General features: G+C 29.0%; 3 protein-coding genes across 5 annotated transcripts; 2 read left to right on the top strand and 1 right to left on the bottom strand.

The window, feature by feature from the left end:
• Positions 1-5,865: 5,865 nt before the first annotated feature.
• Positions 5,866-9,434, bottom strand: LOC121128318 (uncharacterized). Its single transcript, XM_040723903.1, has 4 exons — positions 9,015-9,434; positions 8,499-8,548; positions 6,306-6,401; positions 5,866-6,237 (listed from the first exon to the last, which is right to left on the bottom strand). Exons 1-4 carry the CDS (start codon positions 9,249-9,251, stop codon positions 6,072-6,074), a joined length of 549 nt encoding a protein of 182 aa, XP_040579837.1. The 5' UTR covers positions 9,252-9,434; the 3' UTR covers positions 5,866-6,071.
• A 2,306-nt stretch (positions 9,435-11,740) lies between these two features.
• LOC121128559 (uncharacterized) lies at positions 11,741-19,246 on the top strand. 3 transcript variants are annotated; one of them, XM_071892906.1, is made up of 5 exons: positions 11,741-11,865; positions 12,556-12,850; positions 12,910-12,959; positions 14,867-14,968; positions 19,028-19,246. In XM_071892906.1, the coding sequence occupies exons 1-3, from the start codon at positions 11,799-11,801 to the stop codon at positions 12,917-12,919; spliced, it is 372 nt and encodes a 123-aa protein (XP_071749007.1). In that variant the 5' UTR covers positions 11,741-11,798; the 3' UTR covers positions 12,920-12,959; positions 14,867-14,968; positions 19,028-19,246. The 3 variants fall into 3 exon arrangements, 2 of the variants coding, with proteins under 2 accessions (XP_071749007.1, XP_071749008.1); XR_011783269.1 differs by lacking the exon at positions 11,741-11,865 and adding an exon at positions 12,034-12,048; XM_071892907.1 differs by lacking the exon at positions 11,741-11,865 and adding an exon at positions 12,297-12,381.
• A 94,255-nt stretch (positions 19,247-113,501) lies between these two features.
• On the top strand, positions 113,502-404,245 carry LOC121127656 (putative receptor-type tyrosine-protein phosphatase mosPTP-1). Its single transcript, XM_071892815.1, has 12 exons — positions 113,502-114,210; positions 263,857-264,381; positions 290,622-290,927; positions 324,292-324,603; positions 324,780-324,971; positions 325,031-325,314; positions 350,877-351,163; positions 363,552-363,979; positions 393,895-394,127; positions 396,466-396,758; positions 397,697-398,261; positions 403,566-404,245. Exons 1-12 carry the CDS (start codon positions 114,051-114,053, stop codon positions 404,070-404,072), a joined length of 4,092 nt encoding a protein of 1,363 aa, XP_071748916.1. The 5' UTR covers positions 113,502-114,050; the 3' UTR covers positions 404,073-404,245.
• The last annotated feature ends 12,881 nt before the right edge of the window (positions 404,246-417,126 follow it).

The raw sequence follows: 417,126 nt of genomic DNA, 5'->3' as shown, positions 1-417,126 counted from the left end.
TCACAAGCTATAATCTTGTCTTGTTTATTACATTTTTCACTGCTTACATATGTACTAAATCTATTTGACCTCAGAAGTCTAATTTGTTGAATAATTTAATTTTTTGTTAATTTTTTGTAACTGAACGTAGAAACAGATATGACATATCAATATTTATCCATATGTATTTGCCTAAGCCTTTTTTGTCCTCTAGGGGAGTCAATTATACTTGAGTAATAACCTATAACTAACTATGCAACCCATATGAATTCAGCCTTTCAACTGAATTAACAAAATGAGTTCTACGTCATGTAGTAAAATGACATAAAGTAATATAGTGACATCATCAGTGGTAACATAAAAAACCACATTTTGCACATGGAAAAATATTTCAAATATAGTATTATTAACTTCCCCCTCTGTTCTAGTACCTATAATTATGACTCATTTGTAACTTGGATACATTATTATGGAACTACTTCTGAAAGGTTTTTTTGTATTTAAGGCTATATAGCTACAAATTACTCGGAAGTATTAAAACACCCGAGTCCAAAATTCAATTACCTGTGTCTACTCAATTGCTATAAAATACTAAATTCCCATACAAAATCACTTGATAAGCTCTACTTTTCATTATGTATGTACTCAGAGTGGAGACCCACAACTTGTCTACGCATGACTTAATTACGAAAAGCGAGATTTTTATTCAATCAGAAAAGGACAATTCAAAATTAATTTGTGATTTGTTTAAATATTATATTTAGTTATACTTTTTTTATTCAATATGTCCTCCTTCACATGTAATAAGATCCCTCGCCACGCCGGCCAACACATTGCCAGTTCATGACGATGAAGGCAGTGTTCATGGCGTATCACGTTGTCATGGTGGAAAATAGGAGTGAATAGCAATTTGGATGGGAGTTGCGACACACATTATTTTCCAGGACGCCTTAAAGTACAAAGTCTAGGAGGGCCATATGAAGGCAAGCCAGAAATCATCCATAATTTTTGGTTCTTCTTAGGTGTATTGGGTTGTAATTGACTTTTTTATGTTGGAAACAGTCTGGATAGAGATACCAACGGTCTCTGCAGCCTTCCCAGCAATGACAGGGGCGTGGAGAAGATGGCACACGTTAGCTTTTATGTTTGTTCTCCGACAGTTGTACACTTAGAGACATGGGATGAACACAAAATTGATTTATTTTTATTTCCGCTGACGTTTGGTTGTGTCTCCACTTTGTTTGATGATGCTTATTGTCTGGATATAAAAGTTAAAATTAAATCCCTTCCTTCAATTTAAAAACATTTGAAATGGAACATGTATTATTCTCATCTTTAGTCTATTTTTAGAGGACGTATAGGAACATGTCTCAATATTGAGAGAGAATGCCGTAAAGTGTATTAATTATTTAAATGACAGGCATATTTATAAATACGTAGGTGGGTATTGTACATATATACCTTTTAGTTATTTTTTTTTTTCAAACTGAGCATAATAAAGAGAAATTTTTCTTATTTAGTTTTCAAAAATTTTGTAGATATAATTGGAGGTGTATTAGAAAAATAAATTTATGTAGGGATTACTATGGGTAGACATCTCTGTGAGCGCAAGGAGAAGACGAGAAATAGACATAGGACACTTTTGAATTAAAACCGTTGTTAAAATCAACTGTCTATTATATGATTTTGATACAAGGAAATCAATTACTCCTATGAAGAAGAGAATCTTTTACAATTAAATTAGCAATATTTGAGAGAAAGTATTATAAAATTATATTTAAACATAAAAATCCTTTATAAATGAAGTATTTATAGTACTTGGAATGAGGATAATTCAATAATTGAATGTACCATGGATAATCGATATTTTTTTTTGACTATTTTAAAACAAATAACTTAAAAATCAGCATTCTGTGGCACATTATAACGCCTCAATGTCTATAACTATATTTCCTATAAATACATAATAACCATGTCATTATTAAAAGATCAAGATGAAATGATAGCATCAATGAATAGTTGATAATTAGAACGACCAATGTTCAATATAAAATTTGTATTTTAAGACACAAAATTGCAACATGCACAATTTGCTTTTTAAACGTTGCTACTTCTACACAATATATAAATATTTATGTTTTTTTTTAGGTTTTTTAAATATAACCAAAGGTATATGTTAATACCACGACAACCTATTAAGGAATTAACAAATAAACACCCTTACACAAATCGTTTCCCTTTTCTAATCTTAAAACTGTTCCTTTCTTCTACGGTTTGCCCATCTATTAACATGAGCTTTTAGTGTTATTTGGTATACCGTTACTACAGTCTCACCGGTTTACTGACACGTTTAAAACGGTAATATACTAAATTTCATAATAATCTGGATTGGGCACTCGGTGGAGCGGAAACCCTCAGCATTAAATCAAAATAATTAATGTATCTCAATTAGTTCCAAAGTTATTTTATCTTTGACCTTGACCTCCAAAAATTTAATGACCTATTACTGTGACCATATATTATCTTCGTACAAAGTTGAAATAAAATCGATTTTTAACTTTTGGTATATTAAAAAAAAACCAAGGTAAATAATTAATACACGATGAAACGAGGTATAAAGATAATTTCTTGTCAGAGACAACAAATTGTCCTTCCAATGACGTAACCCCCCGCATTTCTACAATAGAAAACAAAAAGCCTCCAGACACCTATAAAATATGCGTGTGAATTGCCCTTAGTCACATTTTTATTTATATTTTTAATGGAATAATTGTCAAAATGCCGATACATACTTCGGGAAGGGAACCGGTCCAAAAATATCGTGACAAAAACCTATACTGTATATTATATATACAGAAAGTGGAACAAAAAAAATAGATTTCCAAGCAGAGAAAAGAAAAAAACAACGTCAATGATCTTCCTAGAGCAACATTGTTTGATTAACCTACTTATTGAGTAGCATGTTAAAAAAAGTGTGCAAAATATAAAAAAGAAAAACAGTTTGAAGTCTATATTAATTTTTTTTTCTTTTTTCCTACCTGGTCCTTTCAGACCATGTTTATGCATGTGTCCTATAAATGTACGTTCCATCTAGTACAAGCTAATATCCATGGTTGAACTGAACACAAATACTATATTTAAATGACTTTTTATTCCTTACACTAATGAAGTATTATTATATTATATATAATCAACTACATAATACGAAAATATATGATCAGTACAATGTTTTGTACATGGTATAACGTTAATAAAAACCGAATAAAATTAACCAATGTGATGCTCTTAAAACATTAGCTAAAAAATAATATAAATAACGCTAGCTAGGCCATTTGAAGTTCAAATATACCTGAAGTAGTACCCAGAATGCCCTAAAGTTATTAGGTGTTATAGAACAGACACACATTGCCCTTGAAACATAGAAGATAACTTTCCAAGAAATCCTCAGTTTTACTCATTTTCTTTCATGAGCACACTCATAACTAGTTACTCATTACATAGGCCGATTATGTATGTTCTTTCCTCAAGAACAAAAAAAAAATTAATGCTAGCTTGTGAAAAAACAATGATATAACGTCAAGACTGATGACAGGTTGAATGCACCATTCAAAACTCCTACAATATTTTATTAATATGATTACGTTGTTATTTCTTGGATCAAAAATATGTATATGATATATATCAGGGTGCACTATATATACTGCGCCGTGTATACACGCTTGATGCTACATGTAAAACGCCTGCAACTTTTTATTGATAATAATATATTCTTATTTCTTATATAAAAATGACTGGTTTTCATTCCAACACACATCCTTAAACTCATACATAGGCATATTCGAAAAATTTGGCTTTATTAACATAGAGATTCTGTTATTTTAATCACATCATAATTTCAACAGGGTTGTTGTGAATATGAAGAAGAATATGATTTCTTCTAATACCTTGGATATTACGTGTATTTTAACCCAAAGTACCTAATTTATATTTCACTTTTAGTTATTTACTTTTCTATCAACGATCCAAGTTCTGTTCCCAACAACATCTACCCCTCAAAATCAAATTTAGACATTTTCAAGCAAAGTCTTTATTGTAGATCGAAAAGTCATTGGAATTTTATACCTCTATTGTTTGCAGGGAAATGAGGGAGAACTCATACAATTTTTAGTTAATTCTATATTTGTGCGACATATTTTTCTATTTTTTATTTACATTTGGGGATTATATTATTTTGTTATTTTTTTTTTTCCACTATTAGTGTACAGTTATAGTTTTTAGATTAATTAAAAAAATATATCCGATCTGTCTTTTATTATAAAAATATATGTAGCTGTTGAAAAGCTACATTTTATTAACTACTCATTTAAAACAAATAAATTTGACTCTTTTTATCAATCAAATAGATGGGCATAAAAAATAATTATGTTTCAACAAGTTTTTGACTATATTCGACGATGTTTTTCAAATGGGCTCATTAAATAAATAAAGACGATCGGGAGAAAAGATTAACTGAATCGTGATTTTTTTCAAAATGTCGGGATTGGCTAATTTTTTAGTTGTAAAATATATATTTTTCTATAGTAGAAAATTGATCAAAATTCAATGTTTTAAAGTATTATAATTTTTAGTCACTAAACAAATTTAATATATTTTATTATGTACAAAACAAATCTCGAAAAAATTGCAAAGTTGCAATTCCTTGTAACGATTTTATAAAGTACTTCTTGGTTATTAGATATATCCAAACTTTTATGTGTCCCAAGAATGAGGATAGATAAAGTATTCATTGTTGTTGACAGATTAGGCATCGTTAATATATCGTATATTGTATTATAAAAAGTCGACAAAAGAGGTCGTATTTCTTTATCAGAAAGCGAAGTTAAAGTTTCATCGATAGATGGAATAGGAGACTCTAAAGTATTGGATCTTAAGCGGGAGGAGATTTGAGGGTTCCTATAAAACACTTTAAAGAAAAGACTATATAAGATAGAAGATATTATTATATTTCTTAAAAAAGGTCATCCAAATTCCTTTTCTAAAGAGGAATGGGTATAGGTTTTGTGAATCATATATATTACTCAAGTTGCGTTATTATAAACTTTTACATGATCTATCAAAGACCATGTGAAAGTTTATATCATAATTCACAGACCAGGGAGTGCTCTGCATTGACTCTATTTTAAAGCGGGTTAAAACATCTTCATTTATTATGCATGTAAATCTTATAACTTATAAGTGTATATATTTATACCTATATATACGCTTATACGTGTACACACACTACAGATGTGGTAAACCGTCTTAAGTATTTAGGAAAGGAACACTGCATGATTTCATATTTATGTGTATAATTCCATAATGAATAGCCCTATAGGTCTATTGAAGACCTAAGGTGTGTATATAAAATGGGGCTATGTTGAATCTTTAAAGCTTTTTAAGCAAACTTGTTCATAGTTAGTTCACTATGAACTGATGACAGGATCTGTGTTTCAGAATTGATTAACCTACATTTTCTTATTATTTGGAACTGCAGGTCTCACTGTACCTATAAAGTATTTATATAACAAAATAACTATTACGCGCACATATACAATGTTAAGTTGCCCATTGGGGTGAAGTGCAATATACGATATTTTAAATCACTGTACTCCTGATATACGTCCAATATTTATAGTTCTGAAATTTTTGAACTTTATTGATATAAAAATAGAAAATACCAAACAAGAAAATATATACCTAAACTAATAAGTAAAAATGACCCTAGAGATTAAATACAGCCAGCATAAATAGGATTTTTATTAAATTTACCTATAAATTTTTATAAACGTCTACTTATACGAGTAAATATATGTAATGTTATTTAAAAGAAAATAAATCATATATCAATAAAATTAAAGAATGATTATATTTGTCTATTATAACAGTTATAGATAAAATTTGACTCAATTTGTGAATTTAATCCCCACTTACATGACATTACTTCTGTTGTCTAAATAAATGATGTACAAAATTGTATAATTGCAATTTTATAGACAACTTAAAACTTATTTGCTATCCACGTTACAGTAATGATTGAGTAAATTTAAATTCCTTTATTGAATGGGTCCATCGCACTTACTGCCTAAACATAAGGCCCAGTTGTTTAATAGAGTAGAATATCCACAGTCAAAGTCATTACTACATTTTCCAAACCTTTGAAAAATTTTACTAGGAATGCACACTTTTGCCTTTCCATTCTTGAACTCGCGATTTACACAACTGAAATAAACACATAATGAAGCTTAGTCTTTACCTATTATATTATGTACTGGTTATATTGTCTTTACTTAAAATTTGGTGGACATATGTTTTTGATGGGCTGTTTCATCGTATAATCTGTGACACAATAGTTTAAGTATGCGTTCTGACATTTAAAGGATCCTCTGAAAGTATAAATAAATGTAAAAATATTAATTTTGAGATATAATTTGATGTGATATAAGATATTGTGAGAAATTACGTATTGTTTCCGTATGAAATTAAATCCAAATTAAAATGCAGACTTTTCTATTTGAAAAAAAATCTATTGGATTCTAATTAAAATAGTACTTGGTATTTTAGTCTTGGGCAAGTCCAGTTCAATAATGCATATCAGTCCTAAAAGCCTATTAAGTTAGGTCCTTGATGACGTCACATAACTGTATTTTATCTGTGTCTAATCAGTTCTAGGACTGACAATCCCAAGACTGATATGACTAGTCCTAAGAATAAACTGAATGAACAAGGTTTAATACTTGAAGCTTTATAATACTTAAAATTTAAAAAAAAGTATAGTTTTAAGTTAATATTAGTGGTAAAAAAACGATCAATTATTTGAAAAAAATTTAAGTAACATATTATTTTAGTAGTTTCGACATTTGAATAACCCCTGGAAGATGTATTTTGCCTAGATAATATTTTTCTTATTAGACAAGGAAATTTATAATTTCAATATCTTGATTCCTATCCCCTTCATAGAAAAATATATCCTAAAGGTTTTGTGATTTCTATATAATTAAACTTGCGTTAATTATAGACTTCAACATTGTCTGTATTACAACACGGAATTCCAAACATTATCTAATATCTAGAATTCCATAGGATTTATTCAGGGAAAGAACACGGAAATGATTATTTATGGTTATGTAATGTTTTTTTCATTTCATTTTTGAGTGATCTTATTTTGACGAGGTAACAAAATAGATTTCTCATAATTATAAAGTAAATGTTGTAAACTGAAAATTTAATAGCTCATAACTTATCTATTTTTAATGATAATTTATTAGTTTTAAAGAAAGTTGGACTCCTAAAAATTATAATTTTAATAAACTAGTATTCTAAACAACTTTTATTTTATGTTTACTGTGTGTATCAGTCTCTGTTTGTGAAATAAATACCCTGGTTAAGCGGTTTTAATAGTGGACATCCATCTATTATATTATAGTAGATTATCATAATAATATGTAACTTAACACGATACATATACTGTCAATCCACAAAAAGGAATATCTGCTAAAGCCCCAATTTTTTATTATGACTTGTATACAATAGATATATTTTTCTAAATATGTTAGGGGCCCTCACCTGAAAACTCTGTCTATTGTATGCAAGTATCTTAAGAGTAAGAAAAATGGGGTAAATATTCCCATATTTTAGCTAAGAGTTACGAGTATGTTGTTACGTAATTTTACTTTTGGCCGATGGACAGTCATGCTTAGAACATACACCATAGGATGGTCAAGTAGATTCTGATTCTTAAAATATCTGGTTAAATGTAAATGTACAATCATAAATGAGATTAACTATCACATTTAACTGGTGAACAAAAAAATATATCTTTCTTGATAAGCGTTTCTTGGAGTATAAGAAGACCTACTGAGAATAAACACTTTATATATCAGGGGCATTCGTAGGCTGTGCCCACCCCAAATCAAGTCATTTTAGTCTTTATCATGAAAAAAATATGGACTTGTAAAATAAAATTTTAATGTGAAAACAGGCGCAAAAAAAGGCCGAGTGAAGGTCTTCAACTTTTGATTTAAAAAAAAATTAAAAAATATATTATCATTTATTATACAGCTACTTTTAATTGAAGCTATTCCCATCAGGATTTAATATGAGACAAGTTCTTTTATTAATTTGTCAATTTGAAACAATCAATTATAGCTTTAAATATATTGTAATTTAAAGAATATTAACATAATTATATTTGTCCCTTTGAAATGTTTTTCAAAAAGAAATTGTAACTATTTCATGATATCTCACTGGAATTACCAGTGTTTAAAATCCAAGTATATTTAAATGATGCCAAAATTTATACTTGGCCTAAAAAAAAAGTTGGAATGATTTGCGATGAAATATCCCTGCTGAAAATATGTACGCCAAAAAAAGCGTACCTAAATGATTGAACATGCATATATTTATACATACACTTTAAGACAATTAAATATTGTCAGGAGCTTAATCAAAAATATAAGTAATTTGAGTAAGTCATTTTTTACTTGGTCTTGTAACAACGATTAACAGCGAGTCCTGGGCCCTTTAAGTTATCCTGAAATTAAAGCATGAAAGTTTATAATTTAAATTATAACCAGTAGGGGAGTAGCAGAATGCCCATCTCTTCACCCTGTAACAAAGGGCTCCCAAATAGTAGAACTACACCAGATTTTCATACAGATAAGTGAATAAAAAATAATGAAAATATATTATGTTATATACAAAAACATCGACATTTCTTATAAAAAATATATTCTTAGAGGGGCACCCCAAGAGATGGTGAAATATAATCTGAAGGTGGGCTTAATCGAAATAAGATCTGAAATTTATGTTCTTAATAAAAAAACGAGAGCTGAAATTCCCTGCAAAAATGAGTGTTTTGTAAAAATAATTATTTGTAGGTTTGTATTATAGGAGTGTTAAAATGTACACATGGTTTCCACCGTGGAAGACGTGCCACTTCCCCACTTATCATGACAAAATAGATCATAAAACAATTGATGAAGTATCTGTATACTTACGTCTTTCACTTGATCTTGTATGCAAATTTCATGATCAGGAACTGTTTGTCCATTGCGATTCTTACCGCAAAACACATTTCTTTGTCTAGGTGGAATACATTTAGATGAAGAAAATAGGGAAAAAGAACATGAGTATGTCTTTAGACAGTCTTTTTCGCCCCTACATGTAGCCTTAACAAGAGGCATGCATTGAAAGTAACTTGACAAGAACAACGTGCAGAAAAAAAATATTTTCATTTTGATAACAATTTCTCAAGTAATGACTTTTATGTACTTGATCCTTTAACGTTGGATAAACTAAGACGATGTAGATTTATAGAATTCAAGGTCTCTTCATGTATGTATGCTTTTATACGCACTATGAATCATACATTAACTGCACTCATAAGTTAGTTTCATTTAATATTCAAGAATTAAACGTTAGTAAATGTATGTACATATATTTAAAATTTCATTTTTCATGAAATTAATGTAAAATCATAAATTGTCTGCTTATAGTCAAGCAAAGGAAAAAACTGTATGATGAATACAAAGCATTCCCTTACTACAACTACACTCTACATGCACTCTACTTACTACAAATACACTCGTATAACTAAGAAACATCTTATATGGATTGTCTTATATACTTGGATTTTTACATTCTTGGGTAACAGGCATTCAATACAATCCTGGGAAATTTTGGGATTAGATATTAAATGATTATCAAATTTAACCCGTGGCTGAGATTTAACTACAGACACTTGTTGCTAACCCTCATCTAAAGTCAAGTTCATTATTTTAAATGAGTAATAATGAACTTCACTTTTCTCTTCTTTCTTAATATGACGTGCAAGTTCGATTGCATTGTTATTTCGTAGATCAAGTGTTTTAATCATTTGTTTATATCCATGGTAATGGAAAAAGTGATTACATGTCAGTCGGATTCGACGATTTCCAACTAGTAGGCTTTAAACATTGACATTAAAATTACTAAAAAAGAATCAACTAAAACAAAATTACGTATGACTTGCTGTTACAGTATCAGAGGCATGCACGTGATTCACATTTTCATCCTTCTGGCTTGTGTTTTCACCTTCATCAAATACGAAGTATTTGATCTTTTCTTGTGTACCTCCTTGACGCACGCTCAAAAATACTTAGTCCAGCAATTATAAAAATGTAAAAAGAGGTTTTTTTTTTGTAAGAAATCCTTTTTTTCTAACGCCATCCAGTGGAAACCGATCGCACATAAACAATGCAAAATATACATTACTAAAGCCATGTATTGGAAAATAATTAATCTCATATAAATGTTTCATATTATTAATAGTATATTTTTGATTATCCTGACGTAAGAAATAAATGAATAAATGTAGAACTAACTACATGAACCTCCAATTATTCAATGTTATCAATTCATTGGATGATAGAAAAATAAATAATAATTTTTTAAACATACTTGATAACTCTTATATGAAACAGAGATGAGGACTCAATTGGGACTTGAGTTCATATTTTGAATTGGTGTCCAAGATGTATTATATAAAATATCTTTTTTTAGAGGGAAAACTCGATTCGAGACAGACTTCCCTTTGCTGGAGATTAACTTTGAGGACTCGAACTGGATTCGACAAAAATGTTTAAGAACTTGGACCGTGAGAAAAGAATTAAATCAACTTGGACTTTGCAGTATAAGGACTTATTCCAACCTCAGCAAAATTGAAATAATAACATTATCAATTAAATAAAATAATTAAATTAAGAATAAACTTTTTTTTGTTTTCGTAAAAAATGATTTTATTATAGACTAGTTGTTGTACTTGGTATTGCCCATAGTTATTAGGGATTGACGAATAGACACACGTTGCTTTACTAATTTAGAAAATCATTCTATATTTTATTATTATCAATGTTACTCTCCGTTTTTAATGAACTTTTTACTTATGTAATATTTAAATTTAATCTCTTCAAGATTTATAGAAACAGCTTGATCTTTTTTTTTATTAATATGATGTTATAAGTCAGGGAGTACTTCAGTTTCTAGAGCGCTACCTGGGTGAGGCTTACCTACGAAAAATCGTTTCTAAGCCTGATCTAAAGTCAAATTCATTTTTTTATATAATGTACTTCCCTTTTGTTTTCTTTTTAAAATGAGCCATAGCTACACACTCAATTTTTTATCTACGAGTTATCAACTTTTTACTTTTTGAAAGAGCTGTATAAAATATGAGTTTTTCTAGACCAAGGGACACCAACCTATTTTAAGCAGAGGGCTTCTTAAAGATTCCCAAAAGGGTAAAGGGCTACCAGCTCAAAAAATATGTTTAAACTAGTCAAGAAATCAAAGACAAACAATTTTCTCTGGAAATAAGTCCAGTGGTCGATTAAAAAGAAGCCTCTTGGCGACTGGATGCCTGTGGGAATAGGGTTAATGACCCCCTCTTGAATACGCTTTTGAACATTAATTTATTTCTACATACCGTTCCTATACAACTATATATTCCTTTTTAATTTATCTTTAATATATTGCAGACGCTTGATTGCATTTTTATTTCTTAGATAAGGGATGGATGCAGTCCTAAGATAAACTAAAAAATGACGGTACGTCGTTCGTTAATATATATTAGAATATGTAAAACTTCTGAACATTTGACACTAGATGTCTTTATTCAGCTAACTTCGCGATTAATATATTACATCAAAAAAAATCTTAAAGTATGCATAAGTTTTAGCGAACACTTAAAAAAAGTTCATTACAGTTTTGTGTTTGGTGAAGCAAGTTCTGTGTTACAACGTTCCAAAATGGAAGTAAAAAAGAGAAAATTCGATTCATTCCTCAGTATCACTACGAACAAGGTGAAAAGGCAAAGTAGGTGGCATATTTTTTTGTGTTGTTTATGGACCCAATACGGTATTGCATTTAATAGCAAAGCAGTGGCTCCAACGATGCCGTTCTGGTAATATGGACGTCGAAGATTTCGATAAAATCACTTATTACATTGTCTAATAATGTAGGATTGGGTAGACAATGGATTGGTACCATCGAAAATGAGTAATTCTAACATTGTTAATTTCATTGTTAAAATTAAACAAAGAAACGCTCAGAACTTTTTAATGCACATAGACTTTTCTTTATTAATAAAAATATGCAAATTTCCCTAATGTAATTTTCATAGGCCGCCTGTTAAAAGATTAAGTAAGTACTTAATTATTCAATTAAACTAATCATTAAATATATATATATATATAAAGGGTTATTAAGGAGAAGGGCGGAAGGAATTAAAACAATAGATTTTAAAATATTTACATATTTTAATGGCTAATTCCTATGAAAAACGCTTGTTCAATGATACAGTTCGAAATATGATAAGATATTTAAGACAAAGTACGTTTTTCTTTAATTTATGAGTTGTTAAAGCATATTTCGACTATCATTTTAGAAATTCAAAAAATACATAAAATCCAACTTTAAAAAAATATGATTTAAATAACGAGAAAGTGTTGAATTCCCTGTCTACAAAGAACAAGGATCAAATTAAGTTTTAATTCTTAAAATTAGGAAGAAAGATGCTTCCTCTCTTGATCTTCGCTTCTCTCCTTGTCATGGTAAATAGTGAATATGAGTGTGGGGATGTATTCTTGGATATGTACAACAACAATACACAAGCACTGAAAAGATTACCTCCTTGCTCTGTGGATGAAGACTGTCCCAAATATCATATTTGCATCTTCTCTGAATTCGGGAAATCAGAATGTAAAATAGCGGGATTGACGGACTTTGACTGCGGAGTAAAAGGATACGAGGGAAATTTTTCCCAAATCACACTGTTTGTATCGAACAAGACAGTAAAACAGTAAGTTATGTTTAAAAAAATAACTCGTATATATAATAATTATTATTCTTTTATTTAAGAATCATTTAACCCATCCAGATATCTCAGTATTCCATTGTGTGGAGACCGGGTAAAGTATATCACTCTTAATTGAAATTAATATCAATTATCTAGCTATTTTTGGGCTAAGTTAAAGTAGGTGACTTGTTTTGAAAGTAAATAATTTTTACAGTCACTTTGATTTAAAAATATTGGGAGGGAAACTATTTTTATATTTAAATAAAAGTTTCAGCCTTAAAATTATTGAAATAATAATTCCAAGAAACCATTTATTGACCGTGCTTTAATATATAGTGATTTCTAAATAAAATATTTTTGAAATAATGTTTTTGAATACTCAGTTAATGTAGTGTCCCTTTAAAAAAAAAGATTATAATATTTTAAGTTTTAAAAAACTTAACATAGTGTTTCTCAATATGTAGTTTGCTGATGCCAGTTGTAAAAAAAATATATAATATTTTCAACTTCACTTCAATCATGAAGAAATTGAAAAACAAGAAAGAATGGAAGAAATTTAGTAACTATTATCATGCTAAATGAATTTAGAAAACAAATAAAATTTACTTTGTCGTAAAAGTTATAGCTAAGGAATAATGATTAATAGTGAATGTGTGGTAATTTCTGTTCTATTAAACATACTTTTATAACACAATTAGTGAACTCGTCCTAAAAATCACAAAATAAAACTTATTTTATTAAATTATAAAAAGTTTTTACAACATTATAATAAATTTTTGCAAAATTATAAAAAGTTTTTCACAAAACGATTTTACAAAATACCTCATGGACAATTAGGATTATTATTTTTACAATTACATCCATTTTACATTAGTAAATATGAACTAAAAATACTTGCTTTGGTATAAGTTATCGATATAAAATAAATCAATATTTAAAATTTTTCTAAACTACACGAGTTTGGAGTTCAAAGAAGATAAAAGTTTTTATTCTGATTGTAAATTCTTATTTATTTATTTTATCAGTGTGAGTTGTATTATATATATCATAATATGCTGAAATATTATAACTTTGTTACTATTGTTGTACACCTAAGTCACAGATAAACATATATTATTTGAGGCCCTAGATTACGTCAATAATCATGTGCTCCCGCTGTATGATATACTTATACTTAAATGTTTGTATATGCTCTGAGAATTTAAAAAAAAGAATACTTTTTTAATGATTATTTACCATAAATTCCCTAACATCAGATGAGGTCATCTTGAATCGATAAGAACCTCCGTGATAATAACTCTGTTGCTCTATATATTATCTATGAACTCTGCCCTCACGTTGAAATAAAAGAACAATCAAAGAAATCAAAAGAACGAAGTTTAAGCAAAACATTGAATTTTGTTTTCTAAATCTCAATTAAAAATTTCTACAAATACAAATATGTCATACACAATACATTATCAGGATAAATAAATAATTGCATATTATCCGATTTATTGTTGTAGGACCATACTAAAAGTATTCGCAATAAAATGTAGATTGTAAACATAAAAAGCATTTTTCTCAGTATTGGGCTCCATAATATCACACTTCACTAACAAAGAGTTAATGCAAGAACGGATGAAGAACCATTCATCTGAAAGGTTAATTTACTTTATGCATACAGTAAAATTTTATAACTATATGATTTTGACTTTCCCCATTTCGAATAAAGTATAATATAGCAAGATACCCTGTATTTTAAACTAATAAAAGATACTTCAAATAAAATTTTATATAAAAAAGTCATACACTGAGTTAATATCTCAAAAGATTTTACTTTAATACAGTATTTCTCAAAGTGTAATTCATATATAGATGTATGATATAAAGATGCAATTTTCTGCCAAGTAATTAATTAAAAGTGGTTTCCCCCTTCTTTAAATAAATGGGCACTTTAAAAACTTTTTGTTTTGCACATAAAAAAGACCTCTTACTTTCATTATTAATAAGTACTCTAATAAATATATATATTTATAGTAAGGGCTACCGTTGTGCGAATGCTTTTGGAAACACATGTTCGGATATGTATGATGCTCATGGCCGGATATTAATGAGAAAGACATGTCCAAGTAATTTCAGGTAGTACATATGAATTATGTGTAGGTTATATAATTTAATAATTATCACTAAAATTTGCCAAAAACGTTTTATTTATGTTTTTTTATGTTAACGCACTTATAAGATGAAGTTTATTTTTCTCAATAACTCCATGAAAGTCTCCATTATTCCCGTTAAATACTTATATTATAGGTTATGTAGTAAATTAGATATTTAGAAAAATTCAATTTCAAAAGAAAGCCTTATTAGCATTATAGCTGAAATATACAAATTGAACAAAACCTTTAACACTAGAACGACGGATAGTAACGACCCCCCTTAAACGACGGTGGATATCAAAAATGATACCTATTTATTTTTTAATATTTGTAACTGTTAGTGGTTGATAAAATTAAAAGTAATGTGTTAATTTTTATTTTCTCCGACGATTTATTATTTAGTTAAAAAAATAAACATAACTTTTATAATAACACATATCAAGAAATTAGCATACAATTGACTGTACGCCAGCTTCTATTTTTAATTGAACAGTTTGATAGGGATTGAAATAATTGATTATTTTCTTCTATATCATCCTTTGATTCATCATATTCACCAATAAGTTCGGTAATCAAATTATTCAAAAACTGGCGACGAGTTATTTTTTACCAGTCACTTCTCTGTACAAGATAACAGCATTTATACCAGCAAAATCCAAAATATTATAAAAACTTGTAAAGACCATCGGCTAGAGGACATTATGCTGTAATAAAGTCTTGTCATTTGATCTAGAATATCAATTCTATACTTAGTTTCATTATAATACTGGATTGATTCTGGTAACCTTTTTCGTACATCTTAAACTTTAACACTTTTGTGAACAGAGATCATAAGAAAAAAACATTTTTGTTTTTTTCCTTTGATAAGAAGTCGGTATTTCTTTGCGAGCACGATTCATAGTTCCAAAAATAGTCGTCCTATTTTTCTGAAGTTCATTTGCAAGAGACAATGACGTAAAGAAATGATCTGTTGTAACATTCCTCCCTTTACCCAAATATGGTTCCATCAGCTTCATTACGACATATTCTGATAAAGATCTATTTGCTGGTCTTTGAGAATCTTTTCCCAAGTAAGGAAATCCATTTACCAAGTATTTGGACGATGCATCAGCTGCTAACCAAAATTTTATACCAAATTTATCAGGCTTTTTAGCCATATATTGGGTAAATGGATATCTAGCTTTTGTTGGGAATAGTTGCTCATCAATGGTAATATTTTCACCTGGCCTCTATGATGACTTACGATTTTCGACAAGTCGATCCCATACCATTGAAATCAAGGCCAACTTGTCGTTTTGAAGTCTTTGTGATATTGTGGAACGAATATCAAAGTGGATATATCTTAATAATTCCTTATATCTGTCACGAGGGATAGTATTCCTAAAGAGATTGATCCCTAATTTTCTTGACAAAATGACTTCTGTCGGCTGCCCTTTGGATAAGATTCCTCTTGCATACATTATTGCAATCAGTTGGAGTATTTCTCGTTTGCTGGTTGTTCATACATCATTCTTAAGTTTTGAACGAGCCTCAACTATTGTACATTATACAATGTGATCAATAATATAATTATCGATCAAGAGTTCAAAAGCTGATAATGTTTTATCTGTAATGATGTTACATTTTGCAAATGATGATGGACCTAAGACTTCCTTCAAAATGTTTTCTTGGCTAAAACGGGCTGAAATTTCTCCACTTACTATTTGTTTGTGCCAGATTGTATTATCTTTGACAACATACATTGACTCTTCTAATAAGTCGGTTGATTTATGTTTCTTAGAAGACGGGAATTGAGTCACTTGATTGCATCCTGGCATTTCTTGTTAAATATACCAATTAGTTGTTAATAAATACATCTAGTATCTAGCAAAACTAATAATGGTATTCAAGAAAATTACTTAGCGACAGGCTTGTCAAAAACATCAAAATAGTCATCAAAATCAGAAGAACTTGATTGAGGGGGTTGGACATATTCTTCATCTTTTTCCCATTCGAAATCCTCACCTTCTGAATCGGAGTACGATGTGCACTCAAGACAATGTCTCTTTTCTTCAATGGATAATTTTTTCTTAGACATCCTTGCACAATAAAAGGTGGAAGCAGAATGGATAGTTCAGAAAAATCTACGTTTATATTTATACTAGAAATGTACACGATTCCTATCTAGAGAAGTTTATTCATGTTTGAAATTGCATCAGCCTGTTCAAACAGGCTTGAGCATGTTCATACACAATTGTAGAACAAACATATTATTTGAAATGATTGGGTATCAAATATGATACCCACGTCTGTCTAGGTAGTGTTCACTGTACCAACGAAACGAATACTAATTTTAATTTATAATTTAGTTTTTTGTGATTAATAAAATGAATTAGGAGAATTCATGAACTTATAAACAAATACAATCAAGAATTTTCTCACAATATTTGATTGAATCCCCAATGGGTATCAAAAATGATACCCTTTGTCGTTCTAGTGTTAACAGACAGCATGTCGAAACACAAAGCATGCGATGAGGTTCTGTAATTGACTACTGGAATACAAAAACGTTTATTTGGTGAATTCCAGCTGTTGAAGCTCTATAAGTAATTAAACGTATACATTCTTTATAAGTCAAATGAATTCGAGATCATTATCCTTTTAGACAACATTGAAGTGGAAAAATAATATTTTTTTCAATCATGTAACATCATTCTAAATGTTTTATAATATTTTTTTTTTTCAGATTAGATCTATTAGTTAAAATTGAAGGATCAGGTAAAATTTTTACAAGCTCTGCTCGTAATAACGTAGGCGATACACTTAGTAAATGATAAGTTAAGCTTTTCGTGACTAAATCTTGATTGTTTTATCTAATAAAAACGTCTTTATTTAAAGTGGCAGTATGGCTTGATTTCAATATACTCTTATATCAAAACCATTGCCGTAAACCTTTCTCACAGCGAGTTATCCTGGCATATGGGGTTCATGCCCTCCCTCTTACGATTAATGTTTTATAGGATGTCAAATTTTAGAAAAAGTGCCAAATTATAATAGAAAATGATTCAATTTTTTTATATTTATTTATAATATAATTAAAGAATCATTTAAATAACTTAAAATCAATCGTCTAGTGGAGTAAAAAAATTTCTGAATGAGGTAACATTAATCTTGGGGTTCTAATCGAAAGAAAATCTAAACTTTTTATGTATTATTTGAATAGAAGATTTTTCTAAAACAGAGCTTTTTTAAAAAATATATTTTTGTAATTCTTTCAAGGAGGGCAGATGAAATGGCTTCCTATGTGAACTGACTATACGGTATAACTATTAGTTATCACTCAAACTTACAGAGTTGTACAAAAATTGGAGCACCTATATAAATTTTCTATTTAGTTGTTTTGTACTGTTATTTTTCTTATAAACACTCCTGAATGTATGAGTTTTTGTACCTACGATTATATACTTCTTATAATTTTTTACCATATGGAAAGCAATCATAAACAATCCATATTTTTGTTGAAATCAAAAAAACTCTTAATTTAGTTTATTTTATAACGAATTGTAGAAATATATCAACATCAAAATGAACATTATTTTGTTTTTTTTTAAATGTAAAGAACTGATTTCTAAATCTATCAAGCTATTGATTTTGAACGATCCGTATTTAATCAAGTTATTCAAAAAGCTTTTCTGGAAGGAGTTTGTTTTTATGTTTTTATTTTACTCAATATTAATGGAAACAAATGGAAAGCCTTTGACTTCAAGTGATTACATAAAGTAGATAAAAATAAACTCATTGAAATATACAATTTCCTTTTATTAAATAAAGAATTGACAAACTCTTAAATAATTTTAGGGCTTTTTTTTCTTTCTCTTGTCACAAGAAATAGAATCTACATCACATTGTTCCTTTAAATAGACATACTCAATTAAGTTTAATAGGTTTATCATCTTGATTTGTATTTCTGCATAACTAATTGATCAATTCGAATAATCTTTATGTATATGTAAGAGCAATATTTAAATAAAATAAATTATTTTTTCCATTCTTTTTTATATAGATGTTCCCTAAAAAGGTTCAAGGATGGCTATGAAAATGTGTGTCTTCCTCAGTATGTAGAACATGATGGGAATTGCAACAAAGACAGTGATTGTGCATTTTCAACCTTAACATTTAGATGGATAGAGTGTATTGATCATCAATGTAGCTGCTAATATCCTCTACTAATCTTAAGAAGTTGTCAAATAAACTTATTTTCAAATAAATGTTTATAAAAAAACAGGGTGAACATTTTTTTTTTTTTTGAGAACAACATGTATATATTACTTAATTTGAACAAAAGAATTGAGAGGGGAAGGAAAAGTTTAATTATTCCTTGATTTGAGAAACTATCACGTAGTTCACTGATTCCTAATAAAGTTACAAAAAACTTAACCAATCGAGAGGAATTCATTTCTTATGACCCCAATACTAATTATTTCTTATTTAAGAACAAAATTTTAATTTTCTGCTTCATAAACTCAGAAACTAAAAGAACATAATTTGAAATACTTTTTCGTTTATATATAAAAAAAAATCAAGTTACAGAATTTAATTATAATAAGTTAACTCTTTAACTCTTTTGGTTTTCAAGGAAATGTTAGTTATTTCATAAATAAATACCATTGCTAATCAGTATAATATATAATTAATTATGTTATTGCAAACATAATACGTTTTGCTTTGTTTAAGACTCAACATTATTCAAGTAGTAACCAACTAATATTTAATTAAATATATATTATAAATACAGGGTATTGCAGATAAATTGGTACTGAATTAAGCTGCTTCTAGATCAACAAAGGTTGCAAGTAGAAAATAAGTGTCATTATTCAATTTATTCTTTATATTGTTGGCAATAATGTTATTCAATGAAATTTCCTTTTATTAAAACCATTCTCCCGATTCTTGACCTGAAGGCCTAGCACGTCTTGACAACTTTCGCTGCATCAATAGCTGTCAGTGCTTGTTAATAGATACCTTTAGGGCCTTGATGCTATTGCGGCATGTAGCACAAATCTGTCTTTTTAACTACTCTTAGAAGTTAAAGTTCAATGGATTCATATCAAAGGAGTTTGAGGGTCAGGTTTTGTAGCTACAAAAATAGATTGATTGCTGTTAAGGTTCTCTTTCTATTACTTCTAGGACAGTGGGCTTTCCTATGGACCTTACCCTCCTCCTTCTAGCCCTTGTAAAGCCAGGAAACAGTAAATTTAGTATAGCCAGTCGCCTTAATTATAGCAAGAGGGTTGTTCCCCGCGTCAACGTGTTCGACGATTGTTGACCTCCTTCGCTGCTACATCGTTACTTATTGTCAGATCATATTCAAAATCGGCTCAATCAGAAGATAATAAAATAAACTCTCAAATCATACATTAAAATCATATATACATGCTCTCCTTATTGATGTGTATGCATTTAAACTCAGTCCCAATTTATCTGCAAGACCCTGTATATTGGAAAAACTTTGGACAAAAAAAAGTACTTCTTGTTCCAATAAGTAGAGCAATTAACACTTTGGTAAGCAATATAAATTCTAATGGATATAAAATAGCTTGTTGGGTGAGTGCTATAAATATTAAATAATTGATCAATAATTTTCTGTTTTATCCATTTTATCGTTTGTTTTGAAGTGCCTCAAACCCGGAATTTATCTTTGACTTAAGATGCATTTTTCTCAGAATAGGATAAAAATTAATCTATAACTAGTTGAATACATTTGTCCCATACTTTTTATTTACAAAATTAATACATCGTCCCTATGAAAGTCTCCTTAATTTTCCTACACTTATCTAATACTTAAATTCTTCTCTGATATTTGTTTGTGACTGTATTTTTTTTAAATTCTTACAAGTACCATTGTACTTATAAATTGGATATTAAGATCTATCTAGCTCACTAAGCATTTTAAACGTATTGAATTGATCCTTTTAAACCTTCATTCGTGGGTGAGTGTCACGTTCTGAATTGAGACTCTTCTATTGAAGAGGGTTGTTCGATTATCATCCCGGTAACAAATGTCATGTGACCTATTTGGGGCTCAATCATATAGAAAAAGATAATAAATTGCCAAAAAGTCATTAACAATTCTAATGAATCAATAAGTTTAATTTATTTATGTGACCTCCTATGAGACCGCTAAAGTTCTTAAGTTTTGGAAATTTGGTCCAACTTTATTTTTAAATAAGTAGTCCTAGCAGATAGTTTATTCACACTCGACCTTTTTTTTTTTAATTTAGTTACACTATACATTCAAATTTTATTGAATATTATTTAGTTAAAAATGAGAACTGATTTTAATGTAATAACTAGTTTATTCATGAGTATTTTAATTTGTAAATGTATTTTTGTTACACATTATTTGAAAGTTATAAGGTTTTAAGGATCCGTAGAGTTAAAAACGGTTAAGCAACAAATAAACATACACATATACATTATTTATACTTACAATTTATGCAAAATTATATAAAACATGTCTAGCATTTTGTTTTTACCTGCGTTTTGCATAGTTACTTAATGATGTCTCATAAATTCAAAATAAAGTAAAAATTTAATTTCATTAAAATTTCTTACGTATTTAGATATACTAATAGGGTATGCAGTGCTTATTTAAATAATACTACCATAATATCAGTTGCATAAAGTTATGAATGCAATTTAATTATATTAAACACATGGACATGAATAATTAAAGTCCTACTTGAAGATTTTAGATTGAAAATAATTATTGAATGAGTAAATTTAACCAATGTAAACAATTTTTTACTTTGATTTAAAGCTTCTTTACTTTACACATTTAAGCACACACGAAGTGTGTTCAAAAAGTACAGTGCACTAGCACTGTACTTTTTGTGATGAGTGTACTAGCATAAAAAAATAAAAAGATCGAGCCTACCAAATGTACGTTGCCCGTAAAATTTGAAAATTTACCTTACTGTTTTAATACAACTTTTAACACGAAAACGAATTAAAAACTATTCATTTAAAAATAAAACTTTTTATAATATTCAAAATATAGTTTAGTCGTATTTTTTAAATACTGCCTCAATTTCTTTTAAAAGAAGGTTTAAGGTTAATTAATGAAAAAAGGGTATGTATTTTCTAAAAAAAAAAAAATATTATCTGTAGATAAATTGGGACTGGAACCCCGTGGAAACCTCTTTATAGGTCTTTGCAATGCTGGTTCTGTTTTTAATTTTATTAAAGTATCTAAGTATTTATACTTTTCAACATATTAAGGCTTGCAGAAGTTTTGAAAGTAAAATGAAAGAATTAAACAATGTTGAATAATTGTATCTACAAATAATATTCAAAACAATTAGTAATAACGATGCTCAAAATAATTTAGTTTGAATATGAAAGCCGTAGGTAGCAATAACGGCTCACCAGCTTAGTTACATAAGTATCCAGAAATGATGGTTTTTTAGATATAGTCATTTTTCATCCTAAAAGTAACAGATTACTTTATCCGGATTTGACTTTACCGTCTCTCACGAAATAATTGCAAAACTTCTTTAAGCGATTACTCAGTTAAATTTTGTGCTTTTAAAATAAAAACTGAGACATTAGTTGAAAGTTGACAAATTAAACATTTAGAACAAGCGAAACACATCTTTTGACATTAAAATGCACAGTGAGAGAGACAACCGTGTAAAACTAATCGTTTTAACTGACACAGGATTAAAACCCTCTGAAATTGACAGGCAGCTTTTGATCGCAAGGTTGACGGTCTACAGTATCAAAAAGTCTATGGGTTCCGGTAAAAAAAAGCTTTGAAAGAAAATCTGGAGTCTACAGCCCCGATTTCAATTCCTTAGACTCCACACTCTAGCTGCACGTTGAGTCAAAAGCCGTTCGCGTTATCAACTCAAACATCGCCTCCTTGAATGCCTCTGTCGAGGAGCAAAGTGCCGCAATGACTAAAAAGATTATCATTAACAGCTTTCAAGTCTTCGGGAAATACTAGGAGGCCTTCATCGAGGTCTACGGAAGCAATATAGATGATAAAGATGAATAAAAATACATAAACATTTTCAAAAAATATCATCAGTAAATTACACGAATGAATCCATTAAAATCTATACACTGATTTTTTCAACAGTACCAGGACGTAAATTACGTAATTTAGTTAACAATATAATTTCTACAAAATTAATACTATAAATAGATGTGTGTCTGTGCTCTCTGAATCATTAATGTAGCCAATCTTGGTATATATGATAGCTTATATGTGGTGGCGAAAGGGCTGGCCCTCGCTGCAGATGTATTGATTGCTGACAATGGCTTTGAGGTCCTTGGTGTTTGGATGATGGACACTACAGGCCTTCCCTTTGACATGCTTTCAAAAGGTGTGGTCGATGGGGGTTAGCATCTTGACTTTAGGGCTGGGGGAAGTGTCAAAAAAGAGTTCAAAAGAACTTAAAAGAGTCTTGTACAAAGAAAATTGGTTTCTTTCATTGCTGATGTCAAAGATGGTCTCTCCACCCCCTTTTTTGATAGCTTTCTGAACAGTCTGGAGTGATAGCACGAGATCTCTTGTATGGTCCCTCATGAACTTGGGGGATTGGCCTGGCCTGTTTTGTTTAAATATCCCGATCCATTTTGGCCTTTTTAACAGAGCTCTTCTTCTCGTCCAACATTTCAGACAAGCTGACGGCGCTGACTGCGGTCCTGGAGTCGCCCAACTGCTTGGAGTGCACGATTGGAGATTCTTCGATCACACTCAAGTGTCATTTCCACAACTTGTACGTAAGCTAAAGAGCTCAGATTTATTTAGTTTTGTAACTATTTGTTTATGCTTAAATATATCAAATTTTGAATTAATTTCAATCCCTCAACCTCTATTCGTTATTGAATCCGTAAGGGTTCAGATTTCAATTGCCACCCAATAAATCAAATAAGGCAAACTGTTCCATTTTTTTGTTATACCCAGTTTATTGATAATTTAAAAGAGATACTACACTATAATTTCCTTGAGATTACAGAAAATTTACATGTACTGACCTATTCGTACAATACTGTTCTTATTGCTTCTACAGGCTATATCTTGTACACCTAACTTATTTTGAAATATATATACTTGAAATTCCTTAGGTTCTATAAATATACTATGTACATACATACATAGTTATCTATCAATATGTCAATATATAAAGTAATTTTCTTAGAAAGATACGTGTAGAGAATGTGGCAGGAGACTGGACAAATAAAAATTTGTCTGCCTTAAAAATCCTTTAGATATATATAAATAATTGTAATAGGAACCTATTTTGTAACTATACAAGATTGATAAAAACTACATATCTATACAAAGTTAGATCCTATAGCATAAAAAAAAAAATTAATAATATGTTATTTATTTCCAAACAAAAACATAACAATAAGCTATTTTTTCCATCTTAAATTTGCATATTCTCATAATTGGATGATCCTATACAATATATTAACCCATATATGAAACTATCCTACAAGTTTGTATATTAGAAGAATGTGGAAGCTTATTACCTTTTAATTTTACAGTTTTGGTTCAAATTATTTGTAGTGTGCGTCAATTTGGCCCTTATCTGCTCTTTGACTTCCAAATTAATACAATTATAGTGAATTTGTGGTTAAATTGAGAGAGGTAAATATACTTGAGTCTTATAAGATAACTATTGAGTAAGGAAAAAATTACCCCCAGGTTGTTAATTCAAGAAATAAGTCAAATTTAAAAATGAGTGTAGTCACTGTTGTGACGAGACGAGACAGAGTAACACAACCATAAATGGAAAACAAATCAAATCTAGAGAAAGAGTGCAGAAAATGTGTGGAGGAGGCTTTTGTATATGTATAGCTTTTTATTTGTGTAGAAATACTTCCCAATAGTGGCTACCATGTCAGAATGTTTATAGGTGACAATATTCTATATAATATATACGATGTGTATTCAAACAGTAAGGTGACTTTTCAAATTTCGCGGGCAACATATTTTTGGTAGTCTTGATTTATTAATTTTTTATAGACAAGTACATACAAATAAAAACTTATATTCATAGTTATTCAATATATTTATTTTGTTTGTGAAAGGCATAATGTTTTGATGTATTTTGTGTGTTCGGCAATTTTGTATTTGCAATTTGTAAAAACATTAATTAAAGAATTTGCTTACTCCAAAACATTTGAAATGTTGACAGTTGCTTATGGTGAAACTATTATGCGTCAAAAAAATTAAAATGTTTATTAGTGGTACAAACTCTTCCAAGATGGCCGGGAAGATGCCGATGACGAGCATCGTTCTGGACGCCCAAGTACGTTGAAAAAGTTGACATAGTGAAGAAAATTGTCTTTGAAAATGGTCGAATGACCACGGAAGTTGCTGAGGATATTAAACTATCGGTTGGCTCGTGGTATGAATTTTTTTTGATTGTTTTGGGCATTAGATGAGTGCCAGAGGAGGTTGTTCTGAAACTCCTTAATTTTGACAAGGAGAATCGTCGCATGAGCATCACTAATGAGCTGTTGACAGACGTTCATGATGATCCTGATTTGCTTAAAACGGTCAAATCTGGTGACGAACCATGATTATATGCTTATGATATCGAAACCAAAGCCCAATTGTCCAAATGGAAGAGAAAAAGGAGTTATTGCTCAAAATAACTCAACACACAAAATATTTGTAACCATAATGCATTTCACAAACAAACTATATACATATATTAAATAGCTTTTAACATCAAATATTTGTTCTTTTTCAAATGTACGAACATAAAAAAAAATCAAAAAGATCCAGCATACCAAATATACGTTGCCAGCGAAATTTGAAATGTCATCTTACTTTTTGAACACGCCTAGTAAATAAAAATGGCTAAAAATAATATGGGAATTAAGAGGGAGCAACATGGCTTACCGTAATACACAACAGTTATCACTATCCAATAGCCGTACCTAATGCAGCTCTAATACCGGGCCGTGCAAAATTATTTACCGATGATGTAAATATACTTTTTATGAGATTTTGTGGCAACCAATCTAATTGTTTCGTATTTTTACTGTTAAAATAAACAAAAATCCTTCCTTTGAGAGCGTAACAACTTCCCCACGTGAGACCATGTCCCATCAGGAAACAAAGAGGATCGAAATTGCAGCCCTCCTCCAAGCGGGAGTGTCTCATGACAACATTAAGGAACAGGTTGGGACCTCGTTGAAGACAATTTACAACGTTTCCAAGCGCTTGGAGGCTAGGGGTGATCTCATGCATTCTCTTGGGGCTGGCAGGAAGCCAACTGTCTCAACAAGGCAAGTAAAGGCAGTGTTCAAGAGGACTCCCAAGAGGTCCATTGCCGACATGGCCAGAAAGATGGGAACGTCGAGATCAACTAATTCAAGGGCATTGAAAAGGGATGGAGGAAAGTCCCTGAGGCGTACTGAATGCCCTCTGCTAACTGAACCTCAGCGAGAAGTCAGAATTGAGCATGCCAAGAAAATCTGGAATGATATCAAGAGCTCATCTGGACGCATCATCATTTTTTCAGATGAGAAAACTTTTAATGACCGTGTTGTGAGCTTTGGAGATGTGCATGATAAGCACCGCTATGTGGCAACAACAAAGCACCCTGCTTCGGTGATGATGTTGGGTCTCATGGCCTTCCAACGGGAAGGCCATGAAGCCGGTATGGTTCGCCACTGGCTACAGATTAACAGCGGAGGATTATGTGAAGATTCTGGCGTCCAAGGTCCTTCCGTGGATCAAATCCATTGTCGGCACCTCTCCTTGGATTTTTCAACAAGATGGAGAACCCGCCCACGCTTCCAAGAAAGCTCAGGTGTGGCTCAAGGACAACATGAACTTTTGGCCCAAGGACTACTGCCCCCTCAGAGCCCAGATCTGAACCCACTAGACTTCTCTATCTAGGTGCACGTGAAGACCAAGGCCTGCAAAAAAGAAACAAGAACATAAATGCCTTAAAGGCTTCTGTCAACAAGGCCTGGGCCTCCATGGACGCCGATTACATTCAGCAAGTCTGTGGCAGCTTCAGACGTCGCCTGACTAGTATCATTGAGTCAAATGGTGGCTACATTGATTAAATTTGATCACAAACAATTTTATTATTCTAAAAATGTATGAATAAATTGTTTCTCAAGTCATTGGAAATGTCATTATTGTCCGCAATATGTTCTCAACAAAAATCGGTAAATAATTCTGCACGGCCCGGTATGTGGTTATTAATTGATGACCACCAACCAGTCCTGCTCATCCCTTACCCTTGCATCATAAACTTTTATAGAGTTAAATAAATTAATAAACATTACTTTACATTCTCGTATTTAAAATACCATTGTTCGATTGTATCTGGGTAGTGTAAATATACATATTTGCATGTTTATAGATAAAATTGAGCTCATGTCATACCCTAAGACATATTTGGATTAAATCATTATCTTTTGGGACGTTACCCTTTGGAAATTTGGCAGGAAAACGTGAAATATCCAAGCTTTGTATTATTTTTCTCTAATAATCATCATGAAAAATTAAAATGAGTTGATTCTCATTAAAACCCAAGGCTAAAGAGACTCATTTGGCATCAAAATATAAGAATAATTATGGAGACCATAACATTTGATTTAAATTAATTATAGTTGAATGTTTTTATTTGTGGAAAAATATGTTAAAAACGTCATCCTTGAGGAGGCATGCCTCATATTATATTTAAATTGATTAAGGTGATACATAAAACCCTTCTTGTATCTCACTTCTTCATATTATTGAACGTACATAAGTATTGTTAACAAATCTCAAGAGACATATCTAAGTGTTTTATATTTGTATAAAACACTATTAACATTTATAACATTATATGCTACCAAATAAACAAATGTGAAACACATTTTAACCTTCACTCATCCGTATGTCAATATCTGCTAAAAAAATAAAAGAATTTGTAAGGTCCGTTTATTACTTTTCATATTTTCAATTTTGCCACATCTCTTTCTTTATCATTTTCCTTTAAGAATAGCAACAAAGAAAACAAATTGTGGACAAATGAAACACATAATAAATTGAATTTAACACTTTGAATGTCACATTTTTTTGAAGTTAATTATGATAACTTAAAAAATCTTAAATTGAAAATAGAGACTTGCTTTTAAGAACTAATTTACGAGGGGGGCTTAAACACTTTTCTTCATATATTTAGGTATAATATTCAATTATTTCTGTAAATGCACTTAACTATGTATTTATAGTTCACAAATCAAATACGTATCTATGAAAAATCTATTATTGACAGGGCCATCAAATTTTGAAATCAGGTTGGGGTTATATTTTTAATTTTAATTTGGAATGTCATCCGTAGTATGACATCATTTAATCGTACTTTCAAGTGTTAATATCAGTTTTGAGACTTTGATGACGGAGATGGTGAGTGGTTTCAGTTTGAAATATTAGGGGTTTAATTAAGTTATTTTAAATGATGTATTTTGATGGATGATGTGTGGGAAATACAATGTACAGTGTAAATTAATCAGATCAATTAGAAATTTGATTGTCTCACACCGATTGAGTGAGACTCGTTGGCTCTGTATTAGAAAAATATCAACATACATATACTGTTCAATCATGAAATATAACTGGATGCCGATGAATCATGATCAATTTTATATGTAGGACAGATCAGGGCCAGTTGACACACAGTATTGATTCGTTGATGTTCTTTAAATTCTAAAAGGTTCCATGAGATGTAATTGAACTACCTATAAGTACTGCATAGGGTGAAGGTGGCGACGGGTATCCTGTATAAGTTACCCCGCACGTCATACTTTCTTTTTCGATCTTGAAATTGGAGAATGCGACAAGGGATAGTAGAAGTTCAATTCTTGCAACCTTTTAATAATAGGTTAAGTAACTTTGGTACGTCAACCGAAATAGCGCAAAGTGAGGAATATTTGACGGATGAAAAGAAGGATCTCGACTTTTAGGAGTTATTGGGATAATTAGCACTTTGAAGGGTCAGGAAATTAGATGGAAGGTCTCATTGTGTGGAAGAAGTTGTGAACTTGGCTCTTATGTAGTATTGGAAGGAGGGATGGGGATGAGGTCTCTTGGAGTCCATCCGTTGATTGAGGGACGAGACTGGAGGAGATTATATATAATTATGTAAGACATTACGACTTTTTCTTAGGTCTGCCGTGACCTATAACAATAATATTATTTTCAGGAATACTTTGCACTTGACGTACAGAAGTTATTTACTAATTATTAAAAGGTTGCGATAATTAAATTTCAACTATCCTCTGTCGCTCTCTCCAATTTCGAGATAGATTCATAAAGTATGATGTGCGGGCAAACTCATACAGGATACTCTTGGCAACTACTTCTCATTTTGAGTTTTCTTTTATTTTCTGAATGTATATTTAGAATAATTTTTTTCACATTCTGATTAACTTTCTTTTAGAACTCAAGTACTATTGTAAACTTTTAAACCCTTTTTACTCTACGAAAATATACTTTTTTGTGAATAATTTACAGGTTAAGTATTCAGTAAAATATTAACGTTGAAGTTAAATTGTAGATGGGGAAACAAATCCCCAAAAGAATTCGGGCATCCAAAGAAAAAAATGTTATATATTTACATTTTCCTTATTTACTTTCATATTTATTAAATAATTTGAGAAGTATGTTTCTGGTTAAATTTAATTGAGTTATAACTACATCAATAAATACCTACTGTTATTTATCAATAATTATTAAAAATAAAAGTGCTTATATTGACTACTACTTTAACATGCTAAAAAATTCCCAAAATTAAAATAACAGCTATACTACAATTATTGTAATGAAATTGTTGCTAAAAGATTCATATTTTTTTGAATTTGTTAAAAAAACAAAACAAATCAGATTTCCATATCACTTTTACAAGTAATCTGCATATGGGCCTAATTTAAATTGACCTATTTTCAAAGTATTTTGAGGCCACGTTACACAAACTCGATTAAAAAAGAAAGAAATTATGACACTATTTCATTTTACATCGATTTAAATTTTTGGATTGGATTTTTGGTAATAAGTTAAAAACGGATCTTATTCCAAGAATTTACATACATTTTGCTCTAGTATGAAGTCAGTCAATTATAGTTGTAAAATTCGAACCTTCAAAATTGTTGCTATTCAAGCACTGCTATTCTAAGAATTGTATTGTTTGGCCTTTATCACGTTATTTTGAGACCCAATTTTACTAAATCGACCGAAATCTAAGCTAAAAATTTATGTGACTATATTTGAGATGTTTTAAATTTAAGTCAAGTGGCTCATAGCTTAGTAACTTTAAAAATTATATTTGTATCGGTAAACGCTTCTTATTTATTCTCAATTCAATTTCATATATACATAATTAAAATAATATATTGAATATAAATTTGAAACCTGAGAAATAAATGTACTCGTAAATGGATTAAGTAAGAATGTATTTATATTGAAAATAAGATGATTTATAATTTAAAATAGTCACTTACATATGACTTTAATTCAATCTATTTATTTTGTACTTTTTTGAGCATATGCATCGAATAGAAGAAAAAGAGACTTGATTACTTTCAAAGACATTGATGTATACTCTATTTTTTAGTATTTATAATATATTATGTGGTTATTGTGTACTGATTTTATCGTCACATCACAAAGAGGAGGTCCTAATTCATTTTCATATTATAAAAGAACAGTTTGTCACTCTTCCAAAAAAAAAAAAAAAAAAAAATGTTGAAAAAAAAGAAAATATTTTACGGTCAATAACGCCTGTTAAATGCAATCCCAAGAGAGATCATACATAAAAGAGTTAAACTATGCATTCTATCTCATTCCAATCCACGCCCATTTGCTAAGTTTCATATTTCGATGTTGCTGTTAAATGCTTCACAAATTGTTTGTCTAAAATAAATATAAATACATTGATTCTCATTCTATTTACATTTTGAGAAATTTGAAATTCTTTTCAGACAAATTAGGATAAATAAATGGATTTAGATTTATACAGGGTGTTGCATATAATTCAACATATACTTTAAAGCATTCTAGATGTTTAAACAGTGCATGCCAAGATTTTAAGTCCACAGAGGTTGTATAGAACGAATTGAAATTAATCCTTCAAAAGTAAATAAAGACAAAAAAAGCTACAAAATGAGCTTTGTTACGCAGCCACAGGCCAGAAGACATTAAAAGCTTCTAAAATATCCTAAAAGAGCTATTGATGATATCCTGTAGGTCTTATGAAAATTCACAACAGCGGAACATAAAGAAAATCCCACGTTTCTGGCTGGCCTAAAAAAAAGCAATCACTTACAAGTAGGATTATACCCATCAGAACTTTATCTATGGAAAGGGATAGAGAATATGGGTGGTGTCAGTCCTTATGGTAATATTAGGTACTTGAATTCTGCAACTTTCAAGGAAATGGTCAAGTTGAATGATTTAGAGTTCGTCAGGGCTTTCTAATCTTTCAGACGCAGCGGTGAAGTTGTGTAGAAGCAGAATGAGAATATTTTGAATAAATTTGTTAATTTTGTTGTATGCTTGTTAATATAATTGCAAAGTTATAATTATAGTGTTTGTTTTTTAAATCCAGAAACCTTTAAAATTGGACCAGATTTATTTGCTACGCCATAGATTTATAGCTTGAAGTGTTCAAAACTAAAGGACTCGAGGGAAAGAGCGATCAAGGGAAAATAAACTATTCAATCCTAAAATAAGCAAGAATATGTTCCTAATACCAACCAATAATATCGTGTTATTGTTCTGACGTAATCCCCCTTATTATTCTCTTTTCACTAGGGGAAGGGAGGGGGGGAGATAGCCTATTCAAACTGTCTGAGTGAGTGTAGGAATATGTAGCAGCTTCTAGTTTTAAGCCAAACAGAATTAAGAACTATTAAATTAAATCCTACCTTCCTTGCCTTGAGTGTCCACTCCTTGCCTACAGTCCTTTAGTCAAAACAAATGATGAAATATAACAAAAACTTTTGTTCATATTTCAATGTCTTCTACTCTGAAAAAAAATTAAAGTAATTTCAACTAATACTTAGTTATCTTATATTCTGCCCAATAATAATTTATCAACATAAAATTAGAATTAAAAACTCTTTTCCTAATAATTTCATAGTTTAATATTGGTGTCAGAGAAGATAAAATAAACTATCCATTTGATTACCATTACAAATTATTATTAATATCATAAAATAGTTTTAAAGTATATGAAACTTATAATAATTTTTTTTTTTTCATATATACTATGTGAATAAAACAAAATAATAAGTTTTATAAATGCATTTTTGAATAAAAGTTGACGTGAAGCTATATAATGTATGTAATTACTCAAGACTATAATCTCCTTACAATTTGTTTTTCTTTAAAATAGCTTTTAAAGAAAGCTTATAAAAATAACGAAATAAATAAATGATTAAATACATAAAACAATGAAATTTGAAAAAACGAACTGAACTAATTGGAGGACATGATAATTATTTAGATGGGCAATCAATGTTTAAAATATTTTATACTATAACTTTGTAGAAAACGCATTTCTTTTTTGCACTATCTTTTTCCCCACAAATAAAAGTACTCCCTCCTTACCAGAAGTTTTATTAAAATATATTTAAGTTGTATATACAATATGCGTAAAAAAATTTTACTGCTCCAATCATAGTTTCATAAAACCATTGTTACTTGCAATCGATGTTTGGTTATTTATACAAAGTTGTTTCAAAATTTATCAGCTTCAATTCACAATATTATTAATTGGAATACGTCAAGAAAAAACGACAATTTAGACCAAAAGTCAACTGATTGCAAATTTTCTCCATTCCCCTCACTCCGTAATGGAGGTAGCAGGCATTGCTAACTGCTCTATTGAGATTGTACATAAGGCAGAAGGGTTTATTAACAAAGATGTGAGCCTCAACAGAAAGACAGGAATTGGGAGTGCCAGTAAGATTTCAGAGGCATATGCTGGAGGACTTACTGTATTGAAAGAGATTGTGAAGCCCTGGTTGGATGACAAATATCCTGAAGAAGATATATGTTGGCAACAAGACTCAGTATATGTTTCATAATATCATAACCACTCAAGCTTGGTCCAAAGAAAAACTGATGGATTTCTAAGCCTCCAAATTTGTTCCCCCTTCATCACTGAACTGCTCTCCACTGGGCTATGGAATATGAGGCTTTGTGGAGAGCAAGGCCAGCAAAGTATTCAACCACACTGTTGATTTCTTTAAGGAATCTTTTCAGAAGGAGTGGGCTGACATAACTAACTATAGCGTCATTAATATGTGCAATGCCTTCAGACACAGACTGGATGCCATGATGGCCGCATAAAGATGAAATTATCAAAAATAGCTGTAGATGTTATAAGGTATGATTATAATTAAGAAGACTATGTACAATGTACATGGTGTTCTAAATAGAGTTGATTTCAATCGAATTATCTAAAACGGTACAATTGAATTCGTTTATTAATCAATCATAAGTTCCACCTATCCAATCCTTTTCTGTATATTTTTTTAATGTTCCGTTAAATGGTCAAATGGATTTGCACTGATTAAGTATGTGTAAAAATTACAGAAATACAATGACTCCACCTAACCTAGGAATTCTCTTTGAAGTACATATACAAAATTTATATTTCTTCTTTTAAACCGAAGAATTAACATACTAACATTGTGTTTACGAGAATAATTTCATCTGAGCGCGTTTGCCATTTTTTTAGTATTCCTGAAATACTATTAGTTCAGGTTTGTCTACAAAAGACATTTAATTTTCTGTTCTGCCATAAAATATTGACCTATTCATTATTATCATCAAATTACTTAGTGGTTATACCTACAATATACAAAAATATGTGCCCCAAACCGGCCGAATCTACATTATTTAATTATTTAAGCCATAGAACATGAAAATGACCATTCAAACCTTCAACTGACATATATATAGCCAAAAATCACTTTTTTCAAGTTCAATTACGATTGAAATAAATATTTTGTCGTCAAAGAAACATAAATATGAAAATAAAAGTTAGTAAAAATATTGTATTATTTGGCATATTAATAATTGATGGTGTTATCTTGATAACAATTTGTAAAAAAATTTGTAATCGTAAAAAAGCAAAAAAAAAGAAAGAGTCATATTTGGAAGAAATTATATTTTTTAATTTTTTTATACTACACTTAAAATTTTTCTTTTCCCAACTGCTTTATGTTATAGCTACAACCAAACATTTTATAACAGGTTACAACCAAAATTTATGTTTATTTTAATAGATTTTTTAGTAAATAAGTAATGTAAAGTTGCGAGAAAAATGTTCAGAAATTAAGTATCATTAAGACGATTATTTGAATAATTGTAAACAGTAATTAATATTTTAAACGACTAAAAATTTATTAAAATTCATATATGTTTCATTTTTAATGTATTTGATTAGTATTTCTCACAGATTTAGTCATGTAACCAACTTATTTATATTTAATTTGGAACTTTTTTCACGCAGAAATCAGAATTTCCACTATATTTATTTATCCGATGTCATGCCTTTGACAGCATTATATAAAGTCTAATGGGGGGTTGCAGAGATCTGTCATTACATACCATTTATGGAATGGGTGGTTTTGGAGATATTTTAAAGAAATTTGTTATTTTCAAGGCAATTGCAAATTGTTGTCAAATGAAATTACTTGCACATAAAAAAAATATGTATCTCTTTTAAGTTATCTTGAATCCACCTGCTAGAAAATGTGTTTAATTCATTAATATGAAGAGTCATATATGGAAATAAATATTTTTTTTAAATTATTTTATATTTTTAGCATAACTAAAGAATAAACATTATAGTACAATTTTAAAAGATTTGCTGTCAAAAAAGTTCGATTTTGATGTCTTTTTTTAGTTTAACTTTAACTTTTTTAAAGAATATTTAATAAATAAGCAATATAAAGTTTCGTGAAAATGTTTCAAAGTTTTCATTTTGATTTTTGTGAAAATTTTAATTAATTCGGGTAAGAAATAAAGTTACAGTATTGGATATATATATATATTTTTTTTTTTTTGGCTTGCATACGTTTAAATAAACCTTATGTACAAAATTATTTTTCAGGCTGATTAGTATTTCTTTGGGTAAAAGTGTTCTTAAATTTTAAATTTGCCACATTATAATTGAATAGTTTTATTTGAAACCATAAGGATTTCTTTCTCTCCAATTTGTTTGAAACTAAAATACAATGGAAAAAAGATGGCTTCTTGAGACAAGTCATACGGATGAGAAATTTAACATTCAAACAGGAACACACAAAATATAGCCTTCTTGTACAATGGGAACATATCAAATTTTGTACTCCAAATACAACAGATTACTTAATAACTTTACTAATGAGCCGCTATTAAAAGATGTGGAAGTACCGAGGAAAAAAGCAACTATTACAGAACATTAACTAATCCAGCCATATATTAATTAACTAGCTTACTTTCTTCATTTACAAATCGGAGTTGTGAAGGCTCAGCAAAAAAATAGTTAAAACTTAATTAGAAACTATAACAAAAAGTCTACAGTAGCTCATTTTCCGTTCAGAGGAAATAAATCCAAAGTGTTTGATTGTCTCTTAACGACTGTTGGTTCAATATGACTATATCAATAAAACATATCCTCCCTTCCCTATAACTTATAAAAACCACTCCTAAAATTGCATAATTATGATTAATAAATAAATATGGTTACGAGTGAGTTGCAATAACTACGCTTACTAACAATTTTTATCTATGATCAAACGTTATATGAATTATAAGTCGATAAGTAAATTTGAAAGTTGTTTAAATCTTCGTAAATGTAAATCAAAAATAATAATTTTAATTGGAAAACTTCTGCAGACAGAGTATTATAAAAACTATCCTATTACTACCTTGCTAATACGTTTCATTTTTAAAATTCTGAGAATTAAAGACTTATACAAATGAGCGTAAACTCGATAAATTTTATTGTTCTTCCCAATAATGAGTTCCCTCCTTTTCATTAATTAAAACAATGAAGGCCCTCCCACACAATACTTTTAAGCGTCACTTGGAGCGGGGCTCAAGTGAGCGCCGCTCAATAATGCTTAGGTAATATTGCTTCTGAGACAATCAAACTTCGCATTTTTCTAACACATTGGACCTTTGCAACGTCTTAACTGATAGATAGACACGATAAAGCAAATAACTTAGTCGCAGCTAATTTAATGAAACGTCATGACAGCTAATCTGTTCTCCTTCAAAACATTTTTGAAATTGTCAGGGCGACTACGTCAATTTTTGGTTTCTTTTTTTAACATACCAGGTGACTGTATTATTTCCATCTATGTTCATTCCGTCTGACACATGCTGCTGCTTCTTCAAAGTACTAAAACCTAAAGATACTTATGTTTACATTGCTATCTAATAACCTTTTGAGCTCATTTTCAAAGAGAAATGTAATTTTCAATATATATTTCTAAGTAAAAAATAAAAACTTTTTACCGTATTTTGAGTATAAAATTGTGAAATCTTTTGATCCATTTATTTGATTTCTATAATAGTTCAGAAAACATAAAATATTGGATGAAAGTAGAACTACAGGTATTTATTTTTTTGGAACTATTATTTGCGAGAACAAACATTTGGGAACTAAGAGGAAGGAAATTTAAAGGAATTAAAAAGTGTATCCAATATTATTTTAACAATAAAGCATTTTACCCTTTCCATATAATTAATTCTTTCAAATACAATTTATTTATTTTAATATAGCATAATTTGTCTGGATACATGTGTGTCTGGATGTTGGTAAGTCATTTTTGACTATCTAGCAAGAACTGGGTGTACCTAGGGACATATTAAAAGCAGTAATTACTACTAATATTTTTCCCCTATTGTTGTGGGTAGGAAAAAATTGCTATCGTCTAGCGCATAGCTATTAGTAGAAAAAAAGAATTAGCTCTGAAACATATACATATCGATTGACAATATTTGGCCTTGGATGATTGAATGATATAATGGATGATAACAAGACTAGATAATTAACACAAAATAAGCCTTTCCCATTCATTGTCCTAATAGGCTCAAGTTAAATCAGACAGTCCTCTTCGTTATTTGTTGCAGTTCACTATGGGAGGGTGAAGTAACTAAAAGTTACCTTCATATGCTTCACTACGACGTGGAAGATCATGAATGAGTTTGGATGTCTTCAATAAAATGAAAACCTTGCTAAATTGTAGAATCAAGAATGTAGACTATTGAGACAGACCCGGTGGAGAGGGCCCCAGTAATCCAACTCGTAGATCTATATCTATATTTTTAATGGAGATATCATCTACGCCTAATACATCCTAGCAATGCAGGGCCCTCCTGCTGGTATTGCGATAAATCGCATCAAACCACTTCCGTGTTTAAGTATGTCTAAATTGGTTGTAGGGCTTTTACGATCTAGACGACTAAACCCCACCATTTTAGTACTGAGCTAGTTCCTCCGTCCTTTTATTCCATGAACCATCCTACCCCCCTTGAAATTAACTCCTTATATTATAAATAACAACCGTATAACCAAACCTTCAATCTTTCAATGCCTCCAAACAAATTCCTGCTAGCAACAATACATATATATTAAATTGAGCAATATTTTTTAATGTTTTAATCTTTTAGAGTACAAAAAAGCTCATCTCTAGGGAGGCAACTATACTATTGTGTACTGGCTATTCTGAGATTTACCCAAAATTGTATGTTCAGATCACATATTATCTCATTTTTTATTTTCAATAAGCGGTAAAGAGGCAGTGAAAATCTGATTTGTACCCTAAGCCTATATCAGTGATAAATTCATTAATTAGAAATGCCCATTATTTATAATGGCAAATACTTTTATAGAAAAATGATCAGACAAGACTCAGAAACACAAGTATATTTGTATACTTTGTCGTAGCTTCTTTAATGTCAGGGGTCTCTTAGACCCAGAAACGAAGGATTTCTCATTTAGATGAAAATATTTATAAATTATTTCTACGTTTCGTTATTACAATATACTGACTGATTTGAAATTCAAAGTAGTATTGCCAAACAATCATGGCTAACAACCATAACACACAATCATGACCTTGGCCCTCTATTGCTTATTTGCTGTTTTTCTCAATAATAATGATAAGAATGATCTTGACCCTTTCAAAATCATTAATTACCTTTTATTAGTTCACAATATGATCATATTTATTGTATGTTGAATAGCTGTATTCACCAAAAATATTTTGAAAAAGAATGCTTACTACACAATATGTGTAATAGATACGAAGGTTGTCTATAGCATATCATTTTATTTTTGAATTTATCTCTCTCGAGACATTTTTATTTGTTAATAAACACGTTAAACACAAAAGGTAAACCATAAATTATGTTTTTTTAATAATACATACAGCTAATTAGCGAGCCAACAACTCTTTTCATATTACATATAGTCTACCTTTTGTCCATAAATTATAATCCCTCAATTGCATTATTTTTAAATTAATTTTTAATTCCATAAAGTATATCACAGAAGGTGTATGAAAATATATTCCTCTCCAGAGATATATTGAAAGCAAAAATAGAGGATGGGGATTTGAACATACTCATAAATAATTATTCTAAAGCTATACCTCTTTTTCACGGGAAGGTTAGTGCAAATGGGATGATAAATATGCAATGCAGGTAATAAAAAGTACTCTACATAAAAAAAAATTAAATTAAATAGTGGTTAGTATAAGACAATATATAAATTAGACTTGAGATATAAAACTTGTAGAGCTTGTATTTAATCTATTACATTTATTTTTAAAATTAAAAAAAACTTACATATCATAAAATATTTACAAATAATTTTTATCTAAGGTTTTTCCTCAATATGAGGTGTTTCTGATATTGTAATTGTTAAGCATCAGGCTGTACTTGGGCTACATGTGTTTTCCAAAGAATCAATACTATCTTGTAGGAAGTTTTGTGTCTTTTTAGAAGCGTGGACATGTGTTGCATTCTTATAAAGCACTATGTTGTCATTTATGAAGTCTATTCCTTCAGTAAAAGAAAATAAGTACTCAAAAAATTTATACAGTTAAAGGAATTCAGTCAAAAGCCAATAGGTAACCAGGTCAGAAGGTCTTCAGATAAATCAAATCATCAGCCTTTCTACCCCTTCTACGATTCCTTTTGACATCATCATTCAAAACAGTCGACATGGGAACTCTCAATGACCTAAAAATGAGTGTTTCTATCTTGCCTTCTTCCATAAACGCGCAGATTTGAATTTGTTTATCAAATTAGGATTTCACTTTTTTCTTAAAATATTGAAAATGTTCGAATATTTTTTGGGGATGTTACCCCGTGTGTCGTGTTTAAGGGTTAAACTTAAATAAGTTCTCACGACTCGAGTTTTCATAGAAATTTATGCAAAAATTATATTCTATTATATTTTAATTATAATTTTCATTTTGTTTTTAAACATAACAACATATTTACTATCATAGGTTACAATAAAAACATAATCACCAACATTTAAAAGGATACTTAGCATTTACTTAAGTTAAAGATTCGATTGAATTAAACAAATCCTCTTTTTTTTTTATAATCATCTAAATTAAGTGATCATTTTGAGCCAGACTAACAGGTTTAAAATTAACACTAACTGGATTCGAAGGTCCAAGAGTAGTATCTACATCAATTTCAATATCAAAATTGTGTACATCTAAAAGATCCGTTTTCTCTTTTATTGACACATGCTTTCTCTTTTTATAAGGTGTAGGAATGATTGTCATATATTGAACTCTCCTTTCTTTCACATTGTCATTTTCCTTGGCATTATCTGACAGGGGAAGTACATCATCAAATGAACCATCTTTGTGCTTAGTAACCATTCTTGGATTGCACTCATGGCGCCGAAACGGATTTGGTGCTTCTCCACCATGACGTTTATCCAATTTAATTATTAATGGCTTCCTCAGCTTTGCGAACATTATCTTTTCGATTTCAATCATTAATAAGGGAAGCTGTGGATGTTGAAGAAGTTCTTTTTTTAATATAATTTCTTAGTTCATTCTTCTAAATCTGCCCATCTCTTTTCTATTGCAGAAGCATCTTCTTTTCGTCTTTCAGCTAAAGCAATTTCTTTATCCTTCATTAATCGAGCTTTTTCATGGCGTAAATTACTGGATGATGATGGAATCTTGTTTTCTGGGCAACAATTTCTTCAACATCATCATTTATAAATTCATACATTCATAGATGATATTAAATCTTTTTGTCATACAATATTCTTAATTAATAAATATTTTTATAGATGTATGAACAATATGAAAAAGTTAAAAAAATATGTCATTGTGAATATGTAGCTCATCAATTTAGTATAAATAATGCCTGTAGGTAATTTCTACTGAAGATTAAATAATTTATTTGCAAGTATTATACATATAGTACACATTATTAATTTATATAGTTGAATACAAAATAGTATTCATATAAATATTAAAATTGAAAATAAAACCTTGAATTTTAGATAGAGATTGGATAAACTATTCGGAGATGCAAGGGTTTTTTTCCCATGTCAAAACTTCTCAAGATAGAAAAACAGTCGATGGACAATAAAAAATGGTTCATTCCACTTATATATTTCGTCATTATTTTGATATAATAGATGTCCTTTTTTGACGCTACTGAGTTTGCTATGCATCTTTTAAGATATTCATTATTTTGTCGGGATTCTTAAATGATAATTATCACATATCTCTTTATAAGATTAAATAATAAATGTTGTTATTTGAACCCTTTAGCGTCTTCAACAAAAAAAAGCAATTGATGTTTTTTTTTTAAAAGACTCCACGGGTTTTTTATAGGCCTCTGACAAACTGTTCTGATGTCGATTCATGGTAGAAGTATATTCTAAGGAACGTCAATGCTTTTAGTATGCATTGAATGTATTCTACCATACTATGGAGGAGGGGATATTAAAGGGTTAAGGAACAGCAAACATAAAAAATAAAACTACATCAATCTCCATGCCAACATTTATGGTATTCCTATATAACTAGGAACGATAGTGGTTAATTGAGATCGTTCAACCTTACTATGAATACTTAAGACAGGTCGATTATACAGCTTAATTTACGACAACAATTTATCATATCGATGGAAAAAAAATAAGTTACTTTTGTACTTCCAATCCTTTTTGCAGTATCCGGGGATTTAATTAATCACGAAGAATTAGTCCTTCTAAAATGTAAGAATAAAGGATGTTCAAATGTCTATTATGAATGGCTTTCGTTTAAATTATATTAGCTCAACCAAAATAAGGCTTCATTATTATTTTAAAAAGGCCACAAGTACCACAATCATTTTCCAATCTTTGATTTTGAAATAAAAGGTCTCAATTCTCAAGTAGGTCAATACCGTAATATTTATATTTGGTATGTTGCAAATAAACACATGGCAAATTCGTATTATTTTAACAATTAACTCATTTGTTCATCTGCAATGTAGTCCTACAACAAGTCACAACTTGCCATTTAGAAGCAAATGAAGGGGTTCAATGACATTTTATTCTAATAACAGCATTAATTCTTAAAATAACAGACAATTTACTACACGTATAATACTGCAAGAGTCTATTTGACATATATATACTCTTTATCACTACACATCTTATGCCGTCATCGTAAAAAGGATTTTATTACAAGGTGTATTCCCTTAGCAAAACATAATAAAAATATAAAAAAGTCGCTTACATATATATGGATTAACCGATTCATGAACGAAAAAACAAAGAAATTACAATATAATATAGTATTTTTTTTTTGTAAGTTCCTAATTACATATTGGAAAACCAACATTTAAATTAAGCTTTGTCGCGTATTATTCAAAAAATTTGATTAAAAAATCGTTATTGTTTAAATATGGACATTTCTATTACTCTACTTATTTTATAATGGAATAATTTTTTTTTTTTTTAGAAAGAAAAAAAAAATGAATGAAACTAATATTTTAATAACTTAAATTTTTTGTATATTTATTCACGTTCAGAAGCTTCCCACTGAAGATATGCCAGAATTTGTAAAAATGTACTTTTCATAATTTAATTTCTATGTGTATTTTATGATTTTTATGGACTCATTTACTTATTTATGAATAATAATTCTGTTAGCAGCCTGTTTTGATTAAGAATTCAAACTGTGAAAAATAAAAAAAGCTATTAAAGGGTTTCCTTGGTTGTGAGAGCCGTAAAGAAAATTCGGTTGGTTCCTTTGCATTTGTAATGTTCGATGAAAATGTGAGTCTAATGTCATTCTTTTGCGACTGTATAATATATTCCGTCGAAAAAGTACCGGGAATTGTGAAATAAAACTTATATTTATACTCCTCTCTTTTATAAAAGGTAATAAGGTCATTGAGACTTACTGCCACCGTTCTTATAAATGTATCTCCCACCCCGTTCGCCTTTAAACTTTTTATTATCCATTCGTGTGATATACTGTCGAATGCCTTAATAAAATCAATCGCCAACACTGCTACTTTAGAATGTTGCTTGGTTGCTTCTACAATCAAAGTTTTAATTCCTCTGACCAAATATTCCATGACTCTACCTGGAACAAATCCTTTTTGCTCCAATTTTAAAATATAAGGAAAAACTTTCTTAATGTTATTGCTAAGATTCTATTAAAGATTTTATACGACACGTTACACATAGTGAAAGGCCGAAGGTTCTCTATAGATCTTGGATCCTAATCCTTTTTATGTAAATTAGTTTTCCTATTCAATTGTGTCTCAAAAAATCCGTCAGAAATACCTTCCTTGAAAACTTCTTAAAACACTGGGGAATGAAGCGTAGTATATTTCTTATAATATTTCATTGGAAAACCATCAGGTCCATGGGATTTATTGTTTTTATTGGATTAACTACTAAATTCTTTAATTTAATATACTCTCTTCTAGAGCAGTCTAAAATTAATTTTAATGCATGTGACAGAGATTTTATTCTATTTGTACTTAATTTGTAAAGAATATCTGACATAAATAGCATAATGACGCTATGATCGGACATCCCAGTGACTATCATTTCATAATCTGATATAATCGGAAATAAATCTTCAGATACAAAGAAATAGTCAAGCCTCGAACTTTTTCTTACATACTCCCCACTTCTAATAAAAAATGAATGGTCAGAAGTGTTATTAAATTTTATGGCTGCATCCACCAGATTTCTTTTGATTCATTTATTTTTTTAATTCCTTGTTTGCATTTTTATTATTAGTATTCTTATAAATTAATGTATCCGTTTCCTGATCTAAATCCATATTAAGATCTTCTATTCATATAACAATTTCATTATTTTGAATACTTTTTGACAAAAACATAAAATCAATGAGCTGATAAAATGACCAATCATCCTTATTAGGCCAGTAAATTGATACAATTTTAATATCTCTACGCATCCGATTTATTGATTGCACAGAGTAGTTATCGCCCACGTCCCAGGCTAACCAATTAGGCTTTAATTCCCTTTTAATCAATAGAAAAATTCCCTGGAAGGATGGTTAGTCACTTTTTTTAAAAGCAAAGATCATCAAAACATCATAGACATCGGGAAAACAATCACTTGAATTTATTTCCAACATTCTAGTGTCGCATAAAGCTTCCGATAACGTATATCTTATAATCTTCTGGAGGTTATATCACGATTCTGAAGAACTGAGTGCCCTATAAAATCAAATTGTTCCAACTTCTTCCTTTAGTTAGTTCAGCCAACAGTATCTTTAAATTGAACTATAATTTGATCGGACTTTTTGTTGTTAGAATAATATACCCGAGCCCTCTTTTACATTCATTTAATATCTTTATTTATAAGAACTAAGTTTAATATTCTCAAATATTTTCTTGTTATCTTTAGTGCTTGGAATAAACCCTTTTACTTTATTTCCTTGACTATCCCTAAAATCTAAACAAAACTATTCCCAGAAAGGGTAATCACTAATCACTTTTATGTTTTTTTCTTTTTTTTTTAATCTATCTTCCTCCTTTCATGGTTTTGAACTGTTCTTCAGTACTTCTAGTAAGTTCAGAGTATGACATATCGATAATTAATATATTGCACACTATTTTCTCCTTCTTATTGATACAGCCAGTTTCATCTTATTCTTTTTCCTCTTTTGATGAAACAACATTTTTGATACTATCATTCCTTACATATGAATCTCCTTGATTAGTGGATTCCAAGTGGCCTTCCCTCGGTTGATAAACACTTTTGTCTCAAGTTAACATATAAAATACTCTAAAAAATAATTTTAAATACAGACCACTTAATAACACGCCTATCCCTTTCAAAAAGATATAAAAATAGTTTCTACGAAGAAAATAATTTAGTGAAATTATTGTCTATAATAAAAAGTTCGGATTTCTGTAATAGTGAATGTTTGCAGATAATCAAAAAATAATAAAGTAGCACATAACTAAATTTATATTTTTCAACATTTTTTGCAATGGACAAAATATTAAAGTTTTAGGCAATATCTTTTCTAATAAATTAAGGTTCATTTTCTACTTCTTATTTTTTGAAAAAACCTCTTCAACTATAGAAATAAAACTTGCTTCGAAATAATCGGACAATGCAAATTGCATAACTTTATGCAATAACTGCAAAAATATAATTTTTTATATACTTCTTGCATTATTGTCAGCATCAAAATTTCTACTTTACAATACAATTAATTTAAATTAATGTTATCTCTCTGTTTATTTATTTTTTAACTCATTCGAATGATGCACAAACAAGTAATTACAATACCATCAATTATAATATTTGCATACATTAAAATATGAACAATATATACATATATAGAAGACTGAGAAGTTGTAAATAAAATTAACAATTCAAGTTCGTTAAATTTATACAATAATGCATTTTTTAAAACATAAATATCCTTCTCAAAATGGAAATAAAAACACTTATATTTATATACAATCTGCGGTCGCTGATGAACAACAAACTTTGAGTGCAGCTAGTCAGAGTTATTGGACGCCATTTAAAAAAATGGCATCGATCAAACATTGTACTTATTCAACAATCGTTGAAAAGGGAGAGTGCACTTGACGCGATCTGCACCGGGCTAGACCATGTTGAAACTTCTTATACCTGTGCATTAGAGTGTTTGCTATTTCTTAAAGTTGACAAACTCAAAGTTATCATGGATCATGAGATATGTTTAAGTGTTGGTAATGTTATAGTGTACGTTTTACATGTACAGTTTGAAATTTGAGAGCTGTATGAGATTTTAGCCCTTGTTTTCGTTTCATAGTATTCAAATATTTTTTTAAAGTCAGTGCATTCATGCAAAGTAAACAAATAAACAACATCAACAACAAAGGAATCTCAGAAAATATATGATCAAGAGAAAAGAGAGAAAAATTAAATTTTTACAAATCAGTCAAAATCAAAATAGGATTTTATTAATTAATCTACTGATTATTCAAAGATTTAAAAACTAAAATTATTTAATTATATAAATACTTAAATAAATAAAAAATCCATAATTATTTTTTACTTTTGTATGCCCTCAATAGTTACTTCATGAGTTGTTATTTACAAAACCGACTACATAATAAAATTAAAAAAAATTACTAATAAGTTTTTCATGTCTTATTCCTTAACTAAATTTTTCATTTTTTTCATATTTTTTTTTCCTTTTTTTAACTTGACCTCATTTTGAAGTAGTTCCGGAACGCTGGAACTTTGACCAGATGGGGAGAAACGGTTTTTGATGGGACAGAAAAAAAAAATATATATAATAGGTCATTACAAACAACTAAACACATTTCATGATTCATGATAATTTTGAATTTGGTCGTAAAAATATAACAAAGTGCTTAAAAACGGGAAATATATAATTAGTCATTTTTATAGTTTAAACGTTAAAGATAATTGTATATAAAAACTTTTATAAAGTATTGATTACTTTTAATGATTTTGGAATCTTTGGGACACAAAGATAGTAAATTAACAGCATGGAGTACATTGTATCAAACCATGGGTCAATTCTCACTTAAGGAAAGAGTTTTAGACATTTCAACACGATGGTACTTCCTCACATAACTCCAATGTGACACAAAAGTTTTTGGAGCCATGACTTTTAGTCACAAGATAGATTTGTGAATCTGGTTCATTTTAAAGGATAAATTCTCCAAAAAGCTCCATCTATTTGAATGCACTGAAAACGTCCCTTATTAAGGAATAAGTGTTTCCATGGAGAGATTTTCGGGATGTTTTTCCTACCAGGTTAAAGACTTTGCTTTCTCCAAAAGGATACATTTTGGAATAGTTATTTTTGTCAACTATTGTTATGTTATCAAAGGTATTCATGTTCAATTTTTTGTTCCTAATTTAATATGACTATTCATTTTACAATTTTAGGGTCCTCCTTGTATACAAATATTTCTAAAAAAAGATATTATTACAATAAAATAAGTTTGTTTTTATTCTGATTCAATTTTTTAGAGGCATACTCATTAATTACTGGCAATTAAATGTAATTTATACATAATAAGAAACAGTTCTATAAAGTTTGGAAGTATCTGTACACTGAATAAAGACCAAATCAATCTTTTCTAGATAAGCCACTTCATTTGTAAATATATGAGTTAGAAAAAAGTCATACTAAGCATCATTAAACAAATTTATTTTAAAAAGATATCCATCCATCATACTAGGAATGATGCTATATAATGCAATATATACCTAAATTATTAAAGGCCTCATTTTATCATAGTTACAATTGTGATGAAGCACCTTTTTATATTGATAATCTTATAAAGTCTTAGTTACATACATTTAGAACCTTAAGCATATTATAAAAAGTGACCCATGATTATAATAATAATAATTTTAACCTTTCACATAATATTACATTACTTTAGATTACATTATTTTGCGTTAGAGGCTTGGTATATTATGAAAAAGTAAGGTCCATGTAAAATATACATTCACAACGATTTGCTGGAGATTATAATTGACGCGGATAAAAAACCTTTTTGCATATGTTAGTAGCTAAGTAATATCCTTTCTTATATAATTGCTTTTGTAGGTAATTTGTTACCCTTTTTTTTAAAATACATGTAATACAAATCAAATCAAAAATTTATTTAAAAAATAACTAAATTCAATGTCATTTATCAACTTGTCCATTAATAATCTATGTTCATCTTCTATCTAACATAATTGGAATGGCTAATTGTAGAAAAAAAAAATCAGATATATTTTTTTCAAGTGCTCTACAAAAAACTCATTTCTAGCTCATTTTAATTTATTCTAAGTTGTGTGAATAGGTAAACTTAATTTAAGTTCATATTTTTCGATTAATTACACAGGGGAACAATTAAAAGGGTGAGAAATTTTGTGCAAATTAATTGAAGACAATAATCAAATTTATCTATCAGCGCAGAATCCGAAACGGATCTCAGTATTTCTCTCAGTCATCTGAGTACTAAAATATCTGGGATTAAAGTAATGTAGGACTATCCATCATTCAGGGCCATTTTTTATCCTTAAAATAATCCCCAAATTAAAAATAGGATTAATAAAAGTTATGTAAAAGTGTTTTTATTGATTTCGTTTTTTATTCTGAGCTCAATATATGTCCATTTCAGGCTGAAAAATGATGGAAAAGGACACTTTTTTAAGACCCTTATAACTTATTCATTATACATGCTCATGAAAAATATGATAGCTTTTATTTTAGAAAAATAATCAAGTATAATTTAAAAATGTAGTTACCACAATAATAAAAATATTCTTTGTTGAATAAATTTTATACTTCTTAGTTTTTGAGGGAAAAAAATGTATTCTGTGTTTTTGAGGAAAAAAATGTATTCTGTGTTTTTGAAAATAAGTAATTTGTTAAAATGTAATATCATTTTAAAAAAGATAAAAGTTTTTGTCTCATACAAATAAATAATTAAAATCTTTTTTTTAATGTTCCTTTTATTGGATAGAGGGAGTAGCACTTATTATGTATAAGTATACATCAAATCAATTTGACCTAGGAATTGTCTTTAAAGTTTATATACATAAAATATATTTCCTTCTCGAGGAACGACACGGCCCAAACTAACGTACGTTGAGTCAAAGAAGAAAAGTCTTTTGTAAATATTTTTATTTGAAAATTACAACATTGCATTTTGTGTATATTTTTCATCAACTTAGACAATTTAATCAAAAAGTAATATGAAGAACAAAGGAATATTACATAGCAATATAACAAGAAAAACTGTTAATTTTAATCAGATTAATCACTCTGATAAATTATTTTAATCGACAATGATATTTATGGGCTCTACAAAATCCACTATGTGCATATAGATCATACACAATCGTTTATCAGACCCAGGGTTTAGTTTTAATGTGTACTTATTACTCAACTTGATTGCTATAACAAAAAGAAAAAGATAATAGTGCGTACATAGCTATTTCTCCAAAGCCTATAAATTCAACCTTGCACCCATTCAAAATTTCACACAAGGCTGTGTATCATCCATACAAACACTAGCAAAGAGTCTATTATTGGATTTATGAGTTGAGCCTTCTCAAGTTGAATTTATACATATTGAACGTGTCAATAAAGGAATTAGTATTGACTAATTAGAATATTTTTTTAACTGAAAACAGAGCTTGTCAACTGGTGTGTATGACATATGAACCAATATATTATCTGTGAGAATATTAATATATAAATATAAACAATGCAAGATCTCTGTTTATATTTTATGAAAGTATTCATAAATTTGTAAAACGTTTCTATGCCTGCCTTGTATAAAACAGTTTGTTTAACTCTGTAAAAATGTCTAAAACGATTCAGCATCTCAAAATAAAAAGGTTTTGTGATGACAAACGTTTCTTATTTGTTGGATGGAGAATACCATTTAAATTTAAATCGCAGGAATTATAAATTTTAGCACCTTCTTCTTTCCTTCAAGCATAAAATGCTGGAGTTCACTAAGCTTCTCCATTTTAATTGGGAGATTAATTTAGGTGTAAAGATCATAATTTGCAAAGTGTTCAAGAAAATTATTCAAACTTGGAAAAATATATTAGGTTATTACTTTTAAAAAAAGTCAATTATTCTACTTTCTGCTACACCTTTATCAGTATTCTGAACGTCAATTGGTCTAAGTTAAAATAGCCCTGATGAAGCTGAAAAACATTGTCAACAATTATAATTGAATAATTGTTTCAAAGTTTGGAATATGGGACTAACTACAAACTAATTTTGTTTCTTTTTTCCTTACTCTCTTTTCAATAAAGATTTTGAGATACATAATAAAGTGTATGACGTCAACAACGTTAGAAATTCAATCGTTATTTAATTAAATACCTATGATGCTCAGTTTTCCTCCAGTATATATATTTAATTACCTGTATATATATATATATATTTATTTACTAGTCATATTTTCGTTTCCAAACCTTACTTTCTTTAGGAACAGCAAAAAATAAAAAAAAGTGTATACATTTGGTCTCTCTTATTAGTTTTTTATAGCCTTAAGCCGTTATCATCTATGTACAATGTACATATGCATGCAACTTGAAAAATAGGTAAGGAGTGAATCCCCCCTTTTGAATAAATGCGTATACACATTTGAATTCAAACGATAGTAAAGTAAATATATAAATATTTTTTATACATAATAAACGTTCCCCTTGACATTTTCCTTAAGGACTTTTGTATGTAGGGGTATGGAAATATATTTTCTTGTCATCTTATTATATACAGTGAAGCCTCAAAATATGAGAGATCAAGCATACACAACTATTGACCAACTAATCATAAATATGAAGTTATTTATCCTTAAATCATCAGGAAGGTGCAAAAAAAAACAAAAAAAAACTTGATTAGGCACTCGGTAAAACGTAAACCTTTGGTTATATTTTCAAAATGAACTATCCAGTTTTTACTTTGACCTTTGAATCTGTATTAAACCTACATAAAAACACAAATTTGTGCTCTGTACCTCAGTATGTCCCAAGTGCATGGTCAATTATGCATTTTTTTCTTTCTTTTTTAGATGCTCCATTATTTTGTCAGATACCGTATCACTGATTTAGGTATAAATAATCATTTTAGCATTACATATACTCCGTCCAGAAGAAAGAAAGAGGAATTAAAGAATTGTTTTTACATCGAATAGTTTGTCCTAAGAGTAAACAACGAGGTTGCGTTGTTTTGGTGCCCTAAAAGTTATATGTTAGTAAGGCAAGTTATTATAACAAGTCATAAATCGTCTTACGTTAAATAATTTCGTACATATCAAGTTTGAGACTTCTGAGTGCCCCACAATATTTGAATACAGCGAGGCTGCTTCAATTTTGTATGTTAAATAAAATCATTCATAGCTTAAAATCAAATTTTGGCTTAAAAAAGGCTGTTATGACCAAAATAGGTTCATAACATTCATGACCTTTTATGCTAATAATCGTCATGTATCAAATATAACTATATTAATAATAAACTCAAACCAATAGAACAATGCTACACCAATCCTTCAATAACTAATCAATACGAAGGAAATTCATCTTATATAAAAGCAATACGTATTATACATTTGAATGTTATCGATGATTTACAAAGCTTGAAATATCCTCTGGTTATCATTTAAATTACCACAGAAGTTTTTTGATTGGCTATATTTGTCTTTGAGTATCTTTTTAAGTTGCAGGGACAAGTATTTCTTCAATATAAGAAGTAGGATGCAGTTATAATGGGGTTCAGTGGCTATGGCAGTGCTTCAACAATGCTGAGAAGAGATAGAAGCAAAAAGTAGCCAATAGGCAATTTCCAGTAACCCTTCAAGGCATGATGAAGGCGAGAGCTTCCTTTGCAGCTGTTTCAATTTCTTCGAAATCTTGAGAGCCGTAGTCAACTCTGCCGAAAGTTTTCTTCAAATTGATGTCGAATTCCACAAGTTCCTTCACTTCAAAAACCAGGGTGAAACGAGCATGAGCTTAACCAAGCTCTGAGAGATGATGGTGATGGTAGTGCAAATGTTTTACACAAGAATTCATAAGTTCAAAGATAATGAAAATGCAAAGTGTAGACGAATTCCTTTACTTCCTCCCAATAGCTTGCAGTTTTTGATATTTTTTTGAGTAGTTGCTTCACGAGATCAAATTCTTCTCCATCAAACTTCTTTAGGTCTACGACAGTTTCCATGTTGATAAAACTTGTTTTTTCAACTCATCAATAATGTATATCAGCTTATTGTTCTTCTAAGGTGCTCTATCTGCCCCTTTTCTGAACATTTCATAGCTTCTTTGCAACATTTCCATTCTCCACTTCAGCTATTCATTTTTTTTCCTGCATATTCTTGTAATTTGGGTATCCAACCACATGGTCTCACACAATACGAAACTCGTCATTCTTCTTTTTCCGATGATTTGTGATATTTTCAACACTTGCAGCCTCTTCAATCCTGCTTGGTCCTGCAAAAAAAAGTGAGCATATCTATCATAATCCATCACAATGTGAACTTGTAAAATACAAATTGGATCTTTCATTTCATATTGGAAATCTGCATATAATAACAATACTCTGTTTGATTTTAAGAATCACAAATGCAACTCTCTATTTACTTCTCAGACATCATATTTCCTCCTTTTGTCCCTCTCTCTTCTCTTTGACTCCATCTAACCTAGTAATCTTTTGTGAAACCCCTATTTTATTAAGTATATTTCTTTCTCCAGGAATCACCTGGGTGCAAACCTACGCACATTGAACTCACAAGAAAAATATCTCTCGAGGGTGTTGTCAATGAGCTATAGCGATTCCATTCATTGTATTTTTAATATTTTGTGCTACCTTGGTCTTGACCTTTCCCATTTTAATTGCCTCTTACTGTGACTATTTATAATCTGTGTACTAAATTAGTTCAAAATGGATTTTTATAACTTTTACCGTTATTCTGTGGACTAATAGACAAACAAACAAACATAAGAATAAACAAAACACCCGATTAACTTCATTATTTTATTTGTTCTATTCATTATTCCAAGTCACTTCAAGCTCTTAAATATCTGTGAACTACATATGAGTAAATATATACTTTTTAGTTGTAATGTCTATAATCTTATTTAAAAATTAGTAACCAGTAGTCCTTATTTAGGGATAAAAACTGCAATCGTGTCCAGTTCAGTCTTGGTTCGGTCCAGTTGAGTCCTCCATATTAGTCCTAAGACTGATTAATTTCGGTCCTTGATGAAGTCACTCAACTTTATTTCTTCCTTTTTTAATCAGTTCGAATCCTGAAAGTCCGAACGACCGACAATCTTAAGGATTTATCCTAAGAATGGACTAGACCGAATAAGAAAGGACTCCCAAAATACTCCTTACAAACCCGACACTCGCTTAACAAAAGCCAATGTGAGTAAGTGGCGGGTAGCACAGGCCTTCTTTTTAATTTGCCAACACACACTGTAGTCAAGGGGATTCAAATCAGGTGATTGAGGTGGGCAAAAATTTGTTCCGAAATGGCATGTTGGCAGCGAGTTACCAATATCTATATCTCATGAACGACTAATAATTATGATTCAAAATTTGGTACATTTGATCTACTCATGAATTTAAGCTTGTGCGCCAAAAATAATTCCAATCTGGGGAATATGTGAAATCACCGGCCCTAGAATGCATTTTAAGTAGGGGCACCAAATTATATAATGGTGACGTCTTCAGGGCCTCTGCAGTGGTGCAGGGTATGTAATGTTTGGCTATCATTTAGGGGGATATTTTTTTAGATTGAAAGTTAATTTATGATATTAAATTTTGCATTTACTCTTATTTTTTTATTATTATTTTATGTTGCTATGTCAGTTTCGTATATTCTTTTTTTTTTTTTTGAATAGTCAAAGCAATTAAAATAACCATAATTCAAAGAAATTACAAATTAAAAAAAAAAATTCTTCAAATTTTCACATCTTAATATTTTTAGACAGGAAAATTTCTTTGTATCACATTAGAAAAACAGCAAAATTAGGCAAATAATAGCCCCGTTTTATTCCGTTGCCACTGGTAAGAGTTCAAAGTCATTTTTATTCTAAATATGATGACTCTCTATTTCTGACTTTTTTTTACTCATCAAATCCTTTGAAATATCATTTCACATAATAAATTTTATTATAAAATCAATGAAGGTATTTAATTGAATTCTAAAAGTTAATAATGCAAAACAATTTTGAATATACAATTAATTGAAGATAACAAACTTTAGACCCCTTAAAAATTTTAAAACACCAAAAGGCCTACTCACATAAGTCGTCTAAACGTTTTGTTTAGTGTAAACTACGCATGCGTGATTGTACATCAGGCAATACACAGCCATGTTGATATATGAAAGAATTTAGTTACATGCTTCATCAAATAACAAATTAATCTCGTATTTCAAGGTAACACTGTATATATATATATTTGTGAGATATACAAACATCAATATATATTTTATAATTTAAAAAACCCCTTATTTATTTCATTTTGCCTTATTTAAAAAGAAGAGAAAAAAACAGAACGTCAAAATTTCCTTTGATATGGTAATTACATTTATTAAAAATCTAATTTTTTAGGCAAATATTTTTGTATGTACATATTAATAAGTATATACATATGAATGTACTAATTCTAGAATATTTTGTCAAAAACCTTATTCCCGAAAGCCACAATGGCGAATTACCAAACTGCAGAACGGACACCATGCAAAATGACCACATTATCGAATTATTACTTTACAGAACTGATACATTGCGAATGACACTTTTCCGAACAAACAAATTATCTAAACAAATAATAAATATATTTAATGTTTGTTCATGCTTCAATACAATTATTCAAATTCATATTACGCCAAGTTTTAAAGATGAATACACAAAAAAATAATAATGCGTTTATTTTGTAAGGTGTGTCCGACAATAGATGTGAATCATTCATAAAGAGATATACAATGCATATAGTATTTGATTGTATAATTACAGTCCTTTATATTATAATACAAATTGTGGCATTTGTACTAATTACAAACTTTGGCCAAAATGGAGAAAGATACAGACTAAAAGTGTCTAGATTTCTGAGTGACACCATTTAGATTATATCAAATTCTATTCAGATCATATTCTAAGGCTGTGGAAAACATTTTTTTTCGCAAATAAATATATTTTTTTTGTCAGGCAAATCCATTCCTGGTGTCTCCTAGTTTTTTTTATATGGAGTGTGGTTTGTGAACTAACTAATTATAACAGAAAAGGGGAAAACTTGTATGAAATTAGTTAGTTGAGATGAAAAATAGGGGAATTTACCAAATGACTAAATGACAAAAATAAAAACAGATGATGAAGATATTAACATACAAATAGTAATATTGAGTATTACTCAAAAGTAAACTACAACAGTAAACACTATTCTTGCTCATGCTTTGTTATTTTTACGTATATTGGAAAAAAAAAAGTTATTTAACATCCAATAATTAATGATAGAGTACTTATTATTTGATAATTTTGTTCATGCTCACAAAAATTAACTTTGATTTTTCATAAAATTCAGTTTTTCGATTTTTTTTTGTGTTTATTATATAAAAGACAATCACAATGATTTTAAAAATTTAACAAAATTTTTTGTCTTAACCGATTATTTGAAGTCTTTCAACAGGGTTTACTCTCAAAAGAAACTAAGCTATGATTGTTTTTTGCTTTTATCTTTAAATTATTACAACTAAATTTTTTTTTTAAAAGTATATTTTTTTTTAATGGGTGTGTTTATTTAAAAAAAAAACTGTATTTAAAGTATATGGTAATTAATTATGTATTTTTGTAATTATAGATCAAAGAATCCGTTTAATGATATATATTAAAATAATAAATGTAAAAAATATTTTTCTGATGGGAGGAAGAAATTAAACTAATTACTACAACAACAATATAGAAGATATTGTGAAGGAAAGAGACAATGCATTTTATTTTATAACATTGGTTTACCTTAAGCTTGGTGAAACCAGCTATAAAGACTTTGCTAGCTGGACCCTGATTGCAGAGCTCAGCCAGTATTTAAAAAATAATAATAATCATTATATAATATATTTGATATAAGTTTTTTTACAATATGTCGTTGTAAAGAAAGTACTCATCAAGTTCGTTAATCAATACAATTAAGTGCAATGCAGATTTATTATAATAAGTATTATATAAGTTAAAAACATGTATTTATTTGATTTTAAATGCAAATGTTTATCCTAATTTGAGAAATGTAAAGTCTACGTGCAAGATAGAAAACTGGATTAGAGTTGCATTGTTGCAAATTTATTTTATTCAGACAAGAAAATTAAGATTAAATTGACTTATTAAAAAAATGCAGTTTAATTATTTGGGCATTAACATATCTTAAATTAATAAAATAAAATAAAGCTGCCATTAATATACAAAAGAAATAAGTAATAATCTACAATTTATAGGGGTTTTCATATGTTTTAATTTTTTTTTATATTAGTATTAGAACTCCAACTGAATTTCCTACTCTTTGATTATGCCCTTGCACGACTAATCCATTCTTTATGTTTTTTTTGTTATATTAATATACATACAATTATATTTCTCCATTCCTATGACGTAAGAAAAACAAAAGATATAACAGAAAAGAAAAGGATGGAGAGTTGATAAAAGCGAGTGTTCATCTCTCCCTTTTTAATAAAAAATTCCGGTTGATCGTAGAGAGACACTATGTAAACATAAAAATAAAAATTCTAAAACCAACAATTAGTGTAGAGGAGAAAAAACATACGTACTTTTAAAATGTATGGTTTTTCCTATTATCCATTCATCTTTTCTTATACGAATCCGTTTGGTCGTTCTCTCAATCGAATCCGACTTCCCCTATATGTGAAGTATCCAAGAATACGGTGGATCGATTGCTCTATATATTTCTCGAAACCGCTACGATTCCCTACCATCTGCACCTGATCGCGTTGAGAATTGAGATGACGATAATAACCCAACTTTCATGTTTTCTGCAGTTTGCATGCCGGCTCAACGCCGTTATTGGCCAGTCTATGATGTCTAGTTTCACTTAAATCCGTAAAAATATTTTTTTCTGTGGCCTTCCTCATACCTTGAATCTTTGAGCACTTGTAGAACATGTCTCTGCTTGTTTCGATTTCTAATCGACAGAAGGAGCAACTCCTCTTCAGGGATATTCGATGCTTGAACCATTTTTTTCTACAGTCAATGAATGGATTCATCATATTCATTTTGCGTGCGTATTCCCAAATTTCCCCCGAAGATCCGGCAAGTTTTTGACCGTAATTATAGATATTGTAACTATCTAACTGATGAAACGTGTATTATAATTTATCGGTTTGTTTGAACCCAGAAGAAGGAGAACTAAAGATATGATAAAGGACCAAAATCTACCCAGGTTCGAAAATTTGTTCTCAATTTTCTTGATAACTTTCATAATTTCGGTTGGGACAATGAAGGCTCTTTTATTAAATATGATAGCCTTTTGTTGTATGAGTTTAATTTTTATTCGAGAGGCCCAAAATCTCTTCACATACGTAGACGTCTGAACCAGGAAAAATTGAGTGATTTACAGAATGCCTCAGCTAAGATAACTCCCATGCCACAGTCACTAGGGGTGTTCATTTTGTTTTGATATATATGAGGTTTTATTTTTCCCCAGATGAAATCTCGTTTTATTTTGTCTATTTTTCCACGGGCGTTTGTCGAGTACGGCATGTATCACAGTGCATCCGTTATGGTTTGTTTTTGTGAAATGTTATATATAGTGAGTTACAATTTCACGAAATGGAAAAACATCAACCCATAATCGATCTCTGGTGCGAATAAAAAATGCCTAGGTGGATTTGTTTACGCTTTATAGGTCTTTAAAGTAACCAAATACAATCCAAACTAAACCATCCTGTGGTTCAAAAAGTATGGAGGGTTCAACGAAAGCTGTATGAGACAATTTCTTGAATTCTATATAATTGGTGGCATAGGACTTTATCGGCGAATAAAGTATTTGTAAATCACGAAAAAGAAAAGATTTGAGACTGTCAAAGTCGCTGGGAGTGGGCATTATGAAAGAGTTCATGATTTGTCACTTAATCGACAAGTGAGATTTTTATTTTCCAGAGATATTTATTATATCTATGAGGTTGTCTAAATTATGCTAAAATATAGATCATAGATTAATTGAATTCAAGAAGGAAATTTGCAACCCGGTCTAATATAAAAAGTAGATGAAAACACTTTTTTTTTTTTTTTTTTCAGATCTCATTTACCCGTTAAATATGTAATCCCTGTAATTTCATGAGAGACATAATTGGGTTTCGATTTTTAAATTAGCCTTTTTTATGGCTTTGAGATTTAAATTGTTATACATAAAAACTATCACAATTCTAGACAGATGAGTGTTTTGACCATTGCCTTCCGACAAAAGATTGAATGGGGTTCGATATCAACAAGGGTTATCAAATAGATAATGTATATATCTGTTCTTAATAATTAAAATCTTAGAGGCTTTGCTCATTGACAATATAGAGTTCACATTGAAGTTAAATATTACTGAATTGAAAATGAGATATTTAACGTTTTTCAAAAATAATTTTATTATTAAGGTGATTTTTGCCTTCTTCTTTTTGAGATATTTTCTACCATAAAAACAACAGTCATTGACATAAACAAAAGGTAGGCTGAAAGGATAAGTTCTTAGTGATCCAGAACATTATTCGTGTTTGTGAGCTTGTAAGATTTTATTTCGTTGTTTAAGGATGATCTATTTCGGATTTTTGTCATTAAATTCTTTCAAATTGAAAGATTGCTTCCTCTTACTTGAAAAATCCAATTCGAGGATCAGGTCTCTAATTGAGATTGCGGAAAATGCAACCCAACAAGAACCAAGGGAAATGCTTCATCTATTAAGAGAAAGGTGCTAATTACGACTCTTTTAGTTGGACTCCGAGCTCACGAAACCCGAGAAATTCAATTCATTTACTTGCTTTGTGAGTAGATTCAATATATTCAAAATTTCAGAGTTCGAAACATGATTGTCTTGTGCAGTAGAAGTTAATAGTTTTCGTAGAACTTTTATGTCAATTACCAATAACTCTTTAGCCATATTTTTATATGGCTAAAAATAAGTTTTAAACCTCTTCCTACAGCCATTTCTGAGCTGACTAGAGATAAATCTTATCCTGAAATCCATAATTAATTTATACTTATCTCAAATAAAACATATTCTAGAAAAATACCACTTGATGGTACAGACTTTCTTAGCTTTTAATTAATAATTCGAAAAGTTCCCAAGAAGTTCCTTTTTTATTATTATTTGACTTACATTTTTTTTCTCCTTTTGGAGGTTCGAAACCCAAAAACCAGTCCAAGGAACTTTCTCTGACATCTTTCTGGTATATTCTGCCACTATCATTTATTTCTTGTATTTCTCACACAATAATACAATCTAGTCATTTGTGCCACCAATACTTCTTTTAGACGGATTGGCATCCCTCTCTTTCAAAAATCTTTCCCGACATGGTATTTGTGATAATAGAATAAATAAAATACATATTAATATGTATTAACACTAAACAATCACAATTCCTTTCAACTTAATGTAATTTAAATAATACAATTTTCAACAAAAAAGTATTCGATTTTTGATCTAGATAACTGTAATATTTGAAAAGTTTTAAATCATTTATTATAATAATTTCTAAAGAATAAATACATTATCTTTCAACTATCTTTAAAAGTGATCCATGAAAAGCTCTAGTTGATAAATATGCATTGTAAAATTAATGATTGAACAATCATCAATTAATCAAACACATATGAATAAATTTTTTGCAAATTTATTGATGAATGAATTTACAGTAACTTCTTGCAACGCATGCTAGATTATTAATGTCTCAAATAAATAAAAGTTGATATATATACGAATGAAAACCTGGAAGAGAAAATAACTTGTGGTTCCGAATACAATTATTGGATACATCATTACTCCATATATATTCCTTTGATAATTTAGTTTCACTTAAAAAAAAAAACCATAGGATAAATTAATATTGAAGGAACCACCAATTTAAAGATTAGCTAGTCTTTTTTACAAAAAAAATCAATATTTTTCCTTCAGATATTTCATTTTAGTTTTCATGAATATAATTTAAGCTTGCTGAAGGACAATGTTTACAATTATACTCTTTTGAAAATAATAATATTATAGAGTTAACCGTTTTATTGAACAAAGACAATAATGTCAGAGGTATATATAAAATCAAGAATGGTTTAAATAGAGGGTATAATATCGAAATTTGGCGCTTTTGATCTATTTAATTTAATTTACAAAACATGGTCATTATTAAAGATTTATGCAAAACAGAAAAACGAAGCAGCAAATACAACTATTCGGAATATATCTCACTCAATGAAGTCTCCATTGTTTTCAATAATGGCCTCTATTCGTGTCATGAACTGCACACTGTCCCTATAAACTAAAGCCCTATCGAAATGCTTGCATTGCAGGACGATGGAGTCGATCAGGGACTTCTTGGCAGTGTGAGGACCTCTGTTCATCTTTGGACTATGAAATCTCTGGTGTTTTATCCGTTGTGAAACTTCACCTTCGTGTTTTAGAACAAATATCCCTATCATAAACAAACTCTATAATTCAGTGTTTTCTTTTCAAATTTTGCATTTATATGTGCGTGCTCTGTTAATTTGTGTTTTTATTCTATGTCTGTGATATAATTTTAGTGTATTTTTGTTTTATTAGACGTGTGTATGTTTATGGATATGTATTATTGATTTCAATAATTTTCGTTTTTGATAGTCCTACTATTAAGCTGAGTTATAGATAAGCCTTGTTGGCCAAGAGAAAAAAAAATCTTTTGCTCAAGGTAGTTATATGCAAATAAAACTATTGGATTTAGATCGAAGGTACTCGGAGCTCAAATATCCTTACCCCCTAGTTCTACCACTGCTCCTAAAGGTAATCTTGAGTCGTTCTGGAGGTGTGACAACATTGCAGCCCTTCTCTAGTCGATCTCTGTCATCTTTGAGACCTCAACAATACTAATATTTAGATCGTTGTTTACCAAAATCATCACAACAACGTACAAAGTTAGAGATTTCATCTTTTTGAAACTGGGTGATTTTATAGGATTATAAGAGATAATTATTATCAAATTTGTCAGGAAGGATATTACTAGGTCAGTTTGACAATTTGACTAATTTATGTATGTAGTTTTTTACGATGAATTAAGATTTTATGTATGTTTAACCTTTCTTTATAATAGGACATCCTCTGTACATTATTTTTGAAACTGGGGAAGGACAATGGTCAATTACACTTTCATTTGAAAATGAGATATCAAATAATAATTTAAGCTTGTTCACAAAAAGGATGTTGAATTGTGTAATAGATACCCTTGTTTAAACATACTCATCAAGCCACAGTTTTCGAAATGTATAAATGGTGTGCATTCGATTATCATGGATAAAATATATTAATTATTTTGAAATATTTCTTCTTTGAGATAAATATAATATTGAAATATCAATGTTTTAAAGCCTTGCTTTGAGGCAAATTACAAAATAATCATATTTTAAGATGTTAAAATTAAAATTCATTTGCTTATAATTTAAAGAAATTAACTTTTCATGGAACCTCCTTTAAATACTACAATAGGTCTTTAATTGCTTACATAGATTTTTAGAGTAAATAAAGTATGATTACTTGTACAAAAACTGATAATATATATTATTATACTTTTTTTCTAGATAAATTTCCTTAAGATATAATGATTTTGTGCATCATTCTAGACAGTTTCTTATTTGCTGCAAAAGTGCACTTTTATCGTTTTTTTCCATATAATAAATTATGATAATAGTGAATAAAATAATAACAAAGATACAAGAAAATAAATGCAAAGGAACCGAGTAGCTAAAAAGTATAAAGATTATTATCATCATCCTATTTATGTATCTTCTAAAAAATAAAAGTAAATTACAAACTCTATTCAATCGAAAAGTTTTTAATTGACTTAAAGACTTAAATATAATTGTATCGCGTTTCATACGATTTATTTTCAATTAAAAATCCTAAATAGGTAAGAGATAGGTTTTGTGACTCAATATTTCTTATGTAAAGTTTCGACTCAATAAAAAAAACCCGATAATTATCAAAATGGAGCAACAAAGGGGTGAATTTTTAAGCTTCTTTCACGCAGCATGTCCTCCATGGCCATATCCAAGGAGCTCAGGTGCTGCCGTACCACTGTTTATCGTATAAGGGACTCATTGACCTCCACCATGAGCACAGGCGAAGTCTGACTTCCCATTATTTGGGGGAAGGAGAGGCTCAATCCCGACGCTTATAAGTTTTGGAAAAGAAAGTGCTACCTTGGACCAGAAAAAAGAATCTCACAGGAGTATCAAGTCTCTGGTGGCTTCCATCAAGAAATAGTGAACCGACACTTTTCTTTTATCTACATATTACAATAATAATTAATACAATTAATGTAAAATCTATTTGTTGGACTTCACTTGTGCGGTCTAGGACGATGGATATTTATTATGATGAAAATAATTAGATGTACACACTGATGTATGTATATTGTTATAAAACTGAAAATAAAGTTGGAATCTAAATAAGTACAAAACAATAAAATAAAAAAATAAGTGGAACGAGCTTGAGTCTGACTACATAGTCAAGAGCTGTACAAGATTTAGGTCACATATTGAATAAAAGCATTGCTGAGCGTTATTTTCTGCAAATTTTGTGAATTAAATGTCCTTAAAAAATCTCTAGTTTAAATTTTACTCTTGTAAAATTGAAAATAATAAAATGTGTACCACTAAATAAAATCAACCCTGTAGTCCAAAATAAGCATTCCAGAATTTTGTTTTTATTGAAAGCTCCCCGAACATATGGAGGGATTGCGAAGTATTGGAATAATGTTTTCCTTTACAATTTATTTATATTTTTCATGTTTACAGGGTAATAAAACTTGAAAAAATAAATTGATATTAAAGATAAAAACAAATAAAAATAAAACTACTTTGAAAGACTCTTTACAAACTAAATTAAATATACGTTCGTATATATAAAAAACAACTTTTATTGGTGATAGTTTAGTGACATAAAAACTTTTTACCATAACTTCAAAGTACAATATCAAAACTACATAAATCCAGGTGTGTTTAATTATCTTTTGTGCAAGTTATTTTAGCGTAGATATTTCAAATGATTCCTAATCACACGTATTTCAATAAATTATACAAATGAGAGAAAGTTTTCATGATGAAAAATAAATGAGTAAAACTCGTGGCAAATATTTATTGCATTGTTATTTCAAATTTATATAAATTGTCTGTAACGAAATATGCAGAAGGAGTTCAAAAATTTCATATAGGCTCTAGAACATGCATAAACTCAATATGAAGGAGTTCAATCAAAATGCATTAACTCTCCCTTATTCAAAAAACTTTTTTACGTAGACAAATTTGAAAAATCCAAAGGTGTTCATTATTTTCCTGATTATAGAATAAACGCTCAATTCTCTGATTCCTGTTTATGATTAATCATCCCATCACTAATATAGAATAATGGTTTATAGTACATTGGTAGCAACACTTAATAAAATAAGAAAATAGGAAAAAAGTAACATAGAAACATACTCACTATTCACTTTAACAAAAATTTTATCAAAATTTGCAAAGTTTGAAAATAAGTCGATGAAAATCTTAGTATTAAAACTCGGTCCAGCACTGTTTTTTTTTTTTTTGTTTAGGTCTTAAATGATGATTTTTTAAACTGTGTACCTATATTCTTTGCCCTCACTTTATCGAACAATTGTTTTTCACTTTCACTTTCTGGACTTATTTTGTAAGTGGCACTCACTGAATCGTTTTTTTTTCGTTCTCACATATTATGTGAGAACGAATTCATATTTTTTGATATCCACGATCAATGATGCTTTCATTATATTACATAAAGATCTTACATAGATTATAAATATCTGATATCTATGAAAAACTAAAAAGTATAGAACAGGCCTACGAAAAAATACTGTGTAAGATTCAGTATCTATTCATCCATATATTACAATAAAAAATTATAAGCATAAAACGAAAAATAAAACAATATGAAATTTAAATTTAACATTTATTAAGCCCTATGAGAGATACTCGATTTCAGAGTTCCATATTCTTGTAGGGACGATGTAGAACATTTTTGGAGCTTTCTACATATATTTCAACTTTGTTTAATTTATACGTAAAATCGTTGACGATTGAATTTTAACTTGGCACCGATGTGAACTGAACTTTATTAATTAAACGATCTCGACTGAACTTGTTGTAGGACCGAATTAGTTTTTCTCCAACAAAAATCATTAAAATATCATACCAGATTTGGATTTCCAGACCAAATCCCAACAATTATTTGTACCACAATTAAAATTTGTTCTGAAAGATGTCTTAGGAAAATGTTATAAAGGCAGTAAAATATATTTGAAACAGATTAAAATTCATTTGATAACATTTGGGGTAGAATAAATCCCCATTCCCTATGGAAGGTTTCAGATTATAATAAAATAAATTAGGAAATGTAGCATAGAAAAAAAAACTTTTACGAAACATTTACCATCTAACTTAAGTTAAGGATATTAAGAAAAAAAGATAATATCTAACAAACTAAAAAAGATCATCCTTCTCAATACATCTTTTTTATTTAATTAGGTCTCAAACAAAGGAATTTCATGCGTAGTACGTTTCAAACTCTCCTTTGTAATCTTCATTTTAAAAACATCTTAGTGTTATTATCTATTCTGTGGTTCACCGACCTTTTTTACACATATTTTTATTTATACACTGCATGCTTTAAATAATGGTGCGTTATTTTCTTATTTTGCAGTTGTTTTTTTTTTTACATCATTATAAAAAGAAAAACCATTGAAAAAAGATGGAAATATAAATCAAAATGCCGGATATAAACTAAAAGTATGTGTAAGTGAGAAAAACATTTCCCTTTCATTTGAGTTATGTTTTTTTCCCCTTCTTTTTTTAATAATATAATTGTGGACTTCTACAAAGTATTTGTATATGGCTAGGAAAAGTTTTAATGTAGCTATATATATAGGCATACATATATGTATAAAAAAAATTTTCATTTTTCAATCGTCGTTTGTAAATTGTATATTAAATTATTCTAAGAGGTAATTATTCAAATTATGAAGAAAGGGATTGTGATTGGGATTTCTCTTTTATAAAATTATTTAAAATATCGCCAAAGTTGCTTTAATTGAAAGAATTTTATTTCAACTGACATAAAGTTAATTAGATATTTAACAATTATACTATACATTTATCTAAGAATGTTACTACAATAAGAGGAATTATAAATTAAGAAACATTTTTTTCGATTTTTTAATAAGTTATATAATATATGTATATATTTTTTAATTAGAAAGCCTTTTAAAAACTTTTAACTTCTTCAATACTTTTAAAATTGTGTTTGTAAAAATTTATTATTTTATTTATAATGTTTAATTTTAGTTTAAATTTGATTGAAAAGGCGGTGAATTGATTCTTCTTTAGTTTTTATGTCTTTTAAATAAAGGACTTGATGAAAATTAAAATGACACTTTTAATTATTAACACTTTACCCCCTGAATTATGTTATAAACGGAATAAAAACATATTAATAAGTAAACATGAATGTTAGGATGTGGATAATTAATATTTCTATTTACAATCAAATTGAAATTTTTTGTGAATAATTTTGAATTTTGGAAATTTAAAAAAATAGTTTTATATATGAAAGTATTTAAAAAAAAATATTAATTTTCTGTGAATTAGTATTGATTTTCAATTGTATTCCCTAATGATTATGATTTGACGAATTAGTCACATACTGTTTTAAAGGGTTAAAAGTTTAGTAGAGATATAAGTAGGCATGGTTGTCAGTCCTAATTTTTTGATTAAATTAAATTTGATTCCGTTGGGAGGTTGGTACAGTGTTTTTTGATCGTACGCAGACACATTCCCAAATGCAGTTTTGCCAAAAAGGATACTTTGAAAAAATGGACCCTTTACCAAAAAAAATATGAAATATGCTTGAAGATGAGTAATGTGACAATACTAGGTATGCACTTACAATTCTTATTTGTATTACACCAATTTTTAAAGATTAAACAAAGAAAAAAAGTAATTTGTCCTACTATAGATGGAAAAATAGATTATATAACTAAATATATATGTAATATTTAATTAATTTATAATAATAACTAATCATATTTAAACAACAATAAAATATTTTTATAGAAAGTACTGGCACCTGTGGTAATTATTATACTAAATTATATATTACTTGTATAACATATTTTATTTCAAATTATTTAATTAATACTTTAAATAACCGATAATTTAGTAATACTTGTCGATAGATAACATTTGAAGTTCTTACATCCCTTTGGCCATAATAATTAAAAATGTGTTCCTCCTTCACCCTTAATGAAGGTACCTACTACGACAAACTCGCTAATTTGTATCCTGATTCCCTTCTTTAATTCGTATTTTATAAATGTTCTCCCTTTTCTGGTTGTACAATAGTTCATTTTTTGGATTTTTAATTTTTTTTTGTTACAATTAAAAATCAACAATCCATACCCTTAAAAAATCTTGAGACATGGAAAATTGGTCATTTTTAATTTAAAAAATCAAGCTTTTAGCAGAATAAACAAACTTTCCTTTTATAGCCCAATAATTTGGTCTGATCAGAATAAAACATTGCCTTTGGTAAGCAATTCAGAATTTCTGAGATAATAAAAAAATCGTATTAACCCTAACATACACAGTAATCTAACATTTGAAATAAATCCTCCAAATCAAATTTGATTTGTATTACATTAAAAAAACACAGAAATGACCACAGGATAGAGGTTTGTCAATCAAGACTTATCCATGTATATTAAAGCTTCAACACAGTTTATCTAAATGATTTATGCAATCCCATTGAATTTTAATCGACCATCATTTTTTGATCGATTCTATAGCCATTGTTTGTTTAACATTTAATTTATTTAGTGGGCGGTTGAAATTTTGAGGAACTTTGAGTGGTTTACAGATTTTGACTAAAAAATGACACAAAAATAAATTTGTACATTTTAGCTAGAGTAGATTTCTTTTTGTATGAATATAGTTTTTTTCTACTCAAAATATTGTTATTTTGAGATAACAAATATTACGTAACTGTAGCTTTCACTCTGTTGTTCAATCATACAACTTTTTCTTCTCTTCCTTGAATGAATCTTGTTAAACAAGTGAACTCATGAAGGTTGCATCGTTAACTATATGTAGAGTAATAGGGTATAAATTTTCCCCGGTGTCATGCTTTCTCTTTCTATCTTGAAATTGGAGAAAGAGGAAGGTTATTGTAGAATTTTTGAGATATTCGGACATTGGAGGATCATGAAAGTAATGGGTGGTCTCGTTATAAGGAGGAGGTTATGAGTTTGTCTCTAATGAAGTAGTCCAGGGGGAGGAGTCGATCGTTGGAATAAGTGATGATGCCGAAGGAGATCACATCTCATTAAGTAAAGCACTAAAACTTTTTCTTAAATTTACCAAAAACCATTACAGTATAATTAGAGGATGAGCATCATTGGTAAGGAACTTCTATATCATGATATCAATTAGTTCCTGAAACAGACACTTTATATCACTATAAATATACAGTTAAAACTTTAATAATTATTTAATCATATGTAGAAACTTATTTGAGTAAATGTCTCTCCGTCTACTCTAATAATATATTTTTCGTTTTTTGAAGCATCGCTTTGTTACACATGGTGAAGTGATCTTTCTATTATTAAATAGTTGCAATAATTGATTTTAAACTATGTCCTGTTACTATTTCCATTTTTGAGTTAGATAGAGGAAGTTATTTTATAGTTAACAATACGGAAAAATATTGAGCACTTAATCTTTATTTTGGCACTTGGCTTATAGCTTGGATTCGATCGATTCAATGAAAAAATTTAAATCCTATTAATTTTAATACTAATGGAGTGAATAATAAAATATAAAAACAAGAAAAATTTCTTACAACTACGTCTGTAAAAATAAAATGGAAATTATTTATGTGTATGCAGTACTATGCACTAATTTAAACTCATACTATGAAGATGTAATTTAAATATTTATTTTTCATTTGCACAACTACGTATGTAAACAGGCAGTCATTATCTATGTACGAATATTTTGTCGACAAATTTCTGCACTATATGCATCAAAACTATTCTGCGAAAACTGATTACATTTCTAATATTGCTTTTTAAAGTATCAAAACAACGTTATTCATTATATCTTGCAACCTTTCTTAAGAGAAATTGAATTTATAATACATATGTATTTGGCCATTTCCTTCAATCAAACTGAAGAAAGATTTTTTCATTATTATTCAATTCAAAATGCACCAAATTTCTCAAGATTTTACATATTTGATTGTATGTTTATCCTCATTAATAAAGCAAAGTTCGTGTGTCTGAATGTATAAAAAGCAGGCACAGGTGACTGTATATAAGGATCTATAACGTATATACTTTGATCTAAGAAATAATAATGTACTTGTATACATAAGACAATGCAAACTTATAACGTAGCATCGAACACATACTGCAGGATACATTGTAAGTAGCGCTCCCTGATGTATATTATATACATATTTTTGATATAATAAATAATAATGTAGTCGTATTTAGGAAATATTGTAGTTGTAGTGAGCTCTCTAAAGACAAAAGTACCCATGAGTCATCTCAATATATTTTTTTGTTAAACTCTTACTACTTTTCTTTCTTTCCTGAGGGCAAATATGATTTGATAGTAGAATGGAATAGTCACTTATGTGAGTCCTCATGAAAAACTAGATACCAAATGTTAATTGATGAAGTGAAAAAAATAATGGCAATCATTAGGAAGACCTCCATAGTATATTGGCTTTTTAAACATTATGACGTAATGATAGTCGGGAATAAGACCAAATTAATGTATCCTTTGAAATATTCGAGTAAATTTCCATTTGTAATATGTATCAATCAATTTCTCCGAATTTAAGAAGATTTTCCATTTTTTTTTTCTGAAAATAATATCCATTTTTACCGTTTATTATTTCAAATGCCTCATTCATAATGAAGTTTTCTAATCACATCTTGTCAACATTTAATACTTTGCCAAAACAGTTACTGGTCATTATATATAATACCTAGGTCTTACTTAGAATTCCTAGGTAAAGTATTACAAAATGATTTCTTGTATAATTTCCCCCTTACTCCATCAGGTATTAAATACATTACCTAGGTATTTTATGTAATGCTTCATTATACAAATTACGTATATGTTAACAAATAACTCGATGTAACATTGATATCAACCCAATCACCAATCTTTTATGTTAATCAAAACATGAGGATACAATATAGGATTCATCGTCTGATAGAAAATTTTATCGATATTCGATTTCAGAATCTTTAATAGTTAGGTATATATTCTTCTTCAATATTTTTAATGTTTATTTAGTAAAAAAATAAGTATGAATGTTTTTTTAATAAACCCCTTTTCTCATCAACACTTACACTTTAACTGTGGCTCCATAGAATTTAAGTACCTACTTATCGCACGATATACACTCTAACTTAAACAGTTTTTTGATTATCAATAATACAAAACAATTTATGGCTAAATTACGTTTATTTTCATTCAAGACAAACTAAATATTCTAAGAATGATAAAGTAACAAGTTTATTTTCTTTAAATTTAGTATAAAACATTTTATTAATGGAAAAAATCATGATTATTTGTAATTGTCTTTCCATCAAAGACTTCATAGAGTGATATGGTATATAATATATTAAAAATAAATAAAGTCATTGAAGAGACAAAGAACATAATTCTCATTACTCCAGAGCATTACAAATTCCCACTCATACGTCTACAATTTTGTTGTGCTCTCCTGAGATTCGATTTTTGAGTACCTTTCCAAATCCTCTCAGTTGTTTACCTAACCATAGACAACTGCCTCTTCTTTTGTTATATTCTGTATCATAACAAAGTGTAAATCACTACTCTTCCCAGATATTATGCTTGTTCGTCAATCAAGGAGTCTTTTCCAATATGAATAATCTATCATATCAAAGGATAATTGATCAAGGAATAGCTCTTTTTAGAATTGAATCGCTGTCGTGTTTATTTATTATTTTATTTATGTAAAGTAATACAACAGTTAAGTATTTGAACTAATCAAATTTTACTTTTTTTATGCTTTTAAGTTGATCATTAATGAATATCATTCATAAAAAAAATCTTTTTTTTTTGCAAAAGATTACAAAATGATTTACTTATCTGACATAATTGTTGTAGTAAAAGGCTGTCCATTATTTTTCCATTAGATATTTATAGTAACGTGTATCTTTCAATGTATATGTGTGATTGATATGCGTCATAGTGTGTTTGAAATATCCAATTTCGAACAAACAAAATAACATAAAAAGTATTGTGATTGTTTGTCTCTGCATTGTATGATGGTATGTCGAAGACCAGTAATTTGAAATACACCATTTTTTACAGTTATTCTTTGAACAAGAATAAGATGCAAGTAAGATGGCTAAAATGTCAATGGTGTTTTGATTTGATACTCTAATACGGCATTAATCTTCAATATCAACAAGTCTGTTTCTATATGTCAATTATACATACCTAGTATTATTGGTATAGAGCACCATCATATGATATAAAAAATAAGCTCTTGAAAGATTAATTTCATTATATGCATTTTTTTATTTATCTTGATAATGCCTTGTTTAGAATTTATTAATTTATTTAGCCATTTTTAATCGAAGTTTTGTGATTTTTATTCACTGTTATACTTATAAGTCGTTCCTATGTTTTTCTTTTTGATTTCTTAAATTATTTTTCTTTTGATGTGAGGACTGAGTTGTACAACAGTAGCTAAAAAAATATATAATAACGTAGATATTATTCTATATAATATATGGAACCTTATCCAAACTAAAATTTTTAATATAAGAATAGCAAATTAAATTTTCTTAAACCTCTAACTAATGTTGTTAAAATTATTTTATCCAATTTCCGTCACTAAATCAATTTACCACTACATTTAAAAATGCATTTTTAAATCCAAATGGGACATTTTTTTTTTAAGTTTGGCTTTTGTGTCATCTTGAGTACTTTAATAAATATTATGAGATTTAAAAGAAAAAGAATTAATTATTTAACGGGGTGTTGCACTACTCAAGAGTCTAACTCGAATCGAGAATGCTGTTTTAATGAAAAATATGGCTTTATATTGAATTTCAATTAGAATTGTCTTTTGTGAGCCTTGATGTTGCTCGGACTTTATTGTTAATCATTTTAATTTATTTTTTAACGTTTTATTTCGTTTTTAAATTAGGTGGTTTGAAAATTAAGCTCTCACCAGTAGGGTAAATATAATAATTTACATGAATAAATTGTTTTAATAGAGAATATATTAATCGGATGAAAATTTTATAGACAGTTTTATGAACATACCATCGTTTAAGGCAAGAAAGTAGAAAAGGGTTGAAAATATATATGAACTTGATGTTTCCTGATAGCATTTCTAGATAAAAAAAAGGTATATAAAAGGAAAAAGAAGAGTCAATCTCATGGATGCAATAACAGCTTTCTATGAAAAAATAATTGAATGAAGGAAAAGGTCACTTATTTTTAATTATTTCCATGAAAATGACTATTTGTTTCAAAAACACAAATATTACCTTTGATAATGAATTTTTTTAATACAGTTTAATTGAAAAAAAAGTGTTGAATAGGTGATTAGTACTGTTTGATGACTTTTGAAACCATTTTAGTTGCATAAAACTTCACATAATTTTGGGCCAAAACTTCTCCAAATTGTCTTGCGTCACTTTTGAGATGTGGGAATGGACAACGTCATGCATAACGGTATATCAATGCACCCAATGCTCGCTGTTCAGACAAGGGAGATTTGTTTCTTGCATCATCTCCATATAGGCCCTTAAATTGACATTTATCCTATTCCGGATAACCACCAAAGGTGTATTTGCCATAATCGGAAACCCAACCAAACACTATGACTTGGTCAGAGTGCTTCAGTTTAAAGGCTCTCTTGGTGTGGATAGGGACGACCTTAAGGCTCATAGCCAAAACCCAGTCATTATGCTCACTCGGACTCTCCAATCCGAATATTTTCTCGTTCGTCCATATAACTGAAGATCGGTGTAGGGACCACAACTCTTCAAAAGAAAAGAAAGAAAGAAAAAACGCAGCTAGTTTCTGCCTGTTCTGCCTTTCGGTCTCAGGGAGCCCTTTCTTTTTTTTAAACTTGTAGGCATACATGTTGTAATCAAGTTTGACCGATCTCCACGTGGCTTCCAGTGAACCTCATGGTGTTTTGCAATCTGACGAATGTCTTTGAAGGAAGCCAAAATACATTTCATTGTAAGAGACGGTCCCCATAGTTATACAGAAAATAACTTTAAAGGTTGTTATATATTTTACAAGAGTGTATCTGGAAGTCTCATACTTTTATAAATTCTTACAATTCTATGTTCAATTTTATTAGTACCTGATGAGATTATGATAAATATTTAATTATCTTTGTTGTATCCAATCTATTTTTTGATATTGGCACTTTTTATTATTTTTATGAATTCTGGCCAACTTTTAAATACAAGAAAGTAATATTAATCCGAATAAAAATTCACCTATTCTTTTCAAAATATTATTTCAATTTTTCAATATGGGTTTATCTTTCAAGCAGGATCTTTTAATTTTGAGAAAATACGATTCAATGGTCAAATAACTCTCTCCCTTTTTTTTTTTTTTTTTTTTTTGAATTTTTCATATATATTCTATGTCAAAAAAGTTGATATAAAATAATAAAGAGGTAATAATTCGTTTACAAACTAAACCCTCAAAATCAGCAGTATTTTTAACCTATACATTGAACTTTATCAGGACTTTGATCACAGATTTGTATTAATCCAAAATGGTTGCTCGAACATATAGAATGGATAAACATACCAAAGCGTAGAGAATAGAAATTTCTCAAACCCAAATTGGGTAAGAAAAAACTAATTAAAAATTTGTAATCAACGCTTCAGGTAAAACTGTAATTAACTATATACATACACAAAATATGTAACTTTTTTGTTGTCCTTGGGTAACTTTTAAACAATCTTCTATATATTCAAATAAAACAAATATACTTAGAAAACTGTTAAATTCTTTTTTAAACATAAATACACAAAATATTCCATCAATATGGAAATCATTTTGCATAAGTGTCGAAGAAATGATGCTGAAGCCTTCAAGTGATAGACAGAAAAACTCATTTGTTTTAATGCTGCAATTGATATATTTGTATGGATTTTTAATTTTTTAATATCTCAGACCTTTTATATCTTCGATCGAATGTAAAAATATCATAATTTTATGTAGTAGTATGAGGATAATCATTCTGATGATTTTTTTCTCTATGAAAATATTTACAGTAAAAAAGTTTTGCCCATTTAAAGTACATATAAAAAGACTCTAAAATATTTTAACTGGAAAAGCCATTTTATCTAGAAGTGTTTTTTTATTGACATTACTTTGAAAGCATTTTTAAATATATTGTTTGTAGCTAACAATAAAATTAATTATCATAGATATATTGTTTGACGACTTTTGATGTTATATAGGATACTGTATATAATTTGGCTTCTACGTACACTGTACTTTGGTTTCAAAAATTACTCAATAAAATTCAATTATAGTTATTCCTTGAGTAATAAAAATAGAAGATAAATAAATGATTTAATACGACATTTTTTTTAGATTCTTTAAATTCATTTTGATTATTAAAACGATTTTTTTAAATTCTTCAAATTTGTTTTGATTATTAAAACGATTTCCCTAGTTATAGTTCAGGGTTTCAGCTATAAAAGGATATAATTTTACACTTTTTACATATATTTGTCTAGACTACATGACTTTCTTAATAAAAATCAACCTATTTTTTAATTTGAAGATATATAACTTGAGTTATTACCATGATACATACAATTTAAAAATGCTTTAGATTTTTTAACATTAGGTTTTGAAATATATTTTAATAATTTATCCGTAACTTCAACACCAAAGGCTTAAAAAAAACTTTGTATCCAACAATTAGCATAAAATAACAAAAAATGATGGCCTTTTCGGAAGGCCATGAGAACCAATAAGGCCATATTCAGAATTTGTGGATAACATTACACGAAGTTAATAACATATATGCTGTTCTATTGCTTAAAAAAATGTAATTTTGTTAGATAGTCTAAATATATATGCAAAATATTTTTATCGAGCAATAAATCTGAAATACTTTAAAAGAATTAATTTAGTATAAAATGCTAATTTTTTTGATATTGTATTCGGAATTTATTGGACTTTCAATTAAAAAATCAAGTTTTGTTGTCATTTTTAATGTTCCTTTAACCCATTACTGCCAAGAGATTTAAATTTTGAAAATGCTATATAAATTTTTTATTAATTTTTACTCACGGATTATGGAAATATCAATAGAATCACCGTAGCTCATGGACAACGTACTCGGAAGAAGTTATTCTCTTGAATTCAATGTGCGTTCGCGCAAGGCGATTTCTAGAGAAATAAATATACTTTCTGTATATGGATTTCACCAAAGGATTCCTAGGTCAGATGGATTAAATGTAACACTATAATGTTTACTTATACTTAATCAGTGCAACTCCATCTAACCAATTAAAAATATCGAGGTTATGTTAAATCACACTATCGGCTCTACAGACATGCAAATAAGTTAAAATATTTCAAGAAGAAGAATAGATAAATTAATTTACAAATAGGTATTTTCATACCAGATAAATCAAATAAATATAAAATGCTATGTCACATTATAGTATTTAAAGCAATTTGCATGCCATCCAGCATAACACTTTTTACATTTATAGCTAGTCTTAGTCATTTTTTTTGCTTCTCAAGTTTTGCGACGAAATAATTCATTCCATTGAATAGAGTTATATCTGTAAGTGATGACGTAAAGGATCCTGATTCACATTGTCTTGGATCTCCATACCGTTTTAAGTAGAACATCATAACATTTTCTATAAATTGGTAGAAAGTAATTTTGTGACCATTATTTATCATAAGGTCACATATGGATTGTTGTCAGCAACAATGAACATGTGCAAAAAATATCCTTTTCTTCTTTATCTCCCCATAGTTCCAATATTTCGGCAATAGTAAGTATGAAAATTCAAATTTTTAATTAATAATCGTAATGAGAAACAATTAATACATAAGGGAGCGGGGATCAAATTATCGCCAAAATATTTTTCTACAAAAAATAACACAAAATTTACATTTTTTAACTTTTTTATTAAAAATCAAAACAATGACGACCATATAGGTATAGAGTAGCCATTCATTCGATATAATCACCGTTGGCATCAATAACGGCCTCAATACGGCCTCTGAACCGGCCACAGGCTCTTCTGACCATCTCATTGTCCATGTTGCCGAATACCTCCTTGATGGAGTCCATCAGGCTGGCCTTGGTGCTATGAGGATGGCTGTTGGTATGTTTCTCGACATAGCCCCCAGACAAAATAGTCCAAAGGATTAAGGTTGGGAGAGTTAGGAGGCCAAAAATCCTTGTTTACGACGTCATAACAGTTCTTGGTTAACCACTGCATGGAGATTTTGAACACATGGCAGGGTGCTGAGTCCTGTTGCCACACCCAAGGCCTGTTCCCGGCCTTCATGGACCTGGTAGGGTCATTCTCAACCATCTTCTTCACCTTGTCCACAAAGTCGGTGTGCCTGACCTTCTTGTCGGCACCCTCCACCTTGGGTGCCCTCTTTATGGTGGAATCAACATCCCAGGTGTCCTCTAGCTTCTTACGGATACGCTGAACAGTCCTTAAATTCACTCCTAAGGTTGAAGCAATCGTTGAATTGGGGATTTCACCTCCATTATTCTCTTCATATGATGACGGCATGATGCTATCTGAACTACGTATCGTCAGCTGACGAGAATAGCTTTCCTATTTGGTAACCGGTTTTTTATTTGATAATGTTCTCTTCAAGCTATCAAGGTTTAAAGTAGGCAACAATTTGATCCCAGCTCCCTGTAGGTTCATAGAACATATCAAATAAAGAAGGGTATGATTATTAAAAGGAAGAAAAATAAGTCCATGAAGCCGATAGGATGTTATAACACACCATCATCAAATTACGGCATAAGAATAAAATTATATTTGTAATTTGAATTCAAATACATGTACTTAACTAACTTTTAGCATAATGTAAATTTGAATATAACAATCAAAATAGGATAAAAATCCTTACTTATTCTTGGACATTGACAATGCGGTAGACATGGTGAAATAAATATTGAAAAAAAACACCAAACAACTACGAATATACACAGTTTATTTTTAAATAGTTAATATTTAGATACTTTTTGAAACAAATTTAAAATAAAAAACAAAAAAAACTTAGAAGTAATGAGCAATAGTATTAAGGGGTGTTTAAACATGCCATCGGCACTAATGAGTTAATTGATAAGATAGAGTGAAATCGATTAAGTATAAGTAAACATTACAGTATTAAATTTACTCCATCTGGCAAAGGAATCTGATTCTTTAAAGACCATATTCATAAAGTATATTTCCTTTTCTAAGATCTACTGGGTGGGGGAGAACCTACCCACATTGAGTTTAAGATAATAATTTGTCCCAAGCGTGTTGTCTATTGAGCTACGTCATTCGTAACATCTTTTGTAGATACAAGATTAAGAATAAGAAAAAGATATAAAAAAACGTTTAAATATGGAAACGTGTACCTACGAACTATAATTAATGTTTTTTTTTCCTAAATTTATATATTTTACGATTGAAAATAACACTAAATAATATTTTAATTTAGTAAGAAATAAAAATTTATAAACCCGGATATTGTGGGTTATAATGGTCATTTACATGTTTTTCGAAATTAAATCATTCAGGCCTTAAACCATCTTTGTCCTACAGGAGGAAAAGTTGAAATTTTATTTAAAAAATGTTACAATAGTTTGAATTTATTGATCTAGATTGCAAACTCAAAAAGTCAAAATAGACTATATTTATTGTTGTTTGGTCTTTATCTAGTACTGCAGATCAGTCCACCTTATCAGCCTTTAAAAAAAGGTAGCATCAATCCCTTGTGAATTTATTGAAGATCTTTTTACATTATACACTTAATTTTAATATACTTTGTACTAATATTTAAGTAAATAGTTAATTATATAATTTTGTATAAAATGTGTCCATATAATAATGCAAGATGCAAGATATTACCATTTTAAATAAAAATATACACTTTATTTTGCTTTCAGATATAAGCTTTTCTGTTCTTTTCCCCTCTTCAGGGTTGATGAACGTTGATTGGTTGAATTCAAATTACCTCTTGTTACGTCTTGAGCAACCTCGAACAAATAATGGCGAATAATAATTTAATATATGGGAGGTACTAAAAAATAATTTTGGCCCTTCTCATGGGTTTCTTTTTGGCCAAAAGGTTGCAAGATACAATAAAGATAATATCAAATATTTTCAAATAAATCATATTTTTTGCATGATATGTGCAAACTTTTTGAAACATAAAAAATGATGTTTTTTTTTGTAAAAAACGCTAGATGTATATAGTGACACTTTTAGTTCTTCACTTCAACCTGAGGGATTTCTTTATGTGGGGAACAGTTGATCAGCATGCCAACATATCTTCCTGCTACACAAAATTCAATCTGAAGGCCAAAACTCGCTAGAAAATCTGGAAACTACAAAGGTGAATATAATCAAGATCTACTCCTGGTTCGAAGATGAAGTTGATACTGTTATTGACTAGAATTGGTATTATATTTTGATTAATAACAATAAAAAAAGATTCAACTTTCATTTGGCATATTTAAATTGGATGGTTAGAATAGCAAAAATCCAGTTAAAAAAATGGTTGTTAAATAGTGATCGTACCTTAATAATTTTTATACGTAAGATCTCCTTCTAAAATATATGTAGATCTTTCATCTTAAAGTTCAAGCTCAAAGTTAACAAATACATATAACTGCACAAAATACACATCTACAAAGATGTACGTTTACCCATGTATATGAAAGCAGTGCTCCATAATGCGTTGTTTATTTCTTCTCCATTCTTTTGAGATTCGAATGTGAATACAAAAAGAAATCAAAATATCATTTTTTTACCATTTAAAAAAAAAAAAAAAAAGGAATTTGAGCATCTGATGTGTTTTGTTATTTTTCATTTTTTTTATATTTTGTAGGGAATAACAAAAGTAAAGAAACTGAATAAATAAGCATTCAATGAATAATAAATATGTGAAAGTACTTTATCCATTAAAAATTAATGCATAATTTCTAAATATACAATCAAAACGATGGGATTATATAATATTCTGTCAAAACTATGTGGATTATTATTCATTTTTTTTGTTTTTCTATTATCATCACTTTACAAATTGAATATAAACTTCTATACCTTATTCATTTGTTAGTAAATAGCATATTTATTACGTAAATACTATAAAAATAATAAGTATACATATTGTCTACAGATTGTATTTGTTTGAGTTGGGAAAATTGAGGGGTTATGAACACACTAAATGGATGGGATGTCTGGTTCTTCGATTTTTTTTAATGTAATAGTTGTAAAATTAGTGATTCCCAAAAGTATCCATATACTTGTCTATTTTGTAAATATCAATATGTTATTATATTCTTGTTACGGCTGTTGCACGAAATACGTTTTTTTCTGGAGAAATAGCATAAATGAAGCCCCTTATTTCGACGAATGATATGAAACAAAGGATTTTGGTTTATTTATTAGTTTAGTTTATTTTTCAGAATATTATAGTAGGCGTCATTTATTAACGAACGAACAAAAGGAACAGGAAATAAACTATAAATAAAAAGAAAAAATCTAAAAGTAAGGGGTCAAATGAAGTTACTGGCTGACCAGCAGCAACCCTCCCGGCTTTGAGAAATCAATTTCTCAAATAGTTATAATCAATAATAATCACAATGCATAAAAAGTATATGAAGAAAGATTGAAATACAAAAATGAATAAACATCCATATAATTAAATTGAAATAAATAATAATTAATACAAAAATTTTCAAATAAATGGTCAAGAAACTGTTTTTCCATTAGCAGTTCTTAATTTCAAGGTACGGACATTTCCATAACGACCTATCATTTTCTCAGTGACTCGAGCCATGGGCCAGTCCTTATCAAGTATGCTGTCTTCTGAAATGAGCACAACGTCATTAACATCAACTTCATCCATGCGATATTTCCATTTTCCACGAATATGTAGTCTTTGCAAATATTCATGGACCATCTTTTCCAAGTGATCGCGAAGACGATTCAAATATTTGTAGCGAACCTTTAAATCTACGCCCTTTTTTTGAAATTAGGAGGTACTCCAAGCGGTCTATTGATACACAGATGAGAAGGCGTTATGGGTTCCAAATCTTGAGGATCTGAGCTTAAAAAGGTCAGCGCACGTTGATTTATGGATAATTCTATATCGGGTAACACATTATACATTTCATCGAATGTTAAGAGAGCTTTTCCCAATATAATTTTGAGAGGTTTCTTTACAGACGAAACAAGTCTCTCAAAAACCTCTTACAAAAGGACTTCAAGAGGTAATAAAATCCCACTTAATATAAAAGCTTGAAGAAAAATTACGAACTTCCATGGAAGATAAAATTTTTAATACTTTAAGAAACTAGGTTTAATTATCAGAAATGAAAGTTTTTGGAGCACCTCTACGATTTAAAAAAGCAGCTGAGTTTTGTTATGCCGATAGAAGATACACAAATTATTCACTTCTTCCTCCTATTAACCAAAATCTTCTTCTAAGATTTGTGAAAGTAGATTCAATGCCCCAATTAGAAGCACTTTGATGATAAAACAAAATTAATTTTTTCACCAACGACAATTTTCCAGGTAAAATAATTAGGTACTTAGATTCCTCAGGTATGGAAGTATGGTGAAAACGACCACCAACAACGAGTAGTTGTAATGAAGAATCCCAATTAGGATCTGATGATGATAGATTGTTGGATTTTGAAATTAAACGATTATTAGATATATTTTCATATTCTATTGGAAAGCCTTCACACTGAATTATATGCAAAATCTTCATCTCAGCATCGTTTAATTCTTCGGAAGACAGAACGTTAGAATGATGAGATTTACGAGTTACCCATCTACGACACAAAGCAATAAAGCGAATCAACTTCGAATAATTTTCAAAACGATTGGGGATGTCATTCTCAGTTTTGGAAATAGCGACAACGGATTTCTTGTTTAACTCCACATAGATTAGAGATACATCGGGTATACTGCTTACTTCCGTCAATGCTCCAAAGAACGTAAAAGCCACGAAGGTCAAAGGTTTCAATTAAATATATTCAACTCACATGAATGCAATGTACATCCACAACTAAGGACATCTGTAGAATGCTGTTCACTAGGCACATAATTCCAATATAAGCTCCCGACCAAATCTTGAATTTCTTGGACACGATTCCCAATGAATATTTTCCGAGTAGAGCTTGGTTTTCGAATCCAAGAAATGGTGACTTGAGAATCAGTCCATAAATAAAATGAGCTTATATGTAAATGTGACTCTTGAAATAGTTAAGAACATAACGAACAAGTCTTGCTCCACGTAATCCTATCAATAATTACAAACCAGCAAAAGGTTTCCTTACCTTTGGCGCAACACAAGCCTTACTGATGATGAATTTTCTTTCGACAAAACTTTTATTTGATAAGCAAACATAAACTATGCTCCCGTAGGCAAGCTTACTTGCATCACAAAAGCATGTTGTTCTACACTTTTAAATACAAATTTCGGTAAAGAACAACGCCTAATCTTCAATTTCGAAATATATTCCAGCTCTTTTTCCCAAATTCTGAACTTGAGGCGCTCGACTAATTGAGCTCTTCATCCCACAATTTTTTGAAGTTCCAAAAAGATTATACAATAATTTTTGCTTGAATAATAAAGTGGGAATAAAATCCAAAAATATAAAAAACTTGCAACACTTTACTGTAAATGGCCCTCTTGGTATATTAACGAAGTGCGTCGAAAAAATTGCTCTTTTATTGATAGAAGAAACAATCATTAACTACATATTAACCAATACCCAGCCCCATAGTAGTTCCATCCAACGAAGTATATCTTAGTTCAACAAAGCTTTTAATTAAATGGTCCTCAGTAGACAAGAAATCCAACAATTCAGAAGAATTAGAAGCAAACTTTGTCAAATTCCAGCCTTCACTTGAGAAGAAATTTTTAAATTCATTTACCAAGCTCCGAGCATATTCCGAGTCACGAGATTCCTCACAAACATCATCAACATATAAATTACTAGTAATAGACTTACATGCGACAGGATATTTACGACCTATTTCAGTTTGAGAATGAGGCTTAATACTAAACATTGCGAGAAATGGCTAAGACTTCACTCCAAGCATGATGGACAGTATTATGAAGACTAGTGACTGGCTGCCCATGAGGATTTTTGTCCTTCCAAAGATATTGTTGAAAACGATAATCATTGGGGTTCATCTTTGTTTAAAAAAAACATTTTCTTTATGTCGGCCATATTCCCAATTTTATTGGATGGAAAGCGAAGTAAAATTTGTCCAATATCGGAATGAAGTCTCGGCCCATTTAAAAGACAATCATTCAACGATATTCTACGGCTATCTGGAAAGCCAACATTGAAAACAGGACGAACTTTCAAAGTTGTTTTGTCCCCGCGGATCACAGGATGATGAGGTAATTAAATACTTAGGACCATTAACAAATTCTTAAAGTTTTTCGTGAGTGGCCTGACGGGCAAATCCCAACTCTTCGTAAGATTTCATGACCTTACCATATTCCTCCTTGAATTGAGGTGTCCTTGCAAGTCTACGTTGAAGAGAAATCAATTTTGATCTAATACGCTCATAATCTTATTTTAATGTCGGAACATTATTTTTAAAAGGCAGTGCAACCTCATATCTACTCTTTTTATATGTTATTGTATTATTGATTTTTTCAAGAGCAATATGATCTTCCTTCATAAGGGATTGTTCATAATCTAAAATGCCAATCGATTCAATAGACCAAAATGTATCTACTTAATTATATAATTCATATTTAACCCTATTCTTCTTTGAAATACTTGTTAATAAAACTTTAGATTTAAATTTCGAAGGGATTTGATATGAATTAGGCCCCAAATAGAATATAACCAAAAAATTTCTCTCAAGCTGAACCCAAAACAATACTATCTAGATGTTTTATAATTTCCGAGTAACAAAACAAAGATAATGATCTATACCAATTAAAATGTCAGCCCCCAAATGAGAATTGCCTTTCATGAATGGATAAATCCAATTTTTAAATGCGAGCATTTGCTCCAATCAAGGAACAAAGCTTCGAGGTCCGAACAAATTATATCATCACTAACAAGGGCGTTTGCAGAATAAACTTTAGGCGAACACGGACTAGACAAGCCAAATGAAGCAATTGATGTTTTAAAAGTTGACTTTCGATTTCCTAAGCCACCAATAGTAATTTCAAAAGTTTTGCGACCATGGAGTTGCATTTTATTAATCACACCCATTGATGTTCATGATTCCTGAGACATTGTTTCGAAATCAGGTATAGTAATGCAGAAGGCATAACCTGAATGTGACATTCTGTGACATTTCCGTAGAAGAGGGGCCGTGTAATCGATGACGTTAGAGTTGAATCCTTAAGGATTCCCTTCATTGATGACATTTTATCATGGACATTGGAAAAGAGTGTAAACAATCGATCCTCAGAAATAGTATGATCTTCAAAATGATACTCTTTAGAAAAGGCTTGGCTTATACTTTCTTGTAATTCCTTTTTTTACCAGTTTTAGAGAGACTTGATGGTTTTTGCAAGTCTCACGAAGTTCCAAAAATTTATAATTTTTCATGTTTTGCCGGAATGACATGGTGCAAATTAAAAATTAAAATAACAAGCAATATAAATAACTAACGATGACGACACAATTAAACAATGGCGAAGGATGACGTCAGACTAACGATAAACGAGTTATCGAAATAATTCACGAAACATTTTATAAAGAACAATATTCTGAATGTTACGGCTGTTTCACAAAAACCCGTTTTTTTCTCGAGAAATAGCAAAAACTAAACCCCATATTTCAACGAAGACGAATGATATGAAACAAAGGATTTTGGTTTATTTATTAGTTTATTTTATTTTTCGGAACATTATAGCGGACGTCAATTATTAACCAACGAACAAAAACTGAACAAAAGGAACGGGAAATAAAGTATAGATAAAAAGAAGGAATTTCAGAAAAAGGGGGTCAGATGAAGTTACTGGCTGACCAGCAGCAACAATGCTTGAGGACAAATTTAATCATGGATCTTTTTTCTTCTTCAAATTTACTCTCAAACTAGTAATAATTATTACGCAAAATTCCCTAATATGTTCAATCCGACTACCGTATGGAAGACAAGAGATCAAAGCACCACTTTTTATTTTGGTTAATTTGTCCAGAACTGTTTTGAGTGAGACACGCCCAAATTTAAATCAACATATTAATATATTTTGAATACTAATTGAATCTTTTATACGACAAAGTGGGTACCCAAAACTTGTAGGAATATTTAATGACAATTTTATTAATTTTAGTTATAATAAACAGGATTCAATACACAGCTTAACAACATCTGAAACAAAAATAAATATACATTTATTAAATCCAATGTCTCTTTTGTCAAAATTATAGAACAACAACAAAAAAAAAAAAAAAAGACGAGGCAGGTTTGATCTCCTCTACATGGGCCTCAGTTCCAAGAAAGCTGCAGAGACCCTCGGTATCTCCATCCGGACTATTGACAACATCAAAAAGTAAATTGTATCCCCATACAGTCAAGAATAACCAAACCTTGTGAAGCAAGGCTGACTTTTAACCTACCTCCACGATCCACGTGTGCCTTTTTCAGCCCTTCCCTCAAACACTGGACTTTGTTGTTGGTGATGTCTTGCAGTAGTTTGTCAGCCAACCTTCTCATCCAAATTTGCATTCCTTCCGAGATGCAATCATGACAATGTGGTACGCCATGGATACGGCCTTTATCCTCAAGAACTACCAATCTATTTGCTCTATTGTCGAGGCTGTTAAAAACTTGTGAAGGAGGACATATTGAATAAAAAATTTAGATAAGTATAGCATTGAAACATTTCACAAATTGGTTTTGAGTTGTCTTTTCTGGATCCCCTAATAATTGCGTTTTTTGTAATTAGTTCATGTTACTGGAAGTTTTGGATTCTGCCTGTGTCATCAATAGTTTTTTGCACAAATTACAATGGAAAATTACCTTTTCAAATTTCGGAGCTATCTATATACCTTGTTATTTGTGTTTGCAACAGTTAAAAAATCAGTTTCTGCTTTAGAAATTACCAAAATTATCCAGATATAATTAAATTTACTATCTGTTTAGTGCTATTATAATATATATTTAAGTATTTAGAGACTACCCAAAAATTGATGAATTCAGCATGATTTATTTTATTTTATTCTTGAAAGACAATAGATAAATATTTCATAATTTTAAATTGTTTCTAAATTATTTTTAAATTTAGATGTTACATTTAACAAAAAAATGAAACTTTTCCAAAAATCTTACAAAATTAGTTATTAGTTATTCATTAGAGTTTCACAGCAAATAGGTAAGATGCCAGTTTGATTTTCTCTTACTAGAAAAGCCTGAAACCTTCTTATAAATTTCAGTAAAATTTAATTGTAACCTCAGTGCCGGCAACACCTAAAAGCTCAGCATTCCGAACGTCGATAAAAAAAAATCATAATTTTGTATGAGGAAGAAAAACGTAAGAAATTGATTTTTTTTTTTATATTTATTAAGGTTGACAAAATAATATGAAAAAATAAATTAGTTATTTAATTTTATTTGTATTTATTTATTACCTTATTAAATAAAATATAAATTATCAAAGAGTAATGAAAATCATCACACTGAACTTAAAAATTTCTGCTTCAAAATAATTAAATCTTTAGTATTAATCTTGAGCTAGAACACTTACTTAAAAGTAGTTTTGAGCCTTTAAGAAGTGAATGAAACTTGCGTTATTTACACATTCTATGAGATCTCAAACAAAAAGTTGAGAGCTTCAAAAAATGATAAACATCCTTTCCTAAACAAGTAAATATGTTTTTTTTTAGTTTTTAATTTATATATTATACAATTAAAAAAATAACTGTTGAAAGAAAGAAAGTATTTGTAGTTTGTAAAACTTTTAATATTTATAAACTCAGTAAGTGAAAAGACCAGATACCGAATAAAAAGATTGGAATATATTGTGAGTAAAGAAAAATAATAATATTGATCTGCAGAAATATATGAACAAATAAAATGTCTGCAGAAAAGTATTTTGTCACAAATTTATCTGCATATCATTTTATTTCAGTAATTGTACAGTTAGCTTTCAAAAATACAGAGCATATCTTCTAACAAAAAAAAGACTACATTATAAAAAAAGTATTGAAGTTGCTTTACCTAGAATAAAGTTCTCCAAAAAGATAGAATATCTATTTATGCACCTTAAGAAATGTACATAAAGTTTTGGGGCATAAAAAGTGGCCTCTAGAGGTTACTGTAAAAATACGTCAATATTTTTTTATATTCAATATTAACAAAAACAAAAAAAAAAAAAAAAAAAAAAAAAAAACTTGAACAACCCATGTAAACAAAGTCTTTGCAAACATGGTCACTCAATATTGCCTGCCACCTTCAGTATCAATCAAAAACTTTACACAGGCTGGATGGAAGGTCTTGCACGAGTTAATGACAAACACCTAAGACAAGTTGTCCCAAACAGCTGTCATGATATCCTCAGGGAGTCAACATTTCGTTGTGGAGTTTTGTTGGTTTCCTTCTTCAAATTGCCTCAGTGTGTTGCAATTTGTTAAGAATAGGGGACACATATCGTTATTTCTCGAGCGTCTTGGCCTTCATGACCTATGGCAGAAAGAGGTATGGAATTTTGTGCATGAGGACAATCCCAAGTGATCCTCCACAGACCTCTTGATAGTCCTAGCAGCCACAGAGCAGTTGTTAGTGAGGTAATTCGTCAATTTCGTGGGGCCTCCTTGATCTTCTCCGCCAAGGTGGAAATGAACTCCAAATCCCTCTATAAATTCAGCCCTCCACTTCCTGCTTTCTTGAATAAGTCTTTTCATCATTTTTCATCTGTGTTTTTTTTTTAAACCAAGCTTCTGGAGCACTTTTCAAGGTCCATAATCCTCGCCACCTTAACTTCAGCATCTAGGAAATCTGATATGTGCTGCCTTTTGGCTTTTTGCTCACTTATGATAACGAGATGACGAAATTTTAATTGTAGTAAATTTATGTTTTAAGGATGGCTGAACCAGAATGGCAATAATAATCATTGAATCTTCCCATATGAATAATAAAATTAACAACAATTAACAGTCCACATTTTACTGCCAAACCCTGTATATTTGAAAAACTTTGTTAAATTACTTTGGTATATTTATGTATATTTTTATATATGTACACAACAAAATGGATAATATTTCTGAGGACTTTTTTTTGTTTTTACTCCACACAAAGCTTCTGTAAATATTGACAAAATCTTAAGTATAAGTAAGAAAAAGTACTTTTGTCAGGAAAAGGGGGTTAAAACCCATTTACTTATTACTTTTAAAGTTGATTTAGAAGATATATGTATATATTCTATATTCCAAAGCACATACCAAATTAATTATATAATAAAGGAATTTATTGATAGTACAATCAATTTGTATAGCAATTATTTAAAAATCAATGATGCCAAAATGTTTGCCGATGACTTAAAAATACGTATAGGTGATGTATACCGTGAGCGGACTATTGATGATAAAATTTTCCCGAAGGACAATTTGCCAAAAGGTAATTTGCTAAACATACTTTTAATTGAAGGAAATTTCCATTTAGGACATTTACCTGTAAAATGATATTTAATATAGTTATATATTTGATTACATATTTTAATTCCATTTAAAATGACTGTATGATAAATAGCATGCGAGGAAAACTCCACTAGAAAAAAAATTGTCAGTGGAAGATTACCCTGGAGGAAAATTGCCAGTTACAAAAGTTACCCGCATTTTGTTTGAATAATAACACATTATAAATTTGCTTATGAGCCCAGGAAAAACGAAGGGCCAGAGGGATTCTATATTTCACCAAATAAGTATTTTACATCTTGGCATCCGCATCTAATTAAAGAATTTAAAAAAACAAGAATTTATGTCCAGATCAAACCATATTAAAAACGATAGACGATAGTTTTCAAATAAATATTTGTATTCTCAATATTGTTAGAAAATAAGACAACTATGTTAATAAAATTTTATACCTGAAATACTTATCATTTAATTAGTATCTACTTTAGGTCTTTTAAAATTAATGTGAGAATTTCATTGCATTATTTTATTTACAATTTACTCACAGGATTAGATACAATATTTCCAACAAAAATTAATCAGATACCTTTCCAAAACGAAAAAAAAAATTAAAATTGCGTGTTTTTGGTATAAAAAGGGTTCCTTGGATGTATTAGCGGTGGTTTTTAAGAATCTAGGGGTACCTTCAAGCACCTTTCGCAACCTGAGGGCTTGGCTCATTTAAAAAAAAAATATTTAAAATTCATGATATGAGATTTCGATTGTCATTAAAAAATGAGACATAATATTAAATATAAATATATTTTTATAAATTATTTTTGAATAACCTTTTCTAGGTATTTTCTCTTTGATGCTTCATCTATGCAAAACTGAACTAGAAATGTTTTATCAGATTTGTAGAAATGCATCATTGACTCTTCTATTGTAAATAAAGTATAAATATCCCCTGCTATTTTATCGATGCCATTTATGATTGCATTTTCTAGCTCTTTAATGTAAAGCACCTGATATTCTTATAATTTATTGAGACGCTTTAACGACCTTCTTCTAGACTTAATACATATATATATAATTAAGAATTAATATGAAATACATACAGAGTTGACTGGTACACATAGTATTACTTTCAATCCGGATGGACATTGGTGTAAATCACAGAGATAGAACAGCAAGACATCTTATAACTGAACAGAGCAAGCTGATATGGTTGAAAAGAGCAAGGGAATTCTAAATTTAGACAAATCTAACAAAAAATTAGGGAAAGTTTTGCTCTTTTCTGATGAAAAAAATTTCACTGTTGATCCCACTGTCTCCGGAAAAACACCCAACCCATGTTCTTGAGCGTTGTGGAGTCTGCCCTCCTATAATTGTGAAGAAGAAGGAGCAAATCAGTGAAGATGCTTAAATCAAATTTCTGGATAAGAAAGTTTTACCCTTGGCTTGAAATTAATGTTCGGGAACAACTTTGTTGTTACTCAAAATGGAGCTTCGTGTCTATGAAACAGGTATTCCCGAAAGACAACTTTTCGAACTTTACGACCTTAACATTTGGCCGCCGCCCTCATCTCCAGATACGAATCCCTTAGACTACTCTATCTATGCGCGTCTAGAGGGGAGGGTGTGTGCTACTCCACACAAGATTTTCAAGACTCTAGAGGCTTTAATCTAAAACGGGAGGATCCAACTTGAGTTTGAGTACATAGTCAAGGTCTGCAAGGGATTTAGGTCTCGTATTAAGGGCTCAAATATTGAATATTAGTTGGGCAAATCATTATTTTTATATGATTTTGTAATAACTGTCCTCATAAAATCATTTGTTTTAATTTTAATCTTCTAAAATTGAAAAAAAATGTGTACCACTAGATTAGATCAATCCTGTACCAAAGTATTTATTTGCTGCAATACTTTCGAGCAAAAGAGGAAAGTTTAACTATTTATATGGTATGCGGTGCATCAACACAAAAACAAACTTGAACAAAATTCAATATCAATATTAAACCTTATATTGCCTTTCCATGAGGGCCACCCTATAATATCCTTTTCTCATTGTTTGACAGGGCAAGAAGCTTTCCCTTGCGGTGTGCAAAGCTCTTCAATGCTGACACACTGGACAGTGGATAGGAACGCTTCGTTGATACTGTCAGCCTTTGCATACATCGACTCACCGGGATTTTCCAGAATTATTTTGTTTATTTTCCTCAACAAAGCAGGATTTCAGTCGATTTTTGTCACAATGGTTCAGGTAAATGATTGTTAGTGGGTGGCTACTATCATTTTTGATATATTTTCTAGAAAATTGGACGAATCAATTAATGCGTTTTTCTGTTTTACACAAAAAGTCGTCTATTTTATACCATTTAAATTGCACAAAAGTCACATTATTACGCACAACTTTTTTTTTCCTGATTAAACGAAGACAGGGTTATGTTTTCGTAAGAAAGCGGAATGAGCAAACTTACTCTCCATTAATATGTGTTTTTATGAAAACCAATATGTAAGGAGATTGGTGGAGGCCCGATCAAATTGCAGTAGTTTTAATGAACAACCTTTCTGAAAAAATTACAACTTTGTTTGACATATGAAATGATCAACAATTTTAAATTTTTGACAATTGTAATTCGAAATTTCTTATCTTAAAATAAACAATTAAACGGAAATATCTAGAGATATCAGGCTGTATTTAGCAAAAGGTTTAGGAAACCTTGATAGTTATATTTCAATACTACTCAGTATAGATTTTTCTAGGCACAGGATTAACAACAAAGAATAAAACGGAAAAGATACAAAAAAAAGTTTATAAATATGGGAGAATATATAATCATAATATAAGCTTTTTTATGAAATATTTTAAAACTAAATGTATTGGATACCATCAAATTTTGTGATTCATGTTATTACAAATTAAAAGACTAAAGTTTTAATTTTAAAGATTTAAAAAAAGATGACATTTTTTAAGTTTTATTTGTATTTTGAATAGATTTGCCTTAAAACTATGATGATACTTAACTTAAAATAAAATGGAAAGCAACTGAGGAGTTGTAGGTACTATATCATTCATATGAATACAATGTTATCTCAATAAAAATTATCTTAGTTACTAATCATTAATGATTTAATTGACCACAAAGCCAATTTGAATTTTTGAACTTATGAAGTAGTTGTTTTTTATTCATAAGTTCAAAAATTCATAGGTATATATGTATAGGTACGCTTTATTACTTTTATTCAAATCAGTTGGTAAGCTATATTAAATATATTATTTTAAAAAATAGAATGAATCTTCAAAAAATAAATAATAAATTTATTTATGCACAATCATATTTAAAAACTTTAATTTTCGAATCTTTATAAACGGTGACCATTTCATACCCATATAACTTTATGTATAACTCAAACTTTTTAACGTTCTACCTTAAACCAATGGCTCTCAAACATTTTACCTAGTGTGCCTCCGAAGAAAATATCAAGATTTCCAAATTGAATATTGAATAGTAGATAACCTATTTATGGTGTTTGCCAACGCACTTATTAAAAAGAGCTCACATATTACTAGTGTTAAGCGTACCACTGCTTAAGAAATACAATTTTTACCAAATATATCATTGTTATTCTTATGGTTCGATAATAATATTATACATTTAAAAAATAAAATAATAAGCATGGAAGCAAATTAGCTTGGTGATTTACCAGGAAAAACCGGTGCACCTTTTCAAAAATACATTTGTGACATCCATCTAATTCAAATTTGTCTTACTATGGACTTCTTCCTAACAGAAAACCAGTGGCAAATTTAGACAAAGTAAACTTTTCTTGGTTTCTAAATAGAACAATCATATTCTATGGTGTCTTTTTTCATATAAAAACTAATATTGTTGGGTCTATTGGGACTATATCAAAAATGGGATTGAGATCGGTATTGCAGCAACGTAATTTATAAAAATAGAGCATTCATTTTTCTGAATGAACAATTTTCCACAACCCAAACTCATAATCCTGTGAACACTCCAATAAGTGCTTGCGAATTGCTATTTTATATTGGATATTTATACTCAAAAAGTATTGAAAAATTAATTTAATTAAATAGTTTAATTTAAGAGAAACTTTTTCTTTAACTAAAAGACAATAATCTTCTGCATAAATCTCCTTGATCATTATAATAAATTTATGATCATTTCTATAAAAATAAATTTTTTGGGGAATAACAGTTATCATTTTTATAACAGCAAAAACATATGAAATACAAATTTACTCCTATAAAAATCCTTCATTTATTAAATATAAAGAAAACATATGGCTGAAACTATTTAATGTCCAATCAAAATTTATTATTTTAGTAAATTATTTTCTGAATAGAACTCCTTAATTTATACATCATTTAACACAAAGAATTGGTAAATTTCTTTGTTGTATGTATGTATTCAACTGAATCAAAACATTGTGGAAACAAAAGTAATTAAGTTACATCTTCTTTATTATTATAACCTATTATTTTTATTACATATTCACTGGGTCTTTCTTTTGAAGGATTCTATAATAAATAATTTTTGGTATTGTTTAAATAGAAGTAAAATCTATTTAAAAAGTAAGTGAGATAAAAATTAACAGTCTCTCAGGAACGACCGGTGTAAATCTACGCACATTGAGTTCAAGATAATAATTTTTCCCAATTTATTTGTCCTTTGAGCTACGTTGTTCCATCTATTATGGTTTTGTATGCAACTTGCAAGTTCCCTTTCAACAATTCATTTTCTGAAACAACAGGAAAATGAATGTCAATGTCATATTATCCACAATTCCTTAATTATACATCTCTTTTTTTCCTCTTAAAATGATACATAAGAATGGAGAGGAATGACGACACGTTGGATTTATGGGAGTCTTTTTGGCTAGGTTACTTCTTTTCTCCATAATAAAGGTAGTTGTTCAATTTGCGGAAATTGAGGCTCCAATGTCACTGAAAGAATCAATAACGATGATTTAAAATAAAATTGATTAAAATTAGCTAAATAATTCTTTCCTCTGGTATTAATAAAATATAAATATTTCATTATTTTTTCAAAAATTTAGACTATTTCATAGAGTGAAATTATAAGTGGGTCATTCATTAAAATAAACTGTTTTACAAACTTGCAAAAAAAAATTTATTTATGAAAAAATTATTACCTTTGAAAATTATTATTTTTCACCAATATTTGTATATATTTTATTTTTTAAATAAAATAGTTAAATGTAGAAGATACGACATGGGCATACTGATGATTTTTCTAAGCAGCTTTATTTAAGACAGCAGCTCGCTAAGATAAAAATTGTATCAATAGGAAAAATGTAATGTGAATCATCACTACCACTGATTAAAAATGTTTTAAAGAGGATAATTATATAGTAAACTATAAGACAAGCCTGTAATAGTTTTCAGAACCTATTACTGACTATTTTTGAGAAATGGTTCTCTTACCGTTTGAATACTGGAACCCTGGAAGTATCAGCTTTTTTAAGCAACGACAAACTTTGCCACTTTTGTAGGGAAGAGCAAAACACAAAATCTCACATTCTAGATGAGTGTAAAACATTACGGCCAATATATGAGACCTTGGCAGAAGAACTAGATGTGGTTTTTGGAAGGCCAGTAAAGTGTACTGTGCGTATGCAATCAAAGCAAAAAAATGGAAATTGGTGCAAGTATTTTAAACATTGCAAGAAATTATTTAAAAATTGTAATGAACTAGGGGTGTTACTCGTTTTGTTTCTTTGTTTGTGTCGTTTTATTATTCTTGGAAAATTTATATGGTCAGTATATATTTTATGTACTTAGATACTTTAACTGTTCTTTTATTGTTATTAATTGAGCACCAAAATAAATTGATACTGGTTAAAACAAAAATAGTTAAACATAATTTTACGTGTGTTCTATTTTTTTACAAGTTCAAAAATAATATTTATACTAAATAAAATAGTTAATTTCTTTTTTAATTGACAAATAAAAAAAAAAAAAAAAAAAAAAAAAAAAAATATGCATTATCTATAAGTTGCATTCCTGGAACATTTAATATAACTAAAAGTATTGACATTTTCTTTGCTTGCAATAATTATTGTCTAGTTTATGAAATTTTGATGAATATCAAAAATGTTTGATAGTATTTTTTTCCTAAGCATTTATTAATTATATTTAATTCCTATCTAATATCCTTTTTTAAATAAATGGTTACTTATTTATTTTAACCATAATATTAAAATGCTAAAATATTAACATGAATATAAGAAGAAAAAAAATCTTTATCCTTAAGAAAATGAGTTTCGGGTTTTAACAAAACATTATTTGTTATTCTGATAGTAAATCATCATTTTTTTTTTTTTTTTGATATAACTTTTTTTAATAAATAATTGAGGCAAATTTTTGAATATAACTACTACAAATTTGTTTGGATGAAATTGTGTGGGTTATAAAATAATAGCTATAGCATTATGCATTTATGACTACTGGTTTACACTTCATTCCTAATATTGAAAACAAACTTTTAACGAAAACATTTATTAAAATTAAGTACACGACGATTCAAAATACCTAAATCTACAAATAAATCCTTAACAAGGCATTATTTATGTTAATACATAATTTCACAGAACATAATCTGATTGAATGTTTCAGTAGTATACGGAAATTTAGTAGCGATGAAATGTAGATTTAAAAGAGTAAAAAACATTTTTAAATATTTTGTAATGTTAAAAATTATAATTCACTAACGCAGGATTTATGTACAATAAGGTTAAAAACAAATATTTACGTTATGAACGCCCATGTAAAGTTATGAAGTCATTCTAATAAAATGACGTATCAAAGAGTAAATATAAAGAATTTTATTTATCACGAACCATACGTGCAATTTGTCAAATACGTAAATTAAAGTTGCTTATTAGAATATATATATAAATATATACTTTAGTGAGTATGGTGTTGTTTGTCAGACTTTAACTTTTTAAGGTGAATTTCAAGTTCAAAACGTATTTTATTCATCAGAGCTATTGGAAGTAATTAAGGATTATTTATTTTTAAGGATTTTTAGGCCTACACTTATATCCGGTGTTCCATTGAAATCTGAACACTTACAAAGTCAATAATTAATTAAGGTTGAGTGATTGAAATTAATTCATATTTCGATATATTAGAGGATAAAATATTTGTTACAAAACAAACCTGAGCTTACGTAGAAGTCAAGAAAATGATACTTAAACGTGATCGACAAATTTTAATTCGCGCACTCCAAGAAGTTGAGCGTCTCCGGGACCACAGTCTACGCCATCAGCAGGTCTGAAATGTGGTAGAAGAATAAATGATCTTTCAATAAGGTCAAACATCACCCGGAGGAGGTAAAGAAAACATCCCAGGCCATTCCTGTCTAGTCCATGAGACAGGATACATGAGATCTCGGGCTTTCACACAAGACTGTCCAGAGAGTTATCAAAATAGTGGGTTGAAAGATCCTTGTGAGGGTAGATAGGACACTTTCGACACCAACAATGAAAGAAACTCATCTCCTCCATTGCAGACTCTGTTGATTATTTTAAGCACTTTTGGCCCCATACAACCCTGATGCCAACCCTCTCAACTATACCTTTTGGGTGTATGTCGAGGAGAAGGTGTGCAGCGTCAGTCATCCAAACACCGAGGCCTTCAAAGCCACTGTTAGCAAGCAGTGGGACTCCATAACAAAGGACTACATCCGCAATGGGTGTCAGGCCTTCTGCAACTTGTGTCAATTTGACATTATTGACGTTAACGGCGGCTACATTAATTATTAAGAGAGCTCCGAAACATTATTTTCTATTACTAAATTTGTTAAAATTCTATTGTTAGTTCATTAATTATATCTTGTGCCAATTTAAAACTTTGTGTTTCGATTTGAGTTATCTACTCGATAACTTTCCAAAAGATAGTCACTACAATACTGGGAGTCTGTGCTTACTCTCTGTCGTAATTGAACACCAGTATTTTATACTGCGATGTTTCCTCCTCAAGAATTAAAAAATAATTATAAAAGTTTAAAAAAATGAAAAAAACACTGTTCAGGTTGCTACTTTAAAAGTATATCACTCATTGTAAGTAATATTTCTTTCAACTCTAATTATATGTTAATCATATTTATAAATGAAAAATTTACTTGCTAATAACTAAACAGTACTATGTTGTTTCATATAATATAGTAATTATTTGGTCTTGTGATCTAAAATTATATTTTGTAGTATTGAATTCAAAAAGATTTGTTTTTATAAAAAAATAATTACATATATTTTACACCTAAATAGTTTTTGAATTCTTAACAATAATTACACACTTCTCTCAAATATTTGTCTTTATATATATATAAGCAAAGTTTTTTTTTTCTCAGCCAACAGGTATTGCTTTATTCTATTAGTCTTAATAGTGATCAAAAATTATAAGAAAATTGAAATGGTAATACAATTAGAGAAAAAACTGGGCTCAACAATATTTAGACTAAAATGGACGCAGTTATCGGAAATAAAAAAGGAATACTTATACATACACAAAACCAAAAACAAAATAACAACAACCGAAGATAAAATCAAAACAAGACACAAATTAACTTATTTTTTTAAAACTTTAATAAATAATTTGATGGCTGGGATGATGGCATTGATATCTGATTTTCCTTTTGATCTTTCTGCGTAAATCATCTTCTGAGTTTTGGTAATTATGGCATAACCTTATTTTCTCCCTTTCCATTGTAGTAAGCAAGCATCTCATCTCTACCAATCGTAGCTTCAAAATTCCAAAGTTATTCGTTATATAAAATACAAACAATGTTTATACTAAAGTATGATATAATGAAGAAATATAAGTTGCAAATTCTTTTAAAAAAAAAAGAATAAAATTAGGAATCCACTCTAATATATATCAATTTTTATATTTTAAACATTCAATAAAATACTCACAATGAGTGAAAATTTCTACATATTTTTGACTCAAGAGCTTTACAACATTATGCCTTGTTTTTTTAAGAGAAAGCTCAAATAAAAAAAAAAATATTTTAAACTTTCACATTAAGATAAGTAAGAGAGAAATAGAAGTTCTATGGAAATTGATGATGGTAAGTTGAAAGTACTCATTAACATTCATCAATCCTAGTATCCACTTAAATGTTTTTTCCAATTACATCTTGGTTTTTCATTTTTTTTAGTTGTGAAAATGTATATAAATATATTTTGGTACATTGTACATAGCAAGAAGTATGCCTTTTTAAAAAGTATGATATAAAATAACATTGAATTAATAATTTTAATAATGACTGTGTATGGAATGACACAAATTCTAAGCCTAGGCTCTCGATTGATAATAAAAATATAAAAAATCAAACCCTATCTAATACCTTTTTTGAATTGGTATTATGCAGCGTCAGCTGTTTCAAATAATGCAAGAACTTACTAATGAAAATAAATAAAACAGCTGAAAGCAAAATGTACCACATCTTTGTTTATTTGAAAAAGTGAGCCATGAAGGTTTGTAACTGCAACTTCTTGGTTAATTTTCATATATTGATAGTAGGAAATTTTTTATTACTCACTCCAATTTCATATGTTCATTCACTGTTGGGTCCGTCATGATGACGAAGTCCATCTCGTAAATCATCACTCCAAAAGCTGAACACTAAACCTTCTGGCACCTTACAAAGGGGGAATAGAAAAACACTTTTGCTTTTGGATAGGGCACGGACTTATATTGCATGAGGCTATTAGTGGACTACAGAACATTAACTTGACTAAGGTAACCTCTAGTTATCTCTGTAATGGCACGAATCATTGAAAAAAAATAATAATTAACTTGATTTCTTCTGGTTGCAGCGTTTTTTTGACATCTGTATATTAAGATGTTATGATAATTTATTTTATTCCATAAAGTTTCCATAAATATCTTATTGATATATAAATCCTGGTACTTGATGAGGAAAAATTAGTTACCCGGGTTGTCTATGACGGAAAAATTATAATTTCATCTCTATACCATTTGTCGTACTCTAAGTGAAGTCCTGTCCAAAAAAAGTTACATAGATGTAGGATGAATGATTTAGTCATTACTCCTCAAGACCTTAGATACTTCAAGTTAGACTCTTCAAAGTTCAGAAAAGACCTGGGTAATATAATTTTTCTATAAAATATTTTTACAAAAAATACGAAGTTTACCAATAAAGATAAAATAAAATTTATTAAACATACATTAAAAAAGTTATCCTAATCCTTTGGGGTTAAAAAAGAAGCCCATGTTCTATATGGAATGTTCTATGGTGTTCACATGAAAAAAATCAGCCAAGCCCACCTATAAATTGTGAGTCCTTATGTACCAGATATAAAAGTTAAAAAGTCTTCAAATACCTACGTTTATAAAAGTCAATTTTTGAGTTATTGCTCTAAAACTACACTTTTTTCTACACGTTTGTTATAAATTTCCAACAAATAAATTTATTACTCCAATAACACTTCAAAAAAATGTTTATATCAATTTTTCATTAACACATTTCTTTATTTGTTTTGTAATAATGGTTGAAGAAAACACCATATTTATGAGGGTTTAATAAAAAAGGCTTATACAACTAAAAAAATACAATGTGTGTACTAGCTGCAAGTCAGTTACGAGTCTTCTACACCAGGTTTTTTTAGAACTAAAGTAAGTTTCTAAAATAAGATGTTGGTCTATGATAATACAAAATTAAACTTGCTTAAAGAATGAAGACATATTCTATTACAAGTCTATTAAAGTCTTAATCTTTGAGTAAATGGATACTGGTTGATAGTGATGATGTCATTGAAATGAGTTTGTTCCATAGGACGACTTTTGTATCTAATTCGGAAGAGTCTTAACAAAAAGTCTGGATTTCAAAACTTAAAGGACCAATTCTCTTGGAACAACTTATTTTAAACTTTTACGCACATTGATTTTAAGATAAGAATATCTAACAAGTATGTTGTCTATTGTCATAAGTTGTTCCATAATGAATTATTTGTTTTGGTTTTTAAATAGAAATATATGTTTTTTTGTTTAATATTTTAAAAATAATATTTTACAACTTAAATAACTTTTTGAAGTAAATCATTTTATAGATCCATGAACCAATTAACCAAAGCTGATTATTTAAATAAATTTTTACAGTATTTTATTAATAAATTTATGTTACTTTAAACTCTCATGTATTAATCTATCTTGTAAAATTTAAATTTGTCTTAATGTTTTGGACGTATTAACAATATTTTTTTGCTCGTTATTATCTAGAAAATTATTTCTTCAATGTTTTTAGTTTATATATCGTCAGAAGAAAGGAAAAATAGTAAAAAATGGATTTGAATCTAGCGATGTAGTTAAAATAATTATTAATTTTTTTTCAGATTAAGCTTGATTGAACAAATCAAAAATATTTTTAATTTCTATTACATTAAACATAAGCCGTTTGAGCTTCCTCCATTTATTTATTCATCTATAAATTTATTTAAGAAATATGTACGAACGCTCATTTTTTAGTTTATCTCCGTTTATTTGATTAATTTAATTTTAAAAAATCGCCGATCAAGAGATCAATAAGTGTCCCAATTAGTTAGTTACATAAAAAACTTATTTTTGAGATATCAAAACTGACGTAATTTAATCTTTTCAAATAATTCATCGGGAAAGAATTCCTGGAAGTTGTGTAGTTACTTAAAGAGTAAATAATCAATATTCCTCTCCACAGACAAACGAATACACTCAACAGGTACCCCTCGACTCTTTCGATCTATTTTCTTTTGGAAAAAAGAATAAGCTTCATCATAGACATCAGAATGAATAAATTGCAATGTAAATAGATGAAAGTGGACGTGACTCTGAGAGTTCCGGTGATGATGAAGTCTCTTTTCAGACATTGTAATAACAATTGGCCTCTTCATTAACGACAACATTCAAAGAAAAAAAGGGTCACTATACCTCTTGCTACTGATAAGGGTCCTCCAATGACCACAAAAATGCATCACGCTATGGCCAAGGATCCTACCGAATCTCCCTCAACTGAACCAGATAGAGTAAACTATAAAGATATAATTTGACTTCTTCCTGAGGAGATGCGTTTCCTAGTCGTTTTAAGTTTAGTTTAAGAGGATGAATGATGAAAATTGAAGGATTAGAAGGGTCTACTTTAAGAATAAAAAAGTAAATGAATCACTCAAAGGTCAAACAATGGAAAAAGAAAGGAAAATATAAATTGAAGGTCAAATCCTTGCAAATACAACCAACTCTTAATGACTACAAAGGACCTGCTCATGATGAGCCTGTTCCTTTCTTTCTTAACAAATTTATGAATTACATTAAAAAAGAGGGACTTGACGTTAAGGGGATATATCAAGTTCTTGGAAATCAAGATCAGGTTGAAATTTTAATTCAAAAATTAGATGAAGATCAAAATGTGGATATTATCACATTAGATGTAATACTCAATGCCGTGTATCAACTTCTGTGTCCTTAAGTTTACATTTCAACATTTTGTGAGAGTAACTGATGTACATTGTACATATATTTAAATAGAAATGTCGTACTTTGAACACAATCAAAAAAATGAAGAGAGGAAATGATTTGTCGTCTGCATTGCTGTTACTCATACACACACAAAAAAAATGTTAATAATGATATCCTTGACGTCACTAGTGGATAAAAAAATATTTGTGTCCAACGAAAAAAAAAAAAGATAAATCATGTGATTGTAGGTTTGGTCTAAGGTAAACCATGTTGCTATAGAAAAAAAAAAAAAAAGAAGAAGAACTGTGACATGAAAAAAAATCTTGACGGTTCTCTTTTTCCCCTCAATATCTAAGCCTGCATATAATGGATTTCAAGAAACTGTGACTCATTTGAAAAGTTATGTGGAAAAGATATTGCTTTTTCTTAAACTAATCAATAGAATCTTTTTATGTCTCTATTGGAATTTTTAAATTAACTTTCTTTTGATGATCAAATGGTCTGATACTCATTGCAGAACATTTAATAATATGAATGGTGTATGAACTTAAAACTAAGATTACAATAAGAATTAAGAGAACAAAGTCCAATATAGCTTGAATTAAATTATAAAGTAGGTGATTATAACCACTCCATATTCACACCACGGATCAGTTATATATCATATTTTCATCTTTCAACGTGATCCTTCACATCTATTAATCGTGTACACAAACTGAATTTTAAGAACTGTACAATGGACAATTTTTTTTAAGAGCTCAACATATTATGATCTTTAAACTTCTGATCTCTCCTATTTGAAAGAAAGAGGTTCTGTTATTAATAAAGCGTGTATCTTGTGGAAGAGAAAATGTCAGAAAAACAAACTTATGAAGCACAAGAGTTAAGAAAATGTTTAATACAAGACCTAGGGAAATGACGTGCTTCCAAAAATCACTATATTGTGACATATGTTTAACTACGTATAAAGACGGAACATTTATAATCAAAAAGTCTCCTCAATTGGAAAATGATAATTGTTGAAGGTAATTGTCTTAATTAAATGTTGAATTACCAAGCAGGCCTTGTCGACTATAGTGTACAAATTGTGTAAAATAAAATACTTATCATGAAACACCACCACATTTTTGTATTTTTTAGTTGGGTTGACGATTTTATATTTTTTTCAAAATCAGTGTTGATCATTTCTTTGAATTCAAATTAAATCATGTTAATCTGGGGAAATCCCCATTAATTAATCAAGAATAGTCCAAAAGTTGCAAAGAATGACAAAACTATCTAATTTAAATGTAATTTTTTTATGTTAAAGGAAAGGTTTTATAAATTCAATTAAAATGTATTTTTTTAATTATACTCAAGTATAGAAAAATAATTATTATTCCGTATATCAGTATTCTAGAAGGAGTAGATAAATTTAACTTGTCTTGGGGCCCAGCATCTCACTTACACCACCTGTTTGCCAGGGCATATTATATCATATAAGAAGTGCTCTTTGGTGCTTAGATACGTTGTAGCGAAGGAGTTTAGACTACCTTGGGGCCCAGTATTTCACCTGTAGAACCTGACAGCCGGGATGTTGGGATACCTTAAAAGGCTTCCTTAATACTCAGGAAAGTAGTTGCCGATAAATTTAACTTGCCTCGGGGCCAAGGAGTTCACCTACAAAACTTGGAGCCAAGGTGAATTATAGCATATTAGAAAGGTTTTAAAATGGCATGTGTCTTCATTATTCAATACTTTTTCTTCCGAATATAGTATAAATTGCAATAAAATTACACACGATAACATTTTGTTGCAGTAAAATTACTCACAAGCATATTGCTTACTATGCTATTCCTTCACGATGATGTTATCCACAACGTTGTTTTTTTCTCATAATAACAGTGCACACAACAATATAACCATGCAACGATATTACCCTAACGTTTTTGTCCACAACTTTTGTTCCATAATCATTTTCCGCACACCATTTTTAAATTATTTATATTTTAGTTCATGAGATCTTTTACTTAAAAATATTATTCTATGTATACTAAAACGAATTAAAATTAATTTCAAATAGTAACTTTTACCAATATATTCAAGCAAGAATTGTAAAATGTTTCAATTATTTTATAAGAATGTATTTGTATCAAAACTATGATAGATTTTCTTGTTTTTGTTAACTCTAATTAGTTTTGTATGTTAAATTGTACTTATGTGAACAAAACACTTTCTTCACAGATCTTTATCACCACACAAAAAATTTACATACGACATAAACAAGCTATGTTATTTAGTTAGTAAGCTACGTACATTAACTACTATCTTTTAAGATATTTTAATTTCTTATCTAACTTAAGATCTTCTTTTTCAATTTACATGTATATGCATCGTCATATGTTCTTGTTCAGACAAAACACACTTACCTCCATTGTCATAGATGATGAAAATATTGATATTTTGCCCTATTCAATTAAATGTAGGATCTAACAATGAATGACAAGTGACAAAATAATTAATTAGGTGTAACTTTATTATCATTATCTCATTTTAATCAATAGTACGCCTAATTGTGTGTGTCAATGTGAATTTTTATGACGTCATACACAGTTGACAAATATAAAGGCCTGTCTACTCGATTTTGCCGTCATTTCAAACCGAAATATCGAAACAAAATGTCAAACAACGAAGTGTAATTGGCTTTTTAGGCCTGCAAACTTCTACATGTGAAATTTGTTGAACGGTGATATCTTTAAGACTCTTATTTACCCATAACAGAAACGATTACACAAAAAGGATAACGAAGATTTGATCATCTAGCATAAGTATGTCTGATAATTTAGACAAAAATATTACCAAAATCGTCCATTTTGGTATAGTGAGATCGATGAGATGCATAGAATGAAAACTTGGTATTTCGGATATGACCATCTGTCCCCATAAGGGGAAATTGGGATTCTTATCGTTTATCAAGGGTCAAAAGCCTTTTTTCTCTCAACTTATGAGAGATAATGTAACAATGCATGGCAATGGACAACAACACAAATGTGTCCGGAGTTGATCTTATCTAGTGTAACAACACCTTTTATTATTTTCTATTTTTCATGAGTAAAATTTAAACAAAAGGTTAAGTGAGGACATTTATTTAACGATAATTTTGACTGCAAAATATAAATACAAAAAATAAATTTCGTATTTACAAAAGCATCTGATATTAGTACTTTGCACAATTTTTATTCTTTATGTGAGCCCTCAGTTCTAATAACTGCCTTAATATGAGGCCTAAATCCCTTGCAAGGGCTGGACTATGTAGTCAGACTCCAAGTTGGTCCACTCTTTCTTGATGGAAGTCTCTATAGACTAGACACTCCTATGAGGAGTAGCAAACACCCTCTCCTCAAGATGCATCTAGGTAGAGTAGTCCAAGGGATTTGTGCCTGGAGAGGAGGGACATGTTGAGGTCCAATATGTCCGAAATGTTGTCTTCAAAAAAGGTCTGGGTCTTGAAAACGAGCTCCATCTTGAGTGAAAGTAAAGTTGTCACCTAACACGGTAGCGGCGAATAAGTCCCTGGGACGACAAATATTGGTAGGTTTTCACTCGACCTCCTTACATATGGCCATGGTGGACATGCTACGTCAGAGAAGCATCCCTATTTCCCTCCTTTGTTGCTCGATTTTACTCGTTTTCGTTTATTTTGTTTTTAATTCTGACGAAACTTTACATAAGGAATCCTAAGTTACAAAACCTACCTTTCGCCGAGTTTGATGACAAGCATCGAATAAATTTCCAATTTATTACAACTTAAATCAAGTGTGCCACTAGATAAAATCCACCCTATATGTAACCCACTATTTGCTGTTAGTCACCAATTAAAACTCACTATTCACAAACCATAGTTAGTGTCATTTGACAGGATATTTAAGAAAAAATAGCAGCCAAATACACATCTATAGAAATAAATACATTTATGAATGAATGTATTTAAGCTTTTCCGTCTGATGAAGAGTAAATACATTTAATACGAATAAACATCTATTAAATACTCAAAGTTAATGAATAAGATCTGATGAGATGCAAAGCTAAACTGGTACATTCCATATGATTGTAGAAGATCAATATTTATGTACATATCTCATACGTGCATAAAAAAATAACTCGATTATATGAACATATATGGTTAATAAATGCAAATACATCTTGATTAAATCATTTTCTCAATAAATAAAGTGTTTTTTTTTAATGAAAAAAGGAAATCAGTAATAATAAGTCAATGTTTATCTACAAGTTCAAAAAGAGCATTTGTTGATTTATACCTTACTATTTTAAGTTAGTGCAGTATTAATTATTTTTTATAAGTCAAAAGTTATGGAGGGCAAAAAAAATCTCAATTGTTAATTAACAAACCAGTCATATTGTATTGCGTCATATTTAAGTTTATATATAAAAAATGTTCAAAGATCTTTGAAGGAGTTTTCCCAAAAATTAAGGTCACATACTAATAACCATTTTCAATTATTTTTATTGGTAAATATTGGCTGTATCTTAAAAGACGACAAAATGAATGCCAAAAGAAATCTTATTATCAAAATGCTTACGGAACAGAGGACCTCTGGATGAGGTTGACAGCTGTATATGTTATTGATTAGTGATATGAAAATTAAGGAAATGTCGCCAGAATGTCAGATCGATGTCAGAAACTAACAGTAAGACAATGGCCCTGATTATATGTGTCAAAAACCGCCTTGCAAGAAATCCAGAAATGACAATTCGCAGTATGACCAATAAAATTAATGTGAGCAAGATTACCTTCGAAGGATCATTCAAGATTACTTGGGAGCAAAATCAAGAGGAGGTTGAAACATCTCAAGCAAGCGCCACAAAGGAAAAACGGTTCTATAGAGACAACTTTATTTAAATGTGTCTAAGAACATGTGACTACGTGAACTGCCCGAAACGACCTTCACTGTTCTGTGATTTCTTTGAAGTCCTACATCAAGGCTGAATTATCAGAAGACTACATCTTTAACGTTTGTGCAACCGTAAGGAAGATGATGTATGCTGTCTTTGAGGCTGAGGGAGGCCATATTGAAAAATATGTAAATTTTAGTTATTAATCACTGTATGTCAATTTAATTATGTTATTACTGTCATCATGAATTAGTTTTCAATAAACCTTGAAAAACAATTTTCAATGGTTACTTAAAGATGACGTATTGGGTATATTTACTATTTATTCTTATATTTTCTGAGGATGTATAGGATCCAAAATGTTAACACCAACTGTTTTTGTTTAAAATTATTAGGACCGTCCAATTTGGCTGCAAAATACATCCAGATCCTTAAAAATTTTATATCAGCGAGTAATGTCATCGTCAATCTTCTTCTGCTTTACTGGAGTTATTCATATTATATTAAGTATACTTTAATAAATATATTCTACATGTATATATTGAGCGAGCAAACAGATTATAAATTATATTTTTTTAAACAAAACCTCAATATTAAAAGAGAATTATATATTAACTACATAAATACCAAAAGATTATTGCAAGTTTATCAATTATTTTATGCAAAATTAGTTATCTCCATGGAAATAGGATCTTTCACTTTATATTCATTATTATATATATCTTCATCAAAAATAAGTTTTCTTATGTCCTGAAAATATTATTGTATATCTGTTTATTTATAATTAGTTTGACACTGACCCCATGTATGCCTCTTGGCAACCTTAATTCCCAATGAAAAAATTATATTTTATTTTTTGATTTTTTTTGATAACAATTAACAAATTCTCAAAAGTAATCTTTCAAAATGTTCAAAACAAATTTTAATCGAGTTTATGATAATAGAACTAACTATAAATATTAAAGGAGTAATGGTATATTATAGAATGGCTTATTTTAATAAAAAGTAAACCTAAATTGTTCTCGTTTGACTTAAGATAATTCAGTAAATTTGATAATAGTTGAAATATGACGCACATATTGACAATTAAAGTATAATTATATTTTTGAATACAGTAATTATAATTGGTATTAATATGACAATTTGGTATACTTAAAAAAAAAAAAATTACGAGGTCACCCAGAAAATTTGATAAATGTTTGAGAGAAAAGCAGCTTAACTTTCATGACATTTCAAAAGGTCAGTTGCAAGAAACTATGATACCTGTTGGTAAATTGAAATTCGGATACTTATTAATTCACTAATTAATTAAGGTCGAGTAATTGAAATTAATTTATATTTTGTTATATTATTGCATAATAAATTAGCAACAAATAAAACAAATGTAAGTTCTCTAACTTATGCCAAAGTCAAGAAAAGGTCACTTGAACGTAATCAAAGAATGGCCACTCACACACTACCAGCAATTCAGCTTCTCCAATACTTATTTTACTTATAAACACTTTCTTGTTATCATTTTTCATAACTGTTATAAAGTTATAAAGACAATTGTACATCAGTGAACCTTATTTCTTATAAAGCAATCATACTCCGTCAAATACATTAAAAAACTGGGATAATGAATACAAGCGAGGCACGAGTTTTCTCCACGACGAATTTCGTGAATGCCGTCCAAAAACGGTTGCTGAGCATGATCCAATAAATTTTACCGCCATGTGACTTACCGGGAGATTGATGGATTTTTAGGAATTAGTATGACCATCATCTTCAGGGTATTGAACGAAAAATTGGCTTTTAAGAATATTTGTTCCCGTTGGATCTGTCGAAGCTAGTTTACTCGGTTTAAAAGATAACGTAACTTCAATGGAATTAGAGCAACGTTACTTAATTACTTAATTCTGGATTGTAAACGACTATTTGTCTCCTGGAAGTCTTCCAAGAAATCTGAATAAAACAGAAAAAGAGGTGATTAATTTTTCGTTATGACATTGCAATTACTCACACTTTGGCTAAGAAAGAAGATCTTTTTGGCTAGACAAAACAAAGAAATTTTGGAAATACCCGACTCAGAATAGAGAAAAAAATGAGTAGACAAATGGTTTAAACGTATGCAGAATTGCATTGATCTTTATGGATAATAATTAGAAAATACTATATAAATATGCAATAAGAGTAAATTTTCTTTAATCGTCTTTTATACAAATTAATTATTTTCTTATTTTTCATAACCAGAACTTATTTTTAATCTAATTCAAATGTGGGTACATCAAACGATCGAAAATTTCTTGTAATGGAAACTTTTAAGATCTAATTATTTTCTCACATAATATTTATTCTAAAAAGGCGATAATCTTCATTACAATTAACCGTTTTACAAGTTGTATAGAGTCCATGTATGTACACCTCAGACATTTCAACATTCGTGGGGATCAACTTTTTTCAATATATAATAAATATATAGATCCATAATATGACATATATACATATATGTCGGTATTAAGGCTCAGTACATTCCGATCCTTTCAATATTTTTTACCCTTGGTACCGTAAGGATATATTTTTATTGGTCATATATTTAAAATCAATAGATTTGAAAAAAGATTTTGATCCATAAGAATCCCTTTTTATAAGAAATAATTTAAATATTTTATTTTATAAAAAAGAAATGAAGAATTATAAAAAATAAAATACTTCACGATATTTCGTAATATTTTCGTATCACGATGCATCATAAAGCCAAAAGTTATGATTCTTGGTTGCTCACTTGTAATTTGGTTCAAGCGTAAAAATCATGTCAATACATTCATATTTTGGGGTTGCACAATTCCCAAAAATTCAGAGAGACTTCCAGAATTATTTTTGCCTCAAGGTCAAATAAGTAGGTCGTCATCTTCATCATGTTTGAACAGGTTACAACATTAACATATATCATTTGTAAGCGTAAGGTGTGAACATAGGAAAGTTGCTATACGCATTTAATCATTCATCCCACTTCATTTGATCTTACAACATTAACTCTAGTCAGAATTATTAGAACTATGGGTTATTTAATTAAATTAACATTATTTATTAAAAATGGCTCTTTTATGTCTTTACAGTTAGGACAGAAAAGATGGCATTGAAAAAAATGAAGTCAATGGATTAAATTTGTTTGTTCGGCAAACCAGTTCCCAGATTCCCTGGAACTAAATTTTCAAGCTGCTGTGAACCCCCGGAAGTTATTTTTTATTTGAACCAATCAGAACCCAACATTAAACAATGCTTAAAAACGACTGCAACCACAATTTCTGACATCTGGGATCAATAAAAAATATTTGAGTAACTCACTAAGCTCCATCAAGAATACTACAATTTGCAAAAAATAAAAAATCGAATTAGTGGGAAGGCGATTGAAAATCGGAATATGTTTGTCATAAGTTTAGAAAACATATTTGACATATGCATTATACCTTATAAAAATTCAAAAAGACAAATATTTTCTTATTTTGGAATACAAACCATGACAACCGGGTAAAATGGTGAATGGTAAATTGGTTGGAGAAGTGAGAAAAAGGGCTGCTCTGTAAACTAACAAAAGTAAAATGTTGGAACAACACCACCAGTGCAGCGATTGATGGCTGGAAAAACAACGTCAGTCAACATCAGTAGCCTTTTCCTCAGGTGCATTCTTCTTCGTCGGAAGAAAATGAAAAATCCTTTCTTTTTTCTTATCAAGGAGTTAAAAGAAGTGCGACTCATCCAGAGGTTGGCATTTGTCAAAGCGTAGTTTCAGCTTTAGACAGAATTCCGATCAGTGACCAAAAGCAGGGCATATTTAACTTCCTTTTGCAGCTCATCTTCGTCATAATATCGAGGATCTTGCCATTGGCCAAAGTTCCATTAGAAGGAAACGAATAACTAACCGTACTCATCTCGAAGCTCAATTGAGAGAATTTTTCCTCCAAATGCTCCTTTAACATTACATTGGAATGGTAAACTGATGCCTGATACGCTTAGCCGACCAAAGATAGAATATTTAGCAATTTTAGTATTAGGTGTAGAGAAGATTATTTCATTTTGCCAACATTGATATGGGGGATGCAATCTCAATTGATTTGGACATTGTATCAGTTATAATAGATTTGAATATAAAAGACTGAATTAAATCGCTTTCCTCTGACTCCACAACTACAAACGCCGGGTCTAAATTTTTTATTTTATTTTTTTTCCTACCATTTATTTAGGTACATCTTTAACTTGATATAAAACAATTATAATAAATTAATAATTATAAAAATAAGAATCAGAACAATTATAGTTATATTAAAAATTAACAAAAAAACATAAGTAAGAAACAACAAGAAGCTTAGCGCGTGAGAGTAAAATAAATATAATAAACTTGTTAAGTAGATATAACAAACAATGTGCATCAAAAAAGGGTCATCATGTTATTATAATTTGCCAGTGTGTTTATTAAAAGTGAATTGGGACAGCTGCTTCTCTGTTGATGTTAATAAATTAATTAATAGTAGTAGGAAGTCTGTCATGATACACTCAAACGTCATATTTTGTTCTAAGGGCAGGTTCATCATTATGAGCCAGTCGCTCACCGAAAGCATCATTCCAAAAGTGCTGAACACTAAACCTTCTGCTGTCTTACGTAAGGGGACCACCCTAGGGCAACTATAGAATAGATAGCGAGAGGCCTCTATTTTGATTTTACAGAATGTACAGCATTTCTCCAGTGGGTTCGATGGCTTATTACTTGTAAATATGAACTAGTAACAAATTTATAGCGAAACCACTTTTGTTTTGAGTTTGTGAAGAGATTTTGAAGAATGCATCCTGGATTATTTGGGATAGTGTAGTCGGGGGAAATACCTAAACGCCCCATACGTCTTTTTAATAAATATCTTCGGTTATTCTCCAGGACTCTACCAGAAAAAGCTCTCCTGACTCTGCTGATGCTCAATGTCGACAGATTAATAATGCCCGGCGTGTAGGGGCCCAATTTCAGGTAGTCCTGATGTGTGTCACGTTGTTGCTTAATTGCACGACCTCTCAGGAAGAAGTTGTGGGAAGTAAAGGAGGGCTTCCTACCTTTTAATTGTCCGAAGGAAGTGAGTTAATCTGATATTTATAGTTCTGCATTACTATGTATCCTTATATTATAATTTAGGGGCTCGTGTGGACATATTAAGGAAGGACCGACGGGAAAACGGAATGCCAAGTGTGCATCATTTCGGCCCAGAAGGAGTTTGATGTCTTTATTGTTTTTATGAGATCTTATGAACCAATATGAGTTCTTTGGTTCAGCTGATATCCTGTCAGCATAAAGAAATTATTTTTTATCCTTAGAACCCAAAGGTCCTTACTTTTCAACAGCCTTGAAAACTAAGAGTAGTTTAAGGATTTACATAGGGATTCATTGTTAAAACATCCTAACCCCCAATCGTGAATGAAGGCCTCAATTCTGCATTTTGATATGTACGGTCTTATTTAACTCCAGAGGAAGTCATAACGAATACGATTTATTTTTGGACAGCCTTGACTTTGTTTATGAGAATCAGCTGGAGGGATGAGTAAAAATTCTTCAGATTTTATAATTTTGAAATTATTTGTATGTCGTTTCTTTCTATAGCATCATCTCCCCCTGAGACGTCAATCTTTAATCCCAAAAGAGAGGAGAATTGCAAGATCTTCAGATTTGGAAAACTATTTCTGAATACATCCTTATCAGACCTCTTTTTGCCAAGATTCACTCTTAGCCCTAAGTCATCTTTAAATTTATCTAGTGTTTGGAAAGTTGTTATTAGATACCGGGTTAAGCATTCTGAATTACCCTCAAGGATCAGTGTGAGGTAGTCTGTGTACCAAAATGATTTGGAAGTTTTGTTTAGATATTTGAGACCTTTAATCTGGTCATTATTAATTAATTCCTTGTATAGGCTATTGACCACTAGTAAGAGTAAGAAAGAGGACAATCAATCTCCTTGGCCACAGCCTTTTGTATTATGCAACCAGGATGAGTAACATCCTATCTCTATTTTACAGGGAGCTCGACAAAGGACAGTGGAAATCATATGGACGAACGGGGGGGGGGAGGAAATGCATCTTTGATTAATTGCCAATGTATATAACTATAAGAAACCAAAGTCAAAAACTTTCTCAAAATCTATCCAAGATACTGCAAATCCTTTTTTCTCATATCATTTTTGAATTCTCTGAAGGAATCCGGTATAATGGGAGGAATTTCTTTTGCCAGTCTCGCTTTAATGAATCTTTTCTGTTCGCTCTTCGGAGCACTTTTGCCAATCTCATATTTAGAATGCCCGTCATTATTTTATATGATGAGTTTAGTAACGCAACTCCTCTATAATTACTTATATCTAATACATCTTTTCCATTTTAGGGAACACCACCAAAGTTCCTGAACTAATAAAATCCAGAATTCCACCTTCATCAAAAACCTCCTCGTAGGCTCAAGGACCGGAGCTATGGAGAAGAAAATGTCTAATAAAATTTGAGGGGGAGTTCTGATAATCCCAGGGACTTATTGTTTTTTTATAAGTAGATAAGTATTCTAAAATTTCGCTGCACTTAATTAGATCCTCTATTCCCATCTAAGTCTGGCTCCCTGAATTAGATCATTTATTCTTCCACAAAACTTGCCACCAATAGCTTGATTTACTTTGTCGCCAACTTTCGCAGAAATTGCACTTGTTATCTACGTTGTAGTCCTTGCATTTATATAAGTTCGAAAAAAGTTGGGTAGGCAGTTTTGAGGCAATCTTTGTATCGTTAGATACTGAGCCGACGAATAAGCTTTACGTTTGTAATGTTCTAATTTGAGAGTATTTTTTTAAAATTGCCATAACCAGAGATGTTGCTCTTAACCAGCTCAGCTTCTGCTCTTATCATATCATCCTTGTTTTGTATTCCATTATTGTCTTCAATTTGTTTTTTTTCTTCATATACCCTGAACGCTTCGATTTCCACTATGACCGAATTTTCTTTTCTTTGCTTCCTCCTTCAATTCTAATTTCTTAATAAGTCTTAATGAGTTTAATATTTTTTCAAGAGCTTAAAGAGATGCGTATTTCTCCATATCATGCCTTTCTCTCTAATAATTTATGCTAATATTCACTTTTTTCTCAATTTTTTCCAACTTGAAAAGAGAGACATTAAGTTTCCAAAATGATTTTTTTTTTCTCGAGCAGCCTGATGCTCGGATCGATCCTAAGGGATTACTTTGAAATCTATCATATTTTTATAAATGATTGGAGAAGCCAGCATATAATCAAGTCGGCCTCTTATTGGATTTATTGAAGACGACAGTGAGAAGAATGTCATACCAGGGGGTTGAGGTCTTAGTTTCAGGACAAGGTTGTCCAGAAAATTACTTGATAAAACTTTTTCTAGATCTTGTGCATTTTTTATATTTCTAGAGCCACTGTAATTGAACGCATCCTTTTTTTGGATTCCTTGTGATCTTAAGATCCCCCAAAAGTATTATCTCGAGATCACCTGGCATCACCTGTTTATTATTTCGCTGCCGAAGGATCCAGAGTCCTGATTTGGGGCATAGATGGCAAAAACACTACATAGTTGGAGCTCTTATGAAATCTATGTCGATAATTACAAAATTACCCCTTGGGTCTGCGTATAGTAAAATTGGATTTAGCCATTCCTTGTCTAACAACCAGACTCATCTGGAAGGATGCGAGGTTTTATATTGAGCTTTTGATAGAAATTATTTGTGAGTTTTTGGCAATACATTAGGCGATTTTATCCAAGCGAGTATCAACTAGATCTAATACATCAGGGAGATGTAATGTATTCAAGTATTGGAATATCTTCATAGCACGGGACTGGTTGGCTATGGAGTTAACGTTATAAGACGTTATGTATGCCATTTTTTTAAATATATAGATATACTTATTTATGAATATATTAAGGTCTTATGTATTTATGGAGATTTTTTATTTTTTAAGTCTCTTGGCCTTTCCTTTCGTAGAATTCGGGCTTGAGATTTTTGAAGAGGACATCAGTATGTCTAGAGAGTTCGGAGCTTTAGCCCCCAAAGGATCTGGAGGAGTTTGTACATTATGATTGATTTCATCAAGAGTCGGCAAAGGGCATTCCACTTTGTCTAAAGCATTCTATTTGTATCGCAGTTCTCTAATTCGAAGAGATCTATTATCCACTTTAACTTTAAGGATATACTATATTTTGTTGAGTCTGTTGATATTTCTTCACTAATTCTCTTCTCTGGATTACAAGGATTATCACTGCTAACTTGTGGATATATCTCAGTTTCTTCTAATGGTGGGGGTAAATGACTTGGATCTTTTACAAACGCAGGATTTAAATATGTCATTTATCTGATGCTTAAAATGTTAATTGTACGTTAGCTCCTGCACCTTGCCTGTCGACCTAAAATTTTCGAAACTTTTCTTAGCTCTGCATTCTCTAATCTCGTGATATAGGCATCAAAAAGTGGAAGTATTATTTTGTTTCTACACTTTGGAGATTGCTGACCTAAAATTAACAAAACAAAAAATAGAATAGTGTTAGAAGAACTGTCACTTCGAATACAGTCTTAGAAGAATGACATTATTCAATTTTCTCAAAATCACCTTCAGTCTCAGCAACCACGGGATGATTAATATAAGAGCTCTTGGAAAAATTATCTGTTATTTTTCTAGAATCTCTTCCACATGGTCGTTCTTTAGTCTATGTTTGTACTCTTGGTGCTGTAAATCGTACATGATGGATGGCTAGAGCAATATTTTCCCTAAAAATCTGGATGTTCCAAGAGTAGTTTGATAGACTGCAACCACAGCAGGATTTATCTTGTGTTTCATTTGACGCACACTTTTAGAGAAAACATGGCGATTTGTGTGTTTTTATAACCAACATTACTTGTTCTCATGGTTTACAGCTAAAGATTCTTCCGTGGCAGCTCGAAGGATCTTAGACTACTCCAAAAACTTGAATCGTATGATAAAATTATTACTAAGGAAGTTGGTTACACCGCGATTAATCGGCATTTATGGTATTTATCTGAGGTTGCAGTTGGCTCGCGCCCTTTGATGATAGTGTAACGTATAGCTACAAACTCAAGAGGGTCACAAATATGAGCACTGTAAAAGGTTCTCCTAGGCCAACTCCACACAAGAAATGCTATATCTAAAGAATTTCAGAATTTTTTAATAGGCCAATAAAGAAAATTTTCTTCTATCTAGATATTAGTAGCGCATTTATATCACTACCAACGCAAGAGTGAACCATCCCGAAAGAATAAAAACATGGAAATGAGAAAGTAAAGTATATTTTTGTGTCAAATGACGCAGCTGAAAGGGGGCAGACAATAGAAAACTTAAATAGAATTAATTTTTCTTACAGGTAGTTATGTTTTTGCTATTTATATAATTAATTTATAAAACCCTTTTTTGACATAATTTAATAAATTACCATTAAAAATATTTTAAAGGGAGAACAAGAAAAAAAACTAAAGCTTACGAGGAATGCGATATCCCTAAATATTTCACGATTGGTATGAAACTTTTTGTCTGTTGTTTTCTAATTCAGTGGCACAGTTAAGCAACTGAGCGAAAAAGTTGGTACATTGAATTTTTTTATCCCTTCTCCACTGACGCATCCTATTTTATTTGTTTTGAAGAGTAGTTAAGTATATGAACAATAATTTATTTCTGAAGAAAATAAAATAAATTAGAAGTGAAAAAATATGGGAAAAATATGAATAACTACATTAGTTCTATTCAAAGAAACATTTCAGTATTTTATTGTACCATAACGTGTACCGTGAAAGGTGTACCACCGTTCCTACGTAACTTTGAGTTTATTGTACTGCCCTAGTTAGAATGGGTTTAATATAAACCTAAATAACACCAACACTACCAATGCACACTCGTCAAATTTATTTTCATTTAACATATAGCAAAGAAAGAGAATGGGGACGATAGAAAAAAGAGAGCGAAGGACGAAAAAAAAAATTAGAAAGTGAGGGAACATTTTCGTGTATGATTCTCTTTCGTTTTCCCCGTCAGTGTTACTTTGAATTAAAGTGAGATAATATTAAACATTTATTTTATAACTTAGTGTACCGTGATATATTTGAAAAAAAGTGTTTTATACAAAATAAAAAGTATATTCGTCTCAAAGGACTATACTTTATAGTCAACGATTTTTACAATTGTCTTTTTGAAGAGGATAATAAAAAAAGATACATTAGTAAAGCATTATAGACTTCCTTTTCAATAAATTCCTATCTTACCAGCATATTAAAATAGCAAAATCATATACAATTTCATGAAATATGAGCAAATCTAAAAGAGGAATATTGTGGATCAAGTTGCAGACATTTTAATCATAGAAGACAGGATTAAAGGCTTCTTTATTTAGTGGGATTTTTTTAAAATCCAACCACCTCCCGTTCTATTTTATCTCCCTATTAGTACCTTTAATAAAATAGAGTAAAATGGTGGCTGGATTAACAGCTGATGTCTTTGTTCAATTGACAGCAACGCTGGCACAGCTTTCTTTGACGCTGAATAAAACCAAGGATGGGCCTTTTGGCTCTAGTGGACCACTAAATGGGAAATGGCCCGTTGTTATTTCCCCTGGAGACATTTCAACAGGTAAGAGAGATTGATATCCAGTTTGTATTGATAAATACTGACTTGCAGTTATTATCACAAATTGAGCTCATTCATATCTGTTATTTTAAGCTGGATCTTAAATACTGTAAAATGAGAAATTGTATTTAATTCTTTGACCTAAGTAATTAACTACCTTAAATTTCGTAAAAAGTTAATTCAAAATGATTCAGTTTTGAAGGAATTACGGCAGTAAGTCTGTTAGTTAAGTAATCACAGTATGTCCCAACTATTTCCAAGGGAATGTATCCCCAATCCCTAATAATGAAGGCTTTCACATTATGAAAAAATTATATAAGGGTTCTTACAGACCCTGTATTTCGAAATGGACCAGATTTCAAAATCCATCGGATTCAAATCCAGACTGGATGGAGGCTAAAACTTGTTGCTTTAAAAGATGAGTGTCCCACAATTTTTCCTCAAATCGTATGTGTTAGAAGTAAAACCATGGAAAAGATTGGTATAACTATTTTCTCTCAACTGGGAATAGACCCAGTGCCAGAGACCTATCTCCAGAAAGTGCTCACGAACTTAATGCTTTAAATTTGAATCAAAAAGGGATGAAAACAATGTGGATCTATCTGTAGCGGGAAATAGACCCCTATATTATCACTGACTCTGACTATTCTGACTTCTCCTAGATCTTGGAGGAAAATTTAGATATTTTGGATAAAAAAAAATCTTTTTTTGTGAGTTGAATATAACACCCATAGGAGGAAAAACACATTCAGTAGCAAACAATATTGGGAATCTTGCTAAAATTTAACAAACTTACTGATTTACTGATTCTGTTGATTTTTTTTTTTTCGTAAAAGAAGGATGACTAAAAAATTTTTGGAGCAAATATTATTGATATTATATCAATTATATATTTTTTGAGGGGGGGGGATATTAGTTTTTGGAGATTTTGTTGAAAAAAAAATTTAAATATTCTATTATTAAAAAAAAAAAAAATTATTCAAAAATCTACAGTTATACACAAAAATTTCAGACTTCGATAATTTTTTCAAAAAATCAGTTTATTGCAAAAGAATTAAATATCAAACTACAAAAATTAAATTTTGTAGAGAAAAATTAAAAAGTATATAATTATTTGCAGAAAATTAAATTAAATTTCAAATATATCATTTCAGAAAAAAAAATTCAAATGTTAACTTTCTATTAAAAATATCAATAATTTGGGGGCGATGCTACACCCCCTCCAGCCCACACCCTGCGGACGCCCTTCAAGTATGGTTCACTTGTAAAAATATTCTTTCAAAATCTCAAGTACCCCCTGGAGTGTGTGTCTCAATTTGAGAACCATAAATCTATCCTATTTCAACTATATGTATAAATTTAAGAATATAATAAAAAAAAATTTTTTCTTCTTTAGATTTAAAAAATAAAGAAATATTATTTTATAGGAAAACCATTTACAATTATGACTTCAAAAAAAATAAAAAAAGATTTTTATATAAACTTAACTGTAATATAATCTGTTCTTTTCCCAAAAGAAACACTAAATATTCATTTTGGTTGGGATCCCATATACTTTGTAATTGATACACATTTTGTATATATATAAATTTTCCCCTCTCATCAGGCAAAGATTACCTACTTCAAAATTTACTCCAAATTGAAGAATCAAATAATAACTTACACGTATGGTAACAGTTTATTAAACAAAAATAAAGTGTAAATACCTTTTTTGTTTTTCATTCTTTAACCTACTAAATAAAAAAATAAAACTTAAAACATTGATTATTTGATTCAATTTGACATTAAAATGTTTTACATCAAACATTAATCAATATAGTTATAGAGTTACAAATTTTAAATTTCAAAAACATAATCTTTCGAATACAAAATTAAAAATTGTCGCCAGACAGTACTATAAAAGAAATTCTAGTATAAACATATAAAATACTTGATATGAACCAGAGAAATAAATTGATACAATATAAAAATCAGTCAGAAATACATATGTAGTGTTGGTTTGTGTCGGCCATTATTTAGGATTTAAGACTGTAGTTCACGACCAGTTCACTCTCAGTCCAGTCCAGTTAAGTCCTGCATATCAGTTCTAAAACTTAATAAGTTTGGTCCTCGATGACTGACTTAACACGTAACTTACACACTCCTATTTTATTAATTTGAGAGATTCTATGTGAGGAAATTTTAACTGTCAGTAACTATATAGGTAGCCGTGTAACTCAAGCACCTCCTGCTTTTTGCATTTTTTAAACGTAAAAGGAAGGTCATTGCAGAGAGATTCAATGCTTAGGGCATCAACCCTTCTTTCTACGGGTCATATTTCAACAGAGGTGGCCAGACTGAGTGGAAATGGCTCGTAAGACCATGTACAATATTAAGAAGATACTAAACCTCAATGAGACCAAAGAGAAACAGGAGTGTTCCGGAAAAAGTCTGTAAAACCCTTCAAATGTAATGTAGCGCCCCTGCTCTAGTTCTGGAGGGGTTCAGGCTCATTGCAGCCATGTACATCGACGTTTTCAAGTCGTACTTGGTCTTCTGAGTACAGATAAATTTGATTGACGGCAACGTCGTCTTTTTGAAAAATAGGCCCTCTGCTCATACGTTTAAAATTACACAGACTTTCTTAGCTAACAATATTGTATTCTGGGACTTTCATGTGGCGACCATACAGTCTGTATGTCAATCCCCTCGACTTTTCTTTATGGCCGCACATCGAAAGTAGGGCATGTATCATTTCTCACCCGCACGCTGCAGCCATGAAGGCCTCTGAAGTCCAGGAGTGGGCTACCAAGGACCCGAACTTCATTCAAAGGAATTGCAACTCTTTATTCACGAGGCTTGTCACCCTCTCTGAGATCTATGGTTGCCCAATGAAACAAATTAATTTAAGATTGTGTATGTATCAAAACAAAAATTATTAAAGACTTTTAAAAAATATATAATTGACGAATAGTACACTATTTTCTTATTTCTTTCCTGGTGGTTAAGTTTCAAGTTTCCCCCTGGTATGACTGGAGTAGATAGAATAAGTAAAGATTGACAAAATACTAATATATGTAATTGAAAACCATTACTCTACATAGGTCTAAGAAGGTTTACAATGTTTTTTTACCCTGAGTTTTCTCAGCCCTATTTTTTTAAGTAATACTTATTTGGTCATTGAAATCTGCCTGAAAGTGGACATAATAACATTTCTAATTCTTATTATCTTAAATTGAAATCAATTTGCCCATTAAAAGTATATTGTCAAAAAAAAAAAAAAAAACTTAAAAATTGAATCCAAAATTAAAGGAATCGATGTCTAAACTATTTTCAATTGAAACAATGGTAACTATAAAATAAACTATTTTGGAATTTTTAACAAACAATTTTTTTATTATTAAGGAACTGTGGAAGATTTTTTATATTTACAACAATCTTGGTGAAACTAAATTATTTATTTTACAATTTAGAAATTTATATTTGTTGAGTGGGTAAAAAAAGGCTTAATATTGTAACATAAACTTATGATAAAATATAATAAAATAATATGATACAATCTAATGAAATAATATGGTGAAATTAAATGATATAATATGAATAGAATAAGAGGGAATCCTGTTTAAAAAAAGATTATTAAAATTATTGGATGATAAAAAATAATTATTTAATGATAAATGCAAAAATGAAAAGCAAAAAAAAAAATTACAATTGAGATTTTTAGTGTGGAATCATAGTAGATGTCGATTATTTTTTGAAAGTCTCTTAAAACCGTAAATTGAAGACGTTTTTCTCACATTTTTGAAGCGAGAGTTCTAAATCCCTAAATTATAAATTCATAAAAAAAGCTATATTGGAGGTTATTAGCATTTGACGATGGCTGAACAAATTTCAAATCGGAAGGCGATTTAGTGTTTTACATCTCACTACTTATTTGGTGTTTGATGTTACGATTAGTCTGTCCATTAATAACTTTAAACATCATAAACACAGCCTAAAGTTTTCTCCTCTTTTCAAGCAACTGTAGCCCGACTAGATGCAAACCAACTTCATAGGATACATCGCTGCAAACCATTTTAATAAAGCATTTAGGTACGTTTTCAAGAGCTTTGATTTTCTTGTTATACATTTTTATTTAAAGAATCTGTATCAATCAGACAAATCAGTTCAAGGGTAAAATTCCTTATACTCATCAATAGAATTATAATGGAAATTATTCTTAGTTATTTAAGTAATCAGTTTAATATCCATTTTTACTAGTAGTGAAGATAGTTACATCAATTTTTTAGAAATATCAAATAATTCCCGCCTATACTTATGTAATTAACCATTTATGTATTTGCATTCGCATTGACTAAACAATCACCAACTATATATTTTGGTAAAGCCAGTAATTGGAATCTTTTTTTTGTCTATTTTAGCCCACTGACTAAAACCCACACATATTATTGTTATTTCAGCCATATAAAACGAAAAAGACCATTAAAAGTTTCAATTAAAGTATGTTTGGCCTTTGACCAACTTTTTTTTATAACGTTTTTGTGTATAATTTTAATTCAGAGTCATATTTTGAGATAAAACAAACTTTTAGGTAATAAAAACTGATAAAAACATTTCATAATTTAACGACTAAATACAAATCCTACAAAACGTGTCTAAATATACAAAAATCTAGTAAAATGAAGGATTATTTATGGAAAATATTATATTTTGCTTTTATATACCAAATGAAGAGTGAAAATAAATTAATAATAATTTACTCTACTAAGGAAAAAGCAAATAATATATTCTCCTATTGGAAAAATAAATGTTTTCTTGTATACAAATAAACATCCAGATGAATGGAATTTGATTTTTCTGATACCCTGGGGAACAATTTTATTTTTTTCTCCTCAATGTACACGTGCTTTATAAAATAACCTGTTTTTATAAAGCTTTATCCAATCGAAATAATCTTCTTGTTGTGAGTATAAAAATTTAGTTCCTATAAATTTAACACAATATATTAAATTAAATACTTTTGGTATGTTTTGATAAGAGATAATCTTTTTTGATGGAACAAAAAAAACCTCTTTAGGTCAAAATTTGTTCATTTTAATCTGTTTGTTACTATTAATTAATATTAAAGAAAGTCAAAACTTGTTTAACAATATGTAAATGTCACTAGTACTTATCTAATAAATTATATTAATATTTTTTTTACTGTAATGTGTCAATAACAGATTTTCAATGAATGGAATTTATTTTTAAAGTATTTTTTTTTATTAAATAATTTTATTTCATTTGAAGGAATCATCAATTATTTTGATATTTTGAATACTTTTCTTTATGACGATATAAACTTTAGAATTGTTTATTTTATGTTTAGCATTAATTTTAAATAAATAATTAATTTATAAAAATGAAAACGAAGAATGACAATTGAAATATTTATTGATAAATATGTTTTGTACGTATTTTGACAAATACATTATTTTATCATTAAAATAAAAGTATCAAGCAATGATATAAAGGACTAAAGCATTTTCATTGACGTCGTAAACTGTATCAAATTTGTTATTTTTAACAAAAAATAGGTATTGCAAATAAACTAATACCAAGATATAGAAAACATATTATCAATTAAACTTAATATAGTTAACGTGATATCACTAGATCGATAAAAAATAGTGTACTTATTTACAAAATATAATAATGTACTCTGGAGGTCTTCATTTTATTTCTTGATTATTGGATGTTGAAAATCTTAGGTACGACGTATTGTCTGTTTTATGAATTTTCTTGGAATATATCGAGCTCCCATTCAACAACTTCTTCTATGGGTATTATAATTGAAAACTGATGGCATCTGGGAGAGAAAATTATTTCTATTTTCTCTTAGAGTCGCATCCACAACGAAAACTTAGTGAGAATTGAAACTGCTTCCTATGACTCAGTCAACTTCTGTTACCCTTGCTGTCCTCTATTTTTAAATAAAAGAGTTATGATAAAGTTGTTTTTAAAACAGCGATAGAGTTAGTCTGCCAGTGGTTCAATACTGTTTTGAAAGAAGGAACAAGTTTTGCTTCTTCCTTCAGTGGACGACATGTTAGTAAATAGGGTTGATGTAGCAATTCCATAACACAGCCACTTCTGGTTTTTTTTTGTAGCAAATTGATTTCAAAGAATAATGTTGCATAATAATTGGCAATGACATAATCTGGAGAGCTCATAATTGATATGTGTACCATATAAAATAGAAAAATTAAAAACAAAGTGATGATCAAACTGTATAAAATAGCTTAAAGATTACAAAAATACGTAACACCTGTATTGATAATTACTTGATGCAAATGATACACAGTGATATTTGAATTAGTTATATGTCATTGTAGAAAGAATAATTTGTGTTTTTTTCTATTTTATTAGTTGAATAATACAAAGACGAATGTATCAGGAAGTATTAATATATTTTAATATATATTAATGTATGATATATAACAAAACTAGATAATAGATAGTATTGTTTAATTCTTTCTATTTGTTGGGTCCATTTTAACATCGAAATACGCAGCAATATTTTTCTTAAAATTGGAAAAAAATGATTTATATTTTTATGAAACTTGGTTATTAAGGTCCTAAAAATGATCGATGGATATGTCATATCAACCCAAAAAAATGTAACTCGACTTTCTCCAATTTGGATATTTCTTACCTTACAATTTCAAATTTATGAATAAATAAAGTTCTTCTAAATTTCAGCACTTACTTCTTAGTCGTTCAAGAGACTTAAATACTTTTCATAGTCTTTTTAATGTCTTATTACCGAACGATACTTAATTTTTTCTTTGTATATTTTGTATTGAAATGAGTTTACCTCTTAAAATTTTAATTTGACTATTTTGAAGTTTGAGGATTACAAAAATGAAGTAAGAAATAAATTATTCAAATGTCCTACCCTCTCAATTTTGATTAAAAAAAAATTCTGAAATTCACTGAATACTACTTAATATAGTATATAAAAAAATTTCCCTGCTCTTATGAAAATAAAACTATGGTAACATTTTTTAAATATGTAGGGATATCATTGTATCATAAATGAGGCTATCTTTTTATCATAGATCTCAGGCTGAGATTTCAATGTTCGGTTACTTTTTTGGGGAAATTTGATTAATTTTGCGTACATATTTTATGATTTAAATAGACTTATGTAATAAAACTAAAATACAGTTAATCACAATATTAATTAGAAGATGAAAAAATGAAACATCACTTGTTAATATAGCTGGAAATTATTTTACAATAATTTATTAATTCTTTTTTGAGACTTGGAACTATTGTCCTAATGGTTTTTTATCAACTTGATGTCTTTAGCTCTTTTTTAGAAGGTTTCAAGCCCCCCCAAATGTTTATAGATCTCATTCCCTCCCACTATCATATTATCATGTCTAAGAGGCCGATAGTAAGAAGAAGATGGAAAATAAAAATGTTGTCATCAACAATGCTGACGTAAAAGCATACAACTCTATTGATGAATGCTAAAAAAATGATTAATCTATATATCTTTCAACATCACCTAAGCTTGCATTTTCTTTTTCTTTTTTTTCTCTTCATGTCCTACACTTTATAGGTTTTGCAATGGTCACAAAAACAACCAACAAAAATTTATTATTTCTCGATAATTATTGTTTGTACGAACACGAGAATCAAATAAATGTTTTGACGCAAAATAACTTGCATTTTGTATCTTTCTGAAATAATAATGTTTATTTGTTAGTCCTCTGTTACTTCCCTGGAGTGTTTATTCACCCTAGAAACAGAAATATCCTTGTTATATCTTGCTTGTATTATATTTTTATTTTATCTTCTATGCAAATTCTTAGTTTATCATACTACTATATGTATACTTTTTTTTGGGGTGATGATGATTCATTAGTTTCTGAGGTTATGAAGTAGTTCTGGAATTAGTTATGGAGGTTGTTGTATATACATTCTGTTTGTTAATCTATCCGAAGGATAACATGGAAAAGAGAGAAGGAAATGGGGCTGTTATTCTCCATCAAACATGTCTTAATTGATAGTAATATATACATTGGGAGATAAGTTATATTCTGCAGCAGTGGTTCCCAACCCCCCGGTCCGTACAAGAATGTAGTAAATCCTCTTCTGTTATATTCTCAGCCAAGTTGAGCGGTCCTTTATTTTGTAACGTTTTTATTTAGAAATTCCCGTATTATTCCCACTTGCGCATCAGCTTAGTTAGACAAATGAGTCAGAATTAGGACAGTAGATGGTACCATCTACTGGCAAAAAAAAAGCTCTTATTGTTTTAGCATTACAAACAGTTTTTGATGATATAATATCATTATGTTACTGGTGCAATCTGCATCTTAAAGTTATTATTTCCTAATGTCATAAGAGCATTGTAATGGTTTAGCAATATGCTAATAAAGCTTTTATGATTACATAATGGATTCATTTTTGTAATTTTTGTTCATTCAAGCCCCCCTTGTCTGCAGTGAAATTGTCAAGTATTAACCGTTCCGCAGTAAAAGAAAAAAGGAAGGAACCACAGAGCTACAGTATACAAAGGTTAATATTCTTTACTTCATAAACTATTCAATTTTTTCTTCTATTAGATATCATATGAAACAAACACTAAGCGAAAAAATGTCTTATATTTCTTAAATATCCATTTTAGTGTTGGAAATCCTAGTTAAGTACTCGTGTTGGGGGTTGGAAAGTTCTGTAGAATTCTGGATAGCAGTTTCAAAAACTACTTTATTTTTATTTTCTGTTTCCGTTGTAAAATTGTACACCATTTTTGTCAATGTATTTATTAAATTATCAATAACTGTGCTTTTATATTTTTTTAAATGTCATGTGCATCTTTTATGCCAATATATAAAAATACTTTTTAAAGGTAATACGGTGCATTTATTTCTTCCTTTATCAAAATAAATATTGTTAATAAATGAAGACAAATTATAATTTTTGGTTTGATTGTTATCTACATTTGATATATTTATAATAAATTTCATTTATTTTTTAATAAAGAATTATACATATTTTTTGTTTAAATTGTCATGTTTAATTAAGCTTGATTGATGGTATATTAATTATAAATAAACCATATATAAGCTCATATCTCTATATTTTTTGGAACATTTAAAACAATTTTTTTATCATTTAAAAAAAATGGTCCCTGGCTTTAATTAAATACTCCATAAATGTTCTCATTTTTGATCATATCAAATCAACACTAATGTTACAATAGTTAAAATGCATATTAAGAAGTTACTTATTAGAGTATTTGTCCTTCTTGAGACTGATTTTAAGTATAGCAGTTTAATTTAACTAGTGTAATAATGGTTTGGAATATTTTCAAAAAATATTCCTTTAGTCTCACAAAACATCAAGAAAACTTAAATTTTTTTATACTAGCTTTAGATTTATCTACTTTAACCTTTTATTAGTTGCTAAATCTTAATTTGAGTAACTCAGTATTTCAATCGAGCTATGAATGTATCTACTATTAAATAAAGAATAGTTGAACAGTTGTAATGGCTGACGTTAACTAACTTGCAACTATATAATTACAATCAATTATTTTATGTCTTTTTGGAGGAAATCAAGATTGCTAAGTGATTTGAAAACAAATAAAGTTGTTACCAAAACGTTTCAAGCAAATACTAAGGATTTTATCTCCTTAATTTTTCATTACGAGGTTTGATTACGTAACCAAAGAACGGGTAGAACTTTTTTGTTCTTCTCTCACGTCTCTAAGTGTAAAATGGCCAGTTCTTGGTGCAGAATGTCTTCTGCACTTCTTATTTAAAGTTAGATTTGCATCATGCTGTCATCATGAGAGCGCCTTCATCGTCAGGAACTGTCAATCTGTTCGCCGGTCTCCGAATGTTGTTACTAAAGGAGGGCATATTGATTAAAAAATATAACTTAATATAGTATATAAATATATTTAAAATTGATTTTCTTGATTTCATAAAAAAAATTCTAATTAAGTCATTCTTTTCCAAGTTTTGGCTCCTCACTCTATGTATAAAATATATTTGTCTCAGTAGAACCTTTTTATTATTAATTTAACATTATATTCGACTAATAAATCTTCAAACATTTCAAACACTTTGACGTACTTAGTATTAAAATAATAATCATTTATTTTCCCCTAGGAATCAAAATACACACAAATTATCTAGTGGTATTGTGGTTAGAGTTGATTTTTCTGTGTTTATAAGTATATTATTGAATTTAAATGTCATCGAAAACGAATGGCTTGAGGAATAAGTTATCTATTTAAATATAATCTACGACATTTATAACAGTACGTCCTTTAAAAAGTTTAATAAAAATATTAATTTAGTATATTTACATTAACGATGTTATTTGGTGGTTTGTGTGACTTTATTAAGATGGAAATCCCACTGAAATTAAAAATTGTAAACAAATATTTTCGAAAAAGCTTTTTTTCAAAAAATCAATCGAAGCATGTCTTTAAACCAATATTTATATGTAGCTATAAATTATTATTAATATTTTTGGTCTCTGATAGAAAAATGTCTGTTTTTCCAGAGATTATTTATTTTATAATTCCACCATAAATCAGCATCTTTGTAATGGCAAAGCCATGTCTGGTTTCGCAAAAAAAAAAAATATTTGCAAATAATAATTTATAGTTATTGTCTTTGTGAGTTAAAATAATTGACGTTGATTTATTCTAGTTATTTTAAATGATAGCTGAGCTTTTCTTTTAATGAATCATGTTTTGACTCATTTGAAATGAGGTACATTTTATGATTCATTTGCTACCCATCTTTCAGGTACAAAAAAAGCTTCAATTATAATAAATTGATAAAAACTTTCATTTTTAAATACTTTGTAGATAAAAAAATAATCTTGGTTTTAAAAAGTTTCTTTTTATTTACAAAAAGTGTTTGTGCATCATTTAGTAACTTTAATTTAGCACTTTATTTTGCTTGTAGAGTGTTTAATTTTATTTTTCTTAAAACAAGAAAAAAATTGAAAGTATGAATGCTTCTGGCTTTTTTTCTCATTTATTTATCTTTTGTTTAAGTATAAAAAAACTTTAATCAAGAGAAAAATACACATGAAATTTTTGTTTGTTTAAGTTGAGACAAACAAAAAAGTATAAAAAACATAAATATATTATTTTTTTTAAATTATTATATTTATAAAATATGTTTCATTTCGGGATAGTTAAAAAAATAAAGAAAATGGGGTCTGTAACTAAATTACATAGTTACAGATGAAGAAGTAAAATGTAGTCAAAACAAAGGATTACCAAATTTGGGAAGAAGTAAATGTAATTTGTGAAGAAGTGTAACTAGACTCCTGTTTTGTCCATATAAATTGTGAAAAAATAATAAGTTGAATTAGATTCTGAAGCAAGTTTTTTGCTTAAAATGAGCAAAAAAAGAACCCTAAAATTTAAAAAAATGATCATTGAAAATAAATAAAGTTAAGCAATTTGTATTTGAAGAAAAGGACAATTTTATCAGGGTATTTAAACTTAATTTGTGGTGTTTTATATTTTTCTATTATTTATTGATAAGCATTACTATATTAAATTAACAGATCAAATTTTTAGAAAATATATTATGTATATGATAGCCTTGATATATAACTCCAATCAGATTCAAATTAAATTTTGCAATATTCAATCAGAGTTTAAAAAAAGTTGGGGCAAAATTATTTCTCCTTTCTTGTAAGATTCCAGAGGGATTATTCAATAGTAATTTTGCGGCAAATTTCCCCGTCCGCTCATGGGATATTGTCAGAATTTGGCTTCCTTGAATGAATATAACACATCATAAAAAATCAAGTAATCTTATCAACATGAATTTTATTCTTACAGTACATTTAAAAAAAATAAAAATAGCAATGATATATTTTTGGATTTTAATCAGTAATAGTCAAACTTGATGAGGTGTTATGTGTAACATAAAATAATAACTAAAAATATCAAATTTTGTGGCTACCGTTGTACGCTTAAGCACTCACAATGAAAAAAGGAACTACTGTAAGAAAATCACTTAATTTATTTGACTAAATCTTGTTTCTTCAAGAGCATACCGATAAGTATTTGTAACAAATTATAGTTCAAAGAAATAATTCAAATATTGGGCGTATAATATCCTAGTTCACCAATAAAGAGTAAATATCCTGTGACATATAAATATGCTAAACTCAATGTTTTGTTTATTACTTATGTAATATCTTGCATATCTCTTAACATTGCATTGAAGATAATAAGAGCTCTGATGAATGCCAGTATTGGTAAACTGATACAAATTTTGTAATAATATACAACATTAATACTTGGTCATTGTAGTAATATTATAGTAGCCTCACGTGCTATTCTAATCAACCCTTTCTTTTTCGTTATTGATTTCATATTAAATAATAGCTACAAAATTAGCCCCGTAAATATTTTGACTCAAAATTAAAAGGAAAAGTACATGCGAAACCTTTTGAGTTAATATATATTTTTAGACAAGTTACATATGTTTCTTTTTGGCAAAGGTATGGACAATTTGTATAAAGTACATTTTTGAAATATTGAACCTTAAACTGTAGAGTAAATTTCTACTCTAGTTTAATGTAGTTCAAAAGCTCTCTCTCTATACATGTTTTATACATCAACATTTAAATACCTTAATTTGTCGATTTAGTTAAAGAGTTGGTATGAAGAAGTTGTTCCAAAATCTTGACAACCCTTCTAGCCCTGTTCTTAATCTTAAAGATTAACCGAATCAGATGCAAAATCCGTCTGGTAGAATAATCTTTGCTGATGGAATTGGCGTATCTTGTGGACAATGCGCCCAGGAGAAGTTATTTTCTTGAAATTAGTGTGTGTAAATTTGCGCCCAGGTGATTCATAGATTAAGATATATACTTATATAAATGTATTTCGCCAAAAGATTTCTAAGTTAGATGAAGTTAATGTAATACTATTATATTTAGATATACTTAATTAGTAAAACTCCATCTAACTAATAAAAGGAATATATATATATATATTTTTTTAATCACATCCCCACCAATTTTTAAACCATTTTAATTATACTTAAATTAAGAATAATGGCAAAATATTGCCGTGAGTGAAGTATAATTAAAGGTAAACTAAACTATTTCAATTGGGTTATAGTGAGATACTTAATTATAATATTAGGCAAAATAATGTCTAGCATAAAGTTTTTTAAAATTTGTGTCGTTTTTAAAGGACCAATGAACATTCCTTTATATCAATCTTAAATATTTACTACTTGAGATAGGAACAAAAGAACCCTTTTGAATCAAATTAAAGGAAGGAAAAATGGAATAGAGTTAAATGGGTTCGTTTGAATATGTAGGGAAATGTCTGGAGAACCCTATATTTGATCATTAGCAATTTTGAATGAAATGTAAAATAGTTTATAACCCCTTGTCTCTGGTTAGGTGGTATGGAAAGGCTTGGAGAACAAATTTACTTTTTTGTTTTGGGATCAAGGGAAAAGGCTAGGGGTTCTTTATTTAAATGTTAGCATTTATGGAATGATAAATAAAAATATTTTTTATGGAATGTGATTTGATTTTTTTTGTATGTTTTAGATTTTAGGGACAAATTTAACTCCGCAAACAACCTTACTTTACACGGATTGTCTGTTGTAAGTGTGTCAATCTGGTAAAGTTTAATAATTAATTATTGTTGTAAACTATATTTCCATTGATCCTTAGGAAGAACAATTTAGCAATGGATGCGTATTATAATGCTTGTTCAATGCATTTAGGATAAATTGTTCATCTGCTTTAATAAATGTATGCACTTATCTTAAATTATATTTTACATACTCAATTTCTATTATTTATTACTATCAATATTCCTTGAGATGAACGCTGCTTTTTTCTTCTTCTTGTCGTTAGTGATTGCAATCAATATGATGGATTTCTTTTTGTATACATGTGTATTACCTACAGTTATAAAAAAACTTTATTCAATTTTATTCGATGAGATTATTTATTAGTAAATAACATTTCAATTCCAAGATGTGCACACCATAGATATCAATATATAAACAAATAATATCAAAGAAATCGTAAAATAAATAAATAATAACTCTTAGCCAATCCATGTATGTATGTAAATTTTGCATATATTTGAATGACCAATAATGAATTATCATTTCAAAATTCAATCCCTTGAATTCTTTCTATAGAATTTTTTTTTATTTCAAAAATAGTATACATTCAATGAATTTCTTGCTCAATAATAAATTATATAATCAGGCACTCACATAAGTACAAACCTCTATATGAATCCGTGCAATATTTACTCCCCTTTATTGTGAAATATTATATCTAAATCCTTTTTTTCTGCATCCAATTATACTTTCCGTTTCGTTAATAAATTCTTTGTATTTGTATAAATTTTGAGGGTTTTTATTGGTGTTGTATGTCTCCTTACAATTAGTTAGAATATAAAATGGGGTTTTAAGCAATTAACACATTGTCTGAAAAGTCCAGGGCTTAAAAAAAAAAAAACTATTTTTCTAACTATTATTTTTTTTATTTCGTTATACGAAGCAAATCCGTATAACACTTTTGAAGTATAAAATTTTAAAAAATCCTATTTTTTAATCAAGGTTATGCAAATATTAAAAGTAGCTTCACAATTAGAACAATAGCGCATAAACTAAAGAACCTATTATTATAAAATTTTGACGCCTGGCTTTGAAGGCTGGTAATAACTATACGTTGTTACACACTAAATATATATATTTATAAATATCAAATTACATATTTAATTATTTTAAATCTAATTTATGCATGATAGGATAAAGATACAATTAAGAAAAAATTCATTTTATATCATTTTCAGTCACAATGAAAAATTGACACTGAGCTAATTCATTTTGTATAGAAATTATGTTAAACAATAATAACTTTGATTATTTTAGAGTAATTTATATAAATAATTATTTTGATGCAAATTCAAGAATAATAATTAAAAATAAATTTACATAGTAGAAAAAAATATACCAGAAATAATTTTGATTGATGTAAAAATTTTCCCAATCTCCTTAAAAAATTAAATGTGTCATATTCCTTTGTATAAAGATTTTTTTTTAATAACTCAACTTCTTGATTGTCGATTTAAAATATTTTTATCATTATTTATCTTAAAACTAAAACTAAATTATATATCTGTCCATCATTCCGTTATTTAAAAATGTCTTTGAACGTCTAAAAATCAGGAAGTGGGCATATAATTTAAATTATATTATATTTGTATATTTTGAAAGTGAAGAGTTTCAAATTATTTTTTTCACAACTTTTGGACAAAAAAAAAAAATCTTTGAGAAGAGCTATAATATATGAAAATATAATGAAATGTCTGTTGAAGCGATTACCAATTAATTATATTTTTGCTTTGATATTTGTATCATTATGAATTAAAAAATTGTCATAAAAGATGTTTTTACGTTCTTTCATTCATAGTTTGATTTATTGAAAAAGAATTTATCTCAACGTTTTTATTTACCTCAATTGAATAAAAAATTGGGTACATTCGGGTTTTCAATGAATTAGTCGTTTTAAACTTATTTTTGTAAAAAATATCTTTATTTCTATCCGAACAGAAAAAATTAAGAATGTAATTTTTAGTCTAAAATAGTTTTAATTTTTTTAACATATAAAATACAAAATTCTTCAATATTATCGTAAAATCCTTACGCAATGATGTTCTGGTGCATCTAAATTTTTATAATATAACTTGTACTTTTGCAGTTACATAATTTATTTCCACTTGATATGGTAACAAAAATGTTTATGTGCAAGACTCAATTTAAAATGGAAAAAAAAATATATAATAACTAAATCACTTGATTCATTATACTAATTTTATGAATACCCTCGAATAAAAAATGTTGGGATGTCTCCAGTGATTGTTTACAGAAGAAACATGTTATTTTTTCCAATATTCTACCATATAAACTATCCAAAGTTAGTAAGTTGGTTACCACTCTTTACTTCATCCAAAATAATGAATAGTCTGTCATTCTATTTAGGCCTCTGATTATCACTCCGAATAGGTACGTAATAACTGAGTCAGTGGTACCCAACTCTCGGTCTGTGTATCAATCAGTACGGAACTGCACTAGAATTAATTAGTTATTCTATTTTCTTTTATTATTAACAATAATAAAAAGGACTTGTTACAAATAACAAAAGATAATTAATTGTGCTAGGTAGTTGGTAATTTTTTTTTGGCTTGACAATTTTTTAATTGAATCATCTGATATCACAGGCAACAATTTGCATTCCTTACTATATGTTATTGGGGTTCTTTTGTTATTTGTTTTCATTTTTAATATTTTTTTCTTCTTCACCAACTTTACGTTGAGTATTAAGTACCCTACGTTTATAGTCCCAGTTAAATTCCAGCGGTCTTTGATTTAGAAACGTTTTTTCTACTGAAATGTCCATATTATCTTCACATGCACGCCAACTGAGTTAGCAAAATGAGAAAAAAAGCAGCTTCTAGACTGTACCATCTATTTGCAAGGAAAAAAAAGCTCAAGGGTCCCCTTGATTTAGTGTTATATACATTTTTTGATATTATAAAAGTGTTATATTGCTTGAGCAATGTGCTAATAGATTAATTATTTAATAATAAAATAATAGTATTGTAATGTTTAGGAATGAGATAATATAGTTCACTATGAGTAGACAGTGGAATTATGTTTATTATATTTGTTATTTAACCCCTCTTACCTCCCGATCCGGAGTAAAATTTTCAAGTGTTGACCGTTTCTTGAGTTAAAAAAAGGTCAGGGGGTCAGGGACCACTGAACTAAGAAATACAAAAATATTTTGAATAACAAAGTTGAATTTATCACCAGTCAATATAATTTGATCGACTCCACTAAAATGTGTTCTTGGTGTTCAACTAAATCGATACAATAAACCCATATTTCATATATTCATAAAAATCTATTTCCATATTATTTCTACAATGGGTTATTTTGAATCTACCTCATCAAAAATATAAAAAGTTTTTATAAAATAATAAAATACCCTCTTTTACTTCCTTACAAATCCTATATACATCCACACATTGAAATGAAAATATATAACTTTATTACAAATATAATCTATTAAATTTTAAATGAACCCCTATTGTCAAAATATCATTATCATAAAAAACTTTTGACAAAATAATCTTTGATGAACATTACTTTGCTGAAAATATAAAAATCTATATATTTATTCTTTATGCAACAAATAATTGCATATTTTATACTCTTTCTTTAACAATTTTTATCCTCTAAAAATTGACTCAAAAATCAATGGAAAAATATTTAATACTTAAATGAAAAATATTCAATAATTGCAGTGAAATTTTCAAAAAAAAAAAAAATGTATGTCTAATTTTTATTATACCAGACATGATCAGGCTTGTGACGGTAGAAAGAGAATGGGATAGGGAGGGGGGATAAAATTGACTTTCAGCAAAATTTATTTTTCAAATTCTTCATCATTTTTATAAAACAATAATTGTAGTTTAAGATTAAATTTTTATCTTTTAACAACAGATATAAAACCATAGTTTGTCCAAAGGTAAAAATAAATTTGTCAAATCCTTGTTATCGATATTTTTATTAACAAGCAAATTAGAACTAAAAAAAAAGTTAAAATATGTACATTTATATAAAATAAAGTCATTTCATATTTTTTCCATTACACCATTTTGAAGATTGTCAAATATTACTCTTCAAAGAAAATGCTTTGGTATGAGTTAATCCTATATATGTTAAAAAGAACTAAAGTTACATTATGTATTTTTAACAGAATTGGACTATTAGATTGCATAAAATTACATAATTGTTCAGGGGGGGGGGAGCAAAGCTTGCAAAAGTATTAAATAACGATTTTATCCTCCTAATTTTTCATCATAAAAGGCAATGTTTTTTGCAATCTACTCTGTGCCGTTGGCAGTGCCAAAAAGGCGGCCGAGATCTTTGACGAAAAAAAATATACAAATTAGCAAATCACAATTTGGTTTTAAGTTGTCTTTTTTTCAGTCTATCAAATTAAAATTTTACGTAAATTAGTCATACTAATGCAAGTTTTGTATCCTTATTCCACTTAATTTCATTTATTTATAAAGAGAATAACCATCAGTTTTTGGTATTTTATCTACATCAATTACAGTTTTTTATTGATATATAATGTATATTTACTTCTCTCAAATTATAGTTACTCATCTTTCAACCTAAGCACCACAGAGATACAAAACTATTTTAGAGCACTCAATGTAGGAAATCAATAATATGAAATGCATTTTATATAACAAAAAAATGTTTTTGTATTTCCTAAGTTCTTCATAACATCTGTAATCAATTATATCTGTGATACACATTCAAATATACCACTAATAAAGAAAAATAATGTGCATTAAATATGCCAAAGTAAAAACATGTAAATTCGGCCAGAGAAAATGAAAAGGAAAAATGAAGCTTTTTTCCCCACTAATTGTAATTCTTCAATAAAACTTAATTACAACTTAATGTTTATTGTATATGACTGCTTCTCAAATACATGATTAAATCAAAATTTTAATATTAATTGTACACCCTTTTTTGGTTCATTATGCTTATAATATCAAATATTAATTTTATGACTTGTAATTTCAAATGTATTTTCATAGAAAAATGCTTTAACTAAGCAATTTATAAATTTTCTAAGACTAAATAAACAAGCATTCATAAATCATTTATTTGTAAACAGATTATCAATTCAAAATCGAGTTAAACTGAAATTGTAACTCGATAGTTGTTATTTTAACGAATTGTTTAATCAAGCAAGTATCTATACATATTCAATGCGTATAGATGAAAAAATTTCCATTAAATATTTTTTTCTGTTTGTTATTGAATATGAAGAAGTTGTTTTTTTAGATAATCCTCCTCTGTATTTATTTAATATCAAATGCTTTGGTGAAGCTCTCTTTTTTTAAATACAATAAAGTGGAAAGTTATACAATTTTTTCTATTATTTTAATTATAATGAACCTGAAAAAAATAGTGTTAAAAATATATAAAGATTGAATAAAAAAAGAACTCAATATTTTCATTAATTTAAAGTTATTGAAATATTTTTTTCTCTAAACTATACCTTCTCATATTTAAAAATATCACTTTAAAATCCAAAAAAATGAGATTGTGAAAGGCAAATATGTAATAAATGTTTAAGTTTTGACACATAATGTTTTTTTTTTATTTTTTATTTTCTTGTATATGACTAATATTCTTACATTTTTAACACGTAGCAAAAAAATATTGGAGGTAACATCAAATATTTTAAAATAATATCACAATAAATAATTACGTATATATGAATAACAATTTTTTTTGAGGCTTAAAAATGTATGTTATTCATAAATCATTTAAACCATGCAGCTAAAAATCCTTTCATCGTAAGGAAAATTGAATTAAAGGCTTACAGTTTAAATACATGAAAATTGAGAAAAAAATCACAAAATAAGAAATTAAAATTTTTATTTGGAAGTGAATATATTTATCACTTCTTGATTTTACTTTCTTTTAAAGTTATTTTTGATACAAATTTGTGTTAATCATACAACTAATATTTAGTCAAATCGTTACAAAGATTTTTTTTTAAATAATAAGCTTAACAATAAATAAGTTTTATAGCAACTTTCCAATTCGCAATGCATTTAATCATCAAACCATAAATAATCCTTTTTCTTTAAACACAATGAAAAAGGTTGCAAAAAATTGATTTAAAAAAGGATAGACTCGAAACATAAATAAAGTTCACAAAGTTATAAACAGTTTGAAAAAGTTTTGATCAAAGGATGAAGACGTAAAAAGTATTCAGCTTCAAAAAATGTCATCATTTTTTCTAAATTAATAAAATTATCAACAATTACCTCTCATTTTATCTTATTTCTCAATTTTGTAAATTTTTCACATTAATTTATTTTATAAAAGTTATCTAATATGGAGATTTCTCTTTTTCAATATGTTAATATATCAAATTCCAGCTTATGTGAGCTGGAGCCTTATTAATTTGTTTAAAAAATGTATTACCCACTCAAAAGTAATTATAAGTTTACTATATGCCCCTAATTGTATTTCAATTAAGAACTGAAAAATTCATTAATTTATAAAATTCAGTCATTTAGAAAAGTTAAAGACAGCTAAGAGATTTTCTTGTTTTTTAGCAGAAAAAAGATATCTTATATAAATTTCTTTGATGCCAAATTATTTGCTCAAAATGCTGGCATTTACTTTGCACTATTTTCAAATAAATTAGACTAAAACTTTTTGCAAATCTAGATAGAGATCTTTAAATGGTAAACTTCATCAAAAAATTATTGATGGTAAAATGAACACTTGTCTTGCTAAATCAAATCTTGGCGGCAATTTTGCACTCAAAATATCATGTTTTGTCTAACATCAAGTTGTTAGACCTTTGAACCTCAGAAAAAATATATTTTTTGTCAATTTATGAAGAATCTCTATCACAGCTAATATACGAACACAATCTTCTCCTGCAAGGCAACTGGTTGATAAGCAAACTTGATCGATCCATTAGAGTATGACACGTAGCATATTTGTATACTACAAGTCCATGCACGTAAAGAAAACGATTATTATGGTTTTTGGTGAACTCTCAGAGGAGGTCTTAAACTTTTTCCAAATGACTGTATTTTGTACGTCCATAAATTTAAAAAGTTAGTAAATATAATATATTGATATGGTTAGCACACACCTTACTTCAGCTGAACTGCCTCAAGTCATAGGGAAAAAAGGTTTTGGACATTGTACTGAATCAATAAAGAAATAATAACTATAGTATGGCCCCAATGAAGACCCCTTCCACACACTCCAGCAGCAAATCGTGCAGTAATTGATTCTTGTGTACAATTTTGCCCGGATTTTCGAAAATGAAAGAGGCAGAGAATGCATTTAGCTATTTCATTTAGCAAAATGTCCATCTTGGCCCCCAGCATGGCTTCGATCCTGGGGTAGAAGGCCAAGCACGTCTTTTTCACAAACTCCTCGCTCATTTCCTCACACTCCTTGTCCACTGCAGCCTTCATGTACTCCACCCCCATAGACTAGGGGTTCAAGTCTGGGCTTGAAGGCGGTCAAAAGTCCTTAGACCGGAATCCCTTCAGGGGCGTCTTCAGGATTATAATTTGCAAGGAGATTTTTTAATTTTTGTAAAAAAATTTCATTCCTTTCGAAAAAAATTACAAAAATTGGGCCTCTTTCACATCTCTTCATTGGGCTTCTGTCTATCTTCTCCTTCACCGAGTCCAAAAAGACTGAATATCGAATTTTGTTAAGACCATTGCTGCCAGGATTCCGTGAGAAGGTCAGACCATCTTTTTTCAGATTCTTCACCTTTAAGACAAGCATCTCCGAGCAGCCGACAACCTTGAAAATTTTACCACCTTGACTTGTTCGTCGAGCACATTGGAAAATATTTTTCTTTAAACCTCCATCGTCATTCTCGATTGTAATACGAATTTTGTTTTTAAATGTTCTAATTAGATTATAAAATAAGCTTATGTAACTTAAAATAGTTTAATATAAGGGATGCAAGCTCTAAACAAGTATAAATCCTACTGCATGGTTCATTGCTGCACACTGTATTGTGCTCTGAGGATCGAAAAAAATGTGATTTTTTCCTTTTTTTTTTGTTGAACAAATATGGACACCAGATTCAAAAATAAAACTTCGTACTTTGTAAATTATAACTAGTACCTATTCGAGGTCATTTTCATACATAAAAAAACTTTAGGCATGGGTTATATCTACCATGTCGAACTAATAATAAATCATGATAATATCCTTGTTCGCAAAGATGATTTTGATCACACCAGGATTCATTTAGCTTGTGATGAAAAAAAAATAATGATAAAATAAACATATTTAAAAAAAATTAATATTACTTATCAGCTCAACAAATCCAACGTAATCCTTATGTGATTTAAAAAAAGATGGGAGCGTTACTGCTGAGAGGTTAAGTACATTATCTTAATTGATATGAAAGGCCCAACTTATTTTGCAAGACAAATGTTATTTGAAATTATTGTTAAAGTTATAATTGAGACTTATGCTAAATATATGAAACAAAAGACTTACAGTTAACAGATAATTTAAAATGAATCAAAGCCGGCCATGTTTTATTTGACAATGGTTTGCATAAGTCCGTTAATAAATATTATACTAATTGTCTTTACATCTTTTATTTTACGAAGGGATTAGAAAAATTAATGTAACTTATTTAAGTATAAAATTTATGTATCGTAGAATCATTCCATTTAAAAAAATACTGATATTTAAATTTCTCATGAAAATCTGCATAATTAAGAAATCCTCCATAAAACGAGAAAAAGTATTTTTCAAATACCTGAATAGTAAGAAAAATTTGCATTTTTTTCAATAGCTTTAGTGCAGATATTTTTATAATAATTAATGTAACCCATAACATTTTGGTTGTGTTTAATTGAATGAACAAACTGATGGATTACCTAATCAAGTAAACGAATTCAAAAATATAATTCATGTTTCCATCTACTCATACATAAATGAAACAACTGACATTAGTGTAAATTTATATATGTTGAAGTAAGGACTTTATTAGCTTTTGTTATTATAATTAATGAAAATATGTTTGATCAAAGCAGGATTCAGTTTGCTTTGGTTAAAAAAATTGATTTCTAAAATATAAGATGATATAATTAACATTTACTTCTAACTGAAAATTACTTTTCAGTTATTACATAGAAAATATTTAATATAAGCTTTAATCAGTCCTCAATGAGAAAAAAAAACCCGATTTTTAGAATGTAAAGAAGCTCTTTATGATGTCCAGAATAATTTAGCATAATTAAATTACCACCAGAGAGACGTCCTTTGACGTCCTGATACTTTTGGATTTTTCATCATTTGTTCAGAAGCTGCGTACCTATTTGGCCTCATAGATACATAGTGATTCTCACTAATAAAAAAATCGGAAATATGAGCAACAGTAAAGCAATAGTTTATATGAGATGCATTTAAAAAAAAGACGGCATTTTAACGTCATGATTCTTCTTTTGATTAACGATGATCTGACTACAAGGATTAGGATGATTTAATTTTGCCATTCTACATTGGTAAAGTAAAGTTTGGGTATTTGTCTCGTGAAAAATCATTTTTAACAACAAGTGCATGTAGCTACATCTCATCGCTTTATATTAAGAAAGAAAAAAAAGGGCTTTGCACTGTATTATAAATAAGAAAAATTATATTTTATAAAAGCAAAGTTTGAATGTTTTTTTTTTGTCTGAATAGGACCAAAAAAATAAATTAAAATATGCAAAGAATCAAAAAAGTTTTTAATTGTAATACATAGCATGAATATTTTTATGAAGAAATGGAGAGTATTTTATATTCATTAAGGCTCATAGACATTTATATTATAATATAAAATATGTAATAGATAATAAAACATTTAAAAAAAAAACATATAAAAACCAAGTCAAGAGTCTAAAATTCACATTGAAAACAATTACTTCCCAATATTTTCATAAGACCTAATCATTCTTTTCAAAGTGTTCAAATATATTGCTGATATTTTTCAGATAGTATCGTACCAAATCTGCTCCATATTAACATTCATTACCCTACATATGTACTGGAATCCTAAATAAGAAGGCTGAGTATCACGCTGCGGCAGATATAAAAATTGTTGGTAATTCTTTGGCTTCCAGAGCTCAATAGGTGCATAATTTGTTTGCAATTAGGGCTTTAGCATTAGACAAATCTATATCCAATACCTGAATACTATCAGAGGAAGTTCTATTATTTCATAGTCCAAACAATATCATCACTTTTGTCAAATTATATTCTATGTTTTTTTTGGTCGTTGACATACAATGATATATCTCCTTTTTAAATGTGAATATAAAGATAATCAACAAAAGCATACTTTTTTTGTCTGTTGTCGACACTTTATAATTCCTAATTGTTAGTAATAAAAAGGACAATACGAAAATGATACAAAAAAATTTGCTGAAAAAAAACCCATTTGTGAATCTTTATTAATATTTTTTATTTTGCAACTTCCCTTAACACACATCAAATGTTTAGTCTTTGCATCAAATAAAAAATAAATGTAATCAAAATATTGTTGTTTGAGCATCAGTTATTAAAAAATGCATTGTAAGAAAGTATTTCTATACCAATCCAAAAATATTCTGACTAGTTACTGTTCTATTTAACTTTGTACTAAAACAAAACAAAACTGGAAATTAGGTAAATTTTTGAATACTGCATTTTTTTTTCTTTTTGAAAAATGCACTACTTGATATTATACAAAATATAGCTTGTTGTTGCATTAATAAAATTACAAAAAATGCAGTTCATTCACCTATTATTTTTTTTGCATGGTTGATTTCCATAAAAGTTTTTTAGAGTATTTTTATCCCACATATGAAATTTTTTTATTTCCTTTCTAACTAAATACATGGTTATAAGTTGATAAATGGGTATTTTTAAAAATCAATATATAAATGGAACCACAAGTTTGTTTTCCTCCAAATAATCGACAAATCTCGTATTTAAATAAATAAAAATTCCTAATTGCGTCCAAATACCTTAGTTACATTCTGGCATCTTTTGAAAAACCCAAGATTTTTAAAAAACCATGTATCTTAATTATCTTATTCATATTCTTTCTTTGCTCCTTCATCAATTAAATTTCATTATTTATTTTTAGTTATTCTTGACTTTTTATGCCCAATCTTTCAGGGGTTCTTAACATAGTTCAATGTCTTAGCTCCTTTCTATCGAGGTTTTGTGTAGGTAGTAATGTAAGTATTGCATTACAATTGGGTGGAAGAAAAAATAAGATTAATATTAAAAAAAAAGATAATGACCACAAAATCTCCTACAAAAAATTTCGAATCAATTTCTTTTTAACGACTTATTGATGGATTCAACCAATTTTGTTTTTATTATAACTTATAGAAATTTAAGTTTATCTCTTTCAGTACAAAAAATTAGATTAGAAAAAATAGTAAAAACATGAGTCACCTCTAGCATAAAAAACGCTATTATATTGCTTCAAAAATATTGTGAGAATATGTTAGAGTATAGCCGTTATTGCAATGCTCTCTAATGGCATATATGTAGCTTGCTTTATCCCAACAAATGTTTGCTAAGAATTAATGATTTATATAAGCTTCCTTTATGTAATTTATAAAATAAAAAGTTGCATACATATTGAAGATTAATTCAAGATACAGAATTTAACAACTGTTGCGTTGCAAATAATGAACAATCTACAAAAAATTAATAATTATAATTGTTTATAGACACAGACTGATTTGTAATCTTTCAAAAAATGTATGTGGAAATTCCAAAATATTGATTGTTTAATATATCCTCCCATATTTATCCGGGATCCTATAATTTATATATTTCCTGAATTTTATTTTAGGACAATATCCTTGGAAATGATCAAACTATAGTATCCACGTATATACAGTATATGGATTTAATTTTATTTTTGAGAAATGCTAAATATTTAAAACAACTTTGAAGGTTCGCATCAACATCTCACTCTGCATTTAAAATAAATTATACAAAGTTTATACATTAATTTTTGTAAAAAAATATAAAAGTCACAAAAGAATAAACAATTAAAGATATTTTATTCGATGTGCAAGAAATGATTTACCACTGATGGATGAATTTGATGTAGGAAGGGGTAACTCTACGAAAATAAGTGATGTAAATGATTTATACACCAGTAGAAAGACGAAATGTGAAGACAATACAGATAAATCTATGAGGCAATATGACGTGAATCCCATATTTATTGATGGAAATCAGAAAACAGTAACATTAGAAGGTTCTCAGATAAGCTCATGTAAGGGTAAAAATTTGCTTCAGAATTATTTCCCTCTAGCAAAAACAAAAAAAAAATATTCTGAAATTTGGCGAAAACCTACAACTGCAATAAATTTAGTTTTTAAAACGTATCCCTTTCAAGTTAAACTTTTTGAGTATGAATACAATTTAAAGTCACATTTCCAAGTGAAATAACTACACAAAGCAAACTTATATACATTATGAACTGATAAAAACATTTAAAAATTAGAAAAACGAATTATTTATTCAGATATCTGGTATACTGTTCTTACAATATGCTTTTTATCATTTTCAAGACAAGTAAAATGATGGATCTTATGAGGAAGGCAATATTTTTTATGTACTTTTTTCAATTATTCTATATATTTTAGCTTAAACTTAAAAATAAATATGATAATATAACTTAGAAAGATTAAAAAGTTTGATTTTAATTAATTTTTTGATATATTTTGAATATTAGTACAGTATATTTAATAAATAAGCAATGAAAGGTTGTGTGAAAAAAATGTTTTAAACTTAAATATAATTATGCCAATTAATTAACTAGTTGTAATAAGTAATTAATGTTTTAGAGGTAAGTAGATTATCCCCTAATTAAATAGGTCCATACCCATTGTTATTTATTGCATATTAAATCCTTTAATGGACGTAGAACTACCCAATATCGATAAAAATACAGGGTTACAACATCATGTAATCAGGCTTTCTAGATTTTTTAATTTGATGTACAGTACCGACTGCTGAGTAAGACAATTAGATTTTGACGTCATAGATCATAACAACAGTATATTAAAACCATATAATACTAGAAATTATATGATTAATAGTAATAGTATGTACACTGTGACGTCACTATTTAAACATCCGTTTGAAAAGGGTTATGGTATAACTTTGTATTTCTATTAACTTGGATCCACCCATTTTATTTTCAAGAATCATAAAATTATCATTGTTATCCTCAGATTTCTTCACAATCAAAGTTCTCAGCCACATTTTAATGTTTAATCTCAAGTCTGAAAAATCTAGTAATGATTGAGCAATTGAACTTTACATTTCATTCTGGTCCGTTAGTGTATCTACATTATGACATTGGTCTGAAAAACTCTAAGGCTAGGTGGATGAAACCAAGGTGTAACACCAGTAAAAGTGAAAAGAGGGGGGGGGGATTAGTATATAAAGTGAACGTAGGATATTTCAAGGTTTCTAATAACGAGTTAGTAAAATATATATTTAGTTATATAAAAAAACTTTTTCCCCAATATTTGAGGATAAAGGGTAAATAAATTGATATACTCTTGTATTACGGGCAAGCATAGTTCTCGAAGCCGTATGTATTATCACTTAACACTAGGACGACGGAGAGTTACGACCCCCCTTAAGCTACAGTGGATATAAAAAATTATAACCATTTATTTTTTAATAGTTGTATCTGTAAAGATGTTAAGTTTTGCAAATGATGATGGACCTTGAACTACCTTCAAAATGTGTCTTGTCTAAAACGGGAAAAATTCTCTCTAATTCCTATTTATCCTAGATTGTGGTATCTTTGCCGACATCCATTGACTCTCCCAATAAGTAGGTTGATTTATTCTTATTAGAAGGCAGGAATTGAGTCACTTGATTGCATCCTAAAATTTCATTAAATGTTAAATATTCCAATTAGTTGTTAATATATAATGACGAATATAAAACGAATAATTGTATGCAACAAAATTTCTCAAGTTTAATTATATGAATTAGGAGAATTCTAGAAATTTTGAATAAATATAATTAAGAAGTTTCTCACAATATTTAATTGAAACCACAATGTGTATCAAAAATGATACCCTTGTCGTTTTCATGTTAAACTATTTCATTTTTTTTTTTCAAAACGTTTTTTCTAAAAAAAAATAAATACTTGTCAATAACAAAAAAATATATTTCTAATAAATGAGTCTCTAGACTCATTTTATGCTTGTACTATTTAATTGTTTCTAAGAAATGCTATAAATTTTTAATGATAAACTCACCAACGTTCAAAAAGTTCTTTCTTTTTTTTTTGCTCATATGAATTTATGGATACCAAAAACTTCTTCCTTTTTGCATCAAAGTAGATCAACTTTGATCTTTTGTTTTAGGATCTTACTTGTATGTATGTACAAATATGCTTTAAAAACTGACCAAATGTTGAAAAAAAAGTCTAAAGTTTTTTTCGCTACTTTTTTATACATTTATGTATGTGTGTACCTACATAATGTTCTATACTTTTATAGACCATAAAAAATGTTTATTATTCCTTGATTGAGATTTTCTTTTACAAAAAAACATATGTGTTTTATTTTATAAAAGTATTCCTATAAAATAAAAAAACATTGTCAATTTCACGAAAAACAATATATTATTATTTGTTCTTACACATCAAAATTACAAAACAAAAATCATAGAGTATTTTAATAGAAAGCAAGTGTGGCCTAGAGTCATAAGATCTTTAAGGTGAATATTAGGAATAGTGCCTTAAAAATCCATCAAATTTGGATGATGTGCATTAAAATAAATTATACCTTATGGTTAAAAAATTAATAAATGCTATTCCACTAACAAAAGGGTAATAATCAATGACTTTCTTATTTTGGGTAGCTAACGTATATCCATAAGCACTAAGCGCCCTCATTTATAAAATATGTAATTATTAAAAAGAAAATTTCTTTATTTTTTTTGTTATAGTTTAAAATGTCCATAAAAGACTTGTTTTGTCCAAAACCTTCCAATTTTAATACTAGTGTAAAGATTGAAGGTTTAATCAATATCATAATAACTCTTCCCCACGTCCCTTGCCACAGCTGCTTGTAGCTGAAGGGATTCTTTGTAATATGTAAAGACAGTATTTTTCCTCAATTGGAAAAGATGAACCTTTTGGAAATGGAAAAGTTAAAAATATAGACATCATGCTTCTCAATTACCACATTTTCAGACGGTGTGAAATGACAGTACTCAAATATTAGCTTCAAATAGAATGAGGGATCGCTTTTTATTGTCATCTTAAGGTATGAACTAGTTACAAAAGTGACTTTACTGACAAGAGAGTTTATATACTTAGTTTCAATAAATAAGTATCTAGAGAAAAAAAGAAACCAAATATTTTATAATATATATAAAGTACAACTTACATTCAGTTTCATTTTTTTAGCAAATCAGAAAGGGAAAGGTGTATCATATCAAAGACAACTTAGTGGCAAAATGCACCTGTTAGCATGAGTAGATATTTAATCTTTTAGTATCGTTTAGATTACGTTTCTTTATCGTATTCCTTCATAACTATGTTATGTTTTCTTCGCTTTGCATAATTATCTTTGTTAGTTTAATAAAAAGAGTTAATTTATAAAAGTAATATATCTCGAGAAGCGGATGACATAGTATCAATGCAATTAATCTAAATTCAGTGAGATCAATTGTTGGGGAAATAGATAATTGGCTTAGATAATGCTTTTTTGTACGCTTGGATGCTTTATAAAAAATTACACACCGCCCATTAAATCACACTTTCTATTGAATTAACAAAGTCAATAAGACAAGGATAATAATTTTTTATAATAACGTCATATGTGCTCTCAAAACTGATTTTGTGGAAGGATTTTTTTTGTTGTGGCTACGATAATAACATCAATCAAACAGTCTTTCTATTTTATGGCTTTGGTGTGTCCAATAAATAGAATTTGTAAACAAAATATGATACAAGTCATTCAAAAAATAGCACAATAAAAAAGGTTTTATTTTTGTATGAAAACCTATTGCAGCAAATTCCCAATTGTATGAGTTCTTATTTTCTCTATTACATCTTTAAGATGACTATAAACATATTAGCCCGTTTATTAGTTTCTTTGATAGTCTATAATATATACAAGTTTAAAAAAGCTACTATAACTCTTTACAGAAATTAAAAATAAGCAAAAACGAGCATATTATACTGGAGAAATAATTTCATTTTCACATAGAAATGCAAGTCACCACAATGAAAAATGATTAATTCTTTCTTAAAACACTCAAATGTATTCACATCATGTACCCATCCATCCAGTGAAATAAACTTTGATAGTAACATTTTTTATATAATATGATCTCCCTCAGCCTCAATGATGGCCTCCATTCTTTTATGGAAGGCTGCACATATTTTCTGATATAGTCTTTTGACATGTCCGTGCAATCAGCCTTGATATCATACTCCAAAGATATCACATATCCGTGAGGCTTGTTGCAGGCAGCTCCTTAGACCTTTACCAAGATGGAATTACCCAATGGATTAAGATCCGGGGAGCTGGGAAGTTACATGTTCTTTCCTTTTAGACAATCATCTCTCCTTGGCCACCGTGATGTGTTTATTTCTTCCTCCTTTCCCTTAATTTGCTCCCAAGTAATAAATTGATGACTATTCAGAGAATAGTTTTGCTCACATTCATCTTCTTACTGATACCGCAACTCGTTCTCACTGAATTTTTAGCAAGACGATTTTTGGCACACATAAGCATTGCCTTTGTTCTGTCTATTCAGTTCCGACCTTGCCCAGACTTTCAAGCGACTGTACCTTGGTTTTTAAATTGCTTTTTAATACCATACTTGGTCGTCCAGCTGATCCTGTCGTTATTCGTATTATCAGTTGAGGTCTTCTGGCGAGTGAGCAATTCATGCACAGGAATTCTTTTATCTTCAATTATGATGTCATTAAAGAAGCAGTCAACATTTATGAATAAAAACGATTGCAAATAATAATTATTAGGATATACTACTTATATTATAAGGTTAACCATACGTTGATAAAAAAAATTCATATCAATACTACAACTGTGAGCATTTCCTTAAGTGTACACTTAAATATGACGCATGAGATAGATACAACTTATAGTTATTTAAATGTTATAATTTTTTGGGAATAAATTTCCAACGCACTATCTACATACATATAGAGGGTATAGTTATGCAATGAACCTAGATGTATAAATATTTACAACTTTAGGTTACATGTAGGTAAACTTAATTTCCCTAAGTGGAGAGAGAGGTAATGATAATTCCATATTTCTAGTAATGAAATATTCCCATGTATGTAGAACATTCTACATGTAATGTTGAAGTACACTTCTTCATAGGTTCTAGTACATAGTGTTCATACTTTAATACTATGAAAGGCCCATTAAGAATACATTACAAGCTTACTACATATGTATACTCTTGTATGCGCACTACCATTTCTTTGCAAAAAAAAGCAAGAGTTGGAGAACATATATTTAATTTATGATCATTACGTCAATATGTTGCAACTGTTTAAGTAGACATTATAATATTTATATACATAAATGTAATAAACATAATCATTTTCATCTGCGCAGTATTTGTTTGCCTTGAATGTGCCTTTCAAATTTGTTTATTAAAAAATGAGAAGATTTTGATGTTATGTGGATTTGATTGCGGAGCTTATGCCCATCATAGTATGAAGTAACTGAGAAATATATTTGTATTTTTTGAAGAACTCTCATAATACTTACTTTCAGTTCACATCCCTCTCCTCATAAAAAGGAAGGGAATTCAATAATTAATAAATATTAGTAATAAAATTTTATTTACCAATGTTCTTAGAATTCATATTTTTAAAGAAATATTATATATTTTGTTTCTAAGGGTTTTTATGATATCTTTTCTTTTATTACATATCGACTATTTATTTATGAAGTACACGTATAATTCGTCTATAAACTATAACTATTCAATGAGCATTACTTTTTTCCCCATCTCAATTATCTACTAAACTTCGACTTAAGAAGGAAACTATGGTCAATTATATAATTTTTATAAATGATATTAAAGGAAATTATAAATTCTCAAAAAAAAAAAAAGCGTCAGGGGTCCGCTTCTTCCTGGCCTATTACAATAGATTCATCCGAAAAGGTATCTACTGATTCAAGCTTAAACTTAATTGATGAATAGACCAGTTTGATAATGAATTCTACAAAAATGATTGCTGATGGTAGGGAATTCACTCCCCATCTTCAAGTGCCTAGAAACTGCATTACCATCAATAAAAAGATTGTGGTAAGATGTTCCGTTCAGTTGTCTATGCTTTTACTGAATTTCTATTATGTTTCTATGAAATAACTTTGGTTCATAGAATTAAGATGACAAATGAACCGCTCACCGAACTACATCTTGGCAATAATTCTTTGTGGTCTGCTTAACAGTAAGGAATATTTCTCAGTAAAGTCAAAAACAATCAGGTTTGGTATTCAGAACTCTAAATCATACATTACAAAAAGGATAAATGAACCATTAGATATGTACTATGGAATTAAGAGACAGACTTATTGCATCTGCTTCAAGATATATGGTGTCTCATTTAAAAATTCTAAAGGATGATTTATCGGATTTTCATTTCATATATAATCTTGTAAATTGAATGAAATTATACATATTATTACAGTCTTTACTATGGATATAAATATACAAATCCCAGTTGTACTACTTCTTTTTCTCTGGCTTTGTTGTTGCTCTTTAGAGTATATTAATTTTATAGAAATAAAACTTTTGATCAAATAAAGAACCATGGAAAAACCATGATAATTAACTTTAGTTATTTCCCAATTAAGCTACTCATATAGCATTTATTTTCATGACATCATTCTTTTTATAAAACAAACTCCTGAATAAACTGAAACCCTTTGATACTTTCCTGGGTTGAATGGCCGTCACAAATCTTATGATCGTAACGACTCGTGAATATTAAATTTTGCTTCATATTCAATGCCAATTATTGGTTTAAGTAAGTATATTTTATGTGGCCATTTTTTAGGGATAGGACTTTATCAGATTTTTGAGTTATTAAACAATACATTAATTAATTATGCTTCAAATTAAGAATATTCTTATCAATTCTGTACCTGAACGATGAATAGAAAAAAGTGAGGTAAAAGGGGAGTGGGAGATGTTCTATTATCCATGAAAACGTTTTGTTTGATAATAATTAATTAATTAAGAAGAAGTATATATTCTCTCCAGCTAAAAAATAGAATATTCTTTTTATGACTATAATTTTAGGTTATGAACTAAAGGGGATCAAATATAATTGGAAAAAAGTATTCAATTTGTTAAACGAGGCTTATAATATGTGACCTCAACACAAAACAATCTATTATATTTTTTTTTCATAATTGAGGGTGGATTACATTTGTACAAATCAATCGACGTATTAACTATCGTAAAATAATATAAACAAATTGATTTCATTAATCGTATGGAAGCACTACAGAATGTATTTAACCTTCCAAAAATTAATCATCAGAATGAAATATTTGAAAAGCCACATTGTGTTAAAGTAAGTTACATAAATCCCATAAAGTTTTTAAACTACAAGGATCAGTAGTATAACATACTGTTTTTCAATGGCAATCAATTAATTTTTATAAATCAAAAAAGTATATTCTCTTTTCATAAAAGTAGAAAACATTTTTTTTAATTTTTGTTTTTACACAGTATTGAAAATCATATTCTATAGTTGACGTTTCCTATTGTCCATAAACTTAATAATGGAACTTCTGTGCTTGAATACTCTTTGATTTTTTTGTTCCTCTTTTAATAAAAATTAATTATAAGTTGTATGAGAAATAGGTATTTTTTCCAAAAAAATGCAAAATTTAATTGGTTTATATGTTTATAGCTGTAAATGATTAATTGGTTGGGTAATAAGTTATTGGCAATACCGAAAAGGCCTTAAAAATGTTGATTTTTTAGAATAAACACAATTTATCTTACCAAATTAAGACAAAACATACCAATTTAGATTTTTTTTCGTAACACCATATCCGATGGTACTATTCATAACTCTTTATCACCAATATCAGTGAAGTTATTTGCGTTCAAAGAGTTTTTTAAATCTTAAATAATGGGAATGAAATCTTTTATACAATATAAATTTTAAAAAATCACTCACTTTCATAAGTCGTACCAATGTAAACTCTAAAACTAAATTACAAATAATTATTTTTTATATAATTTTATGTCAACCCATCTTTGGGAAATATTTATTTTAGACGGCTAATGCATGTATGATCCTAAATACAACGCATGATAGAGACTGACTTTATACCAAACAAACTATAGAATCTTGATTATAGAATGGAATCACTTTTACTCCGCCACTAATTCTAGAGCCTGATTGACACACATTCTAGAAAAGGAAAATATATTTCCGGACATTGTAGAAATAATAATCTTCATCATCCAAAGTCATCCCAGATATTTGAATACATGGCCTATAATTTATAGAAATATGTTTATGAGAGTCTTAGCTGTATGTATTTACATTTATATGATGAAAACAATAGGTATATAACTTTTCCTTTACCTGATTTTTGTTAAATAATAATTTTTTATTTTGGAAATATCATTTTTAATGTTGGGTAGTTAATGCTCCAAAGAAATATTTAAAGGAAAACAATGCAAAATTAACTGGTTCATTTTATAACGTTATCAAAAAACAAAATCAATTTATAATCATTTTTGAATTTTAAAAAAAACAAAAAACACTGGTGGACTAAGGAATAAACAAGAAAATTTAAATTAAATAATATTTCATGTTTATTTTTCATATGTAAGCACCCTCTAAATACCATAAAATTTCCCTTAATCAAATAAATTTGTAAAATTAACAAAATATTTATACTTCATAAGAAATATGAATAAGAATTATATGTGCTTAGTTGTACTTTGTGAATTATGAACAAATATATTTACTATTTGTCGGCAATGCATCCTTTTGGAAAATTGCTAGAGAGTTATTGATTGATGTTTAAAATATTTATAACTAGACACCACTAGAGACAACTGCAACCCACACCAGTTGAAACTGTCTCTTTTTTCAAACATCAAAGAGGCTAGAACCATAAAATTTAATAAAATTATAACTATATCTAGGTACTGGAAAAAGTGGCACCGATGCCTAGTACTGTTTTTTATAGGTAGTCATGTTTTTTTAATTTATTGACTAAATCTTAAGTTTTTTTATAAAATGTATATTTTATGCTTGATTGATCTATAATGAAGCAAATCAAAGTCTTTCTTTTGTTATTTAGACTTTAAGAAGGATTTAGTAATCGAAAATGTTACATGATTCTATTTTATCCAAAATAATATAATTATTTTAGGTAATTGAAAATCTTATAATTTTGTAGGAATAATTAATTTTTCTTCTCACGACGTCCAGGAGATTTTTTATCTATTAATTTTACTGGCTAACAGTATTAATCTTATGTCATCCACTAGAATCCCTAAAAGTTCATAAATTACTATATAAATAACTATGCGTCCTCAATAAAGTTTTTATTTAGCAATCACATAAATTGATATGGTAAATTCTGCAAACCCATTTATTGGGCGAATATTTTCTTTCTGGTTCCCCTATGATATTTCAGTAAAACTTATAATTAAACTAAAGCTCAAGTCTAGATATTTTATCGAACTATTTTTCTCATCATCAAAGCGAATCAAAATCTCTGCTTTTGAGATATTAAATCCTGATCCTTTTTTTGGTTATATTATTCTGAAACTGTCGATGTGCTCCCACATATAATTTTATTGAAGTTTTTGGGGTTTTTTTTGACAATAAATCATTGTTAATTTTTTAGAAATCCGGAAAGTTATGACGTATATAAGGGATGCCACGGATGTAAACTCAGGTAATGTCCACCTATGTACATATGTAACCGATAGTTTTTGGTCAAAAAGTCAATAACATTAATATAAGTCTCAAAAAAGCTACATGTACCACATTTTGTCATTTCCTTGGAAAATAATTTTGATATCTTGGATCTTATTTGTTAGAGAAAATGAAATTTTTGTAATAAAAGTCAACTTTGGTAGATTAATAATATTTCTAACAACAACCAAAAACAATCCCATTTATTTGGCTTGTCAATATATATAGACCAGGCCTAGAATAACTCCATATATGTTTAATTACATCAAATGCTTTTAAAAAAACAATTATAATAATATAATTATGTTTAAATTAATATGTAAAATACTTTTTATAATTATAAATAAAACCAATAAAATTCAAATTTTAATTTCTTTAACAAAAACATGAAATATATGTGCTTGGGGAATTCAATAAATATTTTAAAAATTTGCAAATATTTGTTAATTAGTACAAAATTGTTAGTATTTTGTGTTTATATTCATTTTCATTTGATTATAGTTTAATTTGTTGGCTATATAACAATCAATCACTGATTTGCATAAATGTCATTACATTTTAAAATATACTTTGTCATTTATTTCGTAATTTAAAGGTCAAATTTTCTTTTATGAAATATAAAATTTGTTAGAAAAAAGGTTTGAAATCTCATATTACTTTTCTAGTAAAATTTATAAGCCTATTTATCCAGACTAAGACATTTTTCATACCAAAACAGCATATTTTCAACCAAATTTATAACCTTTGGGACGTTAGAAACACCATGTGATTAATATTTATTCAAATATAACCGATTACACAACAATTTTTTTGACTAAAAGGATTGGTGAGTGCAGCATAAATATTACCCTACATACAAGGTCCATAAACCAATCTGTTTTAAAGAAACAATTGAGTAAATTATGCAAAAGGACGAGCAAATTAATAAGAAAGATAAAGCAACATCATCTGCAGTTTTTTATAAGCGACATCTTATGTTGAGAAAGTTTTTTTCGTAATCAAGAAAGTATCTACAAGCGTTTTGTTACTTATTTATAGTATTACTTCAACTCAGCTTAAAGGCATTGTCAATTATAGTTAGAGATATTTAAGAAGTATAGAAATCCCCGCAAGGCTAAAATTTAAAAAAAATAGAAGTAGGAGGCTGATTACCTGCAATATATGTTAAAGTGTTTTTATTAATGATTACTTTCTATTTTGAATATTTCCACACTAGCCCGAAGCACTATGTGGTTTATTTTAATCGCTATCAGCAAATACATATGTCGTCTCTCAAAAACTTTTCTCAATCACTTTTTTCGCTTCTTTTCACGCCTATTTTTATGATCATTGTGCCCAAGATAAAAATGAATTAACAATTATATTTATTTACTTTCTTTAATCTCTTACAAGTTGAAAAAAACCATTACACAAAAATAACAATTGTAGTAGAAATAAATCGATTATTTTCCAAATAGAAGGCTTTAGTTATGCGTTTCTCAAGCTGTTTAAGTGCTATCGGTTTATACTAGATGGCGTTAGAAAGAAAAGATTTTGTACTAAAAATAAATGTAATTACTTTTTATGATTGTTTGAACGTGTGTCAAATGCGTATAGCAACAAAGAAATAATATGCCATATTTTACGGGTTTTCTTTGATTCATACGAAAAATGCTAGGCATGTGACAAAAAAATGTGAATAATGTTTATGGTTCTGATACTGTAGTAGCAAAATTTTGGTTTCGTCGATTCTGTTCCAGTCATTTTTTACGTAAAAGATGCACAGCACTTTGGAAGACCAATAGTCGAAAATGTTGATAAAATAATGGATATAGTCGAGTCTGAATATCATGTGAACACTGTTTAGATAGATATGGATATAAACATGGATGGAAAAAATAATAATAATGGATTTCATCCATTAAACATATTACCCTAGAGCGTGTTAGAAACATCTAGTAAAAACCAACAATTACATACCTATCACAATTTATGCATATATATTTTGGAAAGTATATTTTCTCTAGACAATAGTATTTATATTTGGATAAAATGATCATTTCAGTCGATTATCTCCGACATAAACCCATTATGAAAATAAATAGTTAGGTACATACAACTACGTAGGTATTTGAATAACCAATACAATTAACCAACAGCAAAAATATAAAAGGCAAATTTTATCATCCCTATGTCCTTTACCCTAAATCATAAATCTTATCTTGTAACATATATTTTTGTATGTATAACAATATAGTCATTAAATCATCAATGACTGATTGGATAAATTATACCTTTGCCAAGAATAGATTATACATTGTATATACGTTATAGTTTATTTCCTTTGTATAAGAATCCATCATAATTACAAAATGTGCACAGGTATTGGAAAAATATTTGATGCTTTGAAGAGAAATACTTTATTGTTGATGCTTTTAAAGAATGCTATTAACTTTCATTTATCTTTTATACCTATTGTTTATAAGTTATAAAAATAACAAAGGCTCCTCATACTGAAATGTACTTTATTTTTGAAACACATATACAATAATTTTACTAGTTTAAAAAATGTACTAATTCTACATAACATAACAATAAGTTATTTTTCGATCAATCAACCAATAATGAAGTCAAACATATTTATATTTTTTTTTTCTACTTTCAGTAGCACTATATATTTTTATTTGAAAATTTTATTTTTTATTATGATATAAACAACTACATATTTACAAGACATGTCGACATAAAATCAAGGTAAAATGATATATATCCAAATGTGATATTAACTCTATTTACCTACTTATTTTAGTTTGTAAGCAAAGTAAAAGAAAGTGGCGGTATCTTGCAGCAAAATCATACAACTACTTGGATAATTTAATGAATAATATATGTGTGTCTTACTCAAATAGAGGGCGCTGTACAAGTTCTCTAGTGCATGTCCTAGATTTTATAAAAAACATGGTATAGACTGTCACACCACCTTGCAAATAATATATATGTTTATTTTTAGTTTGATTATGCTCCATTGAGTTGCAACTTAATTAACCTTAAGTTCATCGTCAGAATGAAAGACTTATAAATTGATAAACTCTATGAAAATGGACCTATTGGTACCAAATTATGTGACATAGATCAAATGAAAGATATGATGTATAATTAACATTCTTGAGTGTTTCAATTCATCCCACCAATTTCAATACAAAGCCTATCAGTGACCAAAATATGTCGATGAAATAAACAAAATACTTTTCTCTAAGTATCTTCAAATAATAAGGTGCTTCTATCTGATAAATTCTAACCATTATTTAGCATGGGAATTTTGTTGTTGTTGGAAATATTACATTTTTTGTTCTAAATTATGAAGATGTTAGATTTTCAATTATTTTATTCGCAAGAAGAGAAGCTAGATGCGGAGCGTATTTTTTTTTTTTTTTTTTTTTGCACTTCTTCTCATAATTCCTTGCAGGTAATTTAATGAAAAGACAGAAAAAATAAACTCTTCTCTACTCAAACATTCTTCAAATTGTCAGGAGTATCATATTATATTCAGCTTTTTTACTTACCAAAAAATTCTTAGAATTTACATCCTATTTATGATGTAGGACAATTCTCCCATTCTTGATTTTTAAAGATTAATGTTAACTCCTTACATATGTGCAATGTACATACTTTTTAAGACATCTCAAAATTTACAAACTAATGTACATTTAAGTGTTACAGAATTGGTATTATATACTGAAGATGATATATATTGCGTATAACCAACTAATTAATATGATTATGTTATTTTTAGGTATGTATGATATTTTATATCTATTCGCCATAAGTAAACAACTTGACTGGATTTCAACTTGTAAGTGTTTTATTTAAAAAAATGAGTGTAATATTTCGAACACAAATTTATATCTTTATCTTTTGATTCTTATTTTGATTTATATTTGGATTTTTACTGCTGTTTACTCAACATTAAGTAGTATCCATAATTTGATTTGGAATCATTTTCTGTCTAACATTTCGACCAAGTTTTTTTATTCCTTTCCAAACATGGATCATTTCACATTAAATCATCAAAACAATGTAATTTTTCACTCAACCTCCTAGGAATAAAATATATGAAATTTGATATGGATGTATATTTTTATCTACATACTCTGATTTTTTTACCTTTTTTTCCCAATTGGCTAATTTGTATCTGGTATATTTTGAAAATTTATAAAAACACAATATTGTTAGGCAAATTTCAAATGGTCATATCTTGTGAGTACGTAACTCAATTTTTATTCAAAATCATTTCAGGTTTACTAATAAAGTTTTTTTTATTTTTGATGTTGCTCGTGATCATTTCTTAACTATTTCTATTCTTTTTTTTTATGTGTTTTTTTTTTCATTTGCAAATTAGTTTTGTAAAAAAAATAACGTCTCTCAAATAGCAAAAACATAATAATTTATAAGAATATATTGTTTTCACGTAAATATCTTACAGCTAACAAAATTTTAAAGATAGTTATAAAAAATTTCCTTTTCTAAGTCCAGAAACTATAAAAGATTTGAAAAAAGTAAATTAACCTGACATTTACTGATAGCATTTCTAAATAGAATAAGAGTATATGAATATTCGATCTCTTGGTTGCAACAACAGCAATATATGGAGGTAAAGTTAGATGAAAGAAGAAGTGGTAGTCTATATTTAACACATCAGTAGTCCTTTTATTATTTAAGCCTATCGACTTATAGAAGCTAAAACAAATGCATACCTGTCTTGCTTGTAATTTATCCCTCATACAGATCCAGTTTCTATTTATTTTTTGGGAAGCAGGCGAAAAAAGCTTGAAAAGCGAGACTGGCCTTCATTTTATTAGGTGTTCCTCTTAGTTAGAAGGTTGCAAAGATTCAATGTCTAAGGAAAATACGAAATTTGTGTAATACAGATGCAATATTAGTCAACATCTATAGTGTATATAAAATTATCATAAAAATAAAAATGATAATTGTATTTATGATAATTTTTTTGAAACTTTGTTAATTTAAATACAAAATGAATATAATGAATGTGTCTATTTAATTTTTGTAAGATTGAATTCAATAATTTAATATCAACTATGGATCCAAATCTAGTATTTATTCTTACCTTTAAATGCTACCGATACCGAATATAGGTTAATTAATTAACCGGCCCCAATGAAGGTCTTAAAGATCATTTTAGATTTATTTATAAATATAACTTTTATATTTGAGTCATATATTTAGAAAATTTATCGTAGAATTGTATCTAACTGTCCTACATAATAATCACCTGGAATGGTTTTATTCAACTTCTTATCCAACAAGGAACGGTATTGGATTCTCTTGCTAGTCAGAATTTAAATCTAATGGATCCGTTTGATGGGACAATGTCTTTTAGAATTTGTATCCAAGTTTGCATAACTTTTTTTCTGTGTATTATTAACTAGATATATATTAAAATTAATTTCTTCGGTACTTCTGGATAATTATCAGTGATGCCGAATAGATGTGCTGTCGGTATATAATTGTAAAAAAGCCCAAAAATTAACGTGTTATTTCTGATAATTTGAAAAATAGTTGGAAGGAGAGCAGCTTAGCTGCCATAGCGTTTTTAGGGTAACAGCATGAAGCCGTGAGAAGAAAAAATTATGCACAAATCCTACATTGTTCATAACAAAGACAAACATGCTTTAATTACTCTGAAAAATTTCTTTAAAATTTTACGTTTATAGAAGTCTAAGAAAATATATATAATAATTTTAAAAGTATATCGTCTGATTTGCAAATTGGTATAAGAAAAATTAATTTAAAAGAAGGCATTGAGGTAAGTTTATGATCTTTCGAAATTATTACACTTTAATTTTTCCCTGAAAATAACATTGATAGAGGGGGTTATACATTTTTGGTACTGCCATCGCACCTATCTTTTTCACTTTATTGTATTACTTAAATTCTTATATAACAAATTATATAAAAAGTATTAATTAAAAAAAATCATACTATAGTTTAATGTCTTTTTTTTAGTATTTATTTGTATGTTTTTTCTATTCTTTTTCTCTAAAAACTACCCAAAATTATGGAAAAGGGTATTTTAGAAAATCTTTTTAAGGGGATGATTTTGGATATAGGTTATATGTTGCTCTCAAAAAAAAATCAAGATTCTTACATCTTAAAGCATGATATTTAAAAAAAACCCTTCTGGTTTTACAATATATGTCATACACTTCTTTACCTGCAGCAGGTCCACAATGTATTTTATTCTACCTTGATGGAGATATAAGTACAACTCTGTTTTATTTATTATTTATAGAATGAAATTTTGTAAAGGAAAAAGAAAGTGCTCAACTCAGAGAGTGTTCATTCGATAAATGAAGGCTATTTTATCAGTTATAAAAATGGAATGAGTTGTAAATTCTGGTAATAATTACTGAGTAATAGTGATACTCTATTTTATTTTTTTCAAAACTGTATTAATTATCAATTTTTGTTTGTTTTGAGTAATTGTAAATTAAAAATAATTGCTTGTACTAATAAAGACAAAGAGTAACATTAATTACTTACGCAAGAGTTATACACGTCTATAAGTCCTTTCGGATTTTAAAGCAGATATGATGATTAACAGCGGAGTAACTCGTACTTAAGTCGTTGCTAGACATAATGTTGATTTTTGTTTATTTACTTTTTCACTCTCATAAACCTGCTTGCAGCTAATCTAATAAGACGTCATGACCGCTGGTCTTCTCCCAAACATTATTATGATAATATATACAAATTCTAAGGTTTACAATTTTTATAAAACTTTAACTTGTTACATGTAAATAAATTTATGATGGCAACATACAACTGAAGTTTTTATAATTATTCGAAAAACAATTGATTTACTTACGTTCGAATATATTCAGTGCATATAAGTGCAATATGATATGTATAATAATTTGTCTTTTTAGTGATGCATATTTCATTTTTAAATTTACGTTTTAGTAGTTTCTTGGAGAGGAAACTGTCTCATTCTATATACAATACAGATATATTTTAAAACGTCTTAGTTTAAAATATAAAGAAGTGCAAAGGCTATAATTATACTTGTATTCAAAAGTCAAGTTGGTCTGACTTTGTTTGGAAAAATCAGTGGTCCTAGTAAAAAAAACCGAAAAAAAACAAACAATTTTGTACACTTGAGTATTGATCAACATAATAAAATATAACAAAACTTGTATATTCAAATCCTTCGCAATTTTTCTTCAATTTGGGATTAAAATGAACCTTCTTGAAGATAGTTATCTTGAATCAAGATTATATTATTATAAATTAATGAAATTTGAGTGTTCCATGTTTATTGAATTAATAGTAATAGCTTGTATCTACTCCTGATTTTAAGTAATAAAAAAAAAATTGAAAATCCCTTAATCACTGAAAATTTTAATAACATCGTTATTTACTTCTTTGACAGGGATATGACATAGTTTGACCTCAATCGGATACTCATATAACCAAACTTTGTTTAAACATTCAATATAAGTTAGCAAAATACATGGAGTAGCATCGATGAGGATAACCTCCGTTCTTTTTATGATTTAGAATACTTTTTCAAAAAGAAAACGTCGCTTGAAGCATCTAATTTAGCTTTTGAGTAGTTGTGTATAACTCATCTGACTGACATGTTATTCAATGATGTAACGAACTACTAATAGATAGAAGAGAAATATTTTAAAAGTTATATATAAAATTGATTTTTAATTTAACTAAACATCATATTTAGACAAACAAGAAGTACAAATTAATTTTTAAGCATACTGGCAGGGAGTTTAAATCCATACCAAGTTTCAACCTCAATATCAGACAAAGCTTTAGAAGAAAAAATACATTGTTTGTGAGATGGCTTCAAAACATGAACACTGTGCGACCATTTTTAAGTGCATCCGTGCTGAGTGGACGCCCATGGACATAAATGAGCTCATATATAATTATGCTAAAGAGCTTAAGCCAATATTGACATATCTGGTGTCCAATTATAGTTTTAATTTGGTGCAGTTTGTACAAATCTGGTAATTAGACAAGGATTTATGCTGGAGAAACCAACATTTTTCAGACCTTTAGGTTTTTGGCAAAGGAAATGTGGCCTCCTAAGTCACTGGATCTGAACCTCTTAGACTATTATGTATAAGGCGTCCTGGAGAGGCAGCTCAATAAACGTGCAAATAATACTGTTTACTCCATATAGGCTTCCATTTGCAAGGCAGATGCTAATATGTACAAAAAGTTTATCTTCAAAGTGTGTGCCAAGTTCAGGGTCGGGTTGGAGGCTGTGGTTGAAGATAGAGGTGGTTCATTCGAGCAATTGACTTTACTATCGACCCCCAACGTATAAAAGCAAACGATTTGTGAATTGCTGAATATATATTTTGAAAATAGTTTGTAATATACATTATCCTTACATTTTCCAGATTTGAAATCCCCACCTGTATATGGTAACACACAGATAACTCTATCTATGTACTCCGAAAAGTCAATTAATCCAAGTATAAAAATAATTGTTTCGAATATCTCCCGTAATATGTAATTTAATATTACAACACAAATGGAAAGGTTTTAATTAAGAAAAATAATGAAAAGATGTATACAAAACATGCATTGTTTTGACTTCCCAACAAAAAGATTGTTCTTAGCTTAAATACAACTTTTTCTTTTTGTTTTATCTCTCTTTGTTAAATACTAAAGTTTTTTTAGCATACAGACAGTGTGTATCATTATTCATTTTAAGTTCTTAAGTTCACTTGGGTATTATTTTATACTTGAAAAGTTAGCTTCTTCTTTTGTGTCTTCAGAAAATTTATTTTTCTCTATAACAACCCCTAAACTATCACATCTTTTTTTATTTATGTATATAGTTAGGTACACAGAGAAAGAGTAATATCTGTAATAAAAATTACTCTACCACTATTGAATAAGTCATTTTTAATACCTTTAGTGTCTTAATAGTTATATAAGGTCTAGTAAAATAAGTCCATTATTTTTTTCTTTAATTCACTGTTTTATTTAGCATAGTAAGAATTATTAAATGTATGTAAAATATTCATTCCCTTGTTTTATAACTTGTTGCCATTTTGAAGGTAATTTGAGTATTATTCTTTCAAAGAAGTATTCGTCCCTATTGGTAAAAAATTGGTATAGTGGGTATTCACATACTTCCTTTGTGGCTAATTTTTGACTAACAAAATCATTCTCCTTAGAGGAAGCGAAGGTAATAACTTGGTGTCAGGTCCTGACAATAAGGTGGATACATATGAACATTCCGACCAAGCTTCTGGAGCTTGCACCGAGTCAATATCGATATGTGTGGCCTTGGGTTGTCCTGATGGGAAACAATTCCTCTGCTTTTGACCAAAAATGGACACTTTTTGGCGATGTATTCCTTCAGACGGTCCAATTATTGATAGTACAACTCTTAATTATGAGTTTGGCCGTATAGGGAGCAACTATTGGGAGATGATTATCTTCCAATCCCACCAAAGAGATAAAAACATCTTCCTGGCCGTTAATCTTTGTTTGGACACCGTTTGTGCCAGCTCACCACCTTTGGACCAAGACCATTTTTGCTTGATATTGCCATAAACGATCCAATTTTCATCAATTCTAAAAATTCCCTTTAGAAATGAATCGATTTTGTTGTAATGAAACAGATATAAATTTGGTGCATGAACTGTTTTTGTGTAAACTCGTGTGGCACCCGTACATTGAGCTTATTTTCGAATCCAGCTTTATAAAAGTGGTTAAAAATGGGGTTTTGAACAAAGTTTATCCCTTGGGCAATTGAAACAGTGCATTCATGACGGTTGGCTTCCATTATTTCTATAATTTTATCGCTGTTTTTTTATAGTTGATGTTCAAGTGTGTGGTCCATCTTTAACCTCAAAATTACCAAAATCTTATATCTCTAACGCCATCTAGCTTAAATCAATCCGACTTATACAACACGAAATCCTGATAACTAAAGCTTTCTATTGGAAAAATAATGTATTTCTTATTATTAGACCCATTATTTTCCTTAAAATCATAGGAACATTCATGGTTAACTAAATAATGTCTGAAATACTTTTTTATACGGTTACGAAACTATAAAGTATTGAATGGTCATGTATTAAACGATTCCTATTTTATGTATTTTTGTACCATGATGCATTGTTTAATAAATGCAAGCAAAAATATATCAACATATGATATAAACGCCCATATTTTGATATTCTCTTTTATCATTTTCTAATAAATAATATCCTTGGACATCCAAGTATATTACTCTTATTAAACATACATATTAAATGTTTGAGTTTATAAAAATTTATTATACCTCTAAGGCTTAAAAGGGTTTTTAGATTTGTGTTGTTATATATTTGTTATTCTAATTCATTTCTATCTAAAATTACTTACTTTTGTTTCGTAAAATTAAAAATAAAGGAATGCTTTTATTTTGATGGAAAATTTAAGAAATATTTTTATAATCTGTGTTACATTAACAGTGGTTTTGTATCTTAAGGTTTGCAACCCAAAAAAAAGAAGTAAAATGCTGCTGTAATTTTATTTAGTAACCATTTTTGCTAAAATTTTGGCAATCAAAAACATTATTGTTAAATTGATAGTCAGTTTATGAAATTACCTTTAGCTCAAATCACACGTTTACAATGTTCCCAAAAATGTCCCGCTGCCTTTTTGGCCTTCCCACTGGGTTAAGTCCCGAATACCCTCCTTATCCCTACTATCAGGGATCTTAAAGTGATGTGACGACCTTTATTGGAAACCTGTTCACCATTGCCCCAGACGAAATAGTCTAAAGAGGTCAATACTGGGGAGTTAGGAGCCTAAGAACTTGGTGGCACGTATATCGTATTGTCAGAGTAAACAAAATCTAGTGTATTTTTGGTAGTGTGAAAGGGTAACCATCTTGTTACCAAGTTTGGATCAAGAAATAGGCTTTGGTGTGCAAAACACTGATATATACTTTGGCGTTGAGCTTAAGGCCCTGCTTGATTATAAAGGATAGCATTTCGTGACCTTCAGTACTAACAACACCAATAATTGTAACTTCTGGTGGGTAATGACCTTCATGATCCAAGGGGTGCCATAAGGTCATTTTACCATTTATATATTGTTCATCGAGTTATTTTTCTAGTCTTAACATACATTTTTTGCATCTGAGAAGAACCAGACAAGATCTTTCACGAGAGGCTTTAGTTTTAACGTGATAATAACTATAACACTTATTTTTACTCTTTCCTGAATATAATTTTGTTTGATTAACTATCACGCCAATTATTAGTTTTAAAACTTATAAATAACCTTAAAGTTAAAAATTAATGCCTTAACGGCATGAAACAATGACCCACTTTAAAACATGTTCCAAATAGCAAACGTAAATAAACCCATTTCACTTTCATCCAGTTATAAAAACAAAAGAGCCAAATATATAAAATAGATATTCCCTTTCAATGTTGAACTTTGTTCTATTAACTTCAGTGATATGATTGCGTATTAGGAAGATTAGATAAATCAGCAACTACAATAAAGTTATAGAAAATATTGATGTTGTAAGGAAATGAAACTTTTATTTTTCTTATTTTAGTATGCACTGAATATTAATAATTAAGTGACCTATTTATTAAAAAAACATATAAAGGAATACTAAAAAGTAATCCTTCCCAACTCTGATATCAACAGTTGAATAATTCATCGATCTTTTGTGCATGAATTTTTGTATTTCTAAGATAAAAATAAAATTTCCATTTGCATTTGAGAGCAAACAAACCATACCTAATTCATAATTATTAATTTTATATTAGAAATCCTAAAACTCTTTTTTTCAATATCTCACTATATGTGTACATACATATCATTTAGAAAATATAGAAATTTATCCTCAGTTCATTTTCATTATATTGGTACTTTTCCCTTGGAAGGGAGACTTGGTGAGATGACTGCTGCCAATCTGGTTTATTTTATTATAACATATCCAGACACCGCTAATGTTAAACAGACAAAAATCCTTCATATTTTTTTGTTTTATATTCGTAAATACCGGCAGGAGTATGATTTAAATATCTAGTATAGATATCACTGGCCAACACAATTTTTCTTGCATGGGGTTCTTAAAGTGAATCTAACTCCATTTTTGCTGTTAATTCCAAATATATCATTAGTTTTTGATTATCACATCAAGTTTTTGAATAACGGGGTGATGAAAAAATACTACAACACTTAACAAAAATCCTTTATTTACGAGAGAAAAATAATACATTATTTTTGTTGTTGTGATTTTATTTGCATATTGGCATCTGATTTCAATATGTTCAATGTGCCTTCAAGGAAGCGGGGAGTGCGGATTCGGTCACTTCTCATGTTTAAGGCCTTGCGGCAGACCTTCCCTTCAACCTCCCAGGCATTGAAGACCCGGTACACTGTGGTCTTGGGCTAGTTAAGAAGCTTGTAGATAGCAGAGGGCTTGTGTCCCGCGCGAGCCAATTCGTGGATGGCGTCTCTCCTTGCTAATTCCATGATGACTATTGTTTGTTGTCAAAACAACTGTGGTGGAAGTTATAGTGTTTTGTTCACGCAACCTTTTATATTAGTATGATTTAACCCCGAATATCCACATTATGGATCTGGATGAAGTTTAAAGTAGTTCCAATTTATCGTGGACACCTGTATTTGACAAAATTCAATATTATTACAAACATAGAATGTTATATCAAACTAGTAGATGCAGGAACAGTGTAGTTTTGTTTGTAGACAAACTTATTAGTTCATTTTTGCGGTAAACTTCCTTTTTGATGACGCTCTCTTATTTAGAGCATCTGAATGATCCCTCATCAAACTCCAGCAGTAATGATCCATTATATGCGAGCGTGTAGGTAGTGCAGTTTGATACTCATTCTGCATCCGAGCTCTCGTAGACTAAGGAAAAATTAATCACCAATCTCTTGGTAATTGCCGTTTTTTTGTTTCCAAGAAAACCCTGCACCACATTAGTCAATGTAGTCTATGCTCGAGATTCGACAGCGGTCATCCTCTCAATGAAATGTATGCCCATGAGTAATGTTCTGATCTGGGGTACATCGAAAATCCCTACCTTTTTGTTCGCATCACTAAGACTCGGAAAGGTTGAACATATGAATTGAAAACAATCACCATTGTGATCAAGAGCTTTTACAAACTGCTTCATAATACCGAATTTGATGAGCAAGGGTGAAAGGCTGATGTTTTTTCGATCAACTAGTGGTTCATTAATGACATTCTTCTCTCCAGGTACCAACGTATGCCTTGATGGCCATTCCATTCTAACCCAGGGACCCTTGTCAGCTCTACTCTCCCAGTTGCAAAGGAAACAAGGGTATTTTGTGTAACCTCCGTGTCGACCCAAAAGGAAGTTTACCATTTTTAAATCCACACCGATTAACCCCTGGCAATCGAGATATTTCAATCGTTCAACTATTATTTTGATGTTTCCATACTCCTCCTTCATGGAGACTGTGTGTCCAATAGGGGTACATCCCTATATGTTACCTTTGTGAAGTTAAACACTCTTCTCCGCGAGGATGTAGACATGGCTAGCTTATACACTTATACAGATGTGTTCGGATTTCGTGAACAGCTAAGATTGTGATTTAAAAAATATTTAATATATAATCTCGAACGTTTACTAAATCCAAATGAGAGCAACTCAAGAAATAATATCTAATAAGATTTTTACTGGTGTAGATTGGATTAAATAAAGGATATATTGATTGCTAAAGGAAGAGCTTGCACACCATTGACATATATATTAAAACACGTTAAGTTATCGAGTCAAAGAAAGAGAAAGATACATACATAACAAGAACACGTGGTATCATTATTGGCTTTTTTATGTAAACATCTACAAATATTAAATATCAGATATCACAAAAACTTAATGTGATGTGGCATATCTAAGCATACATTCGGAATCAACAGCCCAAACTCTATATGAATCCGTTGTCAAAGTATATTCCAGAATATAAAATTAAATTTTGTTGACCAGTACATTGTCCCCTAATATGTCAAGAAGTTTTAAATTATGAATCATTTTAACATGAGTTAGCATTGTAGATTTGGATCACTTTTTGTTTAGTGCCGAAATATCCATTTAAGCTTAGTAGCCATAGAAACTAAGGTTTTATACAAATAAAGAATCCTACTCCATTAATTCATATATTTTTATCATCAAATATATCTTCTTATAAGAATAAAATCTATAATAATAAAAATCCAATATCGAAGGTTTTGATCGATAAAACTAATAATATATATTTAATAATGATATTTCTGAGATTTGAGGATCTGCTTTTCCAATGAACCATATTTCCGTAAATAGTTACAATAAATATTATTTTTAATAAAAATGTGTACTTTTTTGTCCACAAAGAGCGTTAAACTTTACTTTGAAAGAACAGGTCTTTTTGGAAAGAATGAAAATAATAATATGAATTTTTTAGAAAAAAAAAAATGTATTTTTTAATCTTTTTTTTAATAAATTTGTATTCTGTTTTATTTGAAAAGAAACACTTTTTTTTCATTTTGCCGCTATTAAAATATAAATCATATTTACCATGTGTTGTTGACGTCGTCTTTAGACGTACCTTACTTGTACCCAATTTCTTAAAAGCTCTTTTTCGAACAATGTTAAAAGCCTTGAAAATAATAAGAAAGGGAAATTTTTGACATTATTTTTGAAAATTCCAAAGTTCCTTCTCTTGATGGTCATTTAATATAAAAAAAGTATATATCATTCGGTAGATCTCAAATTAGTATTTGGAAGAAATATAAAAATTTAATTTCACTAGTCAATAAATAACGATACCTAATAATTACACTTCTTTTAAAGAAGTAATTACTTTTATATATATGTTTTTACTATGCCCTTCATTTTACAAAAATACAGTATGTCCAAATATTCATAGTGGTTTTTTTTTTTTAATCCTTGGGTTGTCTTCATTTTCTGTACATACCTTTTGCCATTTGGGTCAAAATGCCCCGTCTATGCTTCGCTATAAAGTTATTGGACTTTTTTTTAATATTTTAACGACTACAATTCAGTTAGCCAGAAGAACCACTTTTCAATTCACAAAAAAATATCATTGAATGACTGCTTTTACCCTGCCCAAATCAACTTTATAGCTAAAATAATAATAAAAAAATATGGGAAAGCAATTTTTTTCAATATTTGTTTTCAATTTTCCCCTAAATAATTATAAATACTTACAAAACAATGACAAAATAATAGAAATAGTAAAATAACTTCATCTATTGAGCACATGATGAACAGTATGATAAGGAACAGCCTTTTTATATGTATTTATTGCATTTAAAACATGTATTATTCGTCTTATTGTCCTTCTCTTTAGGGAAAAAACTGGCATCTTTTTCTCTTGCTTGCTTTGAAAGTAAAAGTTGAGGCTTGATCATCAGGTCGATCCAGAAGTCCAGCACTCTGAAAAGTTTTCACAATCTGATCTGAGGTCTCTATTCGGGGGACGTTCTTCATTCTTTCAATGAGTGGAGCTACAAGTGCCTTTCCTAGCTGTTCCAGGAACACTCTACTCTTATGGCTCTTGTGAGACATCCAGGTCGGATTGATCTCTCTCCAAATTACAAAGGCATTGTAAGAGGAAACGTCAATCATATTGTGAAAGATGGCCAGGGGCCAGTGGGCAGTCATCCTTCTACAGCTGTATGCTCCAATTACCATGTCCAGATTGTCCACACTTCTTTTGTTTCGATTGTAGTCCATAATTATGATTGGCTTTCTATCATCACGATCACTAATGCTCCCGTCTCTGTGCAGTTTGCTTAGAAGAACTACATTTTTGTTTTTCTTATGTAAATAAGAAACTAAAGTGGTAGTGGGTGTGAAGGCAAATTTTGATGAGAAGACTTCTCTCTCTTTTGATGCAAGCAGTGCGGGTTAGAGCTCAGGCTTGTTTTTACGAACTGTACCAACCATGGTAATCTTCCTCTTCAGGAGCTGTTGTCCGAGTTGATAAGAGGTAAAAAAATTATCACAAGTCACACTGTGACCCCTCAGTCCCTCGGTCAGATCAAGTACAACGCCCATTCCTTGGGGTTTCTCTGGGTGTCCATCGGCCAGCTTTCCTGTATATACCTGGATTTTCCTAGCATAACTTGAATTGACAAGTTATGCCACCCTCCTCCCGTCGTCCTCTCCTTCCAGTTCGGAATCATAGTTTTCCTCAAGAATGATATCGAAAGCTACTTCAGAAATATCACGCACACTAATTATGAAAAAATGTAAATGCAGTGAATTCTAACAAAAACCAACCACCCTTGAAATGCACAGACAAAGAACAAATATTGTATTGTCATTATGCTATTACGCATAAGAAATTGCGTATCAGAGGGACTAATCAAACAAAAAATATTTTTTATTATGCCACTACGTTTATAAGTTTCAATTCTGTTTTAATTTTATCATGGGTCATTTTGACCCGGAAGACAATATTTGTGCATTTTTTTGTACTGCTTACACAGAAATGTTTCTACAAATTTTTTTTTAATTTTTCAAATATTCGGGACAAGTTAGGAAAAGTCAAAAAAAATCAGCCCGAAAAAACGTTATTTTATTGGTTTTTGTGGTTAGTTAAACAATGTGATGGGTTATTTTGACCCGAAGACAACAGGAGGGTTAAATCCTGAAATAACCTAAACAAGGGATTTTTTTTTTGGCGAAAAACTTTATTTATTTCCCAATATGACGACCTTTAAGTTTAATACATTTTTTTATGCGTTATCGCATCCGTTCATACAGATTATTCAAAGTATCTGTAGAAATGTTTTCCCAAGCTTTTGTCTTTCTTTTTTTAATTTCTCCTCTGAAGTTGCCAAGGACCAAGGCTCAAAAATTTAAATGGGAGACAAATCAGGACTGTTGGCAGGCCATGTGCCTTTGCCCCAGAAAAGGTCCAAGTTGTCTGAACACCACTTTTGTGTCTTTTTGGAGTATTGAGCAGGGGCACCATCCTGCTGGAAAATAGCTCTTGAATTCTCCGACAACATTTTCCTCTTCAAAGGAGGTCCAGTTTCTTCAGTACGAGACAAAGCTGACATCAGAAACTTGCTAAGTATCTCTGTTACGTAATACTGGGCCGTCACAGTTTGGTTTCGTGGAATCAGGTGAAGATCTAACTCTGCCTTGTGGCCAACCCTGAATTTTCAGAGGAAATTTCAAAGTTGGAGTGGGTTCCAAATCTCCCTTATCTCTTGTCTAAGCCCGATCTGTTTGGAGATTTGGGGCATAGCATAGCTCAAATGGATTTTCATGACTGAAGGGATACATTTCCAGTCATCTGCAGTCCAGTGTTTCCGCTCACGACAGAATTGAAGCTGGGCTTTCCTCGGACTTTCTGAAAGTTTGGGGTGCAGACGAGGTTTGTATGACAAAACATTCAAGTTTGCCTCAGATAGTTGTGGACAGATGACTTGGATATTGAATAGCCCTTTGAAGTCAGTCTTGCTGCAAGTTTCCTTGTGGATTGCCTCTTTTTGGTCAATGATTTTGAAATGACCAGTTTGGGAACTTTGCAATCATCGAAAATAATTGCATCAGAAAAATTCAAAATTAGCCAAATATCATTTTATTCCGGCCAAAAATATTTTTAATACTACCATCATTTTTTGGACATACTGTTAATATCAAACATCATGAAAATTTAATTTTAGAGGGAATGCAAAAAAAAAAAAACATATCATAAATAAACGTTCTAGTCTAAACTTCTCCCCCACAATTATAGCTCACAATCCCAATTACATTCCTTTTAAAAATCCGAGGCGAAGTTTTAATCGGAGGAACTTTTCATAGGAGAAAATGCAAGGAAACAGCTGTATGTCTTGCTGTAGATGCAATAATTACCTTTTTATTTTCCCCAACTTTCAGTTCATTAGCAAAAGTAAGCCGAAATATTTTTTTTGGGTTTAACAGCATAGAAAAAAACAACACTTATAATTATACGAGAATTATTATGATTTTATTATTTATGTTAGCCTACAAAATGCATTAAATGATTCACAATATAAATTTCCTAATTTTTATAATTGCTTTGCTGTTAATATTGTTATTAAATAGGTTTTTTTTTTTTTTTTTTTTGGGGGGTATTTTTTCTTAATTTATAAAAAGAATCTTTATTAATGTTGGTTTAAAATAAGCAGGTCTAATACTGTCTTTTTTGTTTTCCAAAGTGTGATTTAGTGCGAAATGACCTTCGTTAATTTACGTCTTTGTATGTTAGCTATTTTTTGCATCTGCAGAATATAGTAACAAAACAAAATCACCAATAGATATATATTTTCAGAGATATTACCCATTGATTTTTTCATCCATTTCTTTATATACCCATATATAGAATATATATGAGCCCATATTATTATAAGTTTCCCTTTTGTTAAGAGTCATAAAAAGGGTCCCACTTTGAAAGTATCTACAAGCATACATATATATTTATACAGAGATGGATGTTAGACTCTATTGATGTTTTTACAGTATAAAACATCTTCAATCCCAAAAAGTATAAAATAAACAAAAGTCCTACATAAGATAAAGATTTATTGTCCAAATCAATCCATTTACCTGCGTTATTATTAGTATAGTACCTATATTTGTGATGGTTTGAGTATAGTACTACACAATCATCTAAATTATGAGACAGCAATAGATGTCTTTTTATTACAAGAGCCATTCTTTTTCGTACAAATATTGATCATATTAGCTATAAAACTAATTCCATCTAATAAAAATTAGTACATTAAATAAATTTTTAACAATAAAAAAACTATCTTTCAAATCCCGTTAATTTATTTATCTATAACACGACTTGAATTTATGAGAAAAACTAACAATAAATGCACTAAAATAATTTAATTGCATTTTTCTATGACAAGGAGAAAGGATGGAATCTTCTTTGGATAATGCAATTTTTAATTGATTTTCGAAGATATATCTTCAAGTTGACCAAAATAAATACTAAGATTCCCTTCAATACTTACAAAAAACAGTATTTGCCAAAAAAAAAAGAAGGTTAATTTGTACCGTTTGTTGTTATTTAATTTGAGGTTTTTTTTTGTTTTTTTTTCAGGGTAATTTTGTCAAATCTAGTGTAAATGAAGTAGCATTGTGTATCTAAATAAATAAATACCAAACAGCATTTCATTTCAAGCAGTTCACTTCAAAAATAATTAAATAATTAGGATTTATAGTAATTGACCCTTTGTTTTTAAAAAAATTATTTTCTGAATTAAATATTTTACTATGTTATATAATTTTAAGCAAATCATATATCATGATACACAGTCGACATATAATAAAAATTTAATTATTAAAATTTAAAATATTTTTTATTACTATTTTATACATGTAAGTTATTAAAAATATCTAATTTTTGGATTTTTATAATTAAAACATTAAAATTTCATTTTTTATAAAAAATTATTCGGAATATTAATTACCATGATTTGAAATTAGTTATCATACGGCTCTTATCAAGATATAACGATATTTACAAAGTATCCTATGACCCAAATTTTATCTTTATGATATTTTATCAATGAATTTGAGTAAACAGGCTTTAACTTTTACAAGTTAAGTGAAGAAGTTCATTTTTACTCGTCTAGTGTACTTATTTTCTCTATATAATAATTAAGTTATCCCACAATACCACAAATAAATAAACAAGTGTTAATTCACGCATTTTTATCGTATAAGGATACGATTATGAAAGTTAAAACTGGGATATAATAACTTGTATAAGCAAATTAGACAATTTTATCCTTGCACTCTAAAAAATGCGTGCATTTTAATATTCCTTTATCGTATAACTTTATTATTAGAGAAGTAAAAATGAGTGCATTCGGCATATAAATTCCTTTTACAAACAATTGTATCCTCACGTGTTAATAAATGCATTTGTCTCTTTTCTCTCTGAATCCTTGTTATAACCAGTTTAATCTGTATCAATATTATGCATTACTATTGATACCAATATTCCGTCGCAATACTTTTTGATTTCGATCTTTTTTGACAGCCCTAACAAACCTTATATAATATATCCTTAAAGGGCCACTGCATTTAAATGAAATTAAGGGTTTGTTGACAATACAATATTTTTTTGTACCGATTTCACAACCAAAATAGGTATCTGTATGTCAGCCCTTTCTGACAAAGAGTATAAAATAAAAGTTTTGATAAGAGTCATTCACATTACAAATGTGCTCTGAATTGAATTCTACGATTAAGAATTTCCTCTCTTTAGTAGGTTAAAACGAACACTGAATTACGATCTGGGCCTGAACAGTAGGAAAAAATTCCTTAGAAATACAGGAATCACCTGTATAGGTCAATATGTATCAAACAGGAGCCCGTGTTGAATAACTTCTTACTATGTTTTAGAAAACAGCAGAAGTTCTCAGAATGATATTTCCGAAAAAAAATATGTGAGTCATACAATTCTGTTTTTCCTTGCTTTTGAGGTCATTCCAAACAAGTTGACTAAGAAAGTATTATTATTGGTTTTTTTACAAACAATTCCCATGCAGATCTTAAAGAGAAAAATTGTTATTTTTATCTTCCTAAAGATGGGAAACCTCGTATAATGTATTCTTCCAAATTTATAAAAATATGCTTACCCTTAAAATAGTAGAAGAAGAGATATAGATCAACCTGTCGCTGGGATTGTTCAATGTAATATCCTTACTGTAGAGGAATAGATGGAAAATTGAGTGTCTTATCTTCAAAGTAAAAAGTATACTATACCCACTGAAACACAAGAAACAAGGGATTCCTTTCGTGGCTCCCTGAATGCATTTCTCAAGCAATTCTATTACCTAAACTCCCTCTCCATCAATGGGATAGGCTAGTACAAAGTATAAATGTTTATCTACTATTAATTTGTCAGATCTGGCTTGTGATTATCTCTTAATGCTCCGATTTACTTATTACTTCTCTTGATCTGCCAGTTTATCTTTTTTTTGGTTCTCCTCGTGGGGTTGATATCCTTATCTTTATTTTAATTTTTTTTTTTTTTAAATCAAAATATGTATTCGACTTGCTATAAAAAAAGCAATTCACATTTATTTAAAATTGAGTTTGAAGACTTTTTAGGGGTGGGAACTAGCTCTGAAATTTAATGACCTTTTTTTTATAAAGACCACCTTTTGGTCTTCCTTTTTTATATGAGGGGAAGGATCAGATATTTAAGGGATAACTTTATTGATGGGTCATTAAATAAAATACCAGCGTTGTTAGTACCAGTTTGTGTATAGATCTGGTATACTAAACAACCGCAGTTTCTTGTATGTACAAGCTTTTTTTATTTATCATTTTTCTTTATATAAAGACACACTTCAATGATGAATGGTATATACAAAGAAAAATATGAACAAACTTTCCATCATTATATATTTATGCAGTCAAAACTTTTTTATTGACATTATGAAAATAAAAAAACAAAACAAAATATCATTAAAGATGTTTTAGTAGAGAAAAATAACAAAGGAAATTGCAATGTATAAATAAAAACTAATTTAAGTAATTAAAAATTGGAAGTAAGTTTTATATTATTTTTGTTACTAATAGATCTTACAAATAGGATTACTATGAAAATGCATTTCTGTTTGGCTCTAAATCAATGTTATCTGTATGTGTGTGTCTTTTTAAGAAGTGAGACGGCTGAGCAAAAAAAAAATCTAAGAAAGAAAGTGTCCCCGTACATTTATCCTTTCCTTAGGCCTAGTTCATACTACAACCGACCATATTCAATGTACCTTTATTGAATGTTGAGCCAGGCTGCCATTCTTTTCCATCATTTAATAATTATGCAATGCTCATAAAATCCCCCCCATCCCTTGTTTGTATTTCTTATAAAGCTAAATATATTCAAAACAATAAAATATATTTCTAAAAACTATCTACATATGTATGTATGTGTATTTAGAACTCATCCAGAAGAGGATCATTTGGCAGAGGGGATCAGAAATGTTCACCATTTCCTAATAAATAGAACCATTTGCATAAATTAATACAAACTGTAAAAAGTAATTGTTTTGGCAAATAAGTCAAGTATATGGGAGAAAATAAATCTTGAGTGGAGGAGGAGAAGGGAAGGATCAGAGAATGTTCTATGAGATGTGTAATAATAATAGCTAACTGGAAAATGATGAAAATCTTCCTTTGAGAAAAGAAAATAGGGTATATTTCTTTACTTTCTTTTACACGTATTAAATAAAAATAAATATCATCAAAATGCACATTTCATTAGTGAACATCATTTTTATAACTTATATAGTATAGTAATTTGAATAAAAAAAGCAACCCCAAACAAAAAACTTATTTAGCAAAATGATAATAACTTGAATGATTCTAATAGTTACGTCATTCAAATTTTGTATCATTTTAGTAACTTTGCCTTACATTTTGCACTCTTAAATATCAAATAGAGTTCAAAAAAGTACGTGTATAATTATAAGATAACTGAAAATAAATGGCCTTATGTTAAAATAATCTTAACAACATGAGTTTGTGGTTTTAACAAAATATAATATAAACATTATTTTTTTATTATTGATAAATTTTTTAATGATAATTTTTTGGAATCAAATTAGTTGCTATCAGTTTTTGATGAGGTTGCATCTATTATATAAAAATTATACCCCCAATATCATTATTTTGGAATAATCATTGTATGCCTCAGTCCTATATTTTAAAATATTAAAAAAACAAAAAACGACTTTCTAAGCAATATAGTTAATTAAATTCACTGTACCTCAACTAAAAATTTCAAAATATATGAATTAATCCTAAATAGGACATAATCAAGATAAATAAATCATCGCATATAATCTGATGATATGTTGAAAAAAAGTGGTGATATATGTTTTTTATATCTTGAAGGGTTAAAGTAATTTGAAATATTCCACAAAAAAGTCCTGTAGTAGTAGATATGTAATGTATAGATTACAAAATTATAAAGTATTTTTGTGACTACTAAACAAAATATGTAATTGTTCTTGGTGAGTAGTTTCCAACCACGTGAATTCGCACAATGTTAAGGGTTACTTTGATAATATTTTTTAGATAAATAATTAATTAATAATTTTTATATTTATAAGTATTCGCATAAATGGAAGACTTTTCAGATGTTATAAAATATTTATTCATTGTTTGCATTTTTATTAATATATTTATAGAAATATTTGAATGACGTGTCCCAGTTAAAACACAGACTTCATTAGAAAATCCTTTTCTATTACCGTTTTATTTTTGTGCATATATAAATATACCATTAGGTATATTTATACAGTAAAATATCATTGCGTGGTTCTTGTTCTGACATATTGATAAAGGGAGAGCTCTTTTCTTGTCTATTGTTATTTCCTCAAACAAAAGTTTGTTTTGATCATTTTGGTTGGTCAATTGACATAATATTTATAATAGTCAAACATTTTAAGAAAAAAAAGAGAGTAGATATTAAGAAATAAGTATGGCATTAAAAAAGAGGAGTATATATGTATATGTATAATAATTTACAAAAAAAGTTTGAACCTTTTTTTTTTTTTACACAATATCTTTTTATTACACATTTTAACAGTGTTACTAAGATTAATATCAATACAAGGTTATACCATAACGTCTGTACGACTAATGTTTCACATCCATCACGCTTTTAACAATGACGTCAAATAGATGAATGGTTGCGTGTTTTGTCAAAATTTATCTATCTTGCCTAGTAGTCACTGCAATACATCAGATTGAAAATTCTAGCAATCCCGATTACATGACGGTATAACCTTGTTTTTCTATTCACTTTGAGTGTTACTAACGACCAATATTATGCCTTTAATTCTATTTACATAGACACAAAAAAAGTTTAAGTGTTTATTTTTCTGTAATTTATAACATAAAGTTCATTCCATTAGATATTCCCTCTTTCTATATTGTGTGTATATATATATATACGATATAGCAAACTTAATTTAAGTTTATGTTTTAACGAATAAAATAAATTAAAATGTAGTGATTAGTAATGAAAGACGAGTGCTTTTATTTTGCTGTGTTTTGTCCTTCTCTCCCACCCTTCTCTTCATGTCTCCTTGAAACTGATCTAATGAAACATTTTAACAGCTAAGCCTCTCTCCTTCGAAACATTCTTTAAATCGTTAGGAGTGCCAATTTGATGTATCTTTTAACATCCCCAAAATCCTTCCCATAAGGATCACTTATAGCCATGTTAATGAAGTTTTGCAGGCGTTTTGTATGTAGTATCGAGCGTGTATAAAATGCTTCCTGTTGTATATCATAATTCATAATTTGGATTTAAGAAATAACAATGTTATCATATTGATGAAATTTTGTATGCATTTTGCCTGTAGCGTTCAGTGTGTGTAGCTAGGGCTCAGCAAAGTAGGGGTATAGAGACTAAAGTACTCATTGGCTCATTACGTCATTTTTTTTTCTCAAGTCTTCATTGTTCTTCTACATTCTATCTATCTATCCATTGAGTAACTACGTGTGAATGTGCTCATGAAAAACAATGAGTAACACTGAGGAATTCTTGGGTAGTTACTTTGTATATGTTTTAGAAAATTTTGTGTGTTTGACAAAGCCTGAAAGCTCTCTAAAATGTTTAAAACTACCGCTAGTATGCTATAAGTTAGAACAAAGTAAAAAGGTTGTTCTCACCTATTTTTGCATTGTTATTTTTGGTTCTATTCCATAGATTAATTTTAGCTTGAATATACCGTTTGTTTGAACAATACTAAATAAACTAGTTACATAAGTATGCTGTTATTAAGATATACATATATATTGGATCATTTTGTTTTTTGACTCTTTGCTTTTGTACATAGTTTATTAAGAGTAATTTATTATTTTTCTTGTAATATATGTAAATTTATGGGTGTTTTTATAAAGCATTATTTTTTGTTAATTATACTCATTAATGCTCTTTATATACCTATAATGCAGTAGCATTTAGATTAAATCATGATGGTACTTAAATAAATTTTGGATAAGTTACCACTCTTTCTTGTCTTAGTTAGTCCTTAAAATGAACTATAATAGACTTTTATCTGGACCAGATAAATTACATATATATGACATAAAAAAATATATACCTATATAAATTTGTTAGGCTAAATAAGTAAAATCAATATTACTAACTTTTTATACAGACGTTAGAATCCAGCATTTCCAAGAGTAATTTTGCGTCGACTTGGAAAATTTTCCTTTTAAATTATGGAAGATAACTCATCTCCGTTTTTTATGGGTGCACTCATACTTAACTACTCAATACGTATATAATTTCCTATGTGTTCTCTCCTTCAGAATAAGAGTAAGGGTTTGAGGGAAAAAAAATGATGGGACAACAGATAAGTACTCTAGTCACTAGAAGTCTCACTAAAAACACAATAAACTAGTGATCCCTGTATGCTACATACGAAACGCCAGTCAGGCATTTTACGTACCAGCGTTTATATTTTATTAAAATCACAATATACACCGTAAATGTGTAAGAATTAAAAAAACATCAGAGAGCAATAGTAAAAATGAAGAGAAACAGTGCTCTTGCTACACATGTGCACACCTACAATATTTCATTAATACGATTTCTTTGCTATTTCTAAGATCAAAATATATTTATAAAATATATCAGGGAGCACTCTATAAGTTTTTGATAGATTCACACATGTAAACTTTGCTCCATCTTTAATATGATTATATATAAATTTCTTTAATATATTTACATATTATATAATTCTTTTCGTCTAAATGTTCATTCTGCGAATTTTCATAGAACCATAATTTTATGTACCCGCTGTAATTTGATCTAAAAAATCTCATATTCCACCCTTTCTTAATACTAAAAGATCTAGACTTTTTAACATACTAGAACAACCATACGCGGTCATTTTAATTCAAAACATTTAAGCTTGGTAATTGATTAAAATATAAATCAACATGTTCAAAGTTGAGTGGATCCAATAACTCCCAAACTGTATCTAAATTTGTATCATTTCGGATGAACTGAAACAACTTCTTAAGTTATTACTCTACTTAGTCATTCAGACATATTTTATCTATGATTATCTAACAATCAGTCTATCTGATAGCTCCCTTTATCGAATAATTTTATATTGATGATCATATCCGTCCTTTAGAGTAAATTTGAATGAGAATAAATACGTTTACCATTCGACTTATACCTATATTATCCTTATAAAAAGATAATTTATGATTGCTAAAAAGAATTTTTTCCCAGTCTTGGTAGATAGTTTTACTGAAAAGCGTTTAAAAAAGTAATACACATATAACAATCGTTAATGATAATTTTAAAAAGATTTTTATATTTAACTAAATTATAATATCTTCAGATTTCAAAATAGTAAAAAAAAAGATCTTGTAAGTAAAAATTGCTAACTGTTTTTTTTTTTTTTTTTCTAACCACATTAGGTAATAGCTTTCCTACAAAACAATTATCTTTACTATTTTAAAGCATCTTTATAATATAAAATAAGAAACTTGGTATTAATGAGTATCAAAATATGCAAAAAAGTTTATTAAACTTCATATGTTCCAAAATTTATGCCTTGACGTTTAAAATGTATGAAATACAAAAAGTTTTACTATAAATTATATTTACAAATACATTGGAAATTAATATTATACATAGCCCAAACAATTAAAAGTACATAGAAGTATATATTAATTTGATAGTCTTATAAGCTTAATTAAGTAAAATTTAGTATTTATGCTACATAAGTCCACTTCAAGTTTAAAAATATTTTTGTGAATGCATAAAACCCTGTCTTAGAAAAAAAATAGCTGTAACTATAATTGTAAATTAATAGTAAATCCAGCGTGTCTGAGATCAAAACATTGTGTCACAAGTACACTCCAATTATTTATCCGTATACGTAAAATTAAACAATAAGTGTCTGATTCAACAGATTTACAAAAAAAAAAAATATATAATGAGATCAATTTTTGTTTTACTTAAAGAAATAAAATAATCCATTTCCTAATTGGTTGAAAGTTGAAATTTTCAGTGCAAGAATTGTCAATCCAATCAATCAACGAAAAATTATTTTCTCTTTCAATATTTTACAAAAAAGACCCGATTGTATTTCAAAAAAATGTATTTCATTAAATAAATATTCTTATCAACATCTATATTTTTTGTTATTATGCCAATTAACTTCAAGATAAACTTTTACCATAAGTAATTGAAGATTATGTTTATTCTTTTTATCTCATTGTAACATATATTAATATCTTTTATTTAACATTTTCCTTATTTACACATTATGTTAGAGGAATTACAATACTAATAATTTTAAGATAACTATGATTTAAAAAAAATATTATATTGAATGTAAATAACTCTTGGCTATTAAATAATCAACCAAAGTAAAATAGGCAAATTTAAATTGTCAATATGCATATTTTAAACTTACAAAAATCTGAATTTTTATTTAAAACAAATAACCCAAGTTTTTATAATTTAGTTTTTGCTAAAAAAGATGCAAATTACATTTTAAAACTATTTAAAAATCGAGTTTAATTTGAATAATAATAGTTTCCTGTATATAAATAATCATTATTTATGCCTTGTTTTAAAATATATGTGTGCTGATGAATTAAAACTATGACATAAATCATTCTATATGAAGCAAAAATAAAGTTATGTAATGAAAATTTCTAGATTTAGTAACCCTTAAGCCTCTTTTACTGAAAAAAGATCCCGTGAATATTTTCTTGGGGTTTTTAAAATAATATTATGATAATTTTTAAGAGAATATCAACTTTCAAGATATACCAAATCAATTTATATTAATTGTTAAGTCTCCTCTGCAGCTTTGCATCTTATGTAATTCTCGATATAGAGGTTGGTTTATAGATTTTAAAACTGAATAATTATGATTATTATATTCATAGTAGCATAAGATTTAATATTTGGGTTTTTATTCCAATAAATTAAATATATATTTTGTCAGCTAAAGTCTTGAACTTTCATTCTTACACAGATAAAAAAAAAGAAATATTATAAATCTTTAAATAATTTTTTGAAGCAATAAATAAATTTATAACTTATTTAAAGGTTTTGTGGTAATTTCCTCATTTATGTATAGAATGAAATCAAAAAAGAGGCTTCTTTCCGGTTTGCCTCTTTTTTGATTTCATTCTATTTTTCAAGGCCAATTCTTATGTATTCATATATTTATTCTCTCGCAATATCTCAATCAGAAAGAGCCAAAAAATGAGTAATTTATATGATTTTCGAGAAATAGCCAAGAAAACTATATATCTATATATTTATATGGAATAATTAAGATGAATCTGTAGTTTCCGTTGAAGGACGTGGAAAAAAGCTAGTGAATAAAAAAATACCATTTGAAATGTATATGTTTTTTAGGTGGTGTGTGTGTGGGGGGGGCTTAAGAGACCCAAAAAAGTAATGGATGGTTACTTCAGTAGTTTTTAACCTTTATACCTTCATTAAACGAATTCCATATCATAATCTACCTCCTTAAATCTAATAAAGACATCCTTGAATATAGTTTTTATAATAAAAGTCTTGTTTCCAGAATTTCAATCTATTCATTTTTTTGTCAATTAGGGTGACCTCAAACAGATTGTTTCTTTTAATTACCTTACCTAATATGTATTATTTTTACGAATAATAATATTTTTGTATTTTGCTTTTATAATATTAGTTTGGGGGAAAAGTAATTTCGTATTTCCGGCCTGTTTTTTTTTTTTTAATAAGTATATCTTGTTCATCATTGGTTACATCGGATCATACGATAAGGGGTAGTAAAGGTGTGAGTGTAAACTACAAATACTTTTTTACTGTATGGCTCTTTGCCATTTCAATCCTGAACTTTTGCACGTTGAGAATGAAGGTCTCTTAGTACGAAATTTGCCAAATTTTACATTTTTACTACTTCAAAGGTGAAAATGCGTCGAAACTGACCAATTTTTTACAACGATTTTTCCCCGCTTAATTTTACCCTTTAATGCGAATAATTTGACTGTTTGTAGCTGGTAATGGAGCAGAAGCGTCCAGTATTAGTAAATAAGAGACAATAAGACATAATCAAGGAAACCCCAGGCTCCACACATGTTTAATGACGAGTGAGAAGGCTCTGGAAAGTTCTGATGCAACCAACCTTCTGCGCGGACCTGACACAAAGCGACCTGTTCTTGTTTATAGATAACGCGCTTGGTGTCTAAAAATTTTGCCTCAATAGAGACCTGTGAAAATTAGTTGTCCAAGTTTTTTGTCAATAGGGACAAGGCCTTCCACAAAAAGGGCTGAATTAGTTAGCATCAAGTTATTGAACAGAACAGAGCATATTTGGGGTAAATGGAATGATATTTACGCTTCTTATAAATCTTTGAAATAAAGTGTTAAATACGAAAAAAAAATCCCAATCTATTATTTTAAAAATGGACGGTTTAAAGGTTTAACTTAGCTCAATATATTATGTGAAATAGATGTTTTTAAATCAAAATTAAATTATATCCCAAAACATACTAAAATGTACTTCTTGAATAAATTCCCTCTTCCATCCTCGACTTAATGTATGGAACTGAGTAAATATACCACAAAATGCATTTTCATTACATTGTATTTTGTATTCTTTTCATTTCATTTCTATTCTTCATTTGCAATAAAAATTGAATGAGATACTTCATAGTATGCTAAATAAAAAGTAAATATTTTTCAGGTACAATGGTAGTGAAATAAATCCAAATGAAAACCTCAAAATATTCTCAACAAGTACTTAAATCTAACATAAATAATACGAAATATATTATACCAATACGTAAAAAAATCAATTTCATCTTTTTCTCATGAATACCATTACTTTTGAATATACATTAATAACAATGACAAATCCAAACTTTCAATATTAACATATTTAAATTTCTGTATTTCTTCAACACATGCCAAATATTCAAAAGTTTTAATGAATACATCGACCATTTCAATGATGCTGAGACAAGGTAAACAAAAGAGTCATTTTTTATATTTTGTTAGCATGTAAAACACCATACTCATAATTCAACAATACATTTATCCTTTTCATAAGGGTTTAATTTAAAATATATGTGAGTAGGGTTTTGTACATACAAACTTACATATAATACTTTTTAATTCGGTAAGGATAGTAAGAATAAAATTAATTAATTCATTTCTTGGGGGCAGTATGGATAGAAGAAAAACTCGTCAATCTAAACAAATATTTTAAGTTTTACTTATATAATTCGATAAAATAATCTCATATTTCGCTTATTTTACAGTACTCATATAAAATATGTTTTGTGGTGAGCAGTTTGCATCCGTAGAAAAAAATTGTTACTCTCTTTGCAAGTAATGATGTGTATACTTCATTCAGGGAAAAGAGCTGACCTAATAAAATATCATCCCCGCTAAGCTATCTCATCCATAACATTCCTCAAACCATTTAGATTGTTGCTCATTTTTAATTTGCCAAAATGCTCCTGAATAGCATCACAGCTTCAAAGATAAAGAGTGTTTGTAATGACACTCTCCTTGAACCATTATCAAGTTAAATACATCAAACCACTCCCAAGACTCATAAATAATTGTTGTAGCTGTGATCTGTATGTTCTCTCTTACAATTGTGTGACTATGGTATCATCCTGATATGGTGTCATTTATATAATGATGCTGCATCCCTTAACTCATTTTTGCATCCATTCGAGTACCCCTGGAAAAGTTATCAATTATTCATTCATAAAAACTCGTTTCTTAGAATAGTAGTTTTATTATTTGTGTACTGAGGTGCATCCATAATTTTCAATGACTCTACGGTTTCTGATCTTCAACTTACACCATTTTTATTTGATTGTTAATGTACGTTATTTTTCAAATTATAAAATGTTAATATATGGGATTTCTTTCTTTTCGTCCGATATTTACGTCTCCTGTATATTTCTCGATATTTATAATTGTTTGTAGTCAATAAATACCAATAATATGGATAATTTTCTAGAAAATAATTTCTTTCAATTCCGGAGCTATCATCTTATTATATTAAATTAGTAAAGAGCTTTCAAATTGAATTTATCGTATCTCTACAATGAATTTATAGCTTATGGATTATATTAGATAGGACGTAGAAATAAGGGTTATAAAGGCAATGTATGTACAGCGTACTCGAAAATATACATATATATAAATGACTTTGATTCTAGTTTAAGACATCAGTCAAGACTTCTTTTTTTTTCCAATTTTATATAAAAATAAAGTATCCTAAGTTTTCTGTTTTATTGCCAAGTTTTCTTCATATAACATGAAAATTGAATTTAAAAGAACAAAAACAGAAAATCCTTACCACTCTCTTTCAAGTTCAAAAGGACCCAATGAAGATTGCAGCCATTGTAGGCATAGACAGCTAATTTACTCTAAAGATGATTATTGGTGACGGCAGAATGGACATCCCTTCAACACAGTGGGGAAGAACCATGCCTTTCTCTTGTCCAAGCTTGCACATTTCTAGACCTTCGAAATCTGGCACTCATTATCTCCTGACATCAACCATTGGGACTTTTATTGTTGGTGCCCCCATGGAGAGCAATTCCAACAACGCCCATCATAACATCCCTGCCCCCCTCAAGTCTGCCATCAGGGAAGCATGATAGATCACGTCTCAGCTTACTTCTCATTATGACAACACGTCGAGGCTTTCATTGAAAATAATGGAAAATATTCAAAATACCTCAAATATTAGTTAATTAAATTTCCCTTGTCAACTTTCAATTTGAAAGTCTAATAAATAATAAAGTTATATCAGCCACATTTTGTACATTATGAACATATATTTGTATTTGGTCTCAAAACATTGGTATTCTATTTTATTAAATCCATGTTGAATAACAATAGTAATTTGGTGTCGTTGTTAGTCTTATTTTATACATATGGCATACCTATAACGCTAATATCGGACTCATTGTTGAATATGATGTATTTGAGTATCATTCTATACGTAAACCCTTCAGAGTTTCTATATCAATAACTACCAAGAAAATAAAATTATGAAAGAAGATGAATTGACATGAATTAATGAGCATATCCTGAATTATATTATTAAAAAGGATAAAGATAATTCTAACATCTTATCTTCGTTAACTAGTATTTTTTTACTATATTTGAGTAATATTGTACTGATATATTTTTGTATATGTTAATTGGAATTAATAAAAAACATAATGGAGTATACAAAATAACTCGATTATAGCGGAATTTATAAATGTATGTATCTATATATACAAGGTGTGTTCAAAAAGTAAGGTGATTTTGTATTTGTAGGTATATATATATATATTTATTAATCAGTATTTATCTAGTCCATTTCAAATTGTTCGCCGCAGAAACAATACATTTGTGTAAACGCTTTTTCCAATCCTCAAAGCAGTTCTCAGAAGCACGTTTCGTTATAGCCTTGAGCTCTTCCAGCTATGCAGTCTTTATCTCCTTAATTGTTCCAAATCTCTGTTTTTAATTTGGTTTTTTCAGTTTTGGGAACAAGAAAACACTTTCATGGGGTCAAATCCGGTCCATATGGTGGCTTAAGTATGATATTTTTCTGCAAACATTCTCTCACAAGCGAAGGCAAAATTATGAATTACATGTTCGTTAATATTTATAGTGTTGATTAGAGACAGCAATGGGTACTTTTAATGACTGGAATGTATATTTATAAAATATATGAATATTTAAATTAATATTTTTAGAACTATTTGTTGATAATTATCAAATATTGGATGTCTTTTATATTGTTAAACTATTTCGAAAAATACGTTGATATTATTTGAATGGATCCTGTTCAGTTCTGATAGTCACAAATCTTGATGTAATTAGTTAACATTAATTAAAATTGATTTTTTTTGTCATCTAAACATTATCTTAAGATTCTGAAGTTTGAAAAACAAAACCCAATTTTTATTAAGCTAAGATTGCACTTCCTTATTAAGTATGATGGAAATTATTTACAAACAAATTAAATGTTTAACAAATTTTTTAAATAACATCAAGTATAACAAAAAAGAAACCAGTACTTTTTTATTCATTTCATACTAAAGAAATAGGTATAGAATGGAGTAAAGGGTTAGGTTAATGAACCTATTTTTCTTCCAAAAATATTTTCGAAAAAGTAAAAATTGACAATAAAACTTTTTTATTAGTATATTGTACAAGAGGGTATGTCAATTTTGGAATTCTGACCATTAGTTGCATTTATATTATTGTAACAAAATGGGTCTGCTTTTTCTTCTTCTAAATAAAATATTTTTTAGAGAAACAAAGTTTATTTTCGATCGGAAATTCAATTCCAAACTTTAAGAGGTCAAGCTACCTCACTTTGTTATATATATATAAAAATATATATTATTTTTTTATTGAAAAAAGCATATAGTTATGTCTTAACACTGTAAAAATAGTACCAAGTACATTTTTTGTTGTATAGATCAAACCTAAAGGAATGTGTTTTTTTTTTGCATGAACAGAGCTAATATTTAATTGTATTTCTATAAAATTATAGTATTTATGAATTTTAAAAAGGACTTTCAAATATTGTTCTAGTATGAGATATATTCATATTATGTCAAAAATAATGTACATGGGTACAAGCAGTATTCAATTTCATTCAAACGAGAGAGAAAGAGGGGGGGGGATAACTCAATATATATAAAGCCATGTCCCATATGTTTCTATAAAATATTAAGTAAAAAAAGTAATTTAATTTTGAAAATACCCTATGATAAATTTTAAGTATAATACATATTGATGATATATAAATATACTTACTTATATTTAGGGTTGTATATTTTAAGGATTTACAAACCTGAGAGTTTGTTTGTTGACGGCAAGCTGAAGACTGTTTATTTTATTTTCTATAGCTGTTATCCTTATTATTTCATTCTTGGAAGAGAGCATCTGGTAAAAAGAGTTAGCATGAGTCAGTATGCTGATGAATAACAAAGAGATAACGGGTGATATAAGACTCTGTTGAACCTAAATATGGAATTTTAGAATCACATAAGTCAATCGATGTTTTTTTGTTCCCCACCCCCCTAAATTTATACATCCTTTTTACATTTTATTTCAACTTTATCAATAATCAACCATATAAAAATCGGCTTATATTCAGTGTTTATTAAATATAACATAATCATTTTTAATTAAAAATGTTTTTAGTTATTTTTAATATAACGTGGTAGTTGGAAGAAAAAAAGATTAACATAATAAGATAAATCCCAAATGTAGGTAATATATATCGCAAAAAATGAATTAAATTGAGGTCAACCTCACTTCCCTGGCAAAAGCATAAAGGTATATAATTTCAAAAACTAGTCTATCAACAGGGATGTCGAAGTAGACACGGGACCTTTTTTTTAATGGGATATAACTCCTGAAATTTTAATTTTACAGATTTAAAAAAAAAAGAGTTGTTCATCCATCGATGAAGAAAATAATTATTTAATTTGTTCGCCTTTGGTGGCAATGACTTATTAGAGGTGGATCCGGAAGGAGACGACGTGTACGGGATTTAACTTAGTCCAGTTCTTCACAATCGATTTCTTGAGGTCGGTCAAACTGTTGTGGGGCCTCGAGCAGACTTGTCTTTCAAACTCTTTATAAAAGAAGTAGTCCATATGGTTCAAATCAGGAAAGTTAGAAGGCCAAGTCTGCCGGCAAAAGAAGTCGATGTTTACCTACTTGAGCAAGTTGAGCGTCGTTTTGTCCTTGTTAGCTAAGGATGATTCCTACTGCAAGGTGAACCTGTTGCCCCCATTGTTGGATTTCATCCACGTGATGACTATGTCATTCAGCACATGGAAGTACTTGTTAGCGCCTACCCACTCCTTTTGGTTGAAGAAGATCGGTTTCATCAACGTCCCGTTGGACCCAATGATCCCCAACGTCATGACTGAGGCGGGAAACTTAGTTGTGTAGACCATTGGACCTTCTCCTTCTGGTCAGCTTAGAAACAGACGTTTTGGTTGTTGTATACCATGTTTACGGTCTACTTCTTCTCGTCACTGAAGAACGTTATGCAACAGTTATCCATGAAGAGTTTCAATCATTTGTGTCTCCTGTTCAACTGGACTTCCTTCATCTCCGATGTAAAAATGTGCCTCATCGAGTTCTTGTAGGAGGTCAATTCCAGGTTGATATTTAACGTCCTTGGGACTGTTGGGAGGCTCACTCCTCTGTTTTTTATAGTTTTGCCACAATCGATCGTTTGAAGCCAGCCAGAAACGTGGGATTCCTCTTTTTGCAGCTTTTTGCCTTGTGAACTTCCGTTTTGAGCAGCGGACCTTTTCTCCCAATTAATTTGCACATCCTTCTACTATAAAAAAAGTATGTTTAAAAATATCTATATTTGCTTATGGGAGGTGTATCGAGTTGTGAGAAGAGATTATCGTTACAAGGATAAGGTAGCCTTTATTTACCAAGTATTCAGTGTTGGGGAGATAGATTTATCTTTTTGTTTAAAATTTGGCGGAGTGTAATACCATTCTTGGTAGCTTGTCTATGAAACAATGTGATGAAGACAGGTCAATTCATTTTGTATCGATAGTTGTTATCTCAAAAATTTCATATGACCCCCATAGGCAATTCATAATTCCTAATAAAATAAACTATGAATCGAATCATTTCATGAACATGATTGATTGGTGTAAGATAGTAATTTCAGTTCCACCAATCTTACAATATTGGTCAGATAAAGAACTTATGAAAGCAAAGAATGAGCCTTTGAAATTAGAGAAATATCCATGTCATTCCCAATTTGTAGAAAGTGCAGTGACCATAGTTTCAGAGGCTTCCTGTAAAGTTTACGGATAAATTCAAAGACATGGATACATTTTGTCAACTTGAAAATCAAGAGATAAACTAAGGAAATCTGAAACTAAGTGTCAGTACCAAGTTTGATATATTTACATATAATAAAATAAAAAAGGTATTTAGCAAAGATTAAGGATAATTATCCACATTATTATATACTAAGCTTATATAGAAAAAAAAAATATATTGGCAGAATTTTTTACTTTTCATGAGTAATTTTTATCTTTTTTGTCTATTATCGCACTAAATCCGGGGCACCCAACGTTTATCTCAATGTAAAAGTAAAGGATTTAACTTTAGCAAACAATTACATATCGTGCAATTTCATTTTTTAAAGCACATATAAAGCTTTTTTATAAATCAGAAAAAAAAGTTTATTTCATTTTTTTACATAATACAGAAACCTTTCCGGACAAAAAAGGGGGGGCAAATTGTTTTTCCGTGATTTTTTTAGTAAAACTAATTTTGTTTAACATTTGCGACTTTTGAGTGGTCAGAATGCGTGATAACTCAATATTGGGCTCCAGTGATACCCCTTAATATCCATGACAAGAATAATTAAAAAAAGTTTATGAAATAAAGAATACATGGTCTTGAATTTAGAAGAACGAACATTTTTATGTATACATATTTAAATTTGTAATAGTAAAGCATGTTGTATTTAGTCTAAGACATTCAAAAAGAGACTAGAAAAGAATATATATGTATATATGAATACATTATGTATACAGATTCAAATAAAAGCAAAAATCTTTATAGACTAAATAAAAATTCATTTTGTGAAAAAAAAAATGCTGAAGATACTTTTTCTTTGGATATTACTGTTTTTTCTTCACTTAACTCCTTGTTTTGCAAGGCTTCTTTTTAACCAAATAGAAAAAAATTAACAGTTTAGAAAAATAAAAATAAAAGTTATGTATATTTATTTTATAAAATTAGAATATTTCTTCCCTTTGATTATATTTATATTTTGCATGTTATTTAATAAACATATTTTGAATAAAAATCTTTAGATAAAAACTTAAATACTTGTTTTTTAATCTTAACCCTTTAATGTCCAAATTTTGTATAACCAAGTTTTGGACTTCAATTATAACATAGATAGGTAAAGTATGCAAAAATGGCTTGTTTTTTTTTTAACAAATCATGTTTATACTAGAGATAAAGTACCTACTATATTTAGGTTAATGTGTAGATACGACGTTTATATATATTTAAAAATAGGATTTAATTTTAATTACTCTAAAGTTGTTTATCCTATAAACATATTACATTATTAAATAAACTGTTGGTGTGGAAATTAGACAAAATTATTGGAAAGGAAAATAAAAAATCACACTAAAAGGTGTGTACACTACTTCTCCCTAAGATACTGTATTTAGTAATTAAAAATAATTTAGGTATAAAATTGAGAATAATGTTTCGAATAATGAATCATTTTTTAGGATAACTAAATATGATCAAATTAATATTATTTATAGTTTAACATTATAATTATTCCCAATAATGGCAATTCTGCATACTTTTTCTTAGACGCCATTATAAAAATTCCAAACACGTCAAATAAATGTCGAAAAATGATATAATTAACACCTAACACCATTTTTTTAAAGTCCAATTGGTTTAATACAGTGTCGAGATGAATCTGTAGACAAAAGAAAAAAAGGATATTTTGAATATATATTTATTCACAATGTCAAAAATAAATACGATTATTTATTTGTTATTCTTGTTATTCTACAAAACAACGACCCAAAATATGCATCCAAACTTTTCAAAGACTTTTAGAAAATAATGAAGCCTCTCACATATTTTCTACTATTTAATGGCTATCTCAATCTCTGAATTTGAATCCAATAGAGCTATTGTGGGAACACCAAGACAAAAAATATTAGATAAGTGCCCCATAAGTAAAAATGAGTTGTGGAACATTTTGAAGAATGTTTGGAATGATATCACACCTGCCTATCTTGAGAAACCAAAAAGTCTGTAAAGTAGTGATAGCGGCAAAGGAAGGTTTTTTTGATGAAGCTAAAATTTTAACAAAAATACTTAATTTTTTTACAAACAAATGTTTATACACATACTGAACCTTAATTTTTCTTCATTGTAATAGTCTTATTGCTGTGTTGCCTGATGATAAAGTCAAAGGAAGTTATAAAAATAATCGAAACTCTATTTTTTTCCAAAGTATTGAGTATTGAAAGTGATTTAAGCAAAAATATAACGCATAAATATTTTTTTAAAATAATTTTTTATATCTCATGAATAATTTTGTATATACCAATGATATTGCAATGATTTAAAGTAAAACTTAAGAATCACATTCTTCAAAAAAAAATCCAAATACCTTAGACTCATTAACCATCCAAATTTGTTGTAATACAGTCATTGGATATAATGAATCTCACCGATAACCTATCTTCTTGAAAACTGGATCCATAAAAAGTGGGGAATGAAAACTATATTAATATTTTGATAAAATATCTAAACCTTATCCGAAATCCCCTTTTGAATAGCAAACTACCTATTGAGTAACGTTTTTCCTAAGCTAAGTAATAAATATTTTGATATTTATAATCAAATGAACGATATCTATTACATATGTGTACGAATAAAAAGCGAACAAGGAACAGGGTAGTATTTTATTTACATATTCCTCCAGACTACTTTCAAAATAATTAATGCGTGATATTTTTATCATTGTTCAATTACAATCATTGTTTTTCTTCATTTTCATGTACAAGAGGAAAAAATAAGATGCGTACATTAATGATATGAAAGACATCCCCAGTTAAATACATGGTCTAATTTTTGTATAGTTGTTCCATTAATGTATGTTTAAATAATTAGAGATTGATATACATAATTTAAGAAATTAATGAATTTAATATGTGTTTTTCAAATAAAAGGTATAGATATGTCATATTTTTAAGCTTGATAAAGGTCTAAAGTTTACAAATATTATAGAAACCTTGTTTGTATTCAAGGTTTCTTTTGCAATAAATGGAAAATGTGTATTAGAAACATTTGAATCGTTATGTATCATATCTGTACAATATTTATTATGTATACATTTACAAATTATACAAATATGTATTTTCATATTGAATCAATCTGTTTACTTAAATTTATCGATAAGCTATTATTGAGCATAATTGGACTATTATATATACCTACTCGGAAAATAAAATGGAATGAACATATACACATGTTCGAATTGTAAAATACTCGAGAAGCTTTACATATGCAAGTTCTATATATTATATGTAAATATGTACATCGATGAAAAAACTACATCTACATTGAATTTCTCTAAGGTACTAAATTATTACCTAAACTTTGATACAGAAATGCTAACGCACATGTTTTTTCTCCTTTTTTGTAATTATTTTTGGAATTCACTTGATATAATTAAATTTGGAACTACATTAGGATAACCAAAAAATAATAGATATGCTTCCTAAATGTATGCGTAAGGAAATCATAATAGATCCAAATATGTTACAAAAAAAGAAACAGAAAACTTGAGTGGTCTGATAATTTAAAGAATATTAATTAAATTAGTTGTGAGCAATTATGAAATGAGACGAATAAACACATTACCACTCCTTTTCAAGCAAATGATATAGGCAGGAATTACTCGGATGTAGATCTTTCATAATACTCCAAGTCCAACATGGACTCTCGCTTATACAGTGTTATTTTCCGACGTTTATAAGAAAACACATTTGTAGGTACACTTTATAGTTTATATGTAAATCAGTGTTCTCTCTGCAAGAATGAAAACAGTTTTAAAAAAAACACAACATGTATTTAAAAATTAAAAAAAGCTCCAATTTATTACTATTTTCATATATGCAAATTAAGTCGACCAAAAGTCAACTTAATTTTACAATTCTATTAAAATGACATACTCCGGATTTATTTTAACGAAATAAACATTACACCAACTATTGTACCCTGAAATTTCTACTTTTGATTTTTTTTTTCATATATTCTTTTTACATTTACATAATTTCAATAAGTTTTAGACAACTTTTGATTTATAAAAAAATTGTATTCCTCGAAAAAATTATTTTTTTGTTTGCAAAATTTTATTTTGATTGAAAACATGTTTTATTATTTTGTATGCAATTTTTTCTTTTAGAGAAAATGCAATTTAAAATATTAAAAACTGATATGGAATAGAGGAAAATTTGCATGTAGTAATTATTAGATATCATGAAACAATTTTAAATTAGTTTTCTTTTTTTAAATCCTTAAATTAGTCATAAATAGACAAAAATGATCAACATCCAATCATTTTATGGATTATCTAAATCTTAAGATCAAAATTCAAGCAAATGATTACATAATTTTTAATAATGACAAATATATTATACAACATAATTTTAAGCAGAAATTTTTGGAAACATTGAAACAACTCGATTGATTCTTCTCTTTTAAATCAAATTTCCCTTTTAAATTCTACCGAAGCTTGAGTTGATTATTATAATTGAGAATGATCTTTAGTTAAAAAAAATCAAAACGTTAATCATTGTTTTTAATAAAAGATAAATTTATTAGTTGTTATTAAATTAATTATTCATCTGGGTTTCCTTCAATTAGAAAAACTATTAGAAATATGTTGCTTGCTACTGGCGTGCGTCTCATATTTTGAAGAGTACCACAATAGGCTATAAAAGTATATCTACATACGATTAAAGGTACATGGTTGGAAATAACCAGTTGAATATAATATGATCCTTCCAGTTTTATACTCAGATCAGCTCAAATATATTCATGTTATAGAATACAGAGTCAAAATATGAAAAAAAAGTACTAAAATATAGTATTTATTTCGATATTCAACAAAGGACAAATGCAATTATCAGATTGAATACAGAGTTTAACATGGTCTGAGAATGACAAATACTTTAGCTCTTACATATTTTGAAAAAAAAACTCTATTTCCTTTTCATCTACAAAAAATTAGAAATATAGTGTTTAGTCACAGTTCATATAATTAGTTTTTTATTTATTGAAAATACCATGCCACGTTCTGTTGACAATTAGTTACAAACAAGAATCCAAATTTATAATAGCCTTCACGTAGAAGACCTTTTTCCTATTGGCAAAAAAGTGGGTCAACTAATTTTCATATGCCTCTATGGAGGTCAAATTTGTACATTCAAACACGTTGTCCATAGACAGGAAACGGTGTAGCCACTTGATGCCAGGTTTTGACTTTAGGGTGGATATATAAAAACTTCCTTTCCGATCTTTCAGAGCTTCTAGGGCGTCATCAAATATATGTTAGGGCAGGCGCTGTCTTGGTTTGATGAATCAAGATTTTTCTCCTATTGGAGTTTATTTTTAATTCAGTCTCCTGCATTTGGTTCATAACGGTTTCATGATCAATATTCAATTCTTGAGCGATGCTACAACTGCTGATATGACGGCTTGTCTCGATATTGTCCATGATTTTATCGACAAAGTGTTTCTTTATACACTCAACCCTTTACAACGTCTTATCGTATGATCTGGTGCTACCAGTAATGAACAAAAAATATTTAATTTAAAAAATAAGACGTGATTTACGAAAGTACTTCTTGGTAAACATATTACTATGTTGCTTTTCCGACTATTTGAATAGAAAATCTGATAAATTTTTGGAGTATGCATACATGAATTAATATTTTTTCTTTTTATGAATCAACATCACTTCTTTTTACAAAAAACTTTTTTATTATTCTATTGAATTTTCAATAAAGAAACAAATATATGGATTATAACATTTTCCCCTCTAAAATAATCATTTTTCCTATTTCATTCATATAATGTAATAATAATTTTTCTGCACTAAATAAATGGCTATAATTTTAACTATTCTATATAAGTATGTTTTATATTACATTTATTTTATTTATATTTTATGTCTAGTTTTATTTTTTAGATGATTAAATGCTATGACAAATTAATTTATGGAATATATGATTCACTACTAAGAAAGTTTTGATGTGGAATAAAATTTTTGATTGGAAAACGGGATTAGAAGCTCATACATAATTTGATAATCTTCAAATAATGTAATTTTTAGTAGTAGAATATCCCAATACAGTATTTGAAAATTTGAATAAAACTTGTGAGAGATTCGAAATTAAAAGGGCATTTGGATTTTTTGTTAGTGGTATAGTAAATTCACCTCTCACCAGTTAATATGAAATAGGTTTTGACATTGGATGATGCATCAGATGAAATGAGGTATAATGAGTTGTAAAACGTAAATGGCAATTCCTTATTTCCTTTTCAACAAAGAATTTTATCGTGTTTTTGGATAACAAATAAGAAGGTTGTCAAGTGCTATCATATAAAGACTGCAACTAACCTCTGTAGTCTTTTAAAAATCGAGAAATTGTGTGTGTTAGGTCCAAAGTAACTGATTTTAATCGACTTGAGTGATCAGAACTCTGAAGAAATGATTTCCATTGATTTACCTAACTTAATTACAATCCCAGCTTTTAATTTTTGAAAGATGCAACTCATCAAATAACAATTTTCTTCGAATTAGGACAAATACTTGTACCTTGGACGTGTAAAAATACTTGGGTGAGAAATTTGAAAGTATTTACTTTACTTTGTTTCTTGACTAATGATTAAAATTAAAAACGTGCTAAATTTTTTAATTCAAACTAGTCTGAAAAATGACCCAAGAAACATATAACTTTGCAAACATCCTTTATTCAATAATACGCAGCAAGAAAAAGTAAAATAAATCAGATATAACACCTAAAAACAGACAATACCTATATCGATCATACTTTCAAAAACCAATTAAAAACTACTAACATAGAGAAAGGGGTTTGATCCAAAAATTTTATGCAGCAAAGTAATACTTTTAATTGTGAGAAACTTGGTTTGAACAACGAGAGAAGTCATGGAACGATAACTAGTTTAACCTTACATTTAATTACCCCAGAAGTCACCAATATATTCAGATTGTGACTAGATACAAAAGAAGTAAATTTGGTTTAGTCATATTTAGTAGTTAAACACATGATCTAGAATATTTCTGTGCTCTAGTGACGAAGAACCTAGCCCTACGGTAAATATGTGTTGAGCTCGCACAATAAAGCCTAACACACCAATTGCAACCATTTCATAAATTATCCCTAAAGAGCTGAAGGCTTCATCCTTACATGTCTCATGTGTAATAATTTGAGAGATTAGGCCGAATCCTGGAAGAATTAGGATGTACACCTCGGGATGCCCAAAGAATCAGAATAAGAGTTGGTATAAATTGGGATCCACCCTCCCCTTGGATCAAAAAAGGTTGTGTTTAGTTTTCATCGGTTAAGAGTATAGTAACAGTAATTCATAATAAAATTAATTCTTTATTAATCTTTTCAAAAGGAAGGGAAACTAATAATGGAATAATTTGTGGAGAAAGTTACCTTAACTGAATAATGAACATCTCTGTAATCTATAATTATCAAATATAATCAATGAACTTTAAATATTTTCTATTTGCTCGAAAAAATTCCCCCTTAGTAGGGAAAGAGTAAGGTATATAAATATTATAGTCTTATACAGATACACTCGAACACATGAGCTACTTTCTTTTTAGTATAAAAACTGCTGATGATGCAGCTTTGAAAAACTTGATCCAAGTACTCAAATATATATCTATATTCTCAATAATAATGTAATATATTCTATTACATTTATATAGATTTTACTACTCTGATATTACTTCATATTCTAACCCATATAAAATAACTATGTATTTCCAAAAACAGTGATTTCAATCAAGTATTAAATCCATATGTTAATATTGCAAGTGACATCCCTTAATCTCACATTCTGTTCATGATATATTAGTATCCATCAATTACAAAGTCTTTAATTTGGACTCGCGTCCAACTCAAATTGTTTCTTGGATGATTTGAAATTTGACATCAATGACGTAGGAAATCTTTTGAGCATGATCCCCTTTGAGAATATTTACAATATATATCACCAATATAAAAGGACCATCATTTGTTGGGAGGTTGTGTGTTCATTGCCACATTTATGTATATTACTCTTTTGTACTTTTTTTCTTCTATTTTACTTCATTCAATCAGTCAATGTCAATTATAAGATAATACCAAACTTTTTTTTTTGCAAAAACTCTGTCAGATAGTTTTAAAATAATCAATAATTGATATTAAATACTAAAATATTGTAAATAAAGCAAGGAAAAATTAAATTTATAATATTGAGGATAAATAAGAAGTCTTTGTTGGTAAAGAATACATATTTACTATGTTGTTATTTTTTAAATTAGGTTTTCATATTTATCGTGACGTTAACACGTCTCGATATGTTTGGAATTGATAATGAATTCGAACTGTGTTTTGGTTAAAAAAGCTAAAATACCATAAATAAGTACAAGAGGCTAAAAGATGACCAATTTTGACAAACAATTACAATGGCCTATATCAATGTAAAAATGAATGGCCTCAAATTACTCAAACATTGCTCAAGTCAATTTTTTTTACCTAAACAGAACAACCCTGTTTACACGGGGGATATTACCTGGAAAACGGAAAAGTTTGAGGTGCACGTCCAATAGAAGTAGAAAATTACATTTTTACATATTTTTACTCCCATATCTAAAGAATACTTTATTGAAATAACACTTATAAACTTTTATAAAAACTGAATAGTTTGTCAATTTATTTTTGAATTTATATTGTACATTAATGTTAATATTTTAACAGTAGCTTTTTTTCAACATCTATATCTAGTATATTTATTTAGCAAATACCATGACTTTACTATTTCTGATGCATTTAAAATTTGTTATCTTATCAGTCTGATTACATGTAAAAATTATTATTATTGTTTGTCATCTATTTCAATGATATTTATTTAATGTTATTGTCATGACTTGTTTAAAAAAATAAAATTTCACATACATCAAAACGCATGTTGAATAGTTATCTCAAAATGTATTTTGTAATGATGTATTTATTCAAAATTACAATACACTATACGCAATATTCCTATATACGAGGTCTCATAAAAAACTTACGAAATTAAATTGAATTGCTAGTTTGTCTCAACAGGTAAGAAGATTAAACTTATGTTGTTGTACTCCAAAACTTTCAACCATTGAAAAAATTTAAAGAATAAAAAACAATTTATGGATAAATTTCGCAAGTTTGTTTATTGTTTTAAAATTTCTATTTTTTACAAATGCTAAATTTGAATGAATATTTTTGTTTCAAAGTCTTACAATCATTTTCCATTAATTAAATGCTATAGGTTTCTTAAAAAGATAAATATTTTATTTTCAAATATTGTTTTATTTTTAATTTCATAAAAGCATCAAGATTCCAAAGTAATTTATATTTTTTGTTTTTTTCAAACATACAGGAAGAAGTAAAATTTGAAATATATTGAATAAAAATCAATATAACAAGTCCAATTCCAAAAGTACAAGAATTTGAAAAATATATACTTCTACTTGAAAGTAATTTTAAAAATAGTGATGCTTTAAATTTCAGAATTACTTCTCATCCAACTTATAATTTCATGAACTTTTTTAAATTTATTTTCATAAAATATTATAAACAAAATTATAAAAATAAGTTTAATTGGTGTAATTTGGGCAGATGGGTTATATGAAATATCATAATATACACTTTATTAATCATTTTAAAGTTTATTACATGTTTCAGTAAATGATCTAGCCTTTGTTTTATATTAAATTTAAATTCATTGTCGCATTCACATGATAAAATTATGATTTTATTATTTTTTCCATTTTGTTCACAGTTTTTTTAACTTTATTCCGTTTTTGGATTAAATGTTTTGTGCAAATGAGGAAAAAACAGTAAACATAGTATAAATTTTGTGGAGAATTATGTTGTGATAAGTATTAGTGTCTAAGATGATACATTTAATAGTAAAGTTTTAGTATTGTGGCGGTAATATAAGACACACTAATTGTTGACACGCCACTGGCTTTCAGGATTATTCTGATATTGAAATGAGGCTTTCTTTTCCACATATTTTATAAGGTATATCCAGAGCTGTAAAAACTTTGAATTTTGTCATATATTTGTCAAACATTGTAAAATAGGATATGTGGCCTATATGAAGCCTAACAAATACTTATTAACTACATAATATGAGCTGTTGTAAGTCATTTTATCAATCATATAATAGCGTTTAAGCTAAAAAAGTAGCTAAAACACAATTCATCAATTTAATTTCATTTATACTCATACTACATTACTTAATCGATTAAGAAATACATTTAACTTTGTAAAAAAAATCGTCTCATATTACCTTAATTATCAATACTCTATTGTACAGGGAGCGGGGATCAGATTGGTTAATAATGGAGGTGAAATCTCCAATTCAACGATTGCTTCAATCTTAAAAGTGAATTTACAGACCATTCAGCGTATCCGTAAGAACCTCGAGGACACCTGGGATGTTGATGCCACCATAAAGAGGGCACCCAAGGAGGAGGACGCCGTCAGGAAGGTCAGAGACACCGACTTTGTCGACAAGGTGAAGAAGATGGTTGAGGATGACCCTACCAGGTCCATGAAGGCCATGGCGAGGGATCTGGGCTGCCATGAGAAAACAATAAGGGACTGTGTATCTGAGGATTTAAGGTGCAGGAGCTACAAGATCCAGGTGGGCCAGATCTTGACCCAGAAGGCAAAGGACAACATGCTGATGAAGTCAGCAAAATTGATCAATAAGCTCAAGCACCCAAAGCAGCCCGGGATGCTGTGGTTTTTCTCTGATGAAAATAATTTCTGTCAAGATCAGAAGGTCAACAAGCAGAACAATAGGTGGATAGCCACCTGCACTAGCCATGTGAGGAAGGTAATGAAGACCAAGTTCCCTGCAATGGCCTTGGTGTTCGGGGTGGTCAGCAGTGAAGGCCATGTTATGCCTCCCCACATGTTTGAAACGGGTCTAAAGGTCAATACAGAGGTCTACCTGGATGTTATAGAGAAGGTGGTTCTGCCCTGGATCCAATGCGTGGCCGGAGACAGGCCCTGGGTGTGGCAACAGGACTCAGCACCCTGCCATGTGTCCAAAATCTCCATGCACTGGTTAACCGAGAACTGGTATGACGTCGTAACCAAGGGTTTGTGGCCTCCTAACTCTCCCGACCTTAATCTTTCGGACTATTTTGTCTGGGGTTATGTCGAGAGACATACCAACAGACACCCCCATAGCACCAAGGCCAGCCTGATGGACTCCATCAAGGAGGTATTCGGCAACATAGACAGTGAGATGGTTAGAAGAGCCTGCAGCCGGTTCAGAGGCTGTATTGAGGTCGTTATTGATACCAACGGGGATTATATCGAATGAATGGCTACTCTATACCTATATGCTCGTCATAGTTTTGATTTTCAATAAAAAAGTTAAAAAATGTATATTTTGTGTTGTTTTCTGTAGAAAAATATTTTGGCGACAATTTGATCCCCGCTCCCTGTACACTGGATGTAAATTTGCCATTATGAAAAGGATAACAAATCGATCAATTACTGTATGGCTGTATCCCATATCAGATGAAAATTGAAATCAATTTGAAAAGAAGCTAAATAATATATATATATAAAAAATTAAACCTTTAGCAAAACCATGATAAATAAACTAATGCGGATAAAAGATCATTTAAGTTTGAATATTTTTTTTTTAAAATATGAATGAAGCAGCTATTGAATGAAAGTTCATACGTTAAAATATTTTTATATATTGAAATATTGTTTACCCTTCTTTTTTGGAAAAATAAAAATCACTGCAATTTGAAAAGTCTGCATAATTTTAATATGAGTAACAAAAAAACATACTCCCTTATATAATTAAATATTTAAAAATATGTTTATCTCTGCATCAGATAACAAAGAGTTTGTTTGCTTATTTATAATCATACAATTATTAGCTTATAAACCTTAAATTACTAAACATCCTTTTTAACGTAGTTAGTGAACTAGGGTCAAATTTTATCCTAAATAATTAATTAATTTTAATTTATGATACTTTGTCAACATTTTTTTAATAATATTTTCACCTCTTTTACTCGTATATATATATATAAACTTTTGATTGCGCAATTTCATTTCAAATTTATAAAAATAAATCTTAAAGTTATTTAAATTTGAAATAATAGAAAAACGAATGTGAATACAAAATAACATATATTTTTTGATAATATAACTAAAGAACGGACTCTTTTTTCACAAAATTAGGAAGTAATTGCTATTTGTGGGTCAGACTCCGAACTCACAATCTCGCAGCCGCTTCCATGCGCATAAAAAAAAACTACTCATATCCCAAAATACACTCCATATCTCAAGTTGTAGAGATAAATTAATAGGACAAAATACAGTTTAAATTCATTTGATACTGTGTTTCTAGGCACCAAAGAACCCTTCTATATGTTATAATACATCTCAGGCCAAGGGTTGTGCTGGTGAACTGATGTGCTCGAGTCAAATTAAATTTATCTGCTGTCATATCCCAGTGCATCTAGAAACCCTCCAAATATCCTAACATACACACCATACACTCGGTTGGACAGGTGAAGTACAGGACCTCAAGGCAGTTTAAACTGTAAGAACCCTTTCCAATATGCTAGAATAAACACCCACCCACGGCCAAATTACTGTAGTCTATTGAAATTAAATTTTTCCTGTGTTGTTTCACTAGGCATCAAGAAACCCTCCTAATATCCCAAATACATCCCAGCCCTCACGTTGTACAGGTAAAGTACTTGGCCAAAGTAAATTTAAATTCCACTGCCAACGTGTTTCCTAGGTACCACAAAACCCTTCTAACATTCTAAAAAAAAAACAAAGTCCACGGGTCCTGCAGGTGAACTGCAGGATCTGAGGCAAGTTAAATTAATCATCTGCCCCTTCTTGAGCAATAAGGTACCTTCTTAATATCCCAGAATTCACCATGGCCGTCAAGCTCTACAGGTGAATTGCTGGACTTCAAGTCAGTTTAAACTGCACAGCAACTCCATGTCTAAGCACCAACAACACCTTCCAAAATGATATAATACACCGAATCCCGCGGGCTGTGCAGGCAAACTACTGTGCCCAAGTCAATTTTAATTTCTCCGCTGCCCCTTTTCGGAGTATCAAGAAATCCTCCCAATATACAAATTACACCCCAGCCCTCACTTTGTATAGTTGAAATGCTGAACGAGATTACAGTTTAAACTCTACCACTGACGTTTTTTAAACATCAAGAACCCCTTCAAATATACTAGAATACACCTCCACCTTTGGGATGTAGGCTACTGGTCCCTGAGGTAGATTAAATTATTTGAACCCCGCTTCTTTAAGCATCAATAAACTCTTTGAATATTCAAAATACACCCTGGCCCTCAAGTTAATCAGTTAATGTGCTAAAAAAGCTATTTAAAGACTCCCATGGCCCTAAGGACAGAAAATTTTTACTAAACCCAATTCTGGAGCCAAAAAAATATAAATGGAAAGTTTCAGTAAAATTCATCTATTGGTTATATCGTGATTTAATGACAATATAAGTTATACAATTATATATATAGATTAATCAACTCAAGCATTAAAAAAAGCTCTAAATATGCTGAAATACATATAAAATGTTTCAAAATACAATACCATATAAGCTAATCTACTTTGTAAAGAGTTGACATTCTAAAATAAGTAAATGAGTTCGAGATATTGTCAGAACATACAATATTTTTAAGAATTAATATTAACGATATTAATATTGGATTTCAACAAGATATCGATTTTTTTATTTTACATTGTTAAAATATTAATAAATAATTATTTATGTACTAATTTTTTAATATTATATATTAATTATTTCTAAGTAATTTTTAAACTACCAAATAAGTATTCATCAATTAGAAACGCGTCTCATATGTCTCATATTGAAAAAAATGAAAAGAAATAAATCGGCAAATAAATTTAATTTAGCAAATTTTGATACAAAACGGTAAAATATACTAAAAATTTATTGAAAATTCATAATTTACGATTAAAAGTTGCATTTATTCTGACTAGATATTTAGAAGCATACAAAAATGGAATTAAAACATAATTTGAAGAAATTATTTCCTCAGAAATCATAAATATTAATATAATAATTGTATGTTATTTTTAATCAGCGTACATACATTTAAAAACAAATCATTTAGTTTATTTATTGTTTATTTTACAAATCATTCAAATATTATTTTTAATAAGTAATTAATTAAATAATTTCCTTCATTTGCACTATAATTGTTAATCATTTAATAAATATTTGAAATATGTAGTTTGATTAGTTTCCTTAAATTTATTATTTTCATCTTTCTAACAATCTATTTTTGATGAATTATTTCTGCATTGTCATATATTTAATCAATAAGATGTTAGCATGTTTCTAAAAAAAATATTGTAAACTTTTTGTCTGATGTTCAGTAAAATTAAATGATTTTTTTCAACTGATACATCTACAAAATAGGACTTGAGCAATACATTGATGATCAAATTATATCATCCTAATTTAGACCGTTTAATATTAATATTTATTTACTATTAAGGCTTACTTTCAAATGATATATTAATTTTCTTGCAATGCAAGATCTAATTTTCTTAAATAAATAGTAAAAGTAATAATATATTTTTTTAAATGAGATTAAAAATATTTCATAATTGAAAGTCCAATCGTCACATATTTTTTTCCATTTGTCATTTATTGAAAAACAATTTGCATAAGAGAGATAAATAAATTAAAACTAATTCAAAAATTTATAACTGCACAGAAGAAAAAATCTATGATGTATTATATCTAAGTCTTTGTAGATATTTGTTTTACTAGGGTGACGTTTTTGCTTGAGTATTTTTTTGGAGGATATCACTGGTTAATTTAGGTTATTTTATTATAATTTTTTGTGGTTAATTTAGATTGTTTTATTATCATTTTTTATTAGCTTAATATTCAAAAAATTATTTTGTGGTTGAGCTTGAAAAGTCAGTTAGATATTTTTTTGGCTATTTATGATCAAAGGTATTCGACATGGAACATTCCCAACTCCTTGTTCAATATATTCTTATATCATAATTCTATTTTTTTAAAGTTTTATATCCGTAAATAGTATCCGAAAACAAAAAAGTATATTTTAAATTTTTGTACCAAATATTGGTGTAACTAAGTATTCACACTTATATTAAGTTAACTATACTCTATGCGTACTTTTAGGCCTTCAAAACTTAAATTCAGTGCAAAATGTAATATAAAATTAAAAATTATTATTTAGAAACATTTAAATTTAACCTTATATTGTACAAATTAGGATCTACAATGAAAAAAAAAAAATAGAAACTTAAATTTTTTTACCAAGTATAACCCTTTTAAAAAAAATATTTATTTGAAAATATATTTTGTTGTTCCAATCAAGGATTTTCATTGGTGTCCTGTTAAAAGTACAATTCCATTATCAAGAACTTTTGTTGTATTTTAATAAAATCCATGCCTATTAAAAAATATTGTAAAAGTAGCATTATTAAACTTTCTATTCATTCTAAATATATATATTGCCTCTTCAATATAAATTTGGTGACTTTCATCTTGTTGATTGGAAGGAATACTAAGCGTAGCACAATCTCTTCTGTATAGGAGCCAGTAGATTATAGTAGTTACGTCCAGCAAATGAACAACTATTTTTAGATATGCCTTCTTTCTTCGGATATGGATTCTGTATAGACCTTCATAGAGTCCATCAAATGGACTCTCCCATAAACGAATTGTAAGTCTTAATAATGGAGGGAGATGGCAAAGTTGCAAACTCTTTGCTTTTTCAGATGTACTGGTTGACTTCGCTAATTGGTTGAGTTTAAATTTTTTGCCCAGTTCCGAACAAGGTAAAATATTTCAATCCCATTGATGTGGCTTATTTGGAATGTATTGCTTTATGACATCTCTTCCTTTGAATGGAACCATATGTTCATCCACACAAAGCATTTGATCCTTCTCAATATTTCCAAACTTTTTTTTGGAGATAAGAAACAAATAGTCCAAGCTTGAAAATCTTGTCGTAATCTGGGTGATTTTTTAATGGTATTTCTTTATTATGCACTAGATGGAGACATCTCTTAATTTTCCCCATCTATTTCCAAAACAAGTTTCTCATATCTCATTTCCATCTGAAAAATCTGAGCTCCAATAGTTTCTTATTCTACATAGCTTTTAAAGACTCATGATGAGGAGTGTTACAATGAATTGCTCAAGTTCTGCTTGTGTCAGCTGCAATGGTTTATTGATGTTGATTTGACTGGAATAAAGATAAGTTTGCTCCACCATATGTAAGAAAATTACTATAAAAAATCCTAAAAGTATTTGATCGGAGAGCGAACATCGACCACATCCCCAAGTTGCCCTTTCCATTGTGGAATTTTTCTTACAGAGTAATCTTTGATGAGTTTCCACGGAATAGTAGTTCTATCTTTCTTTTTAGTGGATATTGAAAAAGAAGGTGCAAATGAGTTTGACTCTTCTTCATCAATGGTGTGATCTTTGCATAGTACATACAATTTCATATCAGCGATATGTGGTTCTACAAATTCCTTGTTACTTTCTATAAAATTATATCTTAGATTTTTATATTTTGTTTTTATACAAATATAATCACTAGCGTACGCAGACCTTTTTGATAGACAGGGGTGAGCAGAAAAAGGCAGGGGCAACAAGTACATAAGAAGCCGGGATGAATGTCAAAAAAAGACTCTTATAGCATTGATTTTCAACATTTGAGAAGGGGAAGGGGGACAATGGTAATGAGATAAATTGCATGAACATAATCTCAATACAAGGGCGAAAAATGAATGGTTTGTTTTTTTTTTTTTTTTTTTTTGGGGGGTACCTCTTCCCCTTGTCCCCTCTCTCCTTTTATCTTCTTACATCATTTTTTCGACTTTGGCTGCTATTCAAGACTTTGGAACATCGCTATAAAAAAAATTAGGTTCATTTTGGTGATCAAGAGGGAAATTCTTTATACTTCAATAAGCCATTCAATAGGACACGTACATAAACAATTCAATTATGTTAATTATGATAAGATTTTGAATTAATTTTTCAATTCTAGAGTATTTAGCTACCACTGATAATTTTTTAGGTTATACACTTAGTTGGAAGTATGGACTTACGACCATCCATTTCTTGACATCCTTCTCTTCCGAGCTCAACGCAAATCGAAAAAAAAATAACGTCATTTCTGAAGGTAATTACAACTATCAAGCAAAGTACTCTCTATTAAAGAAGTAACATTGGGTCCGAAGTACAAGATGGATTAATCTTGGGAAAAATGATGTTTTTTTCGCTACGTATAATAGATATTTCTATTGCGTAATTTTTATAGGATAATTTTCCATATAGGCTTAAATCATTTCCATTTTTAGTATCAATAAATCAAAAAAAATTACTTTCTATTGACTTAATTTTTGTACGCATGAATAAAATTCAAAGTATACGTGAATTATATTTTTCAAGTTTTTATTTATTCATATTTAAGCTATTTAGGACTGTTCTCTCAAGTTTAGATTTGTATAATTTTAATTTCAAAATGTATTTTTCTAAAGCTTTAAAAATTATATAATGATTAATACTATGAATATGAGCTTGAATATTTTCCCAATTATTTAAATTGTTTAACATATCCTTCCAGCTCATATAAGCAATTTGCTTACATCATTTTTTCTTCAAATAATAGTTATAATCATTAGCTCACCTACTGGTAAATCATGAATAAATTATTATAGGTCATTCATAAATAAATTAAACAAAGGATTTTGTAATTATTTATCTTTGTCTTTCATTTGTAAGCAAATTTGATAATGATTCAGATAAATATGGTGTACGCAAAATAAACCTCATTTTGTTTCGACGGTTGCCAGAACCTTAGAGCCTGACTTTTATTTCTATTGTAAAATAATTTATTGACTATTAGTTGATATCGTCTTCATCGGTTTGAAACATTATAATAAATAACCTGACGACGATGTTATTGATTGTTTATAAGTGTTATACTTACACATATATGAATGATAGTATTCATTACTGTCCTCCACAAATGACGAAAATATATGCAGACATAAAACGATGAAGTGGTCATATTTTAGGAGAATGATACGTTCATTTATTAAAACTAAATGAAACTTCGAAATATAATGATTAAAACACTTTCACACTATTTTAGAACTGTTCAAAATCTCCTTATTTATACTTAGTCGTATAATTTACTTGCAGTAGCACCCAGCATTGCTTAAGGTCGGGGTTAGCAAATTACAAATTTTCCTAAAATAAAATAGAAGATATCTTCCAAAAAATCTTCAGTGTTACTTTTTGTTTTTCATGAGCACTTTCACATATAACTACACAATACTTAGAAGAATTAATATTATTTGATGAAAGAGGGTGTACTTCAGTCACAAGATTGCTGACTAAAACAAACAGTGCTCCTTGTATACATACTCGATGTTATATACAAAAGGCTTGGGATATATCATTAGTACGACTATATTATAAATATATTTGTATCAAAATATAAATGTAATACACATCAGGGAGCCCTATACACTATACAGTGTCTTCTTGTGTATATACAATAACAACATAATATCCGTAATTTTGTAATATTTTCGTTTCAAAAAAGAAAAATTCCAAGAAATTATGCACCAGGTATTATACTTGTCTTTTACATCAAAACTTTATTATATATAATTGCCCTCAGCCTCATTCACAGCCTTGATACAGCCTCTGAAGCAGGAACATGCCTTGATGAAAAATGCTCCGTGATGGCAGCAAACAGACTAGTCAAAGTTGTATATGGACTATTATTAGTGTGTACGTCAAGGAAGCAGACGAAATAATTGATCGGATTAAGATAGGGCTTTTGGGAAATCTCCAGTCTTTTGTCATGAGGTTGTTTGCAAGAGATTTGTTGTACATATGTCAAGGATGAAGAGTACTGCTTCAATACCTAGGGGCTGCCCCTGGCTATATGTGTCATCCAGAGGATCACAGTCTATTCCATCACTTGCAAATAAATGTTGGTAAATACATAACTATGATACATATCTGTCCCTCTCTGTGAACTGAATTTACGGCAGCTCCGAGTATAGCTCTTCTATTTGGACAAAATTAAAGTGATTGATTTTTTTTAACAATGATATGACGACAATATTTGGTTCCAGAATCACCCAATGAGGGCGTGAATTTCATTTCCGATCCCAAAAACATATTTTACTACAGGATATGCACGCTAAAAAGGAGCGTTTGTATTTCTCAAAAAGTACCTGCTAATTATTTTCTTATTAGTACTTAAAATATAATAATATGATTTATATATATATATTACTTAATACTAAATGTATACCTATTTTTAACTAATTATCGTCATGATCTATTCACTGTTCATGAACCACAATTTTGTTCGGATTTATTGAATATTAATTTAATCATAATAAATTTGTTATTTAATATTTTTTAAATATGCTAATATTATTTACTTAAAATCAAACAAACAATATTATGTTTACAATCTTTCTAATAATGCTTCTTATGGAGAAGTTTTCTTTGACAAATAATGGTTAATAAATAGAAAAGAAAAGTTCCAAGTAATTAGGCACCAAGTATTATTACTTGTTATTTACATCAATTAAAACTTATAAAATAAATTAGTTTAAATATGATTATTACTTAATTATATTTATTGTATCTATCAAGAGTTACACAGAATTAATCTATTAGTGACATATTATAATAGCATTTGTTAGTTATTTTATTCAAAGACTAATATCTTTACCTAAGGCAACTATATATTTTTATTTTTGGAGTTCAAATATCCGTTTTAATGGTAAAGTCTTCGTTTATTTTGTGATTATTTTTTATTGTTATACTGTCATTTGGCCATCTTTTAATCTCTGATAATGTAGTATTGCATTTAAAAATATTCTTAAGAATTGTTACAAATAGAGAATGAAGTGCTGCTCAATATTTACGACAACAACACTGTCCATTATATAAGTCACAAAATGCCAAGAATATTATGAACAATTAGCATTTTTGTATTAATCCAATGTGTGCGCAAGTTGATAGAGCTGAAACATTTAAAATACATTTGATAAAATATAAATATTAGAGGTTGATTAGCTTCACCTTCTAATATAAGTTATTGATCTTGTGCCTACACTCTACAACTTTGTATTAAAATTATGAACAATAATGGAACAAAAAAAAAAAATTCTTTCAGCCAGTCAAATGACTTATCTTCAAACATATATATACATATTTATATATAAGTCGAATAAACAGAGTTCCCATTCAAATTAACAATTGTATATGATGATGATCATTCTTTTGTAGAATTCTACCAACATATATCAAATAAAAATTCAATGGTACCAGTATATCGTAAACCAAGCTATTCACAAATAGTTTTTACAACCACAAGTAGAATCTCAATTGTTTAAATCTTATAAAAATCTGAACCTTGTCGATCAGATGACGAATTCTAGATGAGTAAAACGTCTTTCATATTGAGTCCAAGTCAAATCTGAAATTTATTTTTTCCAGTCCAAATTGAGTCGTCCTGGAGTTCAAAGTCCCAAATTGATAAGAGTTAATTAAAACTTATATTTGAGTCTCCAATTCTGATTAGTGAGATATAATTATAATTAATAGATGAACAAGTTCAGTGAATAGTATTTTCTTTACTTCACTTCGATGTATTGGATGTAACTAAAGAAAACAGAACTCACTTTCAATAGGTCTTTACTTCGAGCCTTGCATACAGAGCATTTTGTATTGACACACGATGGTATATTGTTATGTTTCGGGTTTGTATTCATTTAGTTTAAAGTTCATACATACATACAGATAAACATTGATTTATTCATTAGATATTGTTGCTATACATCATGAATACATACATAAAATATGTATGTACATGGATCCATTCGTTCACCTAACTTACATTAGTTCACTAATATGTATCCTTTACATACAAAAGTTGTGAACAGTCTAATTTCCAACTCGTAAGAAAATGCATATACATGTGTATGCTTGTTTTTAATTTTCCCCATAATATTCTTAATGGCCCATTTGTGTGTGTGTGTTTGTTTGTTGTCTATAAAAGAACAAATAATTTTTATTTAGTAACAAATGTTTGTTTTGTATATGCCTTTGTTCTTGTAGAAGTATATAATAATAAGATTCAATTAAATAAATTTCGAATATATTCAAGTTATAGATATTTTTTTTATTATCATGGCTCCCACAGGGGCTCTCTGTGTGTGTTTGAAATGTGCCTGAGAATTTTGTGTTTTAAATATTATGTGGGAATAAACAAATATATAATAATATATATATTTAGTATTTTCGTATATACTTGAATAGATAAAAGAGAGAAAGATTAAATTTTAATCATCCATTAGTGTATTGTGAAAACAGGGGGGAGTAAAAATGTGTTATCAAACGTGTACAAGGTTTTGAATACATTCATAGGTAATGTTAAGTTCAGAAATTAATTTATATATTTTTTTATATTTCAGGTGAGTTCTTTGATATGCATTAATAGATATGTTTAGTTCGTCAACATTAGAGTAAGCTAAAATGTATTTTTTAACACGTTGAGTATGGATTACATTTCTATTCGTTCAAAAACTAGTGTAAAACTATTTTTACTCATTGTTTTAATTATCAAATTGGAATCAATTTTTTTTAACTGCATCCCCTTAATCAGTGTATTTAAATAATTTGTATGGGATACAGCATATTCTAAATATTGAATAAATTACATGACCCAAGACGTTTTTATTTTTTTTGCATTAGTGACAAAAGTTAATTTGACATTTTTGGAGACCTATTAAATAGTCTTCCTCAATACAAAAGTGTACCTTCAAGTATGAGTTAAAGTAGTTGTACTTAATAACATGATTAGTTAATAATTTGGAAAAACATAGGTAACTAAATTATTATAATCCACGGCTCAGATTATAAGTGTTGTTACATATAAAGTCCAACTGAGATTTTTATAACAAATGAAGTTATCCGCTGTATATTGATTTTCTAAAAAGTTATACAAACCTTTAGAAAAATACTTTAAAAATAAAATTTACGGTTAAAATAATTTCTTAAATAATGTCATTTGCAACATAGGTATCATTTTTATGTCAAATGTGATATGAATAACATTTCAATAGAACTCAAACCAAAGAATAAGGCAGATTTTCTTAAATACTAAAGGTGTAGAATATACTGAATAAATATGGACGTAATTTGTAATAAAAATCCAAGTCAATAATCTTCAAAAGACTTTGTTTATCTATATCTTTTTTTTTTCTTAATTTTTGGTAGAGCTAAGAAAAAAACAGCAAAGAAAATTATGTGACTTGATTAAGTATATTTTTGACAGCTCCATCAATAACAATTCAAAGTTGTATTATTACAATTGACCTGATTTTAAACTGTAGATTCCCTTATTTTTTGCAACATTAAGTGGTAAAACGGATGACATCAATATATTCTTGATTAGTGTAATATTGTAACTGTTTTTAATGGGAGTAAGCATTGGTGGTATAATGTGCAGCATTGGTAAATAAAAACCTCTTTTTTTAGTAATATCTGAAAGGATACTCTCAAATTGAGTTATTGACCTTATAACGTTAAAATATCACTTTTTTCTAGAAAACAATTTCTAATATATGTGTATATTTTATCATTTAATGATATCTGTGAAAAGGATGCAGATTTCGTTATTTTTTTTATTATTCTGTATGGCTGCAAAAAGAAAAAAGAGAGAAACTGAAGATAAATTATCCGGTTTGTCCTCTTTAAGGAGTCAAAAATAAATGACTTACTTTTTTTTTTTTGGAAGTTTTACCTTAAAATGATATGAGAAATAGCACAGATTATTATATGTGTATAGTTTTGTAAAATGTTGTCCGGGCCGATTTTAGAGGAGGCATAGGGACCAAGAGTTCCGCTCTTGACTTAAAACCCTACGCTGGATAATTAAAAAATTTTACACTAGAAAAAAAAAAAATATATATATGTATACCTTAAAGAAAATTAAAAAAAAGTTCTACAAAATTGTCATTTAATCAAATATGCACACACTTTTTCAAAAAACGCTTAACGATAGGATTTACTTTTTTTAATAAAGGGTTATTTCCAAAACAAAAAATCAACTACTATGCTAAAAAAAGAAACTGAAAATTAACTAGGTTAATCTGACAATTTGAAGACTGTTTGGGAGAAGTGTAGCTCAGTTTGTATGACGCTTCATTTACTTAGCTGCGAGAAGCTATAAATGATAGAAATAACGAAAAAAAAAAAAACACTTCATATATAGCATTAATATATAGGCTAGAATGACTCCGATATCGACCCTCAATTCTACTCTTTGTATTACAAGGCCTTACAAATAGTGTCTCCAACAAATAATAAGTGCTACTTGTCATACGTCACACGCTAGAGATTACATCATATTAATACATTCTTTCTTCAAAAATAAAATCATAATGATAACAGATTTAAAAATTCAAAAAAAAACAAATATTTAGGTTATTATTACAAAAAGCCAGACTTTTTTAAACAATCAAATATTTTCATCCCTGGTAATGAGTAATACTCACTCAAAGGATGAACGTTTCCTCAGCTATTTAATTGATTTAAGTATTTTCATTTTGTAAAATATATATTTTCTAAAAATAAAACTTTATTCAATATAAAAACCATTCATGATAACAAAAATGTATGTTACATAGTTTTGAGTTAATTCAAAATCCAATCAAATTCAAATATACTTTAAAGACTTACAAAGATATGAATTGCTTCAATGAAACGTTTATTTATGAAGATAATAGGGAAAAAACAGTCTTTGTTCATTGTATTATGTTAATCACCCATTATATTGTTGCAAAATAAAATTTGAGACTACAAAATACATTCTAGAACATAAAACATTAAAAAAATTTTTGTTACGTATAATTAAGAAAGAAGATCATTATACTGGTTCATAAAGTGTGTATTATCAGAAATGTGGGGGACATAGTATAAAAATGTTTTAAATATAAAATATTAGTACAAAACTCATACTTTAAAAAAATTAATAACCTTTCAAAAAAGAAAAATATGCACTTATTTACTATGAATAACTATTTCCAATTAATTTTTTAAATCTAATGTGATACACTTAGAATAAACAAAGTACATATTCTACAAGGTAAAGTTAAATTTTTTTATATTTTTTGATATGACATAATCATTTTAGGATAAAACTTTTTAATTAATTATATTTTTAAACTGCTTTACTATTATTTATGTTGACTATATAGGTAAAAGTGATTTCTAATTCCATTCGTTGTGTGTAATCTATAAACATGGATAAGTATAACTTTTTTCTATATTTCTTAATTTTACACAAAAAACAAAAAACTTTTTGGAGTTTGTCTGTGCATTAATTTGGGGAAAAAACTTTTTACCTTCCGTTGGTAAACTGATATAGGTATAATAAATCCCAAAATTAAAAAAATGCTTTTGATTCCTTAAAATGTACCCTTTTTCTCCAATATTTTTCAGTATGTTCATGCAATAATAAATTTGATTATATGCAATTATTTTTATTTCCTGATAATCCACTGTTTAGGATTAATTTGTATATTTAGGAATATTTAATAGAGGTTTACTAAAGTTAATTAACTGTTTTGCCGTTCATTTTTATATCTTTGATGCTTAATCTTTTTGCAATACAATGTCTACAATTTAATTTCTAAAATTACAAAAAATGAATTAATATTTTTGCTATAAAATTGATAACATATATTTTGTTGAAACTCCAAAGTCAAGTTGTTAAGATAATTTTAAAATTAGGATTTATCGATGTTTTATATTCAAAGAAGTATTTGCAGTATTTTAATTGATATTTTCAAGTGTAATATGGCTGGAATTGTTAAAAAATGATACAAAAATTAAATTGTGTAATTATTTAATTCATTCAACTGTGAATCATATAATTAAATAATTTTTTATTTGGAGTTTAGTTATTAATCAGTTCATTAACAATGCTATACAAAGGATTCTCATTAATGGAGGGCGTTAAAGGAGTCTATTGTGAAAATGTGGTACATGTTTAAACGTTTAGTATAGCTATGTAGTGCATATTGTAGTCAAGCTAATGCTGAGCTACTGGAACAGGGTTAAAAACTTTTCCAGCAAAAACTGTAAATGATAGATTTAAAAAATAATACATATACAATTATAATATTATACACAAACAATGCTATGATTTACTTACTACTAACTTTTCAAACACAGATATATTTTATTTCTACATTTTGTTACTTTTACTTTTAATGATATTGCAAATGTATCAGTATACTTTTTGTATATTAGTGAAATGAGTGTAATTGAGAAGGAGGGAGATAATTGTCTGCAAAAACCATTCATGATAACAAAAATGTATGTTCTGTTTTAACTGATCAAATTTACTTTGGATACTTTTATACTCTTTTTGTTTTGTATCTATTTACATTGTCATCTTCAAATCAATCTGGGAAAAATACAATTTCAGTTATTAGCAAAGTTCAGTCAAATACAAATCCTTTCCTCGTTAAATTGTATCCCATATAATCAAGCTTTTCTCAAATACAAATCTTTTAATCTATAAACTGTGTCATTTAAAATCAATAATATGGTAAAATATCCATATAAGTACAATTTTTAGAACTGAAAAAAAAACAGAAAAATATAATTGTTTTAAAACTTTCCGGGGGCTTTGTTTTGTATTTTTTTATTTGTCTATTCTATCGTAATGTAAGAAGAAAATTTGTTCTACATAATGAGCTTGACAATTGTTCCTTTTACTTAAACTGACAGATTCTATCAGGTTCCGATTCCAATACATATAATATATAGAAAAAAAGAGAGCTTGATATATTGAGAAACTTTGTAAAAAAAATGGACCACATTTATTTAAGAATAATTTTTAATTCCAGTTTGTGATATCACATTATTATTTTGCAATGTTTTAATAAGTTTTATTAATAATTTATTCAATACATCATGGTATTTGTTCATTTAAAATACGTTTGTTTAATTTAAAAAATGCAAAATTATACAGTAAGATAGATACATTACGCAGAGCAAGATGATTTGTATACGCCAAGAAAATTTCACACATATAAAAGACATGTTTTACTATTTTTTTTTATAGTTTTGATAAAAGAATGAATAATAGGCAAATCAATAGCTGACAAATGGATATAGAGAAATTGTTGATACATTTTGGATATTATTTTTCTATATTAAACAATGATACAATATATTTGAATTTTGAATTGTTTTATATTGAATTTAGTCCCAAAAATGTTCCCAAATTTCATATAAATATACAAAATCGGTAAGCTATCTTTGCTGTGAATTGTATTTTTTTTAAACTTAACTTTCTCTGTAACCTGTAAACAGATTAAACACAAATAAAACAAAATCCTGAATGCTGCATCGATTCTGATTTAATTTATTCCATTTAATCGCCTCCAGTCTCAATTTAAGTCTCTATACGATGCAGAAAGTGCAAACAGGACTTTGCATATTGGTCCTTGGGCAAATACTATTATAATTTCATCATCAAACTGATAATTTCGTTTTTGATGTTGCAAGGTGTTCTGTTGTTTTCTTGTTTGATCACACAAAGAAATCCATTGGAATTAGATCCAGCTAGTTTGGAGTCCATAAGTACGGCAAAATGAAGTCGTCAAAAATATCTTAGAGGTGTTTGTGACATTTTACGAGGTGTGGGAGGGAGCCAAGTCCTTCTGCTACATTCAATTCCCATAATAACCTTACGAACAAACATATCACTGAGTTCAAGAGTTCGATCAATTGTTATGTTGTTGCTCAATGTGCAGATTCCAAGAAAGGTTTCGTTCCTTTTTCAATTGTTGGATGTTTGAACAAGCTATCTAACAAACAAAAAACAAATGCCTTTTTGTCTGTGTTTACCCTAGAGAGCACGTCAAAGTGTTGGCATTGATAGCTTACGCCTCATGATTTTTTTTTTACAAAGTTCATTCAGACAAATGAATATAATATCCTAAATTATGGTAATTAAAAAAAAATACCCTTGCCCCACTTAAATGCATGTCCCTCATATTATTTAATATATGTATGAAGACATAGTAATATGTTATAAAGTAATATCTAATATATAATTATTATAATAATACGTAAATGAAGTCAAATAGAAAAAATTAAATATTCAAATAAAAAGTTGTCTCCATGTGCACTTAATTTTGTACAGTTTTTAAATCAAGCGCAAAGTTTTGTTATTTATGACTGCTCTCATTCGAGTTCGTTTGCATGAGTTAATTAACAGAATCGTGACTTCATTAAGACTTTTCTTCCTAATATGACTATAATTATTATAATATAGGAATAATGGACAATATATATATCTATGACAACCATTTCGTGGAGTTTTATATAGATATAGATATATTTCCATTCTCCTTAGAGAAAAAAATAAAATGGAGCAATAAAATAGATAAAAACTTTATTAACTATAAATTGGCAGGTTTTTTTTTTTTTTTTGTTGTTGTTGAAAAAAGTATTAATAAATGAGATTTTATCATTGCAATTGAAATAAATTATTATCCAAATAAGGATTTGGATATTCATTAGTAAGATTGATTGGAAATATCATCTATAAAAAAGATGATTCTAATGAAAATCAAATTTGTATCACAATGTTCTATTTGTGAGTCTATATATATATTTTCTTTACGAAATGACACTTCAGTTGTGGACAATAAAAAAAATGTATTTTTGATAGTTTGAGGCTTGTCAAGCCATTTTTGGAGTGTTATAAGCCATTTTAATTTCTTTAAATGTAAAATGAGTCAAGATTAAGTCTTTTGTGCAGTAACAAAACATGATTTTATGACATTTTTTTAAAATGATGTATTACTCAAAATGGGATTGTCTAACGTGGATCAATCATATGACATAACTAATATTGAATTTTAAATACATATATGTATTTACATTAAATGGGTTGGAGAAAAAGTACTTTGGTATTTCCCAGCCCTTTTTTAAAAGGAAAGATATTTTATTTATTATTCGTCACATCGGATCATACGGACAAGCGTTTTCAAAGTGTTAGTTTATAAAACAAACGCTTTTCGGTAGTATTGAGCTTGGCCGGTTCTGTCGTGAATTATCGTGTATCAAGTACGAAGGTCTCAAATGATTTTTTTTTCCTCTATATTTTACATTTTTACTACCTGAAAGAGAAAAACGCATCGAAAGCAACCTTCAAAATTGTGCATCCATTCTACAGTTTGGACCTGTTGCCAAGAGACTATCATATGTTCCTGCTGATGATTAATGTACTTAAGGGTACAAATTTTTCCCTCAACAGATGCCTGTTAAAATTGTTTGTCTGAGTTTTTTTTTTTTAAATCAGGACAAGGGATTCTACGAGAAGGGCATTATGAAATTGGATTTTGGTAAACAAAAAGTTATTGAACAGAACAGAGGACTTCTTATTAAGCATTGAAATTAAGCAAAAATACGGAAATACTTTTTCCACAACCAATTATTTCATTAAGATACACATAAATATATATTACGTATACAAAATATAGTCTCAAGTTTCATTCTTTTTTGAATTCATCATTTTGCCAAACTAAAAATATTAGCAGCATACTATATAGATGTTTCCTTCTTTTCCCTCAAAAAAATCAACTTGTTTTCTTTAACATTTCAAATCCATCAATTTGAACATTAAATTTATATATATTGCCTATAAAATCACTTTTTTCTTACAAATGGGATATTTGATGGATATTTCAGATACTGTTTTAACAGGTTATTTTTAAAATTATAAGACAAAAAAAATGATATACTATAATATTTAATTATCTTTTCTTTTATTTTTAAATAGACAATTTGACAACATATTTATAATGCAAAAAAAAAAATAATAATCAATAACATATTTTAAATGGTAATAATTCGAAGAAAAATAGTTTTTGTTATTTGGTTATATTATGTTATTAAACGTAGAAATAATATGTGTTGCATTATTTTTTTTTTTGTATATATTAATTTTTAAGGGAAATAATTTTTCAAATTATGAATTTTGTTACTTTTGTCTTTACAAAGATAAAGAAAATGATTTTCTTTGGAACTAACTCAATCAGGCTTTTTATGAACGTTTTAATTGTATTATCACTCGAATAACTTGTAAGAAATAGCCACTTTTGTAACTTGTATGGAAAATGAAAGAAGTTGTAAGGAGTAATTGTAAGGGGAATGTAATCAAGGAAACTACAACCACAACTGTATCATAGTTTCTTATTTTTTTTATTAAATTAAAATATTTTATTGTCAGATTACATATTTTTGTATACTAAACAAATTGTGTTTCTTTCTTATAAGTCCAACTATGAGAAATGTTAATTATCTTACCTTACAATTAATCTTCAGCTATAAAAATTAATTTAAAAAAATAATGTATTTTTTTTATTAAACTTACGCAACCTTTACTCCAAGTACAAAATATTTTTTTAAATCAGTTGACGGCTGTGTAATTTTGTTAAATTAATAAGTAGAAAATTGTTCACAGCTAAAAAAACAGGTGATTTGTGTTCAAGCCATTGATTGAGTTTAGGAACACCAATAAAAAATAAATAAAAGAAAATCACAGCTGACAAAAAAATATTCTGTACATTATTATGATTGTTGAAAAATTTTTTTTTTTTTGTAAAACTAATGCAACAGAAAAAAATTTCATCGGTTTTGACCCAAAAAAAATGCAGAAAAAATTTTAATACTAATAAATTTTTCTTTATAGTTGAAACAAATTGAGATACGGCAAGTTTGAAATATATGTAAATATGTATTACTCGTATGAAGAAAGAGCCAAGGCTCCTAATTCCGAGAAAAAATACATGTTAAGTAATTTAGATGTTCTTGAAATATACAACAGTAAGGAAAAAAATAATATAAAAAAACGAAAGATAAATGAAAATATTTTCCTTCCTGAATGTTGCAAATAGAGTACAAATATTTGTAACGAATAATTTAACGTAAATAGGTTCCTTTAATTTTAACTTATATTTGTAGATATTTCTTTGACAAGAATTTTATGAGGAGAGATTTTAAATCTGCATCATTTCACTACACATAAAAAACATTTATACTTATTATTCTCTTTAGTAATCAGTAAACTTTATTTAAGAAATTTTAAACGAATGTTATGATACATAATATATATGTTAAGGAGAACTCTCTCACAATATAAAACAAAATGAAGTTTGTAGAATAAACCCCTAGAAAAAGGAATCTTAAATTCTAGAAAGGTAAAAAAGGAGAATTAAGTGAATGAATTCCCAAGTGAGTTTATCTACTTACGAGTATATTAAATACTTGAATACATAGTGAAAAGAACTTATTTATATTTATGCATTTACAGAGACAGAAACATCAGTGAGTCTATCTTTTTTCAATAACAGTTCTTTATTAAAGCTTTCGTTTAAAGATAACTCATGAAAGATAAAATATTCAATGTATTACGCACTTGAGAATGAATTCAATTTTCTTATTTTTATTCATAGAAATTCCACATACATATATTCGTTCTCCTTAGTTACTCATGTACTAAATCGTATTATTATCTAAGCACATAGGGGTTAAATCCTTGAGTAAAATAAGCACAATTTTAAATGCATCAACTTTCTTTTTAAATTGGACTTAATATATCATTAAATAACAATTTTATTGTACTTATCAATACATAGTACGAACCCACGTGATTTCTCAGAATTTGTGTCATTGGAAATACGATAAAACAGTAATACAGGGTAATGACTCGTCTAAAATGATACTATAGAATATTCAACCTCTACTTAACAGCTAACAATACTTTTTTAAGTCGATTTTTTCCTAAACTGATCCTCCGATTTTAATAATAAGCATGGCAAACGAAAGCTGATTAATTTTTGTTTAATATTATTTCATATATATGTCCTTAGTGTCAATAACGATCTCAAATCAACTTTGGAAACCGGAGCAAGTCTTGGTGACAGTCTCAGAACTTTTTACCGAGTCGTGGACATCACCTAGAATGTTGACCAACAGGAGGATCTGTTTTTGTATGGCTCATTTGCACTGCACACAAATATATCAATTTGCATGAAGTGCGATGGGTCCAACAAAGTAAAAAAAAGTTCTTACAGCTTTTGGCCTTTGGCAATGAATAGAGTCATAATCACCCGGGGACTCTTCCATTTCAGGCATTTTTTTAACTGCAATTGTGCTTACAGTTTGTTATTGAACATGGTCTCACTCTGTGCTATATTTGCATAGAAATTAATACTTGCAGCACCATTAAATCATGTGGTATAAAATCAAAAGTGTGGCAGCTCCTAAGAGTTACTCCATACAGGAAGAAAATTGCCAAAAAGTTGATTCAAATACAAAATACATACCTTCAGATGAAAAAGAGATGTAAATTTATATTACGCTGGCTTCAGAGCCCACTGAAGAATGGTGGATGTGCATGATAAATATTTTTTAAATGTGGAAAATAGTGTTTTTCTTCTGGGTGAGGAAAATGTGGATGAGCAAGGAGCCCTGGTGCTTCATTTTTAACATTTTTTTTTTTAAATAAAAAGGATTATACTTTATAAACAAACCACAGGCAAGCTATAATATAGCCTTCGATAATCTTTCCAATACTCCGAATGTATGAAACGGCTGAGTGAAGGTGGTATAGAAGTTGTTTCAAACCTTGAAATCTCCCTGATCTCTTGGAATTGCAGATACACGAACGCTTAATTTCCCTAAAGTACGTACTGTTTCCCCCAATATCGCTATTGATGTTTGACTAACACCACGCTTTTAATTGTGACGTTATTGAGCATGATTGGTTGGGTGTTTTGTCAAAATCTGTCTGTCTTGCACATTGGCAGTGCGATAAATCAAATTGAAAATTATAGGAATAGTTACGTCATAGAATATGATTGTTTGCGTGTTTTGTCAAAATCTGTCTATTTTGCGCAGCGGTTGTTACGATAGATCAAATTGAAAATTCCAGCAAGCCTAATTTACATAATGGGCTTAATTTGTATAAACCTTTGGCAACACTAGATAAATTAGATATATTTAGATTAAGAGAGATAGATAGTAAATATTTAAGTCCTTTTACTTGTAAGTCCCGTTTTGACGTTCAAATACTCAGCAATATTATTGGTATTTATCTAAATGTTGTTGAAAAGTGTTTGTATTTTTAAATCATTTTGTTTTCTATTTCTTCAATGTGATCAATTTCTACAATATTAACGTCACGTAAAGATGTTCTATTCAATAATAATCTTTAGAGTAATTGACATAAACAACTAAAAAATTGTTTAAAACTAGTATTCAAAGTCTGGTTTAATGGAATAAACGCAAGTTTATATATGCCTTTACAACATATTTTGAAATAAAATGGAGCTAATTATATCTCGACATATCAAATACTCTTAGTCTGCAAAATAAAATCATATATTAAAAAAATATATAGTTTTATTTTAGATTATGCTTTAATTTTACAAAGCTTACATAATAAAAAGCCGAGTAAAATATATACATATTTGTGTCATTAATCAACTTAATATATCATAGGTATACTTTAGAAAAAGTATACATATCATGTGTATAAGTAAACATATGTATTTACACATATGTAATACACTGTCAGCACGTTTTTTCAAACGTATACATTATAAGTCAATGCATTGTTTTAAAAAAATACTATGTACATTTATCATGTGTTGACGCATTGCCATATAAACATTGTCGATAGGGACTAAATGTGTTAGACCAGCGAGAGATCAAAAAATTACAGTGGAGTCAAATGAGTTGCCTTTATTTTCTTTTGGCCAATTGGCATAGCTATATTTGCATTATAAATTTACACTTTTTACAACATATATAAGAGACAATACTTAATAGATTGTACGAAGTAAAATCGTGACATGACTTTAAATCCATCTGGATTAATTTATGATGAATGTTTTAAAATATTAAGGTATATATTAAAAATGAAGGACTATTCTTGTTAATAAACGATAAAAATAAAAACTTTCAAAAATCATCAATTCTCAGCATGGAGACAAAAATGCAAAAGGTTTCTGATTTGCTAATCGTTCAAGTTAGAGTAAAGAAGATCATGAAGGCTGTTAGTTGTTTCCGGAGGCATATTTACAAGATTAAAAACATAGTGGCTTTAGGCCGAACCAATCAGAGGTCACTTAGCAGTGGTAGAGGTTTGAACATTGGGATTTTAAAAATGTGAGGACTGCAATCACCAGAAGTCTAGCAAACTCGATGACAAGACTTCCAATATCAGTGATTGGACTTAGAGGAGGCATGAAAAGGATTTTGTTTTCCTTATGTAGGATGACATCATCAACTCTTTCAAAAGAAACAAAGACCAGCCTGGTAGGGAGAGGCCATAGATTTTTGAGTTGATAAAAACATAACGGCTCGGTTTGTGTATTGTGGTGATGGAAGTAAAGGGGCAGAGAACATTCATTGATTTGTTGGATCAAGCAAGAACACTTTTGTGTTTTGAATGTGGCTAGAAGGAAATACTTGTTCCACTTTATACCAAAGAATGCAAACAAGGAAGAATCACACACTACACAAATTACAACTTTTATATATAAGTAATTAAAGGAGATTGGTTTTGATAAAACATATATAGCCATTGTAGGGGACTCAGCAAATGTGAGCATTTGTGTAAATATTAGAGTTATAAAATAAAGTTTGAGAGAAAACGTGTCTTGTTTGTAGTCCGCATACTAATGAAATTCAATTACACTGTCTAATTCATAAGCTTGATGGCCCATATCTTTCAGATAATATATCATCTGGACTAATACAAAAGCTGCAAAACTCAGTTACAGGCTTGGATATCAATTTAAACTTTCGCTAAATCTCTATTGGTTCACTGCTAGTCAAACTTTGTGCTGAGGTTATTTAGTATTTTTCTACATACAGATTAACACTATAGTTATATGATAGTATGTGCTATCAGGGAAAGAGTTTCTCCTAGAAGGATGGCTTTCTTGGAGATCGGACCTGTTTACGTCAGCCACTGGCTAACAGACTTTTAAGACTCTGGGTATAATACAATTGTCTGAAAGAGACAATTGTATATTTATATTTAGAAGGAAATAAAAAAACTAATTAAATATAGCATCTACAGATATACATCATAAGTTTTATAAATAAATGTATATATTTCTAAATATTCTCCAAACAAAACAGTATTAAAATAATCCCTTATTTAGGTAATTGAAAGTGCACAAATAACTAGGTTAGAACTACTAAATGATTAAAGTTTCTTCATATTTAAACTCTTCACATCAAGGACAATACCTTTAATTTGAATATCTATAAACTATATAAAAAAAGCCATCACTGGAAAAATATAAAAAATCCGCCTTTTTCTCTAATTTTTAAAGTTAAATTGATGTAGTTGATTGTTATTCTATCTTTTGGAAAATTACATTTTTAAAATCAAAGTGAAAAAATACAGTTATAAAACACAACCAATTTTTGATTTTTAAAAGATCAAAATGTAGAACCCACCTTAGTGGCTATGTCCGAGGCCTTCCTCAAGAAGTGCTGCGGCCCCTTACGTCCCTATTTGGAGGCCACAATAAAAGCCAAGGGAATTTATTTTTAAAAAGTAGAAAATATAACAATCTCCATAAGTTGGACTATCCATAATAGTTTAAATAAATCATTAATTAATTGTTAATCACATAAAGATTGAAGTGGTATTTGTAACTGTAACTTCATATTCGAAAATGTGAGGACTTTCCTATTCAGTTACTTCAATTTATTAAGGAGGATCTTCCATCGTTTCAGCCTCTTTTGTCTGTGAAAAGCCGTCAAACCCTGAATTTCTTTGACATCCCTAGGCTTGAGGCCCAAATTTTTCTTAACAATGTACTGGACTGTAAGCCCTGATGTCCCTGGCCATATGGTCGATGTTGTCACAAAGGTTCGTGTCTTTCTTTGCCTTCACACTCCTTATTAAGCTTTCTGTGAGGACCGATTTTGGTCTTTCGACCTGTGACGATCGACAAAGGATTCGATTTCATTGTAGAGCTTCTTGGCCTTGTATACAGTGGTCCTACTGATCCCAAAGTTACGTGCAATCACGCAAAGATTATTACTGGCTTTAATACGCCCAACGATTTTTTGACGGAGTTTTTCCATTTCTGTATTTTCGATTCCTAAAAGACCTACAGCTGATTTTATGTATCAATAAACACATAACAATAAACCAGTTTTTTTTGCTATTTCTCATTTTTTATGAAATTTTTGTCAAATTTAAACGTTATTATCTTAATAAAAAATGTACAAGGACCTATACCACATACGATAAGTATATATACCAATGTGGACTAACTGGACCTTGAGTTTAATATGTATATCTAACTTAAAGATAAGTTAAAACATAAAAATAATATAACTAGGCATAGTAGAATGCTCTTTTGATATGGAATTAGTTTTTGTATCAAAGAGATTTGTGGAAAAAATATATTTAGATACATATCCAACAAATATTGTAATACAAAATTTTGACTTTAGTAGATTAAAAGTAGTATTAATATATCAAGAGGGGTTTGATGACATATAAAAAAAGTAAATAGCTTTTTAAAAATGTGGATAAAAATATATTTTTCTTTTTCTTTCATTCAACTAGAAATAAGAAGTCTACTTCAAGAAAACGTTCAATATTTCTTAATAAAACTATAAAAAAACTGGAAAAAAGTAAAATAGTAAATTTATATTGACGTATGATATTACATATGTAGTTATATATAATAATATCATTTATATAATGTATATCTACAAATAAATATTACAGTAAATAGTTTTATATACCTAAATACGAGCTAAAACTTGAGGTTATTCAGATATAAAGACCTCAATTTCCTTGATTACGTTTTGATAATAATTGTTATTAGATACTTTGATACAATATTTTCTGTGCCAGTTAAAAATAACGTTAGAATAAGTTGGTTTGTTAATACATTTTTATATCAAACAAAGACATGTTGGTATTTCTATGTGTTGTGTTGTCTTAAATAAATTGCCAATTAAAATGGTTTTAAAAATTATATTATTTTATTTGTCAAATATATATTTTTTGATGAGAATAGAAGAAATATTTTAACTCTTTTCATGATTCAATGCCACATTATCCCTACATATATTGCTTGTGATAAAATGGAGCCATTCATATTAAATTCAAACAAATATATTATTTGAGTCTCTTTTGTAGTAAACCCATAAATATATAGTAAATAAATAAAAGATTAAACAGGAACACATTAAACAAATTAAAAGGAAAATAACTAAAGTAATATCAATAAATGGTATTTAAGATAATGGGAATTCTAAATTTTTCTTTCGTCATTTTTTTCTTTTATCATTATTTTTGGTTGTCCCATTTAGATTGTGTCAATTTGCCCCAAACTACAATTTAACTTCAAACACAAATATATCAAAAAAATAACTTTCTGCAATTAACTAGAAAATTAATTTTTACAAGATAAAAAGAGTTCAAAAAGTAAACCTAATGCATAAGTATCACAATAAAATTAATGAACATTAAAATGATTACTCCGAGGTAATAAAATGAATCACTAATCAGGATTGGGTGAACAAAAAACCATTCACGAGCTGTATTAAGTGCCTTACCAATGGCTGTTATTTCACGCTACCACTGGTGCAGACACTTTCTAGAAATTAAAATAGCCCCTACTTAATTTGTGCTTCAACAAACTTCCGGGTTTTCCATCTATTTTCATAAAGGTATCATTACTTATTCTGTATTTTAAAAATATAACCATCATTGAATAATATTTACGAGTACGTAGATAAAGAGTATAATTATTAATATTTAGAATCATACTCAATAATATTCTTCACAAATGATCACACTCACATTTTCCTGTTACATAAATATACAAAAGTCAAATTCTCCAAGAGAAAACAATACTAAAAAAGACAACTCATTTGACATTCAAATAAAATCAAATATTTAGTATCCATGCCCTGAATACTTCTTTAAAAAAAAACACAAATATATGTGACAAAATGTAATTTTATAAATTGTGTAGGGATTTTTGTAACTTTTGTATAAAAGTCACTTATTTGTGTTAATTATCTGATGCATTTGTACATGATATATATTATTAATATTGACATTAGTTATCAAAATATATAATAAAATTTTTATTATAAAATGTGATTAGTATAAGAATAGATCCTAAATTAAAATAAAAAAGCACATATTAAATACATAGTCGTAGAAATTTAATTTTACAAAAATAAATACAATGTACATTTTAAAATATTTTAGAAATTTTTTTATGATATTGCTTACTCATTTTATAAGAAATATAATTATATATAAATATTATGTCTCACATTAGAGCTTTTTTTAAACGTCCCTTAATTGGTCAAATAGAGTCGCACTTATTAAGTATTGCTAAAAATTATACCTAGTATTACAATTACTACATCTGACCAAGAAATAGTCCACAAACATTGACTATATTTCTTTCTTTATGAACGACCGAATACCGAACCAACACACATTGAGTTCAAGAGAACAGTTTCTTCCACAAATACGTTGTCCAATGTTTAAGGCTACCTTATATGAAGGTTGTTGGGGGGTCAGTTAATGTACAAGGATTTTTGACTTATTCAAAAAGGGCGTATACCTAATTGTTATTACTTAGAACGGATAATTGCTCTTCCAATGTGTCACATAAAAAAATGGATTTTGATGACTTAATCAACCAAACTTATATGCCGAAAAAACATAAAGTATTTTTTTTTAATCAAGAAAGAACATGAAAATATATTCACAAAATGGAAGAACAAAAAGTAGACAATATTTGGTTATTTTTGCTGCTGAACATAATAAGAGCGAATATTATTACACTGAAATTTATTTCTAGAATTTTGTCGACTATTATCAATTGAAATGAAACAAAAAGCTCTGTATGGAAGTTTTATTGACTAGGAATGGTCTATTTAAAATGATAAACTAGTTTAAGATATGTAAAAACTTTCTTTTGGTATTTAAAACTTATTTTATTTCAATCATATTTATATAGGTTATTGTAAGTGTTTGATTGAGAAGGTAATTATATTGCAGTTACTTTTATGTGTTTACTTTGAGGATAATAAATCGCCAAACTCTAGGGCAAGAAGATAACAATTTATTTATGAAGAAGTGAATCCTCCCTAAATCCCCCCCCAACTAAAAATATTACGGCTTCTGTAAGTGTATGGGCATATACTTAAATACATTTTTATTATATACTTTTACTCGTAAAGTATTCAAATATTGACACCAATTTTAGTGCCGGAACTGGTACGGAAATATTGGTATTGCATGCATAAATGACTTATACTCAGAAAAAACAGGTTCATAGTATTAAGAGGCTAATAAATGTTCTTTTACGAAGGTAAGAGGTGTAAAGACTGCTTTCATATTACGTAAAAAGAAGGCACACCTTCTTCCAGATTAAAACTTGTATTATTAAACCAATAATGTCATTTTTCCAATATTATTCAATTGTTGGAATATTTACAACTTAACAAAACATAATTTTATATTGAATTAATCATCATTCAAAGCAAAAACTATGGTTGTACAAATTAACAGGTTACAAAAACCCAACAAAGGTAATGATGATTTGGAGATACCACTTTAAAATGGAGTATTTTCAGTATTATGCCAATAAATAGGAAAAATTAAGGACAATTAAAACAACTTTTCGTTTTTCGGAACTGTTAAGGCTCACACATGCAATATTTTGGAACAGCTTACTGACTTATATCCCTATTATTGTTGATAAGTATATATTAAAGATGTTACAAATTGGTAGATTTTCCCCATCTGAATGCAAAACATAAAATAGGATTTGACTGTATAGATTCCGTCAAAAAAGTACATAGAATTGTCAAATAATTGTATATAAAGTATCAAAGAATAATAAACTATACGTTGACAATTATATAAAACACTTGGTGTAACTAACTCGTTGGAACTAAGCAGTGTAATATCTTAAATATCTCATTAATGAGTAAGTTTTCATTTCAATAAAATTACATACATCCTCTTAATAATTACTTTTACCTTTTAAAATCAGTTTTTATACTAAATCTGAAATAATAGTTAAAATACTTCTTTTTCTTTTCAATATCATCTGTATTATACTATACAATTGTAATTAAATTATTGCTTTTGTAATTTGGAAGAAAAAAAGCACTTTGCAACTATGCCTGGTTAATGTCATATGTAAGAATGAAAATACAAAGAACTACATTTGGAATACTTAAAAGAAGAAATAACATTTCAAAGTATATCTGACGATGGAAAACTGATAATTTTAATTATCTGTAACCACCAATAATATAAAGAAATTATTATTAAAGTCCAAATGGTATCTTCCTGCACCTTTTAAAAGTATGAAAAATATATTTGAAACAAATCATTTTTCGGAAAATGAGGATTAAATCATTTGATCATGAAAAATTATTGTTTGATGTTCAACCATCATTACTTAAAAAATTGAAAAAAAAAATCAAATACGTGGTCGGAATAATGTTACAACCATAATGATGATACCCTACCATCAAACTAGTCAATTTATTATTTCTAGACGACTGCTATAAATTTAATATGATGATCTATTGAGTTTACTTTTAATATATATATAAAATAATAAGAAAGAAAGAGAGATTCATTTTTATGGACGAAAAAAAAGAAGACGAAAAATGAAAAATGATGTATTTTGGTGAATTTATATTACATTTATTGATATTGGTCAAAATCAACTGAAACATAAATATGTTTTATAAAATAGTCAAAAGATGTGTAGCATACTAATAACTACTACATCGGTAAAAAAATATTGTTCGTACTAGTTTATTTTCGTACTTATAATTATTATAAGAATACATTAAGATAAACTCAAGGACTATGAATAAATTAAAACTATAATTCAATACTCGTTATTATACAAAGAGCAAATTTATATTTATACTTTTTTTTGTTAATGGACGAAGGTAAACGATTATGCCTCTCAATTTTTTATTACTTTATCAATATTAGTATAATTTATTTGAGTTATTTTTTTCTTAGGTCCGATCAAAAAAAAATATTTTTCTGTGTTACACTAAGACTTTTTTTTTCTCTTACGTTTCTATTTTTTATGAATTCATAATAAAGAATGGAAGTGCTTGGTTTGAGTAAATATAATTTCTACATCGATTCTCTACAAAATGATACTTTTTCTGCATTTTCTATCAAAGCGAATGATTAAATCTTTTACATATGTACATATTACATTTGTTTAATTATTTCCTATCAAAGTCTTATCAATAAATATATTTGTTTCATTTTTAAAGAATTAGAAGATATTAAAATTCAAAAAAGGAAAAAATCAATTTTTTTAATTAAAAAAAATCCGTGTTTGTGTTTATTTAATTTTATAAATCGCTCAATACGTGGGAAAAATTGAAACTCCAATCATAAATATATACATTAAATTATTTAAAAGATTGCTTTAGTTAACAACAGCATTCATACATACTCGTAGCTACATATGTATACACGAAAAAACAAGTTGTTTATTATAATTTAAATTATGCATAATCAAATTGCAAACGAGGTGCAATAGTCTTATTCGGAATTAGTTAATGCATTGATTTTAACTTTGTATGTATATTCGTTCATATATTTATTTTATTCAAAGTACTATTCAAGAAATCGCAATATTCTACATATGTAGATGTAATAAAATAATATGTAATTAAAATTTGTTAGATACAATGAATTTGTTTTGTACAAAATTGGATTATTTTTAAGAAATATCTACCTTAAAATGTTTTTAGCACCCTCGAGCGCCCTAGGTATCTTCAACTCGAACGCTCTTTATCTTGCCATCGTCGAAATTAAAATAGCACGAATATCCTCCGCAACCATGGATTCTCCTACAGTTAAATTTTTAGCTAAATAACTCTTTATATTTAACAAAGCATTCCCTATCGACTTAGCTTTAGGAGTAATTTCCATCTTTTTTGATGACATGCCGAATAGAATTATCGCCGTTATTATAGTGACTTAATTGTCCTCAATACCCTTCAGGTTTAAACTAATAAATAATCTCAGAATATGTTATTGTGGACATTCCCAAAAAGGGTGTCTAATGCCATTGAATAGTTTACCACAATCTATACATGGCGTGTTGAAAAACAAAATTCCTGTGTTTATCTGAAATTGAGCTCCATCAGCAATGAATGGACTCATATGCATCTAATTACCAGATAGATTTAGTTCCTTAATCCATCCATCACACCTTGACGGCGCAAATGCCTCTTCTTAATTTAAAAAAATCATTTTCAAAGGCCAAAGAACCGGCACATTGTGTAGCTTGGCAAGTCTAATGAGAGGAAATTTAAACTTCCCGGTAAAAAAACGGAGTGAACACCAATATCATGTATTGTTACCTGATTTTGTGTAAGTGCTTCCCATTCCAAAGCCACAGGGTCACGTGGTTTTTGATTGATTGTCTTAATTTCTTTATGGGGAGTGTCAATACATAAAGTATTTTATTTGATAAGAAGAATTATCAATTCATCTCCAATGTTGTTCTTTTTTCTCTCATTTTTAAAAGTCTTTATTTCTATTTTGAACATTACTTGTAAAATAATATATCGTCAAAAAAAATACCATAACTTTTAGAAATTACTCAAAAATCATATATCAGAATTCTACTTCCTGGTAGGGGAGAAAAAAATTTACACTGTATTTTTCTACATAAATCAAGGTTTTTGTGAATGCGGTAAAGTTGTTCGAGTCAAATACTAAAAAACCAAAATGAAATAATCAATAATAACTAAATCTTCCTAAGTTTCTTAGAAGCCGAGAAAATCCCACCTGAACGTGATCTACGAATTTTGGTCCGTACACTTTTGGCCGCTAGTAAGAAACTAACGGAGCTTGAAAAGTAGTTGGGGATCTCCAACATGAACCCGTTCATGAATGTGGCGTTCCAGAAGGATGGTGCGCCTGGACACTCGTCCACAAAGGCCCAGAAGTGGATGGAGGACAACTTGCATTTCTAACCAAAGAAAATCTGACCCCTACTCACCAGATGCAACCCATTGGAATTCACTTTTTAGATACATGTTGAGTCCAAGGCCTGGACCGTCTGTCACCCTAATATCAAAAAAACCCCAAGGATACTGTCAACCAGCAATGGGATATTATGTCTGAGGACAATATATGCAACGGGTAGAAAGCATATTATGGTCATCTGCAAGCCATCATTACTTCCTAGGGGGCCACATCGATGATTAGGGTAGCCGAGGCATCATATGAGTGAATTTAATTTTATTGATATACCCTTTTACAACTGGTTGCTAAAGTATATCTTGATAAAGTTCCAGATTGAAAGTATAAAGATTTTTTTGCCACATCCAGTACTAAAAAGATACATAATATATATTTAATACTAGGGTATGAAAGTTTTTTGAGATACAAAATAATTCTTTAAAACTACTTATTTAAAATTTTATATATTTTCTTTGATTTGACGAAATAAAAGACACAAAATCCTTTGATATATTTTGACTCTTATAAAAAGAACCATATAAAACCCATTTTGTAAAAATCCATGAGCGGCTTTACACATTTAATACATACATTCATAAAAAAGAACTGAACTAATAAAGTTCACATGTGCCCTGCTTAAGAAATAAAGTTATTAGAATAAAATCATTTATTATACATTTTATATACCAAAGAAAATCATAAAATTCTTCACAGAAAGAACCAAAATAAAATGGAAAGTTTATTAAGAAAAAAGTCATGTAAAACATACATGCATGCACTTGCCTTTCATTTTCTTTTATGACCGAAACATATTTTTTTTTTCATTTAAACTTTATCTTGCACAAAAGTTTTTTTGTGGTTTTTTTTATGATCTAATTTCTTCTTAAAACACCTATTTTTTGACCATGGTATATAAAATAATAATAAGGGCCATTTTATGTGTTTTAAATGTAAAAAAAAAAAAAAAAAAACTCAATAGATAAAAATTATTTTGTATATAATTATACTTTACAAATTAATTTAATGTTTATGTAATCAAGGAGTACATTATATATTTGACGCAAGCGTTATTTTCCCCCTCTTGCATGTTTAAGGTCAAAATCGTTTGTAGAACATTTTTAATATTAATCTATATATATTAATATCTATCAAAAAAATTATCAATCTCAGTGGGGAATATGAATTGTGAGAAATACACACACACTACCAAAAACCTATATAAAATTTTACCAATTCTCTTCTTGGAAACGTAATTAAGTAGTTTTTCTACCATTCCTTTGATCTGGTTGTTGTCTTGATAAATAAAAAGTACAGTTTTGGAACCACAAAGTTATGGCGGCATCTTTTAATGTTCTATTCGTCGATTTAGAGCCTATTCACTTTTTCATTCGGAAACTATCAGAATCTATTGATTCTGTCAAGAAATCTTGATTGCAAAAATGTGAGGAACAAATTTTATTTGCATTAAAATGATTGAGAAAATATGTATAATCTCTTGGAATGACCCATTTTCACACTTGGAGTGCATCTGGATCTTTCGTATATTGATGGAACGTTATTTTGCCTTCAATTTCGTCCAGGACTTTGGACTCTCCTTCTCGCCAGCTTATAATTTCATACAGGTAATCCCGTGTGAAACCATGAGATCTATTGCATGGGCCGTCATGGACTTAAGAGGATTGGCTGGCCTGTTTTCTTTAAAAAATCAAGGCCCATTCTAAGCTTTTTACAGATCCCTTCTTCCTTTCCAACGTTTTGAACTTTCTGAGTGCGAAAATGGTGATCTTGGAGATGCCAAACTGCTTCGAATGCGCGAATGGAAATTTGTCAATCACTTTCAAGTTACATTTTCTTTACTTTTATGTAGGCTACAAAGCTCAGGATTGTTTTGTTTTTGTAACAAAATTGTTTTACTTTAATCTATTGCAATATAAATTAATTTCAATGACTCAACCTTCATTAATTATTAAATTAGTAAGTTTTCAAATTTCAATAGACCACTCTATATTTCAATTATGCGTTTCAAATGTCGCCAGTTCCTTTACAAACCAAAAAATTAAGATGGTATTATACATCCATGAATTAGGTTGATGACTTAATTAATATTATAACCTTGTGATATCAATAACTCCACTATAATTGCAGGATGTAATATGTTTTTTACGACATTCCTTTATGATGTTGTTTTTCTTTGTGTGATGAAACATACGTTTCATTTTCGTAGCCTAATCACTGCTATGGAGTCAATAACATATTATTTCAAGCCTAATACATTTTCAGCGGCAGAACTTCGGTGATAATTTAGGTGAACAAAGATTTGGATATTGGCAATGCTAACATCTCAATGATGACAGAGATGTATTATTTTGTCTGGTGTATCTTGAGTCAAATGTCAACAGCAGGAAATTCCTGATCGACTCCATCGTCCTTGAATGCATTTTATTTTTGATTGAGATCTAGTTTTCAGGACCTGCTTGCAGATCAGGATCCCAATGCAGGCTGTTATTGAGGCCTGCAAAGGCTTCTTTGAAATAAAAATATTCTTAATGATCGTATCTACTGCTGGGTTTTTTTTATAAATAAATCTTTAAAAATGACGATTTTATGTTAATATAAAGTAGATAGATCAAAAGTACCAAATTTCATTATTATCCCCTCTACATACATTAAATGTAATACGATAGCGATACCTCTACTTCCTTTTCAGGAGTAAACCCTAATGAGCAAAGGCTTAATATAATACAAAATAACAATATGCCAATTAACAGGTATTATGTTACTTAGTAAAAATTACTACCTTGCTAATAAATGATAATAGTATAATATGAAACCTATTTATAAAGAGTGAATTCGATAATTATTTTTATTTGTGCTGTAAATGTGTATAAGAAACTAAAATTGAAAAAAAAATCCTTGCAATAAAGAGTAAAATAGATATATTTTTCGACGTTTATGTGTGTACATACCACTGATATTATGTATAGATGTGCAATTCCCAATATTCAATACTCAATAATTACATTCCCATTTTTTTTAAATTTATTTAATGATAAAGATTGGATTTCAAGTTTTTTTTAATCTATTTACTGTTACACATACATAAATGTCTATACATTTGCTGAAAAACTAATACGTTGCCATACAACGATGCATAAGAACATCGATACATAGTCAGTTAAAAGGCAATAACTATTATAATGTTTATGCAAATCCATTCAACTCACCACATTTGTAAATTTAAAGGGAATTTTTCGTCAGTTTGTGTATTTGTCTACTGACTGAGAGATTATTTAAGGGATACAAGTGTTCATTAATTACAATTTTAAGAGGCTTATTTCAAGTCTTAATAAGCTCTGGAATATTTCTTAGAATTCTTTATGCATGGAAATTTATCGATATCTTTAATGTTTGGTATTAAAAAACATCAGCAATAGTTTCTTATTCTTAAATAAACACGGTTTATAGGACTTAATTTGTATTTGGATCCATTTTTTGTTTGTGATACTTTAAAAATAGGGATTTAAACAGTAAGTAATGAGTTTTTTTTTAGTAAATTTCAAAAGTTTTGTATTAATAATTCTTCAAATTAATATTTCTAACTCAAAAAAATGTAAGAAATACCAATTTTTCTGGAAATTTATAAATTTAAGATTAACTTCTTATATGTTATATTTTTTATACAATTCAAGTATTTTAATTTTACATTTTATTTATTTTCTACCTTTAAATGTTGATTTAATTCAAATAAAAATTTAAGAACAAAACCAAGGATGGTAAAGAAATACAGATTTGATTTATTAAAAATAAGAAACCACGTTTGATATTATCTGAAAATTCTTGAATTCGAATCTAAAATTTTTATAATGTAATATTAAAATGCAAACAAGGTTATTTGATGCATATTAATATTCCTGTTCTGATGCCTGTCACAAGTGAGGAAAACACAGAAAAATATGTGTTTTTTTTTCTATTTGCAACAATACTTTATGTCTGAATAAGTTAAATTTACATGTTAATGAGAAATAAAATTGCACAAAATATATGATTAAAATGTGCAGAAAAAATCGTCAAAATGTGTATTTTAAGTCATTTATGTTTACAATACACATGTAAATAGTATTTTTATAAGATAAATTTGAATAATGAATAAATCAAAATATAAGGAATCATCTATGTATATAAAGCCGTTACTTAAAATGGTTTATGATAATATAATAAAATAAGATATTGTGATCAAGTTTCAACTTCTAAACTACAAATACACACGTTGCAACATTTTGGTATCTAATCATTAGACAGAAATCTATATAAAAGGGAAAAACAAAAAAAGCTTGATGTTGATTTAATTAGTCAATAAAATGTATATTGTGGATAAAAAATTAACCAAAAACGTCATTATCAACGTTTTATTAAGAAATTCAATCAGTTTTGTGGAAACAATGTTGTAATATTATAAAATAAGTGTATTTTGATTACTTTTTGATCTCAACTTATTCATGAAAAAAAAGACAGCGTCGAATGATGTAGTTTTTTTGTTGTTGTTTTTTTAAGAACAGCAAAACAACTTATTCTTACAGCCAAGTATATAATTTCATAAAACAAAAAATACAGGTAAATTTAACATATTTTCGTTGTAAAACATATATATAGATAAAACGTCAAAAATAGACAAATAATCAAAAGAAAAACCATCAAATTTGAAGTGTTTTAAAAAAAATCCATGTAAGCCATAATAGTTATTTCAATTATACACATATAAGGCTTGAAAAGAGATAGGAAATATATATATATATATATATAAAGATGAAAGCAGTAAATTGCAGCTTATATAACTCAGCAAATTTCCATCTTTAGATTGTTCAAGAAAATGAGAAAAAATTAATCTTAATTGTAACAATTTGAAATGACAAGTAAAAAAAAAGAAGAAAAGAAACGAAAAGAAAAGGAAATGTTGAGGAAAAATAAGGAGTTGAAAGAGGAAATTAATGAGATCTATCTGGAAAAGAATGAAACACAGAAATGAAAACTTGTTATCCTTGTTAGAATGGAAAAGAACCTGAGACCAGAGAAGGCCTTAATTATAAAAGTGTTTATTAGACGTTTAATGAATAAAAAAAAAGAATGTATCTAAATAAAGAAAAAACATAACAAAAGTAGGTTTGTACCATTAATTTTAGGCTATAATCCTTTTTCAAGACTAAGTATATAAATCCCTATAAAATTACAAAAATATTATTACGATTTTTTGCTCTAAAACATCTAGATATATTAATTAAGTTAAAAAGACAAATTGACAGTGTGGGACACAAAACTTGTAAAAGCATTCAATTAACATTTTATCCCTCTTACTTTTAATAACAATTTTTCATTGTGCAGCCAAACTGCAGCTGTTTGGCTATCCCATCTCTTTAAGTGTTTAAATGTCGAAGCAACCACACATAATACAATGCGTGTACGATCTTCTCTGCACCAGTATGAGTGCCAAAAAGGCTACAGAGATCTCCATCTTCCTACAATATCAATACGTCAATTACAGCCCCCTATAGCCAAGAAGAACCCACACTTATATGGAAATAATATGGCTGACTTCTGGCCTCCTTCCATTTGAGCTCAACCCCCTGGACTTTGCACTTTGAAGGGTTTTAAAGAAAAATTCCTGCAGCACCTCTCATCCCAATTTAGATTCGCTCCAAGTTGTCATAGAATATATCGTCAAGAGCAGTCAATCTGCTCACCAGAGTTCTTGAGGCTGTTATTACTGGTGAAACAGGGTATATTGAATAAATAATATAGCTAAATATAGTATTTAACAGATTAAAAATTGATTTTGGGTTATCTTTTTTTATTTCTATAAAAATGAAGTGTTTCGCAATTTAGTTTTATACTACCACTCTGTATATAGCAATCTCTCTTTTTTTAGTAAGTTTCTACAACCTGTAGTAAAAAAAAACAGACACATTTTATTCATAATTCGAAAATAATTCTTTATTTTGGATTATTTTCTGAAATACACCATTACACAACAAAACGTCTCAATTTATTTTCATTAATATTTTTGTTCATAAAACAAACGTGGAAACGTTTGACTTATGGAGAATTTGAAGGTTCAGAATGTGATTCCCCCCTTATCTTACAGATGGTGTTGAGTAGTTCATATTTTATATTATATTGCTTTAGTTTTTAAATAAAATTTACTAAATTGATAAAGTCACATTATTACTGAAACATGTATTATGCAGACAGATCATATTTTATTTGGAAATATGGGAAAATCTAGATAAAGGGGCTTATACTTTATAATAAAAATAATATTACTACTTTTAGTAAAGTTATAATGTAATCTATTTTTTATAAATATTCATGTTTGCTTGCAAAAAATGATGGTTATTACATGTATTCGTTAGTTAAAAATTTCGGACTAAAAACCCATTTTTAATATGAGTCATCATATTTATTAAATAGATTCAATTTAGGTTTAGATCTACAAAACTATATCTCTTCAACTATTAAAAAAAATTGAATGAAATGATTATCTTATTTTTAGTAAAATAATATAATGGAAGTTTTATCTTTGCATTAGAAAAAACTCTAAGTAGCTAATTATTAATTCAAAAACCAAGAAATCCAATAATCGGGTTTCTCTTTAAGTTACCGCAATGAAACGTTTTTTACCTAATAAAAGTATTATTAGGTTATGCATTTTGAAATCCATTTACACCATAAGTAAAGGTTCATTCTTCTTTTAGAGAAAATGCTAACACCTATGCCATTTAACAAATAATTAACCAAAATGAAGAAAGAGCACACGTTTTTCTTATTCTAATCGGCATACATAGCTTTTCATAACACAGATCCCTTATTTATTAATAATTTGTGTACAAATTAGAGGATGGTGCTACCATATTGAATTTACCATTGTTTATTATTAGTGTGTATGCTTATTTGTTTACTACGACAGCTAAGTAGACCTGCACCATCTTGCAGATGTTTTTTTTTTATTTTTAACTCATGTCATATTGGGTAATACTTTTGTGCATTTGTTTGTCCAAAAAAAGCATGTGTGCCGTCCGTGGAAAAAGAAATGAGACCTTCTAAAAATACAGATTTGAATAGGTGTTGTTGATTAAATCTTAAATTTACAATTATTTTTAAATAGCTTAGATTCTATGCTTTTGATTGATGTATATGTTGCAAGCAAAAATTCTAAATATGTCGCGATAGTGGTAAGAAAAACCATTATTGGCAATTTTATCCACACCTGAAGGATTACTTTGGACATTACGGAGGCTTTAAACGTCAGCAAGACCACAGTCTGTCGGATCATAAATTTTTTGACTGATGGGGACAACGTTTATTAAAAACTAAAGGATTTTTTTTTACTTTTATATATGTTTTGTGCAAATAAAAAAGTTATCACAATATATTAATATTTTGACAGGTTGTTCATACATTTTTTTTTTGTTAAATATATAACAAAAAACATAAAATAAATTCAAAATATGTCATTGATTTTGTTACTCATTTTTGTCAGTATATCTTTTTTTAAAGATTTTTGATGCCTCCATATAAAACTGATTTTGAACGGAATTAAAAAATATTTATTTATTTATTTTAAGGACTCAATATTTATTTTAGCATATTTTGGTTCATTATGGGTTTTATATTCCAAGTTATATTATAATAGGATTTATCAATTGATATAAAAATTATAAAGGAATTTTTATTTAGTAATTACGGAACCTCGATAAATTCATCTTATTAATTGCAAAAGAAAGAAGAAATTGTATTTGTTTATAATAAAGTAAAATACCAAAAAAAAAAGTCATATGTCTAAAAGTGGAAAAATAGGCAACGTGTATGTGATATTCTTCCCGCCGGTGTCATTATCAAGAAGGCTACATTTACCGTTACCATCTCTCTTTGGTCTGCCTGTGATATCAATAAGTATATTACAGGCCCATGCAAGCAAAACACCAACACTTATGTAGCACCAAGTTGGCTGAATTTATTTTGACCTGCCTCTATGTGGCACTCAAGCAGTCCTGACCTCATCCGCCAGGACCTTGACGCTTGGAGCATGTTGGAGAAAGATTATGTCACATTTCTCATCCAAATTTTTCTCCAAAATGTTATTATGACAGATCGGTACACTATGGACAACGCATTCATAATCAAAATGCCAATCTGCTTGCCGTCGTGTCGATGCATGTAAATTGAGACTGAAAAATAAGAAGGCTTCAATCTTTACTCTCTATCAAAAACATATTTATTTAACAACTTTTAGTTTTAATATATATACAGAAACTAATAACCTTGACTGTTACATTAATATAAATACTTATTTAGATAGGGCAAACTATAAATTAACAACATTTACAGGTTTAGTATATTTTTCTCTGATTATCCAACTTTTATCTTCTCTAATCCATCCGAAACAAAATTAACTATTTATAAATAGTCATTATATTCAGGTTTTTAGTACCTGTTAAATTGAATTTGTTTAAATGTCACTGTGCTCCTTTTTCAGGATGTGTAAATATTCTATGAAATTCTTTAGTCTTTTATTTTTAATTGGCGTTTTTTTAACTTAATATATCATGTGTAGTAACTACTTATTAAACAAGAAACTTTACTGCCTAGAAATTTCATTTGAAGCGTCTCTGAATTATTTGTCGTCTAAATAATTTAATATGGGAATCGGTTATACGATACATGTCATTACAAAGAAAATATTTCGTACTATAAAAACTTATCAGAAAGTTTTGTGATTGTTGGACTGAGTATTGTTATACCACAAGTCAACGATGATGCACAGTAGCAGAGAGAAAAGACGTCATATATTATAGTTTTTCTTCGAATATTGCAAAAATACAAGCCAGACGTCTTAAAATGTGAATAGTAGTGTTGTGATAGTCCTGATTTAGGACTGACACCAGAGTAATGGATAGTATTTCTTTGTTTCATAAATTATGTTCCTTTTATTTTGATGTCTAAGATGCACGAGGCTCTGAAAGACCTATTGTCGAAAATGAGTATGCAATAATTGAAATTTTGGAGTCCAAACATCATGAATGTATCGTTTTGATTGCCAAAGAAATAAACATTAATTGGAAGTAAAATTTAAAGGATGAGAAAAAAAATTAAAAAGAAAGTAATGGATGAATTTTTTACAGCACCTCATTTTTAGTTAAGGAACAGAAATGTAACTTAATATTATTTTTGAAAAAAAAATCATTCTTGCTTACTTTTGGCTTGACTAGCTACATGTGCTATTAAATAAAATAATTTGCAATATCATACTAAGGCTTAAAAATTTAAACATCCGTACAATAATTCATGAGTGGACCATATACGTACGTACAATTGGTCCATGTTATTATCAACTATCCACATGACTTAATAAATAATTATAATTCCATTTAATCAGATGTGTGTACATATATATATATACATATTGTAGAACATAAGTTCCTCCCCCTCGAATTCTGCTTCACTTCCTTTTTCTCATGTTTCAAGGGATTTATATATCATAAGAGGAAGGAAGAATAAGAATTCATATGGCATCATTGCCCGTCATATACGAATGTATATACGACATAATCACATTTATAAAAAGCTCAGTGGTCAGAGGGTTATGGAAAAATATATATAATTCTGTTTGAACCCCTCTCTTTAATGAACATTAAAGAGTATTTTAGAAAGGATTTTTATATGGTACATATGTATAAGGCTGACAGCATTTTTTGACAAGATTAAGTTAGAAAAATTATTCAAATGGAAAGTTGGCTTTTATTTCTACTTATACATGTAGCATGGATGTAACTTCACAATATGTCTCAAAATAAATATATAAAAACCACATATAATGTTTGTACATTATAATTAATTAGTATTCAATACATACTTTGATGGATATTATATGAGGTTGAATGCTTTGAATTTACGGGATGGCTAATTAAATAGATATGGCCCAAGATTTAAAATTTATTTATAAGGTAATGTTTGTTAATTAAATACTAATTAATACCAAAAGTCTTTCACAAGTTTCAGTCTATTTTTTTGTTGAATCCTTTCGATTTATATTCAATTTCGGTGGCCCATTCAAATCTGAAAACTTAATAATTGAGTGATTGAAATTAATTCATATTTCAATATATTAATGCATTTGCTATTAGTTATGGAAGAAAAAAACCCTCAGCTCTCTAGCTTACGTACAAGTGGAGAAAATGACACATGAACCTGATGGACGAATTTCATTGGCGCACTCCAAGCAGTTGGTCGTCTCTAAGACCACTGTTTACTCCGTCGAGAAATCCGAAACGTCCAAACTGGACATGGAGGAGTTAAAGAAAACAGCCCAGGCCTATTCCCCCAAGTCCATAATGTCCTATGACAGAGAACTCGGGTTTCACACAAGACTGTCCAAGGAGCTATTAAAAAAGTGGCTGGAAATAGCCTTGTGAGGGTTGAAATGCAACTTTTGACACCATCAATGAAAAAAATATAACATTTCCTCTGTGGCATGACTCTTTTACATAAGTCTTAACTCTTTTGAAAACTTTTTTTTCTACTTTTGGCCTCCTACAGCCCTGATACCACGCACTCTCGACTTTACCTTTTGGGACTTGAAGTGACTTGAAGTGTTTCCTATCTAAACAGCGATGCCCTCAAGACCACTGTAGGCCAGCACTGAGACTTCATAACAGAGGAATACTTCTGCAGTGGGTGACAGGCCTTCTGCCCCATTATTTCCACTAAGGGCGCTATATTAATGTTTTATAGAGCTCTGACACACATTTAGTTAGTATATTCATTTTGTTGAAATTCTATTGTTAATTTATAAATTATTTTTTTTTTTTAAATTTAAAATATGATAAAACTATTGCTTGAATTACAAAATATATTTAATGATAGCAATATTCGCGAGTTTCTTTCTTATTACTTAAAAAATAGACTATAAAAATGTGCATTCAGATATGCAGTCATTAGAAAAGTTTAGCTAAAACTGAATTTGTTCATTTTCATAATATACACCCCTTCCCCTAATATTAGAAACTAATTAGACCAATATAATTTCTGCAAAAAAACATATGTAGTCTTATTGATCGTGTAACCATATTATATTAATGCACATTTCTTAAAAATTTTCAGTACATTCATTTTTTTTTTCCATATGTACAAAATTATTAAATATTACACCATCGATCAAAATATCCACTACACAAGTATATTTTTTAACCACATTCAATCTATAATTCTTTTCTTTTTTTCATCTGGAAACTATTCCTATATTTCTTCGCTTTTAATGTCTATTATTGTTACATTTGATGCAAAACAACATTTAAAAGGCATTGTATTTTAAAGCAGTTTTCCAACTCATTGATCAAATATCTGCAAATACTCACTTATCCTTTTTTTTATCGATACGAAAAAATAGGTAAATGGTTTGTTGTGTGAGTAAGTGTCTAAAAATGAATTTGATGCATTTTGTGGCTATGGTTTAAAATAAGTAATTTGGTTTATAGACACATTTAATGATAAATATACAAGCCAATACTTTTTTATCTTTAATTTCATTAGAGAAAATCTTTTTCAATCTTGTCAATATAACTGTTATATATTATATTGCTCCTCCTGGTTCTCATGTTAACAAATTTATTACTCAAATATTATGTCTAAATTCCTAGTCTTGAAAATATTGTCATTCCTTTTTTTTTCTTTTTCTTTTTTTGAGGTAGGTAATAAATAAAAATATTAGTTTACAAAAAACTATTAGGAACAATATTTATTCATTATTAATCTAAATTCGATATTTAAGTAGATATTATTATCCTCTAATGGGAAAATATTTATTACTTTAAAGGCATTCTATTTTCAAGTATCTAAAAATGATCTAATTATGAAAATATTGTTCTTTGCAATTCCCTAATCATAATATCTGTTTTCAATTAAAAGATAATTTAATAATATTTATCCTTATAAATTTTGTAAATCAATTCAAAAATCTTTTAAGTTCTACAAATACTCTTTTTTAAACAAACAAAAAACACATAGAATTACTCACTCTTCAAACGAATCCTTTTGCTTATATCAGGTGGCTAGAAAAAACATTGCTCCTTTTAAGAAGCTTTTTACGTCTGAAGTAGTTTATACTTAAATCATATCCTTGGAATGATTAGATTTCCAATTTTCAAAAAAGATGAGACAAAAAGCATATGCTCTAAAGATTTCAAAGGAACAATGCCAAAAGAAACGAATTGTTGATTTACTCTACATCAATGTGGGCTTATTTAACTCTCCAATAAATGATATAATACTTTGAATCCGTCTTACAACATGAGGAACCCCAGGGGGATCTTTGAGTCAGTTGAAGAAGTGGATGAAGTCACCCAAAACCATAGTTTCCATCTCCAATTAGAGCTTTAGATTCAACTCTTTCCAACCCACTATTTTTCTAGTCAATGAGCCAAGAATTTACTCCAATGTATACATCCAGGTTATCCAGTACATTTTGAAGCCCTGAAAAAAAGCTCAAAAGTTCTGCTCTGAACAATAAAAAAATACTTTGGGAATTACATTTTAATTTTTGGGGCGTCTGCCATTCAAGTGCCAGTTGAATCAAAGACTTCATAAAAAGAAATTTTAGTCCTTGCCTATTAAAAAATTGTTAGTCGAGGACTCAAATTTTGAGCTTTTATTAAATAATGTATTTATTCCAATCTTTCTAATTAAGTTTAACTAATTTGATTAACATACTTTTTTTTAAATTCAGAAATAGATTTTTTTCTAGCCACTCTCTATATAGAGTAAAAAACAGAGCTGTTTATCTTTTCATACAAAGCTACTAAGAAATTTGTTTTATTAACCTTCAAATTTCAATATGATATTTTAATACATATAATATAGTAACTTTGAATTTTAAACAATATGAAACTTTACGGGTAAAGATTTATTTTCACGTGGACTACTAATTTTTCCTTCAAAAAGTAGCTCCTAACTAAAAAACAAAAAAAAAGAATGTTGAAAAAGCTGTTTTATCTTATACATACATTGACGCTATAAAAATATGTTGATGAGTGGGAATTTAAAGTCAGCCTGGAAGACAATTTTGAATTATTAACAATAGGCAATCAAAATCGAGTAATTGATACAAAATTAATATATTTTTTAATATAAAATGATTCATAGACTCAATTTGGGATCTTATAGCCAGAAAGGATTTTTGTTTTTTACATTATCATATATATTTTGCCATTTTTTTCATTTTAACGTTTTTATATATTTGTTTTAACTTTAGTTTTACTTTGGCGCAGGCTTGAATCCCTGGGGATAACTTTTTAGCGCCTTCATTTGTGTTTTTAAAATAAAAAGAGTTCAGAAAAATGTATATTGTTGTTAAAAAGAAATACAATAAAACACTGCGTTTAATTATTATCTAAATGCAGTGTACATAGGTAACTGTTAGAGATGTGAAAATGGTATAAGTCCTTGTGAAGTTTTATCTAAGACATAATTACATATTGGGAACTTTAATTGCGACATAACTGATCAGGAAGATTACCATTTATGAAAATAATACTAAAATAGAAGAGGGTTTTTTTGTTTTTGTAGTTGCTACATGCATGTATGTTTTTTTTTTTTCTAAAGCTGTCCTTATTATTTTTTCATGCTCAAGAAGGGAGCATTGATGACCGAATAAACTATAATGTGTAAATAAAAACGTGTTTGGTCATGAATGAGAGAGAAAGAGACTAACTCTCAGGAATTTTAAGTCCTTTGTGGATTTGAATTATTATTGAAAATCGACATCGGTGTAATTTTTGTAAATATCAATACTAGATACGGAGTGGGGTTTGTCTTTATTTCCTTCATCTCATAGTTGCTTGCAGCTTATTTTGTATTATTTGCTAAAACGCCTTAATAGGTCTCCAAGCGCTATTTTTTTTAATATTATTATTAGTCAATCAACATGTTAACATACAAAACAAATAAAATAGAAAATTTAGATATTTTAATCCCATATACTTGGAAATCTAATATCGAAGAACTTTTTTACCTGCCACTATTTAGACTTTGAAGATACAATCAATATTTGAAAATAAAAACAACTGCAATTGTAAACTTTAATATGAGAAATGGTATATGTACAAGCGCTGATTAAATTAGCATCCCATATTGATGAATAATTAAATAATTAAATTCTTCTCTCCTTTTTTTCTTTTCCTTTTCCCCCTTCTGCTCTCAAATCAAACAACTTTGCACTGAAGTAATTGTTTTTCTTATTTTTCTCTCCCTCCCCTCATTTTTTTTCTTCTCCTTTGACGTCACAGGGCGGGAATCTTGTTCACTTATTCTGATGATAATTAATAACAGAGGAACTAGCCATCCCGAGTCCCTCTGGTATAGAGGATTCCCAGGTCCGTCGGTAAGCGTTTGTACGAGGCATACATTGAAGATGCTCATTCTTCTTTAAAAACCTTTACTTCGTTGAGGACTTCCATACTGCCCCCCCCCTAACTTGGCAATTCCTAATGGAAGGGAGTCTCCATTCATCTGGTGGTGTAGAAGACTCTTGGATGTTTGCTATAATGTACTCTTGTTTGAGGAAATTCTTAAAGTTCATTGCAGTTAATTAAATAAAACATCATGACAGCTAATCAGCTCTCCTTCAAAAAATCTTCAAATGAACACGTTAATTTTAAGTTTCTGTTTTTAAACATATCGGTGGATGCTATTATTTTCATCTATGAACATCACAATAAAATCTATACATCCTCTTTTCAGTTAATAGATGAATTTTCGAAAAAGGAAACAATAAATAAATAAGAACAGTAATATCTTGTAGGTTAGAAAGGAAAATTTCGATACTTCTCCTCGTCCGACTAACATGGCTTTAATGATAACACGCACACGTTATTACATCATGTTTATACTCAGATATTTTCTCTTCGTGGACTAAAAAAAAAGACACACTTCAAAATACAGACGAGAAAAAAATATAACATGCATTTTTGGTCATATTCTTTACAACTTTAAATATTTGTGATAATCATCTTATTTGAACGCTTAGTCTTTAATTAAATTTTGTTTGACACGTGTAAGTACATTAAAGTTAATCAATTATTCAAATAAATAGGTTTTATAAACTATTAATGAATGGATTTCTAAGTACCACAAAACGCTATAAATGATTCTAGCATTAACAAAAAAAAAATACTTACCTGAATTATATTAATCAAAACTCTTTTAATCAAACTAAATATGTGTTATAAAATGATATGAATAGGGTTTTTTCAATACTTATATTATGTCGAATTACCCTATAATTATCAATGGTATTGATAATTACAAGATTTTATTAATTGATAATATGTAACTCTTGACTGTTACAGACCTTCTACAGCCGTACACATTCTTACACTTTCATTCATAGGATCATATATATATAACACCTGCACCTTATCGGTATTAAAAAAAATCTTCTAAATCTCGATAGTTGCTCCCGTATTATTGCACAAAGTATTCACATTTATTGAATAAATCCACTATTTAAGACATATGTGTACTCATATTGCCAACTAAAAAAATTGTTGTACCCCTTTCATGTCCATTTTTATACAAATTGGTATGTATAAATTTTAAATTATACAAATATATGAATATTTGCAAGACATATCTAGTCAAATAATATTTAATTGATACAAAAATACGAATGCATTGATTATAATTTCAAAAAAATGGATGAATTTTTAATTTATGTAATATGAAGAAGTTTTGCATCGATAGAGGTAACATCTTATTCATTGGATAAAAGAGTTGTGCCAATAATGAAGAAAATAATATTATAACTATGTTATTTATGTATGTTGTTGGAGTATTACATATTTATAAAACTTGCAATTTTTATTCCAAAACGCTGTGTATTACTTTAATTAAGAAATATGGACTTAGTGGAGTTTAATATACTTGATTGAATTTAAATAAGGTGTTTTGAATTTGATATCATAGGACAATTCAGATATACAGGGCTCGAAAGCAACACGTAGACTATTAACAAATGATAGTTATATAATTAAAATAGAGAGGTTTTGTTATTTTTTCCTGTATATTCTGAATCTCCTATCCTTTCTGCATAAGTAAACCATAATAAACATTTCTCAAATCTTACATCATGTGTGAGCAAGAAGCAAAAAAACTTGGATCTCAGACCTTCTGGATGCCAAAATTGAGGTGGCGGAGATTATGGACATTGTGAAGTGCTCCATAATTAAAAAAGTTAGAAAAGAGCTCTCAAGGAAAGAAGGAAGTGGGGGACACAACTTGAAAAGGGATTCTGAGTTTATTGGGGACCTGAAGAAGAAAATCAAGGAGGATCCAACAAAGCCCATGAATTGATTCTCTAACGAGTTGAACGTGTACGAGGCGACAATCAGGAGGGCTGCGAAGGAGATCTTGCGGTTGTCCTCTTAAACGAATGACCCCACGGCACCTGTTGACGGACATTCTGAAGGAAAGGAGACTACAGAGTTGTAAGAAAATTCGTGCGTGGATCAAGGCATATGGATCCACAGTAAAAAAAAATCTATGACGAGAAGATTCTTACTATGGACCAGGTCTACAGCCGTCAGAACGACCGTTGGCTTGGAGGATCACCAGAGGAGATCAAGAGGTGTTGCATACAAAATATATTCCCTAAAGAATGGTCCTGGGGATCGTGGCGTCCCAAGGACAATAAGATGTTTCCCTTCTTTTTTAAGACAGGGGAGAAAATACGCCAGGAGGCCTACTACAAGGTGCTGAGGTTCACCATTATGCCATTTCTCAAAGCCACCTACCCAGAGGACAACTATGTGTGGACCTAAGATGGGGCACCCTTACACATATTAGGCAAATGCCAAAAGTTCTGCGCTGACAACATGGCTGAATTTGGGTACAAAGACATGTGGCCATCATCTTCGCCGTATTTGAACCTCTTGAACTTTAACGTGTAGGGTACTTCGGAGAGGGAGACTAACTGGACATTTCGAACGTGGACTTCCTGAAGGCCGCCAGTGTGAAGGAGTGGAGCAACTTGTCCGAGAAGTTTATTATCAACTCCTTCAAGGTTTTCCGCCACTGTGTGGAGGCTGTGATTGCTTCTAAGGTCGACAATATTGAGTGAACATGTTCACAGAGGGCATGTCTCAAAGTTTCGAAAAAAAAATTCAAAATTATTCATCATAAAATAAAATTATTGACATTTTTTTCTAAAATCCCTCATTCAGTCCATGTTTTGCTTCCGAACCATGTATTGATGTAAATTACAGGCACAATAGTCAATTTTTATACCAATTTTAGTTCATTAATTATTCACTATCGAACAGCCCGGACATCAAAAAGTTAATGAATATTTGAATATCATACAAAAATAATATTTTAAATCGTAAATACCCTTACAGAAATAATATTTTCTAAAAATTGACCCAACTAATCAGCCAACTTATAAATTTTGTATAATGACAATATATGTTAGTGCTGAAACTTGTAATATTTGTACAAATAAAAAATGTTCATAATTTCCTCAATTGCAATTTAAAATTTTTTGTAATAAATCTAAAAGAAAAATTCATGTAACTAAAAGTTCGCAGTAAAAATATGTTTCCAAAATTGAACAGTAATTAAAAGTGATAAAGCAATATTATTTTTGATCAAATACAAGTGACTCACTGATAAATGGTCCTTAACTCACTTGTTGAGAAACATTGCCGTAAAAGAATGTTTCTTAAAAAGTGTATTTCGTAGTATAGGAAATATAACTATCTGTTTCTTCTACTCCTAGCTATAAAAAAGATCAACAACGTCAAGCTTTTGATTATCCCATACATGCACCTTGAGATAAAAAGTTTGAAAAGTGTTGCCATAAAGCAGTGTTTTTAGCTGCTATGTAGCGGACCAAAAGTGGGCCACGTTACCTCTGCAATTGCTATATCTAATACTAATGAACGACTATCGCAACCAAAATTTAATAAAAATAAAAATCGTAAGGATTCACTTTTGAAAATTAAATATTGATAATTAAATTATTGGTTGATGAATACTGAATACAAGGTCAAACATATGCTGAAAACAATAATAACAAAGCACAATTTCATGATGATGAGAATATGGGGCTCTCAGAGATATATCATTTCAAAGACACTGATTTAAAGTCTAGATACACATGTAAATGTTTATAGTTTATACATCATAAAAACAAGATGATATGTACTTCATAAAATATACTTGTATGTTTGTAATCCAATCCAGAACTAATTGTCTAATAATTGTAATAAGACTCTCGATCTTATTTTCAATCATTACAAAATCTTTAAGGTAAACTACTCAAAAACAACAAATAAAAAAAAGGAAATCACGGAGAAGATACTTTAAGTGTCATCCACACAAAAATGTTTGTCTAATGTTAATGATAGTTTTCTTTTTATCTCCTTGGACGTTTCTTATACAGAAAAATACCCAAATATGAAGACTGTTTTCTCTATTTTTTTTTCTTCCCAGATATAAAAAATAATTTGTTTAAAGTTATTTGTCTTATACTTCCCGCTTCATTTTTCTCCTTGTTTTCTCATATAAAAACTTTATGCGAGTATTTTTTAAAATTATATTAATAAAATAAATGTTTTATTACATTTTTCTTCCAAGAGTTTATATTATATGGATGTACAAAATTTAGAAACAAGGGCTTTTTCAAGACGAATTAGTAACGATTCTTCTTCATGAAGAGAAATGTGGGATGAGTAGAAAGTAGTTTCGACTTTTTGTCTTTATTTCAATACTTTATAAGAAGTGTTACTAAGATCCAATTTAAGACGAGTAGGCCTGTTCTGTTTGATAACTTTTTGCCAACAAGAATCCAACTATATAATGCTTTTCTCGTGGAATCCCTTGTCCCTATTGGCAAAAAAACTAAGATGACTAATTTTCACTGGCCTCTCTTGATGCCAAAATTTGTACTATTAAGTACGTTGGTCATATATAGGAACAGGTGGTAGTCACGTGGTGCCAAGTTAATTTATACTTTAGGATGTATATGTTGAAACTTCCTATTCAAGCTCCAGGAGCTTCTTGTATGTCATTAAATATGTGTTTGACCTGGCATTGTCTAGATAAAGCACGATCAACCTCATATTCTAGTTTCATTTTGTATCCAACATTCTGAAAATGGTTCAAAACGGTTATGTAATGGATATATAATTGCTAACATGAAGGTCAATATGGATAATTTCCATGATTTTATCAACATTTTCAACCACAAGCATGCCGGTGCGTGGCACATAATTCCCCTCCACTACACCTGGAACCACTGTTGTTCAATATGAACCAAAAGGGTGTCTGTCCTATACATTTTCTGTATCACTTTTGACAAATTTTTACCCTTCCCGGTAGTAAAAATGTAAAACAGGGTGAATTTCTTCATTTGAGACCTCCAAGCACAACGCAACATACACATCTCAGAGATATGTTTTTCTTTTAAGTAAATTTAAAGATGGCATTTGAATTAATATACAAAAGCTTTAATGAATGAGCTTATCACCATATATCTATCTACCTTTAAAAAAATGAAAAATAATTTTGTGGTTAGTCAGAGTGGATGATGTGATAATTGTTAGAAAGGCTCATCCTCTGCTGTTGAATTTGAATAATTAAATCCAACAATAGTCATTCAATTCAATAAAAAACCAAAGAAGTTTTATTGAATTAAAAAAAGTGTTTTTGTGTTCAGTTTTACTAAAATAAATTATTTGGGGTATCTGAGAGTTTTCAAAATAATCGAATAACAACATAATTTTTCTGGAAAACTTATTTTGTAGAAGCATATTTCTACTTCTTTTTATATTATTTGAGACTTGATGAACATTAAACTGTCTATTGAAGAAATATTTCTATAAATAATTGAAATGGTCATTTGCCAAAAGCTTTGAAGCTTTTAATAAATAAATATATGTCTTCTTTTTTTTACACCAGAATGTAACGTAAAACATATTGGACAATCTACTTGAGATCAATATACAGGGTATAGCCTCTACTTAACGACCAACAACGATTTTCTTTAAATTGTATTTTTTCCTTAACTAATCATACGATTAAATGAAAATACAAAATGAAAGTTGAATAAGCTAAAATTGTTATTATTCAATGCAATCGCCATTTTCATTTATAAAGACCTCGACTCGGTCTCTGAAACGGGAAGAGATTTTGATGACAGTCTAATTAACCAAATTCTGAAAACCCTCTAATATCCTGGATATTAGCTCTGATTTTGTGCTATAGGAAAATATCTTAGTGTGTCGCTCTACACAAAGAAGTCAATGGGTCCAACAAACTAAAAAAATGCGTTCTTTTCTCTTATCTGACAAAAGTTGAACTCTTTGCATGTAGTGCTATTCTTATTGGAAATATTTCTTCACACACCTCCTTAATCAGTTTTCAGAATATTTGAAATCCCTGGCAACGGTCCTCATCGATTTAGATGGCTCATCGGTAAAGATTTTTTTTTTTTTCAAATTTGCAATGACATCCTGATCCCTCTAGCAGTTTGACGTCATTTTGTGATCAGTGCCAGCTGCAGTTATCACCTCCAGTCTCTTCCAGTTCATCTCTGACTCACTAGATCTCGCAATCTCAGCAATGTCTTGTTTAGTGTTGATCCCAACAAGGATACTGCTTTTTCCACTGATTATTGAATTAATACTTCATTGGCCCATCCCATTTTTAACGGAAGCCAGACACTTCTGGCTAGCCAAACAGAAAGACGCGTCATACTTGCGCATGCACAGCTTTTTCATTATACCAATAAAATAGGTTTTGCAATGTTATTTCTAATGTTACTATTTTTCTAAATTCATACTTAGTTTATGTCCGAACAATTAAAATTTAAGATTATGTTTAGAAGTTGTTGGAATCATCACAATTGAAATATTTCATAGAATAAACTCAAAGCCATGTATATTGGTGTTCTTGAATGCAATGTGCAATATAAAAATACGAGTATAGTTGTATAAAAAGTACACTTTGGGTTGAGCTGTGTATCTTCAACCCATAATCCCAAAAGATCATTCATGACTAAGGGGGAATTTTTGTCACTTTTAAATGGCATATTTCTTGATAAGCAACTGCCCTCAATTTTGTAGTCTCAAGTCTCGCATATAAGGGTAGAAATTAAAGAAAATCCATCCCTCTTTCGGCTTCCATCCCACAAATTGAATTTTGCAAACTTTTTGAATATTATGAGAGGAACATAACCATGGATGGTGGTAAGTTATGTGACAAGTTGTCATATTAGTTATAGAGATTTTATATTTTATGAAAAAAAATTGTTATACGTCACACTAAAAAAAAATTATAAAGCTATTTCATAATAAGTGAAAAGGCTAATGGGGAAGGAATAATTAAATATGATCCGTTTTTGTCTATGGTTTTATTTTAGTCGAATATAATAAAATGTTGCTTATTGGGTTCAATAAGTCAAAAAATGTTGGATATGCGAAGTTCGAAAAATCTAGCCAATATATCAACAATAAATATCTATTTAAAAAAAATAAACATAATTATAAGATTGAATAAAAATACAAATACATGATTTGGTGTTGGAAAGGTGAGTAGATCTTTTTTTTTAAAGACAAAATCATGTTTGAAATCTTACGTAGTAATGTAAATTTAAGATTTTATTTAAATCCTAAAAATTACCTAGATTTTCTGATATTTACATATCAAATGTTGCTTTTTGCCAATTAGTGTGTACATCAATTTTATTTCTATATAGGTTAGATCTCTATTTCGAAAAAATTCCCATTAAGTTTTTCATTCAATTTTTAAACTTTTTTTCTGTGAAAAAAAAAGAAGAAAATAATTGAATGAAGTTTCAATTTAAAAAAAAGATCAATCCAATGGGCTTTATACAGAAGTGCAAATGTTGTATGTATATATTAAAAAGAACATACTCAATATAAAAAAGAATTTTTATAAATATTAATTAAAAAAACTATTTCTTAATTTTCTTCATTCAATGTTTTTACGCCCCTTACTTTATGCAAAATTGATTGAACAAGATTGGCATTGTAATTTTGTATTTATTTTATTTATTAAATGTTAAAGAAATGGTTTTAATATTCCTTCCTGAGTTTAACGGATAAATAATTTCATTTAAAGACAATTTGCAATGAAATAAAAACTTATTTTTATGTGGAAAATACATTCAATCACATCTGTATGGAAAAATTAATTATTTCTTGATAGATTTTTTATGAACAGCGTTTAATAACTAACGATTAATTTTAATATTCTTTATTTAGTTAAGCTCTTTTTCCAATAAAAGACAGATTTAATAAAAATAATACCGTCAAATATGAATTTCGAAATCACCAAATAGTTGTAATTGATGAAAAAGATCCATTAATTAATTTCATTTTATGATGCATAACTTAACAAATCAAATACATGTTAATATCTTTATACAAAATATGACTTTCTATCGTACATACAAAATTACACTTGATTTGCAGTTTCAATATGACATGAACTTAATTATTTGGTCGTTTAACTGTTCGTTACGCCCTAATCTTTATTATGTTTATGAATCGGCATTGTATCATCAATACTTTTTGGTATGCTTCTGAAACATTAAATTAATTATATGCCATTATTTATTTAAATTAATAATGCCATGAATGTATATGATTTATTCGTATATTTAGTTTTTTTTAATGGAGGCTTAATTAATTAAAGTAATTGTTTCACTAAAAAATTTCCTTTGTTGTTCCTTTTGATTTTCTGGATTCTCCTTTTTTTCTATGTTGGGGACTGAAGCATACAACAATATAACAAAAAAGTAACATTTCTGCTATTATTTTATGTACAACAAGCAACCTCATCAACACTGATGAATACGAATTTGGTTTCCAAAAACATTCTTAAAACGATGAACAGATCTTAGAAATGTTTATCAATTATAATTTTTTTACGTTTTTACTACAAGAGTAACAAATGATATCATGTTGTAACTCCAAATTCATTTTAATACCGTTAATTTAAAATAAAGATTTATTTTAAACATTGTTATTGAAATGGATGATTGGAAAGAGATCATGGATTTGTTAAAAACATGATGAACAATCTTAATTATCTAAATATTACAATTGTTTAACTGTTTATCATGTAATGTGATACGTACCATTTTTGGATTTCATTTTTACCCAGTTCCCTAACCACGTTAGAAGAAAAAGAATGTTTTTTAACAGAGAGCTAAATATACATATATATAATAATATCTGAAATTTAACACTCTTCGGTGTCCTGCGACAAACTTAAATTAAAGTAAATTTAGTTTAACCCCTTTACTCGAAATAGATTTTTAGTTTATATCTATCAGACTCGAATTCTTTATTTTTTGTTTAATAGACAAGTTTACAGGCTTTTACAGGCTCTTGGCGTCGTTGAAAACAGAGATGATGGGCATGTTAATAGTTAGAAGTAATTGATTTTAATAGTGAAAGCTGTGTGTTTATGGCATACCACGCTGTCATCATGACAACTTGGATCCAATCCAAATTTGGAAGAGATATTTTTCTCTAAGACACTGAAAACTGCAAAGGTACAGCCTGGAGGAAGACCACATGTAGGCAGGCCTGATATTTTGGGTTTTTTTGAATGTATGGGGCTATGATGTACTACTTTATGTTGCAGGTAGTCATAATGGAGATACCAAAGGTCTCTACAGCCTTCTCGGCAACTAAAAGAGATTGCACACAAGTTTTCAAACTTGCGTTGCTCCAACATTTTCCCCCTATAGACATGGAATTAAAAGGCAACTATTGTAGTTTGGTGTCTGCTGTCGCTTGGTTGATTAATGAAACCTTGTTATTAAAAAATAAAGAGAAAATAATTGCACTAAATGTTATTCCAAGTTGTACCTTCCCACTCTGCAAACATATTTTAATTGATTTAAGAACATTTTTTGACAAATATGATGGAGTTCATCAATTTTTGAAAGTTTTTATGAATACTTTTTTAGTTAGTGACACCAAAAAAAAAATTTTTTTTTTTCATAATAGTAAAAAAAGTTGTAAATTGTTTCGTAAAAGTTATTGTGGTAATAAAAAATTACTTCAATCTACTTTTAACACTGTTTTATGCCTATATACATATATTATATGTAAATTCTGAATGTATGTATTTATACCTCTTTGAAGTATGGAAAAATCGCTTAACCAATAAAAGTTATATGTATGTACAATAAGGTGTATTTATGTGAATAGTTCTACTTTATGAAGAAAACAGTTTGGTGAAATGTAAAAATCATGATAAATAAGTCTAATATACATATGTATATATATATTTTTTTTTTTGTTCATTTGAATAAACCTTGTTGCTACATAGTTCAGAATTGTTCTGAAGAAAGAAAATACATGTTTGCATACTTCTACTTGTAAAACAATACATTGCTGAAATTGTTTGTCAAAAACCATGCAAGAGCAAGAACTAAGCAACAGCTTACCCACATTTAGTAACTGCAAAATTGTGTGCCACGTAAAAGAAATTGAAATTAATAACCAGTAACGTAGTTTTTTTTTTGTACCTTCATCATAGCTACTTTTACATATACCGGGCCGTGCAGAATTATTTACCTATTTTTGTTCAGAACATATCGTGGACAATAATGACATTTCGAATGACTTGAGAAACAATTTATTCATACATTTTTAGAATAATAAAATAATTTGCGATCCAATTTAATCAATGTAGCCACCATTTGACTCAATGACACTGGTCAGGCGACGTCTGAGGCAGCTACAGACTTGCTGGATGTAATCGGCGTCCAAGGCCTTGTTGACAGCAGCCTTTAAGGCCTTTATGTTCTTGTGTCGTTTTTTGCAGGCCTTGGTCTCCACGTGCGCCTAGATAGAGAAGTCTAGTGGGTTCAGATCTGGGCTCTGAGGGGGCCCGTAGTCTTTGAGCCAAAAGTTCATGTTTTCCTTGAGCCACTCCTGAGCTTTCTTGGAAGCGTGGGCGGGTGCTCCATCTTGGTGAAAACCCAAGGAGAGTTGCCGACTATGGATTTGATCCACGGAAGGACCTTGGACGCCAGAATCTTCACATAATCCTCCGCTGTTAATCTGTAGCCAGTGGGACACCATACCGGCTTCATGGCCTTCCCGTTGATCTTGCACATCTCCAAAGCTCACATATTATTCATCGTTATTGTACCGTTTGAAAGACTCTCACGATTTGCAAAAAAAAAGCCATGCATTACCATATCATGAATTTTATCAATGATTTCTGGAGTAGTAACCTCAACAGGGTGTCCAAAATGTGTCACTTGTACCCATATGGCTAGTCTAATAATTTTGGAAATACTTATAAACTGTTCTAATCAAAGGTTCAGAGTCCCTTATATTGTTAATGAAGCTTTTTTTTTAGTCTTCTGAGGCGCTTTGCCTTTCATTAAGTAATACAGTTGACAATAACTCTACTTCCTCGATTCAAAGTAATGACAAACAGAAATATATAGACTGATCTGGCTGAAAGTTGGTGTATGGTCTTTCAATAGATACTACTAATTAAACATAACCTCACTACGCGCCAGACGTTCCATCTATTTGACTTTTCACGTACTTTTCAAACAATCCCCGTATTAGTTAGAGATTTTAGGGTCCAAAAAACCGTTCAAATTTGCTTCAATTATATAGAAAATAGTTATTCAAGTAATTAAGTTTTTAATGAGCACACTCACATGTAGCTACTCCATACTTAGATCTTCGATTGATAAAATAGTATTATTTTATAACAGAAACGAAATCTGCATTTAGTATTTACATCTTTAACATTTTGTACTCCTTCTTTTTTTTCTAATATGCCGCTCTAAGCTTTAGCTACTTAGAATGAACTGAGTAAAATTAAGTCTATGAGGGAATAGTAAAGATAAATAATTAATCCGTGGAAAGCTGACAATTTCATAGATTATTTCAGTAGCTCTAACAAACAGTTTTATATAACTTCACGCTATTGAAAACCCTTTAACTTTGCAGAGCAGTGATTCACTTTCACCAACTATTATGGGTTAATAAGAAGTGCACATTTGTTTCAAATGGTTGATTGTAGAGAACATAAATTTAGCTGAGGACTTCTTTTTATGAGAAACAGTACATGTATCAAAAAATCATACAATTTTATTTTTATGGAGTACAAAGGAATAAACATTATTTAAGTAACTTAAAATTTGTCAAAATGAACCAAAAATACTCCCTAAAAAAATGTATTAATATGTCAAAAGTGTAAAAACTTTTTTTAATTTGTATTAAATGTCCATCATTAACTAAATATCGTCATTTAGCAACACTTTTCTGTTCACATGGAATTTCAACTCTTGGTAAATCCCTTTTAATCATTTTATCTTTACATAATTATGTACTTACTTAAAGGACAATCTCCTACTTTTTTTACATTATAGTACATATAATATCTAAGATCCGTATATTTTTCTAGATTATAATATAAGTAGACATCCATGGGGAAAGTACAAGGACTTTTCTGATAATTTAAAAAAGGTGCTTCTGCATAAAATAATAATAATAATTATTATTATTGAGGACTTTATGAAAACTAAAAGTTGAAGTAGGTATGTCATGTTTGAGAAGTGCTGAAAGGAAGGAATAAAAGGCTATAGAAATTTAAACTTATCTCTTATATAAAATGTAGCAATATATACATTAGATTGTACCAAAATGATGGAATATTTATAAGGATTTGCACAAAGCCACGGTCTTTTATCATGGTAGTCATTCCTCAAAATCAGCCAATTAGTTTGATCGAGAAAAAAAAAATTATTTAATATTAATAATGAATTAAAAATATCAAATCAAAGTTAAATAAACCTTAGAAACCAACGAATATTAAATAAAAACTTGTATTTTGAAAAGTTTAATTGACAGTTTGCGTGGTCAAAAATTATTTATAAAAGAACAAGGTATCTTATTGGGCATAAATTAACAACGCAAGTATATTTGATACTTACTATAAAAAAACGAGATTTGAGTAGTAAAAATGAAAAAACATGTATAAATAAATCTGCATTGTATGCGGGGACAAAATATTATATTTATTTATTTGCAGCATACTCTGAACTAAAATATTCATCCTTTGAAGCAAATTAGAGAAATACTGATTTATTATTGTTGCAAAATATATGCTTCATCGATATTAATTAATAAAATAAAAATCCTGTCAATGTATTTGAATTGATAATTATTTAAAACAAAATATTTTTTTTTTTTTTTCGACAATTTACAGATTTGTAAATTAAAACTCGTCCAAGAAAGGACTATTTATTTTTTACGTTTTAAGATTATTTATTTTTTAAGATGAATAGAATTCGAAATAAAAAATATCCAGCCATACTAAATTCCCAATTTTTGTTTTTTCGGTAAAATCAAATGTACATCTTAAAGGCTGATGAAAGCATTTTATTTAAAAACAATATTAGTCTTTGTCCATAACACAAATATTTCAAGAGATTTTAAGTTGGGCAAATTCTCCATTTACCTATAAATATGAAAAACACAACGCAAAAAAAGTCTTAAAATAAAAAATCTTGAAGTAAAATGGTGTCACACGGTTTAAAATTAAATTAATACTATTCACCGGTATGTTGAAAGTAAGAAACCGAAAAGTAACTTGGTCACTTTGACAATTTAAAGAATGCTTTGATGAAGAACAGCTTAGTCGTCAAGACATTTCATTAAACTAGCTGCAATTTCCTATGGGATGAAGGAAATAAACACAAGCCTAACTCTGTATCTAGAAATGATATCACAAGGAATTACACCAATGTCGATATTCCATTTTACCCTGAGTCGAACAAGGACATACACATGTAATTAATCAGAGTTAATCCCGTCAATTCACATGCAAACACATTTTTGGATTACACTTTTTCTTCACGAATAAAATATGAATAGCTGTAGAAAGTAAAAAATAAACACATATACCATTAGTACACACGGTTTAATCTGACTTCCTACATAAAAATATACATTATGTTTTGTATTAGGTCGTCGATGATTCTGTTTCTTTTCCCCTTATCAGTGTTCCAAACTTTGATTGGTTAAATTATTATTAATTCTCAACAATTATTGAATAATAATTCCATAGTTGTTATGAATTTGCTAACTGACAAACGATTATGGTTATTTTTAGTTTGTTTTCAGAGGAAAGGTTCCATAATAAAATACTGATAACAGACAATATTTTGAAATTTGTATTAATATTTACACACTATTTATTGTATTGACCTGAAACATGATGAGATATTAATGTATATATAAAGAAATCAAATCAAATTTAGAACTCTGAGTAAAACGAAAAAATAAAAACAGGATTGATCTTATCTAGTGGTACCCATTTGATTATTTCCGATCTTTCTGGAGTAAAGTTTAAACAAGTAGGTTAAGTGAGGAAATCTAATTAACAAAATCATCTGAAAATAGTGTGTAGCACAGAGTTTTATTTAATATGAGCCCTCAGCTCTAATAATTGTCTCAATACGAAGCCTAAAATTCTCGCAGACTTTGACTATGTAGTTAGACTTGAGCTTTGTCCACTCCGGCTTGATGGAAGTCTCTAGAGAATGGACACTCCTGTGAAGAGTAACACACACTCTTTTTTCTAGACACGCCTAGATAGAGTATTATAACTTAATATATAGGTTTTTACCGCACTTTTTACTGGCTCTACGTAAAAGTTTCTTATCCAAAAGTTCGATGTAAGCATCTGCATTAAGCTCTTCCGTCCTTTGAAGCTGATGCATTTTCTGGATGTGCAGTTACGGTGTATTGGTATATAAGGTGCCATCAACGGTGAAAACTTATTTTTTGAAAAGAGAAGAAGCTTTAACAGATTTTTGGTTAGAATTGAGAAATATAGAATCTTATTTGCTCTTTCCTACCATCTCAGTTACCTCTGTTCAAAGATAAGAAGCCCTCTTGTTCTCCTCCGTAGTTTTGCACCAATGTCATTCTGGATTCAAAATAATAAAATGTTTATCACATATAGTCAGAAATCTATTGTTACTGAAATTCAAGCTATGTATACAGACACAATTTAGTACACAAATAGAATCATTTGAAACATATCTCACTAGTTGCTTCTCAATTAAATATATGTATGTTTAAATAAAATTATATTTGTATTTAAATAAAATACAACAAAATTATTCTTGAGCAAAAAATGAAAATTAACTATGAAAGTTGCATTTTTTTTTTTAATATTTTCAAATTAAAAACTTTTATATTCTAGGAAATTTATTTTCTAATTAAAAATATAAATTAGGATCTGCATCAAGTTAATATTAAAATATAAATAAATATATTTGCTACACACCTTATTTGAAGAGGGAAATTTATTACTATCTCAATCATTTTTTATTTGAAATAGTTGATTTGACTTCTATGAATATATCATGCATGATCTATTTCTATAAAGAGTAATATTTGAACATACATACATACATATTTATAAAAGAGCACAATATATGTTTGTATTCATCTAATAGTTGTTTTCTTCCAAAAATAAAAGCAGTTTTGTCTATTGTCAGTCAAATAACACAAAACATTCTACAGAAGGGAGGATATGTAGGAGAGATAAATGAAAATTAAAGTTGACAAAAGAACTAAAGATATAAAAAGACACCCTTTTCACAAATAATGATCTATTTTTTTCTTTCATAAGGAAGCTACAAACATACTAAGAGGAATAATAAGGAAATGACTGAGGCTATATATCCACTCTCTATTGATTTCGGGGGCCTTTCTTTTCAACAAAACCCTTGAACTTTAAAGTTTTATTCTTAGAAGCAACAATATATGTTTGATAATAGTTTGGTAATGTTAGACATATATATGTGAGTTACAAAATTCAGTTGGTATAAAAAAGGGTAGAGATTTCCTAGGTATGAATAACAACTATGGATTATTCATTATTATTATTTAGTATTATATCAACTAAACTAATTAAACTGAAAAAATGATTAACTTTATTGATTTCCAATCAAAGAAAAAAATCCATAAGTGGAAGAATAAATGGTTAATACTGTGAATGTCTTTTCTTTTCCAACTCTTTTCTTTTTCCGTCTCATTTCTATTACAAACAAATTATTTAACAGCTGAAATTTAGATCAAGCTAAATGCAAAATATTTGTACACAATAGGTTAGGTGCAAAAAACACTGCTTGTTGATTTAAATGTGTTAAAATACATCAAAATCGAATAATCAGACAATAATATATCTATATCGTATGTCAAAACTAATTTAGTTTAGATGAATTGGGACCACTTGTCTGTTTAGGCAGAATATATACTGTAATAATCTGTCCTGCAGAACAATTTGGTTGTCTTGAGTGGTCGGCAATGTGTAATGTAAATCCCTGCCTCCTATTAAAGTTATAGAATGTGCTTTTCTTTATCAGTGAGCACACATACTAAATTGACAAAGGACCAAATACTTATTCTCTCGTCTGTATTCATCCATAAAGAAAATGAATTGAAATTAAAAACCAACAAAGAGAAAAAGAAATTAACTTTTTATTTATTTAACAAAGTATTGATATTATAAAATTCTAGTCTATAAATATATACATACAAAAAACAAACTATTAAGGCGATATTAGACAATTTTGTTAAAATTTTCCTATGAGCAATATTCCTCGTATCGTTAATCTTACAGTTTTTATTCAAGACTGAACACATCTTCATCTTTTTTCATAATTGGCAATTTAATGGCTATAAAAATATTTATAACATTTGTCTAAGAAAATAAAGTTTTTTTTTTTTTTTTGAATATATCAATATCTTAATTTTTATGAAGGAAATGATGATAACTTTCTCTTCAAGCATCCATTTTGAAAGCTTATGAAAAGTTTATTGATTGTAACATCTTATAATTATGACTAAACTTTACTTTACAACCTGAAGTTCCTAAATTTCGTTTGTCAATTGAAATAAATGTAATATAATGCACTCAATGATCAACTCTTCTAGCTAAGTACATATTTGATTCAGATTAGAAATCTGCATATATACTTGCAACTATAATTAGAGAATGGGGGCTAAGGCCTATCCATTAGGTCTTGAGGTGGAAAATCTTACCCTTGCTGAAAGCTAACTTTCAAGGTAACAAATATGTGTTAACCCAAGACGGTGTCCCCAGCCATAAAGTTTGAAGACATATAACTTATGCAACGAGCACTTACCTGAATTCAAGGACAAAAACTTCTTGCACTTTTCCAGTCCTTATCTCAATCCCCTTGACTTCAGTGTGTGGATCGTCTTAGACAGCAAGTTGGGAAGACATCATACTGAAATGTGCAGAAGTTAAAGGCCAGCATTAAGAAGCAATGGGATAACATGTATGTCAATTATATTTCTGGCAACCTGAGTCATGTTCCTACCTCGTATGGAGGATGTGATAGAGGATGGGGGAGGTCATATTAAATTATTCTTCACCAGATTGATTGCTAAAAGTTTTTGCAAAAACATTTTTCATTATATATTTCTTATAAAAAGTTATTATACTTTTGGTTTTTATTTTTCCCTCTCACACTTGCAAAACTTATAAAATATAAATATATATAAACAACTATCTTTAACATTCCAGGTGTAATACAGTGTTTGGATACATAACTTTCTTTTTTGTAACCTGTGGCAATCCAGAAGTAGAAGTAGTAGTCGGGTGAACGTGGTTTCATTCAAATGACAAGACTCCGAAGTTATTTTGCTTTTTAAACACAGTTAATTGCAGTCATATCTGAAATTAGCTAGGGCCCTGCGTTCCCCGTCGAAAATAAATATTACAAAAAAATTGCTTTACATAACATTTTACAAAAATAAACTAATTACAATTTAGTTTTAGATTTTATTTTCGGTATTATTGGAAATCATTCAATTGGGTTAGTTTCATAACATACTAAAAATAATTTCCTATTTATTTTCAAATTTCTTTGTACACAAATAATTCTATAGATAATTATGATTGAGAGATAAAATTGAGACCATAAGATTTGATGTTTTCCAAAAATTCTAATTTTTTGTAGTTTGTCAAAATTAGATAATTAAAATCGGATTTATTTTGAAATCCTAACCTTTTGAAGACGTTTGTGAATAGCAAATAATTAATTAATTATGGTCTTAATTAAATTCTGTATATCTTTTTCAACTGTCTTCTTAAAATATCAAAATGATAATATATTCAAGGTGAAACTAAAAAATAAAAGGAATTATTGTGTAGTAAAATACCAAAATTTGATGTATCAACAATGGGGAACGTCAACTTTCTGCTTTGATTTTGAAAACTGTTTCAAACAAAACTTAAAATGTGAACTGTCATTATGAAACAAAAATTAAAAATGGGTATAATGCTTTATAAAAAAGAGGTTTTGTTGTTGGGCCTCGTATATTTCTTTATAATACCGAGTAGTCCATTAAAATCCGAACAATATGAACTTCAAACTTCGACAAGATATAAGTTACAAACCAAAAAAATAATTACAAAAAATTTAATGTTATAAATAGAAATATGTCTGGACTGTCTTAATCTGGCTTCGACGCGGCAGTGAAAGACACAGCACGCACTGCAGATGAAGTCCTCTTTACCGGTAACTCATTGCTAGCTGACAGAGACTTTGAGGTCTTTGATGTTTGGATGGCAGACACTGCAGGCCTTCCCCTCAAATTACACCCATAAGCGTAATCAAAGGCGTTGGTTTCAGAACTGTAAGGGGGGGGGGGACAAAAAAAAGTATTTCAACGGAGTTTCTTTCATTGGTTGTGTCAAAAGTGGCCTTTCCACCCTCACAATGCTCTTTACACCCACTTTTTTGATATTTCTCTGGAATGCTTGATGAGAAACCCCAAGGTCCCTTGCATGGACCCTCATTCACTCGAGTATATTGGTAGTCTGGGATATTCTATTGAACTCATTCGGTTCCAGTTTGGCATTTGTGACAGAGCTCTTCTTCATTTCTAACGTTTAGGACACTTACTGACAGCGTAGACGTTAGTCTTGAGGACACCCAACTGCTTCGAGTGCGCGAATGGCAATTCGTCGATCAAACACAAGTATAATTTTCTCAAGTTGTACGTAAGCTAAAAAGCTCAAATTTGTTTTGTGTTGTAACTAATTGTTTATGTTATAACATATCGAAATATGAATTAATTTCAATCACTCAATCTGAATGAATTAGTAAGTGTTCAGATTTCAATGGAGCAGTTGGTATCCTTAAGTACCAAAAAAATGAATTTTTGAAAGGTTTAAAACTTAAATCATCCTCTATTAGAATTGCTATGTAGTAATTAAATATTTATGGACCTGTCAAAACAGACAAGTGATTATTCAACCTTTTAAAATTAAATTAAAAAAACACTTATGTTTCATTATTTTTAAATGTTATTTTAATTGCTTTTGTCACAAGGTTTTTAACAAAATGTGTTCTGTCAAAGCAATAACCTTTAAATATGAAAGAAAATACATAAACAAGTAAAGCACAGTAAAAACCAAACTAATATTGTATTCAGGCTTAATATATGTAAGTATATACAAATATGATGAACATTGTTGGCATGACACATTTCCTAAGAAATGGTCATTACTTATTTCATGTTATTATTTGTTACTTAGATGTTGACGTAAGGCTCTGCTACTCCTTGTAAGTATATTTGTCATATGTTAATCAAATTTATTTGAGTGTTTTTATATTGATACTATAGATTACCAAAAGTACAAATATAAGTTATATATTATGTGTATAGCGAAGAAATAAAGCTATAAAAGAACAAAAACAAGCTAAAAGGTGAACTCAATAGAGCTCAAAACCTCCAATTAAAATTAAATTTATTGATGTATCTTAATTTATTTTAAAGTTCAGATAGATTATACTTTTAATTTTCAATGTTCTTTTAATTACTTAAATAGAGTTGCACAGATTAAGTATAAGTAATAATTAAGATTATACAATTACTCTTTCTGATTTAGGAATTAACTTTAAAGTTCATATACACATTAAAATGGATTGTTTTTCAAAGTTTTTCAAATTTCAATTACGGCTAGTTTAATTTTCTGATGATGTAATCTTTAGGTAGCACATCTATATGATTTTTTTAAAAGAAACAAAAATCATTCATTAAAAATAAAATTTCACCATTATTAATTATGAAAGCCAATAGTATAACCTACAAAAAACATTAAAAGACTATGCCGATAAATATACTCCTTGGTGCAGAAATAGAGAATTACAAATACACATTTTGATTTTTTCTATCTGAAATTGTTAAAAAAAAAATATGGTCCATACGGAGGTCATCAAATTTTCTTTGGATAGGATATTATTTTTGAAAAAAAAACTTTTCTTAACATATTTTATATGTTAAAAAAATGTATATCAAGATTAATTAATGCATATTTATTAAAAACATATTTCTTAGTATCTTTATTTACAGCTAAGTAAAGTTTTTTTTGCCTTTTTTCATAATTTGTTCGATATTTTCGACCTAAATATAACGTTGTAAGTCAATTCAATTTTGCATAGGTGCATACCATCTGACAACATTTTGGAACTAGCAGTAATCAAAATTTGCAAAAAGTTGGAAATCCAACCGCTCTAATCTTTATTAAATATATTTTCTTTTTTCTAAGAGCTATCCAGATTCAAACCTATTGACATTGATTTCAAGATAATAATTTCCCCCGAGTTCGTTGTCTATGGAACTTCAAACTTCCATCTGTATTTCTTTCGTTTTGTCTTTTGACCTTTACGACACAAAATTTAAGTGGCTCTCACTGTGACCATATATAACATTATGTATTAAGTTTGATCAAAATATATCTGTGAATTTTTGTAATCAAGATGACTAACAAAAAAACTAACAGAGGCAAAATTATATCATCAGTTCAACTTCATTAAATTCATGTAAATGATTAAAATACTTGTATACAGCTTTACAATGTTTATAATAGTTCTTTTGTTTTTTTTGTCCTTTAAGGGTATAAAAGATATTGTTAGGTAGCATTCAATAATTTGTCGTTTCTTACTTTTATAAAAGGTAACAAAATCATCTTAGTAAAGCATGATTCCAAAATAGTTTTAAAAATAAAGTAATATCTAGATTTATAAAATTTAAGTATAAACACTCCCATAAAATGATGCATAGGATTCCTTTTATAGCACAAAAACATTATCCCTTTTTTTTTCTTTTAAATTTGATCCCAACCTCCAGATTGTCATTTATTTTTGAGAGGGTAAACCCTTTTTTTAGTAAAAGTAAAAAATTTACACATCTTTGTGAAATCCGAAATTTAAACTTGATATTGATTATCTTTTTAAAAGATTGCTAATCCGTCAATCATATGTTCTAAATATATTCAATCAAGAAAAAAGTAGAAGGATTAAAAATGTGTTGTCGCTTAAAATATAATAAAGTAAATAAAAAACTGGTAAAATAATCTTAATTTTTAATCCATTTATTCATGACATTATTTGGAATTGTGTTACATTAAATTAAATGGATCCCTAAATTTAATCTAAAAAAAAATGTAAAAAAAAAAATGCCAAAAAACTGTCAAAAACTTTTCTGTTTCTTTTTAATTAAGAAAAATGAGTTTAATTTATCATCAGTTTTAGAACGTGATGTAAATGCATTTGTAAGTACCCATAACATAGATATAACAATATATTAGGGTTATTTACAAAGAGTATTTTTATTTTCTTACGTTAAATATAAAATATCTTCTTCTTTTCTTTTTTTTTAGATGAGGGAAGCCTTCCCCCTATACCCATAAAGGAGATTTATTCGCTTGTGGAATCAAACGCATCCATACCCTGTCCTGATGCTCTAGGAGAAAATAAAAACTCCATACGTTCATTGGACTGGATATGTGCTGGTTGCACTCATCACCTAGACTCTGAGTATCAGGATCCCGATGATGGGCCTTCACGGCACTCTTACCATCTCAGACATCGATCCCGAGAAGATGATGAATTCGACAACCCGAATAGCGAACTCGTTTCTATTACTCCACAAGTTCCAACACGCTACGAGTTGACTCGGATTGCATCATTTGGACGAGAGAGGATTCTTCGTTACTTTGAACCAACACGAATGAGAGTTCCGCTACCACCTATGAGTAGTCGCCATCGGAATGAGAGATTGAGGAAAACAGAAAGATTCTATGGGCTGTATTTTTTGCCTCTGAGCGTCATGGATGAAGGAGATTACACGTGTATTGTGAATGGGAATTTGCGACCCTCCATGATTCTTCGACTCAAAGTACAAGGTATGTAAATACATACAATAGGTGTTATTTGTCATTTTTAAACATGGGGAAATTGTGTCAATCAGATAGACAAAAAATATCACAAAATAAGTTATGGTCATCCTTAATCGCTAAAATTTTTGAATTTTCAAAATAGGAGAAAATTTCATTAATAAAAATACTTATATCTTGCAGTTTAACTACATGTATTTGTTTTTCATGTATGCTCATTTGGTCAATTTTCCCATCCATAGTCAAAATATCCAAAAGAACCAATCATCTTCATTAAAGACAACTGCATGTATTAACAAATTTCATGATAAGAGCCTCCCTTTTTTAAACACAAATTATCGAATAAGATATTCTTAAGCTGATTGATGAATATAATTAGTCTTATCGTCTATTTTAAATGGTTCTTCTAATTAGCTATTTCCACGAATTATTTTTAAATTAACTATATACTTCATGAAACAAAATACAAATAAGAAATGCTATCCCTCAATCCATGCTTTTACATCATTGTCAAAACTTCAAATGCATAACTAAATATGCACAAATGTACGTACATATTATTGCAATGGCAAGTTTCTTTATTTATGATTAGTTTCTTAAAAGAAAATATTGAGATCCTTTTCGAATAAATTAATAATTAATTCTTTGTGCATATGTAATGTTTTATAAATTATTTATACATATGTATGTACATACAAAGGGCATTGAATCGTTATTTGCTATTCATGTATATATATATACATACAAATGAAAGGAATAACCAAAATAATAATATAAAGTTGATTCTAAATGGTACTTTTCATAATATTAATAATATATGTATATTTTGATGTCAAAAAAAGGGTTTTGAATAGAGCCTACAATATAAAAAAAAAGAGATTATTAAGTTCATATAAATTGGTTATTTCTTGTATTCAATGTTGTTTTTTTTTTTTCAATTTATGATAAATTATACTTTTTTGTACAGTATATTCATAGGAATACTGTGCGTCCAGACCTAAACTTTTTTAAAGTGTAGTTACTCGTAACTCATAAAAACAATCAGATTAATAATTTATTTTTGAGCTTGCGTTTTCCTTCAAATAAATATTCCGAAATGTTTGTTTATATCGATTTTCTTATAAATAAGGAAATCAACTTTGAATGGGCTTCGTCAAAAAAACATTTTGTGCAATTTGGATGTATACAAGACAATGAATGTCTCCCTAGGGTTGAGGGTCTCCTGAACCACCGTCTACATTACCATGGATATCTACAACGAGACAGAACAGAGTCCTTTGTAGCTTTCATCTTAGATTGAAGGTTGCTCCAGAGCCTCCTCGATTTGCGGTTAGAAAGAAAAGTTGAGGGATTGACATCGAGACTGTATGTTGTCCACATTCTCTTGTCCCAGAAAATAATGTTTTCTGCTAAGAAGATCTGAGTATTTTTTTGGCAGTGTGAGCAGGCATATAGATTTATTCAGAATATAATTCTAAATACATAATTATTCTATTATACTAATAAATATAGAATGCATGTTTCCTTGTTGTCAAGAAAGATCCTGATAATTCTAATTAGGTATAATTATCTTGCTATGGTTATAACGATGGAGCGTGAAATTGACTATATTATATACTAATCACTCTATATAAATCCGTTGAATTAAGGTAATCCACAAAGTCTCATCATTACACCCCCTCGAAAAAAAACCTATTAGGAACAAGCAGAATAATTAACTTCAGATCAGGGACAAGTTGTGATTACCAATTTTTACTTCACTATGATCCAGGATGTTTCGGAAGAAGATAATGTTATCTGTGGTGAAGCAAACCACTAAGAATATTTGCGGAGACACTCAAATGTCGGGAGTAGGGGAGACATAAGCGAGGAAAACTATAGAGCTCAGTACAGTTAGAGCAATCTGGAATCTGAATGGAAAGATGAGAACGACGGTTCTTTGCTTCTTTGTAACCTTCTTTCTTATACAAAACAGGCTGCAATACGTAGTCACTTATGGGACTCGAATCCTTGAGTTGTGTATCCAGCACTGTGAATGACTACCTCCATTGGATCTCAAGCCAAGTTATGAGAACCATACCAAATGACTTTTAAGTTATAGGTCTTTCAATATATTTTTGTGTGTTTTTTTTTTTTTGTTTTTTTTAATATGATTCACTTACATTTGAATATGTACTTTATTTCTAATAATTCTCCTTTGTGAGTTTTAAATTCACGTTCATTAATTTATTGAATAAATGCACATATATACGTACATATTTTATTATTATAGAAACCAGACATTGTTGGGTTTATATAACTCACCTATAACAATGATATACCGAAAGAATTTGTTTCTTACATTGAAACGAATTACGTTTGAAGAGAACAAGGTTGTAGAGAAAACCGACAGAGAGTACAACCGTAATTTTTCTATTGAAATTTAGAATATGTACACAAGGACTTAAGCTATAACGATTTGAACGAATAATACACTTTGGAAAAAGTTTAGATACATAACTAAATTTAAGTTAAAGTTCCACTCTACATGAATAGAATAATTTTAACATACCTATGCTTGATAATTACATACAATTTTACAACACAAGTACTTTAATTTTGGTTTATGAGCACTGTTATGATAGAGCCCATGCTTTAAAACTCAATATTTATTAATATCTTCCATCACTATGTATATTGACTAATATAATCAAAAAATGCTGTAGGGATGTAACTTTCAGAAGATAATTTAGCATATTTACAAGGTATATACGTTACTATGTTCCATTGCATGCTAAAAGACTTTAAATGTATTCCATGTGATAGGCCTATATACCTACTTACATTCATTACACAGTATTGTTAAGTTTATCAGTATATTGCATAACTATGTATAAAAAAGTTATACTTCTTAAAGTAAAAATACCAACAATTTTTATTAAAATGATATTTACGTAATTTAAATAGTAAATTAGGCAAGCATAATTAAATTTATGTATATGCTTATAAAATATATATTTTACAATTAGCAAAAGAGAAAAACTTAAAATGTAAAGAATAATTAGATAAGAGCAAACAATTTATGCATCTTAAAAAATATCAAATATTAAAATTTGGAGTAATAAAAATTAAAGAATATATATTTTTTGGAGTACTTAACAGATCCTTGCTCTACTTCAAGGCTTGCTTTATTTACTATATACTGCGTTAGTTAACTGGGATATCATAAACCCTGATATTTATATTAGTAGTTGGAGTCTATCGAAACATACCATGTTGTAAATTAGTTACTTTACGTCCATATTTACAAATATAATTTATTCTGGATGGGTAATAAAATGGATGATCATAGTTGTCAAGTGTGTATAAACGAAGAAGAGAGAGAGGAACGGACTAGAGTGTGACTAATGGCAGTCATGCATAGTGATGTATAATGATGAAAACCTTGTGTAGAATGGACATTTAAAAAAAATAGAAAATCAACATAGAAACCCTGACTATTTGAAGAATGTTTTGGAGGAGAGAAAGAATAATGATCCTGACGTTTCTTTATATCAGACACAATCAGCTGTACAAGGGAGGAGGGTAGAAGGAAATAAACAAGGACATTGGCAAAAGTTACTCCAATGTCAATCGTTAATTGTACTCTGAGTTCAAAATAGAAATTACTTTTATAACTCCGCAAATAATCCTTAGGGTAACGCGTTGTCCTTTATGGGCACACACAAATGTTTAATCAAGTTTTGAAAGTAATGGAATCTATTTCGGAGAGGATGTTCATTAGTCAAGAATTAATAATAATGATAGCTGCTAAGGAAAAAAAAATGCATTCTTCAGACTACTAATTGAAAAAAGAAAACAAAAAATATACAGGCTAGCTAAAAAATACACAGGATTTTCATCACTGGTGATGCATATTGTATCATCACAGTTATCATTTTTTTAAATTCCTGAGTAGTAAACTTAATTTTATAAATAGTTTTATTTGTATTTACAACATGATTTAACCTTCGTGTCTACTTACAAATAAAAGACTGAAAGTAGCCCCAATAATTTGTACTTGAGTTATAATTGTATGTCCTTTATGGACTCAAAGTAGAGTTGGAGATTAACTTTTGAGTAATTCTTACCAATGTTCTTGTTCATTTCTTTCTCCGCCTCCTCCTTCTTCAACGCTAATTGTAGCTTACCCCCTCCAAAACATTCTTCAAATTAGCAGGGTTACCATGTTGATTTTTTTTAAGATGCCCATTAAATAAACAATTTTCATCACTAATAATGCACTACACATCAAATGGAATATATATATATATTATTTAAACTATTTAGTCTTTCCTAAAAACAAAACTTGTTTTCAAAATAATATCATAAACTGTTGATAATCATCTGAAATTTGAAAAAATAAATAGTGTATGAATAGAGAATAAATAATTTTATCTCAGAAAGATTGAAAGCTTTTAAAAAAAAATCCTTTTTTTTTTTTAAACTGAATTTTTAGTTTATTCATTCTATGTTGGTATTCGACGTTAAGAAAAAGGACATATAAATAAAAAATAAAAAAATGCATACTTCTTCTATTTATCATTTTGATTGTGTAATTATATCATTAACGTACATTGTTAGTTTGGATTTTATTGCTGACTACTATAGTAGAGTGTGTGGGACCGACTTGTGCAGTAATTGATTCCCGAGAAAAATTTCGCCCATATTTTCGAAAATAAAAGAGGCAGTGAATTGAAATTTTTACTGGTTTATTGGGATGTCATTAGCTATATCATGTTTCAAAATAGCCTCCTTTGGCTGCCAGCATGGCCTCGACCCCGGTGTGGAAGGACAATCATGTACTCCTAAAAAAATATCCCCTCATATCCTCCCACTCCTTGTCCATCGTAGCCTTCAGGGACTCCAAATTGGGTCGAGGGGTCACAGAAGCCTTCTTCTTAATGTCAACTCACACCCCATAGTCAAGAAGTCTCAGATCCAGGCTTGGCAGCGGGCAAACGTCCTTAGACCAGAATCCCTTTACAGGAGTCCACAGGATTATAACTTGCAGGTGGCTTAGTCTTTGTAATTTTTTTAAATATTACATTTTTTGAAAATAAATTCAAAAATGATATATCAAATATTCAATTTTTGGAAAAAAATTATGTAAATTCATAGCTATTTACATACATAAATTATTTTATTTTGAAATAAAATTTCTAATATTATTATTTCTTTTTCTAAATTTCAAAAATTAGACATCTTTGTTATGATCTTCATCAAGCTCCTGTCTATTTTCTCCTTCGCCGAGTCCAAAAAGGCCGCAGACAGAATTTTGTTCACACCACTGCTGCCCGAACTCCATGCAAGGTTCAGACCATTATTTTTCAGCTTCTTAACCTTGAACACGAGCCTTTCCGAGCAGCCGACGATCTTGACAATTTCTGCCACCTTGATATGGGCGTCGAGCAAGTCGGATATCCTTTTTCTTTGAATCTCCATCGTCGCTCTCGATCGTAATACGAAAGTTATTTTTAAGAAAAAAAAAATTCAAATTGGCTTATAGAATAAGCTTATGTACCTTAAAATATTTTAAAATAAAGGGTACGAACTCTAAACTAGGTTAAATCCAACTGCATGATTTGTTGCCGCACATTGTATATATACATGATAAAATAGTACAGATATGCATATATTACAAAACACATTCATACATTTTGGTGAAATAATATTCATAACTTTTTTTTTTACAAAGGGTATACTCGTAATTCATCATAAAATTTGTTTCTTTTCCTTTTTGAATAATGAGTGTAATTATTTATTACATAAAAGGTACAAATCCTTTATTGAAAACCAAAAAATTCCTTCAGTAATTCTTTACTTTTTTGATATAGTAAAATTCTCTTGAGAACCCCAATTGGAATGATGAAAAAAAAAATTCCACAATATACAAAAGTTATGAAAGAATTTTTAAGAAATTCTGATTTATAATGTATTTTCTATTAAATCAATAAAGAAAGTTTTTTTGGTATTCAAAAAAGTTGCTCATGTTGAAAACATTTTACATAATAGATTAATACATACATATATATATTGACGTAGAAAAACTTATTTTTTCCTTTATTCAAGAATGTTGTAATTATGTTTGAATTAATAATGTCCAATCTCACATAAATATGTATCCAACTTTTTAAATAAACATACCATTCAATTAGTTCTTTACATATCATTTTAACAATCTGTTAGTAAAATAGAATGTTAAATATACATCTTGAAATTTATAAAAATGTGTCTTATTCCTCAAAATGTTATCGAAAATACTTTTCAGTATGCTCCTGAAACTCTAAATTAGACTATATCTATACTTATCTTGATAATATTTTGTTTATGACTTATTAGTGGATTGTCAAAAAAATCGAGGTAAAGTGAATTAAATTAACTGTTTAGCTTCAATGCCGTTTTTTTTTTTTTTTTTTTTTAATGGCAGGACTGAGCCAAACAATAATAGCTATAAAATGCAATATTTTAGCCATTATTTAATATAGGACATGCAACTTTATTCAAAATTAATTGGAAGTCAAATTACATTCCCAAAATTGGAATAAAGTAATGAACATTTAATGGAAGTGTTAATAAAATAATTTAAATTTGATCTTTTCTCTCGAAAAATATCAAATTAAAATTTAGTTGAAATCCCAAACATATGTTGTTAATATTATTTTAAAATAAGTATTTTTATTTTTCAATGTATTTTATTAATAATAGGATTTTTTCTTTGTTCATTATTCCTTTTATATTTACAAAGCAATTATGTAAATACATTTACATAAATAAACATTATAGTTTAAAGATATTGCTTCATAAAAGAACTTTTTAAATTTCTATCAAAGGGACCTGTCGACAAATAAAACACAAAATAGCATATTTTAAGTAACAGTTTAGGTTTTTAGCATTTTAATTGATAAAACAATAGTAAAACAGTGATACAATTTAAATTACGTATTTATTGTAAGGATTTGAATATATGTCCTGTAATTAAATACAATATATTTTTTGGGGGTATTTAATAGCGTTATAAAAAGAAAATTCACTAACTGAGGTTTAATAATTTCACTTATTCAAATGTTCACATTTTTATGGTTAGATAACAAAATTTGTTTTTGGGGTATTAGTTGTTGTGTTTTAAATAATGTTCAGTTTATCAAACTATAGGTTTGGTATAATTGTGCCATTGTTTTGAATTAAATTAAGGATCTCTTTTTTTCTTCAATGTTTGCAGTTGTAATATAAAATATTTCTATAGAACTGACTGCAAAAGTCTTTAAACTTTATTATGCAATTTTTGAAATACTTTTAACTATCAAAATATATTTTCTTCCATACAGTCAAGTAGATTTAATATTTAATATATTATCATACTTTAAATATATGCTGACATGTATACAAGTCTTGCTATAATTTTTGATAAGTTTTTGTTTTAAAAATTAACTGTTATATATATATATATATATACATAATGTAGTTGCTTGTTTTATGTATTTGAAAGAGTTTTTTAGTTGACACATTTTCATTTTTTGCAAGTTTCTTTGAGTGGTGATTCGACACTTTTGTAAAATAAACTACCAAAAGGTTGCATTAGCTACAACTTTTTGAGTGCAGAATAAAAAAAGAGCTTAATCATGCAAAATGTTCAAGAATTTTTTATTTCTTTTTTTGAATTATTTGATTGTTTGAATTGAAATTATTAATGAAGATATCTACTGTTAAATGAAGAACAGTCCAACATTTGAAGATAAGGTTGTACTTTTAAATCTTTTTATGTCTTTTTCTTTGTCTTTTAAGTTTCTACAATGTAAATGACTATGTGCCCTCAACTCATGATAAAAGTTACAATAACAGATGCATGTTCCATTTATTATGATCAACATCATAAAAAAACTCAAAAAAACTGCCATCGTTTTTGTTTTTAATAAGTAATTTATTCTTTTTTTGTGTGTAGCACGTGTAACATATTGATAAAAGTAAGTACAGCTAATTTATGAGAAGCCTGCTTAATCATACAAAATTTAAATTGCCAAAACATATACTTTATAAACTGTACATACGTATTAGAGTAAAATATCTATTCAGCTTATTGAAATATATTACAAACATTGAAAGGTAGTCTGTCTTTCAGTAAAATACTCCTATTTATATCAATTTTCCTCAAGTAGAGTAAATAATTTTAAAAATATATTATTAATTTGAAATGACAATGTCCATTTTTTTTTAAATTTAGTCTGAGTATCTTAATAAAATAAAAAATATTATTACAAGTTAATCAATATTTATTGTTATAAATTTGAAAAGATATTTTACTGTGATGACAGTTCTACATTAAGGGCAAACTATAAGCTGTTTTTTTTTTAAATAAACTCAAAAAGATCAAAGAATAAGTTGGCCTTGAGGGATGTAACTTGTGCTCCTGAGTGTGAGTTCCAAAAATTGATCTAACGAAATTTGAACTTGGTACATTGTGATGCCTTTTTTTCTGCTTAGTTAGTTTCTTGACAGTGACGTCATATGCTCATTTTTAAGCCAAATGGTGTTTGTTCATCACAAGTTATAATTGACAACATGCATTATATGTGAGAAATATGTGATGTAGTCCATCACTGGTATGGAAATAATGAAAGTTGAAACATGACGTCACAGAGCAGCAAACTTTATTATAGGAAGGTCTTATTTCATAAGCGATGACTTAATTTTAACAATTTATTTATTAGGGCTAATTATGGGTTTAAGGCTAACTTGTTAGAACATGCATTAGTCCCTAGTTAATACCTGATGTATTAATCTATCCCAGAGAGTGAAATAAGCCTGCAATATCTTTTTTGAAGCATATTTTTGCTCCAACTGCAATGTAAATTATTATCTACAGTGTGGTTGAGCAAATTGTAGACAAACGGATATACAACAAACATGTTCAACTTAGTTTAAAGCCTTATAGTTTAGAGAGCTTACATTTACATTTCAAATTGATTACACATGACTGCACTCATAGCCTCCACTCTTGACTGGAATCTGGAACATATACTGGACACAAACTCCTTGGTCATGCAGGCCATTTCCTCATAAATGAGGCCTTCTATGCTTTAGAATTTGGATGGGAGAGTGTAGACTGCCTTTCTCTCCAGATTGTGTTTTCTAAAGACAATTTATGTGGGATCGTGCACAATTAGTTACAAAGTTATTATTTGTTTTTGGAAAAAACAAAAACATCTAGAATTTTTATTATCAAGGTGTTGAAGAATGCTTGTAATAGGCTCTTATTATTCAACGATTAATAGAAAAAGGAAAATGGAAGGGATGTGAAGATGTCTTCTTTGAAACAAGACAAGCATGACTTCCATAATAAATAAGAAATTTTAAACAAAATTTAATATTTATTTCTACAACTTACTAATATCGATCATTAGAACCCAAATATAAAAAATAAAGAAAAAAACCTATTTTGTTCCCACTGACGTTGATAGTATGTATCATATGTAAAAACAACTTACTATGATCAAACCCAGCTTTATACTCCTAAAATATGCATTTTACTATTTGGGTGGAAAAAGAGTCCAGGTATGTATTTGAATTAAGATTTGAAGAGATGTAACAAAGCATAAAATTTAATGATGTAATAAAATTATAACTTTAAATTTTTAATTCAGAAGTAGCCTACCCTACCCTGGCTTTCATCATTTAGGGAGAAAGGAGGCTAAGCCCCAAAAAATTATCGATATTATATATATTTATACAAGCAAAGGTTGCCCTCATTACAGGTCTGGGTAATGAAAACAAAGAATTAAGGTTGAAAAAATGAGACATAGAAAGAAATGTAGAAAGATGCAATGAATGAAGAGAACATGGAAGAAACAGAGAGAAGGAATAAGATATAGAAAGAGAGAAAGAAAATGAAGTATTATTTTGGTCAAAAATAGGCTCTTAATGACCTCCGCGAGCTCACAAAAATATCGTAGGAACAATTTTGGTTACTTTATACGTCTATTTCCTTAATTTCAGACTGATCTGACGGGGTCCCCAGTGCACACAGACAAAACCGTTCAAAACTTTATCGCCAAGAATCTCCCCAAGAACGTTGCTTACTGGGCTGAGGACTTACAGGCACCCCTAACCACCTTGACTACAGCATATAGATCATATTGAGGTCAAGCCCTGTAAATTTCACCACCCAACGTGAAATCCCTCATTGCCGCGGTGGACAAGGCCTGGGCCTCAATTTCCTCTAGCTTCTTACGAATACGCTGAACAGTCTGTAAATTCACTCCTAAGGTTGAACCAATCGTTGAATTGGAGATTTGACCTCCATTATTAACCAATGCCATGACTACGGCAAACCTTGGAAGCTCCTCGTTCCACTTATAGCTCTTTATCTCCCCATATGATGACGGCATGATGCTTACTGAACTACGTATCGGCAGCTGACGAGAATAGCTTTCCTATTTGGTAACCGATTTTTTATTTGATAATGTCGTCTTCAAGTTATCAAGGTTTAAAGTAGGGGATAATTTGATCCCCGCTTCCTGTACATTGATACGCCAAATGGGGAATTTTTATTTCGACATCCCGGTGTGTGATAATACTTAAAAGATATGCTGAATAAAATGGGGCCTTCAAAAACTTCAAGGAGGGATCCAGCCACCTTCCTCCAAATAATATAGTTTTGCTAATTTTTTTAAACAAAAAAAAATTACTTCTTGATTATTACACAAAAAGTATTAGTCTAATATAAGCAGATGAATTTTTATTTGTTAGTTATATTATAATGAAATGGGATTGCGTACGTTTAATTACTTAATGGTTCATCATAACTGCCTACATAAAGCAACTCCTAAATAGGATTATCGTCCTTACAGTGTTAAAAATAACTAACACATATGTACATAAATTCGTTGTAAGTAGAAGGAGCAATATATCATAAAGTTTTCTTATAGATACGGTAAATGTTTATTGCTTTACAAAATGAAATAAGTTTATATGTGGTTGCAACCTAATATGTTTTTAATGGCTATAATGCCTAGTCAAGTATATCTCTTCTTTTTTTTTTTTTTTTTTTTGCATATTTTTGTGAGAAGCCTCCTTTAAATTATGGGGTATTATTATTATTGTTTGTGTATTTCTGCTTTTCAATGCCATGTTGGTTTCTTTATTAAATCCGAAAATAAGAATCAAGTAAATGACTATTCCATTATGTAAAATTTATTTTTATTCAAATTTGAATTGTGCCTTTTTCAAACATTTTGATTGACACTCAATTTATACTTTCAGCGATATAATAAATGTAAAAAAAAGTTAATGTTTGACACTTATTCATTTTTTAACTTTGTAAATAATCACTGTTTATAGATATAAGACGGTTAAAATCGTTTTTAACATGTTACCATTGTACAGTGCTTTAAAAAGTAAATAATTTGTACTTTTTATCTTCGACAAAACTCACACCGAGTGTTTCCTAGAGTAATGCGGTTGCTTCCAAAATTAGAATTCCTTTTCAGAATCAGCTGAATCTAATTTTGGTATTGCCGCAAGGTAAGTAGAGCACAAATTCAAAATCTTCAAACATCAACAAGTATTCTTATTAAAATGTGAACACAAATTATTATCGTGTGTAAGAGAGAATATGACACCAAAAAATAATTTCCGGGAAGTCTACTTTTTTTGTGACATTTTCCCCTTTCAAAAAAAAAATATTATATTTCTCTTCGTTTTGATTAGGAAAAGGGTATAAATTTATAAATAAATTCCCTAAATTCAAACACATATTGACGTCTTTACAATTATCCCATCTGCGAACTCACATTTACAAATTAGATACAGTAAAAAGTTCTGAGCGTTTTTGGCTAGATGTCTTTTGTGAGATCCATCTCACGGTTAATATATTGCATTAAAATCAAGTTCAAATTATTGTTAAAGGTTAAGCCTACACATAAAAAAAATGTTAATTTACAGTTTTCTGTTTGGTGAAGCCTGTTGTTTGTTGTAGCTTTCCAAAATGGAGGTAAAAAAGAGAACATTCGATACAATATTCAGTATCCCTACGAACAAGCTAAAAAGGTGGAGCAAATGGCCAAAAAAACTCCTGTTGTTTATGGACTTAATGTAGTATCGAATGCAACAGCAAAGCGGTGTAACCAAAGATTCTGTTCTGGTAATATGGCCGTCGAAAATGTAGATTGAATAATGGAAATCTTCGAATTGAATTTACATATGATCAATTATGTAAATTGCCCAGGAACTGAAGATTATCCAGAAAACTTTGTAAAGCTATCTAAATCTGATAATCCTAACTATCCTTTATAATCGAAATAAAGCGAAAAAACACGCAGGACTCTTACTTTAATTATTAAGTACATTGTGTGCTTGACATTCAGTATTAATTTGTGTTAAAATATAAATCCTTTAAAATGATGCGACAGATTATTTTCAAACTGTTTAAATTATTTTCAGGAGTCAATTTGTATCGACTTAGTTTTAAATTTTAGTCTTACGTGTATACCAGATATACTTATGTCCAGTACAATTAATAGAGAGTAAAAAATGTATAAAGTGGTTTTTTTCGACCAAATACGATAATCAAAGCATATAACGGTCGACTTATAGTTAGTAAAAGTACTTCCATTAGAATATGAATGCTATAATTTTAAAAATAGCGTAAAAGTGTAGAATAAAATAACCCAAAAATATTCCTTGAAAATATATATATTTGGTTTTCGGAAGTGAATTGTGTTGTGATCAGACCCTTTATTACGTATCCAGGCTGAGGGAGTTAGGTATATCTTTTTCTTTAAAAATATGTTAAGTGTAAAACATCCTTATCAATACGTCTATGATACAAAGTGACGAAACCTAGTTGTTGGATTTTCCATAAATAGTTGTCATTATCTCGCTATGAAGAAAAAAAAGACACAAACAAAGCTTCAACTTTTTTCGGTACTTAGTCAGATAGTTTCTCGAAGAGTTCAAGATCCTCAGATCCATATATTAGGATCGGGAGGAAATTCAAGAAAAGTTTAATAATTTACCAGAGACTATGTGTATTTTGAAACTACTTTAAATCACTTGTAAGTTCCATTTCCATATGTAAGGCTAATTTTTGTCTACTTAATTATTTAAAATCCTCTCACACATACAAAAGTAATATATAACTCATATAATTTTACAGATATTTTCTCTAACTGGACAATTTATGTTTATCAAAAGTAAAGATTTCAAAAGTTTTTTTTTAATATTATAGTAATGATTTAAGATAGTGAAATAACATATTTTGACAATTTAATATAATTTATTATTTTATAAATATAAATGCAGATGCTTTTTTTTTTTTGCATCAAGATGTTATGATTTTCTCTGCTCTCAATGCTCATTAAATGTAATTCATAGTTATAAATCTTTCCCTTGTCAAGTAAATGCTCAGAAGATGAACAAAGATTATGAAACTAAGGTTTTATAAATGATATATTGATATATAGCCGTACATACACATTTTATTCATTCTTACAATTATATTTCCGAAATGACAGATAAGATATATAATTTCTTTTTTGTCTAGACAGTAAACTAATTAATAAGTAAATGCTTTTCTTAACTTTTTGATATATAATTAATAAAAAGTTTGTAAAGAGGAGAAGACATGAAATTGAAACCTCAATATCATTTTCAATATTTGACTTAGTGTATCATCAATTTCAACATTTGCTTATAAGTCATATTTAAAATAAAAATTGAAAACTTGATTGTTTTCTTTCTTTGTCCTTGTTTTGTTTAATGTGGAATAGGCTTGGAATAGAAAAAGAAGAAAATACTATCTAATATTTTATTAATCAAAAAAGTGTGAAATTATTTTTTACTAATTGCTAAAATATGTTCAATTTATTGAGTAAACTCCTCATGTTCATGTTATAAAGAACAATTCATATATTTCCTCACTGATGGAACTTCCCACATAAAATATATTTTTAGAATTAATTATCACCATATCATGTTTTAATGTATTATCTGCACATTGTGTATAAAGAAATAGTGTAGTAAATAAATCTATTTTTCAAATAAAGGGGTTATTAATGTGTATCTCTTGTTGTATAAATATGATTAGTTTACGTTACATGCTATTAGAAGGATTAAGATTTTACTCCAATTTTTTTTAAAGACAGTTTTTTATGGTTTCACTCATTGTTAACACCAACAAAAAAAACTGGGCCTTATTTTGAAGCTTTTCTTCGATAAAGGTGAACGCACCAGCCAGGTGGCTGAAAATGTGATTATTATTATTGTTCTGATAGTTTAACTGCCAATCAAGTGCAATTTATTTTATTGTCGATTTCGTTCTAGTAATTTTGATTTCAATGATCCAGCCTGCCTTGGAAAGTCAATTTTTATCAAGTTAAAGGCTTCGATATTATGAGATGCACATGGTGTAATATCCATGAAAATACCACCAACAACTAATAAAATAAAGTGTTTGGTGGACAAAATAATGGGACCATTTGAAAAATAAGAAAGAGCTGTTTCACCTGGATAACACACCGTTTCACAGGTCAATCAAACTAATGGCATACTTACATAAATTTATTGTTGAATTGGTTCAACATCCACCTTTATCTCCAGATTTGGTTCTCGGCCACTACTGAATATTTGGAGACCTACAAAAATGCTCACCAATAAAATCTTATGGCTGAAACTAAGGACTATTTTAAGGCAAAAAATAAATCAGTTGTAGAAGTAGCTATCAAATGTTAACACTGACCCGGAATGATTATGGTGCTCTTGATGTAGATTATATTGACGAATAAAGACAATTTTGAAAAGAAAAAATGCATTTGCTTTGTTAAACAAGGGTCTTTTAAATCATTTTGATACAAAGTCCGTATCGTAATCATCCTTGCTGCCAAGTTGTGTAAAGGTAGCATGGATGGTTTGAAGATATATTTCACCTGGACTCTAAGAAATTATTGTAATAAAGTTATGGGCTCTTCTTTTTTAAGACTGTCTATATTAACCTTTATGGAACATTTGGCTTTCCTTGAATAAACATTTATCTTTACCATTTAATTCATCTTTGATGTGTAACTTTTTTTAGCCTTTGGCCACGAAGCAAATAATATGTTATGCTGAAAAGTATTCTATTTATAGCTATATTGAAAATCACATAGAAAGTTTCATGATATATTTTGAGACAAATACAATTTATGACCGTCAAAATTCAACACATTCTTATGATAATTTTAGAACATAATCCTGAGTTATTTTTGCTTAAAAGTTATGAGCATCAAACCAATCTTTGATGTACGTCATTATAAATATAAACAATTTCAAAACAAATCAAAGATAGTCTTAATTTGTTTATTATATTTATACATACATATCTACAATAGAGTGTGGTCTAAGAAACCCACTTCAATCAAACCAAAATCATAACTTATCACAACATGAATTTAGGCATTTTTAACAATATTCTCCAATATTGTTTTTTGTGTGGAATTCGAAGGGCTCCTTCCGGATAAAGATACCGTCCAATGATAAAATTACCCCAAAAATGATCACATACGGACGAAAAAAAAATAGCTAAAAGTACTTATGAAAAAAAAAAACTTATTTCATCAAAACTTCGATTGTTTATTTAAAACCTGTTAAATTAATTCATTTTCTGTTGCTAGTTAAGTAATACTATGCATATTTTTTGCAAATTCTTATTTTTGATGAAAAAAAAATGAATTGGAAACCTATGATGTATATATTTTATATATATAAATATATTGCATAACTTCAAAGGAGAAAAAAAATCATTTTTGTTTTTAAAATGTTCAAGATCGAATAGGAATTTCTTTGCAATTACAAAAATGATTCATATATTTTCTATTCATGATAATGTAACCAAATATTAAAATTATAAAATTTAATCCCTGCATTAAAGTCGATATTGTGATTCCAACCAGATTATAAAAAACTCAAAATTACTTGACCTGTAACATTTCTTAATTGCTGCGTAATTAAAAAATGCCCTTTGTTTGATGAAACTTTTAGATTATTATAAATAAAAATATCGACACATCATTGAGCACAAATTAGTAACTATCATCATGGCTTCCGGAACAAAGACAAATCAGGGATCCTTTTTTGTTTGGAATTCCATACCATATACCCTGGAATATTATCCCAAGTATGCTAGATTTACTGAAATACTACTTCCATGTTAAAAATCAACAGCCGAATGGGGTAAACATATAAGGAAAATAACATTTTCAAATCATTGAAATCTTTCCTTCTAATTTCAAAATTATTTTGAAGAGGGCATGCATTCCTTCTAACGACATAAAATACTTGACGCAAAAAGTTTGTAGAAGAGCCTAAAGACTGCAGTAAGAAAATAAATTTCCAAAGCGATCGAGTGATGAATATGTTGGTGAGTTGTTGGAGAAATTGTCAAAAATTTTGTCATTATTTAATGGTATTTCTATAAAAATAAGTAAATAAGTTATTTTGAAATTAACAACTATACTTTTAAGGGATACAAAAAAAAAAGATACCAATGAATGAATTTATTTTGTAAATGGATCCAAACTTTTCAAAGAAAATTAGGATTGAGTTCTCCATTGAAAAGAAAAAACAGCTAATCCTATAAAGAAAAATCTTAAGAATTTGTTCGAAATCACAAAAGGGAGGTCCAAGAGACTTAAAAAAAATGATGTAGAAAAGAAAACAATGCCGAACTTGGAGAAGAAAGAACAAGTCAAATCATGTTTAATGACCATTTTAATCAATATAAAATCAATTCGGATTATGACAGTCTTTTAAGTAATTAAGTAAGTGAAACAGAGAGATAATGCTGAGTCCCAAGAATCAAGCCAAATTCTAGTCATATATGGAATATAAATCGTTTGGCTTTCAATTTATTTGAAGCTTGTAACTCCACAAAATTTGCTTTCAGTACGAAGGTATGCAAGTAAGGTCAAAAAAGTAAAATCAAAATTTACTAAATGTAAAGGGAGCCAAAAGAATTCATAAGTATCCAGTTTTATGGCCTCAGAAATCTTTCAAATGTCTACCTGGATCTGAAAACCTGAAACTATAGAGGATCATATAACAGCAATTTTAAAAGCTTGAGCTAAAAACTACCATCTTTTTTCACCTATATCGGGAAAAACAGAGCATATTAAAAATGTACTATTTTCATTAGTAGGGTAACCTGGGAATCTTGATTCGATCAGAGTGATTGGTACTGATAAAACTGCAGTTTCTACAATGCACAAAAGTGGTTATTAATAGACTTTTGGAACTGAAATTAAATGCTACATTACAATGGGTTATTTGTATTCTTCATTTCTATAAATTGCATTTCAAAAAGGATTTTTGAATTTTATGATGGGAAGTTAAATGTATCAAGAACTTTAAAAGAAGTATAAGGAACCCTTGTATTAAACTTTTTTTATCATAAAGATCCAAATAACATTTGAATAAGTATCACAGAACAAATTTAGCAGTGATCAGAAGTGCATCAAGAATCATATGCTTAGTTGTTCAAAATGGACCAGATTCGGTTACCAGCTTATTTATCCAAAAATATTCAGGAATGGATCACAATGCAAGAGGGACTACAACTACAGCATCAATCCTCTTGAGGATTAACATCGAAACAAGAAATTGATTGAAATAACTAACAAGGTTGGTTATCATAATTCTTAAAGTTTATGCTTCAAAATATTTTCACATAAAGAAGTATCCTGTTATTAAGTATGGTTCTAAACACTTTCTGTGGGTTTTAAGTCAAGCAAATAAACATCCAACAAAAACAGGGGGGAAATGGTGCTGAAACATGATTCAAAGAGAACATAGAAAATATAATTTTAAGTGGTTATTTTATTCAGAGAAAAATACAATAAGGAATGTCGTCAGCATCATCATGGAGATTAGAGAAAGAAGAGAGACAGGATCAGTATGGCTATAGATACGACTAAGGGATCACTTGAACTTAAATACAAATGAAAAAAAAATTGTACTGCATTGCACTTTATACTCTATATTTTATACAAGAGATAAACCATCGAATTTTTTTAATAAGATGTTATTTCTTTTCATATACACTTTTAAAACTTTTATTTTAATCCAATTTTGATCATCTTTGGGTAAGTTTTATCATTAGGCGGAAGGTTTGACCGGAAGGAGCCCTTCAAATTCCGTTTGCACAAAAAAATATATTGCAAGGTATTCAAACTAATACCTAAATTAATGCTATGATAAGTTCGGATTTATTTTTTGGTTGAATTTGCTTTCACTTAAATTCAAAAAGTATTATATTAACTTCAAATTAGTTTCATTTATTTTACAAGAAACCAGACTGTATTCATTCCCAAACAAAAACATTTTTCTCTGAACTAAATGATTCTAAATAAAATAAAAATAATTTTTTTATTTTTCAAATTAATTTGGAAGCAAAAATGTTTGCTTTTATTACATTCTGTTCTGCTACATTTGAGTTGTCTCAAATTTACAAAAAAAACAATTGACAATACTAATAAAAAATAAAAAATTGGAAGGATCTGAAAAAATAATTTTTTAATTGGTGCACAAAATGTAAATTATTATCTATATAATAGTAAATATGAAGTTTTTCTCTTGTTATATAGCGTACTAAAAAGTATAGAAAACTTTTTTTTAAGATATTATATTAATCCTGTAACAATTTTAAAAGAAATGCAGGGACAAAAAATGGAAAAAGTGGAGAAAACTTATCAATATTTTTCTTGCATATATATCAATTACCGAATTTTCCAATTATTAAAAAAGAATATTATAAATAAATAAGAGTCTGATTTTTTTAATTAAAACTTATTAATTGTCATGTCATTTTTATCCATTGTTGTAATATGAGAATTGGTTGACGAAATGCTTGCAAGATTATTAAATAACCATTTCATGCCAGTTATTTTTTAGGACGAGGCTTCTTTACCCAACCAAACGACATCTAAAACAAAAATAAACAAGTTTTGTTATAATACCATATCTCTAATTGTAAAATGCCAAAGCCATAAAAGAAAGGCAATGTGGGTGTGATCTCCTCCTTGTGGGTATCAGTAGGAACAATATGGGTTATTTCTAACTTGTCTCCATGTGGCACTCTCTCATCCTTGACTTCAACCACCTGGACTTTGCAATTTAGAGTGTCTTAGAGAGGAACATCTCCCATATTTCTTTTCATATTATGGATTTACTTGGAACTGCTATCGTGACAGAGTGGTACGCCATGTACACGGCCTTCATCGACCAGAGCTGCCAATCTATTCTTCGGTGTGATGAGGCTGTCATTACTTGATAAGGAGGAAATGTTTAATAAGAAATATAGCTACATTTGCTATTAAAAAATATCACAAATGGTTTTTGAGTTGTGTTCTCTTGATTCCATAAAAACCACGTTTTTCGTATTGTAGTCATGCTCCTCTAAGTTTTGGGTCTCTACTCTGTAGGAAACAGAAAATGAATTCATTCTCTTGACTGGTATTCTTGTACGCTTAAAAATGCCTGCATTTTGACTTCTTTAATCATTTGTAACATTTTCTCTGACAAAATGTCAATTAAGAGCAGTCATTCGACTACTGAAATCAGTAGAAACAATAATATAAGTGTATGTCCTCCAAATTTATTGGTTTAATCTCAAACATCCTAAAGCAAAGAAAAAACAATTCAAATGACTTGTATGTATATAAAAAATTGTAATAAGTCAGTGTGGAATCAAATTATAAATCCCTGAGTTTTCAAAGGTAAGAAAATCAATTCAATATACTATGAAGGTTATGGATCATTAAGCTCAAACGTTCTTCTTTCTGTAAACTGTCAAAAAAACTATGCTTTATAAGCATTGTAATCAGTTGAGGTTATCAAATAAAAATAAATTATAGGAAAATTAAATTAAAAACTTAAACAAAGTAAAATCAATGTAAAAAAACATTATTATTTTGAAGTTGCACGTTCTAAATATTTTTGCAAAAAATAATTTAGGTGAAAGTTTTATGTTGAATTAATATATACAAGTATGTTATAGGTCCACAAAAACCAATAGTTATAGTAAAATAAAATTACAAATTGGTAATTTCGATAAACATTTAACAAGAAATATTTTTTTTTAAATCAATAGATAGGTTCAATAAAAACCTTTTCCTCAACAATATTATTTTATACCTACAATAATTTTAAAATATTATATTTCTTTTATCTTTGAAATTTTTACTTTTTAAAGATCAAAACTCTGACAGCTTTTCAATTTTCTTAAGGTGTAATATAATTCAAAAGAAGAGGAAAAAAATTTCAATTGACGAAAATAAGTATTATATTTTTATGAAATTGCTTTATATTTGTACAACTTCTAACACTGAAATGGTGAGAAAATTGGTCCGCAGAGTAAAATAAAAATGATCCAGGATTTAACACTTTGATCAACTCAAGGAACTGAGGGGTGCTAAAGGTTGTCGTATTCATTTTTTTATTAAGTCTTACGAATTGGAAAAAATGGACTAAAAAATTTCCAAACCTTTTTCTATTTTCAAAATGTTTTCCGGGACAAATAAGATGTGATATGTATTATTTTTTAATTAAATTTATTTTTTCATTTTTTTAATCAAAATACTATACAGTACAATACGATATGTGATAAGACAAAAAACAAATTATACATTTTAAAAATAATATAAAAAATTAGTATATTATGTACAAATAACAATAGTTCATTTTTTAAATCCATAATTTGAATTTTACATGATAAACATGTTGTAAAATTTTTTGAATTTTCTATGCGTACGGAAAATGTTTATATATTCTTATAAAATACACTTATTTAATCATAACTAATTTAACATGTATGCCACATAGGCACAATTGGTCTTCCGCAGCAAAGTATATATCAAATATTTTTAACTAAGCATTAAGCTTTCAATGACGACAAACAAATTACAACACAAAAAAGGCTCTAATTTCAAAACAAAATCGATGAGGAAATTAAATAAAAATAAATCAATTATAGTAATGAAATCTTTAGACTTGTTATCATTTTATTTTCTATATTCAAATCACAACTTTATCTACAAAAATTAAATGTATAAAAACATATGTGTAATAATTTTTAAAAGTGATCATATATTTTAATTTTTCAAATATGTAAATATAATAGCATGCTTTATTTGTATTTCAAATTATGGGAAACCCAAAGACTATGAATAATCAAGGGGTAAAAACTAATATGTTTTTTAGTTAATGAAAAGTTTTGAAAAATTGTAAATTCATTAATTATGGAATGTTTTATTTGAACTTATAATTCATGAAACATATATATAAATATATATTATACAATAATCTAGAATATCTATAAGCCAGCCAATCAGAACCTCTCTTGGGCCCATATCTGAGCTCAGATAAGTCAGATTATAGACCAGAACGACAAGTTTTTTGAGTTACAATTTTGGATACGTCAAATTAATGAAAGTCCTCCCAATAAGAAATAGACTTATCCTGATTCCTAATAAATAATTTGTAGAATCTCTTATATATTTGACTTAAAGGGAGGCAGGTGTTGTGTTATCCTTGTCCTCCTTGTTAACAACCTCTGAGAGAATAAGAACTTCCTTTGAGATTTGCATAGGCGATTCGTGGATGGGATGGAGCAAAAACTGAGCTTCATCCAGGATGATTCATGAAGGAAAATCTGGCCAGGAATTTGAATAGAAGGTTGAAATCCTTTTGGTCCAAATGCTGAAGAGTCTACAACATTTGGTTTCTTCAAGGGTTGTGACCTTTTGGATGGGCTCTAAAGAAACTCCTGAGATTAAGGGCTTATAAAGTTTTCCTCTCAGACATATGCACTAAAAATAACACAAATTTCAATTTCAAATAGATTGCCAACCAAGCACATGTCTGACCTACCAGAAATAAAGTCTATATCCATCAAAATTTAAAAAAACAGCAACAACATTTTAACAATACAATGATCTAGAATATCTAATTATAAATATTATTAATTAAACTGTCATAATATGATTTTTGGTTTTAAGGTATCTAAAAACCCTGAGAGTGTATTTAGAAAAAATAAAAGAAAGTTCTTAGTTGTAATATATTTGTACAATTTTTTAATAATTTAAAAATTATTTACCTCAATATTTATTAAAGTTTCAAATAAATGAAAAACAATTGAATCTTTTAGCAATAGAAGGATTCAATTTTCTCTCAAAGATCAATCTGCACACAAAATTTTCACTTTAACTTATTGGTAAGCTACAATTTAATTAAAAGAATGAATCTAACTATTTATCATGCGGGTATTAATAAAGGCATACATCCTACTATTCAAAGGTTCTAATTATGCATAACATTACCGAAATGAGGAACTTTAACTATAAGATAAATTTGAATATGTAAATAAAACTTGTACATAATGAATAGATAAAATAATTATTATAAGTATTAATAATAAAAGGTATTTACCTGGATCTTTATGCCTTTTTATCTACTTCTTAATATTTACATATACTCCAAATAAAAAGATATCTATGTACATATATTCCTTGCAATGTAGGTTTTATATTTCAAGATATCTCTAGAGGATACAAAATTAAGATACAGCAATGTAAAAAAGTACTAGACTGGATAAAGGAATTTAAGCAGAAAAAGATCAAATTTAAGATATGTAGGTTTACATATAACCAATTAGACCATTGGCTTTGAAAGTGCAAGGTACAAGAAAGTGTGTGTAGATGGGAGGATAATATATGTTAAAAAATGTTTTAAAATATGTTTTTTTGAAAAAAAAAAAAATATACTATTCATTTAATAGATACAAAGAAAATATAAATAAAAAGCCAAGGAAGGAAACACTTCTCCAGTTGATTTTTTTATTTGATGAGAGAGTATACCTATCGACAATTATTGTATAATTATATATCAAACTTTTCCATTCCATATTTGAACTGATATTGTTGAACCTCATGTTTTCTTCTTTATTTGCTAAAGTGTCTCTTTGTTATAAAAAAATCAAGTTACATTTATTGAACAGACTTAATTCCCTCAAGGAATGTTGATTTGCCAATTCTGGTTACAAAATTTCAGCACCACTAGTCGGTCCCTCAGTTTTTTAACATATAAGATTATTTGCAGAAAAGCTTTTACACCTTTCAAAATCCAATTCAAATTACAAAATGCTACGTCATATATAAAAAACACTTACTTTTGCTTTCTAGAACGTGGTTTTTATTGGATATAAACCCAAATCAAATGTCATTTATTGTTTTAAAAGGTCGTCCAAAGCTTAAACGAAATTAAATGAAAAATTAAATACATAAAATTGAAGATTCATGTGCCACAATATTTTTAGCAATTTATGCTTAAGCATAGATCGCACTCATTTCTACATGTTTTTATACCCTAGTAGGTATTCATTAAATATATAAACCGTTTACAGATTCAAAATGACCCTAAATAAAATAAATCTCAAATTTTATTACCTTGTGAATAATTTAAAGGTGTTTTTGTTGTAGTAACATACTAAAACCTCAGATTTACGAGATATATAGTATTCAAACTCTAAGAATGATTCAATTCGTTCTGATACACGAACACCTGAATCATGATATATAAAAGTACAAAACGACATTTTAATTATAACTTTATATATATATATCAATTTATTATATAGAAACCCATACAAAAATTACAACAATGGACCTTCTTTTTAGAGTTTTTTCCCTGATTCATTGTTTTTTGGCTATATTCGTTTTTTGAATGAAGATGACTATTCATTTATTTCATATAATTGTATGAAAATAAGTTAAACGATTATAAAGCAACAAAAGTCAAATAAGTTAATAATTTATGGCCATCGGCAAACATGCTATTGGCAGTACATGTCTCGTGATCTTGACACATTAGCATCTCTTTTCGACAAGATATAAATACATGTCTATGATCTTTATAAGAATACAATTGCTTTTAATAACATGAAAAAAAAATATACTTCAGTAAATTATAAATATGAAATACAGTCAAAAACATAAAGTTACTTGGTCTCACAATTCCACCCCTATTAAGTTCTTAAAAAAAAGAATCAATAATTTTATGGCAGCATTATCATCGATAAAAAAAGTAAGATGAGCTGTGCCTATCCCTACAACATTCATTTATTCCTAAAATAGATTTTGTAGGATCCATTCCTATGTCCATTTTACATTTAAAGATTTTATATTAGAACCATGAAGGAACTACAATGCTAAACTGATTTTAGTTTTGAATCAAATAATTTATTATCTTTTAAGATGGATTATGGATTTTCAGTATGCAGTGGGGTAGATCCATTTCCAAATTCGCTTAAAAAAATCATAGTTGATCGAATGCCCATCCGTCAGGATGGCTACTAGTCTAAATCCGACGTCAGTTACAAATTTAAAAACATTGAAGAATCATTTTTACGTAACTTTTGAATCAATTCTCGATAGAAGAACCATTGCAACTACGTGGTTATACCTACTTGGGGCACTTTTTAACATAAAAGATAACATCGTTTTGGTCGATCCATTGTCCTCATATCTGTAGATCTGTACTCTAGGGAGTTCAACTCTTTAAGCAAAATACATATTGTCAAATCTACTAATCAGATGTTGAGATATATATTCCTTCTTCCATTGATAAAATGCTGGTGAGTCTTTTGATACATTTTTCTAAAAGGAAAAACTTTTAATCCAAACAAAGTTATTTTGTTGATAGAAAGTCAGACTTGTTGTTTGCAATAAAATGGCATTCCTAGAAATAGTGGAGAATATCTGGTGCCATATGGAGTTTTTGAATGAAACAATAGCTATTCTTACAAAAATTCAAGAGGATTACTTTTCCCCTTAAGTTATCGAGGGCATCTATGATCACAATAAAATAAAAGTTAGTTCCGTTTCTTCCTTATAACTACTGAAATAGGATAAAATATTGTTTACATTTTGATCCATAGGTTTAAGTTCATGGCAAAGAGATCCTCACTTCACTTTGGTGCTGGAATTGCAACCACGACAGCAGCAATATATTTTTCAAGTTCTAAAAAGTAAAAATTGATTGTAATATATACCATGAATAATATATTTAGAGTTGTGGATTCCATGCTATAAAAACATCAAAAGACTCTACAACCATGTAACATCTAGTAAAGTGTGACTCAATCATCAAAAAACATTATAATCGCGAATATTTGATAAAACTTTGTAAATATAGTAGTAAATAAAAGGACATCAGGACTGGCTTTATGTATCATAATGGTTTTAAGTCCTAGAAAGCCTCGCTGCAATTACATCAAAAAGTGCTTAATAGGTCCAGCGTTGCTCCAACTTAAAGAGAGGAATTTCTCAAAACGTCCAGTATCCTTCTCTTCCTATACTATTGGAACGCCGCACGCTGTTGATCCACCCACGGAGCTTGGAGTTCAACAATTGTCTGATCCAGAAATGCAAAAATAACATGACATAATGATTCAATCCTCTTATTCATTTATAATCGAATCACCTCTAGTATAAGCCTCACGATGCTTTTAATAACTAGATAAAAAGGAAAAACAGCTGGGATCTACACAGGTAGTAAACAAAAAAATGTTACGTTCTACATCTCTTTAGTGCTCCCTGGCTAAAGTGAAAATGATGTGCATTGAAAAAAATGATGCTCAATATACAATAGGATATATCAAACACCCCAAAAATGAGCTATATAGATATAGCCATCACAAAAGTTAGCACTTTAAATAAAAATCCTTGCATCAAAATGAATTTGCTTGGGACAACTCATTTCCTAAAGTTAAATTTGTCACTTTTAAAGTACTATAATTGTTGTGCGCTCCTGCATTTACTGAGAAAATAGACGAATAAAATAAAAATCACTTGTGATAAGGAGAAAATTACGCTTAATAAGTTTCCTTAAATACACATTTAAAAAATCTAAAAATCAATATTGTACCATAATTTCCGCATGAGGGAAGCAAATATTTGTTTAAAATCTTTCACGAATATACATATAGCAACAAACAAAATAATTTAAATTTTAAACTATTTTTTATCTCATTATTAAATTTTGAAGGAATTTTGAATTTTAGAATTTGTTTTCCGGGATCTCAAAATATTTTTTTTCTTAGAATTGTGGATTTCTTGTACCTTAAATATATATGTTTAGGTCAATAATAATATGTTAATCCTATTTTTTTACAATGTAACTTAGATCAATATTCTTCTTCTACTTTACAGCTCAACCTGATCCTCCAGGAAAACCACTCATCATGGCTTTCACAGCAAAGTCAGTGAATCTCAGCTGGACTCCACCCCTTAACACACACCACTCTCCCATACACCATTATTTGATACATATCCGAGTCGGAGAACATGGTTCCTGGAATGCAAACTCTGTTCTCACCACAGACACTAATGCCACCGTTTTTCAAGTCAAACACCTCTCACCATTCACAACCTATAGCTTTAAAGTCTCTGCTGTTAATGACATTGGGATTTCTGAGGAGAGCAAAGAGTCTTACTATACCATGACTTTGAGAACAAGTAAGTGCCTGTATTTCAATAAGTATGTGTGTTTCTAATCCATTAACATGTGTAGTAAATGAAAATATCGATGTAAAAAATATTTCCAATATGCATTTAAATATACATTAATGGGAAAATATTTTGTTGAGTTTTATTTTGGTATAAATACTTAGATTGGCATGAAAGCATTTATATGATTATAATGCATCTAAATCACCCTAAAATCTGGTCAATTTTTATGTTATGAATTAGTACACATAAGTCAATCAATGTATTTTACTGAAACACGTGAAAGCATCTACCGTTTTTGGTTAAATATATAAAAAAGTAATTTCTGTTAGTTTCTCATTCTGTCTCTGAAACTCTAGTCCCTTTACATACATCGTCATTTTCAAAAGATGCTACTGCAATTGACATTCTTCATAATAGTATATCATAAACAAAAGCAGATTTTGTAGTGCGGTCCTTAAGTATTCATAAAGTTATTACCAAAACTTACTGTGAAAAATTACCTTTTTCATGGAAAAAGTTAATTAAACGCAACTTATTTACTACGATTTCTTGTTATAAATTATTTTTGCATATGCCAACCTAGGTAGTAGTAAATTTAAAGAAACTGTTAAAAAATGAGTTATTTTCATTGTTTTATATATAAATATATATATATATATATAAAGTATTACATAAGGATAAAATAATGGGGTTTTTTTAAATGACATTGTAACTGACAAAAAAACGTCTTCTCAGCAAATTGATATTAATTTAGTCAATATAAGATTTACGATTCTGCTTGAGAACTACATTGCTAACTAACCAAAAAATGTAATAAATTGCTCAAGATTTAATTATTATAGGGTAAATATATACAACTCTATCTATATTTTTAGTTTCATTGAGTTATTCCACATAAAATTACTTTATGCCCAAATTGTCAAAATTTCATTGAATACGAATATAAATCTAGCTGTGTTGATCTATAAATTTTCAATGTAAGTTCTCATCACTCAAATTTATTTATTTAAGTCCAAAAAATTTGATGTACATAAGATTCTGCTTAATTGGGTCACCGGTTTATTGAGCTAGGTGTATTTTATATTAAAAAAAACTGCATATATATGATCAAATTTCATTTATATTTTGGTTGATAATTCATTTAATTGGGTCAAAGCTAAATGACTTATTAAATTATATATTTTTTTATCATTTACACATGTGGAAGCATATCAATTTTGTCAAGTTTATCTGTCACTATTTCATTATGAACATCTAAGGTTCAAGCATTCTTATATTTACATAACATGTATTAGATCGATCGAGTATAATTTCATGTTTTGTGTTAGAACACCAAGTATTTGTATACAATATTAAAAGAATCTTACAAAGAAATGACCGACAATTTATTAGACGTTCATAAATACTATCTTACAGGAGTATAAAATCCTTTTATGCTTCTATAACGCCCACTCGTTTCATGGGTGGTCATAATTTTCTGACTGTTGTTACTTTTGTTTATTCGTTGTTTTCAAATCGATATTGTGGAGCTATTGGTCCTAAATTGACTATTTTTGCTGATTAAAAAAAAAATCTGTATGATTTTCTCCATAGAGCGCATCTGAAATTAGATTGTTAATATTTAAATAAATGTAATGTTAGCAACCTTGCTATGTTGCAATACAAGGGGGATTTTTTTATTTTTTTAAATTGTTTAATACGTATATTTTAAAGTCACCCATAATGTTTTTGGGCCACAAAGATATATAAAATATCTCAAATTAGTATTTGAATAGACATATATACAATACGTATGACTTTATGGAGCTCTATTTACAATGTATACTCTTCATGTTTCTTTGATTAAATACTCAGATTAGTATGTATCTCTTACATACATTCATGTCAGTATAATATAAATATATTTATATTGTATTCGAAAAAGATATTCCATTAAATACATACGTGTACTATAAAAAGATAATAGGAATTTATTAATTAGATTCCTAATTAAACAACATTTTTTTCATCGTTTCTATAGTCATATTTGTAGACGTTCACATTACCACCTATAAAAACATAAATTTTATATTTATAAAATGTATTATAATTAACATTGTTGCTCTATTAATGATAAATTCAAATAAATTGTTTGGCTATATTACATGATTTCCTTTTTTGGATAAGATGCTAATCACTTTAAGTATCAATATTCGAAATATTTATGTATACTCATACACAGTGTGGGAATTAAATACAGAAAGATAAGGATAATGTCTATTACAATTTACATACCAAGATTTTTACAGCAATTCACAAATCTTTTGATTTTTAATGTGAGGTTCATAGTGAAGTCAACCCCTCAAACCAACCATCTCCAGCTTCCAACACAGCCTTTAAACAGACCCTGAACCTAGCATACGCTCCGAATTTGGAACTGCCATTGATGACGAACTCTTTGTTTATGTTCGCTAATGCCTTGATTATACAAAAGAGTCAACAGTATGATGTGCACATCTATTCAACTTACTATCCAAGACATATAAGTCCAAGGGGGTCGTATCTGGCTAGCTATGAGGCTATATTTCATTTGCAAATAAACTAAAGATCATAAAATTCTTTGTTTTACCGGAATAAATCCGTCTTCAATTACTCAATTATGACAAACCGCATCAGTTTAAAATTCTAGCATAGGAATATAACTGTTTATATCAATTTAAGTATCCTTAATATTATTATCAATAGAGTTATTTGCGTCCTTAGGTAAGTTCATGGGCGTAGGCATACAATAATGTATTTGGAGGACATATAAAAAAATATTTTTTTCTTATACAGTTTTTCAGCTGAATCTAATGCGCAAACCTTTATAAGCACAGATCTCATGGCTATCATCATATTGAGGTATACACATGTTCAGAACTTAAAATCAACTCCCTGCATGAAATAAGATTCAGATTCTATTACTCCCCTGGGGTATGTATCAACCCCATATATGAAATTTCATTTTAATATATTGTTGTATAATTTTTTTACTTCATTTTTTTTATAAATTCTTAATTCATTGCATAATTTATATACACAATTGTTGGGTTGGTAATACACTAATTTTTGAGTTTTCGACAAATTCTGGATATAATTATTGAGGTTCCAAAAAAAGATTGTATGTATTATTTATCTACAACTCCTCCAGGAAGTACTTGTGTTAGGATTTGATGAGAAATAATAAAGGGTGCATAGGTTTTATGATTTTATATAAATCCATAATTAATTTTCTTTTTATGAATTCAATTTAATATTAACAAATGAATAATTTGTCAAATGAACTTTTGTTACGTTCCTTTTTTTTTACATATTTAACTTTACCTCAGTTTGAAGGACGTATCTTTGCAACACAGAAAGTATTTTACATTATTAGTTAATGTCTATCAAAGGCATAAAAAACAAAAGGGGAATATTCTGTCATTTTCACAAAAAATAATTACTATGGTATGTTGAATAAATTAATGTTTCTGACATATATTTTATCTGAGTGGTTATCAAATTTTAATTTAGTGTTATGCATACCAGGTGGTCATTGAAATCTGAATATTGACTTATTGAATAATTCATAAAGGTTGAGTGCTTTAAATTTATTTATATTTCGATATATTAAAGCATCAACAATTAGTTACATAACAGAAAAACCTGAGCTCCCTGGCTTCGTAAAAGTCGAGTAAATGACACTTGAACGGGATCAATAAATTTCCATTTTCAAAGTTCAAGCATTAGTGCGTTTCCATGACCACCGTCTACACCGTCAGCAAGTCTCAAACGATGGAAAGGAATAAGGGCTATATCAATAGCACTGATGCCAACCTCCTCGAATAACCTTTGGTGCTTGTCGAAAGGATGGCCTGCAGTGTCCGTTTTCCGAACACCGATCCCTTCACATCCACAGGCAGTCAGGACTGGTATACCAGGACAGACCACAACATCTACGTTGGGTGCCAGGCCATCCACAGCCACCTGTACACCATTATTGCACTAAAGGCGGGAACATTAATGATTCCCCCTCCGTTTTGATTGAAATGGTGTGTTCCTAAATCCTTTGATATTGATAAATATGAAATTGACTTTTAATATCAATTTTTTTTTGATTTTGCTACTTAAATTATCTTCTTTTTGAATAATACATTTTTTGAACATCTATATGATTGAGTGTAACTTTATGTCTTGAAAGATCAAGCAAAAATGAAAAATAATATAATATATAATTTGTAAGTTCATGTTTTCAGTCTCAAAAATATTTTTCTTTCTCAATATCTTTTTCTGAGTTGGTAAATATCTTTTTTAAGTATGAAAATGTTGTTTGCTATATCGTAGACTAAAAATTATAAATTTTGGGCTATTAATATTATTTTATGTTGATCAATGCATAAGCAATAAGAAACAAACAATTTTTATGAAAAGGTCAAAAAAATTTCTTGTTGTACTGATTGATCAATTCTTTTTAATTAATTTATTTCTCGTGAAAAAAACATCCTTTAAAGTTTGAAGATGATAATATGGAATGTTTTATAACGTAATTATCTAAAGAGTCTACAAAATCTACGTGGATTAAAAATAGGTAATTAAGCAGTTCTTTGAAATTATTATATATAAAAAGTAAACATATTTGTTAACAAAACAATTTTTCAAGAAAATGTTATGGGATTGTTAGCAGAACATGTTCTCTTTAAAAAAAAAATCAATATTTTTAATACCATTATTATAAGAATTTAATACATTAATTATGCAAAACATCAACCCTAGTCATGAATTTTGACTAAGACTTCAATGAAATGATTTAATAATACTCTATAACATATCTATTTATACATTATTATTATAGACCTGAACATTTTCTAAATACTCGCAAGTGAAACTAAATATTTGTATTAAATCTGGTGTAGTTTTTTGCTTATTTTTTATAGAAATTATAATCCAAAGAATAAATTTTCGTTTTCTCAGCTTTTGTAATTAATATTTAACTTATGAGAAGTGACCTTCTTATTTTAATACTTTTAATAATAGTGAAAACTCTATTAAACATTCGAGTGTGTTCATAAAAGATGGAGAGTAACCTTGAAGATTTGTTGTGGAGCCATAATTAAAAGTCCTTGTGGTACTTGGAGGAGAATTGAGACTCGACATCAGAGTAATTATTTTCAATGTCCTTATTTACTTCCATTTATACCTCTTCCCTCGTCAGAGCTGATAGGAGCTATTGAGACACCAAAACAGCTAAACTCCCTTCAACCAAAAAATTATTCAACTGATCAGGTTGACCATGTTGATTTTTTTTTGCACACCCAAAATAAACACAATTTTCATATCTCTACAAGCATTTATATATATGCTGATAACCAGTAGGATACAAATACCCTTATTCATCATCGTTCCCTATTTTAAAAATTCAAATCCATTTGCTAGCAATGAATACATTTGTTAATAAGTTGATCTCTTTGACAAATATACCTTCTCTCAAAGTCACGAATAGATTCTATCTTTCTTATTTATACTTGCTAAAATTTCTAATATTAATACATCTCTAAATATATCATTACATACACTAGTATTAACCATAGAGCCTGCTCAACAAACTACCTCAACATATTTTTATAAAAGTTTACTCTTTTTAAAGTTCTTTCTTAAAATATGCTATAAATAGCAATTTAAATCCAGAAATATAAAATTACTTTACAAATTTAAGAACGAAAAAAAAAAACATATTATATGTTGTAAAATTATATGGCAAATATATTTACAATATACATTAATATACTTAATTCATCCACTTTGGAATGTAGTTTAATCGCAGTTTTTAATGAATAATAAATTAAAAAGAATTGTATTCCGTTTTTTCTCGTTTCTTTCATATTTAGAATTTGTATACTCTTTAATACATAATATATACAATTTCTATATCAAAGATAGCTTTGTACATACAGTTCAATAACCAGAGCCATATTTTTTTCATTTCTATGAGAGAGGAACACAATTAGAAAATTTATGACATAAGATATAACTTTATCATAATTATTAGCTTTTAATTTTTGTTATTACTATTATGTATATTTCATGCATACTTAAGAGATACTATTCTAATATTCTATAAAAATACAACGTACAATGTCTAATTATAAAGTTAAGTGATTGAATTTTCTTTTTAAAAGCACTAATTTATACCTTTTTATGTAATATACGTAAAGGACGAAAAGGCGCGAATGTCTCGATCCCAAATATTAAATATTTCAGGAATTTCTTCTACTTCTCCTCTTCCTTAGTATCATAGACTATTAATTGTCATCCCTCCTCACATAACACGCTGGTACCTTTATTGTATCACGCAGCCATTCTTCAAAAAAAAAAGCCTGAAATTATCTGTTAATTAGCCAAATTAGTCAATCATGCCAACTGCTATATATATCTCTTACTCCCAGACTATCAATATCATATTATTAAAATCGACATCATATTTTATTTCATAGAGTATTATAATATTACTGAGTACTATTTTGTTAAAAGTGTAGTTATACATTTATATTTGTGTATGATAGCCAAAATTTATGCATAGAAATAATAAAATGGGCAATATATATATATATTATGAACGACGAGAGATCAACAAAAAATTGTATTCCTGTCCTTTTAGAAACGGAGCATATGTATGCAATAACATATTACTTTGGTCATGTATCAAAAAGAATAAATTAAGAAATAGCCATGAAGTATCAAGCGAGAAGAGAAAACCTACAGCTGAGAACAAAAGTATTTGATATTTTTGTTTTTTCAAGGTAACATCTTGATAAACATACATATTTTACAATGTGACTGCATTATGTAAAAAGAAGACGAAAAAGGAAGAGAAGGGAGCCGGTCATAAACAAGACTTGAAATAAACATAACTAATTATTGATTTATAGGTCTGGGAAAAAAAAATTATTCGAGGGGAACTTTGATTCCTCGAAATTTTTTAGTACATCCTTCTACACGGACACAAGAACTTCCAGACATGATGGAATTATTTTCTAACACACTGCGTTAGAATGTATTCGGTCCGAGTTATTAGAATACCAGTTTATTTCTTGAACAACATGCTATATCACATTTAGCAATTTAGAAAATGGATCCTTATAATTATTGTATTAAATAAGGAAAACCAGGGTAATTTGTAATTTAATTGTACAGGGTGCACAAGCTCTCCATGCCGCAAAAGGGATTTTTTTTTCAAGCACAATTTTTTCTCCAACTAGTTCAGACTAAAAATAAAACCAATTCTGAAAGTTTAATGTATTATGAGTTATTTTATTCAATAAAATCACCTCCTATCTGAATTACAGACTCTATACAAAGTGAAAGCGTGAATAAGCACTTTGTCCCACCATTGCAAATTCTGGAACTTCTTCCATATCCAACTGGTCGTTTTTGGTGTTGTAGGGTGTTCAGTTAGTTTGTTGTTCGATTGTTCCCTACACAAAAAAAAAATCAGATCCAGATCACGCAAGTTTAGAAGCCAAAACTCCTGCAAGATAAAGCCGTCAATTTTTTTCCCCATTTATAGTCTTCAGTAACGTCATTATTCAAATTGTTATGTGTTTATTATTGAAATGATGGATGACTCACATTATTTATGTGATATGGTACTAATAATACAAGCAATAATTAATGCTTATAACACTACTAAGGACCACACAACAACACTGAAATATGTGTCATTCGTAAGATTTTTAATCTACTCCTCCTTTGCCTTTCGTTCTACTTACACTAATACAAAATAAACTAGAAAAAATTTATTTTTATTTAATTTTCTCGATAGTATTGGGTAATTTTGAAGCGAAGAAAATAATAGGATACAATTTTCGACATATAAATATCGTTTTTTTCTTCGTTTTTTTCTTTTATTATTCCATTTCCTCAGTATGTGTGCTTTTTCTTTTAAAGTTTAGTTTCTTTATAGTATAGAAAAAGCGCAGAAACGGTTATAAAAGTGATTGCATGCGAGAAATAAATTTGATAAATTATTCAATCTATTTTTTGATATATAAAATTCTATTATTTATTTTTATAGAAAGAAATGTTCTATGAAATCACTTTCTCATTTGACTTTCAGCAGAGATAACACTTAATTATAAATATTATGCATATGTTTGTAAACAAAAGGTGCATTCAGACATTCGCACCTAAATAAATCAACACGTTCATTAGTGAGTCGAATGGAAAATCTTGTTGAATGATGATTACTGTTGGAGATGCATTTATTCACTCAAAATATAACAATGACGTGTGTACACAACAGCGGATTATTGTTTTCTATTATTCTTTCGAAATATTACATTTTTCAATAAGTTGGATAATGTTTCTAAATTTATTGTCGAAAAAATTTATTAATGTTTAGTTTTACTATTAGATAGGCCAAAAGGTTCAGGGAGAAGGAATACGACCCTGACTAAGGGAGTGTATCAAATGAATATTGTAAAAATACAATAATACCTTTTTGAAAATGAATTTGTCTATTGAGAAGCTATCCATACCTGGAAAATGACTATCATAGATCATTTAAGTACTACGCTTTAACAGTTATACATTGTACCGGTTGACCGTGAGAGGTACACCAAAAGATTACACTGCAAAATCCTCCTCAACAATTTAAAGAAGAACCCACGTCTTGTTATTACCTTCTTTTTTTTGATGAGACACCTTTTAGCCAAAGAGGAAACTCCGGATGATGATGTTGTCTATGTTAATAGGGAGTGCTACTTTGCTAATCTACAGATGCTTGCTGCCGTTTGATCTGATGGACAGAAATGGAACATAACCTTATTGGAGTCCAATGAGAGGCTTGTAATACATATTGCTAGTGCTTGAATGAGAAAGGATTTCCGTAGGCTCTTCAAATTCCTGGTCGTGCAGGCAGGATGGATGTAGTTGTTTTCCCTCAAAGAAGAAACAAGCTTTTGCCCGTGCTGAGACTTTTGGTTTTTTTAATTTACTTAGACTCTTGGCCTTCCCACAGCAAGACAGTTTTTGAGCCATTTAAAGGGACTATTTTTGAAGTCCGATAGACAACAAAGGATCAACTTAAGACCACCATCATCACTGCTTCAGTTAACCCTAGAACCAAACTTTGTAAAAACTGCTACGTAAAGATCTAAACCAGACTTGAACTAGTCTTTTGGGAAAAAGGTGACAATATCGATTAAGAATGTAAATAAAATATCCCTGGATTGTATTTCATAATTAATTTTTTCAAATTTGATGAGTTAAAAATTTTTAATAAAATGGTTTTTGTAATAGTCAAAAAGTGTTGTGTTTTAGATGGAGGAGTCTCTACAAAAATTTGTCAACGACGCCGGATAAAAAGTACAACTATACAGGAATCTAAGGTTGTCTATCCAGCCCTGAGACACAAATACCCTATTAATTTCCGTCTGTCATATATTCTTACTCCCCCTTTTGTGTCAATTATTAATTTACTAACAGCTTTTTTTCATATGGCAAATCATTAGTTTCTGAGTTATGAACAAATTATGTAACTAAATATTGACGTGCCAAAGAATATTTTAAATGAATTCTTATTATTGATCCACTTTGATGATGAAAATTGAAAGAAAGATGGAAGGAGAGGGACATATATCGTATTCTGATTAGAACGTGTCTTGGTTAATAATGATTTATTAGCAAAAAACCAATCTATTATCTACAAATTCAATTATTATATATTTTTTTCAACAATAAATATTCTTTATTATGAATTTACAGGTATAATATATAACATTATTTATTTTTTAATAATTGTTCCATGTACCAAAAAACTAAGACAAAATAAATTTTTATCTCATCCAAAAATAACTTTATATAAAAAAAAAGTATTACGGTGATAATCTGTCATTTACCTCCATATACCATTTTCTAAACTTGATGTCATATCATAGGTTTGCCAATATCTTAATGTTACAATACTTTAGAGTATATGTTAAATGGAGTGAAAAAAACTCAATTCCTTTATATTGAATGAGATGAGCTTGTGATAAGCTGAAAATAAACTTATCTTGAATGTTTCCTTTTACATAGAATATATAGGAACAAAGAAAGAACCGATAATATTTTTAATTCAGTTTAATCCCAAAATCATTTATTCACAATAATTTCACTCAGTGATTTGTTATGAAGTGGTTCGAAATACAATATGATGCCCTGCATTCTCAATTCCATAAAACAGCTTTGTGCATTTTTTAAATTTTTCTAATCTGTTCAAAAAGTTTAATGAAAATGTCATAAATCCTATGTCCTCACATATTTATGTGAGATATACTGGTTAAAATGTCGCCTCTTTTAAAATCAAATAGGATGTACAAAATCTTTTTTACGAAAACTTGCAATTTAAATGCAAAGAAAAAATGTTGATTATACCATCAATATAGTTTAACATCCCATACCAAAGAATAACGGATTTATGTTTTCTAATTAAATATATGACTTGCTATAATTAATTATTTGACATATTTTCATTGTAAATGGAGAATATCTCATTAAGGTTACATTTACAACCAATTAAAACATATTATCATCTTTACAATCCGTCAACATCGTATACAGTTTATATGGTCATACATATATATGTTACGTAGTAAGAATCTGAAGTATCTCTCTACTTGAAATAGACAACATTCCATATACTTTCATAAATACTTGACCTATATATTTTTGTATCTATTAAATATATTTAGAATGGAATTACTTTTTGTGTATGATTTTGAATCCAAAACAAAGTTACAAAGTAAATTAAGGGGATCATATGTATCAGTCTAATTAAAAAGTATATATTATAAATAGGCAACTATTCCTAAAAGATCAACATAATGATAATAATAATACTTTGAAAAAGGATAAAAAGAAAAGCAAAGAAGGTTCAGATACTTAAATATGTATTTAGCCTTATTAATAACCCCTAGTTTGTGTTATAGAATCTATACGAAAGTTTTTTGTACATGATATTCGGTAAAAACTAATTCTCCTGAAATTATAAAAGACTAATTAATTAGGAATATGTACTTAGTAGGTGGAAACTTGAAACTTACACTCTTAGAAATATAAAAGAAAATAGCCTTCCTTCTTTAATCATACCTTTAACCAAAATCTTTATTCATATTTTTCTGATTCAGGGACAATGTCAAATTTATTTATTATATTCGGCCGCTATTGGCCTCACAGATATCTACAAGCCTCTCGAAAAAAGAGTTGCAAGTACTACAAATGAAGTTCGGATCTATGAGATCGCACTCCTCATAGACGTAAGCCTTTGAGTGATGGATGTTATAAGGCCTCCTCTATAAGTGTGGAAGAAAGAAAAGTCGAGGGGATTGACGTCCAGACTATATGGAGGCCACATTCTCCTTCTCAGAAACGATGTTGTTACCTAAGAAGGTCTTAGTAATTATTTGCAGTGTGAGCGGGGGCCCCATCCTGCTGAAAAATGACGCCTTAAAAATGCCAATTTACATTAATATTTTGAGCCTGTAAGCCTTCGAGAACAATATCAGGGGTGTCCTTGTGAGCATCCACATTTATGATAGAGCTTTTTCGGCCCTCCTTCTTCTTTATGGTGTTAAAGAGGTTCACCCTCTTTTTAACATTGTATATTGTCTTACGAGCCAGTTCGGTCACCCTGGCCATCCCTCTTTGTTTGTGACTCACACGAAGAAGATTTGATTTGAATTGATGACACCTACATTGATGACATTTCTCGTTCGATATAAAAAATTAACAGCAGGTGCTTGAATACATGGTTATCCATATTATCATTATGTTACAGACGTGTAGGTTCACGCCCAGTTGATTCTGAGAAAAATAAAAATACTTTATAAATATGGATTTTACCAAAACATTCCTAGGTTACTTGGACTATATGTAATAAAGATTGTTAAAAAAAAACTAAACTGAATCAGTGCAACTCCACCTAACTAATCAAAGGAACATTTAAAAAAATTGACTTGGAGCCATTAGAGACTTTTCTTTAGGTGCTGGATAGTAACTTCGACCTCAGCCACATTGTTGTTGACTCAAAATCACCCTTTAAGGCTTCAAATTAGCTCCTTACCTTGCGAATGAACGTCTTAGTCAATCACAGAGTTTGGGCAATTATTCTGTTATTGCTTTTGGCTCGGATTCAGAGACAGGCTACGTGTCTTTTCCAAATACTTCGGACAACGAATTCAGCCTTTGATTCGATTCTTTTCTAATTGATGCAAGTTTAAACAAGCTATCTAACAAAACAAAAAATCAGCACCTTTTTACCTTTTGTACACAATTTTTTATCATAATGAAACTGTTATTCTATTGCTCAACTTTTCATCCAAAGGAACAAATACTTAGTTCAATTAAGATTCAGCGAATGATGTCAATTTTTCCAACTTTTAGACTGTTTATTGAATGGAAGTATAAAGTATTTTAAGATACTTTAACATATTAATTTTGGCAAAAACTAATCAGGCACAAAACTGATTGAAATCAATCGCTGGCAAAACTATACAAAATGCCTTTTTATATTAGTAGGATTACAGGTCAAATAAAGTCACAAATACATTCATGTATCAATAATGTAATTACATAGCAATAATCTGGGTTTCCCTATATACAATATAGCACAGAAGCCTCTTTCTTTAATATAACCATTGCATGACAAATTGATGCATCACCTTTGGTGATGCCCCATCCAGCTCTAGTGTTTCCGTCTTAGTCTTTAGACCCGTCCGTATAGATGATCGTGTCAGAATTCTGAATCTGACTATTCAAATACGATTACTTTTATTGTAGTCACTTTGTTGATCCATTCCAACTTGTACAAGTATTTTATCACGATGGAACCGATGCCAATGACGTTTTTAGAAGATTACTTAATTTTTTTCCTAATGCAATAAGCATAAAATTGATCATTACACAAATCATCATCGACCCTTTCAGACATTTTACGCAGTGGGAAACTTCTTCTTATTTTTCTGAATTTAAAATTAAATGCAAAGTTGTGAAAATAGCACGAATTAATTTCACAATTTTCCCAATTAATAATAAATAAACACGTAATAAAGTTTTTAAATTTTATTTATATTATCACCTGAAAACGAGTTAGCTCCGTTATTGGGTCCATCGAACTCAGTAATTTATGTGAAATACCCGTAATTTATCGCCATAAAGCTTACAAACTATTCGAACAAGTCTATGGACAAAAAATTTCTCAATAAGTTGCACTTTGAGCATGTTCTACTATCTTTACTATCAAGCTCCAAACATGAAGATAGACTATTAGGGATATCAAACATACGAGATAAAAAAGATGGAAATGATTTGGGATGTATCAGTGTACGGCCATACTGTTCACTCTTCTCAATCAGGTTGATACTTCATTTATTAATATCCATGATTGGAACAACGCCACTAGACCTTTTATCACAGTAGTCATTTCTGAAAAGTCAACTGATTAGTTTTATCGAAAAAAAAAAAAAAATTAAAGATTAATAATGATTGAAAAATATCAAACTTATCAATTATCAAAATATAAATATGCTTAAATAAAAAACGAACCTTAGAAATTAAGGAATAATGAGTAAAAAAATAATACTTTTAAGAGTTTAATTGACAGTTTTCGTAGTCCCAAATTATGAACTGGTGAAATTGTTATGTTATTTGGAGTAAATGAACGACGAAAGTATATTTAGTAACAATATATTGAGCCTTTGGTATCCAAAAATGCAGAGAAACATGAAAATAGCTGTGCTTATTATGCAGTACCAAAAGATAATATTTCTTTTTTCGAAGAATACTTGAAACTAAAATATTAATACCATGAGGCAAGTTATAGAAAGATTGTAAAAATATTGTTACATGATATATGTATATTTAATCTACAATACCTAATTTTTTTAAAACTCTGTAACTGGATTTAAATAAATAATTTGAATGAAACAACACAAAAGTTACTTTTTTTCAACATTTTACAGATTTTCAAATCAAAACGCATACATGAAAAAACATTTTTTTGGACGTTTTGGTGGTATTTTTTTTGTTTAGAGGATTAAAATAAAAAATATCCAATGATACCAAACTCCCAACTGTTTTCAAAACGGTCCACCTGAGTATATATGTAATTAATTTTTAAATAAAACAATTAAATTCAATATCATCTGACAAAAAAAAAATCATACAATTAATGTACTTACATATATCCGAACATCAAATGGTTATTTTACATTTGTAGTTTTTAATACATTCTGTGAGAAGGATCTAATAAATTCACTCCATCGATTAATACATCAATTTCTTGGCAAGTTTGTAATTTTGTTTTCAATAACGATATCAATCGATATTATAATCAGGATAGTATCAAGGCATGAAACCTTTGCTCAATTGAAATTATGCTGATGTTCTTACTGAGAGTAGGAAGGAGGATCAAATACTTGTAAGTTCCTGAAATACATTAATCTATATATATATATATATATATATCATTTTCTTATAAGAATACACATAAATATAGCATTATCTAAAAAAGATTTAGTTTATTGAAATTGTTTCAGTCAGGTTGTAAATATAAGAACAATCTATGGACTTCCTTCAAATTTTTAACTGTCATCCAGATAACACAGTTCAGACATAATTTTGAAGCAAAAAAAAAGATAAAAAATTGAGTATACAATGTCAAATTGCTCAAAATTATCACAAATACAGAAATCAAAAATTACAAAACAGCTTTTAAAAGATAACGAAACCATTTTGATAACTAATTGATTTCTATTTAAGATGTGTGACTCATATGAAATTTGCTATAAATTGGTTTTATATTTGTATGTACTTATTTGGGTTAGCTACATTCAATTCGTACATTGTCAATTTTCATATTGATAGGCTGATTATTTTAAGTCGATTATTATTATTTTTTTTTTTGGAACATAAATAAATACCATCAATAGATGCAAGGAATGCTATCGTCTTTTATTCATATCAACATTCTGTACCAATGCAATTCTCCAGGCGGGGCAGAAACTTCCACATACAAGTATTACGATATCTGTTATATTGGCTAACGATATTTTGCCCACTTCCACGGAGATAACGACACTGACGGCGTCCAAATAGAGATGGTGGATCGTTTCTATCGGTGTTTTGAATACAATTTCAAAAAAATTATCAAGCTGATTGATGTTGGGTGAGGATGTATGCAAAATGTACTTATTTCTCAAGGAATAACAATTTATGGTGAACTATTAGTGACTCCTGGCGGTATTGTGGCATAAAACAAGGCCTTATTACAATACATAAACCCCATTTGATTATACTCCTTTCATCAAATCTAATAGAGTGAGTGCAACTGTTCGATAGGAGAAGTCCAGCAGCCTACTCAATTCTCTGATCGAAATTGACGGTTCTTTCCGATCATTACGAATCAAAATTTCCTCCAAAAAATCCTTTTAATTCTATCCCCTTGAAGCTTTTCATTTCTTCATGCATCGCCAAACGGTACGGTCCCTGACACGTTTTACGATCACTTTCTTATCCCCTATAACTTCAAATATTTTGCACTTCTAAATTTGGACCTCAAGCTAATCTGCAACTCACTTTCTCGAATTTATTATCCAATTTTCAATTTTTTAATCCGAAGTTAGCCGTGACAATATTATTTTTTTAGTTAGGTTTTGTTTTGTTTTGATTTTTACAAGAGCTCTGTGTGATACGAAAACGGGTAAAATATCCGTAACTTTAGAAAATACACACTTTATATAATATTTCATATGTAATTATGACTAAAGAGACTCAAAGGAAATAAAAGACAGACACTCTCGACTAGGCATGGAACTTTTGGAAAGCACAAGGAGAGTTTATCTACAAAAGTTAATAGATGAAAATAACGCACTAGACAATTTAAAACCTATCAAAATGCAAGGTTATGATTTTTCCTTATTAGTTTGTTTGTTGCCTCTTTCATTTCAAGTAATTAATATATGAATAATAATTTCGCTCTAAATGAGCTCCACTTGAATCTCATTATTTTTTTTAGTCTAAACTATGGTTTTTTAATTAAATGGAAAAAAGTGTAATTAATATTTTAATTTGAGTACTATGTACACTAAATAAATAAGTTTATTAACATACATAATTGTTTAAAATTAGTTTGGGCCATTATCAAATGAATATTATTCTAATTTAATGGTACTTTTATTTTTTTGTTGAATAAAATAAATAAATTGTACTTAATTTTTCAGGGGGTTAATGATTTTTGAAAAAAATCATCAATTCAGTTAATTAAAAATTATTCGTACCTTTAAATGGATTTTATGAATTTATTATGGATTTAGTTTTATTGCACCGTTGATCCACTTTATTTTCAGAAAATAGAAAAATCAAGTTACAGAAATTAAGTAAAATGTCTAGTATATTATTTATTTTATATTTAATCTTGTCAATAAATTTATTATCCCATAAAATATCTCTGACACTTGACCCCTTATCCCTAGAGTACGCATAAATTTTGAGAAAATTTGTTTCGGGGTCTTTTTTTTTCAATTTTATAGCAAAAAAATAGTCTCTCCTTTGGTGTTTGTACATGCTTGTTTCCAAAGGAGAAAGTATTTGTTATTGTTCTGTAAATGTGCAAATACATTGAAAAGTCAAGTCTTATACAGTTTGCGTTTAATAGTCCCCTAACACAAGTCTTTTCACGCATAGATTACCCTTTTATATTTATAGATCTCATATATTTTGTTTTAGTAGATTCAAGGATTTGTAATCTTCAAATCCGTCGATTTCCTAGGCTGCTTATAGAATTTAAAAAAAGCTATCTTCTGGTTTAATCTCCCTTACACGTAATTTTATCTTTTTCAGAACTGAATTAATCTTCAATTTCTCGAGGTAGGTTAAATAAAGGTTTTCACTGAAAATCTCACAGATATAACCAAATTTATTTTTTATTTACATATCTGACAAAAAGTCTGGTGAGGATTTTTAATCAAAGGTTCCTGGTATTTCATTATTTTAATTATATTCGAAGACATCTTCCTAAATATTGTGGGTGCTATTCTCGAAAGACACAACGGCTCCTGCATTTCTTATTTTGTCCTCGATTTGGCTTTCGTTTTTCATGATGTAATTTTCACAAAGTGATATAAAAGTATTAAGAATATTAATCTGAAGAACATGTTGTTGTATCCCTTTTTAAAAACATTCATTCTCAAAATTTGTAAGTATATTAGTTTTTAAAAGATATATTTCTAGATTTAATATTTTTCGAAAGACTTGGATTATTTTTAATGTTATATTCAAATATTTTTCTACTTGTTCTATTCCAAGTGAATAAAGTTGTCATGTTGTTAGCAAACATTTTGACTATATCCTCAAAATCCCAAAAGTAAATTCCTATCATATAGTAGGATAAGTTTATTTATCGGATCAATAGATCAAGTACTAGAATAAAAAAGCTAGGAGTAATTGGATCGTCTAGTCAACAGCATCTATCTATACTATGCTTATGGGATATGCTGTCAAACGCTTTCCTGAAATATATTGATATAATTGCTATATCATTTACTTCAGATATTGCGTTCGTTATCCCTCGAACCGCATCCTTTATTCTTCTTCTTGGAACAAATCATTTTTTTGAGTTGTTGATAATAGATGGTTAGTTCCCTGCAATCCTCTGTCAAAAATTCTACTAAATATCTTGAAATAAGTGCAGCATGGGCAGGGGTATGAGATTAAGGCCCTATGCTTAGAGCCTTTACTGCTCTTTGGAATTTATGTCATCGTTTCCAGGTTTGTATATCGCTTGAACCTCCTATTACTAATACACAATATACCCCATATACTTCTAGGAGTATAAGTGACAGTTTGGTGTAGTATTAAACATAGAATTTGTATGAAACACCACCAGACCAGGACCCTTATTTATTTTTGCTGTACGATTTGATGTACATTTCTATTTCCTCCACCGATACTGTGGCCTTTGTCCTCCTCTAGCATGCCCATGAAGTTAGCACCACGTTATAAGCACTTGCAAAAAATAATCGTTACTCTTCGTCTCCCACACACCAGTGATTATTTAATTCTGAATTCCGTTCTCCCTACAAGAATAAAAGAAAAATGAGGACAGCGTTGGTAAATAAAAAAATATTTGCAGGTAGTATTTACTAAAAGTAGCTCAATTTGTTATATCTTTTAACACTCAAGTTTAACTAGCTGTACCTAAATTATTTCCCGATGTATCAAAAATTATAATAACTTAATGTTGAATTTTGTTTGTTCAAACCAATTTAGATGTTTACATTAGTGATGCCAATTCAAAGTATATGTAGATATTGGTTCTTTTGGGGTGGCTTATATAAGTAATTGGCTCTTTAGACTCCAAAAAAGCTACTCAAATGTATATAAATAACATTATTAAAATTGAATAAACTAAATTTGGGCAGAGTGCCAAAGTATAATTATAAAATCAAATATGCAGATACATATTTTAAAATTAATATTTGTGTGCTTTTTATGCAAAACATTTATTAGTACACTAGAAATTGCAATAAATTAATAAAAATCTGTATATAGAAATATCTTTGATTATTAAAAAAATGATATAGCATTAAATATTACAAAAAAAACACAAACAATTTATGATATACAAGCTAAATGGATAAATTTAATAAGTAATTACAAAGTGGCATTATAACTTGAGTTGTCGCATATATATAATTACAAATGATAACAATTGGCCCTGAAAAATTAAGAAAAGCGAAAAGCTCTACACAAAAAATAGTTTAAGCTTTAAATCTTAAGTACATAGAATTTTTATATATACCAATGCTATTATAAATAGGTAAAACTATTGAAATAAAAAGATAAAATTCAAAAATGTTAAGTATTTGTAAATATACATTATTATCTGACTATAAAAAAATAATCTCGAAAAAATGATTCAAAATACAATTCTTCAGTTTAACAGACAACAATAAATTTATTTAAATAGTTGAGTTGAATATATGAATTTTTTATAGAGATAGATGAGTATTCAGATTTACAATTTTCAAATTGGCATATTTTTTCAAGAGATATCCGGTATAAAAATTGGAAATTAAATTTAATATTTATTAATCTAGTTGATTTTCCTCTCAATTGGTTTTTATAAATGCTGCAGAACAAGCAGATTTGAGCTCATTATATGTTAAAGCAAAAAAAAAAACACCTTAATTTACACTATAGTCTTATATGTGTAGTTGCCCGGGACTTTATTATTCTTATATTTATATCAATATGAAGAAACTGATGGAAAAAAACAACAACTCAAATTACAATTTAATTATGATTAATCCTTTATTCGTTAAGTAACTATTTTTGGTAACTTAAATACCCACTAAAGTCCCTTTGTAATATCAAGATAGATAACTCAAGAAACAAGTAATATTTAGCTAATCAAAAGACATTTATTGAAGTTGTAAAACCTTTTATTTTAGTATTCTTTCAATTATAAAACCATAACATTTTAATAAATAAGAAATGTGGTAAAGTTTATTTCGGAGGTTCTCTAAATATTTTCTATTAAATCATGGTAAGTGGATAAAATTACATCATTTTATGACTAAGTAGATTTACTTAAATATTTTTTTAATGCATGGGTTATAATTAATACTGGTTAATAGTACATATTAGGCATTAAAACATAAAGTTCCCATTTTTGATCACTTGCCTGGTATTGGTAAAGTGTCAAACTCACAAAGGATGACACTTTTTGATCATTTTTACGATTTGGATAAAAAAGTGTTTGCTCGGATTATCATTAGAACAAATGAAAGTACTTCATATGGGTATTCCAAATCTCCTTGTTATTGAATATTATTGCACTACCGACATCAGAGTCCCTCGAATTGAGAACCAGATATCTTTGAAAAGATGCACTGATTCAAATCAAACTTCCAAAATAGATTATTTATCAAAAAATATAACCTTCTCAGTTTCCACAATCCTGTTGGAGGTTATGATCGCTTCTGAAAGAAAAACAAATGTCTTCTTTAGGAGGAGTACCTTTTTTTGGTATCTTTAAAGTTGGGCAATTTCAGCAAAGATATTAAATTTGCAAAAAATATATATATTATTCAAATTAAGTCCTATTAAGACATAAAACAAAATCTTGGATTTTTTTTATTACATCGTAATAATCAGGTCTCTCATTAATTGATTAAACCAAAAACATAAATTTAAATTATTTTTTGGGAAATTTCATTACGAAAAGTGAAGAACAAAATGAATTTCAATCAGGAGCTCGAATTAGCTCGTTTAAAAGAGCTAGATCGTGTAGTATATAGACATTGCTAGAATATCATCCCTCTGTTTGAGAGAAAAGATGACGCTTTTTATAGTACCACACCTGGCATTACTTTTCCTCATGATTTATTAAATTTTTGTTTCCCTTTGTTGCAGTAGCTAGTTTATTCAGTTAAAATAGTATATGAAGATTGGAAAGTTAATTATAAAGTAACTCAAGTCTACTGGACGCCCTTAGTGCACAAAAAAATTATCGCCTAACCAACTATACGGCCAAATATTCATCATGTATTCTTTGTCTCATAGCCATAGTGTAGTCCTGATCTTTTGAAAGAAAAAGTATTTTGTTTGTATTCGTAAATGTACTTAAATAAGACAAATAAATCTATTAACTCACTCTACTTAATATTAATATATAACTATACATTTATATTAAATAAAATTGAAAATCATTAATAATGCATTGAGGCTAAAAAAAATCAGTCAATTGAATCAAGTCACGAAGTATTTATGCAACTATATAGAAACGAATTAAATATAAATAATTTATGTACGAACATTACTCATTCACATCTTTTTATTCATAAATCAATCATGGCATGGTTCAAGTAGATTAACCTATTCTTAACCAACATCAAATAAATATAAAGTCCTTTATATATATATTGGATATAAATACGAGAAAATAAAATAGAAATAAATAACCCATTTCTAAATAAATATCCTCTATATTTAGCACCTCCATTTGTCAACATCATAACAAAAATAAATAAAAACTCTTTTGGGACAAAATTACCATTAGTTTCATATTTTATATAATACATGGAAAAGTGTCCCTCATTTCATAAATAACTTTTATTTTCTGTCAGTTGAGCATTCCTTTGTGTTTTTAACACAATTGAAAAAAAAGGCTTTCTAATATTATGGCCAATATGGTTCTGTAATAAAATGACTGATACGGATAATAAAAACTAGATAGGGATACGATAAATATTAGATAGGGAAGTCATAAGGAGACTGTATGATTTGCAACTAATTTGGCTCATAAGAACTAATCTCAATTGCTTAATTCGCTCAGACACAAGATTTGCCAACAAACACAAAAAAGGATCTTTATTTTTATGTTTTGTCAATTTCCTACTCCCTCAAAAATTATTCGTAGAAAAATTAATATTAAATTTTGTGTATTATAAGGGATCAATTATTTCTAAATTAGTATTAAATGAAACACGTCTTATTCGGTCTTATAGACCGAATAAGACATGTTTCCTTCCTCTTTCACCTCTAATTTTTCATATTTTATATATAAATAACACAAATACTCATTAAATATTTTGTGTAAAGCTCGATAATTTGTTACTGGATTTGCTAATAACTCAGAAACTAATTAAGTATAGATGGAAGTATAATATATATAAAGAATTTATAAAGAATGAAGACTACAAATATGATTAATACAAGATTTATAAGGATATTTTAGTCATTTGGAAATAACAAATTAGGGAAATGAAGGAGGACAGTCCAACCTATTTTTTTTTATATTAACTATTACATTTTAGCACTTCAATTAGTAACTAAATAAAATACCTGGAGGAATTGCATTTTAACAATATAAATAAAATTATTATTGTTTGAAATGAGACCTCCCGAGATAGACCAAATCTTACGTTCTTTTTTTATACGTCTCAATTTTTAAAATTATATTAAAGTATGAAACATTAATTTGTCTTTGAGCTATAAGCATTTTTAAGCTTTCACCTCTTACTCTAACTCAATGCACAAATGTATTTGTAGACATCCCTACCCTTCAACATTTGATGAATATATTAAGTTAATCCTCTTAAAAAACCTATTTCTCGTCGAATTTTCATAATACCTTTTAACTCATGATAATACATACGACTATTTATTGTATATATATATTTGAATAATCATTTTACTAAACGAAGAGAAAAATAGGACAAAAAGCCTTTCAAAGCTTTCTTATTAAAGATTACAATTTCTTCCCAAGAGTAGATTCCTATATACAAACTCAAACCCATATATATGTACTTTAGAGTACTATACGTATACTACACTATTTAGAAATCCTAAAAACTTATTTCCAATCAAGAACTGTCAAGGGATTGGTGCAAATTCTGTTAAATACCATTTTAATTTAGTACTTTGAATATCAGATATAAATGTAGGGTAGACCGTATAGTTTTTCTAATCATAAAATGAAACAAAATGCAGGTCTTGGAGCATATACCGGCTATATAGACTTTTTGTATTATTGTTTAAGCCACAGAACACGAAAATGACCTTTAATTTTTTGATTGCAGTAGATTTGACCTTGAAGGCCTTTTTTTAAATAAGGTTTTTTGAATATAATTTCAATTCAGAGACATATTTTGAAATGAAATAACCATGTTGAAGAAAATTAAAGACATTAAAAATAGATCAAATAACATTCCAGCCACAAAAGATTAATAATTTGTTAAGTTATATAGACTACAGTTCCCATAATGCGGGTTTAATCATTAGAAAATCCAAAAAATTATAATTCTATCCTTTATCTATCTCAAAATTTTGTGGATTCCAACAATGTCTTAATCAAGTAAGCCCTTGAAGAAGCATCGCTATAAAACCATGTATATATTTATAATTAAGTAAAGAGTAGAAAGCAATCCTTAGGCTCAGAGATTTGTTTAAATTTATAAAGGCCGGGGTTTCTCTAGACAATTTCCTACAAGAAATTATAGAAGTTAAACATCAAAATATAACAAATAGGACAAAAGTGTGTCATTTAAAAATTGTAACATATTAGATAAAGGAGCCTGTACATGCCAGTTCAAATTTAGCAATAGAAAGTAAATTATTTTGAATGAAGAAGAAACCTCCTAATTTAAAAATAAAAGATTGTTCTTAATTTGTAATGATTTTTGTTTTTTGCAAAAAATTGTAGGCAACAATTGGGACAAATTTAATCCCAATACATGTTTATTATAATAAAACCAGAATTGGCAGTTTGGTAGTAAGCAATGCAACTCCTAGTGATTTATCCCAAGATATTGAGGTTACATTAGGGATGATTTGTCGTTAAAAAGTTAAAACTTTGGAATATTAAAAATGCCATAATGATTGATTTTATTAATTTTATCATCAAATTTTGTTTATCTGTAGCGTTAGTAGTTTATTATCGTTTAGTCGTTTTCAACTCGTTCTTGTTTGTATGATTTTAACTACTGCTATATTGGAAAGAACAGTTGAACATGTTCGAACTTCCCGCTTCCTAAAGCTTGGCACTTATTCCTTAACGATCCAAATATATGTAGACTTTAAACGCATAAAGAAAGTTATTTCATAAACAATCAAATTAAATTGATATTCGGTAAACTAATATTACAATTACAATACTTGGGATTTCATTTTTGATTCTTTGAATTTTTGGGAGGAATGTAGGAATAGTATAAAGTTATGAGTGGCATCCCTAGTTGTCGGGGTATAATTTGATTGTGTAAGGATATTCAGTTAAAAACCAAAAAAATTATAATAAAGATACAAAATATGTTCTTTATGTGTGTTTTTATAAAAAGTCCTTTATTCAAAAAAAAAAAATACATTTCCTTATAATAGACACAAAACAAATTCTCAAGGACATTTACTTATGTCATATTTTATCTAAACATTTTTCAAATATATATACATTTGTATAGTATTTTTCAAAACAGTGTCTCTTTAATCCAAGCCGAAAAAATGTTGCAAGAGCCTTACAGCATTTAGACAACTTTTGAATATAATATGTAAATATACACTGGAAAGATACATTTGGATAAGTATTATGATTTGAATGTAGATTATGTTATGTACAAATGATCATATCCATGTATTCTTGCCTTGGTTCTTTGTGCCAAATTATTAATCATTTTTGGGACAAAACGTACACAAATTTAATTTTTATACTATATCTTAAATTCTTACCATGGCTCTGTAGACATAGTACATTGTTATTTGAAGCACGTCTATTGAAAGGATTTTTCTCAACAAACATGGTACATATTTGAAAGAATTTTACAGCTTTAAAAACAAAAAAAAAGATTTTAAGAAATTTATATACATATTTGACATATTGAGATATTTCAACACGAGGGGAGCACGTTTCAATGGATCAAGGTCACCCCTACCAATATATATGTACATACTATTAATGAAAATATTTTTTTCCTTTTTAAAAATGTATACTTTTTTTTCATACGAGATTGATTTTTTGTGGTCCAAAATTATGTATTTCTTAAGATAATAAAGTTTTCATAAAATTTTGTGTTGTATTTTTTACCCAAAGAAACTTTTATTTTTATTTTTTATAGGTACAAGTTTTTTGAATTTTCATTCATTTTTTACAAATAGAACTAACAATGAAAGAATTTACTTGTTTATAAAGGTATAATCATTCTGTAAATTAAATATATATCTCCCTATGTCACACAACAATTTTGTATTTTCTCAAGAAATGTTGTTGTTCAAGTAATTTTGGTTAAGTTCTGTATGATCATATTGCGTATGATATACAAATTTAATAAAATACGTTTTTTGGAAAAGGATGAAGAAATTGATAAACAAACAAAAGGTGTATTATATATGTATAATCTAATTGCAATGGAGTATACATTATGCAATTTCAAATCATACAAATACATTGGGATTTAATCAAGGGATTTACTTATTTGCCTATTAATGTAACTTCAATCAATTTATTATAATTTTTTTTACCTTCCGTTAGGTAATTGTTATATTATAGACACCGTGATGCATAAAAATACTCTATTTATTCCGAAAACATGAAACAATAAATGAGTCTGAATTCAATTCTTTTCTTATTATTATATAGCATTATTAAAATTTTATTTTTATATTTTGCAATTTTCAATTTATGCTCAGAGAATTTAAGTAACTGTTTTTTTAAGAAGTCGTTACTTTGTTTTACCTCCTGATTTTTTTTAAATAAGTAACAATGACAGAGTATGAAGTCACATTCATTCTAAACAAAGCTCTTTCATTGATTTAAATTAATATATAATCTAAATCCTATATTAAAAAAATTCCGAGTTCATAATACGGAGATCCAACTGTTTTAAATCATACAAAAGTCAACCTATATGAATGTATGAAAAAAGCTGTAAAAAAAGAAATACACCGCATCCTTGTTAATTGAGAGCGATCCATTTTAGGTGTACAACAGTAGCTAAAAAGTTATAATATTATGACTATTATTTTATCAAATACACACAACCTCATCAAAAACTGTGGGTTCTAATTTCATTCAAGGAAATTTGAATATAGTAATGAGTATTTCTAATTTAAAAATGTATTTTTTTTACTCTAAGAATAAGTATCTGTTTGAAACCCCAAACTCTGTCTTTAAGATTATTTTAAATAAAGATTTACTTTTTATTTATGTCTTACAGTCATACAAGTATTTTTAAGACTTAAATTGATATTTAAAAGTGTAAAAAACGAATGGAATATATCAAAAAATAATATGTTATTTAAATGACGTAATTATTCTATTCGTTGAACTATTTATCATATAATTAAATACGTTTTATTTATGGGTTTTCTTCTTTTACAAGTTCACTAACAGTTGTATAAAAAGATGATCAGAGACTTAAGATTCAAACTGCATAATTTTATGAGATTTACATACTTTTTTGTTGATATCAAATTATATATATGCAGGGTTTATTTCCATCGAATCTCGTTTTTTAGCATACCCATACTATGATTATATTATATTCGAACAACTATTTTATATACTATTCTCTTTATTAATGTCATAAACGTATATAGAATTCATGAAAGTTCAAAAACCCCTTATTTGCTTAAAGATATGAATTATTAATGAGATTTTTCGTCTCATATAGGTAGATAGATACCTTATAAAAAAACTTCAAAGAAGTATTTTTAATAAGAAAATATGATTTGGTTCCATGTGTAAAAGTTGATCAAAAAAATTAAGAGGTTTTTTTACTGCAAGATAAAATTATAATTATTACGAGGTTTTTCGAACAGATGTGTTTTTATTTTGTTTAATTTTCTTTTTCCACAAAAACGGAATAATTTTTACGTATTATGTAGAAAAAATATCATAAAATTGGTTTTGAATTCGTTATTTGCCATTTAAACAAAGGATCAAGTGCTACTTTATCCATTATATAATTAAAAAAAGTTATTTACTAGTATAATTTTATTATTAGATCATAAATAAAACTTTTATTTCCCTAAATTACACAAGTAGATAAAAAACTTTTTCGGCTAGAATCAATAAGTTTCAGACATATTCCTTAATAGCTTTTTTGTTACTGGCCCTGGTAAAGAAGTGCTCCCTTGTTTTACTTAGAGTGTATTGAACCCAAAGTTGTAAAGTGAGTAGATTATCTAAGATAATATAAATCTAAAAATGTTACTATTTGGTACTCTAAATTTTAATTAGATATCCGTGGAAGTATAAGACTGATTATTTTTTTGAGGAAGAAAAGCAAAAACATTTGAGTATTTGTAAACATGGAAGGTATAAGTTTTTCACTTATAATAAGCGTATTTCTAAATAATTCTAAAAATACTGAACAATTTCCAAATTTTTAAGTTAGATATTGAGAACAATTGTTTTTATGTACTGCTTTTATGAGGTTTAAAATAGGTCAGCTTACAACTCCTGCTCAGTTCTTTGCTATAATTTTTTTTTAAATTGCTAAATTTTGATCCCTTCTCCAGAAAATATAATTTTCAACAATATTAAATTGCCTTAGTTTATCACTTGAACTAGTATGCTAAAACTATTTTTCGAGAAGGATAATAGAATGCCTTTATTTTTAATCAATACATAGTTAAATTATTTATATTTATTATTAAAAAATATAATATATGATGACGTCCCTGACAAATGTATTCCCTAATTTTAAAAGATAATATTTGTCTTTCATTTGTATGATTGTCTAACATTCTTGAAAGGACCCAAAGGAAATGGAAAAGTTTTATGAATGATACATCTTCTTTAAAGGGCAATATTTTGTGAATCTGTAATAATATTTTCACATATGTTGAAGGATCACAGTCTAAAGATTGAGTATTTCAACACTTTTTCATAAAATCCTTTGGTTTGACTTTTTTCGCCAAAGAAGGTTCATTCTAAAAAAATCGCCATCTAAGATTATTATTTCATTTAATTCTACCCATTGAGTTGTTTAATTTGGTAAACATTTTTGTATATATAGATATTATAAAATATAAAACATTATCAAATATATAAGCAATCTTTCGAAAGAAGAAACATTATTAATAAAAGTGTCTAAAGGAAGGACCTACTCATATGGTAATAAATTTCGTTTTAGAGAGAATAAAATCTTTGTAAAAGTTTTAATTGAAATCAACTTTTAATTAATTCCAACATTGATTAAACAATAATATAAGTTTCCAACGTGTCTCTGTTAGAGCAGAAGGTGTCCTAGGGAAATGAATGACAGGTGATCCAGAATCAGGAAATTAGTTTGAAAATGTTATATATAATTTTTTTTTTTTTTTTTTTTTTGAAAATACATAACTTACAGAAAATAGTTTCAATTTGTTAACTAAGAACAATAGCAATGTTTCCTATGATTTATGGGCAAATTAGAAATAAAGGAAAAGAGGATATCTAGCCTCTTTCTTTATCATCCACTGTCGTACTATATACGTAGTTAAGTAAGAAATAACATTAATGTTGGAGCTTAGCTCTGTCATAAATCTTATTATTATGAGACTTGGCTTTCTTAATGTTATATTATTTTTGTTTCTTTACTTAAAAAAAAGCGAAAAATAGAAGATGAATTGTATGACTTTAAATATCCTAAATGGAAACTCAATTTTCCTCTCTAATGATTGAAGAATTGTATTATTGAACAGTAATAAATGATTATATTTTTATTATATTTCATCGGTTTTTTAGTTATAATAATTATATGAATGTATTATTTTAATGGGTCTTTTTTTTTGGCTTTTTACTTCTTCATTTTTCATTATTTCTTTTCTCAATGAGACCATTATTATCCCTTTGTCTTATTTTTATTTATTTTTTAATAGCTATATTCACAAAAAATATTTCTGATATGGCTATTATAAAAACTTTATGGTCAACTTATCTTAAAAAGTTATATTTACTCTACGTATTATGCTTCATAACTGGGTTTAATACAATTATATATCATATGGAATTATAGGTACATGTCTGACAATAAGTGAAAACTTCTTGTTTTTATTAATCAGTGATAAGTTTACTGTAAAGTAGATCACTAAAAGTTAATATCTCAAAGAAATTAATTAACTTTAATCCATATTTTATAATTTATTCGATGCATCCACCAATTTTATCAATTGATTTTCTTTGATGAGATTAAAATTTTTTCACACGTAACAAACACCATATATTTGGGAAGTTTGATCCATTCTGTCTCAATTGTGGCTCGGAAATCCGTCAAATTTGAACATTGTCGGGTTTTTATCTTCTATTCAAGATAGCCTTACTCAAATTAGTCGAGGGCTTAAGATCTGAACTCGAAGGGCTACATAAACATGTCCCAAAAAAGGAATTTGTACTTTAATCTACTCGTGGTATTGATTGCTGATATCTGATATGCATTGTTGAAAGGTCTAAAGAGACACTTTTTGATGATGAATCCAAGATTTGGTCTTCCACTTTTAACGATAATGATAAAGTAATAATTGTTTGAAAGGACGTGCAGGGCATTTTATATTCCGAACAATTTTGTTGAAAAAGATCCAATTAAAATGTGCAATCAATATCACAGAGATAAGAACAAAAAATCTTGTAGTAAATCAGCCTCATTTCTGCAATTTACAATAGCTTGACCTATTGGATAATATGTTTTTAAACTATGCGAAGAAAAAAAATGGTATTGATTATTTTGTTATTGGTTTTGAAATGTGAAAATTGTTCAAGCGGGGCATTTTTGTAGGAGATCTACCCAAGTGTACATACATGTACGTTCCCACCTACAGCACCATTGATACTTTTAATGAAAAATGATTTTGAATATTAATATATGGACTAATAAAAGATACTTTACAAAATTTCATCATAAAATTCAAACGATTTCTACACTAGGGAAGCAATGGGTAAAAGCAAAAATCAAATAATTATGGAAATGAGATATCTCTTCAGACTTTCTATCTTTGATCAATCCTTAATCATATTATTGATACCTATTTTATTATAAAATTATTTCACAAAACTCATATATATTTTTATATATAAAATACACCTGTGAGTAGCTTAGGTATCACATTTATAAGAAGAAAAAGTATTAATTATTTGATATCAACCTGGATCGAACCAACTGCTCCTAAACTGGATACGATAAATATATTCAAAGAATTAGACGCGTCAAGAAACGCTAAGACTCAATTTCGTTGAGCATTGTATATATTCATTCAGTTCAATTTAAGTACTTTATGTACATAACTATTTATTTGTTGATTTAAATTTTAAGGGTGTTTTGAGAGCGATATAGATTAATTATATCCGATTAGTCCAAAGTAAATGTCAATACTTATGTTCAATAGTAAATTAACCTATAATTTGTTAATCATTAATATTTCAAAATTTATTATTATCTGAATCGATTTTTTTTTTATAAAAGGTAAATATTTTGAAGATTACATTCCATTTTTGGCCTCGTCATTCATGATAAACGTGACTGATGCATAATTTGGGACATTTATTTTTAAGGGAACCAGCAAACTACTTTATTGGACCTCGAAAGTAATTATAAGACTTCAAAAATTGATCTTTGTCGTACAGTAAAGAAACTTTTAAGCCTTCACATATAATACTAAAAATGGTTCCTACATATCAACAACATATTTATGTATCTCCAAATCTCAATCCCAGAGGATGATCCTACAATGTAGAACTAACATTCTGTGTGGAATCTTTTCATTGTTTGTTTGCTTAATCAAATCATAAGGTCTAAAAATAACATATAACATGATTAAATAAAAATACAATATAGTTAAAAGAAATATAAGACAACGAAATTCTTCGAGGGCCTGAAACCTCCGCGTAGAGTTTGTTCTTCCCATACTTGCCACAATTAAACCCATTAGATAATCATATGAAAAGCCTTTTCTGTAGTCTTTCAATACGTATTTACATTTATTCAATATATATATTTTTTTTTTTTGTTGGCCACTAGAGCATTCAGTTTTATTTAACAATTTTCTAATAAAGATTACATTAAAATAACACAATGAAAACTACACGCTCATTCTAATAAACATTGGTAATCATGTATTGCAATGGAGATTTACCGTGCAGTCACCAAAAACCTTCGATAGCTACATGACTATAAAATTATAATTAACAAAAAATCCCATTCAAATTCATAAGATACAATTTTAGTATAGGTAAAATACCATCAAAGTGTCTTGTATAGCGTAATTAGTATATTATATACTGCGCCTTTGTACATATTGCTTCGATTTTTCCGTCGTTTGCTGTTAATAAAAAATCATTTTTTGAAAGTTGGAGCCCAAATTCTTCTTCAGTGATGATTTGTACGCCACTGTAGATTTCCGTCAACCTTTTACATTCCCACAGGTTGTGGTCGGTTGTTTTTGTAGTATTTATCGGCCGTTTCAAGAGTGCTCCGAGTATTCTGTACTTAAAACATTTCTCAGAAGCGGTTAGATACTTATTTTTAAAGACTTTGATGTTTACGTGTGGAACTCTTGTGTTTTTGCAACAGCGTAAAGAAGTAATGAAAGTAAAATCATTAATTGATGGAATAAAATACTGACATGGAAATTAACATTAACATTAGATTAACATGTTAATGAATTTGTAGCTGTAGCCCATTCATAAGTGGAATGAATGAATATATGGAGCTGTAAAAATTTTATTTTATTAATAGTGCTGTTTCGGAAATTATTACTAACGAAGTTACATATTTAAATGTAATTATATCCTACAAGAAAAATATACTTAAAAATTATGTGAAAGAGACTATAGCTCGCATGCATTTCTTGCCTTGAGAACCATTGGAGGTAAGAATTTATGGTCCTAAATATGCAATTCCAATAAATTGAGTGACTATGTAATGACTTTTTCGAGCTCAATGGACAATAAAAAAGATTCAAGAAGAGACAAAGACCATCATATTCATCTATCTCTTATAATTTCAATTTGTTTCAGCTATACTGAGCTGTACCGTTTTCCTTGCTCACTTTTATCATTTCCTCGTTCTCTTCTCCGATCTCACCTTTTTATACCTCCTCGAATCTACTCAGTAATTTGCCTCACCACAGCCAATAGCCCCATTCTTGTAACGCATCTTGGTTCGTAACAAAATCATAACTGTTTTTGCAAATGTTATGCTTGTTTGTCAATCCATAAGTTGTTTTTTTCTTTGTTTTTTTACAAATACGTATATTAATAATTTATAATGTCGAATGATAATTGATAAAGAACAAGTTATTTGACATTTTTCGATTGGAAACTTTGGCGTTTTTGTTTATTATTTAATTTATTTAATGTACTGCAACAGTACTCTGTGCATTTATATAATAATCATTGATTAATAAGAAATAATATTCTTCAAAGAACACTAATTCATTTAAAGAGTATATGACTTATATAGCATATAAATAATACCTATATAACATACTATAATTTAAATTGAATTAAAATATACAATTGCATACATCAATATATGAAATATTGATTTCCCTCCAAATATTCATTAGACAAATTTTTTTCGGCCAATAAACCAGTACCCTTTTTACTATGCAACTTTTGTCTAGTTGGCAACTTGAACAATATGTTTTATAAAGTTCCTTGCTCGCTAATACGTTATAATTTTCAAAATGGGGAGCCAAAATAAAATTGAAATTCATATCTTGCTGGACTAAAATATATATTTTTTTAATTTTGCTAATACTCACATCTCTAAAGGCAGGTTAACACTTGTTCACGTCGACGTGGATCTACATATATGTATTAGGACCGGAATGGTACTCTTAACGCACAGTTTAGTGCAAACCGCAGTAGACCCTCCACGGTGCGTGGTTCGGTACGGCATAATAGTAAAATCTTTTAGTTTTTGAAGAATTAATGTAGTTTTCAAGTTTTTCTATATTTTATTTTTTTATTATTTATTTTCTGTTTAAATAAGTTATTCCTAAATAACTTCTCTAAAAAAACAAAATGTTGATATGATTTAAGGAGTTCTACTTTATTCGGTCTTTAAGGCTAAAACGCTGAAACCCAGTTTCCAATATATATATATTTTTTGTTCGCTACAAAAATTAAACGATTAAATAAAATAATTTAATATGTAAAAAAAAAAAAAGTCGCTCAATAAGAAGACCACATTTTGGTCAATTTATTGGCCTATATGTACAAAAAAAGGCTAGATTAGTTTCAGGGTAATGACGGTTTAACACTTTGACTCAGTGTCTAACTCCAGAAATACTTTATTTCCACAAAACGTCATTCCAATTATTATATATAGATATGAGATGAATAGGTAAGCTCAATTATTATTTGACAAAAGCTATATCTACCATACATACTTCCTGAACGATCTTGTTGTAAATATATTCATGTAAGATTACAAATATCGATCTTGATTTTTTTTCTCCAATACGAGAGATATGAGCTAGTAAATAACATTATTGACATTTAGTTACGATACATTAATCTTAAATACACCTTGTACTCTGAAAAATGGGATAGAGATTCAAAGGAAATGTAACAATAAAGGAAGGAGTTAATCTGTATGCTTTTTATGTCAATAATTAGACAATATGATCAACTTTTTCTTATAAAATAATATATCTTTAGATTTTTGACTATGTTATTAGATATTGTAATTATAAGTCAATCTATATTTTTTCCCCAAATATCATTCATATTTTTACACATTTTTGAAACAGTCTTTTTTAACAATTTTATTTAAATAAAATATTTCATTATATCCTTAGTTTTTTGGATAAGAAAATGTTTTGTATAGACTATTTTTTTACGATTCTGTTTTCTATTTAGAACCAAGTGGAAAAGTGTCGATCACATCAGCTCACAACACAAGTTCCACTAGCATTCGTATGGCTTGGAGACCCCCTACTCCCAGTACTATCCATGGGGAATTTTTGGGATATCGTATAGCTTACCGACTCCGTGATGATCCGGAGGAAATTCCAAGCAAAGTTCAAGAAATTTATATCAAAGATCATGAGATCACAGAGTATGAACTAGTGGGTCTGAAAGTCTATGAACAATACACAATATCTATTCAAGTTTATAATCCAGAAGGACTTGGACCCTCTGCAAATGTTTTAGCAACTACCGATGAAGGAGGTGAGTTCCATTTTATTTGATTAGCTACTAAAGCTATTTAAGAAATCGTAAATTCCATATTCCCATATTTTTGAATACAATATATTGAGTTATAATCCTACTTCTAAATCAAATGATAGCGTTTCAATATAAGTGACTATATCTATGTAGGAATATATCCATGTCTATATTTGTAGTTCCATCGATGCCTGTTGAAGTGAAAGCGTTAGAGATCCTTAACTCATCCATTACACTGGAGTGGAGTCGGCCCCTAAGACCAAATGGAATAATTCAGGGATACCGCCTATACTACATGCGAAAAAACTTTACTGATGTTAAAACTGTTCGACAAGTGGGGCCCATCATACGGTACTTTTTGTCTGGCTTAGGTAATTCCTTTCATTTTACATCATAGCATCTAGTATATATCCCCCCATTTCTTTTATAGAGCCTTTTACTCGTTATAAATTTTGGGTAAAGGCTTTTACATGGAAAAATGAGGGAGAACCCTCAAAGGCCTTTGAAATATGGAGTGACGTAAAAGGTCCCTCTGCTCCAGTTATTACAAATTTGACTTGTCGTGACGTCAACTCCATTTTCATACAGTGGGATCCCCCGAGACGCGTGTATAATCGTGTGGATCATTATTTTGTATATTATCAAAGCGATGATCAAGTTCAATATCAAGTTGTTACGATTAATATGGAAACAATTACCTTTAAGGAGAGAAAGGTGAGTTTTAATCCAATATGTCCATGTTTTTATCAATGATATTAAACTTAAATGAAAAGTTTTATTGAGTATATACTATAGAAATAAAATTTATAATATTAATTATATCCCAACCATATTTAACTTCAGTCTAAAAGAACAATTATAAACCAAATGTATTTTTTCAAGAGCGATCCCCCATTAATCAACATTTTCGTTGTAATTATACTATTTTTCCCCCAACACTTTTCATAACCTAGTTTAGAGCCTCTGCTCCTAAAACTTCTCATAATTTATTCATATTTATATTCTTAATCATATGTATTACAAACGTAAATTCATATCAAAATTATTCATTTAAAAAAAAAGTATGAATATATAATTGTAATAAAAGTTTTACGTAATTTACAAGTTTTTACATCATATTCTATCATATATTTTGAATACATATTTCAAATGCAAAATTATTTCTTTTTCATAAAAATATTATGGTTTTCTTCTTTTTAATAAAATAAGGTACCGACAATTTACATAAATACATATATCAACACGAAGTAGATCTTTTTAACATTATTACATATTTCTTATATTTTTGTTTTTTGTATATACATGATATACCTTTAATGTGTGCTTTTCATCAAGAAAGAGCTGTATTCGTCCTTAATATACTACTAATAGTTGCAACGAGAAAAGACAAAATTAGCAAGTATAGAAAATTCTTGAAGTCTGAGTTTATTAACCCTACATGATTGAACTTGGATATTATACACCCCGAGCTACATTACAATACATTGAATATACAATTTATAGCCAATATTTTTTAGTATTATTGTAAAGTATAAAATCTAATAATATGCAATTATCTTGAAAATGCCTATTTTAGAATTTATTTGTAATTAGTAATTTAGTAAATTTAATTATTTCCTTTGTTATAATTTTGATTTTTTCTTTTTTTTTTTTTCAATGTGAGGAAATGTAATAAAGTATATATTACTTCATGTCCCTCACACAACCTCATCTAAGCTGATAAATAGTAATAAAGTAATTAATATTTCATAATAATAAATAAATATCATAAAGATTAATTTAATATTTATTGGATAATAAAGACTAAGTAAATCTTGTTGAAACTTCAAACTCATTTTGGTAATTTTTCTAGATGTCTTATAAAAGTATTTTTAACACATAAATTGATATTTATGAGTGCAAAATCGATGGTATAGTACAAAAAAAGTATACAAAATTTTAAAGATGTAAAAATTATAATTCTTACCCCAGTTTGTCATGTAATTAAATACGTCCTTTTTTCGGGATTTATTTGTAGTCAGTTCACTGACTTTGTTGATAAACGGATGTTCACTTCCTGAAAGTTGAGAATGAAAATATCAGTCATAACTCAAAATTTATTGAATGAATTTTTTTCAAGTTAAAAATATCAAATAATTATTGAAATATTAAATTTCTTATGGTTTTCGTTTTTTATTATTTTTTAAATACAGTGTTATGTTTTTGCTTTACGAGCAACTATAATTTTTTCATTGAGCTATAAAACGAAAAATTTATCAGATTTTTAAAGAAAGAGTTATTTGTTTTGTACTTACTTGACATTTTCTCAGTTTCAAAAAAACAATATAGAAGCAATTAAAATATTTTTTTTGTATTTCGAAACATGAGCCTAAAAGCATTACTGCATGTTTTTTTTTATTTTGATTAGATACTTCATGATTAAAAGTAACACTAAACCTTTTCAGATATTTAAAAAAAAAAGTAGAGCACTCTGTAGGCAACAAAACCTTAATTTTTGGGTTATAAATGTCATTTTCATAGTTCTTTAGGTAAAATTATAATAATATATGTATACGGATGAATCCTTTGAAGGCTTTGGACTTAAACGATCAAAAATTCATTTCCACTATGAAAAAATTAGAAATAGATGGATTTTATTTGAAAGGTCATATTTAGATCAAATTATGTCCTATAAATAGATAAAAATACCTATACCTTATTTCCTTGAATTTCTTTAATTTCAATACTCAAATCTATAGAAAGCCTATTATTGACCAAAATATGGATATGAAATCCTTTTGGCATTTTTTATTTTCTTGACTTTTGTTCATGGTGGTTTAGATCTTTACTTAACGTCCTTGGTCCTTGAAAAATGTGTAAATGTTTTTTGTATGGCTTCATTTTAGTAATCAATATTATAGATTAATACTTAAGTTTACCATGAAATGAGCAAAATAAAATATAGGTATTCTCCGTAAGAAAAACTTTTAGAGCATTCTTTATAAAAATAAGATACGATCGTGTTGAATAAGATTTTAAGTATATTTTTAGACAAAAAACTATTTGCTATTATTATTTGGTAATTATGTTTGTTGTGCATATAATTACCAAATGTCATGGACTGATGACATGTAAGATATGAAAAATTATGACGATTCATGACATGAGAGGGGGAACTCAAAAGGGATGATTCAATTTAATTAAAAGCTTTTTTATTTATTTATTTTATTCAATCATTAAAGGAAGGGACCTCTTTGGCTTTTTTTTCGAAACTATATAATTTAAGTATTCAATTATATTTAGTGATGTATCGATTATCTAATAGTGCAGATATGTAGATGTGAACCATACTTATCACATTTAAAATTTAGCAAATGTTTCTAAAATGCGGATAAGTCGATATTAAACATACAAATATTCGATACTTCACAATGTTATATATAAAGAGGGATTCAAAACAAGCGGGTTTTTTCAGTAGGATTTTTTGAAAGGCGCACGCAAATTCTGTCAAATTCATACGTCATTTTTACTCAGTATTGTTTTACAATTTTTCATGGAAAGATATACGCCACAACAACGTGTACAAATTGTGCAATTGTACTATGAAAATCAGCGTTCTGTGAAACAAGTTTTTCGCAAATTACGCCCAATTTATGGTCCACATAATCGACCTTCAGAATCCACAATTCGCAGAATAGTCGAAAAATTTGAAGGGGCAGCAACTTGCTGGGATGTCCCATCGTCTGGTAGGCCACGTACAGCTTGCAGCGTAGCAAATATTGCGGCCGTAGCCGAGAGTGTAGTCGAAGATCGTGAATAATCGATTTGCCACCTTTAACATGCTTTTAACAGACTTTTTGGTACCTCAAATTGAAGTACATGGTCTCAACGACATTTGGTTCCAACAAGATGGTGCCACTTGCCACACAGTGTGCTTAACAATGGACTTATTTGGACATCATTTGGGTGAGTAATTAATTTCACGTTGTGGCCCGGTGAATTGCCCAACAGGATCGTGTGATCTGGGCTTTTTTCTTTGGGGCTACGTAAAAGTAAAAGTCTATGTGGATAAACCAACGACGATTGAAGTATTGGAAGCAAATATTGAGCGAGTTATTCGTAAGATTCCAGTCACAATGCTCGAATGCGTCATCGAAAATTGGCACGAAAGAATGGAGCATTTAAGGGACAGTTGCAGCCGACATACGAATGGGATTTTTTTCTAGAAATAATTGTAAAGGATTGTTTTTTCGGTTCATAATAAAGTTTTGACCATAATATAATATTTTATGTGTTTTATTTATACAATCCAAAAACCGCTTGTTTTGAATCACCCTATATATATATGTTGATAGGCTACTGGTTAAGTTTGAGATTTGAAAAATATATTAGACAAAATATAATATTCTTAAAAGCAATATCTTAAAATCCGTAAGAGTTCAATTCATAGCAATAAGCAAAGTGTCAAGAAAAAACACATCAAGATGGATTTTTGCCAATATGTAGATGTCTGTGTGAATACATTTTCTTTTGCCAGGAGTACTGGGGTTGTCATACAACATCCAAGAAGTTCATTTGTAATTGAATTCACAAGATGAATTCTGTGAAAGGAATAAAAACTTGCAATGATACCACAAGTGATAATTTATACAATGAACGCTCACACTTTTTCCCCTTCCTTTTGACTGATTAAAGGCATATTTTAAGAGTAGAATAGTTATGAAATTATAGAAAGAATTAAATTAAAAAAGTGTGTAATGAATTTCTATAAGAAATTAAACTTTTTTTTATTGGCTGATTTAATGACAAAAAAACAAAAATATAAAAATTTAACTTCTTTGATTCCTAAGAACAAAATATTTTACATATTTTTCAAATCACTTCTCCTTTTTATATTATAAATATTTTGATAATATCCAAAAATAGAAAAAAGAAGTTTAAAGTTCCATGAATATTCCTTAAATAAAACCATGGAGTGACGTCATCTTTAATAATCAAAAAGCGACATTTTTTTGTAGCTCAAAGAACTATCATCTCTCTAAAAGGCGCGTTTTATCACTTTTTTGTATAGCTTTAGGGATACTTAGAAATGTACTGAAATTTTTCATATTTTTAATGGCAAAGTGACATAAATTGAAATTGAATAAATGCTTTAGAAAATAGAATTACATTAATTAAATTGTCAAAATAAACATAATATCAATGTCATGATCTGAGTATCTAAGTACATATTATGGATGTCAAAAAACTTTTTAATCATTAAAAGTTCATATTTTAATGAATAGTTACGTCACAACGAATACTTTTCAACACATCAATTTATATTTGACAAAAAGCTTTTATTTTTAATATGCGACAAAATAAAGAATAAAAAACTGTCCGATTAACGCCTCATTTACGACAACAAAGTCTAGTCATTTTTATGTCTATATACGTGTAAGCCTAAATATATTAGTCAATATGAAAAATTCATTTGTACATCTGTAAATTAGTTTCGTATATTTATGTGGAATGTGACATTTATATTTTACTTTTTTTTTACCAGAAATATATATATATATCTATTAACTTTCTTGACAAAAAAATGTATTGATCTAAAATTACTCCCTTTTCTTTCTTGAGTGTGCAATTAAATTAATTTGTATATGAAAAATTTGTCATCAAAGGAAAATAAATATAGATTAAAAAAAAATATTTGACAAAATAGAAAAATTTAATTAATATAAATGACTATCAAAAATTTTTACCAAACATTGAAAACTTCACAAAATATATAAAAGTTTGTCAGTGCACTAGAAAAAAATTACTATCTTCTTCAACTAAGATAATTTTAACTTTTATATTTTTGAACACTCATAAATATAGTTTTTAGTAATGTGATGGTGTTTGATACATTGGAAACATTAATCATGGGAGTGTGGATAAAAAACTATTATTTAATGTTAGTTGTTCTCGGTTTTAAAATGAAAAAACAACAACAATTCATCAATATATGAAGAAGTTCTGAAAATAAGTATAACTGTTTCAATTAAATTTATGCATTGTATTGAAATGGGCACTTACTTTCTTCCTCTCGCAATGCCCCCCCCCCTCTCTCAAAGAGTAAGGAAATGTACTACCATTTTTCATACACATGTGTGCAAATTGATATATTATAGAAATCAAAAGCAGAAGGTTCAAATGAAAACGATTGCTGCATGTTTGATTTGTTAAACACATACTCGTATATATAAAGTTCAATGATTTTAATAGAAGAGGTTACGTGTTCAAGGAAGTTGTTATATTACACAAAGTCCGTATTTGGAAGACTCAAGATTTGATTAAAGTTCAAATTGAAAGATTTAATACATGATTCTACTTAAAAATTCAGATTTAAAACATTGCTAGACATGAGGCAACAAACTTTCTTACAATCATTTTTTTGCCTCTGGATATAAAGAATCACTTTTAATTAGAGAAAAAAACTCAATTGAAGCCAGAATGTGTACTGTATACAAAGTGGGTCATGAAGTTTAAAGTATCATTAATGTATTACAAAAAACATTATCTTTTTGGAATGAAGAAAAGAGATCTCCAAATCATTTTTTTATGTCTTTGAATAAATAGTATTATGTATTTAGCTGTATTTTTTATTCAATATGTCCTCCTTTACAAGGAGTAACACCTTTGAAACATCGGGTCCATGGTGCACCACGCTGTCATGATAGCAACTAGCTCGGAGGGCACCTAAATTTGGTTAAGAGTTGCGAAAGTCATTTTTCTTAAAGACCCCTCAAACTTGTAAGTCCAGGTGGATGAGGTCACGGATGGAGGAGGGTCACATGGAGGTAGGCCAGAAGTCGGCCATATTGTTTTGGAAGAAGTTTGGCTTTTTTGACTGCATGGGACAATAATGGACTTTTTTGATGTTGGAGAAGGCTCGGATAGAGATGACAACGGTTTTTGCAGCTTTTTCGGTACAGACACCTGCGGAGTGGAGATTAAACACGGCTGTTTTTTCTCTTTTTTTCTTGTTCTGACATTTTTACAAGTACAGACATGGAATAAAAATATTTTATTCTGTTTAAACTCTCGTTTGCTTGCGTAATAAAACCTCGAGTTTGGGATAAAATTGTAATAGCTTATTATTTATGCTTTGGGCCATACTCTGAAATTTTGGAGATTGAGTGATATTTTCATTTTTGTCGAGGTAAAAGCAACCAAAACACACATTTTTAATCCAAGTGGTAAAGTTTGTTGGCGTGTGTAATTCGAATACAATTAATAAAATCAGACTCAAATTTTAGAAAAAATAGTCTAGCTTGCTAATTTTGTATTGACTAGTCACAACCATAAGGACTCCATTCAGCACAAATACAACTCTTTTAAAAAGAGAAGCTACAAAAATAACCTTTTGAGAAGTTTTTTAAGATATGTTACTTCAAAAAATTATGAAGCTATCAAGTAATATTCATAAAATATATTTTAAATGTGGCTCTTTCTAGAGCAAAAAAACATATATTTTGGACTATAAAGTTGTTTTTTATATATCTAGAGTTAAAAGTAACACAGCCACTCTATCCAAATGTAAACATTTGTTGCCTAGTATTAAATTGAGACATGTTTCATATAGAATAAGGCACATACTATTCCCTTTCTCTTGCCCACTTATATATATATGAAAATTCCCTAAATAAAAGAATGATGTTTTTCAAAATTTGATAATTATTCAGAAAGTAATAAAGTACAATCTCGAAAAAATTGGATTAATTAAAAGCTTACATGAATAGAAAGGGGAGGAAAAAGTATTCGCACAAGATATAAAAGATTTAAAATTATATTTTACAAAAAAGAGGGACATTCTCGCTTGCATTTTACCTTCTGTGTTGTATAAGCATGGGCATTTAGACGAGTTCCTCGGCCTGAAGATGACTGCACTCGTGAATAAAAGTTAATCTCATATATTTATCATCTGTTGACAGTTACTCACCAATGCTTCATCCATTTTGGAGGCATAGTTGTTATCTAACAATCGTTTGAGTGTGCTGAAGTAAGGGTTAATTCGAGTAGTAATTAAATATGTATCCACTATTCTGGCAACAAATATTTAAGGACAGCTCGAACTTTGTTTCTTTCGATTGTTACAAAAACACTCACACCAACTTAATAAAAAAACTGTTACATAACCACTGCAATTCCAAAATGGCGGATGTTTTGGCGAATAACCGTCAACAGATGTTAAATAGATGATCTAGCTTTTATTTACGACTGTTGCCTTCTTCACGTTGGGATTGGAAGGTTTACAGATGCCCTCATGTATCTGATGGTTCTGATTCCACCCTCCTCTCTTACTAAGATAATAAAAATTAGAGTTATACCCCATATATGTTCACACCACAACTAAAGGATTATGTTATACATATGTACATCTCTTCAATATGTTGTGAATTTATATAAGTGTATTTTTAATCATCATAAAATGTATAATGATACTAATTAAGAGCAAGATTAGTGGGGAAGAAACCCATAATAATTATGTAAGTAATTATTACAAATGTACTTAGTTATGTACCTACCAAAAGAAATATATCAAATAATTTATTTGTACTTCAAATAGTAATGCAAAATGTAATTGGAACGATGTAGCTCTATGGACGAGGGCCTAAGGAGAAATGTTTCGGAAATGAATTACTGATATAATGAAGAAACCTATTACATTATAAATAGCATTTGTACCGGGAAATATTTTTATTTTGTTTTAAATTCATTCATATTTTTATCTCAATGTATTATTAAAACAATTTACAAAAAAGATAGGCGATAATTCTTCTTTTCCAAAGAGATGTTAACTCCTCCACGACTGATTAAGTAATGAATAAATAAGAAGAAGGAGAAACCGCATCAACGGTTTATTGATCAGATGGAGTTGCACTGATTAAGTATAAGTAAACATTGCAATATTACATTTACTCCATCTGACCTGGGAATATTTTTGAAGTTAAGTCAAATGATCTTAATTTCCTTTTCTAGGAATGACTAAGGTATGAACTTACAGACATTGAGTTCTTAAGAATAGTTTCTCTTGATTGTGTTTACTTATATTTTTCTTTACACGGATCCTTTCGCTATTTATAATTAATCAGTCCAACGTGATTGGACAAACTAAGGAAATTTTAAAAATAATAATTCCAAAGAACACAAAGATCACATACATTATTGTTAACTAGTCGTACTAGTAATTAGGCATCGAATAAAATACAAAGAAGGCGTTAAAAATATAAAAGATATCTCCCAAGAAATTCTTAGTGAAATTCTCCATTTTTGATGCACACACTCATACGTAATTAGTCAGTATTCATACCAATTCATATGACGTGTTCTGTCCTCAAGAATGAAAGAATAATCATGGGAGCTCGAGATAAAAAATATAATATGAGGGGATGATGGAAAAGTACTCTCAAGAACGTTATCAAAAACAAACAATTCAATGCTCCCCGTGAGCTAAATACAAAATACTCTAAGATTTATTTCATTTCAACATACTAGGCTTTATATTTTATTCAAATCCTAACGGTAAGTGTATATGAGCAAACGTGACAATCCAGTTTGGCATGTTAAAAACAATAAACCGAAAATCAACATGGTAGCCATGACAATTTGAAGAATGTTTTGGAAGAGAGAAAGAATCATGCTCATGACGTTTCAATAGATCATCTACCTTCCGCTGTGACAAGAGAGGAAAGAAAAAAGGATATAAACAAGGACATTGGCTAGAATTTCTCAGATGTCCATCCCCAATTCTACTCTGAGTCGAAGAAGGACTTGTAATTAAAACTTTGTGGGAAATATCTTTTATGAGCACACATGAATGTACAATCAGGTTTTGAATATGAATGAATCTATTTAGAAGAGGATGTTTACTGCTCAGGAATTAATTAACAATGACAACTCCAAAGGAAAACAAAATTCCTTCTTTACAAAACCAATTACAAAAAATACATGACGGATTTACATCATTGTATATGAGTTATGATATGCATACTCTTGTACTTTAGACAGGAATAATGAAAACTAACAGAAGCAGTGCTATACACAAAACACCTGCAATATTACATTGATATGTAAGGCTCAAAAAATCGATCTAATTAATTTAAAAAGGATTTATATAAAAACAATTTGTAAAAAAAGAAAAGCGGATGATTTAGTCCAATTCATTTAAAATCCTAATTTTGATTGAATAGAGTAGTTGCCAAACATATATAACTTTATTGCTGAAATAATATTTTCATAGATGGAAATCTAGCAATGCTCATTCGTCATTGTCATATACTACACATACAATATTTACAAATTTCTCAATATTCTTAACACCATCAAATTTGTTTGCTGAATTCATAAGACCACTTTACAAATTAAAACAAATATATTTGTTACTTTAGAAATAAAAAAATAAAAATCTTTTCAAAAAAATAAAAATACATTTACTCACAGATTAGGATTTGTATATTCAATATACTTCTCCCTAAATGAACAAATTGTAACATAAAGCAGATAGTACGCACAAAAAAATGTTTTTTCTCAAACCCCCTTACGACGCATAGTTTTGGACAGGAACCAAAAGTTTGTGACCTTTCCTTTTTATCATCAAACGTAAAACCTTTTTGTTAATTCCTAGAGGATCCTTATTCTTTCTTTTTTTCTGAAGGCTTCAATATTCGTGTTAGCGATAGTGATTTTTGAGGGGACATAGTGGCATTTATTTATTTTGTATTATGTTATTTATTGATTCCACCCAAAGGGGATGCCCATAATAATTATAATATATTCATTCCCTTACAAGACCCCATCATTCTTGGTTGTTTTGTTTTTATATTGTCATCGAATATGGCATCAGTATCCTATGAGCATTTAAATTTACTTATCCAAGTCCTCCTGTATACTTTTCTAAGTGAAGATTTGTTCCAATTTTTTTTGTAGTACACTTATGCATTTGAACTTCTTCAATATGCGAATAAAAATTATTTATTATAATTCGTGAAATAGGAACTGCATAAAACATATTTCATATTTTTTTTTCTATCCATATTTATTCGTTAGAAAAATATTAGTACAAATTACTGAAATAGCTACACACAATCGTATTTATATGCATAATTGTATTTGCTTGTGACATCTATATTAATTTAATCTCACAATGTTTTCTTAAAGCAAACCTTTAACATCGGAAAACTGTTGGCCAATTATTACATTATTGGCAACGTTGGACTGTTTTCTTAAAGTTTTGTATAAAAAATTATCACTTTACTGAAGTGCTTCTCCTACCCAAATTCCAATATGTCGTTTGAAATTACAATAAAAATAGCAGTCAATACATTTATTGGAATTAAAAACGATACAATTGATTATTTTTTTAGAAAGCTAACGAAAGTGGTATATAAATAGACCCACATAACAGATTTGCCTATTTGTTTGTTCCTTTTAATGGGAGTGTGTCAGTTTTTTACAATAATAGACATATTAAACTTATATGTGTAAAATAGATCAAGAAATCTCCGCGTACACAATAGGTAGTTTTGTTTTGGTCCTTATATAGAGCGAAATACAAAAGTTCCAGTCCCACTAATCACTCCTTCTAGAAGGTAAAATCGATCCCTCATGATGTCATATAGAGCAATTTTCTATTTTAAACTATTACGTTATATAATCGAATAAATTATAGAACTATGTAAACATATAATATAGTAGTATAAGAGTACATTATTATTAAAATAGGAATATTTTTGGCAAGATACCTGCATTGCTCTTAAAATATAACTTGACATTTGTAAAAAAAAAATTAAGGACCGGCTAGGTGGACTGATAGTCCAAAGGACCGGTCTATAGACTGAAATGGACCGAATAATAAAGGAACATCACAACATTATCAATATATAAACACCTCATTCCTCAAAGACAATATTTACAAGAGGTTTTTATAAAAATGATATTTTTATTCTTGTTTTTTTATAAAGAACCATTTTTTGAGAGATGTTTATATTTTTTTTCTATGAGCCAATTTATATTGCATTGTAATGAAACTATGACTACCTGTTCTAATACTAGTTTATTAATGCAACGTTTGAAATGCATTAGTATTCAAATATCTATATGACACAAGTATTCCAAACAATAACGTTGTGTCCCACCTTATTTATTTGGTCCACTCCAGCTTTCGAACCTTAAAATTGTTGGTCCTTTAGACTGTCAGACCTATAACTGATTAAGAAAATAAGAAATAAAGTTGTTGAGTGTCGTCATCAAATACCAAACATTATCAGTTTTAGGACTGAACTAGAACGGACCAAGAGTGAACTAGATGAAACTGCAGTGTTCAGTCTTCAATATGGACTAACAAAACACTACCAAACAACAGAGTAAGATCCTAAAAAAAAATTTATGAATGAAGCAAGAATATATTTATCTACACGGGTAATTTTTTTTTCTTCATATATAAAGTATTAACAAAATTACGCTATTGAAGACCAATAGGTTATGATGGAAAGTTAAATGTATTTATTACAAAGGGTTGTTCATTTTTTTTTCCATTACATGGAAGGATCCACATGTAAATTTAATTCTTTATGTAAATGATGTTTCGTACATTTTCAAATAAACACATTTAGCTATAATCGGATTAGTATTTATATATTTACTAAAAGTATGAGATATGTACATTCTACGTACATATGTATGTCAAACTTTTCCCTAATGTACAAATCTCTGACGTAAGTTATTGGCATTATATACGTATATATTATTTAGATAATGTAATGACTTACATTAAAAGTACAGATATTTATAACATCCATGTTGACATGTCTATTTAATATTTTATAATCATAGAACCATTGTTTTGTATCTGTTTGCTACTTTAAAGATCAACAATAAAGAAGACCTTACTTTTTGGATAGTAAAGGTAAACATATATTATTAAAGGGTGAAGGGAAAGAGGGTTAGTGACTTTTGAATGCAATATATATACCTATAAAAATTTTAAAGCTATTAGTTTTGTCAATGACCTCATGTGTTGCATAAATACGCCGACTAATTTTTAAACGCATATATCTCGAGGTTCCGTGACCAGAACTAAAAATATTCAGCACAAGTTACTCGGTAAATCTTTTGGCTTTGTTTTTGTTTTTCTTACTCGCATCAAACAAAGTCGTTTACGATGAATGACGAGGGCAAACGTCATATGGTTGCCACTCTCCTCCGCACCGGTAGATCTGTCAAGGAGATAATCAAGGACACTGGACTATCCAGGAGGACTACTGTGTTCAATGTGCAGAAGCTTGTCAAGGAGGAAAAAGATCTGAAGGAGGGTGTTCGGACTGGCAGACCACGGAAAATCAATATAGATGAGGTGAAGGAGGCCTACACAAAAACATTTGGCCACCTCAATCATCTGATTTGAATCTCCTTGATCACAATGTGTGGTGACAAATTGAGAAGAACGCCTGTGCTACCCACCACACGAATTTGGACTCATTGAAGGCCAGCATCAATGAGTAATGGGCAACCATGGAAGACAATCACATCATCAAGGCCTTCCGCGGACGCTTGGAGGGTTTAATAGCAGCTGATGGCGGTTATATTCAGTAATTATATTAAATTTTATACCAGAAGAAATTCACATGAATGAACAACAAATTAATGAATAAATCAAAAGATTCCATACCGTCAACCAGGACAGTGGTTTATAAACACTTTTATATAAAGGTGCATTAATGAGATAGTCAACCCCATAAAGCATAGAACTGAACCAAAAATTTGGCCTTGTATTCCTCTGACGAGGTAAATTGAATATAGAGTGAAGTATGAAGAAACTCATAATGTTTAATGGATTTTTTTTCCATTAATATTGATTACCTTGGTAATCAAACAGTGTTAATATGACGGATGTATTCGACAGTTACCATTATTTTATCCACATTTTTGAGACTTGACATTCCAAAGCGTGGTAAATCTTAGATATCATGTGTGACTGGCTGTTACAATTAAAAAACTATTCACATTTTCTGGCGTTTGGCCTGCATTTTGTCTTTTATTGAAGAACAACTGCTAAATATGGCAGGGTTTTTCTTTCTTGGCGTACATCTTTGATGTGCACTCAAGAACACCAAGTTATACTAAGTCAAACAATCCCAAAATTATACAGTGCAACTTTTAAGTACTAAATTTTATCTTTCAACACCATCAAGAGTAAAACGATTGTACAACGCGAGATACACATTACTAAAGCTCATGTGTTGAAAAATAATGGATGTATTTTTGTTACTTTTAGTATTTAAATTTTTCTGTTCTTCTGCCTACTCTCCAGAGTATTAGCACAGTTTGAGAAACAAACAATGAGCTAGACTTACTCCGCTAATGACTAAAAGACTTACAAGGATACTTTATTCAATGCACCACCGTTTATTTCAATGAAGAAAAAAGCTCATATTTTTTACCAAATTATGTTATATTTTTTAAAGTATGTTGATTTGTGAAGATGTTGAAAATATAAAAATAGTACACCTTTATCATGTATTTATTTTACAGAAGTATAATTAAACTTCCTTAAAATAATGATAAATAACTTATTTTACTCAAAATGGAATTAACTTTTGTATAATTTATGTTTTTCAAAGGGCTTATGTGGGTTTTTGAATAACATATTAATTAAACAAATGTTCAGGACAACATTTTCTTTTATTTTTTTTCTTCATTCTTCATGCATACCAAAATAGCACTATTGAATAGTCTTTATAACTGTAGTTTCTTTTGAAATATACATATTACATAAAGGATATATATATACAGTATAAATAGTATACAACTAATGATAAAGGCTATAAATTATGATATACGTAATATATAAAATTACATTTTTTCCTGTTTAAATTTTTTCCCAAAAATAATTTCCTTTTTTCCAATAGGTACGAATAAATCTAATTGAATTGCATATATTCCAAATCTATTGAAAGGAAGAGTAATAAATTATTGAAATTTGTCCTTCAGCAAAGAATAGAAAAAAAGCAAATCGACCCATACATATAAAGAACTGTTATTTTTGAGAAATTTCATTTTTTCCCTTTTTGTGTATTTATTTTCATAGTATATTTTGTCTGCTTTTCGTGTCATATTTTTAGACACTTGAGAGTCTCTAAATTTCTTTGATAATGAAGTAGATCAAAGACAGTTTGATAAGGCACATCTTAGAAAGTAGATTGCAGTATAACAGTTGAAGATGGGTTAAAGGGATATTTTCTTGCGGGAGGAATGTACATAAAAAATGAAAAGTAGACTTTCTACGGATCCCCTGTTATAACAAGAGAGTAAACTAATCTTCAAAAATTCTACAAAGTCAAAGAAACAAGAGCACAATTGACTCTACTATGTATTTACCATTCATTTATAAATTAAATGTTAGTCGAACCTAATTTTAGACGAAGAAAATTAAGCCCCAAATTGCTCAATGACTCTGAGTATAATGAATTTTTAATTAAAACCGACCAAACATACATGTTATTCAAGTCTGACATGACTCAGCATATCCACCATCAAATATTACAGACTGATTTAGCCAGACATATTTCGTGACTAATCTTGATTTTGAAAAAAGTAGTTGTGCTTGATTAGGCATTAATTATAAGTCCTATTAATTTAGACTCAGGTTGATAATCCTATCTCTAATATAAATAATAATTCTAGCTAATTTAATTGTTGCAACTGTCTTTTTTCAAGCCTTACCATGTTTAAATGCATATTTGTGATGATAAATCGTAGTTAATTACAAAATAATAAACATATTATAATATTTTTGTTGAAGCTGATAACTGATAAAAATCCCAAACATAATTTATCCTTCATATGCAGATGGGCTGGAAAAAAATGCAATGTATTTCAGACTTAAATAATGCATTAAATATTTGGGAAAGCACCCATCAAAATATAAAATCCTTAAGAAAGGTATATAAGATTTTAAACAAGAGGTTCATTTTATCAGTTGAGTAAAGAATGTACTTGGAGGATAATCAAAGACGACGGGTAATCAATATGTTTTACGCTCCAGTTCCAAAGAATAAATATCCTCCCTTGTTGAATTATGCATTCTAACTATGTATCAAATTGACAAGGAGGTACGTAATGGAATGGATCAGAAAGACATTACTAAGTGTTGTCCAGTTACAGACCAAAAGAAGATAGCCAGAAAAGAAGAAGCAATTTCAGACATAGCTAAAAATTCGCCTTCTGCGTCAATGGGCCAAATGGCAAGGGTTTTGAAGGTTTTGCTCTCAACCATTCCATCAAAAGCAAAGGTCCCCAGGCACTTATTTATTCTTATAACTTTCAAGAAAAGATTCGAGAGGTTGTATGCAAATTTTACTTTTTTGTAGCAAATAAGTTCAATTGTGAAAAATTCTCTAACAATTTACGTTATTGATTGGTATCAGAACCTCCAAAATGACTGATGGGTTTTGAAAACAAGAGAAAAAGTCTCGAATGGGTTCAGTCAAAAAATACAACCACATCAACTGTCCCTAGGGTAATAGTATCTTAATGAAAAGTTATAGCCCCATACTTATTTAGGCCGGGAGGTAATATTGTGACCAAAAAGTACAAATGGATTTTTGACGAACGTTCTTTTACCTTGGATTCAGTACAATTACTCTCAATGTTAACTATCTATTAAACTATTAAAAACCCAGGAACTCTGCTGACAATTCAAAAATTTATAGGACAAGTTAATATGGCCTCCATTTAGCCCTAAACTTATACATATGACTGCTATTGGTGTGGAGTAGTCGAAAGAAGGTCCATCTCTTTTTGATAAGCAATTTTAGAGCCCCTAAAATTAACCATTCGTAATGCTTGGTCCGGTTTTACAACAAAAATCTTATGGGCTTGTCAAAGTTTCTGACCTTGTATCGAGGTCGTTGTAGAAGCCCATCACAACTATATAGAATAAATAACCCAAGTATTCACTTTAATTATTTTTCTAAAAAGAAATATCCGATTTGCCAAGTTGTTATGCTCTATATATACAAAACTTTAAAAAAGTTAAATTTGGATTTAACTATTCTCGCCCACTTTGTATATAGGTTTTTCCATAACACATTGTTTATTGGTTGCTATTATGTCATTGATTCATATAAAAATATTTTAGTACAATCATATACGTTCTATCTATTTGAACCTTGAGATATGATAAAAGTCTATATCAATTTCTTAACCGATTATTTTGTATTGAAGTCATGAACAAAAGTTTTACACCTTCAACATATAATCATTAACTTGTATTGTTGATTTTATATACATCAAATTTTAAGAACACACTAATATACAGATTGATATAGATTGATTGCTTTTGGATTAAAAGCTTTAACTTTTGAAAAAACAATGTATCCTTGTGCATGAAAAGAAAGGATTCTATAATTTGACAACCAATTATTTGTAAACTAAACACAACACACTAATAAATTTCCAAGAGTTTCTACATATAAAGAGGCATTAAAAGGATTGTGAATTAGCACAAATAAATCATAAATATGCATGCACTTTTTACGACCATATAATCCTTTTATAACACTCATTTTATTAACTAACCATACACTCTAAGGCTTTTTCTTTATTCATAATTAAATAATTTAAATAGCATATGAAAGGGGTATTTATTGGCAAAAGAATTGTAAGTTAAGGGGCGTTTAAACATAAACAAAGATTTTGGCATTGGGTTTTTTTGTTGTTTTTTTTAAACCAAAATGAATAAATAAACAGAATATTTTTGGGTTTTTTCTAATTACTTAATATTATATCAGGGTTAATTATTCTTAAAAAGTGGTCTCTAAATAATTGTGTGATCCCTATCTTGACATACATTTAATTAAGTTAAATGTAGTATGGGCATTGTACATGCACACATAAAAGAACGTAAAAACACCTCCCATTATATGTAAGAAGGTCCATATTTCTTAGTATAAAGGAATAATTACTCCTTTGTCAAAGAATAATTAAGGAGTTTTGAAGGTCAGAGATATATATGTACATATGTATATATCCAAAAAGTATGTGAGAGTGAAAATAATTAGATTGATTCAGCGGTAGTAATGATAAATATGGCCAGGGGGTCATAATTTAATTTACTTTCAAATTAAGTGGTAAATAACCACTTAATAAGAAATGTATACATACATATGTTCGGAACACGTATATTGTAATTTTTTTGTGCTTTCAAACTAAGTGTCCCACATATATATTTATTCTTCAATTAATCTGAATATATGCATTTTGTGTTACGAAAATACGATGTTTGAATAAGTTAAAAATTGTACAATTTACAATTTCTTCTTCATTAAATAATTTTATTTAATTATTGGTTATTCTACCGAGAATTCCATTAAAAACTGAACACTTTGAATTTTAAATTTCAACAAAATATAACTTATTAAGAAACAAGATTAATACTATAAATAGATGTACGTCTGAGCTCTCTCATTCATTAATGTAGCCTCCCTTAGCGGCAATGATGCCTTCCAGGCGGTGTCGGAAGGTCTGACACCCTCTTCAGATATAGTCCTCTGTCATGACGTCATTGGTTTTTTCATTAATAGTGTCATAAGGGGCCTCTCCACCCTAACAAAGCAATTTCAACCCACCTTTTTTTTGGCTCTCAGGACAGTCTGGTGTTCAACCCCGAGATCTCTTGCATGTGTCCTCATGTACTTGAACGGATTGGCATGGGCTGTTTTTTTATCTACTTCAGGTCCAGTTCGGCCTTTTTGACAGATCCCTTATTCCCTTCCAACGTTCCGGACTTGTTAACTACATAAACAGTGGTCTTGGAGGCGCCCAACTGCTTGGAGTGCGCCAATGGAAATTTGTCGTTTAAGTTACAGTGTCATTTTCTTGACTTGTACATGTACGTAAGCTAAAGAGGTCAGGTTTATTTTGTAACTAATTGTTTATCCTTTAATATATGAAAATGGAGATTAATTTATACAACTCAACCTTGATTAATTGTTGAATTAGTAAGTGATGATATATCAACTGACAACCCGGTAATTGTCAGTATTATTTCGTTCAATCTATAAAAATTACATGGTTATTTTGTACTTATGAGTATTATAACTTTGGGCATTTCAACAATATAATATCCCAGAGAATACTTATAATTATGGAATATCTATTCAAATAGTCCTATAGTATATCATTATATTTAATATCTTGTACACAACATGTAGAATAGAATGTTAGTCTGTGCATCACTCTTTTTTGTTGCAAGTAAGCTCCAAAATGGGAACTCCTAGCCAGATAAAATATTGTATAAAGGACTATGATGGTCCAGAGGGAGATTTATGAGCATTTATGTAAAAAATCTACGTTGAAATAATAGTAAAAAAATATTATTTCTATAATTATTCATTAATCATTACTTCCGAAGGTAGTTAATTCACCCCAAACATTCCTACAATATCATATGCGGATCATATTTGTGCTCAAACTTTTATGGCAATTCTGAGTTTATAATATAGGTTGATTATCCATAAAGGTTTGTATCACTGAATGCCCATTTGAATAGTGTGGGAAGTACTGTTATTATTTGAAGAGTAGTAAATATAGATAAGTCAGTCTCATCCAATAAGAATATTGGATTTAAACCATTAGCCTTGAAAAAGAAATCTTTCTCTTCGAGTACCCTTAAATAATTTTAGTTAAATACAGGATGGCAAAAGACAAACTATACTCGTATTTTTAATTTTTTAAAGTTGTCGAAAATTTTGATATGGAGCATTAAATACTTGATATATCTCCACAATACAATTGTAATAAAGTATCAATTATATCCTTTCCAAAGATTAAATGTCAAAAAATATACATATTGTGGGAAATAATTTTTGAATTCATTTTTTCTGATATGCTTTAATAAATTAAAGAAAAGTCAGATAAAATAAATAAAAATATTAACAGCTTTTATATGTATTTGCAAATTAATGATTATTTTTTCAATCTTTAGATTATTATAACTATTCTAACAGACCTTGAGCTACATATGCTAAATTTCAAAGACCAAAAAATAACTTTTGATTTTTCAAACTAGCTTTACAAATTTTTAGTGGCTCTTGTTTCTGGGTATAAACAGTCAATATAATTAACAATTCAGTAGCATTGATTTTGTACACAAATTTTATGGAGGAATTATTTTATTTTTCTAAGTGACAATTTTTGATTAACGTATAATGGGTTAAAATGATTAATAACCTTATTAATTATGAACATACCCTAACAAATAGGAGTTACGAAATAGATTTACCGTCACATTTAAAGGCAAATGCTGTATCTTGTAATGCATCAAATTAGTAAATGAGGATTTCAAAATATGTTTCACTTATTAGTTCATAATACAGTCATTTGCAAAAGTTTAAGACCACCTGGGATATTTTCTTATATTTAGAAGAAAAGGAATATATTTTAGAAATTTCTTCTAAGGAAATTTTTTTGAAGATTGAAAATCACAGTCCCGTCAGTTAAGTCTCAGTCTAATTCTGCATATCAGACCTAAAACTTATAAATTTTGGTCATTGATTATGTTACTCAACGTTATTTCTTTTTTTTTTACCCATTACTTCCCATGCGTACATAAATCTACGTTAAAGTTACCCTTTTTTAAATTATGTTTTTAGCTACAAACAGTACCAAAAAGTTCAGATTCTTTGATCGTAAGTAGACATGATGACCACTTCAACAATAATTATTACTTCATTTTTTTCTTTTTCATATAATTTGAGCGCAATAAGTGCTCTAGAGTTTCTAGATCTTTGCATTACGGAGCATTCTGGAGCAAGGTCGAACATTCTGAGCTTTAAAAGGAATAGGAAAACATTATTAGTATTGATTTTAATATTTTAAAATTAGGTATTGATTTGTGCTTTTTACATGAATTATTTTAGCTACTTTTTTATTCAATCATTATTATTATTTAATAATGGTTAAATTTCGTACATACTTTTATGTACGTTTGGGAATAAACACCAGAAATATCATATTTTTCTTAGATCATTTATAGAAATTTGAAGTGTATCTAAAGAAACCTTAACATCAATTAATTAACAAATGTGTTGAAATTAATTATTGCCTGATTATGATAGAAATTGAAATTTGAATCTTCAACAGATTCTTACGTTTTTGGAGGTTGACCCTACGCATGCATCTACATGTGTTTATGTAATTCCATTCGAAGATCCTTATGATCAAACCGATAAAAATAGGGATAACGAAGAAATAATTGAAAAAGTTCGCAATTGTCTTTGAAAAGGTTTGTTGACCTCCGATACTGAGTTTTGTATTCATCATCAAGATGACTTTGATGAAAATGAAAAATCCAACTTCGATTAAACTCAGCCCATGTTTATAAAAAAACAAATTACAAGTACATTTAAACATAGATGTATATCAGATGTTTGTTTTTTTGTCCCATTTGTAGGAAAATACAACGAGAAAATCATCGTTCAACGGACAATCGAAATCTAAAACAATTAAAAATTAGTCCTTGTCCAAATATATAAATTCAAAGTAAAATTACACCATATGAAAAATCAAAATTTTACAATAACACATATTGCAAACAACAAAAACTCTACGATCCCTTTTGGAAAGTTTCAATGCTCTTTCAAACCATAAATGGAATAAATATATGGAGCGCATGAATATATTTGTGTGAATGAATCGATGGTCAATTACTTTCGAACCCACAGTATTAAAAACTACGCCAAATCAAAGCCAACACTATTTTGGTCTAAGATTTAAGTTTTAGCTTCATCTTCCGGTGAGCTTCTTCATTGTATTCCTTATGAAACCCCAAAAAACGATAAAATTGTTATGAATTGAGACAAAGGAAGGATATTTTTATGGACTAATTGAAAAAGAACAAATATTCAAAGGTTTTCATAGATAACCTTTTTATTAGTTTTGACCTCATGAACAACTTAAGGGTTAAAAAAGTTGGATTACTAGGTACTGTCAGATCCAAAAGACTCAATTCAATTTCCATCCCATCCAAAAAGGAATCAATGACAAGAGAGGAATAGAAGGACGTTTTAAACGATAATGATAAAGTAATCATTGTTTGAAAGGACGCGCAGACCAGCTTATTTTGCAAACAATTTTGTTGAAAAAGATCTAATTAGAATGTGCCATCAATATTTCAAAGATTAGATGAAAAAATCTTGAAGTAAATCAACTTTATTTCTCCTACATTTATAGTAAAACTAAGAAGGGGTTGAGCTTTTGGATAATTTGTTTTCAAACTATGCAAAGAAATGAAAAAAATGGTATTGGTCTTTAAATGTGAAAATTGTTCATGCATGACATTTTTATAGAAATAGTAGTGTAATTTTAAATTCAAAGGAGAAACCAAAAAAAAATTAAAAATTGATTAAATACGAGTACGTACAAAATCCAATCATGATGAAAATATGGAAACTATTATTGTTCTAAACTTAAAGCATAAACAAAGAATGTATCTGTACTTTAAGACAATGTAGGCATCTTATTGTCAAAACAAATAAACGAAATGTTTGTGCATCTTATTCGTCAAGATGCATACATAAATGCAAAAAGTGTGACGTAGGTTTGTGAACTAATAGTTTTGAAAAATGCCGTATTCAACACTTGTAAACTTGTAACTTCTTTGTAGACATTGATGACAGTGTTCTTTTGATATACGAGCATATTCTTAATGTAAGAAAAATCGATGATTGTGTTCCCCCTGGTCTCCTATATCGTAAATACTTGTTTTTTTAATTAAAAGTTGTGCAATTAACTTAAATCTAACACTCCACTTCTTACCTTAAAATTGAAATACACGAGTTAAATGTTCTCCTAATTGTTTAGTATGTAATTAAAGATATTCCGGACTTACCTAAACGACCCTCTATAATATTAATCAGTGATCTATAATCTAACATTCATATTTATAACAGTTTTGTTATTTTTTCATCAAAAAAAAATATTTTTTTTTTGTTAAATATAAGACCCAAATTCGATATTTGTATTTATATTTCCACTATCCCTCTCCTGGAGACGAGTTGGAACCTTTATCAAGTCCCTTTTAAATGTAATTTGTGGATTTTACTTTTAAGACCATGAAATATATTCAAACAATGGCATATATGTTGTATGTTTTGTTTAAATTTGACAAGTCTAAAAATTCAAACCAACTCTAAGAAATGAAGGGAAAAGCAGAAAGCCTTGAACTCTCCCTGAACCCCATACCTACGTATAGTTGAATATTGAATGTTGGTTTATTTTCTGAATGTGGGGGATACTTTTTTTTACTGATGAAAAGAGTAAAGAATAGAAATGATTAATTATGCTTCGAACTTTAAGGACATGCTGTACTTTTTTTACCCCAGTGAGTGATCATTATCTCCTTCATTCATTACTTTTTTCTTTTGTTCATGTGGACTTGATTTGCTATTGACAAGCGGTTGGAGAGGAAAAAGGGTTTTTGAAGAGGGGTTACATATAAAGATTATATGGAAGGAGCCAATAGTTATTTGTAATTATTATTTACAAAATCACACATCTAAAAACGAAAGGCAAAAAAATAAACCCACACATTTTTTTATTTTTTTTCTAGGAAGTTTAAAAACGGCTTGTTCACCCATATGAAGTTTTTATGTACATATATTGTCCAAGACCTAAAATATAAATAAACAAAAAAGTTAGGAACAGCTATTTTTCTTTTTCTTTTAGTCTCCAATATTATATTCTATACAATAACTACCTACAAATGTACAAATTCTTTTTAAAGTTTGTCATATTTGTGAACCAAAACTTGATTAATTAGTCTCTAAAGAAAGTTTTTCTTCTTTTTTTCCCAACAAATTATTTAGTCTTTGCGAGTAATTATATTTTAGAAAAATATCAGCTATTGAAAGTAAAATTGAAAAACAATAGCAATATGTTTAAAGAACAATCAATAAATTAAGCAAATACAGCATTTTGGTTATTTCTTTCCTAGTTATATTTGTTTTGTAAAAAGTGTCTCATTGTTTACAAAGTATCAATATTTGAATCAATATCCAGTACATATTTATGATATACTCCTGTTGACAAAGACATTTTCAAAAAAATATACCAACATAATTGACCAACTCTTTAATAAAGGCACCATTTCCAAGAAACGATTTTAAACAACCTCATCAAGTACGTCACATTATTTCATTTTTTCAAGGGTGGATAGTTTATTGTGTGTTTATTGGAGTGGAATTAACTATCCATTAAATTTCTTTTGAACTCATTAAACAATTGTATCTCATTGACTCTTATGGATCCATGTAGACTTGTGTAGACAATGGAGGTACTTAGAAAACAGTTAATCTTGTGAATTTAATGTTTGTAGCTTACAAATGTCTGCAGAAAAAACATGAATAACTCATTGAACAAATATACACTGGTATTAAGGTATACCATTAAAAATATTCATTAGGGTGGATTTTGTAGAAATTTCATAAATTTTGATGACCATTTACAGAGCCAACATCTATGCTAAAAAATAGGAATATTACCATATTTATATCCATAAACTAAATAAATGAGACAAAATTAATTTAAATCATAACAAATATACTTCTTCTTATACTTTCTTGCACAATACATAAAACATGGAATGGTATTATTTGTTTCGAGGATTAATGAAAAAATTATTAAAATTTCATTTCTTGGTAACCAAATTCTAAAATAAACTAATCAAAGGTAAATACATAATCGATAAAGTCAAAAGTCCTTTGTTGCTGAGGGTATTTAAAGAAAGAACGTAAATTTCAGAGAATTCCTCGTAATCATCACGCGGATGTTGTTTAGAGACTTTTGAAAAACTGAAGTGCTTCATTTCACCTTTCTTGTACCACAGTCATAATTTTATCAATGAACTTAAATAAAAGAGAGTCAATTTTTCTTTCAAAAATGCTAAGAAATATTTTGAAGACGGATACTTTGTGGGATTTTGACGTTAATATCTTCAGGTCTTTTAATATATGTGTCAGCTCATCACTGTGATGACGACATGGTGCTCAGAGTGTTGGCCGCCCTAAGAACTGTTCAAAACCAATACAAACAGCAGTAACATGGCCTGAATTAGAGGGATTTGTGTCAACCCCCCTAGATACAATTGATTTTTCACATTTCCATACTTTTCTCAGTTTTTATTTTTCCTGAACGTTTGGCAGGGCCTGTTTTGTCAGATGGAATCCCAAAGCGCTTTGTTCATATCATTGATTGCTCAAGTCAGCCGCTCTTCATTAACATTCTTATTGGTCAAAGTATCTATTAGTTTTGAATCCAACAAAAGTAATTCAATTTTTTTCAATTGGCTCTCTTAAGCCATTGAATAAATATTTCTAGATTAGTAAGGACGTATTTCTTACTAATTAAAATAATATATTTTTGAGAAAGTGCAAATTTAAAAAAAAATAATATAGAACATATAATTCTTGAAAAAAAACATTATTAAATGTTTATCATTGCTTGCCAGTATAATATAATTAATTTGACCATGTATTATAATATTCTCATTTCAAAATGCTTAATGTGGGCCTGGAAGAATTTGATCAAATTTAAAAACTATTTCTTACGGTGTGTTTTTATTATGAAAAAAAAATGAAAAAAAAACACATTTTTATCATACCGCTAAGGGGATCTGATGCACCCTAATATGTATTCATTCTAACGTAATAAAATACTAAATAGAAAAAGATTTTATAGTCATGTAATGAATTAACATACTCAATTTCATTATCTGAGTGGAGAGTTTTTTTATTTAAATGTATAGATGATTCTTATGACTATTAGTTTTAAATTTTCTTTTTGACATAAACGAATAAAAAAAAAAGGGGTATGGAGTAATGATTTAAGAATAATTTTTTTTAAATCGTAAATTACATATATTTTAGAAATATTTACTGGTATTTTGAAATAATAATTTCATTTCCATGTTACTATCCACAATTTTATATATTTTATATTTCATTTGAAATTATAAATTATTTGCTTTATACATCAGCCATTGAGGATTAATTTATTATAATAATTGGGATAAATTGTTACTGCTATGTGCTAAATATATTATTTAGTTTTGATCATATGAATAGAACTTTGAATTGTAGGGGATTTTTTTTTTATCCCTAGTCTAATATTTGTTTTTGTTTTTGCATATAAAATTCTGCCTATTTGATATCTTTTTTTACAGCTTAACGCTCAATAGATTCAAATATAATAATAGTATTATCCTTTTCCAGATTTTACTCACAAATTTAACATCAAATATGGTTTATACAATACAACTACGAGCAGGCACAAATAGCATCTATGACAATGAGCGCTTATACAAAGGAGAGATATCCCATCCACAGCGTCTTCATTTACGAATTAATTGTGATACTATTCAAGCTTTCTCCGTTCTAGAGGCCGGAGACACGAGTGGAGAATCTGGGAATTATAAGGAGTTGAGTACTGGGATTTTGGCCGGATTTGGATTGGTTGTCATTTGTATCATTATTGGAGTTGTCGTTCTTATTTTGAAGAAGTAAGTTCGAAAATTTTTGCATTCGTTCTTCAATGTTATCTTGTCCTACATATCATACATATAAAAGAGCCGCCAATACTTTTTTAATCATAAAAATCATTTTCAAAATTACATATTACTATAGTATTGAAAGTAGAATCAACATTAAGCAAACATAATGAGAATATTTTAGAAAATATTTTAATCAAATTGATGTGTTCTTCTATAGACTTTTAATTAAATGAATGAAAAAATAAATTGAAAATCAAAATATTTGTAGTAGGTTTTCACTAGAAAAACATTTAATGAATATTTACTTTTTGAAGAAAAAAATAACGTCATCATACGCCTATATTATTGCAAAAATTAAGTACATTAATCTCAAGTAATCTGACAAACTATACAAATATTTGAAAATGTATAGTACGTACTAAGTGTAGATTAAGTTTTCTGACAAATCAGATTGGTGAAACATTTTTTTACTTATCTCTTAAGCATCTACATTTTGACACTCTCTATTTTGAGATACCTTATAAAAATCATATTTTATTTAAGGTGGAGGCCTTTGGCCTCCATAACACAATTCCACCTGCCTTGAAGTAACTGCCAGAACTTAGTAAAGGCCGAGCTAAAGTTGGAGCAATCCTTTATTTGTTATCTCCTTTATAACATTCAAATTCAGAACATGTGTAGCACTGCCCCTGTGCCATATGCCATAACCAAGGGGATTGAAGTCAGGTGAGGATGAGAGATAAAAGTGCTATGGCTTATAAAAAGCATTTAAATCCAAAAAAATATGGTTAACTTATGTATTATAGGGAGGAGTAAGGTCTACTCTTCCTACAAAACTTCGATTTAGTTGACAGGGATAAATGTAATAACGTTTACAAATTTTGCACACTGTGTCATTGATGCGCATAGTGTCTGATATATGAATGCAAGTTACTTTCTGTATATCAAAAACACTTTGGGACATTTAAAAACGTTTTTTTTTGTAAGCAAAGAATATGAAGGGGTGAACAATTATTTTTTACACGTCTTTTGAATTGCGAATTACACTAACTCTAAAAAAGTGGGTCATAATTAAATTTACACCTTATATATTCTCTTGAATATCCCCTTATATATCGCGCTTGAGCACGATTCTATTCTACCCTTTTCCCAATACACACCATGTAAGAAAAAATCTATTTTTTCAGTCACTCCCTCCTTCAATGGCTCTTAAAATATATTGTAATTATCTAAAAGAAAAATCATCTAGAAAAAATTACTTACTACAAATTTTATAGACGTTTAAAGCTTTGTATAAATTATATACTTATAGATATATATATATGTACATTTTTTTTACATATATTATACAGTTAGCTATTTTCCTTAATTTGTTCAAATTAATAACCGTGAAAGTAGGGTAATACCCTTGTCTTTGTCACTTTTTCTTCAAGTAGTTTTTTTTTTTTTTTTTTTTTACATTATTGTACAAGGAGGAGGGATATTTTTCAAGGATAAATTGTTTAAAATTTGGATATTAAGGACTTTTTTAAATGACTCTCTACAAATGGTATGTATCGCTATCATTTGACTTGATAAAATGGGTTTACTGGGAAGTATGAATGTAGTCGGTGAGAAAAAAAAGGATTAGTGAGGATATAACTATTTGAATAAAATGTAATTGGGAACTATTTTTACTACGTTTCCACAAATAAAGACAAAAAAGACCAATACTTCTTTCTAAAATTAGGGGTGTTATAGTATAAACAGAGTTAGAACTCAAATATTGCAGTAAATTGATAAAATAACAAAAGACTTGTTTTTTGGAAAAGGAGAAAAGAGAACTCAAAGCAAATTCGTGATCTATTTAAATACATTATGTAGCTATGTTATTCTTTAATATGTCCTCATTTAGAAGCAAAAACTGACCCGACATGCCAACAAACAGATTGTCATCTTTTGACGATGAAAATGGTGTCGATAGTGTAACACACTGTCATGAAGACAGCTCGGAGAAAATCCAAATTTGGATGAGAGGTGTTGAAGACATTCTTTGCCAAGATATTGAGGTCAGGGCTGGAAAAGGGCCACATGGAGGCAGGCCAAAAGTCTGCATATTTTTGTTGTATAAGTTTGAGTTCTTCTTGACTGTATGTGGCTGTAATAGACAGCTGGATGTTATAGGTGGTCTGGATGAACATACCAACGATCTATCAAGCCTTCTCGACCATGAAACCTTGTGCTGAAGAGATCGTACACACGTTGCCTTTATTTTATGCACCAACATTTTAAGACTAACATACAACTTAAATTTGGTTACAGCCATGGATTTGTTGCATAATGAAATCTTGTAACTAAAAATAATTGGGGTATAATCGTAATTAAATATTATTTCAAGTTTAGGGTATTCACTCTTAATAAATATCTTATGTATCCCTACATAGCCCAATAGTCGGATATGTTTTATAAATTAAATTGATCAAGAGTTGAATACATATTAAAAATTAATTTAATATAACATTTTCTGCTATATTTATTATGTTTATCAACATAAAATGATGCTTAATAAAGAACTTATAGCAAACCTACAAATGAATATTTACTTATAATTTTACCTTCTAATTTTGGAAAGGTATATTAATTTTGAACTCATGTACACTCAACAAACGGACAGTTATTAGAAAATTTGATTATTTTTTACGATTAAACATTCAAAGAAATTCAAAATCCAGAAACAAAGCATATTATTTTGCAAAATGTATTATTATATGAAGAAAGATTATATATATGTTAATTTAATTTTAAAATTATGAACAATTTATTGTAATAAAATGTAAATGATGCAAAAAGGACATATAGTTCAACTAAACACCTGTAATGCCCTTATAAATGAATTATATAAATTCACCTTTTAATTTAGAAAAAACATAGATTAATTCTGGATTTTTCAAGACTAGTCTATTTCTTAAAGTCTAAAATTAACTATTTGAATTCACAGTATTTATATTTTTATAGAATTTTGTGAGACCACAAAATTAAGATATTGGTTTTAGGTGAAATTATTTGGGACAACTGCCCAGGAAATGATAAATCCGACCACTTAAATATTGTCATGTCATTAAATTAACGCTTAGCAACTTCTTGGTAGCTATAGTGTTTGCTTTATCCGAAAAAAAATATTTTCTACTTTGTTTCTAATAATTTAAGGACTTTAACATGTGTTCTAAGATTTGCCTGTTTTGACAGATAATATTTTTCTTTTTTGTGCAGCACTTCTATTCCTTTAAATAAGGTTATTTTTTGCCATGTAATGTTATATCAAACCATTTGATTAAATCCCTGTACTTGAGAAAAGTTAGGTGCGTCGATTTTTCCTTCATTGGGAGATAACGACAGCTATCCATGCAAAATCCAAAGATTGGATTCATCACTCTGTATCATAGACGTTAGACGTGTCATGAAAGATGTTTTTGCGCTCCACATAATTTTAAACAAAAAGAGAAACCTGTCTCACCTACTCTCAATATTATACAAAGGCCAACTCTTCCACTAAACAAACCTCTCTGATCACAACACCATCTACTTCCCAAAAACCAAATAAAATTATTTTCAAAAAATTGTTTTTAATGAAGATCAGCTGGTCTCTGGAATTATATACGTCTATGATTTTGCCAACAAATTAAAGCAGACCGCAAGCAATTTTTAGTTGATTCTTTTTTTATATGACATATTTATGTATATCATATTTACATTTAATATTGTTTTTTTTTTGTTTTTTAACTTTTACAGTATTTGTAAAACTTTAATATTATTACATTACACGCATTACTCTTACTAACAATGATGATTTTAATCTTTTATAACCATTAACTTTAAGTCAATAGTCCTTGGTTTTCGCTGCTGTTGTAAATGAATTATTTTGAGTTACACGAAAAAACAGGGAAAATATAAATTATTGGCCACAGTTAAATCCTTTAAACTATTCATAAGTACAATTTTTTTACTTTGGTATCAGATAAAAGACGATTCAAAGGACTTACAAATGACACATCATCAAATTGTAATGATGAGATAATGGTAAAAAAAATTTGAAACCGAAATTATGTCTTTAACTTCAATATGAAAAAAGTTATGACCAATTTATCATCCATAGTCTTTTCATCCCTTTTTCCCCCTAGTATTTATTTTATAACCTACACCAAAATCTAAAGTAGCATGATATATCATTAAAACAGCACAACTTTCTTAAACATTGCAAAAATTGAATGAAATTTGAAGGAACTACAGAGTACACTATTGTGCAAAAGATGTTACTTTGAAATACATGCAATTAAAAAGAAAAGAAAAATAATAAGATAAATTACTTCCATGAAGATTGACGGTGCTATTCTCGGGTTTTAATTTGTATGTTTCGCATAAACAAATTCCTCAAAAACTTTAGAAAATTTTAGATAAACAAATTGATTGGGTTCCATTTGGTCTTTTGTTAGATCTGTTATAGTTTATATGTAATGTTCACGAGTATTACTAGATTTATCTTTTTTTCGAGCAAATAAAGGACTTAAACGAAGTAACGTATTAAAAAAAAATTAAATTTGTAGAAAGCTTAAGAATTTATGTATATTAAATATAAATAACGTCGAATTAATTTTCTCCATTTAATTAATGAAAATCCATCATTTCTATGGGAATCCCCAAAACACTTATAATTTCCACGCACGCCTAATCCAATTTTTTTCGCATCGTAAATTGGCATTTTTTTACATACTTGCATTGATTTCATGATAATAATTTTTTGACTAAAATACACCGCCTAATTAATTTTTTTTTCGCAACCACAAAGTATTTATTTATAAATATTTAGATGTACAAAAAATTAGAAATAAACTCATAAACGGAAATTTGTACTGCTCAATTAATTTCAAGTAAATGACGCTTAAAATAGCCTAAGATTCCCCAAGCATTGTCAAAGATAGTTTTTTTCATTATCCCAGCAGTGACGTGACTAACTCTTTCTGTAGGGAGGGGAAAGGGGCTTGAGCTCCCTAAAAGTTTCTGAAGGCTCCCCAAAAATATTTACTTATATTAATAAATTTAATAAACCTACTTATTAAAGTAATTATATAAAGGTGTTGATAATTTTTAGGGCTAAATCCTCTAAATAATTAAAGTTAGCAACGCCTCTGGTCCCGAGAAGATAAGCAAAGACATACTTTGTCTTCATAAAACTCATTGCAGTTCTCTTTTTTTATGCATTTATCATCTTTACTTTAAAAACTTTTCCTTATAGCTAAAAGAAATGGTAATTTCTTTTCATCAAGAAGTATATCTTTATGAAGTAGACAATGATATTAAATATTCATCGCATTTTAAGAGCTGCACATTTATTTGGTTGGATATGCTTTTTACTTATCTAAATAAGAATATATGTACTTTAAAAAATAAAACAAATAAACAAACCATAAATAAATATAAAACTATAAAAAAACCATGAATTTTTAATATTGGTTTGTTTTTGTAGCTCAAAGTAGAGAGACTTCATTTTATTATGTAGATATATGATGAAAATTTATTGATTTTTTTATTTTACTTACATTCTATAAAGAAACTTTTTCATTGTATTTATGAAGGTAGATTTTGGCTCTTCCTTTATTTTGTATCAGAGAATTATAAATATATTAATGGATTATTTTTAAAGTATGTGGATACATTAATGTATTGTGGTTATAGAGAGGAAATGATTGAAAAGAGTTTTCCAAAGGATAAAAAAGTTTTCATATTTGGCATTTAGAAGGCCTATAACAAATTAAATATCACTTTGATGTCAACAAATAACAAAATAAACTTTTTCGTTTTTTTTTTCCTTTAATCATTTTTATTCTTTTAATTCATTAAAAAGTAAAAATTTGCAACTTTAACGTTATTCCATTTGTATTTAAAATAGGTTAAGGCAAAAGTAATTTTGTATTTTTTGCGTTATTTCAATACTTTATAGGAAGTTTTACAATCATCCGATTTAAGCCAAATTTGTCTTGTTCTGTTTGATTTTGTTGACAACGATAATTCATTATGCCCTTCCTGCAGAAGCCCTTATCCCTATTGGCAAAAACTCGTACAATCAATTTTCATTGGCCTCTATTGAAACCAAATGTGTATCCGCAAGCGCATTAGGCAAAAACAGGTACAGGTTGTATTCACTTGGTCCCAGGTCCGGGCTGAAGGCTGGATGCATAGGAACTTCCCATACGAGCTCCCAGATCTTCTGCCACGTCATTAAAGATGTATACCTGTACAACCTGGGGTTGTCATGATGAAACACAATTCTTTCCCATTCTTGTGCTGGGCACTTCTGTTCGATTGCCAGTTTCAAACGGTTAGTTGTTCATAAAGGGAGAATTGAGCGTTTGTCCATAGGAGAGCATCTCATTGTATATTATTCCCTACCAATATCACCAAAAATACAACATCACCTTTCTGACAGTCAATACTGGCTTGGGCACAGTCCAGGCTGTTTCATTGGCCTTCGACCACGATCTCTATCGCTTGATATTCACGCAAGTGGTCCCTTTTTCACAACCTTCTTCAAAAATAAATCGGTTTTTTTAATATCCAACACGAACTGAAAGAGTATTAGTCGAGTATTGTACACTGCATTCTTTTTGGTAGCCTTCGAAGCACCTTTTCCATTTCAGGTAATGAAAATGTAAAAAATATAGTGAATTTCTTCCTTTCAGACCTTCATACCCCACGCACGTTAATTCACGACTGAACCGTCCAAGCAAAATACTATATTTGTAGTATACACTTGCACCTTTATAATGCTTTATCGTATGATCCGATTTGACCAAAAATGAACAAGATCAACTTAGTGTAAAAATAGAGCAGGAAATACGAAATTACTCTTTTCCCAAATAATTTAAATATTTTTAAGTAAAGGAATAAACAAAAAAGATAGTCAGTCTACTTACTGTTTAAATGTACCCCTTCTCATTTGAAGAAAAATCAGAACATATTTTTAATTAAGACAGGAATTTCAATCTTAAAATTTAACGAAATATCAATATATTATATTAAATACTTGTGCATAAATAATTTATGCATCCTTCATAATTGTCTGAAATCAAAAAAAAAAAATATGAATTTAATAAATAATTAGAAAAAAAAATTATTATAACTTATTTTATTTAAAAAAATAATTACAGATTTGTCATTGGTGTATCAAAAACAACAAGTCTGAGATATTAATAATATCACTTTTTTTGCAATATTTTCGTTTTCTTAACCATCTAAATCTAATTAACCATTAAATACCTATATTTTATTTTATTTCACTTGAACTTTCTTACATAATAATGTATGTGATTGTAAACAGAAAACAACAATTATAATTCGCCAACGCAGAACTTTGCTTCTGACTTATACATTTAGAGGTCTGTTGATCCGATTGATCCGATCAATTTGTACAAAATCACATATCATGTTAAAGTACTGTGGTTCTAGAGACCGGTATTTGTCTTAAGACTACTCTCGAGACTATTTTGATGATATTGGTCTCGGTTCAGGCTTTATATATCAAAGTATAGGTCTTGTATCTAATACACTCGGCATTGGTGTCAAATAGAAATACTGGTCATGTTTTCGTTCTTGATTTTCATCTCGAGCTTTATAACCTCGGTCTTGACGACTTGTTCTCGATACTTATATATGTCACGGGAATAGATTTCAGCCGATATTTATAAATAGAAATTTTTTGACCTGCAATTACTGAAGAGAAAAAGAAGGGTTTATGGTAATATATTCCCTTAAAATTACCATTTTGAAATGAGAGAAGGACTATGTGTATATAGGGTATACAATGTCGTGCTTCCGAGTAGTGTCCACAGCTAGCGTTTGTTCTCCAAAAGCATACATATCCTGAGGACTAGACAGAAGCTGCGAGACAACAGCTTTGAGAAGCAGCTTCTGTTGATGTCAAATAAAGAGCTAAAAAAAGAAATGCTTTATCTTGAGTCTAAAATAATAGTATCATAAACAGGCATTACTCTCTTAGCTTTACTAATTTAATGTGTATTAGATCAATTAAACTATTTCATCTAATAAATTAGTGACTGAGCCTTTGCAAATAATATTTTTTATTGGTTATATTCATTAACAGTCGTTATATGAACGCAACAAAGCAGCATGTGGTTCAAAAGTTGTTAGAATACTTTACGTTTGTAGTACTTTAAATGTTATGTTAATTTGCCTTCAGCTTGACCTTTCTTATTTCCAATCACTAACTTCTTCATTTTTAAGAACTGTACACGGGCTTTTATATTGAATATCAGTATGACCAAAACCATACATACGAGCCAAGGAGACACTGGGCTCCCACTTTTTAGACTGTAAGTGTAATAGTTATACATTTAATAAAATTGTAAGGTTGCGTGATTATGACACATTGTCCTCTTAATCAATATCCAGATAAAGATTAGGGAATATTATAGTAAAAGGAATAAATAAATAGTCTTAATCCTCGGCAAATTACTTTTACTGTCTTTCATTTAACAGAACAGTTATTTTATGTGACTAATAGAGACAAATATCATGCTACCGTAATGTGTTTATAACTTGTTATTATTTATAGCTCTCCCTCCCTCCCCAAATCGACTCTGAAACAAGCACACAATCACCTCTACATATCTTTTCAAGATCTTCTAAAGTGGTATTAGTCGAAATTACTCAAAGGGACTAATTATTTTTTTTTTTCATTTGATGATGATATTAGAGCTGGTATCTTCTATAATATTTAAACCAATGTAGACAATAAGGAAGACGGCTCAGGAGACAAATTCAAGATTAATTAAAAATACAATAACTCTAAAAAAGACTGTCTGTTGGCCCACTAATAGTACTAGGAACGGAAGGAAATATATTAATATTAACAGGTTATGCTTGATATATGTAAACGTTCAAATATATTTCATAATTTGATAAAATTATGTTTTTAGGGAGGAATTATTTTATTGCTATTATGAAATGGTCACTTATATAGATTGTTAGTACAAAACCAAGGTAAAATAAATTTCCTCAAAATTGAATTCTGATTACGTTTGTATTCTTTAGCGCGCTATAGTCATTTATATAAACAAATTATTCTTATGAGCTCTTTGCATGCGCCATAAATAATGAATTGGGGGTGAATGTTGTTTAGTTTTATTAATTTGTAAGCAAAGCAGCACAGAGTAGTGCTGTCGTGCACAAAATAATTAAAACTCTCTTTTTCTGAATATTTGTCAGCTCTATAAAATATTACGAGTAGGAAAAATTGTAACCCATTTGCCATGCGTTTTTACCTTCGAATAATAAAAAAATTAAAATAATCTTCTTTTTTTTTGTACAGTGGAATTATATTCTAAAATTCGTATTTAATTAAAGTCTCTAAAAATGATCTAAATTAATAAGTGAACTGTGGTAAACATAAGAAATAGTATGTTTCTTATATCCAACCAAACTTGTTGTGTTTGTGTAAGTACTTTAAAAATTTCCAGACGCAGTGTTGACGGCCATAAAATATTTCACTTCATTATGTACTTAAAAAAAGAAGCTTTCCTTTTAAAGTTATACATTACATATGTATTTCAATAATAAAAGTGAAAGCAAAGGAACTTACTTGAAGTGTAGACTTGCTTTCATAAAACTCACATTTAAAATGTATCATATATATATTTTTGTATAGGTACATAAGTACAGTATTAGTTATATTATGATTCAATTAACAATATTCTTGTTTCTTAGGCATCCATCATATATCCACACAAATTAACATTTGTTTTTTATTCTATTGAAAAGTGAGACGCATTAATGCAGACAAAAGAAATTAAATATTTGTCTCACTTAATTATCTGTAAAGTTGAATAGCTGTATAAAGTTTGTATATTTGAAACTATATGAATTTAAGAGAAAATTTACTTAAATTATGTTTGGTATAATTGTTTTTAACAATTTATCATTTAATTTGAAATGAAAAGATGTGACAAACATCGGTTTGAACATATTTTTCTTTTTATTTACTAATTAGTACGGAAAAAAACCCCTGAAATATGAATCTTCTATTAAAGAGTTTTGTGAATGTAAGCACATTTTATAAATATTTGTCAAGCCTTAAAAAACAAAACATATGTACCTATAAATAATCTTTACCCTTGAGGTAAAATTCTATTTGAGAAAATATGGACAGACATGGCATTTTTATTTTTCATATAGTATGTATCTAGACTTGAATTAGAGAATAATGACTACGAGGAAGAAAAAAAAAGTAATGCCTGTAAGGCACCTAAAATGTTACTTATAGGATCAAAGTATTTTCTTCTTTTAACTCTTCACGGGTAGCATGCTGTTTATATTTTGACACACAAAAATTATCTATACAAAAATTGGAGGAAGGTCTTGAAACAACATAAAACCTTCAAACACAAATTAATAGTTATTTTAAGTTGAAAGAAATAAAGTTGAATAAAAATGTTATTTGCACTGACATACCACAGACGATGTAGACTTGTATGTACTTCTAGGACTATATATCTTCTTGAAATAAACTTCTTTAAAGAAAGTAAAGGCCTCTCTGTTCTATCTTACACCTCCTCAAGCATTAAAAAAGGAAAAGCTTGTAGCAACTATATGTTACAAATAAATAAATATTTATGAGAAAACTCACTTTTTGCTGTTGTTTTAAGAGCAACTATGTATACATTTTATATATTTACATATATCTTTTGTATTTTATTTGTTTACTCGTACATAGTACATATTTTATTAGTATATAAACAAAATATAACAATTTTGATTTATATATTCAGTCCTTCGATGTTCATCACATTGTCCATGAAAATATACACATATTTATAAAATATATAAGTAATTCAAGGACAAAATAGAAAATATTTTATTTTCTTAAACAATTTAAATGATGATGGAAGAGGAGGACATGGATTAAAAAAACAAAACTCCTTGTATCTATTGGACACTCTTCCTCTTTTGAAAGTGAAAGTTGATTCTTTAATTTGTTTTCTGGGATTATAATTGAATTAAATTAAATTGTATTTTAATATCCAAGTTATTGAATAAATATTGATTTGCACTTCTGATAGAGGTAGAACACTGTTATTGTGGGCTTGTCTAAAAACCATAACTGAGATGGCATAATAAAAATATGACAACCCTGAGAGATATTATGTTAGTTGATGTCAAGTGTTCCATTAAAATCTGAACACTATAAATTTTAAACTTCAACAAGATATAACTGTTGACATCAGTGTTGTAGGAGGGTGTTCAAAAATTAGGGTCTTGCAACGGAGGGAATGGGTGGCTTTCATTGTTGGTGTCAAAAGTGGCCTATCCACCCTCCCAAGACTCCTTCCAACCACTATTTTTAATAGGTTCCGGACTAGTCTGGTTTGAAATCCGGAAATATTTTACATGGGCCATAGGGACTTGAGGGGATTAGGATCGGCTATTTTCTTTAACTGTATTTATCCTTCCTCAGAAACGTTTTAGACATACAGAAGGTGTATAAAGTGGTCCTGGAGACATCCAACTTATTGGAATGCACGCATGGGAATTCGTCGTTCACGTTCATGTGTCATTTTCTTGACTTGTACGTAAGCTAGAGAGTTCAGGTTTGTTTATTTTTGTAGCTATTTGCTTATACTTTTATTTATCCAAATATGAATTAATTTTTATTAGTGAATCTTCATTAATTATTGAATTAGTTAGTGTTCAGATTTAAAAGGACAATACGGTGTTCTATTGGATAACTGTTATAAATGTGTTGCCTCATTCCAAATTATTTTTATATTAGGCATTAACTGTATAGATAGATCAGTCCCAAAATTTTGAGGTCGTAAAAATGCGGTCAAATCGGTCGCAATAGGTGTTCCAAGGAATTTTTTTTGTTAAATGGCGTCATTATGTATATTTAAACTTCTAAATATAGTAATAAAGTATGGGTCATGTATTAAAAGCTTTAACATCATAGTTGTTCTTAGTTGCCATATATTTTTGACATCATGACGAGGAAGGTGTATTTACTCTATGGGAATTTGTCTTTTTAAACATGAATAAAAGGACTTATGAGACCCGGGCGCTGACTTATCTCCACTCAAGCTGTACCCTTATTCATTAATATTTTATTCTCTTAAAAAAATTAACTGTTGATCATGACTTCTGAATCTTTTATTTTGTGCGTAATTTTCTTTGGGTAATTAACTCTCATTAACGCATTCTATAAACTTTGAGTTAATTAAAAAATATATTAATACATACAAAAAAACTTTTATAAATTGACGTAATCTACATTTGTTTGTCCACAACATGTCATAATTTTCCCTCATATTTCTCCTTCTTTTACTATAAATGTCATTTTTCTCAATTTTTACAGACGCTATAGCTCCGAGTCCTATTACTATGTGGGGGACAATGCACATCACCACCATCATCATCGATCCCATGCAAACAGCCATGCTGCCAGTAGTGAAACTGTGGACACGCTCAAATCCATTGATGATGACTCCAACGTGGAATCATTACCTATGCTCTCTCTCAAATCAACAAGTGAATATGCTCTTTCCTCAAAGGAAGGGAGCAATAAACCTCTTGTGGGAGCACGGATACTCGTTTCACCAGAAGTTTTTTTGCAAAAATGCTCAGGATCTAACAAGGCACTTCATAAGGAATTTGAGTCAATATTGGAATGGGAGAAAGAGTTGTGGAAGTCATTGAATTTAGAGGAACCACCTGAGAATGTGGGAACTAGAACGATTGATCGAAAGGACAACAAGAGTAGTCGCTATGCAAATGCTATTTCATGTAAGTTGGTGTTTTATAGATATGAGAATAATTTACATAAGTATCTCGTATTATTCAAATGTAATTTTGTTCCTCAAAATTGAAACCGAGCATAGATCAAGATACTTTTTCCTAAATCATCCACATTTTTTTAAATTTTAAAATATTTATAATAAATCAAAACACTAACAATCTGTAGTATAAAATCAACAGCTAAAATAAGCAAAGTAAATTTACATATATGTGGAATTCCGCCTTGTTAAATACAATTGTTGTATGTTTTAATTCTATTTAAATTATTATTATTTAATTTGTATTTAATCGAAAATAGAATAGATTCTTATTTGTTCGCCCTAACATATGAAAAACAAAACCCACGTCTCTTTCCCCATGTTTTCAGGACAAAAATATTCATAACGATGTAAAAAGTCAGACTTTACGATATAATTTTTTTACAATTTATGAAAATATTTAATTATGAACTATACATTTAGAATTAGAGATATCAGAGTAATAGCACTATATGTGAGCATAAAAGTATATAAACTCATCAAATAAGTTTGACTACAATGCTTATTATTCATATAAATATAATTATAAAATGGTAACCTGTTTGTAAACATATATGGTGTAAAATGAAAATGATATATTTTAATTTAATTTTTGCTAAAGAAGGTTTTTATCGTAACACATCACATAAAAAAAAACTTCAATTAACCTATATATATATTTACACTCTGAATCCATTTGTAGAAGTATCTAACTCCATCACCACCGCTTTCTACGTGCTGTAAACTTTCAAAATGTATCCTTCCTTCTTTTTTATCCTGAAATATATGTTTGTAACTCCTTCTGGCCCATCCTACAAGAAAATGTAATTGAATTCATCAATATAAATAAAATGAAGAAATATCCAAATCATTGTCTTCAAAACCATCAATACCCACTTATATCAGGCGAAAAATCTATAAATTACATCATTTTCATTAGAAACATAAACATAATTATATTCATTACCTAAAAAAGTATTTTTCTATTTAACTATGTACCACATATGATCCAGTTCTTAAAATGAAAACAGCGCCGTTGAAGAAATTTTCTTTGGGTGGGAGGGAGTGGGATTTTTTGGACAAAATTTAAAATTTTGACATGAGGTTTTTTAAATCATATTTTTTTATTATCATTTGTTTTCGGTCTTACATTTAACTAATGAAGCAGTTATATAAAAAATATATGCAGAAATAAACCTTTTAGCTGTAAAAAAAAACTTTCGAATAAGGTTACACGACTGTTGTACTAAATTTTACTAAAAATACGTATGTAAAACCGAAAAAATCAATACTATCGAAGATAAAAATATAAGGTATTCACAATAAAACTAAGATAAATGATGACTAAAGAAAACTTACTTATGTTTGAGAAAATTTGGAATGGAGTAGTCAACTTTCTGTAATCCTTTATTCATCAAAGAAATTTGGTCTTTTTAGAATTTTTATAAAAGACAAATTTTCAAACAGACCAATACGAATATTATTTATTTCAAATTTTGACACCATACATTCATTTCCTGACAAAATGCAGAACCTTTTGAACAAATTTGATAACAAGAATTTTTCAGGGGTATAACAGGTGCTTTTCCATACCCCATTTAATCAAAGGCCTGAATAAAAAGTGTGTAGTAAACATTAGTGTTAAGACTCTGTACAGCACCGATCTTTTTTTTTTCTTTTCTGTTTGATCTTAAGTGTTATTTTTTGTCAGACCGAGGAACAATTTTTTTCAGGCTCACCCTGTGGACCAACTTTTTTTAAGTCTCACTTTATGGACAGACCTTTTTCGGTCTCATATATTATGAGAGACCAATTTCTTTTTTTTTTTTCTGGATCAACCATTATTGATTTTTTCAAAAAATCGCAAAATTACAGGATATTTTTCTAGAACATATACTTATACACATTGCATAAATTTATTCATTTGACGATACAAGCAATTCCATTTAGTAATGCGTAATCAGTCATATAAGTAATAAAAATATTTTTCCTTCCATCTCAGTTAGTTTCATTATTAAGTGAGTCATGTGTTATCCAAGAGTTAGACATAAGGAAGATAGAGGGAATTAAAGGAAGATACTTCTAACTTAATTATTAGTCTCATGAAATGTTCGAATTCCGTATTCCAAGATAGACGATGGGCTTAAAATTCATCGGAACTATCTCTGTTTCAACTTCGTATGCGTCATTGTACTTGAAAATACATATGATGCCATGCTATAAACAATTTATCTATAAAATCGGTTTAGACAGATTTCCTTTGGGATGGAACTAGACAGAATTTTTCCTTTGGTCCGATCTAGACCGAGTTTTTCCTTTGGACTAATTCAGACTGAATTTTTCTATGAGACTGGTCCATACTGAGCTTTTTCTATCAGTTCGGTCTATACAAAAATGTAACAGTATCAACCCAGTTTATGATTTTCCAACCAAATCACCACACTAGAAGACATATATAATTTACAGCCAAAAGAAAGGAGGAAAAAATCTTTAATTAAAGATATTCAATTTTTATCATGTACATACAAAATATATATGAATTGAAAATTGTATGTGTGTTTGTTCGAGTAAAAGAGAAAAGATTACTTTAATTTTAATTTTATAAGCTTATTTAAATATATGTTCAAGCACATTGGGATGTTTGCACAAAATGAATGTAAAGAGTAACATCTAGGGATTATTCGTATATATGCAGTTCATTTATAATCTAAGCAAAGAGGGAAAAAGCGAATACATAATGTTGTAATATGTATTTATAATTAAAATAAGATATTTTATTTCACTAAAAAAATATATTTTTGAGATTTTGTTCGTTTTCAGCCTGACACTGATATTAACAATATATTATGCCTTTTTAATGCATAATTAGACACGAAATTACTTGCCTGTTTTATCTATATTTTTTTTAAAGGGACAATTTTTGAATTATTTAACTATTATTCATTTATAGTAATAAACACTTCAAAATGACTTTTGTCTCTAATTATAACTTAATTTAGCAATACACTATAAATTGTTTGCAGATAATATTTTATCACTTGAATGATTTAATTAGTAGGTATAACTTTAAAAAAAATAGTTAAATAATGATGACACTACAAAGATGCCTTATGTCGTCTTTTTGACATCCCTTTAGTTAGTCTGTTATTTGTGTAACTGTATTTAAGTAATGATGTTTGAAGTAGTCACTAAATATAAATTTATACAATTCGAAAACTGTTACAAATACTTGTTATAGAAGTTAAAATGTTTAATTTATATTTGAATTAGAAGATCAAATTGACGTTCCACCATTGGCCTAAATTTGGTATCCACAATATAAATCCCGTAATTGTACAATTGATTTTTTTTTATATTTATTGTAAATATAATTTTATGCATATTTCAGTCAATATTCTATACCATAAATGAACGTCAAGTTGAAAGGATTCCCCTTTAAAAAGGTACTTTTAAATATTTTTGACCTGTCCTACGTGCGTAATTAATCTTAAGTGGTTTTGCAACCATTGCTTCGCCTTTTAAAATCATTCTCTCCTCTCAATTTAAGAGCAATGAACCAGTCTGACGCCTTCAGAATTATGTTAAACCTATCGGTAATTATATTTTCCACCATCAACAATAGAGGGTTCACTCGATCTCAGAAATAAAATAGGTCGAACGAAGATTCTACCGCTTCTTTGCAGAAAAAACATCCACGTTCCGTTTTGAATATTTATATTTTCCTGTGTATATCGAGGATGTCGCCAGTCTGTACTGAAACCACTTCTGTGGCTAATGAGTTTGAGTGTATTATTCTTGGATTGATTGCTTCTTCTTTCATATTAAGTTTCTTCCAGCGTTTTGCCACCAACAAGCTTGGTTGAAATTTTATTTTGGCTATGATTTTTTTTTCCCCTTTCCACTGAAAGAAGGGGATTGGTGGGCCATGTTGTAGGAAATTAGCAGCATGAGTCATGTAAGTGACCTTTACGGGAAGAATCCAGTTTCCTATATTTTCAACTAGCCCATTGAAGTTAGTTCTTTATAGTATTGATCGACAGTTCCACTGCTGTTCCTTAATCATTTTTAATGCATGGAAACTTTATTATTTTATCTATTTATATGCCTTAAAATAAATAATGATTATTTTTAATTTATTTGAGACGTGTATTTATTTTCTTTAGCATCCACCTATTTTATTTTTTGCTTTACTCTATTGCATAATGTTTAAAAAATGAATCGGTATTAAATAATGGAAATAAATTAATTATTTTCGAATTTTAATTTTATTACACAATATATATTTTAGTATAATTATCTTTTATCAACTTGATATGTTAAAATGCTTGGACTAAAACGTAATTATTAATAAAACACTTAATAGAATTAAAAGTATTTCATAAGCATTGTTTAAAATAAAAAGCTCCTATTTATATTTAAAATAAACTTATTTGTTTACTAAATCATTTGATTTATTTTGAATAGAAATGCATATGGAGGTAGCAAAATATAATTTATTTTTTTTGTCAACAAATAAGATCCCAAAATTTGACTATACTCCATGAAACATCAATAACTTGCTGATAAAATCTGATTATAAAGTAATCCCTATTGTGTAAAGTGCAAAGAGTAAAAATGAAAATTTGTAGGAGATTTATATGTCTAAGTCTTTGTTGAGGTCAAAGTGGATTGAAAATCAACATTAGGGTAATTCTAACCTTGACGTAGTGGTATTTATGTTTATTTATTTCCTTGATTAGTTGCTCAATATTAATTTTATAACACATCATGACAGCTAAGATGCTCTCTTTCAAACTACACTTACAATTGTCATAATTATCATGTTGTTTTTTTGTTTTTTTTTAGCAACACTGACTCGTCAAATTTTATACAACTCTAGAGATCACTATATACTTTTGTTTTTCTTGCTTTATGAATATACGTTAACGTTAAAGCTTTCAAGCTACAGAAGAAATTATAAATAAGAACATTCTTATTTTGGTCTTACTAACATACAGAGTGGTACACGGAATTTGTATTGCATGACAAAATTACCAAAGTGTGATTTGTATGGAATCAAGAGAAGACAACGGAAATAAAAAACACAATGTGTTTAAATACTATATTTATCTATCTTTTTTATTCAATATGTTCTCTTTCACAATTTATAACAGCCTCAACATGTGAGCAAATTGACAGCTCTTGAAGATGAAAGCCGTATTTATGGGGTACTACACTATCAGGATGATAGCTCAGAGCAAATATAAATTTAGATGAGAGGTGAGGTAGATAATCACCCCTGATACGCCCCAAACATGAAAGTCTAGGGAGTTAACGTCGGGCCTGGAAGAGAGCTACATGAAAACGGACAAGATGTCAGGCATATCAATTCTACAGAATTTTTCCTCTTGGCTGTAAGGGGCTGTAATGGACTATACCAAGGATATCTGTGGCCTTCATGGTATTGTCAATGTCGCAGAGGAGATTACACACACGTTGCTTTTTATGTTGTGGCTATGACATTTTTACACTTAAAGAGATAATTACGATAAAAAAAACTGTTTATTTTTGCTTCAGCTTGAAAGAACTTGCGTATTGAAGCCTCCTACTAAAAATAACATGGATATAATAGGGATTAGTTGTAAATACAATTTTTGTTTTCTCACCCTGTAGATTTTATTTTTTAAATTGAGCCTCGCTGCAATTAATCCAATATTCACATTCCTAACCATTAGAGTACAGAATGCATGTAATATGTGATCATAGCGAGGGTAGTTTCCAAAAAAATCTTTATATAAAGTTAATTTTTATTTTTATAGACTCCTATAATATATTTAAAATTAATCATTGAACATTGTGAAAGTTTTCGTCACTTTTCCTTTAAAAAATATGATTTACTATTATTTTCTTTACTAATTTTTTAATTGTTGTAACTATCACTTGCTACAGTGAGGGTGGGAAACTTTTGCTTTCAATTACAATTTAAACGCTACTGAATAGTAATATGTTTAATCATATAAAAAAAGCAGAAAAATATATAATATAGTGACTGGTAATTTCAATCCTTGTACTTTCATTCTCTGTAAAATTCATACCTGGTCATTTCATTCCCTCTATGAAGAGGGATATTTGGTAACTTCATACGGTTTGTGTTTCTAAACTACTTAGAAGTTTTGGTTAGGGATGTAAAAGGAAGCCTGGGCAGTGGGCAGACGGCACTGGAGATGAGTAATGATTAGTGATAGATGGGAGACGGATATGAATGATATATGGTGTTTATGGATTATAAATGACGTAAAGATAAATTTTAATAGTTAGTAAAAATGGAATCCCGATCTGTGGATAACCTTAGGAAATAGAAGGAAAACCCACCACTACTCTCCTTCTGCTTCTATTTTCCTAGGTATAAACACCTTAAATAATTCATATCCGTATCCCATTCATCAATATTCATCGATAACTTACCACTCATATCCAGTTTTGCCAGACTGCCAGGCTTCCATCTACAGCCCTTCACAAAAAAAAAATACCAAGTAGTTTAGAAACAAAAAACGTATGGCGTCACTAAATGCCCCTCATCAAAGTGGGAATGAAATGTCGGGGAGAAATTTTATAGGGAAGGACTTTACGGGGAATGAAAATACATGAAAAGACATCACAAACCACCATATAATATACATTTTATAATGTTGTATTCAATTTTGATATGTTTAAATCAGCCCTGCAATTTATCCAAATAGGTTGCAACTTCCCTCTGTCTCCTCTTATAATTTATTAAATTTAAAAAATTAAATTTACAAAAAAAGAATATAATGGAGTATAGAAATGTCAGAAGTAATTTAATAAAAAATATAATCCGCAAAGAAAAGTTCTAAACAAAGTTTATCCTCGTAAAAAGAAAAAGCATGAAAGCATTAACAAGAAACTCTTGATTAAGTCCAAGAGCTCAATATTTGTAAGAATAAAGTTATAAAGTGCAGCGTATCTTCTTTTGTGAATCAAAAATCTATGATGAAAGCACCTCAATGTCACAAATTGTGAAAATGGCATCCATAAACTATTTGTGTATGTAATGCATGGATTCTCTTACATTGTCACTCAAAATAAATAATGTTTATATATAAGTCTTAAGGTTTTGTATGCTGCATAGAATAAATCATACTACGTATATTGTATATATATGTATATTGTGTAGCCCATTGTATTTTTCAACACCTTCAAGTTATACCCATGTGTGAAAGAAATACATTTATATTCCTAGTTCTCTTCTAGAAAATAAAGCCTTAAAATTATTCAAAGATTTTTAGATGCCCAATAAATTAGAAATACGTATGAATACATTTACTATATGGATTAATTTTCTAATGTAAAGGTTAACGAAAATGCACCAAAACATATATAATTTGGAAACCACATATAAATACTCGTTTACCTATGCATAAATTCATATTTGTTAATAAGTTTCAAAATGGTTTGATCATTCTTTAAGTTTATATAAGTTTATTTATTTATTGGGAAATGTACTCTTTATATTCCAAATCAATTAAATGATTTTTATGATGTCAATATTTTCGGATCATTGAATAAGTTAATAATATTGATGTATCAATAAAAAGGCAGGAATACTCTATACATGAAACCCCCACATTCTTCGTTTTCCATCCTTTATTTTTTAACCAAATAAGGGATACGTTTATAGAGTATGTAGAATATTTATGAAATGAAAGATAGAATTGAATTAAAACATTCACTTTATCAATTTTTTAAGGAATTAAAACAATTTTTATATTAATCTAATTATTTTTATTATTAAAAATATTAATTTAAAAAAATGTTCTTTTAATTCTGAACAACTGTGACGTCTTTTCTTTTTATGCCCGCCCGTTGACCTAAGGGTCAAAATGACCAGATTTCAAACTTTTAACCCAACGTGTAAACTTGTAGTTTGAGATATGTTTTAATACGTATTGTATACTTAATACATAATAAGTTTAAAAACTAATATATAATTTCTTATTTAAATATGTCTTAACTTTAGATGTAAAGTTATTAAAAAAAATCTATACGATATAAATCGATGTCACATGACAAAATATTTTAGGAATATAGTATAACTTATTCGATGAATAGTATGAAAATACAATTCATACTATCTTTGACTCAAAGATTAAATATTTCCCCATGAATATTTCTATGAACGGCTCCAATATCAACAAATTAATGTATATTGAAGGTGAGTCATTTACCAGGCTTTCAAATTCTGGCCATATCTACAAAACCTTCTGAATTTGTCACTTTCATTATTTGGAGTAGCAAATGAACAAAACGTTGAATTGATGTCTGAATGGGATATGGCTTACTTTGTGAGACCAGGAGTAATCATTTTCATTTTTGTGTCAATGAGAGTGGAGGAGTAATAATAAACATGGGAAGAGGATATCCACAAGGAGATCCTCTTAGCCCAGTATTATTTAACTTGGAAATACGACCACGAAGAACAGAGGACATACTACATGGTACAGACATAAATGGAAAAAATATTAATAACTTTGTAAGCATATTAGAGGAGTTTAGATGCCTAAGTAGACTGAAAACAAATTGGAACAAATCCACATTTTTTTTCTGCTTACTTTATAGTTTAAAAGGGATCAATTTTACACCTAAAACGACACAAGGGTATAGATATTCTGTATACGATAATTTTAATTTGATTATCTTTGTAATTTAATAACTATAATTAGAAAAAATAGTTGGTCAAAGGAAATAATTAGGTGTTTCATCAATAGAGTGTTACTTACATAAGTGTATATTGGATACTTTAATTAGGAAAATGATAAATATATATGTATATACAAGTAATTAGCTCGAAAAATGTAAAACTAACATTTTAGAGTTGCAAATATTTACCTATATTGCAAAAAGTATTGGGGTTTTTTTCTCTCCGTTTTGGTTATTTGTATCATGAATCCAAGGGTTGATGAAAAAAAAACAATTTATTGCATGCCAAAACAAACATAAAACTTTATGTAATATGTATTTGTTTTGCAACGAAGAATCTTTAATTATTTAAAAAATAAAAAACAGTTGTGATATCTTTATCCTCATTTTATTGGAATTACGGTACGTATAAAAATATAGACTCGGAAACAGCTCTATGTATTTTTTTTAATCTGATATATTTCAAATATCTCATTGTTTTTTTCTGTAAGACTAGCCATTCTCATTTATATAATAAAGATATATATATACATCCAATAAATAACATGTGTTGGCAAATTATATGAGAAGATAATTTGTTTCTTTCTTCATAATAAGTATTTTGTATTCTTTGAATTACACCAAAAAGAAAAATTGATTCGAAAGGATAACTATTTTGAGAGTTTGGACTGTTTTAAATCGTTAAATAAAGTGTAATACATTCATGCCAATAATTTATATTCAAAATTATGGATTTAAAGAAGAATGAATGTAACTTAAATGGTTATTAAAACCTCATAGCGGATTTTTGTTTAAAATTTCTACATATTAAGTTCAGGCAAAATTAAATTTCTATTTTGTTTTCCACACCTTTTTTTTTTATTTATTTAGTATACTGAGGATTTTATTAGGTCAAATCACATACAATAAAGTCTTGTAAAGGTGTTAGTGTAAACAACAAACTTTTTTAGACAGTATTGCGCTTGGCCAGTTAAGTCGTGAATAATCGTGCGTAAAGTATAGAGGTCTCAAGGAAAGGAATTCACCATATTGTACATGTTTACTCCCTCAAAGAGACAAATGCCTCATTTCTTAAAGCGATTCTGACTAATAATGACAAATAGATAACTTGCGTTAAAATCAAGTGACATATTTCGTTTTCAAAAGCCAACGAAGCACCCTAGATCGTGGCCAACTCCCCTAGAGCCAAACGCTCAATTCTGCCCTCTACTATGAACAACTCGACTGTTTGAAGCTACTGATCGAACAGAAACGGTCATCATTGTTGAATAGGAGAAGAATTGTTTTTCATCAAAACAATGCCGGGCCGTACATATCTTTTATTCGAGGCAATTATAAATATATATAAATTATAATGATTAATTAACAGATATGTTAATATAATAAGCATATTGATCAAGTATCATAATAATATGGAATTACTTCAATACTTTTCCGACAGTCCAGGACAAGCAAATTTGTGCAGACATGTGGGTTCAATTAATGCAAACGAAATTCGTTTTGACATATGACATAGTTGTATTATCGTATAATCAATAGATTCTGCTTCATTTCAACAAATATGTTCTTCATCCATTGATGAAATCTGTACCTTTGTTTGATATAATATGTAAATAAAAAAATATTAAAACTTGTAACCCAGCATGCAAAGTTTGAATTGTTATAATGATAGAAAAGGGAAATACGATCAAAACTGCTGTTGTCTATGACAAAAAAATAAATAAACATTTTATCCTGCAAAGTTCACTCTTGAAACTGGAGGTAAAGAATAAAGTAAAGTATGGGCTTGAGAGGGAGCTTCTCTATTGAAAGTTTTTACATAAAGTTTTTTTTCAAAGTGTTATTTTACATTTTTGTGTTATTATTATTAGAGTAGTTTTCACGTATGAATAACACAAAAAAGGAATATTTTCTATAAACAGTTTCATATGCCCATGTTTGTACCTAGATCTTTTTTTACAACTTTGGTACAGTATTTTTAACTTGGGGTATGTACAAAGAAACGTTTCATTTTTCTTGATCGGATTACATAGATCAAGTGGATAGTCACAAAAAATTAAATATGTAAAAGCATCTTAAAAAATAACAATATAGTTCATTTTTCAAAAATTGTTTTTTTAAAATGTTTTTTTTGTTGGTTTTTTTAAATACAGAGTATCTAAAAAAGTAAGTGTCAACCATTATTTTTTGGTATTCATTATAAGTGTTTAATTTTTTAAAAAAATTAAAGAATTCCATTTTTAGGAGTGTGCTGCAATTTTATCTCCTCTATTAATTATAGAAAAAATTTATGTGCAGAGTATCCAAAAATGTAATAGACGCTGTAAACAACTGTTAATTTAATATTTTTTTTAACTGTGAGTGTCAGCATTGTTTGCTATTAAGGGATTAGAGTTTAGAAAAGTAAAATATAAAACCTTGGTTTCCCATGACACTCCTCTGTTCCTTTTGGAAATCCAACGTGTTCTAATCACTGTACCTATACCAGGGACGTTAAATACCCACAGCTGGACATTCCAAAAACGTTATTCTTTAAAATCAATTGCACGAACCTTTTCTAATTATATGAGTGCATAATTTCAATGAAATAAGTTTATCAATTTGTAAAGATTCAAAATAAATATCTTTTTCTCAATTATTGTGTGATATTTGACTTCACGAATTGATTTTTACATGCTTATGTTTTAAATATATTTAGCTCTCATGAGTATATATTGGATTACTCTTATTCATATTTTCGGAGTGTTCATATGCACAAAAGTGACGCTGAACGTTCTAGACGACCTGTTGAGGTTACTACTCCATGAATAATTGATAAAATCCATGATATGGCGATGGATGATAGAAGAGTATAGATGCGTGAGTTCTCTGAGCATCTACAAATAGTTGGAACCTTATTTCCATTTATTTGGAGACCACAACTTCTGAGGCGTGAGCTGGTCCATTGTCGTGATGGAGAATGACTTTTTTGTGGGCCAATCTTGAGCATTTTTCTTCCAGCTTGGTTTTCAAACAGTCGAATAACAATTATGCACCCGTAATAGTTCTATCCTTTTCCAGAGAGTCGATGAGGATTATTCCGTGCAATAAAAAACAGTCGCCATAATTTTTCCAACCAATTTCTCGATTCAAATGAATGCCAAACGGAAAGAGATAGACCGATCTTGGAGACACTTGGCGTGTTTTATTCTACTTACTAACAATACCCTCGATAAGCACCCTTAGGGGCATCTGTTGGACGTTCCACAGGCTTTTCAAACGACCCTCGAATGTTATAATTAGATACACTCATTTAATCTTACTAGTTATAACGAGTATAAATATCATTTATCAATACAATATCATGACTTGAACATATTATTGAGCTTTCGACCTATAATGCAATAAGGGACGTTAGTTAGTTATGGTACTTTCTAAAGCACAATATTATCCTTATTAAATATCTCAACCCCTCCTTTTAAACAAATGAAAAGTGGCACTACAAAAAATCAATCGGTGGTCAGGCAATTTTTCGAAACTATGGGACTATTCTGCATTGATAAGCAAAAGTTTTGTCACAGCCTTTCAAGACCTCTTCAAGTTCAATAAATCAACGTTCAGAGCAACATTAAGGTCAATGAAAGTAGAACGATTTATAATTTTATCCTAGTGGAATAAATTCATTTACAAACTCATTTGACAAATAAAAGATTGAAAGCCATTTGGTTCATATATCATGATGGAGCTTAAAAATTACAAATTTTGACAAATTAATATATATGTATACAAAATACATAAAAAACCCAGCCGGGAAGTTTTTTCATAGTTCCTTAGCTTTTACACAACAATGAAATGTTTCTTCTTTCTGCTTTGTTTTTATTTCTTCAGTGTAAAAACACGTTTATATAATTATGAAAATGCTATAATTAATATGAAATAGCACATGCCAAAGACAGAATGGTGTTATATAAATAAAGAGTCAAAAAATAAATATTTTCCATATTTTAAATAACAACAACATTAGTATTCAGAAACATGTTTTCTTTTTCTTTTCTTTTTTACAGAAATCGGTTTTTAAAAGAGGCACTTTTACCTTCTTTTCATACTTTTTTTTCTTTTTTAATCTGCTTAAAATCATATATATTTTTTCTTTGATATAGTATAAAAATAATCTAAATAAACTGGTCAAATAAAATAACAATTTGATAACAGTGTCATCATTCTTTTAGAATTATTTAGATTACGTCAGTTTAATTATATTAAAGATCATATTTTTACCTATTCGAGGGTCGTTTGAAAATTCTGTGAAAAGTCCGAGAGATGGTGCTGCTTGGAGGAAAACGCAAATACTTTCTTTTTGTTTGGCATTCATATGAATCGAGAAATTGGTTGGAAAAATTGTTGGGCCTGTCTTTTTGATTTGCAAGGAATAATCCTCATCAAGACTGTGGAAAGGGATAAACCCATTACACGTGCATAATATTTATCGTTTTTGGACCGCTTAAAAATTAACCTGCAAGAAAAACGCCGACAATTTTGCCAAAATAAGTCATTTTCCATCACGACAATGCACCAGCTCACACATCAGTAGCTGTGGTCACAAAATTAATGGAAATTGGGTTCTTACTAAAGATGCTCTCAGCACCAGCAATCCCATGAAACTTCACTCTTCTGTTATCCATCACCATATCAAGGATTTTATCAAGGATTTCCGAAGTAATAACCTTAACAGGGCGTCCAGAACGTTCAGCGTTACTTGTGTCTACATGGCTACTCCATATTTTGAAACCACTTATAAAATGTTCAAATCGAAGGTGCAAAGTCCCCATAACTTTTATCATAGTTATTTTTAGTCTCCTGAGGGGTTTTGCCTTTCATAAAATAATGTTTTATCAAAGCAGGAAATTCTTTTTCGCCCATTTTTTTACTTCCTCGATTAAAAAGAATGCCTAACATAAAAAAGTAGGTTTATCTGCCTGAATGTTGGTGTGTGTCCTTCCAAGAGATGCCATTAACAAAACATATTATCAATCAATTTTTTGGACTTAGCACGGACTTTTTAAACGACCCTCGTAAACTTACTAGGGTCATAATGAATTTTGGATTTATATTTCTACACCATATCATAAGAACTACATCTTTTCCTCATCACTGCCACATAGAACTGAATATTTGATCTGTTATACATACGAATCCTTTTTTATACATTTGTTATTGTTGAAACTCAGTCCAAGACCAATTTGTTTTTTGGATCGGTCTTTAGTAATTTTTTCTCCACCGATCTGTATCGATATTTCAATCCAAACTATGGTCTGAGTCTGTTCACTAAAAGTTCAATTGTAGACCGAGGATCAAACTAGAAATTTGTTTTTCATAAAAAAAATCATACTTAACCTTTTTTTTTTTTTTTGAATGATCGAAACTGAGCTTTACAAGAAAGCTGTTTCGAATTCATTTGGTTCAGCAAATATTAGAACAGTCTCAGACTGGTCTATGATTTTCAAACTGAAACCAAACACAAGTATTTTTATGTTGTTGTAGTGATGTTTCATTCATAAACAGAAATATATCCGTTCTAATTTAAGTCTGAACACTTATAAGAGCTCTTTCTTATCTTGGAATAATACTTTACTCCACTTCCATTGAGTATTTGGATAACCTGTGCTACCTTTTGTTTTCCGGATGTGAGCCCGTTATCATTATGAGTAGTTTTGCATAACTTTTTTAGTTTAGCAACTACTGATATCAAAAACAGATATATAATAATAGTTGTTAATAAAGTTAGTAAATTAAATTTTAAAGAATTCGTAAACACTTATGAAAACTTTATTCAATGCAGTTGCTCTTAATCTTTTTACCTAATATTTAATTTTTCAGAGTTTTAATAGAGGCATTTTTTTTTACGGTTAAACATATTGATTCATTTTAAACAATACATTTATACAACTAAGTCTCAGAACCAACGGATTCCTTCATGGCTCTGTGATTACGCCTCTCAGGCAATAATAATCCTCGATTCCTTTTTCATCGATGAGAGATACTAATACACAATATTTTAGAATGTTTATTATTATTAATTATTTGTCATAACTAGCTCAAGATCCGCATTCCTCTCTTCATGATATGATTTATTTATCAGACTTCTGGATTTGCCGGTTTTTTTGTTTTTTATCATTGCGTAGTTGATTTACTAATAGAAACATTCTTAGTTGGTGGGTTCAGAACCACAAATAAAATAACTTTAATTTTTTTTTAAACCCATTTTTATTAATATATTAATTGGTTCTTTATTCTTACAATAAAACCACTTCTAGAATGGTAAAGTAATATGAAAATGTTCTATCTAAGATTCTTAATTACCGAGGCGACATTTATTTAAAAGCTAACACGATTCTTTTAATGAATTTTCTCCTAAACTAATCAACCAATCCCATTCAAAGTTGAATATGCTTTGCCATATTCGGTAATTCCTCCTGGATCATGGATATTAGCTCAGATTTTTTGTTGTAGGAGGATTTGTTGGTTTGTCATTCAACTGCGACTTACAATGATAAGTTCTTTGGTTGACGTCTGGTGAGCTTAGAAGCCCAAAACTTGGTTCAACTGAGTCAAAGTAAGTCTTACAACCAGGTCAACGTTTTCTTTGCAGTATGGCACGGAGCAGAGTATTCTTGCGAAACAAATGGGCTCCCGGTGCCTTCCTTACTCTCTAGACAATGAGCACAACCAGGTTTAAGGAGTTAGCAATCTCAACATTGATTCGTCCAGTACGGATTGCAACAATACCACAATGGATTTTCCACGATTGTGGAAGAAATACTTCGTTAATCGGTGCCTTTTTTGAGCCAACGCCATACACTTTGGGCATACAGCCAAAATAAAAAACCATATCCTACTTCCGGATACCCTTAAAGATTGTAATTAAAAAACGGCTGCACGCTGCATATCTATCATTTGGTAACTCCTAAGCATTTTGGATTGTGCAAAACTTTTTGTATGACATTTTTTTTTAAACAAAGATAATAACATTATTTTTATTTTTAAGTGATAAAATCTCTGATTAAAGTAACCATTGGCATGTGCATCAATAAAAAATCATAATTATAATTCAGATTTGTTGGTTAGTGTAAGTCATTGTAGAACTCAGAGTAGAATTGAAGATCTACAGTAGAGTAATTCTTGAACCTTGCCCTTTTAGTTTCCTTCTCCCTCCCCCTTCTTACACGCTATAGCTGCCCACAGCTGATTTAATGACTCAGCATGACAGCTAAGCTGTTATCCTCACAAAAAAATCAATTTGTTTTAGTAATCATGCTAATTTTTGGTTTCTTTTTTTACTGACTACAACCACTATTGTTAAATATCCTTGTAATATATTTGAAAAACATATTCAAGTATAATTACTCATTTCTCTCTAAGGTAATTTGTTTTCTAACCTATGTATGATAGGTGTCTATGTAGCATGGATACCTAATAATAATAACCTTTAAAGAGAGAAAAGAAAAATGTTTTTATAGCATTTTATTCCCTTTCATTTTCTGAGAGTCATAAAAGTCATGGTCAGATAAAAAGATCTCGAATCGTAATAATAGTAAATTGTTATATATATGTAATATATTGACATAATTTTACTTTTTTACATCTTGTAAGAAAAGGGAGTTAATATCTCAGAGCATAAAATTGATGTGGATCCAAGGCTAGCATCATACGGGCATTTTTTCTTTTCATCAATGTACATCATTGAACAAACATAAACTTACCATTCAAATTTGGATAGTGAAATGTTTAAAAAGTTTTTAATTAATATTTTAGAGAAGAACATATCAATTCTTTTGGACTCATCTATAGGTATTCCAGACCAAGGGAAAGGATGAGCAGCGTCCCATGATGTGTATATTTCTCCAATAACTTAATTAGATAGAATATTTCCCATCATAGTAGAGAGCTATATTTGAGAAAATTGTTCTCCATTTAATATACAGTTTATGAGTTTTATCAATAAATACTCTCCGATACATTTTAGGAACTATGGTAGACAACAAAGTTATTTCCCCCACCTATCCATTTCCTTGATCTGATAAGATTGGAGGGATGTTTATGGTTAAAAAGGGGTTTTAGCCACACATTTTCTTCCTTAATTGCTTTTTCAGCCAAGGTGGGTAACGAATGAGGGAACAATGTGGATATTATAAAAATGAATCCGTCTGAGAATATTAAAACTTATTTTTTCCTTTACTTTTTTGTAGATAGTAGAATTTAGTGACATCCCGTTAGCCTGTGTTTCCCTGTTTCTATGCCATTCAATGCCCAAAACTACAACTTTGTCAGAAATGGACCAGACTTTAATTTTAGTTGATCTATCCGGACACCATAAACGGATTGTGAGGATAGTAGCCTTATCTTTATTAATTTTTAGGCCAGATCTGTCTGAGTATTTCCCAAACGCATTCAGAAGAACTTCAGTTCTCTTGATTTGTTGGCTATCTGAGTTTGCTTCAACAGCATACACACATCCAGTTTAATGGTTATTGGTGTTGAAAGAAAGTTCAAAGCCTCCATATTTTCTTTGTAGGGAATAACAAAAGTTTTCGATTGCTGCAATAAAAAGTAAAGGTTACTCAGGGAAACTTTGTCTGCAGTTTCACTTGAGATTGGTTGGTTCACTGGGGTGCCCCTCTATATTAATAGTGGGTGATACATTATAAATCAAAGCTCTAACTGAATTACAGAAGTGTTATGGGAGAAACCTTTTAAGAGTCCTATGAATTTGTTTCTGTTCTATGGAATCAAATGTAGTATGAAATTCTTCCGCAGTATTTGATCCAAATTTATTTATATCTTATGATTCGAGAAAGGTCAATAATTTTTTGATGTTGTAAAAACGCATTTGATCTTGGTGTTGAGTATGATTTCTATTTGCTTAGCAATGACTCCATTCAGAATTATATACGTTTCATTTAAAATTGTAATGGGCCTCCAATGTTTAAATTTTGTACCATTTTCTTTCTTTGGGATGAGTGTAATTTCCCCAAAAGTTAATCAGGGGGGAAAGTTCTCCATATTTCTCCATCGAAACTCCAAATTTAAGAAGATAAGGCGCAAATACATTGGGGGAGAAGTGTGAAAACTTGTCCACCGATTCCATCGGGTCCTGAAGCTTTATTAGTCTTAAAATTATATGTTATACATAGCTTAAAAAAAATTTTTAGGTATAAAAAAAGGAATTTGACCATTGGAGTCTCGTCTTTTTGGGAAATTATGTCTTTGTGCGCCAAGTATATTTTCTAACTTTAGATGTAAATATTTAAGAACTTCAGATATCTGCAATAGAACTATGTCCTGTAAAATAATTTTTTGAAGTCTGACGCACGATTCAGAGTTCTTAAAGAGAGGGAACTTATTTTCATGAGAATTGCGTCACTGGCTTTTTTACGTTTTCTTTCCATTTCTACCCCTGCAATGTAAGAGATCCTGTATTTCTTATGTGTATCAGCGACGAAAGATCAGTGACACATAGATCCACCTTAAAAATGGCATTAATATTTTTACTAAACAATCACGCTTCTCTTCTTTTTGCCTCATAAATTATGATTGCTGAAGTCTTGAAGTTACGGGTAAGTAAACTAGACAAAATATTAGATATCCAGAAAGGTGTATAAAATAATTTCAGTCTCTATCGTAGAGCTTTTCCGAATCGAATACAACGATTGATATCATTCACCAGAACAGAATAAAAAAAAATTTCTTCTAAAATACAGAGGGACCCCGTTTTCTGGAGGATAAAGCGTTATGCAATGATATTATACCAGTTCATAATCTTGATAAACAACCTTCCTCAGTCTTTGCACGAGGTAAATTTAGTTTTTCTCTGAAAAGATTTGTAAAATACCATATTCTCCCTGCCATTTGAAAATATGTTATGAGCAACAGTTAGGAAGTAGTGCTTCATTTAGGAAGTAGTAATCATTTGGACTTACCTAAACCCTGGCACAAGAAAATTCAAGTCTCTCTGCTCCACATTAATGATGACTAGGGGATCACAGCACAACTTCAAATATTAGCAAATATTATTTTTTATGACGCTTCATGCAAATACTGTGGGAGAACTTTCAATTCTACCATTCATGTCTCTGTTTGATTGTCTTCATGTTTGGATCCATATCATTGATTGCCAACTGGCAAAAAAACATTGAATCCAATTTAACAAAAGAATGATATTGTTTTGAGTATCGAATAGAAGGACATCCAGGGATAATCTTAAGGCATTTGATTATGATTTACCTAATACTAAAGCTTTTATGGTAAACAAGTTATGCACCTATCAACCACTGGAGGATGAAGAATTACCAACAATTTTTATACCTGCTGCAGCGCGATACTCAGCCTTCTCATTCAGGATTAAAAATGTGTTGGGTTATGGATGGCAATATGGAGGGGATTTGGTAGGATAGTACCCGAAAATATCAGCAAGATATTTTAAAACTTTGAAAAAAAATTATTAGATCTTATGAAACTTTTGAAAATTAATTGTTTTGAATTTGAATTTCAGACTCTTGATTCGGTTTTTATTTTGTATTATTTGTGCGCGTTTTACTCGTCATATTCTTTGCTTTTACTACATCTAATCATGTTTTATTCATTCTCGTGTATCATTACGTACTAAATGGGGAATAATTTTAAACAAAATGTTTAATTATCTTATCTATAGCTAAATTCCTCTACCTACATATTTTATATTATAATATAAGTGTTGAAAAATTTGAAGAATGTTTGTGTGTAGAGCTTTTGAATTGTAATGACGTTTCATGAAATTAGCCTTGAGTTGCTATGAGAGGCATATGTAGCATTGAAATTTGCAGGAATTACTCAGTTTTCGATAATCAATTCTACTTCGAGACTAAAATTTGTCAGCCTTACTCTCCGTCATTTGTCGTGAGGAAACACATTCGTGTTTACATTTTATAATTTATATGTATTTGTTCTTTCCTTAATAATGACAAAAGCTTTAAAAAATAAAGAAATATATATTGCGGCAAAAAAAACGGGCCTCTCCTCCAATATTCTATTAATTTCATTTATTATAGTTGAGGTCACGACAAGTAAAAGCTCATACCAGTACTTAAATTTATAATTCCTATCAAAATTCCGTGTTGCTTGCTTTGTTTATACTTGATCATCTCTAGAATTGAAGAATTGAAGAATAATTATAATCGATTTGGAAAATTGTAAGACTGTTCAGTTGGACAAGAACAAAATTTGCGCACTAGAAAATGCATCTACTTTTACATTAGAATTAGAATATATTTAAAAAAGAAAATGCTCCCCCTTCCCAATATTTGTAGAGGACTGACTATTTCAGTTCTATAACTTAATGTTCCTCAAACTCTACACTCTGGAGAAAAAAATAATACCTTTGATTTTTCTTCAGATTGACTAAATTTGCTTTTACGTTAATGAATAAATCAATGATTGTTTAAATCAACTTTATAAATACTTATTGATCACCTGACAATGAATGATCTTAACTAAAGATAGAAAACTAAGGAATATGAAGAAAATAAGAATAAAAATTCGTATAACTCATCAATGTGTGTAGAAGCATGAAATTTTTATATTTTATTTTTTTAGTAAAGGGATATAAAAATTGACAAGAAAAAATGAAATAAATAAAGGTTTGAGTAACGTGAACAATTTATTTTTAAAAGAAAATAAAAAATACCTTTTTAAATAGCTGGGTATATATTAAATTATAGCCTTTAATATTTTAAAAGAAAATGAAAGGATCTAAATCTAATATAATTGAACGTTTTGCAAGAAGATTATTGATGATAATTTATTGGAGGCATCAAATAATTTTTTTATCTTTGTTTTTGAAACATGGATTAAATATTATTATTACTGCAAAATTAGTCCGTTTAATTCATTCTTAAAAATATATATACACATATTTTGGGATTGATATCTCATAAAAATACATTTTAGTTTTTAGTATGATTGACATATATTTCAAATGTGACTTTTTTGAATGAATATCATATATAAGTTTGTAAAAAAAAATCGTTCAAAACTGTGTCCTCAAAAACTTCCCTAAATCAAATAAACTTTTATAATTAAAATAGTTTTTTTTTATTTCAGAGAAGAATATGTACTTTTTCTTAATATAAAATAAAAATAATCAAATAAAATGATACTTCAATTATTTATGCAATGAGAAAAAAAGTGAATTTAAATCTTTTTTTTTTTTTTGTTTTCATTATCGGATTTAAATATATGTTTAAATTTATAGGGACACACTTATTTATTTGAGAATATGCAATGGATTCGTACAATGTTTCTTCAATGCACATCTACTTTAATTTCTTTCAACTAATGTATTGGTGTGTCCAGCAAAAGAAAATAACATCTTATTCTAGAGAATTATCAAACTTCTAAAGTTTCATACTTTATTTAAATAAAAGGTTTTCTGATAAAAACAGTTTATGAGGCAAAAGTAAACTAAAAAATAAGTTGGGTAGGTCAGCAAAACATAGACCCGACAGATGGATTTAGAAATATATCAATAATTTTATATTTTCAATAATAGGCAAAATTAGTTCTTACAAAACATGTACACAAGGATTTAACAAAACTTTTTTCACTCAATATGACCACATTCATTATCAATCACACCCTTAGCACGTAGCCTGAATACCATGCAGGCGTTGATGACAAACTCCTCTGACAAATTGTCCCCTGCCACCACTATGAAAGGACTTTAATGAGTTCACATTTGTGTGTAAGGTCTTGTTGGTTTCTCTCTCCAAACTGGCGCATATAGAAAAGTCAATTGGGTTCAAATCAGATGAGGAATGATCATATATCTTAAGACCAGAATATAGACATGTTATATTTGCAGAACTTGGCTCTTGGCAGACGTGTGAGAGGGCACTGTCCTAAGCCCATGCGTAGCTACCCTCCGGGTAGTAGGTCTTCAGTCATGCCTCCTGACCGATTTTCTGTCCAGCCTTGAAAAATAAAAGAGGCATATTCTTTCCATCAGAGCCAACAACGTCAAGGACAATTGTTTGGGCTGGATATTTCGTGTGGTAAACTCGTTGCACCTTTTTTTTCATTTCACAAGCCAACGGTCGTTCTGGGGGTTGTGGAATAGATCATTGGTGACAATTTTCTTGCCTGAGAACATTTTCACAATTAAACTATTTTCCTTCATCCACGTAAGGATTTTTTTGCACCTCTCGAGCCTCGAGTCTTTGTGAAAGAAGCTCATCCCAAGTTGTGCTTTATAGCTATCCTGATGTTCTTATGAGCCACAGAGAAGTTGCTGGGGATGGGATTCATCGACTTAGTGGGATCCTCTTTGATTTCCTTCTTCTAACTTAACAAGAACTTCGTATCCCTCTTTAAATTATTCCCTTTACTTTCTAAAACCCTGGAGAGGTCTTCCCTATTTTTTTCTATCTTGGCCAATTTAAAAACCAGGCTCCTAGAATACTTTACTATGTCCGTGATCTTCATCACATAAACTCCAGCGTCTATGAGATCTGAGATGTGCTAACTTTTTGATTGTTGCTCGCTCATGTTGATGAAATGACTCAATGATTAGTAGAATTTGTTTATGTGAAAAGCACGGCTGAAACATAATATCAAAATATAATCACTTAACCTTTTCATAGTAATGAGAAAATAAAAAATAACTATTATTCTACGTTTTGCTGCCCTACCCTGTATATATAATCTGCAGGTTTGTGTGCCTGTATTTAATTCAAGGTGCATAATGTACTTAAATTAACAAAATGAAATCGTCGGCATAAAAGACTTAAAAATTGAGCTATGTAATATGAAAGGCTATATCGGGTCAAATTAGTTATCATAAATTCACTGAAAGTTTAAACCTAGCTGTATAACTTCCTTTTTCAAAAAAGCAATAGCATTAATCAGAAAAGCTATTTTTAGTTACATAATAATACAACACATTTGAAGTTTTTTTTTTTATAAAGTGTAAAAATCATATGAGATAGATAACGTCAATCATTGTTAAAAATCGAACTTTGGTATTTTAATTGCTGAGGATTTTTCTATTTGTTTTTGTTCTATCAATTTTAATAAAACCGATTTAAAGGCAAAGTTTTTTTGTACAAAACGATGCCAAAATAAATAAAACTCCATATATTTCTAATTACAGTTGTGGATGATTATTTTAATAAGTAACTAGGTATTAGCAATCTAAAAATTTAAGTTTTTATAGAGTCCATCCGCTTTTAATCACTCAATTAAAACAAACCGAATTTATTTAGAATTTTTTCATTACACCAAATTTAATAACACTTATTTTTATTAGAGTCAAACCTGATTAAATTTGGCTTTTATTATTCTAAAATGTATGTCCTGTTTGTTTTTTCACGACAGAAAGTCTTAAAATGTTTGTTTTTTCAGAATAAATTCGGTTTCAATTACTCGATTTACAGCCCCTATTTTATCTCTCTTGTATCCTTATATTTAGAATTATTCGTGCTCAAAAAATTTTGAATATACAAAATTATTAAAATGGAATGAAAAAATTATTTTTGTTCATTAGAAACGGAAGCAATTAACTGATTTTCATGAAAACACATACATAAAAACTCAGTTGCTAAATTATTATAAGTTATTTTTTTTTAAATATTCCGTCAAATCATTTATTGTCAATATTTATTTTCGTCGACAAGGACCCGTTCTTCAAAATTCAACAGATGATAGGAACGTTTTTACATCACAAAATGAGTTGTTCTGCTGGTCCATCCCCCTTCAATGCTTCCATAATTTTGACGTCTATAAAAGGATAAATACCCTGTGGCAGCATTTAAAATTAAAGTACCAACAGATTCTTAGCTCTAAATTTCGAAATAATTAAGTAGTTTAAAAGCAAACATTTTTATGATAAAATAACTTTGATCAAACAAATGGCTGATATTATGATTATGAGACGCACAAGTTTTGACTTGTGGACAACATTATCTCACTAAATAAAATGTGTTTAGTGAATAGTTGCTTATATTTCCAATAGTAAATAAAATTGAGGAAAAACTTTAATTAGTTGTTTTAATTAACTTTTCTTTTACACCAACGTTATTTTTTGAAAGGAAGGAATGTAAGATTTTGTAGATAGTAATGACCATAAGATAAAAATCTTTACCAAATACTGAGCAAGCCAAAAAAAAAAATTCTAAAATATATATATGAAATATTGGTTATTTGCCTATTAAATATTTAAGACTCCTGTTTATAAGTATAGCTTGATGACTTTAAGTTCCAGTGAAATCAAGATGACAATCGTGGATCATTCAAATTTTTTATACATAATAATACATTATCAGTAGAGGTTGACATGAGCTTTATAAATTAATTATCCACACCACTATTTCCTCGAATATTTTATTGGCTGAAAATGTCAACATAAGTAAATTTAAACGGTTGTTAGTGAAATGGGATTTTCTGCACCCCAATTTTGACAAAGTTGTTAAAAAAGGTTTTTCAAATAGATTTTAATGCTGGAGAGAGTATTAATATTCTCTTGGAGCATCTTTTAGAATAAAAGCTACTGTTTGGTTTACAGTTTATGTCAACTGTGTATCAAGAAATAAAATTTGCTTAATATATTGGTTAACGTTTAACCCAATTTCATTAACTACGTCAATATTCACTCACGGAAGGTTGATATAGATGTAGATTTTTGCGCAATTTCCCTATACTCGATCCTATGAAATGGAAATAGAACACACAAAAAAAGGATCATTTATATTATATTATATGGTAAATCTATGTAGTATGCAATCCAATATTAATTTCTATTTTACTTTTATACATTTTTTATACTCTTTATTCATCAAACTAAGTGTTCCTACTGATTACAAAAGATACTTATTTAGAAGGAATACAATAATCAGCAAGACAACAATGATAAATTATAAATGGGTTAATCTGCAGATTGAAGCCACCCTCTCAATACTGCAGTCCATATATTTAGGTACATAAAATATATAAACAAATATTTGGTTTGCAAATATTTGTGTATGTGTAAATCCAAAAGTCTTATAAACATAATTTGATTTATGTATGTCGTTAAACACCATTGTTTTTTTAGTTACGTTTAGAATACATCAATAAATATGGAGACATGAAGCTTATTTATGTTTATGCGACATTGATGTAATGACTTCGCAAATAAGCATTGTCTTGCCTTAAGAAAACAGTATCATTGAGTAATATTTTATTGTGAGCTATAAAAAATGTAAGTTTCTTCTTACAAATCCTTTATGGATTAAGGACGAAAAATTTGTTAACAAATCATTAAGACTTGTAAATATATATGTGACTAAATGTGTTGTATGTCTCTTTTGCAAAAAAAAAAAAAAAAGTGGATCTAAGGAAAATTGTACGCATAATATATTCATACCTATTATGTAAAATACACCTCTAACATTTCACTTCATAGAACAATGCTTATCAAAAATACTTTTTAAATGCTCTATTCCCCTCCTCTCAAATTGAATTTGAGCATCTGTGCTTCCTCCCTAGTTATAATTAAGGAACAATCAATATATATTTAGAAATTTAAGTCCGATTATTTGGGAATTAAAGTACAGATAACCGATTAATTGGTCGATTTTTCTTCTACAAATTTACCATTGAAGTTCCAGTAAAAATAATACAAGAGCCCAAACATGACCCTTTCGGTATCTGTATCATTTTCATACTGTCGTTTGTTGGCTTTTTAGAAACATATTGCACGTATCACAACACATCAAATAGTTTTTTTTTTGGGTAATTTCATAATGAATTGTACATTAATTTAACTTAATTTTCAAGTTCTAAAAGATTGAATGGGTGTGGAAGCACGAAACTTTTTGGGGACTCAATGCTTATATAGTTTTAATCTTATTTTTATTTGTTAATTTTAAAAAAGACTATTTTTTTCGCAACCTCATGTTGGAAAAGGTTTTTAACATATAACAATTAAATTTATTTTTAATCCTAATAAAGCATGATAAAGTTTAGGCACAGTTTTGTTTTGATAGGAATGTATTGGAAAGGTGTAAAAAATCATTAATAAGATCTTCATTGTCCTCAGAAGGACATCCTGGCGAGGCCAAAAGTTTTACCAGCTTTATATTTATAATCCTAGTAAATTTTTCCAGTCGTTTTTTATAGATGTTTAGACCAAACAAAACAAAAGTTTCCAGCACTCTTTAAGACTGATAGAGGTTGTTTAAATATTTCAAGAACTTAACCCCATAAAATTTGATATAATAATACATGGGGCACACACACTTTTTCTGTGCGGACATTCATGGACTTTCTTTAAATATTGTTTTTGTGGTCTCGGGATCAAGTTCGACTGGCTGTTCTGATCTAAGACAATCCTTAGGATTTTGTTCCTTTTTAAGTATTATCCAGGCATTTTAAACCTTAAAGCAGCTCATTTTTACCTGTTCGATGATGTGGGGTGTGCTTTTCTCGGAGTGGATCAAAATATCAACATATAACATTTTAGTATTCATCTTTTTTCTAAATTAACTACAAAAAAAATTATGGTTTTGTTTTGAGGATAGATATGTACACCAGTTCTTTTTTTTATGAGCCACAATGACATATAATATCTTTCATCTTTTAAAAATGCAATTGAATAGTTATTAATTTTTAAGTACCTGACAGGGGTTGTTCCACTTTATGATACGTTCTCATAGTTTAAAAACCCCGATAACGTCAATTTTATTGTTTTGAGCTAATATATGAAGAATAACCGGAGTTTTAACTAACAAAGTTTGTTTAATAATTGTAATTTGAATTATATAAGAGGAAATTGCTTTTACTTTATCTGAAGCGATGAAGAAAAGGACTTCTTTTCTATTGGATAAACAAATTTCCATTAATTTATTATAAAAGTTGGAAGAAAAAAAACAGAAAATTTATTATCTTAGAATAAATTTTTACACAATTTTTTATTCAATTAAAAGATAATTGATATGACAATTTCGATGTATTTCATTGCAAATGGCTAAATGGTAGAGAACAAATAAAAAATACCCATTAAATATTCACAAATCTTTGTCTTTACATCCGTTAACTGTCATCACCAAGAAATAATGTGGGGAAAAATTAAGGGCTTTCAATATGGTGTTAAAGTTTATAAATCCCTCTAGTATGCAGATGACCTCACAACTATCATGAACGGCTCTACGAAGACCTTAACTAGCTCGATTAAACAAGTATTTCTTACACTGGAGAGAATTAATAAAAACTCTCCACTCAAAGTTAATCTCGAAAAAACAGTGGTCATCACGTCCAAAGAGTTAACCCTTATGGCCAAATTTTCACATCTTAAGTTCTCCACTTCGTCTTTGCTCCTGGGTGTCAACATTGAAACATACCAACCTGAGGCAGCAATAAAAATAAATGAGTAATTAATTTAATCAAAACTAGAAAAATTTATATTCATCACTTCGCCGGAATCTTTTAGATAAAACTAAGGTCTGAAACTCCATAATGATCCTTAAAGTAATCTATGTTTTGAGGTATTCTCCTTTCAGCAGGGATATTTGCACAAAAATGATCAAGATTCGAGAGGTTTTCTTATGGAATAAAAAGTGACATTATATATCACAAGAGACTTTGGACTAAGTTCCGAAATCTAAAAGCAAGCTTGAAATCATTGAACCTCTTTCGTTTCAATAGGTTGGTTATTATTGAGAACTTTTAGGCACTCTGAATTAAAAAATATTTCTAGGAGCAGTCGGGCTACCATCTACAAGAAATATTCCACATAGGTCCACTGGAGTTTGAATTCATTTTTAAATCTTGTTGGGCATGCTGTGTTAAATGAAGCCATAATAACAGACAGGATATATTTTCTGTTTTATAAGCAAATAGTTTTAATTAAACATTTATATAAAATGATACAGAAATGTATTTCCTCCCCCCCCCCTCCCCACTACTCGATGTTCTTTGATATATATACTTATAAATTAAGAATTCCTCTAAGTCAATTTAAAGTGCATTTTTTTTGTGTGTAGCCATAATTCATGGGTTGTACTACATAGAGAGAATGATTTAATTATTTATTGTTACTATAACCAAGAGTAATGTTCATAAATCATCATTTATCATGGAAAATAAGTTGAGGTCAAGAATAGTTAGGCAGTCTTACATACATTACATGCACATAAAACTCTACATACATATGTTATACAGAGTGTTGCAGATCGATGCATACAAACTTTAAAACCTTTCTGATAAATGACTGTAATTATATGTTTGCCCTCTATGACCCAAATTATGTATGAATTAGATTTTTAAATTTTTCTTGCATATATGAAGGATATTTAGGATAACAATAAAACATTTCAAAATAAACCTGTATTTAATTAGGGTACACCAGGCACACAGATTTGTAAAATGATATGGTCAAATATGTCACATTGGGCTATAAATGCAAAATGTCATAATATGTATTAGTTAGAGGATAATATTAAAAATACTGATTATAGGAACACATACGTTATTACAACAGATGAAGAGCAATCAAAATACGTGCAGACTTATTAATTTTTTGACGTAACTGAAATACCACGCGTGTTTTTGCGCAATATATAGAGGCAGTGTTGTTGTAAATGTGTACTAAACCGGTATGATAAGTTTGTAACAGATACATCTTACCGTTATTTTGAAATAATTTTCTAAATTTAGCAAATTTGGCACATTGGGTACTAAAAGGTTAAGTTGACAATAAAAGTAACTTTGTATTTTCTCTTTATTTTCATACTTTATCAGAAGGTGTACAATAATCTTGTTTTGCCTTTTTGAAGAGAATATAGGCATTTAACCCAGCGAGATCCTGTACTTTGTAAAAGACAGAAAGAGGCTATTTTTGTTATCCAGCCATTGATGACGTTGAACGATATTGCCTTTTCCTTGAGTCATTTTTCCTCTGTGCTGAGTGTTGAGGAGATTCACGGACTTGCAAGCTTTGCCCGGTAATGTGTCAGGTGCACTTCTCCAGATTGGTAGAAAGGGTTGTCATGTAGCATGTGCTATTTTTAAAGGTGGAAGTACACGCCTATTTGACCTAATCGTCCCAACATTGCTGTAAAAGTAGTTGTGCTAAGTCCTTGTTGGTGAAAAAATTATCCCATGTGGCATTATAGCCTTTAGGATATGAGGGCTTCATCACAGCCATGACTACATCTGCATCCAGAACTAGATGGTAGCTCCTGTCAGCTCCAAGCTATATGATTATGTTGTAGCAGAACTTGCCCTTAACCTCAGCAATGATCCCAAATTTGATCCCAAACTTATTGGGCTTGTTCTCCATGGATTGAGCGAATTTACATCTTGCTTTGGTGGGGAAGAGCTGCTCATCACCCGTCATGGCTGGGGCAGGTTGATTACTTTTTTGGAAAAAAAATCAACAAATCTGTGAAGAACAGATGAGATCAGTACAAACTTGTCTACATCCAACTTCCTTCTTCTTTAACTTCGATGATCAAAACGCAAATATTTTTATATCAAAGCCATTTTATCTGTTGAAAGTGTTTGATTGAATGCAGGACGCCCCATGTCCTTTGACCATAACTTCTACAAGATGCCTCGATTAGGATTTATGCGTATATTTAGGCATTTTTAATAGACATTTTGTGAATTTAATTAACTTTTTGGTTACAAGGTGTTCCTTTGTTGTTCTATTGATTTCTTGATTTTTTTTTTTTTTTCATAATGTGAGGATTGTGATAGTGTAGCTATAAATTTATAAATACATGCAACCTCATCAAAACTCATTAGTTCTAATTTAATATCCAAAATTTGTATAAAGTAATAATCATATCATAGATTTCTTATCAAAATAAACATCGATTTATTTTACTCTAACAAATTACAACATGATTAAATCACAAACTAGTAGGATTTTTTTTTATATCTGAATAAAAAGTATTTTATCATTTGAATTCATGTTAATAATTTTAAATCGGATGGAAAAGTTGATAAAAAAATAATACGAAATTTGCATGGAAATTATTATAACTGTTCAATTCTTAATCATTGTATTAAATAGATCATATTTTTTGGATTTATTTTTGATCCCGTTCAATAACCACATTACAAATGATTTAGATTTGAGCGAAAAAACTTTAAAATAAATATATAGCCAATGTAACCAATATATTTTCTACATTACAGATGAGCACACACGTGTGACCCTGGAGTCAACTGGAGCTAGTAGTAAGAAGAAAGGAGCCTACGGGAAAGACTATTTAAATGCAAACTTTGTGGATGGTTTTGATGGACGCAAAAAGTCATACATCGCTACACAAGGTCCGATCCCTTCTACATTCAATCTCTTTTGGCGAATGGTATGGGAACGGAACGTTCATGTCGTTGTTATGATGACGAACTTGGTAGAGTCAGGAAAGGTATTATTATTATTTATTAAGAGGGTGGGACCTCTATTTGACATCCAACACTATATTTGTATAAGAGGATTTTCTCCAAAACTAATCATTCAATTTCAATAAAAACCAATGTCAAATAAAAGTTGAATAAAATAAAATAATTATTATTTAATATAAACGCCTTTACGTAAATAACAGACTAGACTCGGCCTCCAAAATGGAAGCAGGTCTTGATGACAGCCTCCTTTAGTAGATTCCGGAGTTCCTCCCAAATCATGCGCATCAGCTACGAGGCCAAACAGGGGGTCCAATAAAGTCAAAAAAAAAATCATGACAACCAGTTCAACGTTTTATTTGGAGTGTGGCATTGAGCAAATTCTTGCTATCACCTTTAAATTCTCCCCGTTCTTTCCTGACTCTTCAAATAAAGAACTTGTTCAGGCTTAAGAAGTTTGCAGTCTGAACATTATCTTGTCCAGAACGGATCGTAAAAAGGGATAATCTGTATTTTCCGCAATTGTGGCAATAATACTTTGTTGACCAATGTTTTTTTATTTTTTTAACTGACGTTAAAAACTCCTGGCTAGTCCCCGAAATAACAAATAACGCCCTTTCTACTTAAACACTCGCAACTCGTTGTAAAACAACAGCTCTACACTGTTTTTAGTACGTGCTACTCTTGATGCATTTATTGATAAATATGTACATACAAAATACATTATAAACTAAAACACTTCAAGCACTTCTCCTTATAACAATATTTTTTCATTTAATCAAGAGCTCTCCTTGAATTTAATTTCTTCATCTCTAGTTATAATATAACTAAAACAGAACAATTGATTTTATAATTAGAATTGTGGTGTATGTACTATTCTACAAAAACAATTTCAAAAATGCTTGCAAATTCTTTTTTCAAGTTTTTTTAATTTTTTAAATGGTGGAAAACTTTTTCTTATTTTTATTTTATATGTTTATACAATAAATTACTATTTTTTTCCTTTTTGCAGAATAACACTTGAATTACCATAAGTATTTTTATGGTAGAACACAAACCAATAAATATGAAACAAATAACAGTATTAAAGGCAATAAATATTGAATTCTTTAATATACAAACATAAATTTATATTTCATATAACTGCGAGTATACATTGTATAAGAAAATCACATGTTATTAAAGTGAGAGATTGATGAAAATATGTACGATACGGCACATATTTATATGACGGAATAATCCAAGCGTGTTATTGGTTGAAATATTTATAAGTTATATACATTGATATGTATGTATAAGTTTTGCATATTTTATATTACGAAATATGAAGCACTATTTTTTTTATAATTTTAGATATATAAGACTAATTTTTTTCTACTGAAATGATCATACATAGATCAAGTGAGGAACACATTTTGTGGAACTTCTTTTTTGTTTGTTTTTTTCAATTTTCATACGTTCCAAGGCAATACATAGATGATTTCCGTTAAAAATATTTTTGTACTGATACAAAAGTTTCACGTATAGTCTTTTGTATGACAAACAGCAACTTTTATTATTAATAACAAAAAAAATTAAATACACCATGTCTCAAATTTATGTTGAGGCCAAAGAAATATATTCGAGTTTTAATAAGAACTTCTACAAAATTGGTATGCCGTAGTGCACCCACAAGTACTGGTTCCAACACCAGTTTCATAACGTACCATTTTAAAATACCTGAGACCTGCTGAACGACTATAATACCTGTATACCAAACAACATTAGTGCATAATGCATCACAATACGTTCATCCAAGTACGATACAACCATGGCATTGCTCCCAAAAATATGTTTTGTATCAATTCAATGTGTGTATATTTATAAAAAGGGTGATTAACATTTCACAGAGATGTCCCTTTTTACATTCTGTCCAAGGCGTTCAGTTATAAGTTCATTCAAATGTTTATTGTTATATAAGAGGATTAAAAATTATGATAATTTTCTTTAAACCTTTATTAAGACAGCAAATAACTTATAAAAATTAGAATTATTTGAAATTATCTGGTTGAAGATGCATTTACAAAAATATAATTAAACCTGACAGTTTAAAATCTACTATTTTCTTTTTTTTTTTGGTTTTTTTTACGAATAAATAAATTTAAATAGTAACTAAAAATTGGTCCACAAAGGTGTCAGTCTTTCAAAGTTATACTTGGAATATATAGATTAAGGGAATTACGTCTTAGAATAAATAAATCCGATTTAAAATGTATAATTTCAACATTGAAAATATTATCATTTACCAAAACCGTAATAATTCCATTATTAAACCAAACAAATACATTGTCGTAAATGTTTTAACCTTTTTTACTTTTTCAATAGAAAAAGTGCGATCAGTACTGGCCATCTTCTGGAAGTGAATCCTATGGTCCTATCGAGGTTACACTAGTTGGTCAAGAAGTTATGTCATCTTATACCATTAGATCCTTTCGAGTGGTATCCTCATCATCACATCGGAAATCCACAGATTCACCTGAAAGACTTGTTCTTCAATATCACTATACGCATTGGCCAGATCATGGAACCCCTGGTAACCCTCTTCCTGTTCTTAATTTTGTAAAGAAATCATCGGCATCAAATAGAGACACGGATGGCCCAATTATTGTTCATTGCAGGTAAGATCTGTAATATTGAAATTTGGCATGATATTGATCAAATAGAATGGGCTTTTTTTATTGACAATTTTGTATAAGAAGTAAAGATTCATAGTTTTTATATTAAAAAATCTCTTCTTGTGTTTCCTTTCGGAAATGAATAGATGTGGTGTTAAAAAAAAGATAAAGTTGAGCCTATAAATCTATTTTGGTAAATAATATATTTAATATAAATGTTGAGAGGAAATGAAGGCATAGTTATATCTAAAAGGTGCTACTAAGATATGTTATAATGATCCTCGTTGTTGTAGTTAAATAAATTAGGAAGATGGATTGTGATAAAGTGTTTAAGATATAATTTTATTATAATTAATTAGTTAATAAAAACAGTCTTTTTATCAACACATTAAAAACATAAACATACTGCTAATATTAGGGCACTAAATACCAAGAACCATATATATAAATATATATACATTAATTAATTTCATAAGGCAATGTTTAGTAAAATATATTCGTATGTGGATATACATGTTTCTCTAGTCATCATCATTGTAAGCCCATATTCATTAATACAAGTTAAAAAATATATCAATTTGAAGTTTTTTTTTTTCTTTTTGGGGTTCATGGACGACCATTTCTAAACTGAGTATGTAAATAGAAACCTTTATATTGTTGTTCAAAGTAGTAATTATGTTATAGATTAAGTAATATAACTTATAAATTAGTAATGATTCCGTCTTCATTAGACTCATATTTCAAATTTCCGATTAAGTATACTTTTATTAAGTGAAAGCACACATAAAATAAAGGAAAAAACCCTATACTTGGACGAAATCATAGCTATTAAAGTTTATGATCAATAAGACATTGTTGTATGTACATATAGAAAAAATAAATGAACAAAGTTGTACTTCATATAAACATAGTTTAATAAGTAATTATGTTTAATCTTACAGTGCTGGTGTTGGACGAACAGGAGCCTACATTTTCATCGACTCCATGCTAAAACAACTCAAATACAAAGGTGGGTTGGATCCTGTAGGCTACCTTTCACACATACGGACCCAAAGGATGCATCTTGTACAAACTGCTGAGCAGTACATCTTTGTACACAAAGTCCTCAAAGAGGCCGCCTCTGCAGGTGAAACAAACATTCATCGCTCCTCCTTCTCCAAATATATCAGAGATCTGACTTCGTCAGATGCTTTAGAGTCTCAATACCACCTGGCAACCTACCGTGAAATAATTGGAGAAAAGGAAGAAATGAGTGGAGGAAGTCTTATTCGACATCGCTCATCAAAAATCCGCAGGCCCGACTTTGTACTTGAAGAGGAACATCGAGTCAAATTAAAAAGTTCATCCTCTGATTTTATCAATGCTTCGTGGATATCCGGATATAATCGCTCGCGTGAATTTATTCTGACTCAACATCCAACAGAGAAAACCCTAACTGATTTTTGGAGAATGATTTGGGACCACAACGTACAATTTGTTGTTGTACTTTCAGCCATTCAACCTCCCGTGAGTCACTAAAAGTTGTAAAAAATTATTTTAGTAGATTGAACAATATTTCACATTATGAAAGTTGATGGATTAGGAGGAATATGTTATCAATTTGAGATCCCCTTAAATATATAATGCTTTGTTTTCCCGACATTAGAAAGATATGAAAACAAAAGGTCTTTTATTTTATTTGATTCAATGCTTGCAAAAAAATATTTTCATTTAATAAAGACAAGAATTATACAGACGTTAATTATAATCTAATTATGAGTATTTTATATTTAACTACATATGTAAATCAAAGAAATTCATACTAAGTTTTAGAAAATATATATTATATGCAATCAACTATGAACATAAGTAGCTCCATACATTTAATAGAACATATGAGCAAGCGAAAGCATTTTTAATACTCAACATTTCATTAAAAAACTGCAACTTTAAGTAATTCTCCCGAAATTAACACTTTTTAAAGCAAATTAAATATAAGAGTCATAAATACACATTTTTGTAAGCTTTTTTTATGTGATTACAATTAAAGTATCTAAGTACAATATCGGAATTTGATGATAGTAATTTCTTTATTTTTACATATTAATAAAGTAAATATTTTGATATAATTGGTGCACCACCATAAGATCCTTTTTCTAAGAGGAAATAAAACAAGTTTTTTCAAATCAAAAAGTTAAAAAGGTGTTTTCTAATTTGCACGTACCAATGAATATGCCTCCGTGTGCTATCAGTGGCATGCATGCCATAGGTTGCCCACCCCTGGTGTATATAAAATCATAAAAAAAGTTTAAATAATAAACAGGTACAAAAATAGACCAAATTCCTGGTGAAAAGTAACATCACTTTGAGATCGAACCCTTGGAGCTATGATAATTAAGCCAGCACTATTTTTAGCCCAGTGATACCTCTATATATGTAAAACATGTTGCCAAAATTGCATATTAATAAGAGTTGGTCAATTTTTTTTAATGTTGATCAATTACTCGCTAGTGTATTTCAGATTTTTTCTTTTAAATCAAAATTGAGGTCACAAGAAATTTAAATTTTATGTTTTTGACTTCATTTTTGGAATCTCCTCACTTAAAAATATGTATGTACTAAATATACAGGAAAAAGTAACGTCTGGTAATAAGACAATAAAGCGACATTTGAATTTTTTTTCCCTGAGATGAGTATGTATATCCCATAAACAACTCAGAATTATGTGCTGAAATTAGGCACACTGAATTTACTCATGAATTTAAGATTGTGTGTCAAAAATCATACAAATTTGAGAGGGTTGGTTGACTTAACCTCGTTGATTTGACATGGAATGATCCTAACATATTTTAACCCATAGTTAGTGAGTGATTCCAAAAGACGGGCATTCAAAGGTAGTCCTGGAAGCAAGTCCTACTGACAAAGGGCAGTTCAGCAGGGACTCCTTTCTCCACATGCACTCTTCTCTGCTGATAAACACCGATATCAATTTGGGATTATACTCTCAGGATGGAGTGCATTTCACATTTTTAAATTTCTCCTCCTAATTTTTCTCTCTCTTTCTTTCTATCTCGTTTCTTCATCTCTCTCTTCTAGCAGGGGCATACCCAAATATAGAGACTTTTATGAAGGGATCAATTTAAAAATGAGTTTTATACTTGAAATATTATCGTGGCCTAATCTAAAATTGACAAAGAAAGATATAGAGTGTTTAAAGGGAGGCTCTTATTTCAAATTAAAATTCATATTTTCAGCTATCCTACAAGATACTTTCAAACTTTTTGAAACTATCAGTCTTAAAGCTATGAGTCTCTGTATAAAGTAAAATAAGCATTTTGCAGACATTCTAAAAATGGTTTTAAAGTTTTTTAACATTCGGCTTTAAAATATATTAACCTTGTTTATCTCGATCTTCAACGCCGAGGGCTCAAAACAGCTTTGAACCTTAAAAATAGCCTAAAATAATAAAGGCTCTGGGAGATAAAATACGGCCAAATTTTGAATCAAGGGATCATACTCTATTAAATTGAGCATTTACTGTTTTTTTACTATTTTTGCTGATGGACAGTGTAATTTGTTGATTAAGGATTAGAGAATTATTTTTAAGCAATTTGCCAAAGGAATTATAACTGTTGTGTCTTTTTTTGGAATAAATCCAGTTCCAATTATCCAATTTGGATAAACTGCACCATTTAAAAAATAATTTATGATACAAGGCATGATTGCATTACCTTTAACTCTCTCACATATTATCTGTGGAGTCATTTGTTTTCAAATAATTTTGCAAATTTCAAATTATGCAAATGAATTGAAAAGATGATTCATTTAATATTAGAAAAGGCAGGAATTAACTGATTTTCATAAATTGTAGCATTAAAAATTTAGAAGCTAAATTGAAAAAAGTTGAATTTATTTAAATATTCTGTTAAATAATATTTTGGCAATATTTATTGTATAAATTATAAAGTACGTTCCTCATTACTACAAATCATGATAACGACGGCCTTTATTTGTACAAAAAAAAAAGATTTTAAACATCGTCACTAGAATGAAACCCCTCCCATCCCACTACAAATTCTACAGCCTGAAGGGCAATATATCAAATTTATCACTTGTATGTGTTGATAAAAGAAGAAATCATTTTGAGTTATGTAGATCCTGCTTAGAAATACGTTAAGGTTTCTTCATTTATATAGTAATCTTTTATTTGTAAAATATAGTATTATACCTCAGAAGACAACGCTCTGGAAAAAAATATTCTATCGAATGAAATGTGTGAAGGCTAAATTTCCAGCCTTACTAGGAAAAAATTAAATTAATATATCAAATTTGAAAAGCATAAAACCACAAAGTGCAATCCACCTCATCAATAGATGACCCGCTCTCTCATATGAAAGACATCAAACCATTCAAAAAGAAGACAAAGAACTTTCTATTAAAAAATATTATGAAATGTACAATGATGGATAAAAATAATATAAAATAACTTTTAATCAAATAAGTTTAAAAGAACTGCTTAGAAGCACATTTACTCACCCGTCTGTGTAGTCATTGCCTTATGTTTGTATTGTTTTATTAAAATGCATGTTTACGGTAAACACCAAAAAATTATTTAACTAAAAACAAGCTAGAAAAACATTTCCAAGGTTCGCCAGATTAGTTATAATACTATAATGATTACTTATAATTTAGAATGGCCAAAACGTAGGAAAAAAATATCATTTTAAATATATAAAAAGGAAAAACAGTTGGTCTTATTGTTCGTTTTTTTATCATTCATTTATAAATTGTGTTAATGCATTATGCCTGATGAAAGAAACTTCAACAAATAACAAAATAGTTTTTTTTTTTTAAATAAAGTCATAGTTTGATGAACAAGTATAATTGCTTTGGAATTTATAATAAGGAAGACAATCACTCTAAATAACAAGGGATGTCCAGAAACAGTTGTAACAATTTTTTTATTGATTTAATAATTCGGAGCTATTTTGAGCTGGACAAGCCCAAAATTAACATAATATAAATGCATTGGTTTTTTATTGTTTGAAGTAATTGAGTGATTACACTAAAACAATGATTTTTCAAAAATTGCATTTAAATTCAATCCGTGAAATGTTGGAAATCTATCATTCCTTCTAAAATGACTGAGTTTTAATCTTTGATAAATAATTCTACTGATATCAAAAAATCAATCATGTATCAATCAAAGTGTAAGTTACAGCAAAAACTATTTGAACTGCAGTACTTAATAATTACTTAAACACCTCAAAATCAGTCTGTCTGCAATTTTTCAAAGAAAAGTTGTCAGAAAGTTGACGACTTTCCTTCCCAATAATTCCTAGCATATAATACCATTGGAAATTATTATGTAAATAATATTATAATCAATGAAATAAGTTATTTATGTCCTTCTGTATTTATGTAACCTGCTTAGAAAATGTAATTATTTAAACTCTGCAAAATTTAAATAGATTTTATTCAAATATTTTGTGTCAAAATGAAAAAAAAAAACTGTAATAAAACTAAAAATGTGTTGTATATCAACAAGTACATATGCATCGAGACGAAAGCTCTTTCAAATGAGTATAAAATTATTTAGGAAATATTATTTTCTTTAGAGTGGTGCTATTCACAAAAGTTACTCCTTCTAAATGTCATATAAAATAATTTGATGAATTTATCACAGAAAATTATTTTAAAAAGGATAACGAATCCGCATTAAACATATCCGTATTATGTATGTTTTACAGTGTCGTTTTTCAGGGTAAACTGATGAATGGGCTAACCGATCCGTCAGATTTTTGGTTAAAAACTACATTATTACGTATTTAGTAACTTAAGTAATTAATTTTTTGCCATTTTTTGGCCCATAACCCCCTTAAATATTTTTATTTTTTAAAATGATACAAAAATTTTATCCAACTAAGAAATACCAAGTGAGTAATTATAAAACTAATGAACCCTTTTTGTAGTTTGGAATACTCCAAAGAGGTCATTAGAGATCAAATTATATTATATAAACAGTCATCAATATTTCAAGCAACTTTTGTTTCAGTCAATATTTAATTTGGGCCATTTATTTCCACAAAATGGACCAAAAAGATTTATTTTAAAGGAGTTATTTGGTTGTCAGCTTCAAATAAACATTTAAAAATCCAAAGAACATGGATATCTCTTTTAATTTATCATGTATCTACAGCAAAATGTAATTATTTAATTAAATTTGTTTAAAAGTGTTTGAAATAATTCAAATGAGTTAAATACTTGCAGAAAAAAAAATACTAGATATAATTCAATTGTCACAATTAAAAACTTGACTAAATCTATAACCATGGAATATATTGTTTTCAAATTTATTCTTTATCATTCTTCTCATTCAGACTTCATAATTTATTCTTTCACAATTTTACAACCCAATGGTCAAAAAGAAATCTTATATAATTTTTTTCTTTTTTGCACAATAGGGAAAATCAAAAATATGTATAATGTACCCTTTTTGCATTTTCAATATATTTTATATCCTTATAGTTTTCTCTCTTTGAATGGAAAATAAAATGTGTATGAAAGTAAAAAATATTTGGAACCGTATTGAAAAAGTACAAAAATAGGAATAAAATTTAAAATAGAATCAATATTGACTCAAGCATTAGGCATATATCTATAGATAGACATTCATGTACATCCTTTTTTGTGTGCCTTTGATGATGGTGATTCATTCGATACAAAAAAAAATAGTTTTTTCTACTCAAATAATAAATCATCAAATGAAAGACAAAGTCAATATAATTTATTTCATTTGTATTTTATCACGTTATTATTTTCTCTTTACAGAACTTTGGAGTTTTTTGGCCAACATCCCAAAAGCCCATCATTGATTTGGACTCTCTCAAAATCAAACTGAATTCCGAGTCAGCCCCTACTCCTGGAATCAAAGTCAAAAGTTTAAATCTCCTTTCTCTCAACGACGACTTTGAATTTGGTGTGAAATTCATTTTTTGTCCAGCGTGGCCTCACTCCTTTGCCTCAATTCCACCATTGTCTGGAGTGGGAGATCTTATAAAATATATACTTAAAGCCTCAGCCTCTCTTAGTACCCCAATCACGGTTGTTGATGCCTTTGGAGGTCTTGAAGGAGCAACATATTGCTCTTTATCCACACTTTTGAAGCAATTAGAATCGGAACATCACTCGGATGTGTATAGTGTTGTCAAATCCATTCATTCACAACGTCCTGGAGTTTTGAAGAATCCCAATGAACTTCTTTTTATTTATAAAGTTATGGAAGCCATCATTTCAGAACCTCCGGTATATATAGATAGTGTGGAAAACATAGCGTAGAATTGGTATATATATATATATGTACAATATATGTGATAATTCGTTTTTGAGCGTTCTTTCACTTTTCAGTTGGATTTTTGTTAATACCTTTATTGATTAATAACTAAATAAATCTTGTCAAAAATTGTTTAAATTAATAAAAAAAAACATTGAAATATATTCAAAGTAATTTGTATAAGAAGGTCTAGTTATGAAGATTTATTTCAGGACATAAATATAATTATCCCTTAAGTTTCAATTGCAAAAACTATGCCCAGAAAATGATTCAGGGGGAAAAAAGATTATACACATAAAAATTTAAAGTAAGAAATCATTGAGCTGAGGTTTCATGATTATAGAATGTATTTTATTATGACAATTAGAAGACAAAGACAAAAAAAATTATGCCTTGTTTGAGTAAATTAAATATTTATCTTTCAAACGAAATGTTTGTTGAAAACTGGATTAATTTTTTTTATTTATCTCGATAGTTGATCACTTTTTGAAATATTGGACACAAAATCAAAATAAAAATACTCGTTTTTTAGGCAAAGGATCTGTGTTTTTGGTGTTTTTTTTACTTTTTACATCATAAAACTTGAGTATCAATTGACCAAATGAGCTAGCGGTAAACAGCTAATTTATATCTGAAACCATTTAAATATTGAATTTCCTCTTGAATCACATCGATAATAAACGCTTCATAGCGGTTTTTGGCGAACTTTAAAAAAAGTAAATCTACGAGGTCACAAACAAGCTGCATGTCAAAATTTGTTTGCCCTAATCTATTGAGTGTCGTCGAGAGCTTTCAAATTATTATCCCTCAAAGCTTTATAAATCTTACTTCTTAGGATTATTTTTCTTATACAGGTTTGCGCGTCTAAAACTGAGCACTCCTTTAAATTTTACGGCTGGAGGGCTTGACGAAGGTTCTCTTGTAGACCTTAAGGCAAATATATTTCTTAACTAGCCGGTCCATGGTCCATCTACTGAAGTTGAACTCCCTGAAGAGGGCGCTGACGGTGACCTTGCCTCTCTTGTCCTCGACAGACTTTTTCACGGCATCAACCATTTCGTCCAAACATTGAGGCCTTGACTTAGATCTTGTGGTCGCCTCAGAAGTCCCTTTGGCTACCACATTGTAAACGGTGGTGCGGCTGCAGTTCAGAACCTTGCCAATTTCAGTGAGAGTTTTTCCCCGCGTGGAAAGTTCCAAAATTGCGATTCAACGTCTCTCCATATTATCGGCTATTGTTTCACTGTTGGTGTTTAGATTTTCCTGGAGTTTTGTTTATAACTAGTCAAGACCCTTACCTCCAAGTATAAACCGGTTTCAACTCAATAAAATCACGAATATGTGCATGGCGTAAAATTTAAAGGAGTGGTCAGTTTTAGACGCGCACACCTGTATCATGTAAGATATATTTCTTAAACATATGTAGATGATTGAATGCAGGTCTATGTAAGATTTCTTTTTCTTACGTAAATCTATATGAAAATAGTGGGAAAATAATTGAACATTCTGTTTTAGTTTGTCATATTTATAGGAATAATACATCAGAAAAATGAAAAAAATGAGTAATTACTCTTTCAATACAATTATGAACATTAAAAAATTTAATTTAATTTTTTTAGTATATTTGGACAAAAGAGATAATTTTTATAAAATTAGCAAAAGTTCATCTTGTGCTTGCATTTTTGGAAAGGTAAGATTCCGTAGGAGTCTCAATTTTGAGAAGAAAAACTGTAACATATTTTATATTTGTACCATACATATCTAGATAATTAAAAAAATAACAATATTAAATGTTTGAAAATGATACATAAATTGTCATAAAGTTTACTAATTTTAAATTAACGGTCATAAATGGAGGGATTTAATAAAGAAGAAAATACTCAAAGTTTTACCGTATTTTTCCATCCTTTTTATAAATATTTACCCGTCCAATCGTTATTATTTACCCATTTTAATACAAAAAGTATTTAAGTCCACGGCTTAATTAGTCAAGGTTAATTAGGAAACAAGTTTATTAACTATTAATTGAAACCCAAAGAACATTTTTCATTCAATGTATCCACTCTCAGAATTGATGGTGAGCTCCAGATAGTGGCAAAAGCATTTGCAAACACTCTTAATGTATTCGGAGCTCATGAAGGCCTAGTTGAAGGAGTTCTTCAGGTGTCGGGTGGTGATGTACCGTCTCCTGCATGCTTAGGACTCCACGTGCTCCATCTTGTTGGAACACCCAGGGAGAATAGCCAACGATGGATATGATCCATGGAAGATGTTTGGTGTCCATAATTAAGATGTAATCATCAGCCTTCAGCCTATACCCTAAAAGGAACCACACGGAATTCATGGCCTTCTCGTTAGATGCAACCAGGCGTAACATCATAACTGAAGCAGGATGTTTGGAGGTGAAGACATATCAGTGCTCCTCTGCTACATGCCCATTTACCACTACTCCATCATTCTGCCTGTTGAAGACAATGTCAACAATTAAGGTCTTCCCATCAGAAAAGATCACAATAGGTCCACAGGTTCTCTGTTTCTTCCTGTCTTTTTGCGAACCCTGGACACAACTGATGGGGACTTGTTCATCTTCCTGAGCATGTCAGCAATTGAGGAATTCGGGGTTTTCTTCAAGGCCGACTTCAGGCAGTTGACAGACACGAAGGGTTTCCTGCCTGCACCTTTAAAGGGCCTGAGGTCCTCCCTGGCATTCAACTGTATTAACATATTGTAAATTGCCTTTCTCAAGGCCCAAGTCTACTCACAGACGGCCTTCTGGGACAATCCCACGCGAAGGAGCACTGCAATGTCAACCTTCTTCTCGTATTGTGTGCTCATTGTGGCTATATGGTCAATGTTTTTTCAGCAATCGCCAACTAGTTATTTGTTGGACAACTTTGCTCTTCAGAACACTTAAAAAAACTCTTCATCTCTCAAATTTGCATAATAAATAGTTATAACTCATAACGGTTGGTTGGTGCAGTAAAATACAACCAACATTGAAAAATAGGAGAGGGATGAGTGGATATATTATTTTCAAACAACTTTTTTATTTAATCAGTCATTTTTACTGTAGTCAGAGAACTGATTAGTCCGCACTATTTCATTATTTCCTCATCAATTAGTTTGTTGGTATTACATTATTTCTCTTTTCATATTTTATGTTAAAAAGTCAACCTAAAATACTTTAATTCAAAGTGGAATGGTAAATTGTTGGTATGCTAATAAGTTTCACTACTGCTAAAAATAATAATTAGATCAAAATGTGTCATATCTTAAATATATGTACATACGTACAAGGCATAATATGCTTTAATATATCATGATTATTTTGTACGATAAATAAAATATATTTGTAAAGCTTTCTTAAATTATGAATTTCAATTTTTTCTCGGAGTAAAACCTTTTTATTAAAAAAAGGAAATCAAATTCAAAAAATACTGGTATTAGTGTATTCTGTCATTCAAATAATAACATTGCATCAACATCATAAGTATCAGACATACAAAAAAAAAATTATAAATCATCTATGAGCAACAAAAGTATTATTTATTTAAATGTCAATAAAGGAGATAAAGAAATTCTCTTTTTCCAATGGGTTCTAAAATTTATCCCTAATTTTGCTGCTAGTATATCATATATTGGCCGTAGTATTTTACATTCATATACCAGGTGAGATGTTGTTTCTTTTTCTTCTTTGTAAAAGGAACAAAAAATAAAATAATTTCGAAAAAGCTGACACTTCCAGGGTACCAGTAGTCACAAAGTAAGAAAACCATATTCCAGAAGGAGAGACAAAGAAATTTATATTTAGGTGTTAAATCGTACGACCGAGGCGGACAATCAACTGGTTTATTTCTCGAAATAACCCCACTCACCACATTTGCTTAACAATAAATCGATTGTAACGTTTGATGTGTTTTTTACTAATATATCAGAGTAAAATAAGACCCAATATAGTGTGTTTAACATTTTTAAATACAAAACTACAAATTGTAACAAAGATTTGTATTCCTCACCGTTTTTTAATTACAAATTTTAATCTTAACAATTAATTTAAAAAAATTTTTTTTTTTGAATATATATTTTGCGTAAAAAAATTATTACTGACCACGGATATCGTTTAATATGTTTAGTTCCAATGATTGACTTACGAAAAATACATCTAAATAGAAATTAAGCACAAAAAACTGAAAGTGTATAGAGTATAAAAGGATCCTTGACTCAAGTTGGAAAAAAAGGAGACGTTGATAGACTTCCATGTATTTATAATTGTATGGATAGACTCAGTATGTGGCTCAAATGTGTTTTTAAGGATGAATACGAAATAAAAGTATAGCCATGACAACTTTTACATTATTAGATTTTATATTTCCGACTCGAGTTCAAATCCATTAAAGTACATACGATCTCAAGTTTTTGAGAATTTCTACATATTAGTCTCCTTTTAAATAAATCATTTAAATCTTGCATTTTTCTATTTTATTACAGTCTCAGCTTAACTCATTTTGGCCTAAATATCAATTATGAATAACATATAGTTATTCCTTTTTTCTTTTCTTTTTTAAAGTCCACACTTTGTATAATCAATAAAACATTCACAAAAAATAATAAAGGAGGCGAGAAAAGAAATAAAAAACCTCACATAAAAAAAACATGATCAAAAACCTGGATTTGAGAAATTACTGAAATAATAATCTAAAAATATAAATGAATAACAAAACAGATTTAAAAAGCTAAATTCGTTAAAAGGAATCTAGACTATATTTGTAGGAAGTTTAATATTTTCAAAATTGTACCTTGCAATCATATTTTGCAATAAATGTGGATCAAATTCTGAACGGAAGAACCAAATCGTTAAAACAATAATTTTTTTCCTGCTGGGCAGGCTTCTCCCAATATAGTGAATGATTCTATTAGACATTACCGAACAACTCATTTGAAGTTCCTTGTAGTTACAAAAGACATGGGGGAGGGTTTTCTTTTTGTTGATGTCCTTCCAGGGTGACTCTCTCTATATATAATACAAACCAAAGGCAATCTGGTATCTCAGACCCGACTACTTAGGTGTGAGATACGGATCAAACAATGACCTCATATATTGTTTCTGGATCTTTTTATCCTTTATTGTGCATTTTAGAGTGTTGCAGAGATTGTATAGAAGGTCTCTTTTTCTCACTCACCCCATAATTGTTTTGTTATTCTTAGAGGAAGTGTTTTTTGGGTTGGTTTGAAGACACTTTGAGGGAGTTGCATAGCATAATAACAATTAGATGATTGATTCCATCCTTGGTTATCACATCTTTGTTTAAGTTGTTCCTTTATACTAAAACTCACAAACTTAATTAGATATATATATCTGACTATTTTTTCTGCCTCATATATATTTTTTGAACAATGGCCACATAGAAGAAAATATATATAAATTAATTAATTAACAATGTTATAACATTAATAAATAAATTATAAAATAATAGATTTACTAAAACTAAAACTCTCATACAGTGTGTAACGTGTATAAATTATAAACTAACATCATCCAGGAAACTAAATTTATGCAATATGTACAGCAATCTAACTTTGGACTAGTAACAAATAAGAATCAAATATTTTTTAACTTCTAAAAAGAAAAAAAAATGGCTACTGTTCTTTTTTGTTTTCTTTTTTTACACATGTGAAAAAATACATTTATTGTCGGTGATTAATAAAAGATTAAATCATTAAATGATAATTACTTGACCTAAATATAGATTAACAAGGGGAAATTGTAAGTTTATTTTTTGTATAACACCAAAACAATTTTTAGAAAGAGTTTGAGTTTCGGACACAAAAACCATCTCATGGAAATTAACTTTGCTACATGACGTCAATATTCATATTTCCTAGTTACATGAATCTATCATGACCATGACGGATCAAATGTTTTTATTTTAATAATATATATGTAAACAAGCCCCTCTAATCGACGCAAGAGGCAGAAATTTTCAAGGTTGAAACAGGTAAAAGGTATTAAACTATCGTTTTCTTTAGGATAGTTTAATATAAATTTTCTTATGCTCTTCCAAAAGATATTATCTATCACATGACAGAATTTCATAAGGATGGTATTTACCATATTTGCACAATTGCTTCCCAGAAATTTATAAAATTTCATAGTCACTCATAACAACAATACCAACTTTTGTAATTCAAATTATTTTTTTCAAAGTGGTACTTCGAGTCCTTTTTTTCTGCTTATGCACTTTCAAAATATATAATTCATCACTGTACAGAACTTCATAAAAATGGCAGTAGAAATATTTGCGTAATTGCTTCCCAGAAAAAAAGATAAGTCGGATTTTTCTATCAAAAATTCAAATCATTCTGTTTTTCTCCAATCAATATTGGAAATATTGGGACTACTGAATGCTGGATAACAAACTACATTAATTATAGTTAAATTTATCCAACAAATTTTTAAAAAAATGAAATTCGTTCACATACATAATTGTATATAAATCATTTTGGCTTAAATTACAAATAATAGCAAAAAAAATTGAACATGAAAAATAGTTACTCAATTAGAAGCAATAGCCACTCATGGGTTAAAGAATTAGATCTTATTTGTTCCTACGATATAAATTAATTAATTATCATAAAATGTTTATTTCCTTACTATCAACTAACCAGTTATAAGCACAGTTGTGCTTACAATAGATCACCCCTCGTAGTTTGAACTTATTGAATTTATTTGAATGTAAACCATTGGTCTTGATTTCATATTCAAAAGGGGCTTTAATGAAAAATTATCTAATAATTATCAAAAAAAAATATCAATAGCTTTATATACTTATGGACAAATAAATATTCACAAGAGATAACAAAATCATAATATTCCAAATTTTTCTGATTTTCTTGTTTTATTTTATCTAACCAAAAAACAATTTTTGATCTGATAATAAAGATGATCCAAAATGCATAAACTAGCAACATACTTTTTTTTTTCATTTACATTTGTGGTGATATATGTACCCATAGATTTTAAAACAATATAAAATATTACGAATACCTGTGTTACAAAAAACATAAATAAACATTGTAGTTTAATTAAACTACCCAACTCAGACCTAACAACAAAAAAAGTATCAAAAACAATTAACTAATTAAAAAAGACACAACCTAGATAAAATGTTGAAAAACTGGTGGAAAACTCTTTTACTTATGTCATTAATCTCTTTTTTGATAATGAAGTCCAAATGAATTCATTATTTTCATTTAAAATATGTTTTGAAGTCTTATCTCGTCTCATTGTAAATCTTAAGACATTGAATAGTAAATTGAGACATAGGTGCTTAAATGTAATATAAGTATAAAGGATGCCTAGTCGTGGAAGTTTTCTATTTGAAGACTTTCTCAAAAGCCGATAACTGGTACGGGACCGCTATTAAGTTTCATATTAAGAACAGACACAATCCTAATAAATAGTTGAATATTTCCTTCAAATAACCCATAAACTGCGAATAAATACCACGAAATTGAAATTAATAGCAAAATGGAAATAGCTTATTGAAACCTGGTATAAAATCTTGTAGACAACATTGAAGGTTACATATATATTTCTTTCTAAGACAAGAACATAATAATATGAAATTTGATGAAAACCCCAAAAATATTGATTCAGGGTCTTACGATTTTTTCTTATTAGAATAAAAACTTGGATATTGTACAGAGTGCCAAGATCAAATCACCCCTTTCGTACCCTGGCCATTTGTTATGATGCAGTTTTCTGGTGTTGTATATTTTTTCCCCCATTAGAAACGTTGTTTCATCGACGAACTTTGGAGAAGTTTTGGTCATTGTGACAATTGTTCTTTTTTCTTGATGATGTATCAAATAAATTATGACTTTTACATCCGTATTACAAGAAGACAAATATTTTATCTTAGCCTTGTGAGAAAAAGGAAAAAAAGGGTCCATAGTTAGAGTTGATAAACAACTTTACTGCAAAGGAATAGCATTTTTTTTTAAATACAAGGGAGGAAACAAAATGGAACTTACTCAAGCAATCTTCTACATTAAGCTCTGAAGCATATACTTTTGATAAACAAACTAATGAAACTATAAATGACAAAAGTTAGGATGAAATACCAATGTATACTCCAAATGATAGCAGAAGAAAAACAAAATTACTTCAGATTTTTCAGCGGCACTTGATGGGACGAAAGTTTCCTACCAAAAATCAGTTCTAATATTATCAGAAGCAGCTTAAATTCTGGGCTACAATATGGAGGATCTTCGATTTAATAGAAAAACAATCCATTTAAAAAAGGAAGAAGCATAGGCTAAAAAAATTAGGATATCATAGCAAATTTCAGTACTGAAGTTCCTTATGTTATACTTTGTGACAGAAAAATTATTCCAAATCTTAATAAAACCGAAAAGAATTTCAATTATCTGTGTTACTTTCAGGAAAAGGAATTTCTAAGTATTTATCGCTGGACAAACTTTCATCTGGGATAGTAATGTATCCAAATTCTATATTTTTGGGTTGGTACCATCTTCCACTAGGATGACCTACATTTTTATAAATGGTTTTATGTGTTAAAATTGAATTAATAAGGTCACTTTTCGTGAAGGGTGTATAAAAAAGTCACTAAGATTAATTAACCAAAAATTTAAAATTTTTCTTTTCATATAATGTGAATTAAACGTAATCGTAAATTTTTATATTTACCAGTACAATCATTGGGTTGCACATGCTAAAGATTTGTAAAAAAAGGATAATGAACTAATTTTCAATAAACTTCAATTGAATTTATGTTAAACATAAATTTATTAAATTTTTTTTAAATAATTATGAGACATATTTTATTGTATATATAGTGAGCTCAATATATTGTTGTTCCAAAAAATCTTTCAATTGAGATATATGAACAGTATTAAAGTGAGTAATCAGTTGTTGTTTTTTTAAATGTCAATTTTCATAACTTTAGGAGAGTTAAGTTACCTCTAAATATTTTTCAAAACTGTTTTTTTTTCATATATTTTTTGTAAAATTAGAAACCATTTTTTTAAGCTAAGCCATTCACTTTTCCAAAAAAGTTGATTTTATAGTCAACCTATAGAGACTTTTTGTACTATAAATGGTGAATAGTTAATTATATTTTATTTGTTTTGCTCTGGTTTCGGTTTTTGATATATGCATGTATGTGACCTCCGAATTGGATATATTGCAGATTTTATTTAGTGGTTTTGGCTTTGTAATATATGTAAATGATTAGGTAGGTTTTTTTTAACAGAGGGAAAATTATAGACTAAAATGTATATTTGCCAGACAAGCGTTCTAATTTAACCATTTTAATACACAAAGTATTGAAGTCCATAGCAGGATCCGTGGTTAATTAGGAAACAAGTTTATTAACTATTAATTGAAACCCAAACAACATGTTTTAGTCATTGTATCTGCCTCGGTATTGATGATGAGATCGGAATGATGTCATAAGCAGCTGTAAATACTCTAGATTTACTCGGAGCTCATGGAGGCCAAGGCCTTGTTGATGGAGGTTTTATGGCGCACGTGATGTTGTGGCGTTTCTTGCAGGGTTTGAACTGCACTTGAGTCCCGATGGAATAGTCTAGGGTGTTGAGGGCTAGACTCTGTATGGGCCAATAGTAATTTACTCATAATTACATGTCGGTCTGGAGCAACTTTTACGTTTCTTTGTGTATGGGCAGGTGTTCCATCTTGTTGGAATACCCTGGGATAATTGCTTATTATAGATTTGATCCATGGGAGAACTTTGGTGTTCAGAATTTTTACATACTTATCAGCCTTTAGCCTTGACCCTAAAGAGAACCAGATGGTATTAATTGCCTTCTTGCTGGATGCAACCAAGCCTAATCCCTGAAGCAGGGTTTTTGGTTGTAGACATATATTGGCACTCCTTTGCTATATATCTAAATGTAACTACTCGATCATTCTGTCTGTTGATGGCAAGGCCAACATTTTAGGTTTTATCAACAGAAGATCACAATGAGTCTTTAAGTTCCCTTCAGGTAGTTAGTTCATAATCTTTTTTATATGCTCCACACTGGCTTTTAGCTAATGGGAACTTGTTCAACTTCCTTGCCTTGTCAGCAATTAAGGAATTTTGCTTTTTGTTGCAACCCAACTTCAGGTGGTTAACGGACACGGAGGGTTTCCTCCCTGCTCCCGGAGAGTGTCTGAGGTCCTGCCCTACCTTCAACATCATGGAGAGATTGTAAATCGTCTTCCTCGAGGCCCTAGTCTGTTCCCAGATGACCTTCTCGGACAATCCTACACGGGGGACCACTGCGATCCCAATCCTCTTCTCGTACTGTGTGCTCATGGTGGTGAATAGAACAATGTTGTTCATAGAAATTGACAGGTTTTAATGAGTATTAAAATATTGCAGATTGGAATATTGTAAAAAAATGACTCTCAAATATGTATAGTACAAATGATTAAATAATAACATTTGGCTCGGTATGCCATTTTTTTCGTGATCTTTCTTCGTTCATTTATTTCTATTGTCATTTGCGCATATCAGACGAAAACCTTTAAAAAAACTCTAAAGGACTAACAAATGGACATTCATTCTGGCATAAGTCTAAAATGTCATAAATTGCGTTCTTTTCTCAAGATAAACACCCTCACTAAAAATTATACAAATCTGTGATGATAATGTCGTGAGAGTGTGGACACTTTACATGGAGTAGGTACCCCTCTGGTAAGTAACTTTAATATTACAAACATGTACATTTTACCATTTTGTTTAACATTAATTTCTTCAATAAACAAACATTTATTTTACTTGGATAATTCTATTTATGAGACTAACGTTCCTACGTGAAAGTAAATGGAAAGGTTGGTTTTTACCTATGTGTTATATACCTACATAAGTACTTAAGTACACAAATGCCTCTAAATACAATCAGTATATACATTTATTAAATATGTATATAGGAAAAAACATATGTATATTTTTATGTATTCAAAATGAAGAGAATATTTGTTAATTAACTTATAATCCCCTTTTTCTAAAAGAATGATGATTTATCATCAGTTTTGGATTTGTAAGGTAGCTTTTTTTGCAAATAAGCTTAAAGCATTAATCAAATAAAAAAACATATTAAATATTTTTTATCGAAATATCACCACATATATTAACAAAAATAAATCAAGTTACATCGAATAAAAAATAACCTTTCCGATTGGACATATCTTGTTCAAAATCTGCAAAGACGAGCTGTACACGTTCAAAAAGATTTTGCTCGTGATTTTTACATTTAAATCCCATTTGCTTTAAAACTATCACAAGTATTTATTATATATATATTTATTTTTTTTGGTATAAGTTTTTTGAGCAGAATATTGGCTGAAAACATTTTATCCCAAATATCATATGCTAAAGGACATTTGCCGAAGGACAATTTTATAAATGGACATCTTCCCAGGATACACTTTCCCGAATGTACCTTAAAACTGAAAAACTATTTGCAAAACAGACATTTGGCCAAAGGATATTTTGGACATTTCACTAATGACATTTACTATAGTAATATACTCGTTTGTGATTATTTATTTTAATTCCATTCATGATGATAGACTGATAAATTAGTATTGTTCGAATGCTATAGGTAAATTAATTAGTGTTATTTATTTATGATCATCATATGTACCAAAAACAATGGTATGCACATATGAAGTAACAAACAAAATTATAAATCTGATCTTCTCATAATATTGGCTGCCTAATATTAAAAGTTTTCTCTCATTTCAAATTATAATTATTAGTTAATTGATGAGGGAGAAGTCACAATGTACTCTTTTCATTCGAATCCCTTTCGTTTTTATTTATTTTTTAATCTATTAAAAGTACTACAACGGTAAAGATTCGAACCACATTCAATGATCCCAACCTTTCAATAAATAAGAAATACCTTCGTAACGTCAAGCGTAGGAAGGCAAAGTGAAGCAAAGAACATATGGGACTTTTTCGAGTTATTCGGTTAATTAGCACTTTGAAGAGTCTCGAGAGTCACTTTGCACCATTACGCTTGACGTACCGAAAGTATTTTTTTCTTATCCGTTGTCACTGTCTCCAATTATTTCAAGATAAAAAGAGAAAGTATAACGTGCGGGAAAACTTGTACAGGGTGCCCAAAGTCATTAAGTATATTTTATTTCTTCATATGGAACGATTGCTTCAGAGGATACAACATTAAAAATTTTAGTTTCTGGATGTAATTGTACAAGAGACAGAAATGGATCCTAAGATTTATTTGTAATACACAGATAGAAGATGGAATATAGTCATTGGCCATGCAACTCTAGAGAATCCTAATTAAAAACCAACGGATGATTCAATATAGAATAAAGAAACATACATATTTATAAAATGTAAAATGAATTGATATAAGTCTGTTTGTATTTATTGTAATTTATTTTGTGTTTGAAACGATTAAATTAATTAAATTAAACATTAATTATTAAATGGATCTAGAAATAAATGCATGTACTTACAATCATGTAGTTATATTTAAAAGGAATCTCACTTAAAGAAGATTGGCATTAGACTCTGCTTTCGAAGCATTAACTGTTATCTTAATTTTATGTAATGCCAAATTGATTTGTAATTAATGTTGATATTTGCGCTGTTTTTTTTTTTTTTCAGAAAATAAAGTTGGCAAATAATTTTGCACTTATGTAAAAGCATTTATGTTCCTAAGTATATTTCATTTTTCTTACATTAACTGCATTACATGTAGTTACAAAAAATTGATGAGGTAAGGTAATTTTATAGATGAGTTAATAGCTGATTGATCATAAGCCTTTTTAATGTGTAATGAATCGTTTTGTCGCAGTTATTACTTATTTTTGTATATTAGGTCATCAAACATGCATTTATTCTAAGATAGTTAAAGAAATGTTAAACAAACAGATACACCATAGAATACAAATATAAAAAATAGCATATTCAAAACCATAATAAAATAAGATCTGACAAATATGTTGGACTTTTGATTATACAAAGAAATATATTGAGTGAAATCAAATGA

This window comes from Lepeophtheirus salmonis, chromosome 13 (assembly GCF_016086655.4).
Source record: "Lepeophtheirus salmonis chromosome 13, UVic_Lsal_1.4, whole genome shotgun sequence".
Taxonomy (NCBI): Eukaryota; Metazoa; Arthropoda; class Copepoda; order Siphonostomatoida; family Caligidae; genus Lepeophtheirus; species Lepeophtheirus salmonis.
The sequence above is the reverse complement of the archived record's forward strand: the minus strand, read 5'-3'. Positions and strand labels throughout refer to the sequence as shown.

Bases quoted from the DNA above. Each gene is read 5' to 3' on its own strand.
- LOC121128318 (XM_040723903.1), bottom strand. From the start codon at position 9,251: ATGAAAATATTTTTTTTCTGCACGTTGTTCTTGTCAAGTTACTTTCAA. The intron at 8,549-9,014 runs GTAAGTATACAG...CTTTAATTTCAG, and splicing joins TACAAGATCAAGTGAAAGAC to GATAACTTAAAGGGCCCAGG. The intron at 6,402-8,498 runs GTAAAAAATGAC...TTATACTTTCAG, and splicing joins AATCGTTGTTACAAGACCAA to AGGATCCTTTAAATGTCAGA.
- LOC121128559 (XM_071892907.1), top strand. From the start codon at position 12,312: ATGGCTAATTCCTATGAAAAACGCTTGTTCAATGATACAGTTCGAAAT. The intron at 12,382-12,555 runs GTACGTTTTTCT...TCTTAAAATTAG, and splicing joins GATAAGATATTTAAGACAAA to GAAGAAAGATGCTTCCTCTC.
- LOC121127656 (XM_071892815.1), top strand. From the start codon at position 114,051: ATGGTGGCTGGATTAACAGCTGATGTCTTTGTTCAATTGACAGCAACG. The intron at 394,128-396,465 runs GTATTATTATTA...CTTTTTCAATAG, and splicing joins ACTTGGTAGAGTCAGGAAAG to AAAAAGTGCGATCAGTACTG. The intron at 396,759-397,696 runs GTAAGATCTGTA...TTAATCTTACAG, and splicing joins CCAATTATTGTTCATTGCAG to TGCTGGTGTTGGACGAACAG.